General features: G+C 31.1%; 3 protein-coding genes and 1 non-coding gene across 8 annotated transcripts; 3 read left to right on the top strand and 1 right to left on the bottom strand.

The window, feature by feature from the left end:
- Positions 1 to 158,080: 158,080 nt before the first annotated feature.
- Positions 158,081 to 165,449, top strand: LOC142327485 (lysozyme C-3-like). The gene is made up of 2 exons (XM_075370597.1): positions 158,081 to 158,198; positions 164,946 to 165,449. Exons 1-2 carry the CDS (start codon positions 158,133 to 158,135, stop codon positions 165,306 to 165,308), a joined length of 429 nt encoding a protein of 142 aa, XP_075226712.1. The 5' UTR covers positions 158,081 to 158,132; the 3' UTR covers positions 165,309 to 165,449.
- A 9,319-nt stretch (positions 165,450 to 174,768) lies between these two features.
- UGP (UDP-glucose pyrophosphorylase) lies at positions 174,769 to 325,156 on the bottom strand. Of its 5 annotated transcripts, none has more exons than XM_075371774.1 (11): positions 325,006 to 325,156; positions 205,178 to 205,414; positions 201,017 to 201,199; positions 195,300 to 195,505; positions 189,598 to 189,673; positions 188,894 to 189,037; positions 186,934 to 187,072; positions 183,831 to 183,968; positions 182,827 to 182,993; positions 181,265 to 181,369; positions 174,769 to 177,801 (listed from the first exon to the last, which is right to left on the bottom strand). In XM_075371774.1, the coding sequence occupies exons 1-11, from the start codon at positions 325,027 to 325,029 to the stop codon at positions 177,694 to 177,696; spliced, it is 1,527 nt and encodes a 508-aa protein (XP_075227889.1). In that variant the 5' UTR covers positions 325,030 to 325,156; the 3' UTR covers positions 174,769 to 177,693. The 5 variants fall into 5 exon arrangements, with proteins under 5 accessions (XP_075227889.1, XP_075227888.1, XP_075227890.1 ...); XM_075371773.1 differs by lacking the exon at positions 325,006 to 325,156 and adding an exon at positions 324,556 to 324,731; XM_075371775.1 differs by lacking the exon at positions 325,006 to 325,156 and adding an exon at positions 324,552 to 324,694.
- LOC142328496 (small nucleolar RNA U3) lies at positions 200,434 to 200,641 on the top strand. The gene has a single exon (XR_012757291.1). It is a non-coding gene; the product is annotated as a small nucleolar RNA U3 (small nucleolar RNA).
- Positions 325,157 to 329,207: 4,051 nt separating the features above from the next.
- Positions 329,208 to 501,632, top strand: LOC142327676 (ATP-dependent DNA helicase DDX31). The gene is made up of 11 exons (XM_075370914.1): positions 329,208 to 329,402; positions 349,380 to 349,631; positions 354,496 to 354,762; positions 359,611 to 359,831; positions 361,960 to 362,230; positions 366,036 to 366,230; positions 404,524 to 404,714; positions 407,667 to 407,742; positions 411,309 to 411,417; positions 411,589 to 411,757; positions 501,420 to 501,632. The coding sequence occupies exons 1-11, from the start codon at positions 329,343 to 329,345 to the stop codon at positions 501,529 to 501,531; spliced, it is 1,923 nt and encodes a 640-aa protein (XP_075227029.1). The 5' UTR covers positions 329,208 to 329,342; the 3' UTR covers positions 501,532 to 501,632.
- Positions 501,633 to 530,482: the final 28,850 nt, after the last annotated feature.

The following is a 530,482-nucleotide window of genomic DNA, read 5'->3' as shown; positions in this document are numbered from 1 at the left end:
AAAAAATGTTACAACAGGAATTACAAACAATAAAAATACTTTTAATTACGTAATTTAAATTTAAAAATAGAATTATATATTTAAAAATTCACAGATTAATAATTCAATGTAGAAAAAGCTTAGTAAAAAAGTGTTCAACAATTAATATTTTAAAAACAAATTTTATTTATATAATCTATTTTAAAATCTTTACAGGACTTCACAGAATGGAAAATTTTAAATACGGTTGATATAATCGTAAATCAATAGTTTTCTTTTTAAAATTTTAATAAATCGCTCAAAAATGATCAGTCCCATAAAACTACGCAAAATATTTAATTTTTCTAAATATTATTAACATCTAATAAATGCTCAAAAAAACAATGCTGAAAAAAATAATTATGTATTTATTATATAATTTATAAAATAAAAATTCTACATTAAAAATATTTGATATTTTGATAAGATATACAAAATTATGATAAATTTTAATACGTTTATTACATACCACATTTCATCACATTTTCATTTTAAACACTCCACATTATTAGATATTGTATTAAAAATATTAATAAAAAAGATATAAGTAAAATCAAACGTTTATTAAAATAAAAAAAGGAAATTGTTTCTTTAAATTTTCAAAATCAATTAACAAAAAATGAATGTAGGCATATATATATATATATATATATATATATACAACTGCAAGTGTGCATGTGTGCGCGCGCATAAAAATTACATGTATAAGATAACAGATATCGTTAACTACATAAATTTCATCATAAAAAATTAATTAGATCAAAACATGTTTAAAGAGCAAAAATGTTTTTGGATTCTTTATTTTGTTGATCCATTCCCCAAAACAAAAAATACCCGATGCTCTACTTACTACGAAAAAGTGATGTAGATAAAGTAGTTTTATTTTGTACATTAAGAATTTGAATATACTGTCACATTTTAGTATACAATATCCAATGAAATATAAATAGTATTCGTCTCGTAAATAGTGCTTTCATACTGTTCGCTAAAGAGAATGGATATATACTAAACATTATTCTTTCAGAAAAATAAACTACGAATAAAGACGATTTAATATACGTGTCACGACCGGGAAAAAAAAATGGGGTTAATGTGCAGTACACATTCTTCTCTTAGTATTAGAAAAGGTGGACCATCATCATTTGGTGTACTGCCTGGTGGCAAGTTCCTTACGCCATCGTTGTCTCTATTTCTGACCCAAGGCATCTCCTTCGTACCCGTGTAGTTTCCACTCTTCACCGCATCTGTTAACTTCATCATCCTTCTTCCTCGCTTTCTTTATCCTTTTATTGACCCTTCGGATGTAACTGTCAAGATTATAGTTCCTTTACCAACATATCCTTTCTTTTGTATACTTCTCGCATAAGTGTTCTTTTATTTGTAACCCTATTCATTACTTTCTCATTCCTCAGTTATTCGTCCATATTACTTTTTCTATTAAAAGATGGATAGACATATATAAATAATTTGACCATACAAAACCAAGTATTTGTTTAAGGATTACTTGAAACGACGATTTTTTATTTGAAGTTGATTTTACTACGTGAAATCCTACAGCTTTGGTAATTCTACTACCACAATTTAAGCACTTATTTATGTATAACTGTCATGATAACATAGACTGTATATCTACAATGGAAATATTTTCATTATTTAAATATTCATTTATTCATTTTTACTATATAAATATATATATATATATATATATATATTGCCGTATAGTTTCTGTGCCGACCGATTTTTCTTAGGCCTAAACATGTAACATGTAACATGTCACACAAAAAATCTTACTTGTAACATATATTCAGACATCTTTTTTACTTTTTAATATTCTCTTGAGTATAATTAAAGTTTAATTCGTTATTTTTAGTTATTATGAATATTCATAGCAATAATATGCATGATTTTATTTAACATTAACACGATATAAAACAGTAACATATATTTAAGTTTTTCTTATATTAAAATTATAATTGTAAATTTCAACGGCAATTTTCTTTTAGATAATCGTAATATTTAATGTACAAGAATTTATCGTCTTGTTATTTGAATCAATCTCGTATCTATTATTAACAAAATTGTGACGTAAACTTGGAAAATTTAATTTTGAATATAACTATATAATGACAAAGTCGCCAAAATAGGTTTAAAGATCACTAAGCTGTTTACAATCGGCTTAAAGAGTATTACGGGACATTACTGATCTTAATTCTTTTTCATCTAAGCGTGAATCTTCGTCAGAAATTAGAAGTACCAAATATTGTGGCAGAACTGAAATAACTCTATTCAAAGTAAGGCAACGTTCTGAATTTTTCTTTTCATATCCTTTCGGTATCTGGCATTACGATTTTTTTTATATATTTTGAAAAATAATTCGTAAAGTGCATATTTTTGTGAGTTTTCAAATATCATCCGTATTCTCTACCCTAGTGAATCAAGCTTATTGTATTTGGTGTGTAAATATGAAGGAAAACAATAAGACATTCTCAATAGGATTCCTTAAAGTTATCTCCAAGCCCAAAATAACCGTTTTTATAAGTGAATTTTTATGTATGTATGTTGGCCTGTTTAAAGCTTAAACTGCGGACTCCGTAAACCTATTTTCTTGAAAGCTTGGAAGGAAGATTCCGTCCTCAGGGGATTTATTGTATTATTATCTTTTTGCAAAAATTAGAAAAGAGCATGTGGAGTGTTTCGGCCAAAATAAACTCTTTTTTTTTTTTGAAGCATTTTATCAAAACATTTTTCTTAAAAACGTTGAAGTCCTTTTTATCAGCATAAAAAGTTGGTCAAATTTCTTTTTTAATTTACATTCATTTCCAAAATATGACTAGAAATTTTTTTTAAATATTTTTTTGCTTCAGAAAAAGTGTTAATGGGAGATTTTTAGAAAAATATTTAGTTCATCAATAGGTCTCTAATGAGTTTAAACGGGTATGTAAAACGTTTTTTCCATTCTATTCCTACAGTCTGAGGCAAAGATTGTTTTATTTTCATTTCTTTAAAGTTTAAAGGCTCAATATATAACGGGTATTGCCACTGCGCTTAAAATGTAAGACTACTGATATTTCATTATCACTAAATATCTACATCTCCAAATAAACTGGCAAAAAGTATTTTAAAAAATCACATTTGAATTTATTTAAAATTATGGCTGTCTTTTAATTTTTTCTATATTTTTAACAATTTTTTTTAAATTTAGTATTGCCACTTTGGGGTTTCTTTTTTAAACATGAATTTTACGCAGTAATAACGTATTATAAATTATAAAGTAATTTTTCGTACGTTTTCTTTACGTTATAATTTCTTAATATTTAGTTAGCAAATGTTAATAGTTCATTATCATATATTGTCATTAAATATGTCAATTAAAATCACGCGCTTTCGCGCACATCATAATAATAAATATGACGAAGTTTGTTTATTAATTAAACATATACTGTTATTAAAATGAACAGAGAAATTCGTACAATAAATTTCGAATATATTTTATAAAACCGAAATAGGATTTACTCACTAACTTATTCATTTATTCTACAATTCATTGTATAATCTCCCGAATCAGTCGTCAAAGGAAATTGAAATTTTTGATACAGAGGTTTCATATTATGATCTTCACTTTCATTAAAAAGAAATTTTTTTTCAGTTCATCCCCATCCGAACAGTTAAAATAGCGAATTGAATCGACGGACTGTATAATGCTAATATTCCAATTTCCTGAATAGTCAGAATACGGAAATTGCGCTTTTTTAAAATTGTTTTTATTACTTTTACTCATTCTCCTATCTGTAGAAATTTTTAACCGTTAAAGAATAAAAATAAAAAATATTTCTAAACACTAAAAAATAATATCTCTATAATTCCATATTTCTGCTTTTAGTCTCGAAATTCATCGAAATTATTTTTTTTTTTAAATTTGGTTCAAATATTTCTATACATGGAGCATCGATCATATTAATATTTTTTAAAAATTCGTTAAGGGGCAACGCGAAAAAACCAATTTTGATTCATTATTGATTTTAGAAAGCATACAAATCGTTTTACAGTGGATACCGACATACTGTCGATTTTCAGGCAATGAAAAAGCTGATCAATTAGCTAAAGAAGGTGTAGAAAGGAACAGTCCGATAAGCCAATACCTTTTGTGACCGCAAAAGAATTAATCGGTCATCAATCATGGGAGAGTTGAAGCAGAGATAGCGGTGAAAAGCACTGAGCATCATTACTTGATGAAAATGGACGAATCCCAGTAGATCTTCCAAGGGGTGTGGCTGCAAAATTTCGAATGAAGACGGGGCACGACTATCTCCAGAGCCACCTCCACCGTATAAGAGTCGCCGAAACAGCAACATGCCCTGCATCTATCTACCTGTCCTGAATAACGGGCGTTAAAATCATAACAAACTGTGAGGGTGAAGAGTATTGGGCTGTTAGCCATCGCATGACCGAAATGGCCCAAGACAATCAAGGCAGAGTATAAAAAAAATTTTTCATTGGCACTTTAGAGAAATTTGGTACAACTTCGGAAAATTTTTTATCTACATTGCATAAATGAATAATCAAAAAAATTTTCAAAATATCAACCCCTACCTCTTAAAATTGAAACATATATTTCTGTTCTTTTGTTCTATCTCATTCTGTTTAAATATTTTATAAAAACTTTTGAAAGTTCAGAGCTATGAATAAATGTCTACAATTTTTCTCAATCATAAATCCCAGATGTAAAATGCAAACGCTTTTTTTTCCTTATTTTAGCCTTTACTGAAGGGGATTTTAAATCTAGAGAAAACTATACTGAAGAAAATTTGTTAAGATTTACCAGTATATGAATATTTCAAAATGAATATGTTTTATGAATATTTTCTTAAAATTTATTCCGCACTTCTAAAAATATATATATATATATTCTGGGTTTTTTTTGGGGAGGGGGGTTCAACCTCTCAATTTTTAAAGTCATAGAAAACTCTGCCAGTTTTTTTTTCTATTTTACAAGAATTAAACTAAATATATATATATATATATATATATATATAACATATCAAAATACAATTGAATTATAACATACGATGTAATCTAAATTATATCAAACAGGAAACAGACTAAGTCTTAATAAAATGTAAATAAAATACGAATGTATAAAGAGAAATCCAGCCTCTTTATCATAATCGATAATTATCTAGAAATACAGTAGAATTTACAGCATAGGAATTTTATTAAAACAATATGACAGAATTATTAAACATTTAACAGGATTTATCTAGCACTGTACAGTATTTTATGTATATTCAACACAAATAAATCGAAGCATAGTTAACATGTATTCTACTCTATGCGCGTAAATATCTACGAATTTTATCATTAATTTTTTTTTAATAAACTTATAATATAATCTCTATTTCATAAATTTAAAATTATCGGCAGCAAAAAAATTAATATTGTAATTATAATTAAAACCCTACATTTTTAATTTAAATGAGTAAATTTTTTTGTTTTTTATATATATATAAATCTAGAATTTCTACAAAAGATTTATATAATTTTGAACTCCAAATATCCATTAGATTTTATAGTGTATGGCTGTGTTTTATATTTTTACTTCCTTGTATGAAGTAAGGGAAGTATTGTAGTCGCGAAAAATTTCGATTTTCAGATTTCACGGAAATATTCATTTTGAACATCTCTGAATCCGTTTTGACTAGTTTTGGCGTGACGTCTCTACGTACGTATGTATCTCGCATAACCCTAAAACGATTAGCTGTAGAATGTTGAAATTTTGTATTTAGGCTGTAACATCTACTTGTGTACCTTTTCTTTTGATTGCAATCGACTTGACCAAAAATGACCAAAAAAGTCCAAAATCCAAACAATTTCGGTTTTGAACATTTTCTTAACTGCAGTAATAAGCGCTCATTGAGAGCCTTTCAGCGATATATCATAAGTGGTACTTATTTTCATTGGTTCCAGAGTTACAGCTAAATAAAACTTTAATTAATGAAATATTTGTGTCTTACAAGAGGAAGGCATATCTGTTCGAATCTGACTTCATCACCTTTTTTTAATTTTTTTTTTTAATTTAATTAAATTGATTTATTAATAATAATTTGATTAATTGATTTATTAATAATAAATTTATATATTTATTAAAAATTATTAAAAAAAGTTTTACAATAAATAATAATTCAATAATAAAAAAATAAAAATGGAAAAATCAGAAGTTATTAACGAAATAAAGCATTATGAACTTTTCAGTTTAAAACAATGTGTATCTGTAATTTAATAGGCGTAAAGAAAGTCATGTGGTGTGACCACACCAGATTTTTATGTTTTACACAGAACACACGATACATTTATGAATGTATATATATATATATATATATATATATATATATATATGTGTGTGTGTGTGTGTGTGTGTGTGTGTGTGTGTGTGTGTGTGTGTGTGTGTGTGTGTGTGTGTGTGTATGTGTGTGTGTGTGTCTGTGTGTGTGTGTGTGTGTTGTATACATTTAAAAAGAAAATTTGTAAAATAAATAATTGTTAGAAGGAGGAAGCTACCGAAAAGTAATGAAAACCCTATACAAGAATTTTTTTTTTCTGTTTAACCTCCGGGGCCGCAGTTAAGCATTACTGTACAGAGGATGAGATGAATGATTTGTAGCGTGTGAAAAATGCCATGCCTGACCGGGATTCGAACCCGGGATATGCACGAATATTATGAAGGAATTAATTAACTTCTTTTACTTCACATTTATAATCCCAAAGAGGAACGGATTCCCACTGAAGGTGACATATCTCAATTAAATCAGAAAAGGACATATCACAGAGCGGATATTGCACGTTCCTCTTCTGCGCAATAAATGAATCCTATAACTAATTAACCAGAGCTTACTCTTTCCTAAAAAAAATAGCTTGCAAAGTATTGTAAAATCGAAAAAATTTACAAATTTAAAAAAATAAAAAACAGGAATCGTAAAAATATTTACGAAGTTAAAATAGCATAAAAGAAGTTATAAAATAGCGTAAAATATTATATTTCTTGTGCAGTTTTGCTGTATTAACTCTAATATTCACCAACATTTTAGCAACGTTTAGATCAAAAAAATTAAAATAAATTTTTCATAATTTATTTTAAATTTCGGAGTCCGAGTATCAAAGGACTCTTTTTACTGAGTATGATGATTAAATTAAGAGTTAAGTATTAAAATACCCAAATTTTGAATAAAAAAAATTTTTATTTTATAGATTCCTTAATCTTGGGGGGGGGGGGAATTTAGGAAAAATTTATTTTTAATGAAGTGATTCCTAATAAAAAAAATAATAACTTGAAAGAGAAAATATTGAAAAAATAAAGCAAAAATTTTATGAAAGTAATGAAAAAATTGCTTCTCATTTTAGGTCCGGGATATAATATCGATGCCAAACTACTTTAATTTAATCAGATTTAGAGTAACGAAGAAAAAGTAAAAGTTTTAATAAAAATTAAGAGAGTTAGACCCCAAAAAAAACAAAATATATAGTTTTTAAATGTGAAGAATAAATTTTAAGAAAAATGTTTAAAAAATATTCATATATAAGTTAGGCTTAACAAATTCGCTTAGATATATATTTTTTTCTAAATTAATGACCCGCTTCAATATAAGCTAAAATAAGAAAATGCAAATTTTCAAAGAAACATATCTGCAATTCGGGGTTTATAATTTTAAAAATTGTAGACATTTCTTGATAACAATATATATGAACTTTCAAAAAATTTTTGAAAGCACATTTAAACCAATAGAGCATAAGAACAAAAATCTATTATTTCAATCTTAAAAGGAAATGGTTAATTTTTTGAAATTTTTTTTGGATTATGATGCATTGTAAGTAACAAATTTCACATTAATAAAGTTTTTTCTAAAATGCCTCAAAAGAAAATCGAAACTGGTTATTTCGCGATATTCCATCCTTAACGAATTTGGAAAAGTTTAATACGATCAATGCCCCTAATACAAAAATATTTGAGCCAAGAAAATCGGTTTGGTCAATAATGAGTTTAAAGCCAAAAGCAGTACAACACGATACTTGCGCACATATACAAGTTTTTTTTTCATTTTGATTCAGATTTAAAAACTGGACTTGGACCGTAAAACGTAAAGATTTGGAAAAAACCCGATCCGCATTTTCGATATGATTCCTTTTAATACAGCTTTCTTTCTTTTTCCTGTTTAGCCTCCGGTAATTACCGTTTAGATAATTCTTCAGAGGATGAATGAGGATGATATGTATGAGTGTAAATGAAGTGTAGTCTTGTACATTCTCAGTTCGACCGTTCCTGAGATGTGTGGTTAATTGAAACCCAACCATCAAAGAACACCGGTATCCACGATCTAGTATTCAAATCCGTGTAAAAATAACTGGCTTTACTACGACTTGAACGCTGTAACTCTCGACTTCCAAATCAGCTGATTTGGGAAGACGCGTTAACCACTAGAACAACCCGGTGGGTTTTTTAATACAGCTATTTTACTTATATTCGCCTAGAAGGTATGAAATTGGAGACACTGCAGGCAAAAAATAGATAAACTTTACAAGGCATTTAAAAATACGTTTTTTTCTTTTTTTTAACCTTCGGGACCACCGTTAGGTATTGCTACAGAGGATGAGATGAATGATTTGTAGCGAGTGTGAAAATCTTATGCCTGACCGGGATTCGAACCCGGGACCTCCGGATGAAAGACCGAGACGCTACCATTCGTACCACGGAGGCCGGCTTGTGACAGAACCTAGCCTAGCATAATTTACAGTTTTCGTTTTGATCGCTTATAAAAAATATTTATTAAAAAATACAACGTTGCCTTTTGTTTTTGATATTTATTTGTTTCATAATTCTGTTTATCAATATATATATATCTCAGTTTGGGCCAATCTACTTAGAATAAATAAAAATGTAATTACTTTATTTGGATATGCTTTAATTTCCATTAATATGAAATTAATTTTGTAAAGACAATACACACTAACAATATACTCTGCCATCCATATATTTTATTTATAATACCTGACTTCTTATATTGATGCATGGATTTTTTTTAAAAACAGTAATACATTACGGATCATAAAATAATGAAAAATAAATTCAACACGTTATTTATCAATGTAATTTACGTAATAGTAGAAGGGAAATTCCAATAAAGCATTTATTTATTCAATAGTCGATATTTTACATTATTTACTACACGTTGTGGATAGCCTATCCGCAACATATTTTTTATACACAGGTCCGAACCGCGTTGCTGAAATTCCATTTCTACCACCTATGCGCACACGCGTATACATATATATACATACAATGATCGGTACGCATTTCATAAATATTCGAAGAACTTAGCTGCATCACAATCAGCCGTTTCCCACAGAGTAAGTGATATGTAAAAATTCATAAAAGAATATTTAAATTTAGTAAAAATCAGCTGACAATCACTATTACTCACTCTAAAAAAGCAAATTAAAACATATACGAGTAACGAGTTCTTTCAAAAACACAAAACGAGTTATTTCTCTTAAGAAAGAATAAATTTTTTATACCTAAAAGGTGTCCCTTAAGGAATTATTTTAATACAACCCTAAAAGTACAAATGTAATAAATTCTACAATATATGTAAACCATAACGGAAATATTTTAAACATCAAAATTCAAAGATTATAACAAAAGATATCGCTAACTATCTGAAAATATAAAAAATACTTTTTTTTAATCTGTAAGTAAAGACACCAGTAATTTTTTTTCACAATTTTTAGAAATTAAATATTATGTTCTTTTTACAGTGGATAAATACATTAAACTTTTTAGGGTTTGTGAAACGAGCTACACGTTCATAGCAAGGTATGAAATGGACTGCAAATAGATTAGTTATAGCAATAAATGCAGAAATATGAATTAAATAAGAATAGAATAAATAAAATACGTTATGTAACTTATTAGCTAACCGCTGCTCCACTCTTGCTAAAATTTACTTTACACGCCCTGCGCGTGTTCTTTTCACGACTATTGTATTGTAACTTACCTTTTTTTCCCCCTACATCTCAAGCCGGACATCCAATTAAGTATACTCGGCTCGAGGACGTGTCCTTACGACTCTAAGAGTCGTAAGGACCCCCGGTTCCGGATCTTTTATTTGCTTATAATCTCCGACGGAAGAAACCAGGCCCGGCTATGCCGTTCCCAGAACCCCCCCCCCCCCAGGGACCGGGTCTTAGTCTTTCCTTTTGCTAGCCTTAAACCGACGGCGCAGGACCCGAAGCGTATCCGGGAACCCACACCGCCGGCCGGGTCTCGGTCTTTTCATTAATCCACACCTATCGGACCCCAGGAGTCCCCGCTCCATCACGGGATTGTAACTTTACTTGCCCATCATTAGCAGGACCATACTGAAATTCCGGTAGCAGCGAAAGTGAGCCACGAGGGAATTTAACATCCATAACCGTTTAAGATTAGAATTAGAAATAAACTTTTCTCCTCCAATAATAAACAGGTCTATTAAATGTTTGTTCGACTTAAGGCGTTAAATAATAATATCTCATATAATCAGCTCCATATAATTTTTCTTTCAAATCGAATAATGGGTCATATTTCGAAACCAGGCGCATCCTTTCATTTTCATTTTTGGTTAAATTTCATAAAAATGCTACCTATTGTAACAGGTATCATAAATTCGACTTCCAGAAAATTTCGACATATATTCGCGTTTCATATCCCCAGACCGAAAAACCACCGTCAGTTCAAAAGTTTAAATATACATTTCACTTTCTTGTAGACACGATAACTGTCTTAAGTTTGCGCCAATCATTTTCAAATTACGTCTTAAAAATAACTCGTCCAAAAAATCTCGATCGAGTTCGTTAATGGGCAAAATCGGACCATTGGGGGGGGGGGGAATTTTTTTCTCGAAAAAACAAATCGCCATAACTTTCTTATTGAGTAAAATATCGAATTAGTTTAAGTTTCTACTATTCTTTGAGTAAGGGCCAAAAACTTATCTCAGTAAAGTCTTTTGATAACACCAACCATTGGCCCAAGGGGTGGAAAAATAGGGTTTTGAAGAGAAAAAAATCATACCTCCCTTAATAGGCACAATATCGAATCGGTTTAAAGTGATCTTTAGTCCTCTAAAAATTACCTAAAACCTTTGTCTGAAACAATTTTTGGTACAACCAACCCTTACGGCAAGGGATGACCAAAATATTGCTGTACTTGTAAGATGGGGCTTGTCGTATGTTTTTTAATCGGCTTTATATGTATATTTTTTAACCCATATTATATTACTGCCGAACGGATTTTAAGTTTACGTATTTTTCATTTTATTATTATCAAAATTAAGAGCAAAACTTTATAAGTATACCTCTATTAAATAGATTCAGTCGTTAGTGCAAATTGACGTACGATGATGAAATTTATAACATGATTATATATAAAGATCACTTGATAAGTCTTCCACTAGCTTAAGAAAAATTGTTTTCGTCTTCTTGATTTTTACCTATAATGCTACAAAAATCTATTACACGCTCATGAATACTTAACTATTTCCAACGTGTTGACGTTGGAAATCTTCTCAAAAACAAAGTTGAAATAATTTTTTAACAGTTTTGCTCTGAACATATATTTATTAAAACAACACATGGTAAGCTAGAAAAATAACTGGTACTCTTCAATGTATCAAAAAAAATTATTAATTAATTTGGTTGTAATCCAATGGTAATGTTGAAGTTATTAATTTATCTAGTTTTTATTTTCTTTTATATCATCATATCAGTCCATATCATCATTATAGTAAAGGTCCTGAGTTTGTAGTCAAGTGTTGAGATCTCTGAGATCTACTCAGTTTTGGGGGTTGATTTTTTTTGTAATAGTTATGCGGGTATCATTTAGGGCAAAGTTGTTTTCGGTCATGAAGATGGAATTTAATGTAGAGAAAAAAAGTTATTAAGTTTGGCTTTATTTAGATCAGATTTGTATGAAGGTAGCTTAAGCATGTAGCTTTTGTTTTTGTTTGTTGTTATTTTGGATGGTTTTTTATTTGTTTGGAAGTTTTTTATAATCAAACGCTTAAAGGAATTCGGGGAAGGTTAACCCGAGCCCAAGAAGGGTCGATGGCGCACCGAAGGCTAATCTAGCTATTTATTTATAAATCAAACAGTACCGTTCAGTCTAATTTTTGTTTTCCGTCGTCTACCATGAATTTTGTGCATTTACTTGAACTTATTACAAATAAAAATGATGCCATAATGTTTTTCCAGCATAAATATGACATTCTACACAATCCGTGAAAATGTGAACTGGAGCACGACATGATTATAAAAATGGATGAGCGAGTCACTTTTGTTCCCCTTCAAGGGCGGTGTACAAAATTTAAACGGTTATGCCCAAAATACATTTTTCACCGGTTCTGAATTACCATTCGTTAAATAGTATTCTTCATTTACGCTCGGACAAAGCGTTTAGTATTAATCAAGTTTTGTGAATATGAATTAGAAATCAATTAAAATACTTTTGTGAACCGATTAACTCTATTCGGGTGAGATTTGTGCTCATGATAGCATTAATAATCCGATGTTAATCGGCGTTCCCGATATGAAAGTTGAAATTGAGGAAAGTATGTTCACGCGATGAAAACATAATGTTCGCCGTATACCGTCTCAATAGTGGGTCTCTACTACGGTGGTTATTGACGAGAAAGTAAGGAATATATTTTAATCTTGGTGCTTGACAGAAGTCCGGCAGAACCGTAATGTTTTTAATAACAAATTATATAAAAGCAGGATCGACAATTATTTCGGATGAATAATGGGCATATCAGAGAACTGTGTCTAGGCAGGAACCTATGTCTCCTGCCTAAAAGTTAATCGTTCCCAAAAGTTTGTAGACTTACAAAAGGGAAATACATGGAAATAACCAAGAACCATAAAAAAATTCGGTGTGGTACAAGTAGAGGAATCATAGAATCGTATGTTACAGAATTAATGTTCCATCACCGCCTAAGAGATCGCCATTTATTTTATAAAATCTTCGCCGGTTACTAGTTTCCTGTATAAATTCTGAGTCAATATTTCAAATAATTCTGTATCTAGAAAAAGCTAAAAACCATCATTTCAAATATCTTAATACACAATGGTTATTACACGTAACGTAACAGCAGCAATTTTGTTTTTTAACTTGATTAAAAAAACGCGGGGTCATGATTTAATTATGTCAGTTTAAAACTGACATTAGTGTTTGTTGACATAACGGAAAAATATTTGTTTTTTTTTTAATTACAAATTAAGAAAAGTCAAAATTAAAATCTAAAAACGTAACAGAGGAAACTAAAGTAAAACAAATTTATTATATATTAAATAAAACAGTTTTAAACAATTACTAATTTATATGTATACAAAATTCTCTTAAGTATTTTAAAGGAACCGGATGTTGTTTGAAATGAAATAATAATTATCAATATTTGACTGTAGAAAGTTCAGTTATATTTTAGTAACTAATTTAATTGTTTATGTCAAAATTAACCTGACTTCAAAACATAAAATAGAACATCTGAATTGAGCAAAACTTTTAATACATTTTAATTAATTTTACATTAATTGTTGGGCCCATATATATCTTTATAAATATATATATTTCGGGTAAATATATCTTTCGGAAGATATATTTACCCGAAATAAGAATACACACACACACACATCGATGTAAATCGATATCAATACATTCGGGTAAACTTGTACTTAATATAATTTTAACTTGGCTAACTGCTTTAACAATTTCAATATTTATATTAAAATCTGGTAGTAATTTAGAAAGAATAGTTTTCATAAATAATACATTATTATAAAGCATTATAAATTATTATGCTTTATTATTATAAAGCCGATATAAATTGGAAATTAATCGATTGTTAAGAGATTATCAACCATTTTGAATCTCAAATAACTTACACGTGGATAGTAGAAAGACAAACAGATGTTGCCTTTAGAACTATATAACTATTCACTTGTTTGTTAAACCGTTTTAAATAAACAATTAACTTCAACCAACCTCATAGAAAAAATTCTAATGGCGTGAGATCGGGAAATCCTGGTGGCCAATTCACTGGTCTGTTTCGACCAATCCATTGTCTACCGTATGTGTATTATTTAAATGATCCTTTGCATTATTAGAAGAATGAGGTTATGTATCGTCGTACATGAACCACATCTCTAACCTGTTTTCATAAGAAGTATCTTCCAAGAGGGTGGGCATCATCAGCATCCCCATAGGTATACTGGTTAATATTAATCGCAGAATACATTTTCTTATTTTATTACAATTTATATCATATCTTATTTATTTATTTTATTTTTTTTAATAACAGAAGAAATTACCAATTTTTTAAAAATTTATAACCATTCTTAACTGAAATATCTATTACCATTTTTTTGTTTTTTTTTAGAGGTGGAGGAACCCCATTTACGGGTGCCTAGGCAGTGCCGAGCTCGCTAAAAGGTTCCTCAAGATGTTATTAAATGCGTATATGTTCCTGCGCACTACCGACTAAACATCCACCACTGACTATCCATCTTTCCTGAGCTGCTGCGCATTACTTCAGAAAGTGGTAAATACACCCTCACATACGTTCAGACCCCACAGTCAACAGACACCGATCTCACACACCCACAAGGTACCTCACATCAGACTAAAATCACACCACACACTCCAAGACATCCAATCATCACTCCATAATATATACCTAATGCCGCACATTTCACACACCACATCACATCAATCAGTCATCCAATCACATAAACAAGCACATCACAAGCAACTGAACACTACAGCATATTTGAGTCGAGTTGGGACTTATACGGGTGTTGCACGTGTACAATTCGCTCTGCGATTAACAGGTTTTTTGGTTGTTTTTTTTTGGGGGGTTTAATTAACGGTACGGATGGTTGAAAACAGTGGATGGTTGATTAATGGACGTATGTAATAATTTTCGGTTGACGGAAAACGGACAGATTTAATACATTTTATTCGACTTTTTCTTCACTGGAGGTTAAATTGACCTATTACGAGACTTAATTAATACTCATGGGAGGAATAGTGCTCTATCTGTGTTAAAATTAATATTTGGTGATCGCTATTACTGCAGCTTTGTGTACTGGTATTATTACTTGATAATATGGCAATACTGTTAATATTTGTGGAGTTTTCAGTTATAAATTAATATAATGGGGTTAGTAACATGTAAAGACCAGTAACGTGACGTCATTACTGAAGTATATTAAGTATAAGTTTAGGCCAGCTGTTATAAGTTGGCAGTATTTTAGCCGAGTCGGCGGGAATCGGTCGCCATATTGTGTTTGTTAACAATTTAAGGTTAACCTAGGTACCCACCGGGTTGGTCTAGTGGTGAACGCGTCTTCCCAAATCAGCTGATTTGGAAGTCGAGAGTTCCAGCGTTCAAGTCCTTGTAAAGCCAGTTATTTTTACACGGACTTGAATACTAGATCGTGGATACCGGTATTCTTTGGTGGTTGGGTTTCAATTAACCACACATCTCAGGTATGGTGAACTGAGAATGTACAAGACTTCATTCATCCTCTGAAGTATTATTTAAACGGTAGTTACCGGAGGCTAAACAGGAAAAAGAAAGGTTAACCTAGGTGGATTGACGCGCAAGTAATTACTCCCGCGCATAGAGATCAGCTGTTCATTAATTCCAAACACCTTTTAACACAGATTGTTAACACTTTTGACTTCGAATATTTCTTGAGACTTTTGTTAGTGTGGACTCCCAACTTAGCGAGAATATTAAAAAAAAAAAAAATCAATTATTATTCAAAATTAAGTCGAAAAGATCTTAATTATTTAAAACAAAATATTTTTGTTTAGCTTTTATTTATTTATTTTTTAAAGTAAAATTTCAGTACCCAAATGAAGTTGTATAGTTTGACAGAATAAAACATGCAGATTAAAAACCCCTTGATTTTTTACATTTGAAATGAAGTAAGTTTTTGTATTACAAATTATCGAGATAGATTAAACGAGTTAGATGATAACCAATTAACAATTACTTAAAAACGTAAAAAAGTTATATTCAACTTGAATAATAATAAAATAACATTTTTTGAACAAAAAAATTAGCTGAATTGAGAGTATGGATAATTTGGTAACATAGTTAATAGAGTAAGCCTTTATTTACGATAACTTTCTATTTAACCGGGTTATGATATATGCGTATTTAAAAAACTTGTAGCAATATTTTAAAAATTAAAACCTATAGTAATACTGTTTTCATGATTGGTTCAAATAAAGTCATTTTAAGAGTTTAAAAATTTTTAACATTAAAAAACTGATAATAAAAATTATTATTTCTAAAACCCGCAGCTTGTTCATTGTTGACATAAAACCAATTTTTTTTTATCAAACCCATAATGTTTGAATAGCAATTCAAATATTAATGGTCAGTCTTTAACTTTTTTAAATAAAATAATTTCATCTTTTTATAAAAGAAAAACAAAAAATCTACTAAGATGATTAGAAAACGTTGATAACCAAAAGTTGAAAAGACATTTCTTCATTTTAGGCCCGGGTTCTATCTCTATTTGGGGAATATCTCTACCGGTTTGGTAGAAGGATGTTTCAAATTGCATATATTGCGGGCTACAGGACACCGTCTACCTATCTACCTTCTTTGAATGTCCTCGGTGGGATGGGGCCAAATTAAATTGTAATCTCGAATGGGTGACACCTAAAACCGCATTCCCGTACTGTTGAAGGATTTAAGGGAATGGCTAAACATGGAGAAGCTGATTGCAGACATCCTAAAGAGGAAGAAAAAGGATTACAGAGAATGGAGGCAGACTGAAGCCCGGGTGGATGACGTGGTGGTGAAAGGATAGCCTCCTGCTGAGCTACCATTCGTCCATGCTTGCACGGGTGAGCGTGCAAAGAAATAAATATAAAATAAAAATAAAAAAACAAAGGTCCGGGTTCTATACTTTAAAAAGATTTGTACTTATTTCTTGATATCAATATATATGCAGTATAAATTTCAATTTTTTTTTTTTAATATGTAAACCGAAAGAAGATAGAGCAAAAGGCCAAAAAATATATATTTACATTTTAAAAGGAGGGGGTTGATTATTTGCAAAAATGTTTTTTAGGTTATTTATATATGCATTGTAGATAACAAATTTTTCTAATAAAGTTATCTCTGAAGAAAAATGAAATTGGTTTTTTCGCGATAATCCCCTACCCTTTATTGAATTTTCAAAATATGATCAGAGTTTCATAAGTAAATATATTTGAGCCAAATTTAAAGATAATCGGTTCTGTCAATCCTGAGATATAAGATCAAAGCAGTGTGACACATAGGTACATACATGTTTTTTGTTCTAGATGGATTAGATGAACACGTAAAGATTTGCAATAAAATCTGATACCCCATTTTTGACATCAATCAAATCATTTTTGACTCCGATCGTCCAAGTTTCACTTCCACATAAAGCGACACTCCAAACATATACTTTCAAAAATCTTTTCCTGACATATAAATTTATTTTTGATGTAAACAAATTATATTTCTTACTGAAGGCTCGTTTCGCTTGTGCTATTCGGCATTTTATATCGCGCCTGCTTCGTCCATCTTTAGTAATTCTACTTCCCAAATAACAAAATTCTTCTACCTCCCTAATATTTTCTCCTCCTATTTTCACATTCAGTGGTCCATCTTTGTTATTTCTACTACATTTCATTACTTTTGTTTTGTTCTTGTTTATTTTCACGCGATAGTTCTTGCGTAGGACTTCATCTATGCCGTTCATTGTTTCTTCTAAATCCTTTTTACTCTCGCCTAGAATTACTATATCATCAGCAAATCATAACATCTTTATCTTTTCACCTAGTACTGTTACTCCGAATCTAAATTGTTCTTTAACATCATTAACTGCTAGTTCCATGTAAAGATTAAAAAGTAACGGAGATAGGGAACATCCTTGTCGGACTCCCTTTCTTATTACGGCTTCTTTCTTATGTTCTTCAATTGTTACTGTTGCTGTTTGGTTCCTGTACATGTTAGCAATTGTTCTTCTGTCTCTGTATTTGAACCCTAATTTTTTTAAAATGCTGAACATTTTATTCCAGTCTACGTTATCGAATGCCTTTTCTAGGTCTATAAACGCCAAGTATGTTGGTTTGTTTTTGTTTAATCTTCCTTCTACTATTAATCTGAGGCCTAAAATTGCTTCCCTTGTCCCTATACTAGAAGAAATAATACTAGAGAGAAGAAGAAGAAACTAGAAGAAAAAAAAAGTTAGTTTATTTTTATTAAACATTGTTTTTCCTTTTCATTTAATTCGGCTGTCGAAAATTCTCAAAAATAATTTAAATTTCTGTTTTTATCTGCTTCATTTAACTTGGGAATTTGATCTTGTTACAGATATATAATAAAATACTTTTTCGTTTTAATATTAAATTAAAAATATTTTTCACGGTTGGTCATATTAATTTTTTTGTACTAAAAAGATGTTCTTATATTTTCCGTATGTTACAACAATAGCTGATTCTTTTGATAAATTCTAATATATTTTTTTTAAATAAAGATTCTTTTATCTTAATATCTGGTAGATTTCTTTATAAACAAATTATTCATTTTTCAAAACCTGTCTTACAAAACAAGTCAAAAACCTGTTTTCCTATTTTAATTTCTATTCAGATTTTTAAACTTATTTATTATACATCCCACTTTTATTATTATTATGGTTGATATTGTCAATTTTCATTTTCTTTACATTTCACCGAATAAGGATATTCCTGTGGGAAGAATTTGACAAGAAACCTCTCCCCTAATTCTATATAGTTTAAGTATTAATAAATATTTTTAAAAATTTTGAAATGTTTGGTTCACGAGTAGTAAATATGAGTGTACAAAACACGAAAAAATAATTAGCAACACTTTTGTTAGTGATATGATGCTCTTTAGTCACCTCAAATTTTTTTTCATCGGAGAGATATTTTCCCGGTTTTACAATTACCTGTGATTGGCGAGATTTTAATATAAGGAAATATAGTCAGCCAATCAAACCACTACGAGTACGTACTAGAAAGTGTTTCCATAGAAACATTTATTACGTCATACTGTATGTAATGTCTGATTTGCTGACTGCGTATCTCTTTTTAAAAATTTTCCTTTAATACCGTACCGAAATAAAATTATATTTTAATATATACTTATCAGGAATTAATCTGAAATAATTGATGATATCTGAGTAAAAATAATTTAAATAATAATAATTTAAATAACATTTTTTAAAAAATGTTATAAATTACCTTATGATAGAACATTTTTTAAATGTGTTCCAAATCCGAGACCAATGAACTAAATTAAACGATGTAATTTTTAATATAATAATAATTATAGTATGTGCCTTTAGTATTTAGTACCAAAGAAAAGAAAGCACAGTTAGAAAATAAAAGCAGCTTGAATTTATTATAAATAGAAAAATATATACATTGCTATAGCATAATTAATATGTAAAAAAAAAAAAAAAAAAATTGTTTTAATATTTTGTACGTAAATTAACTGCAAATACTGTAATATAATACACATATTGTAGTTTTTATAACATGTAATTAAATACATATCTGTGTACTGAAAAAAGTAATTAGTGAAATATAAAAGAAATATTATTTGAATTGTAAGTACAAATAACAGTTATAATTGCACAGCATATTGCTTCGCGAATTCATTAAAACGAAAAATTATACAGATAAGTTATTTAGATTTTTTTTATACAAAATGTAAAATTAAAAAAAATACATGTATAAAAATGAAATAAGGTGCTTTTTAAAAAATAAAATGTAAATAAAAATATTAATGCAAATTAGAAAAAATTATTATGATATTTTTTGTCTATTTTAATTGTAAAACTTTTATTTTGTTGTAAATTTTGAATGTACTCATTTATGTCTTGCATGAATATGATATAAATATAATAGACGTACATTTTATTTATGTATTGTATGAATAATAATTTATTAATAATTATAATTATTATTAAATGTATAAAATAATTTTGTTTTAATTATAATTAAGTACCTAATTTTATGTAAAATAAAGTAATGAATAAATGTTAAATAAGAAAATTAGATATTAGCTTAAATAAGTAGAACTAATTTACTAAGCATTTGGCACCTTTGGTGTTAATACAATTGCATAAATTCCATCTCCACTTACCAACAATTCAAATAATGTAAATCCTAGTACTTTCGGATCTTTTTTTTTTTTTTTTTTTTTTTTTTTACTCCACTTCAGGGATTTTCAGGGATGTTAATTTAAATTCAAATTAATAATCGTTTTTAAATTTAAACTGTTATTTTTTATAATAGTCGGTCGTCAGGAATAAAATTAATTCGATTGTCAATACGATAGTAACGTCATGTTTGTAAAATATTTGCGACTATTATGTCATATGTATACATCATAATAGAATAGATTTACACTTTTTAATATGTTGGTAAGTGGAAATTTAATTTATACAAGTAGAACTAAGCGTAGAAAAAAGTAAAACAGGAGATTTTATTTTATTAGTATTTTAAATGTATATTTCGATCAGTTAATATCATTCATAGAAAAACTTACTGTTTAACGCTTAAAAAATTATGACTCGTTTAATTTCTAAACAATTGTGTGACTTTAACTAAACTTTTACAAAACATAAATTAGGTTTATATACTTCATAAGCAAAATTTCTACAGCTTTTTGTTTTTTTTTAATAAGAGGCCATTATGTTTTTTTTTTAATTTTAAAGGCCATTAGAAAAATAAAGAAAAATTTTTCGGCCGAAATATTCTTCTGCAGTAACATAAACCAATCCTATATTAGCTTATTTATTGGTAAAAACTCTTTGTAATTCGGACAAGTTGTGTCTAGAAATAGCTTATATAAGTAATAATTCGTATAATAATTTATTTCGATTTTGACTACTAATTTCTGTTTCTACGATGAAGACGAATAATCGGCGTAATTAAATGCATTGTAATTAGTCTATAAATTGATACACACATATATCGAAGTAACATTCTATAGCTTTAATGAAAACGAGTAGCTAGTAAATTTTTACTTATACATGAAAAGATTGTATAACCGGGAAAAATATTCAGATTTCTTATATGCAAATTACATAAAAAAGCTTAAAAATTAATCGATGTTACAAATTAAATATGTAACGTCTAAGTTCAAATATATGAGCATAGATACAGAAGTCATTTCTAGTTTCGTTTATTTCTTACTGTATAAAGGTAGGATACTAGTTATGTATCCTCGTTACAATTCGATAAGAAGGATTAATTATCATTTTCAAAGCTGTGCTATTTATAATAGATAAAATACCAAAGATACTAGACAGAATAGCTTTCTTTGAGCATAATGACGTTCACCATACAGTTAGTTCCAGTTTCAAAAAGAGCGAAAATTTAGTTGAACACCACCTGTACATCGTTGACGTGCAACAGTTAAGTAAAGAATACAACAGAAACTACTTCATTCCTCAGTTTCTCTAGTAAAGTTATCATTGGATACAAGATTTTCTTTACAATAATTACTAATTTTGGGATTAAATTTTATCGTCAACCGCTCGGATTTGAAGTCTTCAGTAATAAATCGTTGTAGAAACAGCTAGTTTATCTGTATTTAGTGTAACACTAAATACATATTTTTTTGACTAATTTATATAAAAGCTTTACTTGAACGCTAACATACAAAAACATTGCAAAAAATGCTAAACATACCCTAGTACATGATTTTAAATTGCGAACAGTTTGACAGGAAATCTCTCCGGTCATCCTACGATATCAAAATCGTTTGGATCAGATATGGCAGTCAATTTATTGGATAACACAATCAGTAATTTCTCAAGACTGCTGAGAAATAGTATTCTTGATTTGATTTATCGTTTCAATTACGTGACTTTATTCTCCGGGCTTACGGAGTCCTCTTCTATTTCATTTACTTTATTTCGTTATTATTATTATCACAAACCACTGGGTCAGTGACTACTTAATGTTGGTTCAAATATATCTTATTTACTTATTGTTCAATTCTCTTACAAACAGATTGTAAAGTTATTATGACGTTACAATAAAAAAAAAAAATTGAAATGCTAAATTTTCATTCTCATTTTTATATACTTTTCTTTAACAATGGTCCAACCATGTCCTAAATTTGAAAACCTTAATTAAACTTATTTCTCGACCCCATACAATGGTGAAATTTTACACAACGATGTAAGTGGGTTAACAAGACAATATACATCTTTAATTTCATATATTTCCATATTTTATATTTATATAAATATATCTATTCATATTTCATGTATTGTATTAGGATTTCATGTATTTGTAATACAAGAGGAACATCTTAATAAAGGGAGCTTAATCGATAGATGTAGCTATCGATCCGAATGATTTTGACTGTCGATTCAGTACGAATAAATCAGGTGACTGTTGAAGCGGATTTTAATATAACTTGTGCAAATTTACCTTTTACTCATTTTATAAGTTTTAAATAACTGGTATCATTTATAAAAATGAAAACTAATTATCCAGGTTATAATATAGAATAAAACTGCACATAAATAGTTTTTGTTTGCTAAAGAAATAAGATAACTAAAAGTAAAAACTTAGTTTCTCATTACTTGTAATTAATATTATGTACACGAATTTGATAACAATTTCATTTAATCATGACTAAAAATTAGAAAATAAAAAATATTTAAATAATGTTTGAAAACTTGCTTTTCTTAAAAAAAAAAAATAAAATAAAATAACGAAAGTGAACAAAACAATTCGTACTAAAAAGTTTAAAATAATTTTGTTTTCAAGAAAATTAATTTTAAAAATATTACTTTCAAGGAAGTTACTTCTAAAAAAGAATTCAATTCATGCGTGACTAAAAAGAAAACCGTGAAAACGTAGGAAACGATCTAATTTTAAAGTGGTTGTACAAGATAATGAGTGGTTATATGTAAATAAAAAGTTTTTTAAAATAATTTTTCTAAAAACAATTTTTTTTTTTGTTTTTTTAGTACAAATTGTTTTGGGCTTTTTTTAAGAAAAGCTTCTTTTTCATTTTTTTTTTTTTTTTATTCCTATCTTGAGTAAATTTCTAGGCTTGTGTAATAACAAAAGGTACTATTGATGATTTCAATGAATGTTTTTTTATCAAAAATAATTCAACAAATTTAAATAAGTTTGGTTAAACACAAGCTTCTTTAGGAGTTCTCATTAAAAAAACCCTTGAAAAATCTATAGTGCTTTTATATAAAAAATTGATAAATTCATTAAAAACAATTTAGAAATTCAGAGGGTGCTTTCATAAGGGAGATTAATAAAAATGTTGGCGAATATTCGGTAACTTTATAGGTTGAAGCACGATAGCCAATATTATACTTGAACGAATTTTTGTATACGTATTATGCTGATAACATATCTGATAAACATTTTTCTAACTTAATTAACTGTTTCCCCTCTAGTAACCATAGACTTACCTCCAATACAACATTTATTGTTTTTTTTTTTTGTCTTCAGTCATTTGACTGGTTTGATGCAGCTCTCCAAGATTCCCTATCTACTGCTAGTCGTTTCATTTCAGTATACCCTCTACATCCTACATCCCCAACAATTTGTTTTACATATTCCAAACGTGGCCTGCCTACACAATTTTTCCCTTCTACCTGTCCTTCCAATATTAAAGCTACTATTCCAGGATGCCTTAGTATGTGGCCTATAAGTCTGTCTCTTCTTTTAACTATATTTTTCCAAATGCTTCTTTCTTCATCTATTTGCCGCAATACCTCTTCATTTGTCACTTTATCCACCCGTCTGATTTTTAACATTCTCCTATAGCACCGCATTTCAAAAGCTTCTAATCTTTTCTTCTCAGATACTCCGATCGTCCGAGTTTCACTTCCATATAAAGCTACTCTCCAAACATACACTTTCAAAAATCTTTTCCTGACATTTAAATTAATTTTTGATGTAAACAAATTATATTTCTTACTGAAGGCTCGTTTAGCTTGTGCTATTCGGCAATTTTATATCGCTCCTGCTTCGTCCATCTTTAGTAATTCTACTTCCCAAATAACAAAATTCTTCTACCTCCTCATTTATTGTTATATTAATTGAACTTTGTAGCTTAAAATAAAATCAAAAGCCTGGTCAGAGCTCGAATGAAAAGCAGCCTACCACTCCGTCACCGATTGGCATTTGAATCACTTCTTTAAAAAAAGCAATTTTATTTAACAATCGTTGAAATTTCGTAAGATATAAGAATTTGAATCTCTCTCTCTCTCTCTCTCTCTCTCTCTCTCTCTCTCTCTCCTCCGGATAAAAGGCCGAGACGCTACCACTCGCGCCACGCTGGCCGGATCTCTCTCTCTGTCTCTCTCACTCTCTCTCTCTCTCTCTCTACCAGTAGGTATATATATCCTACACTATTAAAGGGCATTTGTATGTTGGTATGGCTGTTTGTGCGCTTTCCATAGCTGAGAACATGCTTACACGATCGAACATTCTGCCCGTTAAAAAATCATATGATTTTATTTTTTCGTAAATGTTTATAAACAATAAGTAAGAAGAAGCAACACAAAAAAATAAGAGCAAAAAGAAAGAACATGATTGAACATACTTTTTTTTGTCCTTTATTTTAACCTCCGGGATCACTGTTAGGTATTGATTCAGAGGATGAGATGAATGGCAATTATTGTAGCATGTGAAAATGACATGCCTGACCAGGATTCAAACCCGGGATCTCCGGATGAAAGGCCGGTACGCTAGCACTCGCGCCACGGAGGTCGACCGTAATTGAACATACTGCCCGTCAAAAAATCGTAAGATGTTTTTCTGAAATATTTATAAACAATAAATATAAACAATAATAATTATAAAATAAATTAATAAATTTTACTTCCGTAATTCATTCATTTAATATCGCAGCAAATTTTAAAACGCAATTATTTTCGATAGGAATAAATCAATATTGAAAATAATATCGATTTATCGATACTCTCGATCCATTTAGATTAACTTTTTTTCTTTTTCTGTTTAGCCTCCGAGACAAACGTAAGGTATTACTTCAGAGGATGATATGTAAATTAAGTGTAATCTTGTACAGTCTCAGGTCGATTATTTCTTAGATTTGTAGTTAACTGAAACCCAACCGTCAAAGAACACCGGCATTCACGATCTATCTAGTATAAAAGTAACTGCCTTTACTAGAATTTGAACGTTAGAACCTCTTATTAGAATAACTTATTACCAGTTACCGGAAGGATGTTTAACTGAACGATGACGAAGCCTTTCTTCGTCATCGTTCAGTTAAACATTTCCTTGATAAATTTTCATCATTCAAAAAAAATATTTTTATACAAGAGGTAATCAATTTTGGACAATTGATAATAGCATTCCAAGACGCCGCCCGCAAGGGCAACCCTCGAAGAGCCTAGCTGCGGAGGCATGCCTTAGGCACGCCCTGCAGCTGATATATATATAAAATAAAATGTCGTGAGTCATTCTTAATCAACGTCCAGCAAAACCTACTGAATATAAATTGATGAAAATTTGTATGCACTATCTCCTTACGGTGTACGTCCACACTATGAAAGGATTATTTTTTAAATTACAAGTTTAAAGGCTCAAAATGGAGTAATAATGAAATTTACTTTTTTTCTTTTTTTTTTACTTTCTCAGTAACAAATGTAGAAATATATCAATTTAATTTTTAGTGTGTAATTTCCATGCCAATATCTAAAAACAAATATTTATTTTTTTTTAAATTCCGACTTTAATGATGTAAAATGGATTTTTTATTATTTTTTTTACCCTTGACTACTTTTTTATTTCTCAATAAAAATGAAGATTCCAACTTGTTTTTTTTTTGTTTTTGTAATCTTCATTTGAATATCTAAAAATCAGTTTCTAGATTTTTTGAAATTTGAAAGGGTTAAGAAAGGTAAAAACTTTTAACGGTGATTGCAAATTTTTTCCATTTCCCAACACCTCTCAACGAAACCATCAGTAGATTTGGGTTTGTAAATACTCTTCAGATAAATATCAAAAATCGATTTTTGTACTTTTTTAATTTCGATTTTTAAGGGGTTTGACAGTGTACGGGACACCGGCTCAACCAACACAGCCACTTGGCTTATTAAGAAAAATTTTAAAAAATTAACCGCGACAGGAAATGCAAGTAACTATATAGCAGGAAGTGAAACCGCTAATATATATATATATATTAGCGGTTTCACTTCCGCTATATATATATATATATATATATATATATATATATAGAGGTGGAGGAGAGAGATAGAGGGAGAGAGAGCAGAACGATGGGGAATTCAAACTGACATCACCTTCTTACTAAATTAGTTTCAATAAAAAAACATGTAAAAATACAGAATTACTTAATTTTTATTTTAAACAGATTAAAGCACGTATATTAAACAAACAGGGTGCTTAATAAGATGACAAGCCTATGCACTTACAGCAGGTGTTAAATACATAGTAGTTGTGTATGAGGTAATGTATTCCCGTAGCAAGAGACTTCAGAAGACTAGGCTTTATCCGATAGGTATTAAGCAATTAGGCTTATTGTATTGTCACTAGGCAGGTAACAGAATTCCGCGATCGTTCATCAATAGGATTAGATTTAAAATTACAAACCAAAAAAAGAAGCGATTAAGAGTACCTTTTTCGAAATCTACAGCCACTTTTTTTTAATTTTTTCTTTTGGTATTTGGAGGTATTTGTAGAGAAATTATAAATATTATCTAACCAAACTTAATCTACGCTCACTTCGTTCGCTAGTCATGGTTAGCGAATGAAACGAGCATAGGTTAAGTTTGATTAGATTATATTTATAAGAGATAATGATTATATTGAACAAATCTCAGGTACATTTGGAAGACACATGGTTGAATAAAATCGACGAATAGAAATAAAAAAATAGGTTAGCGTTCTACTGCCTTCCAGGCTATCCAACCCATAATTTTTCGAGAACCTGGCATTTTTATAGAGAATATTATCAAGATAAAGCTCATTTTGTCAGAGAAAACATTTTTCCTGACAAAACTGATCATTATTTTTATCTTTATATTGTTAATATCTACTTATGATGATAAACCCTATTAATGTTTCATTTTTAATTTACTTAAAATAGTACGTATAATGTCCTAATTAATTTACTTTAAAACCTTATTAAAATTTAAAAAAAGGTACGGTTGAAAATGAACAGTCTCTTCATTAATTTTAATACATGGTTATTTATATTTATTTATTTTATAATAATTTAACCACATTTTACGTTCGCTTCGCTCGCTAACCTTCACTAATTAACACCGTAATGTTTTGAGTATTTATTTAATAAATTCAGTAATTATTGCAATTATTTATTATTTAAATAATCAAAACACTCCTGTTAATTAGTCAAGGTTAGCGAGCGTAGGTTAAGTTTGGTTAAATTATATTTATAATTTTTTTTTTTGTCTTCAGTCATTTGACTGGTTTGATGCAGCTCTCCAAGATTCCCTATCTATGCTAGTCGTTTTTTTAAATTTTCTACCCTACCAACCTTTTTTAAGCTTCTAACATTCCACGCTCCGACTCGTAGAATGTTATTTTTTACTTTTCTGGTGACCCCTTCCTTAGTAGTCCCCACCCGGAGATCCGAACGGGGGACTATTTTGCCTCCGGAATATTTTACCAAGGAAGGCGCCTCCATTATTGCTTTTGAAAATGCAGAGAGCGACATTGTCTAGGAAAAAAAAACAGCTGTAGTTTTCCATTGCTTTCAGCTGCGCAGTACTCAGAGGACTGACTGATGTTGATACGGCCGTTTAAGTCATTGTGACTCACGCTCCTAACAACTACTGAAAGAGCTGCTGCCCTCTTTCAGGAATCATTCCTTAATCTGGCTCTCAACAGATACCTCTCCGATATGGTTGCACCTTCGGTCCAGCTACTCTGTATCCCTGAGTACTCAAGCCCCCTCACCAACGGCAAGGTCTCATGATTCATAGAGGAGGATTTATAAAATAAATAAATATAAATAACCATTTATTAAAATTAATAAAGAGATTGTTTTGAATCTATGTTAAACTCTATATCGGCCCATTTTCCACCGAAATCCGATTGACTACTTTGTTTTTAAATAAAGCTGTAGCTGCGGTGGCGTTAATATGTAAATACAAAAAAAAAACTATTTTTTAATACGTTTATAAAAAATATGTCGCTCAAAATTTAAGTGTTGCAGTAAGTAATGTTTTAATTGTTTATGTAACTTTATAATCGAAAAATACATTTAGATAATTTCCTTCTTTTTTTTAAAAAAAAAAAAAACATGTTGCCATAAAGAAAACTAATTTTTATTTTTTGCTTCTTTGTTAGGAAGCATTTACATTATTACAATCTTTTTTCATAAAATAGAAATAAAATTCTCTTTTTATTAATAGCTCGAAAATAGGTTAAAAATAAAAAAAAAATTTATTATGTATACCGTTAGTGAGCTGGTTACTGTTTTGACCGTAATTGTTTTTTGTTTTTTTTAAAGTAAGGAACTAATGTACAGAAATGGATAAAATATATTTATATATATTAGTTAATTACTAAGTAATAGAAATTAAAAAAATTATTCACTAATTAAAAATTATTTTTTTAAACAAAAATTTAAATAAAATACAGAATTAAAATATTAGTTTGTGCTAAAAATAAAACTACATTAAATAATCAAAAACACTGCCATCTCGATATAAAATTATTATCATTTATTGTTACTGCTACACAAAGGTTTGCTACATAATCGACGTTTCATTAAAAAAAAATATTATACCAAATATAAGACTAGATTTTTAAATACATTCAAAAAAAAAATCGTAAAAATATTTAACCGTAAATTTATTTTAATAGAAGATTATAATGGAAAATACTTCTAATTTTTATTTAATTTAAATATTTTTCTTTGTTTATTTTTCTGTTTAGCCTCAGGAACCATCTTAAAGGTTCTCCATCTTAAAGGTCATCCTCTGGATTAATATCCAGAGGATGATATGTATGAATGTAAATGAAGTATACCTTGGTACAGTCTGAGGTCGACCATTCCTGAAATGCGTGATTAATTGCAATCAACCACCAAAGATGTAGGATTTGAACTTAAAAAGGTAAATTTAATATTTTAGATACTACATTCTTACTTAACAACTTCATCGGTATCAAATATGAATTTAGAAATTAGAAAGAAATTTAAAAAAATATTTTTATTGACTGCAGCACACTTGATATGTATTAGAGAAAGATAGAAAATAGAAAATTATAAACGAAAAAATTGAGTTTTTTTAGAAAATGATGATTCACAAGACAGTTTCATAAAAATTCAGACTTTTGTTTGAATTATTAATCCCTATCGGGAAATTATTTTTTCATACGTTGGCAGCTAACATTAAATCACAAAATGATCTCTATCGTTCACTCGTTTGCCTTTCCAACAGTAGTATTTCTCTACGTTCGTGACATCGCCTCGATTCAAAATGTACGAAAGAAAAATTTTCCATTTTTCTTAAATAATTCATATCCAATAGAATCGAATAAAAGAGCATACGACAAAAGAGCTACAGAAAAACCGTAAATTTATTTACCTCATATTCAATCGTTTCCTTAATATTCTAAATGGCAGCACATCTATAGACAAAAAGGCCCTAACTTAACCGTAAATCATATTCGAAGCGATTAAAGAAAATTTGTAAAGTTTCACGCGCCCAAATTTGGAAAATCAGAAAAAAATTGATTCTGCATCCTCTACTATGATAAAAAAATGAATTAACAAAGTATCCAAAGCTGCAATGTTCCAGACTGATCAATATGAAATACGTACATATTCGAGAAGTACTGTGCAACCGGTGGCCAAAGAGAAGACTGCGTAAGATGTAAGTGCGCAAGACGATGAAACTAAAACATAACCGTACAAATGTCAAATGAGTAATATAAACTAAAAGAAGTAATGTATAAATGGGTTTAACTAATTCCGTACGAGAAGGTATTAAAGCAATATTATTCTCCATTATTTTTTTTTAGTTATAAAATTTTTACCTTTAAATCCTAAATGTTATATTATTACATAAATATCTCCCAATCGTTGTTTATTTTTTAGTTTCTACGATTTATACATCCCTCTAGTAACAATGAACTAAATTATCTTAATATACAGGGCACAACTTCCATTTTATCTTAAACCTCTCTTTATTCGGTATTTCATCAGCCAAGTTTCTTTTCTATATCCTCTTTTGGATTGTAAGGCTAATACGTAAGTTAATATTAACATTTCTCGTTTTCCTACTGTTCAACCTTTGCTTCTGTAAAACACTATTTACTGCTAAAGTAAATTAAAAAATTCCCTTTTTAAATTCTAAATCTACTTTTTTTTTAATACTCAGCTTTTATTTTTGTAAATACAAATCTCTTTTTTTGGTTGAGTTTATCTACTTCTGAAATTTTCTTTAGTTTATCCATTCTTTTGATGATTTTATTTTTTAAATAAAAAGTGATTGCTCGACGTTTGGTATCTCTTTCATCTTATTAATTATATTAATAACCCACCGAGATGGTCTAGTGGTAAAACCGGTCACGGTAAATCAACGGATTTCGAAGCTGAGAGTTCTCACGTTCGAATTCTACCGAAGATAGTTTGCCTTTATTCGGATTTGAATACTAGATCGTGAATCCGGTGTTCTTTGGTGGTTCGATTTCAATTACCTACACATCTATAGTATGACCGGTTTGAGTCTGTGCAAGACTTCACGTCACGAACAAGAAACGTCACGTACAAGAAACCGTCACGAACAAGAAACGTAGTTTCTTGTTCGTGACGGTTTCTGGATTCTGGATTCGGGGCCCGTAGGCCCCAGAAATCCAGAAAGATGCATGGGGTATCTGGAGAATTCCGGAATATTTATAAGAAAATAATCTATGTTAATATCTTTTTTCTTTTATATATATATATATTTTAATTCGACTCAAAAAATAATAATTCAATTATAAAATAATGAATACTGGAGAAATTCATATTACATTGCAAAAAAATGAAAGGAAAAGGAAGTGTCTAAAACAGGTTTATATATATTTTTTTCAATCATTACTTACCTTTGAAGTTTTTGTCAAAATTTAATAGAGATTTATAAATAAATAAAATAATAGAAAAAACATTTTTAATCTAATCGTTTTTCTATTAAATTACTCGTAAAATACTATTTTCAGTCTCCTAAAAACAAGCTACAGAAAAAAAGTAATACCTTTGAAAATTCTTTTTTTAATGTTTATAATATGCTTGCTGTACAATCATTTTTCTTTAAATTTTTCACCGATAAACTTAAAAATTCTTGGAACATGTTTTCTAAATTTCAGTTAATCCTTTTTAACACACACACACACACACACACGAAGATTTTTTTTTGTTATATCTATTTTTCAACAGATTTGAACTGAGTATCTCCAATTTTTCTCACTCTTGAAAATTTCATAATAACCTATCTTCCTTCTATATTATTTTATGCATCCCAAAACTTGTTCTTCCTCTTCCTATCACTTTTTTCTCGTGATTTTTCACAATAAACCAACCAAGACAGTTTAATTTTCTTTAACATCTTCACAAAATTCTGGTATTCTTCTCACACTGACTTCGTGTATCACTTTGTCCAGCACACGTTTTCCATTCTTCTCTACAAGACAACATTTCAAAAGTATACAAGCGTTTAGCTTCATACAAAAGAAAGTTTCTTGTATTTTTAAATTTTCATATTTTCTTTGATATAATTTCATGCAATTATTTTTTTAAATTACTGATATAGACAATTAACTGCTTTTTTATTTTATTATTTAACTGTGCATTCTTTTTTTTTAAATAATCATTTGCCATTACAATATATCAGTTAAAGGAACTTAAATTGTTACATTTATCAATTATATAGGAGTAATTAATTCATTCCGAATTAAATTATATAATAAGACGTAGATGTATATAGGGTTTTAAAATTAATTATTAATGTTAAGAATTTTTATTTTTTTTAAATGTTTTAAAGTGTATATAATTTGTTTGTTTTTAATCATTTAAAGCCGGAGGTAAAATAAACGAAAAAATATATTGAAGGCATAAATAATACATCTAACTACTGAGAAAGAAAAGTAAATAAATAAATTGAAATGTTTTATTTCATAAGCCGTAATTTACGTAACCCCTTCCGAAAATAATGAAATAGAGTTTTCGAAAACCAGAACAAAAGTATGATTAACAAATTATACGATATTTGCTTTTTACTGAACTTTCTTCTTTTTTTTTACCGTAATAAACGTAATTAAAATTTTATACTATACTAAATAGTTTTTTATCGTACTCTAATTTGATAGAAATTTATAAAATCACGGACAGTAATTAAATAAAATAAATTTGATTATAACAAATTTGTAAATATAACACAGTGAAACTTAGATAATTCGACACGGATAATACAATTTTCTATTGTATTTTTAATAATAAATATTTTATTAATAATAAAATTAATACGATAAACAATACAAAATTATTACCAGAAAAAACTGAAAAAAATTAAAATAAAAAATTAATACACTCCATATAGTAAAAAATTGAAAGATTTTAGAAAAACAATTAATTAAATATATTAATAATTATTATAATAAAACATTAAATAATAGTTATAGAGATTCTAAATTTAATTAACAAGGGGTATGTAGTCTAAATTGTAATGATTATGATGTGATATAAATCGGTATGACCAATCGGAAATTTTCCATTCGTGCAAAAGAACACATCGATAGTATTAAGAACAATAAACCCGAAAATTATTTTTTTGTGTTCAGTCATTTGACTGGTTTGATGCAGCTCTCTAAGATTCCGTATCTAGTGCTAGTCGTTTCATTTCAGTATACACTCTACATCCTACATCCCTAACAATTTGTTTTACATATTCCAAACGTGGCCTGCCTACACAATTTTCTCCTTCTACCTGTCCTTCCAATATTAAAGCGACTATTCCAGGATGCCTTAGTATGTGGCCTATAAGTCTGTCTCTTCTTTTAACTATATTTTTCCAAACGCTTCTTTCTTCATCTATTTGTCGCAATACCTCTTAATTTGTCACTTTATCCACCCGTCTGATTTTTAACATTCTCCTATAGCACCGCATTTCAAAAGCTTCTAATCTTTTCTTCTCAGATACTCCGATCGTCCAAGTTTCACTTCCATATAAAGGGACACTCCAAACATACACTTTCAAAAATCTTTTCCTGACACTTAAATTAATTTTTGATGTAAACAAATTATATTTCTTACTGAAGGCTCGTTTAGCTTGTGCTATTCGGCATTTTATATCGCTCCTGCTTCGTCCATCTTTAGTAATTCTACTTCCCAAATAACAAAATTCTTCTACCTCCGTAATCTTTTCTCCTCCTATTTACACATTCAGTGGTCCATCTTTGTTATTTCTACTACATTTCATTACTTTTGTTTTGTTCTTGTTTATTTTCACGCGATAGTTCTTGCGTAGGACTTCATCTATGCCGTTCATTGTTTCTTCTAAATCCTTTTTATTCTCGGCTAGAATTACTATATCATCAGCAAATCGTAACATCTTTATCTTTTCACCTTGTACTGTTACTCCGAATCTAAATTGTTCTTTAACATCATTAACTGCTAGATCCATGTAAAGATTAAAAAGTAACGGAGATAGGGAACATCCTTGTCGGACTCCCTTTCTTATTAGGGCTTCTTTCTTATGTTCTTCAATTGTTATTGTTGCTGTTTGGTTCCTGTACATGTTAGCAATTGTTCTTCTATCTCTGTATTTGAACCCTAATTTCTTTAAAATGCTGAACATTTTATTCCAGTCTACGTTATCGAATGCCTTTTCTAGGTCTATAAACGCCAAGTATGTCGGTTTGTTTTTCTTTAATCTTCCTTCTACTATTAATCTGAGGCCTAAAATTGCTTCCCTTGTCCCTATACTTTTCCTGAAACCAAATTGGTCTTCTCCTAACACTTCCTCCACTCTCCTCTCAATTCTTCTGTATAGAATTCTAGTTAAGATTTTTGATGCGTGACTAGTTAAACTAATTGTTCTGTATTCTTCACATTTATCTGCCACTGCTTACTTTGGTATCATTACTATAACACTTTTTTTGAAGTCTGACGGAAATTCCCCTTTTTCATAAAATTCTAATTTTGGTAAACACATTTTATATAATGGTCATACATACAATCAAAATAATTTGATAAAAATCTTAGATATTTCCTATAATCATTCTAACATAGATAATGTAGAAAATTTTCATATATATAATAACCACAATAATTTAATTAAGGAACAAACATTTTTTAAAGAAGATAAATTATTTAAATATGACCTAAATACAAATATAAGGAGATAATAATCATAAACGGAAATATCATTTTTGAAAACACGGTTTCCTTTAATTCTATTTTATACCGCAAGAATTCATTATATTGTCGTCAGTAATCAATATTCAAACAGTCATAACTGTAATTATAATATTTTTTTTACTTATTATATTATTATCTTCTGATGATGGTGTGAAATAAACCGAAAGATCTCGAGAAAACACATCTTTTTTGCTGGTAAGATGGATATAAAATTTTTAATTATTTTTTATTGTATTACAAAAATCAGCTGAAATCTTGTTTAAGAAATTTAATTTTCTATTCATATGAAAATCCCCTATAGTTTATTAAATTTTCTATATAACAATATTAAAAATCCTCGATATTAAGAACCATTTCCAATTAAATTTTAAGCAAAATGTATATTTAAAATTTAAATATATTTTTTACAATATGTTAAGAAACTGTTCTTAAAGGGATTTCATTTCCTCAGTGTATGATATATCTATTTCGTGTAATTAATCGTAACTTCTATAAATATTATAAGTGTGAGAAAAATCCATAAACCTGACTGATATTCTTATATCTAAGTGGTAAACTCGACGTCACAAATCAGTTGTTTAACAGCTGATTTTCGAAGTTTGATTGTTAAACATTAACTACACTTGACATATGTAGCCAATTAAGTTCTAAGGCCAACAAATTTTAAATAAAAAAAAAAACAAGATCCAGTTTTTTAAAATAATTTATACATTAAAACACATACTTATTAGATACTTAAATTATACCATAAAAATAAGGCTAAATAAATGTTTTATAAACTTAAAAATCATAATACTATACTAATAAGCACAAAAAAAAATTCTGAATTTTTGTAATTATTTTAGCCAGAGTTAAACTTTATTAATTTTATACTCTGAAAATCGAAGGCAATTAGAAAAAAAATAATGATTTCGGATTTAAAAATTGATGTTTAAATACTTCCAATATTTACAGAAACTAAGCTAAAAAAATAAAAGAAAAAAAAGAATATAATAAGAAAAAATACATCATGATTATAAATTAGAAAAAATAATTTAAAAAACAATTTTTTCCATTTTAACTGTATTCCTTCTGGATTGACCAACATTGAAAACATAGTATATACTTGTTATTTTTAATACGTTTTTTTTTTATAAAAATAAATTAATATCTTTAAGATTTCTATGTTATTAGCAGTTATAATTATACCGTTTACTAAAAATAAAAAGGATTTTTTTTTTTAATTATAAAATCAACTTTTAAAAAATGACTGTAAGTAAACATAATACTTTTTCTTCATCGACTTTTGGATTTCTAAAATAAAAACTTTTTAAAATCCCGAAAGACAATTAGCTGAATCTACTTTACTGACTTCTGTAGCGGATGGTAGCTCTCAGTTTTCAACCGGATTTGAATCCGGATGGCATTTTTTATACGCACTAAAATTCCTTTTTTTTATGTTCTCTAATATTCTTTTTTATATTCTAAAGAAAAACCCAAATTTTCTTCAAATTGTCAATATTCATATTAAAATTTATTGTATAAATATTTTAACTTATGAGGAAAGAAAAATCTTAAATGAGAACAAGGCGGTTTCTACAAAACAAAAAAGAATTTGTCAAACTTGGTCAGTTTTATTATGAGAAAGCTAGAACATACATTAAAAAAAAAATATATATATATATATATAATATAAAACAACACTTGCCACACCTGGAGGTCACCTTTTCTATCCGCTCGGTGCGGTACTGCTGAGTTTTGCCCGCTCACATTTCGGCGATATTATCAGGATTTTGGCAAGGTTTTTCAGCCACGGGTGTTGCATTTCGCGCTGACCCTGGTGATGCGCCAGCTCAACGATAACGACGGTGCGATTGCCGCCCTCGATACGTCAACTAGAACGTCTTCTTTTTCTGAAACGGGTTAAAAACAAATTTCTCCCTTAATAAATCGATATGAATTTAAAAAAATCAAACAAATAATTAAACCAGCAGTTTAAGTTTCTTCACGTGAATAAAAATTCAAACTTAAATAATCTAACTTTTTGTTTAACTTCGAATAAACGAAATTCATTAAAACTTTTAATTAAAATAAAAAATAAGCTGCGTATTTAATAACCGCTTGTAATATTTATAATAAAATGTTATGATTTACGACTGTTTTTTTTTTTTTTATATAAAAAAGAGTGGGAATCAACAATTATGGTTATTATCCCGGTGCAAATTGATAGCGTATGAAAAGTTGCCATGCCTGACTGGGATTCGAACCCGGGAACTCTACCGAGACGCTACTTAGTCAGCCACGGAGGTCGGCAAAACTTATATTTATTTTTTCATTGTAATACTATTAAATATATTTTTTTTAGAAATATAATTTAAATAAATGTAATAATACTAGCACATTAATATCAATGATTAACGACTTTTTATAATTCATAATTATTATAATTATAACATCATAATAATAATAAATGTAAGAATAATATAAATATATTTATATATACGTTTTTATGTTGTATTTACTTGATGTGTATTATTATTGTATACTTTATATTATTTGTATTATTGTATTAATAAATATTTATAATGTGTTGCTGTTATAATGTTTTACGTGTTATGTATATATGCAAGGTATTAAAATAATATAATTAATTAACAATAATAACTTATAAGCGGTCTATGTAATAACCAATTACTGTTTAAACAATAGTTGTAAAATTAATAATAAAAAATTCTTAAATGTAACTTATTTTATAATAACTGTTATTTTTTAAGATTTTAAAACCGAGAAGATAATTTAAAAATAATGTAACATATCTAAGTAGGAATCGATTTAATTTTTTTAATTTGGAATGTATTACAGAATATGGGAATTAATAAATAAACTGTGTAAATAGTTTACGATAATAATTAGAACACATTTTTTACTAAAAAATATTAATATTGAAATATATAGCACTTTTTTTATCGAGAACGATCAGTTGAAAATAATTGTTATTACGATAATAATTAATATTATATTTTCTCCTAAGATGGCTGTAGTTTGTATGTTGTGTATTGTTTACCTTTCTTAGCTTTATCGTTTTATTATATGTTGACGCGTTTCGGAACCATTCCATTGTCAAAACTTATTACACCGGTACTTTTAAATTTCTGTTATTCTTTATAGTGTATTGCAGTAATAATAAAACGATCATAAACGAACAGATCAACAATGAAGCGGATGTCCTTTTCAAGAACCTGAATTTACTGGAAAACAGGAAATATAAAGATGAAATTAAAAGATAAGTATAACCATTAATAACAAATAAACAAAAAGATTAGATAAGACATGGTGTAAATATAGGTAGGGGCGTTGACTAAACGCTACATAAAGATTAACAGAAATTTAAAAGTACCAGTAGTTTTGACGGTGGAGTTATTCCAAAACGCGTCAACATATAATAAAATAATGAAGCTAAGAAACGCAAACAGTACTGAACAAAGAAATCTGTAGAAAAAAATCTATATGAAATATAATAAATTTCATTTTATCTCATCAACTCTCTATAAAAATCGGTACAGCGTAACTTTATAGTTAAATGGTCACCTTCAAAATAAATCAGCTGCATACACAATTGTTTCTTAATTATATTCAGATGTAATCAAACTATCCTCATGGAGATACATCCCAACCCCCGTAGGGGAAGACTCCCCCACTTTGTGACGATTCCGGTCGCCACAACCCCCTCCCCGGTTTCTAGCTCTGATGGGCTTTGGAGTCGTCTTCAGACTCTCTAACTGATTACACCTCACAGTAATGAGCCAAGCCAGACCTCGGTTGGGATGCCATCGATGTAAACTCCTCGGTAGACATTTACATCAGCGATTTTTAACTCGGCTTTTGCCTCCGCTGCAGGCCTCTTCCGGACATCTTGAGTGTCCTGCATCGTTAACCTCTAAACGCACGAACCCCGCGACTAGTTCTACGTTTTAATTAAGCTGCTTGTATTTGTAAATTTTTCATATCGTACGAGTCTATTTGGTAAATATAATGCATACCGACTTTTTTTTTTTTTTGTCTTCAGTCATTTGACTGGTTTGATGCAGCTCTCCAAGATTCCCTATCTAGTGCTAGTCGTTTCATTTCAGTATACCCTCTACATCCTACATCCCCAACAATTTGTTTTACATACTCCAAACGTGGCCTGCCTACACAATTTTTCCCTTCTACCTGTCCTTTCAATATTAAAGCGACTATTCCAGGATGCCTTAGTATGTGGCCTATAAGCAATACCGACTGCAATATTGAACACAACGGAATTTATTCCTATTTCCCTTAATGTTCCCATCTCTTTCTGATCTAAGCCTTCAATTATATTACAACTACGGACTCCGGTCTGGTCTACCAGGGAGAAGTGGACAGACCTCCTACTCCACTCAGCTCCATCGCAGAGTCCCGCGTGACGTTTACTTCATCACCTAAAACTCCCATCGTCGAGATGGCGCTACACCTCACGGCTGCATGGATACCCACGCCCTGGGCAGTGCAATCACCATCCCGCCGACAGCTATACGCCCTCGTCAAGACGGCAATGCACCTCACGACTGCATGGCTAACCGTGCCCTCGGCAGTGCAGTCGCCGTCCCGCCGACAGGTTATTCTTTACGTAATTACCAACATACTCGTGGAGATACAATCTACTCAAACTGAAAATAACTCGTTTATTAATATACAACAGATAATTTCCCACTGATTTTGTTACAGCCGATGATAAGATATGCCGACTAGATCTAATCTTGGTTTGTACGCACTCCGCATGCTCTTAATCATCCGCTACTTTTTGTAGAGTCAATTAAAAAACGTTTTATGAAATCATTTTGTTTATATTAAGAATATAAGTAAAAATAAAAAATGGTTTAGTATAAGTCGACAAGGTGAAATTCATATTTGTAGAGGACCGTAGCACTGTTTGTTTAGCTATAAACAGAGATAGGGATATAATACATCAGTACAGTCTGGGCTTAGCCCTGTTGAACGAAGTGATATGCTTATTAATCCGTTCCAAGCAAGAAATTTTGTGCGTTTAAAATAGGTTACTATATTTTTTGGAACCTGTAATTTCTTTCTGATACGGTAATAACACAAAAATATTAATTTACGATACTGTATTCATAAATTAAAAAAATTTAACCGGCAATTAATTAACAATAATTTAATTAAGAAAACGTTTTCACTTTTTAAACGTTTTCGGACTCACTTGACATCTAAACACGACTACTTTTAACTTTAGTATATGTAAAATCTAAAGGCCGTTGCTCCCTACAAGCTGCCTCTTCTACGCCACTCCCATAACCCGCCACGAAGAACACGTACTACTGATCGTCACAAAAGTAATGCGTACGAGCTATTTAAAAATAATTTTCGTTAATATCTACGCCACATCTACGAAAATCATAACATTATAGACTTTTTATATAAACAACTAATTTAAACACTTTTTTATTACGTCATTATTATTGTTTATTTATAGAATAACCTTAGTTTAATATACTTGAAAAACATGTACTTTCAAGAAATAAATAAATTAATTACTTCATATACATCTTCATATACAACAATATATTAGGCATACATAAGTTTATTTGTGATAACAAATTACTAGAACTAATTCGATACTATAATAGTGACGTCATAATTAGATAAGGTGCAAGATATTGCGAATTAATTGATATGACTTTTGGAATGCACTACTTTGGTTGCTGTTGTGAGAAGTCGCTGAGCGGAAGGGATTACGAGAAGTGGAAGGGATCCCATAGCATACTGTTGACCCGCCTTCAGGTATTATATATACTATAACAATAGTGGCGAATTCCAATGCATAGAACACAGAATATATGTTTTTATTAGTAATAGCATTTCCACAAATACGTAATGCTTATAGTAATAAGTACACGCCTATTTTAAACTTTTAACCCATAATTTTATAACTGGCGTCTCCGTTCGTTATAATATCTTTACTTAAACAAAAACAATCGATTTAAAAAATATATTCTTTATTTACTTGTGTATTCTTTTTTTAGTTACATACATTTTCATCGTGCTTGTGTTTTAAAGTACATTGACAGAAAATTTTCCCTGTTATTACAAAATAACAGGGAAAAAGATAAAATTCATTACTCATAAAAAAATTGTCCGTAATTAAGCAGAAGAAAAAAATCGATGTTGTATTATTAAAACTTTGAAATTAAAATGACATCGATTAATTTATTAATATGAAATTAATATAAATAAAGCCTAATAAATAATATAATGTTACGAGTATGTTACACTATCTTATGTGTCTGCGTCCATACACACAGATAATATTGTTTTAAACAGCAATCTAATCTCACGAAAGAAGTCGTAATTACTTTACTAGTATTACTGGAACGTGACTATACACAGTAGTAGTTCGTAAACTCTCCGAAAATGTACCTCACCTTGTCGACTAGTAATGGACAGAATAAAAATATTTTAATTATTTTTATACCTAATTGTAATACAAAAAGTTTAAATTATGTTTTCAGTTAAACCGGTATCTTATCTCAACAGAATTGCGTGTAATTGGAAGAAAAAAAAGTTAATATTTAAATCAGCATAAAGCAGTTTAAAAAAAAAAAAAAACGTTAAATGTTTAAATCAGAATTTTTATTAAATTTTTAAGTAAAAAATGACTAAGATGAATTTCTTATGCCATTAATTTTGCGAAATGTTTATCACCTAATTATACTGTAGGATCTGTGCGGTAATAAAAGTGATAACGTAAGATACAATGAAATTGATTTTACATAAATAAGAATAATAATTCAATTTTAATGAGTAAAACTTCTAATCTGGTTTGAAATTACTATTAGCTTCTACAAAAAGTTTTGTGAAAAGGCTTAAAAAAAGTTTTTTTTTATATTTCCGTATTTATTTATACTAATTCTACAATATCATCTACATGAATAAATCACATAATTTTTTTTTAGAAAATTTTGATTAAATATTTCATCTATATGTTAATAATCCTTTTGGTCAAACGTGCGCTAGTAATTTATAGAAAATTTTACGGCTAGCCTGTTAGCATGTTCATTTCTCAATTTATGGTAGATGTGGTCTTGAACACTTGGTGCATGCTACAGATTGTTGAATTTTGCTTTACACGTTCTCTATGCAAAACCTCTTCCTTAATTAAATCCGTTGATCGACATGACGAAACGTAATAATATTTTTTAATATTAAAATATGAAACTGATTTATAGAATTCGTTGAAAATTATTCCACGTACAAATACAAAGTGTAGACATTTTCTTCAAGGGTTTAAATTAGTATGAATAAAGTCGGTTTTTTTTAAAAAGAAGATCAATTTTGTATTTTAGACTGAAAAAAAAATTATATCTTAAATAATTGACATAGAATCAATTTTTGGTAGATAAAAAGAAAAACAATTAACATGGTACAGACATCTGAGATGAATTTAAGAAACTGTAACACCTTAAAAAGATTTCATCCTGGACCCCTATTAGGTGGAGAAAAAAGAAGGCTTAGGAAAAGCAGCTTAAGGGACTTCATAACCGCTATGGAAAAGCAAGGTCTTAAAAACAGACGTTTTTGCAAGACACTGATGGCGCTATGAGTTGAGATAAATAACCTCGAGCTGTACTATAAACCACTGTATAAGTAAAATACAAATCGACTTAAAGGAACTACTTCCGATCTCATTCTTAGAAATGTTTTTTCACAAAATTTTAAATTGATTCGTTGATAATTTTTATTTTACAAACTGTATTATCCAGTGTTCCAACAGATATCGGTTAATATATATTACCGGAAAATTTTGATAAGTATTATAGACCAAAAAATTTTTCAAACTTTATTCGCTTTAATTTTTTTCCACATTAATTATTTAACTGGAATTCATCCCGTCTAGTAAATCACACAAAACTATTTTCAAAAAGAAGGAAACGGAGAACCTATTTAACTTTACATAATAAATATTCCGATAAAATTGTTTAAAATAGCATTTACATAATCTTTTTGTATACTTTTTTCACTAAAATGTGAAAATAGTTCCCTAAATTAGTAAATAATAGCTTCAAAGAGGTTTTTCAATCTAAAATAAAAATATATTGTTAAGAAAATTGTTTCATATATATATTTTTTTTAATGCGTTTTGCCTGATTTTCCAATTTTTTGGGATCTCGATATATGGAATGTGACAAAATTTTCACGGTTGAATTCCCTTCTTAACCTTCTTAGGGGGCGCATTGCTTCCCCCAAACAACTAGGACTCCGTTTCGGCGTATTCCTGCTGGCCCATAAGGTGCTAGTACCGAAAGGACTTCAGCGGACGGTCTGAAGGAGAATAACGCCGGGAGCACCAGGCTCAAAAAGCTTAATCTCCTACGGTCAGACCCAGTAATAAACTGAAAACGTTGGTCCAAACGGATGAGAACGCAAATCACCGTATCCATCCATAAATAAAACTTAAAACCTATAACCGACATTAAAAGAAAACCTTTGAAACACGCCCGAGTACAGAATCATACATCAGCAAGGGACATTATCCAGTCTCTGCGATTCGTAGAGAGAAATGGTGATACTCCCGCCACTGTTGCGTTCCGTTCTTAACCTCTAATCTACAGTAGGGAATACAATATGAAAATGTTTAGCGTGTAAAATATTTGCTTTGCTTGACTGGAATCGGAATCCGGGAAACTGCATATTAAAAAAAAAAATCACAAATATTTTTGTTGTCGAGTTACTATAAATCTTTCATACCGAAAATTACCGAATAGTTACTCAACGTTCAATAAAATTTGTAAGTTTGACGTCAGAGAATCTATAATTGAAAGAATGAAGTCCATATAAAGGATCAATAAGCGTATAAAAACGCATTGCATTATAGCACCGCAGCGGTCCCTAGAGATCAACAAGTACTTTTTTCAAAATTTTCTACTGTTTTATTTACTTCATACGAATATAGGTTATAGATTTTTAAGCCGATAAACAATTAGTAATTTTTTATGTAAAAAAAAACTGTTTTATTTCTTTTTTTTTAAGGTAATATTGCTTAAATAAGAAAAAATAGGATTATTTATTGGAAAGAATTAATATTTATACCCGCCTACGATATACCGTATAACGTGAAAGAAATTGGTTATCATATAACTCCCAATAGCTTCATAGTACTGTAAACCACTTACTTTTAAATGTATATGTGGTACAGTAAATTAGATTAATCCGGTGATTATACATAATTACCACTGAATTTGATTAATCGTCTCCAGTGCTGGAGAACAAGATATACAATTTGTATATTTAATGGACCAGGTTAGCGAGCGTAGGTTATGTTTGGTTAGGTTATGTTGATACAACCCACCGGGTTGGTCTAGTGGTTAACGCGTCTTCCCAAATCAGCTGATTTGGAAGTCGAGAGTTACAGCGTTCAAGTCCTAGTAAAGCCAGTTATTTTTACACGGATTTGAATACTAGATGTGGATACCGGTGTTCTTTGGTGGTTGGGTTTCAATTAACCACACATCTCAGGAGTGGTCGAACTGAGAATGTACAAGACTACACTTCATTTACACTCATATATATATCATCCTCATTCATCCACTGAAGAATTATCTAAACGGTAGTTACCGGAGGCTAAACAGGAAAGAAAGAGTTGATATACTTACGATTCGTCAGTACACGAAATAAACATAATCTAACCAAATAAAACCAACGCTCGCTAACCTCGACTAATTAACAGGTTATAGGTTATTAATGTTTTGATTATTTAAATAATAAATGTAATAATTACTGCTTATAAGTAGAGTTTTTATTTTAATATGTAAAATGTTAATTTGGAGAATATGTAAAATGTTTTGTTTTTTTTCAACAACCAGTAAATATACAATCGGCTCTCTAAGCGGAGCCATAAGTAAATCGCTTGATAAGATGTATATGATATGGGGTTCCTAAGGAACTCCGAAAATAAACAATTCGTAATAATAGTTATAAGCAATCTTAAAGTCTGTTAAATCTTATATCTTAAAAAATATTTCTGCCAGCACTTCATAGTTCACAAAAACCAGACATTAATAAATAAAAAACAATACCGCTAGATTTGCCGTTGTAAAATATCAAACTGTCATGCGGTAGCCCGTAAATCAAGCACATGGAGACGTTACAACCTTCGGACGTCCCTGCTGTTATCGAACAGATTGATTACTAAGTGGTTGACATGATTTTCTAGTCGTTTGTATTTAACACTGCGCTGCCGCGCAACCTCACGAATCATCATTAGCTCTATATTCGTGAATTTCATCATTCCGCGTAAACTATAGTCCTTCTGCAATTACCTTCGTTATTTAATTTTGGAAGCGTTGTATGATTTCTACGTTACTATTACTTGCTGTTCCCCACACCGTACATTCAGATTGGTCGAAGGAAAATCTTGTAAATCAGTATTTTATTGGATAACGTGAGGCCTAAGTTCCTCCGTAGCAGCCAATATGGTTTCTTGTATTTCGCGTTTAGATGTTTTCTCTTCATCCTCACGTGACACTTTCAGGTCAAACGCCGATCTAGGTGAAGTCCTAGGTACCGCACACACTCTACTTGTGAGATTAAGACATCATCCTAGTACATACTGGGATAGTCACCCTTTCGCACGGCTAATTTGAGATACTTTGATTTATTCTGATTAACTTTAAATCTCCATTTTTTCTGCCATGCACAGACAAGATCTAGTGTCATTTGTAGCTCCCGATAGGTTAGGCCAGAGTCTTCGTTAACGGCAAGAATAGCAGTGTCATCGTCAAATGTGATGACGAGTCAATCTCCCAGGGGTGGAAAATATTTTACATATTTTTTCGCAGTGAAAAAATATGTAAAATGACCGGTATATTTAATAAATTGCTATATATTTATTTAATTCTTCAACATTGGAGGCGAGTAATCAAATTCATCCGTAATAATGCATTATCAGCGGATTAATCAAATTTACCTTAACATATGTATAAATATATATATGTATAATAGTTTAACTTTTAATATGATTTGTTTTCAGACACAAATATTAATAAATTACTATCGCTCACGGCTTCGTTCATGTAGATTTTAGATTTCTGCTTAGAATAATTTTCAAAAAAAGATTATATTTTTGTTAAAATTCAACCGTAATTTAAATTTTGATGTTTTAATGAAAATATTGGCCGGAAAATTTGGTTATTTACTTCGGCGAGGATTCTGATCTCCGATTTGCTCCCAGTTCCGTGCGTTTAAAATAACAGTTAATTTTAACATAAAATTAATCGAATATCCTAATCGTGAATAATACTAATTTCTATATCAGATACTACATCTGAGATTAAATTGATATTTATCGTACGATTTTATAACATTTGAATTCGTCAACAGGTGGTACCGCATGTAACGTATTAAATATAATTTGATTTCGTACTCACAACTCTGGATCGCTTCATGGAATTATACAGACATTGAAAATATTACCGAACGGAAAAAACACGGATCAATTAATAAAACTCGCGTGCACCCAAAAAAAAGTTGAGCTACAAAGGAACAATAAAACGATGGAGAAAATGGACCAGAGTGATATTCTAGAATACAATTAGATATTGATAGAGGTTTAGAGTTTTCAAATAAAATTTTTCATCCATTTTTTTTTAATCTATGGGACCACCGTTAGGTTTTGCTTCAGAGGATGACATGAATGACAAGTAGCGTGTGAAAATGTCATGCCTGACCGGGATTCGAACCCGAGACCTCCGGATGAAACGCCGAGACGCTACCACTCGCCCCCAGGAAGCCTTCATCCCCTTGCCCCTCCAAATTAGATTTTTGAAAAATGTGTCTTTTTTAAAAAAGAAGTCTGCCAATTTTCACGACATCAGGGCTAGGAACGGGGGAGTAGTGTAGGTGCAGGGATCGTCATAAGGTGAGCGTCTTCCCCTACGGGGGTTGGGATGCACCTTCAGTTTCTGTGAAACCTAATTTTCATCAAAAAACTTTGCTTCCTTAGATTGAATTTTTGAAAAATTATTTAAAAAAACGTGTCAATTTATTTTTAAAGAAAATCTAAATACTAGTTTTTACGACTGTAACACCTTCGATTATTGAAATTTAGGATTTTCATTAAAAAAATTTGCTCTCTCTTTTTATCACCTAATAGAAGGAATTTTCCTAAATCCTCTTCACTGGGTGCCTACGTTATTAAAATAATGTACAAAGTTGTAACTAAATTAAGCGATTTGATCTGCGGGTTGATGAGTCAATCAGGACACTGTTTTATATATATGTAAATAAATCTGATCAACTTATAGTTTTTAGTTCTTAACAGCAATATGGGAGTAAGTTACGCAATATTTTATATCGCATAAACATTTTCCGTAAAATGTTTATGCGATAAACATTTTACAAATTAAACATTTTTTTGATAAATTATTACTTTTTATAAATACCAATTTAACTATTATAAAAAGTAATATAATTGTGGTCAATATGAAATTAAATTTTGATTACTTTGAAAATAAAATAATTTCGGATCTTGTTATTTCTGCGTGGAAATTTTTTTTATTATAAAATAGGATACTTTAAATAAAGATGGATTAGCACGTAAAAGTATATGTTACGTTATTTTTAAAAGGTTCTTTACATAAAATGTGTATTGATGTTTTATATATATGTATAATCGTAAATTGTACGCCTAACTGTTTTTTAATTTTTATTAAAAATGGCCTGTATGTTTTCCTTAGACCTATGTATTCTTTTTAAGTTAATTGTTTTTAAGTTTATTATATACAATGGTAAAAGAATCACAAATATAAGATAAACATATAATAATAGAAAATTAATGTTCATGAATAACTAACTGTGGTTGTACTTACATCGTAAATAAAGAGTTTTGATTGAAGCGTTTATCGAATGGTTCTTTAACAGCAGTGACACATCTAACGTTTATATATATATTTTTATTTTTTTTGTAACCTCCGGGTTTACCGTTAAGCATTGCTTCAGAGGATGAGATGAATGATTTGAAGCGTGTATGAAAATGCCATGCCTGACCGGGATTCCAAACCCGGGACCCCCGGATGAAAGGCCGAGACTCTACCGCTAGGGCCACGGAGGCCGACGTTTATATTACATTTAACCTATCTACCTGCATACCAGTCTGATCGTGGAATGAAAGAGGATGAGTTGAAATTCGGATAAAAGATTAAAAAATGGGTGACAATGTAAAAGAGAAAATACTTCTATCAATTTTTTTTTTTGAAAAGAAAGACAAAACAACGAAAAATGTAGGTACACCTAAGTATAGAAACAAGACCAGAGAAAGGTCATTTTTATAATTTATTCTCCCAGATATGGAAAGGTGAAGAATAACTTTTTAAAATTACTTAGATTACATTAGCTACTTTTCACGAATTACTCTTTATTACGAAAGAAATATAATTACTACTAGTAAGAAAAATGCTCGTATGAAAACAAGTTAATTAAACTTTATTTATTATTTTTTTAAATTAAATTAACAGATATAAACTAAACACTGTTTTGTTTTTTTTATTTTTTTTTAAATCGGGATGTTTGAGAGAACTATCCGAATCATTTTTGATATTGAGTAAATAATTTAGAAACAATAATACTGAAAGTTTTGTTTTACCTGAAATCAAAAACATTTAATTTGTGCACCATTAGCAATTTGCAAAATATCCAACCGGTAATTAATTTCATGCTGTAACATATCCACATCTATGAATTAAAATGCGTTAACAATTTTCTCTTTAAGGGCGTCAATATTCACTACACGAGTTTTGTATACATTATCCCTGATGAAACCCAGTAGGAAAAAATCACATGTAGTTGCATCCGGTGATCGAGGTGGCCAAGTGATCGGTCCATCATGTCCAATCCAGAGGGATTCTCGGACTAATAAGCCCCAATGTGGCGGCGCTCCAGCTTATTAAAATATGATTTCGGGTTGAAACTCTTCAAGCTGAGAGTAACGAGATTGGTTTGCTTGGCATTTCTCCCGCCACCACCCCATTCGTCGCCCTAAAGCATAAGACCAAATGTCTGTGCCGCAGACGGCTACTGAGCCTCGAAACAGTTTAGCGACCAGTGTCCTAAATAGCTCCTAGAGCTTACCTGACAGCGTGAGCGGACTAAGCGAGGTGCCATACACCATCGGCTTACGTGTCTCAACCGCTCACTTGTCATATTTTTACTAAAATGGGTAGGCGCACCCCGTCAACTAAAAAAAATATACATGACATCCATAAATTAAAATTTCGTCTAGACAGCAATTCGCTACCACGCCTAGGTCGCTGAATGTCAGCAAGTACCTGTACACCATATTAAAGCGCTTGGACCAATTGGTTGGTGGTCAGTCATGTATCTCTAGGTTAGCTTAAGACAGCCGTGCGGTAGGAGTATTTCCCTTAAGTAAACGATTGATGTCGGTTGAACATAGCAACCGCATCACGGAACTCCGTCACAGTCCGACAATGCGGCTGTCGCCACATTGTCTCGCCGCTTGTGAGTGGCCTATTTTTCCCTTGATCTCTAAGTTTCAGGGTGACCCGGTCTCTGACCTCCCAACAACAGGGCAGTCAAACATCAGGTATTTATTTGTCTGGTCTTCCCCGCAGACGCACAGCTCATCAGCTGCCAGGTGAAACTGAAACAAATATTGGTTCACATTAACATGATTGGTGAGCACTTGGGTACCCGATGCCCTTAAAAACGAACTCGAGGCATACCATCCCTCAGATCCCGTATAAACTAGTACAGGGATCTTCCCTTAGTCGTGGTGTTCCATTCCAGCTCCCATGCTTCCATCGCGAGGCTCTGTACCCTCTTTCGCAGGCGCGATACGGGCAACTGAACGAAATTTAGATCCGGGGCATTGAGATCAGCGTTCCGTTTCGCTACTGGCCCGGTCCGAAACCTCATCCCAAATTCCTCGGCCTCCCGACCTCTTCGTAATCTTTACATGGTCGCCCGAACTTTCACCACTAAATCGATTGGAAAAGCTGAGGGTAAAAATCTCATCTACCAAATCAAAATAGATATTCGCGTTAACCGCCGTCCGCGAAGAAAAAAGGTCCAGCCACACGATCGTGAAGGAGTCGGAACCAAACATTAATTTTTTGGCTATTTCTAAAACGGTCAACATACGGGTACTCTAATTCCCATATTCGAACGTTCTGCTTGTTGACTTTTCCAGACACGTAAAATGTAGCCTCATCTGATAACATAAGTTTTTTAAGGTAACAATCATTATATTCAATTTTTTCAATCATTTCCACAGCGAATTCCTTTCTAGCGGTGTTATCTTGTACTGTAATGTTCTGCTATAATTGTAATTTATAAGATCCCAATGTTAATCGTTTCTTCAAATCATCGTAAACAGCAGATCGCTGGAAATTTAACTCGCGGACTGCTCTCCGAGTTGACTTACCAGGGCTGCAAACAAAATACTGACGAGGATAGCCATTTTTTCTAGGCCTGCCTCCACCCTTCTTATGTTCACCACTGTCAGTCTCTTTAAATTTATCACACCAGGAAAAAATACTTGTTCTAGAAAGGGATTCTCTACGTTAAACCGAGTTCTAAAATTGTATCAAACTAGTGTGTCTAATTTTGTTTCAATAAACCACTCCATGCATTGTACTTCCATCTAAGGATTCATAGCGTCTGGCTATTTAACGGAACAAATCTACAACAATCCAACCACAAATGGCTTAAAGTACTGGCAGCCGACTCTGGCAGTCATTTTCTCCACCGAGTCTCTTAGAAAAATACTAGTTATTTGTGCTTCAGTAAACGCGTCAACCGTTTCGTTGTATTGCAGATTAACTGAATGTTGTATCGACTCATTATAAATTCGATAAACGCTTTTTTCAAAACAGCTCTTATGTGTTAACGGCCATTATAAATGATCATATTATAGTTAAATATAAAATATAATCCTTTAAATTTATAAATTTAAAAAGTGATTCATTTTTAAGGCCGCTGGTGAGATCACTATAAATTAAAATTTTCACATTTATGTTAAAAAGATTATTTGATATTAATTAAGTTGCATATTTATTCTGATGTAGAACAGTTGGATTTTGGTTGATCTGTGAAATAATACAATATAAATTATTTAATTCTCAAAACGATGACACTATCATAAACTTGACGTAAGTTTCCAATAGGGTTACAAACTGAGTAAAAGCAATTTTTTCAAGTAATAATATCTTCTAACCTGTAATACGTTAGTCCCTAAAGATTTTAAAAAAATCAATATATTTTATTTAGATATAACAACTTGTTTGTCAAGTTTAATAATTTAATTTGAAAAAAAAACGAATTCAGAAAGGATAAATTATAATAAAAGTTCAAATTAATTATCAAAGGATTCAATAATTTTCTGCATTTTTCAAAACAAAAAAAAAACTTTTTATCTCGATAAAAGTTCAAAACTCTCATTAAAAAAATTCATGAAGTATTGTTTAAACTATTTTATATTATTAAAAAAAAAGCCAGGAATTGAAAGGTTTTTGAGATAAGTAGAATTTATTAAGTTGTGAATCAGTATTTTACGGCTGCGTATTTACTTTTACAGGAAAAATCTCCTGTATTTTTTTTTTAGAAAAAGTGTCCTCTTTTCTAATTTTTACAATAATTTATTTGCAATAATACAAGCATATTCGAAATTATTTATCATTGAAAGATTATATCATATATTTTTATAATAATAATGCACAAACAAAATAAACTGTAAAAAAAAATAGTAATAGCACTGATTTTACAACAACAAAAAAACCTACAAGCGTATAATAAATTGTATAACTTTCCGGCTACGCTGATCAAGATATATGCATTTCAATTTTTGAAAAAAATTTCTATCATGTATAGTAATAAATTTTAACTCTTTTTTTTTTTTTTTTTTTTTTTTTTGTCTTCAGTCATTTGACTGGTTTGGTGCAGCTCTCCAAGATTCCCTATCTAGTGCTAGTCGTTTCATTTCAGTATACCCTCTACATCCTACATCCCTAACAATTTGTTTTACATATTCCAAACGTGGCCTGCCTACACAATTTTCTCCTTCTACCTGTCCTTCCGATATTAAAGCGACTATTCCAGGATGCCTTAGTATGTGGCCTATAAGTCTGTCTCTTCTTTTAACTATATTTTTCCAAACGCTTCTTTCTTCATCTATTTGTCGCAATACCTCTTCATTTGTCACTTTATCCACCCATCTGATTATTAACATTATCCTATAGCAGCGCATTTCAAAAGCTTCTAACCTTTTCTTCTCAGATACTCCGATCGTCCAAGTTTCACTTCCATATAAAGCGACACTCCAAACATATACTTTCAAAAATCTTTTCCTGACATTTAAAATAATTTTTGATGTAAACAAATTATATTTCTTACTGAAGGCTCGTTTCGCTTGTGCTATTCGGCATTTTATATCGCTCCTGCTTCGTCCATCTTTAGTAATTCTACTTCCCAAATAACAAAATTCTTCTACCTCCATAATCTTTTCTCCTCCTATTTTCACATTCAGAAGTCCATCTTTGTTATTTCTACTACATATCATTACTTTTGTTTTGTTCTTGTTATTTTCACGCGATAGTTCTTGCGTAGGACTTCATCTATGCCGTTCATTTTTTCTTCTAAATCCTTTTTATTCTCGGCTAGAATTACTATATCAGCAAATCGTAGCATCTTTATCTTTTTACCTCGTACTGTTACTCCGAATCTAAATTGTTTTTAACATCATTAACTGCTAGATCCATGTAAAGATTAAAAAGTAACGGAGATAGGGAACATCCTTGTCGGACTCCCTTTCTTATTACGACTTCTTTCTTATGTTCTTCAATTATTACTGTTGCTGTTTGGTTCCTGTACATGTTAGCAATTGTTCTTCTATCTCCGTATTTGAACCCTAATTTTTTTAAAATGCTGAACATTTTATTCCAGTCTACGTTATCTAATGCCTTTTCTAGGTCTATAAACGCCAAGTATGTCGGTTTGTTTTTCTTTAATCTTCCTTCTACTATTAATCTGAGGCCTAAAATTGCTTCCCTTGTCCCTATACTTTTCCTGAAACCAAATTGGTCTTCTCCTAACACTTCCTCCACTCTCCTCTCAATTCTTCTGTATAGAATTCTAGTTAAGATTTTTGATGCGTGACTAGTTAAACTAATTGTTCTGTATTCTTCACATTTATCTGCCCCTGCTTTCTTTGGTACATGACTATAACACTTTTTTTTAAGTCTGACGGAAATTCCCCTTTTTCATAAATATTACACACCAGTTTGTATAATCTATCAATCGCTTCCTCACCTGCACTGCGCAGTAATTCTAACGTTATTGATTTAAATAATTTTTTTTATTAAATATAAAATTGTTTTTTTGACTATACTTAAATCGGTGAATTTTAATTTTTGAAGCCAGGAGCTTAACAAAATAAAAGAAAAACCAAAATTTGTAATAATAGCATCACAATTTTGAAAAAGATATTTTTAACTTTTGTGAAAATTTAGGAGCTCATACATCGGAAAGGCATTTTAATAATTAAAATATTTTCCAAAATTAATTTTGGATGGGTATTTGGGGGTAATCAGGGGAGAGGTATTAAATTATTTTAATGACTTTATTGTTTAATAAAGTACATTTTGAGCGTTAAAAATCTGAAATTGAGAATAACTTTGTTTTTCATTTTGGGGACTAATTTACTTAAGGACAAACATTAGAGTAAAATTAATTTTTAACGAAATATTCCCTAAATGGTGATAATAAATTTGGAATTTTTTTTTTTTATGATTTTTGCTGTTTTGTATAATACTACATGATAGTGTTACTTTAATCGCTAATGACTACAATTGTTGATGTGACTGTGTAAATAAGAGCATTAAAAAAAAAAATTGGAAAAGAAATAAAAAATTTATCATAGATTATTTACAATTTAAGTCTATTTTTTATTTTTATTTATTTTTTTTTAAATCTTTTTTTAAATCTCTTAAGGCATAAAAATTAAAAAAATACCAATATTTTTAACTTTTTGTTTTTTACGGATCTGTATACTTCCCGTTAAATTTATAGTATAATATATCTCTATAAACGATAATAAATGTGTCACAGAAGTAAAAAGAATAATGGCGTTGTAAAACGAGCTTTCCAGGATAAAAAGAATTTACCGACTGATAATCACATGAGTATGCAAATAAGGAAACAATTCTCTAAAACTTATGTCTGGAATGTTCTAACTTATGGGTGTGAAACATGAACGCTTGTGGAAGCAGAAAGAAGACTTGAAGCAATAGAAATGTGGATTTGGAGGAGAATAACAAGAACAAGCTGGGTGGATAGGAAAAGAAATGATCATATGTTAGCAGAAGTAAGTGAAAAGAGGTCCTTGCAAAATGGTATACGAAGAAGAAGAGCGAAATTGATAGAACATGTAATACGACATGACCGGTTCTTGACGAATATATTTGAGGACAAGGTTTTGGGTAAAAAGACCTAGAGGTAGACCGAAAGTAACCGTCATCAATAATTTTAAAGAAGAGGTTCATATAATGACTGTTAAGAGAGAAGCGTAGATGAGACTGACGTGTGTAAATCGACAAGGCATAGGCTTTAGTTAATCAAACCCACCGGGTTGGTCTAGTGGTTAACGCGTCTTCCTAAATCAGCTGATTTGGAAGTCGAGAGTTACAGCGTTCAAGTCCTAGTAAAGCCAGTTATTTTTACACGGATTTGAATACTAGATCGTGGATACCGGTGTTCTTTGGCGGTTGGGTTTCAATTAACCACACATCTCAGGTACGGTCGAACTGACAATGTACAAGACTACACTTCATTTACACTCATACATATCATCCTCATTCATCCTCTGAAGAATTATCTAAACAGTAGTTACCGGAGGCTAAACAGGAAAGAAAGAAGAAGGCTTTAGTTAATGAACAAAAAGTAATGAGAAAACAAAAAGTAATACTTACTTTTCCAATTTTTAAAAATTATTTTATTTTTTGAAATTAGGGCTTAATTAAAATAATAATAAACTACCGACCTGCTTTTTTTGTTTTTAATTTGGCATAAGCTTCAACAAGTTGAAAGTCATTTAAACAATATTTATTTTTACTTTTTAATATGTAATTTTTACTTTTTAATAAGTCGGGTCTTTTTTGATAAACATTTCAAAAACATACAATAAATAATGCGGTCCCCCATCTAAAACAAAAGGGATCAGTTATTTTAAGTCTTACCAAAAAATTAATCCATATGAATTTTTTTTTTTGGGAACAAAAATCCGGAAAAAATAAGAAACTCATACCATGATAAAAATTAATAACGTAGTCCAGAAAAAAGCGGTACAGAACTACTGAGCTTTATTTAAACCTCTGCGGAATACGGAATCATGTAAATTCCAGTTTAATTACAGAGAGAATGCATAAAATAATCTAATTTTTTTCTTAATAATCTTATGAAATTACACTGATGATCAACAGTCTCATCGCCTCAGTAATATGAAATAAACAGTTACTTAGACAATTCAATGCATTATGTAATGTGTAGGGTTGATATTCAAAAGATTATTATCGAACGAGTCTATGAAACAATGTTATTAGTTTATGAGACAATGCTCACGCTGAATGAAACCGTATCTAGTTCAAATTACATAGCAAAACCGATGCTATGTAAGCAAAATCTCCACCAAAATACGTTTCAAGAGCCACAACAGTGTAATATTTTGATAAAAATTTGCTAATTTTAAATCGATAATAATTTTAAATTTTGTAATAAATGTATTTGAGTCAATCTATGTCAAGTTACCCGATAGTGATTTGGTTCTCCATTTTTGATTTTTGTTATCTTTTATGAAATAAATTGTACTGGACACATCAAAAAGTATTTTACATTAATTTTTTTATAATATATAATTTCTGTATGTACCATTAAATATGTGCCAAGATTATTCGGCATTCACAATTTCATCGCCATGTATTCCAAAAATTTCTTAACAGTTAACTTGGACCTAAATTGTACTTTTTAACATTACAAAAATTTTATCTAATTAACTTTACTATACGGCTGAAAAATAATATTCTTAGAATCTGAATTGTTTAAGTATAAAATCTGGTTTTAAAAAAATAAATGGTGCTCTATACAATGTCTTGAGCATATTGAAACTAGAGTGTCTTGTCATCAGCTGAATATCAATATTGTAATTTTGACTTCTTATTCCACTCCGATAGGGCTTCACACCAAACAATTACTGAATTTTTATTACCTTCCTCATCCGAGATGTCCCAAAATGGGCCACAGTGAGTTGGCAGAGTGTCCCAAAATGAGCTGAAATTTTATTTTTTTAATAAAACACATTTCTTATTTGCTAATCGATAACATTTTTGTTTTATTAGAAATTGGTTATGTGTGATACAAAATATTTAACAAATGAGCTGCAAATGTACTCTCTTTTGACAAAAAAATTTCCAAAACATTTTGACATAATTGCTGAGAAATGTCGGCAATGTTGGGTCGAGTTTCTTCTTTGAAATCCTCAATTGTTTTTGGTATATTGATGTATACTTTATTCTTAAGATAACCCCAAAGAAAAACGTCCAAAGATGCCATCAAATGATTTTGGTGGTTAATTCACCTCATCTCGCTACCAGATAACGACTATCAAAGAGTTCTTGCAATAACTGCCCCGTTTCATCGGCAGTGTGGCATGTTTCATCGTCTTTTTGAAACCAGATTCTTTTACATTCATAATTAATTTTAGGCCATAAAAAATTTGAAATCATCTCTTCATATCGAATTCCATTGACGGTAACGGAATCTCGATTTTCATTTTCAAAGAAGTAAGATCCAATTAATCCCTAGCCCAAACTCCGCACCAAACCGTGACTGATGGAGGATATTTGGGAAGTTCACCAGTCTTTTTTAGATTTTCTGATTCACAAATTCGACAATTTTGTTCATTGATAAAGTCGGTCAGAAGAATATGTGTCTCATCGTTAAAGATTATTTTTTTTTTAGAAAACTCGTTATATTGTTATTTTTACAATTTTTACGCGTTGTTCAAGTGTAGACTTTTCCATAATTTAATCTCATTTTTCACTGATAAGAGCATATAAAAATATCTACTCTAGTTTTACCGTGAAAAAATGGCGGCAAATTTAATATATCAGTTCATTTTTGAACACCTTTATAAGGCATCAAAAATCTTACATTTTGAAAAATCCTGCACTTTTGATCTTTTATAAAAAAATAAAGGAGGAGGACAACAGACTTCATAAATTTACTTTCTAGAACTATGATAAAAAGAAGTATAAATATTAGAATATCAGAGCATTTAGAGTACAAAAATTTTAATTTCTAAATTAAAATTTAATATGTGTAAAATATAATAGGTTGTGTTTTAAGTCTCTAAGTCAATTAGTTTGAGATACAAAAAACCGTAAATACCAAACAATGCCCCGACGTGCGAGGCATTGTAAAATTTAACCTATTCAATAAAAAAGGTTTAAAAATAAAAAAGAGTGTTTTAAAATGTTTGAAACATAAGACAATGAATATACAAAAAATTACAAAAAATCAAAAATGGTCATCCAACTATTTAATTGTAGATTAGGTGATTTGATACGGAATGACCCAATTACTAAATTACACATGCATAATGAAAAAAAAGTTTAATCTTAAGAATCTCCGTAGTACGTAAAGTTTTTCTCATCAATACGAAAAAGTGTTAAGCTTTTAATTAAGTTAACCAGAAAAAAATTATAAAGGTACCTCGAAATGAATTTCATTTATAAAATTCAAAATAAAGAAAATTATGAAATCAGATCGCTTGGTAAAAGATAATTTTTGAAAATATTGAACATAGACGAAGAAAACCTTCCACGGGTTAAATTAAGAATTTTCTCTTTTTTTAAGTCTGTTACAAATGATTTATTAATTTTTACTTCATAATTTAAAATCGGTAGAAGGAAAAGTGAAAGGTCATCTTACTTTCACCTTTTATTATAATAATGATATTAACTAAATTCGTTTCTGTAAAATTAAAATCTTAAAATTTGTATTAAGATCAATTAAAAAAAAATATATTTACTGCCCCTTTTAATTAATTATATTCAAGTTCATTATCCCTATGGGAAATAGCTTATTATCCTAGCCTCAAAGTGAGACACATCTACCTTCCTTCATTTAAAAATTCTCATTAAGCTACTACATTAACCAGATGATTAATAACAATATCAGAATAATAAGTCTAAACTAATTAATTTTATCAATATGACTGTGTATCAATAAGAACTAAAATTTTAAATTACGCGCCATTTTCTAACTACAAAATTCTAAGCCGCCGTATTTGATATCTATCTTAATAAGATTTACAAGTTGTTAGAAATGCCACGTTACACGTTAGAACAACGATTATCTATTCTAAAAACTCATTACAATATGAGTTTGTTTAGTGAAAACCATGAGAACATTAAATACTCATTTCGGTAGATACAGTACCCCACCTCGGTCAACTGTTGAAGAGCTGATTAAAAAATTTGAATATATCGTACGTATTCCCTCAAATATGATTCACCGCGTTTTTCGCCAATATTCCGGTCGTCTGCTCAAAATATCGCTGCATCAAGTGAAAGTATAAAACTTTAATCTTAAAACATCAATTCGCCATCAAGAACAACAATTAAACATTTCACAGGCTACAGTGCAACGAATTTTAACAAAAGATTTAGGGAATACAATATTCAATCGACGCAAGATCTGCTTCCATGAGTCCATTAATAACCAGCAGAATTCTTCAATCGGATGTTGGAAAATAATGATGATGAATTTCAACGGAATCTTTACTGATGAGGTTCATTTCCACCTTAACGGATTCGTGAATAAACAAAATTTTCAAATTTGAGGCAGTCAAAATCTAAAAGTAGTTCACACAAATTTCATGAGTCTACAAAAAGTGACGGTATGAAGGACAGTTTGAGCTAGCACCTAGGGAGCGATCGATCCCTATTTCTTCGAGAACGACATTGGTGCTATTGTAACAGTAAATTCTGTTTGTTATCTTGCGATGCTGGAGAATTTTTCTTTCCATAATTGTAAAATATGTACTTGGAAAATATAAGGTTTCAACAGGATGGTGCGACCTATCAAACAGCACGTGAAACCATCCAATTATTGCAAACTAAATTTCCAGGTCCTCTAACCTCTCGTTTTGAGAGGGAGATCGTGCGATCTAACACTTTGCTTTGCGATTACTTTTTGTGTGGTTATTTGAAAAATAACGTGTATACCAGTAACACACAGACAATCCTAGATTTGAAGAACGAAAGAAGAGATTGACTTACAGACATATGAATATGAATTTGAAAAATTTACTAAAAGAGTGGACATCTGCCGACCGAGCTATGGCGGTCATTTGGCTGATATATTATTCCATATTTATCCTCCTACATTTTACTTTATATTACAATAAAAGTATTAAATATCGTTGACAAAAATGTGGGTTTTTTCTTAATTAAAATACCAGTATTTATTGAAAAACCTTTTATTATACGGTATTAATATAACTAGCAGATCCGGCAATGCTTCGCTATATATATATTAAATGAACAGGATTGAAATTTTGATAAAACATTAACAAAATGAACACTACGGAACTTCACAAAATTTAACCTTTCCCTTTTCCCTTTTACCCTTTCACCCTTCCCCCATTTCTTTTCCCTTTCCCATCTCCTTTTCCCATTTCAATTTTTACCATATTCCCTGGGTAATAGTGGAGAGTTTTATAGTGTACTTAACAAAGGAAAGGATTGCTGAGGAGATGTAGTCCTCCTTGGATATCTCTTGTATTCTGTTTTTGTTGATTTTTGTTTTATTATATTTTTGTTGTTTTTTCCTTTGTTTTGTTTCAATTTTACTGTGTTGTTGTTCCGTGTAATATTTTTACGTTTCGTTTGTGTGTTGAACTCTCTTTTACCTTCTACGGATAGGTAGTTCAGTTCCTTTGTTTAGTTAGGTCTTTTCAGTCTTGCTTAAGACTCGGTGAGATGTGTTTTGTTTTGGGTTCATTAACCAGTAGTACACCGATGGGAATGTCACTCGTGGCATTCGCATCGATGGCATACTGGCCGAGGCGGATTGGAATATGTCAAAAGTCGAGGTTTCGAAGATGACCTCCGGTAAAGCCCATTTATAAATTATATACTAGGAACGGAAGGGGTGGCGAAGGTTGTCTTCCACTATGGGGGTCAGGATATAAAATTAAAAGTAATATTAAATTTCACATCGCGACTAACTTACTGTATCCTAAAAAAAATCCCTACACGGAAAGAATAAAAAACTTGTTTAACAATTTTTTTTTTGTTTTTCATAATTATTCTAGGTAGATACGTACAATTAGAAGTCGGTTTTTTTAATAATTGTTTTTAGCGATTTTTTGTCGTTTCCAAACTTTACCTATCAATATACTAATCATCTAGATACGACACTAGTATAGGTTTTTTTTGTTTTTTAGAAAAGTTACGCTACTTAAACAGAAATTTGATTGTTAACAGCGATGCAAAACAACGCATGCCGGCAACAGCACGCAGGCGAGTGCTAACCGCGATGCATACCTGCTTCCTTTCCCTGAACAAATTTTTCGTTTATAGCTAGAGAACGATGAATGTTTCGAAAATATCACAACAGGAATTGTATTTTTTTTTTTAAATACCAACATGAAAATTTGAAATAGCGCATTTATGTGCTAGTCGCCACATGCATTCCTGCTTCCTTTCGCTGAGAAAATTTATCGCTTATATCTCGAGAACGATAAGGTTTTCGAAAAATCACAAGAGGGAAAGCATTTATCGTTTCATTGAACAATATATTAAAATTTGAAAGTAGTGTAATTTTTTAATTTTGTCAGCCAGTGAAGCGTCCCCCTTTTTTGGTTGACAAATTTTTAAGAGTGCCTTTGTTACTTCCAGAACAAAGAACAGTTCTTTATTCCAAAACTTGGTTTTAATTGATTGGATCTGTGAAGTTACAGAAGGGAACAAACATACAGAACACTTACAATATATACCACTCCTATGTACGACGTAGTCTGATAAAAATTCCTTTTTTTTAGTTGAAATTTAAAAAATGTAATTATCTCTTTACATACGTAAAAGCCAACTTACTTTTTTTAATTGCAATTAATTAAAAATCGTCCTGTTAAATACGAAACCTATGAATAATATAAAATGTAGAAAATTATTGATATAAATTAAAAAGAAAAACTTCATTAACATATTCAAGATAAAAACGAACTTTATTTTATTTGCTGACTGTTTTGCAGTAAAATAGTTTTTTAGTTTGTCATTACCATTAGATGTAACTCAAGCGTTAAAAATATTAATAAAATTAAAAAAGTGTTCGTAAATGTTATGAATAAAATTTCACTTTTTATGTAAAAAAAAAAGAAAAGTTGAATAAATGTTTTTACTATAATATTAGTGTAATTAATACTAGCTCTATAAAGTACGTATTTAACATAAACTAATTTATACAGATTTTAAAGCGAAATAAAATGCTTTTTAGAAATATGATTCAAGTTGAATTAATTTATTACTTAAACCTAATGTATATGTATGTTTTGTTTGTGTGTGTGTGTGTGTGTGTGTGTGTGTGTGTGTGTGTGTGTGTGTATGTGTGTGTTTTATGTATTAATACAGGGAAAATGTAAAAAAAAAGTTAAGTTGTTTACAGATAGAACTTTTTGAGTGCGTAGTACAAATTCAAGGATAAAACTTATTAAGAGTTGTTGATATGTTTATATTCTATTAAAAAATGGTAGGATTCATTGATAGTACATAAATTTCATTGGAGAATAATTTTTAAAAAAATGACGGTTCAATGATTTTAAAATGATACCCAGAAACACAAAAGATTTCAGGTTAAGGTTTCTCGATTCAAACTGTATAGGCAACTGTATGCCTTGTCAGTTTAATGATTGTACCATTAGCTTGTTATATCCACTCATTCTCAGTTCAAGGTGTTTTTTTTTTTGTCTTCAGTCATTTGACTGGTTTGATGCAGCTCAACAAGATTCCCTATCTAGTGCTAGTCGTTTCATTTCAGTATACCCCCTACATCCTACATCCCTAACAATTTGTTTTACATATTCCAAACGTGGCCTTCCTACACAATTTTTTCCTTCTACCCGTCCTTCCAATATTAAAGCGACTATTCCAGGATGCCTTAGTATGTGGTCTATAAGTCTGTTTCTTCTTTTAACTATATTTTTCCAAATGCTTCTTTCTTCATCTATTTGCCGCAATACCTCTTCGTTTGTCACTTTATCCACCCATCTGATTTTTAACATTCTCCTATAGCACCGCATTTCAAAAGCTTCTAATCTATTCTTCTCAGATACTCCGATCATCCAAGTTTCACTTCCATATAAAGCGACACTCCAAACGTACACTTTCAAAAATCTTTTCCTGACATTTAAATTAATTTTTGATGTAAACAAATTATATTTCTTACTGAAGGCTCGTTTAGCTTGTGCTATTCGGCATTTTATATCGCTTCTGCTTCGTCAATCTTTAGTAACTCTACTTCCCAAATAACAAAATTCTTCTACCTCCATATTCTTTACTCCTCCTTTTTTCACATTCAGTGGTCCATCTTTGTTATTTCTACTACATTTCATTACTTTTGTTTTGTTCTTGTTTATTCTCAATTCAAGGTGTATACTGGGTTATAATTCAACAACAGAGTGATGCCTAAAACTATATGGAGAACCCATTGCTTCGGCCGAATTTCGAACTACCGAGATTCGTCTAACTCCGGCATACTTCAAATTTAATGAAGTGTGACAAAAAGAAAAATAATAGTTTATTAAATATTACCATAGCAGAACTTTATTAACTGAACTTAAAATGTTTTGTTATAAAGATATTAAAAAGCATAGATGAAAAGTATTTACGCAGAAAAGAAGTTTACTATAATATTTATTTTACGTTAAAACTTAAACAACAGATAAATATTAAAAAATCCCTTTCGGCACGCCGGAAAACGGAGGTATATTTCACCGGTGCTAAGTAGAGGATAAAAATGATTTCCACCTTAAACTTAAGAAAAACTTCAAATTTATTCAATACGACAATAGTTGCGTGCGAAAAACGTTTCACTTGTTAAGCATCTTCTTACAAGCTCCATCTTCTTAGAATTCCAGCAATATTTTGGGCATCCCTAAGGGTTGGTCATATCAAAAATTGTTTCAGACAAAAGGTAAGATAATATTTAGAGGACTAACCACCACTTTAAACAAATTCGATACTGTGCTTATTAAGGGAGGTATGATATTTTTGTCTTCGAAATCCTATTTTTTCAACCCCCTGGACCATTGGTTGGTGATATGAAAAAACTTTACTGAGATAAGTTTTAGGCCCTTATCCAAGGAATAGTTGGAACTTTAAACGAATTCGATATTTTACTTACGAATAATAAGTAAATTATAACTATATTTTGCTTTTTCGAAAAAAAATTATTGAACTCAACCGGGATTATGGGCGTTATATTGTATGATATATTTGAAAGTGATTGGCGCAAAATTACGGCAGTTATCGTGTCCACAAGAAAGTGAAATATATATATATGTACACATAAACTTTTGAACTGACGGTGGTTTTGAGGTCTGGGGAATCTGAAACGTGAAGATATGTCGAAATTTTCCGGAAGTCGAATTATGGTACCCATTACAAGAGGTAGCTTTCTTATTAAATCTACCTAAAAACAATAATGGCAAAAAAAATTGCTGACAAATATTACTCTTTATTATAGAATAATTACTAATAATGTAAGTATACTAATAATACGTAAAATAGTTCGACGTATAACTTCAAGGAAATATTCTTTATCACAGGAAATACATTAAGTAATTCCCCTCAAAATAAGTAAAAATAAATAAATAAAATAATCAACAAATAAAAGCAAGAAGAAAGAACATGCTTACGTAATCGAACCTACTGCCTGTCAAAAAAACATATATATATATTTGTATATCCTATGACACTCCCGGTAACGTAAGGATTCCAACGCGGGTAATACATCTAAATTGGTTCAGCTGCTGTGGTGGAATAATCGTACATACATACACCCAAAATACATTACATTCCTTTTTGGGCAGTCACGTAAAAATTTAAGTTATTTAACTACCAGATGAATAATAATAACATGCTACGACAATGTCAAGACAATGGTGGTGATTTTAAATTACCAACGTAGTATTAGCAAAGAAAGTAAAGATGTCAATGGATGAGAAAAATAATAATAATACAAATGTTCTACCTGCTATATCTGTGAAGTAGGAGCAGGTGAAATCCGAGGCGGTGTTAGGCAATACCACTCTCTCTGGAGACAGATTTCAACTCCCCCCAGACAACGCGCCCTCTGATGAAAACAAGATAACCGAATAGCACGATAAGACACTCCACGTAAGATTCATTCATAAACATGAAAAAACATAAACAAGGCTATAGACGCTGATGCTTCATTTGCAGGGCTAAGATATGCCATGTTCTTTGCGGACATCGAGGATCCAGGATAAAGGAAGCATACGGCAGGAGATCAGAAAATTACATCGGACTTGTGTTGACTTTTTATATGACAAGCGAATCCGTCGAACAAATAATAAAATGAAGTCAAGTTTTAGTTCACGAGAAAAATATATCTCCCGCCATAACAACGTGTGCAGGACCCTCCACCATATTCCGGCTCTGCTGAGCCGGAATCTTCTTGATGCCTGATCTGGTCGCGAAATTCTCTACAAAAAAGATCAACCGGAAAATAACGAAATGGAATAATATTACCAAAAATAAAATTCATTTCTAAAAACAGAATTATATTTTTTTACGGAAACAATTTATTTTCTTGCACTTGCTACGCAATCCATTCGTGTGAACAACTAAGAAAGTGTGATAAGAGTAATAATATTAACCTTCAGAACAAAAGTCTTATTCCAAAATTAGTATCCCCCCACTTTTAATCTCGTCAGGGCGCTGTTAATCTCAGTTATTAAAGTGCATTTTGTTTGCACACCGTTTTCGCCAATATTCTAATTTTTTTTGTTATCGTGTATGTATATAACATATTTTTCAAGTATCGAATAGTTGAATAATTTGTTTTAAGGCAATAATAATAAGTAATCTATTAAAACCCCAGTTAATTATTTTTATTGACTATGTAATATGAACAATTATTTTTGGTGATTTTTTGAAAAAAACCTTAAAATTTTCAAGAGTAAATATATGGTTTCACAGTGATTGTGTTCCAGCATATTTTAATCTGGTGATAACAAAACACATTTATGAAACATTGTATGAAACTTTGAAAATTGGATAGGTCAGGGAGGGCCAGTATCTTGGCCTGCCAGATCACCCGACTTAAACGCTCTTGACTCCTACCTATTGGGTTATTTAAAAAAAATTATTTATTCTTCTTCAGTCCTCAATATTAAATCTCTAAATCCAAAATGGATTTAATCAAATAAGGAATACTCCAAGAATTTTTAAGTGGATAAGACTGCGTCTCTGGAGAAGAGTAGAGACCTGTATTATTTCTAATGGAGGTCACTTTGAATATCACTTTTGATTAACTTTTAAAACAATCATTAAAATACTGCTATTTTAAAAATAAACGTTTTTAAAATGGTCTTAATTATTGAGGTTTTGAAAATGAAATAGTCGGATTATCTCAGTTAATTATTTTTTATTAAGTTTATGTTGAAAAAATTATTACGTACTTTAAAATTAATTAAAGAAATAGTATTAACAATATTAAAAATAACAGTAAATCAATTAATAGCTAAATAGGAAAGAAGAATACTTAATAGAAACGAATATGAAAATCTGGAAACTTAATAGGAAAGAAGATGAAAATCTGGAAAAAAATTACATCATACAAATTTTTAGCCCATCAAGTTTTTTAGCCCACCGGGCTGATCAGATGGTTGACTAATCGTCTAAATCAGTTGTTTAACAGCTAGTTTTCGAAGGCGAAGGTTTTGAGGTTCAAATCCTAGCAAAAACTAATTGCTTTTATACGGATTTGTATACTAGACAGATAGTACGTTATATTTTGTTTTTTTTCCTTTACCCCTTCTCACCCCGACCGGATATCCATTTAAGTATACGCAGTCGGGGAGAGTGTCCATATACTCAAAGGAGGCGTCCCCCACGCACCGGCAGTACGTCCGGCACGGCAGGTTAGCCTCCCCGGTCTCGGATCTTTTATTTTCCATTTGCCATGCCTCTAATCCCCCACCTCATGGCCAAGGTCCGGCAACGCCGTCCCTCAGCCCCTCGGCGGGGAACCGGGTCTCGGTCTTTATCTTTTGCCATGCCTCAAACCGGCGGCACCGACCCCACTAAGCACCAAGGAACCCGCAGGGCCGACACCGCAGGCCGGGACTCGGTTTTAACTTTACCCCACAGTTTCCCAGGAGTTCCCTTCCTTCTCAGGAACCCGCACACCTCAGCATGCGGGCCCTCCACGGAGGGACTGTCCTCCCTTCCCTACTTTAACTACGACCCCCGTCTTCTGTCTTCGTCTTCTTTAATACGGAGAATTTCCCCCGCGAACTTCTTGAACCAGTCCCAATTTTCCTGACTATACACCATCCAATTAATTAAATTGTCAGGGGTCAGTCTATTAATTAAAATTTCCCTTCTATTATCAGCCCATCTGGGACATGCGAAGATGGTGTGTTCTACATTGTCGATCTCCTGACAATAAACGCATAGTGGGGTGGCCCTTATCCCAATTCTGAATAAATATTGACCAAAACAACCATGGCCTGTCAATAGTTGCGCGCTGTAGAAGTTCACGTCATCCAGTTTCTTACCAACCCATGTATTTATGTTGGGGATTAGCCTTCTCGTTCAATCCCCAACTCTTGAGTGCGCCCACGCACTCTGCCACTCTTGCTGTATTAGCTCTATGGTCTCGCCTCTGGGAAGTCCCGTGGCTCTTAATGTCCTCTCTCTAATTTGCAAATCTATAGGGGGTACTTCTGTTATTATACACAACGCATCATACGACACTGTTCTGTAGCCTGCAGCCACCCTAAGCAGAGCGAGTCTATCAACACTTTTTAGTTTAGTTTTATTTCTCTGTGTATTTATTGCATTTCCCCATACCGGGGCCGCATACAATAACGCCGATGTGGTGGCCGCCGTTATCAGCCTCCTGATTTCCATCTTAGTTGTGCCATGATTTTGAAAAAGCCCCCTCAAGGCCTTAATGGTAGGGGTAACCCTGTTGCAAATCATATCAACATGTTTACTAAATTTCAAGCTTTTGTCTAGCAGAATACCAAGGTATTTTGACTTCGATGACTTTCTCCTCTGATGTTTATATTTATTTTTCTGATTGGTCTTCTAACAGCAAGAACCATGCAACAAGATTTCCTAAGGGAAATCTGCAACTGATTTCTTTCCAGCCACTCGTCAATTAGACATAGCGCTCGATTGGCTTTGTCCTCTACGATATCTAAATTTCTATCTTCCACTAGAACCGCTATGTCGTCCGCATAGCCGACCACTGATACCCCTTCCGGGTAATTTAATCTAAAAATCCCGTCATAGAAGACGTTCCACAGGGTAGGTCCAAGCACGGATCCCTGAGCAACGCCTCCAAACACCTGATATATAGCTTTACCTTCAAGCGTTTTAACTTCGATAAACCTAAGATGGAGGTAATGATTAATCTGATTAATCAGATAGTCACTTATGTGCATATTTTGTAGGGCCTCTATTATAGCTATCCACGGTACGGTGCCGAAAGCGTTTATGATATCGAGCATAATCATGAGGGGAATTTTCCTGACTCTCCAGGATCCACTGCTAGTTGTTAAAGCCCAGTTTTTAACTCTTTCAATAGCACTTATAGTAGAGCATCCTCTCCTAGACCCGTACTGTTCTGGGTGTAAGCATTGCCTCTCCTCAATTTCTTTCCTAAGCCTGGTTTCAATAAGTCTTTCTACGACCTTCCCCATATTTTTAATTAGCGTAATTGGTCTATAACCTCCTGTTTCATTGGCTGGTCCTGCCTTGGGGAGAAAGACCGTCCTGGCTGCCTTCCAGCAGTCAGGAAAACACCTGTTTTGTAGGCCAAAGCTGGCAATGTATACCATTTCCCAAGGTATTATTTTTGCAAGACCTTTAATGATGGCAGGTGTTATGCCATCAGGCCCTGGGCTTTTTTTATTCTTCAATTTGCCGATAGCCTCCATTACCTCTTGCTGAGTAAACCTGCCGCCTTCGCAACCAATCATTGATCTGTTAGGATTTTCCGCTCTGGGGAATAATGTTCTTACTAGTTGTGCCGACGTTTCATTACTCAACGTCGGCACATGCCTGCCCAGACGTTTAGTGATGATTTTAAATGCCTTGCCCCAGGGGTCAGCATTAAGTTCATGGCACAGTTTCAGCCATTTACTTCTTTTCGCTTGCTTTATAAGAAAGTTCAATTTCTTTCTGGCTTGTCTGTAGTTTTCTACAGCTAGATTGCCTTCCTTTATCAAGCCGTAACGTTGTGCAATTCTTTTACACCGTTGCATTATCTTCCTTTGGTCTTCTATTTCCGGTGACCACCAGTATACCGGAAGGTGTCTATTGTTGTTTTGCGGTATTTTGGCCATTTCTTCCTTGATGATGTCTTGAAATATCACCGGGTCTATTTGTGCGCAGTTCATGATTTTATTTGCCGCGATTCTGATTACGCGGTGGATCTGGAAGTCGGTCAATCGGTGGTTGATGTGTATCTGTCTTGTTCCTGTAGAGTGTTCTTCAATAGTGACTGAAATGGCCTTATGGTCGCTGCCGATTTCCTCATTGAGGACTGCGAAATCAATTGTATTAATATTCAACCTGCCGTCAACTAAAACTAAGTCTAAGATCGATTCATGTCCTCTCGTACAGTACGTGGCAGTCCCTTCATTCATGCAGGACGCCCCGGTGGCCTCCAGTAGTTCCTCAAGAACTCTTCCCCTAGCATTGGAGGTGGTGGATCCAGCCAATGCAGTCCTACAGTTAAAATCTCCCAACACGACTGTTCTTTTACGGGAGCGTGTCATAAGTTGGTGTAAGCTAAGTAATTTCTGCTGAAAAAACTCCATGTCGCAATTCGGGCTGATATATATTCCGATAATTATTATATCATTTAGTTCTATGGCTAAAATGCCATCTTCTCTACGGTATAAACTATGATCCACGTTGCCTACGATTCTCCTAATGGCCACGTCCCCGTTTCTGTCGGGCAACCATTGACCCCTGGCCACCGAGTACATGTTGGGTTCCGTGGCCACCAGAAAATTGAAATTGCCTCTTGTGGCCATCTCTACCGACAGCCGACCGATAGCCTGCTCCTATTATTATTGATTAGAAATATCTTACACATGATTTTTGTTACAACTTGTATTAGCAGTTCTATGTGACGTAGATCCGCAGTCAAGGCATCTCGTTGTTTCTTTGCAATCTTTAATAACGTGTCCCGGTCTGCCGCAATTGAAACATAATTCTGAACGATCCGGACCTCTACATTCTCTCCTGCCATGCCCTGTATTCCAGCAACGATAGCATTTCTCGACTTATGTGCGTATGTATGCTCTACAGCACACTCAGCCAATCCTCAGCCTTGATGCAATGAGCTTAGTAGCGTTTCTTTGGTTAGTGACCACAGTGGCATTTTTTGTATTGCCATACGCTTCTCTTATGGATGTGATTTGAAAACCTTCACCAACTCCAAGTACTTTTTCGATCGCCTCCTTGATTTCTCTTTCTGTAGTATCGTACAGCAGGTCCTTGACATGCACCACTGTTCTACGGTCGCCTTTGGTTCTAATGTCAACTTGAAGTTCTTCAGCCCTATTCTTGAGCAGAGAGGAAAACTCACCTGCTTTCTGTGATCCGCTAATTCTGACCTCTAGTTGTTGGTCTCGGCCTTTCCTGATGGATAAGATATCCCCTGCTTCCTCAGCCTTGACTTTATCTTTCACTGTTTTTAAGAGATCCGCGTATGTTTTTCCCGGTGCCTGTACTACCACAGTCTTACTCTCCGTAACCGGCGGAGTTCCTCTTCTATTCGAGGCAGATCTAGATCTCGCTCTTCCATGCTCACTTAAATTGGGGAGAACCATTCTCGGTAGGGTCTTCCCTTTTCTCATGAGGTATATCACAATTTTCTTAATTATAATACCCGATGGGGCGTTGGGCACCACAAAGATTGTTGACTCTGATTTTCCCACTACTTTCTTAGAGCTTTTATTACGTGGGCTGCCATGGCCGTTTCCCCATTGCTGGAATCAAATATAACTGTGCATTTGGTACCGCACGTTGTTATTTTTCCGTTCTCAAGAATTGTTGAATCCTGTAGAACCATAGCACCTGATGTAGCCCCAGCGTAGTGGCTGCTATATTTTGTTAGTTGGGGATCAATTAACCATACGTCTCAAGAATGGTCGGCCTGAATCTGTACAAGACTACACGTCCTACATATCATCTTCATCTCATTGGGCCGTGAAGGGGTTCCTTATTGTTCACAAGTTAAACAGATTGTAACTTACACATTAGAAAAATAAAATAAGTTGTTCATTTGTGAACCGATTTTCAAAACTAAGGTGTCACTTTTTTTCACATCCTGACCCCCATAGAGGAAGATACCCGCCTCGTGACGATCCCGGTTGCCACATCGTCCCCTCCGTTCCTAGCCCCGATGGGCTTTACCGGAGATCGTCTTTTAGACCCTTAAAACCTGATAAGATAACACTATCATCAGTTAGGCCTCTGTCATTTGCATAGGTGCATAGGTGTCACCTATGCAAATGAGCCGGCAGATATTTCCATCAATGTATTTATACAACCTATTGCCACCTTCGTATGACCTCTTCCAACCACGACCACATAACATAACGTATAACCCTAAACTACCAAATTAACCGCGTCTTCCACTAACTCTCAAAGTTCCACACAAAGTCTCTTACTATATATCTAGCATCAATTAGACTATGCGCTCAGATAAATACATAATTGCGTCTTTAAACAACAAAAATACTATCCTCATACTAACAAAACAAGTGTTGATCGCAACAACAATTTTGTTCACATCCTGGCCCCGAAAGGGAAGATCCCGTCATGTGACGATTCCGGTCGCCACGCCACCCTTTCCGTACCTATCCCTGATGGGCTTTACCTAGCCCTGATGCGGGTTCAGAAGCTGAACTCACAGGCTGAATAACATGTCTCAGTTAACAGCTTATCCTACGTCAGGATGCCACCGATGTAAATGCAACGAATGACATTTCCTCGGTGTAAGAAGGTACTATCAATAAACACAAAACAAAACCAAAAACAAACTATTCAAACGAGCTAAACTGAGCAGAAGTAAAAAAAATTAATTTTGAGCTGTGGTCCTACGAACGAAATAAAACAAAAATCAAAAAATAACAGAACAAAAACAAAACTACGAAGCGTCTATCTTGGCGACAAGGGAACGCCTAAGCGGTCCCTAACCACCCGGGTAACTCAAAGTCCCCATCCTACATGCCCTTCCCAACTAGCTGAAGAACCAAATATTTCATGAAGTTCACAACTGACCATTCCGCCCGGCTTTCCCAGATAACATTTAAATTTAAAATAGACCCAATATCCCGGAGCTGCCTCATTACCTCTAATCGTCTTTCTTCATATAAAACATTAAGGGCATTCATCATCTTATATTCCAACCACGGACACAAATATCAGCCATGCCAAAACGACGCAACCTACCTCTAAAAGCTACATGGCCCAAAGAAGCTGAATTATATACTTTTTAGGAGACACACAAAAGGCTTCTTGAAGACTCCTCACATCAGGAAAAAGACCACGCGTGTAACGCCCATCAACCGTTTCATCCCATCTAGTCTGCCGCAATTGAATCCATCATTCTCAATTTTCTAATTCTAGCAGAAGTTAGTTGACCCAACTTCTTTGCGAAATAGTGTTGCTGACGCTCAAGCGGAAGAACATCTTTACTCCAGCAATCGGAAGACAACATCACGAGAAATTGAACGGTAACCACCTGTCATTGTTTACAATAAAAGGCGCTGGGCCCTCAACAAAATGACCTTATACATTTTAGCCTATTTCCTTATGTTGCGGCATACAACATAATTTCCTCACGTGCATTCTTATAGACTATACAGGATACTCAACACAACAGAATGTTAATATTTTTGTAGTAAAATGTAATATGGTAAAGCTGAAGATTACCGAGATATAAAGGATTTCAAAATCTACATACCCGCAATTTTGAAATTTATGAACATGTTTACACATTAATTTACTTTTATTTGACAGCCTTGATATAAATATATGTACCAAATATTATTATTATTCCTCAATCCGATCTTTAGATACAAACTTTTCATTAATAAATACAAAATGGCCGACAGAAGGAAAACGAAAGGGAAATCGAGATTTTTTCATAGGACATTTATTGTTCATTTTCACACGTAGAATCTGAAAACCTGCAGTAAGTCCCCCATTTTAGGTACGCCTACATGCATCTGTAAATATATTTATTATTAATTAAACAATCTACAAAAATGTTTACAATAAATCAATAAGATAAGAATTTATGGCTGACCAACCAGCCATTTACACAGATATCTATTTCTATTTGTTTCCGTAAAAATTTAGCATATGTATAAAAACATTTTTGGAAAGGAGCCAGAATGTAAAAGTCCGGTAGATGAACAAAATCACTATTTATTTTATTTTTATTATTATATTTAGCGAAGAACGAAATTACGTATTTCAAACAATCGGAGGTCGGTATCATAAATTTATAACTCTTTTTCTTTTATATCTCATAATTTTTCTCACAAATATATATTTTCACCAAAATTTTCTATTTTTGTAGAAGGGTTAGAAGGGTTAGAACACAGTAGAAATGTATTATTAATTTTATTAAAGTAATTAAACCCTAATATCGTATTTATCACTCCATTTGATACTTCATTCCGATTGAACAAATACTTAATGTAGACGTATATTTACTTTTTTTTCTTTTTTTTATAAAATAAACTAACTAAAAAATCTCTTTAAAATTATTGTAATTTATAAAATGAAACTTGTTAATAAAATTTTAACATAATGTTACTTTCTATATGGCCATAGTATGAGAAATATTTTCTGCTATGGAACGTTGATGTAAAAATTCTATCTCTTGATCTGCATTTCTGCTCCTAATTTTTTAACCCGAATAAAACATGTAATTAAATTGTTTCTGTAAGAAACGTTATATACAATGCTACAAAAAAATTATACACGATGCAATAAAATAAACTTAAAACTATACTTTGATAAATTAAATCCAAATTTCTATCTATATAACATGCGAAGTCGATAACGATGGACTACTTGCTTAAACCTTGATACCAGTGAAAATTTGGTAGAAGCATAATGTCAACGCAAGGAAATCTATTTTACCTGACGGATACTGATTTTAAGGCAGTAATATACTGACAGTGATGATCTAGTATTAAATTATACATTTCAACCGATCGGAAATCACAACCAAAAAGAAATAAGCCTGTTTCTTTACTTCTCTCTATGTGTTTTTCCTTTGACTGACAAAACGTGCGTTTAATTAAATTTTCTTTCACTCTCTCGATTTACAATTCTGAAGGTTATTTTTTAGAACAATTTAAAATACCATATGTTTTATTACTCTTGCTCGCTATTAATTGGAAAAAATTTATAGTATTAGAAGTTTATTTCAGAGTTTATGATACCGTCATACGACATTTATCAATCAATTTAAGAATATTACAAATTTAATAATTTCTGTAATAATATTGAAGACCTTTTCATATTGTAAAACTTTTATGTAAAAAGAAATTTTATTGTATACGACAAACTGATACAATGCTATCATTATTTTAGTTAATAGGTCTACGAGATCACTATAAACTGAAAGAAATCAAATATTTGAACCTAATTTTCTTTCTTTTCGTAATTTTTACTTTCCCCTTGTAGTGATGTATGCTACTAGAGCACCTATAGATATAACAAAGAAGTATATAGTTCGGTCAAAAAATCTAAACAAAATTGATCAGTTTTTGTACTTTAAGGAGAGATTTAAAAAAAAATTTTAACAAAACAAATAGATTAAAATAAAATTAAAATAATATGAGAAAAAAATTCTTTATTCCAATTCGCTCAATTCCAAGAAATCTATTTCTGTCAGACGGAGTTTGCGCGTATGAACTCAGGTATATGTGTTAGCCCATATTTGGTTTAATAACTCTAGACCGCGTTGACATATTTCCTTTAACCTTAGTAGATAGGTACTAACTTTGTGGGAAAAGTATTATAATTTTTTCAAAAAATTTGGAAAAGGGGTTAGGGGTGTTTTGGCCGAAATAAAATCTAAATCTTTACTGGACACTTTAACAAAACGTTTTTCTTACAAAAGTTGGAAGTTTTTTTTATGAAGATCACAAATTAACAAAAATGTTTACTTTTACTTAATCCCCTCCCCAAAAAATTATTTATATATATATTTTTCTTTTTTCTTCATTTTACGCGGTATTGTGATCGCGAAAAATTCGGTTTTCAGATTTCAACGGAAATATCCACTGAATCGATTTTGACTAGTTTCGGCGGTGTGACGTCCGTACGTACATACGTACGTATGTAATTCGCATAACTCAAAAATGATTACCCGTAGGATGTTATAATTTTGGATTTAGGACTGTTGTAACATCTACTTGTGCAGTTTTCCTTTTGATTACAATCGACTGGACCAAAATCGTACAAAAAAGCCCAAATTCCAAATCATTTGGATTTTGGACTTTTTCTTAACTGCAGTAATAAGCCCTCATTGAGAGCTTTTCAACGATATACTTATCAAAAGCGGTACTTATTTACATTGGTTCCAGAGTTATAGGCAAATAAAATTTTAATTAATGAAACATTTGGATTTTACAAGTGGACGGCACATCGGTTCGAATCAGACTTCATCTCCTTTTTTTTAACTTTTTATTTTTAATTTAAATATATTGATTTATTAATAATTTATTAACCTCTGATTGTAAAGCATTTTTTACAATAAATAATAATTCAATAATAACAATAAAAAAAATGAATAAAAAATCTGAGGTTACTAATGAAATAAAATTTGTTGTACTTTTAATTTAAAAGAAAAGTGTATATGTTATTTAATAGGTATACAAGGAAGTCATGTGATATCCACGTCAGACTTTTTTTAACTATATCTGGCTTCACAAAACAAAATAACGGAAGTTTTTTTGCATCTATATTTTCTACATCGATAGGCGTCCAAACCACTATAAATATTTCTTGCCCAAACCGGTCCAATGGTATGAGGTAACAAAAAATATGTTTTTAATTAAAAAAAGTGTTTTTTTTTTTTTTTTTAATTTAATTTAACCTCTCAATTATCCATTGCCTTAAAATGTAAAAATCTTAATTTTTTTGAAAGCCCTTACTCTTTAGTATTTCTTGAAAAAAAGATTAGCCAAAAATTCAAAAAAATCATAAAAATACAAATAGAGCATAAAATGATTGAATTGAAAAAACGAATTTCATAATTTGCCAGCGTAACCGAGAAAGTTATACAATTCATTATTTCTTTTTTTATTCCATTATATCATTTCTCTCTCGCACTCACACTCTCTCTCTCTCTCTCTCTCTCTCTCTCTCTCTCTCACCCTCTCTATCTCTCTCTCTGGTGTATGTGTATGTTTTGTGTGTGTGTGTGTGTGTGTGTGTGTGTGTGTGTGTGTGTGTGTGTGTGTGTGTGTGTGTGTGTGTTTGGTTGGTTGGTTGGTTGGTTGGTTGGTTGTGAGAGAGAGAGAGAGAGAGAGAGAGTATGAGAGAGAAATTATATCAAATTTTCCTCTTACATCCAGTCAATATGTAATGTTGAGTAACAACGACTACCATTAACTTTTACCTGTGTACAATAACATTTTTTAATTTTTTAAATAAATTAGTTTCTCTTTATTACCAGATAGGAATTATTTTAAACTTAAATAAGAAATTCTTATTTCCTTAATTACACATATATATATTTTTAATTATGAATATTACAAAAGAATAAATACAATACTTTTTTTTTAATATGAACTCATGTAGCTGATGACATAGATTAATGATATAAACTGAATTCTATACTGGCAAATTGACAGGAAATGACAAAAAAAATGGAGAGAAAGGTAACCGAGCTAAAGTTTGAATACGTACCTAGTCCATAAATCAAAATAACCTACTGGAAAAATAAATTTTAACCGCAAAAAAAGACGAAAAATTCGGAGTTTATTGATTCCACAGTCTTTAAATAACCTACGAATATACCTGAGTTATATTTTATTCCCGTTTTCTTTTTCATGTTTACTTTTAAATAAGCTAATAAATAATTCTCAGATACTTTGATGTATTAAATATTAATTGTTAATAATATTATTAATATTAATCTTTTTTAATTATCGATCAAAATTAAAATACTGGCGATGTCCAGATTAAGTTTGATATTTTTAAGAAATATCTGAGGTGTTTTTGACTTTTATAAATCTTTCACGAAGAAAAAATTAAGAAGTTTGAAATGAGGTATGACGCCACTGGAATACTACTCTAATCTGAGAATATTATTTTCATCTTCCGGTAAATTTAATGTATCGTTATTTAAGTTTTAAAAACCTTCGTTAGCAGAACTCAATGATTATTGCTTCCACCAATTTAAAATACCTGGATCCATCTGGCTCCGGATTTTATTACCCAGTTATAGGGTCACAGGTGACGAACGGTCAACGGTCGCTAAGGCGGAAGAAATATCCCAACGACTGAGTGTGCGGAAGAACCTAGGGGACTAGAAACTGAATGGAAATCAGGCAGGTCTGGAAGTAGGAAGGTGGAAGCCCCATTACCAACCTCTACGCAGCGCCAGAAGATCCATGAAACATGAAAAATTTTTAAGAATTGGAATTCCGGACATATTACGCCTGGGAATATAAGAGGAATAATAGATAAAATGATTTTATTGGAAAAGACTATACTAGAATATGAAATTGATATTGCTTTATTAACGGGAATTAAAAAGAAGCTGGTAGAAAGTCATGAATACAATAATTACGCTTATATATAAGGGAGTTTCACAGTATGAAAGACCTAAAGCAGGTGAGGCGATAATGGTTAATAATGAATGGTATCACCAAACAAATGGATTAACAAAAGAATTTTGGATTTGAGATGTAGAATAAAAAGAGGATATACATTTTATATATGCATACGCGCTAAAAGAGGGAGGAAAAAACTAGAGGCAGGAGACTTTTATCATCAGTTGCATAAAACATTAAATGTTGTAACATGAATGATTATATCCTAATTGGTGGAGATTTGAATGGACATGTCGGCAGGACGCCTTTAGAAAAATTATTGATACTAATGGAGAAGGTGATACGAATTCCACTTATAAACAATTGCAAAATTTTGCAAGTTTTAATAATTTACGAATAATGAATTCATATTTTAAAAATAAAAGAATTCATAAAACTATTTTGTCAGCTAGGGAACAAGAATCTATTCTAGATTATTTACTTGCAAATCACTGGGCGGTAAACTTGTTTAGAGATACTTGAGTCTTCAGAGGTTCTGATGTTGGTACATATCATTTCCATTTGCAAGGTGAAATGAACCTCAAAGCACGTTGGGTTAAAATTCGACAATAGGTTAATGAAGATAAGAAATGTAGGATTCAGCTCCTAAATGATCAATCAATAAGAATGCCATACGATAAAAGAATGGATTCGATTAATAACAACAGCGAACTCTCTAATGACATAAATGAAGAATAGAGTAGAATAAAAAGACTTTACGAAAAGCGGTTTATAAAGACCTTTGATGTCGAAGAAGATCTCAAAAGAAGACGAAATTATACTGGACTAAAGAGATGAAAGACGCTGTACAGAGAAAAAAGAAGAACATATAAAATGGCTCATGACAAAGAGTGTTGAGGATAAAAGGGAATAGAATAGACAAACATTATAAAGAATACTTGTAGAGATCAACAAAATAATTAATGGGCTTAATTCATTATAAGGATACAAAATGACATCCACGGGCGGCAAAATATTGCTTATAAAGTAACGAAATACCTAGACAGTGAGGAGAGAGAGAACCCACCTGGTTGGTCTAGTGGTAAACGCGTCTTCCCATATCAGCTGCTTTGGAAGTTGAGACTGCCAACGTTCCAGTCCTAGTAAAGTCAGTTATTTTTACACTGATTTGAATACTAGATTTTGGATACCCGGTGTTCTTTGGTGGTTGGGTGTCAATTAACCACATATCTCAGGAATGGTTGAACTGAGATTGTACGAGACTATACTTCATTTACACTCATATATATCATCCTCATTCATCCTCTGAAGTATTATCTGAAAGGTAATTACCGGAGGCTAATCAGGAAAAAGAAAAGAAAGAAAAGTGAGGAGAGAGAGAGAGTTGGAGAGATCTAGCACAAACATCAGCTCTAGAATCTAGAGATTTCTAGCATACTTTGGAAAGGTATGGGCAACGGAATTTGAGAATGAAGAGTTAGATTCTTTTGAGGACCACAGGAAAGTAGATCGGTTAAAAATGTCAGAATTAAGACAGACGTTAAATGATAGCAGAAATGGAACGGCTGTTGGATGTGATAAAATTTTAGTTGAATTGCTAAAATAACTAATTCCAGAGGAATGGAGAATAGTCGTCATTAAAAAGCGGGACAGAAGTACGTGCGAGAATTACAGAGGAATAAGTTTGTTGGTTTCGGGGTATACATTTTTTTAAGGATTACAACACTAACGTTAAATAGTAAAACGTATTGGAGATACGTTTTATTATATTAGTATTGGAGATCCAATACTAATGGAAGAACAAGCAGGTTTTAAGAATTGTACTGATAATGCTGTGTGTTTCAAAATAAATATCGGGGTTTTAAAACTATGTAATATTTCTCAAGCTTCACGTAGATTAATTAATCATACATTAAATGAAAAACCAACTCAAATAGTTTTAGCTGTACGCAAGCTCTAAAGTCTATAGATGAAAATTTGCGCGCTAGCTGAAATGATGCACCGTGACGATGAAGAATTTCTTGATCGTGTAGTATTCAGTGACGAATCAACATTTCATGTTAATGGAAAAGTAAACAATGCGTATTTTGGATCAGAAAATTCTCTCGAAATATTGCAATGTGAATGAAGCTTTCTTTGTTAAGGAATTAGATCAAACTCCCCAAAACTGAATGTTTTTTTGTGACGTATCCCGACGGAAAATTTACGGGCTGTTCTTTTTCGCGGAACCAAATGGGACTGTAATGAATTACCTTGATATGCTATAACTATGGCTTTTTGTTCAACTGCAATGCGAACCACAGAACTTTATTTGGCAACAAGATGGTGCGCCTCCTCACTGTAACCAATGACAAGTCAAGTATTATTACTTTATTTTTACCTTTTTTGGCATGAATACGGAAACCACATAAATTGTTTTATATTTTGTATATACACAAGTAAATATATAAACATAAATTAATATTGCACTTCATACCATGACATCTAATTTGTAAGAGGAAAATATCGGTAAATAACACAAATGCTTTATAGTATAAAAAAAATAAATAAATAAATTGTAATGTTGATTATCGTATGCCAAATCCAAAAAAAAACCGTAATTCTTCACCCTAAAATTATTCTTTTACGGGTTGAAAAGTATTTCCACTTTATAAGAACCTTTTTATAAAACTAAAAATCATTATTCTTAAAGTAAAATACTGTATTTAATATGGATTCTACCTCAGAAGTTAAACTGCTTCAAAGCCCTAGAAAAACTCGGGCAGATAATGAAGAACAATAAATAAATTTACTGCATTCTCTATAAAATTATCAATTATTAAGAAAAAAAGTCTAAAAAAAATAACTTTTTAAATATTTTAATTAATTTGTTTAAAAAAAATCTTTATCGACGTAAACATCAAAATCTTTCTTGTCTTTACAATAAAGAAAGAAAGTACGATAATTGCTTTCTGTAAGACACCCTTCAACAAAAACACTAAAACTATCATATTAGCACCTAAAACAATAAATAAGAAAATTAGTGAAATATTTTATGTAGGGAATAATATTATAACAAGAAAACAGATAAGTATTATAGAAAGAGGAAGAATAATGGAAAATAGAAGTTTTTTTAGAATACGGATACAGAGAAGGATTGTCAAAAAGGATGAAGAAAGAAGAGATGATGGTGAAAATAAGATAAAAGAGAAGCTATATAGTGGAAGTAATAAAAAAGTAAAGAAATTGGATCGAGTACCCCTTGAGAAAGGAATGCTTATTGAAGCGAATAATTGAGAGAATGGTGAAAGAAAAGAGATTTAACGGAAGAAGAAGATATCAGATTCAGGATAAAATTAAGGAAAATATAACAAAATAAAGAAAAAATAGAAAATTTAGAAGTACGGAAGAGTATTGTAAGAGTATAGCCGGAAGGTAGAATAATCCGTAATAAGAAGTCGATGGTAATAATTGGTGTTCAATATAAAGAAACAAAAGCGTCATGTTCATCACAAGAAGAACTTCTTAAATATTTTTATCCGTTTTAGTATTGAGGAAAAAATTTAATTACATTTTAATATAGAATGACAAAGAGCTTTATAAATGTTATTCCTCAATTTTTTAAGCTATTAAAATCAAATTCCTGAATGGTAAGAATTTATTTAATAAAAAATGTATTAAGTATAATACGTTTTACTAAAAAGTGTCCGTCACTTTTATTAAAAAAAAAGGACTGATATTACACCCAGTGTTACCCCTACCTATCTATCAATCTATATATATATATATATATATTATATCTTTTATAAAAGATAAAATAACAGGATATATTCGTGAAAAAGAAAAGTGTTTTCATTAATCTATATATATAGATTGCCAAGGGGAACGTTAAGTTCGTTTGTGTACGGCTTGAAAAACTCAAAATGTTCTGCAGCGATTGAGCTCAAATTTTAGCACGATATATAACCCGCATCAAACATTCTTTTTATTTATTTTTCGCATCAGTCACATACCCGCGAACGCGAGAAAACAGTTTTTTTAACGGTCAGCTGTATACCAGTGACCGCGCAATCTGCCGGGAGCGAGGGGAACACTCGCCATATTAGCTAACGACAACCGCAGTCACATGTGAAACAATACCTGTTCCCAATTACATTGTTTATTAACAAAAAAAAAAAAACGTATCCACTTGCATCCGATTCAAATTATTATACAATCTGAATTAAATATTCATTTTAATCGAGGTACTTTTGTGTGATCGTGTCGTGATTGAGCTGCGCCTTTCACCAAGCTCTGAATTTATTAGAAAACGACCAACAGTGTGATATATGTATTAATGAGAGTGCAACACTGCACATCCAAACCAAATTCGGACATTATTCGCAATTATATTGACCGCTTGTTTCCCTTCATCTCCCGCAGAGTTATGGGAACGATATCGATGGCATATGGCTGAGGATATTTTGCATAGAATACGCCTAGAAAATACCAATATGACCGTGGAATTTGCAGAAGGCATTTACAGCGAAGCATTGATAAATATTGAAGACAAGTGCTTAGCTATTGCAAATAAAGTTCTTAGTCAATCGGGAATGCCGGCACCCACCCGAGCTGCGATTGCTTCATTTGATGTGGATTTACGCCGTGAACAGAGTTACAACATCGGTGATCTTCAGTCATATGTCCGATCAAACATTCCCAAATTAACGCGTGAACAGAAAGGCATTTATGATCGCATAATGCAAATGATAAATGACGGAGTTGGGGGGACCTTCTTCTTGGATGCGCCAGGAGGAACTGGGAAAACATTCCTCATTAGATTGATTCTAGCAAAGGTTCGATCAAAAAATGACAATTATCCTGTTGCGGAATATTAATCGGCCAAAACTCTGCAACGGCACGCGACTTGCAGTTAAGAAATTGATGAATAACGTAGTGGAAGCAACGATTTTAACGGGGCCTTTCAGAGGTGAAGATGTCCTCATTTCTCGAATACCCATAATCCCGACCGATACACCATTTTAATTTAAAAGATTGCAAATCCCAATTCGATTGGCATTTGCACTCACAATCGATAAAGCTCAAGGTCAATCTTTAAAATTGTGTGGTTTAGATTTAGATGCGGATTGCTTCTCACATGGGCAACTGTATGTTGCGTGTTCCCGAGTCGGCAAACCAGATAGCCTTTATATCTTGTCAGACAGTGGAAAAACAAAAAATATTGTATATCCACACTATTGCAAAATTAAACTTCTATGAAACGTATGCTTTGTTTTGTTTCTCATTTCTCATCCATGCAACCACAATGTGCCACAGCGAAGCGTGGCGGGTAGAGCTAGTTTTTATAATAAATAGTTTACCATTTGCCTTCCATTTTCATAAAGTATTAAAGTTTAAATTTAAAAAAATTATGTCGACACCACATAACTTCCTTAAATTACATATACACATTTAAAAAAAATGAAAAGTACATAAAATTTTATTTCATTATTAACTTCTGAGGATATATATGATTTTCTTCTAAGGATATATTTTTCAGTCACTCAGTAACAGTTAACATTGAAGTAGATAAATTTAAAAAGAAACTCCAGAATAATTAAACTACAAAATCCAAAAATAATACGATTCGAAATTATTATAATTTTCAATTAGTATTAAATAATCAGATGTTTCACCAACTTTATGACATATACACATATGGAATAATGCCTATTATATTACACATACACATTTATAAAAGTAAATAAAATTTTATTTCACTTATAACTTCTGATTTTTTAATTTTTTTTTTAATTTTATTGTTATTATTGAATATTATTTATCGTAATTTTTTTACAATCAGGGGTTAATAGTTACTAATAAATCAATATACTTAAATATTAAAAAAATGTTAAAAAACTTTTTTTTAAAAGTTAAAAAAGATGAAGTTTGATTCGTACTGTGCGTTCCCGTTGTAAGATTCAAATATTTCATTAATTAAAATTTCATTTGACTATAATTCTGAAACCAATGAAAATAAGTACTGCTTATGATATTTTGTTGAAACGCTGTCAATGAAGGTTTATTACCGGAGTTAAGAAAACGTCAAAAATTCAATTTCTTTTGGATTTTGGGATTTTTTGGACACTTTTGGTCAGTCGATTGGAAAAGAGGAGATTGACAGTCCTAAATCCAAAATGATGTTACAACAGATGTTACAACAGTCCTAAATCCAAAATGTTAACATCCTACGACTAATCGTTTTTGAGTTATGCAAGATACATATGTACGTACGTACAGACGTCAAGCCGAAACTAGTCAAAATGGATTCAGGAATGATCAAAATGGATATCCCCGTTGAAATCTGAAAACCGAAATTTTTCACGATCACAATACATCCTTTAATCGTACAAGGAAGCGAAAAACAACTTTTTTCCGAATTCGTTTATTTACAATCAGCGCATATTGAAGCTATAAATAATTCGTATGATAGATTATCACCTGAAATAGGATCATCCAATGATAATCCTCAACTACTACAAAAACAATTGATATAAATAAATATTCGTAACTATGAAATAACATAATATTTGATAGCATCTTTGAATAGAGTTAAATATCTTCACCGTCCATCAATCACATCAAGCACGTGGAATCTTTTCCTAACGTCCTCATTGTGGTCAAAGCTAGGTGATTACAATGTTTCCCCAACCTGGACACATATCTCAAAACTAGGCATTCAACTTTTTCTCGAACGTATGGAATGCCTATGTCATCGTGGATCTCAGTATTCCTCGCTAACCACGCTGTGGTTAGCGAGGAACAGGTTATGTTACGTAGTATTTTATTCTGGAACCGTTGAATGATCTTCATATTGCTGTTACTGGTTGCGCCCCAGATTTCAATTCCGTAAGTCCATACCGGCTTCAAGAATGCCTTGTAAAGCAGAATCTTAAAAAAAACTTAATTTTTTTTTTTACGGGTGTATTATAAAGTTTGAATTAAGAAACTTTCTGTATTATAATGAAGGTCCTTATTAAACAGATATTCATTATGATACGTATGTTCAACCAATCAAAAGACTCCACATTTCAACTACTGACCAATCAGCAGCGGGTACTATTTAATGTATCAGCTGTTTTTTTTTTTTGTTTTTTTTTATTTTAATCCGATTTAATTGTTAGGAAACACAGACTAATTTGAAAATACACCATTAAGTAGGTACGTTTCTACATTATGCTGTTTATCCTTTTGTTAATTATGCGAGATTCTGAGGAAGAAATATCTTTAACATTGATCGATATTAAAAAAAGGCAGAATTTTTCATGACTAATAACCTACTGCAACAGAAATGCATTGTTTAATATATTTTTTCAAAAATTAAAAAAAAATATTCCGTAAACGATACTACCATTGATTTGAATCAATAATCCCAATATTTTATTATTTGTAGAAAAAAAACATCGTGTGGAACTTTCCAAAATGGTCAATAATATACTATTGCGAAGTTTACGTAACGTACTTCGACTGGTACATCAAAGGCTATCATTACAGGCTCCTTGCAAAATGTACTATTATGTACCACATTCATTTAAAAAAATATCATATTATTATTATTATTCTCGTACAAATATCCGGAAGTCTCCAGACATCCCGTGCAGCTTTCTGGATTCGGGACGTACAGAGCCGCGTCTCGTTTTCGAAACGTGTTAGAGAAGTGTAGTCTTGTACTGACTCAGGCCGACAATACGTGTGGTAAATTGAAACTCAACCACCAAAAAACACCGCTATCCAAGATCTAGTATTAAAATCCGAATAAAGGCAATTACCTTTATTAGGATTCGAACCCGAAAACTTTCGACTTCGAAATAAGCCGTTTTACGTTGACGAGTTTTATCACTAGACCAATTTGGCGGTTTAGAATTCCCATTAATAACAATAGTATTTCTATTGTCCATAAAACGAAGTTTTTGGATGTCTATCTTGAATTTTTAGGTGATTCTAGGGTCATTCCAGATTTTTGGAATGATCAAATCGATTTCGTTTGCAAGAATGTCAAACGGTTACTTTGTAATAGCTTAATAAAATACTAAGTTTTTCGTCATTATTAAATATTTATTAAGCTTGGTATATTTCAATCTAAAGATGTTACATCTTACGGGGCTCCACCAAAAAAATCAAAAGAAATTTGTTTAAGAATTGGCTATCAAATCATTGTTTGGGGCCCATAAATATAAATAAATTAAACTTAAAATTTAAAAAATCATAAATATTAACGTATCAATGTGTTTATTTTTTACGAAAGTGTTCATCTTTACTAAAATAAAGAAATTAAAAAAATATCTATCTCTATGAATAATTATCTATCTACCTCTCTATTAAATAATTAAGAGAGCTGATATTATGTAACGTAACACAATACTTTGTCTTAGAGAAAAAGTTATTATGCTTCCGATGCTATTTTTAATAAATTATATAAATAATCTTCATACAAATTTATTTAAAATACAATTAAAAGATTTTGTTTTACAGAAACAATATTATTATTTTGTCGATGAATTTTTAAATAATAATAATTTAAATTTTAAACAATTATTTAATTTTCTACACCCCCCCCCCCCCCAACCAAGTTCAACATTTACATAAACAAGCGCATCAATAATTTTCAACACCAACTATTCAATTATGATCACTATGGTGTATATTCAGGTATATACCTTAATATTATTTAATACTTTTGTACATTAAATAATTAATATGGAACTTAAATAACACCTATTTTTTATTTTATAATTAATTATGGATTCTTTGATGCTTCTCAGATCAGATCAAGGTTTTTTTTTCTTTTTTTTTTTTTTTTTTTAACGGATCTATCCGTTCCTGACGTCAGCTTTATTATTCTGTAAAAATCATAATAATTTTTAAAAAAATCTTAATATTACACCCTAAGCCTGGCATCAGATGTTTATAATTCTTGAAAATAGGTGTTCTAATTTCATAAATGATTAGTGCCTGACACCAAGTCAAAAAGTTACCTAAGATCATTTGGTTAAGTACAAACGTGAACACATACACAATTTTAATGGAAAAAATTTGAATTTTTCTCTTTCTATTTGTAAAATCTAAAACACATCATTGTTGTAAAGTAGCTTGCCATATGTTTTATAATGGAAATAAAAACAGCATGAAATGTCCAGCTAATTTTATTAGGCAAAAATAAAATGTTCTTATCAAATTCAGTACAACATTCTAGCAACCTAAACATTAAAATTATAAAACAGTTGTCTGCTTATATTATTTAAAAATAAATAAAATCTTTTTTGAAAGAAATCAAAAAACTGTAATGTAATTCAAAAATTTTTCTTCACTTCTTTTAATTTTTACTGTTATAAATCAGCACCAACTAAAAAAAAAAATAAGCCCACAAAATAAGAACCCATAATATTTGGTTTCGGCTTCAATTTTCAAAATGTAGAGAAGAAATGAAAAGAATTGTTTAATTAATATTTTTTGATATTTTCTAAATTCGTTTTACTTTACGCTTATTAAATGTATTTTTATTTACAATTTAAATATATCTACAAAAATTATTTGACCAAAAAATTTTAAAAAAAGACGCTGGCTAAAACCGCAAATCCGAGAAATCCGTTGTTTTTTTATAAATATAGCAAAAAAAAAAAGTAAATATATTTCTACTGAATATAGCAATATACAAAGGAATAAAAAATCAAATTTTGATTTTTTTGTTTTTTATTCTGCTCTCTGAAATGCACAAATTTGTATTTTTATCGTACATTAAATTTTCTTTAATTTTTCACGTAAAAATACTTTAGAATATCATATTATACATTATTATTATTATATATATATATATATATATATATATATATATATATATATATATTGACGATGACGATGATAATACGTAAATGGAAGATATCTTCAAACTTTTTAGGTAAAAATAGCAATTTTTCAAAAAAATAAATCTCAATGAGATATTTGGAAAACTTAAAATGCGATCATTACAAAAACTAAGGTAACCAATAAATTCATACGCGCACGCAGGCAAATTATATATATATATATATATATATATATGGTCAATTTGAGAATCTTCTTTTATTATTGTCGGTTAAAAACTCATAAAATCAATGGCTTTTAATATACATAATCGATATATTTTTTTTTTGTCTTAATGAAATTATTTTACGTTTTAGGTGTTGAGAGAAGTTTATAAATTAGAAAATGTTCACTTACAATTCAATTAATCGATAAATTCAAAGTTAAATGATAATGGTTCGGTTAATGTGATATAGAATGTAAGAGAATAGTGACAAAGACAGGTCAGCACATGAGGATGAAGAAGAAGAAGCGAATGAAATTATAGAAGAGAGTGTTTCAGGGTAAGAGAGTTGAAGTCTGATGCTCTACGGTAAAAGACGAGAAGCCTAAGTAAACGGAGACAACATAACGATGCTATGCATACGAAGTTAGCTGACGTCAAATTCCAACTCGATTTACAAGAGTAACATTACACGTTATAACAATTTACAGTTTCTCAATAATAATAATAATAAAGGTTTCGTAGATGCTATTAAATTACTTTCTTCTCCTAACTAATCGAAATTAATTTGTATTAAAACATATTAATTAAATTAGAAGAAGGAAGTTTTTGTTTTAGCTTGAAAACTTTATTTCGCAGTACAATTTGTAGTGAAAACTACATCAAATATTATTGTATTAATTTTAAGATGAACGGAACTAGATCTTATTTATAAGGAAGAAATTCTTCATTAAAAATTTTAATAAAAAAATAAAACTTTTAACACACAAACTTTAATTTTGTTTTATAAAAAACTCAACGAGGAAAAGTAAAATAATAAATAAATAAAAATAAATACTTAACTCATCGATACTGTATTTAAATTATTAAAATTTAATTTACAAAAAAATAAGAAAAATTAATTTAAAAAAAAATTTGATGTAGACAACATGACTTCCTTGCACGCCTATTAAATTACATTTACAAATTTATAAAAGTACATAAAATTTTATTTCATTAAAAACTTATGATATTTTTTCATATTTTGTTTTTGTTTTAATTGTTATTATTGAATTATTATTTATCGTAAAAATTATTTTACAATAAGAGGTTAATAATTATTAATAAATCAGCATATTTAATTTTTAAAAAAAGTAAAAACAAAAAAGGAAATGAAGTCTGATTTGAACTACATCGGTTCAAGATCTTATAAGGGAAGGCACATCGCCTTCCCTTATAAGATCCAAATATTCATTAATTAAATTTTTATTTGGCTATAACTTTGGAACCGATGAAAATAAGTACCACTTATGACATACAGTTGAAAAGCTTTCAATGAAAGCAGTATTACTGCAGTTAAGAAAAAGTCCAAAACTCAACTTTGATGGATTTTGGACTTTTTAGACACTTTTGGTTCAGTCGATTGCAATCAAAAAGGGAGGTGCACAACTAGATGTTACAACAGTACTAAATCCAAAATTTCAACATTCTACAGCTAATCGCTTTTGAGTTATACGAGATACATACGTATGATCGTACAGATATCACGCCGATACTAGTCAAAGTTGATTCAGGGATGGTCAAAATTTCCGTTGAAACCTGGAAACTCTAATTTTTCTCTATCATAATACTTCCTTTACTTCGTACAAGGAAATAATAATGATGGTTACAAATCGATCGCGTAATTTTTCTTTCCAAAGTAAGAGATTTTGTGTAAGTCTTGAAAATAATACTTAAAAGACAAACTGAAAATTTCCTAAAACTTAATCTCTAGTAGAAACGTTTTGTACGTAACGATCTGCACAGGTCGTAATTCTTTCAAATTGTGTGGTGGTGATGAAGAAGTAATCAAAAAAATTACTCAAAAACTGAACGAACATGAAGATGATGAAGACGAACCCGAATTCAATTGCGTATCTACAGAAGATGCAAAGAAATTGATTGACCGACTTCGACAGTATTTTATGCAAAAGAATAGTGTAGGATGCCCGCTAGGAGAACTCCGAGTTTGAACCTCGGAGTTCTCCTCCGAAAGAGAAACGACACAGCACAACAGATCTTTTTTTAAGAATTTTAATCAAGTGAAAGATATTAAAGTATGCATTACTTTCCCGGCTAGAGGTATAGACCTACTCTGGGAAAGCGCTATAGCCTAGGGAAAGTATTGTAATCGGTCCAATTTGGGCTATGAGATTTTTACCGGATCTTGACTTTTGACATCTAAGGAACCTAAAAATCCGGATGAAGATTTTCCGGATGTTAATATTCGTATAACATCTGTTCGGTGTCGACCTCTAAATCACCTTATATCTCCAAAATAACTGGACCGATTTTGATAAAACATTGTTAGATTACTTCTACATATGGGGCATTGATGCCATTAAATTTCAACTTAAAAGGTAAAGAGGTTGAGCCTGTAGAACAAAGTCATCTTCAGCATCTCGAGATTTCTTAGGCACAATAGTTAACAATTAAAAAATAACGATATCTGCAAAAACGTTTTTTTTTTTCAAATTGCATCCCCACTCCAAAAAATCCTGTTGTATATTTAAAATACAAAAATGTAACTCTGTCTGGCTGGTCTCGAACTCGATCGCTCAATCCACTCGGAACCTGGTGCGTTAAGCCTCGAGGCTTAACCGACTCTACAAATGAAATTTGTTCTATGTAAGTTGTGAAATTACAGTTAGTTAGTGCCGACCGCCGCCTTTAGTACCGCCACACCTGCCCGAATTAAATACGATGTCCGTATTAGTTATAATCACTGAATTAAATAAACGAAAAAATATTGAATTTAAATAAATTGATAAATATTTTAAATTAGTTTCCACGTGTATTTATGTGTAAGCCGTTCTTCGGAAACGACCTACAGTTGTAGGACATCCTGACGACGTGAAAGTCCTACAACTGTGTTTTCATCTTTCTTTGTATTTTCTTGAAAGGAACTTATTGTTTTGATTCGTACCTCTATGTTGTTTATCAAGCTTTCTTTTTTATTGATAATGTAGACTACAAAAACTATTTAGTCATTTTGTAATTTAATAATACAGTTGATGAAATAAAAGAAAAAAAGAATTTACTTGTTTATTTAGAATCCTTTTAAAGGAATAAAATTCCGAATAATAGAATGTTAAATCGTGTTTAATAATAATTAGAATGCACTGTACCGTATTTGTTTAACCTCATTATTTTTCGTTAATATCGTTAAATAGGTCACTATGGTCCTGGTCCGGGAGTGGTCCGATTATATCCGGAATCTACTGTATATTATACAGTTATACATAGCCGAAAACTAAAAATTATCTTTTTTTTCTTTTAAAATTATGAAGTATTGTGATCGTGAAAAATTTCGGTTTTCAGATTTCAACGGAAATATCCATTTTGACCATCCCTGAATCAATTTTCACTAGTTTCGGCGCGGCTTCTGTACGATCATACGTATGTATCTCGCATAACTCAAAAACGATTAGCTGTAGAATGTTGAAATTTTGGATTTAGGACTGTTGTAATATGTAGTTGTGCACCTCGCCTTTTGATTGCAATCGACTTGAACAATAATGTCCAAAAAAGCTGAAAATCCAAAACATTTGAATTTTGGATTTTTTTGTTAACTGCAGTAATAAGCCCTGATTGACAGATTTACTACGATATATCATAAGTGGTATTTATTTTCATTGGTTCCAGAGTTATAGCAAGATAAAATTTTAATTAATGAAATATTTGGATTTTATAAGGGGAAGGCACATCGGTTCAAATCATACTTCATTTAATTTTTTTTTAATTTAAATATTTTAATTTATTAATAATTATTAACCTCCGATTGTAAAAAAATTGTTCGATAAATAACTCAATAATAACAATAAAAAAAAACCAGAAGCTATTAGGGAAATAAAATTATATGTACTTTTCATTTTAAAAAAAAAGTGTATATGTAATTTAATAGGCGTACAAGGAAGTCATGTGGGGTCCACATTATTTTTTTATTTATGCATAACAAACTTATTATCTGTTTAAGAGTTTTTTTTGTTTTTTTTTATAATATTTTTCCCGGTGAATATTTTTAATTAATAAAATTAAAAAAACCACTTTTCAATTCAAGAACAGTTCGGCTGACTTACAATTCGCGTACAATTAATGAATGATAAATCATTTACAAAATTTTCTTTTATAATTCTAATGAAATTCCAAGAGGGAATTATAAATCCACTGCTCCGTACATAATTATATTCACTTGATGAAAATCCATTAATGCTATTCATTGACATTCAACAGGGATAACAAAACCCCGCTGGATTTCCAATAACATAACTGACAATAACAGGTAAAGCATTACTTCACTATCAGTTATACGAAATAACTTCATTCTGGCTGATTGTTTTTCTTTACTTTTTATTTATAAGTTCGATTTTAATTTTAATATTTAATTTTTTTCTATATACTATTCAAATTATTAATTAAAACTTTATTGGAACGTTAATAAAAACGATCGTTTATTAATAAGTCAAATACCAATGCAAACTAAAAAATTTTCAAAAATACGTTTTAAAAAAAAGAAGAAATTAATATTTCAAAGAAAATATCGAAATAATTTTATTAATTAATTAATTAAATTAATTATATTTATTAATTAATTTAATTAATAAATTGTGTAATTAATTAATTTGTTACGTATAATTAAATATGAATTTCTTTATAAAATAAATATGAAAAAAATAATTTTCAAATTTAAAAGTCGAAACCATTTTTAAAAATTTTATATAATATGACTATTTAATTATATAATTTCAGGAAAAGTATAGGGACAAGGGAAGCAATTTTAGGCCTCAGATTAATAGTGGAAGGAAGATTAAAGAAAAACAAAACCAACATACTTGGCATTTATAGATCTAGAAAAGGCATTCGATAACGTAGACTGGAATAAAATGTTCAGCATTTAAAAAAATTAGGGTTCAAATACAGAGATAGAAGAACAATTGCTAACATTTACAGGAACCAAACGGCAACAGTAACAATCGAAGAACATAAGAAAGAAGCCGTAATAAGAAAGGGAGTCCGACAAGGATGTTCCCTATCTCCGTTACTTTTTAATCTTTACATGGAACTAGCAGTTAATGATGTTAAAGAACAATTTAGATTCGGAGTAACAGTACAAGGTGAAAAGATATTGATGCTACGATTTGCTGATGATATAGTAATTCTAGCCGAGAGTAAAAAGGATTTAGAAGAAACAATGAGGAGTGGCATAGATGAAGTCCTACGCAAGAACTATCGCATGAAAATAAACAAGAACAAAACGAAAGTAATGAAATGTAGTAGAAATAACAAAGATGGACCGCTGAATGTGAAAATAGGAGGAGAAAAGATTATGGAGGTAGAAGAATTTTGTTATTTGGGAAGTAGAATTACTAAAGATGGACGAAGCAGGAGCGATATAAAATGCCGAATAGCAGAAGCGAAACGAGCCTTCAGTAAGAAATATAATTTGTTTACATCAAAACTTAATTTAAATGTCAGGAAAAGATTTTTGAAAGTATATGTTTGGAGTGTCGCTTTATTGGAAGTGAAACTTGGACATTCGGAGTATCTGAGAAAAAACGATTAGATTTTGAAATGTGGTGCTACAGGAGAATGTTAAAAATCAGATGGGTGGATAAAGTGACAAATGAATAGGTGTTGCGGCAAATAGATGAAGAAAGAAGCATTTGGAAAAATATAGCTAAAAGAAGAGACAGACTTATAGGCCACATACTAAGGCATCCTCCTGGAATAGTTGCTTTAATATTGGCAGGACAGGTAGAAGGAAAAAATTGTGTAGGCAGGCCACGTTTGGAATATGTAAAACAAATTGTTAGGGATGTAGGATGTAGAGGGTATACTGAAATAAAACGACTAGCACTAGATAGGGAATCTTGGAGAGCTGCATCAAACCAGTCAAATGACTGAAGACAAAAAAAACAATTATATAATAATAAAAAAAATTGATTTCCCATTTTTTCCACGTATTAAGAATGCTAGAGAACCAAATTCTAAAACAACCGGTCACAAGGAATATTAACAAAAAAACCTATACAACCAATCTTGAATGTAAATATGGAAAATTGGAAAATTGTTTTTTGTTTATTGTTATATAAATGTAAAAATGCGATTTTTATCGTTATTTTTGAGAAAAAAGAAAAGTGGAACCCGCTTACCTAGAAAGGTCCAATTATTTGTTTAAAGTAATTTTTTTAACGTTGCATTAATATGTAAAATAAAAGTTTGACTACATCAATTTCACGGAAAGGTATTACGGCTAACTAAAAATCTTCACCAAGCAAATATAGCTCAGTGTATCCAGAAGATTTCAACAGTATCATTCAATTTTCTAATTCATCTCAAAATCTATCGTAATTTATCTAATCGTAATATAACTTGGAGGAAACCGATTTATACAGGAGATATCACACAAAAAAACGGAGAAACTTTCAGGACATGTTCTGCTGCTGAAAATAATGGAAAAATTTCATATAAACAAAGGTCTGGAAATGCTTTGTTTTCGAGTTACGACTAACGAAAGATTTCGCCCGGATTTCAGCTCTTCTAATCAAAAGAAGTTCTGTTGTAACTTTTAGGACACAAATGAAAGTTGCTGGTTTTTTATGTAATTTGAGCTGGAAAATAGGATAAAACAGATCCCAGAACTGTAAGTCCAGTAGTTTTTATGACATCCGACGTAAAATACAAAGTTCGGTGTCCAAGAACAATTTTTTTTTTTAGGTTTGTAGTATAATAGCTTCGTTAAATGACTAATAAATACGGAAGATTTAAATTCTGAGAAAATGATGTAAATACAGCCAATTAAAAGTAAATAGAAACTTTTAAAAATCGGTTTTTTATTGAAACAAACCAAATGAAAAATAGACAGGAAATCGTATTATTCTTTCTACACCTAATAAATATTCTTCGGTGTATCAGCATTTACGAACATAAGGTTCACTTCCAAAGTGTTCATTTCCTGTTGACCACCATGTAAATGAACTTATTTATTAACATTTTGTTATGCAGCATATTCAGCGTAGGCCAGGCACTAGTACAAGATGAATTTCATGTCGCACTGGTTTATCAAAAAACAAAGTGTGGAGCATCCTACGAAAAGAAAATCGTTATTTTTTCCGCCTGCAAAAGGTTCAAAATTTGCAACCAACAGATTACTCCAGCATTTTCGTCTGTTTTTCTTCATTAAAAAACATATTTTTAAACGTTTTTATTTACTTTTTATTGGCTATACTTACATTATTTTTTTCAGAATTAAATTCCCTACAAGTTTATTACAAAATCTTCCGCATTTAACAAAGCTATTGTACTACAAACCTAAAAAAAAACTTATTTTTTGACACCGAATTTCGTGTTTGACGTTGGATATCTTAAAAACTACTGGAGTTACAGTTCTGAGAATTGTTTTATCCAATTTCACAGCTCAAATTACATAAGAAACTACCAAATTTACTCCTTAGTTTGAATCCCAAAAATAACAATACCGTTTTTTTTACAAGAAGAGCTGAAATCTGGGCGAAATCTTTCGCTAACCGTAATTCGAAAAGAAAACGTTTCCAGATCTATGTTTATATGAACTTTTTTCATTATTTTCACCAATAGAACAAGTCCTGAAAGTTTCTTCGTAGGACAAACTGTATATTACTTAAACCGGTATTTTTTTAACAAGTTTTAGTATAGTAGTGTTCTAAAAGTATAACGGTGTCATGTTACAGAAGAGACGAAAAATAGAGCTGACCTGAAATGTAGAGTCATAGTCCTACATAAATAAGCAAGATACTTAAACGCAATATTAAACTAAATATTACATTTAGTTTAATATTACTATGTAATATTAAATTATTTAAAAATAAAATAAAGGAACATAAACAGAAATATAAGTCGAAATTCGGAGGGGGGGATTACGGTAAAGAAATAGGAGATAGCTTGTTATCATACAGATATTTCAAAGAGGAAGGGAGACAAAATATCTGTGTGTAGCAGACTGGAGGAAAATGAATCGTTTAGTAGCTCCAGCTCTACTAAGAGAACCGAGCCGAAAATACTGTCGGCATACAACAGTAGAATACGAGCGCAGTTTACCGCATCGCATCATACAGGGTTGTCTGCTGCATATTTATGTCCAACAGCCACCTAAAACGGATTCCGTCACTGTATTTATGGTGGCAGTAACATCAGTACGGTCCGCAACCGATGATGCATATGGAAACTAACCGTGGTAAAGTATATAGTAAATTACATGCACCGCCGTACCTCTCACTAGCCATACTAAACCGGATCAAAGGCAGATACCGACCGCATATAAATATCTGTGTTCCCCTTCATTACGGTTCGCATGAAAGGAACGCTTAACCGTATTATAGATATTCTCTATGACTGTCATTACTCTTACTTTGTTTCTTTTTTATTAAACGAAAGTGTGGAGATAACTTTCCCGCTATTTGCACTGAACATGGTAAAGGTGAAAATTATCTTTATCTTTGCTTTGTAATTAAATTAGCAAAACATTTAAAAAAAAAAAAAGTAAAAGGAATGATAATATTTTAATGCATAAATATTTTATAAACGTAAATTAATTTACGCCTAATTGAGCAGCAGTTCTTCACAAGTAGCACCTTCAAATATTTAATACAGCTGTCAACACGAAATGCAATTACACTCCATTAATTATTAAATATATTTAATATAAGCATTAATATATACAGATTTTTTTTTCAATTTTAACTAATTTTTTCTCTGAGAAATGGAGAATAGTGTAAAAATTCGTATTAAAATTTTAAATTTCAGATCTTTTCACTAGATATTAAAACTCCAAAAAACAAGGAAGCTGAATAGAATCAGTCCAATTCAGATTTTTAAACTTAATTTTCAAGATTAAAAATCCACCTTAAAATTATTATTAAGATAATAATTATAGTTATATTTTCTGCTAAGAACCCTATGATTTCTGTGTTGAGTACTGTTTATCTTTCTTAGCTTCATTCTCTTATTGTATGTTGCGTTTCAGAATAACTCCACTGCCAAAACTTATTCCATCGGTACTTTTAGGAACGGAATGCAAAGTTGGCGGGAGTTTATTTCTCCCTACGGATCGCAGAATCTGGACAGAATCCCTTGCTGCCGGATGATTCTAATCGGGCGTGTTTTTAAAAGGTTTATTTTAAGTGACGGGTCTAATTTTTCAAGTTTTGTTTTATTTAATATTTAGTATTTTAAGGACGGATTTAATTGCGTTCCAATCCGTTGTTAAACCGGCGTTATCGAACCCATTTTATGGGCCGACCGCGGAAGGCTAGGCTTATGCAACCTGTCCTCCCGACGTAATTCCCCTTCAGACCGTCCACTGAAGTCCTTTCGGTGCTAACGCTTTATAGGCTAGCAGGGATACGCCACAACGGGGCACTAACTATATGGAGGGAGCAATGCGCCCCCTTTTCCGGAGGAGTCGCAATTGCTGATTTGTGTTAATTTTTATGTAAGTTTTAAGGGAAGGGTTGTGTAGAAGCTCTTCATCCACTTCTGTTACGGCTGCCTTTCAGGACGCATCTCTGCTGGGCTCTGTTCCGGACTCCAGTCCGTGATGTTGGGACGAGTAGAGGGTCTTCCTTCTTCTCCCTCTTCTTCTTCCAATGACCTCTTTATTCTTCTTTGGCCTGCACTTTCCGAGAATTGGTAGTAACCGAAGTTACATACCGTTAACCTTAGTATTCCCGAGGCCCCGAAGGGCTGAACGGGGAAAAGTGCAGGTTTCTTCTTTCTTCCATGCTGTCAGTGGCTGCTGGGCAGGTGACTGCTGGGCAGGTGGCTGCTGGGGTCGTTCCCTCATTCTTCTTTCTTGAAAGGAAAGGGAATAGGGAACTTACAATTTGGTGGTACCTATTCGCGATCGCGGTTTCGGGGCGGCGATTGCCTTTTCAGAAGCAAACAGAAGTTCTTTACTGAACATAATATTAATCTCCAGACACACGTGTATCCGGGAAGAGGTTGGGGGACCGCGTGGCCGCAGTGAAGAAACCATTTGTTTATTGTGGTGGTTGTGGGTATCTGCAACAAAAGAAACAGAACACACACACGAGAAAAAAAAAATTTGAATTTTTTTTATTTTAGGATGACAGGATTAAAGGAAGGAAGGCCGTTTCCCAAGACGGCACGACGAGTCGTTCCACACCCACGTCTCTCCCGTTTCTGAAACAAGGGAAACAAAAACACGCAGAAAAAAAAAAGGAGAACCGCGTTTTTGTTGTAACCACGACTTACCGTATTTTGTTGTTCTGAGACCGTATAACTCGCTGACTTGTACAGTTTACACTTGAAAACCATTCACTCGCGACCTCGGAAACGTTTCTCACGCGTTTTTCCGTTTGTGGGGCTCATGCGATATGGAGGCCCCTAAGCCTGGTTTGTTGATTCTCAGCTCCCGCACCGCACCATCACGGTGGTTCGTCCAGTACGGCGTGAGGCCGCTTCCTTACAACTGTCGGGGTTGGGTCCTCTCGGCAGATGTCCCGAAGATGACTGTGTTCGGACACAGCCGCTCTCCCGAACAATCTACGCGCCTGCGCCACCCCCACGGATTGCAATCTCGCATCGGATCGGAGAGTGGCGTTCCTGACGAACCACGGAGCTCCAAATATCGTCCGCAACGCAATGTTTTGGACGGCCTCGATCTTCTTTTGAAGCGAGGAGCTCAACACTGCCCCCCATGCCGGATAAGCATATGACAGAATCGGCAGTACGTACAGCCGAAAAATGAGTAACTTAGTTGCCAGTGGGTACGGGCTGGCACTGTTCAGCACTGGGTATAGTTTGGTACTTTTAAATTTCTGTTAATCTTTATATAGAGTTTAGTCAACGCCCCTCCCTTTATTTGACGTTATGTCTTACCTGGTCTTCTTTTTTGTTCATTTGTTATTAACGGTTATTCTTATCTTTTAATTTTATTTATAAACCTCCTGTTTTCAGTAAACTGAAGTTCTTGAAAAGGCCATCCACTTGACTGTCTGTTCATTTACGATCGTTTTATTGTTACTTTTTAATTTTAAGATTTCTAAATTTTCTAACATGTTCATTCTTCTTCTTTTAATACAACTGCGAATTAATTTCATTGATTCTTCCATTTTCTTTGGGGTATGTTCTTCTTTTATTAAATACATTGCATAATTAGAATATTTTTTTGGGGTTTTAAAAGATCTCATGTATTTTTCTATATCTTAATTTTGATTTTCTTCTCGTCTGTCCAATGTATATTGTATTAAAAAGTAACAATAAAACGATCATAAATGAACAGATCATCAATCAAGCGGATGTCCTTTGCAAGAACCTCAATTTACTGAAAACAGGAAATAGATAAAAAGAAGGCTAGTTATGGCATAACGTCAAAGGTAAAGTTGACTAAACGTTATATAAAGACTACCAGAAATTTAAAATTACCAGCACAATAAGTTTTGACAATAGAGTTATTCCGAAACGCGTCAACACAATTATAATAAAATAATGAAGCTAAGAAAGGTAAACAGTACTCAACATAGAAATTCAAAATGCATCTGCCCAGTTATCCTGTAAAAACATGTAAATTTTTTTTTTAAAAAAGGCAGTTCGTGGGATCTGAAAAATTAATTAATTTTTTTTTTATCTCTGATTAATTATCTATTGTTTAAATTTTCGCTGTTATTAAAAATGTTATATGAAATAACATTCAAACACGAGAATCAAATGGGATCTAAACTTTTTATTAAAATTTTCTTTTTTCTCTATATGACTATAATTTTTATTATAAGAACGTCAATTGGTCAAGAGGGTTAAGTAGAATTCAAATTTTTTACTATTTTGATTTTTTCTCAATTATGCTTTAAATACTGCATAAATTTCAAATTAAAAATATAATTTTATCAAAAGAGGTCAAATCGGATATTTTTTCCTTATTTACAATTGTACTCTAAAACAAATAATAGTTAAGTCATTAACATTTAAAAACCCTACGGTGTATTTGAAATAAAAATTGGAAAGTTTCCAAATCTTTTTTGTACATTCTAAATGTTAGTTTTAAAATTGAACCACTTACTCGTTCATGGACGGAGTATACGTTCTATAACATTATGACGCAAAACTGCATTCCATTGATGTGTACGCTCTTTTAAAAATAAAATTGACCTACACATATAAGGAAGTATTGTAATCGCGAAAAATTTCGATTTTCTGATTTCAACGGAAATATCCATTTTGACCATCCGTGAATTTATTTTGACTAGTTTCGCGTAACGTCTGAATGTTCGTACGTACGTATATCACATAACTCAAAAACGATTAGCAGTAGGATGTTGAAATTTTGGATTTAGGACTGCTGTAACATCTTGTTGTGTACCTCCCCTTTTAATTGCAATCGACTGGACCAAAAAAGCCCAAAATCCATTTTTTTTTGGATTTTGGGCTTTTTTGGTCCAAAATTGGTTTAAAATTTTATGATAAGAGACCAATGGTGACCGTTTTTCCCACTTTTATGACCAATTGTAAGCTAAATTAAACGTCATACGTAACTTTCAATCAGAAGCCACCGTACAAAATTTCATAAAATTCAGTTAATCCAGTAAAATATACCAAGTAAAATTAATGATAAATAGTGAACAAAAATTAGGCTTATTATTTCCCACCTGTGAATAATATTGCCAAAACAACTAAATATCATATTAATGTAATGGAATCATCTAAGTAGTGAAAGAATTTATTTATTTTTGAAACTTCCAGAAAGGACAAAAAAGAGTTTATCCCCTATCCCTTTATCTTTATTTTAATAGAACCGTATATAATCAGAAAGTATCGTATCAGACGCTAACACCACTTGCACTACGGAAACCGGCAAATATCATACCGACCTAAGCGACATTAAATAATTTGAAAAAATCTACCTTCCCTGTGAGTAAAATATTTATATACGAGACCTACAATGTTCGTATTTCTCTATCCTTGAGACCTTTTGTGACCAATATTAAATGACATCAGTAACCCGTAGACAGAAACCGTCATGCCAAATTTTATGTAAATCGGTTCATCAAACTGGGAGATATCAAGCAAAAAATAGGCCAATATACATACATGTATCTTCCATACATTTTTACGGAATATTTTAACGCTAACATTATGTTTTTTCTATTAGAAGGTTTTATGAAATCTCAAGATATGAAAAAGCCTCAACTTACAAAATTTGAATCGATTATCATATTTTTTTTATAGTAGTATCTCGTTTTATTGTTACCACGATTTTTCCGTCATTGCAACTTTGAATGCGCATAACTCGATAACGAAGGCTTTAACAGAATAACAGGTTTCACCGCTGATTTTCTTGTAAAATTTTAAATCAAAATCAGTATCGTACGTCCACCTTCCTGTTTGAAAATATTAAGTTTGATTCAATATAGCGGATCCAAGATGACAGAAAAAAATTAAAAACTTACACTAAAGCAGTTTATTTTGCTTTGTAATTTTAAACAATTTTTCATATTTTTTAAAATTTTTTATTTTAATTTTTTTATCTCTTCTTGGAATTATAATTTAAAATTTTTAATTTAAATAAAAGGTTTTAAAAAGTGTTCAAAAAAAGGCCGAAAACCAAAGAAAATCTGGATTTTGGACTTTTTCTTGTGTCAAGTGCAGTAATACGTTCTCATTGAGAGCTTTTGAACGATATATCATAAGTGGTACTTATTCTCATTGGTTCCAGAGTTATAGCCAAATAAAACTTTAATAAATGAAATATTTGTTTCTTAAAATAGGAAAGCGCATCGGTTCGAATCAGATTTCATCTCATTTTTTTTTTAAATTTAAAAATATTGATTTATTAATAATCAATTATTAACATCTGATTGTAAAAAAAATTATGATAAATAAGAATTAATAAAAAAAAAGTATGAAAAAATATCAGAAGTTATTAATAAAATAAAATTTTATATACTTTTCATTTCATTAACTAATGCACCTCCCTTTTGATCAGTGTTCTTTTTTAAAGTGTTCAAAAAAGTCCAACATCCAAAAAATTGGATTTGGAGCTTTTCTTAACTACAGCTATAAGCACTCATTGAGAGCTTTTCAACGATATACATAAGTGGTACTTACTTCTACTGGTTCCAGAGTTATAGCCAAATAAAATTTTACTTAATGAAATATTTGGATCTTTCAAGGAGGCACGTCGGTTCGAATGAGACTTGAACGCCTCTTTTTTTTAACGTTTTTTTTAAATTGAAATATACTGATTTATTAATAATTATTAACCTTTGATTATAATTTTTTTTGTGATAAAAAATAATACAACCAAAAAAAATATGAACTTATTAGTGAAATAAAATTTTATGTATTTTTTATTTAAAAAAAAAAAAATGTGTATATGTAATTTAATAGGCGTACAGGAAGTCATATGTTGTCCGCATCAGATTTTTTTTGAAGGATAACTTTACAGTTTATTGTATTCAATAGTAGCGTATTTTATTATATATATAGATGCGGACAACATATAACTTCCTGTACGCCTATTAAATTACATATACACTAGAGTGGTCCAAATAGGGCAAAATTTTTTTCGAAAAACGTGCACCCCCTGATTTAAAAGTACTCTCAAAAACAAAATTTTTTACGCGTTGATGAACCCTTTCCGTTCGAAAAAAGTCATCCCCCACTCCACTTGAATTTTAAAGGGGATTTAACATGGGTTTTAGGTTATTTTCAAGTCGTGACGATATAGTGCTAGCATGTTTCATCACAAAACTTCAAAAATAACGTATATAAGGGTTTTTGGGGTCGGCGAACAGGAATTTGAAGTAAAAAAACTCATTTTGGCTAGGTACGCTAGCTCTTTGTGATGAAGACATCTCAACTGAATTAAAATTGAAAATGGTTGAAAAACTAGCAATTTCGGGTGAAACTTACGAAAATTTATTATCTGCGACAGATGATGATTGTGATTATGATAACGAACCTGCTCACACGAAACGCTACGAAACTAAAAACGTTAACGAATTGTTAAACAAAGAAATCGACTTTTTTGTCAACACGGAATCCTTGAATTTTTTTAAACGATTCGAACTTGCGACTAGCTTTCTAGAAATTGATCCATGTAAGTGGAGCGAAAACGAAGATTATTTGGCTGCTTTGAATTGTGTTAAAAATCTAAAGGTCGTCAATGACCGCTCAGAAAGAACGGTTAAGTTGGTGAAAGAATTTAGATGTAAATTCACTAGAGATGAAAGTCAATTGCAACAATATATACTACAAATTGTAAATGATCATCGCAAAAAACATCCAAATGTATATAATTACATTACATATGTAATGTAATACAATAATAGAAATAGAAATCATAAAATTTTAACAACGTTATTTGAATAATTATATACATGAATATAAAATTTTTTAAATAAAATGAGAGTTGATCTTTTTGAATATATCCTTCAGATTTTTTTTAATTGACAACGACTTCAACAGTTTTATTGTGTCAAAACAATTTTTTCACTTCAAATTCATGTTCTCCGACCCCAAAAACCCTAATTAACGTTGTTTGTAATGTCTAACATTGATTTTTCTACATAAAAAAAGCTAGTTGTCAATTAATTGGCAGCGATTTTGACAGTTTTAACTTGTCAAAATAAGTTTTTAACTTAAAATTCGTGTTCTCCGACCTCGAAAACCCTTATTAACGTTATTTGTAATGTCTACCATTGATTTTTATACATAAAAACGCTAGTTGTCAATTGATTGACAGCGATTTTGACAGTTACAATGTGCCAAAATGAGTTTTTTTACTACAAATTCGTGTTCTCCGACCCCAAAACCCTTATATACGTTATTTTTGAAGTTTTGTGATGAAACATGCAAGCGCTATATCGTAACGACTTGAAAATAACCTAAAACCCATGTTAAATCCTCTTTAAAATCTAAGTGGAGTGGGGGATGACTTTTTTCGAACGGAAAGGGTTCATCAACGCGTCAAAAATTTTGTTTTTGACAGTACTTTTGATTCAGGGGGGCACGAAAAACGTGCCCCCCCTGACACAAAGGACAAAAATTTTGCCCTATTTGGAGCACTCTAATATACACATTTTTTTTTTAAATAAAAAATGCATAAAATTTTATTTCACTAATAAGTCCATATTTTTTTTGATTGAATTATATTTTTTATCACAAAAAAAAAATTATAATCAAAGGTTAATAATTATTAATAAATCAGTATATATCTTTGCAAAATTATAATAATCTCTGCGTCCATGGTAAAAATGTATACAGTAATGTAGAGAAGAGAATCAATTCATTATAAATGAAGAAAAGTTAAGATTAAATCTTTCATTCCCTGTTTGTCTTAAACTCCTTTTATTTTATATATAATAAAAGTTCTTATTCTTTCATCCATCTAAGACAGATAGTGTGTCTTCATTTTCATCTAAGTTAGGCTACAATTAAACATATTTCTTCCTTTTTATTAAATTAGAAAATAATCGTTTCTAAATTACTTTATAATAAACAATAAAACTTCTTATCACCTCAAAAATAAGTACTACTAATATCCTTAAAAACTAATAAAATATTTAAATTAATACCCACGATAAACATTAATCATCTTTCATTCGAACACTATCATGTAAATTAGACGACTTTGCTTTATAATCCTGAATCCAATAAAATAGAAATTTAACAGTAAAGCAGAAAAAAATTAAATTGAATTTAATTAAAAATTTAATAGTAAAGCAGTTTCAATTGATCCGGAATCTTTTCCGTAAATTTTTACAGTTATTTTATGAATAAAAATTTAAAACAGCTGAAACTGTGTTCTAAAACTTTTCCGCTTGTTTTTAACCTTCACTACAGATTAAAAGGTAAACTACTCCAACCACTTTTACGATTTTCATAAATATTTAATTGAATCAATATTCTGTATACTTTCTTTTTTTTCATGTTTGGCCTCCGGGATTTTTAGGTAATACTTCAGAGGATGATATGTATGACTGTAAATGAAGTGTAGTCTTGTACAGTCTCAGTTCGACCGTTCCTGAGATGTGTAGTTAATTGAAACCCAAACACCAAAGAACACCGGTAGTAATATGAAAACCTCAGGTTCAAGACCAGGCCGACCAGTCCTGAGCTCAAGATCACGGGCCCTGAACCTTTCTTTTTCCTGTTTAGCCTCCGGTAACTATCGTTTAGATAATACTTGAAAGGATGAATGAGAATGATATGTATGAGTGTAAATGAAGTGTAGTCTTGTAGAGTCTCAGTTCAACCATTCCTGAGATGTTTGGTTAATTGAAACCCAGCCACCAAAGAACACCGGTATCCACGACCTAGTATACAAATCCATGTAAAAATAACTGGCTTTACTAGGATTTGAACGCTGGAACTCTCGACTTCCAAATTAGCTGATTTGGGAAGACGCGTTCACCACTAGACCAACCCGGTGGGTTAAACGGGCCCTGAACCTGAGTAACTTATTCATACACATTAAAGAATCCACAGGTCTCTTTTCACGAGTCGACTGTAACTTTTCAGTTAAATTCTCACCACGCAAGCGTCTCTCTACCGCAAAAAGCAAACCAAAACCCAACTCTGTTTTTTTTCTACAATCGATTCCAATACATTACACCCGTTTTTCTATAATCGATTCCAATATAACAACCTGAGGTTCAGAAAAATATTCGGCCGAATTTTAAAAATAGGCCGTATCTAGAAAACGTTGCGTTCTAGGGCATTTTTAACGCGATTTTGAAAGGCTTAACCGAAAAGGTACTTCCCGATTTACTTTCCGCTTTCGCTGAAAGTAATGATGTTTTCATACTACTACCGGTATTCAGGATCTAGTATTCAAATCCGTATAAAAGTAACTGCCTTTACTAGGACTTGAACGCTGGAACTCTCGACTTCCAAATCAGCTGATTTAGGAAGACGCATTCACCACTGGACCAACCCGGTGAATGTATATATTCTGTATATAATATATATTATATTCTGTGTACTAAACCCGTCACCCGTTCCAAAGATATAAAGCAAAATATACCTAACCCCCCTTTCTCGCAAAAAAGCATACAAGTGCATTTTTCAACTAAAATAAATAAACCGAAATTCTCGTAACCAATAAAAACAAGAAAGAATTTCCAGACGGAAGTACGTCGGAAATAGAGGAGAAACTTGCAGCCCATACATCCTCAATGTGTGTCAGTTTGGATACAAGATTTGTACAGAGACAAATCAGCTTAAAGTCTTGGAAATCCCCGAATTAAATATCGGTAGGTATGAATTTAAAGCTAGTCTTAACCGAATACGTCGATTTTTTTGCCGATAATAATTTTTCTATTCTAAGAAGGACGAAAATAACACAGCGTCTTCCAGAATCATACGAATATAAACCGACAAAGTTTCAAAGATATTTGATAAATTTACGAAACACGAACAATTATTCCGTAGATCAAATCGGGAATGCGGGTTAGACACCGGTGACATTCGAAATGCCATGGACAAGAACAATTGAAAGTGTAGGGGCAAAACGTATTCAGATACGAACTGCCGGTTACGAAAAATAATGTTACCCTCAGATGCAGATATTCTTTCGGACGGGAAAAAGATACGTCAGTATGTAATTTATAAATGAAAACATCAATAGTGAAAAATTTTCATCCAATATTGTCGTTCGAACACAAAAAAACGAACTGATGAATAATAAATTAACATCTGACCGGATTAAACGGTCAAGAAGCTTCGACCCGGGGTTCTTTATTATGAAAATCTTCTGTATTTATAATAAAAGGTTTTAGGGAGTCATACGATCGATGATGATATAAAGTGAAGCTTGATTGTTGGAAAGTGTGATCAGGTTATTATTCACGTTGGAATGACATGTATTCTTTAACTTCCAGATACCTGCATAAACCGGCCGTTTAAATAGAAACTTCATAGACACTACACAAACCTGATGGCCAACACGAGACTATATCATACGGTAAAATTAGGAAACTGTCTTTGATACAGATTTATGAGTAGATTATTGCCGCTTGATCAGAAATAACTGGTGATTTAATTTAACAATCGTTCAAAAAATGTATATCGAATTCCCTTGATGGTGGCGAGGAAGATCACTTGAGATGAAGTGATTATGAAAGAAACTGCAATTCTACGGTGACGGAAATTCGAGACTGATGACAGTGATTAATTTAAATACCTATTATAATTTCTATATTTTTAGTTAAATATTTTCAGTATATACTGACATTATGCAAATTACAAATACTGTATACGTATATCTTCTACGGTGATTTTGTTAATAAAATGCAAAAATGCTGAAAATACAGTTGATCCCGATGCACGGCTTACACACACCATTTAATTTGATATATTTATCATTATATTTAAACACAGTATTTTTTAATTTATTTAATTCAATGATTCTAACTAAATCCCGCTCGCATACCGTATTTAATTCGCGCGGGTGTGGCGGTACTAGCGGCGACGGTCGGCACTAATTAAACTAATGTAATTTCACAAATTACATAGAACAAATTTCGCTTTTACGGTCGGCAGACTGGTGTAGCCGCGAGGTTTAACGAACCAGGTACATATTCGACCAGCGATCGAGTTCACGGTCCGGCCAGGCCGAGTTACTTTTTTACACTTTAAATATTATTCATTTATTTAATTCTACCGCTCACATGTGACGTCACAACATAGCACATAACTTCAACAGCATTTTTTGAATTGTTAACAAATGTGCCGAAGAAAAATGTGACCTTAATTAGGCAAATATGACCTTAATTACGCATATGACCTTAATTAGGATTTCCTTGCTCTACATTCTCACTCCCTTGACCTTTTAAGTTGTAAATTTATTGGGTCAATGTCCCATATATAGAAGTTATCGGACCAAGTTTGGTAAATAATCAGTTCAGTAGTTCTAGAGATACAAGGTGATTTAGAGGCCAACATCGAACACACACATACACGTACATTAACATTCGGATAATTTCCATCCGATTTTTTGGGTTCCTTAGGTGTCAAAACGTCAAAAACTGTATACGCCCAAATTGGACCGATTACAATACTTTCCCTTTTAAAGCTATAGTTCTTCTACAGCGCTATCTAGACGAGAAAGTAAAATCATTTCTCGGGACATATTAAAAAAAAGACAGTAATAATAATGGAAAAATTTTTAACATTAAATTTTTATTTATCTACTTAGTTATCGAAATAAATTTTACGTGAAAGTTATTTTCTACAATAAACGGTTAAAAAGTTATAACGTTCATATATTCATCGATAACAAAGTTTCGCTATTTATATAGCTATATAACTGAAATCAGCGAATAGAAAGTTAAAGAAAAGTAAGTTTCATCTATTTTCCAATACATTTATTTAGTCATGAATATATTTTTTTTATTGTAAAATAAAATTGTAGAACTTTATATTAAATGTTTTTTAAAATGAAATAGGTTTTTATATTCGTTATAAAATAAACTTTCTAGTTACTTTTTTTATAAACCAAGACTAATTAAATGTTATAAATAAATAACAAAGATATATAATTATTATTCAATAAACAATTGTACTGATAGTTAATTTTATTATTTGTAAACTTATAGTTTTTTTTGTATTTTCTACGAAAAGAAAGATTATATGTAAATAATGATCATTCATTAAAATACAGAGTGTAACACAAAGTTCTTGCGGGTCTTTTATAGCCTATTTTGCGCATGAAAATAATGGAAAAAGTTCATATAAACATATCTCCTAAAATACTTCGTTTGAGAGTTACAGCTAGTGAAAAATTTCGCTCGGTGAAATGAGGTCGTACTGAAATTTTTAGGATGTTAATTAAGGAACAGAATTATTGATTGCTTATGGTTTTTACCTCAAGAATTTAATAAAATAGGTCCCAGAACCGTATCTACAGTAGTTTTTGAGAAATCTGGAGTGAAAACCAATAAACTAAGGTAAAAAACCTGTCTTTTTTTGTTTTTTGTTTTTTTTGGCGTACAATAACTTTGTTAAATGGGTAATAAACACATAAACTTATAAACAAAATTTATAAAGAATTTAATTGTGAACAAAATGGTGTAAGATAAGATGAATAAAACAAAGAAAAGTTACGAAAATTCAAATTTTTATTTATAAACGGTGCACTAGACCAAAGTGCATTACAAGTTCCAGTTTATAATAAATGTTCAAAAATGAGCTTAGCTGAGCTTGTGTTTTGTTGAGCTTAGCTCAACAAAAATTAGAATTTTTTTAAGTTTTCTTTGTTTTAATCAATTTATCTTACACCATTTTATTCGGAATTAAATTCTTTACAAGTATTGTTAATAAGTTTTATGTGTTTATTATCCATTTAACAAAGTTATTGTACGTCAAACATAAAAAACCGTTTTTTTTACCACAATTTATTAGTTTTCACTCCAGAATTCTCAAAAACTACAACAGATACTGTTCTGGGACCTATTTTAATCAAATTTTCCAGATAAAAAATTTTAAAAAAATTCCTAATTCTGTCCCTTAATGTGTAACACCTCTATAATATTTTTTGTATAATTTTTTGGGCAAGAAATAGAAAACATAAATTAAATGATTACAGACCTAAGAGGACCTAAGATTACTTAGACCTACTTAACTAAGAGGTTCAATTTTTTTTTTTTTTTTTTTTTTTATTTAATATTAAAGTATAATTCCTGTTTATAAGAAAATTAAATTATTATAACCATAATTTGATGAAATCTTTAAAAATAACGAATAGACCCAATACGCAAGCATCAAATTTAACTCATCAATGTGACCCACGTATAAGCCGTATATGAAAGATATACAAATACAAAGTCAACATAACCTCAATTGAGGTTATGTTGTCATTGTCGACTGAAGAACGATTCGATCAATTTCCATCAAGTTCATATGCTCAACTTCAGATACGTTACTACAGCATATCTTACTTACTTTCTCCTGTTTAGCCTCCGGGAATCACCGTTCAGGTGTTACTTCAGAGGATGAATGAGGGTAATATGTATGAGTGTAAATGAAGTAGTATAGTCTTGTACTGTCTCAGTCGACCACTCCTGAGATGTGTGGTTAATTAAAACCCAACCACCAAAGAACACGGATATCCACAATCTACAATTCAAATCCGTATAAAATAACTCACTTTACTAGGATTTGAACGCTGGAACAATCGACTCCCAAATCAGCTGATTTGGGGTAGCGTTCACCACTAGACCAACCCGGTGGGTTTACTACAGCATATCTAAATTTCAATGAAATTGATCTAGTGGTTTCGGAAATTTTCGAGTCACAAAATGTTATACATGAATGGTATTTTCGTAATCCTTATACTTCATAAGGTAAAGAAAGTTCAATTTCACTCTCCAATCCTACCGTGTCATCAAAAGTAATACCGTACTTTTCTTCAAAAAGTTGATAAATATTTTAATAATAAAAATTAAAGAGTTAGAACAGAAAAAAATAGAACATTATATTTTCTAGAGATGACGAATAAATGTAAAACAATTTTTTTTTAAATATCCATATATAACTTAAGCTTAACAAATATGCTTAAGGAAATAAATCTAACACTCCCTTTAATAACTATACGTTCTCCTTTTAATATAGGCTCTTCTAGTTATATTCGTCGGTACAATAAAAACAAGTATATAATTCACTCTCTAAATATCTCAAACGTTTTGATGTTTGCTTTATAATCACGTCCACCATTTAGTGAACTGATTAAACAGCAGAAAAGCTACTAATAAAATTGCAATAATAATAATAACAAATATACAGAAGTTATGTAAATAGATAATTAACTAAATTTAGCCTACAATACTAAATGTTAGCAAATTCTAGTTTCTATCAACAAAATGGGCGTTCGGCAGTAGATATATCTGGTAAATATTTATAGTTATTAAAATGGGTATAAATGAAAAGAAATTACCAAAATACAAGAAAATCTTTTTTTTGTAAATACAAGAAAATCTTTTTTCTTGTATTTTGGTATTTTTTTTCTTGTATTTTTTTTAATGTCATTAAAAAATGACATATTTTTTTAAATTAATTATATTTTATCCATCTTCACAAAAAAAGAAAAAACTTCAATAGGCCTAATTTAAAAGTAAAATTAAAGCTATGATAACTATATGCACTATAAAACGGAAACGGTTAAAAAAATACGAAATTTAAAAAAGAATTAATTGCACTATTATTAAAATAATTAACGTATTTGAATAAAATAACGGGGTTCTTTTTCGGAATCCGACCTCCACTTTTTGTAAGAAATTTCACAGCCACTAAATTGAACTTCCTTCGATAACCTCTAACCTTCAACTAACCTCTGTCAATTAGACGAGGTTAGAGAGCGAAGCGAGCGTACGTTATGTTAGATCTAATAAAAAATAAACCTACGATCGCTTCGCTCACTAATCTCGTCTTCTGATTAACAGAAATTATGTTGATATCGTACGATTCAATACAGTGGCTGTGAAATTTCGAAAAAGTACCCGTTTTTAAGAAGTAATAAACAGAAATTAAGTCCAAGAAATAATTCAAAATAACCGGTGTTTGTCACGGTGTTTGTATTTATTTCATATGACTACTTGTGATTTGTATGTTATATATCGTTGTATAGAATGGCTACGTACAATTTTGCTTCAACTGTTCGAGATGTTAATAGCCCTGAAAAAGCAGTGAACATTTTGCAAGAAAGAAAAATATTAACAAATTTGTTTCTGTTTAATGACTGGATTCTACTGTATGAATACTAGTGTTTTGTATTGTTATATTTAATGAAACAAAACCGTTGTTCAACGACTGACCAAAAAAATTGTAATTCGTACTGTCTAAATATAAGTTTTGTTTTTTCAATAAAAATATTTGCTGTGAATTTATCATTTTACCTCTAATTTCTACAATATATTTTTAACAAACCATTAAAAAATAAGTTATTTGACAAGTATTATTTTTTTTAAGTGGCAGTCGGATTCCGAAAAATAACAGAATTTTAAAATCGGTATCTACATACAGCCTTTTCATTAACTTGATGAATTAGTCAATTTAAGATGGTGGACGATTACTGTTTCTAGAACGTTCTAACGGAAGGGAAAACATTACATCAATGGAAATAAATATGAACTTAATAGATTAGCTGAATTTTACAGCTTAAATTTTATATACAACTTATTTTATATTCAACTTATTTTATAACATATAATTTTTATTTTTAAGTACACGGAATCAACATAACCAAACACAACCTCTCTCGTTAACATCGTCTAATTAACGTTAAATACTAATCAGCTTACACAAATTGTTGTATTAATAAAACAGTAAGATTAAAACAAAAAAAAAAAAGAAATTGTCTCCTTAAATGAAGATTTAAAATAGTTTTCATTTCAAATTGAAATCAAGTCGTAACACAGTAACATTAACAACTAACAGACAGTAACTGAGTATGTAACAAAAGTTTTTTTATGCGTTAATCTTATAGGTTTGCATGTAATTTAATTTATTTTAACTAAAATTAGAGTAAAATAAATATGTATCATGAATTACCTTAAATAAAATAAAAATCAGAAGTTAAAGTATATTTAAAAAGAGATACTATCACCACAACTCACAACCGAACAAAATGTATAACACCGGACGCGAACTCAACAGAGTTATTCAACAAACATGTCGGTTAGTCAATTACAATACTAAATTATTGTCTTATTGTAGTTTTGCTTTTTTTTTAATAGCATATAAATAATCATAATAATAATTATTATTATTATTATTACAATAATTTTATTTATTTTTTTTTATAATTATTTATTTATATAATACAAATTTAATAATATAATTATGTTTTGACTCATTAGTAATACCAAAAGAATAACAGTCTCAGTGCTTTCATGTACTACATAACAACAGTAAACTGTGTAGTGATCGATACATTTTCTTTTACCAGTTTTAAAAAATAAAAATTGGATGAGATTACAAGAGGTAGTTATTATTATCATCTCTAAAAATTATATTTAAAAAATAGAAATGTTTATTTAAATAAAAAATCGAATAAAATGTTACTTAATGTAAAGTTATGTCACCATTAGCTAACTTCTTATGTGAAAATAAATATGTAAAATTAATTAAATTGAATTTCAAGAAACAAAATATAATAAAATTAGGAATTAATCCGTTATATATATATAATTATTATCAAATTTGTAAAACAAATTATAATATCGTCGACTAAAAATATATAACACGAGGTTATTTAAATTGCATTTAAATATTATATGCTTAGATATAATTTAGTAATTAGTCTTGTCCAATTTCAGATTGATTATTCTTGTAACAGTACTGTTAATTGAACCCTACAAAAATTATAACAAAAATATTATTGTAATCCAATTAAAATTAAACAACACTTTTACCATAATTTCTTTTACTTTCCCGTCGAATGTAGCAAGAATATATTAAACGGGAAAGTCTGATGATCGTGTCAAAAACAGTGTATCGAGTTTTTTTCAAATCTCTACGTTTTAGGGTCCAATTAGTTCATCTAGATCACAAATGTAAATATAATATACACAAACATATGTGTGTTATGTCCATATTATGTGTGTATGTCCGTAGCTATGTGTCACACTGCTTTTGGCCTTATACCTCAGGTTTGACTGAACCGATTTTCTCCAAAAATATTTTGTACATAAAATTTTGGTCATAAAATATCTATTTTTTTTTCAAAATTCATTATAGGGATGCGGAATATCTCGAAAAAAATTATTTCGATTTTCTTCAGAGGTACGTACTTAAATTTTATTTGGAAAATGTTTTACCTACATTGCATACTATAATCCAAAAAAATTTTTTTCAAAAAGCCCCATTTCTTAAAATTGAAATTTTTTTTCACGTTTTTTTTTTTACTCTACGCATCTTCGGTTTTAATATTTAAAAATATATATTTTTGGTATTTTATACATCATATATAGAAATAGAAAAAGATGTTTACAATTTTCCGGAAATATAGACCCTGTATCGTACGTTAAATACAGAAAAGATTTTTTGAAAACTTTATGTTATTATCTTAGCTTTCATTGGAGAGGGTGTTTGATTTAAAGAAAACTTTACTCAAGTAAATTTGTTAAGCTTAACCTATATATGAATATTTTTTGAAAAATATTTTTAAAATTAATTCCCCACCTCTAAAAAATATAATTATTTTTGGTTTTTTCTCTCTTTTAATTTTTATATTAAAGACAAAAAAAGTATTTTTCACTGTTACTTTAAGGCCAATTAAAATTTAGTTAGTTCTGGACCATGTATATCCGGACGCAACATAACAAGCAGGTGTTTTCATCATTATCGTAAAAATTATACTTTTTTTATTTTTAATTGCTTTATTTTAATTTAATTTTTTAATTTTAAGTAATTTATTTTTAAAATAAATTTATTTTTAAGGATTTATTTTAATTTAATTTATTTTTTTAAGGATCAGTTCTTTAAGAGTAAGGGAACCCTAAAATTCAATTTTTTTTTAATTTGAAATTTGAAAATTTATCATGCTTAAATCTAATCTTAATTTGATAATCATGATATTATACAAATATAAAAATGAATTTTTGTTTGTTTGACCCGTATGCGTTCGTACACCATTTATCCGATTTCGATGAAACTTTGGTGAATTGAACGGAAGACCGGGAAGGTTTCTGAATTAGTATGAACCCGCAAGGTGGCGCTGGGTGTCGAGATATTTCGAAAAATTATATTTATGGTCCGATTTGGCTTATATTCAGAATATGTATTAGTTACGTGAAAAGAGTATTTTTGCAAAAACTACTCGCTAGTTGGCGGAGATATTTACGAATTAAACAAACAGACTTTCTTCTTCAATATATAAAAGGCAATGTTCGTATGTGTGTCCGTTATAAATTAAAAAAAATTACTGGACCGATCTTCGCGCGATTTTTTGCAAAATGCTCCGCGTTGTTCGGAGAAGGTTTAAAGCTACTTAAATGTTTGATCTGACCAGTAGAAAGAAAGTTAGGGGTATTTTGAACAGACTACTGTATTTAGAGTAGTTGAATTAAATCCGATAGGTAGTACTGTTTTGAAAATTGGATTTATTTACATTCTGATTTTTATAAAATGTAAGGTTAAATTTTGTTTTATTTTAAAGTTCCATAATGTTCAGAATTTTTATGTTTTATCAAACTTTCAATTCTGTTCACTTAAGCTATATATATATATATATATATATATATGTGTACTTAAATCTAGCAATAGAAGTATTGCCGGGTCTACTAGTAATCAATAAAAAAATCCCCATTGATATGGAGGCCCCAAAAGTTTTAAAAATTCAAAATTTTTTTTTATACTTACATTTAAATTTTTATTATGAAAATGAAAATAGAGAGATAGCCGGAAAGGTTTGACAATGAAAATGTTGTGCGTAATTCGATCGGCGTAGCCGGGAATGTCATACAATGTACTGAATTATTATAATTCTGTTATGAGAATTTTTTTACATAAAAAAATTCTAATAAATGTAAATTATGAGAATAATTTATGTTTTAAACGTAAATTATTGTTGTTAAACGTAAATTAATTTTTTTTAATTTTTATATTTTAAGGGTGATGATAGTTTTTTTTTTTTTGTATCTATTTAAATATTTTATTTTGTATCTATATAAATGTTCATGAAAGTATTAATACCTACACAAAATCCATATATTCTTTAACTTCAAAGACAGAAAAATAATTTTTTTTTTTTTTAATCTTAGCACCATATTTCAAAAATAATTATAAAAAATATGTGTAATAAAAAATAAATAAAATATTTAAATCGAACTGCTTATAAATAAAACTAACGTTCACTGATTAATTGTAACATAAAAACAACACTAAACACTATTTTTAAAACAATTTGATGTTAGAAGAAAAACTTGATGATAGATACTGCATATTGCTTCTACGAGACTGACGCTTGTCTTTCTATAACTTTCAAGGACAGTTAAAAAAAAAAATGTTATAAAAAAAAGTCTTTTCTGTTATGCGTTCCGCACTCTTTTATATGTATTATTTCATTTTGTTTTTTTTTTCACATATTTATTGCGTTTGTAACGTACGACCATCCAAACACAAGACTAGTACTTTTCCATTCGGACACTGCGATACAGTAAAGCGGACAACGTTTAACTCGCATAGTGTAATGTCATCCATAACAATGGCGTGTACAGCGTACACAGCGACCAACGAAACATCACCTCAGTATAAAAATATACATAAAAGTAAAATATTAACAAAATACTTTCACTTTTTGAAAGTACTTTTACTTATTTCACTAATTTTTTTGTACTTTTTTACTTTCACTGATAATTTTGAAATTAGATCATACAAAAGCAAACTTGCCGTACGAAGAAAAGTAACCGACAAAGTACTACTAAAATCTAAGCTACACACTTAACTCACACATTTAATATATTCTACCAATTAAAAAAGTAAAACTATCCTAAACAATATAAACAGACCATTATAATGCAGGCACTTTAATTTTTAAGTCGTACATTTATAAAATTATTTATCTACGAGTTATTTAACAGTTTAAAATGATAATTAAATTATATTATATTATAATCTTATATAAATTCGGGAGAAATAAAAAAAAAAAAACGATTGGAGGGTGCACAAGAGAAAATAACAGAAAAAAGTAAATAAAAAACACCAGTGCTCTTACATTCAAAAGGATTGTGTGGTCATCAGAGATAGGTCTCGCATCAGAGGGAAATATATCTATTGAACTGAAGTGGTATTGTGTTGTAATACATAGAAATATTTTCAGTAGGTTTTTACATCTCTCAACGTATATACTACAAGAATATATACAACAAACACCATACATTACAAACAAATAATATTTATTGTTTATCTTAATACCAGCAGACCCGGCAATGCTTCGCTATTACTACATTTGAGTATATATATATATATATATATATATATATATATTAAATGAACGCAATTGAAAGTTTGATAAAACATTAGAAAACTGAATATTACGGAACTTAACAAAATTTGACCTTTCACTCTTTCCCTTTTTCTCTAACTCCCTTTTCCCTATTTCCATAGTTCCCATTTTCAATATTTCCTGATATGAACCAAATCAGACCATAAATATAATTTTTCCAAACATCTCAACCCCAGCGCCATCTAGCGGGTCCATATTTTGCAGAGGTATTTCTTTCTATGTAACACATTTTCTGAATATGAGCCAAATCGACCATAAATATAATTTTTCGAAAAATCTCGACACCAGCGCCACCTATCGGGTTCAAATTAATTCAGAAATCTTCGCGGGCTTGCGTTCAACAACTCACCAAATTTTCATCGCAATCGGATGAATGGTGTAGGAACGCATAGGGGCAAACTAACAAACATTCATATATAAGATTATCAATATAATTTCTAAAAATGAAATTTGAACATGTATTGTTTTAAATTGTTTTATTTCCAAGTCTACACTTCAATTACAAACAATACAATAAGTAAAAAAAAAAAATGATTAGGGTTTAAGTATAATCTTAATAGTAGTGGCTGCGTTGGTTCAGCTTCCGCTCCATACACCGTCGCACCTTCACAGGTAATTTTCTTGATAATCAAAAGAGGTATCAAAAAAGAGAACATCTTTTTTTGTAGAAAATTTAATTTCAAATGCTAAATGTTGTCTTCGAATTCGATTTGACCAGCGGTTTGGCCGTAGTAAAGTTGGATATCCGCAAGGAACATAATCCAACCCACCGGGTTGGTATAGTGGTGAACGCGTCTTCCCAAATCAGCTGATTTAGAAGTCGAGAGTTCCAGCGTTCAAGTCCTAGTAAAGCCAGCTGTTTTTACACGGATTTGAATACTAGATCGTGGATACCGGTGTTCTTTGGTGGTTGGGTTTCAATTAACTACACATCTCAGGTATGGTCGAACTGAGAATGTACAAGACTACACTTCATTTACACTCATACACATCATCCTCATTCATCCTCTGAAGCATTATCTAAACGGTATTATCTACCGGAGGCTAAACAGGAAAAAAAAGGAACATAATCCGGTGATCCGTTTGTTACTCCAAGCCTTAAGGATCTTTTATATGTCCTAAGGAAACATTAAATTAATATTTTTATTCCATTAATCCAAAAATAAAAAAAAAAATGTAATTTTGTCTAACGGACATTGTGTATATGTACGTTGGTCTGTATTTGTTCTTCTAACTCTAGACCCCACACATTTACACATTTACAAAAATTTACAAAAGGGGTGGGGATGTATTTGGCCGAAAAAAATGTTCAAATATTTTTATCAAAAAATTTGGCACTTATCAAAACATTTTCTTAAACAAGTTGAAATTTTTTTTTATTAAGATTACAAATTACTAAAACCCTTTATTTAATATTTACCACCTCTTTGATAAATACCTATATATTTTTCTTTTATTGCCTATATATTGCTTCAGAAAAAGAGGTAATGGAAGTTTTTTTTGCATAATAAAATTTTGCCCGTTTTTCTACGTTTGTTGAAACAAAAAATCTGATGTGAACACCACATGACTTCTTTGTACGCATATTAAATTACATATACACATTTTCTGCTTCACTTCATTTAAACTTATTTCATTTGAAAGTAAGATACGATCCTTCAATTCTTTAATAAAGTGGACAGCTATACAGTTGTATTGTGGTTGGTAGCACATTGCATCACATTTTTTTGTGGTGTTCGTATCAGTTTATATATATTTTTTTCACATCGCTCAAGTAGTTAAGTGGTGTAAGTGAGAATGTGTAGGATCCGTAACCATGAACACATCGTTTCGAATCCGACTTCAAATACTTTTTATGTGCTTATTAATTATATATACTTTTTAACTTTTTTTTTTTTATTTAAATATATTGATTTATTAATAATTATTAACCTCTGCAAAAACTTTGAATTAAAATGAAAAGTACATAACATTTTATTTCACTAGTAAGTTCTGATTTTTTTCATTTTTTTTTTTTTTTTTTTTTTTTGTTATTGAATTATTATTTATTGTAATTTTTTTTACAATCTGAGGTTAATAAATATTAATAAATCAATATATTTAAAGTAAAAAAAAAAAATAATAATAATAATAAAAAAAGGAGATGTAATCTTTTCGAACCGATGTGCCTTCCCCTAAGATCCAAATATTTCATTAATTAAAATTTTATTTGGCTATAACTCTGAAACCAACGAAAAAAGTGCCACTTATAATATACCGTTAAAATCTCTCAATGAGGGCTTATTGCTGCAGATAATAAAAAGTCCAAAATCCAATTTTTGTGGGTTTTGACCTTTTTAGACACTTTTGGTCCAGTCGATTGCAATCAAATAGGGAGGTGTGATTTAGGAATGTGTTACAACAGTCCTAAATCCAAAATTTTCACATGCTACGGCTAATCGTTTCACGCCGAAACTAGTCAAAATGGATTCAGGGATTGTTAAAATGGATATTTCCGTTGAAATCTGAAAACCGAAATTTTTCCCGATCACCTTGTACGAAGTAAAGGAAGTAAAAACGTCTCTTTAAATAAAAAAACCTTTTTAAAATATAAATCAATATCGCATGTTACCCATTAGATTAAAAAATCTTAATTTTTTACAGCCCTTATATTTAGTATTTCTTGGAAAAAAAACTAACCAGAAATTTTCACCTCCTTCCTAGAAAAAAACTTTAGTTAGAATTATTAGGCTGTATATTTGTAATTTTTTAATAATTTTAAAACTTTATTTTTTTAAATTTATTATCCTCACTTCGAGATTATTTTCTTAAAGAGTAATTTTAATTTTTAATTGGAGAACAATTGAATTTGAACCGTACCATAGTCCATCAAATTTTGACAAACGAATTGGACATGAAAAAGGTTTGTGCAAAATTGGTCCCACAAACCTCACTGTTGAACAGAAAAACAACAGGGTGGAAATGTGCCGCGATCTTTTAGGGTGAATTGAAACTGATCCTGATTTTCTAAAAAAATGTTATTACTGGTGATGAATCTTGGGTATCTGAGTACGACCCAGAAACAAAACTCCAGAGTAAAGAGTGGCACACTTCATACTCACCACATCCCCAAAAAGTAAAACTGAGGAAATCAATACCATACAAATTTATTTCTTCGATAGTAATGGCATTGTCCATAAGGAGTTTTTTCCTACAGAACAGATTGTAAATCAATATGTTTACCGATAAATTCTTGAAAGACCGCGGAAAAGAGTTTCCCGTGTGAGACTAGCCATCAAAGACAACTGAATGCTGCTTCATGATAATGCATCTTGTCACACTTCACTGTCAATTAATGAGTTTTTGGCAAAAAAAAAAACATTCCTGTCGTTCCTCAACCATCTTGTTCACCTTACTCGAGTCCCTGCGACTTTTTCCTGTTCCCGACTTTAAAAAAACACCTCAAAGGGTACCATTTTGGAACAGTAGAAAACAAAAGAAAAATGATTGTAACCGACCATCTGAAGGATATTCCGGCTTCTGAGTTCCAACACTTTTATGAAGAGTGGAAAACCCGTTTGAAACGTTGTGTGGCTTCCCAAGGGAACTATTTCGAAGGTGATAGAGTCCATGTATAATTAGATTGTAAATAAAAAGTTTTTCTGAACCAGTCTCATTACTTTATGTACACACCTTGTATATAGGTCTTAAAAATACCACATTTGAGCCTCTCCCTGAAATTCCACATTACTTTTCATGTCATTTCCAATAGTATGGCAGTGAATCTTTTACGGATAGGAGCTTTTAAATGATCGAGGGTTCTTGGCTTCTGTTTCTAAACATTTCAGCCTTTAGATATCCCCAGAGAGAATAAATACGAGTATCATAAAATGTATCGCAGTAAGAAATGGATATAGCACCTCATCAGTTGATAATATTTATAAAAAAACAAAGGTTAAAATCTAGTAATACAACAACATTGAAACCTATAAATAATAAACTGGCAGTGACAATATTTATAAAAAATACTCTTATACTAATAATGTTATTGAAAGCTTGATTAATGTTTGTAATTTATGAAAAATATAAACCAGCATATAAGCCAAACAACCATATATAAGACATTTAAAATTCCATAATGATGACTATGAATTTTAATAATTTATGACGTGTCTATAGAATAACATGTAATGATTGTAATAAAATTTATATTAGGAAAACTAATAGATCGTTTAAGACAAGATTTGCAGAACATTTTAGACATTATAAAAACAATAAGTTAGGATTTTCTAATGTTGCCGACCATTAAACAGTTAACAAACATTCCACTACAGATTTAGTAACAAATTTAAAAATAACTGAAATTATAAAAGTAAAAAGATAATTTATCATCCCAAAATGATGACTTTTTTTTTTGTCTTCAGCCATTTGACTGGTTTGATGCAGCTCTCCAAGATTCCCTAACTAGTGCTAGTCGTTTCATTTCAGTATACCCTCTACATCCTACATCCCTAACAATTTGTTTTACATATTCCAAACGTGGCCTGCCTACACAATTTTTTCCTTCTACCTGTCCTTCCAATATTAAAGCGACTATTCCAGGATGCCTTAGTATGTGACCTATAAGTCTGTCTCTTCTTTTAGCTATATTTTTCCAAATGATTCTTTCTTCATCTATTTGCCGCAATACCTCTTCATTTGTCACTTTATCCACCCGTCTGATTTTTAACATTTTCCTATAGCACCGCATTTCAAAAGCTTCTAATCTTATCTTCTCAGATACTCCGATCGTCCAAGTTTCACTTCCATATAAAGCGACACTCCAAACATACACTTTCAAAAATCTTTTCCTGCCATTTAAATTAATTTTTGATGTAAACAAATTATATTTCTTACTGAAGGCTCGTTTCGCTTGTGCTATTCGGCATTTTATGTCGCTCCTGCTTCGTCCATCTTTAGTAATTCTACTTTCCAAATAACAAAATTCTTCTACCTCCATAATCTTTTCTCCTCCTATTTTCACATTCAGCGGTCCATCTTTGTTATTTCTACTACGTTTCATTACTTTCGTTTTCTTCTTGTTTATTTTCACGCGATACTTCTTGCGTAGGACTTCATCTATGCCGTTCATTGTTTCTTCTAAATCCTTTTTACTCTCGGCTAGAATTACTATATCATCAGCAAATCGTAGCATCTTTATCTTTTCACCTTGTACTGTTACTCCGAATCTAAATTGTTCTTTAACATCATTAACTGCTAGATCCATGTAAAGATTAAAGAGTAACGGGGATAGGGAACATCCTTGTCGGACTCCCTTTCTTATTACGGCTTCTTTCTTATGTTCTTCAATTGTTACTTTTGCTGTTTGGTTCCTGTACATGTTAGCAATTGTTCTTCTATCTCTGTATTTGAACCCTAATTTTTTTAAAATGCTGAACATTTTATTCCAGTCTACGTTATCGAATGCCTTTTCTAGGTCTATAAACGCCAAGTATGTTGGTATATATATTTTACAAATGTTGGACTATATTTTACAAATTTGAGCAAAGAAAATAACTGCGTAAAGCTTTATTAAAACCTATTTGTCTATTAAAGTGTTCTAATTATAATAATTTAATTTTAAACTTTGTAATGTCAAATTAAATCAAATTTCTCTATACACATTTAAAAATATTTTCTTTTTTTAAATATCTTGGTTTTTTAAAAAGAAATCGAGTAAATATTGAAATTACTCAAAAATGTACATACTGTTTACCATAATATAAAATGTAAAATATTTTCAATGCAGATAATGTTTCATACCAGTACATATACATATTTAATTAATGTCTTCAATTTTCGGCATAGGGGTCCTCCACCCCATGTCGTTAATGCAACTTCTCCGCTATCATTATGGTTCTACCATTCCTGTTTTACTTATCTTTTACTAAAATTATGTCTGTTTTCGTTTAATACTTTTTTTAAATTGCTGCCTTTCTTTTATTTATGAAATATTTTAATCTAAGGTTGTTTTTTAGTTCACTTTTTATAGTCCTTTTGGTTATTTAAATATTTATTAACTACTTGTAAGTCCATTTTCTTGTTTCTGTTGATTATAAAATCTTGCTTTGAACGGTTAAGAAGTGCTTTCTTATTTCTTAAATGTTAATTAACTGATTTCAAATCTTTTTCGATTAGTTTCGTTTCTTATTTCCTAGACTTTGATATTTTAATTATCTATGTAGGTCTTTTTCTTTATTTGTGGCTTCTGTGTTTTTTTATTTAATGAATTAGAAGAAAATTTATTTATTTACAACTTGTAAATAAACACATAAAAATTAAAAATATGATAATTTTTGTGATGGTAGCCCTCCATCCAACCATACTTAATCCTACCCCTCCGCTATAGTTATGGTTCTACCATTTCTTTATTGATTTTTCTTTTACTTATGTTAGGTTTCGTTTAGTTTAAAAATACCTTTTTTTCTTATATTAAAATAGTGTCAACTGGTTTTAATTTACTTTTTGTACCTTTCTTCTTTGCTTTTTAGTTTGTTTTTTAAATTGCTGCATTTCTTTTATTTATGAAATTACTTTAAGGTGTTTCTTAATTATTTTTTTATAAATTTTCTTTTGTTTTTTTAAATGTTAAGTCCGATTTATTGTTTCTCTTAGTTTTAAAATTTTGTTTTGAACGGTTAAGAAGTGTTTGTTTTTTCAAGTGTTGTTAATTAGCCGAGTAAACCTTTTTCGATTAGTTTCGTTTCTTATTTCCTAGACTTTGATATTTTAATTATCTACTTCAAGATAATTCTACTTCAAGATCTACGGCTTTAGTTTTCTTTATTTAATTACAAAAGATCTTTTCTTCTTTTTACTCTTTTTATGAAACCTGCTAATTTGTTGGTTTTATTAGGCTGAACTCTTACAACGTTAAGCGAAGTTTAAATGAAGCATTCCTATCAGATATTCAAATAGAAGTGAATTTTAAAATTATATAACGTTCCTTACTATATTACATTAAACATTGTTAAAGAAAATTTGTAATTTTGCTGCTTGTTAAATTTTTTATTTAGGTCTTATATAATAAAAAAAATGTTAATATTATATAATATATGAACACATGAATATTCCCTACTGAAAAGAGGCACTGCATATAATCCAGTGTTTCAAAATAGAATGGGACACATTTACATACAGCGTTACACTACATATCCCGGTCTCTTTTTACAATGCAATGCATGTGATGATAACAAGGCGGAAGAACACCAGTTAGAGAAGCCTTCTTTGAAAGCAGTGATGTTAACTGTTCAGCCAATCCCTGTGCTGAACGTAGTAGAAAGTCGATTGTCAGCAAGTATTAGTTAATTTTTCAGTAGACTTGGCATACTTATATGTTTGACTCGGTGAAGAAGGCAATAGGAAATATTTCAGTCCTCACGTTTCTTAGTAAATCTGGCATGGGATGCTTGTTATTCTTGATGATGACTCTTCCATTTTTAGAAGTAACTTGTAACTCATGTCAGGTCATCTACAACTTTTATGCCCCTTATGGAACCTAATCTTTCATAAGAATGTACAATCATATTCGTTGTACAATATTACTTCTAATGCTATTGTTTATATTACTTCTAATAATATATATATATATACTATTAGAGAAAATAAAATAATGGTAAGAATATTCATACTGGAAATGTCAGTGATCGGGATATCTTATGAAACAAAATGGCAGTTACAATGTTTGTGGTATTCATTAAATTAAGGAAAAACTGAAAATGTATACGTTTTGAAAATTCACTTGTGTTGAATCTAAAAAATTGTTTTCAAAAATATGATTTTTGATCATTCAATGAAGTTTTAGCCAAATTTTGTACATGTACTCAGCTTCAGGAACGTGGTGAATATGATATTCGATGTGATGTAACATTTTTTACATGAAATTTCAGGCAGTACATGCAAACAACATAAAAACCTGATTAAAATTTGTTATTAAGCACGTAAATAATGTATCTTGTTAGTATGAAATAATTCTGATGTGGATATCTTACACAAGATGAACTAAAATTCTGTTTATTTATGTATACCAGGTTACAGAGTAACAGCACTGACATGCTGCAGACAGTACTCTGCAGAGATGCCAAAGCATCTGTACGCAGTCTGGTATGTAAATGTACTGTTAAATGTGTAGTCTTGGACAGACTCCGGCCGACCAATTCTGGGACGTGTGGTTAATTGAAACCCAACCACCAAAGAACATCAGTATTCACAGTCTAAGCATTCAAAGTGTTATTATGATCTTATGCATTCATGCAGCATTTAACCGATGAAGTACATATTTTATTTAATAATGTTTCATCCTGATTTATAAAGTCAGGCAAAATATTTAACAGCTTGTGATGATTTCACGTCATTTGTATTTAAAGGAAATACCATGTCTTTTTTGTTTCACAAGAATGAAAAATCGCAAGGTGTCAAATTACACTAATGCGGTAGCTATTAAGTTCCTTCGGTGATTTAAATTCATAATAATAATAATTCAACATTAAACGCAATGAGAAGCTGCAGAAATATACAGATCTTGCTTTTGAATTTAAAGAAATGTGGAATCAAAAAGAAGTTTATATAATCCCAATAATTATATCTGCGGAGGGAATAATACCATCTACTTTGCACAACAGTCTTGAAAAACTGAAGATCTAGTAGAAGTCCCACGCGCTAATGCAAAGGAGCGTGATAACTGACACCTGCCATGTTACCCGGAAGGCACTTAGTTAACAATAGCAAGCCTAATCTCGTTGATATAAATTACTCCGAGTTTAGGGAATGTCACCGGCAAAAGGCTGTGAAAGTGTGGGAAAATAATAATACGAATCTTTTTAAAGATTTTTAAAAACGTTCTTTATACTTTTCAGTCATGATTTAATCAAATTATTATCATACACTGGATGTGTTTAACTAGTAAGTAGGTTAATTTAGATTTAAAAACTCGCGTAGCCGTTTTGCAGATTTTGCAATTTTTTACACCTGCACCCTTAAGTTACACCCTTAACTTACCCCCGTACCGAGGGATGTTTGCAAACGTAATGGTGGAATATTGTATTGTCACCCGACCTTAGTAACTGTGCAGAATTTCATCGATCGGCAATGTCTTGAATTATGTTAAATTAAGAATGCAAAATTTGAGACAAACATGAAAAAAATTGTAAAAACATTGTGTGTTAAAATAAAGCAAGTAAAATCACATGCTCCAAGATCGGGTGACCGTGCAGACCGTGGTATTTCTCCTCGTGATATACGACAACCGGGAAACATTTCTGTTTGGAAATTCATTGATTGTCTTGCTGCGTGAGCCCATCTTGTTGACACAATAAATTTTCGACTTAATTTCCGAGTTCATAAGTCTTGGTAGCAAGAAGTAGCGTTACATTTTTACATAACATTCAGAAGTTAATGTTACCTGGTTGCCTTTCTTTCTCAAAAACGTATGGCCCTAATATTCCAAATTCAGCAATCCCGCACCAAATTATAACCAGCTCAGAATGCACAGGTCGCTCATGAAGTTGTAAGGGATAATTTTTTGCCCGGTGTGAAAGTTTTGTTTGTTAAAACAACCCGATAAATTAAAATTGGACTCGTCACTTGACAGCATAATCAAGTCCACTGGAACATTTTCCAGAATAGACTGGCAAGAAGCAATACCGCTAATCTAATCGCTTCATTTAGCTGTTGCATCACCATCACTTTCTAAAGATTAAACTGTAAGTCGACTTGTAAAATTCTCCTTACAGTCCGATCAGAAATCTGTAACGCAGCAGCTAGTTTATGATCTAAGGGACGTGGATAATGTATAACTACTTGTCTGACTGCTTCAATATTTTCGGATGTTTGGACGCTTCGTGGCCTACCTGGTGGTTTCTTCTTCAAAGCTGAACCGGTAGCTGTAAAACTGAACACCAGTTCATGAATTGTCTTCTTTTCAGTTACCGCGACGTGTAGGCCTAGCCAAAAGTATGAACAAAATAATCTCTGCGTATTGACAACAATCCTCATTTTTATAATACGTTTCAATAACCAAAGCGCGATGCTTTGCTGGTTGAAGCTCCACGCCATGGTTATATTTGAGATAGCAAAATATCCGCTACAAAATGGCGTGTCGACATCACGCCATGTACTATTAGCGCTCTACCAGCAACGGTGGGAAATCGGGGAGTTTTTCTGTCGGACCCTGGTTAAGCCGGGAAAGTTATGCAACTCATTGCTGATTTTTTCAAATTGATTTTATTTTTAAAACAGCCCAAGATAATTTTTTTAAATAGATTTTACGTTACCATAAGTTATTTTAGTTAACTCAGGATTGTCGGCCTCTGTGGCACGAGAGGTAGCGTCTCGGCCTTTCATCCGGAGGACCGGGATCGAATCCCGGTATGGCATGGCATTTTCACACGCTACAAAAATTGTTATTCATCTCATTCTCTGAAGCAATAACTAACGAAAGGTTGAGTAACAAGTTACTAGGTTTTTGTTTACACTCATCCCACTGGGTTGGTCTAGTGGTGAACTAGTAATCGCAAATCAGCTGATTTCGAAGTCGAGAGTTCTAAGGTTCAGATATTAGTAAAGACAGTTACTCTTACACGGACTTGCGTGCAAGTCCGTATAAGAGTAACCGTGGATATACCGGTATTCATTGGAGGTTGGATTTTAATTAACCATACATCTCAGGAATGGTCGACCTCTCTCTCTTTTTCTGTTTAGCCTCCGAAACCAGCTTAACATATTACTTCAGAGGATGAATGAAGATGATGTGTATGAATGTAAATGAAATGTAGCCTAGTACAGTCTCAGGTCGACCATTTCTGAGATGTGTAGTTAATTGAAACCCAACCACCAAAGAACACCGGTATCCACTAACTATTATTCAGATCCGTATAAAGTAACTGCCTTTACTAGGATTTGAACCTTAGAACGCTCGACTTCGAAATCAGCTGATTTGCGATTACGAGTTCACCACTAGACCAGCCCGATGGGCTTGGAATGGTCGACCTGAGACTGTACAGGACTACACTTCATTTGTATTCATACATATCATCCTCATTCATCCTCTGAAGTAATACCTTACGGTGGTTCCGGAGACTAAACAGAAAAAAAGAGAGATTTTTTACAAATAAACTTTTTTTAATTGACTTCGATTTACACATTTTCTTGAATCACTATTTTAGGTACATTTATTTTTTTCTTATTTACTGATAAAGCAACAAAGGGCTGACGCCCAAGAAAGGTTATTATGTTGAATGATAACTAATTTCATATCGTGTGAAAAATTTCATGGCCGATTGAGTAGACTCAAACCCGAATCTCAGGATGAAAGAGGCTTCCATCTTCCACCATGGAAGATGGATTTTACTTAATAATATAGAAAATTATAATTTTTCATAATTAACTTAAAAAGGATAAGAACGAGTAACCATTTACGGATTATATATTTAATGATATCCGTAATGAATTCTACTGCTTATTAATAGCGTTTGCCTAGCTGTCAGGAATGTTTGTACATGTCGATAATTAACATTATTATCGACATTTCACATTATTAGCTTAGTGTATGCGATTAATATTAGTCTATATTATTGATTATTTACATTGTTACTCATAATACTGTTATTACATTAATTCATTAGTACAGATTTGTTGAATCTAGTAGATTATTAGTTTGATTTAACTCATACTGTTTAAATTTAACTAACGCTGCATATTTATAATAATATAAAAAATTACTAAATAACAAAATATAGAAAAATACAGATATACATAATTACAAAATATACAAAATTACAATATTATGTAAATTCGTACTACATATTTTATTACAAATGATATATATGGTAATCACATTACATCTTCACTGATGATTTTCAAGCTTATAAACTTAATTTGTAAAAAAAAATATTAAAGAATAGTGTTATTTTATTCCCTGATCAATTTTATATTAAAACATAATGCTTCTATTTATTTTCATAAATTCGTACCTCCTGAAAAAGAAAATTAAATTAACAAATGCTTTATGTGCGATAGTTTAAATACAATGATTTGAATCCCGGTGTGTCAGAAAGAAGAAAAAAAATATTTCTTTTGAAATTTAATCGTGTTGAAAAAATGAATCGGAAAACAGTACAAGAAAACTAGGAGAGAAGTAGAACTTGATGAAGATGATATGAAAGAGGAGGAGATCTTTGTTTCAGCATATCTACGTAGGAATTGTTTTTCAACGAAGAATCATAAAGGAGAAAGTTTAAAGAACGAAAGGAAGATGAAGAGAAAGGATTGAGATACCTACAGAAATTATGAAGAGAAGAAGGTATAGGTAATCAAGGAAAATGTTCAAGGGCAGAAAAATAGATGGCGCTCAGTTGAAACCGGTCAAAAAATGGATTCATCGGTGATGAAAAATGAAACTCCATTTATAAAAGAATTTAAATTATAATTTATTAGATTAAATTAAAATTTCCAGTAATAATGAGCAGTTTTAATGTATATTTAGTTAAAATACAGATGGCGTAGTAAAAATGTATATGTAAAAACCTCATGTGGACACTATATGACTTCCTTGTACGCATATTAAATTACATATACACATTACTTTAAATGAAAAGTATATAAAATTTTATTTCATTAATTACTTCTGATATTTTTTCTACTTTTTTTTTATTTATTAATTCTTACTTATCATATTTTTTTTACAATCAGAGGTTAATAATTGATTATTGATAAATCAATATATTTAAAGTAAAACAAAAGTTAAAAAAAAAGGAGATGAAGTCTGATTCGAACCGATGTGCTTTCCTCTTTTAAGAAACAATTAATTAATTAATTTCATTAATTAAAGTTTTATTTGGCTGTAACTCTGGAACCAATGAAAATAAGTAGCACTTATGATATATCGTTCAAAAGCTCTTACTGAGAGCGTATTACTGCGCTTAAGAAAAAGTCCAAAATCCAGATTTTCTTTGGCTTTTGGGTTTTTTTTTAACACTTTTGGTGCAGTCTATTTCAACCAAAAGGAGAGGTGCACAACTAGATGTTACAACAGTTCTAAAGCCAAAATTTCAACATCCTACAGCTAATCGTTTTTGAGTTATGCGAGATACATACGTACGTACAGATATCACGCCGAAACTAGTCAAAATGGATTCAGGGATGGTCAAAATGGTTATTTCCGTTGAAATCTGAAAACCGAAATTTTTGGCGATCACAATACTTCTTTTATTTCGTACAAGGAAATAAAAGCACATACATATTCTCTCTCTCCCCCCTCTCTCTCGCTCTCTCTCCTCCAACTTTCAATACAAGTAAATCGTTGTACTATAAGAAAAGAACCAAAACACTAGGTTTATATTAAATAATGTCATATTTTCCGGTAGTCCATTAAGGAAAGCTGAAAAACAGCGGATTATTTAAAGTATAAAACTAACATTAATAAATACCCAATTTCTTTTTAACATTAAAAAAATAAGTTTAACTGAAAAACGTAGCGAAACGAAACCACACCATTTCAATCAACTTGTTTTTAACAGCGTGTGATTTAATCTAAAATAATATTTTTTACTTGAAAATAGATGTTATAATAATTACTGTTATCGCTTAACAGATCAAAGCAAAATCCACAATAATTAATAAAACAAAATTAGCTGTTTACACACAATTGATGTTTAAATAAAAAATCCTTAAGTTTTCATTTTTTTTTTTTTTTTTTTATTGATGTATCGAAAAATTTAAATTTAACTCGCTAACGTAGTAACATGTTATAACTAATTTTGTTTTAACAGAAATATTTTTACTGTAACCTTCCACAAAGCAACTCATTTTTCACACCATTACTGCCAGATACGAATATGCTACCGACCGACCATTTGTCAAACGTTTAAACTTGCATAAATTGTAATACGATAATTTAGAATACGTTACTCACAACGATATGAAGTTGTAACACAAGGGAAAACGCATCACATATTGTTCTAATGTCATTTATAATTATTTTTCTTTAATAAGTAAAAAAAAAATGTCCAACTAATTTTTAATTTAATTTACCTGTTCAAAATATTTTATTGATTTAAGGTAGGTAACTAATTATATAAACATAAACCTCCCCCACAACCAATAAAAACTGGTTTATGTAATTTTATTTATAGCGATTTAAAATACTAATACAGATCAAATATATTAACAAATGCAGATTTAAATATATTTTGTCGTAGCTAGAAAGCAGATTTCCCTATCCGATAACGATATACGCTGCTGTAAAATCCAAGGCTTTTTTTATCAATCAAAAGCGTCAAATGTTCTTGTAAAACCTTCCTTATGATCTACAGAAAGACATTAAAATTGTAATATAATCTATTGACTACAAATCTTAACTATAAATTGTTACTTTTACACGTTTTTCAAGCGTAAAGAATTTTCTTCATTTAATAATATCAGCAAATTATCTTTCATTAGAAACTAAGATAATAATTCCGCATTGCCTAAGGATTTTCAAATTGAGATAACTTTTATTTCTTGTAAATTATGTTTCTATAAGTTACTAGCATGTTATTCGCGGCTTCGTTCGTGCTATATGGTTGGTTACTTGTGTTTCCCGTCGCGGTCATGGGATTAGCGGATCAGGACACGCTCTGTTTGCCCTTTCCGTTTATCCTGGACTTCCCTATATTCATTAAACTCCTGCTTGTGAAAAAATTAATGATAAAATTAAAGTCCGTTCAATTTATAATAAATATCAACGTAATGGATTTCCATCAGAGCAACAGTGGCACAGCAATTCGGTTAATGACAGGCCTACTAATTGTTTTTTTAGATTCTTCGCTTGCGAAATACATAATCAGAATTACAAATATAAATCATCATCACAATGATACCAAATCTCTTTTGCTACCTGCACCAAGGATTAAATACCTTGAATAAAATTGTATATGTAATTTTCAATTGACAATAAATAAATAAATTTTAAAAAAATAATAAATACAAAGATACAGCCGTAATTCTAAAGTTATTATTTTATGGGTAGGGGTGAAATTTTTGACTAATTAACTTTTTAAAGAAATACTAAAGAGTAAAGGCTCTCAAAAAATTATAAGTTTTTAATTTTACTTTTTGATTTAGTTTACATTTTTTAGATTTTTTGACCTATCTATATATACTTTCCCGTTAGAGCTGTAGTAGCATTTATCGCTGTAACCGGGAAACTAAAAAACCCTGAATTAATCATCCCGTTTATTGAGTACATAAATATGTGCTCAAATAATTTTAATTTTTGAATTGTGGGTTTTTTTTTGATGAAGTATCTTCATATATTTAATTAGTATTTCATGGGTTTGTATAATCAACACGGCTTTGAATCATACCTCTTCTTTTCCGGTTTATCCTCCGGGAATTTTCGTTCAGGTATTACTTCAGAGGATAAATGAGGATGATATGTATGAGTGTAAATGAAGTGTAGTCTTGTACAGTCTCAGTTCGACCGTTCCTGAGATGTGTAGTTAATTGAAACCAACCACCAAAGAACACCGGTAACCACGATCTAAAAAAAATATCCGTATAAAAGTAACTGCCTTTATTAGGACTTGAACGCTGGAAATCTCGACTTCAAAATCAGCTGTTTGGGAAGACGCGTTCACCACTAGACCAACCCGGTAGGTTTTGAATCACACATAACGGTAGGTTATGAGATTTGGTATCATTGTGATGATACCAAATCTCATAAAGATTGATTAAATATCGGTAGCATAAAAAACAATTTATGATTTTTATTCTTTAAAATATTAAAATTTAAAATACTCGAAAATGGTTTTTAGACATTAGGCTGAAGAGTATTTTCAAGCCCCAATCGATTGAATATATCATTTAATATAGTCAGAATTGGGGAAAATGTGCAATTATTGTTCGAAATTTTTACCTTTGTTCATCCCTTTTAAGGGTAAATTTGAAAAAAATCAATAAGTTGGTTTTTAGTATTCATATGTAGATAGATGTAGAAAAAACGCGGGCCTATGGTCCGCCGCGAAAATTTTATATTATTTATATTTTATTATTACATGATTTTGTTAAACGATTTTGCCAATTGTAACTAAATGCGTTCATGAATTTAGGGTACTAACAACAACAAACACTTTTTCTACGAAAAGCGTCAAAATCCTGAACATTTTTAGATATTTCTTGAGTTTTGATTTTTAACACATCTTTAACCCTAATATTTTCCTTTTTTTCCCCATAACAGAAATATAATTTTAGATAAATCGTTCGTATATTGCGCGCAGCTGTCTGGCGCAACACGTGGTCTGCCTCTGCCAATAACAGCTAAAATAAAAATGTGAGAACATAGGTGTACATTAAATAAACAAAAAAATCCACGCATCATCCTTTTTTATGGGAATTAGCCATCCTTTTTTATGGGTCGGACGAACGAAGCGAGCCCTGACCGTCTACCCAGAGAGTTCCGCCACCTAGATCCTCGACGCATTCGTATCCTCATGTTTGTGAGAATATTAATCATTTTACAAAAATATTTTAAAAAAAGAACTATTATTGTGTAGAAAATATATTTCTTAATACTTTGGAGTTTTTATATTTAAAATAGCCTTAAGGAGTGAGTAGATGTAGAATTTAATAAAATATAATGTTTAACGGTGGTCATACTGATAATAGAGAATTTGCTTGGAAACGGCGTCTTGTTCGTTTAGTGTTGTGCGTGTTCGTGTGAGGTTGTTTAGATGCCAGTCCAGTTGCTGCTACTGGCGCAGAGCGGACCACGTGATGCGCCAATAGCAGCAGCTAAAATTGACCGCGACGTTAAACGCAAGTAACCATATAGAGCGGGCGAAATTGCAACGGGGATTGTAGAATATACAAATATGGAAAATCCTAGCCAGGGCTTATTTGGATGGATAAAAACAAAATACATGATTTATTGTAAGATAAATAAAAAATAGGTGTGATTCAAAACCTACCGGGTTGGTCTAGTGGTGAACGCGTCTTCCCAAACAGCTGATTTTGAAGTCGAGATTTCCAGCGTTCAAGTCCTAATAAAGGCAGTTACTTTTATACGGATATTTTTTTTTAGATCGTGGTTGCCGGTGTTGTTTGGTGGATGGGTTTCAATTAACTACACATCTCAGGAACGGTCGAACTGAGACTGTACAAGACTACACTTCATTTACACTCATACATATCATCCTCATTTATCCTCTGAAGTAATACCTGAACGAAAATTCCCGGAGGATAAACCGGAAAAGAAGAGGTATGATTCAAAGCCGTGTTGATTATACAAACCCATGAAATACTAATTAAATATATGAAGATACTTCATCAAAAAAAAACCCACAATTAAAAAATTAAAATTATTTGAGCACATATTTATGTACTCAATAAACGGGATGATTAATTCAGGGTTTTTTAGTTTCCCGGTTACAGCGATATATGCTACTACAGCTCTAACGGGAAAGTATATATAGATAGGTCAAAAAATCTAAAAAATGTAAACTAAATCAAAAAGTAAAATTAAAAACTTATAATTTTTTGAGAGCCTTTACTCTTTAGTATTTCTTTAAAAAGTTAATTAGTCAATAATTTCACCCTACCCATAAAATAATAACTTTAGAATTACGGCTGTATCTTTGTATTTATTTTTTTTTTTTAATTTATTTATTTATTGTCAATTGAAAATTACATATACAATTTTATTCAAGGTATTTAATCCTTGGTGCAGGTAGCAAAAGAAACCCTGAGCGCTACCCGCGAGTTCATATCATTGTAACAGAATGATTAATAAAACAACTAATTAAAAATAAATAATTTAACTAAATAAAAATACATGATTTTAGTAAAATAATACATAAAAATAAAAAAAATAAAATTTAAAAATTAACTTAAATAAAATAGACTAAAAAAGAAAATACATAGAACCAGAATGTAAAATCATTAAAATTTTCTTTGAAATCAAATATTTTTTAAACAATTTTAATAAGCTTATTTTTTATTTATTATAACGACTTAGAGATTATTTTGTTAGAAAGTAATTTTACCCGAATGCTTTTCCTTGAGTATCAGAGCCCTAAAATGAAAAAAAAATTTCCCAATTTCAAATTTTTATACTCAAAACGTATTTTGTTAACCGATAAAGTCTAAAACAAGTCTCCTGATCAGGCAGTTCCCAATTTATTTATTTGTATTTTTTAAATTTAATAATTAAATTTAATTTTAAATTATTACCAAATAAATTACATAACTTAACCGCCGGTCAAGTTATGTAACTCATTGGCGGGTTTTTAATTCGTTTTTTATTAACATTATTTAAAAATTAAAAAACTGAGTAGTATTTTTTTCAGTAAAAGAAAATCTTTTAATTGTATTTGAAATAAATTGGTGGGGATTTTTTTTTTTAAGTGACAGACATCGACTGCTTTTGTCATTTTGTCCTATAAGAATGGAGATTTGTAGCGTATGAAAAATGTCATGCCTGATCGGGATTTGAACCCAGGATCCCTGGATTAAAAGCTGAGACGCTACCACTCCGCCACGGAGATCGGAAAATCCTTTTTACTAATTTATTAAAAATGGCAACGATAAAACAATGAGGCCGTTTCTTGGAATTCATCGGCACACTTTCTAAAATGTTCACAATAAATATATACGAATCGAAGGTAAGAATCTACTTACTTTTTATGAATTCGATTAAAAGTAAGTGATTTTATTTTACACGAGCAGTAAATAATAGTTTCCTAAATGTTAAAATACGACTATTAGAATGAAAATTAATATGCAATTTACCATTATGACGCAATTACACAGAATTTGTTGAAATATGATTGTATTATGTGCTTATAACCTCTAATATACACATACATTCAAACAGAGAGAGAGAAGAGAATACTATTTTAGTGAATCAAATCTGACCATTTCTGTGTATGACAGGAGCATTCCTGAAATTCCATTAACATTCCTTAAATTCTCCGAACACAAAGCTCTTTAGATGACATAAGCTACTAGATTATTGCAGTTGGTTCCCTCAATAAATACTCTAGAGAGTAAATCACACAGCTATTGTTACCGATCGTGAAATTAACCTGTTTCAAAATTTAAGCTAGTAAATAAAATTATTTTCTATATTTAAATGAACGTAACGTACCCTGACTGAAATAAATCGTGTGGTTTTTTATTTAGTGATAAATAAATAATATATTAATTAATTTTTAAGCAAAACGAATTAATAGGTAAATTTATTAAATGAGGGAAAATCAAGAAACCTACTAACCTAACAGTTAAGCCCACATTACCGTATAGTTTCAAATCATATTAATAATAAATAGTACATTATCCAACGAGCCTACAATGAAGCTATTAATGCTCGATTGCAAAATACCGGTTTTAAACGTTTTTATTTAAATTTTATTAGCTGTATTTATATTAATTTTCTCATAATTAAATTCTCCACAAATTTTGTTAGTAAATCTTCCGCATTTATTTGTCTTTTAACAAAGCTATGGTAATACAAACCTAAAAAAAAACTGGTTTTTCGTCATCGAATTTTTTTTTAGTCGGAAATCTTAGTGGAGTTACAGTCTGGGACCTGTTTTATCCTACTTCCCAACTCAAATTACTTAAGAAATCACCAACTTTATTCTTTAATTTGGGTCCCAAAAAATTACAATAGAACCTCTGTTTATTAGAAGAGCTGAAATCCGGACGAAATTTTTCGCTCTTCGTAAACTCGAAAACAAACCGTTTCCAAACCTATGCTTATTCAGGATCATTCACGGGAACCGGATGTTTTTAAAATAATCATAAAAAATTGAATATTTACTTTAAAAAAGTTTTATCGGTACTGAAACACTTGATAAATCAAACCTTTTGTTATTTACTCATGAACGAAAAATTATGTCCGGCAAGTGATGTCCATTTTGGACAATACATTGTTGTAGCCTTTTACGGTAACCGGCCTCAATTCTTTGCAGCATGTATACATCAATCTGGGTGACGTGATGACGAATTGCGATCTTTAGGTCCTCCAATGTACGCGGTTTATTGCCGTACACACGCGATTTCAGAAACCCCCCGCAGAAAAAAATCACAACTTCTCAAGTCGGGGGACCGAGGGGGGCAAGGGATGTCGCCGAATCTGGTAACGATCCGTCCCGGAAACAAGTTACGGAGAACATCCATCGTTGCCCTCGCTGTGTGCGCTGTAGCTCCGTCCTGCTGGAATAGCACATTTTGAAAATCGATTCCCCGGTTTCGTAACTCAGGGATGAAAAACGTATTCAACATCGCAATGTAACGATCAGCTGTTAACAGTTACGGCAGCGTCATTTTCTTCAAAAAAATACGGTCCAACAACACCGACCTATTGCACACCAGACAGTCACCTTTGGGCTATGAAGTGGTCTCTCGTAAAGCTGATGTGGGTTTCTTTGTACCCGATACCGGCAATTCTGTTTGTTGACGAAGCCATTCAGATGAAAACGGGCTTCGTCACTCATTAACAATAACAAATTTTCATTTTATTCAAAAATGGTAAGCATTTGTCGACAAAATTGTAATAGCTGCGTGAAATCTTGCTCGTTTAACTGCTGCACGACGGCTATCTTGTAAGGATGGAAATGCAGGTCTGTGTGCAGAATTCCTCTTACCGTACTTGTGCTCATTTGAAGCGCTGCTGAATGCCTCTGAATAGAGCGGCGTGGGCTTCTGACAATGGCTTCCTTACTCGTTCAATATTCTCCGGAGTGCTAGCAGTTCGTCGGGGACCCGGTGGTTTTTTTACAATATTGAACCGCTTGTTCAAAGGTTGTTTACCCATCGCAATATTGTGTTACGAGAAGGGACACTCGCATTACGATGAATATTAAACTGACGGCGGAAATCTCGCTGAACAGCAGTTACGGATTCGTCATTTCGCACAAAACTGTCATACGCGTACAGGCGTTGGTCTAGCGTCCACGGCTCCATCTCAACGACTAAAATGTAAATGCTATGAACAAAGGAAACGTCAGACACCAGCCACGTGCCCCTCCCACCACGAACGCCCGAGTACAACCCGCTTCAAAAACATCCGGTTCCCGTGAATGACTCTGTATGAATGTTTTTCATTATTTTCGTCAGTAAAACATGTTCTGAAAGTTTCTCAGTTTCTTTGTGGAGCACTCTATATAATTTATTAACTTTTTAAATGTAATTTCTATGAAACGTTTTTTTTTTTTCAACTATTAAAACATTATGTACAGATATACATAATTTTATATAACAATAACGATATTAAGTTCTTTTTTTTACATGCTTTTCTTTAACTGACAATGGTTCAACCGTGTCCTCAAATTTTGCACCTTACTTAAACTCATTTCCCGACCTCATGCAATGTGGTGAAATTTTATACAGCGGCTTAAGTCAGGTGATAATACTATACTCCATTGTTAATTTATATATATGTCTGTATATAAAACAAATAAGGGAGGTGAATCGATAAGATGTAGCTATCGATCGATCCGATTAATTTTGGTTGTCGATTCAATATGAGTAGATCAGGTGGCTGTTAAAGCAGATTTTAATATAACTAGTGGAAATTTACCTTTTTTTACGGTAATCATCTGATTAGTTGTAAATAACTGGTATAATTTTTTGTAACCTCCGGTATCACCGTTAGGTATTGATTTAGAGAATGAGATGAAATAACAATTTTTTTGCGTGTAAAAATGACATGCCTGACCGGGATTCGAACCCAGGAACTCCGGATGAATGTCCGAGATGCTATTACTCGCGCCACAGGAGCTAGAAATTGGTATCATTTATAATAATAAAAACGAATTGTGCAGGTTATTATATAAAATAAATCTAATATAAATATATTTTTGTATATATATATATATATATATATATATATACTTTTGTAACTAAAAGTAAAAACTTTATACATAGGATATATGTTAAAAAAAATATATAAAAGAACTTTTAAAACATCATTTCCTTCAAAAAAAAAAACAATTAAGTGTAAAAAATAACTTTCTTTTTAGGACGATCACTTTTTTAAAAAAAATTCTACTTATGCATGATTAAAAAGAAAATGTGGGGCGCGCTCTCATATACAACGACTTTAAGCGCGCCCCATGCTTTTTCTTTTAGTCTTACTTAAATAGAAATTTTTTTTAAAAGTAATTTTCCTAAAAACAAAATTATTTTTTACGCATTAGTATGAAAATTTTTTTTTGTTTTTTTTTAATTTTTGAAGAAAAGCATGTTTTTAACATTTTTTTATTAAATATTTTTTTTTCCTTGTACGAAGTAAAGAAAGTATTATGATCGCGAAATATTTTGGTTTCCAGATTTCAACGGAAATATCCATTTTGACCATCCTTGAATCCATTTTGACTAGTTTTGGGGTGACGTCTGTTCGTACGTATGTATTTTGCATAAGCTCAAAAACGATTAGCCGTAGAATGTTGAAATTTTGGATTTAGGACTGTTGTGACAACTATTTGTGCACCTCCTCTTTTGATTGCAATCGACCGAACCAAAAGTGCCCAAAAAAGCCCAAAATCTTTCAAAATTGGATTTCGAACTTTTTCTTAACTGCAGTAATAAGCGCTAATTGAGAGCTTTTCAACGATATATCGTAAGTGTTACTTATTTTCATTGGTTCCAGAGTTATAACCGAATAAAATTTTAATTAATGAAATTCTTCGATCTTATAAGGGAACGGCACATCGGTTCGAATCAGACTTCATCTCCCCTTTTTTTTTACTTTTTTTTTAAATTTAAATATATTGATTTATTAATAATTATTAACCTCTGATTGTAAAACAAGTTTTACAAGAAATAATAATAAAAATATGAAAAAATATCAGAAGTTATTAGTGAAATAAAATTTTATGTATTTTTCATTTAAAAAAAAAATGTGTGTATGTAATTTAATAGGCATGCAAGTAAGTCATGTGTTGTCCACATCAGATTTGGTGAAATATCTGATTATTTTTTTTTGTTTTCATTTTGTTTTTGGTTACATCATATTTTAAAAATATAGTGTTAGAATAAGACTCATTTATTTAAAGAGTAATAATGGGACTTTTACTCTGTCCTAGTATTTCAGGTAAGATTGTTGAATTAATAATTACATAAATATATTATGTTAATAAAAACTAATATTTTAGCAATTGTGTAACTAAACAGTTTAATAAAATATTGGAGGATTGTATCTCACTTTCAAATGAAATAAGTTTAACTCAAGTGCAGCAGTAAATGTAATTTAATAGGCTTACAAGGAAATCATGTGTCCCCGTCGGATTTTTTTTCTAAATTATACTAACGTTCTTGAGGAGCTGGTTTGCATTACTTCTTTTGCAATTGAACAATTTCCACATACTTGCCATTTAATTGAGATGTTTACCATAAACTGTAACTTACATAAAATTTTATTAACTTACGTTTTATCTATTACTATCAGACCCGGCAATGCTTCGCTATTACTAGATTTGAGTATATATATATATATATATTATATATATATATAGAGAGAGAGAGAGAGAGAGAGAGAGAGAGTTTAAATGAACACAATTGAAAATTTGATAAAAAAATTAAAAACTGAACATTACGGAACTTCACATATTTTACCTTTCACTTATTGTCCTTCCTCTTTTCCCTTTCCAACTGCTCTCCTTCACCCTAACCCCTCTCCCAGTTTCCTTTTTACCCTTTCCTGTTTTTCCCTTTTCTCTTTCCACCTTTTCCCTGTTTTCCATTTACCCCTTTTTCCCGCGTGTAAATCGGTCCATTAGTTTTTTGGTCTTTAGCGGACATACATACGAACATGCCTTTTATATATATATATATAGAACAAAAAAGTCTGTTTGTATATTTGTTTGTATGTTTCTTAAATATCTCGACATCGGCCCCACGTAGCGGGTATAGTTTTTGCAAAAATATTTCTTTTCACGTAACTAATATTTATATTCCGAATATGAACCAAATAGGTCCGTAAATATAATTTTTCTAAATATATCAACCCCAGTGCCATCTAGCGGATCCATTTATTGCAGAGATAATTCTTTTCATATAAATAACACGTATTCTGAATATGAGGCAAATCGGACCATAAATACAATTATTCGAAATATCTCGATGACAGCGCCACCTAGCGGTTCCAAACAAATTCCGAAACCTTCCCTGGCATGTGTCCAACCATTCCCCAAAGTTTCATCGCTATCGGATGAACGCTTTAGGAAAGCATAAAAGACATACAGACAGACAAACATTCATTTTTACGTATATAGATTAGATGAAAAGTTAACCAAATACAAGTGGTAAAAAACAATACACAGAAATAATAAATAAAAGTATAAAGAAATGAAAGAAGGGTTTAAACCGTGAAAGGCGACAGTTACTTTATCTTATGTCGTAATACACACGCGCGCGCGCTCACGCACACTCAAATATCTTACAACAATGATAGTTCACGATTTTCTGACGCTTTTATAGCTTCAACCATTTCATTTAAGTGGGTTTAGCTCGTTACTATTGTCATACGAGATTTTTGTAATACAATGTTGGCATCGTTCCGAAGCATTTCATATTTTTTCTATGGCGTATATTTTACTTAGTTTGATTATTACCAGTATATCTTTTATCCGATTGTAAACTCAAATAACAATAATAATTAAATTTAACTTAAAAAAAATAGCAGTAATGTAGTTGAACTTTCTCGGAATAATCTTATAAAAAAAGAATTAACTGTTCACCAGTAATAAAGTTAAAAATTCCTAATATCATAACGAGAATAGCAATCTATTTTTTTACTTTTAAAAATCTAAACTTTTTTATTAAACCAGTAGAAAGTATAAAAACTAGAAAAAGATATAAAATTGCCTAACTTCCCCGGCTAACTGAGCATTTCCCCCTACAGACTATTTCTTAAGAAGTGGAACATTATATGTGAGAACGCAAGTAAAAAATCATCCAAAGACAATTATTCTATTTGAGTATAATTTTGCATCCTCGTTGACACTATCTCCTTACCTCCTTCACGAACTTTAATGAAAATTTAATGGAATCATTTTAATTTCTTCAGTAATTAGATTAGAATAACTTTTCAATTTCATCGAATTTTTAGTAACCGTACAAATAATAAAACATAGTATTCTCTAAAGTTTCTTGATTCCTTTATACTGTCAGGTAACAAGTTGTACACCTTCGGAGCCACAAATGAATAAAAATGTCTATACAGTTCCAATTTTGGCAAAGGTAACACAAATTTATCATCCCTGCTTAAATTACTCTTGACATATGTGTGCGTCACTCTATACACTTACACCTTTCATAAAAAAAAACTTTTAGGCCTCTAAAAACATACAAATATCTTAAGGGCTTTTTAAAAAGGGAAAAAACTCTCTAAATCTATTTTTATTTAAAATCATTCCAATTACAGGATTTTGTACTATAATTTTGTACTACTATAATAAACCTCCCCATTTATATTATACCTCCCCACCAAGTTATACACACATTAATCTTGATTCTATCAAGGAGCGATACGACATTTTCAGTAACTTTGTTGTACAAAACTTCTTTAAGAAACAAAATTTATGTATTCTTAATCCAATTTCTTTTTTTATTTTATTTATATGTTCCTTCCGAGACAGATTCACATCAAAATTCCTTCCAGACACTTAACCGTATTTACTTGAGGCATGTACAACTTTTGTTCGTATTACAATTTAAATTGGGATATTTTCTGCTGTATATCATTTCTTTCTGGCAGACATTTTAATTGAAAAATTATACGAGGGATATCTTTTAAGACCTCTGGGAAATTTCTCTCCTTAAGGTTGGCGAAACTGTGCCGTTCATGGCCACTCTAGTAATGTATACACTGCATTGTTGTCTATAAGTTGTCACCTTTTAGTATCTTTGATTACATGTGAGTTATTACGTTATAAAATGAATAGGAAAATCGATGTTCCCGACGACTGTGAAACACGTGGAGTCATATGTTTTTTAAACCATCAAAACGTTAAGCCGGCTGAAATTCATAGGTACTCGGTTGCTGTGTACGGTGATAATCTAATGAATGAAAGAAACGTCCGAAAATGGTGTGAAAGGTTAAGAAATAACAGAATTAATGTGCACGGTGAAGAACGTTCAGGGAGGCCCTCAATAAACACCAAGGACTTATTGAAACGCGTTGATGATGAAATCAGTAAAGTCGTCGCTCAACAATTTCCGACCTGACCCTTCTTTTTCTGATGTTTCAAGAGCTGTTATAGGTCGCATTGTTCATGACCATTTAAGCTTCAGAAAGGTTTCTGCACGTCGGGTGCCACACGTCTAACCCACCGGGTTGGTCTAGTGGTGAACGCCTCATCCCAAATCAGCTGATTTGGAACTCGAGAGTTCCGGCGTTCAAGTCCTAGTAAAGTCAGTTATTTTTACACGGATTTGAATACTAGATCGTTGATACCGGTGTTCTTTGGCGGTTGGGTTTCAATTAACCACACATCTCAGGAACGGTCGAACTGAGAATTTACAAGACTAGGCTTCATTTACACTCATACATATCATCCTCATTCATCCTCTGAAGTATTATCTAAACGGTAATTACCGGAGGCTAAACAGGAAAAAGAAAAGCACGTCTTAACGGAACGTCACAAAAAAATCCGTACGGAATCTGCTTAGGAATTTTTGATGCGCTACACAGAAAAACGTGATGAGTTCTTTAATTCGATCATTACCGGCGATGAAACGTGGATTTCGTATTACTCGCCGGAGAGAAAACGGCAGTCAAGTGAATGGTGTCATCCTCAATCACCAACTAGACCGACAAAGGTCAAGTCACACCCATTTGGACGCAAACTGATGGCCACAGTCTTTTGGGATAGGTTTGGCATACTGCTGATCGATTTCATGCCACGTGGAACGACAATAAACGCAGAAGCCTACTGCGAAACTCTACGTAAGTTACGACCGCCATTCAAAATCGGTGATTTTGAAAGGCGGCTGACCGACGGCGTCATCCTTTCTGCACGATAATGCACGTCCACATGTTGCGAATCCAACACGTGATTTACTAAGAATATTTGGATGGGAAATTTACGATCATCCACCATATAGTCCGGACTTAGCTCCTTCTTACCATTTTTTTCGGAAATTGAAACAATTTTTAAGTGGTAAGCGATTCGCGGGTGACGATGAACTTAAAAATACTGTTAATCAGTGGCTAAATAGACTGGCGACAGAAGAATACGAGGAGGATACATTAAATCTGGTGTATCGCTACGATAAATTTCTTAATTCATGTGGTGAATTCATATAGAGAAGTAGTATAAGGTACCTAGTTTTTAAGAGAAATAAAAAATATTTACAAAGTTTTCAGAATAATTTTTTTTTTTAAATGAAACTGTCTTTACTTTAAAGATAATCTCTCATATAATCTGTCTTCATTACATTTAAACTTAAGCTGTATTATTAATCACCACCTAATCTCATAAGGTGGTTCTCGTACACTCACGGATAGGCGCATACATTCTTTTGTAACCAAGATTTTTTAATTGACTTTTTAACACTCAGGTGATCATTTTTATAAAGATTGTTTATTACCAAAAAATTAAACGGCAAAACTATAAATTATATTTTGCTACAAAAATAAATTAATTATTTTAAAGAAGAAAAGAAATTAATAAAAAATATTTAAGTTGATAGGAATTGAACTCCAGACGGTTCAATTTAAAAGCTGTCATGACGAACATTACACCGATTACTGGGCTAGTTAATAATAGAATAAATATGTTCTAGCAAACTATTCATCTTAGATTACAGTTATGAATTTTATTCTTACACCGATGTAAAAAACACCCTAAGAATATTAAAGATAAAATAGACATTTCATAGGTCTTTTTCTACGGTTCTGTAAACACGCTTAGATTTATATTTGATTCTTTTTTTTCAGAATTCTTGTAAAGATAGGAAATGCGAGGTAAATAATTTTATATGAACAAGGAAAAACCATGTATTATATATAACCTACCTTAACAACTTCAAATAATGAAATCTTTTTTATTAGTCTACACAACTCATACCGACTTCCACTGTGGCATATTATTTATCATAAAATATAATGTAATTTATCTTACGAAACTATGAAATAACACTACAATTGAAACTACGAAAAATGAACTACAGTAAGCTAAATAAATATCAGTAATAAATACTTGTTTCATTCTTCATCTCTTTCTTGTAGAGGAAGATGTCTATGACTCCTTCCATTTTCGTAATCTTCTTCGGCTTCCACTTTCTCCCTCTTAGCTATTCCTTCCCCATTCATCCTACTTCTCCTAATTCTTTTACTTTTTCTTTAACTTCCTTTTTATTCCTTCAACTATATTTCTCCTTCGCTACTGCTTTGTCTTGTCTCCGAACACGTTTCCTTTCGTATACTTACTATTTGTTCTTAGAACTTCATCAGCACGTCTTTTTTCTTTTACCTTCGGAAGTATAACTTTAATTTTAGTTTGGAAATATTTTTAGTCGGTAAATTGATATGAAGTTATTCTTTTAACATAAAAATCTCCTACATAAAATGAAGAGTAACAAGTAGATATGCAGCCAAGATATTACACTATTAGCAACCAATAATGGTATTCTTTTTTCAATTTTGTCATTCGGTCTCCATTCGTTGAAACTATTAATTTTTTTTTTTTTAATTTTATAAAGATGCAATTAAGCAAAAATTAAATGAAACATTTAATATAAATATAATTTTTAATAATTTTCTATGAAATTTTTTTTAAGGGCTAGTGTAATGTCATCGTTTTGATACGATAATGTAATTTCATTTTTATGCGCTTTCCATAGTTTACGAAATAAATGGCCTGGAATAAAAATATTTTAGTAATATTGTATGACTTTCACAAAAGTGTAACTCGTATAGCGTACTACCACCCGTATAACACTATCTCTGACGGTTAGCCTATGACCTTCAAAAAAAAAAGGTCAAGGTCATATTGTGATCGATATTTCAATGTAAAATTTTCTAATCTTTTCATTGGCGGGGTCAAAAATACGTCATTCCATTTGAAAAAATCGTGTTAATCTTGAAATAAGATATATTTCAAGGTCAAATCTAAGGTCTCTCCAGTCTGAGTAATTGTTGTTTAGGTAATTTTTGTTTGGTATTGTGCGTAGTTTATGAGAAAGCGCTAGGGCGATTAAAATTAAATACCCTATTTAAGAGAAAACATATTTTTTTTCATTATCAGAGAATATACAGAGTGTTTCTAAAATGGTGGCTTGGATATACTTTTTCGGATTCTACTTGTAAAACTAAACAAAAAATATCCTTATAAAAAATGGCAATTTCTCCTTCGTTCTCCCTCTGTCCGCCAATTTGTTATTTCTATATATTAATTTATATCTCAAGTTAGGATGGAAGAATCGCATTAATATTTGATAAGCGTTGATAATAAAATTTTAAAATTAGCAAAAAATCAGGACCTAAATACCTTTGCAAATTACAAAATGGCGGTCATGTTTATTTTTCAGTCCGTTATATCTTTATAAATAATAGTTTTATCAAAATTTATGTTATTTTCTAAACTATTAGTCCTTTTATTGTGAAAAAAATTACATTTTATTTTTGAAAATCGACTAACAAATAGTTGAGTTATGGGAGAACATTTATGTTGTATTTTTTTATCATAATTATTTAGGTCTATTATTGTGAAAAAAATATAATTTAATATGATACCGATTTACAATGCTAAAATTAACAATAAATAAATACAATTTATATTTCATCGAACTGAACGTGTAGTGGATGACATGAAACAGACACATAATTACATCAAGTTTCTCCTATAACTCGGCTATTTGTTAACCGATTTAAAAAAATAAAATATGTTAAAAACGTGAAAGCCGGCTGAAATTCATAGGCAGTCGGTTGCTGTGTACGGTGATAATGTAATGAATGAAAGAAACGTCCAATAATGGTGTAAAAAGTTTAGAAATAACAGAATTAATGTGCACGATGAAGAACGTTCGGAAAGGCCCTCGATAATCACCTAGGACTTGCAGAAACGCGTCGATGATGAAATAAGAAAAGATCGTCGCGCAACGATTTCCGACCTGGCCCTTCTTTTTCTGATGTTTCAAGAGCTGTTATCGATCGCATTTTTTACGACCATTTAGGCTTCAGAAAGGTTTGTGCGCGTCGGCTGCTGCACGTCTTAACGGAACGTCACAAAACAATCCGAACGGGATCTGCTTTGAAATATTTGATGCGCTACACAGAAAAACGTGATGTTCCTTAATTCAATCGTTACCGGCGATGAAACGTAGATTTCGTATTACAAGCCGGACAGAAAACGGCAGTCAAGTAAATGGGGTCATCCTCAATCACCAACCAGACCGACAAAGATCAAGTCACAGTCATTTGGATGCAAACTGATGGCCACAGTCTTTTGGGATCGGTTTTGCATACTCCTGATCGATTTCATGCCACGAGGAACAAGTATAAATGCAGAAGCCTATTGCAAAACTCTGTGTAAGTTACGGCGCGCCATTCAAAATCGGCGACGTGGGCGGCTGACCGACGGCGTCGTCGTGCTGCACAATAACGCACGTCCACATGTTGCGAATTCGATACGTGATTTACTAAGAACATTTGGATGAAAATTTACGATCATCCACCGGGCTATATAGTCCAGACTTAGCTCCTTCTGATTACCATTTTTTGGGGGAAATGAAAGAATTTTTGAGCGGTAAGCAATTCGCGGGTGACGATGAACTTAAAAATGCTGTTAATCAGTGGCTAAATAGACTGGCGGCAGAAGAATACGAAGAGGGTATATTGAAGCTGGTGTATCGCTACGACAAATGTCCTAATTCATGTGGCTATTATATAGAGAAGTAGTAAAGGTATGTAGATAAGAGAAATAAAAAATATTTATAAAGTTTTCAGAATATTCAATTTTTTTTAGAATGAAACGGTCTTTAAAGACAGCCTCTCGTACAAATATTATAGACAAGATTTTCACCCTCACGTTCTTTAATTACTCTATATTAAACAGCAATGTTTGTTAACGATGTGGTTTTTAATTTTTAATACGTATTTATCTCTTGTTACATGAGATTGCTACATTCGATACCAGCTGCAAAAATATCCTCAGAACCTCTAAGAACACTCAGTAGAAACTGATTTCTAAAATCATTTACTAAATTTATTATCTAAAATTGTTTCCTATTTTGATTTCATAATTTATTAGATCGATTTAAAAAAAAAAAGTAATAGTTAATAATATTTAAAAACAATGTAGCGTATTTGAAATAAAGATCGGTCAAGGGCGAACCTGGGAAAGTTATGCAACCCTTTTCTGGATTTTTTTTTATAAAAGAGATCATAACCTTTTATATTTTATTCGTGGCGTGACATATGACGTAATAATACAGCAAAGGTACGCACGGATGCATACGTATGTACATCAGTAAACAATATAAATTCATGCGACAAGTTTTAATATTGTTTCTGTTTGTTGTATTCCAGTCGGTTAAACCAAAATTCAATAACGCCATAAGTCAATTTTGTATATTTCTGGTATTCGCTTATTGTACCCGTACACATAAATATATGAATGTTAAAATGGAGGAATATTTTATTTGAATTTTCCCTATCTGTGGGTCCTAATACACTACAACTAACAAAATTGAGTGTAGGATGTGTTTTGTCGGTCGCGTACGATAGATATTGTTTGAGGTAACAGAATGTTGTCTCGTTTGTGTTATTGTTTCGTTGCGATACTAGAATACAATCACTCATACAGTGTATGTTCCGAAGGCATCTATGTGCATACATTTCCAAATATCCTTTCATAATATACTGAGTCGTCTATTGATAGAATATAGCTACTGCTACAACAATCAGTAGCCGGTAATAATATTTTGTTAAACAATAATTCTATTAATCGAACAGACCAAATATCAGAAAAATTGCTTTAATCTTTAGTAATTCTTCTTAAATCTGTTTTATTTGATAAAATTCATATAATTTATTTTTCGTTTTGATAATTAAACAAGCTTTTATTTATTTTTCACTTGAGAAAAACATATTTTCAATTATTTATAACGTATATTAACAATTTTGATAAAGGTTTATTTTAAATTGGTCTTTGCCGTGGGGCAGGTGATAATATAGGAAGATATCAGACTATAACATCTATATGGCAGAACGGTAATGCTAGGCCATTCATCCGGAAGTCCCAGGTTCGAATCTCGGTCAGGCATATGGCATTTTCATGTGCTACTAATTTCCATTTTCTTATTTCCAAGTACAAACTTTTTTGTAAGCGTCTGAGGTGAATTAAGCCATCAGTCGAAAAATAAGAAATATATATATACACACACACACAAGTATATACGAGGTGCGACAATAAAGTAATGAGACTGATTTTTCTTTGCAAGATGTCGCAACCCTGCAGCTTGCGTAGGCACACCATCTTTGACCTTGATCTATAAGCTACTTCTAGTCCAAGCGGCACATTGATGCAACTGCTCAGTCGTGAGTTGTGCTCTAATAAGTGAACACGTGTTTGTGTCTCTCGTCACAGAAATGAAACCGCAAAATATTGCTCGACGGTATCCCATTTCTTTTTGCGTTAAATCGGGTGAAAACGCGACGACAACTTACGGTAAGCTTCAGAAGGCTTTTGGAGAGGAGGTTATGTCAACAGCTTAAGTTTTTCGGTGGCATAAAATTTTTAGCGAAGGCAGAACGAATGTTGAAGATGAAGACCGCAGTGGATGACCATCAACCTCACGGACAGATGTCAATTTGACAAGGGCGCGTGAAATCGTACGATCTGATCGATATTTGTGAAAATGATTGCAGAAGAACTCAACATCAATCGAGAAAAGTTTCGTGTAATATTAACTGAGGATCTTGCTGTGAGAAAGATTTGTGCAAAAATGATCCCCAAAAATCTCACACAACAGCGAGAAACACGGAAAAAGTGGCAGTCGATCTGAGCAAACGGAAATCAATCCAGATTTGTTGAGCCGTGTTATCACTGGTGATGAAGGTTGGTTTTTTCAATACGATCCAGAGACAAACGCCAAAGTTCGCAATGGTGCTCAAAGGGATCACCCAGACCAAAAAAAGCTCGCATGTCAAAGTCAAAAGTGAAACGCATGCTTGTGTGCTTCTTCAATTCCAAGTGAATTGTTCATAAAGAGTGGGTGCCTCCTGGACAAACAGTTAACCGATATTTCTACAAAGAAATTTTAGAAAGTCTTCGTAAACGAGTTCTACGTGTCCGTGCCGACATTGCTGATAATTGGATTCTGCATCATGATAATGCGCCATCCCATACTGCTCTGTCAGTACAGCAATTTTTAACCTCAAAACAAATTTCAGTACTACCACAGCCACCTTATTCACCAGATATCGCTACGTGCGACTTTTTTCTATTTCCAAGAGTCAAAATGGCGGTCAAGGGACACCATTTTCAAACAACACAAGATGTCCAAAAAGCTGTGACGAGGGTCTTGGAGGATATTACAGAAGATGAGTTCCAGAAATGTTACCATCAATGGCAGAAGCACTGGAATAAGTGTGTGCAATCAGAGGGGAGCTACTTTGAAGGAGACAACACTAAACATGACTAAAACGGTAAGCAACATTTTTTTTCACATCAGGATCATTACTTTATTGTCGCACCTCGTATATATATATATATATATATATATATATATATATATATATATATATATATATATATATATATATAAAATACCCAAGAATACACGAATGCCCCTAACAACACCCACAGAAGAAGAAAGTATAAACTGTATTAAAAAGGAAAGGTTTATTCTTAATCCGTGTTAGTTTAGGAGAAATGGAAGATTTAGTTCAAAAATATCTTACCGACTGGGTGTGGAAGAAACAGGAAAATGAGGATTTAAATACGCAAGAGAAAAATAAAACTTTGTCGGTGACATAGAATGAATCAGTGAAGGTGATAGTCTGCAGATATAAGTAGAGATAGCACTAGAAATTGTTAAAAAATGTACACGCTTTTTAAATCAAAAACTCCAGTTTTGCCTAAAATAAAAGTGGAACTCCTGTACCCATTAAAATTAAAAGGTAAACTTTAAAGAAAGTATCTTTCTACCAAATTTTAGTTGTATGAGAAAACTTGACATATACTTCTTGTATGTATGGATTTCATGAAATTTTAATGCGATTTCGTGAAAAATATCTGAGGACGTGAAGGTCATTTGGGAAATTAGTATTACACTGATAATGGCAGGAAGATTTTATCGAAATGTTAAAACTTTAACGCAGAATAAGGCAGCACTAATGAAATGTAAACAGGTAATATATTCTTGAGCTATACCATATCCTTTTATACTACATGGTTAGAGGTACTACAAGAAGAAAAGGCAGTAAATACAGGAAAATGAAATGAAGTTTTTAAGAATTATAGCACGAAAAATGGGAAAACATCAAGTACAAAACGCTAGATAGAAGAACATCTAGGATGTATTACAGGGAGTCAAAGAGTACAGACTAAATATGATCTGGGAGTTTACAAAGAATGACAGTCAAATAGAAAAGTAAAAAAATATATTTTTAATTTAAATGTAGTAGGAAGCCTACTTAAAGGAAGACCAAGAAACATATAAGTTTCAATAAAGAAAGACATAATAAAAAGAATAGAAATCAGACCGAATTTTCAAAGAAAAATGTTGTAGAGAGAATGCAGGTCCATGACCACATCAAATAATATAACCTAAAAATTGACTAACAATTAACCCTATGACAACTGGGCCTACTGAAAGAATGAAAGTGATGATGATGATTGAGAGGAAATGTTGAATTTCTTAAAATATTTTGATCTACAAATTAGAACACTAATTAATTACTCTTGTAATTAAAAAGAAACAGGCTGCCCAGCAGCAAGATCTATTGTTACAGATTTTAAAACCATATCGTTTTCATGTTAACCTGGATAATGTACTATAATGGTGGTTAAATAATTAAAGATACTAATGGAAACAACAGAGAATTTTTGAATAGAATAAATTGAAGGTACCTGGTATCCTGACCCCCGAAGGGGAAGCTTTGTGATGATCCCAGTCACCACACCATCCACTCCATTCATAGCCATAATAGGCTTTACTGGAGGTCGTCTTTTAGACCCTTTAAATGTGATAACACAACACAGTCATCAGTTTGGATTCTGTCAGGATGCCACCAATGTAAATGCCTCGGCAGACATCTCCATAAGTGTATTTACACAATCTACTCTCGCCTTTGTATGGCCTCTTCCAGTCGTGACCACCATAACTTATAACACTCAACTATCAAATTAACCAATTCGTGGAAGTGCAATCCTCATGCCTTCCTCTAACATCAAAAGTTTCCGATTTTCCTATATCTAACTTCAATTACACTGTGCACTCGGATCATTACTTAATTTAGTCTTTAAGCATAAAAAATACTATTCTCATACCAACAAAACAAGTGTTTATCGCAACAAAATTTTCCTACAATTCAATTTACTCAAAGTCTTCTTGATTACTTAAAAATAAGCTATCTGATATTCAAGTTGGAACCAAGACATAGAAAATATCAGCTGTTCTAAAAACATTTCCATTATTATAACCTCTTGTTTATTTTAAAATGCTGGCTATGCTTGAAACGTATACTGTGGAAGAACAGCTCACTGTAATAAGATTTTTATTTTCTTAAGATATAATACCTATTGGAATTCATGGACAGGATGTTAAAACAATTTAGTAAAAAGTGTATTAATCGTAAAAATTTGTATAAATGGATGGAACACTTAGATTGGACGAAACAAGTGTCACCGATTTTCACTTTAGCAAACGACCATTAGAACTTCCAGCCGACGCTTTTCAAAATGGCATTAATAATCTTATTCTAGAGGAAATAAGCATAAAAATTTGGGAAAACATTAAAATTTTTAGTGCGAGTCTTGTCATGGTCCAATTCATTATCCATGGAAAACTGAACTGCCCCAAAACAAGTCCAAGGTGAATTCCTAGACAATTGAATCAAAATCACAAAGACATCCGAATTCACATTCGTACACAATTGAAGTAACGGTTTTTAGCCAAAGATAATACTTTAGACTGCATAATAACTCTTGATGAAATTCTGATTCATAATTATGAGCCAGATCCAGATGTCAGGGGATGGAATGGAACATTTGAAAAAAATTCAAAAGCTATGTGTCAGCCAATAGAGTAATGGTAATGGTATTTTGAGATTATAAAAGCCTAATTTATTGTGATTATTTAGAAGAAAAGCATACAGTCATCAGTGAATACTAATATAACTTTCTAGAAAATAAACTGAAAACCCAGTAGGGAAGAAAAATCCTGGTTTTCTTTCAAATGGCATAATTCTTCTACATGGTAACACCTGCTTCCACACTGCTGAAAAGACATGGAAAGAAATTCAAAGGTTAAATTAGTAGGTTTTGCTATATCCATCTTACAATCCCAATCTTGCACCATTAGATTTTTTTTTTGTTTGGTCTTCTTAAAGAGTTTTTACATGGCTCTGAGTTCAGCAATATTCAGGGGTGCAAGAATGACTTAGTCACCAAGCTGAAAAATTCTTCATTACTGGAATAAAAACACTCACAGAAAGATAGGACAATTGTAAATGGTGATTATGTCAAAAAGTAGTGTTAGTGTCACTGTCATTAAGTAATCACTGTCAGTAACTGTTCTACTGTCATTCATCTCTTTAATTATTAAATGACCCTTACTAAATAAATAACTAATTATTAACTCATTAAATAACTTATTATATTATTAAATAACTTTTCGTTTATGCAATAACGAAATTTGTTCCTTACATGAAAATGTTAAAAAAAGGTTTTCCACTCAATTTAGTTCGATTAATTTAACATGAGCTAAAAATATTTAAGCATCCTAAGAGGCATTGAAGGCCCAAATACATAGCTAAAGTGTCTTTCTAATGTAATGAAATCATCTAATTAGAACAAGAGTGTATCATTGAATTCAGAAACCAACCCATATCCCTGTTTGGGATTTTGAATAAGATCAAACACCATCAGCAAGTATATTTGCTACCTAAAGGACATTCAATTACATGAAAAAATTGACCAATTCTTTGAATAAAATTTTTAAATGCACAAGTGTGAAATTTAAGATCACTTGGCAGATTGTGACAAAGATTAAACAGCATCAATGACCCATGCGCAGAAATAATTGTGCCATTTTTTTTTCTTTGGTTAGAGGTGCTGTCTGAATGGGAAGAGGAATAAGGATTGGTGAAAGAAGAATAAAATGTATACGTTTTGACGATGACATGGTGGGTCTGGTGGAGAGCTCAAACAAACTAAATTAAATGCTTAATGACTTAAATGAAGCTTGTGAAAGTCAGGAAATCAATGAAAAGGACACAAAATGTATGATATTAGAAAAAGAGGAGAGGATTGAGATTAAGATAGGAAATTAAGTTTTAAAGCAGATGAAGAAATTTCAGTACTTGGGAGCTTTATAACTGATGACCTTACTTTCACATTAAAACAAGAATAAGCATCCTTGTTGATTTCCAAGCCATTATCTTCCTCTTATCTCCCAACACTTAAAATTTACCATTCAAATTCCCTTGAATTATTAAATAAAGTAAAAAATACTTTTTCCCCCCTTTAAAAACACCCAATTTTCTCTTCTTTTAAGGATCAATAAATTCTAATTTCACTCGTACTCTCTAAAGCATCATTATTGCACATTTTTTGTGTCTAAGATATTTTAAGTATTCATTGCAATGTCCAAAAAACAAATGTTGGTAACTATTCCTATCTAACCATATATATATATATATATATATATATATATGTTGATATATGATAAATATATGTTGATATCTATCTATCTGTCTAACCATATTTCACATAAAACGATGATTGTTTTATTTTAATTTTTATTTCTTTAACATAGAAATCAATATATTTTTATAATATTATTTTTTGAAATCCATTAAATCATGAATTTAAAATACTTGGTAAGCATGTTTTAATTATCTTTTGCTTTGAAGATGATGAATCCAGAGGGAATAAGCAAATGGAATAGAACTAAGTTTTAAGTCTATACCATAAAACAGATTTTAATAGAAGTTAGGGATAGGAAAACAAATGAACAAGGAAAGGAATAGATGAAGAAAGGATATGGAGTCAGTAAAAGAGAAGGATGGAAGAAACTGTGCAGATCTTTGTTTAGAGATGTGAAAAGGAAACCCACTTAGAGGGCTTGATATAGTGAGTAAGAAAGGGGAAAACAGGAAAGAGAGAGAAAACTATTCTCGAAAGGATCCAAAGTCAGAAGTACAAGTTATGTAACAAATAAATGGTTTCCATATGTTGCTATCACTGATACCCTTAACAAACCTTATCAAAATTAAACTATTTATTCCACAAAGTATTCAATTTAGCAAATCTGTATGTTAAGAAAAACAAAAAAAATATCTTTAAATTTTATAAAATGTTTACATAGAGCATTATATACTTTTTTACTTACTAGTGCTCAGTTTCCCTTTTCTGTTTGATTGCCTTCTACCGGAGCTGTTTGATTGCCTTCTACCGGAGCTGTTTGATTGCAGCTACCGGAGCTGTTTGATTGCAGCTACCGGAGTAGCTGCCCTACTCCGGTTTAGTCTTTAGTACATTCTTCTCCTTTAAATTTGAATAGTTTTAAATAAATAAATAAACACTTCATTCTATCAGTTTGGAATATAATTATACGTTAGATCATATGAGTACCAGGTAAATGTGTTACCTTACAATTAACACCAAAATTTCATCAACATTTGCTGGGAAGAATCCAAGAAAAAACTGTAGAAAATCTTGAACAGTCCATTATTACAAAATATAGATTATTTAATCTATATCTCTATATTAATTCATAAAGTAGTAACAATATAAGATTACAATGATCTGGATATTTAAATTAGTAAAATTAAATAAAATCGGTACAAAATAATATCATTTTGATTTATCTGATCTACAAAAAAACTATAGTTGAAGGGTTCTATGTTAAGACAGTTCCATCTCTTACAACCTGATGGTTTCGCAGCATTTGCAAGGTGTTAAGAATATCCTAAAGATACAGAGTGTGAGATTAGAATAAATACAGTGATTGACTGTAGCTAGGTATAATAAACTGGTTTTATTCGTTTCACAATATACTTTTTGACATTTTTAAAGGGTTAATAATCTCAATATTTTTGAACATTTTTGTTAATTAAAAACTAAAATACAAACTGTTAGGAAAGCGTTTACCAAAAAGAAAATGTTATTCCTTCGTATGATGAAATTAGGTTTGAAGAATTACCTTATGAAGTATTACATTTGGTGTGTTCTGTATGAATGTGAAAAACAGACATTAATAAAAGGGAAACAGAAGGCTGAGAGATTGAAATGTAGACGCGGAAGATCTTTCTGTACATCATGGACAGATGGTCAGAGAGAAAAATTAAGAGAGCACAAGAAAATAGAAGCTTAATGAGAACAATTCACAATAGTAAAGCTAGGCTGGGACATATCATAAGAGTCAATTAAAACTGTGCTGGAAAGATCTGTAGAAGGCGCAAAGAAAAAGATCTAAAAACATTAAAAATTATAGACAATCAAAAGGAAATGGAAGGAAATCTATCAAAATTTAGCAGGAAATAGAGAGACAATAGAGAAAATTACTTAATTTTTAAATAAATTTTTTGTAGTAGTTATTTGTAAGATTAGACTTAAAACAAAAAGAAGAGATTAGAGTTAAAACGTTTAAGCCTTAAAACAAAAAACACCAGAATACAGGCTCAATCTTACTAAATATGCACCCTTACACATTTTTGGAACTATCAGTTCTACAGCAGTAGTCCTGAACTCCATATCCAAATGTGACTACAGGCAATTAAATGTATATAAAATTAAAAAAAAAGAAAAAACTGTCTTATTCAAATCTAAAAGAGAATTTTATCAGAATATTTGCTAAAACATTATACTGTCAATCTGCATTAATAATAGATATTAATTTTGTTTAATATTTTCTTGTAGATTACATATGTATTTAAAATTATCTTTAACATTTCATAGAGTTTAATTTATTTTTCATTATATTGCAATCACCCAATCATCTAAACTAGCACATTTTATATAAAAATACTGCCCCTAAACCTGAAGTATTTTGGAATAAATTCGAGTTTGTTTATTACTTAATTTTTTTTCAAATATTATCACCCAGTGTTTTAATGGTATTAGAATAGATTTAGTCATTTATTCAACTTTCAGCAAAATTAGATCTGACCTGATAAATGATGATACAATGTGATAACATTTAAAACAAAACATTATCTTCAATATTCTTACTCTCTTGTGTTATCCTTAATTGAGGTCTGATTTTTTGTTGAATCATTTCATTAAGAGAAAAATTCTCTTCTTTACAAAAAAATATGCAAACACTAAGAAATATATAAAACAAGGAAAATTAACAAATATTATTTTAACCAAATTATACGGTTGAATTTTACCAAGGAAAATGTAATTGTTTATTTTAGTCTAGTCTTCACTTTTATGTAAGGAAAAAAAATTAAATTTTGTTTTAAAGTATGTTCCTTCTAATACAATAATGAACGCTAATTGATCTGGACTTTATTTCATATCAAGGGTTAACTACGTTGCACTAGCTGATAGTATCAATGTATTGTAGAAAGCAATGTATTGTAATTTTTATGAACCTATTTACTTTTACTTGATGTTCACAAGCAAGGAACATTAAGTTAGTTTAAATTCGATACCAAAATAAATACCTAGTAACAACTTACCAATGTGTAATTAGGTGCTGATTTCAAATATTGAATTTAAACGAAGATTTACATTTTAGTACGTTCTTTTTTTATCTTACAAACTATGTAAGAGTAACTCTGAATCTAACAATCGGTTCTGATAAGGGAATCATAAGTAAATTGTATTACAAAAAGCCTGCGAAGAGGGCTTTCCTGCAAACACCCTCAATAAAGTGTACATATATAAATAAACTACATATCCATAAAAAGTCTATATAAATAGACATATTTTAATTAATTGGAATCATGAAGTTTCAAGAGATCACATTCAAGCTGTAGAATCAGTTACCAAATTATATTTCTTTACTCTTGAATCATTCTGTATATTAAATATATACTAATAATTCACCATAACACAAACAGAAAAGAAAACAATTGCTGTTTAACATTACATACAGAACTGATATAAATGTGAATAATTTCAAAAATCTAAACTGGGACAAATTCAGTGATGAAAATTTTGTTTTTCTACAACTGTTTATAGGGGTAATTTTAGTACTGAAATGAAACTTCATATTTTAGTAGAAAAATGATTATGAAAAAAAATAAATACAACTTTGACTATTGGTAATAATGAAGCAAGTTATAAAGCTTAAAATTCAGCAACAAAGACATACAGTAATATTGTGTATAAATCTTCAAATAGTGTGATATTATGGTAACAGAAGGTAATGGCAGGTGGTTAACAGATATGACGGTTAAATGAGTGAAACAAGGTTATACTGTATATATATATATATATATATATATATACTGGTAAAAATAGAACAAATGCTTTACTGAAATTATTAAAAAAAAAACTGAAAATGTTATTTTTATTTTTCTATTCCTGCAACCTGTTCAACTTAGAAACAAACAATAAGCAACCCCATGAACCAAATAAATGAGGATGATTGTGTGACATGTAAATGAGGTATAGTCTCACAGACTTAGGTCAACAATTCCTGAAATGTGTGGTTAATTTAACCCCAACCACTAAACTACATCATCAGCATCCACTGTCTAGTACTCAAATCCAAGTGACTAGTACTCATAAGTAACATTACTTTTCTAGGATTTGAGCCTCAGAACTTCAACTTCAAAAACAGCTGTTAAACAGCAGTTAAACAGCAATGTTTTTTTGACCAATTAAACAGGTTAAAGTGTTACAGATTAAAAAAAAAAATTAATGCACTTTTTTATTATTTTGGCATAGAATAGATGAATGCCGATTAATTCATGAAAATAAATGGTTGTACCTAAATGCATATAAACATAGTCATGTACGATTAAAAGTGAAAACAGAAAATTAACGGGGTTAGTTCAAACTAGAACAATTATCTTTATATAGATCTTGTTTCCTCCAATAAAAGAAAAAATAAATAAGGAAAAAATGTATTTATTTTTTAATTCATGTAAGGAAATGTTTATAATATTCTGATAAGGATAATTCAATATCCAATATAAAAGGCGAATGTCTGGGCCAGAATTTATTATTACATCAGTCATTGAATTTTAATAGTAGTTAGAAGACACCTCAAGGTCAAAATATAATTGTGATGGCAATTTTTGTTAGAATATATTTGTTGCTATTTGCAATTATGTTTTCAACTGTTACTTGTAAGGTAAGTTAAATATAATCTAAGTTAAGTATAACATTTTGTATATATAAATACAAACATTTAATTAATATTAATGAATTAAATTGACAAAATTGAATTTGAGAATTATAGACAAAATTCAAATAATAATTAATCTGGTTACAAGAACTGTATTAACTGACTTATCATTTCAATTAAAAGTAAAGAATCACACTGAGAAAAAACACACTAATCTCAAGAGAAATATTTTGTAAATGTAAGAGTGTTATACTAAGCGCTTATTTTTACATATGACAATATTGAGAAACTAACAGTTTCTCAATAATTGTTTCTTAATATTGATTCCCAGTATTATTTACATATAATTAATCCAATAAGAAAAATATAATTGAAGACAAGCACTAACCCTCTGTGCCGCCCAATGTACTGGAAGGGTTATATTCTATTTTATCCAAAAAGGTTGTGACCAAATGCTAATTCGACCCTGTGATCACCAGTTCAAAACAATTACCCAGATGGAAGAACATATTTCAAAATAATACACCCTCTGGCCTTTGTAGCTTCCCTACTCATATCTCATTTTCCTGTTATAAAAAACTACCCTACACAATATGTTTCTTTACTAATTTCTATAACTTTGATGATATACAGATAGGGTGAAAAGTCCCTTTACATGTTAATAGCATAATACAGTTAGATATGTAGATAAACATTATTATAAATACAAAACAATAAAAAAAAAAACAGTATTTTTGTACTATTGTGAGCAAATTGACTCTTAATTACTTCCTGCCTTAAGCTGAGTTCTGCGCATATCACTTTGTTTAGTAAGGGAAGGACGTGACAGTCTCGAGTTAAATCATGATGGATACAAGTGCTTTCAATGTTGAGGAACATTTGTTGGCTTCTGTGGGTTCACGAACGTCACAACAAAAAAAAAAAGACAATGACAGATAATTTGAGGAACTTCGATGTGCAATTTGGAAAACCGCTGCCATCATGACCAATGTTATTCACATAGGAGAAGAAAACCTTTGCGATAGGAAGTGTTCTCGATGCACGACGGAAGGCCTATGACTCACACTGAAACTTGAGTTGCTGTGGTAGAATCAATTGAATGATCGTCAATGAAGTCAACCCATAAGCAGTCACACTTCCCACGTGCAAATGATCAAAAAAATGTTATGTTCTTCGATGAATGTACCATTTATCATAGCTCACAAAATCGTAACAACTCTTTTTGAACAAAAAACAATCCGCACTTTTATGAGGAAATAGAGTGCAATCTGCCGCACTATGATTTGGGCAGAGATAACAGCAGACCATCTGCTTGGACCACCCAACTCGGTCAAAAAAATGGTGTACAGATTATTTTGCATTTTGAAATTTCATGAACCTGGGACCCCAAAAAAACAAAAAAGTAGAGGTAATGTCCATACGTATGTTGGCGTGTTTGAAGATTAATAACTTGATTGGGTTAACTGATTTTGATGAGATTTGGCACAGAGACTTGTATTTATGTATATAGGGCAGTTGGACAGTAAACATTTGGGGGCAATATCTTCAAGGAGTGGGGTAGAGAGTTCCTTTGGGGGTCAATTTTTTCAAAATTTTGCAAATATAACCCTGCTTTATATTAAGCTCAGTACATGTGTAGATGCTTATCTTACCATTTTTTAAAAAAAATTGCTATACACAGTTCTCCCCTTCCACCAAAAATGACAAAAGCTATCTTCTTATTTATTGCATATTTTTTAACCGATTCTTTTGATGTCTTCCTATGCATAGCAGTAGTGCAAACGACCCAAAAAACAATACTTCAGGACAATATTGGAGGTGGGGAGCCAATCAAAGTTTAAAAATATCAATTTTTATAATTTTTTAGACTTTTTTATAATATTTAAACTTTTAATAATAATATTACAACAAAATTTCATCACAATTCACTCCCACCCCTAAAAAATAAATCTTATGTAACTCCTTATTGGTTGTATATTTTTTTGTAGAATTTTTTTTAGTTTCTTCCATTTAACATTGTAAACATACAAAAAATAGTACAAATAAAAAAATTTTCTTGGAGGTGATTTCAGGGGTAGGTGAGCAGAGAAAAATAAAAAAAGTAGATTTTTTGAATTTTTTAAACTGTTTTCACGCATCAATATTTCTCCACATATAATAAATAAGTAATGCCAGAAAAATATTACAACTTTGTTGTCAGCTTTTTTTTTTAACAAGATATAATAATTAGAAATAGGTCAAGATAATTAATATAGATCAAGCCACCACTCTCAACCGCAACTGCTGGTTTAGCATTATCAACCAAAAACAGCCTTCTTTTCCTGTTGACACTCTACATCAAAACATTTTATCATACATCCTTAAAATCGTATTTTATCCTTGTATCTGTAAGATACAAGGATATCTTACAGATTTAACCTACATGATTAAAAAATAATGTTATTAATAATGATGAAGTAAAATTATTTTCCTCAGACTATCTAATCAGAGGTCGGGATAAAACGAGTCGACTACTTATCTATATTTTTCTTTATTGTAAAAATAAATTTTAAAATAATTCTTGTAATTATACTATTTTCCAGAACAAGAGAATATGGAACTTAAATGATTTTTGTTTTTTATAAATTATTTAATTTTTGTTTTTTTATAAATTATTTCCACAATGATTTTCGTACCTAGTTACAAAATAGTGATGCCAGGCTACTGAAGCAGTTCTTCACATCTCTACTTAGTTGCAAATCTCTAACTAAAGGCTAGAGATAAAAAATCGATTTAACTCGATAAAGACTGATGAACATACATAACCAACCAACTGATATCATTTAAAAGCAATATTACTGACAGTGATATCTTAATATTAGATTAAAAATTCCAGGCGACTGGAAATGTGGAATCAAATGAGTATCAGTAACTATTTCTATTCCTTACTTTTTATTAATATAAAATTGTTTACGAGTACGTAAGTTTTGTACAGAAATTGGTAAAATGTAACTCATTAATTAATCTTCATAATTTATCTAGTTAAGTAAAATCCAATGCTTATGAATCCAAGAGACCGATTGAAAATCTGACTCGTGAATAACCTACTATACAGGTTTGCCTTTTTAAATAAATTTGATAAATAAAAATAGTATATTAGGAACGGGTAAATACCTATGCAAAGAAAAAAAAGCAGGAGCTAGCCCAGCATTTGTTGTGTGAATGGATTGAGGAAAATCGTAGTAAATCTTGATCAGAGCAGCATCAAAAATCTCTGTCCGTTATCATTAAAAATGATAACATTGATTGATAAAATGCAGTTGGCCACAAAAATTATAAGGTACAATTGACATAATGAAAACATTTATGTATTCCTCCCATACACATTTCAGTGCAAGAAAATTGCAGGCAGAGGGAGTTGTAATGGGGTTCCACAAACTAAATAATTAATGAATCCGAAACTTGAGTAACAATCCATTACTGAGATTAATAAATAGTAATAAAATCTAACAGAAAAATACTTAAAATTATAAACTATATTTGTTTAGTTCATTCATATATAGTCGAGTAAAAAGTGGTTAGATAAAGTGCCCACTAGTAAATGGAAAAAAGAAATGAAAATAAACTAAGTACAAATAAAATTCTAACTGCCTACAAAAATTTTAAATGTTTGTCATCTTAGCCATATCATTACACAAAAAACTACTAAAATAATTTTGTGTTCTAGACTGAATTTTAGATGCAATAATTCTATCTGTATATGTTGTATTTATACACTGTATGTGAAGCCTAACTGATTTATACCATTACAAAGAATTTGCAGATGCTCAGCAAGAATATAACATTTTTTAAAACGCCTAACTTTTCTCATTGTCACATATTAAGTTAATTATGAAACAAGTAAATATAAAAGTAAATAAAAAACAAAATTTATGGCAATTAATTATCTTTATGGAAATTATCAACATAACATGAAAATCCAAATAACACCTTGTTGTACCCCAAGTGCTAACAAGTCATCACAAATCAACTGATTTCAATGTCAAGAGTTTTAAAATTCAAATCCTAGTAAAGACAGTTACTTTTATATGGATTTGAATACTAGATCATGGATGCCGGTGTTCTTTGGTGGTTGGGTTTCAATTAACCACACATCTCAGGAATGGTCAACTAGAGACTGTACAATACTACTATACATTTACATTCATGGATATTATCCTCTGAAGTAATAACTTATGGTGGTTCCAGAGCCTAAACACAAAAAGAGAGAAAGAAGTGTTAACAAGAAAGGATAGATGTAAGGTGTCTTTTTTTATGGTGCTTCCAAGGCAATATGTTATTTTAAAATAACAGCTAATTAATGACCTCTCATTCTACACATTGCCAACCAAATTTAAAAAAGCACATGTAATCAGACAGCTAACATACTCCTCAATCGGTCAAAAGACTGACTGAATGGAATTCTTACGACAACTAGGAATCCATCAGCAAACACTGACAATCTAATAAAGTTTCCGAAATCAGAGACAAATAAATGATTAAATTTTATTATTTAATAAGTAGTAAAGTAGTGCTTGATTGCAATTACTGAATTACAATAAAAATGGTTAAATCAATCCACAACATGATGAAGGGCTAGTATGAAATATATTTCAGCAATAAATTCATTACCATTATTGTGAGACAGATAGCATGAAAATTCAATGGCCAATAACAAAAGAACATCTGACACCAAATCGCAGCTGATAAACAACCCATCAGTATACATCAATCAACCTGCATTCAAATTGAAAAGAAGTTGATAAAACTACTTCAATTGATTTTGCAACATCAAAGGAATTAATATCATATTTGGTAAATATCAATTAGGTTAATATCAATTTGGTTATTTTACATGCTTAAAGGTAGCAATCAACTTAAAAAGTGTCAACAGTGAAAAATTACACTGATGAAGAGCAAATATTTTAAATATGCACTATGCCCGAACCTTCATAGCAGCTGTTAAATGGGAATGCTAGGTAAAATGATTTAAGCCTAATTTTGTAACAATACAAGATAGAGGATATTGAGGTTGTGCATTTAATCAGTTAGACTGTTTCTATCATTACCAGAGAGGAACCTCACCCCTCTCTGCTGTGATGTTTTTTCAGTCACAGGCTATCTCAAAATATTTTCTCATATTGGCTATATCAAAATGCACAAGTAGGTGCCAAGTCAAGAAAAGTTATTACAAACAGGATCCACATTTCTCAGAGAAGTAAATTGTTTGATTGAGAAAAACTACTGAACCGTAATCTATTGATCTTAAAAAAGCTAAAAGAGCAGAGTCCATAACTCACTAGATAGAATCGCCAATTCATTAATTTACGCATGCATATGTTGCATAAAATGGGTGAATAGGCAAGTGTGGTTGCAGCTTGTGTATAATGAAAAGAAACAATGTAACTAGCTTACAGCCCAGTGGGGTCACTATTCCGCACAATCTTAAAAGCAAACGCACTTAAGGGGTTGTAAGAAGCAAATCATGCAGCATTACTTTGAAGCAGAACTATAATCTTTTTTTACTTTCTTGTACAAGTATCGAGATCGTGAAAAATTCCAGTTTTCAGATTTCAGTGGAAATATCCATTTTGACAAGTTTCATTGTGACGTATGTGCATATGTATGTTTCTTGCACATCTCAAAAACGATTAACTGTAGGATGTTAAAATTTTATATTTAGGACTGTTGTAACATCTATTTTGTGCACCCTCCTTTTGATGGGAATCAACTGAACCAAAAGTGTATAAAAAAACCCAAAAGCCAAAGAAAATCTAGATTTTCGACTTTTTCTTAACTGTAGTAATAAGCTCTTTAATTTTTTAATTGAGAGCTTTTCAACAATATATCATAAGTGGTACTTATTTTCATTGGTTCCACAGTGATAGTCAAAATTTTAATTAATGAAATATTTAGATCTTAGAAGGGAAAGGCACATTGGTTTGACTTTTTTTTTTAATTTAAATATATTGATTTATTAATAACCTCCGATTATAAAAAAAATTATGATAAATAATATTTCAATAATAACAATAAAAAAAGTATATCTTTAGTTATAATGAAATAAAATTTTATGTACTTTTCATATTTTTTTAAATATGCATATGTAATTTAATAGGCATAAAAGGAAGTGATGTGGTGTCCACATCAGATTTTTTAAATTTATTTTCATAACTTGTTGAGCAAGTTGTGAATTTCATAAAAAGCTGGCATCATTGTTCTACACTCCTGTACACCTCCCAAAATTCTTGTAATACCAAATATGTAGAATTTATAAATATGTATTTATATATTTTTATATTATGTATACTTACGTAAAGATAATACTGGTATTAGAATGTTTTTTTGATTGTCGGGGGGCATATTCTTGTATATGGCATATAAAGCATAAAGATTAAATAAATATAATTAAGAGGTACCAGAAAGCACAAACAAAAAACTGAGAATTACTGATTTTTTTACTTAGTGATAAAATTTCTTAATCAATTTAAAAAATGGTATTTTTAACAATTTTGAATTCACTACATATGTGAAATTGTATTTCCAGAAGTTATTTTTGAACTATTAAAAACAATATAGCATCTTCATTAATGTAGATGATATCTACAATCCAATCACCATATATTTTGAAAAAAGTCTGTTTGTTTTTAAAATATTATTGTATATAAATGCTTAAGATTTTTAAGAATACACTTAAAATAAACAAAAAATGTAATAAAATTCTTTTTTTAATAGATCTTCACTCGCTGTACATTTGCTGCAGAGTTAAAATATAGATATGGAATTCGTGGACGTCAATTAGAAAAATGGGTTTGCATAGTAGAACATGAATCTGGTTTTAATACAAGAGCAATTAATAGTCAGACCGATGACTTTGGGATATTTCAAATAAGTAGGAGATATTGGTGTGATAAAAGAAGCGGATGTAATATTGCATGTCGTAATTTATTAAATAATGATATATCTGATGATGTTCAATGTGCTAAAAAAATATACAACACTCGTCAACACGAATCTGGAGATGGATTTACAGCATGGCTGGCTTATAATGACAATTGTAGAGGTAGCCTATCAAAAGGTTATCTAAGTAGATGCTAGTAGTTAAAATATCATATATATACAGTATAACCTTGTTTCACACATTTAACCGTCAGTATTACTTAACTGAATAAGTATTTATGTTTTATGTTTTTTTTTTCTTTTTAAACTAATATATTATTAAAGTATACAATTATTTAATATTTATTACATGTCTATTATTCACTCAATGAAAACCACAACATTTAAAAATTAAGAGGAGTGGCAGAAATATAATGCATAGTTGCTCAAAGCTCACAAATGTAAAGAGGTAGTCCATTGAAACAAATATGGCATAAAATTACATTACATTACAAAAACTTAAACTTATTTTTCCATGTAATGACAATTTATAGCTACAAATTTCCTTCAAAATTAAACCAGTTTTCTCATTTTGACAATGAAGAATGCTGGCAGTCTTTTCTTGAACCACAACTTTATTGCATTCTTCAGTTTATTATCTGTAGTGAAATAACAGAAAAACGTGAAAAGTGGAAGGTGCCAAATCTGGTAAGCATGGAAGATGTAGAATAGGTTCAAATTTCAACTATAAAAGAGCCTTGATCATTGCATGCAATGTCAATGGCCAAGCAAAATTATGTTGAAATAGCTCTACAGATTGTCAAACTTGATATCAGTGCCTGCTCTAGGGGCGGCCAATTTATCCAGGACACTTTATCCAGGGCACCAAAATTTGGGGGCGGTATTTAGGCTGTTAAGTGTGAGAAAATTATTGATTTGTTAAATACCCAATTAACAGAAAATTTCACATATCAATTTTTTCGTTCGCTAAAAATTTACAGTGCATAATGTATTTATATTGTTTATGTCTGAAAGCTAAAAATATTTACACTATTAACAAAAAATTAATGCAGAATTTGTAAAGGATGCTGCTTGAACTTGTTTTTATTTGTTAACTTTTGTTTTCTTAAGGGGCAGTAATTTTGTCTTTTTTCTGGGGAGACGTAACCGGTAGAGTAGACGCTGTTGATATACATCTCCAAAGTGTTGAGATGCTCATTTTGAATTAATCCACTTCTTTTTGTTGTTTGACTTCAGTACAGAAAATGGTCAACTACTGTGAGATTCATCCTCAATATTTGCTTTACAAGTTTTGATGCACGTTTTATTGCCCACCTTTTCATAGTGCTTCAATCAACAGTTTTATCACCATTAATGATGACATTTAGATGACAGTCAATGTCACTAGATTTAATTTTTCCAGTCTGAAATTCAAGCACTGCACATTGTTTTAGACATGTTGACATAACAGCCGTGCTTGACTCAATAACATTGGTGAATGACAGAAACTGAGAGGCCAAGGATCAACCGGTTTGTAATGTTAGCAGAAGGGAAATGAAACTACAAGATGGTAGCACTTGTTGCTTGAACAATATTTTTTCCAGGTAGATTACATTTTAGCAGGTTCAGCTATTTTACAGTAAGTAGAAAAAGCTTACTTAATTGCATAATAATTGTACACACTTTCCTTGTGTAATTAAAACTACCTACAACAATTTCATAGTAGATTTGAAGTTAATGCTCACAGAATTTAGCAACAGTAATTTTTTTACCAACAATATCTTTTTGTAACACATTTTGCAGAAGCCAGTTTTTACAAGTATTAACTGTAATCTGTAATGTATCCTGTATTACTGTTATGCTACTATAACATGCTTATATTATAAGGTGTTTAAAACATCCAGGGTGGCAATAGGTAAGTAACGATTGAGGTCTTATATCTAGTCCTAAGACATACATTCTATTCAAATTTATCCATTACAAGGGAAAAATTCAAGTTTTTTTCTCAAAATACGTTGTTTCCCTGAAAATCAACAAAAAATAAAACATTCTTATGAATTAGTAAGAGTGGGGTAACTGTAATGGAAAAGATTTTATATTTCTGTTGTTTTAATATCATCCCTTTATTTCTAATATATTTAATCTGAACTGGAATCTGGTAAAACGAGGTAAGTCTAACTACTACCAGAATTGAAATTTGAAATTCTACAAACTCTATTAAACCTTCAAAGATTCAACTGTATGAACTTCACTATTAGACTGTATTAACTTTACTATTAGTTGAACCAAACCTAGAAAACATGAAGCATTATGCCAAAATTTATAGGGCTAACCAGCCAGTTTCTTTTCATATCAAAAAAAATTACATTTGCACATAATGATTACTGCTTCACCTGGAAAAAACTAAATTAATACATATACATTCAGAACTGACTGATGTTTTAATCAACCGTATGTATATTTAAAAGTATTAATTAATTAGTATAATTTAAGAATATTATTATTATTCTGTTATTTAATTTCATAAATAATGGAATAATAATTTAAGCTAAACTAACAAAAAAATGGAATAATTTACCTTGTAGTTTAATAAGTATGGAAATGTAATTTACCAACTTACAATTTGTTGTTATATACTAACATTCTACGTTAAAAAAATGGATATTTTAAAAGATATTTTGTCTTATCTTGTACACAAAATTTCTAAATGTATTATTATTCATAATGAATTGAAAAGCAATTTTTAAAATAAATGGGAATGCAACTGGAAAAGTTTGTAAGGAAATTACTTCATGTTTTAAGAAAATAACTAAACAACTAATGGTGCAGAAAGTATGTGAACTGAAGTTGAGACTTTAAAAAACCAACCACCAGATTTTCAAACAAACTGCATCAACTTTTACATTTTTTTATATTACATTTTATGTTAAAATCTGTTTTTTAAGATATGTAATCTGCGAGAATGAAAATGGCATAATTTTTTAATTTTTTTTCGCTTCTATTACGTGTTTCTAAAAAAAAATTACTGGAATGATCACATTAAAATGTTTATACACGCTTGCACATTGTTCAAAAGCACATAGAACTTTGTCACGACCATGGTGTGACTCACTATAAAAATGTATACTCCATTCCTACTAATCTAAAACCATAACCGGATAAATACTGTACTTATCTCATTATTTACAGCATTGTACACTGTCAGTATACAGTTTTGCATGTTCATAATTGCAACAGAAACCAGCAATAAAGAGTTCTGGTTCAAAATACTTGGTATACAAGATCTGTTCAGAGAATAACCAAACTTATTTTTTTAATTTTACAATTATTGGTTCTTGTCCTCTTCAAAGTACTTCTTTCCCCTATTTACACACTTTTCCCACCACTGTTTCCACTTCGCAAAGCAGTTCTGGATATCTTCATTTGAAATGGCCTTTAAGGTTTGTGATGAATTCACTTTAATGTTAACAGTCTCAAAAAGGCATCCTTTCATCAGTGATTTTAATTTTGTAAATAAAAAAAAAATTACAAGAAGCCAGGTCTGGTGGGAAGAGAGGCTAAGGGAGGATAGTCATCTGATTTTTGGTACAAAATTGACGAACTGACAAAGTTGAGTGTGTGGGCGCATTGTCGTAGTGAAGTAACCATGAGTTGTCTCGCCACAACTCATTTTTGCAGATTTTTTCACTCAAAATCTAACAGTTTAACACACATACTACCAAAAAACATATTTTCTATACTGAAAAATAAACATTTAATAAACTTAATTTAATACAATAGTAATAAGTGACCAACAATGTTATAAGGAGGTATTTTATAAATAGATTTTTTTTTTTTATTTTATTTTATTTTCTAAATAGATTTGAGTTATCCCAATTCTTATTATAACAAAATAGGTACAGATTCGTACACTCATATATGTAATACACATAGTTTGACAACATAGGTCTGTAGGTTATCAGAAATAGGAAAGTACTGTCTTGAACAGCAATTTGTCTCCCTCTAGCCACCTTACTAATGCAACAAATTCTTAAACACAAACCCCTAAAATGTATGTTTAGCAATATTTTTTTTATCAAGTATCATATTCATCAGTTTAAAATCTCTTTTTGTATGTCACTTAGATCCAGATTTAATATGGTTTTAAAACTGAATAACAAATACAATTAAAGATACTGATCTGACATTTTATAGATAATAATGTAATACCAGATGTCAGAATTATCTGAACTTTGATAATGAATAAATAACTTATTTATTAAGATATAAAAACCAGTAGTACGAATTTACCAAAATGTTTTTTTTACCTGTAATCAGACATTCAATATGTACACCATTAGTAATTGGCAAAATATCTAATCAATTTCATGCCATATTCGTTGTAACATATCCACATTTATGAGTTTGAATGTGTTAACAATCCTCTCCTTAAGGTCATCAATATTCACAATATTGTATACATTATCCATGATGAAACCCCATATGAAAAAATCGCATGGATTTTGATTGAAACAAATCTGTCTATGTAAACCCTATAGAAAAAAATCATAAACTGTGATCAAGGTGACCAAGCAATTGGTCCATTACATCCATTCGGCAATTTGGGAACGTGTTGTTGCGGGATTCACGCACTAATAAACCCCAATCTGGCAGCGCTCATTGGAATATGATTTTAGGTTGTAACTATTCAAGCTGAGGGTAACCAAATCCTTCTAACAAATCTAGATAGATATTCACATCAATTGCTGTTTCTGCAAAGAAAAAAGGTCCTATCACATTATCATAAAGAAGTCCGCACCAAACATTAAATGTGGGTTCTCTGATCCCCAAATTTGAACATTTTAAGAGTTCACTTTTCCAGACACATGTAATGTAGCCTCGTCTGGGAACATAACTTTTTTAAGATAACAATCATCACTTTCAATTATTTCTTCAGGAACTTTCTTTCTAGCAGTGTGATCTAATGATATAATGTGCTGTAATATTTATAATTTTAAGGAAGCAATTTTAATCGTTTCTTCAAAACATTGTGAATGGTTTAACATTGCACGGAAGATTTAACTTGCGCACTATACTCCAAGTTGACTTCCAGGGCTGCAAAAAAAGACTGAAAAATTATCTCCATTTTTTATCTGATCTTCTAGGCCTGCCTGCACCCTTTCTATGTTCAACACATTAATCTCTTTAAATTTATCATACCACGAATGAATACTTGTTCTAGAGGGTGGCTCTAAGTTACATCAAGTTCTAAATTACGTCAAACTTGTGTGTCTGATTTTGTTTCAAAAAAGCACTCTACACACTGTGCTTTCATCTGAGGATTCACAGCGACTGACATATGCAGTTACGTATACAATCACAGTGCTATCTAGTATTTATAAAGAGAAACTTTATGTTAGCTGTTGAAGAGAGCCCAAACATTCATTAACAGGACTATTACTTTTTTTCTAATAAGGCATCTAAGTTGTTCAGATAATTCTCGAATATTAATCCATAATACTGGTATTATGGATTAACTTCTGTAAAAATTTGAATGCAATTGTTCCGGTCTTTTAGTAACAGGTGACCAAAAGTGAAGATTTGGAAAGAAAGCTTAAAAAGCAGTACCTTTTGTCATTCTCAGTATTAACATATTAAAAAATTATTAAAAAAAATAAAAATTTCATATCGTCAGTAGCAAAATAGAATAATGTAAAATGTTATGCAATTTTTTATGAAATCCGATGGATAGTTTTATTTTTATAAAGCCTTTTTACAAGTTGAATATATTAGGAGAAAATTTAAATGAACAAAAACTAAATGAAAATGGGAATAGATTCACAACCAATTTTAATTTAAGGCACTAAAACATTTATTTAAAATTGTATTAATTTTATATTTAAATAATAGTTGTATATATACTTGTGTTTTGAGTTTATCTAACATAAAGAATAATAGTAGTATATACATAATAAAAATTTAATAATAAGCAATTTTATTAAAGTTATTAAACAATAGTAGGAGCCAAAATATTTTGATAACACTAATTTTTTTATACAATATAAAATTTACTACAATATTTAAAAATACAGTCAAATTTCAAATATGAAAAAGTAAATAATTACAAAATAGTAAACAAAAATAATCAGCTAAATAAAACACTGTATTTTCTAGTAAATAAACGAATAACATAAGTAAATTGTAAAAAAAAATTCAACAAGTTCCATTTCATGCAAATTATATTTAATTACAAGTTATCAGAAATTGTTATTATTACATTTAAATCTTATGAGAACTGAAAAATGGCAGGTAGCGTTCAAAGATGTTTAAGATGGTTATTATAAATTGTTCACAGCCTCCAGTATTTGCTCCCATAATTTCTAATTTTTTTATTGACAGATTTTATCTTTACAATAAATCTTAATAAAATATTTTAAGAGTTTATTTTTTTCTGCCCACTAGATGACACAATGCATTTGTGGAGTTAAAAACTAATTTTTTTTTTATAATGAATAAAATTATTTTTTTCCTACCTAAATAATTTACTTATGGGAATAAGACAATAAAAAAAGGTAACATATTTTGATTATACTGATTTTGCAGAGAGAAACTGAAACTGAAAAATACTATATATTGTTAAATACTTCCAAAAGCAATCACATTTTTAGATATGAAACTATCCAACAATCACATGGAAGTTGCACCTCTAACTACACTCCATTCTTCACTAAAAATATCTCGCTATTTACTCAGAAGAGGAAATTAAACAAATTAAATAATTAAACCCAGTTTTCTAACATCATTAATACAGAAGCTCTATGTGTTGTGTTTTATTAAATTTGAAGAAATGGATCAAGAAAATCACCAACAATAAACAGGATGTACATTTTCAATAAATTCAAGATAAGCCATTTACTATACAAAAGTAATATATATATATATATATATATATATACATACACACATCGACACCTGCAAGTAGCCAATTTACCCAAATAAAAATCTTTAAAGATATTGAAAATATTTTCGCAAAAGCAAAATTGTAATGCAATTTATGCTAGCAGAAATTCTATAAATTTATAGATGACTTATGATCAAATCATCTTATAACCGTTAAAAATTACAAGGAAGCAAAGAATTTTGCTTTATGTTTAAAGAAGGTTGAATCTGAAGTACATGCTTCCCTGTGTAATATATAATAGCAAATAATTTTACTGCCAAATACAATTCATTAAATTATATATAAAAAAAGTAATAATTTCTTCTATCATACCATCAAACCATAAAAATAGGTTCAAAATAAAACGAATCCTTCAATAAATTTTCAGTTTTTGTTGTCACTAATTTGTTCTTAATATTTTTTGTAATTTTTTTATCGTAACACTATTTTCAAATATAATTTCTAAAGGCAAAAGCATATGTATATTAAAAAGCAGCATCAAAATGGTATTATGATGTGGTTAGCATTGCTTTTAAACAACAAAAAAAATCCATTTATGCAAAATTATAAAAATTAAAAAACACATTTTCATAAATTTATATATATATATTTAAGTACAAATTGTAATACACTCTGGTGTGTATTATTATTATTATTGTGGTGTGTATGTATTCTGATACATAACAGGAAAATGATGGAAGGAAAATGATATATGACATGATTTATTTAAAATTAACTTTAAAAATATGTTAAAACCTGCAAGAAAATCACAAATAAGTACATTAAACTGAAAATACTATTATTTAAATACTGGATAACTTTTTCACAACATTTAAATAAAAAAAACAAAGATGTTAACATCTTAAAAACAAGTTTTTTAAATTCTTTTTAATCAAATTTACTATCTATTCAACAGAATGATTATAAAACTTCAAAAATATTAATCATTTTTCTCTGTCAAAGTTTAAAAATAGTAAAAACCTAAGAGGTTCAACAGTTCTATCTGGGTGTCTGCAGTAGTGTCAGTGCTACTAACAGTAGACTGAAGGAGATAGTGTATCACAAGATGACATTCTACATAGAGAAAAGTCAGTCACTGGTCCAGCAATCCACCTTCACTTTGCATGTCAACTAAGCTTTATAAAGTCTGACAAATTATAATACAAATCTATGTTACGTATCATAACTAAAGAAGTTGTAGTAGATTACCTGATGTTAGATAAAATCACCACTTCTGAAACTAGCACAACCATTCTTAAGGCATCACATAACAAGCCTACAAACGAAATGCCCTACCATATCCAGAACAAGGGTAGTATCATGTGAAACAGTAACATTATAACACTATGTAAAAAACATTATGTATTTCTTAGTAATTGCAATATAAAACTGTATTGTAATATTGGTACATTGTATTTTTTTTTTTATCCTGTTATACAGCACTGTCGCGATTATTATTATGTATCATGTATTATACTACTGTAGTATTGTTATTTTATTGTGAATTTTGTAAATTATGTTAACATGTTGTACTGTATAATTTTGTAGTATGGAATTAGGGTAATGATATTGTTGTAGGGTATGGTAATTTGTAATGGCATTGTTGTATATGTATTTTGTATGGATACAATATGTATGTATAAATACATACATATTTTGTATGTATTTTGTAGCACTTGGATATTACCAAGTGCTACAGTAAGGTTATGTATTTCTTAGCATGTACAGTGTAGTATTGTTTTGCAGTATTGGTACATGGTATCTTGGTATTATCCAGTTGTATGGCATCATCGTGTAATATTTCAGTAAAATAATACTGAATATTAAATTGTATTACGAATGGGTTTTGTGGAGGCACGGCCTCAAAATGATGGGGGAAAAAAGTATACAAAATGTGGTGACATTCAGAGGTAGAGAGGTATCTAGGGTGCTTTAGCTTGCTCACTTGCAAGAGTGGGTGAGTCGGAGTTCCCTAACGATGACATGGGGGACCCTCAAGGTGTGTGCAGGGAGCAGGGGGCATGGATCGCGAAGGATATGCGTAAGGCATGTCTGGAGAGTGTAGGTTAAGGCTGGGAAGGGCAGCACTCCAGTGGAGGGCACATTGGCTGTCCGGAAGAGGAGGTCAACGTGTCCCTATGAAGCTTGGGGGACCTCTGTTGGAAGAACCCTCTGGTGAAGGTACAATAGGGAAGGCAGAGACTGCTGCCACAGCACCCTGAGACAATTGAGTAATGTCTAAATGGCAGGAGCCGGTTTTGTAATTGGGGTTGTAATAAAATGAAAAAAGCCTACTAATGAAAATTAGAAGAGATATGGTTCCTTGTTGTCTTTTTCACAGAGCCAAGTTTGCTGATTTACTAAGGCTCAACTATTTCATATTGGCATGTAAAGCCCAAAATGCAGATGTTTAGCTTCAAGGCCTTCACTCTGTTTACCTAAGGGACTGTTATGTCACTATACTGGTCAGTATAGTGAACATCACTCTTCTCTGAAAATCCAACTAACTAGTGCCTCTTGAATCTTAATATAAATTACAGTTTATTGTATTTAATATCACTGAATGCTTTTCTAACAATGATTTATAAATAATAAATAAATTATCTTAGCATAAAAATTTTTATATGTTTGATTAAGGAATTGTAGAATTAATTAACATTTGAATGTTAATTATATATATATATATATATATATATATATATATATATATCTAATATTTCATTTAATTAATTTATATTTGAAAACAGGTGCAAAAACAACTTAAAAAAATTAAACAATTTATTTTTACATTCATTCATATGGAATATTTTACCATTCACAATTTTAATTAACAGATAATTATAATAATGATACTTAAATTCAGTATTTTAATTTTTTGCCACTATGAATTTCCTTAATTCCGTATTGCATTGCCATTTAATAATTATGAATTAAATAAAAATCATTAGTGCTGCTACCAACTGGAAATGTTTAAAACCACTATTATTTAATTCTCATAAAAAGCTCAAAACCTACTATTACAGAAATAAATATACCACTCAACATTAACTGATGAAAATTAATACATTTAAAAATTAAAAACATTTTTATAAAACAAGTATGTAAAATAAGTCATAATAAATTTCTAAACTGAGGTCCAAGAAACAAAGGCTGCATTCTCCACTGTTTTTACATATCTAGATATTAGTACCACCGAATTCTGTAATTCATGCTCTATCACATAAATGTAATTGAATAACGAAGAATAATTAAGAAGACCTTAATTTTCTAATTGAAAAATTACCCTTAGAAGCAAACTCAGCAATATATATGTTGATTAATCAGAGGAGCATATTCAGTCATTTGATTAACCTCAATTTGCTGCCTTTGTTTATCTTTGTAGTGTTCTAAAGTGGTTGTTTTATTCTTTATAATTAAAATATTAATTGTGTACATTATGAATAGTTTATTGAAATGAATAATTATAAATTTATTAAAAGGAAGATGGAAATCAGGAAGAATAACATAAGCCAGTAAAGTGGAAGCGTTCTAATGCTAAGAAGCTTTGGTAAGCTGTTTGGTTAATATTTAAATATTAGAATAGCCCTACACTGAATTATTTATGTTCATATTTAGAAAATCTTTAATTTCTATTAACTTCCATAGAATATAAGTTTCGTGATTAGTTGATAAATTTATGCTATAGTCAGTTCACTTTTTCTTCATGGTCAGAGGCCATTCACACACACCTCCTGACCGAATTTTTGGTAAATGTTCTAAAGACATTGAAAAAAGTAAATAATTGAAAATTCAGATGTTTATTTGAATACAATATCCAAACATGCAATAGTGAAAAGCTGGAGAAGAATGTGAAATCTTTAACTGGAAAAAGGAGAGTGAAATAATTTTCTAACCAAACTGGCATTTCAAATTTGTACCTTGCAAAGGATTTATAATTAGGCAGAACTCAATTAGAAGAAATATTCTTCTTAGAGATGAAAACTTTTTTTTTACAGATAATTAGGAGCTACTAATTAATTACAAAAAAAAGTGAAATGAATCCTGATTTTAAACAACCAAACCTGGTGAAAAGACAAAAAACTCTTAGATGTCAAAGATTATTGGAACTACATTGCAGTTTAAGTTGGCATAATAATCCTTTGCTTGATAACATTTAAGGTACTCCCTCTATGAATGTTGTTGAGGGGGAAGGTGAAGAAGTTTTATATGAACTAATAGAAGAATCCTCAGAGTTTGAAGCAACTTGGACATCAAAGTAGTTATAATAATAATAATAATAATAATAATAATAATAATAATAATTCACCTTCTTTTTTCCATTTTGTTCAATTTTTACTTTTCTTTTTTTATAAAAAATGTATAACATTCACATCTTTCTTGTGTAATTATTAAGTCTTATATGAAGTTAGAATAACTAAAGAGAATCTTCCATTCTTTCAGTTATTCTTTCAAAACGACATGATAAGTCTGTTATAAAAATTCATTTTATTTTAATTTTAATTGTTTAATTTTCATTTATTTCATAATTTTGTGATTTTATTTATTGAATTGTTGGAAATATTTGTCAATGGTAAAATAAAATGTATGTTTTGGTATATTGCAGGTATGGTTTTTAAAATAAAATATACCAGAATTATTTCTGGTTATTTTAAAATAATTCTGGGTACTTATTAGAATTTTTGTTCAATTGAAACTGCTTAGTACAAGATCACGCTATGTTATAGAGTACTATAAACCAAGAGCACAAGAATACATTTGACTTAGCATCAAAATGCTAAAAGTTTTCTGATAATTCTAAAGAATTTAATAGTACAGAAAATGAAAAGCCGGGTGCAAAGTTAGCAATCTCCACTAACCCTTAAAAGCAAAGTCAGCAATCTACAAATTAAAAATGAAATACCTAATTATCTAGGAATGATATAAAAAGCTTTTGCAGAGCACTTCTTTTTAATATAAAAATTATTTTAAACATATTCTCCATAGTCCTTTGCACTTACTTTACCATCTTAAATCTCTTTTGACCTTTACTATAATACTGGCCATAATGGAGATTGTAGTTTTACCTCTTGACTCAATTATTTTAATGAAGATGTAGAGGGAGTAAAAATTTGCAGCTGTAAAAAGTTTAATCTAGAGAATAGCTATTAGATTATGTTACTCAAAACTATTCTGTTTTAAAAATCACATGTTTCCAATTAATGTTTTCAACTATTATAATTATATGAATTACACAAAAAATATTTCATATATATATAATATATATATATAAAATTACATTTAATGCGTATTAAATAAAATATTTAAAACACAAAAGTATGTTATTTTTTTTATATATATATTATGTTGTTTATTAATGTGTGTGAATGAAAATGTAAAACAATTAAAATCTCTGTAACCTACACAACGTCATCACCATAATATTATATAAACACAACATGAAAAAAATAGAAACAAATTATCAAAGCAACATTTTTAATAGATAATAAAAATATAATTTGAAAAACGTTATAAATATAATCAATAACAATCGACTAAAAATTAAAAAAATGTATAGTTATTCACACACATTAAATAAAAGACACTAAATGTATATAAAAATAAAATATATAGTAGAAAGACAAAAATAAGTAACAATTACTTTTAAGGCTAATTTGTGCTTTTCTTTCAGATTCTTAAAAAAAAAAATTAATGATCCAAAATCCTAAGATTACCAGAAACAATTTTATTTTCTAAAAGAGCACCTGATGGTATATCAATTCTATCTCCATGATTTGCAATTATAATAACAGTTCCCTGCAAACAAAAAAAATTATTTAGAAAAAAGTTGTGTAATAAAATTTACAATTAACATAAAGGGAAAAGCAGATCGAATGAAAATTGTGAATAAGCATTAAGAAAAAGAACAATAAAATGGAAAAAAAAACAGAAATCATCTAAAAAATTTAAAAAATAATAAAAGAGCTTCCAAAATATTCAGAAATATTTTGGAAAACACCTTCAAAAAATTACGAGAGGATTTTTCTAAAGATAATTTCCCAGACCTTGATCAAATGTCCACTTCAGAATTAAAAGTATGCAGATTCTTAAGTCTCTGCATTAGAAAAAAAAATTGAAAATTAGAATCTAATGATAAATAAAATTGAATTCATATAAATATGAATTCAGCATGTACAAGTAATATATCAGTAGTTAGGGACCGAATTATTCTGCCAATCTCACATGCAAATGCAATTATTGCTTTATGCATAAAATAATGTACTGTATGCTATCACTTGTCTGGTGCTGTGACATGCCGATGATAAGCAATTAAAGATTTCTGTGAGTCTTTCATGTTTAAATAATGATATCATTTGTAATGCTTCACAAAATTATTCAGTCAATGAAAGAAAGTATTTTAATTTATGTTATTGTATTACTCTATATGGTACTGTACAGCTTTATACTTAATTTTTGTAACAGTTTTTATTAATAATAAAACTGTTATTTTTATAACGGTGATATTTTCATTAATTTTAATTTACCCTGTGTTTTTATGCCGATCAGGTTTTAACAATGAGTGCTTCTGTCGTGAAACATACATCAGGCAAACCCTTAAATAGCTCCAAAAAAAAAAACATCAGCAGCAATGTGTACAAAAGATAACCTTGAAACTGCTGTCAGAGACATTGCTCAGAAAGGAAGTAGTCCAACAGTCGTTAGTGAAAGAACAACTTTTAATATAATAGACAAAATTGTTAGAAAGTATGTTAGCCTTAACAAACTCAGAAAAAAAGTTCATTAGTTTTATTTCAATAATGAGCTTCCTAACTTGAACAAAATATTAAACGTTGTAAATATTGATTCTGAACTGCCAAATTTTTCTAGAAGTACATTAAGTCATGTTTTGAAATCAATAAATTTTCCTTTTATGTCCAGAAATTTCTTTACCGATTGAACACAAACATATTATTTCACGACAGGGGGAATATTTATGAGAAATTAAGCGATTTTATGAAGATAGTACGACAATTTATTATTTAGATGAAACTTGGATTAATGCAGGACATATACAGTAAAAGGTACAGATGGATAAAGAAGTAAAGAGCTCAAAAGATGCTTTTATGAAAAGTTTGTCAACTAGAGTGAAAATCCTGGCTGGAAAAGGTAAACAATTAATTGTAACACATTTTGGAAGTGAAAATGGGTGTTTGAGCGGTGGATTATGGGTATCTTCCCAAGAGTATTACGATGAAGTAAATGGTGACAAACCTTTATGTAGCGATTTAAAAAAAATTGTCAAAATTTTTGCTGAAGGTTCCACCACAGTAATGGATACTGTAACTCACCATTGCCTGAAAACTGAAAAAATTCCAAATGCTTTGACCTGAAAATCAGCAATTGCCAAATGATTAAAATTATGTACACCAAAGACATGTTAAACGTCAAACTTTTGAAAATAATAAAATCGGTTAAACAAAAATATATTCAAGTAGTTGAAATCGCAAAATCAAAAACCTGTGCCATGTTTCGTCTTCTGTCATACCACGGAAATTTTAACCCGATAGAACAGATATGGGCACAAGTCAAAGGCAACATTGGCAGTAATAACACATTAAGTTAAGTTATGTAAAAAATTAATCGATAGGTGTTAATAAAGTAGATGAAAATGCTTGGAAAAATTGCACTCAACACGTAATTAAAGAACAAAAATGCATCGGAAACAAGTAGACCAGCTAGCGTGAAAATATTATATAAGATATAGTGATAAATTTGGGAAACGATGACAATAGTTCAATAGGCGGCTTATGGGATGTTGAAGAAATACATTGAGATAACAAATATTTTTTCTGTTTTACTTAATGAAATTTTAATATAGCATAAAATACTTATTTAAAGTTTTTATTTTTTAAGGTAAATATAATATTTTTTTCAAAATTTTCTAATCTCTTATAACAAGTTATTTTTATTTCATTTTTATGTTAAAAATAAAGATAAGTGTTTTTTTTTCAGATGGATTGCACTACTTAAATTAGAATCACATACAGTTATGTTTTAATTTGTTGCATGTTTTTGTAAAACAAATTATATATTCTCCTTAATAGAGTCCAAAATATTCTACATAAAAACTTAGATCATCAAGGAGAATTTAAAAAAGTAGATCCTGTATGGAACAAATTTTCAAACTGGAAAGAATAATCAGACATAAAACAATATTGGAAAGAACTTATTGTGATGTAATGTTTATTGATTTTAAAAAAGCATGGGATTCGATAGACAGAAAAACATTATTTAATTCCCATAGAAGAATTCATAATCAATTCTAAAATGAGAAAATTAATTAAAGAAACTTTGACTGATACCTATTCACGGGTGAAATACCTGAACCATTTCTGGTCAAAATTGGAGTTAGGCAAGAAAATGGAATATTAATATTACGTTTCAATACTATTTTTGAAAAAAATAATTGGACTTTTTGAAATTTTCATTCGAGCATCACATGAAGGAAGACCAATTAATGAAAATTTTGTTTATTATAACAAAGCCTAATATGAAAATACACCAATAGCATGTTTAACAATTTCTTGTTTTCAGAAATTTAAGTAAAAGCATCTGGTAAAATTAGCTTGATTTTCATAGTCTTGTCCCTGCAGTGTATTAGTAACGTTAATTTTGTAGAAGTATGTAAACCTTTATGTGAAATCTGACAAACACTGGTTTCAGACCACTCAACTGACAAGAGTGATGTCAAAATGGATTAAGCTCTCTGTTGAACAGTTCTCACAATGCTGCTATATTTACGCATAAAGCTCTTCTTTTACACTACTAGGTTTCTTTTTTTAATCTATAGCTAGTAGCTCCAACATTTTTGATAAGTCCTGATAGCACAGACTGATAGATCAAAACAAAATGTGATGAATACTAAATTGTTTTCAAATTACCATTGAACGATTACAAAATTGTCATACTTCTTGTAAAAATGGTTCACAGTAAAAGTACAAAGCGATTCATAATTACTGCAACTAAATGTCTTATAGTGAATGTAGGGAGACTCTTACCCTTTTAATTAATTTGCTTGACTCAGGCCAAACTAGCTAGAACAGTGTTGCCAAAATACTCAATTAAAATAACACAATTCATAATATCATTATATAACTTTTTAAAAACTGGTGCTTCATCATCATCACCACCACCAACCATCCATCACTAATTCTAACCAAATAAACATAATTGTAGCAAATACTTTCAAAAATAATTCTAAAAGTTAACAGCAACGTACCTTAAGAGAAACATTTTTACCAAAAGTAACATCTCCTGATACTGTCAAATGATCCAATTCCAATAAATCTGGGATGTTTGCAAATCTAGCAAGGAACTCTTTTACCTGGTGAAATAAATTAATGTGTAAATCATATTGTTATTCAAAATGTAACACTACACATAAAAATAATGGATACACAGGAATTTTTTTAAAATAAATCATACAACTGGGGAAATGTTACAAATGAACATTTGACACACAAACTTATTCTCCCCATCCAGCAGCAGTCAGCAATATCAGTGATGAGAATTAGTAGTAGAAGAGCCCAATTACGCTGGATTTATTATTGTAAGGGGGCTTCTCACTCACCCCATATAATGAATTCAATACAATGATGAATCCCTCTATACAATTATACAACTTTAAATCCCTGTCAAATCTACCAGAAAATCAATGTAGAAGTCTTAGGCATGGATCAATATTCTGGATAAGATAAATCCCTCTAATGTAATAATTTAATATCTCTACATAACAAGAACAGTAAGTATCAAAGCCTGTGTTTATAGATTGGTAAATACACTTATACATGCACATGAATCTTTTCACTAAAATCAGTTTATTTTACAACAAAATGTGACCAGAACAATATAGAAAACAACTAGAACTTATGGTAGCACTGAGGTTATGTTCATTTACAACTCATCATCACATCAGTATTATTCAATGTAGAAAAAGCTTTCCTTATGTCTATTTCATTAATCCAAATAGGTGCTTACCATAAAATAATTTTCTACAGATTTAATTTCTCATTTTAAATACATCTTAACATATTATACTTAATTATATTACATAAATTAAGAAATATATAATGAATACAAAAATGTTTTATTGTAATTTAAATTTTTAGTGTACTGCATTGTAATATTTAGTGAAATCACCGTATAATGGAATTCAGTTTAATGTATTTCCAAATCCCTGCTAAAATTCCCTATATTATAACACAAAGATATTTCACTTTTATAATCTTGTTACTCAAAAGAGTCTATTTCATTATTACGTAGAAAAAGTTAATAGATTAAAATATTTTTTTTAATATTTTCATTCATCTTTCATCTTTTAATTGGCTTTAGATTTTTCTGTTATTTATATTTTGTTAACATTTCCAATTTTATTCTGAGAGTTTTGTTGTAAAACATTGTAAAATATAAAGTTTGAAGTGTAGCGTCTTCCATTAACATGTTCTCCGGTCTACATACATCGATTGTACATAACGTACAGCTTGATAACATCTATCAAAACTAATCAATAATATCCAGTTGAAGCAAGAACAGGTCCAACCTGTATAACAAAAACCTGTATAAAAAAATAAACATTTTTCTAATTAATTTATTTTGATGATCTGCATGTACCATACTTCAAATAAAACTTCACAAACTTCAGAAAATTATTGAAGTTTGGTTTACAAATCTCAATAAATTAATAATCAGTAATTCAAATTTTTTATTGAACACTTCAGTGTACCTTCCTTTGTGTAACTATAATTTATTGCTACAGAAAATAATAAAATTTAAAATACATACCTTAGAAAAATGATTATCACCAAGTTTAACTAGTGGAGTGGTCGGGAACATTCTTTGAGGACTCATTATTAATGAACCATTCTTTAAACTATATAAATTACTCATGACCAGCATCAAATCGGATGTTTTCTTTACAGGCAAGAACCTACTTCGAGGTACATTAATACCTAAAACATATGAATAGTTTTTCTTATTTTAACAAAATTAAAATCTGTAAGTAAAAGATAAAGCTTCTAAATATAATTTGAGAAATTATTTATTGATAAGCCATTTTTTATTAAATTTTTAAAATTAAAAAAAAATAAGCAAGATAAGCCAATTAAGTACGATAATAGCTGTTGAATAACTTACTATTTCAGCTATGAGGAACTTGCATCCCTATAAAATTAACTCTTTTTACTATTCAAAATCAGATAACCCAAAAATTCAGTAAAATGGATTTAAACAGATTCGAATACTACACAGTGGATATCAGTGTACTTTGGTGGTTGGGGTTCACTATATGTGTCAGGAATGGTCAGCCTGAATCTGTACAAGACTGTACTTAATTTATATGTCATCCTCATCTCATTGGATCGTGGAAGGGAGTTATTTAATGTTCACTAGCAGAACAGGTTGCAAGTACACATTAGGAAAGTAAAATAAATAGTCATTATTTTTATACTGAAGATGTTACATTTTTTCTTTGAATTAAATTATTTTTGGCAATTTACTCTAAAAAGAGAATTATAGTTAACCGACAGTAATTATCATATTTTTTTTTTAATTCCTAATTTATAACTACAGATAGTGAATGTATAAAAACTTGAAAACTTTTCTTATTGCAAGTTAGGATGAATAATCATTCAGAAGATGATCAGAAACCATTCATTTATATTACTCGGCAACACTCAACTGAACAAAATATCCATAAAATAGTTTACGTAGTCGCTTAACTTTAGAAACAATGATTGATAATAATATCATTTAAAAATCACACAGCATAGAAAAATCTAATTACTGACCTAATCCTCCATCAAAACACTTCATTGCTGCTCCAACAGCTGTTTCAAGTTGAATAACATTCAGTCCATTATCCAATGTTTTGTTGTTTACAATTACTTCCATGTTCAATGAACCCTGATTTAAAACTCTTTGGATAGCTGAAAATAGTTCATAAATAATAATTACTTAAATTAAAATCAATTGTATACATAATTCAATCAATTTATTTATAAGTTAAATATTATGGTATTAATGCAGTAGGCAATCTACTGCTGTAGTTAGTTAGTTCTTAGATGGAACCATGAAACGCTATATTAAAATAAGAAAATAAAATAAAATTATAAATGTAAACTAACCAAGCTTAAGCTAAGCTCGCTAACCTTGACTAGCAAGAGTAGGTTAAGTTTGGTTAGATTATATTTATAATTTTATTTTATTTTCTTATTTCATATAGCATTTTAGTGGTGCTATGTAAGTGGCCCCACTAACCATCTAAGAACTTGTAGTGGAGCGGTTACTACATTAATACCAATATTATAACTATGAAATAATTATGGCACTAACTGAAACATTAAAATTTGCATTTCTACCTATTACAATATGATGTATATTCACGTATGCTTTTAAAATTAGATCTGTATAAGTGAAAATGTGGTTCTTTTTTTCATAAAAAATCTATTACACAATGTTGATAATTTTAGATGAATGGATTTTTTATACTTTTTCATAGAGATCTTTTCTGATTTTTATATTTGGAAAATTTTGTTATTTTATTTATTTATGGTATTGGTAATTGTATTATTTCAATACATGTAAAATAGTAGATAAAACAAAGAACAAAAACAATCAATTTTAAATCGTTCCACACCATTGGAAATTTGTTTGCACTGCAGTCACAAGTTCTTTGCTACATGATTATCCATTCAAACTACATGCAAATTTATTTTTATTTTAATTTTTCTACAACAATTCAACCATTATTTAAATTTATGTTGAGTATATATTTAATATTACCCTGATCTGTAACTCAGAACATAACTATATATACGAGGGTTATTTTTTTTTCAAGGTCCGATCGATCACAAAATTAAAACCACAGTGAAGATAAAAAATTTGTTATTTGTAACAAGTACTTACATAATTACGCTATTTCTCTACATAGTCGCCACTCCGATTTAGACATCTGTCATAGCGTGTTAACTTTCCAATACCCGCATCATAGAACGGAGCCGCCTGTGTTTTCAGCCATATTTCTACGCTGGTTTGCAGCTCGATGTCTGTGCTAAATTGTTGTTCTCCTAACCAGCATTTCATGTGAGCAAAGAAGTGAAAATCGGATGGAGCCAAGTCCGAGCTGTACAGTGGGTGATCAAACACTTCCCAACGAAAACGCTGCAGGAGCTTTTTTGTTACAGCTGCAGTGTGCGGCCGAGCATTGTCATGGAGAAAGACAATGCCTGATGACAACATTCCTCTCCGTGTATTCTGAATTGCCCTTCGTAGACGTTGAAGAGTCACGCTGTATGAGGCTACAGTGGTGGTCGTGCCACGTTCCATGAATTACACCAAGAGAACTCCATTCCGGTCTCAGAACACAGTAGCCGTACACTTTCTGTTGGAGAAGGTTCGCTTGAACTTATTCAGTTTACTGGGAGAATGAGAATGCATCCGCTGTTTGGATTGTTCTTTTGTTTCTTCAGTTTCAAAATGGACCCATGTCTCATCCCCTATGGCAATTTTGTTCAAAAAATCTTTTTCATGTGGTAGCGCTGGAGAAACGTTAGGGAGGCGTCCATTCCCATTGTTTTGTGATGGTTGGACAGCATCTTGGGAACCCATCTTGCACTCAGTTTGCGGTACTGAAGTCTCTCACTCACAATGGTGTAGAAAGCTGACCTTGAAATTTCAGGAAACGAATCACTCAAATACAGGAATTGTGAACCGACGATTTTCTCAAATTGCCTCATCCACTCGCTCAACGAGATCATCGGTTGACACTCCCTTCCTTCCCTGACCGCCTGCATCATGAACATCTGTACATCCTGCTTTATAGTTCCTGCACCATTGTTGCACTTTGCTGTCACTCACTGAAGTTTCACCATACACATTACTTATTCGTCGATGAATTTCAGCCGCATTACACCAATCAGCCTGAATAAATCTAATTACCGCACGCACTTCACACTTGGCGGGAAATGCTATTGTTGTAGACATGTTTAAGTGCTAGCTGCATGTTCAGAACTAAACGAAGTGATGTGGTGTGATTGAAGGCCATACTAGAGATGCTGTGCAACACATATGCACAAGTTCATCTGATTTTTGCGCTAGTTTTTATTTTGCGACCGATCAGACCTTGCAAAAAAACCCTCGTAGATAACTATTGATCCCCCATTATGGTGTTTATTAAGGAATCTTTATCAAACATAGCTATGAGGTCTGTAAATAAAGTAATAAGACTAGATTTTTTTTTGGCAGCCAAAGTCGCAACACTGTAAAGTTACTCTAGTAAACATATGGTTATATGAACAGCTGATTTATAATAGGTAATAATATTTTTAGTCTATTGTTGCCACATAAGTCATAAACAAACTTTTCGTGAAACGAGTTTTCGTTGTGCGTTTCAAAAATGAGTGATACTAATTATGAGCAAAGTTATGCAATCAAGTTTTATGTTAAACTTGATGAGAATGCTACTGAAAATTTTTCAAAATTGAAAACGGCGTACAAAGATAATACTCTTTCATTATGTAATTATTAATCATGGGCTGACAAAAATTATCATCTACCAGAAGATAACCGCTGTTTTAAATTTCCTTTACAAATTAATAAAAAAAACATACACATGTGGCAAAGTAACCTAAATAGTAATTTGTAAAGCAATTACAGTAAATAGTTAAAAGACATACAGTACACTATTTGTAATAAATTTAATAAAGGTAAACTAATAACTTTTTATATGATTAATGCACATTTATTTTTTAAACACTAAAAACCATATTAGTTTAAAAATCAAGATGATGAAACCAATACATTACATGTTTTAATTATCACAACCTTACTGTGCTAACTTAAATAGATAATTATGCAGTTTATTTATATAAACGCTCACAAATGAATACTTACCATCCAATTTTATCCATAAATTATTCGTATTAAAAAACTTGAATGTTTTAATTGATTTAAAATCATCAACATGATCTTTAGGAACTTGTGCTATTTCTAACAATCTCAATTTATTCTCATACTGAATCAAAGTACCACCCTGAAAAATTACATTTAAAATATAAATTACATGATGACAGATCTAACTTCAGTAATGGTACTAAATATAAAAGAAAACTTTAACAATAAAAATTTATTACGGCAAAAAATTAATTTACGATAAAACTTATTTTTTTTTTTTTAATCTTTATTATTAATTTTAGAGATTATTGGTTCTTGTTCCCTTCAAATTACTCCCACACACTTATTCACACACTTTTGCTGGTAGTTTTTCCACTTTGTGCAGCAGTCCTAGATGCTTCATTCGAAATGGCCTTTAAGAACCATGACAAATTTGCTTTAATGTCATCAACAGTCTCAAAATGGCATCCTGTTATCAGTGATTTTAATTTTGGAAAAGTAAAAAATAACAAGGAGCGAGTAGGGAGGCCAAGGGAGTTTTGTTCCATCTGATTTTTGGTACAAAACTGACAAATTGAAATGCTGAGTGTGCGGTTTTTTCACCTAACCGTTGTAAAATGTCTTTATGCACGGTTCTCTGTTTCACCTTGATGCAAGAATTCAAAATGCACAATTCTATTAAAATTGAAAAAAACAGAGATCAAAAACAGAGATCGACACTGAATCGAGACTGATGTGCTTTCTTGGGGCATGGAGATCATTTGTCAATCCATTGTAATGATTGAACTTTTGTCTCAATGTCGTAACCATAATCCAGCTTTCATCTCCCATTATAATCCTTTGCATGAATGTTTCATCGTCATCGGCTTGTTCAAGAAGTTGCTGACAAACTCGATGTTCTTTCTGCTGTTCGTTCGTTCATCAAACGAGGAACAAACTTTGCTGCAACTTGGTGCATGTACAATTTTTCAGTCAAAGTGTCATGGCATGATCCAATCGAGATGCTAACCTCTTCTGCAAGTTCTCTGACAGTCAATCGGCGATTTGTATGCACCAGATCACTGATTTTCTGAACGTGGGTGTTATCAGTTGAAGTCAAAGGCCTTCCTGGTAAAAGGGTCATCTTCAATTGACTGACGACCATTTGTAACATTGTGTACGATCCAAAGCATCATCTCCATAGGCTTGTTTTAAAAGCTAAAATGTTTCTGTGAAAGTTTTCCCCAGTTTCACACAAAATTTTACATTGTATCGTTACTCCTGAAAATCGCACATTTCAAAAACCACTACTAACACTTAAATCACAATGCACTCAAATAACAATAATACAAAAGCTAAACAAGATATCAACAATCCAAGAACATGTGGTTACAGAGGAGATTATGCAGATCACAATACTGCCAATTACACATCACACTAAATGCCTTGTTTGGCGAGTAATTAAAAATGTTCAGTTATTTTTTGAACAGACCTCTTATTATTCTAGATTCATATGAATGGTATTATTTAATTAAATAATATAAAAACAGATACAAAAAATTAAAATTTATCCTACAGTTTACATTTTAACCACGGATTATAAAAGTAGCTTACATGTTCTTTGAGTTTATTTTATATTTACACCCTGTGAAAAATGCTGTGTACTTATTTTGCAATAAAAAAAATCCATGATTTGTAGAATATTATCCCATAATGGTGGTAACAAAGCTTATATCATGGCAGCAATTTTGCAATTTTAAGACACAAAATGCATCTGTAGTCACTTGAATATCTGTATTTCAAAATTAATATGGAAACAAGGTATTAGGTTATTGATAATTTTTAATTACATTAAAAAGAACATACTACATCATACATTCCGTTTCTTAAGAATTCAAAAATTTAATTAATTATTATTATAAAATATATATATATATATATATATACATTTTTAAAAACATAAGATTAGTTAATATATTACCTTAACATCAGCCTTTGTCTTATCTGTAACTTCCATAACAAATTCTGGACCTTTACTTCTGGAATCCAGTAATAAATGCAATATATTTAAGTCAACAGTGGCTCCTAAGTTATCAATATTTGAAATAAAGCAATATTCACGACCCTGGAAAAAATAAAATCAGATTGAAAACAATAATACATACTTATAAATGTAGAGTATATAATTTTATATTCAGACTTAATACATTTATTATTATTTCATGGCTTTTCAGGCAGATTAGAACCCAAGGTAGTCCTTTACATTCCAGACATACCTAGACTCAAGTTTTTTTATCATATCTTCTCAAAGTATTTCTTAAAATAAATATTTTATCGTATAAATTTATATCATTAATATAATGAATGAACAACACAAAGTTTGAGTAATGCAAATATTAAGTAAACTGTATTTTTAATTATTAAATTAATTTAAATATAATTCATGTTGTAGTGAGTGAAATGTAGTTTACAATTTAAAAAATTAATCAATTTTATATTTTGCACTATTATTAGATGTAAATATCATTTGTAATATTATCAAACTTATGTTAATTTACTATTTGCTGAATTAGAGATCTTATCTTTTGTAATAATATTACTGGAGAATCTGTCTTGATAAATAAATCTGGCCAAAATCAGGTGTATAACTAAATTTATATTTGAAAATGTATTAATTATTTTTACCTGTGCAAGTAATTTAGATAATAAACCAGAATTCTGAAAGCTGTCATAGAAGTCACCATGTCCAGGTGGATACCATCTAAAAAAAAACCAATATTAAAAAAATAACCAATATAAATTAATTTCAAGAACACAATAATACCTATTTTATAGAATCTTCAAAAGAAAATAACTCAAATTAAGAATAATATTATTTCTTAACCCACTTCAGGTTATTTAGCAGACAATAGTAAAAATTACAGATAAATACGAGTATGCTTTAAAAACTTGTTCGTGAAACAAAGTAATCTCCTTAGGCTTAAATTTTAGTATAAGGGGTTTGGTCCTACAATCAAGCCAATATAGAACCATATTCCAATCTTTTAATTAATTTTTTATGAAGACAACTTTTCAGAAATTTTAGTAAATAACCACTAAAGTATGTTTTATAGAACATAAAAAATCACTTTTTTATTTACTATTTATAACATCTCAGTTTCAATCCAAAAACTAATTTTTCTTACCAAATATTCTGCATTTTAACTTCCACAATAACAATTCTCATAGCTAATAACAAATAATAATTAGAAATTAAGTTTCAAAATGATATTTAAACTATGCTGAAATCAGAAATGATTATAACTACCAAACAACCTCTAGAAAATTCAATAAATAAGCCTACCAAAACAGAGCTTTACTACTGCTCAACCTCTAAAAGCCCACAGAAATTCTTTAAGTTTTCATTAATGAAGAAATGGACATTAAGATCTTTACCAGAACGACAATCTCTTTCTCTCATTAAAAGTCTTACAACTTCATCTTTATGACCGATTTATCATCTCTTCATCTTAAATGCTAAAATTTGATGAATGGTATCACTCTTCTGTACCTGAGTTTTGTCTGGTTTAAAACTAAACAACAACAGCAACAAACAATCAACAGAAAATCCCACTTCACAACTCAGATATAGGACCAACAATTTTAGGATCTACTTTTGGATTCTGAGTAAAACAAAAAATATCTATTACATCTTGATGGTTCAACAATACCTACTACCTTTCATTAAGTAAAGAAAATGCTCCTTTTTTTCATTTTAATAGGAAATTACTATAGTATTCGATATCTTTATTAAAAAAAAAATTTGACTTAAAAAAACTGAGAACACTAATTTCTTTGATCCTAAAATTTCCTTTTTAAGATTTACTAACGGTTTGTCTTTTCAACAGCAATATACAAAATGAGCCAAAGGATATGCAACCCCAAATTTGAAAACATATTGTGGAAGGAAAGTTAGATTTTGTCGGTGGGAATGTGCGAATTGGCATTGGGTGACATTGTGGTAGAAGAATAGCACACAATAGCCAAGCAATCCCCCTCCTTTTTGATGGCAACGGTGAGTAAGCTATGAGTAAACAAACATATGTTTCTGCAAGCTTCAACATGCGTCAATTTTTTAAAGTTACTTTAAATCACAGTCATTCTTAAAATCCCAGGAAGAATTTAGAATAGCTTTTCCTGAATCGTAGGTGCCTAATAATTGAAAAATTTTACACATACTCACTCGTTTTAGAAAATCTGGTAGTGTGGAAGAATTTAACAGTCCAGCTGACCTACAGTTTTAAGTGATGCGTCCTTGGAAAGCATTTGCGTATCCTTGCTACATTCACAAGAAAGCATATACGAGAACTGTGTCAACAAATCAGAACATCTTATGGGAGTATTCGCAGAGCCACAAAGAAGCTGAAACTCCGCTGTATCGCATTCATGTTGTGCGTGAGCTTCGAGAATCTGATAGGGGAAAAAGACTACAGTACTATCAATGATTTTTGCATTTTCTTCGCAGCAGTGTGATTATGTTTTCTACTCTGATAAAGTATGTTTTCACCTAAAGAGCTAAGCTACATAAATAGCCAAAATGACAGACTCTGGAGTTCAGAAAACCCTCACACTTTCCATGAGACCCTGTTACATTCACAGAAGGTTGGAGTTTAATGTGCAATTTCATAGAAAAGAATTGTAGGCCCAATCTTTTTCACAGAAACAATAACAGCTGAACGTTACCAAGACATCATCATGCAATTCATGGCACTAATAAAAGGCTGATGAACGAGACTGCTGACTGGAGCAAGACGTTGCAATGGTGCACACAGAAAATAGCACAATGACAATGTTGTGCGAGTTCTTTGGGGAACACATTATTTCTCATGGACATGGCTGCCTAGATTGCCAGATTTAATTCCCCTTGACATCGAAAACAAAATATTCCACATCAAGTGCAGCAACTGTCCAAAAAGTAGCAACTAACACGAAGAAATGTGTTGAGGCATGTGTAGCAGCAGATGGAGGACATTTTCAGCATCCATTGTGAGAAAAGTAAATAAATATTTTTTATTCACCTACAAAATACAGTACAGTATATTATGTTAATAAAGATTTTTTAGGAATTATTAATTACTGGGTTGCATATCTCTTGGGTCACTCTGTACTACTCAATCAAAGGAACTACAATGGAACAAGCTACATTATGTTGGCAGTGAGAGAACCACTACAATCACATTTTCCCTGTCTTTTTAATGACCGTCCAGGATCAGACCTACATAGGACATTTGTGGAGCCTACAATTTTTGTTGACCCAAGTAAAATTTGTTTCCTAGAACTCAGGCTCAGGAGTAAATGTTGTTTCACAATTGTACAAATAAAGTCATCTTTAGAAGACCAAAATGTAATCATGTTTTAGTTAGGCATTTAAACAGTTGTAAAACACTGCCAAAAGCTGTGTAGTAGTAGAAGCTAACTATTCAACTTTTTTTTTGTAAGTAAAGGTCTGTGACAAAGGTGTCCATTACATACAGCTCTCTTCAATACCTAGATTACTTACATTTCTTAGAAATTGGTCAAGAATGTGTGTTACAATGTCAATGAGATTAAATTTCTTAAGGTGTTGAGTTTCCAACACCAATGACAAAGCAGCCTACACAATATAAAACATTAAGGATATTTTTAAAATATTTAACTGCATTTCTATATTTTAATAAATTATTTTTAATGATCTGTTATTTGTGGTCTATGATTGATGAAATTACCTTTCTAAATGTTTTTAAAGCAATAATATAATCTTAAGAATATATAAATCAGAATGTTTGTTAGTTTGTAATAACACTCACTAAAAACTGAAACTAACTAGTGTTGTGATAATCTTTTGTGAAAAACTCTAATTTTTATGACAATCTTTACAGTAAAGTAATATTTCATGGCTTTTAAGTTACATTCTGTGAGAAGAAATAGTGAACAATATGTGATTCCCATAAATGAAATTTCAAAATAGACTGATTTTTATTAATCAAAAAAGAGTAAAATATTCTCAAGACAACAGCAATTCAATTGTAAGAAGCTCTTATTCATTTCACAATTTTCACAGACACGTTTTTTGTGTAAGGTACTATCTATATTTAATACTTACTATTTAATTATTTTGTTACATAACAGTAAACAGCAAACTATAATTCAATGTCAGATAACATGCTAAGTAGAAATAAATACAATGAATTAAAGGTACATTATTATAATTTAAAGATATGTCTGTATATTAATAGAATGAAATTTATATACTTGTTATTGCATATTCCACAAAAAAAACCTGAAGCAAACATCAATTAAATACTAGCCCTAAACACATATAAACTGCAAACATGGTTTAATGAAACTTGCAAAACAAAATTTAACTTTCAAAAACTTATTTTAACCAGAAAGCAATTTACACTACTGAATACTTAGAATTATGTTTGTTATACACCTTCCTGAAATATTTACTTGTTGACCACTCTCAAATGACAAGAAATAGATTTCTGGCATATATTTCCTTAGACTGCACGTAATAATAAAAAAATAATAATACTTGAGAAAAACTACACTCGCATTCCCTTACTGGTGAATTTTAATTTTAATTTATATATATATTTTACATATTATACAAGGTGCTACCCAAAAGTTCGGGGAATTTTATCATTAAAAAAATATAGCTTTGAAATTTTATGTTCGGAAAGAGAAAAAAGTCGCACGTAGCAAGGTCAGGCGAACATGAATTTTTCAATTAGCTATAGACATGCAATTTTTTTCTGGTCGCTGTTCAACAGTCTCTGTATGAATTTGACAGCAATGCGTCTATGTTCAAATTTTCCAAGAAGATGCATTGCATGAACCCATATGACATTTGTAAGATTGCATAAACATCATGGATTGTTTGTCTACGATCTGCAACAATAGCCTCTCACACTTTCGCGATGTTTTCCGGTGTTGCGCTTATTGATGGTCTTCCTGAACGCTCATCATCATCGACTGTCGTTTGTCCATCTTTGAATCGTTTGTATCACAAAAGAGTTTTACTTTTACTCATAGCATTGACACCAAATGCTTCCACAAGCATGCGATGGGTTTCTGCACCAGTTTTTTTAAGCATGAAGCAAAATTTGATGCAGGTTCTTTGCTCTTTAAAATTTGGCATTTAGAACTTCCGAAGGAGTAAAACAACATTACACAACCACACAAAAGTCAACAATGCAGCCTCTCACCGTCACAGCTGTTGGAACACTGATTTACAAAGAGTACTGTTAGCCACATGTAGTGGCAGCAGGTCGTACCAGCAATGGTTTGCGTGCGAAATTCAAATTCCCCGAAGTTTTGGGTAGTACCTCGTATACAAATTATCCATAAAAGTTTCCTTTTTTCATTTCTCATGCGAAATACGGGTTTCATCCTCCTTTGCAAAAATGTTTTTAATTACTTACTATGTATGTAAATTTTGAGTGATGAAAATTAAAACAACTGGAATTTTAAACTACAATTTCAAAACAGGGTATTTCTTTATCCCATCTTATAGAAAGTTTTATTTTCATTTATTTTCTAGGAATGTGTTTTAATCAAGCATTTCATGAGGACAAGAATTGAAAATAAGCACAAGCAAATGATACATATGTATGTTTATAAAATTCTAATAACTACAAGAATAAAATGTTTCTATCTGGATGAAAACTTACTTAAAGTCTGCAATAGTGTTAAAAGCAAGAATAGCAATAATAACAGCAGCATGTTACTTTACTCAGCAATAATCAAACCGTTATTATTAGTAAAACCCTATTTATAGTAACATAATTGGGAATATTAACATTAATATTTGTTCAACATCTTTGGCTTAAAAAGGATAAATTAATGAGAGCCATGTAAACCACACAATTCTCATATAGAATAACACCTAAGATTGTTTTTACAGATTATCATTTAAATTACATTAAATTTAGAGAGTATTCATGCCAAAGAAGAAACACATAAATGATAGTAAAAAGAAATTAAACTTGTAAGAAATATTTTTACTACCTAAAATTAACAATAGCTAATTCATAGTTATTTATAAAGTAACAATTAGCTTTTACACAAAGGAAATAGATCAATTAGGTTCTTGGAAAGTTCACAAAACACTATTTTAATGAAAATCAATCATACAAACAAATTATGAAATTTAAAATAATTTCTATTATTTTTTTTAAATGTTTAAGGTCCATTATTTCTCTGGTAATAATGAATTAGTAAGATGGCGGATACTATTAATGTTGATATATTAAATATTAATAATTTAATTAAGTTAATTAATGTTAATTAACTAACAAAAATATGAATAAATGTTATTATTAAGACGTAAAAGATAAGATGTTAAGATGTAAATTTAGACTTACGCTTCCAAATTTCCTTCAACATTACAATCTTTAGTAACTGGAAGTAATGTATCCTTATTAACACGAGGATAACAACTCTGATTAAACGTATAAATTTCAACTTGAAGTCCTTGATATTTCTTGATTATTTTTGTTGTATCTTCATCTGTGTTGAAAGAATTCATCAACACCAATGGAACATTTGTCTTGTATGTTTTATTGAGGTGCTGTAACAATCACAAGTTATTGTGATTAACTATGGACTAAAAAGAAAATCATCAGGATCATAAAAAAAATTGACTTAAATATTATGAATATTCAGACTGATGGAAACTTTTTATTTAATTAATGAAATTATTTTCATATTTTTATATAACTATTTAATACACAATCATTAAAAATACACAATTACGCTACATTAATAACATTTTAAGCCTCTAAATAATAGCATTAGTTTTTTATAAAAAGTTTACTAGTTTGATTTAAAATGAACATACAATATCAAAATGTTATTCTTAATAAATCTGATGTAATACAAGATAACTTTTTCATAACAAAAAATTTAATTTTTTTTTTTTTTTTCAATAACACCTGATTATTGACTTTGTCTGATTTTGGCTGTATAATGAAACAAAGAAAAATAACAGGTGATCTTAAAGTCGTGCAACACAAATAATAACAAATTGTTTTTTTTAGAAAGCCTTTTTATTCATTTACAAAATAATACTAACATTTACAGAAGTATTACTTACAAGTTTATAATAGGTGCTGGAAATGTCCACCATGATTTTCAATGCATGCATCAACACGTTTTCTTATATTGTACGCAACCTTTATCAGTATAGCAGCATTAATAGTTAATATAGTCCTCAATATTTTGTTTAAGTTCATCAATTATATGCAGGTTGTTTGAGTACACATTATCTTTCAAAAAGCCCCACAAATAAAAATTGTGAGGATTCAGGTCCTATGAACAAGGAGGCCATAAACCACAGAAATTATCTGGTCATCAAAGAAATTGCATATTATTGTGTGCAGTTGCTCCATCTTGTTGTAGCCTGCAATCATGTTTATCAGCATGTAGCGCTATAAACTGCATGATTATTTCTTGAACCGTTCAGCTGTGATGGTCTCTGAAAAAAAGATGAGCCTAACAATTCTTTGGCAAGATACACCTCACCACACCCCAATTTTTTGTGAATGTAATGGCTGATCATGGAACTCATGCGGGTTCTCTGAAGACTATATTCTGCAATTTTATGTTGTTTATAGCAGATATGTTGTAAACTAAGATGATCGCTGAAAAAAACCTTGTCTAGAACAGATATATCATTTCAAATGAAACTTATAAACCATCGACAATACTGCATTCTCCTTATCTGTTTCTTGGAACTGATGACTTATTAATCCAGTACGGATTTAATTTTAGAACTTTAGTAGCCTTATGAACACATCCATAAGATAGCCCAATCTGGTTAGAAAGTTTTAGAAGAAATGTTTTTAGATAACAAATTAGTTTTTCATTTATCGTCTGGAGACTGTAATCAGTTAAAACACTTGGATGGCCAGTACGCTTACAGTTATGCACACTACCTGTAACCCGAACAATTAAATATGTGACAAACAGTGGATTTGTTTGGCACATTAACAAAGATTTTTTTTCATTTAAAAAATCTTCTTGATACTTTGTGTACGATTTCAATTCGTAGTAACACACAACAATAAAGACATGTTGTTCTTGCGTAAAAGATAACGCTGCTCGGACTAAAACTGCTTGGTACTACACCCATTGTTGCCTGGAGGTGTGATCTAGCAATGCTACCATACACTTATTCACTCGCACAAAAAATTACCCTAATTAAAATATCTTTTACAAATTTAACTGCCACTCCTACAAAGCAGAAAAATTTGAGTTGCGCGACTTTAAAATCACCTTGTATTAGACTATTAATAACATAACTGCCATGATTATGCATAACTAACAAAACATAAATTATACCTGATAACAACCACAATAAAGAACAAGCATTCTACATCAACGGATATTATACAAAACCACACAAATGTAATTAAATTTCATATCTACTTTACAAATTGAAAACCGTTTCGCATCAGTATATTAAACCTCAACAAAAAAATTGGTAAGATTCATTCAACTATAAAAGTTACACTTTCAATCAATTTCCAACAGAGGCTGGGATTTATAGTAAAATTATTTTTTTAAGAAGTTACTTTTTAAATTGGTATCACTTGTTTCTAAGATGCTTTAAAAGCATCACTTAAGATAAACAGCTAATATTAAAATTAAAAATCTAATATGGAACACCTACTTTATTTCAAATATAATAAAATCTGTACTTTTCATACATTCAAAATGACAGATTTTCTAATATAGCAGCATGAACAAGTTTGTTGTAGTTATCGGTTTTGCTTGTGGCCATTCATCACTCTCAACACTTTTACAGCCATATTTAAACAAATTAATTACAAACTTAAGTACAATTTACGCCAATCTTACCAAAATAATTGTAAATTTGTAAGAGTCATTATACAATTAAAGACAAAGGGACAAAATTATTTAATAGAACAAAATAGATCTAATAATTTAAAATTAATAAAACCAATTTTAATCCAATCCAATTGATTATCTCCAATCTTAATCAAAGCAGATGGTTGATGGATAATTTTGACTGACATTTTGTAAAAACCCATTAATGATCGATCATATTCGCAAGGAAAAATACATAAAAGACAAAGGACGTTCAATAACTGATGAGATAAACTGATGCAGAGAAAAACCTATTTATTCAATGACAATGAAACTTACACTACTTTTCCAGCAATGTTGAGAAACTTGTCCCATCGTTCTATAAGCTTTCTGATTCCCGCAACGTAGAAGTCTTTACCTTGCTGTTTGAACCATTCGTGTACTGCTTTTTTTACCACTTTGTTATTGTCAAACTTCTTGCTGCGTAAAACGTCTTTGAGCGGGCTGATTAAATGAAAATTGGTCAGGGTGAGGTCTGAGCTGTAAGGAGGATACGGTAACATCTCCCAACCCAACTTCTCGAGCAGTTCTCCATTCTCTGAGCTATGTGAGGGCATGCATTGTCATGCAAGAGAATCACACTTTTGAGAAAGTGCCATGACATTTTCATCTTATCACGGGTCTCACTTTCTGTTGGGAGCATGTTAGAATAGTACTCACTGTTCATGGTACATTATTCTAAATAGTCACTCAAAATTGGATCTTGCAAGTCCCAAAAGACCATCAACATTTCACACTTTACTGGCTGATACATGAGTTTTGAATTTTTTTTGGTGGGCGAATCCAGATGATTCCACTCAAGAATTACCATTTCGATTTGGACTCAAAATGGTGTATCCACATGTGCAGAACAAATGCGTATCCAGGTGTTTTATGGGCTTGAGTCAACTTTCTTCTTACCCATCTCAAAACACATTTTGTGATGATTGAACACATCATGAATGATTAAATGCGCAGTTCCAACAAACTAGCAATGTGAGAAATTTTGACATGCCTGTCTTCACAAATAAGATGATTTATGCGATTTTGCAGCACGGTAGTTGAAACTTAACCGGTCTTTCAGAGCAATGGAGACTGTCACACTTGTTCTGCCCGAATTAAAACTGTTCCACCTGCTTATACAAGTTACTGCACTTTAAACACCTTTCTCTGTACTGTTTCAACATTCCTGAGTAAATATCCACCAGTTTGACAGTTGGAATTAATTATATTAATCTAACTTTGTTTTCCGTGTTTTTAATTTTACTGTACCAAATAAAATTTATTTATCACTTTTTATTAAAATATCAGACACCCACTGTAATAATTTATGTACATGGTTTATGATAATGTATAAAAAAATTGAAAATTTATCAAGTAAAAAGAAATTTTTGGCAGCTAACGAGGTGATTTTAGAGGACATCTATCATAACACATTTCTTCGAATATGTTTTTTAATCCATTCTTTCAAGATGTTCACATTTTTAGAGTCGTACGCCTAAATTATTTGTGATCATTTTGTTTTAAATATGTTTGTTTGGATAGTTGCATTAATAGAAGTTATTTTAACGATAGTCCTGAAGTTTTATAAACGATTACTCGAACAAGTTTTTTTTTTATAAAATTGAAAATTTATCAAGTAAAAAGAAATTTTTGGCAGCTAACAAGGTGATTTTAGAGGACATCTATCATAAAATTTCTTTGAATGTGTTTTTTAATCTATTCTTTCAAGATGTTCACATTTTTATACTTGTACGCCTAAATTATTTGTTGTATTTTTTGTTTTAATTATGTTTGTTTGGATAGTTGCATTAATAGAAGTTATTTTATCGATAATCTTGAAGTTTTATAAACGATTATTCGAACAAGTTTTTTTATATCTAAACTTCTAAAATGTTTTGTTTCATTTATATTATAACTTAGTCGTGTAAAAAGACCATGCGCAGGCACTGTGAGAGAGAGTGTAAAAGTAGAGTTACAAAATGTACTTTGCTAAATCTTTATGAGAATAATTATTGCAAAAAGACTTTTGTTATTTTCTGCTGTTTCGTACTTTTAAATTAGTTTAAAACCATAATTTTCAGTTATCCCATGAGGTTGTTTATTAACAAATAAAAAGTGTTTTACTTCTATTAAATCAGGTTTAAAAATTATATATATATATATATATATATATATATTTAATGGGTTGATCCCAGTATTGATTGATTTTAATATATTTACGTCTTATGAGAAGAGTATTTTATTGAATAAGTTGTTTTTTTACTATCACCACATTTGATTATATAAGTTGACCTTAATTGTGATTCTGACATTACTTTTAAAAAAATATTATAATAAAAATATAACATAATGATTGATAATAATATAATATAAAAATATATAATATACAAAATTAGTTAAATAATTTTATTAATTTTTATTTTGCTGTTTTAACAAACATTTAATATAATACTTAAATCGGTTAAAATAGTTCTGTAATTTTATTTAATTAAAAACTTTCAGTTTTCAGAATTTATCCCGGTATTAGTTTGTGTTGCACTCCGGTAGATAGCGTTAGCGTCAAACTTCTCAAAAGTAAAGTTTCTAAATAAATACATGACACTTTATTAGTTGCAGTTACACATTGAAATTATACTTGTCAGGATCTTTTCTGCAGTACGTTTTCCTTTCTTATTCACCTATTGTTGGGTGTAGAGATATCACGAAGATGAGATGTGGTACCATTTTCTGAGCGTGAGGCAGATATACGAGGTTAAATTCATATATCATCGAAGATCGTTCGCTTAGTCCTTGGTCTAGGGCGAAGGGAGGGGAATGGTGCTCTCTGAGTGATATTATTTCTTATTATTAAACATAGCTCCAATTTACTTATTTCAACGTAAATTCGGGAGGGAGGCGACCCCCGATTGTAATGATTTTCACTGATGCTTTTTTTTTCTGTGCTGAAGAGCATCATCAGTGAGTTAGTTTAATTAAATTCGGTTTTGTGAAACTAACTTGATCCTAAAGAAATTTCATTCAAAAGAAAGACAGAGTCTACCTTCTGTTTATACTTTACAATTTGTCTGTTAATTATTGAATTTGTTCCTTTTAAATCGGTGTCCCTTGCTTGACTAGAAATAGTTGCAAAAGTAATTGTAAACTCTACTTATAAAAAAGAATGTTTTTAATGTAACAATAAAAAGAAAAAGTAGTTTAAATTGCTTACCTCTATCTGCTGAACTGTAAGATCAAGAAATGTAAGATCACTTCTGACAGGAATAACTGATTTTGGTCCATGACAACCCATGGATGTTCCCAACCCACCATTCAATTTTATTACAACCAACTTCCCTAACATTTGATGAATACTTTCTGTGGTAGGTTCAGGTAACGTGCTGTAATCTCTAACCTACAAAAATAAAATTCATAATTGTTATTACTATAACAATTAAAAACTACTATTATACAAAAGAATTACTAACGAAAGTTCAGTTGAAATTAAAAATTCAAGAACTGAATTAAATTTTTTTTTAAATATATATATATAATGTAATTATATATATTACATATAAATTTTATGCAATAAATACGCACATGCACTTAAAATCTCAACTGGTAATATATTACTAAAGATACCTTAAACCTGAGCACATAAAAATATTGAAGATTTAAAATCAGCCCACTGGTTAAATTGTTATCCTGAAAAATTTTGTTTCAATTGCAAAAACTGTTTCAGTTTTTGGGTTTTGCTGTATTTATTTAGTCCAATTCACAGTTTTTCTGAGTACTGAATTTTGGTTCATTTATAATGTTTATGAGGTGCAAAAATAAAGTAATGAGACTGATGTGAAAAAAAATGTTGCTTACCGTTTTAGTTATGTTTAGTGTTGTCTCCTTCAAAGTAGTTCCCCTCTGATTGCACACACTTATTCCAGTGCTTCTGCCATTGATGGTAACATTTCTGGAACTCATCTTCTGTAATATCCTCCAAGACCTTCGTCACCGCTTTTTGGACATCTTGTGTTGTTTGAAAATGGTGTCCTTTGACCGCCATTTTGACTCTCGAAAATAGAAAAAAGTCGCACGGGGCGATATCTGGTGAATAAGGTGGCTGTGGTAGTACTGAAATTTGTTTTGAGGTTAAAAATTGCTGTACTGACAGAGCAGCAGTATGGGATGGCGCATTATCGTGATGCAGAATCCAATTATCAGCAATGTTGGCACGGACACGAGGAACTCGTTTACGAAGACTTTCTAAAATTTCTTTGTAGAAATATCGGTTAACTGTTTGTCCAGGAGGCACCCACTTCTTATGAACAATTCCATTGGAATCGAAGAAGCACACAAGCATGCATTTCACTTTTGACTTTGACATGCGAGCTTTTTTTGGTCTGGGTGATCCCTTTGAGCACCATTGCGAACTTTGGCGTTTGTCTCTGGATCGTACTAAAAAAAACAACCTTCATCACCAGTGATAACACGGCTCAACAAATCTGGATTGATTTCCGTTTGCTCTAACACAGATCGGCTGCCGCAGCCGATCTGTGTTTCTCGCTGTTGTTGTGTGAGATTTTTGAGGACCATTTTTGCACAAATCTTTCTCGTACCAAGATCTTCAGTTAATATTAGACGAACCGTTTCTAGATTGATGTTGAGTTCTTCTGCAATCATTTTCACGGATAATCTTCGATCAGATGGTACGATTTCACGCACCCTGGTCAAGTTGACATCTGTCCGGAGGTTGATGGTCGTCCACTGCGGTCTTCATCTTCAACATTCGTTCTGCCTTCGCTAAAAATTTTATGCCACCGAAAAACTTGAGCTCTTGACATAACCTCCTCTCCAAAAGCCTTCTGAAGCTTACCGTAAGTTGTCGTCGCGTTTTCACCCGATTTAACGCAAAAAGAAATGGCATACCGTTGCGAAATATTTTGTGGTTTCATTTCCGTGACGAGAGACACAAACACGTGTTCACTTATTACAGCACAACTCACGACTGAGCAGTTGCATCAATGTGCCGCTTGGAGTAGAAGTAGCTTATAGACCAAGGTCAAAGATGGCGTCCCTACGCAAGCTGCAGGGTTGCCACATCTTGCAAAGAAAAATCAGTCTCATTACTTTATTGTCGCACCTCGTATACTGATGTACATTTACAAATAAGTTACAAATATTTATATACATGTGTGTGTGTACGCACACGCGAGTTAAGGCATAGTTAGGGCAGTTTCCCTGTGTTCAAAGGATTGATCGCATATGCCTTTCTAATGCTTCACCGGCTAGAATTTATCTTTTACTCCAGTTAAAACATGAAACATAGTAGAAACCATGAAAAGGTGTTTAAAAATTTGGTTTTAATTAGTTTTTGTTTAAAAATATAAGTTCACAGTCGATTTTATCATTCTTAACCTCAATTTTTATTTACTACTCAGTCGTCTTTTCTTTTTGTTTCGGTTTTTGGATTTTGCTGTATTTATTGTTTATTTTAAATTGTTAACAATGGATTAATAAAGAATATTTATTTAAAATAAAAAAATAACATGAAAAGATGAATATTTTAGAAATTGATTAATAATTGTGAATTTATTTTGTAATCTGCCCAAAGGTTTCTTTGAATGTCATCAATGCAGCCACCAACTCTCATTCAATGCCTAAACATTAAAAACAATGTCTATCAGGCTAAAAATACTGATACATACAATTCTGTTACACTTTAATTAACTGATATCAATAGACAACTGTTTTATTAATACATGTCTCAAGGGTGAAGGTTTGAAGTGTGCGTAATAGCCTGTTTTGTCAGTAAATTATAACTCGCTTATATCTTTTCAAGTCTAATTGTTGTAACCAATTAATTTAAACAATGAATATTTATACTCTGCAGTATATGTGATTTTATGTGTACAGTAATTAAAAGACTGAGTTATGAAATTCATATTTAATAGTAACATTTGCTTTTAAAAATATAAACAAAATAAACAACAACAAAGTTTTTTAAATAAGCAACAACAATAAATCAATAGCATTTACAGTTTTTCTGTGTAAAATAACTGCAAGAGATTAACAAAGTGCAGTATTAACATTTGTGCAGCTGCCTAACAAATTTTAAAAGAACTATATACTGTATTACATTCAATATACTTACATTTTAGAATAAAATAATACAGTTAAGTTATTGATCAATTACTCATTAATGCAGCTGAATAGTCCAATTAAAAACTAATAATAAACAATTATTAGAAATAAATTGCTCTCCAGAAAAGTAAATTTTTATCTACCAACAAATATTACATTTTTTAAATATAAAAGTATAATTTTTGTGTTTTTTTAAAATATGAAATAATTACTGAAAAACAAAATTTTTCAGGATAGCAATTTAACCAGCAGAATGATTTTAATCTTCTTTTAATAAAAATCTACAATTTTTTTATGAGCTCAGGTTTAAGGTATCTCGGGTAATATATTACTAGTTGAAATTTTAAGTCAACGTTTGTGGACTGGCGGATGTACTGCTTCTTTTATAAATTTTAAAACAGTTCAAGCTGACGATGATGAACGTGTTTGCAAATGAAATTAATATAATCTCTTTTAATATTTAAAAGTAATTGTGAAAAGTTTTTAAATACTCTGTATAACATAAATATTATAATATTTTTTCAAAAAGAGAATTGGCTACTGAAAAAGAAATAGTCATTTACAATGTTTTTTTTTTCTTTTTTTAAAAAGATAATCTATGTATTCATACGTATGTAAATTATAATAATCATGACCTAAAATGATCTAACGGTCAAAAGGTTACTGATTATGATTTTTGTTTTCTTACTTACTCAATTTGGTGGTTTATTTATGATATTTATATTGATGTACATTTACAAATAAGTTACAAATATTTATAAACACGTGTGTGTGTCCGCGCGCGCGCGCGCACATATAGATAGGTTCCATTGTTAAGGCAGTTTCCCTGTGCTTCAAGGATTGATCACATATACCTTTCTAATGCTTCATCAGTTAAAATTTATCTTTTACTCCAATTAAAACATGGAACATAGTTTTGTTTGACTAATTCATTTGATTAGGATAAGTGAAAATTTTTATAAATATAAATAAAAACTGAACTTGCCAGTTAAAAGGAGTCTTTTCATATACAATTTTTATTAAAAAATAATATGTTAAATATATACTGAGTATTCTACGGAGACTTAAAGTGATAAATTGAAGTCAAAAGTCTCAGTGTAGAATAATGCGCACTATGAAGAAGTATGAAACACAATATTAATAAGGACATTAAGGATAATTCAATGTACAATTGAAGATTAATACAACCAAATAAAACTCTAAAAAAATATTGTAATATGTATGTTTTTAAAAATTATCACTGTATCATACTTACAGCCCCTTCTGGAAGTTTCTGAATGTTATCCCATAGAACAGATGGTCCAGTTTCCCTTAAAAATCGGTCAAATAATTTTACAAATCCATCTAACTCAGTTTTTATAAGCTCTCTTCTTGTTTCTGGAACAGTGGTTAAAAGTTGATCAATTTCTGCTTGCAATCGGATCTGAGCATCTCTTTTCATAACCTCTTTGAACTCCCGAGAACCAGAAGGTGCTCTTTGGTGCCCTCGAACCTGTAAATATAATTATACATTATTATTTCCAGAAAAAATAAAATAAAATAATTTTTTTTTTAAATTAAATTTTTTTTTTTTAATTTTAAAATAAACCTTATAGTGAAATGATCAAATTAGTTTCATTTCAACAAAATCAAATCATACTGTTTTGCTTTGAAGCACCTTAATGAAACACTAAATTTGTCATCATTATTAAATATTTATTATGCCTTCATATATTCTCGTATAAAGTACAATGTCATCTTTTTGGGCTTCCTCAAAAATGTAGAATGAGTTTTTAAGATACAATATTTAAACTGTCAAGAATGGGTTTTATTATGCTTCTGTTTCCATTTTTAATAAATTAACAAAAAAATTTCCTTCCAATTTATTTAAAATACTATTAAAAAAATTTATTTTATGGAAGCAGTATTATACTTTGTTGATAAATTTTTAAATAATACTAATTTATATGAAAAAAAATTACTCCGCATCCGATTCAATGTGTTCATAAATATGTACTCAAAATAATTTTCAATAGCGGCTTCTGAATCTAATGAATTTAGCTTAACATTATTTTACGTATAGGTATTTAGATTAAATTTATCACATCTATCTTTTTATTACATAATTTGTTTTTATATTTTTAATTTATTTTATATTGATGTGATCTATATAATATAAAGTATATTTATGTACTGATCAGAATAAAGATTTATTAATTATTTTATTTACCTTAAAAAATGAAAACATGCACTATTTTCAAAATAAGTGAAACACGTATTTAGGTCATGTGTCCCAGTTTTAACTTTCTGTAACCCAAGAATAACATCCTGTTTCCAGGTAAAGTAAATAACATTTGATAAAACAGGTCTTAATGTTAAAAACGGTTATTTAGAAAGGATTTAAAATAATTATGATAATTTCTAGACAGCAAGTAGACAATGACATTTCACAGCTGATGTTGCAATAAATTGTACTCCACATCAAAGAGTGTCTTCTTACATGTACATTTTTTAATACAAAAATTCAGTATATACCATTAAATATGCGACAAAGACTGTTTGGAGTTTACATTTTTATCACCATGTATCACTATTTCAAACGTTTTCTTAACAGTTGGGCTTAAATTATTTTTTAACATTACAAGTACTTTTATAAAATTAACCTTACTCTATGGCAAAATAAAAATATAATTTTGGAATTTTAATTCGTTTATAAGGACAACAACTGGTTCTAAAAAGAAAAATGGTAATTTCCAGCTTATCAGTTGAATATTAATGTAGTAAATTTTTACTTCTTATTCCATTACAACGAGGCTTCAAATCAAACAATTTCTGAATTTTTATTACCTTCCTCTCTGAGATATAAGGCGTTAAAGATCGTGCATTTTGAAAAATCATGCACTTTTGATTTTTAGTAAATAATAAAAAAAAGAAGACATGAGACTTCAAAGTTCAAAAATAGACCCTCTAAATTATTTTAAGAAGGAGAACAAATATTGGAACTGATGTCCCGTCCCTTCACAGTGAAATTTATTCACTTTTCCCATGAAAGACCGTATCTTTGACATGTTGGAGTTTATTATCCGCTGTAGCAGTCCAGTAACATTGCCACCTTATTGGAATGTTTAATAAAATTAATAAAATCTGTAGTAATAACATGAGTGGTGAAAGACGATTGGCTGCATGCACATCCATCTTTAGCAACAGAATCTGCACGTTCATTATCCAGGATTCTCACATGGCTAGGGATCCAGACAGAATTTTCTTGTGTATTGTGACGATTCAACTCGGCGACTGTATTATGAATTTTAGGGACGATATGATGTCTAGAATAGATATCTTCTAAAGCTTGGAGTTCACCAGACAAACCGTTACAGATAAGAATGCGACAAGGAGTATTTCACAGGGAAATGTATCTTACAAGTAATTTTGCAATTTTTGCATGTTTTACAAGTAATTTTGCAATTTTTGCACAAGTATTTTTACATTCTAAATGCTCTAATTCAGATATGATTTTAGCTCATAAATAAACAAGATAGGAAAATAATTTGCATAACATGGAAGTAATTTCTGTATAGAAGATAATTTTTGTTTCAAGTCTATAAATCAATTAGCTTCTGAGATATTGGAAAAACCACAAATGCCAAGAAATGCAAAAATCAGCATGATGCGTGCATCGCAAAATTATACAAACAATTTTCAAAAAAAAAATTCTCTTTGAACTCTGAAATATGAGAGAATAAATATAAAAAAAATTAAAAATAGCATGCAAACACCATCGGCTTACTTGACAAGGTCTAATCTAGTATACAATCACTGAAAACATTTTTTCTAAATATTCATTGTCTTCCTTCCCTTAAAAGATTAATTCATACCTCACTTAATCTTTACATAATAAAAAAATATTATTTTCTGTTATAATTCAGTATTAAAAAAATAACATTGAATAACTACAAAATCCATCACTTTTTATCTACGCAAAGAAATTATTCATTCAGTAGATCCATCAAGTTACATAGAATAAAAATTGATTTCCTGATAACAAATCAGTAAAATTTCTATTATTTATAAAATCAATATCCATACAACAATGATATATGCAATTTGTCTTCTACTTAAATAGAACCCCTAGAATTATTTACAGTCCTTAATAAAGAGCTTTTATACAGAGTATAATAAATCCAAGTTACACCACCTGATATATATCATAATGAGAAGATCAATAAAATTAACAGTATAAAATAAAAACACTCCTCCTATGTACCTACGTAATACACATTTAATATGGCAAAGCAGCTCATAAAAAACAAACTTACAATAATTTTTTTTTTATTTTATTTTAAATATGGACATCTTTAAAAGTAAATAAAACAATAATAATGAATTAGAACTCAATCAGAAAATTATTTCATTCATACAAGTACATTTAAAAATTAAAAACACATTCATAAATTCACACACACACAAAATAAGAATTTTGTATCTTGTTTTATAAAAAGGTAGGTATCTGCCTTATCATATCTGCCTTAAAAGATCTTATCATGCTGACCATACTGTTGATAAATACTTTTAATATAGCTCAATTACACCATAAGTATTTGACAAATTAATATGGCTTTATTAAATCTACACTTTATATATATATATATATATATATATATATATATATATATATATATATATATGTGTGTGTGTGTGTGTGTGTGTGTGTGTGTGTGTGTGTGTGTGTGTGTGTATTGCATGGCTTTCTCAGCTATGCCAGTTAAGGCACACCTTTTTCATTGCAAAACCTTTCCAGCTTGAACACAAAAAGTTTTACAATTCAGTCACATTTTTATTTTTATTTTCATTGTTTAAATATAATTTTTTAATTTATTTTAAAATTTTGGGGCCTTCTTATCAATGAGGCTTTTTTTATTGAAAATAATAACAATTACCAAATTAAGATTTAAGCATTAAAATTTCAAATAAAAACATTTTTGAATTTGGAGGAAACCTTACTTTGTGAAAACAATTTAGTAAAAATTGTTTATAAAAACTGAAACTTAAAAAAAAATTTTTTAAATAAAGAATAACTTCTATGATAGTAAGAAAAAAATTGCTTCTTACTTTGGGTCTACTTTTTTTTTTCTGGGCGAAAAACGCTTTTGCGTTATCATCATCCAGACATGATATATTTGTTGTAAATAAATAAATGTTAAAAATGACCATAAAATAATTAATTAAAAACCAAAACATAGCAACATAAAGATACATCTTAAAAGGAAAACGGCTATAAAATATTCTAAAGGCAAAATAAGACATACCACATTATTTATCCTTGGATCTGGGGTATATTATGAGGGCCAAAACTTCTTTCTTTTTCCTGTTTAGCCTCTGGGAATTACCGTTCAGATATTATTTCAGAGGATGATGAGGATAATATGTATGAATGAAGTGTAGTCTTGTACACTCTCAGTTCGACCATTCCAGAGATGTGTGGTTAATTGAAACCCAACCACCAAAGAACACCGGTATCCACAATCTAGTATTCAAATCCGTATAGAAATAAATAACTGACTTTACTAGGACTTGAATGCTGGAACTCTCGACTTCCAAATCAGCTGATCTGAGAAGACGCATTTTCACCATTAGACTAACCCGGTGGGTTAATGAGGGCCAAAACTTAATAAAGTTTTCTCTGACATGTTTCAATACTTCTTGGTAGCTCTATATATTAAGTATAAACTTTCAACATTTTTTTGAAAAATATTTTAATTGAAGGGCAATAAGGGCAAAAGAAGTAAAACATTTCAGTTGAGCTAGTTCAATTTTTTTTAAAAATGGTACTTTTTAAAGTACCAAAGTAGTCAATCGGATTTCAATGGAAAATGAACAGTCTTTATTAATTTTAATAAACGGTTATTTATATTTATTTAATTTATAAATATAATGTAAAGTTGATTTACTAATCTTATTTGATCTACTTATTATTATTGATTTAATAATTATGTCTTTATAATATATAACCCCCTTATTATATAATGCCTTAAAAATGTCAGTACGACCTCAATTCACCAGGAACTGAAATCCAGGTTAAAGTTTTTTCTCTCCATAACTCGATGACAAAGTGTTTTTGGATGAATGTTTGTATGATGTTTATCCTTATTTCAAGCTTTAGAATATGTTCCCAAATTAAAAATAAAAATATTCTTTATTAAAAATATTCCTTTCCTCCTGAAACATCCTGCATGTTCATTCATTATACAAACAAAAGATAATAGCTGTCTATTGGACACCAATTAAAAAAAATGATGTATTTTATATCTAAAGACTTCTAGAATATCATTCAAAACATCAAAATTTCTTCATAACAAAAAAAATACATTAATTGTTTGTTATTTTTTCCAGTCTTCCTCTCATTGTGACATACAAAACACACCTGATGTATAATAAGTGAACAGAGTTGCTTTCTTTAAAAGTAATGATACTCACTGTACATTTAACCTCTGTAGCATGAAGAATGAAATTATTACTTGTAGTTCAGACATAAACTACATTATTTTGGGGTTAGTATGGTGATTATGCAACTTTGTACAACTATATATACATTCAGGTCTCTGTTAAAGCATAGGGAAATCACTACAACCCTTACTTCCCCTATTTAGCGATTATTGGATGGCTGCTGTTCTTGAGAATGACCATTTTCTGTAATGTTATGTGTCTGATCAATATACATCATATAGTTATCACAGGCCAACAAAAAAATATATCTATATACCACAGATGTATAAATATAAATGGATATACGTACAACATTGTGTAAATACACATTGTGAGTATATTTTTTTCCCACCCCAATAAATAAATTTGCCAAAAATAATATGCATATTATCATATGGGAATAATATGGATAAGGATATTACAAGATATGAATAAAATTATTTCATAAACCAATTTTAATACATACACCTGGTCAACATTGGTATGATTTTTATAACTATTACCAAGTTGTATTTTACATAGCACATTAAGTTGTAATTGCAACTGGAGCTAATCTGAATGAAGTTTTAGTTTTCACAAAAAAATAAAAGTATATATTTTAATGTGAAAAAATCTAAAATTCATGTGTTTCATTTAATAGTGTACAATTCTCCGACAACCAATTTCTTATGTTTTATATATTTTTATATACAAATAGTTTGTAATTTAATAAAAATAATAAATATTCAAATAGCTGATTGATTTACGTATGGATTTGGATGTTAGGTTATTTTACATCACACTCCATAATTTCAGTGCTATTCCCAAAGATAAGACATTGTACACAGTGTGAACTATTAGATTATAAGGAATGCAGTTATATAATTTGTCTCATCAAGGGCATTCAAAAATTGTTATTTATTATTAAATACAGTTAGTTTGTCTTTAATGCTGTCTGTGATTTGTTCATTTGTTGAATGATATTTGTATAAGAAGCAATCATCATATTTTAATAAAGTACATGAGATTACTAGCTACTTTTTTCCAAGTAATCAACTTAATTCTTAGTTAGGTTATCTTTTATTACAGCATAGTATTAAATTATATTTACTTAATGATAACATCCTAAAATTTGCAGCATCATGTTTATTTATAAATTTTCACTTTAGTTCTCATTTTTATTATGTTTGTGATACATTCAAAAGGGTTATTGTATACATGTTTTATGACAATGTTTATTATTTTAGTGATCTTTTAACTTGAGGAAATACTCAAATTAACAGATTAATTGAAAAACAGATTGCAGCAGATAAATAAAATGTATTCATTTTTTTTTTCTTTATCAATATAGTTTTCTAAATCTTTTTATTAAAAATTTAAATTTTTCTTTTCAAAACTGGACTTATTTAACTGAAAACCACCATCATAGAAGATTTGTAATACGTAGCAAAATTTAGTAGTCATATTATTTTAGAAAGTGCCCAAAACCAGTTTTAAGAGACTACCCATTTATATTTTTTCCACGCTTCTGTTTTATTCTTTAACATATTTATTATATTGTATGCCTTAAATTATCTAATCTGACTATTAAAAAAACTAATAGTAATAGTCTAATATGAACTAACACCATAAAAATACAAATACATAATCTACACACAATCAGAACCATTGTACGGTAGGTTACACTATCATATTTTGGAGTATAACCAAATCGTTATATCTCAAATGCAAATGACAAAAAATGGTTGTTTCATGGTTACTTTATGTATTAATGTTCCACACCTAAAGCTAGCAAGTAAGGGGTGACAACTACATCACTTACTTTCATTTGGGTGGTAATGAAATTAAATGCTGCTTACAAGAAACTGAAAACTTTAACTTAACCTAATTTTATATTATTAAATAAAGAATAGCGTTTTTCATTATCAATATATACACATAAACTACCTTCATTAAAATTTATAGACAGAGAACTAAACACGTATTTAATAACTCCCTTCATAATCGATTTAAAAATTACATAAATTAACATTGTACAGTATAAACTGTGACGAAAAGACAGATAATGGGAAAATACAATAACATAATCAACAAAGAAAAAATTGTCTGATAAAACTGCATATGACTAATTAAACAAATAACAGGTATTTCAAAAAGGAAGCAACCCCTTTGTCTGATGATGCGAATTTATTATAAAAATATTAATGTTAATAAAATACTTATACAACAATGTTCAAGTTATCGTTAATAACTTTACAATAGATGTTGAAAATGATTTCCTGTGATCCCGATGCAAGTTTTTACAAGTTTCATAACATTTGCGACCACTTTTTGTAATGTTTTCATTTTGCTCAGTAATGTTTTAAATTTCACTTTTAATGTTAGCCTTCAATTCATCAAGTGTATGAGGATTTACAAACTACACTTTGTAAATATATATCCCCAAAGGAAAATGTCTGCTGATATAAGATCTGGGGATCTTGGAGACAACAACCCTTTTGATATAAAATGATGGCCCAAAAAATTCCTGTAACATATCCAGTATTTCATTAGCAGTACGACATGTGTTATCCTGCTGGAATCAACATTCTTGATCGTGTAAATCTAACATGGCAATAAATGATTTAGTCAAAAAATAAAGGCTCTGTTACACGACACCAGGAGATCGCACAACAAATACCAATTTTACGTGTGTGTGTAATGGTCGTTCATGAAACTCACCCAAAGTCAGGATTTCACAAAGCATCTAAAATCAGAACTGATTATATTTTATTTCAGAACTGATCATTTTTATAATTCAGAAAGATGATTCATTAAAATGAATGATTTTTATCATCTTTATTGCTTGGAAAGATAAAAGAATTATATTTCTAAACAAACATCATCTTGAGGACAACCAAAATTGGACATAACCATTATCAGGCAATGGAGGCTTGATTAACATCTTGAAAGAGGTATCACCTCTCTTAACTGTGCACCGCAAAGCATAATGTTACATAATAAGTTGGGTAATAACGAACAAAATAAAAATACTGACTGAAACATTTTCAACCTAACTGACAAAGCTAATGGTCTACAAGATACAGTTTCAATTTTAACATTCTCCTTTGGATGAACAGGTAAAAACCTACAACTGTTAGGAAGAAGTTAATTGATTGATGCAAGTATAAAATACAGAGGGCAAGTCTGTCAAGTTGTTTAACTGTGAAATGACTGTTCTTTAACACAAAGATAAGACTGCTAATGGTTTTGAAAGAAATTTTTCTTTCATTACATAATCGTTTTTATAACTTAATTGAAATAATAAAGCTGAATGTATTATACTAGTACATTGTTATCGTGAAGGTCACCAAAACAAGGTATCTATAATCAATATTGCTATATACATATAATGTAGAAATACATAATAATGTGTAAAAAAAATTTCCTTTCTTTACTATAACCAAAAATTATAATCCATATTTAAATAGTCACCATGCTGTAACTTTAAAAAATTTAAAAAACATATAACACTATCCTTCATACGTTTAAATAGTATTAACATTTTACATAACCTATTAACAAAGTTATAGAATGTTGAAAATGCACGATACTACAAAAACAATCCACTTTTTATCCATAATTAACTATAAATTCTAAGAGGGTTTTTTCAAAAAATTTTAAACGCTTAAGAAAAGAACAATAGATTAAGATTGTACAAATTAAAGTTCCACTTACCAATAGTTCTAAAAATATATATCCGAGTACTTTTGGAGCCATTACTTCAGAGTCAGGGATTTCCCATAAGATGTTAATTAAAACTCAAAGGTATAATCATTATTTAAATTAAAAATTGTTAACTTCATAATAATAAGTCGTCAAGAAATAAAATTAATTTCTAAGTCAATAAGATTAACGTCAAGTCCGTAAGATGTTTACAACTACTATCTGTTGTAATTGTTGATAAGCTGAACTTTAATTTATACAACTGTATTAATATCAACAGTGCCAAATTAAATACATTAAGAATTGCATAAAATTAATGTTCTCTATAGATTTCTCCTGGCCATTTTCTTTTATCACTAGATCAAAACTGGACTATCTCTTGCCTTCTTTGCTATTTCTACATAGCAGCTAACACCAACACAATTAAATTCATGAAAAAAGGTTTCTCATTGCTATAGTAGTCGGACTGTACAGACCACTAAATACAATATGTCTGCATTTGGCATTATATTTTGAATTAGGCTTCAGTCATAATAATCCAATTTATGTCAATAAACCAATTGCCTAAACTGATAGATCGATATAAAATCATGTAATATAAAAAAAAAACCACAAGTCTATAAAACCCAAATAAATTTTGTAAATCTGGTTAATAATTTTCCAGCTTGCCATTTTTAGAGTATTTGTTCTACTACAGTAGGTATTCAGAATTTAATTTAATTGCATACAATTTCATTTTTAATTACTTTACAGAATCATTAAACAGACTTTATTTTTCATTATACCTCTAGTGCCACGCATTTAACTACTTAAAGCTTTTGATTACAGCTATTAGTAAAAGCAATCACCTTATCTAGTGTAGGGCTGGTTAATAAACAGTTTACAGGAAAATTAATTTCTAAAGCACATATTTTGAGCTGGTTAACATAAAACTGGTTATCAGTAATACATATTGCTACCATTCTTGGTAAAGTTATCCTAACCTTCAAGGGATAGAAAGTAAAATTACATCAGCTATATAGAAAAGCCGTGCTGTACTATTTTAGGAGCAGCTTTTACCATATTTTTTGATCTCTCTTAAGTCATCCTTAGCATGTTACCACATCCTTAGCATTACATAAATGCTAAGGATGTGGTAACATGAAGAAAATTTGCCTACTGACCTCTCTGAGGATCCTGCTTCTCCTTCAATGGTTGAATTAAAAGCCCAACCTGAGATTGAGGTGCTTATCAAATAAAACTGGGCATTCTAATGCGTGCATAAATACATGAGAGTAATCAATATAACTGAAATTATTATGTTGATTACTTTTTTTTTTTGTCTTCAGTCATTTGACTGGTTTGATGCAGCTCTCCAAGATTCCCTATCTAGCGCTAGTCGTTTCATTTCAGTATACCCTCTACAACCTACATCCCCAACAATTTGTTTTACATACTCCAAACGTGGCCTGCCTACACAATTTTTCCCTTCTACCTGTCCTTCCAATATTAAAGCGACTATTCCAGGATGCCTTAGTATGTGGCCTATAAGTCTGTCTCTTCTTTTAACTATATTTTTCCAAATGCTTCTTTCTTCATCTATTTGCCGCAATACCTCCTCATTTGTCACTTTATCCACCCATCTGATTTTTAACATTCTCCTATAGCACCGCATTTCAAAAGCTTCTAATCTTTTCTTCTCAGATACTCCGATTGTCCAAGTTTCACTTCCATATAAAGCGACACTCCAAACATACACTTTCAAAAATCTTTTCCTGACATTTAAATTCATTTTTGATGTAAACAAATTATATTTCTTACTGAAGGCTCGTTTAGCTTGTGCTATTCGGCATTTTGTATCGCTCCTGCTTCGTCCATCTTTAGTAATTTTACTTCCCAAATAACAAAATTCTTCTACCTCCATAATCTTTTCTCCTCCTATTTTCACATTCAGTGGTCCATCTTTGTTATTTCTACTACATTTCATTACTTTTGTTTTGTTCTTGTTTATTTTCATGCGATAGTTTTTGCGTAGGACTTCATCTATGCCGTTCATTGTTTCTTCTAAATCCTTTTTACTCTCGGCTAGAATAACTATATCATCAGCAAATCGTAGCATCTTTATCTTTTCACCTTGTACTGTTACTCCGAATCTAAATTGTTCTTTAACATCATTAACTGCTAGTTCCATGTAAAGATTAAAAAGTAACGGAGATAGGGAACATCCTTGTCGGGCTCCCTTTCTTATTAGGGCTTCTTTCTTATGTTCTTCAATTGTTATTGTTGCTGTTTGGTTCCTGTACATGTTAGCAATTGTTCTTCTATCTCTGTATTTGAACCCTAATTTTTTTAAAATGCTGAACATTTTATTCCAGTCTACGTTATCGAAAGCCTTTTCTAGGTCTATAAACGCCAAGTATGTTGGTTTGTTTTTCTTTAATCTTCCTTCTACTATTAATCTGAGGCCTAAAATTGCTTCCCTTGTCCCTATACTTTTCCTGAAACCAAATTGGTCTTCTCCTAACACTTCTTCCACTCTCCTCTCAATTCTTCTGTATAAAATTCTAGTTAAGATTTTTGATGCATGACTAGTTAAACTAATTGTTCTGTATGCTTCACATTTATCTGCCCCTGCTTTCTTTGGTATCATAACTATAACACTTTTTTTGAAGTCTGATGGAAATTCCCCATTTTCATAAATATTACACACCAGTTTGTATAATCTATCAATCGCTTCCTCACCTGCACTGCGCAGTAATTCTACAGGTATTCCGTCTATTCCAGGAGCCTTTCTGCCATTTAAATCTTTTAATGCTCTCTTAAATTCAGATCTCAGTATTGTTTCTCCCATTTCATCCTCCTCAACTTCCTCTTCTTCCTCTATAACACCATTTTCTAATTCATTTCCTCCGTATAACTCTTCAATATATTCCACCCATCTATCGACTTTACCTTTCGTATTATATATTGGTGTACCATCTTTGTTTAACACATTATTACATTTTAATTTATGTACCCCAAAATTTTCCTTAACTTTCCTGTATGCTCCGTCTATTTTACCAATGTTCATTTCTCTTTCCACTTCTGAACACTTTTCTTTAATCCACTATTCTTTCACCCGTTGGCACTTCCTGTTTATAGCATTTCTTAATTGCCGATAGTTCCTTTTACTTTCTTCATCACTAGCATTCTTATATTTTCTACGTTCATCCATCAGCTGCAATATATCGTCTGAAACCCAAGGTTTTCTACCAGTTCTCTTTATTCCGCCTATGTTTGCTTCTGCTGATTTAAGAATTTCCTGTTTAACATTCTCCCATTCTTCTTCTACATTTTCTACCTTATCTTTTTTACTCAGATCTCTTGCGATGTCCTCCTCAAAAATCTTCTTTACCTCCTCTTCCTCAAGCTTCTCTAAATTCCACCGATTCATCTGACACCTTTTCTTCAGATTTTTAAACCCCAATCTACATTTCATTATCACCAAATTATGGTCGCTATCAATGTCTGCTCCAGGGTAAGTTTTGCAGTCAACGAGTTGATTTCTAAATCTTTGCTTAACCATGATATAATCTATCTGATACCTTGCAGTATCGCCTGGCTTTTTCCAAGTGTATATTCTTCTATTATGATTTTTAAATTGGGTGTTGGCAATTACTAAATTATACTTCGTGCAAAACTCTATAAGTCGGTCCCCTCTTTCATTCCTTTTGCCCAGCCCGTATTCACCCACTATATTTCCTTCCTTGCCTTCTCCAATGCTTGCATTCCAATCTCCAACTATTATTAAATTTTCATCTCCTTTTACGTGTTTAATTGCTTCATCAATCTCTTCGTATACACACTCTACCTCATCATCATCATCATGGGCGCTTGCAGGCATATAGACGTTAACAATCGTTGTCGGTTTAGGTTTTCATTTTATCCTTATTACAATGATTCTATCGCTATGCGTTTTGAAATACTCCACTCTCCTCCCTATCTTCTTGTTCATCACGAAACCTACTCCTGCCTGCCCATTATTTGACGCTGAGTTAATTACTCTAAAATCACCTGGCCAAAAGTCGCCTTCCTCTTCCCACCGAACCTCACTAATTCCTACTATATCCACATTTGTCCTACCCATTTCCTTTTTAAATTTTCTAGCCTACCAACCTTTTTTAAGCTTCTAACATTCCACGCTCCGACTCGTAGAATGTTATTTTTTAATTTTCTGGTGACCCCTTCCTTAGTAGTCCCCACCCGGAGATCCGAACGGGGACTATTTTACCTCCAGAATATTTTACCAAGGAAGGCGCCTCCATTATTGCTATGTGAAAATGCAGAGAGCCACATTTTCTTGGAAAAAAAGCAGCTGTAGTTTTCCATTGCTTTCAGCTGTGCAGTACTCAGAGGACTGAGTGATGTTGATACGGCCGTTTAAGTCGTCCTGACTCACGCCCCTAACAACTACTGAATGAGCTGCTGCCCTCTTTCAGGAATCATTCCTTAGTCTGGCTCTCAACAGATACCTCTCCGATATGGTTGCACCTTTGGTCCAGCTACTCTGTATCTCTGAGCACTCAAGCCCCCTCACCAACGGCAAGGTCTCATGATTCATAGAGGAGGGTTGATTACTTATAAATTGGAATTAACATAATTATAAATTCATAATTAATTATAAATTGGAATTACAATTAATTGCAAATTGCGATGACATTCTTACAATTTATTCATTAATAATTTTGCTTTTCAGTAGTATAGTTAATATGGTTATATTTAATTACAATATAATTCATTCATAGTAAATTTAATAAAAAGACAATTTTCTAGTTTAAGTGCGTCCACGCGCACGTGTGAGAGAGAGAGAGAGAGAGAGAGAGAGAGAGAATTCAACCATGTGCTTGAATGCACAAGTGTGCAGACAGTAAGTGTTTTTTCTTTCTATTCAGAAATTCTGTATTATCTTCTGTTTGATCATTTTGACATTGATGGAATCTAAACAAATTTAAAAACTCTCGTTTGAATATAAAAACTATTGACTGAGACAAACGAAGAGACAGAATGTCAATATTATTATATTACGATAGTAAGACAAAGTTTATTACACTGCAAATATTTATACATCCATATTTTATAGTGTGTCATATTTGACCTCACCAATACTGCTGCAATGTCAGGACAAATTTTTCTACTGGTAAAATATATTTTTTTTTATTCCCTATTAATTGCTGTCAACAAAAGCCTATATTAGTAAAATATACAATTAAAAATAATAGAATTTTACCAGTCCTATATCTTTTTTAACTTTTATAAAAATGTTTTTTTAATTTATCTTTTTTACTCTCTGTATCACATATTTCCTTCTCATTAAGTTCAATTTAACAGCTGTTAAATCTTAGTCTTTATTGTCATAACACAATTTAAAAATACATTCTATTAAGCCAATAATAATCTAATAAAAGATAATGTTTCATCATTTATCTCTGATATCACCAACAAAAAAAAAGAATTAAATTCAGATGAATTTATAAAAGTTAAAAAAATTTAAGAAAAATTATAGAGGAAAGAAATATGCAGCAGAATCATATTAAACAGAGAATTAGATTGAAATGCTATTATCTTAAAGCATTGAGAATTAGTTAATTCAAACAAAAAGGAAGTATTATTGAATAAAAACTATGAGAGAAGGGAGAAAATACAAATAATTACACAACAACACTTTTCTTTATGAAATTATGGATCAATTGCTATTGGTCATCAGCCTAAATAGAAATTTTTACTGTATGAAAAATTCCAAGCCTAATCAGGATTCAAACCCAGGAGACCTCCAAATGAAAGGCTGAGACAATACCACTCCACCATCGAGATCAGCATGTAATCAGTTAAAAGATATATTGAAAAAACAAAACAATTAAGCTAACTCATTAGATTATGAAGAAGCAATCTATATAAACTTCAATAATAATAACATTTAGTTAATAACAAAACCAGTTATTAATGTAAAAAAATTAACTAAAAAAGTTTTATCTATAAACTTAAAAATTTAATTGAGTAATGATTTTATTTTTGTTTTGTAAAAACTGAATTTTTTTTTTTATTCTCCCATAGTAATATAAAATCATAGATTAATATATAAGCTAAATTTCAAAATACCACAAAAAAAATTAAAATAGATTAAGATCACGCTTTAGTTTAATGAACAAGAGATAACATTACATAAAATACAAGTATTATTTTCAAAATATCAAAGCTGAATTTATTTATAAAAAAAATTGATTATAAAACTTGATGTTATATTTTTTATATACAACTTCTTATTTCTGCACATTTTTTTACAATTATTTTCATAAATGCAATGAAAAAGTTGTGTTCTTTAATAGTCAGTTATCAGTTTGATGTTTTTTCCCATTACTTTATTTCTATTAAGCCTTTATCTTTATGTTGCTCAATATTTCTTCTAACTTATTTTTGATTGCTGTCAAAAAAAACCACAATTCCATCAGTGAATCTGAACATCTTTATTTCGTCTCCTTAGAAAGCAACTCATTTTCTCTTTTTGTATTTATATGCCTATTCATTGTATAAATTACGGACAGAGTCATCCAGCAGCATATTTTTTTACATCCTGAATGTAATTAATTAAAAGAAAATTATTTTTTTCATTTTGAAGCACTTCATATAAATAACTATCATTTTAGAAGTACTAATTGAGGAATTAAATAATATGTAATTTAATGAACATAACAAAATTTTAATACCTTGACTAATGCAAAAATAAATATGTGGTTAATCTTATTATTTTCCATTTATAAAAAAAAAAAGATTAATATTGCAATACTGATTTGAATTATATTTCTATAGTAGATATCAATTTATCAACAGATAAAACAACCAGATATGTGCAGAAATTGAGCCAAATGGTTTAGATGAACAGGTTATGTTGTCTACATTACATACTTATCACAAAGTCAAGCTCATTGATGACTTGACTGCTTGACTAGGTGTGACATAATACTAGAAAAAGGAGACTGAAAATATGAATAGATAAAAGTGTATTATTATTCTGAGGTATATCATTTTTAGGGTCTGTGATCACCAAAATGTAAACCGATATTTGTTACAATAACTGCTGGCCAAAATTGAATAGATTATTTTTCATTACATTTTCCTCTAACAACGAACGGTATTCTTCCTATTTTTTTTTTTTTTAATTAAAACTTTTTTGTCTATAAGTTAGTTAATTACAAACTTATTTTTTTAATTTACAGTAGAACATAGTCTATTGTCATAAATAAATAAAAAAGAACAATAAAGAAAATTTTTATTACAAATATTATTTGAATTAACTGAAACTGAACATAAAAATTCTATTGTCATAAAAAAATGAATATAATTAAAAAATATTGTTGCTTTATTATCAGCAGATCAATCTGAGGGTTACTCTCTGTTCATATTTAAATGGATTTTATGTTTTTGTTTTTATGAATTATAAGGGTGATGTCACTTTCCTGTTTTTCTACTAGTCAAATATGCTTTCTAGTTATTCCAACTCAAGGTCTACTTTTTAGTCGAACTCTATATTAATGCATACTTACTTGCATGCTAAATATCTTGTTTCATATTTTAGGCGCAATCCAAAGATAATTGCTTAGTAATTTGAAGATTCCCATAAATGAAATGTTTATAAAACAAACATAACACTTATTGCAAACCATTTGCACTAAAAATATGTACTATTTTTATTTAAACTAAACATTTTTCATAAATTTAATCCTAAGTATTAACTTAGCCATTTTTACAATACTACTGAATTACACTGTCTAATTTATCTTTACATATTACTACAAAATCTTTTACAGACTTTAATAAAAAGTGTAGGTAGATATAACCTTTTTCAACAGAATCAGGTTTAGATAACAAAACGGCAAACTTAAAGCAACATTTACTTACACATACTCTAAAATAAAATTTCTGGGAGAATTATCAGATCCTTTTCCTATTGAAATCTGTTTAAGACAAGGAGATGGACTTTCTCCACTACTTTTTAACTGTGCTCTTGAAAAGGTAGTTATGGAATTGAACAAAAATTTAGACAAAAATTGCGAAATAAGAGTGGGAACTAAAGGTCTAAAGATTAACTGTTTAGCTTTCGCTGATGATAAGCATTGTTAGCTAAAAACTGGAATGATGCTGAACAATAAATTAGAGAATCAGAAAAACAGGCTGCTAAAATGGGACTAAAAATCGCATTTTAGAAAACAAAAATGTTTACTAATGATAAAAACTGCCTGAATTTCCTTAGTACAAATAATAAAAAAATAAAGAAAGTAGATAATTTCAAATATCTCCAGGATGCCTTAGTATGCGGCCTATAAGTCTGTCTCTTCTTTTAACTATATTTTTCCAAATGCTTCTTTCTTCATCTATTTGCCGCAATACCTCTTCATTTGTCACTTTATCCACCCATCTGATTTTTAACATTCTCCTATAGCACCACATTTCAAAAGCTTCTAATCTTTTCTTCTCAGATACTCCGATTGTCCAAGTTTCACTTCCATATAAAGCGACACTCCAAACATACACTTTCAAAATTCTTTTCCTGACATTTAAATTCATTTTTGATGTAAACAAATTATATTTCTTACTGAAGGCTCGTTTAGCTTGTGCTATTCGGCATTTTATATCGCTCCTGCTTCGTCCATCTTTAGTAATTTTACTTCCCAAATAACAAAATTCTTCTACCTTCATAATCTTTTCTCCTCCTATTTTCACATTCAGCGGTCCATCTTTGTTATTTCTACTACATTTCATTACTTTTGTTTTGTTCTTGTTTATTTTCATGCGATAGTTTTTGTGTAGGACTTCATCTATGCCGTTCATTGTTTCTTCTAAATCCTTTTTACTCTCGGCTAGAATTACTATATCATCAGCAAATCGTAGCATATTTATCTTTTCACCTTGTACTGTTACTCCGAATCTAAATTGTTCTTTAACATCATTAACTGCTAGTTCCATGTAAAGATTAAAAAGTAACGGAGATAGGGAACATCCTTGTCGGACTCCCTTTCTTATTACGGCTTCTTTCTTATGTTCTTCAATTGTTACTGTTGCTGTTTGGTTCCTGTACATGTTAGCAATTGTTCTTCTATCTCTGTAAAGTCCATAAAAATTTGAAAGGAATTCTAATTTTTAAAAGAAATTCTCTGAGAGAATTATCAGATCCTTTTCCCATTGAAATCGGTTTAAGACAAGGAGATGGACTTTCTCCACAACTTTTTATCTGCGCTCTTGAAAAGGTAGTTATGGAATGGAACAAAAATTTAGATGTTTTGAAATACATCTTTTATTACTTTCAAAACATCTTTTATTACTTCAGTCAATCCTCTCCTCGTTTTGATGATTAAGCTAAATATATTCAAATCCCCCACCCTACACAGTTATGCTCATTTATAAGAAGGCTTATTTGTGGTGTCCTAATAAATTTATGGTGTCCTGTGATGAGGTTATAAAAAGGAGATTGTAAAAGATTAGCGGGATGTGTAAGATGAGAAATTTTTTTTATTTAAAAACAATGTAACATGAATCCAAACATATAGAGCCGGCAAAGAAAAAAGCATATTAAAGTTTATTAAAAGAATGAAAAGGATTAAAAAAGAACAATAAATAGATTAGCCATAGAAGATTGGAAAAATCTTGGTGTGAGGAAAGAATGGTCAAAGGCATAAGAGAAAAGAGGTATGGAGATGTAAATTGGTGGATAAAATATAAAATAAGGAAAAATTGAGAAAATAGCAAAAAATACAACAGAACTACACAATGAACAAAAATGCTCTAAATATAAATGCTACCTAAGTCTTCAGCCCTACCAATATATATCTGTAATACAACAAATATGTTAATTTCCATGGAAATATAACACTTGCTGTGTGCTGCATTAAGAAAAATTGTTACGAGAAAAAAATACAAATAAATCAAAAATAAATATAAAATAATCATAAAAAAAGAGTTCTGCGATAATAGTGGTACAGGCTATTCATGTTTTTATACATATGAAACATATTTTATAGATATTACATGCATATAAAAGTATTTGCTTTAAAAAATAACAAATATATTAGTGAACATGATACAAAAAATATGAGAAATATTCCAACAATAAAAAAACTGAATTTTGAAATTATTTAAAAAGACCCCCCTCCACCGTCAAATCATATATGTTAAGTAAGTTAATACAAAACTTTTTAAACAGCATAAAATATTGTAAAAATGAATGTGAATTTAAAAAAAAGAAGATTTTGAACTTTATAATTCCTAATACTTCTTGATAATATTTCCTTATAATGTTACATTGGTATTTACAAAATAATATTTTATTAATGGTATGACATATTTGATTAATTAGATGTAATTATTTTATCAGATTAATTTGACGTTTATTAAAATCCAATTTTTTTCTTATAAGTGCTAGAAAATAATTTATGCACACTTAAATTTCTGCATGTATGATAGTAATTTAATTATAGTCCATAATTTAATAACAATAATAATAATAATAACCTTAGTTTTATCACTGTAACATACTAAAACAGACTCAATTCAGAATATTTCACTAGTTGATCAAAACAACAACAACATTATTTAATTTTTTTGACATTATTTTAATAATTTTAAATTTTTTAATAATTATTTTCATTAAAACATTTTTAAATGAATTTGGTGATCAATTTATTTTGTAGAATAACATAATTCTACTCTATGTAAACCTTTACTCACTCTGCCAAAAACACAAACTAATCTCTTATCTATATGAAATTCTATCTAACTAGATGCAATATCACTCATCCAAGTAAATTTGATTTCATATTTCAACAATTTATTACGGTAAACACTGGTACTTATATTTTTACGTTTAGAATCTTCTAAATAAATATTTTTATGATTGTTTATTTATAATTTCCATTAACTTGGGGAAAAAGTTAATATATCATAAAATTTACTTTGTTAAGGAAATTATGATATATTTCTACTTCTTTTGTTTATAATTTTTTCATCCCCCATTTATTATAATTATTTTTATAATATATTGTAGCCTAATTTATTTATTTTTTTTTTTTTTTGTAGTTAACAGGATTTAATAATGAATTATGTTTAAAAATATAAAAAAAAAATTGGATCATCGTTAAAACAAAAGATTTCATTTTAGGAATAAAAAGAATTAGTTTATATTCATTTTGTTTTTAATAAGTTGTTGACAAGACCATAACCCCGACATAAGTACAGTAGTACTTATGTTGTTAGTAGTACTTATAACTGTAGAAACAATGCAATTCTTTATGCTCTCAATTCACACTAATTTTAGATTTCATCTCAAATATATGCGATCAGCACATGGATAATCAGAACTGAATACGATGAAAAGACTGACTTCCTGGGCAGGAAAGAAGCAAATTAATTGGGTCCTGAAATTGCCTGCGGGAGATAAAAGAACCACAGTCAGAACAGTAGTCAAACTAATGTATTTTCAATGAAATGGAAAAAAAAACACTGAAAAACTCTATCTCAACAATGACTTTTTATTCAGAACAGGAAATTTTTTTAAAGTACAACCAGTTTTCTAACCGATCATGCTATTTTAAGGATAGAGAACAATGGGAACTATAAATAAAATCCTGTATTTAGATTATGCCAAACGTCTAACGAAACTGAAAAACTCATCTTTTTGTATAATATGAAAGGGCTTCATTACAAAAGAAATTAGATTTTGAAGTTTTCCTTCTTCATGCTGTTGTATATGAGTTGACTGCAAATAAATTTTAAGGCATAGGTGCTGAACTTGTTAGTCTAAAAGTACTATAAGAGAAACAAAATAGCCTTTTAGATTAAAATTTGGGCTGAAACTTTTTTTTTTCTATCCAAATCTAATCTAATCAGAAAATGGATAAAATCCAATTCTGCCTATTATAACAGATCTAAAAATATTGCAAGTACATGATTACTGTGTAATTGCAGCTCACTCTTATCTAACACATTAATAACAAATAATATGGAGTATATGTGATAACAGAGCGTAACAACCCACAGCAGTGGTAAATATGAAATGTAAAGCTGTTGATTACTTTTATATAAAAATGTAACAATGGGGGCTGTAAAATGAATATGCACAAAAAAGACTTATTAACAACACTCATAATTAAATAAAGGATTGCATAAGAGATATGAAAAACAGTTTGAAGAGGAAGATAGAAGTCTACTAAATCTAATATTTTTGAAATTAAGAGCAGTCCACAAAACTTAATTTTCTTTTTTTAAATTAACATTGTAACATTTTGTCTAGTATGCAAATAATAAAAATAATCTAAAACAAGCACTGGGTTTCAAAAATGTTTAACTATAAAATGAGTTTTTGTTTCAAACAGTTAATTCTTTAAACTGGTAAATTTAATTAGCAACTTTGATTTAAAAAAAAAAAAAACGTAGATTAAAACTAAAAAGTAGATTTTCTACTTTCAGTATCAGTAATTTTACATGTTAAGTTTTTAAAGCATTGAACGAATAACCACCTGTTAAAAATTGTGTATAAATAACCGAGCTGTGATAACGTTAGGCAGTATTAAAAACGAGAGTAGAAACACAGAGTAAAGACAAAAAAAAGTAATTAAAGAAAAAAAAAGTTAAATACCTTTGCAAAATTCGGATTAGAATTACTTAATCCAACCTGATCCACATTTACACCAGACCAATTTTTAATCTCGGGCATACCGGTATTTCGTTCACAACACAACCACACTCAAAACCGTCACTATGTAACTCTAATGATCAACTTAACGAACTGATGCACTACAGCTGACACTGACCCTTCTTTACTACATAAGCAACAACGACCTTAACAACGTCGGCGCATTATCAGCGCTAGTTCTCTCCCACTCATCGTAACAAACCAATTCTAACTTCCCTCTCTCTTAATCTATCTCTCTAGCACGCATACAATTATTATACTGTTTCATTCATTCTTCTCCGGCCGATCGTACTCGGTATTACAATACAAAAATTGATAACCGATAGCAAACTGATAACACACTAAATGTGATCGACTATCACCAAAATATCGACCGACAATTATAAATATTAAAAATTTAGAAATTACATAAATTTAAACGAAAAGTAACATTTTCCCTTAATTTTTTCACAAATCTGATTGGTATAGACTCCTATTCATACAACACCACATTACTAGTAAAACTGAAACCGATTAACGTTTTTAACTTTTATCCGTTGAAAAAAATCTTATAATTTTCCAGACAGCCATAATTTTATTTTTCAAACATAAATACAAACTCATTGATAATATGTATTATTAAAATTAACTTTTAAAAAATAAAATGAAATATTTTAAAAAAGATATCTTTTTAAAGATAGTAATTAAAAAGCTATTATCTCGTTTATATATATATTTCCCCCCCCCTTTTTTAAATTTTAATTTAAAATAAGGAAAAGCGGTATTGGCCCGTCGATCAAATAAATTGAAAACTTTTGGTTTATTGTTAATATCACCCGATATAACTATTATATTACTACTTTTATAACAATTTATATATTTATCTATTTTATAAATATACTTTAACCAAACTTAATCTACACTCGCTAACCTTGACTAATTAAACAGTAACGTTTTGAGTATTTAAATAATAAATTCTGTAATTATTGCAATTATTTGTTAGTTAAATAATCAAAACATTACTGTTAATCAGTCGAGGTTAACGAGCGTAGGTTAAGTTTGGTTAATTATATCTATAATTATAAACGATAATGCTTATGTTATTAATATGTAAAATACGTTAATGATTCCGTAACTTTGAAGTATTTTCAAAGTTACGGGATCATTACGGCTATGGTCGACAGGCTAATACGTAAGTACAGGAAAAGATTACAAGAAAAAACTGCATACACGGAAAACATTATATAGAATTTTCTCTAAACGCTAGCAAGAAAACAATAAGAAACCAATATGTTTTAAAAAACCTAGAAACATAGACGATATAAAAGAACTAACGTGAAGCAAAACTGTAATATGTAAATCTTATTCAGTTAGCTTAGAGTTCAAGTAAACAAACTACAACCCACCTGGTTGGTCTATTGGTGAACGCGTCTTCGCAAATCAGCCGATTTCGAAGACGAGAGTTCTAAGGTTCAAATCCTAGTAAAGGCAATTACTTTTATAAGGATTTGAATACTATATGGTGGATACCGGTGTTCTTTGTTGGATGGGTTTCAAATAACCCCGCATCAAAGAAACGGTGGAAATGAGACTGTACAAGACTACACTTCATTTACACTCATACATATCATTCTCATTCATCCTCTGACGTAATACCTGACGGTGGTTCAGGAGGCTAGACAAAAAAGAAAAAACAAACTTCGCGTACGAGTGTTTAAGGCGGCCGATTCACAAGCATCTCTTGTAAATCCTGATGTATATAAAAGAAATTACGCGATGTATTATTCAGCAACCACCGTACTATTATATTTTTAATTATTATATATATTTTTTAAATTTAAGTAAATTAAGTCAATTTATTACTTGAGTTTTTGAAGAGTTGAGAAATTGTCAATTGTCCATAAACAGTAAAATTTCACTAATATCTCAGATTAAATTTCTAAGATAATAAATTCAATTCAGCTTTCATCATCTGACTGCGAGAAATCCGTAGTAATTATCCGTTACGTTTTATAAAATTTCTCCATTCCTGATGGCCTGTTTTATCGATGGCTTTTAAGCATAAATTTTTTCTACTGTAACGTAACTTTTGATTTGTCCCCAAATTAACTCTATCGGGTTGATTACACAATGAGAGGAAGGTAATCGAAGCACGGTTTTGCCAATGAATCTTACTTATTAATTACTTTTAATATGCGAGACCCTTTTTGCGATAATTAAACCTCAAGTTCATCCTCTTCAAAAATCACTCCTTTTGAACTAAGCCACATTTAGATATTCTTTTCCAGAACGGCTGAAATTCTTTCCTTTTTAGATGAATGGTAAAGGGCATTGTCTAAGTCAATAACCGAATTATCTTCCAGAGGAGGTAACACATTGCTAAACCATTTCTCAATAAATAAAATACGTGTACTTTTTTGCGAATCGCCGTTTTTATCGAAATCGTCGACTTTATCTTCAATTGATCTGCGAGGTTTTGTTTTTGTAACAAACGGTATGTAATTTATTTAAATTTAAAGTAAAATTTAACGTACGCGAACGAAATACTCTACGCACTGTATGTCCGTCTGTTATTCGACGGATTTCTGGGGAATGATATTTCCAGACGGGGTCACGGCGCAGGCTTTCACCGACTGTCTACTTTTAGTTCGTGGTAATTCACGACCGCAGCTGGAAGATCGAACATAATCGGCCTTGTTAACCGCGAAGGGCTGGATGGACATTCAAAATTTAGGGATTTCTGTGCCCAAGATGAAGTTTGTGCAGGCAAATTATCGTACAGTCGCAACCCCCATATTAAATATAAAGGCTGTGTAATCAGCCGAGTTAGAGTTCATAAGTATCTAGGTATTTTGTTTGAAAAAGTTACTGTTTAGCGACCACATTAGGCAAGTAGCGGCAGACGTCGTCTCAGTGATTCAAGACTATGAATTATCGGGCCGTCAAATGTACACGGTGTACCGAGGTGTCTTCGAAAACACAACCTCTTACGCGGCGCCCGTTTGAGTGCATAGGTTGTATATGAATAGAGCACTTCTTCAAAATTTAACGAGTGCCCAGCGCAGAGTCTTAATTGTATGCTCTGGTGTTTTTAAAACGACCTCCTACGAGGCTACCACCGTATTGGGAAAGGCTCTCCCAATCGAGTTAGTGCTGAAAGTTCGGGTATCCATGTGAAGATTGCGAAGAGGCGGGGAGGCCGAGGTATTTGGAATGCGGTTTCAAGCCGGGCTAATACCGAAGCGGAACGGTGATCACAATGCACCGGATCTAAATTTCGTTCAGTTGCCCATCTCCCGCCTGCGGAAGAGGCTGCAGAGCCTCGCGATGGAAGCACGGCAGCTGGAATGGAACACCACGACTACGGGAAGATCCTTGTATACGTTTTTATAGAATCTGGGAGGATGGTACGCCTCGAACTCGTTTTTAAGGACAACGGATGCCCAGGTGCTCACCAACCACGCTAATTTGAACCAATATCTGTTTCGGTTCCGCCTAGCAGCTGATGAGTTGTGCGTCTAAGGGGAGGTCCAGTCAAATGAACATCTGATCTTTGACTGTCCTGCTCTTGGTGAGGCCAGAGACCGGGCCATCCTGGAATTTAGGGGTCAACGGGAAAATTCATCACTCACAAGCGGCGAATCAATGTGGCGAGCGCCGCATTGTCGGACTGTGTGGGAGTTCTTAGATGCGGTTGCTTTTTTCAGCCGGCATCCGTAGTTTACTAAAGGGAAAGACTCTTACCGCATTGCCGTGGGAAGCTAAACTTGAGTATTGCTGATCACTAGCCAATTATTATGGCTCCAAGCACTATAAAATGGTGGACAGGTACTTGCTGGCATCAGCGACTTAAGTGGCAGCGAATTGCTGCCTAGAAGAAATAAATTTTATTTATGGATGTCATATATATTTTTAGTAGTTGACGGGGTGCGCCTACCCATTTTAGAAAATATATAACAAGTGGGCGGTTGGGACACGTAAGGCGGTGGTGTACGGCACCGCGCTTAGTCCGCCCACGCTTCTAGGTTAGCTCTAGGAGCTAGTTAAGACACTAGTCGCTAAACTGTTTCGAGGCTCAGTAGCCGTGTGTTGCATAGACATTCGGTCTTATGCCTTAGGGAGACCGAATGGGGCGGTGGCAGGAGAAATACCAAGCAAACCAATGTCTGTCTGTTACTTATAGACGCTACTTTATATCACGCCGTTTAAAACGCAACTGATATGATGATTTTTTGAGTTCGTAAATTGTTTGTTTTTGTTTTGGTTAGCCGAAGAAATGTACAAGTCGTGGTTTCATAGAGTAGCGTATAAAATTTACTTGTGTACCGTATTTTACATGTCAAAACACCTTTTCTTTCGCGCGAGCCTACATTAAATTATATAAACTAAATTTATAGAAAATAAGTTGAAAAATTAATTATTTTAAAAAAAAATAGAAGGTCGTTTAACCCGAAGAGTCGGTTAAACGGCGGACGGATAACAGGGGGACTACTGTATAATAAAAGTTGTTTTTTGAAAACAATATTCGTTAAAAGAAAAACTTAAATCATCCCGTCAATTTTTTTTCATGATTTATTTAATATTTATATTGAAAACTGTGCACGCATGCAACCACGCTTTTACAAAAAGAAATTTGTCTCCGAATTTATTTTCAAAATTAGTGATCATTCTTTTTTTTTACAAAAAAGATTGTTTTGTAGCAAGTATGGCTTTATCTACATAGATAATTCCATCTTCAGTTCGATGAAAAAAATTAAATCAAAACACATTCTATCAAGCTTAAACTTTCATTCGATCAATTTCCTACTACATGAAGTCCTTTTATTTTTCAATATATGACAATACAATTCTATGCCTAAACATATTTATGTTGAGCTAATGTTTTTGGAAAACCATTTATATACTAGATCTCAAAGAAAAATGAATTGATGAACAAAATGTATCACAAATTATTTATCACGTTGTAGGATAAAAACAATATGTCACATATTAAAATGGGATCCCTATAGAAAAAAAAATGGAATCGACCAAGTAACCCAAATCGTTACTAGATTTATTTTCAATCGAAAACAGACGGGATTTGAATATACTTGACCGGTCCGCCGAAAGAGATTTCATAATAAGATACTCTTATTTGGAAATAATTGGGAAGCTTGGACATGTAAAGTGTACATTTTTTTACCTGGGTAAAAAAGCACTTATTCTGTGAATGCATTTCTAATATAGAACCTTTAAAAATGATACTGAAGCGGTTTTAGTGGGAAAACTGATCTAATCCGATTGTCTATGAAATAATTGTGTTATGTATTCATGTTTGACACATTCTGTCAAGATTAAACTTTCATTCGATCATTTTTTTCCTTCTACACAGTTAAAAAAAAGTTAAAAAAGGAGATGATCTTTCGAACCGATGTGCCTTCCCCTTGTAAGATCCAAGTATTTCATTAATTAAAATTTTATTTGGCTATAACTCTGGAACCGAAGAAAATAAGTACCGCTTATAATATATCATTGAAAAGTTCTCAATGAAGGCTTATTAATGCAGTTAAGAAAAAGCCCAAAATCTTTAAATCTTGAGTTTTTTTGGACACTTTTGGTCCAGTCGATTGCAATCAAAAGGTAAAGTGTAAAACTAGATGTTACAACAATCCTAAATTCAAAATTTCAACAACCTACGGCTAATCGTTTATGAGTTATGCGAGATACATAGTACGTACAGATATCACGCCGAAACTAGTCAAAATGAATTCAGGAATGGTCAAAATGGGTATTTCCGTTTAAATGTGAAAATCGAAATTTTTCGCGATCACAATACCTCCTTTACCTCGTATAAGGAAGTAAAAATATCACATTGAAATATAAAACTTCAAGTAGTAGGAAAATGATCGAATGAAAGTTTATGTTTGACAGAATGTTTTCTGATTTCATTTTTTACGTATAGTTGAAGATGGAATTGTCCATAGTTCCATGTAGATAAAGTCATACTTCCTCCTAAATAATCTTTTTTGCAAAAAAAAGAACGATCACTAATATCGGAAATAAATTCGGAGACAAATTACTGAAAACTGGAAGTTTGATCGTTTGAATTATGTCCTTGATTCTTTCCCATAGCAACCAGCCACAAAATATTATTTTAGTTATGGTTAACAACCGACAGGGAAACTTTAGCTGCAGTAAAAAAAATTCAACTACACTAGTCACATTACATGTTTTTCTATAATTTAAAGGCCGGGTTACACGACAGATCTTTAATCGATCTATATTTAATCAATTTGTAAAGAGATATAAGGATGAACGTATCTGCAATATACAAAGCAGCTGCAGTTCAATTCGATTCTTCAGTCAAAACACTTACGATTAAATAATCTAACAGTTTTTTGCTCAGTCAACTAATGTAGTTATACATCAACAGATACAGTTACATCATATGAAAGGAAAATGGCAAATAAAAAACAACCTTATACGTCTCTGAAACTACTGAATCTCAAAAAAAATAATAAAAATCATTTGATACTTTTGTGAATTTTAAGATTAAGATAAAAATTCAAAGAAGGAAACACAAATAAAAATGAGGGAATCCGGACGTTGGTGCCGGAGTAAAAAAAATTCAACTGACTGAGATAGGGAGAACAGTGGCGGCTCGTAGCTAAAATTAAAAAACCGTATTCGGTTTAACCGAATAAATAATAAGATGTCAATACAGACAATATTTTTTAGTACTATTAGATGATAATTTAATAAAATGTCCGCTTAAAAACACAGTACTCCAATGGTGCTTAATTAAAATTTCTGTGTACACAGAAACAAATACATAATTAGTTTTTAGTAATGACCTTTTCTTTCGCCCTTCCAGCGTGTTTTTGGACAGATTTGACAATTAAAGAGCCCTTTTTCTTTTCTTTTTCCTGTTTAGCCTCCGGTAACTACCGTTTAGATAATTCTTCAGAGGATGAATGAGGATGATATGTATGAGTGTAAATAAAGTGTAGTCTTGTACATTCTCAGTTCGACCATACCTGAGATGTGTGGTTAATTGAAACCCAACCACCACCAAAGAACACCGGTATCCACGATCTAGTATTCAAATCCGTGTAAAAATAACTGGCTTTACTAGGACTTGAACGCTAGAACTCTCGACTTCCAAATCAGCTGATTTGGGAAGACGCGTTCACCACTAAACCAACCCGGTGGACTAATTAAAGAGCCCTTGCTTTCCGTCATATTCTGATCACTATGGAAAAAATAACTAAACCGCTTTTATATTCCTCTCACCTACTAAACTAGAAAAGGGAACGAACAAGGAACGTTCCATATACAGGCGGAGTAAAAAAAAACTACCTTCCACCAGCACACCAGGGTCGGCACGGCGGGAGCGACAGTGCTCTCTCTCTCTCTCTCGCAGCCTCGCGTGCAGCTTCCTATGTGCGCATGCGCACAACAGCCTAACACCACGCCGCTGGAACTGTGAAGCGCACAGTTCCATTTGTGCTTTTTTCATAAACTGGGGAGGGATGACTACTGATATTAAGATTAAGGATTATATATTGTACAAGTATAAAGAAAGGAGGACTAAATATTAAATGTTATCGATAATACCAAGTGGAAATAGGGGGTGCTACAGGTCCACAGTGCTTATACGCGAGCCGCCACTGAGGCAGTACGTGTTTTATGCAGATATGAAGTTAAATAAGAAAATGATATAAATGAACATCCAACAGTAATAAACCCTAGGAAGGAGGACAAAAAAACGGATTTGATAACTAATGAAGTATAATTACGCAATAAATTCTTTTTAACTTTTTTTAACAAATCATTCTTAACAATAATTCTGATTTAAAAAATTGAGAATAACGATTCATAGAAATCATTATCCTAACTGATAACGGCTACATAAAACATCAACGAATACTTTACTGTAAGTACTTTATCAACTAAGTTAGGCAATATCTACTGAGATAAAAAATAAACACACACGCGGGTAAAACAGAAATGTTTAACGGAACATAACACTACATTAAGAGTTTCAAGAATCATTGAAGATAATTAATTAGAAATAAAATCCAATAAAAAAAAAAATTAATAAAAAAGTTTTAACCTACAACGAAGTTCAAATGATAAAAGCCCCTAATCCAACAAAACAAAAACCTAAAATAAATTGTATAAAAACAGAGCATATCGACCTCAATTTAAAATTTCAAAATGAAAAATAAATTCACAAAAAGAAATTCTTGATTAAATTAACTTACATAACCAGACATACAGCGTCCCCTCCCCCCTCCGACCACTAAGAGGTATACTATCTCTTTTTTTACTTTCTTGTACTGGAAGTATTGTAATCGCAAAAATTTCGGTTTCCAGATTTCAATGGAAATATCCATTTTGACTAGTTTTGGCGTGACGTCTGTACGTACGTATGTATTCTCGCATAACTCAAAAATGATTATCCGTAGGTTGTTGAAATTTTGAATTTAGACTGTTGTAACATCTAATTGTGCACCTCCCGTTTTGATTGCAATCGATTGGACCAAAAGTGTCCAACATTAAGAAATTTTCTACGATATAAGTGGTACTTATTTTCATTGGTTCCAGAGTTATAGCCCCAAAAAATGTTAATGAAATATTCAGATCTTACAAGGGGAAGGCACATCGGCTCGAATCCGACAATGCTTTTTTATTTTAAATATATTGATTTATTAAAAAATATTAACCTCCTATAATACGAAAGGCAAAGTCGATAGGTGGGTGGAATATATTGAAGTTGCAAGAGTTATACGGAGGAAATGAATTAGAAAATGGTGTTACAGAGAAAGAAGAGGAAGTTGAGGAGGATGAAATGGGAGAAACAATACTGAGATCTGAATTTAAGAGAGCATTAAAAGATTTAAATGGCAGAAAGGCTTCTGGAATAGACGGAATACCTGTAGAATTACTGCGCAATGCAGGTGAGGAAGCGATTGATAGATTATACAAACTAATATGTAATATTAATGAAAAAGGGGAAGTTCCGTCAGACTTCAAAAAGAGTGTTACAGTCATGATTCCAAAGAAAGCAGGAGCAAGTAAATGTGAAGAATACAGAACAATTAGTTTAACTAGCCATGCATCAAAAATCTTAACTAGAATTCTATACAGAAAAATTGAGAGGAGAGTGGAAGAAGTGTTAGAAGAAGACCGATTTGGTTTCAGGAAATGTATAGGGCAACTATAGGGTCGGGTATAGGACAAAGTATAGTAAACACAGTCCACATATGGACTATGTTTCACAATTTTCTTAATGTGCTTCTCCTATTTTTACTGTCTTTAATTTCAGTTTTGTTTAAGTTTTTTTTTGCTTTACCACAAGATATGATTTTATTTTTTTCTAGATAAAAAGAAGAGGATTTTAGGATTTCAAGATGTAGGCTATCCTTGAAACGTGTACCGTAAAATATCAGCGTGTTGTGATAAGATTTTTATTTTCTGAAGATTTAAAACCGGCCGAAGTTCATTCGCTAATCTTAAAATCGTAAGGTAAATCAACTGTTAGCCGCATATACTTGCAAATCGCATCAGTGTCGTTCAAGAATTGACAGAAGTAGACCGTAAAAACGTTTATAGTATATTGTCATCGATTTCACTCTCTTGTTGATGAAAACGGTATTGAAATTTTGTATCGTGTTTATTTCAGTGACGAGGCACGGTTTCACTCGGATGGCTAAAATAACAACCAAAACTGCCGAATATGGAGCGTTGAGAAACCCTACGCGTTTCGTGAACGACCATTACACGCACGTAAAATCGGTATTTGGTATGCGATCTCCCGGCGTCTTGTAACAGAGCCTTTATTTTTTGACAAACTCTAGACGGTGTGATTTACTGCAATTTAATCGAACAGTTTATTGCCGTGTTGGATTTACACGAAAGAGAATGTCGGTTCCAGCAGGATAACGCAACGTGTCATACTGCTAATGAAACGCTGGATATGTTCCGGGAATTTTTTGGCCATCGTTTGATATCAAAAGGGTTGTGGCATTCAAGACCCCCAGATCTTTTTCCAGCAGACCTTTTCCTTTGAGGGTAATTCAAAAGTGTAGATGTAAAAACAATCCTCATACACTTTTTTCCTGTTTAGCCTCCGGTAACTACCGTTTAAATAATTCTTCAGAGGATGAGTGAGGATGATATGTATGAGTGTAAATGAAGTGTAGTCTTGTACAGTTTCAGTTAGACCATTCCTGAGATGTGTGGTTAATTGAAACCCAACCACCACCAAAGAACACCGGTATCCACGATCTAGCATTCAAATCCATGTAAAAATAACTGGCTTTACTAGGACTTGAACGCTGGAACTCTCAGCTTCCAAATCAGCTGATTTGGGAAGAGCGTTCACCACTAGACCAACCCGGTGGGTTGCGTTGTATCATCTAAGGAGGAAAAACATTACGTTAATATCCTTCAACAACCGTAACTCGAAAACAAAGTATTTCCAAAATTATGAGATTTTTCTCCCAAAATATAATATAAATTCATAGTTTATACGATTATATTAATATATACGTTTTACCTTAACACAAGATTGAATCTTAACAATTCCCTACACAATCGTGAATCAACTAAAAGGGGTCTTATATTTATTAGTTAATCGCATTTTAAGGCATCCTGGAATAGTCGCTTTGATATTGGAGGGGTAAGTAGCTAGGAAAAATTGTGCAGGCAGGCAACGTTTGGAATATGTAAAACAAATTGTTAGGGATGTACGATGTAGAAAGTATACCGAAATCACACGACTGGCACTAGATAGAGAATCTTGGAGAGCTGCACCAAACCGGTCAAACGACTGAAGAAAAAAAATTCATCACATTATGTTGATTTATATTAATTTACCTAATTACTGAAATATATCTTAAAAAGTTGAGATTTCGCCTTAATTTGGTGAAATCTCGAAACTCTGAGTGACATTGCTCAACAGTCTCATTCCCTGGACCTTTTAAGTTGAAATTTTAATGGCATCATCATTCCATACATAGAAGTAATTTAACCAAGTTCGGTCCAATAGTTCTGGAAATACAGGGTGTCCCATATAAAACGCAACCCATCAATCACTCATCCATGAAATTTCAAAAGTCAAGCTTACTCCCCTACTCGTTACTGAAATGGACTCGCCCAACATCTAACATCGCGGCGATGCAGTAGAACACTACCGATAGTAACAACAATGCAATCATAACGTTCAGTGAATTGCTAGAGACAAGATGGTGTTTTCGGTAGACGAACGTGTTTTCATTGTCGAGTCGTACTTCAGTACGAAATCAGCGGTTGCAGTGCAAGATTTATTTCACCATAAGTACCCAGATAAACCAGCTCCTAACAAAACATCAGTATTAAGGTCAGTCGCAAAATTTAGAGAGACCGGTTCTGTTAAAAACAAGTAACACAAAAGATCTGCGTCGGTGTTGAATACAGATACAGTCGCTGAAATCAAAGACCGATTATTCCCCTCGCCAAATAAATCTATCAGATGTTTGTCTGCTGAAATTAATTTGTCTAAATCGACTGTTCATCGGGCGACCAAACGATTACAATTACGACCTTATCGCATTCAAACGGTTCATCGACTTCTTTAGACCGATAAAGAAAAACGGCTACAATATTGTCAACGGTTCCGTCGATTTCTGCGCGAGGGAATTAATGTTCTGGATTCGTTATTTTTTACAGGTGAAGCGCGGTTTCATTTGGACGGCTACGTAAACAGCCAAAACAGTAGAATTTGGAGCGCTGAAAATCCCCACGTTTATCACGAAAAACAATTACACCCGCAGAAGTCGGGCGTGTGGTGCGCGATATCGCGGAAGAAAATAATCGGTCCTATTTTTTTCGAGTGCACCATTAATGCAGAGCGATATCAGGATATTTTATTTCAGTTCATTGCACTCTTGGAAGAGGAAGACAGACACTGCCGGCTACAACATGACGGTGCGACATCGCACTACGCCGGTTCAACTTCTGATTTCGTCGAGGAATTCTTTGGTAATCGTGTTATCGGTCGAGGCTTGTGGCCACTAAGATCTCCAGATTCGACTGCGGCGGATTTTTTTCTACGGGGTTACCTCAAAGAAAAAGCCTACAGCAACAAACCACGAACACTTGAACGATTGAAAGTCAATATTGAACAAGCTGTATTAAATATACAGCCACAGACTTTGAAAAAAGTTACAAGAAACGCTGTAAAAATAATTGAAGCTTGTATTCAAGAAGATTGCGGCCACTTCCAACATTTACTCTAAATGTAAGGTAATGGATGGTAATAATAAAAATTGCATTTACATTTACACATGCCTTTTTATTATTTCAATACCTACTAATATAAGGTTGGGTTGCGTTTTATATGGGACACTCTGTATAAGGTGATTAAGAGGCCGACACCGAACACACACACACACACACACACACACACACACACACACACACACACACACACACACACACATTCGGTTTTTTGGGTTCCTAAGGTATTATAAAACATCCAGCGAAAATCGTATATGCCCAAATTGGACCGATTACAACACTTTCCCTTCTACAGCTATAGTGCTATCTACACGGGAAAGTAAAAATCCTAAAGAAAAACTAAAGATTTGACCTCTCTACTATTTTTTTAACTAACTCGACTTTACGTCGGCATTAAATATGTAAAAGAAAACAAAAACCAAAAAAAAAACACTTTTAAAAACATCTCTTAACAATTTTTCATTGTCCTCACTCAAATTGGGTGTTCATGGACTATCAGATGAGGGTAGTCAACTTTTTTTCAAATATTAGCAAAACTAATTTGAAAATAAAAATATGATGAAATATTTTGCGATATTGTAAATGATTTACAATGAGTTTCCCAATAAAAACGATTGCACTCCGATCACGATTTACCTTCTGAAGAGAATTTTAAAACGCTATCTTTGCTATTTTAATTATTTCCTAAACGTTACAGTACTTACTTTCCGCAAAAATTCATTTGGGAGTTATTTAAAATTTATTTATTTTTGCAAATATTATACACCCTCATCGTAACAACCGTTATCTTTTTGTAGTAAATCCTTTTTTACTCGGTTTAATTTAAAGTAAATAACAAATACCGACTGAAACAGCGACTACTTCAAAAAAACAAAAAAAAAAAAAAAAAATACCGAAAAACTCTCAGTTAAAAAAACGTTATAATTCGAATAATAATTTGCAATATTTACGCGGGCATAAAATCGAAGTTAAAAAGAAGCCAAAAAGAAATGTTTTTCTTTAATTTTTTGAAAAAAAAATCTCATTAATGAAATTGCGTAAGTTAATAAAAAAAAATAAAATCAATATAAGACCACCATCGTTTTTTAACAAAATTACGAAGCGGATATTAAATAAACTCTTCGGGAAATATTTAACAGAGTTAATATAAACACGCAACACTAAATACAAAAATATTTAGTTAATTTTTTTATATTGTATTACGTAACGTTAAGTTTATTACACTGATGTAAATCCCATAAATAAGTCTAATATTATCGCAACACAAAATAATTATCAACATATGTACGCAAGACTAATTTATTTATTACTAATTTTTTAATCTATATAACAAATTTTCGTTTCCTTCTTGTAATAAATATAAGTATAAAATGAATAAATAAATAAAAAATTAACAAAAAATTTATCAAATCATGAAGTTATTTAATACTGCAAACGTCATACAGAGTAAAATTTCACGTGGTGCACGCAAAGATCGATCAATATTAAAACTTCACATGCATCCCGTAATAAATAAAATGTAAACATTATTTTCACTTACCCTCGCTTAATGAATAAACGTTATATTAAATTACAAATATTTATTCGTCTTAAATTAATATTACATTCACTGTACGACGTAAATACATAGTTACGATAAGTTATTCTCCTCAGTTTTGATCATAAGAAGTCGGTCAAATGTTATCAAATTTAATGTAGGGCTTGTTGCACAAACCGCAATAAGTTTGAGGGGGAGGGGACTGACGTAGAGAAGGAAGAAAGGCTGACAAAGGGGAGGTGATTTACAAAGGAGAAGTGGCGCGGTAAGTACTATACCATTTACGAACATTTAATTTGAATTCAAATCAATGTTTCAATTCCATCATCGCTACCATAGTTCCCTCTAAGCTGCGCGGGTGTGCGGCCGCGCAATGATGTTAAAGGTACGGCAATAAATTTCACACAGAAATTTATTTTCCGCACATCTACAATTAGCTACTGTAAATATGTAAGGTATATTCAACGACGCGTTCAGTTGAGTCAGTGCCGGCTCGCGTATAGGCACTGTGGAAATGCAACAACCCTATTTCCATTTGATATTATCGATAACATTTAATATAATAAGTGCTTTTTTCTTTAATTCTTTCTTTATACATGTGCAAAATATAATCCTTAAACTGAATGTCAGTAACCATCCCGCAGTTTATGAAAAAGGTACAGGTGGAACTGTGCGCTTCACAGTTCCAGCTGTGTAGTGTTTGGCTGTTGTGCGCATGCGCACATAGGAAGCTGAACGCGAGGCTGCGTGGGAGAGAGAGCACTGTCGATTCCGCAGTGCCGAACCTGGCGTGCTGGTGGAAGGCTAAAATTGAATCTTTCTCGGCTAAAATTGAATCGATATTAAATAACGTAATACGCGGCGTATGCAGTTTTATTAAATTCAATTTATTAAATTGTACAGTTCTGGTCTCAACATTGAACACGTAAATACATTTTGTATAAATCAATCGCCATGTTTGCATTTCGCGAGCGCGGTTCAGATGCACGTTATGGTACATAGTATTATCTATGAAGATGACCCGAGTTCTAGGAAAGATTAGGAATTAATTACTGTTTTACCACCGCTCGTAATTAACAGAGTTCATATCGTCATGGTTATCTCCTGTTTTGGTACCAGATCTAAATATAAGAAGGGCATTCTTGACCAAGCTACTTTCAGAACCGGCAGGAACAATGCAAGCACGCTTGCCTTTAGCGATCGGAGCAGGAAGGTTGCGGTCACAGCCGTCACTTCAGGATATTGGTTTGGTATGACGAACATGTGCGGGGGATTCGTTCGTGTAAATTACAGGTCTCTTTCGGTCACGGTTATCTTTGATAGCTCAACTAACATAGCCTCTATAGTTTTTTTTCTCATTTGAGCTTCATATTTTTGACAATGTGTCAAAAGACCAAACAAAAGCTTCCTTGGAAATTGATTTTCTCTTTTACGACCTGTAATACCGACCGAAGAGTAACGCGTTCATCTTTATCAATTATAAATCGTTTCATGAATGACAAGTTTATCAAAGTTATCAACGGACATTTTAGTTACGATTATTTTAGGAGTGCTAAAGCCTTTGAAATTTTTTGAACCGTATTGAGTGAAATTCCCGTAGCTAGGGCGAAACGTTTCTATACTTGTTTACGAATAATCGGCCCACCTGGTTTTTTTTTGTCATACAGTTAAAAATATTAAATACGACTTCTCTCTCTTTTTCTGTTTAGTCTCCGGAACCACCGTAAGGTATTATTTCAGAGGATGATATGTATGAATATAAATGAAATGTAGTCCTTGTACAGCCTCAGGTCGACCCATTCCTGAGATGTGTGGTTAACTGAAACCCAACCACCAAAGAACACCGGTATCCACGATCTAGCATTCAAGTCCGTATAAAAGTAACTGCCTTTACTAGGATTTGAACCTTAGAACTCTTGACTTCGAAATCAGCTGATATGCGATGACGAGTTTAACCACTACATCAACCCGGTGGATTGACTTCTCTCGTCTTCCGGGACCACCGTTAGGTATTGCTTCAGAGAATGAGATGAATGACAAGCAGCGTGTGAAAATGCTGTGCCTGTCCGGGATTCGAATCCAGGACCTCCGAATGAAAAGCCGAGACGCTAATCTCCATGACAATAAATAACTTCCATGACAAATCGAGACTAACTTCCATGACAATAAAGTGGGATTATAATACAATCTTACGTTAAACTTACTGTTATCTAAAAAAAAAAAAAAAAACAGAATCCGTTAAGAACAAAAAAATGTAAAAAATAAAAACTGTAACGACGACAATTTTCGTAAACAAAGCATAACAGATGTTTTCACAAAACTAATACAATGCATATACACACTTGTACAAAAACACAACGACAAATAAGAAGCAACTGAACGAATGCATATCCCCACCGCCAAAATTGTGTCGGGCGGATTTCATTGGTTATTTAGTGGCGGTTATAAATTTTAAGTTTTATTTATGGACGGATTTGGTAATCTGCGTTTCTATCCGTATGGACCATGGTGTAATTTATTTACTGGTTCTGTCCGTGATAAACTAAGCTTTTGAGCCTAGTAATCCCGGCGTGATTCCCCTTCAGTCCATCCGCTGAAGTACTTTCGGTACCAGCACCTATGGGCTAGCAGGAGTGCGCCTACCGGAGCTCTAGTTATTTAGAGGGATAAATGCGCCCCGTTCTCCGGAGAGAGTCGCGTATGCTGACTAAATGAAATTGTGGTCTCTTCGTGGGACGGTGTGGGGTGTTATGTAGCTTTTTATAGTTTTAATAAAGTTTAATTGCGAAAACGGTCACTTACGCGGCCGGAATTTTCGTTCGGTTTCCATTATTGGTTACGCGATAAAGAGGCTCCTAAGCCCGGTTTGTCATTTTTTGACTCTCGTACCGCCTCTTCACGGTGGTTCGTTTAATACGGCATGAGGCCGTTTTCTTATACCCTGTGGAGTACGATCCTCTCGGCAGATGTCCCGGAGATGGCCATATTCGGACACGGCCGCTCTCCCGAACAGTCTGCGTGCCTGCGCCACTCCCACCTCGGATACGGTGTGTACCCCCGCATCGTAGCGAAGAGTGACGTTTCTGACGAACCGCGGTGCTCCAAATATCGTCCGCAACGCTATGTTTTGGACGGCATCTAATTTCTTTTGAAGCGTGGAGTTCAAACAAAGTTCCCCGTGCTTAGTTCAAACAAAATCGGCAGGACGTATAGCCAAAAAATGAGCAATTTGGTCGCCAGTGGATATGGCCTGGCACTGTTCAGTACTGGGTATAGTGAGGCCCTGACGGCCTTTGCCCTTTGGATCACCTAAATGTTATCGATTATATCAAGTGGAAATAGGGGGTGCTGCAGTTCCACTGTACCTATACACAAGCCGCCAATAATCTTCATCGTTTTCAGTACATTTTCGGGAATTATCAGGTGAACTTTATATTCATACCACTACCACTCTATAAAGAATGCGTCACCAACCCGTGTACATATATAAATTCACGTAGTAATGGTGCATCTTCTCTTCTCGTTACACTGAACAAGTACCGTCGAGTTAATATCTACGAGAAGAACTAGACTAGATCTAATTGAAATATCAACATTTCTTTTTACAGTAGAAATTATACTATACTCTACCGACCCCGACTTTTAATTTATAAATACAGCCAGAGATATAAAAATATTTTAAAATAATAAAACAAGTGAACAATGAAATTTCTTTTTCAGAATTCATTACACGAAAGTAATAAAAACTCTTTATGTTCACTTAATGTACAGAACGTTAATATTTTTACAGAAATATATTCCTTGTAAACAATATAACTTATTAAAAAAAAATATTACCTCGAATACATTTGAACAATTAGCTTTTTCCTTATATTATTAGTTATTACTTAAAATTAAAAAAAATAATAATAATAAAATAACGTAACTTCAACAGTTGCATAAACAAAAAGATAAAAGCGCAGCATACCTAATACGAGTTTTATTATAACTATTAGGAAATAAATTAATCTTTATGTGTAGAATTTACTAACATAAAACTTTAGTAATTATTAAATTCTTTATCGGTATACGATAATCTAAAATCGGTAATCTTTTTTCATAATTTAAGTACAGTCTTTCTAAAAACTATTAGCTTGTTTTATATTATTTTTGTATAATACCCGTCACAATTTTTATTATTAACGTAACGTTTGTAAAATACATGCCAAAGCAATTTTCTTTGAAATTAATGATATTTATAACGAGTCACTAATGGACAGAGTGAAAGTATCCCTTGTAAAGCTGAATATCGCTTGTATTTCGGAGGGCTTGACGTGCTGCTGAGAAAAAGTATATTCGAATCGGTTAACGTTAAGCAGTTTCAATCTTCCTCACCTTCCTTAGTAAGCGTACTTAGTCTAAGCCGGCTGAGAATGGGTTTGTCGTTTTACGATGAGACTAAATTCGTATCAAGTCGCCTACAACCGTTACCGGTTATGATTCCTGACAAACAAACGATATCGTATGATATATAATTACCACATGGCACATGGTATAGAATCAGTACATCAATTATTTTAAATACCAGGCCACTAATTTTTTTTTATCTATACCAAAGGTTGCAGAATAAATTTTTAATTACTTTATTATTTTTACTTTCCTGGCAAGATAAGTATAGTAATCGGTCAAAAAAATGGATACGGTTTTTTACATTTCTCGACATTTCATGACCCAGGGAACTCAAAAAAAAAGTGGGGAGTAATGTTTGTACGCACATATGTACGTGTGTTTGAAGCATAATAATTTTTGACTGAATAAACCCGATTTTGATGCAATTTTTTAAATGAAATTACGTAATTCCAAAATGGTAACAATTTAAATTTTAATCAACAGCTCCTCCATAAATACTAGTTTCATTGAATTATATTTTATTAGGTAAATGTTTTAAGGCTTTCAGTGTTACATCTGATTCGTTCAAATAGATTGATAAACAATTGAGATATGGTTAAATCTGTTAAAGCAAATGCGAAAAATTATGCAATTGACAAACGTGTGGCTGTTTTTGTTTCCTTCATTAAAAAATAATAATTTACGTAAATGGGTGTATGTGTGTGTGTGTGTTTGTCGTCATTTTATACACTCCGAATTATTCATACTCTGAACAGAAAAAAAAACGTAATTTAAGAAATATTAAATCTTTAATTATTGTTTTACAACCTAGAATTCATATAATTGTATTTTATAGCTATATGAAATAACGACATAAAATATAATTTAAGATAAGATTAATTTCCTGATATATGAATATAAATAATTACAAATAGATAAATATGTAACACCGCGCATACACGCGCCTGCACGCACAAACATCCTACGAAAAGTAAGATATTTTTTTTAAGCGTGATAACGACACAAACTTGTGCGTGCGATATGAAAATGGAATTTTGTAGCGTATGAAAAAATCTTATGCCTGACCGGGATTCGAACCCGGCACCTCCACATATAAAAGGCCGTAACGCTACAACTCTGCCACGGAAGTAGACAATTTTTTTTTTAAATATTCTAACTTTTTTAACATGTAAACTAACTCAAAGATAATGATCACCTTTATACGGGTGTTTTCAACAAAAAAATCATCGATCATCATTAAGAGCCTTTTTTTAAAATCAAAAAAGTTACACCTAAGAATCACAAACAATAAAATGCGCACCACTATGGAAACTAATAGAACTTCGATGAAAAATAATAAAGGATATACAAAAAACTAAATAAAATGAAATTACCTAGACAAGTTTTATATTAAAATGTGAGTTAGTTTATCACTTCATCCTTGTACATTTAACTGAAACTATAGCACAAACGATTAATCTCGATCATGAAACATAACAAATTTTCAAAACTATAAAGCCGGAATAAAAGTTTTTATTTCGTTTATAATATAAATTATTTTTATTATACTTTGAACTTGTAATTCATATTAATTAAATTAATTATACATTTGTAATAAACACACACATGTTGAGTCTTTGAAAGAAGGAATAAGACTGACTAACAAAACAGCATTATACAAATTCATTTAATAAGAGTAACAAAAAAATCCCTTCGGCAAGCCGGAAGACGGAGGTAGATTTCACCCGTGCTAAGTAGGGGATAAAAACCCACCGGGTTGGTCTAGTGGTTAACGCGTCTTCCCAAATCAGCTGGTTTGGAAGTCGAGAGTTCCAGCGTTCAAATCCTAGTAAAGCCAGTTATTTTTACACGGATTTGAATACTAGATCGTGGATACCGGTGTTCTTTGGCGGTTGGTTTTCAATTAACCACACATCTCAGGAATGGTCGAACTGAGAATGTACAAGACTACACTTCATTTACACTCATACATATCATCCTCATTCATCCTCTGAAGAATTATCTACACGGTAGTTGCCGGAGGCTAAACAGGAAAAAGAAAACAAAGTAGGGAATAAAAAAGATTTTCACCTTAAAGTTAAGAAAAACTTCAAATTTACTCAATACGACAATGTATTGGATGTGAAAAAGGTTTCACATGTTTAGCCTACGACAAGCCCCATCTTCTTAAAATTTCACCAACATTTTGGTCATCCCTTGCCGTAAGGGTTGGTCATATCAGAAATTGTTTCACACGAAACTTTTAGGTAATGTTTAGAGAATTAACGAGAACTTTAAATCGATTCGATACTGAGCCTATAAAGGGAGGTATGATTCCTTTTATGACTTCGAAACCCCATTTTTTTAACCCCCTGGGCCAATGACTGGTGATATAAAAAAATTTAATTAGATAAGTTTTAGGCTCTTATCCAAAGAATAATAGGAACTTTAAACCAATTCGAATTTGAAAATGATTAGCGCAAGATTACGGCAGTTGTCGTAATCTTATATATATAAATATAAACGTTTGAGTTGACGGTGGTATTGGGATCTGGGGGATGTGAAACGCGAAGATATGTCGAAATTTTCCCGAAGTCAAATGCAATAGGTAGCTTTCTTATGAAATCTACCTAAAAAGTGAGAATTTATAAAGAGTAAGAAAAAAAGTGAAAATTTTTATTTTAATATTTAAAGTTCCTCTTAATAAAAAAGGAGCAAATGAAACCTGAGTCTTAACATAAAATTTATACGTGACTTTGGAACAAATTATTAACGTTTTAACATGCTACATGAAAAAAAAAAATTTCTTTTCTTACATGCATATCATGTGCAATTATTTGGCGCTTCGTAAAAAAAATAAATATTTCCTAATTTTAGATTTCGAGGTAGCACATTAGCTAAAACCTGCCTTTCTATTGAAAATTCGAAGCCAACCTCAAAAGATTTTATCAGTATCGCTGTCTCATTTCTGAATTAACATATTTGTACGGATAAACATCTTGGCCTGATGAAAGTAGTACATAACAAAAGATAAAGTTTAAAAAGCTTAGTTGACGCGCAAGATGGGGATGGATTGCTGAACCGGCGACTGGCTTCTTAGTGCCACACATCGGTGGCATCCCGATCGAGACCTGGCTGATGACTGTGAGATGAAATCAGTTAGAGGGTCTAAAGACGACCTCCAGTAAAGCCCCTCAGGGATCGAAACGGAGGGAGTGGTGTGGCAACCGGTAACGTCACAAGGTGGGTATCTTCCCCCTACGTGGTTGGGATGGCTTCTTAGTGCCTACGATATTTTGTTGCAGTACATTCCAACTTCTAAAATATTAATAGTGTCAATACAGCAGGTAGAATCACTTAACATCTGTACGCTTTCTAAACTTTGACAAGTAATTATAATATTTTTGTAGTTGTTAATGTACTTTGCTAGGTTAGGAATTATGATTGTAATATGTGTCTTTGCTCGTTGTTATACCGATGGACATGGAGTGGGGGGATATTGTGTGCGGTGCTCTACCGCTGATGGCGAGGGAGACATGGCGCAACAAGTAATAAGGGATCATGGGAGTGCGTGGGGGATCGAGGACAGGTACAAGTACATCTTGATGCGTGTAGGGGCCAGGGAGGCAGCCTCTATGTCTAGAGTGTACGCTCCTACTCACGCGCAAGAGTGGGTGGGTCGGAGCTCCCCGATGATGGCATGGGGGACCCTTGAGGTGTGCATGGGGGGACGCGTAACTGTGAAGGGCAAACGAAATGTGTGACTTGATCAAGTATAATAGGAACGGGAAGGATAGCTCTCCTGCGGAGAAACATCTGATCACTGAAAGAGGTGATTAGTATGTTTTCGAGGAGGCACGGGAAACCCCGATGGGATGTCCGAGTTCGGACGAGCTAGGGAGGGCAGACTGCGCTGCCATGAAACCCTGAGGCGAATGTGTTAAGCTTTTTAGCGTGGGCTGGTCGTCTTGGGGGAGTTTAATAAAAATAAAAAAAAAGAAGAGAGACAAGTAACATATAAGTGCTGTAATATATACTTCATAATACAATAACCACTCAGGCAAACGCCTACTGATTCCATATGCGACTGCTTCGCGAAGGGAATTCACTGCAATCCCCACAAAATTAGGACCCCATCAGAAGCATTCCTGCTAAACCGAAAGGCCTGCAAATCTAATCTCACAAGGAATGAACTGAGTAAAAATACTTTTCAAAAACACGATCAAAAAGAATCAGAACGCAATCCCAAACCCCGTCCATATTAAAATAAAATTAAAAGTAAATATATAATCCTCATGAAAACGCATTTACCCGCTACATAAATAGAGATGTTATGAAAGAGCGGGCATTAACAGCAATGGTCATTAGCCCGGTGGAAATTGATAGCGTATTTAAAGATGCCATGCCTGACCGGGATTCGAACCCGGAACCTCCGCGAGAAATGCCGAGACGCTACCTACTCAGCCATGGAGTTCGGCAAAATACACCCAGCAGAAATGGACTGAGTTTTAGATTCTGCAATGAATAGGGGAACAAAACAGCCCCTACATCCTTGCGTTCCGTTCCTTAATTGGTAAGGATTGCAGCTAAGAGTCCGAAATAAATAAAGCAACAATTTTTCGGAAACTATGCAGTACAAATGATAAATAACATCAAATGACTTCATCGCAGTTTTAACTTTATTACGTTTTCGAAAAATTAGTTCCGTATAATATTAAGAAGTACTGTTGCACAATAACAAAAGTAATATCAATTCGTGAAATTAAAACTTAAAATTTTATGAAACTAAATGTTTCATAAAAAGTTCAAATTATGAAATGTATCTTTTAACTCTTGTCATTTCTGATAATAAAAAATAAAATTACGAATTTTATGCTTTTTAACGGTGACAACTAAGTATCAATATTTTTATGTCCTTATACGAAGTAAAAGAAAGTATTGTGGTCACGAAGAATTTCGGTTTTCAGATTTCAACTGAAATATCCATTTTGACCATCTCTTTATCCATTTTGACTAGTTTCGGCGTGACGTCTGTATCTCGCATAACTCAAAAACGAGCCGTAAAAGGTTGAAATTTTGGATTTAGGACTATTGTAACATCTAGTTGTGCACCTCCCTCTTTGATTGCAATCGACTGGACTAAAAGTGTCCAATAAAAGGACAAAATCAAAAATATTTGGATTCTGGACCTTTGCTAAACTGCAGTAATAAGCCCTCATTGAGTGATTTTCAACGATAAGTGATACTTATTTTCATTGATTCCAAAGCTGTAGCCAAATAATATTTTAATTAATGAAATGTTTGGATCTTACAAGGACAAGGCATATCGGTTCGAATCAGACTTCTCCTTTTTTTAACTTTTTTTAAATTTAAACATATTGATTTATTATTAATTTGTGATTGTAAAAACGTTTTTACGATAAATAATAATTCAATAACAATAAAAAAAATATGAAAAAATATCCTTAGTTATTAACGAAATAACATTTTATGAACGTTTCATTAAAAAAAAAAGTGTATGTATAATGTAATATGCGTAAAAGAAAGTCTTGTGGTGTCCATATCAGATTTTTTTTTGTCTTCAATCATTCGACTGGTTTGATGCAGCTCTCTGCAAGATTCCCTATCTAGTGCCAGTCGTTTCATTTCGGTATACACCCTATATTCTAGATCACTATAATTTGTTTTACATATTCCAAACGTTGCCGTTACCTGCCTGCACAGTTTTTCCCCATCTACCTTTTCCTTCAATATCAAAGCGATTATTCCAGGGTGCCTTAAGATGTTTCCAAAAGTCTGTCTCTTCTTTTAACTATATTTTTCCAAATGTTTTTTTTTCATCAATTTGCCGCAACACCTCTTCATTTGATACTTTATCCATCCATCTGATTTTTAACATTCTCCTACAGCACGCATTTCAAAAGTTTCTAATCTTTTCTTCTTGAAAAAAAAAATTGCTTCTAATCGTGCAATTTTCACTTCCACAAAAAGCTACGCTCCAAAAATATACTTTCAAAACTGTTTCCCTGACGTTTAAATTAATTTTTGATATAAGCAAATTGTAATTCTGACTGAAAGCTCGTTTCGCCTGTGGTATTCGGTATTTTATATCGCTCCTACTTCGTCCAACTTTAGTAATTCTACTTCCCAAATAGCAAAAAGTATCAATATTAAAAGTTATTAAAATTATTATACAAGTTACCCGATACTATAATAGAGAGTGGTTTTTATTTTACTCAATAATTACAACACTTCTGTTGATCTCTGCAATTCTATCTCACGACTTAATTTTTTCCCAAAAAGTTGAAAAAACTAAGAAAAAATCCCTTTTCGTCCATCTTAACGTAAATCGACTGTGAAACAGTAACCATATGAAACATGCACAAAAACATCAGAAAAATATAAACTCTATAAACCGCATTAATAACTCATCTTTTCTCATTTCCCAGCCCAATTTGAGTGATTTTTCGATCAACGACTTTTCAGTTACTATTTTCCAAGTAATAATTTAAAAGAAACAAGTACGAGTATATTTTTTTAATTAAATTTTCATAACATACTGCAGTAATAATTGCTGTTTTCATTAAAATACTGCACGACAAATTTATTAACATTTCATATGGAAAAACGTGCTACTGATTATTAGAATTCACTTAGCGCGATATTTGTAGTATAATTAGCAACTTGTTTAAATCCCACGTTTATCTTTTAAAAGTTTATTTCTTTTTTCAAATTTTATTTAATAACTTCCTACATATTATAAACACTAGTGTATAATGTACAATTAATGAGTTCAGTAAAAGAATAGAAATTTAAAAAAAACCCTGAAATCTGAGATTAATTGTTGGTGGATTTTAGAGCTAATGTGGACTGTATTTTGTTGAGATGATGAAATAAAGCAACGCTATGTTCTTCTTGAATCGTTATATTTAATTTCTTGTCACCCATGAAATTAAGAAGGTATGACACTTTAGTCATAATTGAACTTGAAAATTATCAAGAAACTATGAGATCCCCTTTGACTAAAATGAAAACACGACCGCACTGTACGGGATCCTGACGTAGAATATAACTAACTTGCGGACGAAATGAAAAATACACCCGCACTGCGCAGGATTCTAACGGAGAATGTTTTAAGACGCTACGTTCGAGGGAGCAGCTAGTGGCGTGACCATTGTGGGCATCCTAGCCACCGCTAGGTTTCAGCACCCGACAGCACAAGTGGAACGGTACAACTGTTTAATAGAAGTGTTTCAGCGGGGTGGGTACTCACCTTGGAGAACCTCCGAAAGAATCCGATAAAAACTGTGAAAATAACAAATTGTGATGATTGTCTGAAAATCAAGCACTGTGATGGTTGTTAAGACTGGAAATCAAGTAGCGAAGAAACAACTTAAGGTTTTAATTATTTATCATTTTACGACGCTTTTATATAATTTATTTATTAATAAAAAAAAAAATCAAACAGATTTTTTATTACGATTAACACAAGAGGTTGTTTTTAAATCACGGTCTTATTACGTTTGAAATTTATTATACTTGTAAATCTATTTATTTTATTTAATTAATTAATTAATTTTCTATTCTTTATTTTGTTTGTATTAGTGTATTATCGTATTAAGTTGTAAATAGATAAACAAAAAGGAAATCATAATAAAGGTATTACAATTTCCGTATACGTAATAGCTGACCAACACCTTTGAAAAGTATGCCAGTCATGCGCTTTGTTCATACAATAAATATAGAGTATCCTTTAAGGTGAGGCCAAACTCTAGTTAAGTGAATAGGTCCGAAAACGCATATTTTTCTGTCCGTCATTTTTTGCTTTTTAAGAAAAAAAACTATTTTACAAGAACGGTTGGAGATTTTTTAAGAGGAAAAAAATAACGATATTCTTCGATGACAAATTTCAAAATGGCGGTCGTTTCAATTTTTCATAATTTTTATAATAGGAATTATTAGATTTATCAAATTGTATTGTATTATAAAAATTATAAAGGATTTTTTTTTGTGAACAAAACGACACCTTAGTCGTAAAGATCCGACGTCAAACAACAGAGTTATTGGAAAAAGTAGGCCTAAACCGACATGGAGGCCATCTTATTTTTTTATTATCGTGACTTACTTTATAACTAAATCAAATTTTCTGATTAAAATTATTGCTAAACACGATAATAAAAAAAGCAAGATCGTTTGGAATATGCAAAACAAATTATAGAGATGTTGAATATAGAGTGTATACCGAAATGAAACGACTGGCACTAGATAGGGAATCATGCGGAGAGCTGCATCAAACCAGTCGAATGATTGAAGACAAAAAAAATCTGATGTGGACATCACAAGACTTTCTTTTACGCTTATTACATTATATATACACTTTTTTTTAAAAATAAAACGTTCATAAAATGTATTTCATTAATAACTAAGGATATTTTTTTTTATTGTTATTGAATTGATAAAAACGTTTTTACAATCACAAATTAATAATAAATCAATATATTTAAATTAAAAAAAAGTTAAAAAAAGGAGAAGTCTGATTCGAACCGATATGCCATGTCCTTGTAAGATCCAAACATTTCATTGATTAAAATATTATTTGGCTACAGCTTTGGAATCAATGAAAATAAGTATCACTTATCGTTGAAAATCACTCAATGAGGGCTTATTACTGCAGTTTAGCAAAGGTCCAGAATCCAAATATTTTTGATTTTGTCCTTTTATTGGACACTTTTAGTCCAGTCGATTGCAATCAAAGAGGGAGGTGCACAACTAGATGTTACAATAGTCCTAAATCCAAAATTTCAACCTTTTACGGGTCGTTTTTGAGTTATGCGAGATACAGACGTCACGCCGAAACTAGTCAAAATGGATTCAGAGATGGTCAAAATGGATATTTCCGTTGAAATCTGAAAACCGAAATTCTTCGTGACCACAATACTTTCTTTTACTTCGTATAAGGAGATAAAAATATTGATACTTAGTTGTCACCGTTAAAAAGCATAAAATTCGTAATTTTATTTTTTTATTATCAGAAATGGCAAGAGTTAAAAGATACATTTCATAATTTGATGTTTTTAAATGTTTCATAAAATTTTAAGTTTTAATTTTACGAATTGATATTACTTTTGTTATTGTGCAACAGTACTTCTTAATATTATACGGAACTAATTTTTCGAAAACGTAATAAAGTTAAAACTGCGATGAAGTGATTTGATGTTATTTATCATTTGTACTGCATAGTTTCCGAAAAATTGTTGCTTTATTTATTTCGGACTCTTAGCTGCAATCCTTACCAATTAAGGAACGGAACGCAAGGATGTAGGGGGTGTTTTGTCCCCCTATTTATTGCAGAATCTAAAAATCAGTCCATTTCTGCTGGGTCTATCTATTTTGCCGAACTCCATGGCTGAGTAGGTAGCGTCTCGGCATTTCTCGCGGAGGTTCCGGGTTCGAATCCCGGTCAGGCATGGGATCTTTTGATACGCTTAAATTTCCACCGGGCTAATTACCATTGCTGTTAATGCCCGCTCTTTCATAACATCTCTATTTATGTAGCGGGTAAATGCGTTTTCATGAGGATTATATATTTACTTTTAATTTTATTTTAATATGGACGGGGTTTGGGATTGCGTTCTGATTCTTTTTGATCGTGTTTTTGAAAAGTATTTTTACTCAGTTCATTCGTTGTGAGATTAGATTTGCAGGCCTTTCGGTTTAGCAGGAATGCTTCTGATGGGATCCTAATTTTGTGGGGATTGCAGTGAATTCCCTTCGCGAAGCAGTCGCATATGGAATAAGTAGGCGTTTGCCTGAGTGGTTATTGCATTATGAAGTATATATTACAGCACTTATATATTACTTGTCTCTCTTTTTTTTTCTTTTTTTTTTTTTTATTAAACTCCCCCAAGACGACCAGCCCACGCTAAAAAGCTTAACACATTCGCCTCAGGGTTTCATGGCAGCGCAGTCTGCCCTCCCTAGCTCGTCCGAACTCGGACATCCGATCGGGGTTTCCCGTGCCTCCTCGAAAACATACTAATCACCTCTTCCGGTGACCAGAATTTTTCTCCGCAGGAGAGCACCCTTCCAGTCCCTATTGTACCTGATCAAGACACACATTTCGTTTGCCCTTTACAGTTACGCGTCCCCCCATGCACACCTCGAGGGTCCCCCATGCCATCATCGGGGAGCTCCGACCCACCCACTCTTGCGCGTGAGTAGGTCCGTACACCCTAGGCATAGAGGCTGCCTCCCTGGCCCCTACAAGCATCAAGATGGACTTGTACCTGTCCTTGATCTCCCACGCACTCCCATGACCCCTCATTACTTGTTGCGCCATGCCTCCCTCACCGTCAGCGGTAGAGCACCGCACACAATATCCCCCCACTCCATGTCCATCGGTATATCCGGCAGCATAATCCATCAAGAAATAAGAGATTTAAGATTGAAAGAACAAAACGGCCGCCATTTTAAAATTTGTCAACGAAGAGTATCGTTATTTTTTTTCCTATTAAAAAATTTCAGTTTAAAATAAAGTACAAATTGTATTGCGTTATCTCCAACCGTTCTTGAAAATAATTTTTTTCTTAAAATGAACAATTTTTTCTTCAGTATGTTAAGTAGAATCACTTCCTGGAGTTTGGCCTCACCTTTTAATGACACTTTTACAACCAAACGTTAGTTGTTTTTTCGGTAGTGATCAGAAGATGGCGGAAAGCAAGGGCTCTTTGATTGCCAAATCTGCCCAAAAACACGCTGGGAGGGCGAAAGAGAAGGTAATTAGTAAAAACTAATTTTTACTAATGTATGTATTTATCTCTGTACATAGAAATTTAAATTAAGCACCGTTGGATTATAGTGTTTTTAAGCGGTTATTTTATTAAGTTATTAATAATACTACAAAGTATTATCTATATTGACATTTTATTATTTATTCGGTTAAACCGTGTACCACATTCTTGAATACGATAAAGTGTAGTAGAATTACATTATTATCCTGCTTCCAGTTATTCTATATGCTCTAGAAAATATTTTCTGGAGCAGCATCCCACTTATTTTAGCTACGAGCCGCCAATAAATCCCTTAACATATAATCGTATTTATATAGGCCTTTAGTTACTTTCCAAATGCACTGTAGTAAGTCAATGTAAATTACCGTGCTCTACTATTGTACTTAAAAGAATATGCATACTGAAGTCAATGAGCACCGATCTGTAAATATATTGTAAACTTATTCAACCAGTACACTTTTTTCTTTTTTTTTTTACTCGGGTTATCTAGATGAAAGAACCAGTTTTTTCTCAAAATTTAGATGAATGCAATGGGAAAAGGTTAGTTATTTAGGAAATTTAAATGAAATAATTTTTTTATTTATTTTTGTGGGCTTTACAAAATATAAAATTAAGTAAAAAAAAAAGTCTATTTTTTTATTTCTTTACTTTTTAGAAAAATCCAATAACACAGTTAAATTACGTAAATTAACAGAAAAAATTAATTAAAAGCAAATAGACAAGAAAGTAAGGTCGATAAGAAAAAGGTCAATAGTCAGAACTTTGAATGTTGAAAAGTTAAAAAATTAATTTATCATTATTATTGATTACATGATATTGTATATATTTATTCAGCTAAAAAAATTTTTTTACAATAAATAAATCACTAAAGAAAAAACTAATCGTAATTTCAAGGTCTTTAATCAATCAGTCACGTATGTCTTACTCGTAATCTACTTCGATATTGATATTAACACAATTTAGTGCTCATTTCAAAACAGACAAATAGACAAACACACACACACACACACACACGCGCGCGCGCGCGCGTAATAATAAGTTGAACCTATTAAGATATCAACATAATAAAATTCTTTTTTAAATAATTAAACAATATTAAAAATAAATCTGAAACGCTCAAAAAGCCGTTTAAAAAAATTTATTTAAAATGGACAGCGCCATTTCGGTTGCCAAATAATCATTAACAGTAGACACTGGGGAAATAGTATTATATAATAAAATTAAAAAAAATAATAATACACTTTCTTTTTTTTTTACGAAAATATACACACGAATGTTGTTCCAGGCAATTCTAATCGAAAGCGTAAATCCTGCATAGAAAAATGACCAGTGGACTGAAACCTTCAACTCGTAAATGAATTATATTTATTATAAAAACACCGAAAAAAACATGCTCGTTTTGAGGCGTTTCTAAGATCTATTTATTTGTCACTAGTTTTTTTAAAATAAACATTTCTTTCATCTATTAACATACTTTTCTATTTCTTTTCCTCAATATTACTTAAAAATGGCTGTTTTGAAACCGAGATGGTCAATTATAGTTTTGGATTTTAAAACGTTAAAATTAAAAAAAAAAGAAAGTAAAACTTTGGTAAACACATAACCTTGTTTTCCAAATTATTTCAATAACCGTTTAGAGTTGTTCTAACTGGTAATTATTTAATTTAAAAGAAAAATGTTTTGAATACAAATTATTGCACAGCTGCCCAAAAAGTAGTGTAATGTATTTAAGGTGTGCGTACAGAGGGGTGCAAAAGTAGATATACAGTTATAATAGGTATTATTTGATTCATTATTACTTACTAAAATAGTAAGTTACTTAATTACTTACATTATTAGTATTTTTCAGATAATCACGAATGATAATTTAACCACCGTCCAATGGAAATGGAATCAAACAATACTGGAAGACTGGGAATGCTGAAATGGTTCGACGAAAACGGGATACAGAATTTGATACACCCCCACCAAGTAGACTAACAATTTACAGATTACGCAATAAATTTGATGCGACTGGCTCCATCCGTAATGTGCCAAAGAGCGGTCGACCGGTCAGTATTACTACTCAAGACGATGAAATCTTAGTTTCGCAGGCATTTATCTAAAACCCAAAAAACCAAAAGAAGAGAGCTTCTTTTGAGTTTGTCATTCCACGAAGATCTTTATCTTTAAGCATCTAATGCAACGTTTAGGTTTGAAAATGTATCGGCCAAGATTACTTTTAGTAGAAGATGATCCAGGTCGACGATTACAATTCTGCGAGGTAATGTTGAATGCAGAAAGACAAGGGAGGTGGCATCATTCGCAAGCGTCTTAGTTCGACGAAGATATTTTTAAACTTTCAGGTGCTGTTATTAGGCATAACTGTGATTATTACACGAGGGAAAACTTCATAACAGACGCATGTCAAGAAATGAATAATGCTAAAAACCTCTGTGCAAAAGTGTACTTGAGTGTAAAAATTAGACTGCAAGATTATTATATTAATTTTAAGATTAATATATTAAGATTACATATTAATTATAATTGTAATTCTGATCGTATCCTCCTAAAGGTACTGTTTTGTTTTTCATAATAAGTAACGCATTATACGTAAAACATTACAACTACTAATAAAGAAAATTCTAGAAGTCTATAACTGTATACCTACTTTTGCACCGCCCCCGCTCCCTGGTAAGTACGTTTGTTCCACTGCACCAGCTCAACGACTGAACTGAATTAGATGTATGACTCCCGCGTTGGAATCTTTACGTTACCGGAAGTGTCATAGACTCTATGTGTATGTTCAAAAAATTGAAAAAATTACACTATATAAAAATACTATATACAAAATTTCCTCCCGCGCGCTCTTCAATTATCCTGTGTTAAAGTGCAATTTCTTTTTTTTGCAGCGATAGTTTTTAATATTTATCTCTTGTTTAAAAAATATTTTTAAATGTACCTCTAAAAGATTTTTCTGGATCTACGTTTTGATTATTCCTTGATTTCAGATCGGTAGTGAGTGACGTATCCACGTTTCATCAAATGTTCTGAAACGACACCAAAGTTACTTTCGATTACTTTGAAATAACCCTGAATCGTGAAACGAAATGTTTACTTGTTCACGCTTTTGATCGATTGCGAACAAATCCACCTTCGGATATGTATAAATAAATATGTGTGAATACAGGGCGGCGTATATCTGTGCACATTGCGTACGAGAGAGATCTTTGGAACAGTTACATAGTCATTCCTTTACGAAAACATCTCGTATAACTCCATATACTTACATAGTCTACAGTACGTTGTTAGAGTTGTTTAGGATAGGTAAGCCAGCTGCCGCACGCTATGTAATATGATGCACCCACGATACTTTACATCCATAACAGTTAATTAACGATTTAACGAACTTTCAATATGTTATCCTCAATCGCAAAACAATATCTTTTTTTTCTTGTCTTCAGTCATTTGACTGGTTTGATGCAGCTCTCCAAGATTCCCTATCTAGTGCTAGTCGTTTCATTTCAGTATACCCTCTACATCTTACATCCCTAACAATTTGTTTTACATATTCCAAACGTGGCCTGCCTACACAATTTTTTCCTTCGACCTGTCCTTCCAATATTAAAGCGACTATTCCAAGATGCCTTAGTATGTGGCCTATAAGTCTGTCTCTTAACTATATTTTTCCAAATGCTTCTTTCTTCATCTATTTGTCGCAATACCTCTTCATTTGTCACTTTTTCCACCCATCTGATTTTTAACATTCTCCTATAGCACCACATTTCAAAAACTTCTAATCTTTTTTTCTCAGATACTCCGATCGTCCAAGTTTCACTTCCATATAAAGCGACACTCCAAACATATACTTTCAAAAATCTTTTCCTGACATTTAAATTAATTTTTGATGTAAACAAATTATATTTCTGACTGAAGGCTCGTTTCGCCTGTGCTATTCGGCATTTTATATCGCTTCTGCTTCGTCCATCTTTAGTAATTCTACTTCCCAAATAACAAAATTCTTCTACCTCCGTAATCTTTTCTCCTCCTATTTTTACATTTTGCTCCATCTTCGTTATTTCTACTACATTTCATTACTTTCGTTTTGTTCTTGTTTATTTTCTGCGTTAGTTCTTGCGTAGGACTTCATCCATGCCGTTCACTGTTTCTTCTAAATCCTTTTTACTCTCGGCTAGAATTACTATATCATCAGCAAATCGTAGCATCTTTATCTTTTCACCTTGTACTGTTACTCCGAATCTAAATTGTTCTTTAACATCATTAACTGCTTGTTCCATGTAAAGATTAAAAAGTAACGGGGATAGGGAACATCCTTGTCGGACTCCCTTTCTTATTACGGCTTCTTTCTTATGTTCTTCAATTGTTACTGTTGCTGTTTGGTTCCTGTAAATCTTAGCAATTGTTCTATCTCTGTATTTGAATCTTATTGTTTTTTTAAATGCTGAACATTTAATTCCAGTCTACGTTATCGAATGCCTTTTCTAGGTCTATAAATACCAAGTATGTTGATTTGTTTTTCTTTAATCTTCCTTCTACTATTAATCTGGGGTCTAAAATTGCTTCCCTTGTCCCTAAACAAAACAATATATTTTTTTTAAATTCTCTGCACCTCAACAGGCCGTCAGTGTAGACTGTCGTTTGTGGCTCATAATATGATAACTTCGTAAATAAACAAAACACTTGTGAACTGTTTTAATCGATGGATTCACCGTAACAATTACGGTGAACAAGGAAAGGAACTGAAATCCACTACCTACCCGAAGATAAAAGAAGTGAGTTCAACGCAATTAAAATAAAACAAGCCAACAACAGATAATTACAAAACAATCCAAAGAATAACGCGGGAAAGCCCAGGGAGGCACTCTAAATGCCCTCGGCAGTCTTTTCTTTTGCCAAATAGCGTATAAATTTGTCAATTATTATCCATTCGGGCTGGTTTCGCCAATTAACACGGAGATCCAGCGCCGACCCGATAATATCGAGCCGACAGTTAGTCTCTGTGCGTATCAATTCATACTAGTTTCCTGTACTGTTTTCCCCCTTGAAACAGTAATGTTTCGTGACCACAAGAAATTTTCTTTCACCCATTTTTAACAAATCATAACACTTGATTGACTCAAACGACAGCCAAATACAGAATTATGAATGTATAGCAGGGGGCATGAATCTGAAGCTTATAATCAAGCACCTAATATGCTGTATATCAATGATTGTACAAACATTTCTTGCATCGGTGTTAACAAAACGGAAAATTAAATTTGTTCACGATTCAATCTCAATGTCAATCGTTCTACAATTTACATTAAAAATAAATCTTATTTAACAAAGAAATTTTTATTCCAAATCGATGTTTAATATAATTTTCTAATTTATTTTGTAACATTAATTGCAATTAAAATAAAATTATTTCATTTGTAATTATTGTTTGAAAATGTTATAGGAATTTCTAAATGTAAATTACGATAATGAATTGCCCAGCGATTAAAAATCACAAATGATGCATACGTTACGAAATTGATAAATGTTAAGTCAACATTTCTTCTAATATAAATGAAACAATTTTGTAAGTATAAGTTATTAATAAATTAATCAATCAATTAACTGACGTAACAGTAAACATACATCGATAGCATGCATTATTTACAAAATAAAATTTGACTGGACATCACATCACTTCCTTGTACGCCTATTAAATTACAGACACATTTTTTTAAATGAAACGTAAATAAAATTTTATTTCATTAATATCTTATGATATTTTTTCATTTTTTATTGATTGTTATAATTTTTTTTTACAGAGGTTAATAATTATTAATAAATCAATATACTTAAAGTAAAAAAGTTAATAAAAAAAGATGATGTCTGATTCGAACCGATGTGCCTTGTAAGATCCAAATATTTCATTAATTCTCAATGAGAGCTTACTACTGCAGTTAAGAAAAAGTCCAAAATCCAATTTTTGTTTTTGTATTTTGGGCATTTTTGGACACTTTGATTCAGTCGATTGCAATAAAAAGGGGAGGTGCACAACTAGATGTTACAACAGTCCTAATTCAACATTCTACGGCTAATCATTTTAGAGTTATACGAGATACATACGCGTACGTACGTACCGTAACAGACGTCACGCCGAACTATTCGAAATGGATTCAGGGATGGTCAAAATGGATATTTTCGTTGAAATGTAAAAACCGAAATTTTTCGCTATCACAATACTTCCTTTATTTCGTGTAAGGAAATAAAAAGGTATTATTCTATTTATAGAATACATTAAAAGTTGAAAGCTTTGCTTTATAATAATAGTCAGTAATTTTTGTTCATCTGTGAGTGCGATTCGTCAGTGCCGCTTTTGCTTTTCTTGATGTATAGTAACGTGTATGTATAGAATAGGTTACATTTTTATTTGATCTGTAGTTGCAAGTCAGGAAACGACAAGATAATTATTCCAATTCAATACTGTAAAGAAAGAACAGCAGCTACGTGTAAAATATCAGATAGTAAGGACAGAAAAAGGAATTATTAAAAAAATTACAAGAAAACCCATCAGAGGCTTCTACTTCTTTCAGTACACCAAGAAAATATAAAAATCTGTGACAAACTGGTAACAGGCCTAGATGATTTCGACATATGCGTAGTGATTAATATTTATGCTATTTTTCATCAAAGTTATAGTTTATTTCTTCATCATTTTAACAATTCTTTTTTCTTTAATTTTTATTAGAGATCACTTTAAAAAAAAAATACCAAATTGAACCACCAAAATAAAAACCTTTTATTTGAAATTTCCAAATTTAGATGTTTAAACCTTATTTTGGTAATCATTTAATAATCCTAAAATTTTAAAATATTCGGAAAAATTCTTTTATTACTTATATATTCAAACATTTATTATTAAAATAAAAAAAATATGACTTCTAATGACTGAATGATGTGCAGGTACTGACGTTTGAGCCCACTGACCCTTTTTTATTTTTATTTTTTGTTATAGATAATGAATGTAAAAGATTATTGGATATATAAGTAACATCATCATATATTCCCCATTGTGTTAAAGGAGTGTTTTTTTTTATAACGTATTGTTTCTTGTAGAAAGGAATGCATTAATTCGTTGCTCTTGTACCGAGACATAAGACGAAATACCAAAGATAGGAGATTCAGACAATTGCTGGGGCAATAATTAAACAAAAGAATTCGAGACTGATATTCATCTTGTGAAATTATTTTTATTTTATTTTAATATTATACGGTAGGAAGGACAATGTTTTATAAATAACTGAATTATTAATATTGTTTTTCTAAATAAGTTAATAAAAGAACACTAAAAAAAATAACACCTTGATAAATTTTTTTCAAAATCGAATTCGCGGGCTAGAATATGAGTAAAAAATTTTAATTAACGAAAAGTCGGCTTTTCTTTATATTTTTTTTTAGTTTTAATATTACTAATAATAGATACTATACATAAATAAACATCAACGTTCAAACTTGCAGCACCATAACTAATAACACTTCTAACTTGGCCCGCTTACATTTTTACGGCTTAACTCAAGAACGACTCAACCAATCTTCATAAAATTTTCACATGCATAGCTTAATATGCACTACTAAGTCATATGTAAATTTCAATGAAATTCATCAAATAGTTTTGGTGATTTTCGAGCCACAAAATTTTATACGTAGGTTTATATATGTATAAATGTATATATATATATATATATATATATATATATATATATATATATATATATATATATGTATATATATAAATATAAATATATATAATGCGTTTATAGACCTAGAAAAGGCATTCGATAACGTAGACTGAAATAAAATGTTCAGCATTTTAAAAAAGTTAGGGTTCAAATACAGAGATAGAAGAACAATTGCTAACATGTACAGGAACCAAACAGCAACAGTAACAATTGAAGAACATAAGAAAGAAGCCGTAATAAGAAAGGGAGTCCGACAAGGATGTTCCCTATCTCCGTTACTTTTTAATCTTTACATGGAACTAGCAGTTAATGATGTTAAAGAACAATTTAGATTCAGAGTAACAGTACGAGGTGAAAAGATAAAGATGCTACGATTTGCTGATGATATAGTAATTCTAGCCGAGAATAAAAAGGATTTAGAAGAAACAATGAACGGCATAGATGAAGACCTACGCAAGAACTATCGCATGAAAATAAACAAGAAGAAAACAAAAGTAATGAAATGTAGTAGAAATAACAAAGATGGACCACTGAATGTGAAAATAGGAGGAGAAAAGATTACGGAAGTAGAAGAATTTTGTTATTTGGGAAGTAGAATTACTAAAGATGGACGAAGCAGGAGCTATATAAAATGCCGAATAGCACAAGCGAAACGAGTCTTCAGTAAGAAATATAATTTGTTTACATCAAAAATTAATTTAAATGTCAGGAAAAGATTTTTGAAAGTATATGTTTGGAGTGTCGCTTTATATGGAAGTGAAACTTGGACGATCGGAGTATCTGAGAAAAAAAGATTAGAAGTTTTTGAAATGTGGTGCTATAGGAGAATGTTAAAAATCATATGGGTGGATAAAGTGACAAATGAAGAGGTATTGCGACAAATAGATGAAGAAAGAAGCATTTGGAAAAATATAGTTAAGAGACAGACTTATAGGCCACATACTAAGGCATCTTGGAATAGTCGCTTTAATATTGGAAGGACAGGTCGAAGGAAAAAATTGTGTAGGCAGGCCACGTTTGGAATATGTAAAACAAATTGTTAGGGATGTAAGATGTAGAGGGTATACTGAAATGAAACGACTAGCACTAGATAGGGAATCTTGGAGAGCTGCATCAAACCAGTCAAATGACTGAAGACAAAAAAAAAATATATATATATATATAAGGAAACCCTATTTCAAGTGAATGGTATTTTCGTACTCCTCATACCAAAAAAAGTAAAGAAAATTCATTTTCACCGCTCAGTACTACCATGCGACCTAAAAAAATATACTATCGTACTAAAGTAATAGCGTACTTTTAATTTAAAATGGCATTTAAATTACAAAGTATAATATTAATTGAAAACTACGGACAAATTTTGTACAGCTTAACAATTTCAGGAAATACTTACTACAGCATCAGCCAAATTAAATTAAAATTTTTTAATCATAACTTCTTAGTATTCCTCAGTCAAAGACTATGCCCCGGTTTAAACAAATTTCTTAGTTAATATGACGCAGATATATATAAATTTTGATAAAAGGCCAGTTTAATCGAATTAATACGTTTTTTATAATATGATTCGTTATTTTTACTTCCTTGTACGAAGTAAAGTAAGTATTGTGATCGCGAAAAATTTCGGTTTTTAAATTTCAACGAAAATATTCATTTTGACAATCCCTGAATCTATTTTGACTAGTTTCGGTGTGACGTCTGTCATACGTACGTGTGTATCTCGTATAACTCAAAAACGATTAGCCGTAGGATGTTGAAATGTTAGATTTAGGACTATTGTAACATCTACTTGGGTATCTCTCCTTTTGATTGCATCGACTGGACTAAAGTAAAGTATCCAAAAAAAGCCCAAAATCCAAAGATTTTTGGATTTTGGGCTTTTTCTTAACTGCAGTAATCCCTCATTGAGAGCTTTTCAACGATCATAAGTGGTACTTATTTTCATTGGTTCCGGAGTTATAGCCAAATAAAACTTTAAAAAATATATGAAAGTTACAAGAGGAAAGCACATCGGTTCGAATCCGACCATCTCCTTATTTAAATATATTAATTTATTAATAGTTATTAACCTCTGACTGTAAAAAAAATTACAATACATAATTCAATAATAATAAAAAAAAGAAAAAATATCTGAAATACAATTTTATGTATTTTAAAAAATGTGTATATGTAATGTAATAGGCGTACGAGGAAGACATGTAGGGTCCACATCAGATTTTTTATTATTATTAATATTATTCCCTGAATAAATTATGAGAGTATATACAGTAATTGAATATGAAATAATTTTTAAATATTATGACTAAAAAATATGTGCTTCCATTTTGTTATCAAATCATGAAGTAAAGAAAATTTAAAAATATTTTCCTACACATTGAACGACCCACTCTATACAGATAAAAGTGCTACACTCAGATAACATTATTATCTTATACTTCTTATTGCTGTGCTGCTTGTAAAACAATTGAGGAACAAAAAGTATTAATCAGATTTGCTTTCTTTGGAATTTTTTATACAGAGTGATTTTTTTAGTCCTGTTACCCAATTGTTAATGTTTGGTAATTTTTTTCTAAGAAAGGAAAATTTTGTTTTGTGACACGGAAGTTGATAGCGCTACTCAACCGGTATAGATACGGCAGTGTGAGTTGATTCTCCTTGAGCTGTGTAAACTTTTGTGCCGTTTCCTGTCGTGTTACGAACAGAATGACTTTTACCATAGAAAAACGAGTTTTCATTCTTGAACAATATTTTGCTACGAAATCGTACGCCAGTGTAAAAGAATCATTTCAAACTAAATTTTTTAGTGTACTCCGCCAGAAAAAATTTTAATTTCTAGGCTAGCAAACCGATTTCGAGAGACAAGTAGTGTTTGCGACAGAAAGCGTAGTGGTCGACCGACTCGCTTGACAGATGACGTTTTAGAGAATGTGAAAACAAGATTGCTCAATTCTCCAAGAAAAGATTACGAAAACTTTCCACGCAAGTCGGTTTGTCGTATTCGAGTGTTCAGAAAGCCGCTAAAAAATTGAAATTGTATCCGTACGCGTACGATTAGTCCAAGAGCTTCAGCCTCCAGATTTAAACAAACTATTGCAATATTGCCGTCGGTTTAGGTCTCTCGTAAACGATAACGGAATTGAATTTTTAAACACAGTATTCTTTAGTGATGAAGCTTGGATCCATCTCGACGATTATGTGAACAGTCAAAACTGTCGATTTTGGGCGGTTGAAAATCCTAACGTTTTACAAGACAAATCTTTGCATCATGAAAAAATTGGTGTGTGGTGTGCGATATCTCGTCATCGTATAATCAGACCCATATTCTTCGAACAGCCAGTAAACGGTGAAGTATACAGGAATATTGTGCATCAATCTGTGTCCCTCCTGGAAACTCAAGAACGGTATTGCTGGTTTCAGCAAGACGGCGCTACATGCCATACGTCTGGCGAAACCGTGGATTTTCTGCAAGAGTTCTTTGATGATCGAATAATAAGCAAGGGCTTATCACCTCCAAGGTCCCCATACCTCCTGATTACTTTTTGTGGGGCTACATTAAGTCCGAGGCCTTCAAAAACAATCCTCACACTATTGATGAACCTTAAGTCAATATTACAGACTTAATCACGAATATTTCCGATGCAACTCTTAAAAAAAAGGTTTCTGCTAATATCCTGAAAAGAGTCCGTGCGTGTATAACCGCAAGGGGTGAGCATTTTGAGCATATTCTTTAACAATTATGTAAGTAATAGCTTTTTATGAAATCTCTTTTGTAAGTAACAAATACATTTTTTTATTCCACTTAAATTTCTCTTTCTTAAATTACATTTAAAATTGGGTAACAGGACTAAAAAATCACTCTGTATATTATACATCCAGTCTTTGTTTAAAAGAGGTGAAATAATTTGTAGGGTTGGGATATTAAAAGTATTTTTGTGTTTTTGGCACGCAACAATATATTTGGTTCAATTAAGAATCGTGTGAGAAACCACTTCAGTCATTTTATTTGGCAATTTCGGCATGGGACGCTTGTTTATCGACTGCGTCTTGTTTTAATTGTTTGATATTTCACGTTATATTACTTAACAATTATGCACCATAATGTTAAGCAGTTGTTGCAGAAACAATATAATAAAAGATATGTATGGTACCTAATATAAATACAAATACCACTTAATACGCAAAAAAAAAAAACATTAAATAATTTTTTAAATTCATTAGTTGTAAATAAAACATCAAAAATGCAAAAATATACGTGTTACGTTGTTGATAGATATGTAGTGCCAACAAACGTGCGATAAAAGTTATTTTGTTTCATGGTTGAACTGCTTTTGGAGGGTACTGAAATTAGATCCATATGTGGTCGTTACATATATAAATAAATGTTGTCTTTGACATATATTGTAGTCAAGTTCAGTTACCTTTGAAGGTCAACAATGATCGCCTATTCTGTTTAACTGAAAGACCGATAATTCATTATTCTCGAACTAACCGTATTTGTTTTGTCTTTACGTTTATTTAGCAATATTTTCTTTTTATTATTCGGCATTACAAAGAAAACCGGTATGACGTAGGTTTATTTAGTTAGATCATATTGTATATTTTTGATAAATACAAGAATCTTTTGACCTTTACAAATTGAATCGCAATAACTGTCAGCTATTTCATCAGACAAACATTCCCTTACCGAAATAAAGAACGTTACAAGAAGAAACGTTTTTTATAGAGAAGCATTATTTTCCATTTACGAAAAATAGAAGAAAAGCTCTTCATAAAAATAAGACGTAATTACAAATATATTTTTTTATATATGGAAGTAAATTAGCTTTTCAGGGTTTTCTGATCTTTTTTTATGAATTTTCCCCCAACAAATCAGACAAAATATCAACTGTTTCTTATGCGGTTAAAAATGTTCGATTGGTTATTTAGTCAAAATGTGTTTGAGCTATTTGATAAAAAAACTGTCAAGGATAAAGGAAAAGAACGATCTCCTACAAAGAGATTGCTAAACAGGGAGTAAAATCTACTCGTATGAATATTTCATGGTTCTTCAGGGTAGTAGGTGGCAATCTCGTCCAGAATACCTCAAGAGGAGAAATTTTTATTCTAGATCGGAGCGAAGAATTATAGATAAAAAATTTTTTGTACATATTTTATTACTCCTCCGACTCCCGATATATATAAATCTACAATTTGAAGAAACATCATTCAAGAATCTTCATTCTTAATAATCTATTGCATAAAGGGACTCACAGCGTCTAATTCTACGACATTGTTTACGTAACATCTTTCTTAATTTATTTTAAATTTAATCATCATTATTGTAATATCATTTATTTCATATATATATATATAAATGAATGTTTGTTTGACCCATATGCATTCCTATACCATTTATCCGATTGTGGTGAAACTTTCGTGAGTTTTCCACACATCTATGAAGGTTTCCGAATTATTTTCGACCCGCTAGGTGGCACTGGGATCGAGATATTTCGGAAAATTGTTTTTATGGTCCGATTTAACTCATATTCAGAATATATATTGTTACGACAAAAGGAATATTTTTGAAAAAAAAGGGAAGAAGGGAAAGAGGAGAAGGGGTGAAGATTGGAAGATGGAAAGAGGAAAAAAAAAAGGTTATATTTTGCGATGTTCCGTAACGATCAGTTTTTTTTTAATGTTTATCAAACTTTCATTGTGTTCATTTAATCTATAATATATATGTACACTCAAATCTAGCAATAGCGAAGCACTGCCAGGTCAGTTAGTTATCAATAATTTAAATTACTACCATGGAAAAGAAACAATTAATTAAACAAAGACGGTCGGTCATCCGCAGGTCCCGAATTCGAATCCCGGATCAGACTTAATTTATTAAACGAATCAGCACCAATTTTAAATGTATGTCGAAAATCGTTGCAGATTCATTTAGTCTTATGTAGTAGCGAGTATAATTATTTTTATTGCTAATTGTAAATATTATTCATATACATGTGAATCATATAAACTACTGTATCCATAAATGTAATGATAAATTCTTAAAGATTTTAGTAGACTAGTCTGAGACTGGGACAGGACTGCCAGAATGAAGTGATGAGCTTGTTTATATACTGTATATGGAGCCGCTGAACCGTCAGGAGCCGTATGAATTGTACGGAGCTGCTGAATCGTCAGGAGCCGAGTCTCAACGTAGAATAATTGATCAAAGATTTTTCGTTGACCGGTTTAAATAAAATCGTTGATTCAATCGAAAACAAACTAAAGCTTCGATAAAGAAAAATACTTACATCAAGTATTACGGGACATGTGGAAGTACGTAACTGAACTAAAATGTTTTGACTTTGTATAGACTAATAACTAATCCTGACTGACTAGAATTAATATATATGGCTGAAACTTTGTGTTTGACCGCAGCAGAGATGCGAGAAACTAAGTGCGAGTTCCTGTACTACTAGCGCCATCTCTTGACTTTGCATAGACTTAAGAGAGAGATGGCGCTCGTAGTACAGTTGAAAGTCATTCTTAGTTCCCGAATCTCTGCTTGAAGCATACACCAAATGCAGACAGTTATGTTACACCAAATGCAGACAGTTACAGGCGTAAAAGTTTAACACTATCATTTTCAGCCCGCTCTAAGCTGAAAGGGAGCGCGTCACGGAAGATAGGCATATTAGCATGTCGTTCCGCCGGGTCCCGCTAAAACCCTCCCCCCATTGGATCGGAACGCAATCCAAACGTATCAACGCCATCTCCTATTAATAACTCCCCAGTATAGTACAATCACCCAGCAAGAAAGGACATAAGTCGTCCGTATACTACAAAAAGTAGGAGGGTATTGCACCCTCCGGCATCCTTGCGTTCCGTTCCTAACACTCTTATCAACTGAACCTGCTCCATCTGACATTCTATTACCCATTTTGCGTAACATCCGGTTCGCAACGGAACCGTCTGTAAAATTACACATTTCACGAAATTAACAGTACTTTATTAATTATGTAGAAAGTAATGAAAAAAAAAATTAAAAAAGTAATGAAATGCTTCTTATTTTGGGAATATTATTTTTTCAGGGGAATATTATGAAGACGAAAACTTTTTAAGCGATAAAGAGAATACCTTTTTTTTTTAATAATAAAAATTAAGAATTAGAACTAAAAAACAAAATATTTTTTTTTAAAATGTGATGAATAAATTCTAAAGACATTCATACACAGGTTAAGGTCAAAAAATTTGCTTAAGTAAAGTTTCCTCTAAATCTAACACCCTTTCAAAAAACAAAAACGATAAAAAAATACTAAAAAATCATTTTCAGTTTACGGTCCGAGGTTTAAAATTTTGGAAAATTGTAGACATTTTTTGATAGCGTATATAAGATGTAGAAGTGTTACGAGAAGACCAATTTGGTTTCAGGAAAAGTATAGAAACAAGGATTTCAGCATTTTAAAAATATTAGGGTTCAAATACAGAGGTAACATTTACAGGAACCATAATCCGAAAAAAGCATTTTTAAAGATCACCTCCACCTCTTAAAAATGAATGTTTTGTTTTGTGTTTTGTTCTACCTCTCTTCGGTTTTAATTGAAGAACATAAGAAAGAAGCCGTAATAAGAAAGGGAGTCCGACAAGGATGTTCCCTATCCCCGTTACTTTTTAATCTTTACATGGAACTTACAGTTAATGATGTTAAAGAACAATTTAGATTCAGACTAACAGTTCAAGGTGAAAAGATAAAGATGCTACGATTTGCTGATGATACAGTAATTCTAGCCGAGAGTAAAAAGGATTTAGAAGAAACAGTGAACGGTATGGATGAAGTCCTACGCAAGAACTACCGCAGAAAATAAACAAGAACAAAACGAAAGTAAAGAAATGCAGTAGAAATAACGAAGATGGAGCAAAATGTGAAAATAGGAGGAGAAAAGATTACGGAGGTAGAAGAATTTTCTTATTTGGGAAGTAGAATTACTAAAGATGGACGAAACAGGAACGACATAAAATTCCGAATAGCACAAGCGAAACGAGCCTTCAGTCACAAATATAATTTGTTTACATCAAAAATTAGTTTAAATGTCAGGAAAAATTTTTTGAAAGTATACGTTTGGAGCGTCGCTTTATATGGAAGTTAAACATGGACGATCGGAGTATCTGAGAAGAAAAGATTAGAAGCTTTTGAAATGCGGTGCTATAGGAGAATGTTAAAAATCAAATGGGTGGATAAAGTGACAAATGAAGAGGTGTTGCGGCAAATAGATGAAGAAAGAAGCATTTGGAAAAATATAGCTAAAAGAAGAGACAGATTTATAGGCCACATATTAAAGCATCCTGGAATAGTCGCGCTTTAATATTAGAGGGACAGGTAGAAGGAAAAAATTGTGTAGGCAGGCAACGTTTGGAATATGTAAAACAAATTGTTAGGGATGTAGGATGTAGGGGGTATACCGAAATTAAACGATTAGCACTAGTTAGGGAATCTTGGAGAGCTGCATCAAACCAATCAAATGACTTAAGACAAAAAAAAAAAAATATAAGATGAAATTACAAAATACAAAAAAAAGAAGAAAAGCATTAAAACCGAAGAGAGGTAGAACAAAACACAAAACAAAACATTCATTTTTAAGAGGTGGAGGTGATTTTTAAAAATGCTTTTTTTGGATTATTTATATATGATATTACAGATTTGCTTTAAAAAAATTTTCTCTTTACAGGCCCAAACAATATGAAGAAAATCGAAATTGGTTTTTCCAAATATCCACCCTCCAAACGAATTTTTTGATCTAGATGAACCAATTGGACCCTAAAATGTAAAAGATTTGCAAAAAAAATCAGAAACCCCATTTTAAATACTATCACCGTACTTTCCCCTTTAATATAACTATTCTAGCTATATTCGCCGGGAAATTTAAAAATATAAGAAAGACAATAATTTTGAATTAAAACCAAATAAAAATAATTAAATAACAACCTTTCAGAAAAATAAAAGCGCTCATTCTTAAGTTATCACAAGAAAGGAATGGTTGTCATACGTTTGAAATAAAACTTTATAAAATGAAATAAATCTATTTTAAGGCAAAACACAAAACTGTGCCAATTTTAAAATTAAGTTTTGCAACAGACGAAAAATGTGTTTTGTAACTATTATACGTAAAACAAATTTTTAAAATTAAATTCAGAAATATAAATTTAATGGGGTTCAAGTAAATACCTTGGAAAAACGGGAGAGAAAGTACATCATACAACGAGTAACTGTGAAATTTATATTACGTTGGCTAAGAATATACGAGTTTGCTGTTAAAAGTAAAAACGAATGATTGATTAGTTGCCAGACTTTAAACCAAACAAAACAAGGTCGCGCGAATAAAAATTTAAAATCATAATATATTAGCGTATACATCAGTAAGTATATACAGTGTCACGGGAGGTGTTGACCAAATTTTTCAAATCAAATTAAACAAAATATCGTACGTCGACAAATCTCTTTTCTTTTGCCCTTATGTCCCCATAATTTTTACAATAAAAATCTATTACTTAAGAACGCATTGAAATATTTCAATGAAATTCGTAACCGACATCTTTTACAACATAAAAAAATTTGAAAATTTAATTTCTATTATTAAAATAAAATTAATCACTTTTAGAAAGAAGTGAAAACAGGCACACAACTGTCATCAGACTGTATCATTTTTGCAATCAACATTAACAATTTCATTCATAACTCAGCTACGTCAACCGAATTGAACAAATAAGGTGCCATTTTGTTCACAATAAAATTTTGAAATTCACCTAATAAAACATTCAATACAACTAATATTTACGTTGTTATTAATGATTAAATATGTTTAAGGCAAACATTTTGCAAATTTAATAGTAAAATTTTCAAAATTATTTTCGTAGATGTTAGGTATGCGTACACCAAAAATATTTATATATACCTCAATCCGTTCTTAAGATATAATTTTTATTGAAAATGAAACGTTATGGCGGCAAAGGTAAAATGAAGCTATACAGGGAAATTTGTGCTGAATCAGTCCCTCGAGTAATACATCCCTTATCACTCTATAAAAATTAATATAACGAACGGCTTCTAAAATAAATTTTAAGAGATCAAAGTTATTTTTTTCTATTTTGTAAAAAAAAGGAGAATTTCCCTCAAAGTCTTCTACAAATGGAAATACAATAAAAAAAAATGTGAAAAATAGTTTAACAAATTGTATCCTAGCAGCCCAGTATGATCATTTTGTTCATATTAATAATCGTAATGGTTTTTTTCTTTTTTTTTGCAATACAATTCAAAAAATCTTTCCTTTGAAAATACTTTTCATAAAAATAACATAAAAACATAGAGAAAGAAACGAAATGAAATTCTATTCCAATAATAAACTTCTATCATAATTTTAAAAATTTAATTACATTTGCAATTACTTTTTTTTTAAATGAAAATATATTCTGAAAAACAGAAATCTGGGCAAAATTACTTAAAATAGATTATAAAACGGGATAAAGTTTTAAATAAATAAAAAAATCAAAATTAATTTTTAACAAAACATATTATAAAAAGTCTGCACACATTCACTTAGTGTACGTCAAGACAACTTTACGATATAAAATGTCAAAGAATATTTATTTATATTTCTTATCATAAGAAGATAAGCGAACTATTGAAAAATAAAAAATTATTAGTTATAATATTACTCTTATTATAGTGATAACCACGAAAGATGCGACCACTTTAGTTCAGTATATCTGGCGATCTCCAAAAATAGAATATTTTTATCTCGATCGGTTTTAATTTTATAGTAATTAGAAGTTGACGTTCTCAAAAAAAAAGTGTAAAAAGTCATGACTTTTCCGCTTTTCAGACCCCCAATTTTCAAACGAATGAAGGTATTAAAATGGGCCGAATCCAGATAGCGCAAAAATAATTACAGTTTCCGATAATACTTTAATTTTTATTGCCCGATTTTTTTTTTAATCGAAATACAATAGCTTAAACACATGCGCCGCTTTCGTGGCAACCAATATAACATTTTACCGTTTGATTTTAAATTTTTCTGTAATATTTTTAATAATTTTTTTTAAATATCAGAATTCAAAAGTGGTTTTTTCTACTTTCAATCCTTATTTCTCATCAAATACACATTATTTCGAAGATACTGTATTTTTTCTAAATTTTGCATCTGAAGTTCCTCTGGTTGTCCCGTAATCCGAAACGTAAATAATACTCTTCGTTGGTTTTTTATTTTCATAACAGTACCGTTTTTAGTAGATCAACGCATCACAATTATCCTTTACATTCATCAAATTGTTACTTACTGGGTTAGATTAATATAAAACGATAATTTGTTTTAATTTTAAGAAGATATTAATACTACACCGACTCATAATTATTATTTCCAACATTAGATATTTTAAGTGTAACTTTCGTGCAGATTAGACTAGATTTAGGCTAGACTAGATTAGATTAGGGATTGGAAATGTAAATGCTTGATTTTTTCCCTGGACGCATAACCAGGTGACGTTATTAGCGCCCCTGACACAAAATTATCAAAGTAAATGATTAAAAATTAAAATTTATTTTAAAACGGGTATGATGCGGAATGCTAGGTTCGAAATAAAAAAAAATAATAAAAATATAGCACGAAACAATAAAATTGCCGAACGTCAAATAACAGAAACACTTTTAACCGTTAATCTCCAGCTTCATTTCGCGCGCGAATCGAGATTTCGGTAAACGTTTGTTTACCTCGCTATTACTGAATTGTTTTGCTCATAAAAATCTGAAAAAAATTAGGGTATGTTAACAATGCGTTATTAATTTATATTGTTCCACAAAAATTAATTTTTGTTAATATTTGATTACGTTGCGCGCGCACAAATATGGTATAAAAAAATTACAGTTTTTTTTTCTAGTTAATTTGACGTAAAATTATTTATATACGATAAAAACTGATTATATAAATAAAAAAAATATATACATTTCAGAAAATTGTAACTAAAAAAAAATTGAGATTTCGGTAAAGGTTTGTTTATCTCACTATTACTGAAATGTTTTTTATCCAAAAAAATCTGAAAAAATTAGGGTATGTTAAAAATGCGTTATTCATTTATATTGTTCAACAAAAACTAATTTTTGTTAATATTTGATTATGTTGCGCGCGCACAAATGTGGTATAACAAAAAAATAATTTAAATCATTGCTTCCTTTCATTAAAGTCACGTTCACTCGTTATTCTGTTGAATTTATGTTTGCATAGCGCAATTATATAAAAGATAACAAACCGCTAATGTATATAAGAATCAAATAAACAAAAAAATACCAAAATACTACTACTTAAACAATGACGTCAGTGAAAAAAAAGTACTGTGTGTTTGATCCCTTGTCAAACATCTACACTATACACGGCTGTTATGCTTATTGCATTTCTCATAAAAATCCTTTTTCTATGTTAAATGGTTCATGAGAAATTTGAATTTGAAAAACCGATTACCAGTGGTTAATATAGTGACCGGCGGGAGACAAGGGGTTAATCAAATATTCAAATATAGATGCACGGCATTAACAAATCGTAACACATTAGACAACATTAATATATTGTTGCCTAAGATATTTCCTATGTTAAGCCCTAATTTGTACTTCCGATGAAATGCCGCAGATAAACAGTCCAAAAGGATGTGGTGCACCGTCAGCTGGCAAACACAAACCGGTGCATCAGTCCTGAGTCATCATATATCCATGAACGAGTCGTATGACACCTATTTGCAAACGGCAAATAATAACCTCCTCGTGATGGTAATTCCTACATGAGGAATTCCACGGTGACATAGAATTCTTAACAAAACGAAGATTATTTTTGACGGTAGCATTCCATTCACTTTGCCGCTCATGAATAGCCAAACAATCATGTGCTCGACTGAGTGTGCGCATACGTGTGTCTTTCGACAGGCACCACACGTTTGTCGAATGATGCTCAAGACGGGACGGCGAAACGGTTCGTTCCCATCCTCATCTTATATAGCAAAACTACAGCCGCTCACCAATAGAAAGAAAAATCCAAAGGCAAGCGGAATGAACTACTGCATATCAACAAATTACAATTAAATATTTTAGTCTGTAAACTTCACATAATCAAACGGATTCTTAAAATAAGCTATATAACCAAAATAAATATCAAGTCGGAAAAATAAAAACATTAATATTAACAAAAAACAATACAAATTCCTAAACTTCATCTAAATAAAATATATCCAGAACTTTAACATATATTTTAAGTATATGAGAAAATCAAACAAACATTAATAAATGTAAATAAACATTAAAACAATAACTGCTCGTCAACGTTTAGGAAGATACATATAGGCGCAAGAGTTCTATAAAGTAGTGTTAGAAGCAATTTTTTTCACTGATAATAATACACTGAAGGAGATAGTGTACCGCGATAAATCATCGCAGGTGGCAAGAAGTAATTCATTCACCAACACCATACAACTCTACTCTGCGCATTAACCTTTCTAAACATTAGCGAATAATAAACGTAAAAAAAACTAAGCAATGGAAATTCTAACAAAACAGATATCAATACTTTTTTTAATAATATAAAATACCATGAGAAAGTAAAAAATAAAAAATAAATACAGAAAATGTAAAAGCAATGAAATAAAAAATACTATTAAAAAAAACACGGGAATTCAAAACAATAATCGGATATTCTAGTACGTAAACAAATTACAATAACATTTCAAAAAAAAAACAAAACTACTTTGCATCGCCTACAATCATTCGCAAATTATAAGGCATTTGACTGATTCCAAGGAATGAAATTTAGGAATAAAAGAAAAACAAAATAAAATAAAGAATAAAATTAATTTCAGTTAAAAACCATTTGTATTAATAAAAAAGAAATAACATAAAAATGTTTACAAAAACAATTTGGTTATCCTGTCTTAACCAAATTATATAAAATCATTTAATAACTAAAATACAACACCTTACCTCATCCCATTCATTATAAACCTGAAAACCTTTGTTAACAGCCATTTAAGAAATTTTCACACAAAAATTTTGAAAATAATCATTATTCGAAAATAATGTACTTTATAAAAATTAAAACAAAATAAACTAACAGCTGTTTCAATATAATTTAAGTCTCATATCTGTTTATTTTATTTATTTATAACCAGCACATTACCTTTTTTTAAAAAAGGTATGATAATTTTAAATTTAAAAAAGGACCTTTTCCAACTACAGAACCGCATGACTTAAACTGTTTCCAATAATGAAAATAAACAAGTTAGAATAGTCAAATAATTTCAATAAAAATAATAAGTTGTATATAATTTGTATATTTAATATTAATTATACGAGGTTAACGACCGAAGCGAGCGTAGGTTATGTTCGGTTAGGTTATGCCCGTGACCACCGTTAGGTATTGTTTCATAGGACGAATAAAATTTCTGTAGCGTGTGAAAATGCCATGTCTGACCGGGATTCGAACCCGGGACCTCCGGATCGGATGAAAGGCCGAGACGCTACCGTTCCCTGATATACTTAGGATTCGCCAGTACACGGAACGAGCATACTAACCGAACATAACCTCGCTTCGCTCGCTAACCTCGACTAATTAACAGTAATGTCTTGATTACTTAAATAATAAATTTAATAATTTCTGCTTATAGTCGAGCTATTATTTTAATACCCGACTTCTATAGGAAAATGTTTAAGCTGTGCAATCCTACAGTGAAAAAGATCCCAAAACGATAATAACTTGATTAATTCATAAAAAAATGGAGGAAAAATTTTAACAAAATGAAGTTTCCTATCATATAATGGGACAAAATAAACAAGATTAAATTAATATTAAAAAACACGACCGCCAAAAAAAAAATATTGCTCTTTAATATAAAATAATTAAAGAGGCGTGCGAGTGACAATTTAGTATACTTATATTAGTATAATTTTTTTTTCAAATTTTTTTTTAATTTATTTAAACATACATATTTATTTATCCTGTGACACTCCTGGTAAGGATTCAATACGGAGTCGTACATCTAAATCGGTTTAGCCGTTGAGCTGCTAGGGTGTAACAAACATACATACACCTTAAATATATTAGACTCCATTTTGGTCAGTCGTGTAAGAATTACCCGAACGGTATTAGACCCTTTTTCAGATACTGTTTTAATTTTTATTTGACTTAATTCTTGAACTCCTAAAATGTTTGATAAAATATATACACAATAAATAAATTTATCAGGAAAGTAATACAAGCACTACTGAACGCATATATAGAACAACCAAACATTTACAGTCTTCTAGACTAATAACAAAGATATAAATAAAATAGTATTGTATAACTTTACCGGCTAATAATTTTACAAATTAAAAGAATTAGAGCCAAAAAAAAGAATATAACCTTTTAGAGATGGGAGAATAAATTTTAAGAAATAATTTTTTCAAAAAATATTCATATATAGGTTAAGATTAACAAATTAACTTAAAGTGTTATCTAAATTTAACACCTCCTTTCAGTAAAGGCTAAAATAAGAAAATTTTAAAGGTCAAAATAAAAGGGAATTTTCAAAAAACTTTTCTGCACTTTAGATCCGAGGTCTATAATTTAAAAAAATCTGATGTGGACACCATATGACTTCCTTGTACGCCTATTAAATTACATATACACATTTTTTGCTGCACTTCATTTAAACTGATTTCATTGGAAAGTAAGATGATATTATACGATTATTAATTCAACAATCTCACGAGAAATATTAGGATACAGTAAAAGTCACTTTACTACTCGCATAACTAGATCAGTATTATTCGTATCTTCGTGAGTTTCTGATTAACAAACGTATTAGATTACTGGTGAGTCGTATAAACAAAAGTTAATAATAATTAAACTATTCCGTTTAGCGAACTCCTGTATATCGCGGTTACAAATGTTAATTTTGATCTACGCTGTAAAAAATCCAGTTTTTATTATTGGATTACTTGGTGAATAAATCAAAAATGAAAAAGAAACAATCACACAGGAAAAAGAAAGATAACATGAAGAAGTATATCTCAACAAAAAAACAAGAAGATGAATATGAAGAGAAAGAAAATGCTAAGAACAAGATAAGAATAAAAAGATGAAGAGAAGATGATAAATATAAAGAAGAAAAAAACGTTAAGGCCAAGGAAAGGATAAAAAGATTAAGAGAGGATGATGAATATAAAGAGAGAAAATTTTTAAATTACGTGTACATAAATTAAGATCAGAAGAATTATATCAAACCAAAGGGAGATTAAATGAAAATGAAATGATGTGATCAACTGCGACTTAGGGAGAATATTATCCGACAATATCGGGAAAGTACTGAAGCAAAAGATACAATTTTTTGCAAATTATCAAAGATCGGGCATGTATGCTTCAATGTATATGTTGTATGTTCTTGTGAAGGTCTATTTTTCAGTCGCTCTGTAATTAACTTTAATGTAGATAAAATTAAACAGAAATTAAACTGAAAACCCAAAAATAATACGATTCTAAATTATAATTTTCAATCAACATTAATAATCAGATGTTTCACCAAATCTATTACATATCCATATATGTAATGTCTATTAAATTACCTTACACATTTTTTAAAAGTACATACAATTTTATTTCACTAACAAATTTTTCATTTTTCTTTTATTATCTTTGAATTATTATTTATTGTAAAACTTTTTTTACAATCACGGGTTAATAATAAAATTAATATATTTAAAATAAAAATTAAAAAAAAAAAAACAAAAGGAGATGAAGTCTGATTCAAACCGATGTACCTACCCTTTAAGATCCAAATATTTCATTAATTAAAATTTTAATTTCGATTGCAATCAAAAAGGGAGGTGCACAATTAGACGTAACAACAGTGCCAAATTCAAAATTTCAACATCCTACGGCTAATAGTTTTTTAGTTACGCGAAATATATACGCACACGTACGTACAGTCGTCACGCCAAAACTAGTCAAAATTGATATTTTCGTTGAAATCTGAAAACCGAAATGTTTAGTGATCCACAATACTTCCTTTACTTCGTACAAAGAAGTAAAAAGCTGACAGGCAACACACTTGTAGGATTTCCCCGCCACACGGCGTTTTTTTTTATGCAGAACATATACGTACACAACTGAATTTAAAATATCTATAATTTTATTTAAATACAATAATTTTTATTTATTTAATTCAATGATTCTAACGAAAATGCGTGCGAATATCGTATTTCATTCGCGCGGGTGTGGCGGTACTAGCGGTCATTTTAAATATTTTTTTACACAAGTATTTATTCATTTATTTAATTCTACCGCTCATCTGTGACATTACAACATAGAAGGCGACTACAGCAGCTGTACGTCAGTGCTACACTAACGCTCCTTGTGGTGAGAGGAGGTACTAATGACACACTATACCCACTAGTTTATTTAGATAATTTTTTTGGGGTGGGGGGTACTATTTCCAAAAATATATTTGTAAATTATTTTTTAATTGTTAACAAACGTGTCTTTAAGTCAAATAAGACCTTAATTAGGCGAAATCTCGAGATACTGAGAGTGATCTTGTTCTACAGCCACACCCCCTTGACTTTATGAAGTTGAAACTTAATAAAGTTTGGTCAAAATCGAATAGTTTTGGAGGTATAAAGTGATTTAAGGTACTATACCGAACTAACGAAAAATTTCCATCCGCTTTTTTGAGTTCCTTAAGTGTCAAAACGTAAAAATCCGATGAAAACCGTATATGCCCAAATTGGACCGATTAAAATATTTCCTTTTTATAGCTACAGTGATAGGGGAAAACAAAAAATTGTTGGCATTTCTTGATAACTCTATATAAAAAAGTAAAAACGTTTTGGAAAATATTTAAACCGAAGGAAGGTAGAGCAAAAGAACAAAAAACATATTTTAATTTTAAGTAATGGCGGTTGATTTTTTGAAAAAAATTATAAATGCACAACTGGTTTAAAAGAGTTCTCTAAAATGTCTCTGAAGAAACAGACTGTTCCTTTACGTTTGGTATTTTCTTTTATGTTTTTGTTTCTGTTCTTGTTGTGTATACGTTTATAGTTTTTGTTTTTCCTTTGTTTTGTTTGGGTTAGTCTTTGTGGTTCTGTATCGGTTAATGTTTTTGATTCTCGTTCGATGTTCGTATTGAGCTCACCTTTTTACAGTTTTCGGGTAGATGTAGAATTAGGTAGCACAATCGGTATAGTCTTGCTTAAGATCACTGAAAGAGTTTAATTAGGTTAGCGGTAGTACACCGATCAAGTAAATCGTGGAATTTGTATCGGTGGCATCCTGACTGAGGCATGTGAAACTGAAAGATATCTGTTGGTGTACTGAAGATGACCTACAGTAAAGCCCCTAAGGGCTAGGTACAAAGGGGTTGGAGTAGCGATCACAACTGTCATGGAGGGTGTCTTCCCTTCGGGATGTCTCTGAAGAGAATCAAAATTGTTTTGATATTCCCGCATCCCCTTAAACGATTAAAAATTATATTAACAACGCTCCATATAGAGAAATTTGAGCCAAATTTGAAGAAAATAAGCTTGGTCAATTCTGAGATATAATGTCAAAAGCACTAAGACAAATATTCGTACGCACACACATTCAGACATCAACTAGTTGTATCATAAAACGTTAAGATTTGCAAGAAAAGGAGCTCGATACCCCATTTTTGACATGATTACCATACTTTCCCCTTCAATATACTGGTAACTATTTTAGCTGTATTCGCCGGGGGAAAAAAAGGAGGATAAATGACACCCCATGGCATCAAGTGGGCAACAGAAAATGTCCAGTATGACGTAAAAAATGTACATCTTGCCATACGGAATGCATTTATTGTGTTTATTTGACAATATACCGACTAATTTTTTACTAAAAAATATAACTATCCAAAATAAATTAAAACTTTTTTTTTTTGGCATTAACTGAATGTTTTTGTCCAGTGAAATTTTAACGTAGTTGAACCTTAAACAAAATTTATTTTGTTAAAAAGGCAAGCATCCTAACTCTTACTAAAACTGGCCATCCAAAAATGGTAGAATTTCCTATTTATATGTTGGATATTATATACTTAAAAAAAAGAATGAATAATCATTCATTTTTATTAAAACATTGAATTTATTTTCTGTGTAAAAATAATTTTCAATTCTTGTAACCAATTCTCAATTGGCATTGTAAAATTTGTACTACATGAGCTAAGCAATACAAATGACGAAATCTGTTCTCAACCTCCAACACTGCTTTTCCTATAAATCAGATTTTTCTTTTGTTTTGAATCTTTTTATAAATATGTTTTTGTTTTTCACAAATTAATTTTATTTATTTTAATTAATAATAATATTTTATATTAAATAAATTATAAATAATATATATATATTATTATTATCTTCTATAAACAATGAACAGTCTACACGCCTCACGTCTTGTGTTATCCCAGAATTATTAAGTCACGAGGCAAGGTCAAATTCATATCGTTATGTAACAAATTAAGACGTAATTTTAATTCGTAGTATGTAGATCATCTGAGAGTCGGTGTATCGATATCTTGCAATGTAAGAGTTGTTTAACGTAGCTTTCTAGAATTATAAGAAATTTCTAGAGTTGTCCTTTCTATTGAATTAATAAGAATTCTAATTTGCATAATAAAAACATGAAATTCATTGCAGAAATAACGGTGATAAATCAAGTTAACATATTTTATAAAACCGTTGTATTTTTTACTGGATACGAAAACAAAATTATGATTACACACTTTTTTTATTTGGTTTGCATTTATAAATTGTAATGAAATGTTAGTATGTCGGAAAACGCTATTATCGTCTAAAATTTAATAGAAATAGGACCTTCTAAAGTATAGATGAATATTAGCCTGTATAATTCATATAGGCAGTCGATTTCCAATTACAACCAGTTGCGTTATATTTAGACCGATGAATTTAAAACTTTAAAAAATGTACGACGTATTTAAATAAATATGTGTCAAGGGCAAAACCAGTTACGTAACTCTTTGCCGGCTTTTTTAAAATGAAATTAATTTATTTTAAAATATGTTAAATTGAAAATAACAAACTTGTTTTGTCCTCCTCTTATTTCTCCAGTTTACCGGTACAAATTCACTCATTACTGACATTGTTTAAAATAAAAAAAATATTTAAATTTTAACTCAAATTTAAGTTCGTGAGAAAACGCAAAAGAAATCTAAAACCATTCAAACCTGAATATTTACAACAAAAAAATTTTTCCCGGAACGCAGCTAAAAGCCGCATTCCGGTAAAGTACTATAACAGTGGGTTATTTCTGATGCACGGTTTTCACACACAACATAATTTAAAATATTTATCATTTTATTTAAATATATTTTTTCGTTTATTTAATTCAACGATATAAAATGGCGTCAACCCAGTAGAAACTCAATGTGTATTGTGGGGTGTGGTTATCACGAGTCCAAATCACCGATTACTGTGCAGCGAAGGGAATACGGACGACCAACACCTGACAGCAAGAGTATCGTTCTGAGGTATTTGGTTAACTGGCATTTCTCCCGCCACCACCACCCCACATTAGGTCGCCCTAGAGCATAGATCAAATATCAGTGCCAAGATACGGCTACTGTGCCTCTAGAGGCGCACCCCTTGTTAGTAATTACTAAAAGTCATTAAAGTTAATAAAAATATAAGACAGCAATTTAGGCTGTCACGCCTCGGTCGCTGTATGCCAGCTAGTGCCTGTCCACTATTTAAAGCGCTTGGAGCTTGTATCTGGCTGGTGGCCAGCCATTATCTCAGGAAAAACTTCCCACAGCGGCGCTACAGGAATCAGTATAACCCAGATTAATTAAAAAACTCTAGCGATGACGGTTGAACTTCGCAACCTCATCGAGGAACTCCCACACGGTCCGACAATCCGGCCCTCGCCGTTTATGAGCGGCCAGTTTTCCCCTGACCTCTAAGTTCCAGGGTGGCCCGGTCTCTGCCCCCCCCCCCCCAAGAGCAGGGCAGTCGAACATCATATGCTCATTCGACTGGACCTCCTCGCAGACACACAATTCATCAGCCACTAGGCGAAACCGAAACAGATATTGCTTTAAATCCACATGGTTGGTGAGCACTTGGGCACCCGCTGCCCTTAAAAATGAATTCGAGGCATACCATCCCCCAGATCCTGTATAAACCTATACAAGGATCTTCCCTTAGTCGTGGTGTGCTTTATAGCTGCCATGCCTCTTCCATTGCGAGGCTCCATAGCCTCTTCCGCAGGCGGGAAATGGGCAACTGAACGAAATTTAGATCCGGTGCATTATGATCGCCGTTCCGCTCCGGTTCTAGCCCGGATCGAAACCGCATCCCAAATGCCTCGGTCTCCTGACCTCTTCACAACTTCCACATGGCTGCCCGAACTTTCACCACTAAATCGATTGGAAGAGTCTTTCCCAATACGGTGGTAGCCTTGTAGGAGGTTGTTTTAAAAAAACAAGTGCATACTATCAAAGCTCTGCGCTGGGCACTCCTTAAATTTTGAAGCAGTGCTCTATTTCTATCCAACCTATGCGCCCAAATTGGCGCCGCGTATGCGATCATGCTCTCAAAGACACCTCGGTAAACCAAGTGCATTTGACGGCCGGACAGCCCGTAATCCTTCCGAGCAATCCTTCTAAGTTTGTGCATCACAGAGACGGTGTCCACCACAACTTTCTTAATTGGTTACTAAAGAGCAACTTGTCATCAAACAAAACACCTAGGTACTTATGAACCCTTACTCGGCTGATTACACAGCCTTTATACTTAATGTGGGAGTTACGACTGCTTGATAATTTGTCTGTACCCATCAGAAGCATAAACTTCGTCTTGGGCACAGAAATTTTGCATGTCCATCCAGCCCTCGGCGGTTGACAAAGCCGCCTGCGCCCTATTCTCTAGCTGCGGTCGTGAATTACCACGAACTAAAAGGAGACAGTCATCGGCGAAAGCCTGGGCCGTGACCCCTTCTGGGAATGTCAACCCCAGAAATCCATCAAACATCAGGTTCCACAGCTGGGATCGAGAACGTTGTGTGATATGCAAAGTTTAAGGAGAGTGGAAGTGTAAACGACCTTCCGCGAACAGGGTGGCCATCCGTTAGTTAAGAGGAGGTTGTGCAGCAAGCATTTCTACATAGTCCTTTCAAATCTACCCGTCGTGAATTTTGTGAACTAGGGATTTCTCGGTCAACAGTGTACAAAATTTTACACGAGAAACTAAGGTTGCACGCGTATAAAGTTCAGATATTGCAAAAACTACAGCCAGATGACGACCCTCGTCGTGCCGCCTTTGCGACCGAGAGTTTGCACCGCAATGATAGACAACGAGTACCTGCAGGGTGTGTGTGTTTTTTAGACGAGTCTGAAAGTAAACAGGCACTATAATGTGAGAATATGGGGCTCAGAAAATCCGTACTTTACCAGAGAAAAAATTAAAAATTCGCTAAAGTGAATGTGTGGTGCGGTTTGATGCACAACAGAATCATCGATTCCTTCTTTTTCACTGAGCAATCAATAACAGCCAACATTTACCTGGATATGCTGCAACACTTTGCTATACATCCAACTAAATGACTCGCAACCTAGGGTGGTTTTCAAGCAGGATGGCGCACCACCATATCGGGGACTAGTATGAGATTTTCTGAATGAATCATTTCATTGCAGATGGTTTGCGCGCGACGGTCCCACTTCCTGGCCACCACGATCACCAGACATAACTCCCTTAGACGTTTTCCTCTGGGGTTATTTTAAGGACAGAATCTAAGCAACACCCGTACCTGATCTGGACACATTGGGACGGAGAATAACTGAAGATGTTGCTATTGTTACCAAAGAAATAATGACCAATACATGGCGTGAAATTGATTATCGGTTGGACTTTCTACAAACGACAAAAGGCGCACATTTGAAATTTATTGACATGGTAAAAACACTTGATAATTTTTTCTTTCTTTTGCCATAAACCGCAAAGCTTTAAATGTAATAGTTTTTTTTTGTAATCATGAAAAGACTTTATGGACATCTATTAAATCAAACTTCTACTTAATAAAAACACTTTATGCATAAGTTTTTTTTTTTTATAAACTTTTAAGGAAAAGTACTGGTATTACATTCAGTCTCACGGTGGGGTTGGGGAATGAAATGGAATTTTCTTTACATTTTGAGGTATGAGGTGTTCGAAAATACCATTCAATTAAGACGAGGAAGTCAACTGGTAATAATGTCGTGTTGCGTAGATGACGCATGCGTGGTAATTGTTATGTCTGTGCAGGTTTGGTGGTGCTAGGTTAGTTCCATTATCGCTGCCCTGCCGTTAACCATGGCTGCTCTGCTTTCTGTTTGCACCAAAGAAGAGCAACGTTCAGCGATCCGTTTTTTGTGGTCGGAAGGTATATCAGGGGCCGAAATTCATCGAAGACTTTCGGTGCAGTACGGGAACAGTGTGTTGCCGCAACGGAAGTGTCTACGAATGGAATGAAAAATTCAAAAACGGTCGCGCAAGTGTTAACTCACGACGAAGGACCAAGACGACCGTTTACCGCCACAAATGAGGAAAACATTGAGCGTGAACGTGACACAGTTTTCTTAGACAGACGAGTAACTATCTATGAAACAGCACATCGTCTGCAAATTAGTCACCGTTCTGCCTACGAAATCATCCGCAACAGACTTGGGTTTCATAAAGTCTGTGCGAGATGGGTGCCAAAACAACTCACACGATAGCATAAACAGACGCGGTTGGACATCTGCCAAAAAAATTTGGATCGCTATGGTAACGAACGGAGGACATCTTAGAATCATCACCGATGACGAAACACGGACCCATCATTACGAGCCGGAGAGTAAACGGCAGACTATGGAATGGAAACATCCAAATTAGCCCTGCAAAAAAAAAGAATTCAAAAGCCAACCGTCCGTAGGAAAACTGATGCTTACGGGTTTTTGGGACTCACAAGGCACGGTACTGGAACATTATGAGGAAAGGGGCACGACAATAAACAGTGAGCGTTACAATGGGATGCTTACTGCCAAGCTGATGCCTGCAATTCAAAGCAAACACCGAGGACTGCTTTCGAAAGGTGTTTTGTTGTTGGACGATAATGCCCGTCCACATACTGCTGCCCGCACTGCTGAAACGCTCCAGAAACACAACTTTGAAGTACCGGCTCATCCTCCGTATAGTCCTAATCTTGCCCTTTCTGACTACCTCTTGTAAGGTCCATTCAAAGAGTGGCCGTCGATTTACCTCGGACGAAATAGTGAAAGAAGCGGTGCATTCCTGGCTCGCAGCTCAACCGAAAACCTTATTTTATGAGGGCATCAGAAAGCTTGTGCAACGATGGACCAAGTGCGTTGAAATGCAAGAGGACTATGTTGAAAAATGATGTACATGCAAGTTTCCTATTTGTATTACAATAAAATTTATAACTACATTGCAGATAATAATTGACTTACCCTCGTATATAAGTCCTCAAAACAACTAAATCAGTTTCAGTGAAATTTAGATATGCTGTAGTAGTGTATTCTCAGAAGTTGTGCATGTGAAAATTTGATAAAGATTGGTCGAGTTGTTCTTGAGTTAGCCTCAATTATTCCAAAAAAGTTAAAAATTTTGTAGCTTGAACATCTCGAAAAATATAATCAATTTCATTGAAATCTAGAAATGCTTTCTTATCATCAAAGCGAAACGAGCCTTCAGTCAGAAATATAATTTGTTTACATCAAAAATTAATTTAAATGTCAGGAAAAGATTTTTGAAAGTATATGTTTGGAGTGTCGCTTTATATGGAAGTGAAACTTGGACGATCGGAGTATCTGAGAAGAAATGATTAGAAGCTTTTGAAATGGGTGCTACAGGAGAATGTTAAAAATCAGATGGGTGGATAAAGTGATAAATGAAGAGGTATTGCGGCAAATAGATGAAGAAAGAAGCATTTGGTAAAATATAGTTAAAAGATGAGACAGACTTATAGGCCACATACTAAGGCATCCTGGAATAGTCGCTTTAATATTGGAAGGACACGTAGAAGGAAAAAATTGTGTAGGCAGGCCACGTTTGGAATATGTAAAACAAATTGTTAGGGATGTAGGATGTAGAGGGTATACTGAAATGAAACGACTAGGACTAGATAGGGAATCTTGGAGAGCTGCATCAAAACATGGAATTTAATATTTAAAAAAAATTGTACTTCTTTAGTTTTCTCATAATTTAACTTATTTTTTGAATATTTCTTGCGCGAAAAATGACAAAATAATTTTACAAAAAAGATTAATTTCATCAAAAAAATGAATTGAGCATGTTAAAGAAAAAAGAAAAACCCCTTGATTTAGGACAATTAATAACAATGTTAATAATTAAGAATTAAACACACCAATAAAGATTTAGCGATATAATATATTTTGTTCCCTAAATGTACTATCGTGTCCTTTTACAATATGTGTTAGCCTTCAACATAATGTATAATAATTTATTTATTCGTACGTGATTACATAACTTTAAGGTTGTACGCCCATCCGTCAACTCACTATTGTTATGGATACTTTTTTTTTGTTTTATTCAGTGTGACACTGTTTATTACCTTTTGTTCCCTTTTATGTTAAACCTCATTTAGAAATTACATTTTTTTTTAAATTACAACCACTACTCTAACCTTACCCCTTTCGATTTTTTGATGGATAGTAAACACTTTTTATGATCGCATAGATATAACTTAAGTAGATAAATTTAACATATATTTATATTTAAAGATATAAACCTAGAAAAATTTTACGAAAATAAGAAAAGTAGCTGTTCAGAATAAAATTATTTTCAAGTGTTTTTACTGTAGTTTAGAACTTAAAATTTCAAAATAGGACTACAAATCCTAAATATAAGAAATCAGATGGTATTGCAGACTGTGCAATAAAAACAGTTAATTGTCGAAATATTTCTACGGAATCAGAAATATATTCAGAAACGAGTGCGCTGACCGATATATCAATTAGCCACACGCTTAGAAGAAACAACACATGTATCATAATATGAGATATAGAACATATTTGTCTAATTAATAAAATTTAAATATATATTATATGAATAATTTTTTTATCATTTGCAATATAGAAGCGCCAGCCGGTTGACCAAGCAAAAACAAACAAGTCAAGGACGTGAAACAACCTTGATTATATAAATAATGCGTCGTTACATAACGCATGAGTAACATACTAACGAATTCATTCAAATCTAAGTTTTACGTTTTAATTGTTAAATAACTAAAAAAACATGACTTTTCAAATAAAATATTATTCTCAATAGTTTTTTTACACGAAAATTTCACATTACTTCCTTTTAGCTACATTAAATAATAATTTAGCAAAAAAAAATTAAATCAATTTTTTTAATATAAAAAGTCGAACTAATAATAAAAAAAACAACGGAAATACGTATTAAGATACAATACGAAACTAGTAATCTTTAAAGAGCATCACTAATTCTAAAGTCACCTTGAAAAAAATTGTGTATTCGCATTCCATTTAAACGGTTTAAAAATATCAATGAAAATATAATAAAACAAACATGTTACTTTTTTTTAACTAGCTTTCATAAGAAAAACGTTTTTTAGGTAGATTTTTCTTTTACGCACCCTACTGTAATGTATGCGATGATTCGATTTCCGGAGTATTTCGACATCTTCGCGTTTCACATCCCCAGACCCCAAAACCATCGTCGGTTCAAAAGTTTATATATATCACTTTCTTGCAGCCATGTGGAAGTTGCGAAGAGGTCGGGAAACCGAGGTATTTGGGATGCGGTTTCGGCCCGGGCTAGAACCGGAACGGAACGGCTATCACAATGCACCGGGTCTAAATTTCGAACAGTTGCCCATTTCCCGCCTGCGGAAGAGGCTTTGGAGCCTCGCGATGGAGGCATGGCAGCATGAATGGCACACCACGACTAAGGGAAGATCTCTGTATAGATTTATACAGGATCTGGGGGGATGGTATGCCTTAAGTTCATTTTTATGGGCGGCGGGTGCCCAAGTGCTCACCAACCACGTGAATTTGATGCAATATCTGTTCAGGTTTCGCCTAGCGGCTGATGAGTTGTGTGTCTGCGGGGAGGTCCAGTCGAACGAACACCTAATGTTCGACTGCCCTGCTCTTGGGGGGGGGGGGCAGAGACCGGGCCAGCCTGGAACTTAGAGGTCAGGGGGAAAACTGGCCGCTCATAAACGGCGAGTCAATGTGGCGTGAGCCGCATTGTCGGACCGTGTGGGAATCCTCGATGAGGTTGCGATGTTCAACCGTCATCGTTAGATTGTTAAATTAAATGGGATTTATTGATTCCTGTGGCGTGTTGGTGGGAAGTCTTCTTTGAAATAATGGCTGCCATCAGCCAGTAATAAGCTCCAAGCGCTTTAAATGGTGGACAGGCACTAGCTGGCAAACAGCGACCGAGGCGTGGCGGCTTAAATTGCCGTCTTTCAATTTTATGACTCGAATAGTTTTAATTTGTAACAAGGGGTGCGCCTCCCCGATCTAGTTTTAATGTGACAAGTGAGCGGTAGGGACATATAGGCGGGTGCTGTACGGCACCCAGCTTAACCGCTCACGCAAGATAGGAGCTCATTAGGAGCATTAGGTAACGAGGTCGCAAATCTGTTTCGAGGCACAGTAGCCGTTTTTTTGGCACGGAAAATTTGGTCTATGCTCTAGGGCGACCGAATGGGGTGGTGGCGGGAGAAATGCCAGCTAACCAAACAATATCACTTTCTTGTGGACACGATAACTGCCGTTAATTTTGCGCCAATCACTTTCAAATTTATACATAAAACATAACGACCCAAAATCTCGGTCGAATTCGTTAATGGACAAAATTGGACCATTGAGAAGGAAATGGGGGAGGGGCCGTTTTGAAAAAACAAATTATCGCTATAACTTTCTTATTAAGTAAAATATCGAATTCGTCCAAAAATCCTACTATTCTTTGGATAAGGGCTTAAAACTTATCTAAGTAAGTTTTTTAATATCACCAACCATTGGCCCAGGGGGTGGAAAAAATGGGGTTTCGAAGACAAAAAAATCATACTTCCTTTAATAGGCACAGTATCGAATCTGTTTAAAGTGGTCGTTAGTCCTCTAAACATTACCTAAAACCTTTTTCTGAAACAACGTTTGATATGAACGTGATATATCCCTTATGGTAAGGGATGACCAAAATGCTGCTGGAATTCTAAGATGGGACTTGTCGTATGCTAAACAGTGAAACTTTTTTTCACATGTAACCATTGTCGTATTGAGTAAATTTTAAGTTTTTCTCAACTTTAAGGTGGAATATTTTTCATCCCCTATTGGCATCGGTGAAATCTAACTCCGCCTTCAGGCGTGCCGAAAGGGATTTTTTTTTTTTTTATTTCTATTGCTTACTCTATATGTTATGCTTAGTAACAAGCATAACATAATGTAAGAGAAAAAATATAAATTTTTATAATTTATTCTTTCCGGGTAATTTTTTTTCACCGTGAGTGCGGTCGCGTGTTCAAGCTCTGTCGGCAAAAAAATTCCTTTTTTGATTTTTCTTTTTTTTCAATTTTAAGGTGATTTTGATCTTTGTAATCTACGCGGGGAAAATGCGCACTTCTCACCTCTTATTATCGAAGAGGAGTAATAACTTTTATTTACTAGCTGATAAATATCATGAATCATCAGACAAATATTGAATTTAACGGTTATATGAAATATGAATTTTTGCCTCAACCGTACAAAAAAAATTTTTTTTTTTTCAATTTAATCAATTGAAACGACAATATCACAAACATGGATAATTCTTTCACTAAAAGAAAATATGCATATAAACGAGATTATTCAAGGGCGTTTTATTTCACTTAGCAACTTAAAAATGTTGCTAAAATGTGTTGTCATCAGGAGCAAACCGGAAATGCAAAATTTCAGAGCGGAAGTGCTTCAAAATTCGACTAAAAGGTTCCGTACCATGAATCTCACATACATAGTCCAACAGCGAGATAATATAAGAGTGGTAGAAAAAGATGTAGGCGTGGTTTGTAGTGGCAGTTTCAAAAAAACATCCCCAAAATATTTCAGTCTATTTACAGTTTTTAAAAAATACTATTGAAATTTAATAATTATTATAAAATATCTTTTTATGGATGCTAAAATTAAAAATACTAAAAAAAAGGCGAGATGATTTTCTTAAAAGCTTTTGCTAACTGTAACTACATAACGTTCATGAATTAAGCGTACTAACAACAAAAAAAAAAAACTTTTACAACGAAAATCTTCAATAATTTAAAAAAAATTGCAGCAGCAATAAAACATAATAAAAAGAATTGCAAAAAATGTTCAAAAAGAATTTCTCTACCAGTAATAAAACCAACCAACCTAATGTTATATATATATATATATATATATATATATATAAAAATGAATGTTTGTCTGTCTGTATGTCTCTTATGCCTTCCTAAACCGTTCATCCGATTGCGATGAAACTTTGGGGAATGGTTGGACACATGCCAGGGAAGGTTTCTGAATTAGTTTGGACCCGCTAGGTGGCGCTGTGGTCGAGATATTTTGAAAAATTGTATTTATGGACCGATCTGGCTCATATTCAGAATATGTTACTTTCATGGAAAGAAATACCTCTACAAAAAATGGACCTGCTAGATGGCACTGGAGTTGAAATATTTGGAGAAAATTGCATTTATGGTCAGATTTGGGTTATATTTAGAATATATATTAGTTACGAGAAAAGAAATATTTTTACAAAAAATGGACCCGCTAGGTGGCGCTGGAGTTGAGATATTTGGAAAAATTTTATTTACGGAAACGACTAGCACTAGATAGGGAATCTTGGAGAGCTGCATCAAACCAGTCAAATGACTGAAGACAAAAAAAAAGTATTTATGGACCGATCTCGCTCATATTCAGAACACATATTAGTTATGCGGGAAGATAAATTTTTGCAAAAACTATACCCGCTAGATGGCGCCGGTGTCGAGATATTTACGAAACAAAGAAAGTAATATACAGACTTTCTTCTTCTATAGATATAAAAGGCAATGTTCGTATGTGTGTCCGCTAGACTAAAAAACTACTAGACCGATTTACGCTATTGGTCCGACTTAAAGGAAAGAGGGGAAATGGGGAAAAGAAAAACAGGGAAAAAGAGAAGAAGGAAAATAACGGAAAAGATAAACAGAGAAAAAAGTTGAAAGGGAAGAAGGGAAATAAGGAAAAAGAAATAAAGTGAAAGGTTAAATTTTATGAAATTCCGTAATGTTAATCTTTTTAATGTTTTACCAAACTTTCAATTGTATTCATTTAATATATATATATATATATATATATATATATATATATATACTCAAATCTAGCAATAGCGAAGCATTGACGGGTCAGCTAATATCTAATAAAACTTTAAAAAATGAGCATATTTTAGAATGTAAAAACTATATGTGATAAATCTATTTTTGTAACTTTAAAAAAATCTGATGCGGATACCACATGACTTCCTTGTACGCCTATTAAATTATATACACACATTTTTTTAAAATGAAAACTACTCATAAAGTTCATAAGTATTTCTTTAAAGTTTTATTTCACTAATAACTTCTGATTTTTTTTTTAGTTATTACTAAATTATTATTGATTGTGATTTTTTTTACAATCACAGGTTAATTATTAATAAATCAATATATTTCAATTAAAAAAAAAAATTAAAAAAAGGAGATGAAATCGGATTTAAACCGATGTGCCTTCCTCTTGTAAGATACAAAAATTTCATTAATTAAAATTTTATTTGGCTTTTACTCTGGAACCAATGAAAATAAGTACCATTTATGATATACCGTTGAAAAGCTCTCAATGAGGGATTATTACTGCAATAAAGAAAAAATACAAAATCCAAATGTTTTGAATTTTTGACAATTTTTTGGACACTTTTGGTCCAGTCAATTGCTATCAAAAGGGGAGGTGCACAACTAGATGTTACAACAGTCCTAAATCTAAAATTTTAACATCCTACGACTAATCGTTTTTGAGTTATGCGAAATACGTAGTTAACGTACGTACAGATGTTACGCCAAAACTAGTCAAAATGTATTTAGGGGTGTTCAATATGAATATTTCCGTTGAAATCAGAGAACTGAATTTTTCACGATTACAATATTTCCTTGTATTTCATAGAAGGAAGTGATTGCATTTGAATTTTATAACACATAAACCCTTAAATACGTATAAACGTTTGGGTAAAACAAACTATAATTTTATTATTATTATTATTTTTTTTTTAAATCTAGTAATATTATATCTTTTGCAATGAAATTTATGCAAAATAACTCCATTAATAATGACGGTAAAAAATGAAAGCATCTAATCACTTTTACCAATTTAATTTCATTTATATCATTTGTTATTAAAAAGCTGAAGAAAAAACTATACATTACGGCAATTTTAATTAATCATTACGGAAAAAAATAAACTTAAATTCAACGTCAAAAAAGAATTATAAAATAAACCCAAGTAATAAACTAATAAAACCAGTTGGGAGTGAGACAAAGTGATATTATTCACTTCTCATTTCCGGCTCTGTATGAGGATAAGCAGCAAAAAATTCTTTCCTGGAAAAACTAAACCCAAGTCGAGACAAGTAATGCAATATTAAAAACATAAAAGGAAAGTAAGAATAAAAGTGTGTATTTCTAGTAAAAGAGGTTTTAATAATTAAATAGTTACAGTTATTTAACTAATAACTTTAGTTTTTTCTTAAATAATCTGCAGATAGTATTTGTAGGAAAGAATACAAATTGTATAGAGGTAATTTTTGTTTAAAGGCAGAAATAATGGGGAGGAGAACGAGTAAATATAAAATTAAAAAATAAACCCGTTGTGTATATTACATGCTGGGTGCCTCAACCGTAATGGTTATAGGAATATGTAAAAAAAGTCGCTCACAAAAAAGCAATTCCCAAGAATAACATTCCATAGACCTATTAAGCAGAGCGAGGAGTAAAGTGGTTTCCCGTGGATTTCTTCACCGAAACGAATATGCTGTTGTTTATCAGCACACCAAACCCATTTAAATGCATTTTATATTTAATTATAGTGATATCTTTATTCTATAACTATAAGAAATGGTTGTATAATGAACATCATTATTGTCAAAGAAAGATTCTAATTACTATAACTTATAGATGCTTTTGGTGTAAATAACAAATTAACGTATTCCTTTTTGTGATAAATATCAGTAGACATTCTGTGTAAATGAAAATAAAGATTCGCTAGTTCTAATAAATAATTAAGCCGATAAAAACTGCAAAATCCAAAAAAATTGGATTTTGGGCTTTTTTGGACGCTTTTGGTCCAGTCGATTGCAATCGAAAGGGGAGGTGCACAACTTGATGTTACAACAGTCCAAAATTTCAACATCCTACGGCTAATCGTTTTTGAATTATGCGAGATACATACGTACGTACGTACGTACAGACATCACGTTGAAACTCGTCAAAATGGATTCAGGAGTGGTCAAAATGGATATTTCCGTTGAAATCTGAAAACCGACATTTTTTCGCAATCACAATACTTCCTTTACTTCGTACAAGGAAGTAAAAATTATTTTTTTTAATTTATAGTCGCATCAACAGTTAAAGTTATCAGCGACTGGAGTGTAATTGTAAATATACCGGTAAACGTGTAGTTTTGAACAGACTGAGGTCGACCATTCATGAGTCTTGTGGTTAATTGAAACCCAACCACCAAAGAATCCCGGTCTCCGTGGCGCGAGTGGTAGCGTCTAGGCTTTCATCCGGAAGACCCGGTTTCGCATCCCGGTCACGCATGGCATTTTCAGACGTCATTCATCTCATCTTCTGAAATAATACCTAACGGTGTCTCGGAGTTTAAAAAAAACCAAAACCACTAAATAACATGTAGTATCCAAATACGAATAAAAGCAACTACACATTTACTAGGATTTAATCATATAAACTCTCGACTTCGAAATCAGATAATTTACGATAACGAATTTTACCATTACGCAAACCCGGTAGGTTTAAAATGATTTTTATTTGTCTTCAGTCGTTTGACTGGTTTGATGCAGCTCTCCAAGATTCCCTATCTAGTGCTAGTCGTTTCATTTCAGTATACCCTCTACATCCTACAACCCTAAGAATTTGTTTTACATATTCCAAACGTGGCCTGCCTACACAATTTTTTCCTTCTACCTGTCCTTCCAATATTAAAGCGACTATTCCAGGATTCCTTAGTTGTGGCCTATAAGTCTGTCTCTTCTTTTAACTATATTTTTCCAAATGTTTCTTTCTTCATCTATTTGCCGCAATACCTCTTCATTTGTCACTTTATCCACCCATTTGATTTTTAACATTCTCCTATAGCACCGCATTTCAAAAGCGTCTAATCTTTTCTTCTCAGATACTCCGATCGTCCAGTTTCACTTCCATATAAAGCGACGCTCCAAACGTATACTTTCAAAAATCTTTTCCTGACATTTAAATTAATTTTTTATGTAAACAAATTATATTTCTTACTGAAGGCTCATTTAGCTTGTGCTATTCGGCATTTTATATCGCTCCTGCTTCGTCCATCTTCAGTAATTCTACTTCGCAAATAACAAAAATTCCTCTACCTCCGTAATCTTTTCTCCTCCTATTTTCACATTCAGTGGTCCATCTTTGTTATTTCTACTAGATTTCATTACTTTTGTTTTGTTCTTGTTTATTTTCACGCGATTGTTCTTGCGTAGGACTTCATCTATGCCGTTCATTGTTTCTTCTAAATCCTTTTTACTCTCGGCTAGAATTACTATATCATCAGCAAATCGTAGCATCTTTATCTTTTCACCTTGTACTGTTACTCCCAATCTAAATTGTTCTTTAACATCATTAACTGCTAGTTCTATAAAATAATTTATACAAAAATATAAATTGAAATGGTAAAAATAATAATGTAATTAAAGTTCATATTATTTATTTAAGATATAAACACATGAATAACTAAATAAACGAAATTATTAAAAATATAAAAAAATAATTTAAAATTCATATTTACGTACAAACTGAAACCCTGAAATGGCCAAAGACCCTCCTGATAAGCCGAAGTATTCTGTTGAGTTATACGAAAACATTTAGTTCTGTTGTGTGGTTAGGTGTAGATAGCGACTTAATTTTTTACTAATAAATTCTATACTTTTTAAGGACGATTGCACATTCATAAATAAAATAACACGATTGAGTTAGCATCTTATATTTTCTAAATATAGATCAACATGTTTCATACATATTAGCGCCAAACAATGAAATACAAACCCGCTTTTTTAATTTTAAAACTGGTTCTGCTTTTTGAGTTACATTTAGTCAATAAAACGCTATATGCAAACATAAAAAATGTTTAATAATTATGAAAAGCTTAGAGTTATATTAAGGCGCTTCAAAGAAAAACAATGTTTAATCACTCTTGTCAAACAATTCCTATATAAGATTACTTGTACAAAGCGTAGGCTATTAAGTGATTTTTTCTGCGAGAAAAATATCAATAACAGAAGAGCGTTTGATACTGTAAAACTAAACTTAACAAAAATTACTGCAAATTTTAACACCTTTAATTCTCTAGCATTAAATTATTTTAAAAAATTTACTAGTAGAACAAAAGAAAAGTATTTTTAAAAAGTTTAAAACGAGGCTCATGATTTTTTTCACCATTTAATAGAGTTTAAAATTTATCCTACCTAGTGATAAGTTGAGAACATCTTTCAGCTTTACGACCTCATTGTTTGTTTTTTTAATAATTATTTGTTTAATTATTTTTATGTAAAGTGAATACTTATTAAATATTCTAGATTTATTTGTTAAATAGATAACATGTAACCTAATACTAGAACAAAGATATTTCACAATAATAAGTAATTTCAGAAATAGATAATAAGTTTTATGAAATTACTTTTTTTCTAATAATACTTGTTTTACTTACATACGTAATTTAAAAAAAAAAATCTTTTAACAAACAGAACTATTATACACCGAATGAAATAATTTAAACTCTCACGTGTAATTAAGTCTTACAAAGAATAAAATAGAACTTCTAAAGATTATTATTTAAAAAAATAATTTCAAAAAATTCTACTTATATGAAATTTTGGATATTAACTAAATAAAAAGAGACTAATTTAAAAAACATCCTTCAAAGAATTAAATTTAAAAAAAAGAAAAATACAAAATAAAATAATATTAATTTAAATATAAGAGGTTTCACATCGATTATTTAACATTTATAAGGTTTTATTACGTGGGCGTTCTTTTTAACAGCTGAAAACAATTTAAGATTAATTTACTCGATTACAAAACGATATAAAATAAACTAACGTCCGTAGGGCACGTCTCGTTTGCTCTCGTATCTTCAAAGCTAGGGCCAACTTTGAACGAATTCATTTAAGAATTTGTTCATAAAACACTTCCAATCCATCCCAAAATGACACCAAACAGTTATATGCTCGCGCTTCCTTCATACAACTTTCATCTAAATAAAGCTAAACTTAATTTTTTTCTCGATATTAAACTATACCTTCATCGCCGAAAACAACTTTATCCTGAATGATACCCTCATACCTATTACAAAAAAAAAAAAAAAAACAACAAAAAACTGAGTATCTCTGACATCTCAACTCTGAGTACAAGTTATTCTGCTATAAATATAACTTGCGATGTATTTTATAAACTGAGGACATATTAAGTTTTAGTAAAAAAAAAAGAAAAATAATAAATCATCATACTAACAAATAAATCAACATTAAAATCGGAACATGAAAAACAGTTTGGCGTATAAAAAAGCCTTCCCTAACCCATTGTAAAACAGACTCTGGCTAAGAAGGAAAAAATCATTAAGTGAAATAGTAACCAAAATAGCACAAGATACTACATTACTTCATGATAAGAACAATTACCATTTAATAAAAATTTGAAAAATGAATTTATTTTACTTTCTTATTTATGTATTTTATTCATTACTAGCCAGAACCTGAATCCATAACCCCATGTCGGCCCAGGCGAACCCCGAATTCAACTCAGGGGCTCATCGAGACCACAGGGTCAACCCCAGGACCGCAGAGCTCGCTTCTTTCACTATTCCCGACTACCCAAAGGGCTCCGTCCTCTGAACCCCCGCACTGTTTATTATCCTCATGAGTGAGAATAATACTGATAAATAATAATAAAAGTATTCAGGCTTTATAGAACCATGAAACAAACGATAGAATAACAGTATTTTTTTTTCCAGTTTAGCCTCCGGGAATCATCAACAGGTATTACTTCAGAGGATGAATGAGGATGATATATATGAATTTAAATGAAGTGTAGTCTTGCACAGTCTCAGGTCGACCATTTCTGAGATGTGTAGTTAATTGAAACCCAACCACTAAAGAACACCGAAATCCATGATCTAGTATTCAAATCCGTATAAAAGTAACTGCCTTTACTAGGATTTGAACCTTACAACTCTCGACTTCGAAATCAACTGATCTGCGATGATGAGTTCATCACTAGACCAACCCGGTCGTTGGTCAACAGAGGCTGGTGTAGATTAAAAAAAAAAATATATATATATATATTTATATACACCTTGATTTTTTTTTTATACAATTAAAACACACAAATCACCTTTTTTCTCTATTTTAACATTATTTTTCTTATAATTTTACAAAAGATTTTTTAACTCAACATAATAAAATTCTTTTTTCATGATTTAACCTTTCTTTATTTTTCTTGTTTAGGCTCCGGTAATTACCTTTCGGATAATACTTTTCGTGATTTAACCTGAAATTATAAACTAAAAAATAAGAAAAAAAAATAAAAAAGCGTTAAAATAAATTTACTAACCTCTAAATGAACAGTCGGAAATAAAATAAAAGAATGATCTCCTAATTCAAATTTCTTTTTAGGTACGGTATACATATTTAAATAATAGAACAAATAAAAAATTGATTTCGTAAAGAAAAAAAAACGGTTTACATAAGACACAAATAATAAAATATAAAAGTTAAAAAATATTCAAAATAAATAAAATTAAAAAAATAAAATTTATATATATAAAAAAAAGTTGCCATGCAACCAAGAAATTTTAATAATAATAATACGAATATTATTATTTTAATAATAATATAATAAAAGAAAACGGTAAAGAACTTCCGTTACGACATAAATTAAAAACAACTCGATAAGTAATAAAGATTATATATATATATATATATCATATTTATGATCGAGGAAAAGTATTTTTAAACGACAGACTGAGATTTAAGTCGATGAATGCAGGCCGTCGGATAACGGGAGCAAAAATAATAATAACTAATCCGAGAATAATAACGCTAGTTACTCGTAATTATCACAATTTCCTTTCACTAAACCAACCACAACCCTCTCATAAGAATAAAAGATTTTCTGGGTTACTTTGATAATATCTCATTTAAAAGAAATATAAATTAATCAATTAGTTATAGATAAAATTATCAAAACTTTTTTGAAAAAAAAACAATTTTTTTTTTTAATTTTCGCTATTATTATTTTCTTATTCACACTCACTTTTGATATCTTTTACACTTTAACTTAACATCATAATTATTAATCACATTTCAGTCTAAAACTAACTGCAGGGTGTGCCAATGGCACGCCTCCGCAGCAAGGCCTCCGGGCGGGTTGCCATGACGAACGGTATCTAGGAATGAGATTATTAGGTATCCAAAATCGATTACCTCGAGTTAAAATTTTTTTTTCGAATGATGAAAATTTATATAACGAAAGTTAAATTAGAGATTTAACTCTAGAAATTGAAATTAACAAATCGGGATTTTCCGCTGGTGATCGGTACATTACGGTGCCTACTTTTTGATTATAGTTCATTATTTTATGAAGAAAAACAATCAAATAAATAAATAAAAAATATGTAAAAAAATTTTAAACAACACTTTTAAATTAAACGCATTAAAAGGTAAAAAATAATTTTAGGACGGTATCTCAGAATAGATTTGACAACAAGCATTGCTGATAATATGTATTTTTTATTATTTTTTACATATTTTTTATTTTCTACTATTTAGTGCATTTAATATACGCGTGGTTTTTAAAAAGTTTTTTAATATATTTTCTACTTTTTAATCAACGCCAAGTATGTACTTGGCGTTTATAGACCTAGAACAGGCATTCGATAACGTATACTGGAATAAAATGTTCAGCATTTTAAAAAAATAAGGTTTCAAATACAGAGATAGAAGAACAATTGCTAACATGTACAGGAACCAAACAGCAACAGTAACAATTGAAGAACATAAGAAAGAAGCCGTAATAAGAAAGGGAGTCCGACAAGGATGTTCCCTATCTCCGTTACTTTTTAATCTTTACATGGAACTGGCAGTTAATGATGTTAAAGAACAATTTAGATTCAGAGTAACAGTACGAGGTGAAAAGATAAAGATGCTACGATTTGCTGATGATATAGTAATTCTAGCCGAGAATAAAAAGGATTTAGAAGAAACAATGAACGGCATAGATGAAGTCCTACGCAAGAACTATCGCATGAAAATAAACAAGAAGAAAACAAAAGTAATGAAATGTAGTAGAAATAACAAAGATGGACCGCTGAATGTGAAAATAGGAGGAGAAAAGATTATGGAGGTAGAAGAATTTTGTTATTTGGGAAGTAGAATTACTAAAGATGGACGAAGCAGGAGCGATATAAAATGCTGAATAGCACAAGCGAAACGAGTCTTCAGTAAGAAATATAATTTGTTTACATCAAAAATTAATTTAAATGTCAGGAAAAGATTTTTGAAAGTATATGTTTGGAGTGTCGCTTTATATGGAAGTGAAACTTGGACGATCGGAGTATCTGAGAAAAAAAGATTAGAAGCTTTTGAAATGTGGTGTTATAGGAGAATGTTAAAAATCAAATGGGTGGATAAAGTGACAAATGAAGAGGTATTGCGACAAATGAAGAAAGAAGCATTTGGAAAAATATAGTTAAGAGACAGACTTATAGGCCACATACTAAGGCATCTTGGAATAGTCGCTTTAATATTGGAAGGACAGGTAGAAGGAAAAAATTGTGTAGGCAGGCCACGTTTGGAATATGTAAAACAAATTGTTAGGGATGTAGGATGTAGAGGGTATACTGAAATGAAACGACTAGCACTAGATAGGGAATCTTGGAGAGCTGCATCAAACCAGTCAAATGAGTGAAGACAAAAAAAAACTTTTTAATCTTAATAAGTTTATACTTTACAGCTGCGATAGCGCACAGGTTTGAACGTATTTAGCGAAAGATCGGATCGGCACGTTGATCGTTACGGTGGATGAGAGCAATCAAAACACAGGTCTAAACGATTTAATTTCCGGATAACCAAGATCCGGTCGATCAAGAGTGTACCCGATGTGTAAAACAGTTAGCGCTAGACCTGCTAATACATACGCCGTTAGAATCGTGAAAATCGGACGAACGGCTGCCGAGATATTACGGTGGCAACCCGTCCCCAATTTCCGAACGGCGCCCCGGGGGCACTTGAAAATATTGTCATCCGACGGGTACCACTTGGAGGGGGTAGAGAATCATTCTTGGGGATCGAAAAAAATTTTCAGAGCGCTACCCGACCGACCGTTTTCGAGATATTTGCGATTTTCGTCTAAAAATTCGGATCCGGTTAGAAAGTACCAAATTTTCCCAAAACTTCGATATATGTACGGTACATCGATATATAATAATATAACATGTATACACCTGACCGCCACGAGACATGTACTAACGAATCGGGATTTTCCGCTTGTCATCGGTACATTTCGGTGCTAAGCTAAGGGGAACGCACACACAGACACACGTACAAATGCCGTCTAGTAGGGTAGGATGTTATAACCATTACTCTTTTTATTATACAGAAATATTTCCACTAAACCTTTTAACTCTCAATCATTGAAATGTACGAGTATATTCCTAAAACTACAATTAGATTGACCAACCGTCCCGCTTAGGGGAAATTTGTCTCGCACGGGGAGATGAGTCGTTCCGACAATTCAAATCTATTAATCCTTTGCTTTACAACTAAAAATAATGCTTAAGCTATAAAGCTAAATTACGATATTACAAAACAGTAATTTTCCCAGAAGCCTTAAATTAAAAATAAAGGACTTTTTCTTAGAGCTGTTTTTATTTAAAATATTTTTTAAAAAGAAAATCATTTACTATATTTTATTTTAAAACAAAATTATGAGTCATATTATAAAATGAAACATTTGCGAATTACAAGTCAAGTCGTGAATTTTATAAAACTGATGACAGAATATTGTGCTAAGACTACCCAATATGATTATTTTAAACGTATTGCTACTTCCGTTAAAAAAAAAAAAATTGTATACTTTTGGGTACGGGGTAAAAATTTGCAAGTATTTTGCTGAAAGTTTATCTATTTAAGCGCTACATTTTTGCCGAGTAAAATTTTTCTAAACCGACTAAGTAAAAAGTTGATAAAGAAAAAACTCGTAAATTTCTCTCATCTCCTCGGGGAAATTTACAAAAATTTTTACACATAAATATAAATATCCTGTACACTGATAATCTTTTATCTATAAAAGACTGTAGGTCTTTAACCTAATCTGTACTGTAGAACATCATTCTTTCTGTACTAGTTATGTTAAACCTTTGGCTACGAGTTTCAATCGTAAATATTTCACTTCGTAATTAAGGTAAAATATTAAAGACATTTTATTTATAATGAAATTACATTTCAATACGGAAATTTTTAATAAAAGAATGAAATAATAATATTAATAACAGATAACTACTGAACAAAAATGATTCATCCAATTTGAAGATGTTTATCGAAGAACAGCGCACTTATATACGTATATACGTACATACATACATACATTCAAGGCTCGGCTGATAAATTTTGCACACTAACGTGCTACACGGAGACAAAAGGTACTATCGAGTTGGGCGTGGCTAAAATCCTTCCTCTACAAACCTGGGATAATGCGTTGAAATCAGTTTACCGGTTTGTTTTCAGTAGGAATTAAAATGGAGTCTAGTACCGGCCAATATGTCAACACGGTTAAAAGAGCAGGCTGTGATCGAATTTTTAACAATAGAAAATGTGAATCCTACGAATATTTTGCATCGTTTAAAACCGGTTTAAAGTAGTGAACTGATTACAGGAGTACTGTGAATAGGCGGGCGTTGAAATTTTGCGAATGTGAAGCTGGTAAAGTGACAATTGAGGACGACAATCGAAAGGAGGTGGACGAAGTGACCGGCGAATCACCTAGCGACGTATCGCTCTTCAGTTAGCCATATCTAAAGAACGAGTGGACCATATTATCGAGCAATTAGGTTACCGTAAAATTTGTTCACGATGGGTACCGCGCAAACTCTGATGCCTCTCCGCAAGCTTAAGTTTGAATCTATTCCGCATCCGCCATACTCGCCGGATTTGGCTTCGTGCGACTTCCACTTCTTCTCTAATCTCAAGAGGGATCTCAAAGGTAATCATTACATCAATGACGATGAGGTGAAGGAAGCTGTGGCTTCCTTCACCTCATCTTCACTTCTCATCACTTCGATCCGAGAAAGACCGCCAGAATTTTTCAGTGACGGTATGGAAACTTGTCTCACTGGGAAAAGTGTATCAGTGTAAACGGGGATTATATTGAAAAATAAATACTGCATTTTGTAGCTAAAGTATTGTACTTTTATTCATTTTTTTATTTCATTTCAATACCTCTTTTCATTTCCATGCTACGCATATATGTGCAACATTTATTATCAGCCGAGCCTCATACAAATATACTTCCATCGGGAAAAATGTTTTTTGTTTTTTATTTATCTTAAGAAATTAGTAGAGTGTGAGGAGATGTCGATATTAATCCAAAACCCAATAGATGATTTTTCACACACACACACACACACGCACATATATATATATATATATAGTGTGTGTGTGTGTGTGTAATACTCTGTAATACAGAGTATCTCACGAAGAGGTATACGCTTTTGATTTAATAACACCCACCCATTCCTGCACCGATTCAATTGAAACTTTACAGATCTTTTAAGGAAGGTTCTAAAAACGTCCTCTGAAAATTTTATCCTTCTAGGATTTACAAAAACAAAATGGCGGCTTTCAAATAAAAACATTAATTTCAGATAAACCACATTTTTTATTCATTACAAAATAGCTAGTAAAAATGATTAAAAACAGATGATGTATTGTTAAACAGCTGTTCAAATTAAATAAAACAAATTAATAATTAATCATAACCACGATTAATTTTCTAACTGTTTTTAATTATTTTAGTTCTAATTATCATCTGTTCTTAATTATTTTTAGCAGCTATTTTGTAATGAATAAAAAATGTGGTTTATCTGAAATTGATTTTTTTATTTGAAAGCCGTTATTTTGTTTCTGTAAATCCTAGAAGCATAAAATTTTCAGAGGACGTTTTTAGAACCTTCCTTAAAAGATCTGTAAAGTTTCAATAGAATCGGTGGGGGAATTTGGGAGTGATACTAAATCAAAGAGTATACCTTTTCGTGGAACACTCTGTATATATTATGTCCTTGCGCGCCCAAATTCTTTAACTAGATTTTAATTATTTTTGAACTTAGGGGAGATTAACACATCAAGCATATATATCTGAAGTTAACTGTTTTAATAGTATTACAATGTTATTAAATTTGGTCATTAAAAAAATAAAATTAACGGTTTTGCTGAATTTTCCCTATACTTGCATAGAAGTCAAAATTTAATCTTTCACTCATCCGGTTGTTCACCTTAAAAAATTCTTTGAACTTAATTTTATCTTTTATTAATTTAGTAATTTCCTTAAAGAAAAACAATTTTCACAAATTCTAAAATCAATTTCGTCTCGCGAAGAAGATTTAAAAACCTTAAAGTAAAATATACAGCAAATTTTTTTTTTGTAATTTAAATATCCCCAGTCAATTTTTCACGAAGATACATTATTTCGAGACAGTAGTCATGAGTTTAACCCACCGGGTTGGTCTAGTGGTGAGCGAGTCTTCCCAAATCAGCTGATTTGGAAGCCGAGAGTTCCAGCGTTCAAGTCCTAGTAAAGCCAGTTATTTTACATGGATTTGAATGCTAGATCGTGGATACCGGTGTTCTTTGGCGGTTGGGTTTCAATTAACTACACATCCCAGGAATGGTCGAACTGAGAATGTACAAGACTACACTCATACATATCATCTTCATTCAACCTTTGAAGTATTATCTAAACGGTAGTTACCGGAGGCTAAACAGGAAAAAGAAAGAAAGAAAAAGTAGTCATGAGAACGAAAATTACCCCATTACTTCAAGTTCGAATTCCATCAAAATTTAAAACCATTAATGATTTGCATCAACGACAAAAGAGAAGAGTTAACCTATTCTAACACAATAATTAAGACACAGTGTATATCCTAAAATTTAAATACAAGTGGCGATGTAAGTAGGAATAAATTTCCTCCTTACATCGCCACTTGTAAATAGAAATTAAAATATGCAAAATTTTTTCGTCAACTTAAATACATATTGTAAAATAGAATAACACAAATATTTATCAAGAGGATTTGACAGAATCAAATACAGATAAATATAAATAGCTATTTTACTTTTGCACTTACTACATATTACTTACCATATACACTTACTTACTATATTTTTGTTTAATAAAAATATGGTCATTTTTTTTTATAAATTATAAAAATTTAACGCATATTAAAACACTGAAAAATTGGCATAATATTGATTAAAACCAATTAATTTTTATGAATTACTTTAAGATCTAAATGTAATGAAGAAAACAGGAGATAAATATTAAAAATTAAAAAAAACATGACTGGTATAAAAAAACATTGCTCTTTAATGTGGGATAATTAAAGAGCATACGGGTAACAATTTTGTATAGAGTATAATTTTTTTAAATTTATTTCAACATATATATATAGCCTACGACACTCCCGGTAACGTAAGGATTCCAACGCATGGTCATACATTTAAATCGGTTCAGCCGTTGAGCTGCTACGGTGGAACAAACATACATACATTCACCCCCTATATACAATACACTTTTTTTTTTGGGCAGTCGTGTAAAATTCCAAGAAAAAACATATCAACCTACAAAAGAAAAATAAATAAATAAAAATAGACTACAAAAATGAAGGTTGAACAGCAATACATTGTCATATTAACAGTCACAAATTATGAATTTAACCTTAAACTGCTAAACCGATTATTGACAGCTAAACATTAAAAGTAACAAATAAATCATTTTTCCTTCTAGGTCATGGAAAACACACACACGCGCCAGAGCTGAGTAAGACTGGTAATCTGCATCCTTTGTAACATGATAGTTTTACATCTGAAATAGTATTTTGGAGATTGAAAGGTATGAAGTATGGTAAAATGTCAATCAAAACCAGATTTTAGTTACAATTACATTGCATAATCAACAATTAATATTAGAATAAAAAAGATAGTCCTGAGTAAGACAGTAAACCGTATCAGATGGCTCTACAACACTAGAAGAATTCAGAGAATAGCATCCCAGTAATGAAAAATGTAAAAAAAAATATAAAAAAAATTGAAGTAAAAATAAACTCTATGATTCAATGAACCGGTTCTCATAGATGTCTGAAATTAAAACTTCAGAATAGGTCAATCCACTGAATGCTGCTATAAAACTCTTTTTTATAGTATTAAAACATAAAGGAAAAAGAATGTCAGAGATCTTTACACACAGTGTTACAGTACAGTGATGAAAATTAAATGGTCAGCTAAAATTCAAAATGAATTCATAAGATGAATCAGTGAGAAAAGAAATTTACAGCAGAATCTAATAAAAGGATGAACTAAGTTAATGAAATATTTAATAAGAGATCCAGATTTAGTTGCTTTAGCGATAGGAGGAGAAGGTAAAAACTGTTAAAAGGAAAACAAATATTGAAATACATGACAATTAAGGATATAAGATGTATTAAATATGTTGAAAGTTAAAAGATTAGCACAGAACAGAAAGGAATAGAAAATAGCATGAAACCAGTCAACTTATTAAAAATAAAAAAATCTCTGTGTGCACATGCACTAGTGTGTACACAAATATATATACAGAGATAGAAAGAGAGAGACTGAGATTATGTGTTTGCATGCACAATGTTTCTTCTTTTTAAAAAAAAAAATAATAAAAAGTTAAGTAAATTTTTTATAAAACAATCATTCTCTGCAAATTAAATTATAAACAGCAAAAGAAAAATATATAAACAATTAATATATAAATAATACATAACTGTAATTATAGAAAATAAAATATTTTACTTTACCTCCAATAAACATGATAAAGGAGATGACAAATGAGAATTCAAAAAGCCAGCCGGCATTTTGCAACACTGATCTATGATTACAATATAGTAAAACAAATACTTGTAACTACTATGATTTATCTTTAAACTAATAATAAATAACACCTTACTCTCACGAGCAACAACATTAAACTGGTCTGGTCTGGACTGGAGTACAGAAGAATGAACGGTGTATATGTGTGAGTAATATAACATTACAATCCCTACACTGCAGACTGCAGTATAAGAATAGAGAGGGGGCAATGTAATGTTCCTTATGGCTGATCCAGTACAACTACAAGAAATAGGCTTCAATCCAGAAAGACATTAGCAAATTGTATTCCCTGGAACTAATTACATAACTATTCAATAAAAGATGTAAATTACATTCGTAAATATTTATAAAGTTTTCAAAAACATTATTTTTAAATAAATAATAAAATAATAACATAACTGACCACAAAAATTTCAATAATTCTATAACAAAATTATTAAAGCACTTAATCAAAGACTTAAAAACAAACTTTTTAATTAAAAGAATTGCAACAATGTTAAAGGATTTGCAAACAATCATCATACCATAATAATAATAAATTACACTGATAAACATAATATTTGTTTCCTAACATGCGATACGTGATTTTAATCTGTTTTTTGATGCTGAAAACGAATATGAACTCAGAATCTATCTATCACCCACCATTTTTGAAAATTTTTTTAATTTTAATTAAAGGATTTTTTTCCTTCTTCAACATATAGTTAACATTTTAAGCTCCTACATTGTATTTTGTTAGCTCATTTTCTACTGTTTAACTTTGTTAACGTAATTTGTAAACTGTAAATAAACGATATTAGACAAAAAATTAAATCACATATGACATCATGGACAAGATTAATCTTGTCTGTGCAGGTCAAAATGTGTAGCTGAAAACACAGCTGTGTTGTTCGTATTAAGCACAGGATTTAGAAATGAATTAATTTTGTTCAGTCTTATTGCTCTCTTAAGTTTGTTAACAGTGTCATAATGCCTTGAAATTGTGTAAATGATGTTTGTCTTTTGTTATGTATGTGGTGAGTTTACCGTAAAATTAAATATAAAAAACATTACACCTTTAATTAAAAAAGCATATCATACTTTCAGTGTAAAATCCGTGATCAAGATAAAATGTAGTTTGCTCATATAGTATGCAATAATAATTCTGTATATTTAAGGGGACAGCTGAGAGGTAGACGGAAGACTTTGCCATTTGTGTATCTTATGGTTTGGTGTGAACCAAAGGATATGTACCCGATTGTTACTTTCGTTTAACCAAGTGTGTCTGGAATTTCTAAAAAATCTAAACATAGTGTAAAATATCCTTCACTGCAATCTGCAATCAGCCCTGTACCTCACAGTGAAATTATTCCGGTTCCTGAGCCACCTGTGAATGTACGTTTTGAAAGCAGCGATGAAGAATCAAGCAGTACTGATGAAGACAATGATTTTTATTTTGAATTATCTTCCAATAAGCCTCATCTTATATCACAAGGTGAATTAAATGACTTGGTTAAGGAATTAAATTTATCAAAAAATCAAGCTGAACTGTTAGGATCAAGACTGCAAGGTTGGAATTTACTTCAAAATAATACACAACTTTCGGGCTTTCGAAGCCGACAAAAAGAAATTTCTCAGTACTTTATTGATGACAATAATTTGGTTTATTGCACAAATATTGATGAGCTTATGTTGCACTTAGGACAAGTTCATAAACCTGAGAACTGGTACCTTTTAATAGATTCGTCCAAGTATAGTTTAAAAGTGGTTCTACTGCACAACGGTAACAAATATCCTTCGATACCAATCGCTTATGGTATTAATTTGAAAGAGACATATGATGTGATGAAAGACGTTCTTGAAAAAATAAATTATAAAAAACATAGCTGGAACATATGTGGTGATTTGAAAATTATAGCAATTTTGGTAGGCATGCAGTTACGCTATACTAAGTACATGTGTTTTATTTTTGAATGGGAGAGCTAGGGATAAACATTATTTTACCGAAGAGAGGAAGAAACGAGACAACTTACTCCAAATGGGAAAAATATTATTCATGGCCCTTAGTTGAACCCAAAAAAATATTTTTACCCCCTTTCCATATCAAGCTAGGGCTAATGAAAATGTTTGTAAAATCAATGAAGAAGGATAGTTCCAGATGTTTGTACATCAAGAAGAAATTTCCAAATGTAAGTGAAGGAAAAATTAAAGAAGGAATATTTGTTAGTCCTCAAATAAGAGAGTTGGTCAAAGATGATGTATTTAACTCGATGTTAAATAATGTAGAAGTGCAGCTTGGGCTTCATTTAAAGATGTTTGCAAAAGTTTTCTCGGCAAACAAAAATCTGAAAATTACTACGATATTGTTAATCAACTTCTTACTTCATACAGAGCTATGGGATGTAATATGTCTTTGAAAATACATTTCCACCATTCACAACTGAATGGTTTTTCCCGGACAACCTCGGAGACGTAAGTGATACACGATGAACGTTTCCACCAAGACATTTTGGTGATGGAAAGCCACTATAAAGGGAAATGGAATACTAACCTGCTAGCTGATTACTGTTGAAGATTAATTCAGGATGTACCTGAGGCTATTTATAAAAGAAAAGCATCAGCGAAATCATTCTAACACAGGTATGGCAATACGAAATTATAAATTTTACAGATTTTAACTATATTTTCTAAACTTTTTTTGAAGCGTAATTTATTTAAAACTAAGGGTGATAGAAAAATTGTATTTACAGATCTGTAATGTATGCAAAAAAGCAATTCAAGAAATTTTATCACAACATTAAAAAATCTTTTTTTTCATCAATGTTATTATCAATTGATAACAAAAAAAGTCATTTAATTAATTGACTTAGAAGACAAAACAAACTTCATCTCTATTTAAATTTTTGAACAAAAGGTTTTATTTTTTTTTTAAATATCTGATGAAATAGTGATCTCTATGAAAGCTATTTTACAGGAAACAAAAAAGTAGAAAGTGTAATTTTTATTATTAATAATTGTAACGATTTCTAAACAATTGAACTTAATGAAAATAAAATGATACCACTTAGTAAAAAGAAATACAACTAATAAAAATAAATACTCTTCTATTTGAAAGAATAACATATAAACTACAAACAGTTAAAATTTAACACAGTATTTTATAATTCCAATAGGAGTATTATAATTTAGTAGAACGTTATTTTCTGCTTTTCCTAGAATTGTCACTTTAACATTCATAGTTGATGTGTTTCAGAGTACCTCTGATCTCAAAACTAATTTTAGCATTCACGGAGTGCTAAAAAAAGTTTTATGTGGCAATGCTAGCAAAGGTAGAAAATGAGATTCAAATCAATTATAAGTAGTTACTTAACTACACTTAATAAGACTTGTAAAATGATTCTAGTTATGAAAATAAAATTAAAAAAGTAATATAATAGAAAATATTAAATGATCAGGTTTAATTCTTAGAGGAAGAACTTATCAGTTGTGTGCTGTGTGCTGCTCTATAATCAATAAAAGTTTGAATCATTCGATTTATAACAGAGGTAATAACAATCATTTACATGTTATTTTATGCTAGTAGCGTACCATTACTCCTAAAAATGTAATCAGCTATACTTGGAGAATCATCAATGCTAGGCTTATTAAAAAAGGAGACACTAAGTGATAACAGCACTTCTTTCTTCATTGAGCCTACTACATACCAACATTCAAACAAACCAATGCAGGAGATATTATACACTACAAGTGACAATGTACTGATCACAGGGCTATGTAATGAACATCATTATTTCAGACAGTGCTTTATATGGTTCACAGATGTAATTACAATCTGGAACAGGTAATGTAAAACAATAAACTAATATACACTTTTTTACAAGAAATTGTGTTTTGTAATAAATTAAAATTTTTAAAAGGTTACTTCAAAAATGAACTTTACAGTTTAAAATGATGAAACATTTTAATTAATATGTGTTAAAATGGTGATTCAAAAGGTCTTCACAACTTTAAAAGCAAACAAAAATCTATTTAGATAACTTACAGATATTTGGTTGAGGTCTCATTTCATTGTAAAACACAAGTTTTGACTAATGTATTTCATTAGTACCAAATTCAGCCACCAGCACTATCACCATGTTGTGTTGTTAAAGAACGATATATTTACTGGTGTGGAACATGCTCGCTGTGTGGAACATGCTCGCTTGGTTTCAGGATGTGCAGTCAGCAACTGCAGCACGATATAAATTTTGTAAAGGTATGGAAACTAGCAGGCATAAACTTTAATCTTGGCAACAAACCTTTGTTGAGACAGGTTGTTCTGTTAAAAGTACAAAATCACCAGGATGCCCACACATCCCTGAACTTACTATGGAACAAGTCAGAAAAAGTTTTCCATGTAGTCCAAAGAAATCAACTCAACTTGCGTCATGTGTGATTGGCATTCCACAAAAGACTATTAGGCATGCATTACGTAGACAATAGCACTTAAATCCATTCATATTAACCATGGTTCAACTCATTACAGATGACAACAAAGTTGCTCGGCTGCAGTTTTGTGTGGAAATGATGGATAGAATTGCAGACAATGATACATTTTTAGTGATGAGTCAAGTGCCAAGTGAACACCCATAACTGCCAAACATAGGGTAGTGAAAAACCCTCATGAAATTCTGCAGCACATTCATGGTAGCCAAATGTCAATATTTTTGGTGCCCAAAGCAAACAAAGACTGTACCACCAATTCATCTTCCAGGAGGCAACCGTAAATGGTATAATTTAACTGGACATGGTTCAAAATTTTCTAATTCCTTAGTTAGACAATGATGACCAAGATGGAGCCATTACTGTCAGCAACAGGGCACCACCTCATTACTGCCTAGAGGTCAGAAATTTTCTTGATTATCGATTCCGAGGTCAGTGGATTGGTTATGAAGGTCGAACTACATGGTCACCTCACTCCCAGATTTGATCCCACTAAATGTTTTTTTTGTAGGGTTTTATTAAAGATCTTGTTGAGCTAAGACTTCAAATTAACACTGCAGCTGCAGCTGTACTTGACTTATGCTATTAACTGAATACTGTTAATTATGTTTATTTATTATTAATACCAACCTATCCATTTTTCAGGAAAAGTTTCTTGCAGGTGACCAGTTATAAACCGATTGAAATGTGCTGAAGTACTATCAAGGTGACGTTCATAAACAGCAAAAGTTCAAGTAATTTTAAACTGATTAATATACTCATGAAAACTGAAAAGTTCATCTTATTTTTGAAATAATAGTTATTAAAATAGATTCCCTTATTAGATTTTATACATATATATGTATAAATAGCTATATTATATTGGGAAACCATTAGTAAAAGTGGTTGCTGAAATTTTTAATTGTCATTTCATATTGGAATATTAAACATTTTTAAATAATCATTCCCTAGAGAGTCAATATATATAAATCATTGTTTCTCAACAGAAATTATTGTTTATATTATCTGCCTCCTCTGGGGTACAAAAGATACCAATCAAGAATAGTTTTTTCTCAGATAAATGCAGTTCACTAAACAGTCAGAACATAAGATGAAAAGAATGAAGGGGTCACTTATAAACAAAAGCTAAACATTTCTTGTATTTCAATGAGCTTGACATGTTGATATGTAACTGTATAAGTTCAGTAATGAAGACACTTCACTTCTCACTTTCGTTAGTAAGCTTATCACAGGTTCTTGTTCTCACAAGAAAGGCTATGCCAGTTTCAGGAGTGACATGTAAGTCATATCAGGTACCTGTAATCTCACACATCTCAGGAATGGTCAACCTGAGACTACAAGACTACACTTCATTTACATTAATACATATCATCCTCTGAAGTAATACCTTACGGCGGTTCTGGAAACTAAACAGAAAAAGAAAAGAAGGTACCCTAATCTTTTTAGTTACAGCACTTAACACTTATTTTAAATTATCAGCATTTATTGCTGCAGAGGTTCCCAAAGTGTATGCCTCAGCACAAACTTGTAGTATTTTGTAATATTACACAATTTTAATAAGTTTATTTCAATTATAATAAGTTGAATTTCTCTAATTACATTTTTTGTGATCTACAATATGTTTCATTTATTTTTACATAACATTTGCGAATAATTACTGGTTATTTTGCAGTGTACTAGTTGGAATTTGACAATTTCTTGGGGCAATCTGGATTCAGAAAGGGTGCCAAGAATCAAAGAAGTTTGATTACTACTGTATTAAAGCATTTTTAACTACCAACAAAAATAATCTATTATACAGCAGGTTTTATTTTTAAACTTAAGTATCTAAATAAAAAGCCACCTTCAAATCTATAGATTCATTATCAGTTATTAAGTACTACGTCAGATCAACTCTCAGTTGATCCAGAGGTAATCATAGGCAACTATCTAGTTGCTCTAGTTTTAAAATATAATAAGCATAACATATTGCCTGGATATTATTTTAGTAACTGATGATAAATCCAAGAGCATTTAGAAGTGTTTTTTTTTTAATATAAATTAACAAGTTTACAATGAGCTTGCTATTAATTTGGTGTATTTAGGGGTGGGTTTTTTGAAGGTAATTATTAATTGTAATACACTAGACAACAGTTTTAATAAAATTAAAACATTTTTGTAATCTTGAGAAATAAAAACATTATTGAAATGCTTTAAGAGCTTTGTTTCAACCATATATACATTTAATATAAACGTTTTTGACAGTATCTAGGAATGTCTATCAGTAACTTATATTACAATTCTCTAACACTTTTTAAATGGTTATTGTTTACAGATAAAATAGAAACAATCTTAAATTATGTTTTAATAAAATAAATACATAAAAATGTCATACTACATTTTGTTTTTTAACCAGTTTAAATAAATATATCAAACTCTGAAGACTTAAAAAAATAATAGTATTGTTATTTGTAACATAAAGGAACTACATAGCATGTTAACTCATTAACAAAACATCTATACTCCTACATTTCCAATAATCAATTTTTTTAATTTATTTCCCCTTACTCTCACTAACAGATAACAAAGAAAGGAACAAAATGATAACAAACAACCTAATTAAAATATATACACTATCCCAACATATCACCCTATTTATACAGAGGGGTCCAAAAAAATGTACTCACTGTTTGCTAGCCCATATCTCATGACAAATTTGACTTCACATGACAATTTTTGGCACTGAGAGAGGGTTATGGTATGTGTTTGATTGACCACCAGCAGCTTCTATACAATGCCCATGGTGCCAAACTGCACACCCAAATACTGCTGTTAGTGTATCTGGTGTAATGGCAGCACACGACTATGATTTTTTCACGTAGCTCATCAATTGTTGGTTTTTGTCTAAACACGTCATTCCTGATGGTCCCCCCAGAGGTGTAAAATCAGGAGACCGAGGTAGGTATTCAACAGCAACTCCTGTATGGTGATGTTTGTCACCACACAGGTTTTGGATGGCAGGCAAAAGTCTTGTCTGAAGCATATCAAGATACGCCTCACCAGTTACGACGGTACCCTCAAAGAAGGGACCAATCAAACCACACACTAATACAGCAACCCCTGGTACATTCATTGCCCTGTCCACATGAGGGAGAGGATTTTCAGGAGCCTGGTAGACACAATTACGGCGGTTCACAGTACCATTAAATCTGAATTGCGCCTTGTCAGTCCACACAAACTTCCCTGCAAATTCCTCATCCTCGCCAACCATATACTGAAATCATTCACAATACTCCACCCTTCAATCTGGGTATCCTCATTCATTGCGTGTAGTAGTCTTAGAATGTACACTTTCCAACCTTCAGAATGTGTCTTACACTTGACCGGCTCACTCCACTTTTGCATGCTTCCTGGTTCACTGATTTTTGCGGTGATCGGGTGAAATGTGCAACACCGCAGCACATTTGTAGGTGTTCATGGACAGCCGGATCTTTCCTTCTTTCAAACTCTCTCTGCCACTGTCATTGCACCTCATAAATGTTCTTGTACTTCCAGTAACACTTCAGTACACCCTGAGTTCAACAAATGATAAGCGAACCTCAGCCATTGTTGCTACTCGACTGTCTTCTGCTGCACTGGCTAATATGACTGGCTTATTCCACCACCAACCACCTGTGCATGCAGAGCATAAATTGCCAGCTCCACCTACCATGACAAATTTAATACCTTACACTACACTACACATTAGATTAGTGAATTTAAGTCTTTTTGTTTAGATATTACTTAATTACAAACAGTGAGTATATTTTTTTGGACCCCTCTATATATGGCCACTGCACATAATCCTAAAAGTTCTTAGACATGAAAAAGGAAGGAAAAGAAATATTATCTTTTAGTATACATCAACTCAAAGGTAAAAACTAAATAAACTGTTACACAATATTTGTAAAAGGCTTTTCATAAACAGAAACCAAAAAGTAGTTTTATATAAAATTTGAATAGAATTACAAAAATGATAAAACAAACAAAAATTTTTATATGTATAATTAAATTATTACATGACCTAAAATCATTATTAAAATTATAAATAACTCATTTTTAAATTATATAATTTTTTTTTTTAAAGAATTATTATAAAGTTCTTTCTCTTATGGAACTAGTGGAAGCACTGTTTTATCTTGTAAAAGTAGGGAAGTCCTTTTAAAATGTAAGTGATTAATATATTTCACCTACTTAGCGTTTAATTTTTTCTCCAATATTGATAAATTGCAAAATTCAATGTTTTTTTTTTTTTTTTTAGTCAAAACCAAAAATGAATTAGAAAACTTTTCAATCGCATAGATTAATTGCTAGGGCAGAACTTCAATTCAAAAATAATAAATAACAGTAAAATAATAAAGGCTATGAAGTAAGACAGAAAAAAGGGATGAGAAATTAAATATTAGGGTAATGGATTAGATATTACAGGTTACATAATTTTATTTAGGTAGTAAAATTGGAATGAATATTTGAAGTAAAAACAGAGGCTTAAAGCAGATTGTCACAAGCAAAAAAAAAAAAGAATGTTTTCTAGTATTAAATATAGATCTAAAAATGATCTTAAAACTATCTGTGCAAAGTGTACTGCTTTACGGAAGTGAAATATGGATAATGAAAAAGCAGAAAGAAAAAGAACAGCGAGTTTTGAAATATCATATTGTAGGAGGATTTTGAAAATTAGTTAGTCAATAAACTCTTTAATGAAGATGTCATAAGATCAATAGGCAAGGACAGGAGAATGTTGTAAAGAAACAAAGCAAGGTTGAAAAGCCACATATTAAGGTAACAAACTTTTTTATTAAGTTTACAAACTTTGGGTATAAAGATATGTATGTGTGGAAGTTAAAAACTGTACAGAAAGACTAACACTGAGATTTATAAAGCTGATCTCTGATAAATCTACCTCCATGAGGTTTAGTAATATCTCAGTCTTTCATCTAGAGGTTCCATGTTCAGTTTTCATATACTGCAAAATGTTCATTTCATATTCTCATGACACAAGCTCAAAGTTTGTGTGGTTAATAAAAAAAAAAAAAAAAGAAAAAAGTATCCTTTGGATACAAAAGGATGTAGTAATTATGAGAACAGATAGAACAAGCTAGCAAGAACAATACTGTATGATATCATCAAACAAGTCAAATGGCTGACTTAAATTTAACGTAGTTCAAATTCATCTTGGGATTTGTGTATTATGTAAAATTTGCATGTTGGAGTTAATTTATTCGTATGAGTTTGAACTGTTTATGTCCTATCTCCGTCGCGCGCACACACGCACACAGACACAAAGAGAGAGTGAGAGAGTGTGAGGCGGTGAGGGAGGGAGTAGTGGAGGAAGCAAGAGAAATAGAGTGAAAGGGACTCATAAACCATAACATCCCAATTTAAACCTATACCAAATTAAAAAAATTCACTAAATAAATAAATATATTACTGTATTTGATTGCATACTAAAATCATTTTAGTAGACGTACTAAAATCATTTTAGTACCTTTTACGAGAAGTACTATTAAAATTTCATAAATAGCTCCACAAAAAAAGGACTGCATAATTACCTTAAAAAAAGTCCTTTGGAAAAACAACAACAATCTACTCAGAAAAAATGCCATTTATCATTTTTAATAACTTTTAAGTTTAAGTTTGAAACATTTTATTAAGTTGTTCAACAAGATTAAATCTCAGTATTAAAAAAATGCAATAAGAGAAGGACTGCAATTTTATCACCTTTTAATTTTTTACATTTTATATTTTTCACTATGATACATGTCATGAAGACCATAGGTTTAAGAAAAAGGACATTTTTTTAATGGCATTGGGATGGACCCTTACTCTTACATATTTCCCTTAATACAGTTCCTATTATGAATATTACAGCATGTTATTACATATTAAACAAAACAGCTGCAACAGGTTTTATAAAAATGTTAATTTTATGTTTAAATATCTACTTCATCAAGTATATATAGTTATACAGGTAAGGCTCCCTTACGGAGTCTTATTTCGAAGATATTAGAAGCTGGTACCAAAGGACTCATGGCTTGCTGGGTTACTCTTTAACGCAGTTCCTGGCAGGCCATGGAGGCTATAGAGCTTATTTATTCAGATTCTGTCTGGGCCTCTCAGACCTTTGTCCCACGTGCACTGAGGAGGTGACCCCTTTACATGTTTATTTTAGTTGTACATGATTTGAGAATGAATGCCAACAGAGATTTGAGAATGAATGCCAACAGATGCTGGAACCTCGGGCACAAAGGTCATGTTTAATCCAGAAGATACTCAGAGATTTATGATGAGAGGACCCCTAGAATGGAAGGCTATAGAGGACTACGTTAAGCAAGTGAATGACAGATTACATGCCTCGGAGGAAGCTCGACAGGAAATCCAAAGCCAGAGGGTGCCGGACTGGACAGGTCCGCAGCTGAGCGCTTAGAGGGGCCCCCAAGCATGTGGGGGTCATCTTTGCGCAATGAGGTTGCGAGCAGTCTACATACTGGCATCTGATGGGCTGTATACTTCCCTTATCAGAGGTAATGCTCCAAGAGTGGTTCCAGAAAGAGGAAGGGGGGAAAAAAGCTCTCTTGACAGTATATAAAAAATCAAAATGAAATCTCCAATCGCCAATTTCAATGGGAGAATGATATCATCTCTGTATTTCATCTTTCACAAGTTTCATACTTTATAATTCCTCTTGTGGTAAATTATTGTGTAAAAAATACTTAATCCAGCTGTTTAGCTTTCAAGTATGGCCAAAACAAATTGACAATAACAAGAGAAAATTAACCAATTTTTCTCTCAGAGCCTCTCAAATAATGAAGTTTCAATAAATATATATATGATTTTTTTACATTTATAAATATATATTTTTTATTTTAGAAATATATATATATATATATATATATATATATATATAATTTCTAAAAATGGATGGGAAATATAACAGTAGGTATAAAAACTCTAAGAAAAAAAAATTACAATCAATCATGAGATTTTTACAAAAATTAATCTTTGAATTGTAATAAAAGAGTAAGTATTTTTTTTTGTAAATATCATGTAACCATAATACTAATAATAAAGTGACTGAAATAGATCTGCAAAATTTCTTACATAATACACTTATTGGCTTGGTGCCAGAGTACTGATTATCAAATTCAGATTTAAAAAATATACAATTAAAACTTTTACAGAATATTCTATCTCGTAAGAAAATAATTTTTAATGTGATAAAAACATTAAAAATAATTTTTTTTTATACAATAAATTTATTTATAGATTTATTTTTAACTACAAAAAAAAAAATTTTTTTACCAAACAGTATTATTTATAAATTTGGAACGATGCAATTAATTTTAATTTTTTCAATAAATTTTCCAACAATGCAATTAACTTTTTAAAGATAAAAGTTGTTATCTAATCTAATAATATGTATGACTGGCTAAAAACATAAGGTGTCACTAAAGTTCACAAGTCAAATAAGTTCACGGTTCTACTTTTTCTTCATTGTTTATATGAAATACCAAAAAAAATGTTATATCTTGTTACAGTAAATACGACATTAAAATAGTACTAAAAATCATTACTGTATTAAGTACTGAAATTCAAAAGGGTGCAATTCTACTTGGCACTTAATATTTAGAACTTAAATTGGGAGGTAATAGAAAAAAGGTTTTGCTCACATTTTTATATAGCTCTTCAAAATAAAATCTTTCTTACTTTTAAATGGGAAAACTTGCAAAACCCGCTATTTATGAATTAATTGTAAGACATGATTTTGTTTTCAAAAATCATGTCTTATAAAAAAGGGTGTAGCAATATAAAAAATAAACTAAACTTTTGTTGAACCTTTTGGATAAGATTGAAATAAAATTTTGATATATTACAATAAACAATAAAAATAAGTTTTCAAGTATTTATTATACCTAAATTTGAAGCTATATTCCACTTGAGCAATGTGGAACACATTGTGCAGTGGGAAGAGCTCACTTACTACATGTTACCTACATCTGACAAAGGATGAACTTGTAAATTTTTCAGTACTGGAATATTTAATTTTGTATTCTATTTTGCAGACTGCAAGAATATGGATCAAACCACAAGTGGCTGGTTAAATGTCAGTATTAAGAAAGACAAAAATTCATTTCAGTGCTTGCATTGACAAGAGACAAAACTTATCTTTTACATGTCAAATGTTTAACTTTTTTTCATACATTAGATTTTTGGTAACTTATTTTATTACAGTTTGTCTTGATCACTTATATGGCCCTCTATGAAGTGGATACACATCTAAATCAAGCATGAGATACTAAGAAGGAGGTCTGCAAAAACAAACAAATGATGAATGTTCTATGCTTTTGATACAGATGCTGTTAAAGCCACAGTCGGTAAGAATCCAACACCAATGGAAGGCACATAATCAACCACTGGTTTAAATAAACACAGTCACAGCAACAGTTTGTCTCTCTTTTTCTCTTTAGTTTCTGTAACCACCATAAGATATTACTACAGAGGATGAATGAGGATGATATGTATGAATGTAAATGAAGTGTAGTCTTGTACAGTCTAAGGTTGACCATTCCTGAGATGTGTATGTGTTAATTGAAACCCAACCACCAAAGAACACCGGTATCCACAATCTAGTAATCAAATAATATAAAACAAATTGCCTTTACTAGGATTTGCCTTAAAACTCTTGACTTCTAAATCAGCTGATTTGCAATGATGAGATTAACCACTAGACCAACCCATGGGTTAGTCACAGTTTGTCTCTTTTTTCTGTTTAGCCAAAAAAAAGAGAGTAAGGTATTATTTCAGAGGATGAATGAGGATGATATGTATGAATGTAAATGAAATGTATCTTGTACAGTCTCAGGTTGATCTTTCCTGAGATGTGTAGTTAATTGAAACTCAACCACCAAAGAACAATGGTATCCACAATCTAGTACTCAAATCCGTATAAAAGTAACTGCCTGAACTAGGATTTGAATTTTAGAACTCTTGACTTTGAAATCAGTTGATTTGCGATGATGAGTTAACCACTAGACCAGCAAAGTGGGCTAGTTACAGTTTATCTATAGATATCCAAAAGCAAGAACATTTTTGTGCAATCTGATGTTTATAATTTAGGTTATATTTTTTATATTAACATAAAACCTAGGGTATACTTAAGTTAAAACAAATATTATGTGAAAGGACAATTTTTTTATTTTTCTCAAAAGCAGTTGTGGAATGGCATTACAGAGCATTCTAGCACCAGTACACTCTGATGCCAAACAGTTAGTTTATATATTCTTGCTACATCCAATTTCACAATGTTTGACATCAGTCAAACAGGTTGAGTACATCTTCAAACAAAGAAATGATGAATATTTAGGTGTTCCATAACATTATGAATAAATATTTCCCAACACCACACTGAAGCAAAACAAACTAAATTATCCTTGTCATTTTATACAAAAAGAAAGAAGCACCATAATTTTAATATTAATGAACTTACAAATACACAATGTTACACTAAATACACAAATTATTCAACCACATTTAGAAGCACATCTTCCAAGCTAGAAATAAAAACCTGTCATATAAAACATAAGTTTCTGAAGCTTAAATAACAACACTGACTGAATGGCATTAAGATGTGAATTTTAAAAACTGAATACTTAATAAATTTGGTTGATTGTTTAAAAACTAATGTAGTTTTAAACAGTTCTCACTGCCAAACGCCAAAGATGAAAAAAACATTTTTTTAATTATGATCTCAATGTTAAATATGCACTGTGGGATTGGGTTTTGAATATTTTAAACAGAAAAATAATCTTTCTTCATAAGAAAACAATTTATATCTGGTTGACAAAGTGAGGTATGATTGACATTATTACTTCATTCAATTTGACAAGGGATTTCAACTCTAACAATTTTAAATCTCTCATCTATGTTTACATCTCTTATCATGAGTATCTTCTTATATCTCTCATTTACATTTACACATCGACTAACGACTTTTGAAAATAAGAATAAATTTCTGAAAAAGCTTGGAAAAAATAAGAACAAATCACACAACATTCTTTAGAGCTTAAGTTTAGGTACAGAAAACATGAAGGTTAGGTTTAAAATGATCAATGCCTATATCAATAAACAGTAACTAAAATCAAAACAATCCATGGATAACTATTTTAAATATATTATTAATCCAACATGCATTTTCTTAACACTCAGTTTAATAAAGAAACCTTTCATAAAATTAAGTAAAAAATTTGTTTCAGCTTAATAAAATATAATTTACTTTTTATGATGTACCATTTTGTACAGTTAAATAAGTAATAAAATGAATGACATAATCCTGTTAATATTATAGGCAATATTGTATAACATTTCAATTTAAATTGGCATGATCATATGCAATATTAAAAGTTCTAAAGGTTAAATCAAACATATAACATAATTAATAATCAGAAGAATAATAATTTATATCATACTGTATTGTATTTACAACTTCATATCAAATAAATGATATGGCAAATAAAAAAATTAAAATTAAATGACAGCAGTAAAGGAAATTAGGCCAGTTTTAAATCAAAATCCACTTTCACTGAAAATACTCCAGTTTTAAACGAGAACCACAAGCATTTAATAGTACACTTTACTTATCCAGGCTCCACAAATCACTAACTCCATTTATAACGACTTCAAATTTTACATCTTTTAAGTTTTAATTTAAACATTATTAGGTTTAATTACAATACAATAAAATATTAAAGAAAAAATACAGAAATAATTATCAAAATTAATTTTTAAAGTCAATATTGAGATTCAATCCATCATAGGCCTACGAAATAATGAAATATTTTCTGAAGGGCCAGTTATAATAAAAACTTTTCAAAAGATGTGACTGTAGTATCATAAAAATATAATTTTTTGGTTCTATATACACACAAATACTCCTGTTCAATTAATTCCCTAAATTATACTAATACAATATTACTGCAGTAAAAAGGTATGTGTATTGTAAAATAATACAGTTCATGAAATCAAGGATAATTGTAATTAATCTTATCAGATGAAGTTAGGTTACTGAGGCAATAAAAATAATTTCATAATTCCTAATAATGAAAAAAAAGCAAAAAATAACTTTATTAAAACAAAAAAAAATCTACATTTAAATAATGGCATAAATTACAAGTAATACAAATAAAAATACCTGCCTTATCATCACTTCCTAAAAGTAAAGAGTCTGGTATTTCGTTTACCATTATAAATATGTTTTAATATTTTAACGTAGTAAAGAGTATTAGAACTGTTTAAACATATACACGATCTTCTTAATAACCTTCAAATGCTCACACAGTACAAAAAGTACACCCAAACACACACGTATTCTTTGGCTCAAAACAGGTAAGGTCAGGGTTCAGTTGTATTTATAACCTATTTGTTCAAGCACTATCACGATGATCTACTTGCTTATCCACTGATAATCTCATCTCGAGGGCATACATATAGAGTATTAAAATGGCATACTACAATAGCTACGGGTAAGATTTATTTAGTTCAAGCAATATAACCGATTAAATTTTCTTCTGCTGGAATGAGTACAGTAGAAAATGATTAAATTCCAAAATATTATTTTTATAGTTAAATTACAGAACCAAACTTACATGAGCTATGTGAGTTGAACCCATAGTTTCAGATGTATTCACCCTTAAAAAAATGTTCACTTAAATGGTTTACTTTATTTTGGAAAGGATTTCTGACGACGCAAGGGCGAAATATACCCACAACAAATCGAAAGCCGACAGTAAGGTCGTCGGCATACGCATACACAGTACGGCTGACCCTACTACCCGCGTACTTCAAAAATTCAAAATTTTCACTCACATGAAAGCAAGAGTTTAAGTTTTGCAATGACTATCGCTTGAAAGTTGAATTTTTTAAATTTTATTAAGTAAATTTTCAAGAGACAAGTGCTGAGTGTGACGTTGGACGGGACTTTTTAAAGGATTATTCAAAATAGTTTTTTTTTAGAGAACCTGTGTGTCCTAAAGATCTCCTTTCATTTGAATTTTGTCAAAAAAATCACTTAAGAGTAAATTATAGAACACATTTCTGGGAAAAGAACATCCAATATAATTTTTAATACAATTTTCAATTCTAAGTGATTCTAGGCTCAGATCTAGGTATGGGCAAACTGGGCATTTTCCCAGATTTGGGGGAGGGAGCAAAAATAGTTTTAAAGAAAAAATAATCCTTATAAAAACAAATAAAAAATTATGAAACATGAAAGAGTTGTACTTTTTTAATACACTGCAGGTACTTAAGAAGTTAGGCTACCCTTCAATGTATTAAATGGAAGCTTGTGGGGGCGGCACACATTCTGAGAGCTTTAATAGAATACCTGAAATGAGTAATAATGGAGGGCTTAAACATGTCTTTGTCGGCAAACATTGATGCTTTCAACTGCAATTCCACAAATATATTTTTTGGCATGCACTTAGTTCGTTTTGGGAAAAACAGTTTATTTTTTACGACTGACTGAAAATGCAATTTGAAATAAGTACATTCAGATAATTACAGCAAACGCCATTGTTTATTTTGATGATTTACAAATATGAATTATGATTCAAAGAACTTAGAGATTTTGTAGAGTGAGGAGAAAAGTTTTTAATCTTCAATTCAGTTAAAAAGTTCTTTTTTATTATTATTAATTGTACATTTTTTAAGAACAATTTACTTTCTTTCATGTTTTAATTATGTGTATTGTCTATTGTACTTTTTTGAAATTAAAATTTTAAATATGTGTTTTTATATTTTTTGGTTTTTTACTTTTTAAAAATACCTACAAAAATTATATTTCAAAATAATATGTAAAGGGCAGCAGAAATAATTTTTCCCCAGGGCAGCGAAAAAGTTGGATCAGGATCTGCTAACTATATATAATCTCATTATTTTAAAAACAGAATCTTAGATATTTCAAGTAATTTTATGAGCAGAGCAGAGACAGATCCCTTGCATGTATCCAAGTCTTCTCAATAAGGAAATTGAGAAAAAGGCACTACAATTAATTTTAAGAATAGCAGACCTTACTCATCTGAATAATGCTTAAATAAACTAATTCAAAATTATTTAAGAAAAATTTATAAAATCATGTATTTCTGAGACTCTGATTCAAAATGATATTTCTCCACACTCATTCAACAAGATATATACACTTAATATGATGTAAATATTACAATATAAATTATTTGCACAATATTACTGTTCACAATGAGTTTGCAAAAACAATAAAATGTTCTCATTATGACTGTCAATTACATTATTTTTTTTACCTTACTATTACAAATCTCTGAATTAGAATAAAAATATATCCCTCTTTAAATCTTTTTTGAAAATAAAAAACTGTTAAAGGAATTAGACCATAATTTATAAGAAGCAGCCACAGAATAACTTTCAGATAAATTGATAATCAATAAAACTACAAATATATTTCACTCAATGGCTAAAAATATTTGTTTAAAAAAATCTTTTGGGTCTATTTTAACAGCTGTGGTAAAACAATATTTAACCAGAAATGCAGACATTAAAACATTGTTCAGTTAACTAGAATAATATTTAAAATGATACATAATTTCCAAATGTATTGACCTTTTTGATTACAAACCATTTCAGAAATATTGGAATTACCTTTATGGAAACAAAACATACCTAGAGAAATTGATTCTAGATACAAAGTAATACACACATGTGTTTAATTGTTTGTTATATAACTTTTTTTTCAGATAGTAATTTGTTTCTGTTTTTCATTGTCCCATACAATTATCTCAGGTTTGTAGTTTAAATTTTTCTAAACTTTTGAGAAAAAATCCAAAGGTAAGTAGACAAAGTTTTTAGTTTAGGTGTGTGTGTGTGTGTGTGTGCATGCACACACACACACACACACACACACACACACACACACTACTTTTAAAGTTTAAAAAATATTAAATACATTACATTTTTAATATTAAATTTATGTAGATCCTTTATTTGTAGATAATAAAAATTTATTAATTGATATTAAAATAAAATTTATCTATTTTCCAATAGTGTCAAATATATATCATTTTACTGTTGATTCAATAAAACTATTGGAGGTTTGACATGTGGTAATCAAACACTTATTTTAAAGTAACATCCTGAAGCTGCACAATTTCATCTATAAACATCTGTTTTCACTGAAAGGTGTTTAAAGTCCCTTTTTAGGAATTTTTATATGTATATTAATTTTTTGTAGACACAGGTCACTACAACAAAAGAAACAAATTTTGTAAAAGTAGAAATATATTTTTAATGCTGTATCTATCATAATTGATAAATAATGTTTACTCTTACTTTCAAACACTCAGACATTAATATAAATAGTTCAAAATTGTTAACATCATCATGGTACATGAAAGCATTCAATACACAATCTTAACTGCTAGAATGATGCTTTGTTTCAGAAAAATTTTGATCATCTGTAAATGTGATTTATATTTGATCAATTGTAAAAAAAAACCAGTGATAATTTAAATTAAATTTTATAGTCAAATATGAATGCAAGTAAGCTTTCTTGGCCTCATCAAAAAAACAAAACACTATCAAAATGTGTAGAAGCTATCAGTCATGGATCCTGTCATCACACATCAAACCACCCAAAATAAAATGTCTGATTTAGAAGTATGATCCAACACAGACTTAACACACTCATGTCACTTGATGACCATGGTCGTAGAAAATATCTAGCAAAAAAGACAATATCACAAAAATAAATATTATAATCCATTCATTGTAACATTTCTCCACAAAAAAAATTAAAATAAAAAGAATACCAGAAGCATACTATCAACATATATAAACAGATTTAGAGACATAGCTCACAAATTAAATCTGGGCACAGTAACATTCAGATAATAAACAAAAATCACTCATTATACACAGAACACAATCATCAAACAAAATATACTTAAGAGTATATAATCTGAACTTTTATGTCTACCTCATTCTACACTGCTCAAAACAGAGTGCAGCGTCAGGTAAAGATTTAATTAAAAAGACTTAAAAGCAATAGCAAACAAAGAGTAACATTTGCCAACCATCTCATAAACACAAATTCACAAACATTCATATCAATCATGATATCTACACATAGAAAAGGACCGCATCTAAACACACTTGAGTGTTATGAAATAAATAAACATTCAAATAATGCCTAACAGAAATGTACTACAAGAACATGCTTCATTTATTGCATGAACAGATGTTATCCAATTTAACACAAATTCCAAACGCATTTCAAATCAAACCATGTTTGGCTAATTCAAATTAAAAAAAAAACCGCCAGCAGTAACATCAGTCTACGCTAAGGTGGAATAAGAAGGTGTCGGCCTTTCATCTGGAGGTCCTGGGTTCGAATCCCGGTCAGGCATGGCATTTTCACACACGCTACAAATCATTCATCTCAACCTCTGAAGCAATACCTACCGGCGGTCCTGGAGGTTAAAAGAAAAAAAAGTGTAACAGCAGCACCATTCACTGCAAGTATTTGCACATTTTCAGTTAGAAAGATTTTATTATAAGATTTAGGTTTATTTATTTTCGTAAATGTTTACATTTTAAAACTATTATATTCGCATCACGGACTAGAACATAACATATTATTTGAATAATTAATTACAGTTGGAACGAAAAAATTAAATAATAAAGTTGCCACCTGAAAGCGAACTGGTTTGTTCTATATTTCCCACATTTATTTTGAACACCAGAAATAGAAAACTAGTTGAGAATTAAATTAAGACGTTAAGTACGGCAACGCTGTCTGTTATAGCTTAACGAAAGATAAATTCACGTGGTGGTCGCACTGGTGGTCGTTTGCTTTCTAGGTTATGTTTTACTTAAAAAGATGGTTGTGTTTGTTTAATAGAAGTGAATTTTATACCACAAGATTTGCATGTATGCGATGTAATATTTTTTTACAACTATGACTCAAACATCCGATGATGTGTTACTTCTTAATGTTACAACTTCTTCAAAGAAAAAAGTAAGTTCCATATACATTTTACGTAGATACATTTTTTCATAACTATTTGCACACATATTTCGCATTTTTAAAGCAGGTTTGTAAACGTTAAAGTAGATAGAGTAGGTACGGTTTTAGTTAGAGTAGTAAGTTGTGTACAAAAATTCTCAAATCTCTTTCTAGTTCTTCGTTTAATATTGGATTTTGATTGTTATTTTTATTTGTGCTATGTTAAAAAAACAAGCACCCACATCCATAAAACACGTCTTGTACCACAGTTAAATTACTAAAGTCTACCTGTGTTGTAACAAATATTATATGAGCATAACTACTTGATAATGTTATGCTTTAAAGTAGTTAATAATTTTTTTAATTTAAAGAAAACTTTTTAAGCATGTTGAAATGTGTCTTTATGTGTGTGCTATGTGTAAAATTTGCAGATTATGATTAATATGTTTATATGTGCCCTGTTTCTATAAGATGATCTGCAAAAAATCTCTTATTGCACTTATTGTATATTTATTCTTTGTGCCCATTGGTTGGTTATTGTATGGTATACTTGTCAATATAGTGTTTTGTGTAATCACTGAAGCATATACATTCTAGGGCCATCTTTAGCATTAATTATTCTATTAATATGTCATTTGTATTTTTTATGGTTTAAATATATACACAAGTACTATCTTTGTGAAAATGTTGGTAGGTTTACTGTGTTGCTTCAAAATGACAAAATACACCAAAAACTGTAGGTGAAATTTTTTTTTGTGCATTCATGTACCTGCCATGTATGCCAGGTGATTCTAAATTACTTTACAAAGCAGTGAATAATGTTGTTATCTTTGTTTACCTCAACAACATTAAGTCATATATGTAAATATTAAACTTTAGTCTTATATGACATTACAAATTATTGTAGGCCTGTTTAATCACATAAGAGTATTTATTGTGTCCTTAAATAATATGTAATCATATTTTTTAAATAGTCCATAATATTTCTAAAGGTTTATTGGTTTGATAAATAACTAAGCAACATAGTAAATGAAATTAATTTGTTCGTCACTAACCAATAATAATGCTATTTAAAATGAATGATAAAACATCATTTATTTGTGATAATGACAAATTGGCACAAATTAAGACTATAGAATTGATAAAAAATAAAATACATGTGCTGATTTACTGGAGATAGCAGACAGCAGGTGCATACTTATATAGCTAACACTGTTGGATTTCTATGGGAGTTTAAAAAATAATTATTAGTATTAAATTGATTGTAGTTGACATTTTCTAATTATTAAATCAATTGTTATAAAGTATCAGTAGGACATAATGTTTAGAATCAGTCTTTTTAACTTTTCTACAAAATAATTTTAGGGTCAATGCATTTCAAGTGCCCCAAAAAAAACAAGCTGGTTGCTTGACCAATACAAAATAAATTGAAACTTACCCACTTATTTCCTACATGTTTCAGAACCTTAAAACTATTTTTTTTAATTTTTAATTTAAGTAGTTTAACTACGGTGGCCATTTTTGTTACAGTGCACACACTTATTTTTGTGATTGTAAGGGTTTTAAAAAAAAAATCATAACTAAAAAAACTTGGTCCTGGAAGGATGAAACAAAAAGCAATTTAATCATATTTTCTCAAGGTTGGTCCAGTGGTTTATTTACGTATCTCTCTTCTTTCTATGAGAAAATTACCAATAAATTTCACTTTTGGTAATTTTTTTCAAGAGGCAGGGACGGCATACACAGTTTGAATTATTTTTTTATATGTAGGTATATGTTAGTAGTTTTACCATAAGTAAAGTTTCTTGTGTATTGTTCTATTAAAAAAGTTATAAATCATGAAAAACCTGTTAAAAGTGATACCATTTTAACTCGCTAAATAAGTGCTCCAAGGGGATTTCTTGTCTTCTTTGCACTTTAATTTTTTTATATTTAGCCCCTATATTTTTGAAGTTGATGTTTTCTATATTTTTAAACTATTTTTTTTTTTTTAATTATTAAAGTTGTTTGTAATTTAATGATAACTTAACCAATATCAGTAACCTAATACAATTTTGATTAAAAAATGCTTGGTAAAATTTACCCAAACAGATTTCAATGAATAGCTGCATCTTTTTTCAAGAATTCATTTTTATTTTTATATTGGTTTATTTTTGTACACTATCGAAGAAAAACAAATTTTAGCAAAATTTTAATTTTGCAATGAAATAGCCTGTTTTTGTAGCAATGAAAGTTTATTATTGAGTGTGGTTAGCTGTGGTATCTCTTCTGATAATTCTCTTGAAATTGTGTGAGAATGACCTGTCACTGTAGTTCGTTTATGGAGATGATACACCCAAAATGCTACAAGCAGCATCTAATTGTTCAATATTGTGATGTGGGGCAATGTATTACTCTCGGTCTTCACATTCATATAGTTCTTTATTATTCTGAGAAAAAATACTTTTGAAACTGTTAACACATAGTGACTTTCTAGGAACTAAATTTAAATTTGGAAAAATTTATTCTTCAAGAGCTTGCTCTAATGTTATTTGTCTTAAGTTTTTTTTAACTGTTTCTTTATGAGGTCTGAAAGGGTCACAACAGAACTATCCGTACAGGTGACTGAATTTTGACAAAAACTTTTTTTCATGACATTTACAAATACTAGTGATGTGATATCTGAATTAACACTTAATACAAAAGTGATTGGTTTTCATCACTAAATTCATAAATTTTAATGAGTTCTTTTGACATTTTACCATACATTTTTTTATGACATTCTTCATTCACATAAATTCCAAAAAAATATAAAATATTAGTTTAAAAAAAAAATAATGATCATATTATTGTTTCATTTCCACACCACCCAAGAGGTAGCAACCGCGGCGCATTGAGATTTTTTTTAGAGTGATATCTCTCCCCAGTAGGTCTACAAAACACTCATCTACAAAAAAAAAAAAACATCTTCATGATATGTCTTTACAAGACCGCGATACGATAAACATCAAACGCAGATGATGGATTCCGATAAACCAGCACAACAGATCTATCTGAAAAAAAAACCGTTAACTTTCATGTATGTATGCGAAATAATTGCAAGTTTACCAGTATCCATCATCTACGTTTGATGTTTATCGCATCATGGTCTTGTAAAGAAATACCATGAAGTAACATGAAAAAAAATGTTTCACATACATAAGTTGTGTAAAATATTTAAACACTCTCCTCACCATTTGAAACATAATCCGATAGTAGATAAATCTATTACCAGATCATGTCGCGGGCCTTGGAACCACTGCATTCAATAAACGTAACTAAATATCGTTTTCTTTCTTGTTTTCTTTAAAAGAAAAAATTAAAAAAAAAAACAATAGTTAGTTTTTTTATTTTTATTGAATGGGGTTTAAAGTGTTTTTTGTTTTGTGTTTGAGTGTAATTTTTTGTTGTTCGTGTAATGTGTTGTAGTCTTTTTTTTTTTTTAAAAATCGGTTAAATCAAAAAATTCGTTTTGATGAATGACGGTTTTCTTCGTCGTCTTTTTCTTTGAGTTTCGTAGTCTTGTATAAAATAAAATAAAGAGAAGCGATATGACGTCCTCTCATATATCGATTGGTTTTAACGTAATCGAATTCTGAATTTTCATCCGTGTCGTACGAAACCATCAGCGGATGGGTATCATCATCACCACCACACCTGTCACACTGACCGGCAGAACAATCTACTTCATCGTGCGTCTTGAAGAAAAGTCCTCCGTCCGTCGCAACATTAGCGGCTACTCTTCGTTTTTCGTACGCGACAAAAATGTTTACAGCGAGTACGTTGTTTTTGCGATGCGACGTATTGAGATCTTTTAACACCGACGCGGACAACTTCATATTTGACGATTGATTTAATTTGAACGCCTTTACGTTCCCGTCGTCACCGTAGAATCCGGAAAATAGTACCTCTTTACTGTCAATAAGCCCGATAGCTTTATCACCGCATTCAAATTCGCAATAATACTTTTGTTCGTATGCGAAATCATCATTGAAAATTATCTTCACGGTTAAGTTATCACAGTTTTTGTCGAAATCGTGTTCAGATAAATCGACAATGTATGCAAAACTGTGTTTTAATTTAAAAGACAGGCGTCAGACGTTGGTTACCGACACGTACGCTTATATCTTCTTCACTAACCGGAATCATGATGATGTTTACACCTGGAGCGCTCCTCCTCAGAAGAAGAATAAACTAATTCGGAATGCAAAGTTGGCGGGAGTTTATAGATTCTCCCTACGGATCGCAGAACCTGGACAGTGTCCCTTGCAGCTGGATGATTCTATCGGGCGTGTTTTTAAAGGTTTTTATTTTAGGTGACGGGTCTAATTTTTCAATTTTTGTCTTATTTAATATTTTGTGTTTTTAAGAACGGATTTAATTGCATTCCAATCCGTTGTTAAACCAGCATTATCGAACCCATTTTATGGCCCGACCGCGGAAGGCTAGGCTTATGAAACCTGTCCTCCCGACGTAATTCCCCTTCAGACCGTCCACTGAAGTCCTTTCGGTGCTAACGCTTCATAGGCTAGCAGAAATACGCCAGAACGGGGCACTAACTGTATGGAGGGAGCAATGCGCCCCCTTCTCCGGAGGAGTCACAATTGCTGATTTAAGTTAATTTAAATGTAAGTTTTAAAAGGAGAGGTTGAGTAGAAGCTCTTCATCCACTTCTGTGATGGCTGCTTTTCGGGACGCATCTCTGCTCGGCTCTTTTCCGGACTCCTGTCGGTGATGTTGGGTCGAGTAGAGGGTCTTCCTTCTTCTTCATCTTCTTCCTCTTCTTCCGATGACCTCTTCATTCTTCTTTGGCCTACACCTTCCGAGAATTGGCAGTAACCGAAGTTACATACCATTAACCTTAGTGTTGCCGTGGCCCCGAAGGGCTGAACGGGGGAAAGTGCAGGTTTCTTCTTTCTTCCATGCTGTCAGTGGCTGCTGGGCAGGTGGCTGCTGGGCTGATGGCTGCTGGGCTGATGGCTGCTGGGCTCGTTCCCTCATTCTTCTTTCTTGAAAGGAAAGGGAATAGGGAACTTACAAATTTAGTGATACCTATTCGCGATCGCAGTTTTAGGCGGGGATCGCCTTTTTAGAAGAAGTAAATAGAAGTTCTTTACGCTACATAATATTAATCTCCAGACACACGTGGGTCCGGGAAGGGTTTGGGGGGGGACCGCGTGGCCGCAGTAAAGAAACCATGTTTGTTTGTTGTGGTGGCTGCTGTGAGTATCTGTAACAAAAGAAACAGAACACACACACACGAAAAAAAAGAAAAAAAGGAATTTATATTTTCTTTCTATTTTGGGATGACGGGATTAAAGGAAGGGCGTTTCCCTCTCTATTTCGGCGAGTGCTTAGCCAAAGACCAAGACGGCACGACGAGTCGCTCCACACCCACGCCTCTCACGCTTTTGAAACAAGAGACACAAAACACACACACGAAAAAAAATTGCGTTTTTGCTCTTACCCTCAATATTGTTGTGGCAGAGTTCCACGTTTGCAGAGCGGAAGTTGTCTGAGAAAAAATACAAAAAAAAACTAACTTACCGCATTTTGTTGTCCTGAGACCGTATAACTCGGTGACTTGTACAGTTTACACTTTGAAAACCATCACTCGCGACCCGGAAACGTTTCTGACGCGTTTTTCCGTTTGTGGGGCTCATGCGATATGGAGGCCCCTAAGCCTGGTTTGTCGATTCTCGGCTCTCGCATCGCACCATCACGGTGGTTCGTCCAGTACGGCGTGAGTCCGCTTCCTTACAACTGTCGGGGTTGGATCCTCTCGGCAGATGTCCCGAAGATGGCTGTGTTCGGACACAGCCGCTCTCCTGAACAGTCTGCGCGCCTGCGCCACCCTCAACCTCGGACACGGATTGCAATCTCGCATCGGATCGGAGAGTGGCGTTCCTGACGAACCACGGAGCTCCAAATATCGTCCGCAACGCAATGTTTTGGACGGCCTCGATCTTCTTTTGAAGCGAGGAGCTCAACACTGCCCCCATGCCGGGTAAGCATATGTCAGAATCGGCAGTACGTACAGCCGAAAAATAAGTAACTTAGTTGCCAGTGGGTACGGGCTGACACTGTTCAGCACTGGGTATAATGAGGCTCTGGCGGCTTTAGCCCTCCGGGTCACATAACATGTTCGCCGAAGGTAAGCCGCCTGTCTAAGACCACCCGCAGGTACTTAACCGTTTTCTCAAAAGGGATTTTCTTCCCTGAGATTTCCAGCTGCCTGGCCGGTTTGCGTGTCTTGAATGTGAACAATGTGGCTGTGTAATTGAATGCACTCTAACCGTATTGAAACGATCAACGTCCACACGTATACTTGTAGCGTGCGGAAACGCCGCAGATGTAAATTTCGTTAAATGTCGCAACGATCTTACACGACGACGTGGAAAAATCTAACCATCCAAACCGATGCGGATATATCTACATCCATCGTTAAACTGTTAATGGAATTAAGTGTTAGTTCCCTTTTAAACTCCCTATACATACATTTACCATTGTCTTCGTCGGTTACATTTCCACACCACCCAGGAGGTAGTAACCGCGGCGCGTTGAGATTTTTTTTACATGAGTGAAATCTCTCCCCGATAGGCCTACTATAAAACACTCGAATATTTTTTTCTTTATGTAGTTTCTCTCACAAATGTTTGTACTTGATGTATTACAAACATTAAGCTAAGAGGGCAATGTCATTACGACATATTGTTCTTTCTTCTTGGAACAATAGACTCGAACGAAAGAGGAACGTTTTCCTTTATGCAGTTTCGACATCGCACCAAGTGTTGAGTCGAGTCAATCGTTTCGTTGCACCAACAATATTTGATGCGCATTTCGTCGAAACAGTAGTAGTAACTGTTTTTAGCCAGTTCGTCTTTGTTTTTAGCGTCTGTATGTTCAAAAGTACGCAGACTGGCTTCTCTCGCCAGATCCAACGACTTATTAGAGTACTTCAGCCACTGCATGTAGAAACAACCGGTATGCAACGCACATTTTCCACCCGCATGGAGGTTGTGGTACGGACAATTTACGATGTAATTATTTTTCGGTTTTGGTGCGTTTTCCGATATCTCACGTACGTCAGAATGAAATCGACGCAAGAATTCTGCTTTTTCCAGTGCTTTGGTGTTTATCGTACCGAATTGTGAACAAAACGCCTTCATGGTATCATCGCTGTATACTGCCTCACTGTAATCCCAACTGATTTTGTGAAAATTTCTCTCCAACCGTCCGACCATCCGTTTGTACTTAGACGGTAACTCAGACTTTGGTTACGGCGATCGAAAGTGAAGAAGCATATAGTATTCTTCTACGACAACAGCGAGTTCTTTGATTATAAACTCTACGTTTGCCGAGAAAGCCGTGATACTCGATAACTCCTTCCATGACGACTACTCACTTGCATATGAGGACCGACGTAAGTTCTTTAGACGTTTATTAAGGTGTAATTACAATTCTGGTGGGGATACACTACCCCCCACCTAACATAATCGCACCAAATATTTACTGCGTGCGATCGTATAAAGATTCGTATACGTCATCAAAGGAACAGTAAATACCGTGTTTGGCTAATTCGTCCTTATTTAACACCAACGGTGTTACGCACAACCTTTTGTCTTCTTGTTTTTCGTCGCTCCTCTTTGACGGTAACGTCTTCTTATTGTTATGTTTTTTCGTCCTTTTAATTTTAGTTTCTTCTTCCGTCAACGATCGTTCTTACGGCTTATTACGCGGTTTCTTTTTTTCTGTTCACCGCTGTCTTTTTGTCGACTTCGAAGATTTTTTCTCTTTTTTCTTATTAACAGTCATCATTAGATGACTGATCTACGATATCGTTATGTAACGCCTCTTCAGCGATCGGTAACAACTGCCGATCGTCTGATGAACTCGACACTCCTCCTCCCTCCATGAATAACTCTGAACTGTCGATCTGCGTCGTCTGTCGTAACCTTTTTTTCTATACCATTGTGGTATTGGAGGGGGTAACCCCCTCCACCTCTTCTTCATCCTCTTTTAGAAATCCATCATAGTCAGCATCATCATGTGTATGTAACGTTATGTTAGGTTATGAGATTTTGGTAGCGTTTACCTGTGGTAACACTGTTTTCTTCGCTGAAGGTAGTGATGCCGTTACTTTCACTATGGTTTTCTTCTTCTTCAGTGTGGTTTTGTCGATGTTTACCTTTGGTAATTCTGTTATCTTCGCTGAAGGTAACACTATTGCTTTTTCTGAAGGTGACGATGTAGTGATGTTGCTAACTACGTCAGGAAACACGTTTTTTGAAGATGATGGTGATACGTTAGCGTTGTAAAAAATAAACAACACCTCCACGGATGATGAATTACACCATACTAGCTGTGTTTACGCATTCCGTAAAGTTGCGTTATTTCCTATGAATTCAAAGCTAGGGTTGTGTCTTCTTTGTTACAGGCTTGGTAAATTTATTACTCTGTTATGTATTGGGCTTGTCATATTTGTATCTGTTTGTTTATCTTTGTTTTGTTTATCGTATCCGTTATCAAGTTTTGGCGTCAGTCAGACGGGCGAGTCTGTCATCTTAATAGTGACCGCGTGTTCTTTTCGTATTATTTATTGCTGCCCTCTTACACACCCTTTTTCTTTCGCTCCCATACTAATAATTGTACACATCTCTTGTTTTTTACATACACTCTCCTGTCCACTGCTTAGGCTTGGTTTCCCCCTCTTTTCATTCACGCCATTTTTTCGGCAGAGTAGATCAGACATTCACCATGTGCAGTCGACTGTGACTTTCCCTCTCAACCTTTGTGATAATTACTTTCATCGTATTCATACGCATAAACGTCGTGGGCCTTCTCTCTTGCTCTTCTCGTCAGCTTTTTGTGAATTTTGCAGATTTCTATGTTTCATCTAGCCTCGTTTCTTCGACAAGTTCATTTTCAAATCCAGTATTTATTTCATAATTTCTTTTAATTTTTTAAGGTTATGATTTAACATAAGTTCAGTTGTTTTTTTTCTAATTAAAATCCAATTTCTTTTGGCAAATACGAGCTATGTGTTCTTTTTTTTTGTTAACTTTACCCAACAAACGGTATGTTAACCGGCGATTGTGTAGAAAAAGTCACTCTACACCGTATCGGTTTCGTCGTTGTACAAGATTCATGCGAAAAGTCGTCCAGTAATAGTGTTACAATTATACCAACTGCAATACCTGTTTTAAATACACTCAATGTTATTAACCATTTCGTAAACCGTCGCCACGTTGCTAATATTTGATTTTTACCTTCTTTTCCCCGTCCATCTCCACCACCACCGCCTAATTGATTTTAAATACCTCCCGCATTACATAAGTTTTTCACTATTCCAGTGAGCGGAGTGTATGTAACGATGCTATCATGTATAATGAGACAGTAGGCGGTCGTGTTTGCCGGTATATTGTGTTTGGTATCGAAATCGATACGTACATCTACGGTTCCTGTTTTAAGCGATTCCTTCTGACGGGAACATTCGTTAACTATTAACGGTACACTGGTCTTGAAATCCGCCAAACTGTAAGCGAGACACTCGTCCTCCGGTTTGTTGTAATAACCGGACCGAAAACTGGCGAACATTTCTTACATCATATTCACATCTCCATGTAGATTGTCGTACGGATAGTACTTCAAATTCAAATACAGACGAACGTTTATCAAATCGCACATATCGAAGAGCGTCAATGATTTTGTAGCTTTATCCTTTCTGTCCGTCTGTAAACCGAATATCACATATCGTTTTCTCCGATTGCGCACATGTCTTTACCGTCCATGAATGTATGTTTGTTTGTGGTAAAGCTGGATATTCGTGGATCTGCCATGTACTAAAGGCTATCGCTAATGGTCTATCTCGTTCTACTACCTTCAACAAACGCAGTCGCATCGTATCGGCAACGTGAACATACGGAATCTTCCACGCTAACTTAGTCACTTTCAACTTCGAATCGAGCGCCTCTTTGGTCGACACTAGTGCGTTCACGTCGCTAGAGGATCTAAGCAAAACCAATTCTTGTTTGACGTTCAATATTATGTGTTTGTAGTCTTCGACGAAACCCATCAGCATATGCAGCGGAACGTAGAAACAAAATCTTCCAGTAGTTTCATCCAAATCGAACTTATCCGACGCTTTAAACTTCCACCCGATATTTTCCAATGTATTTTCTTCGCTTTTACGCAACGAAAGAATATTCTTTATCGTTGTCGTTATTCCTAACTTTTGTACGCGACACATCTCCGTGCCGTTTATCTCGTATCGTATCTTCTCGAAGAGAAACGGTATCGCGTTGTTTGTTAACCACGATTCCGTTGCCTTTTTATCGCCCGCTTTAGTAGTTAACGTCCCTTCGACCATCAAATAGCTTTTATGCGGTAACGTGTACAAATCTTGTTGGTGTATCGGTATCCGGATTTCATCATTGTTATAAGTCAACGAAGCGTACGGTAGATGGGTATGATATTTGTACTGTGTGATCGTGTTGTCCAACGAAACACTTTCACCGACGTCCAACATATTCGCTCCTATCGCTGCCATTACGGTTCACCAAAACTGTAAAACCAAGTTTTCGAAGAAACAACACTTTACGCGATGTTAACGCTTTTTTTTTTCACATCGACTGATCGGTTTGCGCGTCGTTTCGCTACTAGTACCACCGCTATTGTATATTAACCCCATTTATTGACTTTCCTTTTACTTCGTTTTCTTTTGTAAATGCAATCTCACCGTAATTGTTTCACCGCGGAAATTTATCAGTTTTCCGTCTTGATCGGTAAACTTTATAGCGATCTCGTCTAAGCTCTTCGTGTTCACCGGTAGATAGAATATATTCTTCGGCGATTCGATTATTTTGAAACCAGGTGGTACGCTTAGCGTGAATTCGTGCAATACGTGACCCTCTGATCCGTTCGTATAGGAGCCTCGTATAAGGTTGCATTCGACCCGTACGGTGTTCACGTTATTAATGGGGACGGCTTCGATGACTCGTGCCATATATTCGTCGTCAGATTAGTTTTCTCGAACCCCAACAGCGGTGCCAAACTATCTGTTGAAGTCAGATCGATCGCAGCACTGCATTTAAGTTCGCATTTTAACGTGTTGTTATTCGGACGCATAAGTAAATCTATTTTGCTTTTGTCTTAGTTCATCGCTCAAGCGTTTGACGATATCATCAACTTCGTACGATCCGGTCGCTAGTGCCAACTTAATCGGTTTTTGAGGTTTCTTTGGAAAAGCGTTAAGTGTGTTGTTGATTCCCTCTCGACATTCGGAATCGAGTTATGTGGTTAGGTTTATCAACGCCAATTCCCAGTCGCCATCGGACAAATCCAATGGTGGAAAGAATGTAGCGTGTAATAACGACGTATTTCCACTTATGCAGAACATGTTTACCTGTAGGCCGACGGACCACGAATGAAAAATTCAAGACATAAATGTCCACAGATTTAAGTCCACTGCAGCCGATTGGTTTAAGGCGTCAGTCAGTCGCGTCCCGCCGTGACTCGGTTCGATCCCTAGCCGACCTGGTTTTTTTTTCACTTTAAATATTATTTATTTATTTAATTCAAACCGACCGGTACACAAGAGCTGATCAATAGCGGTACCAACCTTTGAATTAATTATTATAAATAATATTCAAAGCGAACACATATTACCAAAGTTGGCACCCCGCAGAATTTCAAACATCCCGCTCAGGGAAAAAGGAAATTTTCACAGGGAAAAAGGGAAAAACCAACATGGCGGACGCGACACTAGCGCTCCCCGCGGTAGCGGAGGGCAAAACTGACGCCGTACCCCTATTTATACACTACTGATGAAATTTATATTCTGTAATGATGTGAATAGGTCGCTGACTAATGTCAGACTGACCAATCTGCAACTGCAAACCAAAGTAATGCAACAAGCATAAATGAGCATGTTGCAAAATGAATTTTTCTGACGACTTGAAATGACCAAGAAGCGCCTGTTATTACATGAACACTACAGCTGAATGGTTCAAACAAGTCTATTTCAACTATAGTAATAAGTATAAAAATATTATTACTGTGCTAAGAAGACAAGAAATCCCCTGGAGCGCTTATTTAGTGAGTCAAAATGGTATCACTTTTAACCGGTTTTTCATGGTTTTTTTATTAGTACAATACACAAGAAACTTTTTTATTTGCCATTAACATCTAAAAAAAAACTGCACGTTGAGCAAATTTGAGATTTTTAATTGCTATTTGCTTCATCCTTCCAGGACCAACAGATGATTTTTTTTGTAAACTTTCACAATCACAAAAATAGGTGGGTGCACCATAACAAAAATGGCTGCCATTTTTTTATAAGTAGAAAACAGTTAAAAAAAAGTAGTTTTAAGGTTCTGAGACATGTAGGAAACAAGTGGGTAAGTTTCATTTGTTTTTGAATTGGTCAAGCAACCAACCACCCTTGGGTGACTTCAAATGGATTGACCCTTTAACAAAAATCAGGTCGAGCCTCCACGAGTCACAAACCTGCATATATCCAGAACAAATAGAGAAATTTTTCCTGTGAACTGAATCCAAACAAAGTTCACAACTTCATTTATTGTCAAGTCGTACCCCACTATCACCTCTCTAGAGGGGTATAACATTTTAATTCAACAAATGATCAGTGCATCACTATTTTTGATTTTTATGATGTTTGGTATATAACTACCCACCTTGTAGAGGCCAAAAAATATTTTTTTTATATTTTTTAAAACTTTTCTTGAGTAGTAGAGACTATTTTCTAACTCACCAACAGGTAAATTCAGCCATTTTTGTTACTTTTTCCATGAGCTGTAGCATTCTTATTTTTCATTGTACAGAGGGTCAAAAAGGGCATTTTGAAAAGAGTATAGATAGAACTTAATCTTATTGTTCTCAAATTCATTTTGTTACATAACCAAATCTTGTAAAGTTTGCTGAAGTTATGTTTACAAATTGTTGTATTTTAGAATCTTTAAATTATGTTTTTTTTTAAGGTTGTGTACAATTCTTTTAAGTTACATAAGATACACCTTTTTTGAATATTTATTTTCTTCCCGTCAACTTGTCTTGCAGAGACACAATCCTTCTTGCGCGGCATTATTCGACTTTGCTCATCATTCTGGTTAAAATCTTGGACACATTTAATAACATTTTCATCAGTTACGTGACTGGGTTTCTTTTTGACAATTTATGGCAAAATTCTCGTTGTTTTAACTAATTGTTTGGATTGACTGGCTAAATACTGACTAAACACTAAACTCATTTTGAATGCTCCAGCTGCTTGGTAATAAACTTAAAATATTTTTTCCTCGGCTGATGTAACTGTTTTCATTTTATCCTTTATTTTAATGATTAATTCTTCATATTCCCTACATAAATTAGCATAATTTTGTGGTGTTAAACTGGTTTCTTCTGTAGAAATATTTAAATCAAAGAAATCACTTAATTTACTGGTAACTGGCTCGGCTACTTTTGTAACTTTATTTTTTGAAATGGTTCCTTTGCAGTGCTCGATAATTTTTGAACTTTAATGGAGGAAATACCAAAGTGCTGAACAAACTTTATTCACTGACTCTAGTATAACACATTAAGGCTAAAATATATCTTTACATTCTGGTTCGCTTTTTTATTTTGTTTAAGCATTTTGTTCACAGTGTTCTGTCTGGAATAAATTTTAAATTAAGATTGCTAGTTCAAAGTGTCAAAGATATTTCTCAAAGAGGTTTCGTAACCGGTTTAGTGAAACAGCTAAATGGGTCAGAGCAACTTTTCCCATTAATATGGAAATATTTATCTAAATATTCAGTTTTATGAAAAGTGTAGATGTTTTTTGTTTCAGTACATGCATTAAAGCTATCAATGTTATTGCTGTTCAGTAAACTCTAAAATATTGTGCAATACTGAAGATCTTTTGAAGTCAATTTGTGACATACTGTTTCAGTGTGAATGCCAATTGAACACTCCATAATCTGTTTTTATAAAATACAAGTGTTCATACAATAACAATACAGTTAGTATAAATTATAAAACTACCAATTGCAACTCACTTTGTCTTATCCCAGTTTCTCTACAGCTAAAATAAAAAATTTCTCTATTTAATAAAATTAAAAATAAAAGATATCACATAAAAGAGAAATTCACTGCTAATAAAATTATTTTATAAACAAGTGTACATTACCTAACCACAGTATTAACACTAGCAACAATACAACATATCACATTGAAATCAGAACAGTAACTGAGCCTTCTACAGTGTTTACATTCAGAGTTACGCAAATATTCATGTCCGTGCATGTCTATTCACTTTCGTGTTTAAATATGAGTTTGTGTGTACGAGTCATACTTTAAGTTACAAACTATTTAGATTATAAGCTATCTATAAACATATCAAAATATTTTGTATAGTAGGCTTACATTATTATCTGAAAAAATACATGCCGTGAATTTTTTGGATTGTTCACAGTTAGAAGGAACAGTGCTTTTAGCTGTTTTGATGAGATCAAAACTTCATTACTCATCAACCCCTTTGAGTAACAAAAGAACTTTTATATGGTTTTAAAGTACATAAAAAATACTGCTGTAAACATTTTAGATTTTTGCCACTTATCCCACATGTGGTTTTTTGGCCCCAAGAATAAGACATTTTCAAACTCTTGCGATTTGGTGGCCATTTTTTTTAATGAAGAACACTTGGTAACAGTCCAATTTTTTATTAGTACTACTAGTACCTAAGAGTTAAAAGGTAAAAAACAGACCTGTTACCTTAAGCCCTTGTTTATTTATTTTGGGGCCAAAATTTGAAAAAAACAACAATTTGTAAACGTAATTTCAGTAAACATTACAAGATTAAGTTGTGTAACAATATGAAATGTATCAAAATTTTTTTTGAGTACACTAAGATGAAGTTTCATCTTTACTCTTTCCAAAAAGCCCTTTTTGACCTGTGTATGATGTAAAATATCAATGCTACAGCATTCAGGGAAAAAATGAAAAAATGGCTGTTTTTTCCTGTTGGCAAGTTAAAAAATTATCTAATACTCAAGAAACATTTTTTTTTTAATATAAAAAAATATTTTTTAGCCACTACAAGGTGGGTAGTTATGTACCAAATATCATCAGAATCAAAAATAGTGATGCAATAAAAAATGAAATACCCTAGATCACATCTGGAGTTGTAACTTGGGACCTAGTCTCACTGCAGATGATCCCTTGACAATAAACCATGAAAGGTCTTTTAAGGAATACTCCACCAGCTGAACCAAGCAATACCAGAGTTCAGAGAAAGCAGCACTCAGATATGACGGGCTGTCACTTTGAAGATAACTACAATCAGAAGCATTGGAATGCTCTAATATTAAACACATGAACAAGAACAAAACAAAAAAATCCAAAACCGAAGTAGATCATCGACATTTCCACACACAATGTAAACTTGCTCATGCAACTGGTAAACTAAAGATAATAACCGACCTAATGGACCAACACAAAATTCTCATCATGGGACTGCAGGAATAAGAAACACTGACCAGGATGCAATGGAATTTGAAGGATGTAGGCTCTACAAAGATATACCTGGGAATAAAGTGATCAAAAGTATCCCACAATTTGGATCAGGCTTTTTGGTCAGCCTCAAAATAATAAACTCTGTTCAAAATTCAAGAGACAATCCCTAAGAATTTCAACAGTCACCCTAAAAGCATCTTATAAAATCTACGTCATAATAAATGCCCATGCCCCCAGTAATAAAAACAGTCTTCAAAAGATTGTAAAGAAACAGAAAAGTTCTGGAACGTATGCGATTAGACCATAAATAACATCCCCAAAAGTCACGTTAAACAACTAATTGGAGACTTCAACACTCAATTAGGCAGAAAAAGAAGAATAAGAAGATCATCGGAAAATGACCTGTCCCAAAAGAGAAGAAATGAAAATGGACAGAGACTCATCGATGTCTTCAGAAACCACAACCTAATCTCGAAATCCACATATTTCAACAGGAAACCTCAAAACCTGGAAACACCCTGATTACACTAAAGCAGAATGGCAACTAGATCATGTCTTCATGGACAAACACCACCACAAAGAAATCTACAACATAAAACTCTTGCGAGGAGTAGACAGGCCCAGGTCTTATCTTATTTAAATTGAAATTTAATTCACTCCCTAAAAGAAGCAACGAAACCAAGCCCCTAAAACTAAAAGAAAAACAGACCCTACCATAGTTATTAAGAATGAAAATTACCAAAAAGCAACTGAAAAAATAGCAATGATAGTTAAACTTGGAAGATGTACTCAACAACCTTAAACAAATCACAGTAGAATTGGCCCCAGTAAAACCCTGTAAAAAGTATCAATGGTGGTACAGCAAACGTGTGGAAACAGTGAAGATGAGACATCTAGCATGGTTATTATACCAATCCCAAAATCTAGTAAAACAAAGAAAAGAAATTACCTGAACCCTAAGGTAAATATAAAGACAACACCATAAAGACATGAAAATCATGAGAAAAAGAATGTAACAAAACACAGTCAAGAGACTATCACAAAACCTTCAAAAAACAATTCTAAAAATATGAGCCCCCAACCTTACTAATGAAGGTTGAAAATCATAATCTGGTCCAAAACAATAAACATAATGCAAAAACCTTAGCTAAATATTTCAACAAACTACTAAATTGCAAAAAACCGACAGAACTCCAAAACTTTGACATCAGCACCTCAATAATAATAACTGGAAAACATCAACCCCCCCCTCCCCACCACAATAAAAGAAGTCTCCCAAGCACTGGGTGAGAAGAATACAAAGTAGCAGGAGAGCGTCTTTGTATAGATCTGGAAACATGCAGGAAAACCAGCAAAAATTGCCCTTCTCCAACAGCTTGTCAACATCTGGATCAAAGAACTACCAAAACACTGGACGTCAGTTACACAAAAATTCATCCACCTGCTACATAAAAAAGTGACAAAACAATTACAGGAGAATCTCACTTGTAGATACAATATATAAAATTCTTTCAAGAATCATCCTCATCAGGATCTCTCAACAGGTTCTTGAGAAAGAACTAGGAGAATACCAGGGAGGTTTCAGACCCTGGAGAGACTGTGCAGACCAGATCTCAAGTCTCAAGCTAGTAATGGATTACAACATAAGAAGAAGAATTAGAAGAGACATAGTGATAACATTTGTAGACTTCAAAAAAGCATATGATTGTATTCATAGAGATTCCCTACTAAAAATTCTAAGATACCTCGAACTACATCCCAGATTAGTAAACATGATAAAACAACCCTCACGAACACAAGTCACAAGTCAAAAGTGTAATTCAGAGGTGAACTGTCAGAACCATTTGTGATCAAAACAGGACTGTGCCAAGGCGATGGACTCTCACAGCTATTATTCAATTGTGATCTGGAAATGGTAATGAAGGAATGGATCAAAAAATTCCTCCAAAAATAAAAATAGATCAAAAAACAAACTGCCTTGGTTTTGCCGACAACGTGGCACTGCTAGCAAATGACATCGAAGAAGCTATAAATATTAGAACTTCAAAACATTGCAAATAAAATTTGTGTAAAAAAATATAATTCGAAAATACAGAACTTATGCCCCCAATACCAACACCATTAAAAGAAGAGAACATGAACGGTAATAAAGTCAAAACACAATTCAAAAAAAATTGAAACTTGCCCACTTGTTTCCTACATGTCTCAGGACCTAAAACTATTTTTTTAAATTTTTTATTTAAGCAGTTTACCTGTGGTGGCCATTTTTGTTACAGTGTGCACACCTATTTTTGTGATTTTTTGTACTTTTATTGTAGGTACATGCATATGTCACGCCGAAACTAGTCAAAATGGATTCAGGGTTGCTCAAAATAGATATTTCTGTTGAAATCTGAAAACCTACATTTTTCATTATCACAATATTTATTTTACTTCATACTAGGAAGTATACATTTAATTATGGTTATTTTTTTATTGGTGTTTGTTTATTTAGTTGTTTTTATGTTAGTACTAGCTGGTGGGGGTCCACCGGCTGGACCGTGGGGCCCAGGTCGACCCAGGCAAGTCGTAGGTCCTCAGGAGGCCCAAGGATCCCAGGGGTCATGGGGCCAAACCCAGGATCACTTTGCTTGTCATTCCTGTCTAGCTATTTGAGCTCCTGTCAGAGCTTACTTTGCTTGCCATTCCTGTCTAGCCAGAGGGCTTCGTCTCTTGGACTCCCACATTATTCATTACCCTCATGGTTGTGAGAATAATACTGATAAATAACAGTTAAAGTGTTCATGCTTTATTTAACCCAAAAGAGAAACTGAATTACAAAAGATAGATTAGTAATAAATATAGTAATTAAAGTACACTTCACAACCTATCAGTTGCCTTACCATACAGTAATATCATAATGAACTAAATCAATTAATTTTTTTTCTTTAATGAATATCTTTAATTTACAACTTCATCCCTAAGAGGGCAAGGGCCTTGATCTTATGACTTAAAACCTTCCCTGGGAGAACACAAATGTATCCTGCAAATTTGAAATATTCAATCTGTAGGTTCTTACTGATAAAAACAAACATGCGAAAGTTTGTTTACGTATAAGATATTTTGTTTAATTCAAAAAGATTTAAAAATTTTTGTACTTTATTTTTATTGTACTTTTGCATAGAACTTACAGAAATTCAAACTGTCTCTTGAACCTATGAAGTCATTTTTGATACTTGTAGAAATTCACTTTTTGAACCTTACAGATTTTGAAATTGTATTGTCATATGTTATTGGTTTGACAAAGAATATTGAGAGATTAGATGATCATGTTAAAACTGTTACAAATGTATAATTTATTTACTTCTGATATTTATAAAATAAATAAATAATGTTTTAAACAATAATTTTGATACTAGTATTAATTTACAGTAAGTAAGCAATACAAAATTTAAGAAAACTGCCTAATCAGTAATAAACTTTATACAACGGTTATTTACTTTTATTATTTATGAAAGAAAATTAGCTTAAACTTTTATCAGTGATCTTGTCCCATGTACGCAATAAATACAAAAAAAAGCTTCCCCCAATTAACTGTTCTATTTTTATTCAAAACGGATTACACACATAACACATTCTTCGCTCACACATTCACTCGCTGGTCTTTGATAGTATTTATTCTCCTGGGTTTAAGGATTGTCCTCACATAACACAAGCCAACCTATTCCCGTATTCATTGTAATGTAATGTAATGATTTCAGATCAGCAATTTTTCCAAAAATTATTTATTTTCCAGAGTTATCTTCATTTAACTTTCTACTCTATTCTAAAAATTCTTTCTATTGTTCCTCTTTATTGTTATTTCTTGAATTTGCTCTTTTCACATTTATTTGCCTATTTACATTCATCTTTCATTTTCTCTTTATATTTTTCTTGTTCACAGATTTTCCATCGCTAATACATTCTCTTCTTGTCAACATATGTAATTTACGATTTGTTGAATTTTTTTGAATGGGTCAGTCAGTCATGATGTCATTCATTCTTGCTCCCTTCACCATTCATTCCTGTGCACTCCTCTGCTAATCTCTAGCACCAGTCTTGCAATGTTGCCAATTATAATGTTATTACCATAAATACAATGCAATTATCAGTGGATCTTGGTGATGATATATCATATAAAGATATACATGTTTGTAAGAAAGCAATGATGCCATAAACCTCACAGTTGGTGGGAACAACAGTGGCAAGTTCAATTTTTAATCAACTGTTGCTTTGTTGCACTGGACAGAATGAATGATAAATTGGTATGCTATGAGATTGCAATTGCTTGTGGCTATTTCAAATGCGGTACGGTGCTATGTCAACCAGTATGATTTGGAAGGAAGTTTTGAAATATTTGTTTATTGATTATGAATATTTTGCATAAAGCTTAAACAATATCTTATGTAAACTGTCATAAAGAAGTTTATTTTTTTTTTTTTTTAGAGTGTAAATGAAATAAAGACTTATGAACCTGGAATAAAGAAATTCAAGAAGAAAACAATTGTAACAAAAAATAATGATGAATTTGAAGTTGGGTATTCCAAAGCTAAGAAATCTCATAACAAAGGAAGAGCAACTTCACTGTTTGCACATAATCCAGAGATTCCAGAAGTTACACTTAAAGATGTGAAAGGAATCGCAGAACCAGTTTTCTCAAAAAAACTATTTAAAAACATTGGAATACATTCTTTTATTGTAAGTGTTAAACCTATATTTTTTTGTTATTTTATGTTATTAATTTAATAAATATGTTTAAGTATTGAATCTATCAGTTAATGTTGACTTCATCTTTATACTATAGTTTAATAATATCTCTGATTTAAAATGTAAAAAAAAAGCTGACAACACAGATGTAGGACTTTTCCCATCTCATGGCTTTTTTATGATGCACGGCTTACATACACAACTTACTTTAAAATACTTATAATTTTATTTAAATACAATATTTTTTGTTTATTTAATTCAATGATTCTAACTAAGAAGCGTGTGCGCATACGGGGTATTTCATTCGCACGGGTGTGATGATACTAGCGGCCGCTTTAAATACTTTTTTACACTGAAAATATTCATTTATTTAATTCTACCGCTTACCTGTGATGTTACAACGTAGCAGATGACTACAGCAGCTGTATGTCAGTGCTACACTAGTGCTCCTTGTGGTGAGAGAGGATCCTAATGATGCACTAAACCCACTTAGCCACTAGTTTATTTAGAGCATTTTTTGGAGTGGGGATACGATTTTGACAAAAATGATTTTGGAAATATTATTTTTAATTGTTAACAAATGTGTCTAAGAAAAATAAGACCTTAACTAGGTGAAATCTCGAGATACTGAGAGTGACCTTGGTCTACAGCCTCACCCTTTTGACCTTTTAAATTGAAAATGGCATCAATGCCCCATATTGTAGATATAATCTGACCAAGTTTAGTCAAAATCAGCCAAGTAGTTCTGGAAATATAAGGTGTGAAACACTGAACTCATGTACATGTGAACATTTCCATCCGGTTTTTGTGTTTTTTGGGTTCCTTAGGTGTCAAAACATCAACCCACCGGGTTGGTCTAGTGGTTAACGCATCTTCCCAAATCAGCTAATTTGGAAGCCGAGAGTTCCAGCGTTCAAGTCCTAGTAAAGCCAGTTATTTTTACACGGATTTGAATACTAGATCGTGGATACCGGTGTTCTTTGGTGGTTGGGTTTCAATTAACCACACATCTCAGGAATGGTCGAACTGAGAATGTACAAGACTACACTTCATTTACACTCATACATATCATCCTCATTCATCCTCTGAAGAATTATCTAAACGGTAGTTACCGGAGGCTAAACAAAAGAAAGAAGGTGTCAAAACATCAAAATCCGGTGAAAACCCCATATGCCCAAATTGGATCGATTATAATACTTTCCCCTCTAAAGCTGTAGTTCTGCTATAGTGTTAGGTGGGAAAGTAAAAATTATTAATGTAAAGCAAAAAATTATTCACTTTCATATAATGGTTGGAATTGTGCTTCTGAATATCTTTCTGGTGCTATTTTGCAGCTTCTTTGTCAGTACTTTGGTGTTGTAGATCGTGCTGTTGTTTATGATAACTTTGTTGATGTTATGAGGACTATTTATAAATTGAAAAAAAACTGCATAAGTTATACATACCTATATTACTTCTTGACATCGTCTCTGCCCAAATTTAAGCTCTTGTTTTATTGTGACACCAGCTTGTCTATTCCTTCTTCAAAGAATGGCGCTGCCAAAGTAAGTACCCATCCATTTGTTCATGTGTTGACGTCATCCAAGAGCTCATCATTACTTTTGAAGTGTTGAAAAGTCAGCCAATTCTTCAATTTTGTAAATAAATGAAAATCATATGGTGGCAAATTGGAATTGTAAGGGAGGTGTTCAAAAAACTGTGCCACTTAAAATTTGTATACCCTTAGTTTGAGCAGCAGTATGAGTCTATACATTGCCATGCAAAAAAACTATTACCTTTGTTAACATCCCTTTATGTTTATTCTGTATTGCTCTCGTAAGATTTATCGACATTTCACTTTACATTTCTGCAGTTATTGTTATACCCGGGTTCATAAATTATGTAAAAATTCTGTTACAGTCCCAAAACACAGTAGCTATAATTTTTTTGTTTGAATTGGTTTGCTTAAATTTTTTGGGGTTGTTTGGCAGCTATCTTTGTACATCTACCACTTAGGCTGTTCTCTTGCCTCAATATTGATGAATCAAATCCATGTCTCATCCCCAGTAACAATACTATCGAGAAATTTATTTCCTTTATTCAGGTATTGCCAACTAAAAGTGATTGTTGCTTCCATTAATTTTATTTTATGGGTATCTGTAAATTATTTCAGTACCAATCATGCACAGTACTTATGCAAAACCAATCTGTAACAATATTGTAATAAGTAAAATCTTAGGAAAATTTTCATAAAATTCGGTAATAGTGAGTGGCATTTATCAAGAATGTCGTATTCAATTTTTTCAACAAGTTCATCATTAACAGTGGAATGTTTCCCTTTTCCTTGTTCTTCATGCAGATTAAGTTCACCCACCCTTCACTGAATTTTCTTCACCCTTTCATGTAACCATCACTTGTTAACATTATTACTGTAAACTATTCACAGCTGATGGTGGATTGTCCTTCTGCTTGCAAAAAAAGAATGACGCTGTGTACTTCCTAACTGGCAGGAGCCACACAGTTGTTTCCTTATTGCACCGTGTACTACTTGAGGGATACATAATGAAATGGCAACCTACTGTATGTGCACTAGGTTAATGTCAACTACGCGTGTGCTATGTTACTATGGAAATTGATTTGTTTGTAATATATGAACCGAGATTAATTTATAATTAATTTATGAATAGCCTACATATTAGAAAACCCCCTCAAACATTTTTGAACAGTAAACTTTATTTGTTCTGTTTGTTTAAAACATTATTTTGTAAAATGATGAGTTTATTTTAAAATGTACTATAAAAGTGTATGTTTTATTGTATAATTATGTATGGATGAAATAGGTTTCATGTTTGTGTTGTGGTTACCATCTTTGTTTTTGTCTATTTTCTGCGCAATACTTAAGATTGATTGTTGTATATTTATAATTGTTTATAAGTATTCTTCTTATACAGAGAATGTATCACAAAGTTCTCCCAGGTCTTTCATAACTTGTGAAAATAAAGAAAAATGTCCATACAAACATTAGTCCTAAAATGCTTTGTTGCAACAACTGATCAACAGTATGCAATAGTGTATTAATGTTTTAAATCTTTATATGAGGTACATTAAGTATATTAGTTCCTGTGAACTGTGCTGTCATTAGCGAAGGTTTTCTGTTAACTTTATTTTGAACATGTTCAGTTTGCCATTGAAGTAATGCTGTACTTATTTATAACAGAGGAATATGCTGATATGGTATTTTTGGGTGTGTGTAATGGTAATACTACAGCTGCTGCAGTAGAATATGAAATATGTTTTCCGAATCGCAGGATTCCAGATTCCAGAAAAATTAGCGTGACTTTTCACATTCTTTAAATAGGTTCACTACATAGTATTTATTTCAGCTATGAATGATCTGTCCAACATGATGCTGTTATTGATGAAATTAACATTGATGCAGATCAGCGCAGTCCTGATGTTTGTACATGATGGTCTTTCTAAATGGATCAGAGTTTCTCATTTTATGATCACTTAAACAAAACAAGTTTTTTCTTTATTATAAACAGCCAGTTCAACATCTACGCCCAGGGGACAGTCTGCTTTGCTTGGAGTTCTGCGACCAGTGGTATACAAGTCGACAACTCTACAAGTATGACGGGGCAAAGCTCACTCGAGATGAGGTCAACAGCTTAGGCAATGAGCATCCATGGGCAGAAATAAATCCTCATAAACAGTGAAAGGCAATTTTCAACACTGATTTAGCATCAGTGTTTGGTGCAGACTTCTTCACAATCAGCTGTTTGCACTGTTCATATTACCGGTCACTTAAATGCTGAGGTCTGCTTGGACTTTCTTCAAGAAGCATTGCTGTTGCTTCTGTAGATTCATATGGCACGTCTCCCCCACTTCTCATGTACTATTTCCACTTGCTTAAATCATCATTTCCCTCAGAAATGGATCAGTCGTGGTGGTTCACATTCCTGGCCACCAAGATCGCTTGATTTAATAACTTTAGATTTTTGTGTCTAGCAATGGATGAAGAATATTGTACACAAAACAAAAATACATTCTTGTGAGGAATTAATTGTCCGCATTATGGATGTGTCTGAGCAACGTAAGGACAGTTCTGAAGAACTAAAAAGAACAACAAGGGCAGTGTAGAGCTCTGCCAAGAAATGTGTTGAAAATTGCACGGTTTGTTCAGAATTAAATTCTCTACATGTTTTATTTAAAGGTTTTATGTGTTTATTACCCATTTAACAAAGTTATTATATGTCAAACATAAAAAACAGGGATTTTTACCTCAATTTCTTAGTTTTCACCTCAGATTTCTGAAAAACTATTGCAAATGTCGTTCTGTGATCTATTAATTTGAGTTTTCAGTTCAAAATCACAAGAAATCACTAATTTTGTCCCTTAATTAATTTTCTAAAATTTTCAGTACAAGCTTATTTCATCTGGGTAGCTGAAATCTGAGCAAAATCTTTCACTAGCCGTAACTTGCAAACAAAGCACTTTAGCACTTAAGGTTCGGTTTATGTGAATTTTTCCATTATTTTCACGATTATAAAAGGTTATGAAAGTCGCGAGAGAACTTTGTGATATACCTGTATATTTATACATTCATTTATAAAATACATTACACATTCATATACATTACATGTATATGAATACATTCGTCTCTAATAAAATAGCAGAGAATATTTCAAAGTGATTAAAACAGTTACAATGTAGAACTAGAAATATTTAAATCTGTATCAGTTGAAATGTATAGTTCTTGATATTTAATTTATGTAAATGGTTTTTTTAGTATTATCTTTTTAATTTTATTCCAATAACTATTTAATAAAGGTCTCAATCTTATACTGTTTTTTGAAATGATGATCTATGTTTTCAGGTGTCGAATCTGGAGCAAAATTTAAACATCACTAAAACTACAACAGTTCAAGAATTATCAATACCTGTTTTACTATCTGGTAAAGATGCTTTAATAAGATCACAAACTGGTAGTGGTAAAACATTAGCATATGCTCTACCTATAATTGAGTCGTTACAAAAGATCAGACCAAAAATTTCAAGGAGTGATGGTGTAAAAGCACTTATTGTTGTACCTACCAGAGAGTTAGCTTTACAAACTTATGAATGTTTTTTGAAATTAGTAAAGGTTTGTATTTAGGATTTGTTATAGACATTTTTTTTTATTTTTAGTTTTACATATACTACCACTTCACTTGTGTTTTTCATATACTACCCAAGTATTTTTTATAATCTTATAATTTATTTTCATGATTTAAAACAGTTACAACCTGCATATAAAATATATCATTTTAAATGTGCCAACATTGGGATCTCATAACAAGAAAACCTACAAAGAATTTTAAATGGGGATGTTGGTTCTATTTTTGATTACATTAAAGATATCCTGTTGGCATTTGGAATCTCCACAGTTTTTCCAATATGGTAGCCAATTTCATTTTGTTTAAATGGAAATCCTCCAATTTTTAAAAAATCTGTTACAACAAAATTCTAAGACTTCTGATTTTGGACATTTTGCTGTAAATACAAATGATCGCATTTTGATTTGTTTCATATGACAAATATTTACCAAAAATTAAAAATTTGCTAATTTCTTTGAAAAATATTTCCTTTCTTAGAACTGAAAATAATTAAACAAATCATACATCAAATTACTTTTAAAAATTAAAAATAACTTTAAAAATAACTATAATTTTTTGTAATTTTCTAAGTGCTGTTTTCTCCTTTTATGTTAAAATAAGAGTATTTAAATAAGATTTTTATTAAAATAAGATGAATTATAAAACTAATTTAAAAAAAAAATTGGTATTATATTTTGTGGTTTTCTATTTTAACTGGAAGAAACTATTACTTTTATTCAATTTACTTTTGTACATTAAAAGTTCTTGTTAGTGATGTTTGCATTACAAATTGTTATAAACCAGGAGTTTTAACATTTTTTTTTATGTACCATTCGTGCAAATTGCAGATCAATAATGCACCACTGAATGTGTACTATATCGTTAGGATTGCAATAGAGTTATATCTCAAAATGCTAAAACAACAAAAAATTACAATCTTTTTGAAAGTTTCTATTTATTTTATAAAAAATCATGTTTTACAATTTTTTATTTATTGCATATCTTTTACAAAACAACTATTTACTTTACAAAGAAATGTTACATAATACATTTACTTACATTACTGATTACAATATTCTTGAAGACAGAAAATTCAGTGACAAGGATCGATTTCAAGCATGCAGCTTGGAACAAGTGAAGAGATATCTGATTTGTTGAACTTAATTTTAAGTGAAAATTTGGGTCAAGGTTCGGTTTATTATAAAATTTATCTTTTACTGTCACCATAGCAGAAAATTCAGTCCCAAAACGATTTGTGATAGAAAATGAAATTAAAAATAACAATGATTTTCTGGACTCATTTTCTACAGCAATGGATATTCATTTTTAATCTTTAACCAAAATTTACATAACTCTAATTTTTTAAATTCCATTTTCAAATCTCCATAGCAAGATAATTCTGTTTCATTGTTAGGCTTCCAGTATCTATAGGGATTCTAAATAGTCTTCTTTAAAAGTTTAACAAGAATTACATAATGGTGTTTTGCATTACTGATAAGATTATCTTTTATTTCAATTTTTTGTACTGTCGCAAAATTATCAAAAATTGAAAAAGACTGGTTTTCATTTGAAACACTATTATTCATCATTTGACATTCTTTCATAAATACCTTCTATTTTATCATCTACTGAAAATTGATTTTCACCTGGCAAACTTAAATTTAAGTAATTTATTGAAGGCGATGGAAAATATTTAATAAGTAGGTTGGTATTGTGATCTATAGATCATCAATCAATCAATCATGCAGTTAAAAATCAGTATCCATTAGGAACATGTGCACCCTGAATGTAGCTCAGATTACCTAGTTAACATTTCTGCTTTAGAAAACCATCTCACCTCTGTATGTAACTGTAACTGAATTCGGTTACACTTCAGAATATAAACGAAAGAGTTTAAAGCCCAAGATTTAATAAAATTGATTACTTTGATGGCCTCCTGTAGAACATGTTTAAATTGTTCAGGCATTAGTTTTACTACTAAAGCTTCTGTGTGGATGCTGTGAGGGTACAATTTCCTGTAACTAATTTTATCTTGGTGGCATCATGTCCATATTTTCATGACAGCTTGAGCAACATCGGAACAGAAGCCAATGGACTGCTTCTAGTTCAGTCCATTTCTGCAAAGAATTAATCCAGCTTTTGAACATTTCATCAGTTTTAGTTCATGTTGATAATTTATCACAAAATAAATCTTCATTTATTGTTCTTTAAAATACGTACTACATGTAAACCATAAGTTGAGCATAGTTACATTTGTCCTCTCATTGAATTGTGTGGTGAAAAAATCACTATTTTTGACTTGGGTTGTTAACTTCTCTTTCATGTTTAATGTCATGCTTTCAGTTCTGTAGTGCATATTCATTTAACAATGGTATTATATTTAGCTGTTTAGCTGACGATTCACCCAACGTATTTTCCTCACCAGGTAACAACAGCTCTTCACTGATTGTTTGAGCTTTTCCACACTTTGTTATTCTTAAGCTTACTATGTATCTTAACTACTTTTTTGTATTGTCTGTAAAAAATGACATAATTTTCTTTGTATATTTTGTCTCTGAGAATTTCGAACAAAATAATCCTTAGATTTGTTTTCTAACGTTGAATGTTTGTAGGTGCCATTTCAATAACAAGGGTTTCATGCCCAATAACAAGGGTTTGAAAAAATTTCAAAACAGATTACAGATTGAAGTTGTGGTTCATTGTTTAAATCTTTGATAAATCCAATATTAATGTATTCAGGAACTTATTTTCTTATAACTATTTATATTTTAGTAGGAAAAAATCTTAACTTACCTCGCCTTAAAAACACACCAAACTTATCAACAAAAAACTTACTATGATATTCAAGTCTTTTACATGGTGTAACAATAACAATAGTGTAGCAGAAGGTTAATGATAGATGTTCTTGTATGGGAGGTTGATAGTTTGATGCCCAGCTGAACAAATTGTATTTTAATGTTAATGACTATTCAGCACTAGCTTTTGCCACCATTCTGTTTGTCAATCATGTATGTAACCAACTTCAGGAACACTCATTTAGACAAAGATAGCGAATCTACATGCTCTTGTCATTTATAAGAAATTTATACAAATTTTTTTAGTGGTCTTATGTTTACTGGTTCATATGATATTGTGGAAATTTATGCATGTCGTGTAATGTCTGACAAGTAAATGAAAGTCTGGTGATTTAATGCCTGTCATATCCGAAGATTTCAAAATATATGGATCTGTCAAAATAAAATTGCTAAAGAAATATTTTTAAGTCACTATAAAAATGAAAATAAATTTTAATTTATAATTGTCTTAATTAAAATTACATGTGTATATATTTATCATGTTTTAAGTATGCTTTAATCGTTTTATTAAGTGAAACTTTCTCTGCAGAGTAGAGGGAGTGTATGCTGCATGTTCTCTCAATAGAAAGGGATGCCTTAATTTGTTCTTGTACACTACCTGTTCCAATTTTTGTTAAGGCTCTAACATGTATAAATAAAGAATCTTAGGTGCAAAATATACCATTCAAGAGTGGCTTGGCTTTCTAAGAGTAATATTGCGTTACGTGGTCAGTTCCTGTGGTGAACAAAGTAAAAGTGTCACTGGCTCCCTGTCAACTCCATTTAATTACAATTCAGTTTAATATGATATTCAAAAGTATCTTGGTTCATTTAAGTAATGACAGAAACTTTTTGATGAATAAAAAAATTTTTTTTTACAAAAACCGTGAATATTTTCTAATAATAATAATAAGAATAATTATTATTATTTCGGAATTAGCTCCAACTATTGTGAATAATATTATGATAAGACACCTGATGGTTTAGATTGGGCTGCTCTTTTTCTTTTAGTGCAGATTTGTTAGTTTTTCTATTTACATGGTTTGATAAGAAAATACGCAGAATTTTTTTAATTTCCCAGGCTTTATAAGTCTAGTAGTCACAATATTTTTTTTTATGTTGGTACACTTGTCCCTAATGCATGTTTACATTGGTAGCCATATTGGATGCTTAGTTTATTGTTAGCTGTCAAAAAGGTTACATGTGTTTTGATATGGTTGGCAATTTTTAACTTTTGGAAAATGGAACAAAGAATTTGCATTAAACTTTGGTTTAAGAATGGAATAAAGTGCAGCACCGCATTGAAAATGTTAATAGTTGCGTTTGGTGATTCTTCTATGAATAAAACAAGCATTTACAAGTGTACCAATGTTTCCAAGAGGGCCATGAAGACGATGAAGATGAGTGCCCAGGATGTCCCAGCACATCAACATCTGATGACATCATCAAAAATGTTAAGAAAATGATTATCGACAATCGCTGAATCGCCAGCAGAGTCAGTAAGGATTACTACCTGGAATTTCTGTGCCATTTGTGTGAAGTAATCCGAACAGAATGCTTGGATTTGTGGCAAACCAATTCATGGCAGTTGCACCATGATAATGCACCTGTTCACACTTTACTGTTTCTTCATGAATTTTTCTCGAGAAACAACATCGTATGATGCCTCAGCCTCTGTATTTGCCAAATATCCCTGTGACCTCTTCCTATTCCCCAAGCTGAAAAGAACCACGAAAGATTGTTTTTACCAGTATTGAAGAGATAAAGACAGAATCACTGAAAGGGCCAAAATCTACCAAAAATTGCGTTCCAAAGGTGCTTTGAAAATTGGAAAAAGCACTGGCACAAATTTGGTATATCTGAAAAGGAGTACTTTGAAGGCAGCAAAATCAATATTGATGAATAAACAAAGATTTGTTGAGAACCTAAAATTCCGCATATTTTTTTATCAAACCTTGTATTTTGCTTTAGTTTTATTTAGTTTTTGCTTTTTGTAATAATTTAATTGAAAATATTTTTCAGTCATTTACTTGGTTGGTACCTGGATTGCTTGTTGGTGGTGAAAAAAGAAAATCAGAGAAAGCTCGTCTAAGGAAAGGAGTTACGATTTTGATTGGTACACCAGGTAGATTACTTGATCATGCCAATCATACAAAATCATTAAATCTAAATTTTATACAATGGTTTGTTTTGGATGAAGCTGACAGACTTCTTGATATGGGATATGAAAAAGATGTCGCTAGGTAACATTAAAAATTAATTGTTAGATATTTGAAAAGAAATGTGTGTTTTATTTTGTTAATTTCTTGTGATTTGTTTGCGTTTGTTTTGATGTAGTTCTGTAACTTTCTTTAAATATGTGGTAGCTTTTTTAAACCTGTGAATTATGTTTTTATTCTGTTTATTATTTTTTTAGAGATATCTAGAGCAGTTGTTTATGTTATTATCAGTTGTGTTTAGGATGTTGAATCTTGTTGGAAATAACTATCTTGATTTTCTTCTGGTGAAGAATCCTGATTCAGTCTAGGAATAAGCACTTTAGTAGGTGATGAGTCTTATTTGTGGATTGGCAGGATCATGTTTTGCAAATGTGTTGTAAAGGCACAATTTCAACATTCTCTATAGAATGTTGTTTATAATAGGAGGCTTAGTTGCTATTACATCAGGCATCTCCACATACACCCTCTTACACTGTGATTTCCATCACTTCATTATTACCTTAAACTATCTGGCTGTAAGAAACTAGTTCTTGTTGTGGTCAAAATCTGTTATATGCCCACAATGATGTTTGCCATGTAGTTAGTTCTTAGATGGCGCCACTGAAATGCTATATTGAAATAAGTACCTAAATAAATAAAATTGTAAATACAATCTAACCAAACTTAACATATGCTGGCTTGTCAAGGTTGCAAAGTGAGTGTAGGTTAAGTTTGGTTAGATTATATTTATAACTGATTTGTGTCTTTGCAAATCAGCTGATTTCAAAGTTGAGAGTTCCAACGTTCAAATCCTAGTAAAAGCAGTTAATTTTATATGGATTTGAATACTAGATCGTGGATATCGGTGTTCTTTGGTGGTTGGGTTTCAATTAATCACACATCTCAGAAATGGTCGACCTGAGGCTGTACAAGACTACGTCACTTACACTCATATATATCATCTCATTCATCCTTTGAAGTAATAACCTGACTATGATTCCTGGAGGCTGAACTAACTACATGGTGGACATCATTGTGGGCATATAACGGATTTTTACCTCTATTGTCTGATATTACAACAGGAGTTTTGAAACTTATTTGTCAAGTGAATCCAGGTATAGTAACTTACATTGGTGGTTCTAAGCCTGGAATTTCCATTGGGTATTCCTTTGTGGTTGAGTTGGAGTTTGATTGGATTCACTAGTGTAATAATTTACTAATTTGTGACTATACCCATGGTCTTTTACAATCACAGATTAGTTTCTGCCATATACTGTTGAACTATGTTTCAGTATGTATGTGTATTGTTGAAACATTATCTAACATTCACTGCACACCTGCATCTGCAGACATTCACATATTTTACGAATATTCTTGTCAGTTGTGATACATATGTTAGTTTATACTGGATTCTTAGCTACTTAGGAATCTCAGGCAGTGAATGACCTGATATAGCTGCTAAGGAAACTTGCATTCAGCGGACTTATATGGATCATGTTATCTAATCAAATTTTATGTGCTTTTTGAAATATAGACCAAAATAAATATAGTTAAAATAACTAATAACTATGCCATGCTTTGATATTAATTTTTAATAGCTAACTTAATATAGTTTATTTAATTATTTAAATAACTGAATATTAGTTTTTCTAGCATTACTGAGATATTTGTCTGGCATTTATTTTTATTTTTTAGTTTAAATGTTTACTTAGAGGATTTTACTTTAGTCAGCCTCTGTAGCATGAGTGGTAGCATCTCAGCCTTTCATTTGGAGGTCCTGAGTTCGAATCCTGGTTAGGCAAGGCATTTTCACATGTTACTTGTCATTCAGCTCCTCCTTTGAAGCAATAACAGCGGTCCCGGAGGTTAAAAAAAAAATTAGTTGTGACAAGTATACAGAACGACTAGTATAATAGAATTTGCAGACGGTGACTAGCCTATAGTTAAATTATTAAGGATGGTAGAAGAAATTATACTTATGAACAACAAGCAAAGTTAAAAAAAATGTTTTTTGTTTAAAATGTTTTAAGATAAAAATAATAAAGGTTCAACTTACCAACAATAGTTTTAATATTGTTTTAAGATGGCAAAATATACAGTTTTGTTTGCTTTTCTTTAGTATGGAATTATATTTTGATGTTAAATTAATAAAATTTTTTGTCTTTTATTTTAGTTTGATCAGTTGTATTGAATCAGGACAAGATGAAAATACTTTGGGAGAGTTTCATCGTCAGACTGTTTTGCTATCGGCTACTTTAACACCTAAAGTAGAGGAGCTTGCTGGTTTAACACTAAATAATCCAACCAGGATTGATGCCTCATCAAAAAATGATGAAGATGTTTCACATCTTATTATACCTAATTCATTGAAACAGTATTATGTTATAACACCACCAAAACTACGATTAGTTACACTTGCTGCTGTTATTCATTGGAAGTGTCAAGTAAGTATTATTAAGCATTCCTTTTATTTATTTTTACTATTTTGTTGAAAAAACTTTACGGTTTTTAATTATTTATTGGTGGTACAATGGATAACTAAAATGTAATGATGTATAGTCGTTTATAACTTGCAAAAAAGAGATAGTTAAATTAAATAAATATTGATTAAAAGTTAGTCTAAAAAAATCTAAAAGTCTGAGAAATCTAAAAAAATTATCGCATTCGTGGTAAAATGAATATCGTTAATTCTCTTCTTAATTGTGAAAAGCAGTGAAATTTGCAATTTGACAAGAGCCTTTGCGGTTGTGTGTGACTGAGTATTATAGTGTTGCAATATTATCAGTCCTATTGATTGTTGAACACAACACACATCTTCTAAGTTGTTTTAATGTCTCTATGTATTGCATATAGTCTACACAGCTTCCAGGTAAACCCACCGGGTTGGTCTAGTTGGTCTAGTGAACTCATCATTGCAAACTAATCTTGAAGTCGAGATTTCTAAGGTTCAAATTCTAATAAAGGTATTTAGTTACATTTATACGGATTTGAATGCTAGATCACAGATACTGTTGTTCTTTGGTGGTTGGATTTCAATTAACTACACATCCCAGAAATGGTCGACCTGAGACTACAAGACCTTTCATTTCCCTATCTACATATCTTCAGAAGTAATAATACCTTATGGTGGTTGTGGAAGTTAAACAGAAAAAGTAGAACTTAGCTTCTAGGTTGTCTTTCACTTATACATGTTTAGAATCTCTGAACATAATCAGAGAATTTTTTTTAGAGGGTTGTGATTTGAATTTTTTTGATCGTGGCGAATGATAATTCCATGCTCTACAATTTTAGTCATTTCCTTGGTCACAATAATGTTCAGAAACTGTTTATGTTGTTAATGTTTGTTTTTTCTGTGTTTGCCTGGCCCTGACTATGAACAGATTTTATAGTAGCCTAGCTATAATGTGCCTACTAATTCAATAATGTGTTCAATAATAATCTGGTAGGCAATGCATTTTGTAGTGATGGTCATTTTGAATCAATTTATTCATTGATTTGATTCAATGAATCAATTCATTCTTTCATTCAATTAAATCATTCATTCATTCAAAACCGCTGCATGGTTTGTCTTCAGTATTAATTTTTCAGCTTCTGCTGGACAAAATTTATTATTTTACATTGTTTTAGATGTATTGACATAGCAGGTATGCTTGACGTGTAACAATGGTGATGTAAGATGGCAGCACCTATGTTTTGTGTAACATTTTGTTCAGCTATTAAAATATAATGTCATTGGAACAATGACATTACATTTTAGCTGCCTCTTGAATTGTAAGCATTTTTTTCTAACACTAATTACTTTTAAAAATCTGTCATTCTTTCATATGGATTATAAAAAAAGTGTTGTTGATATGTTCAGTCATTTGTTTCATTTTTTTTTTTGTTTATTTATATTGTTGTTAATAGTATATGTATTTTGTAGAATTTTATTTGGACAATCTAATTTCCTGTGAAAAAAGTAAGCGAGAATGAATTTGAAAGTATAAGAGTTTATTGACAAAATGTTAGATAATACCAATTTTACTCATTGAAAGTCTTAATGAATCATGAATGATACGTACGTGTTAAACATACACGTACGCATGTTTAACATGTATGTGTGTGTGTGTGTAAAACACATACACACGCACACATGCATACATTCAATATATTCAGAGGTAATAAATCATCTCAAGTAAAAGATTACTTTAGTAAAACTATTAGAATAAAAATAAAATTTGCACTGTTAAAAAAAAAGCTATAGGCTAAAGAAATTTATTATTTGCAGTCATGCAAGCTCCAAAGAAAACATTTAATATGAAATAAAATATCAGTGAATAAATTTTATGACTAATAGTGTTCAAATACATCATTCAGTTTCTTAGCAACATCTCTGTACATAATCATTGAATTTCTTTTATTTCTCTTATCTGACTTGCTTATAATGAATAAGCAACAAATTCTAATATAAACCATTAGATATCACTGTGTAGTTTAATATAATGTAGCTAGTTCAATTCAGTATTCTTATATTAAATAATTTCTTGTTATTTTAGTTGTCTATTATTAAATTTAAAAAAAAACTTGTGTTTATGTATATAAAAATAAATTTACAAAGGCCATTTTGCTAAGTAAGAAGAACAAAAAATATAACAATTCAGTTTTTCAGTATAACCTCCTTTTCATTTGATACACTTAGCCCAAGAATTTGGGACTAACTGATATTTAAGATTTGATCATTTCTTCCAATGGAAGAAAATAAATCACAAACAGCGTTGTTAATAATGTTGCCATTTATGTCTCATTTAATTTTACTCAAACTGCCGTCATAAATACATACAGAGTGAGCAACATAAAACTGAATAAATAATTTAACCGCTGCACACTTGGTAGGTTATGTTGGAATGAAATTTTATAAATGATATAGATAAATTAAATAAGAAAAACATTATTTTTAAGATCGTGAAATGGACTATCTCATGAGGATTCCTTGCCATCCAATACCTGGTGTTCTGCGAATTAATATGCGTGGATAAGTAAAAGCGTGGCTTGTCTGACATGAAATATGACATTGGGTCTATCTGTTCACCAACAATGTTTTCGAGAAGGCAGTTGCAATAATCAGTTTATCTGACACCTTCAGTTGTAATGCAGTGCAGTTTCAATTTAAATTCATGAAAAATTTTACGGCAAGGTGTGTATTTAACACTACATTGGGATAACTTGTGTAGTAATTTTTTGGACTGGCAGTAATTCTCCTTTCAGTATTGGCAATGGTCTGTGGAGTTCTAATGGAAGGTTGCATATTCATTTTGCATTTAAAAACCAAATCACGCATGTTACTCTTTGCTGGGGTACAGGCATTTGGAAATTTTTCCATGAATACTTGGTGTTTCTTTAGTTGATCCAGATCAAATATAGACCTCAACTATAGCTATTCTCTCCTGCACTGAATAAGGCATTTTATACAAACACAGCTTTCTTTCTTTTTCCTGTTTAGCCTCTGGTAATTACCATTCAGATAATACTTAAGAGGATGAATGAGGATGATGTGTGTGAGTGTAAATGAAGTGTAGTCTTGTACAGTCTCAGTTCAATCATTCCTGAGATGTGTGGTTAATAGAAACGCAACCACCAAAGGACACCGGTATCCACGATCTAGTATTCAAATCCGTATAAAAATGTATAAAACTGACTACTAGGAATTGAAAGCTGAAACTTTCGACTTACAAATCAGCTGATTTGGGAAGACGTGTTTACCACTAAAACAACCTGGTGGGTTATACAAACACAACTGCACTCACAATACTGCACTGCAACAAAATGTATACTGCACTGATATGTAACCACCTGACAAACTGAAAAAACAATCAGTAGTAACATATACATCCACTAGTTGCTCTAGTTGTATGAGAGTGTCATAAATAGTTTTGGATAGTGGTTTCATTATGTGTTCAGTTTTATGTTGCTTACCTGTACGTAAGCATTATGTTTATTTAGATCAATTGTGGGTTTAATTTATGGCAAGGACTGACATATTTCCACCTTGATTAGTTACATGAAACTGGCAAAAATTAGTGCCAGTAAAATTTGAAACAAATTAATTTTTTTTTTAATTTTGACTGGTTTCTTTCTTGGTTTTTATTTAGTTCTTTACAAATTTTCATTTCTAATTATTCTCTAACATTTCAAAATTTATAATTATAAGTAATATTTATTTTCTTTTAATATATTATGTCTTCTATTAATATTTTTCTTTCTCTTATTTAGATTGAACAAGGCTGTGGTAAAATGTTAATTTTTATGGCAACACAAGATATGGTTGATTTTCATACCGACTTATTCTCAACAGTTTTAACAGATTCAGCAGAGTATTTTAAACTTCATGGAAGTATGACTCAAGATGAGAGAACACAGATATTTAAAACTTTTCGTGATGCGAGCTCTGGAGTACTTTTATGCACAGTAAGTGTTCTTTATATCTAGCAATTTCTGTGTATGTTTTATTTAAAATAAATTTTAATTGGATATTTACATTAATCAATAACATACTAACAGCATGCATTATCCAACATTTTTTGTTATCCAACATTATTTAATGTTGGTGAAATATAGGGAACTGGTTTCAACCACTGGCATTTTATCTTTGTTGTATTTTCTTCTATTTCCATGATATACATGTGTTGTGGAACTATCATCTTATGTTGCTAACAAGGTTTATACCATCTTCTTCAAAAAGTATCTTTTTATATTACTAATTAATTAATTTATTAATTAATTAATTACTAATTACTAATTAATTTTCCATATTTTGTAATTTTTTTTTCAGTTCCTGATTTCTGTTTTAAAAGTAATGCTAATCATTCCATTATTCATTTTTAATCATTCCATTATTCATTTATTTAAAATAAATTCCATTATTTTTTGTAAATGTAATAAGCTATTAATTAGGTTACACTCCTATGGGAGTCTCACTGAATGGGTTTATAGTTATTTTAAATGGAACCATATATTTGCTACAGGGTTCTGGGCAAGGCTTAAGTGGGTTTTTTGCAGCACATATTTCTCTTGGTTGATACAAAATTGGTCCAATTGTAGGTAAAGAGAACCTGGAGGAATTTTGGGTCAAATGGATATTTAATTGCTTGGAAGGAGCCTTGAAACATTTTTTGTATGTTACATTATATTGTGCCTCTGTATGGATAGATCAACCCCTTTTTCTACCATTCTCCTATATCCTGGTTACTTGTATCATGTGTATTTTGGTTGTTTGGTAAGGATATAAAGATCTTGCTGTTTCGTCATCCTTGGCAATGGTATCCTTATCACCTTATACCAAAGATTGCATGATGAGTTTTTGAGGTATAAGTTGCAGTTCACTTCTGCTAACTTCAGATTGCATGAAAGTTCATGTATACTCTCATGGACCAATATTTTGTCTCTTCTTTAACTTCAGGTTGCTCCTGCTCAATTTAAAATTCACAGGATACCGAGTAAACTAAATTACCTGAGTAAAAGGCACTTTTTTTGTGAGTGCATTTCTCATATAGAGCCTCAATCTTCTTGAAGTTAAAAAAGGTACTGAAGTAGTATTAGAGGAGAACTCACCTAATCCGATTATGTGTAAGAAGTTAAAAAAGAAGTTCTAATCTGAAGCAGTGTTAGAGGAGAACTCATCTAATTCGAATATATGTAAAATTCAAACTGTTGAAATGAAAAGATAAAAGTGAAAAATAATAATTCATTAAAAAAACTCTGAAACTTGAGTAAAGTTACTTGGTCAATTCCATTTTTTTTTTATAGAGATCCATTTTAATACGATACATTATTTTTATCCTACAATGAATTCTACAGGATAAATTCAGTAAGATATAAAATAAATATTTTATAATATATTTTATAATATAATATATTATGTATATTAAATTTTATATTTATCACATCTCTTTTGTTGCGATCTAGTTTATAATAAATGGTTTGCAAAAAACATTAGCTGAACATAAATATGCTTATGCATAGGAAAATGATCGAATGGAAGTTTAAAAGAAGCTTCATGTAGTAGGAAAATGATCGAATGAAAGTTTAAGCTTAACAGAATGTGTTCTGATTTCATTTTTTTGCATAGAGCTGAAGGTAGAATTGTGTCCATGTAGTTTCTTATTGAAATGAAAAAGAAACTTTATGTAGTAGGCAAATTATTATTGAATGAAAATAATAAAAGAGACAAATGTGTTTTGAAAAAGCGTGATTGTATACATAAACAATGTTCAATATAAATATTAAAAATCGTGAAAAATACTTAACAGGATGAAATACTGTGAAAGATGAAAAATACTTAACAGGTTTGAAATAAAAAATAAACTTTATGTATTATGTCAAATGAAAGTTTTTTGTAGAGAAAATATTATAGTACTAATAAATTATGAAATTAACAGGATGTGTTTTGAAATAAAAAATAAACTTTATGTATTATGTTAAATGAAAGTTTTTTGTAGAGAAAATATTATAATTATGAAAAATAATTGACAGGATGTATTTTGATTTTTATTATATTGTTGTTTTTGAAAGTGAATTGCAAAGAAGTCACTTTTTGTGGAGGATTTGTCAGTAAAAAACTTTTGCATACATTGGGGTTGCATATTGTCTGTTACATGCTCAAATTTGTGACAGATGTTTTAAATTCAAAAATATAATTTGTCTGCTGCACTGAATAACTGAGTATGTTTTAAATAATAAACTTTTTCTTATGTATGCTGTTGTTGAATGGCCTTAAGTGGCACCTTAAGACCTTATGGCAGCCTGAAAAGGGTTGTTTGTGTATTCTGTGAGGTAGCCCTGAGAAGGTCTGTTGGGTCTGGAAGCTGGGCTCCGATGATGTCAGCTCGGCTGTAGTTAGGGAGTTGCAGCTCATCCGTTGGAATTGGACCGAGCTTTCCTGCAGTGGTAGTTGGGTCCCCACTACTGGTGGCCATCAAAGCCCTGCAGTGTCGGGTTGGCGTTGATCGTCTTCTGCCAGTGTGGCCAAGGTGGTTCTACCCAAGCAATCCCACACTTGTCGGCTCCTGCTGATGGGCCTGCTAATCGGCCCACCCGCCTAGGTCCTTGAAGTTCGGCAAACTGGGGCGGGAAGATAACATCTGCACCCAGCAGCCAGATGAATTTCTACCACACTACTGTTTTGTGCAGTAAGATTACATTTTTACTTCAAGTTTGAAGGTATGGAAGGTGTCAAAAAATCCTATTTTATAGATTAAAGAGGTAGCATCATACTTGCCAGAGGGGTGCTAGCGACACCCCTCGATTAAATAAATCATGGAAAATACTGAGCTAATGCTGGTTATTTGAAAGAGAATTGCAAATAATTCACTGAATTTTGTGGGCATCATTAGTTTGAGGTAAAACATACCGACCTCGACCTCAGTAACATAGCTGATTACCATATGTTGTATGTATTTTTTTCTATTTACATAAATGCTATGGAAATACAGCTGTTAAATTATAGCTATAAATGCTATGGAAATACAGCTATTAAATTATAGCTATAAATACATGTGAGTAAACTTTACTTTTCTCATGCGTAATACATATATCACTCAATAAATTAATCACCAGATATAGTTTCGTCAGAAACTATTTGAATTGCTTAGTATATATGTAAACTCATCATCTGCTTAGTATATATGTAAGAAAAAATAAAAGTTAAAAAAATGACTCCGATACTCAAACCTGAAACCTGTTGATTATGAAATGTAACACTCACAACTTTGTTATTGCCACTGTTGTGGTTGATACAAATAAGCTACTTGAATCGAAAATCTTTAAATGGAGTTTACTCCAAAATGGAAATTGCTATTTTGGATATAAAGTAGAGAGGAGTACCCTTTCTATCACCCTGAAAAAGGGCATCAATAAACTAAGCCGAATTGTCTGCCCTTGTAAGGGTGTTAATTTGTAAGTTAACATGTTGGGGAGTAATTCTTTTTAAATTTTATTTTGAAAATGGTGCGGATTTCCATTTTTGTCTAGCTATCTTTGAGTCAAATCGGTTCTGTTTCAGAGAAAATTTCAATTTAGGATACAGGTAAAAATGGGAGGGCTAATAGTTATAGAGGAATTAGGGAGGTTGCGGGGCACAGAAGTTTGGAATTGGCCAAAAATTCTATGATCAAAAATGCATGGTGAGCTGGTGCAGAGGACTTAATTCTTTTCTTGCCAGAATGAAGGCCTTTTCTTCCTTACATTTTTCACAAAAATGTGCTTTTACTCTATTACTGGTTGACTGTATGCCCCCGATCATCTTCCACTGACTTGTGGCCATCTTTAAATCTGTTGAACCAGATAAAAACATTTTACCAGCTCAGACATTTTTCTTTAAAAGCTGTTGTTTAAGAGTTTATCAGTCTCCAAAGCTGATTTTCGCTGTTTTCAAGTGACAATGATGTCATGGTGATCTTTTCATGACAAGGACGAAACAACTGCTCAATCACCTATTGAGCAGTTGCGGCCTCTGTCTTAAAACTTTCCAATCACACCTCATATTAGCATACAGCCCATTTTCATTTACATACAGCAGGTTCATTTACCTAATGAACCTGCTGTATGGTTCAAAGGATTTTTTAAAAAAAATTTCTAGTTAAATTCAGTTTAAATTTATCTTGTAAATTCAGTTTAAATTTATCTTGTCTTAGTCTGTTTTTTTAATCTTATTTCATATTTACCTCCTGATTAATTAATTTAGTAAATATAATGCTCAAATTTATTATATTGTTCCATATTTGGTTTGAAAAGAGGTGTTTATATGAAGTTTGTTTTCCCAACTCACCATTTACCAATTTTGAAAATGAAATGAGTTGATACCTGTTTTACGGAAATCAGGATGATTTCCATAAAATAGGTATTTTACAAAATTTAGTTTTCAGAGTTGAGTAAAAATATTAAAAATATTTTTTACTTGTTAAACACAATGACTATGAAAGGTAGTCAGTTTTCGATGTTGATACTGAAATAAATATCTATTACTATAATATAAGAATGAATCCTTAACTGTCTATTTTCAGTTATATGTTGGTTAGTTTGCCCTATTTTACATTTCATTTATGAACAGCGTATTTAATTTTTCCTGTGACACATACCCAAGATAGTGTACTCTGGCAAAGTCAGATATTTGGTAATTACTAAATATATCTTTCCAACAATTGAATATAAAATAAATATTCTATAAGGATGTTTTACAGTCAAATTCATTTACAAGTTATGTATTTTGAAATATTGATTTTTATTTATAGCTTACCAATTTTTTCATTGGAGTAAAACTTTTTCATCAATTTATATATTTTTTTTTTGTGCTAGTGTTAAAAGATTAAATAAAGAATCTAGTTAAACATAAAAAATGAAAGTATTTTTGTTAGTTTTTAAGTAAATCTTGTTACATTGAAGAAATTTCTTATACCATTAATTTCATATGTTATACATATAGATTGAAAAAAGCCTATTTTAAAAATAAAAACATTGTATTATTTTGGCACAATAATCTTACATTTTGTTTCCATAGGTACATTCAGTTAATAATTCTTTTATGTAAAAAATTTGTTTTAATTTATTTATGTATTTAGTGGAAAGTATTACTTACAATATGAATGATATACTATAGTATCTGTAATATAATTTAAAGGAGGCTATAGTAAATTGGTACAGGTTGATATTGGATAGGAAAGCATTGGAGGAGAGGTTTATCCTCAGTATGGGTATATGGTTTCAATAGTGAAAATTGAAACCGGTAATGCTTAATTAAATAAAGAGATAATCATTCTATTGTCTGTTATTGTTTTAAGGTTTTTAGATTTGTTCTCCATGTGATCTTCCTTTTCTAAATCAAACTTGAAATTCTCCTACTTGTTTGTCTGTGATTAGTTTGATTCTATTTTGAATTGCTTTTAAGAGGATTTGGTATGTCACAGCTAAGAAAGAAATCTTCCAAACTTATTTGAATTTTATTCCTTTTTTGTGTAGTGGATGCATTAGTGCATTTTTAAATTTCATATTAAAATTATCATGTCCCTTTTAAAATATTCTTCATTTCTCTTCATTGTTATTTTGTGACTCTTTCTATAATTTTGCCGTGATTATCACCTGCTGCCTTGTTCTTCAGTTTCTGGATGATCTTTGTCTAATATTTCATTAGGTGGTTGGGAGTTTTCTGGTTATGATGTTGGATTTGGATTGGAATCTTTTCTTGTGTTTTTGGCAGTTTAATCATTTTTTGAAGTATCTTCCTAGAATTTTGCAATTGTCTTTGTTATTAAGGCCTGATTTTCCACCTCAATCCTTGAAGCAAACATTGAGTAGTTGGTATTTGATAAGTTTTCCTTGAATATTATGTATAAATTCCTCATGTTGGCTTTCGTGAAATTCTTTTAGACTTTTTTCAAGTTGATTCTTTTCATATTTCCTTTAGTTTATTGATAATTTTGAATGTTTGTGGATCGATCTAAATTTTAGATATTTTCATTTGTTTATAATTTTTATTGTATGATAATTAATTTTATCATTTGATAGAAACATCAAAATATACAGTGAAAATTTATCCGATATTGTTTTTATTTGTCTCTTTATGAAAAGTGAATTCTTACTTTATTTTTCTAAGGCATATAAATTGTATGTAAATTATGTCATTATGTCATCTATGAGGGATGTTCAATAATTAATGAGACAAATTGATATAGAGAAAAACCGATTTATTCAGTGACAATGAAGCTTTCTGATTCCCACAGTGTAGAAGTCCTTAACTTGCTGTTTGAACCATTTGTATACTGCTTTGTTGTAAAACTTCTTGTTATGTAAAAAGTCTTTGAGCCAGCCAAACAAATGAAAATTGGACAGGGCAAGGTCTGGGCTGTAATAAGGATGTCAACATCTTCCAACCCAACTTCTCAAGTGTTTCTTCCATTCACAGAGCGATGTGGGGGCACGTGTTGTTGTTATACAAGAGAATCTCACCTTTTGAGAGAGTGCCCTGATGTCTTCCTCTTACTATGGGTCTCCCTTTTTGTTGGAGCACGTTAGAATGATACTCACTGTTCACAGTATATTGTTCTTTTAATAAACTAAAAATTGGGTCTTATGAGTGCGTCCTAGAAGACCATCAACATTAATCACTTTACCGGCTGATGCTTGAGTTTTGGTTTTATTTTTTGTGTGTGAATCCAGCTGTTTCCACTCAAGACTCTGCTGTTCGGATTCGGGCTCGAAATGGTATATCCATGTTTCTTACATAGAAAGACACCTGTCGCTTCAAACTGTTCTTTGAGTTCAGAACAAATACGAATCCGAGTGTCTTTATGGGCTTGAGTCAACCGTCTTGGAATCCATATCAAACACGTTTTGCAATAATTCAGCACATCATGCATGATTGAATGCACGGTTCTGATGCTAATGTTACAAACTAGCAATTTGTGAAATTTTGATTCACCTGTCTTTGTGAATGAGATCATTTGTGCAATTTTGCAGCCTGATAGTCGAAACTTCAACTAGTCTTCCAGATCAGTGAAGATCAGTCACCATGAAGTTCTGCCCAGATTAAACTGTTCTGCCCACTGATACACTTTACTGCAGTTTAAACACTTTTCACCATACTGTTTCTACATTCTTGAGTAAATTTCTGCTTGTTTCACACTTTCTGATATCAAAACTCTTATCACTGAATGTTGCTGTTGCAGCTTCAAGTGAACCTGACATTCTGAAATCAATAAAAGATGTTATATTTAGATTAATTATGATTGAACAGCTAATTAAATGTGTTCTCAAGGTTGCCAACTGGACCTTCAAAAAATTCATTGTCATTGAAAGAACCTTTTTTCTCTGTCAATTTGTTTCATTAATTATTGAACGCATTTTAAGAGTTTTAGTAGCGTGTTCTTACAGTGATATTTTTGTTTATCCAGCTAGTTATCTATATACTACCCAATCCTTTCCTATTAAAATACAAACATTGCATCTAAATTGGAAGTATGATGAAATTTGTCATGTTTAGTTTTCATTTAAAAATAACTTTTGACTGAGTTTTGCAAGTTTAGAATACTGATTATTTGAATATTGTTCATTTGTTATTTTTAAAAAAAAAGATTAGGCTTGATAAATGTAAAACATTAACACTAGAAGAAGATGTAGAAATGATAGAGTAACAAAAAAAAAAAAAGTGAAAAATTAAATGTAAGACTATTAATAAGAATATTTCAAATTAGGAAAACAAATGAATAAAAATGTAAATATCAGAAAACCCATTTTTAATTTATAGTTAGTTAATAACTAGAAAAATAGTTAACAAAACATCACATACAAGGTGTTGCTATTAAATAATGAGACTAATGCTGTAAAATATTGTATTTTAAATTTATACATATTTAATTATCTCCTTCAATATACGCAGAATGTCGCAGAAAAAGAAAAAAGAGTGGATGTGTTGTGAGTGTCGCAAATCAGTCAAATCTACTGACAACAAATCAGTGGATTCGACTAAAGAAATATTCGATTTCACCGGTATTAATGAATTAAAAGTTATCATTTTAGAACTCAAAGCAGAAGTCAGAGCTTCTTCCAGTAGGACCGAAAATGAATTTGGTAGGCTATCCCTGTTCTATGATGATATTAAAAATGAAATTAGTGAATTACAGAAATCTAACAAGGATCTTCTCCAAGAAGTGAAACAACTCCGAGTAAGCGTAACAGAGAAGGATAAGAAAATCGCTTCGCTAGAAGAAAAAATCATACAACTCGAACAATATGGAAGAAACAAAAATATTGAAATTCACGGGCTAAAATTACACCCCGATGGAAACCGTAAGGAAAACTTACATGACTCTCTTCAGAAAATCGCTGATAAACTAGATATTCCTTTCAGCTTGGACCGTGTGGAAGCAGTTCATAGACTACCTACTAGGAGGAAGACTGATTCACCCCTGATCATAGTGCAATTTAGCAGCAGAAAAACACGAGATTTCTGGATCAGCAAAAAGCGCGAGAAGCTAACAAATGATATGGTTCTTGCAGATGGAAGTGACAAAAAAGTGTATATTAATGAAAATCTAGTAACATCAATAAAAGACTTACTTTATAAAACGAAACAAAAAGCGGGTGAACTTCAGTACAAATTTGTTTGGGTACGAAATGGTAAAATATTTAAGAAAAGTGAAGATGTGTTTGCTATTAAAATTAACACTGAGGCGGATCTGCAAAAAATCAAGTGAGTTATATAAATTTGTAACTATGATAGCGTTATCCCTAAGAGTATAATAGAATTGTTTCGTAATAATATTATTACGTACATTACATTCAATTTCTGTAAATGTAAGTTCACGTGTTAGTTATTTCTATCTTTTTATTGCATTTTATATTTATCATATTCTGTTATTGATGACTCAAGATTCTTGGTATTACTGTTCCAATGGTATAAAAAAAGGAAGACTTTCACTTAATTTAATTTTATGCTAATTCAGCAGCTGCTTTTCTATGTTTATAAGCATCAGTTTATTTCTTAAAGTGAATAATAGTTTAATGAAAAATATTTTATTTTTAGAAACTGGCTTTAAATTGATAAGGATAATTGACTTGCATAATGATGTATTTCTCTTGCGAGCCTATCTCAAAAATGTTATCTCTGTTATGGTGACGACATTGATATCAAATAATATGATACTGATATCATTAAGTTACACCTACGATCTTATTCGAGCATTTGTTCTATCGAATATATGTTCTCCCACCCCTTTAACAAAATTGGTTATACTGTGTTTTTGTGTAGATAAGACATTAGTCATAACAACGATTAGTATTAAATTAGTCTTTACAAATAAAATTCATATGTTTCTAAATAAAATGTTTATATTATGTTTGGATACAAATTATATAATCTTATAATCTGTATAGCTTATGTAATCTGTGCATTTTAGACATATTTTTGAATCTCTATTGAAATGGAAAACATTAATGAAAATAATATTTTTAATGACCGGTTTTTGGCTATTGATAATTACTACTCGATGAATTTTCGCAAGATTACTCCAGTTTATCGAAACTGAGTATACTTCATTTAAATATTAGGACTATTCGCGGTCATTGGGATGAATTCTTGTTTCACCTAGGTAATAGTAACGTAGATTTGATAGTTCTCACGGAAATAAACATTACGGATAATGAAATAAGTTTAATTGATTTTTATCAGATTAATGGCTATGACTCCTATCACTGTGTCTTGATAGTTCTCACGGAAATAAACATTACGGATAATGAAATAAGTTTAATTGATTTTTATCAGATTAATGGCTATGACTCCTATCACTGTGTCCGGAAAATTAGGTCTGGTGGTGGTATTTTAATTCTTTGTCGTGGCACACTCAGTGCTGAAAGAATAATGTTGGATTTGACTGTCTCAAGTTGTGAACTATTATGCATTCAGGTTTCAGTAAAATTGGGCGTTAAGACCGATGATTTTACGATAATATGCTTTTACAGACCGCCAGATTAAAATGTTCATGAATTTTTACATGATCTTGAAAATATTCTATATAATTGTAATAATAATGTGGTCTTAATCGGAGATATGAACATTGATCTTACTAAGGAAAATACTGTAGTTAGTTACTATCAAACCTTATTACATACAACGGGATTCATGTGTTGCATATCTGATATAACGAGGGAGGACATAAGAGATGGGGTAATTGTTAGATCTTGTATAGATCACATTTTTATTAGAGGCTTTCCTGATTACGTTTTTTCTGGAGTAATTGAAACTAAAATTTCTGATCACTATGCGGTATTAGCAGATCTGTTGTACAAGAATTCATCCCAACGATCGATGGATGACAGTCTTGGTTCATTTTACTTAGATAATGCCTTAATTAGATATAAGTTAGATAGCATAAATTATGACACCTTAGGTAATAAGATGGATAATAATCCATCTGCATATGAGAAATTCGTTGATATAATTAATTCTGTGTATAACAGTTGCTTAGTTCGCAGAAATACTGATAGGATTAAAATTCAAAATAGAAAAACACCATGGATGACAGATGACATTCTAAATAAAATAAATTATAGAGACAAACTGTTCAAAAAATGGAAAAAAGCACCAGCTAACCTGGAAAATCGAAAAGATTACGTATTATATAGAAATAAAATTAATATTGAAATACGAAAAGCGAAGAAGTATTTTAATGATAAATTTAAAAATTTTCAAAAGAATGATATTAAGGGTAACTGGAAACTACTTAACTCTTTGATGGGGTTACCCTCTAAGCGTAACTTAAACGATACTATAATTAAACATGTAAGCGGTACATCTAATGACGCGGGTAAGGTCGCTGCAGACATTATCGGTAAACACTTTGTAATCTCAGTAGATGATATTAAACATAATTGTATACATAAGTTCTTGAAATTCATGGGTGGCAATTGCATGCAGCTTGTGTCTTTTCATTTACCTTTAAGTTCTCCTAAACAAATAGAAAATATAATTTCATCTATGAATGATAAAAAATCGCCAGGTGTAGATGGCATACGGATCAAAGATTTGAAATATGTTGTTAATAAAGTCAGCCCTTTAATTTCAATTATAGTAAACAATATAATTAAATCAAGGAGGGTTCCTGATCTGCTGAAGATGTCTATTGTTAGACCTATCTATAAAGCTGGTTATTTTAAAGATTTAAATAATTATCGTCCAATTTCTATACTGTCCTGTATCGAAAAAGTTTTTGTACGGTATGTCTCTATGCATGTTACTAAGTACCTTGATGATAACAAATTAATCAGTGAAACTCAATATGGTTTCAGAAAGGGGATTGGGACTAATGATGCTATAAATGATTTATCTGATTTTGTCAATATTAACTTAAATAAATGTAACCATGTAATCTTACTTTTTTTAGATTTTCGTAAAGCCTTTGATACGTTAGACCATCATAAACTTCTAGATGCCCTAAATAAGCTAGGGTTTAATGGCCCTTTTAATAATATGCTACAAAACTATTTAAGTAACAGAAAACTTATTGTTAAAATTAAAGATAAATTTAGTGACAGATACGAAACGGATAGTGGCATGCCTTAAGGGTCTATCTTGGGCCCAACACTTTTTAATCTGTACGTTAATGATATGTCTAGCGCGATCTCTAATTCATGTCTTTTGCAATACGCTGATGATAGTGTTTTAGCATTTGGACATAAGCAATTGGAAGAAGCAGAGTTTTTAATGCAAGGAGATTTTAATAATCTATTAAAGTGGCTTCATGACAAAGGCCTAATTATTAACGCTAAAAAAAACTGATGTTTTACATGTAAGATCTCCTTATCTTCGATCCCAAAGACCAATAAAAATTATTTGTCATACATGTGACTGTATAAAAAATTACCACATAAACTGTAATTGTGAACATCTCCAGAATGCTGACAAATACAAATATTTGGGTGTACATTTTGACTCTTTTTTTTAGATGGGATCACCATATAAAACATATATGTAAAAATTTAAGAGTGGTTGCTATGAAATTCCACCACATCTCACCCCTATTACCAATTCACTGTAAACGCTTACTCTATTCATCCTTGTTTGAATCTGTTATTCGATACGGCTTATTATGCTGTTATTCGACAGCATGGGGATCAGCCGCAGATTATCTCATAAATTTAATACAATAAATTTAATACAAAGTAGGGTCCTCAAAGATATTGCTCTTTATGATTCTGATAACAATTATGACACTAATTTAAATAATCTTACAAGGTTTCTGTCAGCTAGAGGTCTATTTAAATTCTTAATTATTTTTAAGAACTTTTACAACAGTGAATACAGGGTAAATGTAGAAAGTGGATACAATTTGAGAGCAATGAGCTTTATTACAGATAGATATAATAATACTTATGGTAAACGATTAAAGAAGTATGTTGTTCCTGCATTACTTAATTCTTTACCGAATCACCTCAATAATGTAAAAATGAAAAAAAATGATTTAAAAAAACTTCTCATTGAGTGGGCATTAACTATAACATAATAGGTACTAACAGGATTCATGTTGGATTTATTCTGGCAGTCCAGACAATTATAACATGATTATAGTTATTATTTTAATGTTGATACTTATTGTAAATCAATAAATAATGTATTGTTGAATGGTTAAAGCTTAGTTATTTTCTTTATGTAATTGTTGCAACAAGATATTAATTGTGTAATTCGTTGTTGTAATTAAGTATAGTTTTGTTTCTTGAATATAGTTTTAGTTACTAAATCTAATACATTACAAATATTAAAGAAATAATTTGTTCATTAGTTTTTAAATATATAGTTTAATTTTGTTAAATTAATTTTTATAATTGTACTACTATTATAACTATTATAAAAACTAATAATATCTTTAGTTGTTACATAAAATTGGTTATTGCATTAACCACTTAATAATGTAATAATAATTCTTTAGTATATCTGTCGACAGACTTAGGTCTGACGGATGATCATGTAAGTTTTAAATTGTAAATAAATAAATAAAATAATATACCTCTCCTGTATCCCTGCAACACTCCAAGTGAATTTTTCATTGTTCGAAAGTCTTCTTCTGTGAGCTCTTTCATGACCTGAGCTGCTTTTTCTTTCACAGTTTCAACAGTTTGAAATCTTGATCCTTTTAATGCAGTTTTGACCTTGGGAAACAGATAAAAGTCTCATGGTGCCAGGTCAGGCATAAGGTGGATGGTCTAACACTGCGATGTTATACTTGGCTAGAAATGACATGACAGACAATGCAGTGTGAGCCGGTGTGTTGTTTTGATGAAGAATCGATGGCTTTTTCTTCTACAATTCAGGTCATTTTTTTCTTACTTTTTCACGGAGTTTAGCAAGGACCTTTAATAAAGACAAGAATAGTTAACCGATAGTCAGATCGGATCAGGTTACCAATTTTTTCAATATTTTTATCGGTTTTTGGCGTGGTAGTGCGACCTGGGTGAACATCATTTTCAACATCTTCTCGGCCATCTTGGAAATGCTTAAACCTCTCAGAAACCTGCGCAAGTGATAAACATTCATTGCCATATATTTTTTTTAATAAAAGGTAGGCTTCAGTAGTGGTTTTACCAAGTTTCTTATGAAATTTCACGACAATTCTTTGCTTTAATAAAATACATCATTTTTTCGGCAAAACAAAAATCAGATGTTATCCAAATGAAGACCACGGCCAGACAAATATGTCTACAGAAACTGGAGTGGCAACAATCGAAAGAAATTGCTTCACACTACACAGCTGTTGGTTATATGAATTTGGCGCACGTGCAGTTCTTCTGTAGCAGCATTAGTGTCGTTATTTAATAGCCACATGTCGTATCTTTTAAAGCTATCTGTCAAGAAGGTAAATTAGCTGATGTTAAATTACAATAAAGGCAAAATTTATAGTTTAGATGAGACACTTTTTGTAGAGCACTATGAGTTTGATGGGAAAAAGTTATAGTTCTGGAAGAATATCAAAGAAACAGTTAACAGTTATGTTGTAAGTAAGTTAATTAATTAAAAAAAAAAAAAAAAACCTATGATCATTAAAGCACTTAAACATAAATGTTTTAAAGATATGAATGTGAATAAAAATTTATGAATATTACAGAACACATAAAAATCACGGATAACTAAGAATAATATTACCAGTATTATCAGTGGTATAGAAATGGTATTATCAAGAAACAGGATAATTTTTTTGCCTGCATCTATTTTTGAATTCAATTAACTATTTGATGATTTGTTTTTAAAACATTATTTGTTTAGTTATTTTACTAAACTTTAGTACAAACTAGCTGGAGAGTGTGCATACGCCTCTGCAGCTAGGCCCTCCAGGCGGGTTGCCCTAGCACGTGGAATCTGGGAATGGAATTATTAGGTGTCTAAAATTGGTTACCTCTTGTGTAAAAATATTTTTTTTTAATGATGTAAATTGATATAATGAAAGTTAAATTAGAAATTTAAATTTAGAAATTGTTATTCATGAATCAAGATTTTCTGCTAGTGAATGATACATTATGGTGCCTACATTTTGGTTATAGTTCATTATTTTATAAAGAAAAAGAATCACATAAATAAATAAAAAATATGAAATATTGAAAATATTATCATCCAACAGGTACAGGTATGGGGTTGTCATCGAGGGGGATCGAAAAATTTTTCAGAGCACTAGGACCGACTGTTTTCGAGATATTTGCGATTTTCGTCTAAAAATTCGGATCGGTTAAAAAGTATTAAATTTTACCAAAACTTGTGTGTATATATACATATATATTGATATATATTTTGCCTATATATCGATACATAATAATATAACAAGTTACCCCTGACCACCAGGAGATGTGTACTAACAAATCGGGATTTTCCACTAGAGATCGGTACATTTCGATGCTAAGCTAAGGGGGGGGGGGGCGCACACAGACATTCATACAAATGCTGTTTAGTAGAGTAGGATGTATAAGGCAATCGGATTGTAATAGCAGTTACAGGCATTTTATCAGTTGCTAGTACAGTAGTAATTAAATTACTACTTTGCTTTATTGAATTACAAATTTATACTTAATTATGGTTATTTTAATATTTGTAATTCTTATTATTAATTCAGTTTTACAAGTTTTATTTTTTATTATTTTCAAATATGAGATTAATATTGTCATTACCTAGTAACATATTTACAATGTTATCTTATCCCTCAAATTATGAATTTTTGTACACTGTTCATTGGAACGAATGATAGAATTAATTTACTGTTTTTAAATTATAAGACATTATAAAAATGATGTAGTGAAAAATATAATGTTCATGGTGTTTTTTTTTGAAATGATGCATGTTGACTAATAATAATTCTCTGTTGGGACTGCTTACTCCCTGTGGTGAACATTTTGTATTGTAAATGGGGTCTACAACTACAAGATGCTTCTTTGCTTACTTCAGGTCAACTTCTATCTTGTCTACAAGTTAGACTGAAACTATTTATTAATATGTATTATATTATGTTGTACCTTCCAATTTTACGAGTAGAACATTTAACTTGTCTCTATTAAATTATCAACTTATGTATTTTTCATTTTGCTATATCAATTTTTATACATTAAAGTATTTTGTTTTTTCTTTGTTTTTTATTTTATTTTCTATATATTTTTTTATTCTTAACTGAATTTCTCATTTATTTCTTGGTAAGATAGAACTGGTTTATTTTCATCCATTTTTATTTTTATTCATTCATAATTCTATATCATGTACAGGAGCTGGTTAATATTTATTAATTTAACTTTAAGGAATTAATGGATTATTCCATGTGTATGTTTTTTTTTAGGCATGGACAAGGCAATATACTATTTTGATCTCCTGCAGGTGACTGTTGTCTCCCTCCACTCTTTATTTTTCATTTTACTTATATAAACAATGGGAATTTGTTAGGCATCATACTGGTTTTGTCTGCATGGCTGGAAACAGCAGTAGCTGGTAATTCAGTTAATGATCTTGATTGTAGCTTTGTCAGTCTGAAAGTTTTATTTCTTGTCTTGGAGATTGCATATTTATGTTTATGGATACATGTGTTTGTATTTATTATTAATTTTTCTCCCATCAAATAGGAAAAAGCTCATAATTAGTTTAGAGAAGAAGAAATGTAAAGTATCACCAAATTATACAAAAACTAATGATGCCAGTAATTCAAAGTTCCAGTCAATGTTATTTAACTAAAATCTGGTGAAAGTCAGCGGGGAAGAAGGGATAAATGATAAGTGAAAGAGGTGAATTTAAGAAAATAACTAACCACCACAAAAAGTAAATTGGTAAATAGCTAAGTAAGGGTAGGGAATCTTTTGAGTTCATATTTTCTAGCTACTTCAGTTTCCACACTTTTATCTTACTTTCTATGAACTTCTTAATCCTTTTTATCTTTTTATTTCTCTTGACTTTGATTTTACTTTTGATTGTGATATCCAATGTGATTGGTATTCAAAACTTTTTTGCTGCTCATCTTCTTCACTAGCAAGTAAAATATGAGTCTACATTCTACTTTCTTTTCCAGTCATATCTTACCACTGTCTTTGTTGCTTTTATTTTCACAGTACCATCAATTCTTTTCCACAGTAAGTTCATTGTTTTCATAGAAATTGCTTGAATTATTTTAACTTGTACAACTTGTTACTTTACACCCTTGAATAAAATGATTAGTATTATATTAACAAGGTTGTTGTACAGCATTTTATCAGGTTTTTTTTTAACCTAAGATCATAGAGTTTTGAATAAAAAATTTAAATTATCTGTCTGAAATAAAAAAAAATTAAAAATCTTCGCCTTAATGTTAATTGTCTTAATATCTCAGATCATTAAAAAAATTTTCTGTTAGCAATTTAAGAAATCAATTATTTGATGGTTTATAACTGTTCGACTTAATTGATAGAATATTACAAAGAACTTCTCAGGGGATCCATTTATTTTTTATTAAGTGTGTATTATTTAGTTAAAATAACAGTATTTGTATTGCTTATAATACAATCTTTGGGTGTATTGGTGGATGATAGATGTTCATTGGATTAGAAAAATTGATTTCATTTGACAAAATCAAATTTTACTGTTTCATTTTGAAGCAGTCTAACTAAAAGCTAAACTTATGTTATTACTAAATATTTATTATATACATATCATATTTTTTGCTATGTGAAATATTACATCTCATGGCTTTTTGTAAATTCTGAATGATTTGTCAGGATAAATAAATTTGCTGTGCATTTTTTGGCACCTATGAATTATGCGGGCTGTTGGGAAACTCTAAAATTAACATCAGTTTATACTTATGACATGCTGATATAAAAAAAGTTAGTTATTCCTTGAAAATAACAGATCTATTTCATTCAAACTACAGAGTAGAAAACAATTTTCATGTACACAACTACTAGCCTATTAGAAAGGAGGTTGACCAAAAAAAAGTTGAAATTTGGCAGAAATATTTGCTGTATATGAATATAAAGGATGTATCATGAAGTTCTGAGACTTTCATAACCTATTCTACTCATCAAAATAATGGAAAGCGTTCATATAAACAAATGTCCTAAAATGGTTCATTTGCGAATGGCTAGTGAAAGATTTCGCTTGTAATTCAGCTACCCTGGTGAGGTTATACTGAAATTTTTAGGACTGTAATTAAGGGTCAGAATTAGTGATTTCTTATGTTTTTTACCTAAAAAATTGAATAAAGTAGGTCCCAGAACCGTATCTGCAGTAGTTTTTGAGAAATGAGGAGTGAAAACAAAGAAATTAGGGTAAAAAACCTTGTTTTTAATGTTTAATATACAATAACCTTGTTAAAAACCTTAAATTACACAATTGTAAAATAAAAATAATTAAACTACTACTACTACTTGTAGAATACTTTAGCCGAGCTGAATACCCCATCTATAAGCTATTGTAGTTTATAGAGTGAAGAATAAACAAACATTGCCTTTGTGTGCGTTCGTTATGATTCTTTCTTTGCTGTTTAGCCTCCGAAACCACTATAAGGATCAGAGGATGAATAAGGATGATATGTTTGAATGTAAATGAAGTGTAGTCTTGTACAGTCTCAGGTCGACCATCCCTGTGATTAATTGAAACCAAATCACCAAAGAACACTGGTAACCACAATCTAGTATTCAAATCCATATAAAAGTAACTGCCTTTACTAGGATTTGAACTTTAGAACTCTTGACTTCAAAATCAGATGATTTGCAATGATGAGTTCACACTAGACCAATCCAATGGGTTTTCATCATAATTCTTCTCAGTCATGTCCCTTGCATCAGTGTCGACTCACAATGCGGCCATATCTAGATACAACACTATAATCATTACCCATATATAGTCACGGTATACTTAATTTGTCATATAGTAGTCGATGTAATCAAAGTTTATATAAGTTATGTGTTCTCAGTTTTATTAAAATCCTTGATCTTGTCATATATTCACCTTTTGTTCTTGTGTTCAATTTTTGTGTTTCTGTTATTTGTTTAGTCTAATGTTATTTAAAGTTAATATAATGCAATTTTTTTAAATTTAATTAAATTGGAATGTGAATGTGTGTATTCCTAGATTTGTGTCTTTCTGCCTTGAGTTATACCATTATTTTGATATGATGTGTGATATCAGTTTAACTGATAATAGTACATGATTACTGATATCCCCTCCAAAAGAAAGGGCTGCGAAAAAAGCCCTGGAGTGGTGTGGAAAAACACATCATTTTAAATATGTACAAAAGTGAATTACAGAGTAATCCAACGGCGTTGATTTCAGATGTCGTTTATAAACTGTTAACATAAGTGGAAGTTGTGCTATGGCAGTGTTCAATGTGATTCACAATTATGGATCTACTATGCAATTATAGTTTGCTAAAAAAACAAAATCCAACAGATTAATTGAAGAAAAAGTCAACGATGTTGATAAAAATGTGATTCGTAAAAAAAGTACGCGAATTTTATTTATTGAGAAGTGGTTTAGTGATGTGTTACTTCCTCTGGAAGATAATTAGATTATTGCCTTTGACAACAACCCTTATTATTTGTGTAAAAAGTAAAGAATTCCATAAATTTCCATATCTTCAATAAAAAATTATATCGAGATGTGGCTTAGTTCAAATGGAATGATTTTTGAAGAGGATGAATGTAAGGTTCAATTATTGTAAAGGGTTTCAAGTGCAGTGTGGTGCACGAAATGATCCAACATTTGGTTTTATAAAAAATAAATTATTTGAATCGCAATACAGAAAAGTAAAATACAATGTATTTAATATAGATTATGTTCTGCTTATCACATGACTGATTATATCTAGCAACTTCTTCAACACGAACTCCTATGTTGTTAATAACTTGATGACACATATCCTTGGTTATCTCGTTGCACGCCTCAATGATCAGTTCCATTACTGTACGAGGATGTTTAGGGAAAATCTTTACCTTTAGAAATCCCCTAAGAAAATAATCACATGGATTCAAATCAGGATTGTTCTGGGGCCAGTTCTGTCCACATGCAAAACGATTAGGAAATCGGTTTGAAATAATATTTGCGTTAAAAGTTTCATGTAGAAATTCTAAAACATTAGCTGTGTATGGTCTGGCTCCATCCTACATTAACCCTTCGTTTTCCAATTGAAACCCTTTTGCAAGAAGTTGAGGAACAAAATTATTATGCAGCATGTTTAGATAATGTTCACTGTCTGTTCAAAAAAATAATGACCGGATTATCCCATGACTTCAGATAGCAGTCCGTACCATAATTCTTGAAGCATGATGGATTTTCAAAAGCACAAAAACACATATTTTTATTAACAACCCATCTAGATAAAAATGCGACTCATCTGAAATCTAAACATTATTCAACAATATGTCTTGGTTCAGAGCCTGTTCAGTAAATGCCATTCTTTGATGTTTGTTGTCAAACTTTAATTTAGACAACACTGTTATTTTGTATGGATAAAAATGCAAATCGGTTTTTAAATTTGCTGCATTTGCTGCTGTTGTTTTTTTTGTTGATTTATCCAGCCTCCTTAGTTACGCTACTCTGACAGCTTCGACATTCTGTGGGAATGAACATTGGCAGGCTATTCGTAGTTGCTCTCAAATACTGAACCATGACTATTAAATTTTTTGTAAAGTCTAGATGTATTGTTTTAAATGAGGGCGACCACTGAATTTGAAAATGTGCATGAAATCGTCTTTGTGTAAACACCACACTTTTCATTTCATTAAAAAACAACACAGTCTTCCTTTTGTCAGCCATCTTGGAACAATAAAAAAACAGTGTACTTGGAAACAGAAGAAACTAATATTCATGAACTGCTGTCACTTTTGCCAACATGAAACTCATTAATAATTTTTAGCCTAAACAATTATTGCCAAAACAAATGTTGGATCATTTCATTTACCCCTGTACTAAAAGTAATTTTAATGTGTATAAAATTGATGAGTTAACAACATCCATTGATAAAACCGTGCTTCGATTACCTTCCTATCATTGTGTACTCAACCCAATTGAGTTAATTTGGGTTAAATCAAAATAAAATAAATACAAATAAAAGTTAAATACAAATCAAAAGTTACATAATGTCAGAAAATACTGATTTTAAAATATTTGATGTTAAGAATTTGTGCTTAAAAGCCATCAATAAATCAGGCCAGCAGGATTGGAAAAACTGTATAAAACATGTAACGGATACTATTGAACCAAATTATTGGGAATTGGGTAATATAATAGAAAACAAAATTGAGTCTCCTGTTGTATCTCTTAATACTGATAGCACTATGGATTTCTCGCAATACGATGAAGAAAACTGTATTGAAATGTAATCTAAGATATAAGATAGTAAAATTTCACTAAATTTTACTGTTTGAGGGCAATGAAAATTTCATAACTCTTAAAAACCTCAAATAAAATGTCTTAATTTATTTAAATTTAATATGTATATTTTAATTTAGAATTCCTCCTCTATGAATCATGAGACCTTGTCATTGGTGAGGGGGCTTGAGTGCTCAGTGATACAGAGTAGCTGGACCGAAGGTGCAACCATATCGGAGAGGTATCTGTTGAGAGCCAGACTAAGGAATGATTCCTGAATGAGGGCAGCAACTCTTTCAGTAGTTGTTAAGGGTGTAAGTCAGGACGACTTAAACGGCCATATCAACATCACTCAGTCCTCTGAGTACTGCGCAGCTGAAAGCAATGGAAAACTACAGCTGCTTTTTTTTCCAAGAAAATGTAGCTCTCTGCATTTTCATATAGCAATGATGAAGGTGCCTTCCTTGGTAAAATATTGTGGAGGTAAACTAGTCCCCCGTTCGGATCTCCGGGTGGGGACTACTAAGGAAGAGGTCACCAGAAAATTAAAAAATAACATTCTACGAGTCGGAGCGTGGAATGTTAGAAGTTTAAAAAAGGTTGGTAGGTTAGAAAATTTAAAGAGGGAAATGGATAGGATAAATGTAGAGTAGTAGGAATTAGTGAGGTTCGGTGGGAAGAGGAAGGCGATTGGTCAGGTGATTTTAGAATAATTAACTCAGCTTCAAGTAATGGGCAGGCAGGAGTAGGATTCGTAATGAACAAGAAGATAGGGAAGAGTTTAGAGTATTTCAAAATGCATAGCGATAGAATCATTGTAATAAGGATAAAATCAAAACCTAAACCAACAACGATTGTTAACGTCTATATGCCTACAAGCACCCATGATGATGATGAGGTAGAGTGTGTATACGAAAAGATTGATGAAGCAATTAAACATGTAAAAGGAGATGAAAATTTAATAATAGTTGGAGATTGGAATGCAAGCATTGGAAAAGGCAAAGAAGGAAATTTAGTGGGTGAATACGGGTTGGGCAAAAGGAATGAAAGAGGGGACCGACTTATAGAGTTTTGCACGAAGTATAATTTAGTAATTACCAACACCCAGTTTAAAAATCATAATAGAAGAATATACACTTGGAAAAAGCCAGGGGATACTGCAAGGTATCAGAGAGATTATATCATGGTTAAGCAAAGATTTAGAAATCAACTCGTTGACTGCAAAACTTACCCTGGAGCAGACATTGATAGCGACCATAATTTGGTGATAATGAAATGTAGATTGGGGTTTAAAAACCTGAAGAAAAGGTGTCAGATGAATTGGTGGAATTTAGAGAAGCTTGAGGAAGAGGAGGTAAAGAAGATTTTTGAGGAGGACATCGTCACAGGTCTGAGTAAAAAACATAAGGTAGAAAATGTAGAAGAAGAATGGGAGAATGTTAAACAGGAAATTCTTAAATCAGCAGAAGCAAACTTAGGTGGAATAAAGAGAACTGGTAGAAAACCTTGGGTTTCAGACGATATATTGCAGCTGATGGAGGGAACGTAGAAAATATAAGAATGCTAGTGATGAAGAAAGTAAAAGGAACTATAGACAATTAAGAAATGCTATAAACAGGAAGTGCAAACTAGCAAAAGAAGAGTGGATTAAAGAAAAGTGTTCAGAAGTGGAAAGAGAAATGAACATTGGTAAAATAGACGGAGCATACAGGAAAGTTAAGGAAAATTTTGGGATACATAAATTAAAATCTAATAATGTGTTAAACAAAGATGGTACACTGATTTATAATACGAAAGGTAAAGTTGATAGTTAGGTGGAATATATTGAAGAGTTATACGGAGGAAATGAATTAGAAAATGGTGTTAAAGAGGAAGAAGTAGTTGAAGAGGATGAAATGGGAGAAACAACACTGAGATCTGAATTTAAGAGAGGATTAAAAGATTTGAATGCAAAAGGCTCCTGGAATAAACGGAATACCTGTAGAATTACTGCGCAGTGCAGGTGAGGAAGCGATTGATAGATTATACAAATTGGTGTGTAATATTTATGAAAAAGAGGAAGTTCCATCAGACTTCAAAAAAAGTGTTATAGTCATTATACCAAAGAAAACTGGGGCAGATAAATGTGAAAAATACAGAACAATTAGTTTAACTAGTCATGCATCAAAAATCTTAACTAAAATTCTATACAGAAGAATTGAGAGGAGAGTGGAAGAACTGTTAGGAGAAGACCAATTTGGTTTCAGGAAAAGTATAGGGACAAGGGAAGCAATTTTAGGTCTCAGATTAATAGTGGAAGGAAGATTAATGGAAAACAAACCAACATACTTGGCATTTATAGACCTAGAAAAGACATTCGATAACGTAGACTGGAATAAAATGTTCAGCATTTAAAAAAAATTTGGGGTTCAAATACAGAGATAGAACAATTGCTAACACTTACAGGAACCAAACAGCAACAATAATAATTGAAGAACATAAGAAAGAAGCCGTAATAAGAAAGGGAGTCCGACAAAGATGTTCCCTATCCCCGTTACTTTTTAATCTTTACATGGAACTAGCAGTTAATGATGTTAAAGAACAATTTAGATTTGGAGTAACAGTACAAGGTGAAAAGATTAAGATGCTACGATTTGCTGATGATATAGTAATTCTAGCCGAGAGTAAAAAGGATTTAGAAGAAACAATGAATGGCATAGATGAAGTCCTATGCAAAAAACTATCGCATGAAAATAATCAAGTACAAAACAAAAGTAATGAAATGTAGTAGAAATAACAAAAATGGACCACTGAATGTGAAAATAGGGGAACAAAAGATTATGGAGGTAGAAGAATTACTAAAGATGAACGAAGCAGCAGCGGTATAAAATGCCGAATAGCACAAGCGAAACGAGCCTTCAGTCAGAAATATAATTTGTTTACATCAAAAATTAATTTAAATATCAGGAAAAGATTTTTGAAAGTGTATGTTTGGAGTGTCGCTTTATATGGAAGTGAAACTTGGACGATCGGAGTATCTGAGAAGAAAAGATTAGAAGCTTTTGAAATGTGCTGCTACAGGAGAATGTTAAAAATCAGATGGGTGGATAAAGTGACAAATGAAGAGGTGTTGTGGCAAATAGATGAAGAAAGAAGCATTTGGAAAAATATAGCTAAAAGAAGAGACAGACTTATTGGCCACATACTAAGGCATCCTGAAATAGTCGCTGTAGTATTGGAAGGACAGGTAGTAGGAAAAAATTGTGTAGGCAGGCCACGTTTGGAATATGTAAAACAAATTGATAGGGATGTAGGATGTAGGGGTATACCGAAATGAAACTAGTAGCACTAGATAGGAAATCTTGGAGAGCTGCATCAAACCAGTCAAATGACTGAAGACAAAAAAAAGTTAGTTTTATATGCAGGTTTAATTTTATTATTATCACAAACTTTAGTTATATTTTAAATAATGCTATTGGTGTATGAATAAGTAAACATTTTCAACCTTCTGTGTGTTATTTATCGGTTTTAAAGTTATTGTACTACTAAGTTTGACATTTGTTTTTAATCACCATATCACTATATCCATCATGAAGTAATATGTTTTGTAGTATTTTTCATTCTGTGTTTAATTTATTTTTATTATTTTGTGTAAAATGGATGATTTGTTTTTCTATGAATTGTAGTTTTATTTTGATTATAGTAGTAATTTTGATTGAAGTAGTTTTAATTTGATTATTTTTATTAATTTCAATAAACATCTAGAAAATTTATTGTTCTATTTATATCTATTTCAAAAATAAATTTTAAATTGTTATAATATGAATTAGGCTTATTTAAAATTATAAGTTCATTATATATAACTGATTATAAACAACAAAAACATAATTAACATAATGAGTCCATAATAAAACATAAAGTGTATGACTAATGCCATAAACTATTTTGTTCTCAAAATCTTGTACGTAAATTTCATACATTATAGCTGACAAAGGAAATCCCACAGGCAGGGTATTTTCCTGTGTTTAACACTTATTATTAAAGTAATTTTGTTGGCATATATTCCATATAATAGTAATTATTTTTTTATCAATAAATTTTGGATCTTCATGATAATTTAGTAGTTTATTTTTTATTATATGAATTGTGAAAGGAAGAGGGAACATCAAGAGAATTATTCGATCCCTATTTATGTGAATTTTTATGGTGATACGGTACAGAAATGAAGATATTTCTGAAGTAACGCTTAAACATATTAGTGAATTTGTTTCTGTTTAAGGATTAAAAAAAAATTTGTTCAATGACTGACCAAAAAGTTGTATTTTGTACTGTCTAAATAAAAGTTTTGTTTTTTCAACAAAAATATTTCTGTGAATTTATCGTTTTACCTCTATTTCTCCAACATGTTTGTTAATTAAGCATTAAAAAAAATATATTTTAGAAGTATTAAAATAAAAAAAAATATTTTAAAAGATTGGATATCAGACTCCCAAAAAGTACCTGTTTGTATTTATTATCTTGTTCAACAAATTTTAGATATGGAAGAAGTTTTATTATTTTAAAATAGATAATCATTTTTAAATTGTTTCTGTACCACTAAGGAAGAGTCTTTTTTTGTAAATACAGTCAGAGTTTCTGAAGTGGTGCTGTTAGTGAGGAGGTTAGGTATAGACAAAAATAGAGTATTGTAGATGCCAGGAAATCGACAAGTCCATCCGCACTATGTTTATCAAATAAGCTTTCTAAACATTGATAATGTAATTTTTTAAAACAGATTCATTCATAATGGTTTTATTATGCTGAATGATGCAATCAAGGCAGAATTTTTATTTTAACTGAAAAACAACTGGCATACATTTTTACCTCTACATAAACTATACATACATACATGTGTGTGTGTGTGTGTGTGTGTGTGTGTGTGTGTGTGTATGTAAGAATTTTGTTTAAACTTGATTTGTACTTTTAACCTCATACCTTGTGTTTTGATAATGTTATTTTTTCCAACTTTAAGACTCATTATCTCAGGACACAATAAGAATTCAGCAAAGAAGTTTTGCACAGTTGTTTCAAGGTTTTAGCTAATAAATTTTTACAAACTTTTTCTAAAAAACGTTTTTCACTAAAATTTTTATTCAATTTTCCTATTTTTGAATTTGATTTTTTTTGCACTAAAAGTTATTTGTTGTAGAAAATATAGATCATTATATCTGTGTTTTGCATACCCAAACAGACTACAAAAATTTAATTTTCTTACTTTAAGCGGTTGATGATATAATGGGTCTTAAAGAGTTTTAAACTTGCAATTTTCGAAAAACACCACCATCTTCTGGATTGTCTGAGTCTTCTTCCTCATTATCCTTATATCCTAGTTGAATACTTTTCTGTTTTTCTTAGTTCCATGAAAATAAACTACTTTTATCTTTGTTATCAGCATGTTTTTTTCTATGGTAGTCTATTGTTTTTAACATGCGCAACATGTGTTTTCACCTGGTTCCATTCCAAACTTTAACACTATCCCGCATTTCCAGCATTGTATGCTAAGGCAGCATCATAAATACCACAATATAAAGCTTTCAACCTGGCAAAAACAAATTTTGGTACTCTGGACCATAAAAAATTGTTATATGATTCATTGGGGTTCTGTGTCACTCCATGCAAACATTTTCTTAGAAAATTAATATCAGCAAGACTTAGAAGAACTGGTTTTGTTACTGTGGCAGTCATAATACAACGCAGCTAATGAAAACGCTTCTCTTGGATAAAGTTCATGTTAAGGGTTTCCATCTGTTCAGATTTTATGAAAATAATTAGCCTGTATTGCACTGCTCATGTGCATTTTGTATAATAAAATGCAGCTAGGTTGTGTGTATATAAGAAATACACTAAAAAAGGGAAGGGTATTAAAATTTATAAGCATCATTCATTGTTTAGTAAAATGCAGCTAGGTTGTGTGTATATAAGAAATACACTAAAAATAGGGAAGGGTAATAAAAATAATAAGCATCATTCGTTGTATAATAAAATGCAGGTAGGTGGTGTGTATATAAAAAATACACTAAAAAAAGGAAAGGGTAATAAAATTATAAGCATCATTCATTGTATAATAAAATGCAACTAGGGTTGTGTGTATATAAGAAATACACTAAAAAAGGGAAGGGCAATAAAATTATAAGCATCATTAATTGTATAATAAAATGCAGCTAGGTTGTGTGTATATAAGAAATACACTAAAAAAGGGAAGGGTATTAAAATTAACAAGCATCAGTATATAAAATGCAGCTAGGTTCGATTGTCCAAGTTTCACTTCCATATAAAGCGACACTCCAAACATATACTTTCAAAAATCTTTTCCTGACATTTAAATTAATTTTTGATGTAAACAAATTATATTTCTTACTGAAGGCTCATTTTGCCTGTGCTATTCAGCATTTTATATCGCTCCTGCTTCGTCCATCTTTAGTAATTCTACTTCCCAAATAACAAAACTCTTCTACCTCCATAATCTTTTCTCCTCCTATTTTCACATTCAGTGGTCCATGATGCTTATGTATTTTATTACCCTTTCCTTTTTTAGTGTATTTCTTATATACACAACCTAGCTGCATTTTACTAAACAATGAATGATGCTTATATATTTTATTACCCTTTCCTTTTTTAGTGTATTTCTTATATACACAACCTACCTGCATTTTATATACAATGAATGATGCTTATTAATTTTAATACCCTTCCCTTTTTTAGTGTATTTCTTATATACACACAACCCTAGCTGCATTTTATTTTACCATTAATGATGCTTATAATTTTATTACACTTTCCTTTTTTTAGTGTATTTTTTATATACACACCACCTAGCTGCATTTTATTATACAATGAATGATGCTTATAATTTTATTGCTTTTTCCTTTTTTTAGTGTATTTCTTATATACAAAACGTAGCTGCATTTTACTAAACAATGAATGATGCTTATGTATTTTATTACCCTTTCCTTTTTTAGTGTATTTCTTATTAACATTCATTGTATATAAAATGCAGCTAGGTTTTGTATATAAGAAATACACTAAAAAAGGAAAGGGTAATAAAATACATAAGCATCATTCATTGTTTAGTAAAATGCAGCTAGGTTGTGTATATAAGAAATACACTAAAAAATGGAAAGGGCAATAAAAGTATAAGCATCATTCATTGTATAATAAAATACATAAGCATCATGGACCACTGAATGTGAAAATAGGAGGAGAAAAGATTATGGAGGTAGAGGAGTTTTGTTATTTGGGAAGTAGAATTACTAAAGATGGACGAAGCAGGAGCGATATAAAATGCCGAATAGCACAAGCGAAATGAGCCTTCAGTAAGAAATATAATTTGAAATGAAACCGACTAGCACTAGATAGGGAATCTTGGAGAGCTGCATCAAACCAGTCAAATGACTGAAGACAAAAAAAAAAAGCCTCATTCATTATTTAGTAAAATGCAGCTAGGTTGTGTGTATATATGAAATACACTAACAATACAGAAGGGTAATAAAATTAATAAACATCATTCATTGTTTAATAATATGCAGCTAGGTTGTGTGTAGATAAGAAAAACACTAAATATAGGGAACGCTATTTTTTTTAAATATAAGAATTATGTTTACAATTTTTGTCATAAGTTTACAACAGTTATGCGTAATGTGCAGCATTATTTTCAACCCCAATAGTTATTTACAACCCTGCACATAGTAGTTAATGTGGCAAAAACAGTGATTTGCTAGAGAGATCATAATTTAATTTGTTTGAACCTATAACAGCAAAACTAGTGTCATTCAAATGGTCTACCTTGGTTTTATGAACTATACGAACAGATAAAAATATACTGTTTCTAGGCAACTATTTAATTTTTTTTTGTTTTTGATGAAAAGCCATGTTAATTTATGTAACTATTCTCTTTTTTAATACCTTGTACCAGAAACATTATATATGGTTGTATAAGAACATAGATCAAGGAATTCTGAACACATGAAAAAAAATTATGTTTCTACCTAATATAGAACCAAAGATATGATTGATCAATCAGATGAAAATATGAAAAAAATTAAATTTGTGGAAGATGAAAAAATAAAATTAACTAAATAAACAGTAATTAAACACTGAAACTCACTCTGAATCAGAACTGCCTTACTCCTTAGGTTGTATGTACTTCCTGCACTTGTTTTTCTTCATTTTTTAAATTCTTTAAACGTAACCTTCTCTTTCTTTCTGGGTGTGTGTTTTACTGTATTTTAATGATTCTCTGTTTTCTTCTCCTGTCCATTTTTCATCCAAGAATACTGGATGAATGCCTTGGGGAAACCCCAGTTCTGTCCATTACTGATAAAATTGATGTATTTCCAAAATTGTAGTCACCAGTTAATACCTTCTGCTGCAGCTGTCTCAACAGTTTTTCGAGAAACACTCCCTCCAGCTTTTGATACATCTTCGCCATATGCAATTATTCAAACTTACATTAGCGTTTTGGGTTAGCCCTCTAGTGCTTCTTGAAAACAGCTGGCTGTCTGTTAGTCTTTCATATATAGTGGCAATATGCTGAAAAACAAATAAACTGATTGGTGTTATGTTCATCTTTATGTTTCCCAGGAGTTTTATCATGTGCTTGCACTCTTATAAAAGCACCAAGATTCTTCTCCTGTTGGGCACTGATGATGTGTAGGTTTATCATCAATTGATGTACAATGTCTAAGTGTAGTCAAAATTGACTGCTTCATTTTGGTTGCACCTTTATTTGCGTTAGTCAAAATAGCACTTCCATAGTACTTAATTGTGGTGTCTGTAAGGGCACCATACTGTTTTCTGTTATGCGTTGTGCCTTACAGGTTTTGACCACTTTTTGGTAAACAAACTTGTAAGTGCACACAACTAATAGTGCTATTGCCGCAGAGAAAAATATATAAATCAGCAAAAAAAAAATAATATCCTACAAAATAAAAACAAATAGCTCTCTTGCTTGTATATATCAAAAGTTATTGACATTTTGTAAACGTGTGTTTTTTTAATAAAATCAGATGAAATTTTCACAATGATACCGCACAATTTAAAAATTTTCCAAACTTAGATATAACTTACAAAAAGAATAAATATATTAACATTTTCAGGAAATTTCAGAGAAAAAAGTACAACAAAAAAAGGTTTTGATGAAAATCTCTTTTTTTCTATATTTTTAACATACAAGGTGTGTAAATAAAGTAATGAGGCTAGTTTTTTTTTGGCAGCCAAAATGGCAGCACTGTAAAGTTACTAGTAAACATATGGTTATATAACAGCTGATTTATATTAAGTATTAATATTTTTAGTCTATTGTTACCAGATGAGACGTAAACAAACTTTTCGAGTTTTTGTTGTGTTACAAAAATGAGTGATACTAATTATGAGCAATGTTGTGCAATTAAGTTTTATGTTAAACTTAGCATTCTCACAAAGTTTAACATAAAACTTAATTGCACAACATTGCTCATAATTAGTATCACTCATTTTTGTAACACAACAAAAACTCGGAATGCTACTGAAATTTTTTCAGAATTGAAAACGGCGTATGGAGATGACGATTTGTCACAAGTCCAAGTTTTTAAGTGGATTAAAACATTTTCAGATGGTCAGAATCCATGCTCTGGAAGACTGTTAATGTCAAAAAGTGACAACAGTGTTGAGCAAATCACAGACTTGATATGGTACGACTAGTGATTAACTGTCAGTATGATTGCAGAACAATTGAATTTGAACTGCGGAAAAGAAATTCTTGAAAGACTGTGAAAAAGAGTTGCCCACGTTAGACCAGCCGTCAAAGACAACTGGATGCTGCATCATGTCAATGCACCTTGTCACACTGCACTCTCAATTAATGAGTTTTTGGCAAAGAAAAACATTCCTGTAGTTGCTCAACCACCTTATTCACCTGCCTTGAGTCCCTGCAACTTTTTCCTGTTACCGACTTTAAATGAACACCTCAAAAGACACCATTTTGGAACAGTAGAAAACATTAAAAAAAATGTAACCAACCATCTTAGGGATATTCTGGTTTCTGAGTTCCAACAATGCCATGAAGAGTGGGAAAACCATTTGAAGTGTTGCATGGCTTTCCAAGGTAATAGAGTCCATGTATTGTAAATGAAAAGTTTTTCTGAATCAGTCTCAATACTTTATTTACAGACCTCATATACTTTCCCTTAACCCTTTTATTATGAACAAAATGACACCTCATATGTTCAAATTGATTGATAAACTGTTGAGATAATGCTGAAATTATTACTGTGGATCGCAAAAATTTTGTGTGAAAACTGGCATAAAACTTGACCACAAATAGTCAATCACAAAAATAATTTTTCACCGAGAGAGTAAAATTATTTTTGTGATCAACTTTAACAGTTTCAGCCTTGTATTAGCTTTTTGTATAAACTTGATATTCAGTGAGGCGGTAATACTATTTGAATTGTTTACACTAATTAAATTTTAGGTGAATCAAACTTAAGGATGAGGATAGTTACTTATGAAACTTTGAAAAAAAAAATTCATCAAGGAAGTTGTAACTGTTAAATCTTTGCCGCAATCCAATTAGCGGATATGCTTACTAAAAATAATTTTCATTTAAATTTTGCTTAATATTTCTAAACAGGCTTAACCATAAGCGCCAAATTAGGCCAAAGTATTTTTGCGCATGAAATCTTAATTATATTAAGTTTTAGGCCCCTACAGATAAGCAGGTAGGCTGATTTTACTTTTTATTGGTGATTTTACGTTTTCTTCTATATCAATAAATAGATTTTACATTAAAGATAAACTTTAATTAATATGTTACCTTTTAAGAGAATCTTGAAAGGATCATCTTAAAGGGAAACACAATAGTTTACATTTACCTCATTTACAAGAGGTAAACAGTGCTACATTAAGTGCCCTCTACCACTTAGTAAAATATGTTGAAAACCTATAGAAACACTGTAGAGACTGATTTCTAGTATTGTTTACTAAATTTTTTACCTAAAATCGATTTTCAAAATTGTTTTCTAATTTTATTTCATAATTGATTTGAAGTAAAAATAATACTCGTCAATATTTATAAATCCAGTGGTATATTTGAAATAGAGATCTGTCAAGGATGAAGCCAGGAAAGTTATGCAACTGCTTGCCATTTTTTTCTTTTTTTTTTGCTTAATTCTTGTATTTTGTGATGGTCCTTTGAGCAAAGTTTTCATATCTGTCTAGGAAAACTGTGAGGGCTATTATTTTTATTTATAGAATTATCCTGATGCGATTACTTAATTTTGTTCTTATGAACGGATCCAAATTTTTATTTATTGTTGTTTACATACAGATTTTTATAAGCATTCTTTATAGTTTTGGCCATTGGTAAGTTATAAAAAGATGTATATACATTTGTACTTTCATATACTGCCTGTCATACGAGATTTAAAATTAAGTTATAATTCTACATTTATTCTTATACAGCTGTCATTGAGGTTCTACAGATCTCATTTGAGATGTTTAATAATTCTGATGAAAAATAAAGGAAAAAAATTGTTAAATACCAAAGTATTAGTAAAACTATTATCATTATTTTCTTTAATTGTTCCGGAGTGCAGTAAGACAATTTAGTGTTAATAAATTATTTTAATAGTTGCATCATAACAGAAAATATTTAGTTATTAAAATTAATTAAACATTTTATTTTGTCCATCATGCCCATCAAATATTTTTCAGGGATGTGTCTGTACCTTCAGAACAGTTTTTTTATGTTTATAAATTAATAGAAACAATCAAATTTAAGAATTGTGGAGTTTGAATTGGATATTGAAATAAATAAACCGGATATTGAAATAAAATTAATATATATCTGTTGCTATTAATAAAATAGTAGCAACAGAATAATCTATTTTATTTCAATGACTGAGGTTATAAAACATTGTCTCTACTATTTGTCTGTTTTTTTTTTTTTATTCTATAAAAAACTTTTCTGATAAAGTAGAGATTCTATAAAGTAATTAGTGTGAACCAAAAAAAGAAAGGTAATAAGTGGTATATTTTTAATTAATTTCAATAAATTACGACTATTCACATTTAATTTTCTCATTACTCAGTATTTGAGTTTGTCTTATGAATATTGTAATTTTAATAATTTTTTAATGCATTCATTTAAAAACAAAATATTTGTTAACTATTTTTTTTTTTATCTATTGATGAAACCATATATTGATGTATAATTTTCAGTTAATCAGATTACAATTTAGAATTAGAAAGAGAGACTGAAAAGGAAAGAATAAGAGAAAAAGGAAGATTAGATAATGTGAACTAGAGAAAGAGCTGGCAGGCATGCAAGCAAGCAAAGAAACCCAGTAAGCAAAGGAAAAGGTTGTAGATTTGAGATGGAGTGAAGAGTGGCAGTAGATCATGTTGTTGTTGTGGTTGGAGTGTTGATAGGTTAGGTTGCCTCTTGCTGTGCAGATAACAGTTGGGGGGCGGAATAACACTTGTAGACAAGACAGTAGGGGGTCGTTCTCAATGATACTCCCACTCGTTTATAGTCCACATACTTTAATGCAGTACTACATCGGTTAGAGTTCCAGTTTACCAACATATTCATGAATAAATCATTTTTGATCTAAATGTTTGACCTAATACTATGTTGTATTGTAATGAAATATTCATTATTAATTTATTTTTTATAATATGTTTTTCTTTCAATTTTTTTTTTTTTTTTTAAATAGCAATTCAATAATTTTATATTGAATTGATAATGAATTTCAATGGGATACTTTATAAATTAAAAATAATTTTATTATTACTACTTTTTTATGTTAAAAATTCTCCTTCATTATTATTATTATGAATATTTATTATTATAAATGTTTTAAAACTTGGCTTAATAAAAATAAGTTTATCTTAAAATTTTGATTATCTAGATTAATTAAAATGAACCTGTTGAAAATTTCTTCATTGTCTAATGAGTCAGTAATTTATTTTGTTGAGTGAAGGACTATTATTTTTTATACTATGTAAATATGTGAAGATAACAAGAATAAACAAAATCAGTATTATAACAATAAAAATAATTTTGAAGCCCCTAATTAAAAAAATATTTTATTACATTTCTAAGTATGAGTATATGTTAAATTGAGATGTAGAAATTTCTGGATTATGTAATTAGTATTGCGAGATCAAAAAGTATTTTGAACACAATATTCACTGTAAAAAAATTACTGTACGTTTTTTATTTATATAATCATTATTTACGCAGAATTTTTATTTATGAGTAGAATGATATTGACAATTATGATAGAAAATGTAATCGCTTATTCTCCTGTCAGAAGCCATCATTGAATAAATGCGTGTCAAAGAGTTTTGATTCAGTCCCATAGCGCTTTTTTGTTGTTAAAGCTATTTAAAAATTTCAATTTTCAAAAATACCTTTCTTGTGTTTATCTAGATGCTAAACTACCAAAAAATCTTTAATTTACTGTTAATATTTCATTTACAGAAGACAGAAAATATTTTTGACCAGATTTATTCTGGACATCCAGGTTTATTTAGTGATGAAAGTTTGTCAGAGAATTCATAAGTGTATGTTCACTATGATAGTCAGGTTTGAGATGTTATATATAGTATGTATTTTGTTACAAAAGAATACAAATGATGTCTATTAGTGTAAATTGCTGTTAGGAATTAAGATTTTATTATATATATATTAAATTTATCCAGTTATCCATTTTAATGATATTTACAACAAAATGAATAGATCATACCACTCCATTCATTCATTCATATATTTTTTAAATGTTTGCTTTTTTCCCAGTGTTATTAATTAGGTGATTTAGAAGGAAATTTGATATTTAGAAGGTGGATTTGATAGTATTGTGCTTGAACTTATGTGGAAGAAATGCCGCTCTTATTCTAGACAATACAGTAATTTCAGCTCTGTTATCAATCTGGTCATAACCAAAAAACTCGATTAATTTAATATCTTTCCAATTAGTATCCAATATATATAAACCAATTAAGTTGGTTTAAGAGGCTATTAAACTATAAATATATTTTTATTTTGAAGAGATAATTTTGAAGCTTACAAGACAGTTATGTTTTATATTTTTTGTCATAAAATCAATATTTGTGGAACAGATATTGCTATGGTTTTTGTGTGAGCTCAGTCAGTTGTTATACAGCGGTTACAGTATAAAAGTTTACTATTTATGTCTGATAAAAATGATTTTTTAACTATTGTACTTAACTATTCCCAGTCAATCCATTAGCTGCACAGCTAGGGAATTGGCTGGGATACCAAGAAATGAAAGAAACTTAAACTTTTAAATCTTAGAAATAAAGGAAAAGGTCCGATTTCAGACATCTTTACAGGCAATTCTCACTCAAAATTATTCTCTCTCTTTTTGTTGTAAAAGTGAAGAAACCCCTTAAGGGTGAAATCCCTTAATTAATTTATACTAATAATTTAATATAAATGTAACCCTATCTGCTAATTATGTTGTAACCCTAATTATTATGTGCTAAGTGATGGTGTGCAAATCTGTCGTTTCACAATTTAAATAATTGAAAATAAAATATGTATTTAGTTTACTCATGATTTTCCGATACTTTTTTCAGTATTTTTCTGTTAATAATTTTTAATCTTAAATTTGTTTATTCGTTACTATGGATAGTACCCATTTTTTTTTATTCTAATATTTATATCACAATTTAAAATTGTAACTGATGCTATCTGATGTAAAATCAAATACTTTGAAAGTTTTATGTTGTGTCAGTATAATGGATAATATATTTGAAAATGCTAATAAATATTATAAACAAAATTAATTAAAGCTTGAATTAATTCTATTTTGTTATGTTAATTATTATTAATATTTTTTTAAAAATTATTAGTATAGTTGTATTTGCTTCTGACAAAGTTATATATGTATTAATATATTTTTATTTGTTGCATGCATGTGCTTAAGAATTAATTTGAATTAAAACAAAGCAGTATTAACATTAAGTCTGTTGGTGGCATCAATGTATTCTATTATAAAAAACACATATCTTGGCAGATTCATTTCCATTGTTGACATTTTGACAAAGTTTATGTATAAAGGTAGCCTCATAATTTAGTCTTACTTTTCTAGCCATTTTGTAATGGGAACAATAGTCTTGTCTTGAAACATGATTTAGTATATTGTATCAGTGTATTGTACTAGTGGTACCCCTGGTGAGTGATGCTGTAATTAGTGTCGCGGAGGAGTGGCCTGTCCCTTCTTGTTTCCGATCCAAATGTATCAAACAGCAGGGAGTTAAAAGCACCAGTAACAACTAATCTCTCTGTATTCAGCACGCAGCTTTAACCTTTTTAAAAGATTGAGTTTTTTTTTTCAATTTTAATCATGAAAGGACCACTGGCATTCCACATAAAGATATGTTATTTTATTACAGCATTTCATACAAGTATTTTTTAATTTTTAATTTAGTTAGTATTGTTACTTTTTTTTTATATAAGTATCTTTTTCTGTTGCTGGTCTTTATTGTTTATTTTTATATTTTAGTGAAGAGTGTGTATGGTATGTGTGTATAAGTATTTTCTTCATGTTGAGTTATGCAAGGTAAAATAAGAGGTTAAAAATAATAATAATGATAAATAAAACAGTATCGTTATGAATCTGAGCATATGTGTGTAGTGATGCCAGATACTGTGATTTTTAATTATTTTAATTTGTCTTTTTCTAAAAAATAGTGATTAGAAATTTCCCAAATTAATTTTTTCAAAATGTTATTTGCTGTATTCATTCTACTGTTAAATTTTTAATTTTGATAAATTAAAATTTATTGCCTGTCTTATATTTTATGGAGCGGGGGAAATTTTATTGATTGAACTGTTATCTGTATATTACTTTCCCACCTAGTATTGTAATAAGTCCAATTGGGGCATTTGCGGTTTTTACCGAATCTGTACGTTTTGACACCTAAGGAACCAAAAAAACATAAAGACCGGATGGAAATATTCCCATGTACATGTGTGATCGGTGTTTCACTCCAGAACTACTTGACTGATTTGATTAAACGTGGTCAGATTACTTCTGTAGGTGGGGCATTGATGCCATTAAATTTTCAGCTTAAAAAGTCAAGGGAGTGAGGTTGTAGAGCAAGATCACTCTCGGTGATTTTGATTTTTCTCGAGATTTTGCCTAATTAAGGTCTTATTTTTCTTAGGCACATTTGTTAACAATTAAAAAATAATATTTCTAAAAAAAACCTTTGCTAAATCGCACCCCCACCCCAATAAATACTCTAAATAAACTAGTACGTAAGTGGGTATAGTGCATCATTAGTACACTTTTACCACAAGGAGTGCTAGTATAGCACTGATGAACAGCTGCTGTAGTCTTCTGCTATGTTGTAATGTCACAGGTGAGCGGTAGAATTAAATAAATGAATAAAGTGTAAAAAAGTATTTAGAAGTGACTGCTAGTACTATCACATCTTTGTGAATGAAATACGGTATGCATGCACACTTTAGTTAGAATAATTGAATTAAATAAACAAAATATTATATTTAAATAAAATTATTAATTAAGTTGTGTGTGTAAGCCGTGCATCAGAACAAAGCTCCTTGAAGGAAAAATCTTATAACTGTGTTGTCAGCTTTTTTTTTTTTTGTTTGATGTAGAATGTAAAAATATATAAATTTTACTAATTTGCAGTTCATATATGCATTTGCAGGGATGTTCTTTTTGTGATTTGTTTGTATGAATTTCAGGGAATAAGATTTAAAGAAAGTAAAATTTAAAATAAATTTTCTATGAAGTATTTATTTATTTATTTTTTTGAATTTTAACTGACAGTTCCTTTCATGTAATATTTATTAATGTATTTAATTTATATGTTACCTGAAGGATCATTGCACTGGGTAGTTCCACTTTTATATTTATATAAGATCATGTTTTAGGTATGAAATATGATGGGATAGAGTTAGGTGTCTGATATCTATCACTCCTGCAGTAAAAAAAAATTAAAGTAGACTTGATATTTTGATTATAAGAGAAGTAGGAAGCTAGTTTGCCTGCTTGATCTCTAGTTGGTGTTCCCAGATAGGTATAAAGTTTCCTGATAAACATGTTGCCCCATCATACTGTATGAATGATGGAATTGCACCACTGGCTTTTCTTCTTAACCTTGCATAAGTAAGTTAGTTTGGAAGCTGACCTAATTCACTTGTTCCATTCAGGGAAGAAGGACCTAAACTGTGAAAACGGGAGGGATAAAATAACCTACATAAAGAGGTAATCTTAACCCCTTTGGGAGCAGGAAAGTTCTGTTATCTTAATTACTGAAAATTATAAAATTATGATTTTAATTTTCTGTTATTGAAATATTTAAAGAATTTAGTGCAAATTTTCATTACTAACTATTTTATGTATTTGTTTATAGGATGTTGCTGCACGTGGACTTGATCTACCTCGAGTTGATTGGATTGTTCAATATACAGCACCTACAACACCTTCAGATTATGTACATCGTGTTGGTAGAACTGCTAGAGTTGGACATAAAGGATCTGCTCTGTTATTTCTGGCACCATCTGAATTAGTGTTTTTGAATTTACTTGAAGAAAAATTAATCAAGTTAGATACATTATTTTATAACATACTATTACATTTTAAACTATTACAACATTTTAAAATCTAGTGTTTGCTAGTAAATATTATTACAGTGAATTATTACTCAATGATTTTATTATTTTTTTAATTCATCCCTCAGATATTATGTTAAAATATCGTGAAATATGTAAATATTTTAAGTAATATTAATGGAATAAAACCAATTTGACTTCAAATGTTTGGTGAAGTATAGTTTTAATGATTTCAATGATAAGGTTTGGTGCCAATTTAGGGTTGATGTTTGATATTTACTTATATTTTATGGTGTTTTAATATTTATAAATTATGAAGAAGTTAAAAAAAATACATTTCCTTTCACTTGGAATGAACTTTGGCTCGTAGAAGAATCTAAGCTACCACAGCTTCAGCCTTTTTGATATTTCTCAGATGGTAAATGGAATCCCTAAACAAATCGGTTAACCTTAATACTGTACCAAGGATTTAGAAGCCAAAAATAAGCTTTATCAGAAATTTTGAACGAGATAGAATTTTAAGTGGGATGATAGAAATGTGGTGAATTGCATTCCGATTTCAATCCTCAAGTGTAACATGGATGCATTATATTTAGGATGTTATGTTTTAAATGATGCTGAGGATATTTAAACAATATGGACCAGATTGCATTAACAGTCAGTTAGATGACAATGACAAAATTTCTATTTATGAAAGTTTCTTAATGATGAATATGTAAGCGGGAGTGAAAAATAAATAAATCAGAAATTAGTGTATTTAGTGGTGGTATTAAAAAAAAACAAGAAGCCAGCTTTCCTAAATTTTTTAAATGCATAATCTAACTACTGTGAAAGATCAAGACAGATTATATATAAAAAAATTCATAGATTTGTAAAAACTAAAATTACACAGTTAAAAGGTTAATATGTTACTGAAAATAGTAAGGTTATTTACATTCTATCATTGGTAAAGGTTTTGTAATTTACAATGTTTGGAAAGTAAATTTTTATGTTAAAACATGGAAATTTATTATTATAATGATGGTGATGTTGTTTCTTTTTATAATTGTAATTTAAAATAGTTTCTGTTTCATCAGAAGCAACTTTTATTAAATTATAAAATGTATTATTAATGATCCTCAAATTGTGCTTTCAGTCGATTATGAATTTTCGGTAAATACTAAGTGTGTTAATTTTCTTGCATATGAGGTTTGTTCAAAAAAGACCAATCTTTTTTAATTATCTGCCAACGGAGATATTTAGTGACGTGCGATTGGCAGCATTGTGTTCTGCAATAACCTCTAACAACATGTACTTGGGTTGCTGATATCTTGTTTAGTTTTTGTGTTATTGTTATTTAAGTGTTAGTAACAAGTTTTTTAATGTTTGTTTTTCAGGAGCAGTGATACAACGTAAAATTTTGTGTGAACAGGGAAAACTTTCACAGAAAATTTTCAAGTTTTAAAACAAGCTTACGGAGATGATGCTGTGTGTCGTACACAATGCTGCAAATTTTTTTCATGATTTAAAAGTGATCGTTAGTCAATTGAAGATGGCTCTCGATCAGGAAGGTCTTCAACTTCTACTGATGACACACACGTTCAGAAAATCAATGATCTGGTGCATGCAGATTGCCGACTGACTGTCAGAGAACTTGCAGAAAGAGTTTCTCGATTGGATCATGCCATGACATTTTGACGGAAAAATTGAAGATGCATCAAGTTGCAGCAAAGTTTGTTCCTTGTTTGATGACCGAACATCAGAAAACATATCAAGTGGATAATTGCCGGCAATTCCTTGAACAAGCTGATGATGATGAAACATTCATACAAAGGATTGTAATGGGAGACGTAAGCTGGGTTTACGGCTAGGACATTGAGACAAAAATTCAATCATCAAAAATCGCTACTGACACTTAACATGTTGCACTCAAATAACAATAACATGAAAAGTAAACGAGACATCAACAATCCAACCACATGTGGTTTCAGAGGAGGTTATGCGGAACACAATGCTGCCAACCACACTTCACTAAATATCTTCATTGGCACGTAATTAAAAAAGTTTGATCTTTTTTTGAACAAACCTTGTATATATTTATGTAGGTAAAGTGTATGTGGCAAGTGTATACTTTTGAGAGGAAAATTGAATTAGCCTACATATTCCATAATCCTTTTTGCTACATTACACCTTATATTTAGTAGAGGGATTCTTTATTTGATATGCACCTCAGTCTGTAGTTTAATGCACCTATGTACATGATTCCAAGTCACAGTTAGTTTTACAGGCACAGATGGTTACTTCTCTACTGAGCTTCAGTAAAAAAGTGTTTAATGAAACCAAAGCGTTCAGTTACCATGGTTCTAGATATAAAGGGAAATAAAGATAAGAGAGGAAATTATAGATGATGAGACTGCCTCTGATATTTCTTTTCTTCAGGACCATCCCATAACTACAAACTAATGGCTTCTAGATTTTGTTTTGTAGGTGATCATAGTGTTGTTGACATTAAAATTCCATGTGGGCCATTGATTTGATAGATTTCATATCTGAACAGCATATATATAGGTAGTTCAAGCCTAGCCAGAAATAGTAACTTTTTAATTTCTAACTTCTTGATAACATTTCAGGCCCAGTTCTGTTGTGGGCCCTAATTATCAACACATCTTGGTCTGCTGATTCATTGGAGCAACAAACTACAGGTACATTCAATTACAACAATATGAGATATAGCTTCCAATAGGTCCCATTTCAACTAAGACGTACTATATTTATGAAAATTTCTGGTATGTGATTTGGGTCGATCAGTGAAGATGGAGATAATTAATTTATTTAATAAATAATCAATTAAAAATAATTTTGTCTAATATGTCGTACTTGGCTCTGTTTACATTTGCCTTTTTTTAATTTTAAGTTTTGTTATTTTGTATGTTTTGTGTGATTGGTTATATTTCTCTAATTGCAGATTAGATGCTGAATCAGTGGATAGTTGTTTACAAAATCTTCGTGTATTAGAAATTGAAGGGGCTGAAGATATTCAGGTAGGTTTTTAGAGTAGTATACATCATAATACAGTATTTTAAATTCATGAAATAATATTGAATTAATATAATTAATATTTGTTTTGAACATATCAGCATATGATTTTCTTTTTCATTTATATTTATAGTTAATTTATTGTTATTAAAAAGAAAGTTCAGATAGGCAGTTTTAAAGTTGCTATTTAAATATATAAAGGTTTTTGGAAAAAAAGGTGTGGAATGATGAACACAGTAAACTGTAAAGGAAGCAGTGTTTTTTTATTGTAATTATGAAAAAACCTGGCCTTCAGAAATTTTTTCTAATTATTTTTAGGGCTGTTTCATAAATCTACACGTCTTAATTCTTTGCAGCTTTCAATACTTTTTCTGTTCTAAAATTGGAAGATTTTCTAGTGATGTGCCTTCCCAGAAAGCATGGTTATATGTACTGTATCTTTCAATTATTGTAAAATAAATTTTTCTAAAAATTACATCATAGTAAAGGAATTTGTCATTAAATCATTAAAATAGGATAGAATGTAGCAAATTCTATTTTGAATTCTGTAAAAGTAAGATTTCTTTAATTATTTGTAGTGTGAACATTTTTTTGGTTGATATTTTTCAGTCTGATAATAATAGGCTGATTAACCTAATGTGTTTAACTTCTTAACTATTGTAAAAAAGTGACAGTTGGTCTGTCAGTATTCAAGTCATCAGCTTGGTGAATCTTACTATTAATTGAAGATGAGTGAATCAAAGAACTATATAATATCCCTTTTTAATTTAAAAAAAAAGATTCAATTTTTAATGATCTATAATACATCTCCTTGTATTTCGAAGCGTATGCTGTAACAGATAAAGTTGACGCAATCACTAACCAATTGCCAAATTAATCTACTGGCTTATTCAGTATTCCTTATGTGTAGTAAAGTGTTAAAATATCATATTTACATCAAACTTAATGCCATATATCTTTCATATACAATGTTTTGAATTTGATGATCAAACTTAGTGTTTATAACATGCTAAAACATTCACTTTCATCATAAAAAAAGTCATTTAATTGTGTGCTAGATTTTTCTTAAATTAATAATTAATTCTGTTTTTTTAAGAAAGTAATTTTATTTTACTCATCAGGATTTGTATTACATTTAACCTAGAATCCAAACTATCCTTTTGTACTATTTTCATAACTTAACTTTTCCTGTGATAGTTATACTGATATATATATTATTTACTTTTTATCAAATTGCATAAATCAATATGTTTTTGTTAATGTTTCTTCATCTTCAGATCTGGTTTGGTTTTACCTTGTCAAATTTTTAATTTCAAGAATTGTATCCTTTGCTCAGGATTTAATACAAGATTTTTTTTTTTTTTAAGGGGAGTATCCTTAAGATGTATCAAGTGGCAAATAAACAGGATGTCTTTTTAAGATATTCTATTTAAAATTTATAGTAGATAGTGGTTTCTAGCGCCTGAGAAGTCACAGATTTTATGACATCATAAGTCTCTAGGTGTCACAGTTTAATTTAAAGCTGAGGACAAGTAATGACTGTTAATTGGGATTAAAAGTTTTCTATTGTACTCAGCAAAAATTTTTCCATTTTGTGAGATTTCTGTAGAATGTAAATCTTCTGGAATATAATGAAGTCTAAATATAAAAAAAAAATCATACTAAATTAAAGAAATGCAATTTGCATTTCTCATTTAGCACATGTAAAATTAAAAATGAAAGCTCGAATTAAGAAATTTGTAGTAATGTTTTTTTTTTTTTTTAATTTTAAGGAATAATTATTGCAAAGTGCAAACTAGGCAGTGTAATTATAGTTTCTTATATAAATACATCAGTTTTTTTTATTTCTTCCTTTTTCCTTTCCCTTTTTGCCGATTCTTTTTATAAAGAACTCAATGGGAATCCTTTATAAATTTTTTCTATTTCTTATCTGCTACTTTATTTTTCATCTTCTCAATTACCACTTTTCTTCTCTTACCCAGCCCCCACTCAGTCTAATCATTTGTACTAATTTTGCTTCCACTATATGTATATGTTTGTTCTTTGCATTCTTTCTTCTCCCATCTGATACACATGATTCGACCATTGTAACTGTTTATTTATTTTTTACAATACACTTCTACTTTAAATACTTTCTGATATTTTAATTTCCTTTCCTGTTCTAACATGTTTGATACTCTTAAATATTTCATTTCTGTTGTCATTAATGAGGATGGTATTTTTATTGTTAATGACTCTCTTTCTGATCCATACAGAATTTTAGGTAAATATTTGGATATATAGACCTATAGTTTTGTTTCATTTGAATACAAATTTAATATAAATAAAAATTATAAAAAGAATTTTGAAGTTTTTATGCTGATCAAAAAAAAAGTTTAAATTTGAGACTAATTAAGCTCAGTTGTTCGAGTGTATTGTTTAATAGAATCAGTGTCAAAAAATAATTTTTATATTAATATGCAATACAAAGCTATTCTTCTAGCCTTAGATTGTCTAAGCTTTGGTTTCAGTTAATACTGTTGGCGATCTGTTAACCAGAATTATAAATTATGAAATTAATTTTGATAAAAAAATAATGACCAGGAATGAAAAAATAAATACTATATACTCAGTTGTACAAAATATCCATTTTATTTATTAATAAATAATATTTTGGTGTGCTGTAATATATGTTAGAGTGGGTTTCTAATGACTTTAAGTTTTTCATTCTTGTAGTTAGGTCTGTAAATCTAGAGTCCGAAAAAATAAATTATAATAAATAATCTGGTTGTTAAAAAAACTTATGAGTCTAAAAGTGAAGATTAACAAAATAAAGACTGAACAATATAGGCAATTTCTGCTTATCTAAAGTGGGCTTTTATCTCCAGTGGATGTTTGGTTAAATATTCTATAGTTCAATCAAATACTTTTTCATGGCATAAAATTCTTGAGAGGAGCAAGTTTGTTTCATTAAGAACCCTATAAGTGGGTCATTAATTTCTAGAGGAAAACCAATTTTTTGTATCGTATATATGCTGGTCAATGGTCCAAAACCATTGATTAGTGAAGGTCATTTGGGTAAAAATGCCGCCTAATATCCTGAGGAATTGTAGTCAAGATGTACATATCCTGCTTAGAGGAGTCCTTACCTTTGGGTGGTATTGTTGTTCTGCAATTCTTCTGGGTAGATTGTCCTTTCTCAACATTCACCTCTTTACTGAGGATCCTCTTTTCTGAGGATTTAGATCAGACCCATTTTGGTAGATCCATGCTGAAGAACCCAGACCTGTAGTGCAGTCTTTGTGATTTTGAGGGGATGCGTCTAAACTAACATAAATATTCTACCTGTTTGGAGGCTACACAAATAAGCCCAACAGCTGAAATGCTTACTAGACAATGCTTGTTCTCTTAATCCTTTCTGAAACACAAAAATACAAATATTCCAGACTCACTAAACTAGACTAAATTGTTGTCCAATGAAGTCTTTATCAGATTTCTGTTGTATAAGCGAAAACTGCATGATTTTTAAAGGCTAACTTTTTAAAAATAATACGGTGCATTTAATACATTCATTTAACTTTTAATGTTTCAGCGAGCAAGAACTGGTGGTCCTACTATTGAAGCTGCAGCGACAGCTTTACAACTGAAGTTTGAAACTGCTGTTCTTGATCAAAAGAAATTACATGACCAAGCAGCTAAAGGTATTTTGAATGATTTATTTTGTTCTTATATTAATGTTTGCATTATAAATGTTTGTTATTTGAAAGGAATTTTAATTATTTTTTTTTAAAATCATTGTATAGCTAATTTAGCGTTTAGTGTAATAATATTGTTTCTTACTATTTGCATTTTTTAATGTTTTTTTATTGTAGGTTATATATCATGGGTAAGATTTTATGCGAGTTACCCAAAAGAATCAAGAGAAGCTTTCAATTTCCAGAATTTACACCTTGGTCATTATGCAAAAAGTTTTGCTTTAAGAGATCCTCCTTCATCTATCGGTGGAATTGGAAAACCAAAATTTAATAAGCATGACAGAAGGTATATTTTTATTGTTATTGATATATTCTCTATTGCTGCTAGTTGTGCTTGAGTAATTGGATTCTTATATTGTATTGTTTTGTGTTTGTTGCTTTTATGTACTCTTGTGCTAGTGTACTTATTTTCTTCAGTTTAGCATTGTTACTTAAGATGTAATGAGAAGTACTGAAAGAATTCAGGTTGCAGATATTTTATCTTTCTCTGATAAACTATACATGTTTTTAAAAACATTGCCTTATTACAGTGTTCTTGAGCAGATGTTTATTGATATGTTTTCTAGACAGATTAAGTTATTGCATGAATGCACTCCATACTATTATGTACCAGCTTCCGTATACCTTGCCTGTAACAGTGTAACTTCTCGCATGAATAAATGAAAGATTTACTTCTTGTTTGAAAAAAATTAATACAGTTCATCCCCTCAGTGTGTATTTCATAATACTGTACCAACTAGAAATTATAAAATCTGATGTAAGTTATAAAATAAAAGATATTCTGAAGTTTTTTAAACAATAAAAAATATGTATATTTAAAATATCTCTTCACTGTATTGTCAGGATACCTTGATATCTCTATGAATGGAATTCAAATTAAAAGGGTGTATATTTTATGTACTATTGAAATTTTTCCTATAACCTTAATGCTTTATGATTTTTTTTTATGTATATAGATTGAAATTTTGTAGAAAAAGTTTTGCAAATGCATTATTTTACGTGATTAATCAACAGAAAATACTATAAATAAATTATCATTGAGATTGCTCAAAATGCAAACAAGTAAAAATCTACAACTAATTCTATATTTTGAATGTTAACTGAAAGACTTACAGATAAAATTATACAAATCTATACTATTACATAAAGAGGAAGTGGATTTTGGTTTGGGGAAAAAAACTTCCTCATCTATTGCTACTAAATTTTTACCAATGTTTCTTGGTATAACTGAGAAGGTTTTTGGATATATTTCATCCGAAAAAAATTATATGTAGTGATGGAAGTTGGCCGGTTGAAGAAAAAATTTAAAATAATTGAAATAAATATTTCTTAAAAAATTTCTAAATGTATATTATATAACTGTATATAAAGTTTTTTTTTTATATATATATAGTCCGGTTGAAACACAGACTTTAATGAATCTCGAACTGTTAGTGTCTATCACTATGTGAGCTGGGTTTGAATTGAATGATTGTAATATCTAAACTCCAATTTCTAGATTTTTTGAAATTTCAAGTTTCACGGGTTAAAATGGATTTTTGAATTGTTTTTTGAAACTTTATTGTTTTTTCAGTTTTTCGGTAACAAATGAAGAAATCAACCTGATTTTTTTAGTGTAATCTTCATGTCAATAAACCAATTCTAGATTTTTTAAATTTGACCTTGAAAGGGATGAAGAAAAGTAAAAAAAAATCTTGAACAATGTAAATTTTTCCAATCCTGACTGTAGTTAACGAGATAGAAGATTTGGTCTTGCAAATACTCTTCAGATAAATATTTAAAAACCATTTTCGGGTTTTTTTAAGGGGTGTGAAGTATACGGTGCTGTGGCTCAACTAACACAGCCACTGCCACCATTACTGTATGTGTGACTGGGTGCAACTGACCTCGGTTACTTGACTAAAAAACATAAAATAAAAAAAATGACCGTTATGGGAAACCCAAGTAACCATATAGTGCAGGTGAAGCTGCGATGGGTAGCTACTGTATTATAAAAGAATGACTTACAATACATTGGATGACTAACCATCAAAAAGAGTTATTAAAGAATATTAAACCAAAGCAGTACTGGTTATTTAATTATTGTTATTATTATTTTTTTATTACATTTTTGAGTGTCAGTTTTATTTTTATTTAAGGTTATTTTTTATATTTGTCTCCTATTTCCTGGATTTACGTATATACTGTAATGTATACATATTAGTATATATTCTATAAATAAATAAATATATATAAAAAAAAGTTTGTGCCAAGAGTGGTTTGTGGGTGGCCATTCTCTGGAAGTTGCAGTCCTTAACATGGGGATCATGAATTGCTGTGAAGCTCCTTTATCATACCTGGCTCGATGGGCCCTAGCAATGATTTTAAGTTCAGTTCAAAGCTGTACCTGCAGAGGAGGGATTTGGCTTCCACTGGAAACAGGAGCAGGGTTATGCAAGTATGTACTGCTGGTTCAGTCAGCAGTGATGGTGATTTTTCTAGACCATTTGCAGGGAAAATCTATCTTTACATGGCTCATTGTGGGCATAGGGCCACGTATGGTTTACATGGCATTTTGATGTTGGCTAATGTTTCTTTGTGATTTGCATAGATTGGTGACTGCAGCAAGCAACTTGTTGAACCTGCAAACCACACTGGCTATACATTATTTTCTTTGCTGTGAACTTCCTAACTTCAGCTCTAGTCCATTGTTTGGACAGATTTTACTTCTTTACTCTGGACTGAATTTACTTTCTTGTATAGGAGTAAATTCATTTATTCTACAAAAGGAATAAAGAACTTTACTTCTGTATCTAAATCTAGTTGTATCTCTCTCTACATAAATATATATATTTTAGATGAAATATAAACCGGCAAAACACAGTAAATAGATAGCTTAAACTTACCAAGTAATTAAAAGAGTCTATTTTCACAGAATCTGCATCATTAATTGTTATTAAATTATATAATTACATTAAATTATTTTTCTGAAGTCGATTCCTTTAAGAATCATATTCTTCTGTAATAATATACATATTATTTTTATTTGATCAACCTAAGTACAGAATAATAAATAAAACAGGATGACACTTACCTACAAAAGCACTTATATCATGCTTTATTACACATGCAAAAGCGCTTTCGCAAATTTCTCGCATCATCAGTTGCATTACATTTCTTTTAAAGATTATTCACATTAAATTACATATTAAAATTAAAATTAAAAATTATTTTTTATGTATTATATTATGTTTACAAATTTAAAATTTTAAAATTAAAAATTAAACTTAAAAATTAAAAATTACTTATATAGAAATATGACATCAATTACTGAAATTAAATTAGAAATAAAAATAAAATAAACTAAAAAATAAATATTTTAAATAAAATAAATATGCATGTGGTCTAGCTAGCCGATGTTACAACTGTAGTTTAATTTTTTATATATAAAAAAAGAAGATATTTAGGCTTTAAAGATATTTAGGCTGTTTGATTATTACTACTTGTAATTATGATCTGAATTAGATATTGTAGAAATGAAATGAAACACATTCTGTATGGAGTAAATTAAAATGAATGCGTAAGAATTAATATGAATATATAATTACATATATTGTATCAGTGTGTGTGTGTGTGCGTAATCAATATACATGCATACACAATTGTACATATGAGCACACAAATGTATGAATTTTTATTATTTTATTATAGGTCTAATACAGAATTGAAATTCTACTTTTGATCTATATAATTTAATTTTGTTATCAGTTAATATTCTGCAGCGGGTTGTTGCATTTACAGTTAACACTTTCCCATCGCATAAATATGAAATGCATTTGCATAAAATAATGATTACAATTCATATAAATCATTATTTACATAAGCGATGATGGTCGCTCACTCTTAATGCATATGTTTCCTGTTTGCACATGTTGTACTAATTAGCACATTGTCATTACGCTCACTCATCCTTCTCCCCAATGCTCCATTGGCTGATTATATTTCCCCAACTACTCTCTCACTCTCTTTCTCTCTTGTTACTATTATTATTATTGTTATTAATGTAGTTTATACAGATGGAATATTTCATTGCAGTACCAGAAACTGTGTTCATTATGGCCAATATGTTGTTCATCTAATACAAGATTTATTAATATAATCCTTTCACTGTGTTATTTAAATATTATTTATTCTTATTCCAATATGCTTTCCTGGATAATTTGGTTTTAATTTGTATTTTTCGATTCTTGAATTTTCCAATTATTGACAAGTAGATATGTAGAAAGGAAAATGCTTTTTATTTTACTGCATTAGTTGATGAATATCATAATTTTCTACATACGAGATAATTTTAAAAATTTCCCAGAGTACATTTACAAGGATTGGCTGAAATGCAATGCATAGTTGTTCATAATTTGCAAATGAAACAAATATGACATAAAAGTATATTTTATTTACAATAAAAACTTTAAAAATAGTAATCAGTAAATCTGTTTACTCATTCTGTCAATGAAGAATGCTGTTGGCCTTGATATCTTGATTCTCGACCTCACTGCGTCCTTCTGTTCATCATTCATGTTGAAAAAAATACACTTAATATTCCTCTTTAATTGAAAGAAATAAAAATCACAGGCTCCAAATTTGGAGGGATGTAGAATAGGCTCGCATATCAATTTCAACTTTACAAGAAATTTGGCAGCTGCGTGCGATGTGTCTGGCTGAGCATTATTGTGTTGCACAGTTATCAGCTACGTGTCAAACATGAAATACACATCTCCTAGGTTGTTTTAACACCTTAATGTATTGCATAGAATTTATAGTTGCCCTGGCTTCCAGGTAGTCAGTTAAAGTTGTTTGGAAACCCAGAAAAACACTATCTAGCGAATGAAATTATGATGAATCATAGTCCTAATATTCCATGATCTCCTGTTTTTCTTTTGAGTTGTAACGATGCTGAGTTTCATCTCCCTTCACAAAAATGAAAAGGAAGACACAATATTTTAGAAACTATTCAACATCCCTTTCATAATTTGTTCTTTTCTGTGAGTTTTCATTCAAATCATTGCAAACAGATTTTACAGAAACCAGTTGTGGAATTATCTTCTGTAATTTTTGTCTATTCATTCTTTCAGTTCGCTTATCTGGCTGGAGATATGTTCATATGCTAAAGTCATTTTGAATTAATTCATTTAATTCCTTTCAGTGCTTCTCATCAGTCATAGAAACTGGTCAACAACTGAAATAATCATCTTCAATATTTGCTTTACCAGCTTCTGATACACAAAATTTTATTGTCCACCAATTCACAGTACTTTGATCTTCAGTTTCATCACTACAAGCAACTTTTAGATGACGACGAATATCACTAGAATTCACTTTTTTCACTGTTAAAAATTCAATCATTGCACTGTGCTTTATTTGTACAATATTTTTACAACAGGTATAATCGACTCCATAACATTAGCAACTGTCGTAAAATGACAAGGCATGGGCTACACCTTTGCTTTTTTTTCCCATTACATTCCAGTATATATTACATTCCAGATGCCCTTTGTAATTGTAGAAATTGTGTTTATTAATGTGCTTCATATTTTATATTTTAAAATTTATTGTGAGGTCAACAAATGTATTCTCTAATATCCATAAAATAGTTGTAAATATTACTGGAACTGATTTTTAGAACCTTCCTTCAGCTGCTGCTTTGTTATATTGATGATATCATCATTTTCTGAATCTTTTAATGGATTTTGTACAAAGAAATAAGTAAAATTCAGCTTAGCAGATTATGGTAGATTCTCCATATTGATTAACTAAATTGTTAGATGCTTGCATTGATATTTACAAATGTAATGAATGTTCACATAGTTTTGGAGAATACCCTAGCGATTTCCCACTGATATTCCAACTTTTGACGCTATTTTTTTAGCAGATTCCCTTCCATTAATTAAAAATACTTAATGTTTTTATCATATATTGCAGTTGACAGCATCTAAAATGTATGAGGTGTGATAAAAAAATATGGTGAATAATTTTTTATTTAAAAAAGTAATAAGGTTACATAGAATTCGATTTAATCTCCTTCAAAGTACTGTCCTTGGCTAGCAATGCACTTATCCCAACATTGACTCCATGACTGGAGGCATTTCTGGAAGGCATCTTTTGGAAGGGCTTTCAGCTGCTCGGTCGTGACCCTCTCAATGTCAGCATGGTGTCAAAACGTTTTCCTTTAAGCACAGTTTTAATTTTTGGGAAGAGCCAAAAGTCGCATGGTGCTAAATCTGTTGAGTATGGCGGATGTGGACAGACAGGAACACTTTTTTCGGCCAAAAATTCGCGAATGAGGAGCGAGGTGTGACACATTGCGTTGTTGTGGTGAAGAAGGAAGCCATTGGTCCATTTTTCTGGTCGCTTTCTTCGTACGTCGTTTCGCAAAATGCTTTGAACGGATCCGTATGAGATGTTAAGGTCTTCCGATAGCTCTCGAATAGTCATTCGCCTGTTTGAACGAACCATTGTTTCCACTTTTTGCACATTTTCAACTGTTTTTGAGGTTACTGGACGTCCCGCACGCTGCTCGTCTTCAACAGACTCATTTCCGTTTTTAAATCGGTCATACCACTTGTACACAGTCTTCAAAGTTACCACATTATCGCCGTACACCGATTCTAACATTTCGTGAGCTTCTTTGGCACTCTTTTGCAACTTAAAACAACAAAACTTAATGTTAATGCGTTGTTCAAAATCCATGTTGCGTGACAGACACGATAAACACAACCTCACTCTAGCGGCTCTGGCAGCTGACTGGCAAGCTCGAACCTATTACAACTTGTCCCTGCCTGTCTCAGTTGATCACGCTATTGGACAAATTACAGCATTTGGATGTAGCGTCGGCAGTTGCCGCTAAAAAAATTCATTCACCGTATATTTTGATCACACCTCGTATATCATCATCAGTATTAACCTGACCCTTACCGAAATGCTTACGCATTTAATGTACAAATGCTTATAACAGATATACTTGTTACATTAAATGCTTGTACACTCATAAATGTCATGATTAATTGTTAGTTCACCATATACTTTAAGTAACATTAAGGTCTGTGATTGAGTTTTGAAGCAAAAAGTAAAATTTAAAATTGTTCAGTTGCAGATGTTTTAAATTGCAACAATGGTACTTTGAAGTTATAAAACATACACAGCTGATGCTATTTTTGGGTTCAAAATAAGAATGTTATGCCTCTTGTATTTTGGTATCATGAATGTTGTTAACCTTTAAATCTGATTTCTTTGTCACAATAATTATTTAAAACAGAAGGAGCTGATTCCACAAACTTTTGACATTATTTCATATTGTTTCATCATTAATGCATTAGTGTGTGCAAAGTCCTCCTAATTTAAAATTATTTAGAATAAATGTAAATTATTTGCAGTTATGTGGCTAAAGGAAATAAACAGGTGTATCAAGAAGTTCTTTCAGGACTTAATAACCTATTCTACTCATGAAAATAATGGGAAAAGTTCATATATGTCCTAAAATGCTTCATTTGCAAGTTATAGCTAGTGAAAGAAGTTGCTGGGATTTCAGCTACCCCGGTGAAATGAGGTTGTACTGAAATATTTAGTATGTTGATTAAGGGGCAGAATTAGTGATTTCTTATGGTTTTCTAGCTCAAAAATCTAATAAAATTGGTCCCGAAACAGTTATCTGCTGTAGTCTTTGAAAAATCTGTGGAGAATACCAATAAATTGGAATAAAAAACCCTATTATAAAAAATTTATATTTCATTTATTTTTATTGAGTAGATGTTATAGGATAGTGCTACGTGAATTCCCAAAATTTGTTAATTATTTTTCACACATACGAAGAACGTTTGTATGTATAATAACATTTTTATATAGAATTCATATGTAGGTGTAAAAAGTGAGAAATAGAAGATACTGGTGAAATATTATGAATTAACTATATTTTATGAATTATATTTATTATTATGTTATTGTAGAAGTATTTTCTTTGGTTATGGTCAGATTTATTGGTTTGATATATCACATTTGTTTTAAAATTATATTTTATATCTCTACACTGATTTGAACACAGATTTTTGTTGTAAAACATTGTATAATAATTTTGCTAAATATGGCAATTGTTTTGGATATTTTTATATTTGTAGAATACATAATACTAAAATGATATGCCCAATAACAAACTGCAGAACCAGTTTTGTTACACAGTTTTGTTACAGTTTTTTTACACTGCTTGCAAGTATAACAAATTTTTGCATTAGAGCATCAGATGATTCATTAACATAAACCTGTAATTATGGCACTAATAGGTATAATTCTTTATCATTTTTTAATTTATTAATTTTTTTTTAAGTTCTCTTTATTCTTTATACATCTTCATTATTTTTTTTTGTACATTCCTAGTACAATTAGTTAATTCACATCAAAAAAAAAAAAAAAAATCAATTTTGAAACAAGAGGTTTAAAATGAATCACATTATAATGTGTGATGAGATCACAAAACACTTTCAAAACATAGAAGTATTTTAAAAGCATTTATATTTTTTTGTTAGTAAGAGGTATTAGGAGTAGCTGAAACTTAATGCTCATTGGAATGTAATAGAATAAAATGTTGCACAAAGTGACAGGTGCTGCCATCTTGTGTTTCCTTACCCTCCCACTAACATTCTAAAACTCATCATTTTCTGTCAGTTGCTGTTGTTATGAACTTCTACTTCATAACAAAGTATACTAATTGAAAAAAAGTCTACTAATTTAATTTTTAATGGCAGAAAAGTGAACACTAGTGATATTCATCATTGATCATTTATGGTGATGAAACTACTAATCGAAGTATTGTTAGTAGCTGGGCAATAAAATTTTGTGTATCAGAAGCTAATAAAATGAATGTTGAGGATGAACCTTGCAGTGACCCACCAGTTTCTGTGACTGATGAGAAGCAGTTATTAAGGGTATTCATTTCACCACAAATGATGTACTGAAGGACTCTGTGAGAATTAGTGGCCTTCAGACAGCATAAGCAACTCTCTCTGTAAAGGTAGTGCATGAATTCTGTAAAAACTAGGGCTCCATCAGATGCATTTCTACTAGATCAAAAGACACTAGCACCAAAAGGCCTTCAGTGGATGGACTAAAGGAGAATCGCATCAGGAGAAAGGCACAAATATCTTGTTACCGAAGGAATGACCCAAGTAAAAATAACAATGCAAAACCCGATCTACAAAGGATTGGAACACAATCCCAACTCCATCCATCATAAAAATGTATAAAACCTCCATTAAAAATTAAATACCCACCCGATAATTAGAAAAACTCAGCTGCAAGGGACGGATATATAGGCTCTGTGATTAATAAGGAGGATAACATATCCCCTGATACCTTGATGTTCCATTCCAGTGAGGTTATGGATCAAGGAAAGACCAACAGCATTCTTCATTGACAGAATGAGAAAACTGGTTCACCATTTTGAGAAATGTGTAGCTTTAAACATTGTCTATATGGAAAAATAAATGTAAGTTTCTGTAGCAAATAAGATGTACTTTTATGCCATATTTGTTTGATTGGACTATATCTTTTCATTTGCAAGGTATGAGGAATGTATATTTCATTTTTGCCACCCTCATTATTAATTGTTGAATTTACTTTCATGATATGTAATTGATTGATAGGTTTATACCCACAAAATTGATATCACTTCTTAATTATTGTTCCATTATATGCTATAAGAAAATTATGAGTTAGGGTAAATTTTGTGACTAAGTAGATTTGTTTTAACCTTAAGAATATGTCATTGTCTTCTTTGGTAAAATTTGGTGTTAGAGTAGGTTAAGATGTATGACATCATCAAAACCTTTAAAATGTATTTTATAGAATGCTGAGAAAAAATACAACAATGTGAATAATATAATATTTATTACTGAATATTAGATTGAGCCAGAAATTTGTTTGAAACAAAGTGGCTATGTGGCATGAGAATTAGTGGCTTGTAGGTAATGATTTGAAAAAAAAGTATGGTAAGCTTGAAAGCTGCTTTCAGATGTGAATAATAGTAAAATTTGATAAATTACTTGTTAATACATGAAAGGTTTAGGAAAAAAGAGGGGGTGTTAGTCACATTTTCATAATCTTATTCTTAGAAAAGTTTTTCTTAATCTTAGGAAATGTGCAGGTCTTATTTCCTGTATTAATAAGTTTATGTATGATATCGATTATAGAAGACCATACGTTAAAATGATTTCCTCTTTCTGTTCATATTCACTGGATTTGTTTCTGACATGTTTGTACCAACAACTTCTTCTAACCTTTCACACTAGTGATCTAACTCTTGAATTCGTACAGTGTAAAAATTATTATTTTTATGGGCAGTGCAAGTGGTAGCGTCTTGGCCTGTTATCCGGAGGTCCGAGGTTCGAATCCCAGTCAGGCATGGCATTTTCACATGCTATAAATCATTTCATGTCATCCTCTGATGTAATACCTAACAGTGGTCCTGGAGGTTAAACGGAAAAAAGTAGTGTGAGATCTGGAATCGGACCAGAAAATAGGTCTTCTATAAGTTTGTTAATTGGAAAAATTTTGGTGAGCAGATTTCTCCTTTCAAGTAAAATTTTTGGTGGTTCTTTATCCTGTTGGTACACAACCTTACCATATTCTTCATCAGTTTGATCAATTTACAGGAAAGAAAATGCCTGAAACATGTATAAGTAGTTATTAATGATGTTTTCTTTCTAAAGAAAGTGGTCCTCCTGTAACAGAGTCCATTAAATTTGTACTTCATTAGGTAAATCTCATTTGTTGCTTTTACTTATAAATTCAATAATTACATCAAATCATGCAAACATCATAAAAAATTGGCTCATCTTTGAACATAAAAAAAATTGTCATTTTCTACCTTACAAATCACATGGTATTTGAAAACTAGATATGTTTGGTATAAGATCTAGTTGATTTTGTGTCAGTTTTGAAGTTGAGAGTTTTAAGGTTCAAATCCTAGTAAAGGCAGTTACTTTTATACGGATTTTAATACTAAATTGTGTTTACCGGTATTTTTTTGTTAACCACACATTTCAGGCATGATTGACCTGAGACTATGCAAGACTACATTTCATTTACATTCATCATATCATACTTATTCATCCTCTGAAGTAATACCTTACAGTGTTTCCAGAAGCTAAACAGAAAAAGAAAAAAATAAAAGTTTGATTTTGTGTTAACTGAAGTTTGCGTGTAGTCGTAATCTGCTCTGTACAATATTAGTCATTTATTCCAAGCATCAAATTATGGTTGGTGATTGATCTTATAATATAAAATTGTCAAATATGCTCTGATGTCATCTGCTATTTATTCCTACCAAGAGATTTTTTTTTTTTACAGCAACTGTTTTTTTAAACTTCTAGAAGCATACAATTAATAACAATAATGTGTTGGTGCTACTAGTCTAAATACATGCAAAACAGTATCTAGAGAATTAAATTGCATTAACCATAAGACATTTTTGATTTTTCTTAGATAGATGAAATTTTGTCATCAAATTAACCAGCTATTAGCCAGAATGATCAAAATTGTCAGCATAAACTCAGTATTCTTCCATTTTTATAACAAAAAAAAAATTTCTCTAGGTACACTTGATTGTTGAATGTTGTCATTCCTTTCTGAAAACCTTGTATATCTGGAAAAAATATGATCTTATGCAATCATATGTAAAAAACTTCAACCCAAGTGTAGATAGTGCAATCAACCAAGTGCGTGAATTATTAATTCCATTGTGGTGTATATATATTAATTTTTTATCTGGTGGGTTATAAATAGCAATTATATATTTTGTTGCTGAATAGCTTCGACGACATGTGGCACTTACTAACCTTATGGTAGCCCTGAAAAGGGTTGTTGTTGTCGAATGGCTTCGATGACTTGCAATTCATAACTTTGTGGTGGCCCTGAAAAGGGCTGTTTTTTGTGTTAGTTCTGAGAGGAACTGTTGCTGTTGGGTCTGGAAGCTGGTCTCCGACAAAGTCGGGGAGTTGTGGCTCGTCCATTGAAGTCAGACCAGGCTTTCCCTCAGTAGCAGTTGGTCCCCAATACAGCATGGCAGTGGTGGCCCCCAGAGCTCCGCAGTGTCAGGTCGATGTCGGTCATCCTTCACCGGCATGGCCAAGGCAATTCTTCCTGAGCAATCCCACGCTGGGCCAGGTACTGCTGCTGAGGCACTGGTCAGGGCGATTGAAGCCTGGCAAGCTGGAGCGGAAAGATAGTGTCCATGTCCAGCGACTCCCTCGGCGGGCCGGCCAGGCATGTTGCTCCGGTGGGAATGTTGGCATTCGCTGGGAGGTCCCACGTTGAGGCCACCAGAGAACTTCTTCTGTCTTCTTCTTCTTGGTCTTGTCCAGGTGGTGGTCAATGATGAATTAAAAATTCACTCTTGTGCATGCTCTTTTATTGGAGCCTGAGAGTGATAGGGCCACAGCGCCGCTATGGTGGGAGAACTGCACGGCAGTAGTGATTTTTGTATCGGTGCTTACGTATACTGTACGGCGTCAGCTCAAATCTGAGTTGCTACCGTGTTTGTCCACCGATATTAAATTAGGCATATATTATGTGGTAACAATGTATTTATATATAGTGTGTGTCTCCGGAAGAGGTGTATGCTTTTGATTTGGTCACTTGCCCATTCCCCCACTGATTCTATTGAAACTTTACAGACCTTTTAATAAAAGTTCTAAACATGTTCTGTGAAAATTTTAACCTTCAGGGATTCTTCAAAACAAAATGTTTGCTTTCAAATAAAAACATCAATTTCAGATAAACAACATTTTTTATTCATTACAAAATAGTTGGTAAAAATGATTAAAAACAGATAATAATTAGAACTAGAATAATTAAAAACAGTCAGATAAATTAGTTATGATTATGACTAATTATTAACTTGTTTTATTCAGTTTGAACAGCTGTTTCACAATACATCATCTGTTTTTAATCATTTTACAGCTATTTTAAAATTAATAAAACATGGCTTATCTGAAATTGATGTTTTTATTTGAAAACTGTCATTTTGTTTCTATAGATCCTGGAAAGTTGAAATTTTCAACTTCTAGGACGCGCGCACACGAATGCACACACACATGCACATACTTATGATGTAGATACAAATGATAGTAGTATATGCTGTGAGACTTGTGTAAGTGTAACAGATTGAGTTTGAATTTATGTGATAAAAATGTTGATTTAATATATATTGATTTAAAGGTAATACACTTAACAGTTAAACCAGTCTGGGGTTTTTTTTTATATTACGCTTTGTTAGATTATAATGGTAAATGAAGGAAAAAAGGAAATACTTATTTCCTGTATTAATAAGTTTGTGTATGATACCGATTATAGAAGACCATATGTTAAAATGATTTCCTCTTTTTGTTCATATTCACTGGATTTACAAGTGTAGTATTACATCAACAGCTGCTTTTGAGTTCATTTCTAAGAATGTAATTAACATCGACGCTTGTTTAATAATAGCACTCGCAGGAATAATCATCCGTAGAATGAAAAAGACCAAATTGTGTCAACCCTATTGTGCTTACAGACTTATTTTTAGGCAACGTAATTTCAAAATAAATGTATAATATCTTTGGATAAATTTAAAGATGTTAAAAATATTGTAACCGATAAGTGTGAAAGTTTTAGTTTCTCTCTTTTTAGTATTAAAATTTAATAGCTCGGTTAAAATCTAAATCTGATTGATAAAAGAAATTACATTGTTATTTTAAAATACCATTACATTTTAGTTAGGAAATAGAATAAAATAGTAATAAGTCTGCAATGATTTATTTAACCGGTTTATTTGTTACTGAGTTAGATATAAAAGGTTATAAATGTAGTTGAAGCATTGAAGTGTAACAACAGCAAAGAATTTGTTGAAAGAGTGAAATTTTGTGCAAGTTGATGGACAAAACAAACAATGATTTCCTCAACATTGCTACTCTGTTAAGCTCCATCAGCCACTCTAATGATCCTCCCACATTTAAACTCTTGAGTTGAAAGTGAAAACACTGACTGACCTGATCAGATCGAATCTGTCTCGGAAAATTGAATAAACCGTGTAATATTAGTATAGTCTTGATAATTTACTGTTATTACTATTTTTAATATTATGTGTTGTAAACTTTTACTTTTCTGTTCCTTCTTTTAAATTATAATGGCTTAAAATTCAGTATTGTACTTTTAGTATTTTATTAATTATGAAAATAATGCGTATTCTTGGTATTAATAGTAAACACTTCATGCTTGTTGGTTAAGGCTATCAAACACTATTTTCTTCTTTTATATTATTAAACCGGTTTTGTAAAACCTTTACAAGGTATTTTTTGCATGTTTTAACATTGTTTATTCAATTGAGCTACTTGTTTCTTTTTTCGTTTTTGTAATTTTTATTTTATGCTTTAAGTGTTTTCCTTTTACCCTTATGCATTTGTGGCATTTAATTATTGAATATATTTTTACCAATTATTTATTTTTTTCAATTCACAACTTGAAATGATTCAGATCATTTGTATTTCAAGAAAATACCATACCTTTGAAAATTCCCCAGTATAAAGAATCTCAAATCATTAAATCACATAATGGCCAGTTAGTTGTTCTTCAATATCCTATCCATTCAGGAAAACTTTAAAATAGGTAGCCTCTAACTTGATGAACATAGTGAGGAAGTGCCCTGTTATGCCAAACATAGGGACGACTAAATCAAACGCAGGATTGTTTAATAGCTTGATAATAACAAATTCTTTTACTGTAATTACTTATAAATTTTTATCAGATGAGTAAACACAGTTATAACTATTTATTAGGTCATTCAGTATATAGCATGCTTCTTCATCAGACCAAATCACTGAGTTGAGAAATTCCACCCTTCTATCAAATTGTCTTCATGATGTACATGAAATAATCTTGATCAATAACATCTAAACTTCAGTTTCTTTAGAATATTTCATAAACTTGTTCCAGGTATTTCTAGTCTAGTCCCCATTAATTTTAATTACAACCTCACCATATATAATAAAAAATTAACAACTCCTCTCACATTTCAGCAAACATTTTACTATTTTGGAGTAAATATACAGTAGTATATACAGATGAGTTAAAGCAGAATGATATCGTAGGATGCGCTTTTGTTGTAAATGACAGAATTTATGTGTTTGATCTACCTGGTATTACAAGTGTCTACAATGCTGTACGCCATCAAAATGGCCTTGAATATCATTAGATCAAAATATCGTCACATCCTTATTTGTAGCGATTCATATAGTGCTGTCCAAACTTTAGAGGATTTGTATCCCTTCTGTCACCAAAATACGTGACAGAAGACACGGTGTTACCATGGGACTCTTTATGCAGGAAATTTCCCTGAGAAGAAGTGATCCTGTGTCGATTGCGAAAGGACATACCAAAGCTATTCACAGACACCTGATGTCAGTGGAGATTACACCAATGCAGTGGGTGTACAATGCGAATGCTGCTTGACTATGCACCACATCCTTGTGGACTGCATATGCTATGCTGCCTTACGTTGCAAATTTAAATTGCTGAGAGACATATAGTGTGTCCTAGGAAATGGCAAGAACGTACTAGATGGGATATTATTACTAATTAATTAGACGGGTTTATTCACATTTCATGTATTATCCTAATTGTTGCGTTTCTTTTACTGTTTCAACCTTATTCCTTTATTATCTTAGTTTTCATCAGTTTTAACCATATTTTGCTAATATTTTAATATCCTAGAGAAGAAGCATCTTGTTATTATTTTAACTTTGGCAATGATAATGCAAAAGTATTTTTTGCCCCCCCCCAAAAAAAAAATTTTCCAGCCTAGTACAAGTTTTCTGGTTGAGGTTTGATGGCGTTTTACTAATGTATCCACTACAATTTTGTTTTATAAAGTGCAGCTTGTTCTATATTTGTTGATCATGGAGCATCTTCAACGCCTCCAGTATTTTCAAATCTCATTTTCCTTTTACACAGATAAGTAGTCATAATTTAAGAAATGGCTGAGATCTTCATGGACAGTACCGGTATCATTATTATTTTTCCATTAACTTTGAAACATAAAAACTCATTTTCAGTACGAATACAAAAATTAATAACATTTAATAGCCAAAATATCAACTGATTGCCTCTTACTTTAAGACAAAAATTTCTCATTTGCTGCAGAATTTATATTTTGATGCAGGAGAAACTTAATTTTTGGCATGCCATGTATATCACTTCATTGCTTTTGAAATTGAGCTGGTAGTTCTGAATGTGTTATTATTTTGTTTTTTTTCATTACAGTTTTTTTTTTTGGCAAGTATGAGTCGCCAAAATTTATGAATTAATTTTTTGATAGCATTAATTCAAGAAGTGGCTGTTAAATTCCTGAAGCAGCTTGTTATATTTTCAATCCCTAGAGGTTATTTTTTTTTAAAATTGAGATAACTTTCTAACTTTTCATTTGTCAATGGACTTAATATAACTATTAATTTGGATGGTGTTTCACTAGATTAAATTTTCTAATTCTTTACCTTTGATTGTGTTTTGTATCAATTGTTCCTTGATTTATTGGCTCTGATCCATACTTATAATATATCTAAAGTAAAACAGATACAAGTTAGAAGACTTTTATGACGTTTCAGGGTGATAATGTTTACTATATATCCAATGTTGGTATTATTTGTTGTATTGAGTGTCTTCTATCTGCCTGTAAAAATTTACATAATGTTTTGTACCCAAGTTAGTAAGAAGACAATATTGGACTACTTTACTTCTCCTTTACCCTAGTTTGTCTGGCATGGGTATTGTTTAAAATTTTACCATGACCCATGGTTTATTCAGTTCCCCTTCTTTATAGTTATGGAATTATAAAATAAAATGCTGTATTAGACAATTTTTCATCAATATTATCATAGTAAAGAAAAAGTCAACATAGGGTTATGCAACTTTCCCGACTTTGTCCTTGACAAATTTTTATTTCAAATATGCCGTAGGGTTTTTACGACTTATTGACTTGATAAAATATTAATGACTTAATTATGCAATAATTAGTTCATTTGCAATTTCCAATAATTATTAGAGTTCATTTGCTAAAAAATTCAAAATTTTCAATAAAAAAAATTGGGATACGATGTGATACTCTTTGGTTAAATGCCGTTTTTACTTTTAAAATTAGCCAGTATTGAAAGTATAATTGAAAAAAAATCAAAATTGTTATGTCCAAGTTGACCTTTACCAAATGATGTTTATCATCAAAATATATTGTATTTGAAGTACATGGCAAAAAAAAAATTATAAAATTTATAGTAGAAAAATTTGGAGCATTTGATCAACTAGCTAGACAACTATCTCATATAACATTTTTAATAACGACCACTACTTGAAACAGAAAAGTATAAGAAATTACAAAAAATTAAAAGAAATATTTAAAATTCTTATGTCAGGTCCCATGAGACTTTTTGTAAAAGTTCCCTTGTCATCTACATTTAAAATTAGATACAATTGGATTATCAGTCTTGAAAATTAAATTAAAATTTAAAAAAAACCCTTAATTTTAAGTTTGGTTTCCATTAGACTTTTGTTTTTTTGGAGCTTAAAAGTTTATTTATTGAAGTAATTATTTAATTTAATTTAATAACCATGTTATTAAAAATGCTAAAAAAATTATGGTTTATGTACAGTACATATATATATATAGTTTAAATTTGGCACAAACATTTGGCGGAGAAAAATTTATGATGCTTATTTTTCTTTTATTAATCTTTATGACAGATTGAATTAGTAGAATGAACATATTTTGTTTTATTTACTTTTTTTTTTCCTTTTGGTTATTAGAATAGAGAGGTTGGTTGTAATTATTATGCTGATTTAAATCTAAAACTTTTAAGTTACAAATGACAAACAGTTATTTTTTGGTCTTTTTATTTAAACTGTTGTATGTGGTGGTTAATATAAATTTTTTTTTCCTTGTGGGTTATATTTTTCCACTCTATAAATTTGACAGAACCTGAACATTATTTTACTTATCAAGAATAAAGAATGAATGAATTATATATGCTCCCACAACATCATGAAATTCAAAAATAGAAACTTTTTTTGCTTGATGATATTACCATGTAAGTTTCAAGCTTGTGTGTTGGTTAAGGAAATGGAATTTTGTAGTGCATGAAAAATGCTATACCTGACTGAGATTTGAACGCAGGACCTCCGGATGAAAGACCGAGACACTACCACTCCACCATGAAGATCGGCACTTGAAATGAACTTGATCTTGAAATGCTGTCAGATGCTGATGGCTTCTTAGAAAATGATATATTTATTTTTATCTTTGCATATATTGTCTTGGAATAATTTACATAATACATTTATGTAAATGTAAATTATATTTGTTTTGTATAACAGGTGGTCTTTTGAATGAGGGGTCTAAATGCCTGAATAGACCAATTGACCACTTAATAACATACAGTTCATACTCATTTGTGTTAAATCTATGTAATTTAAAAGGAGATCCAAAATATGATTTTAACAAATTTTCAAGATTATCTCAGTAGATATGAAAATTGCTTTGATTCTTAAGGTATTGCTTTGCATCCCCTTTTAAATGTGAGAAAATGCTTTCTTGGTGGGTAGGTAAGGGAAATATCCTTGCTGGTTAGTTTCAAGTCTTCTGATAAATTCCAATTTGAACACAGGTAAAGAGATAATTATCTTTATATTCAACTTTTAGATGGAGCAGTAGTGCTTTAGGCTTTCATCCGAAAGGTTCTAGGTTCGGGTGCCATTCAGGTTTGCATTTTTCACATACTACAAAATTTTTCTATCATAAAGTTATCGTAATCGGGTATTAGCTTCTTGTTACTCAGAGAATAAATAATTTATCATTTTCGTACTTAATAAGTTTCCAATAGAATAATTCTCTTTTATCGCACATCATCGACTACAACAATTTAAGCCAAACTGTGAATTTTCATTTATGATAAATAAAAAACATAAGATGGTATGTGTATATTTCAACCGCTGTAATGAATAAGAATGATGTGTGTGAAATATTTAAATTATAAAATAATTTTCATTTCTCTGTTTGTGGAGTTTTATCAATTTCTCTATTAAAACCTCATTCTTTTGTTTTCTTTTCTTTTAAGTGTTCTCTTTTTATTCACAATGAATATCATAATAAAAACTTATTTACGGTAAATTACATCAATATAGTGATAAGATTTTAATGCACAAAATTATTTTTAAAGCGGTATATAAATTTATTCATCATCGAAAGGGGAAGCATGAAATTAAGTACCAGTAATAATAACAATAACAATAACAATAATAATAATAATACGGACAATAAAAGGTTGTTCCACTTGTTATAACAAGTGTGAATTGTATTTTTTCAACATTTTATTATTACATTATAAGAAGAAAAATGCTTTTCCGTCTATTTCACCCTACCAATGTGACATTTTCAAGGTCTCTTATTGCACTATTCAAAGCTTGAGGTGTCGACCCGGCCACTGTAACGTATCCACAGGAGGCCATTCACTGGCAAATTGGAAGTTAACACGATTGAGAAATGGAACAAATTGTTATGTTATATGTACAAGTACCTAACTATAAATATTATAATGTAGCTACTACAATAAGATGTAACAATGTAATCAAATTGAACGTGATTCTCACATAACCTATAAATTACACCATTAAATTATTAAATAAATTATCTCATTTATATATATATATAAAAGAATTAATAAAAATAATTTTGTTTTATATCAGATTTTTAAATATTATATTTTTTGATAAAAAAAAAAACAATAGAGAGAGACTCAGACTGACTGGTATAAAATTCCAGTAAATAAATTTTAAATTTTGGTGGTAGTACATATATTGTACAATTATCCAAAAAAATCAGAAAAAAAGATTGAAGGCTCTTTTTAGACAAATTAATCATTTGCCTAATGATGGTATGAATGACATTTTAACGGGAAACATTTTTTTTATTGTATTGTTTTTTATTGGTAATTTTTATTTATTTTTTTAAATTTTACAAATTTTTGAAAGATTTTCTCAAAAGGATATTTTCCAATTTGGTACAATTTTATTTTCTTAGGTAAAGTTACTTTGTGAAATTATTTTTTCTTCGTAAATAATTTTAATATAAATAACAGTATCAAAATTTCTTTCTGTGCACACTTGTTAAGATTACCGCAGGATAGGATTACTAAGAGAATTATCGATCGATTTTGGTCTTTAAAAAATCCGCCATTATGTATCAAAGAAACTAAAGAAGACATGCAAGAATTAAATTTGACTTATGAAGATTTACTTAATAAATCCGAAAAATTAAAATTTGTTATTAAAGATCCGAATACCAACTTTAAAGTAAGAACTTTTAATTATACAAATAGGGTTTATTCAGAAGAGGATCGTAAAGCAAGATCATTAAGAATGACTAAATATTGGGAGAAAGTAAAAGCTAAGAACTTAAGGGCCAAAAGATCGGCAAAAAAGACTTGAATTATTCTGACTAAAGTGGTCCTTTGCAGCCTCAAAAGTAAAAAAAAAAAAAAATATAAAATAACAGTATCATAAAATTATATGTTGTATCTTTGAGGTCAAACAGGGAAACCTCTTTGAATTCTGTAACTTGAAAAGAATTTTTTTTGACCCTTGTTTATATGATTTTTTTTTATTGTTGATTATTTTTATTAGAGGGCTATGTCTATAAAGTGTATAGGAATTCTCCTGTTTATAAAGCTTTTCGACTCTTGCAAAAGTTAATGGATGATGTATTTATGACTTGCTTATACTTTAACTGTTAGACTTCACCAAAAGACAATTCAAATATTAGGGAATTATATAGAATTAATCATCTGAACTATAAAGTGATACTCATACATTACTTACACTACGTGTAACAATTAAAAGTCTATTTTAATCTGTTTATACCCCAAAAATTAATATATATTAAAAAAAAACTATGAAACTTTTTTCAGAAGTGGAATTATTTTGAAGACTAATCAATTTTTTGAGAGATTTTTTTTATTTTCAGCATTTTATTATTACAAAAACTGCCCATTTAAATTTATTTAATCATTATGAATTATTTATTTTATAATTATTGTTTTGTCTCTTAATGTTTGTTAAATGAGGAAGTTTTATATTAAAACTGGTTGGTTTCTGTCTATAGAAATAAAAATAAATTTGATCATTTGTATTTTTTCTTAACGTGACTTGGAATCATTATTATTACCCACCATATAATAACCTCAAAACTAAAACTTTTGTTGATATATTTAATGAATTTTTCATACTGAATTAAAAAAATTTTTGGCCTGATGCCAGGTGAGATGCTACCATTGTACCTTCATATTTAGCTAATTTACTTGAATAATTTATATATTTCTACCTTTACTAATGTAATTTGGTCATTTATTTAAAAAAAAGAGAAAAAATTAAATAAATAATAAAAAACAAATACTCATATCCACCTCTGCCTAGCCAACAACAGGTTGGTCTAGTGGTGAACTCGTCATCACAGATCAACTGATTTTGAAATCGATAGTTCTAACGTTCAAATACTAGTAAAGGTTAAATACTAGTAGTACTAGGTAGTTAAATACTACCTATTTATATGGATTTGAATACTAGATCGTGGATACTGGTGTTCTTTGGTGGTTGGATTTCAATTAACCACATGTTTCAGGTATGGTCGATCTGAGACTGTACAAGCTACACTTCATTTACATTCATACATGTCATCCTCATTCATCTGACGTAATACTTTACAGTGGTTACAGAGGCTAAACAGAAAAAGAAATCCGAACAACAGAAAATGCAACACAATATTGTGGCATACAATAAAGATGTATTATTCTATTAACATTTTTATGAATTACTGATCTTTTAAAAGATCCTTCTATCAGATTTTCTTTTTAGAAAAAGTATAATACTATATATTACTGTTGTATAATATTATATATCTATACTGCATTGGGTGTCTTTATTGTGTACTACATATTATTTTTTTCTTGAATTTTTTTCAATTCTTTCCATGATGAATTAGTAGCACATTGCTTTTCATCCGGAGATTTTGGGTTTGAGTCCTGGTCAGTTATGCAATTTTTCACATGTAACAGAGTTCATTAAATTAATTTTTTTATTCTGATCGGTAACTAATAATTATTTAAACTGTCTGAAATATTTATTTATTAGTAGTTAGTTAGTTTAATGGCTTTATGTGTTTTTAATGGTATTTTTTTTTTTTTACTTTTGTTTAAAATATTATTCAATTTTTATTTCCTTGTATGAAATAAAGGAAGTTTTGTGATCACAATAAATTTCGGTTTTCAGATTTCAACGGAAATATCCATTTAGACTATCCCTGAATCCATTTTGTCTTGGCATGACGTTTGTAGATACATATTTATATATGTTTGTATCTCTCATAACTCAAAAACTATTAGCTGTAGGATGTTGAAATTTTGGATTTGGGAATGTTATAATGTGTAGCTATGCACCTTCCCTTTTGATTGCAAATGACCGGACCAAAAGTGTCCAAAAAAGGTCAAAATCCAAAAAATTGTTGAAAAGAAGCTTTTCAACAATATATCATAATGGTACTTATTTTAATTGGTTTAATACACATAAGTTTATTTAATGATATTTGGTTCTTACAATGGGCCGGCACATCGGTTCAAATCCAACCTCATCTCCTTTTTTTAACTTTTTTTTTTTTAATATAAATATATTGATTTATTAATAATTATTAACCTCTGATTGCGGGAAAAATTAGAATTTATAATAATTCAATAATAATAATAATAATAATAAAAAGAAAAATTATCAGAAGTTATTAATGAAATAAAATTTTATGTACTTTTCATTTTTAAAAAAAAATGTGTATATGTAATTTAATAGGTGTACAAGGAAGTCATATGGTGTCTACATCAGATTTTTTATTCTACTGTCACAAAAATCTTCAGAATGATTATTGATACAGGTCAAACTTTTTTATTAAAAAGGAAGTTAGTGTTAACAGTTAATAAGTTGTGTAATTTATATATGTATATATATATATTTCTTTTCTTATTTTTAAAATATGTTATCATGTATGTGAGTTATATTATTTCTAAATATATAAAGTGTTATAACAGTACATATTTTTGATGTTAAAGGTAGAAAATTGGGTAAATTGTAATAATAATATATGAACATTTTGTGCTTAAAAAAATCTGATACAGTTATAAAATATCTATATCAGATTTTACACATTTAAATTTTATGTACTACGTGTGGTGGGAGTTCTTTTGAAAACTTGACATAATATATCTAATATGTGTAATTTGATATGTTGTATGTAGGATAATGTAATAATAATGTATATAGAAACGTGAGAGATTGATAGATGATGTCGCTTCTAAATGACAATGATCCATCCGATCTGAGCGGCAGACGGATGGATGGAACAGTTTTATTGTTTGGGTGGTTTTATTATTAAGAAAAGGAATCACTTACATGTTAAAGAAAGAAATACATAAAAAAAGAAAAAGAAAGAGGTATAGTTAATAAAAAAAGATAAAATGATACTTTAAAATATGTGATAGATTATACAATGGTGTGTGAGTTGGTCTCGTTATTATTAAATCAGTCATGCCGGTCTATAGTTTAGTTATAGATATATATATCTGTTGGTCTATCTATATCGTTCTTATATGTATCATTTTTATTCGTTTAGTCAAAGCTTATCCGTCGTTCACTTATACCGTAGTTATAGCGGTAACCATCTTAACTGCTAATGTTACACATCTTTTTTTTTTGTTACTCTGTTTTTATTTTTCTTTTATAATTTTATTTTTAGAAAAGTCCGGTCTGCTTTTTAATCAGATTTTCACTCCTGTCTATCATGTGTAAATGACTCCTTACCTTGGTTTATTGTTATTATGCTTAATTTTAGTTCACATATATAGTTTTTTAACTGACGAGAAAATTGCTTGATCGGTTTTTTAATATTTTTATTTTTTTATTTTTAATAATTGAAATGAAAGTTCTTCAATTTTTTGCTATATCTTAGCTATTCTGTTGAAATGTTGAAAGAAATTAAATTTAGTATTACTTTTATTGCTTTATAATTATTTAATGATATACAAAAATATATATGGTTAGGAGTAAGATGATAAATGGTAAACTGTAAACCACATCCTTTTTATTCCGATGATTTCACCATATTAAGAAAATTTCAGGAATTAGCTTCTTGGAAATTGAAGGGTGTAAAAGTAATATACTGTGCTATTATTATACCTTTGTTTAATGAACTGGTTACCATACAGCAAATGTCAAGATTATTTTCTACAGTATTTTAATTACTATCAACCATAGATAGCATCCTGGGGTTGACCTACCGTAGGGGAACACCCACTTTGTGACAATCCTGGTCGCCCTATTACCCCTTGCGTTTCTAGCTCTGATGAACTTTACTGGAGGTCGTCTTTTAGACCCTTTAAAGTTGATAAAACATAGTCATCAGTTTAGCCTCTGTAAAGATGCCACTGATGCAAACGCCTTGACAGACATTTCCATTAGAGTATTTACACAATTTAATATTGCCTTTGTGAGTCCTCTTGCAACTACGACCACCTACCAAAACTTACAACCCTCAACTATCAAATTGATGTTTCTATAGGCTGGGTGTACAAAAAATTTTATTTTGTTGTGTATATGTCTTGTATTGGAAGAGTTTTTAATAAGTTTGGTTTTTTGTTTTAATCTTTGTGGTTCTGTATTTTTGATTTTGTTATCCGAGTAGAGAGCCTTTTACACCCCCTATCGGACTTCGTTAAATTTTATATAATTTTTGTTATTATTTATACTTTTATCTTTCTTTTAAATAAATTTATTGTATTTTTAAGATTCTGATTGTGATATTAGTTGTAAGGTTTTAGTGATATTAGTTGTAAGTCTTTAATGATAGTAGTTTTAAGTTTTATTTCATTTTTTAATTTTTATTTTTAACTTAGTTTTAATTTTTGTTATATAGTTTTTGTTAGTTTTAAGTGTAATTTCATTTATGTTATTTTAGTTTTTAACCTAGTTTTAAATTTTATGTTAGAGTTTTTATGTTTTTTAGTTTTTTTTTGGTCTTTCTGTTATCCGAGAATGGGCCGTTTACACCCATCTCGGACTTTGTTAAATTCTATTTAATTTTAGTTTTATTTTAGATTTTATCTGCGATATTAGTTGTACGTTTTATTCATCTTTTAGGCTAGTTTTTAGTTTCTTTTATTTGTTTATAAAAAACAAATTCCAAGCAATGTTAATGCGTAGGTGTTTTTCGCTCTCCAAAAAAAAAAAAAACTATCAAATTAACCGATTTGCAGAAGCGTGATCCTGTACCTTTCTCTAAGTATGAAGATTTCACATAAAACCTCTTCTTATATCTAACTTCAATTAGCACTTAGATCATTACTTGATTGAGTCTTTAAACACCAAGATACTATCCTCATATCAACAAGTTGTAACAATGACAGTTTTCTTCTACAGTTTACTTTACTCAGGTCCACTTGATTTATTTAAAAATCAAGAAACAGATTCACAAATGTATAATTTTAAATGATTTTTATGAGTTGCTTATCTTTTATTGTAACTGCCAATTATTGTTTTTAAGGTTTTGGATCTTAGGTTTCCATACTTTTCATACCTGGGTGAATATTAAACAATTGGTATTATAGTTGTATATTTTTTCTAAAGTAGTTTTTGCAGTAATCAGTAATTTTTTTAATTACTTGTATTTTATATTCAGTAAAATACAGCTGAAATTGAGTTCAAATAATTAATTGAATTTAGTGATATCATGTACAGTAATGTGAGAAAATTATGTAAAAAAAATATGACAATGATTCCATAGGTAACAGAAATAAAAATGGTTTGAATAGTTAATGTGTTGGACATGACTGGAACAGCGAACTGGTTAGTATTCAAGGTCAATTGTATGCATACACCTTAAGATAACTGGTAAATCAAAGTGATGCCCCTTTAATAGAGCATAGCTTATTCTTATTCATATTTTAGATTTACTTTCCTTTGGAAATTTTTTTCTAAAAAGAACTGGTTGTTTTGTTTTGTTAATATATAATTATTTACATAATTTTCTGTTAATTTCAGTATTCTTTATTTTAACATATAAAAAATTTAGATGAAATTCAGTTTCTATAAGTGAGGTGAGGCATTGTATATAGTGCATTGTTGCACAGTAGAGAGGCTTACATTAATTAGATTTATTTGCTTAAAGCTGACATTAATTTGTTGCTTTACTTATGGCTGTAACACCCTTTTTAAAGCACTTACAGTTAAAGAAGTATATAAGTTACTTTCTCTAAAAGTCATGAATTTATATTTAAGCCAATTCTTATGAGGTGAGATAGAGTAAAAGTATTTCTTGTTGAATATTAACTGCATTTCAGTGCGCTTGATTTAAGTGGAAAATATTTGAGTTTGGAGAATTACGGTAATTGGATGTAATTTATTCCTCACTTCATTTAAGCCTGGTATGGAATGCTTTTTGTTATTGATAATGTTTGAATCATTTCTATGAATTAGTGACTTGAGACTAGTCACATCATTTGGTTTTTTATATCATGTCAGTTTATATCTATGGCACCAATTTATTAAAAAAAATTGCAAATTTTAAAGTTGTGTTCTGAAATGGCCTTTTTTTCTAGTGTAATTAGAAATTTGTAAAACAAATTTTATGTAATGTTTGAGAATTTTTTTGTTAAAATTTAACTTTTTATTGATAAATTAGTTCTTATCAAGTTATTTTGCCTACATCATTTATCAAACATTATAAAATTTTTTGTTCTGTACTTTTCAAAAAATTGCAGAACAGTAATAGTAAGTGTGCTTATTGTTTTAATGTGATTTTTATTATTTCCTTCAATTATGCAGCACTCTGTGAGTAATTAATCTAAACAATTAAAAGGAGTTATTGCTATATCATCAGATTCGGTTGTCAAATGGAAATATTTGGAATAAATTAAAAAATCAAACCGTAAATAAAATCAGATTAAAATATACAAGCGGTTGAAATATCTTAATTGTATTGGATTTCTGTACCGATTGTAATGAGTTTTGAAGTACAAGATGTTATGAAGAACGGACCGGGTCGCTTCTACTAGCAGTTTTATGCTGGAAGAGGTCCTACTTTTTCTCGTCAAATCAATCTGTCAACTTAAGATGAGAAACATAATTTATGTTACACATCTAATGTTGATAAACTTTTTTTTAAAGGTCATTGACTACTAAAGTCATTATTCAGTAACTGCCAACACTTCACATTAACTCTACTAAATGATAACACCGCTCAGTGTTATTTAACTAATGTGATGTGTAGGAACTGGTTTATTAAAACATTGTTTTTGCCTTATATGATGATTATATAAAGTAAGAATTAAAATGTCATCGGTCAAAACTATTACTTCTCGAGACATGCAATATCATCAATTGTAAGGGATATGATTTATTCTCTCAATCATGATTTCAAATTGGTCTTATGTTTGTTTTTGTAAAAAAATCTTTCATTTCTGTACGTAAGAGAAAAGTTGACAATACTATTGCATACAATAGTGTTCTTTGTTTCCACCAATAACAAAACCATCTTGTTTAGATGTTTCCAGTGAAAATGAGTATTTGTTAATTTTGAAAAAAAAAACATTCGATTCATTACTTTTTTGTAGAAATTTCAATTTGCATTGACTAAAATAATGCCATGCCTCTAACAATTTATAAAGTTGGTGGTCTATGAGAATTACATTATTGAATGTGATTTCATTTTTGGAATTTTATTCTTACTTCCGACTTTCCAATTTCTGGGTTGGTACATCTTGAGTAATGGTTGTGCATCACTTCATTGAATGGCTTAAGAGTTATTTTTTACATCACACTCTCTGCAATTATTGTTCAGAAACTTTGTTTATTATGATGTAATTGATCTGGTTTCCCAATTAGGGAATTTATTTTGTTTCAATTTCAAAAGAGTTGTGAATTTTATTAATAAAAATATATAATATAGTATATATTGATTTTCAAGATTTGTTCATCACTTACTTATTTATTTAATATGGCTGGATCCCCAGCAATATTGGAATTTCAGGCAATGAGCTCGCTGATGGTGCGGTAAAGAAGGCTTATTTGTTTTCAAATTTAATTAATTTCGTTGAAGTATGTAATCGATTAATTTATTATTGTGAGTTATTAATGCTATTTAATGTTACTTGTATCATTATGATTGAATGTATAATTTTTTATTTTAGTATCGTGAATTGAATTTAAGGTTTGAAGTTAATACTTTTTTAAAAAAATTAATTATTATTTTTATTCTTTTTACTTTATACTTTGAAACGTATGTATGTTAGGTACTATTAGTAAATGATTGTATGTATCCATACATGAAATCTGTTCAGAAATGAATCTGTTCAGCAATTCCTTATAATAATAATAATAATAAACATTCCATGACATGTTTACAGAGGAGAGTAAGAAGTGAAATGGTTTTCTATTTCCTTCTTCATTGAGCTAAATACATTGTTGCAAATTAGCATTCTAAGCATAACAGAAGCATTCGCATATTAAACAGAAACAAATTATCACCTGCATACCTTTAATTTTCTCTTTATATTAATGGCAATAACTGTTAAGTTTTGGGTAATCTGACATATTATTTTCAAAAATTGTATGACCGCTTTTAATAATATTTACCATTCCGTGTCACGTTGCTAGGAAAAGTGATGAGTTAAGTGGTTTTCTGCCGCTTTTTTCTTAAGGAGCTAAATTACTGTTGTATATGTAATTATGTCGACTGAAAAACATAGGAATGTATAAATAGGTATATTTACTTAACCCTACATGCAACCACTTCATTCTGTACACCACAGGAACGGCTGTGTAATGAACATAATTACTCTTAGAGAAAGCGACTCTGATTAGTGCTGCCTTTAATTGTATCCCAGTCGTATTGTGAAATAAATTACATTTTTTATACATCTTTTTTTGTGATGACGGTTTATAACTTAGCAGTAAAATAATAAATCATATTTTTCTCTTGTTTCTATTACAGTTATGTACGTGTTTTATTGTCTTTGGAGTAACTATGCAGGTAAACCGATATCAATTGGAAAATAAATTCATTCAATTTATATAAACAGTTACGTACAATTTCTATATGCTTAGTTAAATATTGTGAAGTAAAAAAGCCTATTTGTTGAAATATTCATTTTTCATTAGATTTCATTTAACATAGTAACAGTACCAATTTTAATATTACAATTTAAAAAAAATCTATTTATAGAATATAATATTATAGATATTTATATAAAATACTTTGTTAAATCAACTCCGTGTAGGTTTACCTTTGTAAAAAAATTTATTTTTTTACAAAGACGTCTTTTTTAACAAATTTGTTAAAAAAAAAAATTAACTATTAATTAAACAATGAAAGATTGTTTAATTTGTTATTATTGTTATTTTTTGTCGGTTTGTTGGGAAACACTGTGATATTATCACATTAAACCGTGTCACTGACTCCCTCATCTTGAGTCTTTACTTTCTCCATGGTATGTCGGCTCTTTTCTCTTTTACTTGTATTCAGAGTTTCTTTAAAAAAATAAATTTACGTAGCTTTATCTATTATTCTTTGTTAAATTGTTTTGTAAAATCTTGTGGTGATAATTTAATGGGAATAAATCTTAAGAAACTTGTTTGTATGTATGTGTGTATTCAATTTGATTGTATGCATTTGTTGTGCTTGATAATTTTTATGTAAGAGGTCTCCGTCTTAACTTATGAATGTATTATTTTAATACGCTTTTTTAACCATTGTAAATGGAAGGAGAAAATTTTCAATTCTATTTACTGGTATTTTTTAATTTTTTTTACTTTTATGACGATCGTTTGGAAAGTTTTCGCCCTGATAGAAAACACAAAATTTTTCAGACTTATATTTTTCAATGTAGCCATTTTTCAGTTCGATATTTTTAAACTGACGACTTTTCAACCGTTTAATAACCTTCAATATAATGCAATTACGTCCAATTCTGCAAAATAAACGGGTGTCTGAGTTTTGACCGCATCATCTGAAGTGAATCTTCTTTCAGCGAACCATTTCTTCAGGTTTGGGTAGAGGAAGTAATCGCTGAGAACCAAATCCGGCGAATACGGTGTAAGTAGAAGCACGGAAGCGTAGATTTTTGGAGCGACAACTCAAGACGTGGGTGCTGGCGCATTATAAAGGAGAAAGAGTACTCTATTCTTGGACAAATGTCGACCAGTAGCCTGAATAGCACCTTTTAATTAGTTCAGAAGTGAAGCGTAATATTTCGCGGGTGATGGTGCTACCTTTTCCTAGTAGTTTATGTGCACCACACCATGAAAATCCCTAAAAACTGTAGATATGACTTTTCCTGCCAGCGGAACTTTTCACTTTCTTTGAGTCGCTTTCATTTGCTCTCACCCAATGACTTTTAATGGTGAATCCATATTTCATCTACTCTAAAACACGTCCGAGAAGTGTTCAATCGAATGCGATTTTGGTACTGTTAAAAAACGCGGCATCAATCGAGCCGAAATAATTTTTCTTACAAAACATCGTGAAAATATAATGGAGACGGTCTATCGAAATGTTTACAATGTCAGCAAGCTCGCGCATCATTTAATACGAAATTGTGGATTTTTTGTGATTTTGTCGGTCGTAACGGTTTTTGGCGTTCTGAGCGTTCATCATCTTGAATATTTGTACAACCACGTTTAAATTAATCAGTTCACTTTTACCGCTTTGTTTTTTACTTACTGTAAAAAAAAAAACAAAGTAGAAGCAAACTTTAAAGTCATAACTCATTTTGTGTGTTTGTCGGGGTTAACCTTTAAAAACAAATATTTTATAAGAGCTCGAATTTCAATTTTATCCATTTTTACTTCCTTGTACGAAGTAAAGGAAGTATTGTGATCGCGAAAAATTTCGGTTTTCAGGTTTCAACGGAAATATCCATTTTGACTAGTTTCGGCGTGAGGTCTGTACGTAACGTATGTATCTCTCATAACTCAAAAACGATTAGCCGTAGAATGTTGAAATTTTGGATTTAGGACTATTGTAACATCTAGTTGTGCACCTTTCCCTTTGATTGCAATCGACTGGACCAAAAGTGTCCAAAAAAGCCCAAAATCCCAAAACATTCGGATTTTTGACTTTTTCTTAACTGCCGTAATAAGCTCTCATTGAGAGCTTTTCAACGATATTTCATAAGTGGTACTTATCCTCTTTGTTCCAGAGTTATAGCCAAATCAAATTTTAATTAATGAAATATTTGGATCTTACAAAGGGAAGGCACATCGGTTCGAATTCGACTTCATTTTGTTTTTTTTTTAACTTTTTTTTAAATTTAAATATATTGATTTATTAATAATTATTATCCTCTGATTGTAAAAAGATTTTTACGAAAAATAATTCAATAACAATAAAAAAAATATCAGAAGTTATTAATGAAATAAAATTTTATGTACTTTTCATATTAAAAAAATGTGTATATGTAATTTAATAGGCGTACAAGGAAGTCATGTGGTGTCGACATCAGACTTTTTGTTTTTAATTTTTAAAAAGATTATTCTATTATCAGACGTTTGTGCGGTTTGGTAAATTCTTCTATTCCTTATCCTAAGATTTTTTAATGATGACATACTTTATTTAGTCATCTGTTTTTTTATAATTCTTCTCTTCGCCTCTTCCTTTTCAGTCTTTACGGCTCTATACTTCCTTCTGCTAACAAATTGATCGATCTTGGGTGGTTACCTTATATTTATGCACCCGTTAAGTTTGTTTTTCCTTTTTATTAGATGTTTCTACAAAATTTTCTCCTAATCCATTTTGTGTTAAAACCTTTATATTTTGTAATCTGTTACTAATTTTAATTTCTAAAGTTCTCCTTTAAATATATTTCAAAAGTTTTCTATTATTTGTTTTTGTAGATTTACTACTGTAAATTATTTGCTTCCGTATGAGGCTTTGCGGAAAAAAATTGATTAAAATAAGTAAATAACAGAAGTATTGTTATTCTAAGTGATAAACTAAAACAGATAAGCCGTTTAAAGTTTTCATAGTTTTGAGATTTAATTGTTTTTGATTTCTTTACGCTACTGCTTTTTTTCCAACTGGCATGTTATAATTATACCCGATTTAATTACTTTCAGTACATTATTTATTATCTGTTTTAAATATCTATTTGTTTTTTTTTTTAAACGTGATTGACATTTTTTAGAAATTTTTTTTGCCGGTTCCTTTAGGACCAATTTATGTTGTTTTTGCTTAGCAAGTTTTTTCTTTTGGTTACTGCATAACTTTTTTTAGACGTTTCTGTAAAATTATTTACCAATTGAACGAGATTACCATTACAGAATAAGGCGGATAGTATGAACTTTTTAATAACCTTTTACTTTGTTAAGTGTTTATTTACGTAGTCAACCTGCTTTTCAAATGTTTTTAGTTTTTAAGTATTTCAGAAATATTTTTAGGTGCTAAATAAAAGCAGATGGTTTTTTTTTTTTAATTTGGAACTTTTTATAAAATAGAATGTTATAGTTCTCCAAAAAAAAAAAATATATATATATTTGTTCCAAAAACCCATTTTAACTAGCTTTAATTTTACAATACTTTAAACATGAGAAGATTTATTTCAAAATTGTACATTTGAATATTTTTTTTGGAAAATTTTTGACATTTTATGCCTATAATTATAAAACGGTGTCATTTTATCACATTTTATTTTACAGTAAACGCCAAAATTGTTATAAGATAAGCTAAAGACAAACACCAAGAGCTTACTATATATTTTTTTTTAATCTCGAGGGGACCGTAAATTGGTTATTTTTCATAATATATGGGTCAGTGATTAAATTAAACAAGGTTTGACTTTTTTACTTTCTTGTACTCCTTATTGAAGTACAAGAAAGTATTGCAATCGGAAAAAATTTCGGCTTTCAGATTTCAACGGAAATATCCATTTTGACCATCCTTGAATCCATTTTGACTAGTTACGTCTGTACTTATGTACCTCGCATAATTAAAAAACGATTAGCCGTAGGATGTTGAATTTTGGATTTAGGACTCTTGTAACATCTAGTTGTGCACTTCCCCTTTTTATTGCAATAGACTGAAATCTTTCGGAAATGTGTGCAATTTTTTTTTGGAGAGTTTGGAATATGGAGTTATCTTGAAACTTTAACGTTTGCAAAAAAACCATTACCCAATATTTTGTCCGATCGGCTATACTTTCCCTTTAGAGTTATGCTGCTGCAGCAGCAGCAATAGAGTTATAGCTCGGAAAGTAAAAATTAACATATAAAATTAGATGAATATTTCGATATCAAACAATCATCTTCAGTATTAAGGAATTAATGTTTATTTTAATAAACAGTTTATTATATATATATATATATAAGGGTGTCCCATATAAAACGCAACCCATCAATAACTCATCCCTGAAATTTCAAAAGTCAAGCTTACTCCTCTACTCGTTACTGAAATGGACTCGTCCAACATCTGAACATCGCGGCAACGCAGTAGAACATTACCGATAGTAACAAAAATGCAATCATATGATTGCATTACGCTGTTGCTATTTCTAGCAATACACTATTGCTAGAGACAAGATGGTGTTTTCGCTAGATGAATGTGTTTTCATTGTCGAGTCGTACTTCAGTACTAAATCAGCGGTTGCAGTGCAAGATTTGTTTCGCCATAAGTACCCAGATAAACCGGCTCCTAACAAAACATCAGTATTAAGGTTAGTCGCAAAATTTAGAGAGACCGGTTCTGTTAATAACAAGGAACACAAAAGATCTGCGTCGGTGTTGAATATAGATACAGTCGCTGAAATCAAAGACCGATTACTCGCCTCGCCATATAAATCGATCAGACGTTTGTCTGCTGAAATTAATTTGTCTAAATCGACTGTTCATCGGGCGACCGAACGATTACAATTACGACCTTATCGCATTCAAACGGTTCATCGACTTCTTGAGCTCGACAAAGAAAAACGGCTACAATGTTGTCAACGGTTCCGTCGTTTTCTGCGCGAGGGAATTAACGTTATGGATTCGTTATTTTTCACAGATGAAGCACGGTTTCATTTGGACGGCTACGTAAACAGCCAAAACAGTAGAATTTGGAGCGCTGAAAATCCCCACGTTTATCACGAAAAACAATTACACCCGCAGAAGTCGGGCGTGTGGTGCGCGATATCGCGGAAGAAAATTATCGGTCCTATTTTTTCGAGTACACCATTAATGCAGAACGATATCAGGATATTTTATTTCGGTTCATCGCACTCTTGGAAGAGGAAGACAGACACTGCCGGCTACAACATGACGGTGCGACATCGCACTACGCAGGTTCAACTTCTGATTTCGTCGAGGAATTCTTTGGTAATCGTGTTATCGGTCGAGGCTTGTGGCCACCAAGATCTCCAGATTTGACTGCGGCGGATTTTTTTCTACGGAGTTACCTCAAAGAAAAAGCCTATAGCAACAAACCACGAACACCTGAACAATTGAAAGTCAATATTGAACAAGCTGTATTAAATATCCAGCCACAAACTTTGAAAAAAGTTGCAAGAAACGCTGTAAAAAGAATTGAAGCTTGTATTTAAGAAGATGGCGGCCACTTCCAACATTTACTCTAAATGTAAGGTAATGGATGGTAATAATAAAAATTACATTTACATTTACACATGTCTTTTTATTATTTCAATACCTACCAATATAAGGTTGGGTTGCGTTTTATATGGGACACCCTATATATATATATATATATATATATATATATATATATATATATATATATATATATATATTCCAGCTATTATTTTTCTTTCAGAGAATCATAAAATCTGCCTAAAAATATTAATGTGTCTGTGAAAAAAATAAGTCGCGTGTGCGCGCGTGTGTATGTATGTTTTGTTTAGTATGAAACAAGGACTTGATTTTTTAACGTTAATGGGTTATAATTTTCAGAAGAATTTAATGAGCGAAACGTAATAATGTAAAGCCTTACGTATGAATTATGCATTTTTTTTCTAATCTAATGATTATTATTATTTTGACATTAGTCATGATATTACGGTGATGATAATGATAATGATAATAACACGAAGCCGATGAAAAGGTTAATTGGTTTGTTGATATTTAAGTAGGCTGATGTTCTTCTTTTGCGGTTCCCGAATCGAAGATGAAATGAAAGCTTCTTGAACCGATTATCGGCTCGGTAAGCAATTAATGATAAAAACCCGGCTAAAGTAGGATAGAAACCAGACCCGGCATCAGTAATCGATAGAAAAACCGGCCTAATGATCTCCGTTTTAACTTTCGAGCTGTTATACTAGTGACGAAGCTTCTTCTAGTAATAGTACGGTGTGATGAACGAGGTGGCGGTGGGAAGGGGTATATAACGACTCGCTTTACTGTTTTGTTATCGGATCGGCGGATGATTAAGGGAAGGAGGCAATTTTGAATAAAATAGCGCAAAAAGTGTTCTCTTTAGACCGGAGAAACAAACGCACGCTCGAGTCGATTCGAAAGCGAACGAAGCAATCTGTAGCCCAGGCAGACATTTTTCCGCGCGCCGGCACGATAAAATTACTCCTTTCGGTGAGAGGGGGAGCTGTTACGACAACCAATCGACAACCAATTACAAATTGGTCGCGGGCTAAAGACGACCGTGCAACGCATTGGTTACAGATCTAAAGGGAATTTCCCGTCCCGTCTATCGATAGGGAAATTTTGTTTCCCTTTTGTTCTGAAGGACGTCTTAAAACATCGTTAATCCGTTATAAATAAATCACTTATAAGCTATTATTTGTATTTAAAAAATATATAATTTTATCGGCTACTTTATTGTGTATTATTTTTGTTAAGAATATTATTCATATTTCGCTAACAAATTTGTCTGTTTTATATTAGGTTCTAAAAACATTTTGAAATATTCCTTGACCGTCTTTTGAATTAATTATACAGTAATATTGTAGTATTATCTTACGTATTGAAGTTAATTAACTTATTAAAGTAATTACAGTTGTATATAAATTAGGAAATAAAAAGTAATCTTGCCAAAATTGTTGTAGTTTTATAAATTAAAAAAAAATAATTCTCCTCTAACCTCCTTTAATTAATTAATTCTTTACTTTATGAATTGGAACTCTCTCATCCCATTTGTTATTTCAAAAAAAATTTCTTCGTTTTAATTAATGAAAATATTTTCCTGTTACCTGCAATGTTTATGAATTAATAAATCCTATTCGTAACGTAGTTACGTAATATGTAATCGAATTATTTTTTTCCATCGTTTTTGGTTAGGACGTTATAATCAATTTATTATTATGAAAATTAAATGCTTAAGATTTAATTTTTATAGTGATAAAATAAGTTTCACGAGTAGATTTTTTCTGTCGTACGTATACTCGGTACGTTTAGAGGTTATTTAGAGGTACGTATACTCTAATCTAAATATATTACTAAGGAAGACGTTACATAATTTTCGTAAATTAAATTTATCACCTTTAGTTTATCGAAAAAGGAAAATAAGCGTTTTGTTGGTAACATTTAATTGAAACAACTAGTGAAATCTTGGTTTTTAATGTTTTTTTTATCCGACTTCGTAAACGAGTAAATTCTCAGTCCGACCCGTAAGGTTTATTCAAATTTTACTCTTACCCAGTTCGATTATTTATTTTTTTCCAAAATAAGTTCCTTTACTGGTCGATCCAATTGTACGGTTTTTTAAAATATTAAATCAGCATATAAAACTCGAAGCTTGTGCATGGTAGTATGAAATGAATTGTAGCGTATGAAAAGTGGTTTGCTTGACCGGGATTCAAACCCGGCATCTCAGGATGAAAGACCGAGACGCTACCACTCCGCTACGATCATTTTGCTAGTTTAGGTGAATATATGAATATATGAAACGAAGGTGTATGAATTATATAAAAATATATAATATATAATATTATATAAAATATATAATATTAATTATAAAAAAATATATATATATTTTTATAATTAAAAACGATTTACAACTCTTCTTTTTTGCCTTAATTGGATTTTTTAATAGCTTATTTTTAAGCGCACTTATAGCCTACATTTAATATCATACTTAATGACATATTAATAATCAAAGCATTTTCGCCGAAAAATGAAATTTTTTATGTAAAAAATGATTTTTTTATGTATAATATTTTTACTTTCAGTAATGAGCTATGGCTTTATTTCTTTACTTTCCCGGTGAATATGGTGGTTATGTAAAAAAATGGGCTATCAGGTTTCTTTTTTCAAATTTTTACGTTTTAGGGTTCAACTTGTTCATCTAGATCAAAAACCATATGCATATATGTATTTACGTACATATGTGTGTCGCACCGCTTTTGGCCTTTTATCTCATTATTGACCGAACCAATTTTCTTTAAGTTTGGCTCAAGTATTTCTATAAATGGGGCATTTTTTCAAAATTCGTTAAGGGGTTGGGAGAATATCGCAAAAAAAAATTTCGATGTTCTTCAGATGCATTTTAGGGAAAATTTATTAAAGCAAATTTGTTACCTTCAATGCATTTACAAATAATTCAGAAAAATGTTTTTTTTTTAAAAATCAGACCCCACCTCTTAAAATTGAAATATGTTATTTTTTTGTTTTTTTTTTGCTCTACCTCCCTTCTATTTAGAATTTAGAAAATTAATATTTAGAATTTTTTTGTGGCATTTTATACACAATATATAGGACTATTAAAATAGCGTCTACAATTTTGAAAAATTATAAACCCTTTTGAAGTTTTTTTTCTACACCCAATATTAAGACCGTAAACCGCGAAAATTTACTGCGCTAGAGTTATTGTGTACAGATTTGTATAAAAAATTGATGAATGTCAAATTTGAAAATGTCTATGGAGATGCACTTTTGGCTCCATAAATTGCGGATCAATAAATGGAAGTGTAGCTAAAAAATCACTACAATAAGTTCATCGCCGCGAAATGCTAATAAAGAATATTATGAAAGAATATTTTGTGATCATTTGTAATCAAAAATATTTTATCAGATAACAATGTCGGTAAAATGTGTTAATAACACAGTTTTTTTTTTTTTTTTTAATGCGTTGAAATCGAAAACAACTAAATAAATAACATAAAAACAATGAAAACCACGTTATATATCTTGAAAATAATTTATGTTTAGTGTTTCTTTAAGGTGTTAAACTTTAGTTGTATTTGATAATTTTATTGCTGTCGAGGGTCCAGGAGGCACAGCCCCCTGGCCGGCTAGTTAAATATAGAAATAATTATAAAGATTTTCTGATCAGTGACCGTTGAATTTTATAATTCCCTTTTTTAACATAAAAAAAATAAGGTTGTACATATTTCTTGAAAAATTATTCGACTGATATTTCTTATTTTTGTTGGTCCCTCTGTAGACCTTTATTGGTACTTTAAGTTGTTTTGTTTTTAATAATCAAATGAAATTAAAGATGTTTATTTTGTTTCTTATTTGTTCTACATTAATCTTTTACTTCTTTTGTGTTGATATTTTTACGCTTGTCTTAATGTTTTTTATTTTTCTGGCATCATAGCTCTAGAGCATTGATTCCCAAAGTAGTCCAGGTGGACCCCAGGGGTCCACGGGAGACTCGACGGGGGTCTACGTTGGCGTGACAAAAAAATGGGGGTTCACAATTCGTAAGGGGGGGGTCCACGAAAATTCATCTGGTTTCGTGTTTTAGTTCATCTGGTTTCGTTCATTTGGTTTAGTTCTTCAAAAAGAAGAACTAAAATGTCGGCTTGACTTTGCGTATCAATTTAGGCAGATGTTTTGAGAAGCTCAGCGACTGTTACTTGTAAAAACTTGCATTTTCCATATTCAGTACAACGAACGTGTCGAGACTTGCAAAGCGCCGCCGCCGTCCGCAACGCTTGTTCAGACGTGCAAAGGGACGAAATACTACTTGTGGTGTGTGTGTGTGTGCTAGCAATCTTGCACGAACTTGTTTGATTCTTCACTAATATAAATATTTTTTTGATCGGCCAACTTTACTTTTTTGCATTCCACTCACAGCACAGTCGATCAAAAATTAACCGATCAATTCAAACTTTTTTTTCGGAAGCTGTTAGTTCGTGGAACTCAGCCGTAACGTAAATTTTCATAGTTAGATCTAATCTTCAAATTTTCCGTCGACTGGAAATATGGTAGAAATGTAGCTGCAGGGGGTCCACCGGAACTGGCAAAATTTTGAAAGTGGTCTGTGAGAAAAATAAGTTTGGGAACCTCTGCTCTAGAGCTATGCTGCAAGAAGGAAAGTAATACTAATCAATGAAAAAATGGGGTGTGGTTTTTTTTTTTCATTTCGACGTTTTGTGACCCAGGGACCCCCCTAAAAAAAAAAAACAAAAAAACGTAGGGAGTATGTTAGCGTGTTTGAAGTTTAATAACCTTTGACTTGATAAACAGATTTTGATGAAATTTGACACAGGGACTCGTTTATACAGTGCAATTTGTGGGTAAAATTTTGGAATCAATATCTCATTTTTTTCATTTAAAAAAAATTTTTTCTTTTCCGAATAGAAATCGGATGAAATTGGATACGTAATTTTATAAGCGTATAAGGAAGTGAAGTGGTATCTATATCAGATTTTTCAACTAATTTCTTAACCTAGTTTTTATTGTTTCAGTTGCTCTATTATTTTAAATTATCTTTTTAGATATTTTCCTATGAAAATAAAAACGTTTTCCGTTTGCTTTTGACAAACTATTTTATTTAAAAGCAGTATCAGCAATTCTCTTCTTTACATCTGAAGGGTGCCGTCCCCTATAGCGGTTAGTAAAACCCTTAAAAATTATTTTAAGTAACTTAAAAATGTATACCTGGAGTTTTGTTTCCAATTTATAAACTTATTGGAATTAAACGGTTACGGAAACGTTTTCTTTTTTTATTCTATCTTCAATATGATTTTTCTTTATATTTTAACGAAAAGAAAGAAGAAAACAATTATAAATAATATCTAACAGTTCTACTGCATATGTATGATCAGTCAATTACTTTTGAAATGCCAAAATAAATTGAACTTTTCAATTAAAAATTTGTAAAAACAAAATTGTGGTATTTATAGGCTAGAATTCAACTTAGTTTCTTTATAAAGATAGTTAAAATAATGTCTACAATTATTTAAGAGGTTATATTGTAGTTTTGTATTTAATTCCTTTTTTTTTATTGAATTTTATACGTATTTTTAATTTATTTGGCCATTTGTGTTTTTTTTTCTGGTTATTACAGGTATAATTATAAGTAACTAGAAATAATTAACAGTGTATTTTTATTTGGTATTGCGTTGTTATTGTTAGTTGAAAGGATGTTGTCGCTGTTGATTAAAGTGATTTTCTTTCTTTTCTTTTCTATTTTTTTTTCTCGTAGAAAAACATAATTTCCTCTTTTAAAGCTTAGCAGGTAATAGCCGAGTAGTATAAACGGTCCGTAAAAGGAGTCGGTTTGGATTTCTCCTTTTTCCGAAAGGATGTGGAAAAACCGAAGGAAGTATTTTTGGTAGTAGGCGCGTGGAAAAAGCAATTCAGGTCCATTAACTTCGGTCGTTGAACTAAACCTTCTTATTATTTACTGTTGTTTCTTAGGAGATCATTCCTGTTAAATTTTTTTTTTTGCGTCAATCAATTTTTTTTTTAAACCCAGACCTACATAAATTATTTGTACTTAAACTTACATTTTTATTACAGTAGTTTTACTCGTTATTGTAAGGTAAACTGAATTTATAAATAAAAAAAGATTCAATCGTTTATGATGCAGAGATGTAATATTGTACATATTCACATTTCCTATTATGAAATTTAATATAATGCTTAATAATTTATTGTAGTATGTATTGTTATTATAATAAAAATTGTTTTAATTTTTATTATTTTTTATGAATTATTGTTTCTAAATGAAATATTCGGGAAATGAGATCTTATTCCTTGTATAGGTTAATATTATCTTACGCGTTCTATATTAATTGATTTTATTTTTAATTTTATAGGTAATTTGTTAGTATTGAATTGAAAAAAAAATCTTTTTTTATTGTAGAATGTTTTTACACGATTGCCCAAAAAGGAGCGTAATGTATTTAGGGTGTATGTATGTATGTATGTATGTATGTTTGTTTGTTCCATCGTAGCAACTCAAAGGCCGAACCGTTTTAAATGAATGACCCCGCGTTGGAATCCTTACGTTACCGGGAACCGGGAATGTCATAGGCTTTAAAAAATGGATATAAGTACTCTAGCTGCTGAGGCGTGCCGTAGGCACGCTCTTCGCAGCTAGGCCTTCCGGGCGGGTTGTCCTGGCAGGCGGCGTCTCAGAATGAGATTATTAGGTGTCCAAAATTGATTACTTCTTGTGTAAAAATATATTTTTTTTTTTAATGAAAAAATTGATATAACGAAAGTGTTCAGGTAGTCAGCTGTGTTTTCTTCTTCTTGATGTGCTTCTCTCTGTGTTGTGAATATTGTTTTTTGTTTTTTTTGTTATTGACAATTTTGTGTAATTCTGTTTGTTTTGTGTTTTTAAACAGTAAAAAAATGTGTTTAATTATATTTTAAAGACTTACAGTAGAAAACATTTCATTTTTGGTTAATTCTATATATTCTATACAAGAAATAATATATGTGTACAATTGTACTGGTGTACCATTGCTGTAGTAAATGGTACTACAAAAAATGGTAAACTACATTGATGTATTAAATGGATAACCTCAAAAAACATAAGTTCTAGTATCAATGTATTTTATTGTTTATTTATTGAGTATTTATTTGTAATTCAATTTTATTACTCATTATAAATTTAATTAACTTTAATGTTGATGTGCTGTAGAATTTTTATTCTTTTTCAATAATTCTTAATCACTACCCAATCCAGACCATCAGATCCTATCAGAACAGAAATTTAACTCTAGAAATTGATAGTAACGAATTTCCGCTAGTGATCAGTACATTTCGGTGCCTGCGTTTTGGTTATAGTTCATTATTTTATGAAGAAAAATAATCACATAAATAAAAAAAAATATATATATATATATATATATATATATATATATATCGATGTATATGTAATATATCGATATATAATAATGTAACAAGTATACACCTGACCACCACGAGACATGTACTAACGTATCGGGATTTTCCGCTACTGATCGGTACATCCGATGATAAGCTAAGGGGGACGGACACACACGCAGACAAACACACATACAAATACCCTTTAGTAGGGTAGGATATACATATATGTATATATGTTTACATAAATTTAAAAAAATTGAAAAAAAATTGTCCTAAACAAAATTGTCACCCGTACAATAATCTTTGATTATTCTACGTTAAAGAGCAATGTTTGTCAGCACTGTGTTTTTTGGCAGTCGTAATTTTTAAATTTTAATATATATCTTTTGTTTTAAATATTAAAGAAGTGGTTACATCGCGATTTATATCGCCGATTGTACATTAATATGTTTTGTAGAGGATTATGATTCTCAGAACTACAAACGGCGAAATTTTATGAGCATTAAATACATTACGTTTTTAAAGGAAAAAGATTAAAGCCGAAATTTAAATGTTCGATAAGAAATAAAATTGTATAATGAAGGATTCGTTCATTACTAAGCAGAGGCTAATTACCCAACGTATTGTTTCTCGACAGAAGGTGTACATTAATTTTTTTATTTTTCATTTTACGTCCTAATTTTTCGTACGGCTGTGAGACATGTAAAGCACCTGAAGTACAAGATTCTTTTGTCGTATTGCCTTCTCTTAGAACAATGATAACTGTGTGCTAATACTTGCGGTGAAAGAGTAAATGTTAAGTATGTAGAAAGTGGCACGCCATTATCACATTTTATTTGTTGCAATCAAAAGGGGAGGTGCACAACTAGATGTTATAACAGTCCTAAATCCAAAATTTCAACATCCTACGGCCAATCGTTTTTGATTTATGCGAGATACATACGTACCTACAGACGTCACGCCGAAACTAGTAAAAATGGATTCAGAGATGCTCAAAATGGATATTTCCGTTGAAGTTTCAAAACCGACATTTTTCGCGATCACAATACTTCCTTTACTTGGTGGGGAGGGATTTCACTCGTTATTAAAAAAATCTCAACGCGCCGAAGTTGCTACCTCAAGGGTGGTCTGGAAACGCAATTGTTGTTTTAGGATGTAGAAGTAATTATAACAATAACGGTTTCATTCTGTAATTAACCTGTTAAAACAGGCGAGTTTGCAATGTAAACGGGGGCGTTAGAAAATACGAAGAGGATTTATTCTGCTGTCGTAAAAGGTGACTAAACGGAGCGAGAATTTTATTGTAGGCCTGGTGGGGAGAGATTTCACAAAAAACTAAACAATACTTTATTTTTGTGGCGGTCATTTTTAATAAATAAGTAGTCTTATTCAGCTTATCGACTTAAAAATCTGTTTTATTTTAGTAATTTTTATTACTAAATATAAAAAAATACTGATAACGTTTTTTTGTATAGTCTTAAGTTAGGTCATATATTCGTCATCATATAAAATACTAAATGATCTTCGGAATTGTTAATTTAAATCACGAGTATAAATGGAGGATTTATTTATTCTATTTATTTACAATTTAAATCTTACATGATCATCCGTCAGACCTAAGTCTGTCGACAGATATACTAAAGAATTATTATTACATTATTAAGTGGTTAATGCAATAACCAATTTTATGTAACAACTAAGATATTATTAGTTATTCTAATAGTTATAATAGTAGTACAGTTATAAAAATTAATTTAACAAAATTAAACTATATATTTAAAAACTAATGAACAAATTATTCCTTTAATATTTGTTATGTATTAGATTCACTGAAACCTGAATGCATAATAGTTCACAACTTGAAACAGTCAAATCCAACATTATTCTTTCAGCACTGAGTGTGCTACGAAAAAGAATTAAAATACCACCACCAGACCTAATTTTCCGGACACAGTGATAGGAGTCATAGCCATTAATCTGATAAAAATCAATTAAACTTATTTCATTATCCGTAATGTTTATTTCCGTGAGAACTATCAAATCTACGTTACTATTACCTAGGTGAAACAAGAATTCATCCCAATGACCGCAAATTTAATATTTAATGCATAATTCTCTTGTAGTTTGGGGCTTCGAAAAGGTAAAAATCCCGATTAAGTCCTATTAAACGTAAGGAAAATCTGTTTTAAAAAATACAAAAAAAAAAATTGGTGTTGATAAATGCTATTAATGATTTTTTTTTAATTTGAGTCAAATTCGTGTAATCTTTATTTATATCTTAATTTGATTTAATTTTTTTTTTTTTAAATAGATTTTAGAATAGATAAAAGCATGAATGTGAGAGGTTAATGTGTTCAAGAAATATCATTTGTCGAGTAATACTTGAGAAGAAATTTTGTGGGTTTGGAATCGGTTTATTGAACGAATGACAAAGAACATCCGAATATAGTGTTACAAATTGCAATGTTCTGCCTAGTTACGTATCATAATAATAATACGTCTTCAACAAATGTAGCCATAATTTATACGAGTGCTAGGATACACTTTTTCCCAGCGTTGCCAAATTACCGACAATAAAAATGTTTTAAAAAATTACCTAGCTTATTTAAGATTGTACATAATTATTGTTTAGTTAATCTTTTAATTTGCGTGTTTTTCATATGTGTATGTGTTTTTTATATTTGTGTATATGTATATAAATACATAAGTGTTACTTATATAGGATCCAAATAACTACCAGGTAGTAGGCGCATTTGTTGATAAATAACGAACTTTTGTTCTTATGACTATAATAATTCAGTGTATTTAATTTAACTATAAAAAGTTTATTGTTTTCTACTTTTAATTTTATTAAATAAAACAAATAACGATCCAGGAAAATCGTACCTAGCTTGTCCTGATGCAGCTGTGAGCGAGTTAAATGTTTGATAATAGATTACACTTCCGGTTCTGAATATTTGTATTGCGGTCTTTCTTGGATCCAAGTGGCCACAGCTTCCTTCAACTCATCGTCATTGATGTAATTATTACCTTTGAGATCCTTCTTGAGATGTGGGAAAAAGTGGATGTCGCACGGAGCCAAATCCGGCGAATATGGCGAATGCGGAATATGTTCAAACTTCAGCTTGCGGAGAGCCTATGTAGTGGCGTGCGATGTGTGAGAACGCGCATTGTCTTGTTGCAAGATTATGAATATGATGGTCTTTCGAACGCGACGTACTCGTCGTCTTAGGTGTCTTCAACGGCTCAATGTACCGTTCGGAGTTCACAATCGTCCCATGTTCCTGATACTTAGTCACACGTTTGGCATCTCTAAACACCCCAAGAGGAGTTTCTTCGCATAGACTTGAGTTTTGAATTTGTTGGGTTTTGGCGATTCGTAATGTCTATATTCCACGCTTTGTCTTTTTTCTTCCTGGTCGTAATGATGTACCCGACTCTCATCTTCGTTAACAATATTGAAAAAGACGTCATTTCCTTCAGCACGATAGCGCTGTAAATGTTCTTCGCAACATTCGACACGACGCTGCTTGTGTTTTTCCGTCAGTTTGTGCGGTGTCCATCGTGCATAGATTTTACGGTTACCCGGCTGCTCGATAATATGGCCTATTCGTTCTTTAGATATGCCTAACTGAATAGCGATGCGTTGCTGTGTGATTCACCGGTCACTTTGAAACAAATCGTTCATCTCCTTTCGACGTTTCTCGTCAGTCACAGAAACTGGTCGTCCGCTGTGAGGTGCGTCCTCTCAATTGTCGTTTTACCGGCTTTACATTTGAAAAATCTCAACGCCCCCTATTCACAGTAATCTTGTCAACAGTTTCACAACCGTAAACCGTTTTTTAAACGATGAGAAATATTCGTAGCATTCACATTTTCTGGTGTTAAAAATTCGATCGCTGCGCGCTGTTTTAACCGTGTACTCGACTCCATCTTAACTGCTACTGAAAACAAACTGGTAAACGATATTCAACGCATTATCGAAAGTTTTTAGAGGGGGATTTTAGCTATCATATGTTGCCACGCCCAACTGGATATACTTTTTGTCTCCGTGTAGCACGCTAGTGTGAAAAACTTATCAGCCGTCTCGTATAACGAAATATGTATAGTTAGGTAAAAAAAAAAATCTAAAAAAATGGTCTTTTTTAAGTTTGTCTAGGAGATTTTTTTAATTTTTAACAAAAAAAAAAAATAGATTTAAATAAATTAAATAATCTGCAAAAAGGCTTTTATTCTATGCTCCCAAGTCCAAAAAATCTATTTTTGTCACTTGACGTTTGTGGTTGTGTTCGTTGAGACTTGTATTGGTCTTTAAACTTTGGACGCCGTTGACCGATTTTCTTGTAACTTGGTAGACAGGTACAGACTTGACATACGGGGAAAGAATGTATTAATTTTTTGGCAAAAATTGGAAAGAGGATTGGGAGTATTTTGGCTGAAATTAATTTCAGTTCTTTAGTAGGGCACTTTAGGAAAACGTTTTTCGTACGAATGTTGAAGTTTTTTTTACCAAGATCACAAACAACCAAGAATTTTTATTTATTTAATATTCACCCCTCCCCAAAAAATGACTATATATAGTTTTATTTTTTTTAGCTATATTTATCAAGAAAATAAATTAATAGGAAGCTTTTGCTCTACATCAGTAGAGCAAAAGCTCCTATTAGTGGGATGTGCAAATAATTTTTTGCACATCCCACTCCAGTGGTTTTAACAAAAAATATTTTTCTAATTTAAAAAAAATATATATTCTAGATTTAAATTAATTTCCCGAATTACCCGTTGGATTTAAAATACTAATTTTTTTGTACCGATTACGCTTTAGTATTTCTCGAAAAAAACCAGAAATGTTCTTAATCTCATGTGCTATGCAATACATTGCTTTGATTAATTATGTACAAGTAATATTATTATTTATTTCAGTGTTTTTTTTTTTTGTTAATACTTGTAGTTCAAACAGACTATACTACCGAAACAAGCATTGTTCACGTGTCTCTTGATGTATAAACCAACCAATAATTAAACTTAATTTAACCTTTTATTTAAACATTTAATATAGTAAAACGATTAGGTGTTATATTCAGCGTTATGTAAGAAACCTTGTGGTGGATATAATTTGGTTAATAAGTTATGTAAAATTTAATTTTTTACTTCTTTGTACGAAGTAAAGGAAGTATTGTGATCGCGAAAAATTTCGCTTTTCAGATTTCAACGGAAATATCCATTTTGACTATCCCTGAAACCATTTTGACTAGATTGGGCGTGACGTCTGTACGTACGTATGTATCTCGCATAACTTAAAAACGATTAGCCGCAGAATATTGAAAGTTTGGATTTAAACTGTTGTAACATGTAATTGCGCATCGCCTCCCCTTTGATTGCAATCGACTGGACCAAAACTGTCCAAAAAAGTCCAAAATCCAAATATTTTGGATTTTGGACTTTTTCTTAACTGCAGTAATAAGCGTTCATTGAGAGCTTTACAACGATTTTTTATAAGTGGTACATATTTTCATTAGTTCCAGAGTTACAGGCAAATGAAATTGTAATTAATGAAATATCTGGATCTTACAAGGGGAAGGCACATCGATTCGAATTCGTCTTCATATACATATTTCTTTTTAACTTTTTTTTAAAATTTAATCATATTGATTTATTTATAATTATTAACCTCTGATTATAAAAAAAATCTACAAAAATAATAATTCAATAACAGTAAAAAAAAATATTAGAAGTTATTAGTGAAATAAAATTTTAGTACTTTTCATTTTAATTCAAACATTTTTACAGAGGTTAATAATTATTAATAAATCAATATATTTAAATTAAAAAAAGTTAAAAAAAATATATATGTATATGAAGTCGGATTCGAACGATGTGCCCATGGTTACGATTCCGACACGTTCTGACTTATACCAGATAACAGCGATTTGAAACAAAATTGATACGGACACCACAAGAAAATGTGATGCAATGTAGTTTCCCAGTCCAATTTATTAAAGAATTAGAGGATCGTATTTCACAATCAAATGAAATAAGTTTAAATGAAGTGCAGCAAAAAATGTGTGTATGTAATTTAATAGGCGTACAGGGAAGTCATGTGGTGTCCACATTAGATTTTTTATAATATTTGTATAAAATATCAACTAGAGTTTTACATATTTTTTATTGTGTAATAGCAATAATTTATACTTATTACTATTTCGATATATTAAATAAAATATGATTCTCAATTGAATAATTTAACACAGCGGTTCGAATTATTTTGTTGGTGTATTTTATTATAAAATGATTTTCGGTTATTTTTCAAAATATTTATACGTTATTTTTAGTTAATGTAATTAAATTTTGTTTTAGTTGCGTATTAATCCGTCGACTATAACCGTAATGATCCCGTAACTTTGAAAATCAAAGTAACAGGATCATTAATATATTTTACATATTAAAAATATAAGCATTATTGTATTATATTATTATAAAAGTTTTCCCAACTCCCGAATGGATTATGTTCAGGATGAGCACTTCCTGCCCGGATGTGGCTTTTGAGTTGCCCTCTTTGTTATATTTTTTATCTGGTACTGCTGTTCTTCTCTGGATACCCCGTTCTTTCCCACTGTTTTAAGTTTTTGTTCTTTAAAATGTTTCATTTTCTTATTTTTTTGAACTGAACAGTCTCTGCTAGGGCCATGTTAAGAATGTTGTTGTATCGGTTTTACATCTTCGGTTTGATCCGGTTAGGTAAGGATGGCTGCTTGAGGATTCACCGGAAAAATTTGTTTTTAGTTTTATGAACTCCGGCTTAGCAATTTGAATACTAGACAGTGGATACCGGTGTACTTTGGTGGTTGGGGTTCAATTAATCACACGTCTCTGGAATGGTTGGCCTGTGTCTGTCTGTACAAGAGTACACTTCATTTACATGTAATAAATATCATCTTAATCTCATCGGTCCACGACGTCTGGGGGGGGGGGGGTTGATTATTGCTCGCTGGTTGTACAAAATAGGAAAATAAAATAATTTTTGTGATTTTGGGAAAATCTATCGGCTGAAGTGCGGAGTCTATAAATTTGGTCATTCTAATCCATCATAAATTACAAATGAACTATAATTATCTGTTTTGATTAGGTTTTAATGCTGGAAAAGTTAATTATTAATTAAAAAGAAGAAAAGTAATGTTAATTAATTTAATTAGCGATTGAGTGTTTATTTTATTTTTTGGTTAAAATGATCAATAACTGTTTTGTTATGAATATTTTAATATATCTACTGGTTATTAAAACGAATAATTTATCACTTAATAAATTCTCGATAGTAAGGGTGTTATTTTTAAAAGCGAGGAAATGGAGTTATATTATTTCGTAACATACTCGGTTTGTTTTGAAATAAAGAAACGATAGATAATTTTACATTCGTCCCGCGTTTACCGCTAGTACGAATCTACTGTACGTTAGCGGTTGCAGGTATCTCTCTATCTTTGTTTAGTAATTACAACGATATCTGTCCATTTCTACCGCCACTGCTACAAACTATAAAAACTAGTAATAGCCGTCATTGCCCCACTGACTGGCAGATAATTTCATTTGCTCAGCCTCCAACCATCCATCCTTTGCGTTGTTAATAACATTTTATCGCAGAGTTTTCACCGTCTTTACTCAATTGTAAACATAACATTAGCTAACTGCTCGGTTATTTTTATTTATTGTTGTTTAGATTGTGTCACTAACCGGACTTCAGGAAGTTATAGCGTATTACGATTTAAAAACTCATTGTCAACGATTTTTCTCGCGTTTTATTATTACGCCTAATTTTATTTAAAATTATTATAGGTTACCGTAAAATTTTAACTGAATTCAAATCGTTTGTTAACCGTTCAAAATTAGAATTAAAACATTACTTAATTCACTTTTCTATTATTTTGCTAAAAATTTTCTCACTCGATAAATCAACATTATAAATCCACATCTTATAACCGTGCTGAAAGATCGTTAGAGTATAACAACGAGGAGTTATTTTAAAATTGTTTATCTTTATGAGGAATTAACCTCATGAATTAACAGATTTACAGTGAGTATAATATACCGTAAAAGTTTTCTACTTAAAGAGTTTGGGTGGACAAAACTATTGATCTACTGTCAATGGGCGGATAAAAAAAAATTGAGGGCTACTATCGAACGTAGATCTAAACGTAGAAAGATGTCTTCAAAAATATCTGTTGAAATGTAGCGCTTTTATGGTAAAGAAAACCTTAAACTAGTGGTTCCCAAACTTTTGCGAGTCGCAGCGCCCTTTTTCAATTAAAATTTTTCCATTGCGCCCTATCCTAAACAAAAGTATGACTTCTCGTAAGTAAAGAGATAAAAATAAATAAAACTCGTGTATATTCATTATTTTTTTACTTTATTAACGTTAAATTAATAATTATAAATGTCTTGGTTCAATTAATTATGAAGCTTTTACAATATTTCGCGGCGATCCTGTGAAGAGTCCGCGGCTCACTGGGGCGCCGCGGCGCACAGTTTTTGGGAATCACACCTTGAACGATAACAAAGTAGAAAGGAGTAAATAGAGGTTTTTGGAAATGCGGTATTACTAGAAAATATTGAAATTTAGTTGGGTTGATAAAATTCAAAATTAAATAACCTGAGGACAAAACGAGAGGAGAGAAATTTTTAGCAGCATCTTAAAGAGACGAATTAATTTAGTGCTAAAAAGATAATATAGAGAGTAAATACTGTACAAAAATACAAAGATTAGAATATATGTAACAGATTTTCGACGATGTTCGCCGTAACAATTATTTCATGTTAAAATATTACCTCAGAATTGAGATGAATGCAAATTGAAAAGTTTCTAGATAAAGAGAAAAAATTAAGAATCTTAATTTTTTAGAGATAAATAAAGAATAATTAATCGTTTTTATGTTGAGAACGATTAATTAATTCAATGGGAAATCGTTATTTTTCTATTATAAAAAAATAAATAAATATCTAAGCGCTTATGCGTTAACGCGGTCACGCGGTTTCATTACAAAACTGCAATCTTGCCGTAAAAAAGTAAACACAAAAGTAGATAGTCGGTGTGAAAGTGTATGACTAATTATTAAAAAAAAAATTTTTTTCGATTATTAAGAGAGGTGATTTCAAATAAACGGTATCTCTTTTCCGTTTTGTGTATAGCCTCCGGATTCTCCGTAAGGTTTTACTTCAGAGAATATGTTTGATCTGAATGGTAGTCTTGTGCAGTCTCAGGTCGACCGTTCCTGAGACCTGTGGTTAATTGAAACCCATCCATCAAAGAACACGGGTATTCATACGATCTAGTATTCAAATCCGTATAAACGTAACTGCCTTTACTAGGATTTGAACCTTAGAATTCGTGACTTCGAAATCAGCTGATTTGCGATGATGAGTTCACCGCTAAACCAACCGGTTTTCAGAAAATGGAAATATCCATTTTGATCATCCCTGAATCAATTTTTACAAGTTTCGGTGTGACGTCTATAAGTACGTACGGATCTGGTATAACTCAAAAACGATTAGCCGTAGAATGTTGAAATTTTGAATTTAGGACTGTCGTAAAATCTAGTTGTGCACCTGTTTTGATTGCAATCGATTGAACCAAAACTCAAAAAAAAGCCCAAATTCCAAACAGATTAGGATTTTGAACTTTTTCTTAACTGCAGTAATAAGCCTTCGTTGGGAGATTTTCAACTTTGTATTATAAGTGGTACTTATTTTCATTGGTTCCAGAGTTATAGCCAAATAAAATTTTAATTAATGAAATATTTGGATCTTACAAGGGAAGGCACATCGGTTCGAATCACACTTATCTCCTTTTTTTAATTTAAATATATTAATTTATTAATAATTACTAATTTATTAATTATTTATTGTAAAAAAATTACAATAAATAATTATTCAATAAAAAGAAAAAAAAAGAAAAAATCAGAAGTTAGTAGTGAAATAGAATTTTATGGAGTTTTTAAATTGTGTATTTGTAATTTAATAGGTATTATTACATATTATGTGTATATGTAATTGATTTGGTGAAACTTCTCGTTATTTAATATTAAATGAAAATTATAAGTTGTTATCGTATTAATTTTTTTGATTTTCTAGTTTAATTTCTGTTTAATTTTATTTAATTATTCTGGAATTTCTGTTTAATTTTTTATCTACATTAAAGTTTAATACAAGTGACTGGAAAATAGACCCTCAAAAGAACAACCTCCCCCCCCCCCCGACCGGATATCCATTTAAGTATACGCAGTCGGGGAGAGTGTCCATATCCTCAAAGGAGGCGTCCCCCACCCACCGGCACGGCAGGTTAGCCTCCCCGGTCTCGGATCTTTTATTTTCCATTTGCCATGCCTCTAATCCCCGACCTCATGGCCAAGGTCCGGCAACGCCGTCCTTCAGCCCCTCGGCAGGGAACCGGGTCTCGGTCTTTATCTTTTGCCGTGCCTCAAACCGGCGGCATCGACCCCATTAAGCACCAAGGCACTCGCAGGGCCCACTCATAAGAACAACCTACACACGCTGAGGCATATACGTGTGCCTTGTATTTAATAAAATGCAAAAAATTCTTATCTTTTAGGGCTCGTCCACATGATAGCGTTTGCTAACGCGCGGTTGCAAACGCGCGACAGTGAGGTACACTATCTCGCGTACTCTTCCATTGCATGGAAGAGTACGCGTTAGCATGGGTACTCTTCAATGCTATTCTGTGTACCTCACTAACGCGCGTTAGCAAACGCTATCATGTGGACGAGCCCTTAGTTCATTACTCCTGTGATATTGTCAGATAATATTCTCCCTAAGTCGCAGTTAATCATAGTTTCGTTTATTTGTTTTTTGGTGCCAATCATTTAATCGCTCTTTGTTTGATATAATTCTACTGATCTTAATTTTTGGTCACGTTTTCTAGTTTTCAAATTTTCTCTCTCTTTATATTCATCATCCTTTTCTTCTTTTTATTCTTTCCTTGGTCTTAACGTTCTCTTCTTCTTTATATTTATCATCTTCTCTTAATCTTTTCTTTCTTTCTTTGCAACATTTTCTTCCTTTTGTCCTTTTTTTATTTAAATATATTGATTTATTAATAATTATTAACCTTTGATTGTATAAAAAGTTTTACAATAAATAATAATTCAGTAATAACAATAAAAAAAAAATGTTAAAAAAATCAGAAGTTATTAGTGAAATTACATTTTATGTACTTTTAAAAATGTGTATATGTAATTTAATAAACGTACAAGGAAAGGAAAGGAAGTCATGTGGTGTCCACATCAAATTTTTTACTTCTGAGATACGTAGTAATATTATAACAGCTTTTCTTCTTTTTTTAAAAAAAAAATTGAAATATTTTATTTGTTGACTATTATCATAAATATACTTGTTAATAATAAGTAGCCTGTAAAAAAATAATATTTTCTTTCTTATCGGTTTTGAAAACGTTTTAGATTTTTTTTTGCTATAATTCAGAATTATTTTTTTGTATTACAGGTTTTATTTCTTCTGTTGATCGTAACATTTATCTTAAAATTCTTCGTTCTTTTTTTTACATTTTTTTAATCGTTCCTTTTTTTTAATTTTATGACCACATTGGATCACTTAAGTCAATTTATGTCAGTTTTCCTTCTGACTTTGTTGGTTTGGTCTTCCTTCTTTGTTGATTTGCCAATATTTATGTAGGTTAAGATCTGATATTTCTTAGTTCGCTTGGAGCCCTTATATTTTGGGTTTTGTCTGTAGAAAGATTTGTTTTTTTTTTTTAGAATTTCGGTGATTTTTGGTTTATCAATCGCGTCTTCAGTTTTTAGTTCAATCTCTTCTAGATCTTTCTTTATTTCTGTTATGTATTTCCCACCGTTTATCAACTTCAGGCTTCTGATTACCAGTTGTTTTAGTAATTTATTTTACGGCATTTTTATGATGTCGAAAAAGCGGGATTAACCTTCGATTTTTCATTAGACAAATAATTTTTCGCCTCGGTTTAATTCCTCAGTTGGGTTTAAATTATTCTAAATATTTCTTGTTCCCTGGTTCGTACAAATAAATAAAAGTCTTGATTTCGTTTACAACGTAAATTCTTTTTGTTGTTATAAACATTAAATTGTAAATTATATATTTAACATTATTTTATTAATTACTTGTACATTCATAACAAAAACAAGTTGAGTCTGTGGATGAAGGAAGTAGACCAAACTATTCTAGTGCGGAGCCAGCTTTTATATTGCGGATAGAGCCGAGTGAGCCGCCAGGAGCTGTGTGAGCCGCCAGGAGCTGTGTGAGCTGTACACGGAGCCGAGTGCAGCTGTTCGAAGGACTTTTAAAAATTAAAAGGTCTTCTTTAAATAAAATTTAGTTTCTCATTTAATAAGTGTAACAAAAATTGAGAATTTGGCAGAGTCGCCAACCTGAGCTAACGAATAGCAAAAAAGTGAGAATTTAGCGGGGATGCCAAGTTTCATTGAAAAATTAAATAACCTCATTTAAATTCTTCAATTTAATAACCCTGCGTCTTAACACGAATTGGTTCTGTAATATTTCTGTAAACGGTTTCGTCGGCTGCGATTCGCCACACTCCATCTTTTTTATAATTTTTATTTATGTACTGATTTTCTTCGTTTTGTTTTGATCAGACTTACGGGTCTCTAGATTTTGTTATTAATGTGTTTATTTTTGGCTAAAATGTTGTGACTGTACGAGATGAAAGCAGTTATTCTTCTAAGTACCTACTTTGCAAGAATAATGTAAATCTTAAGAATACTTATTTAGTATTATAAATTTTGTTGCGGTCTTGTGTTTTTACAATTTAATTCTGTAGGATGCAACAATTCATTTATGTGTAACAACATTAGGGAAACTACTTTGGTAGATTCTTATAATTTTATTTAAATTATTTACGAAGATAATCTTGTTTAGATCAAAATTTAATTTGCCAATTTTTTTTTTGTCTTCAGTCATTTGACTGGTTTTATGCAGCTCTCCAAGATTCCCTATCTAGTGCTAGTCGTTTCATTTCAGTATACCCTCTACATCCTACATCCCTAACAATTTGTTTTACATATTCCAAACGTGGCCTGCCTACACAATTTTTCCCTTCTACCTGTCCTTCCAATATTAAAGCGACAATTCCAGGATGCCTTAGTATGTGACGTATAAATCTGTCTCTTCTTTAAACTATATTTTTCCAAACGCTTCTTTCTTCATCTATTTGTCGCAATACCTCTTCATTTGTCACTTTATCCACCCATCTGATTTTTAACATTCTCCTATAGCATTTCAAAAGCTTCTAATCTTTTCTTCTCAGATACTCCGATCGTCCAAGTTTCACTTCCATATATAGCGACACTCCAAACATACACTTTCAAAAATCTTTTCCTGACATTTAAATTAATTTTTGATGTAAACAAATTATATTTCTTACTGAAGGCTCGTTTAGCTTGTGCTATTCGGCATTTTATATCGCTCCTGCTTCGTCCATCTTTAGTAATTCTACTTCCCAAATAACAAAATTCTTCTACCTCCATAATTTTTTCTCCTCCTATTTTCACATTCAGCGATCCATCTTTGTTATTTCTACTACATTTCTTTACTTTTGTTTTGTTCTTGTTTATTTTCATGCGATAGTTCTTGCGTAGGACTTTATCTATGGCGTTCATTGTTTCTTCTAAATCCTTTTTACTCTCGGCTAGAATTACTATATCATCAACAAAACGTAGCATCTTTATCTTTTCACCTTGTACTGTTACTCCGAATCTAAATTGTTCTTTAACATCATTAACTGCTAGTTCCATGTAAAGATTATGAAACGTAAAGATTTCTAAAATCATGTAAAGATTTGCCAAAACGAAATTAAATTGTTATTCGAAATATGCTTAATCGTTAGATTATTTTTCAAAATTCTATTGAAATTTATACGTAACTTTCACATACCTGATATTACATATTAATTATGATTTCGAACATTAAATTGTAACCGGTTTTGAAATTTGTGTATAATATCGCATTAGTGATTTGATTTTAATTATGTGTTGATGTCTTAGAGTATACAAGGTGGTTGCGTATTTAAAATACTAATCAAGCGGTTTTAAAAGTAGTTGGATAATCTGGGTCGAATGATACTGAAAATTATTGAATCATAGTTATTATTGTAATAATTTTCTTGTTATTATAGTAATTCGTAAAATAAGAGATAAACGTATTCCTTCTCCCAGATTTTTGTATTTATTAATTTTTGAGGTCCTTGATTCTAAAATCACTTAAAAATATTAAAATTATCCATTAAAACCTTCTTGGTTAAAAAAAAATTACTTTAAACCAGATAACATACGATAATTTCGCGTTTAACATCGCTTGTGCTTATTTAGAGAGTACTTTATAATTATTATTATTATTGATAAATTACCCAGAAATTAAAACGTATTTATATCTTATAAAAATACCCTTAAATTAAAAGATTCCTTTTACATAAACAACCTTTCATTTCTGATTAGTTATAATACTTGTATTAGTAATAGTTTTGTTAACTGTTGCGATAAACCGTGCTTGTTCTTTTACACGCTAACATCCTGAAATACTTTATAAAATAACATTTTAATATATTTTCCCCGTACGGGGTCTTTTTCCGACTGAGGACCACGCGAACAAACGTTTTGTATTTATCTATTTTTCTTTTGGGCGTTTTCTTTCCTGATCTTCTTATAATTCTTTTGCCTTTGTTTTTACCTTTATTCTTCTGACCGGATGTTGTTGGTTTCTTCTTTTTCTCTTTCTCTTGTAAATCCTTGAAATCTTGTACCGCTTTCTGATCGTTATTGTCACTTGTGTTATTTTTTCAGATTTTTTCATTTCTTTTAGATCTAAATCCATCGATTGCTGTACTTATTGTTTTAGATGTGCTTGAAAATTTGTTTTGCGAGTCCATTATCATTCTCTTAAGATGGCCGCCTTGGTGGCATTCTCTTGTCGATTACTGCTTTGATTTCTGTCAATATAATAATATGAACAAAAATCCGGTCTTTTTGCGAAACAAATTTTATGATATTATAAATACCTTGATTTCGGATTCTACGGTTTTTACGGATGGCTCTAAAAAACGTTAATTCGGTCGGGTATGCTTTTGTGGTTGACAATAGACAATTCATGTTTGGCCTTCCCAGCATCACCAGGATTTTCGTTGCGGAGCTGTTTGCTATTAATAAGGCCCTAAGTATAATTAGCCGGTCACTTGGACATGTATTTGTTTGATTCCATGACTGTTTTACAGGCTATTAGTGACGTATACTCCAGACACCCTGGTGTATGTGATATTCAGTCTCCTATTTCGCAAATGATCAGACGTGATACAACCGTGAGTTTCTCCTGAATCCCCAGCCGCATAGAAATTTCAGGTAACGAGCGCGCAGATAGTGCTGCAAAAAAAGCTTGTTTTCAGCCTACTTTTACCAGTTGCGATGCTTTTAACGATCTTATTTGTTTTCTGAAGAAGGTAGTTCACGATGACCGGCAAAGTTAATGGGATGCTATCGCGAACAGTAAACTTCGCCCGATTAAGAATACTATCTAACCGTGGAGTTTCTGCAGAAATAACCGTCGAGAAGTGGTTATTATCTGCTGTTTGCGAATAGAGCACACTAGGCTCACTCCCGGATGTCTGATTACGCAAGCGGATGTACTCCTTTGTGCTCGCTGCGGATGCCAACTAACGGTAAACCACATCCTTGTGGTTGTGTCTGTTGTGCGGCATTGCGTCGCGAGTTTAACCTAGACGCTAACATACGAACCACTTTAGGGGATAATGAAACAAAGTTATTTATGTTTTTACGATTCCTTAGGGCCGTCCGTTTATATTCAAATATTTGAATTACTGTGTTTCAGTTATTTATACCGTTTACCGTAAAGCATGGTAATTCTATTATCTTAATCAGATATATAGAGTGATTTATCTTGTGTGTGTTTTTATTTCGATTTTAGCATACGCTACAGGTTTTTTCATTTTAAGATATATTTAATTGTCTTTAAAGATGTTTTTGTTTTTAATTGTGAATTTTTTAAATTTAATTTAAAAAAAATACATCGTGTCCGGGTGATGATAACGCAAAAGCGTTTTTCGCTCTCCCCCCCAAAAAAATCTTAAGACAACCTAAAAATTTGGTTCATCTTTTTCTAATGTAATTGACATTTCATTAGTTTTATTGCATTTGTGAAGATCTCTCTATTGATAAAGAGGCAAATACGATTAGAATAAATAAAACTCCAGAATGCCTAAGCCTTAAAATAAAAAGAGTATATCAAGTAATGGAAAAAATTTGATATTACGCCACGGCAGTTAGGTCTGTAGTGCTGTACGTTATAGAGTGTGCTACAGATAAATTAGCTGAAAGGGAAATACTAAGAAAGATACTCGGACTACGGAAAACTGATGGGGGTTGGAGGTTACGGAAGAACGAAGAACTCAACCTCCGTTTGGACAGATTCGTAGATGTCATTCGAAAAAGAAGATTGGCCTTCTACGCGCACTTAGAATGAATAAAAACAGATTCACGAAGAAAATTTTCGAGGAGACCGATAAGAGGCAAAACGAACATTTAGTGGTTCACACAGGTGAAGGTTGTGAAGGTTTTCAGAAAGGAATCGGAGAATGTATCAGTAAAATATGCTTGCAAGTAAGGAAGGAACAACACATTTTTAAAAAGTAGGGGAATCGGAAGAAAAGGAAAATCAGTCAGATTAACTATTAAATGTGATCCTGTAGTGGTCGGTGACGAGAGAAGCAAAGGATCTCTATTATTTTTGAGTTTGTTTCGTTTTTGGTCCCAGGATCTTTCCCAAGATTTTCCATTCTTTATTTCTATTGCGTTTATTTCACCTGATTTTAAACTGAAGATGCATTCTGATTCATTTAAGCCTTCTGGTTTGATGACCGTATTACAATCCCTGATTTTGCCTTTTATTTGAAATCCCCTTTTTTGTTCTAAAATATCTTATTATCTATTTATTGTTTTGTTTGTATTATTATCAACTATTAACAAGATATCCGTGCGTTTGGTGACGTCATATTATTATTTAATTTCGGCTTAATAAGGCCTTAAGGCCAACATTTATACAGGTATTTATCTGTACAAATTCAATGAATGCCTTACAGGCGATTAGTGACTTAGTGAGATGTACTCCAGACACCCTGTTCTTTGTGAGATTCAGTATATTATTTCTCGATTGACTCAACGTAATACAACTGTGAGCTTCTGCCGTCAGCCATATTGGAATATCAGGCGATGAGCTCGCTGACAGCGCGACAAAAAAAGCTTGTTTCCAGCCTCCTTTCACTAATCGCGTCCTTTCGGATGATCTTGTGTGTTTTGTGGAGAAAGTGGTCCTTGATGAGCGGTAAAGCGAATGGAATGCTACCGTCAACAATAATCTTCGTTTTGTTAAGAATTCTATGTCTCCGTGGAATTCCTCATGCAGGAATAATCGTCAGCAGGAGTTTATTATTTGCCGTTTGCGAATATGACACAGTAGACTCGTTTATCGATATCTCATAGATCGAGGCATTCGTTTGTGTTCGCTACGGCTGTCAACTGACAGTTAACTGTACACCGCATCTTTCTGGATTGTGTCTGTTGTGCAGCATTACATCGGAACTTGTGCAGGACCATCCGAAATATCTTGAGAAACAATGAGACGATGTTATCCAATGTTTTGCGATTTCTTAAAGCCGTCCGTTTATATTCAAATATTTGATATATTTTGATATATTTTGTTCCACCTATTCATGCCATATGACGTTAGGCAGATGTTAATTTAAACTATTAATGTAGTATTTCATTGTGGTTTTATTTCACTTTTAGCATATATCATAGGTGTTTTCCGTTATGCTGTGTTTTTATATTACTGGGTTTTAGTTTTTAATTAAATTTCAATATTTATTTACTTAGTATTTAAATATTGTGTCTGAGCGCTGATGACGACACTTCATTGTGCGCCCAGAAAAAAAATCTTTTCTTGCAAAATATTAAAAAAAAAAAAAAATCAAATTTTTATGAAAATTTGGTTTTAGGCCGATCTCTGGTGAGTAAATATTTTTTTATTCGTCAGTATATCTTTAACCCTATGTTTTACTTTTCTTATATACTATTTCGCCTTTTTTTGATCTGTGTATTTTTAACAATTAACCTCAAAAAGCAGATTGATTTTTAACTTTGGGTATTTAAGCACCTTTATACCCTATTAAAAGTTGGAAATTTACAATAATCTCTTAGCGATCATTCAGGATTTAAAAGGAAGCGAATTGTTAAATTAAGTATTTTTTGTACGTATATTTTAAAGTTATCTTTTTAGCGGTAGTTAATAGTGTTTGGCATTTATTTGTAATTATGTATGATTAGTACCTTAACTGTAACGGTTGTAGGCGACTTGATTATTAATCATAATTAATTCTCGAAAATGACAACTGTTTTCGAGAATAACAAGTAACCTGTATCACGATTTAGGAAAGTGAGAAGCGAACTGGTTATTTAGCTGTCTTCTTCACCCAGCCAAATAAATATACGTTTAAGCAGCAGCAATCTAAACCCGCTGATGTAGTTATATTTTTTCCTAAGTTAGAAGTTATCGCATTAGTCATAATTTTCTAGTGAATATAGTAGATATAATTAAAATATAGTAGATGCAATTCTCAATTTAAGTGTGTATTCTAATTTTAAAATTAACCAATTATCAATGAAAAATGTAGTTAGACTTTCTCGAGCGAACATTATTATTATTATTACTGTGTTCGCAATTATTAATCTCTGACAAAGTTATTATCTCTAACTTTTACTTACCCTATGAAAATATAATTTATTATTCTTGTTTTTGTTTTGTCGGTTTTATGGCATTTTTTCAATTGTTAAAAAGTTAGTTTTTCCGCCATTTTGGGGTGTTACAGTTGATTTATAAAATTTGTATTTAATATATTTTAGTAAACCTTATATTAATGCGTTTGAACCAACTTGATATCTTAAACCTTTATTATGTAATGATTACTACAAAATTTTAATTTTGGCAGCCATTTTGAACTAAACCCGACGGCCGAACGTAGGCATTCGTGTATTTTTCTAATCCCCTAAGCATGCTTAATCGAAGAAAAAAATGTTCACGTGCGTCCACATACATTCATATTGAATTCAGTAATGAATTGTTCGTTCGTTGAAAATAATTTTTAACTCTTAAAGTTATATACAAATATTTCGAAAGTACATCAAAATGTTTTTCTATTATTATAGATATTTCAAGAGTGATTTTTCTATTGCAAAACTCAAATTTAATAAAAATCTGTCTAACAAACTTTTTTTTGTAAAAAAAAAAATCATTTCAAATTCAAGTATTTTCAGAAGTGAGTAAAATACCAACAAATTAAAAAATCAAAAAAATCATTTACTTGTTTCTATTAAGAAGCTATATAGTCCAACCAAATTACACTTAGAGAAAACAAATTGTTACCTGGACTTTTATAAGTGGAAATGGTTAAGCGGCTTATAATAAACGTAAAAAAGAAAAATGCATGTTGGTGGAGGGGTGATGTAGGGGTTGAAAAAATTTTTTCAATACAACAGTTGTAGATCATGCAAAAATCTACAACTTTTTTAGAGGTCACTTCTTAACATAACCTCAAAATTTTCAAGAAAAATGTGATAAATCTTCTTTTTTTTAATTTTCATTTCCGCAAAAATAATTTAATTTTGATGAAACTTGGTGAAAGTATACCTTTCTTTGTCTTAAATAACCACAAATTTTTTTGACGTTAACTTTCGCCGAAATCGCAATAATACCATTTTCACCCCTTTTCACCTCAAATCAACCCTCCAACACCACCATTCACGTATTTATTTTTTTACGTTTACTATAAGCCCCTTTACCATTTCTACTTATAAAAATCCTGGTAACAATTTTTTACCCTCTAAATGAGTTATTTCGACCGATCTGATACTTCTAATGTAAAAACTTAAATAAATTTTAATAATTTATTTAAATAAAGGTTAGGCGGTTAAAAGATAGGTGGATATTTACATAATATTAACTTAAATAATTCTTTTTTTATTTGTAGTAGATACTTGTTTTTATATCCCGTGGTAAGTTTCATTTAGAAATTTAAGTAGAAGCTGTAAAAACGTTTCTTTTTTTTGGAATGAAAAATTACGTTGGCTATATTTAAAATACTGTTTTATTGCTTTCCCGTCTAGATAGTGCTCTCTGGAAGGGAAAGCATTGTAATCGGACCAATTTGGGCATATGCCGTTTTCATCGGATCTTGACGTTTTGACATCTAAGGAATCGAAAATACCGGATGGTAATTTTCCGGATGTTAATGTTCGTATGTACGTGTGTGTGTTCGGTGTTGGTCTCTAAATCACCTTATATTTCCAGAACTATTGGACCGATTTTTACCAATCTTGGTCAGATTACTTATATATATGGCGCATTGATGCAATTAAGTCATCAACTTAGAAGGTCAAGAGGCTGTTGAGTAAGGTCACTCTCAGTATCTCAACAGGAAGGCTCCTCCATCTTTGTTAGATGAAAATGCAGACAGCTACATTTTCTTGGAAGTTTTCCATTGCTTTCAGCTGCGCAGTACTCAGAGGATTAAGTGATGTCGATATAGCCGTTTAAGTCGTCCGGGCCTACGGCCTTAACAACTACTGAAAGAGCTGCTCCCCTCTTTCAGAAATCATTCCTTAGTCTGGCTATCAACTTTCCGATATGGTTGCACCTTCGGTCCAGCTACTCTGTATCATTGAGCACTCAAACCCCCTCACCATCGGCAAGGTCTCATGATTCATAAAAGGAGTTAATATATTTAAGTTAAAAAAAGGAGGTGAAATCGAATTCGAACAGATGTACCTTCCCTTTGTAAGATAAAAATATTTCATTAATTAAAATTTTATTTGGTTATAACTCTGGAACCGATTAAAATAAGTTCAACTTATGATATATCATTGAAAAGCTCTGAATAAGGGCTTATTACTGCGGTTAAGAAAAAGTCCAAAATCCCAATCGTTTGAATTTTGTGCTTTTTTAGACATTTTTGGTCAAGTCGATTGCAATCAAAAAGGGAGGTACAACTAACAGTCCTAAATCCAAAATTTTAACAGCGTACGGGTAATCGTTTTTGAATTATACGAGATACATACGTACGTACAGACCTCATGCAGAAACTAGTTAGAGTGGTTTCAGGGATGGTGAAAGTGGATATTTTCGTTGAAATCTGATAACTGAAATTTTTCGCGATTACAGTACTTCGTTTTGTTCGTACAAGGAAGGAAAAATAATTCTCAACATTTAATAAGAAATTACAAAAATTATTATATAAAAGATCAAAATTATTTTTGCTTTAAAATATTTAATATTATTCGATTAGTAAATACAAAGCATTCATCCATCCCACTTGGGCGTCGGTGATCGTAATAAGAATAGAATTTCCGAAGATCAGATTCAATTATTTTAAAATATCGGATTAAAACGCAGGAAATCGATGGAAAAATATCGTATGCAATCGATGTTAAAGAGAGAAAAAAATAAATAAGGAATAAAATTTTACAGGAAATAAAAGGTTAAAGAATAGGTGGTCGGGATATAGAAAAGGAAATCGATCAAGATGATCAAATACTGTCATCCGATAACGAGAGACACTTCGTTGTCAAGATCGATCCTATCGACCGAGGCGCATTGCGGCTCGTCTAGTGGCAGCTAGTAAGAGAAAAAATGATTCGAGTGAAACGGATGGAGACGGCGGCGGTGTTAGTAGATTATATTAAAAGCGGCTCCATCAGATTCATCATCGGGTTACTGTAATTACCAAGAAAATGATAATAAAAACTTCTTTTTCTTTTATTATGTGCAGCCGTGCCTGCGTCGCTAGTTCGGTCGATTCCCCTTAATGAAGGTACATTTAATAAGATTTTCGTGCAATCAGAACATTCGAGACAATTAAAAGCCCGATGAAGACATCTCAGCGACATTCATCAACTGTGCCGGCCAGACAACTCGCTACACTTATATGCTATAACACTCTCTTTATAGTTCCTTCTCGCTTTTACACACTCGTTCTTATCCTTATATGTTCACACTATCTCCTTCTAACAATCGCACCCCGAACAGATTATAATGTCGACGGTATGGCCTCGCACCGCTTGCTGCTAGTTTTCTTCTTTTTTTTTTTAATCATAATGGTCTATAAATTGACTTACATTTATCAAGTTTTTTGTCTTTTTAATTCTATTTTTCTTATTAACTAAATGTAATTTTTTTCGTAAATAGACATACATATCTTAATTAAATATAAGTTAGAACTATTATCTGTTACCACTTATTTCCTATTTTAAATAATTTATCAGAGAGTTTTTTATCTAATCGTTATTAATGATTTCTTTTTTTTTTATGAAATAAAATAAAATTTTATTGTAATTTTATACAAGCTTATTTATTTCAATGAAATATTTTATATTTATAATACGGTGAATTAATTATCTGATGTAAGACAGGTTTAAGATTAAGAAACATCTAGGGTTTTATACGAGGTATGGCTACTAAAAAAAGAGACTGATGCTGTACAATATTTTATTTTAAATTTATACATATTTAGTTATTATCCCCTTCAATATATACCTCTCCTCTATCCCAACAACGCTCCATGCGTATTTTCCGTTGTTCGAAACAATGCTGGAAGTCTTCTTTATGAGCTCTTTCATGACGCGTGCCGCTTTTTCTTTCACAGCTTCAACGATCTGAAATCTTGTTCCTTTTAATGCATATTTTATTTTGGGGAATAGATAAAAGTGACATAGTGCCAGGTCAGGCGAAAAAGGCGGACGGTCTAACACTGGGATGTTATACTTGGCTAGAAAGTCTTCACAGACAATGGAGTGTGAGCCGGTGCATCCTGATGAAGAACCGATGACTTGTTTTTCCAAAATTCGGGTCGTTTTTTTCTTATTTTTTCACTGAGTTGAGCAAGGACCTCAAGTAGTAATGTTGATTAATAGTTTGGCCTTCAGGAACTCAGTGAAGGCACAAAATCACATGAATATCTAAAAAAAAACATGACTCGGGCGAACATCATCTTCAACGTCTTCTCGGTCATCTTGGAAACGAGTAAACCACTCAAGAACCCGTACAAGTGATAAAAATTCATTACCATGTCTTTTTTTATTATTATTAAAAGATAAGTATCATTAGCGGTTTTTCCAAGTTTCATATGAAATTTTGCGAAAATTCTTTGCTCTAGTAAAACACTTATTTTTTTTGGCAAAATAAAAAACAGATGTTATCCAAACGAGGGCCACGACCAGACTAATATGTCTACAGAAACTGGAGTAGCAACAATCGAAAGAGAAGGCTTTACGCTACACAGCTGTCGGTCTTACGAATTTGGCGCACGCGCAGTTCTTCTGTAGCAGCATTAGTCTCGTTATTTAATAGCCATTCCTCGTATTTTTTATACGGTCGCTATTCAGGTCCTTTTTTATATTTGAAAGTAGTGAGCATATACGAGTTATTTCGTACTGCAGCCTTGATTTGTCAAAGAATACGCCTATGCAATCTTGGCTGTTTTACAATAATTTTTTCTTGAATGTAGCACACTCGATTATGTGGAAGAAATGGGGGTTTTTTTTAATATAAGTCTTTTTGTTGTAATCTTTTTTTTGAATGAGATTTTATAATTTATATTTCTATTATTATATTAGTAATTTCTATTTAAAGATGAAGATTTAGGTCTATCTTTTTTTATTTATGTTTATCTGCTTATTATAGAATTAGTAGTTGTAGTAAAAAAACCAAACTATTATCATGGAATAAATAATAAATTATTAAATTGAAAATTTACTTCTTGTAAATCTATACATATATATTAATACAAATTTTGCCATTAATTTTACAAAAGTATAGCATGAAAATACAGTCGATTTAATATGGAAATCGATGATGAAAAAATGATTTTTCGAATAGTAGGACAATTAGAAGCGAAAAAATAACATTGGGAAATAATTATGCTGTTGTAAAAAGGGCGTTGGAAAAATTAATAACCTTGAAAATTTTGCATTGTAAAAAGAAAAAAAAATTAATTTTGTAAATTTCGCACTTAACGTTCGATCGGGAACTTTTGATTTTGTATCCTTCAAACTTTTCGAAATCCCATTAAAGAAATAAAAGTATTTTGATCAGACAACTTCTGACTAAATATATGAAAAATGTTTGTATATCCTTTTATACAGATCTACAGCTTTCGTAGATGAAATTCGTGATGAAATTTTACGGTCTAACAGCGTGTGAAGAATGTTTGTTTGTCCGTTTTAAATATATAAAATATATATATTTTATTTTATAAGCTACATTGTTACAAGTACGCGTGCGAAGCCGCGGTTAGTAGCGTTAATATTTGATGCATACTGTCACTGTAAATTATACTTCAACTTCAGATTATAGTCTCGACCTGTACGGAACTACAGAGGTGTGCCGCAACGAATACCTTTTCGAAGGGTTTTGAAAATTAATCGGTAATTCAAGATAAAATTTAACTTCTTGGTCAGTTAGGAGTTGAGATTTTATTAAAAAATCATTATTAAAAAATCTGATGTAGACACCATATGACTTCCTTGTACCTCTATTAAATTACATATACACGTTTTTTCTGCATTTCATTTAAAATTTTTTAATTTGAAATACATATACGATCCTCCAATTCTTTAATAAACAGTTATACAGTTGCTAAAATATTAGTTTTTATTAACATCAAATATTTGTACAATTATTAATTCAACAATCTTACATGAAACATTAGGGAGTAAAATTCTCTTTATTACTATTTAGATAAATATAAGTCTTATATCTATTTAATATTTTTTTGAGTTATTATCATGTAACAATCATCAAAATGAAAACAAAAACGAAACAGGTTACTAAATTTTATAGTGATATTTACGACTGTTATCAAGTAGACTGAAACAAATGCATAAATAAAAATAATACGATTCTAAATTATAGTTTTCAATTAATATTAAATAATCAGATGTTTCACCAAATCTGATGTGGACACCACATGACTTCCTTGTACGCCTGTTAAATTACATATACACATTTTTAAAAGTACATAAAATTTTATTTCACTAATAACTTTTGACTTTTTTCAAAATATTTTTATTGCTATTATTGAATTATTATTTACTGTAAAACATTTTTTTACAATCAGAAATTTTTTATAACAAATCAATATATTAAAATTTAAAAAAAAATCGGAAATGAAGTCGGATTCGAACCGATGTACCTTCCCCTTGTAAGATCCAAATAATTCATTAATTAAAATTTTATTTGGCTACACCTCTGGAATCGATGAAAATTTGTACCACTTATGATATAAAGTTGAAAAGCTCTCAATGAGGGCTATTACTGTAGTTAAGAAAAAGTGCAGAATCCATTTTTTTTTTTTAATTTCGGGCTTTTTTTGATACATTTGGTCCAGTTGATTGTAATCAAAAGGGGAGGTGCACAACTAGTTGTTACAACAATCCTAAATCCAAAATTTCAACATCCTATGGCTAATTGTTTTGGAGGTATGCGAGATACGTCTGTACGTACCTGTTTGTACGTACAGACGTCACGCCGAAACTAGTCAAAATGGATTCAGGGATGATCAAAATGGATATTTCCATTGAAATCTGAAAACAGAAATTTTTTGCGATCACAATACTTCCTTTACTTCATACAAAGAAGTAAAAAAGGAAACAAAAACACCTAATTGTGTTCTTTTAATTTTTACAATGAATTATTCTTTGACGTGTTTTTTATGCAGTTTTTTTATAGCTATAATTGCCCTTAAATTCCTTTCCCCTGTTTTTCCACATATGTTTAAGATGGGCAGAAAGAAGTTGATTGTAACGCAAAATATGTTTTAGCGGTGAAATGTTCCACAATCGTTTGATAGTAAGTTTTGACAATATGTAGAATATCAGATGATTTTTTCTTCTCCTTCGAATCAGGACAGTAGTTTCTTCTACGCTAAATCCGGATTTATTTTTTGTTGATAGAATAAAATATTGAATAAAATTTCAGAAGCCTGTAATAAATTTGATATACTTTGTAATAAATAAATTTGTAAATTTGATAATTTGAATAAACCCTTATATAAAGTGGAATTTCAGATGTGATTTACGCAACCCATTTTTCAACGCAAGAAAATCAATTTAAAGATCGTACAGACGTCCTAGGACGTGTTCCGATATGACGGAACTAATATTAGGCCGAATTAAGGACTTAACGGTGATTGTTCGGTCTACTGAGTTTGCACGTTCTTATGAATTGAATCCCATGTAATGCTAAAGCGAGCGATGGTTTATGAAAGGCTCTTCCTCATAGAGAATTATCAGTAGATATTTATAAATTAGTGTAAAAAATAAATAATAAATCAAAAAAAATTATAAAAAATAATTATATGAGAAATAGTAGAAAATATAATTTTAGGCAATCCCAGACGAAACCGCACATCTATTTTGTTGAGGAGATAAAATAAAAGATTATTGTAAGGGAGATTAGAGATAAGTGAATGAACAAAGTTTAAAGGAGAAGATGACAGTTTAATTTTCTTACGATAGAAAACTTCCAGAAAAGATTGTTAATAGATATAAAAAATTCTAAAAGGCGATTGTACATTTCCATATCGTTTTCAGAAATAAAGTTTCTTTATTATTATTAATTAGGTAAATTCCCAATTATTTAATTCCTGTATATTACGAGTTAATGAGATACATGCTTACATATACGTACAGACGTCACGCCGAAACTAGTGAAAATGGATTCAGGGATGTTCAAACTGTATATTTCCGTTGAAATCTGAAAACCGAAATTTTTCGCGATCACAATACTCGCTTTATTTCGTACAAGGAAGTAAAAAAGAAATTACTTTTATGAAATAAGCGGAATAAATAAATTATGTATTGCCCGCTGTACTTTGTTGAACAATCTCAACTATTTAAGAAATTGAAAGTGAATTTTCGTTTTTGTTTTTAATTAGGTGTAAATTACATTCCTGTTAGATTTAAATATGAAATATGCATCTATCTAATCGGTTGTATAGACGTTAAAATGTAATACATATTCTTTGCATATATGTATATATGATTATCTCATAGTCTACGATAAGCACGTGTCTCCATGCCAATGTCCGGGGCGCCTCTTTAACTACCTGGGGCGCCTTAATCGAAGGTGAAGAATAAAATAACTTGTCTTCTTCCTTTACTCTTCTTTGTTTCCACTTACTATTGTTCCAGTATAAGAGTTAATTCCATCAGACATTCCTATATTGCCTTTAGTCTTTCGTTTTATTTATTTTTTTTTTTTATTCCTATTTTTGTTTTGTTTACACAAATTGTTGTTATACTTTATTTATGATAATTAAAGTTGAAGGTTATGAGAAAACAATTTTTCTTTAATGAAAAACTTGCAAGTCGTTAACGGATGTTAAGGGTATTTTATTTGTTGTTGGTGTTACCTATTATCTTTTAACCTACCTGATTTCTCTCTCTCGTTTTTTCCCTCTTTTGTCGTAGTTAAAAAAAATACCCTCCCCTGCTGGTGTGAAAAATTATTAGTAGCTCTTTGCCTCTGTGTTGATGTTTTTTTTTTTGGTACATTTTTTTATATGATAAAATCTCTGCTGATCGCCTTAGTTGTATCGCTTCTGTTCTCTATTTTAGTTGAGGTTTTTTTTATTTGAGTTATTACCTCTCACGCTATATTGGTATTAGTAGTTGGTCTGTTTCAAAATCATTATTGTAATGGTTGAAACACTAACTAACTGTTCCAAATCTCATATATATATATATATATATATATATATATATATATATATATAAAACACCTGTAAAATAACATTTATTTATACCGGATTTTTGTTTTAAAACGCAACCTAAAAAAAAATCAACCCCGTTTAAACAAAAATAATGTGCTATATTTAATACGACTAGTTATAAATATTACAATTATTTGTTAAAAAACAGAATTCGGTTTTTTTATAACAATTATTGAAAGTGTCCGTTAATTTCATTAATGCAAGCCTTTACCCTCTTTTTCATATTCCTTGCAACCTTTCGAAGTGTACCTCTTTCAGGTTCTCGTAATTTTTAAATTATGTTGGCTTTCAGTTCTTTAACGGTATATGGATTATTTTTGACTATACAACCTTTTAGATATCCCCAAAGAAAAAAACTGTGCAGGAGAAAGATGAGGTGATCTAGCTGCCCATAAGCCAGTCGATATTTCTCTTTCACCAAAGTAATTTCTGAAAAGGTCTATGGTTGCTTCTGCCGTGTGACATGTGACTCCATCTTGTCCAAACCACGAATATCATTCTTTTCTGTTTAGTCCACGCATGACCAACATACGGTCCCCGGCCAGATTCGGCCCGTGAAAAGTTTATTAATATTAGTTTTTTTTTTATAAGTATTTGAATAATGGAAAATGCGGAAATTTAAAAAACTTGCCAATAAATATTTAGTAATCTTCAGTTCAACTTATATTTGTGAACGAACTTTCTCTTTAATGAATCTAAATAAAAGTACAACAAATTCCAGAATAGAATTTTGTTTATTTAAATGAATCGGTTTTGTATTTAACATTTTTTTAATTTTAATATTTCGTTCGGCCCGTGAAAAAAGTTTTGTTTCCAATTCGGCCCGGAGCCAAAAACTATTGGCCGCATCTTGTTTAGCCTCCGGAACGACCGTAAGGTATTATTTCACAGGATGAATGAGGATGATATGTATGAATGAAGTGTAGTCTTTTACAGTCTCAAATCGACCGTTCCTGAGATGTGTGGTTAATTGAAACCCAATCACCAAAGAACAACACCAGTATCCACGGTCTAGTATTCAAATCGGTATAAAAGTAAAACTGCCTTTACTAGGATTTGAACCTTAGAACTATCATTAGAACCTTAGAACCACGAATATCTCTCATTTAATTCTAAATTTGCAATAAATTTCGTTTATTCTTTCTTGGTAAAGTTTGCATTAAGAGTGTATCCAAAGAATATGGGGCCAATTATTATTCTTAGCCTGGAAATTGTACATCACACACCAATTTTCCGTGGCTGTAGAGATTGTGAATGAATGATGAGGATTGTTGCAGCACCAGTAGCGATCATTTCGACTAGTAATGTAACCAGTCAAATGAAACCAAGCCTGATCTGTAAAAAATAGATTATCTAAAATGCTTTCTCGAACAAACTGATTAAACCTTGACAGTAGTGGAGCTAAGCAGCTAATCAACTGAATGTAATTCATATGATGAATGATTTCGGAATTGATTTAAGTTAAGTAGCCGGTTAGCTTTAAAGGTACTATACAGAGAGAGATGTTCCTTTTTGTTTTGCTAGTTTTCGTAATCATTTGTTAGATGAATTCATAAAGTTTACCCTAACATCTTGCAATATTTCGTTATTAAGTACTGAACGTTTTCGGCTATGTCTCTGATTGCAGACAGAACCAGTCCCTCTACAGTTCTTTATCAAACGATGAATTGAAAATTTATTTGCTACATTCTTACCCGGGAATTTCAGTTGAAAAGTTTCTTATCACAAAATAAAAAATTTACTTGTAAATAACTTTCCACAATAAAAATTCTTTCTTCCCTGTTCAAACCCATTTAATAAAGAGCAAAGATAACTATAAATAACTAACTGTTCACAAAAAAAAATAAGTAGAAAAAAATTATATCATTTGATTATAAAACTACAATAATAGGTAGTGTTGCCTACCTCTTCATCCGAAATTATTGTATTAATTTTTATAAAAAGTATTTTTCTTGGGTTCTGTTTTAAAACACACCCAGTACTTCAGTTTTTTGTAGATGAATTTAAAAAAAAAAAAAAATTGATATTGCCAGTTTTTTTTTCTCTTCAGTCATTTAACTGTTTTGATGCAGCTCCCCAAGATTCCCTATCTAGTGCTAATCGTTTCATTTCGGTATACCCCTTACATCCTACATCCCTAACAATCTGTTTTTCATATTTCAAACGTTGTCTTCCTGCCCAATTTTTCCAATCTACCTGTCCCTCCAATATCAAAGCTACTATTCCAGGATGCCTTAATATGTGACATACAAGTCTGTCTCTCTTTAGCTTTATTTTTCCAAACGCTTCTTTCTTCATCAATTTACCGCAACACCACTTCATTTGTCACTTTATCCACCGACCTGATTTTTAATATTCTCCTATAGCACCGCATTTTGCATTTCAAAAGCTTCTAATCTTTTCTTCTCAGGTACTTCGATCTTCCAAGTTTCACTTCATATAAAGCTACGCTCCAAATGTATACTTTCAAAAATGCTTTCCTTATGTCGAAATTAATTTTTGATCTAAGCAAATTATATTTCTGATTTAAAGCGAGTTTCGCCTGTGCTATTAGGCATTTTATATCGCTCCTGCTTCGTCATCTTTAGTTATTTTTCTTCCCAAATAAGAAAATTATTTTACCTCCATAGTCTTTTCTCGTCCTGTTTTTATATTCAGTGGTCTATCTACTTTATTTCTACTACATTTCAATACTCCCGTTTTATCCATGCTATTCATTATTTATTCTAAATCTTTTTTACTCTCGGCTAGAATTGCTATATCATCAGCAAATCGTAGCATCTTTATCTTTTCACCTTGCACTGTTACTTCGGATCTAAATTATTCTTTAACATCATTCACTAGTTGTATGTAGAGATTAAAAAGTAACGGAGATAGGGAAGATCCTTGTCGGGGCTCTCTATTTTATTACTGTTTCTTTCTTATGCTCTTCGATTATAAAATATTGTTGAAGTTTGGTTCCTGTCAATGTTAGCAACTGTTCTTATCTCTATATCTCCTTAAACTTTTATGCAGATTTCATAAGAAAGCTACCTATTGTAATAGGTATTATGATTCGACTTCCGCAAAATTTCAACATATCTTCACGTTTCACATCCCCCAGACTCCAAAACCACCGACAGTCCAAAAGTTTATAAATATATATTTCACTTTCTTGTCGACACGATAACGGCCGTAATTTTGCGCCAATCACTTTCAAATTGTTTCTTAAAAATAACTCGTTCCAAAATATCGGTCGAGTTTGTTAACGGCCAATATAGGACCACGGGTGGGGGGAACAGGGGGGGCTTTTTCAAAAAAATAAAACATCGCTTTAATTTTCGTATTATGTAAAATATCGAATTCGTTTAAAGTTCTTTGGATAAGGGCCTAAAACATATTTAAGTAAAGTTTTTGGATATCACCAACCATTGGCACGGGGGTTGGAAAAAATCAGATTTTGAAGACAAAAAAATCATTCCTATCTTATTAGGCACAGTATCGAATCGGTTTAAAGTGGTCGTTAGTCCTCTTAACATTACCTAAAACCTTTGTCTGAAACAATTTTTGATATGACCAACCCTTACGAAAAGGATGACCAAAATAATGCTAGACCAATTCTGGGACCAAAATGTCCCTGAATCCATTTTGCTAGTTTCGGTGTGATGTCCGTACGTACGTATCTCGTATAACTCAAAAAGGTTAGCCGTAGGATATTGACATTTTGAATTTAGGGTCTGTAACATTTGCTTGTGCACCTCCTTTTTTGATTGCAATCGACTTGACCAAAAGTGTCCAAAAAAACCAAAAATCCTAAAAAGATTGGATTTTGGACTTTTCTTAAATAATATATCATCGAGAGCTTTTCAACGATATATCATAAGTGGTACTTATTTTCATTGGTTCCACAGTTATAACGAAATAAAATTTTAATTAATGAATTATTTTGATCTTATAAGAGGAAGGCACATCGGTTCAAATCCAACTTCATCTCCTTTTTCTTTTTTTTTAACTTTTTTTTGTAATTTAAATATATTGATTTATTAATAATTATTAACCTCTGATTATGAAAAAAATATTACGACAAATAACAATTCAATAATATTTAAACAAAGATATATGAAAAAATATCAGAAGTTATTAATGAAATAAAATTGTATATGTTTTTTAATTAAAAAAAAAAAATGTATATGTAATTTAATAGGTGTACAAGGAAGTCATGTAGTGTCCACATCAGATCTTTTTTTAATTCTGAAGCTTTTTACTTCATATATAGAGCTATTAAGAAGTATTTTTCAAGTTTTTTCAATTATAAACCCCGGACTTAAAATGAAAATGCAGAAATGTTTTTTGAAGATTATCTTTTTCTTTCTTTAGCTTTTATCGAAGGAATTGTTTGATGTAGAGAAAACTTTATTTATCACATTTGTGAAGCTTAACCTATATGTGAATATTTTTAGAAAAAAAATTTATTCTTCACCTTTAAAAAATAAATATTCTGTTTTTGGTTTTTGCCTCTAACTCTTTAATTTTTATTATTAAATTCTTTTTTATCAAGGGCTATTAAAATTAAAGTAGCTTTGGCATTTATATTACATTCCGGGCCTAAAATTAGAAACAATATTTTTCATTATTTTCATAAAACTTATTCTTTATTTTTTCAATATTTTTAAACAGTTCTCTTTTAAAATTTTTAAAATATAAGTCTGACCTTTAATGTTTGAATTACAAAAAATTTGCAACGAGTTGGGAAACGAAAAAGCTTTGGTTGACCGGCGTAGCCGGGAAAGTCATGCAGTATTTTGCCAGCTGTTTTTTTATTATAATTAATTTCTATTCTGTAATGCTGCTTTCATTAGGATTTTGCCACTGTTTCCCTTGATATACAAAATCCTCTGACCACAAAAGTTGAAATTTAGCATAAATATTTAGCTAGCTAATCCCATCCAGCATTGGCCTGCTTTTCGTCTCAGTTGGACAGTAGGACATCAGGATACCCATATTTTTTTTCTATCCCCGGTAATAGCTGTACAGGTTGTCCTGGGAAATATTGGTTGACTTTAACGGGCCGATTAAGAACATCAAACGTTCATGTTTCTCGTTTCAATTTCCTTTTATCCAACTTTTTTTTTTTTTCAGTAAAAGTAATTATCTAAGAACGGTTTGAGATATTTTATTGAAATTTGGTTTATATGTATCTTGAACAATATGTTCCATAAAATAAAATAAGTCTGAAAATTTCACCTTAGGAAATTAAAAAAAAAATGGCGGCTCTTCTAAGTTTTTAATCCCGTAAATATTAGTTTTATCGAATTATCTTTTTATTAGATGAAATATTAAATTTTTTATTTTGAACAAAATGACAATTCAGTTGTACAACTCGGTTGAAAAACAGTTTAGATATGGCTGAAATACTTTTAGGCAAATCGCAAAAATTGTGCGTGAAAACAGGCGTAGATTTGTAAGGTTGTATAATTTTTTTTCCAGTCTGCACCTCTACGTACAAGCGGGTAAGGTGGTACTCTTTTAGTAGTTATACCGGGTAATTCAAGAAGGACTTCAGGACACAACTTTAAAAGCATATACAAATTTATTGAGATAACTTACAGATTCGGTTCAGGTCTCATTTCATAGAAGAACACAAGTTTGTCACCCGGTATGCACTTTGGTTCGTTATAACTTCCAATTGTAACGCCTCATAAATCCCATCTGAATCGATTTCATTCCACACTGTAGCCAGCAAGTCGGGCGTTATCCCTGCAGCTGCGGCGTTAATTCGAAGTCTTAGCCCAACAAGATCGGCGGGTCAAGTTGGTACATAAACCCGATCTTTAATGGAACCCCACAAGAAAAACTCTAGCGTGGTCAAATCTTGGGAGCGAGTTGGTGATGCTATTGGACTTTCACGACCGATCTTTGGAATCGAGTATCAAGTAAATCTCGAACTTCTATCAGGTGGTGGGGTGGTCCCCCGTCTTGTTGATAATAATGATGTGTCCATCTTGACCATCAACGTCTAACTGAGAAATTAGAAAATTTTGAAGCGTGTCCAGATAAAAGATACCATTTACATTAGCCTCCTGGAAGAAGAACGGGCCGTACAGTATTTGTTTGCTTAAAACAAAAACCTATCTCTACGAAAGTTTGGTGCTAACATTAAATTTATGTCTAGTAGGAGGCTCCGTACTGTATTCTGCGAAAATTACGTTGAACTGCAGTTGCTGACTGTAAATCGTGTAATAAAAACACACAGCGAGCATGTTTTGGCACCCGTAAATGTATCCAATTTTAACATTGGTGGCCGAATTCGGTACTTATACATTAGCCGAGTCAAAACTTGATGTGTTTTCTATGAAATTTGACCTCACAGATTCGGGTGAGGTTAGGTAAGATTTTATATGTTTTTAAAGTTGTGAAGTCCTTTATGAATCACCCGTTACTCTAAATAATTTTCATAAAAGAAATGTCAGTTGGTCAAAAAAGTTAAATGGGACCCAAATATTTTATTAAGAGTTTTGATTTTTTTTCTATTATACTTTTTATAGAGAAATTTTATTCTAAATATTGCATAATTACGTAAGTATTTAAAAACCGTACGGTATATTTGTAATAAAATGTTGTAAGCAGCAAACGTGGAAAGTTATGTAACCCTTTGATAGTTTCTTTGTTTTTAGATAGATACTAATGTCATTTAGATTATAGCTGATTTATTGTTTGCTTTTTTACCGTGAAAATAGCAAGAAAAATGTTGTATGTTCTTTTCCGTTGTATGACAACAAATTGAAATAAAATTCATTCGACTAATATTCCAGCGGGAGGGGGTTTATGGAGTAGGGATAATAAATAAAGATATATTTATTGTTACTTATCGTTTTAATTTTTTATTGTATTTGATTTTTTAAAGCTATTTAAACGTAGAAAATAGGTAATTTGAAAAATTATTTCTGAATTATCGATCCTTCCAGTTTTCGTTCTTAACAGATATAAAATTCATAGCATAATATAATTTACATTAGTAAGGCTTCATTTTTTCGTTAAAATAAAAATTTATAAATAGGTTAAATATAAGGACTACTTTTTCTATATTTAAATACTTCAAATTTCCAGTACTGTACAGGTTTTTAAAATCTACAACAAATAAGGATTTATTTATTAACCTGTACAGTACTGGAAATTTGAAGTATTTAAATATAGAAAAAGTAGTCCTTATATTTAACCTATTTATAAATTTTTATTTTAACGAAAAAATGAAGCCTTACTAATGTAAATTATATTATGCTATGAATTTTATATCTGTTAAGAAGGAAAAAAAAATCTCCTTAGGCATACTAAATGAGACTGTTACAACTTTTGAAAAACTAGGTTAGAACATAATAGTCATAAACTGATTGGTCTTTTGAACGGTTCTAGAAGTATGCTGAGAGTAAAATTAAATCGAAGGGTAGGTGGATGTACCCGGACGGGTTCATCCAGTACTCAAACACACAAAAAAAAAAAAAAAAAAAAAAAAAAAAAAAAAAAAAAAAACAATAAATAATCTAAATATATTTTCTACAATTACGAAAATTTTACGTACCGCAAAAATTAAAAAAAAACCTCATTATTTTCAGCTATTACTATTATTTTCCCTTTTGAAATTTTAATAAATTGTATTAATATCCCGGGTACGGATTTTCTTTTCATTATATTTAAATATTTTGATTTTTATAGCCAAAATGCTCAACAAAGTAAAGCATTAACCAACATTTTTAATATTATTAGCATCGCATTTTCAAAAAATATGTTTTCGGCTTTTTGAAAATTTCTGGTAATACCTCAGGGGGATTTTTTAATGATTAAGATATTTACAAAAATTGATTTTAAATAAATTAAAATCGAAATTAAATTTTTTTTAAATTTGGGAGCCCTCATCAAGGAGAAGGGAGTTATTTAGCGACTATTGGGTAAAAATTTGAAATTGCGAAACAAATTTTTTTTTCTTTTTCGGGAATTCCATACTCAAGGGGAAGCATTCGGGTGAAAAAAAAACTTTTTGAAATTGTTTAAAAATATAAAGGTACAGCCATAATTCTAAATAAACATAAAGTTGTAATTTTCTGGGAAAGAGTGAAAATTCTTGGCTAATTTTTTTTCAAGCAGTAATAAAGAGTAAGTAAAAAAAAATTAATATTTTTTTCATTATAAATATATTGGGTATTTGCGAGATGGATTTAAATTTTAAATAAATATTTTTTTTTTAAATTAAAAAAATATTTTTTGTTATTATAGACCATTGGAGTTGTTGGATGGGCAACAAATATTTATAATGGTTAGAAAACCTATTGATGTAGAAAATAAAACCAAAAAACTTCTTTTCTAAAGCAATATAAAACTAAAAAAATATAAAAAAATGTAAAGTCATTTTTTTGGAGGGGATGAATATTATATAATACCTTTTTTTTTACAATCTGTGATCTTAAAAACGAAAAATTAAATTTTTATAAGAAAAATCTTTTGCTTAAGATCCCGGTAAAGATTTGAAATTTTATTTCGGCCAAAACAAACCTACCCCGTTTTCCAAGTTTTGCAAAAATGTAATTCATTCTTTACCCCTGAAGATAGTACCTGTTCACCAAGTTTGAAGAAGATCGGTCAACGTGGTCCAGAGTTATAAAACCAAATACAGACCGGCATACATACGCACAAATGTTCGTGTGACAGAAAATCGTTTTTTTTATTCATAAGCTGTCAAAAGATCAAGATCCGGTAAAAACCGCATATGCCCAAACTGGACCGATTACAATACTTTCCCTTCTAGAGCTATAGCGCTATCTAGACGGGCAAGTTAAACTCTGAAAAATCGGTTTTGTTTTAAGTTTTACGCCTTAAGGAGACATTAAAAAAGATTTTTTTTTTAACAAAGAAAAATAGTTTTAAATAAATTGTAAATAATTTGTGAAAAATTGTTTTATTCCAATGCTTTCAAGTCCAAAAAACGATGGAATAAAAAAAAACCGGATGGAAATTTTCAGGATGTTAATATTCGTATGTACGTGTGTGTGTTCGCTGTTGACCTCTAAATCATATGTAATAAGGTACTTTTATACGGATTTGAATACTAGTTCGTGGATACCGGTGTTCTTTGGTGGTTGGGTTTCAATTGACCATACATCTCAGGACGGTCGAAATGAGACTGTACAAGACTACACTTCATTTACACTCATACATATCCTCATTCATCCTCTGAGGAATTATCTAAACGGTAGTTACCGGAGGCTAAACAGGAAAAGAAAAAGACCTCTAAATCACTTTATATTTCCAGATCTAGTGCATCAATTTTGACCAAATTTGGTCAAATTACTTTTATATGTAAGGAGGCATTGATGCCATTAAATTTTCAACTTAAAAGGTCAAGGGGGTGAGGCTGTAGAGTAAGGTCATCGTCAGTATCTTGAAATTTCGCCTAATAAGGCCATATTTTTCTTAGGCACGTTTGTTAACGATTGAAAAATAACAATATTTGCAAAAAAATTTTCAAAATCGTACTCCCACTTCAAAAAACGCTATAAACTACTGCTATGTTGAGACCTCACAAGTGAGCGATGGAATAAATTCATTTATTTACTTCTATCGCTCACCTGTGACTTCTCAACATAGCGGTAGTTTATAGCATTTTTTTAAAGTGTAGCATATTTAAAGTGTAAAAATAAAATTAAAAAAAGTGTAAAAGTAAAAGTGAGTAGCATATTTAAAGTGTAAAAGTAAAATTAAAAAAAGTGTAAAAGTAAAAGTGAGTAGCGTATTTAAAGTGTAAAAATGTAACTCGGTCTGGCTAGTTCTCGAACTCGATGCGTTAAGCCTCGCGGCTACACCTGTCTACCGACCCCACAAGCGATATTTGTTTGCGAAAGTGGTGAAATTACGTCAGTTTAGTTAGTACCGACCTTCGCCGTTAGTCCCGCCAAACTTAGGAGAATTAAATACTGTACGCGCTTTAGTTAGAATCATTGAATCAAATAAACCAAAAAAAATATTATATTTAAATGATAAATATTTTGAATTAAGTTGCGTGTGTAAGCCGTGCATCAGAAATAAGCCACAGTAGTAGGACTTTCCCGCAACTGGAAACTCCTATAACTGTGTTGTCAAATTTTTTCTGACCGATCTACGTACTTTCCCGTTATAGGTCTTGCCGGGGAAGTAAAAATATCGTTTAAAATTATATTTTTCCTTGCTAATTAATTCGATTTTTCGGCGATTTAAAAAAAAAATATTGATTTTTACAGGAAGATGAAAATTGAAGTGTAAAAAACATTAATTAAAGATTTATAATGATATCGAAAACAAGTTATTAGGAAAAGGTTAACGTTTATGTTAAAAAGGGAATTGATTTAATCAAATCTAATGAAAGACTGGAAAAAACCAAAATTTGATATTTTTTATTTCTATTATTGTTGTTGTATGTTCTTATTTGTATAGAATTGATGAAATTATACTAAATTTTCATTTATTTTACTTATTAAAATATGTTATTATTTGTGTGATCACAGGATATGCACGTTATATATATATATTTATATAGTTAGGGCAAAAGCTAATATTTTTTAATTTTTATTTTTAAATTGCGTGATTATTTTTGTTATTATGAATAATGTTTTTATTCTGTCTTAGTAGATTAAATGATATAACTAGATGGGTGGTAGCGTACATTTAAATTGTCAACAAGAGCTTCTGAAATACACTAATTCGAATTATGGTACATGTTTTCAAAAGTAGAATATTTTTATTAACGTATTATTAATTTTAAAAAAAATACAAAATGACCGACACCTGCCTAAGCTTACTACTTGTTTCCTCCTTTTTTTTAAATTTATATGATCTTTTATTTATTCTGTTTGTGTCATATCACTTTAAATAGGATTACATTTCTTGATCTGATTTCATCTGATAAAATCTTACATCGTATTATGTATATTGAAAACAATTTCTTTGTCGCTTTATAAAATGATTATCTTATCGACCGTATTTTATATTTTTAAGTATTTTTATTCGGTTATTATTAAAGTATTAATTATAATATAAATTATTTAATTGTGTTTCCTGTTTTTTGTTTTGTTTGATTTTTATTCACTTAAAAAACACATTTTAATAATACTTTTCATTTATTATCCTGTTCTCTTGAATATACGTTACTTATAATAGTTATCATTATTTCAGTTTCAGTGAATAGGTTATTCACCTTTATCAGTTAACCGTACTGTTCTTCGGTCTTCCTTGCTATCATTCTCTCAGTAGCCCTGACAGTTGAGGATTGTTTATCGTTCTTTTATTCTTCGCAAATCATAAAAAAATAATTTATTTTAAATTTAAAGGATGCATTTGTTTAAACCGTTACGCCATCATAGTTTACTCTTAAACTTCTCACTTCGTATTTTAATTCCCTTAATTTTTTAAATCGGTTAGTATTTCATTCCGTATTTTTTTATTTCCTTCTGTCTTTTTATTTATTTTAAAGGTAAAGGGTTTTTTTTACCTCCGGGACCACCGTTATTGCTTTAGAGGATGAGATGAATCAGTAGCGTGTAAAAATGCCACGCCTGACCGGGATCCGAACCCGGGATCTCCTGATAAAAGGTAAAGGGTTGGGGAAAGTTTTTCTCCATATTTTAATGCAAAAGTAAAACAAGTTGTTTTAATATTTAAAATGAAGTTTATTAAACAAAATATGTGCCGTTTTGATCGATCACCGTTTAATATTTTTTGAAGTAAAATCATATCGTTGAAGAAGTTCTGTGTTTTCTGGGCGAAAAACTATGATAAGTGATTATCATAAGCCTCTTTTGAATCCAATTTTATGCCGTTAAGAGAATTCTATAGAGATCGAAACGATTGGGTTGTTTGACGGTGTAAGGTGTTCAGGACTATACGATTAATCAGGGGTTGGCAACGCCTCGCCCGCGGGTGTCATGGCGCCCTGGATGAGATTTTTATACGCCCGCACTATATTACACACCTAATAAGCCCAATAACCGTATCGGCGTCGCGCGTTTATAAAACAATATAATTGCGCAAGCTCAGTGTCAGCAAATAGAAATCAATTTCATATACTGTCACACTTGCTACTTAGCACGTAGGGATATTCTTGCTTCTGATAAATTTCGTAGTATTCTGAGTGCTACGTATTAAAGTCGCGGGTTCAGGCGATCTAGGAAGGCGATGGCTGTAAAAAAAAGGCAAAAATGATGTTTTCCTGATATGTCAAACTGAAATTAAATACCTACTACACTAGTACATTAAAGGGACAACTGTATTTTACGATAAAAAATTATTGTATTCAAACTAGTTCAACTTTGTAACCAAGATGCTTAGAGAGACGAATAAACTTGAATACTGTACTTTTTGACACTTTATTTCAGATTTCAAAAATCATCAAATTAAACAAAAAAAATCAGCGAGTAGAAAAATTTGAAAGTTTTTCTTTGTGTTTGATCGATCGCATGAAGGAAACGAAATTTTTTCAGTAAACCGTTAAAATCGGTTAAAAGCTTAAAAATTTAGCGTTAATTTCTTTTTTTTATGTCTCTCTACGAGTTTAATGAACCGAATTTAAAGAGAAAAGGCCACTTTTGTCTTTAATGCTGCATATCTAAGCAACGTATTGATAAATATGGAAATTAAACGGTTCTTAAATAATTACAATTTTATCTGTATAGTTATAATTTTAATTTTTTTGAAAGTAATTTTAATAAAAATACTTCCAAATATGATTAAATATGCATTTTAATTCTCATTTAAAATGTAAGTTTCAACACAAAAATAGGATATGTGAAGTTACAAACAGTAATTGCAGTTGCTATTTTTAAAAGCGCATCTTAAAAACAACAATTGCAGTTATTATTTTTAACAGATGGTAAGTTTAAAAATTTTGGGCGCGCTAGAAAGTTCTTGATGCTCAATAGGGCGTTGGGCAGAAACGTTTCAGAATCGATTCTTTATCTCGATTGTTTTCCGGTTTTTGACGGTAGAAGTTAGAATCAATCGTTTGACCAGGCTACAGTAACTAATAATGAACAATTCATATCCGATCCCATTTTCAATGATACCGGATTGGAAAGAAATTATTCACTATAAGGCATCAATTCTATAAGTCTATAAGCCGGCCTCTTTGGCGCGACTGGTAGCGTCTCGGCCTTTCATCCGCAGGTCTCGGGTTCGAATTCCGGTCAAGCTTGGAATTTTCACACGCAACAAAATTGTAATTTCATCTCGTCCTCGGAAGCAAAACCTAACGGTGGTCCCGGAGGCTAAAAACAAAAAAAAGAACGTTTTAAATAGGCAAGATACAAGTGAAAAAATATAAGTAAAAAATCGATCTAAAAAAATTTAGTTCATTACAGAGTTTGCTTTATTTTAAAGTACGAATATAATGCGCAGTAAATTTTCCGATCGGCTTTTATTATTTCGCTTACTTTTAATTCGCTAGAATTACATAAAGACACCTACTGCTCCAATTATTTTTATTCATTTACGCATGGGAATATTATTATTTGAACGTGTTCTCTTTTCATTATTAATAACATTCATCTTTGAAGTGGATTATTTTATTATCTCCCTTTTGAGTCTTTTTTTTTTAATCAGATCTTTATTTTTCACGTTACCAACAATTTTCCAAGTAGAATTATTTCAGTTAGGATTGTGACGTTCGTTTTGATTAACCAAATATGAAAATAAGTCTAATAATTTAAACCAACCATCTTTATTAGAACGAGAAAGAAGTGATACGTGTTAAAAAACTGTTAAACAATTCCTAAATTAGCTGCTGCAATAAATAAGAACTACTGTAAAAATCAGTAAAAATGACGTCATTGAGAATAGCCGATCACTTTATAATTCGCCGGCTTATCATTTTGTTACGAGACCTATACTGTACATCGTCCGTAATGGTATAATACTTACACTTATTTTTATTTACGATTAAAATTTTAATAGCAAGTTAATAATTGTTGTTTTGCGTTGTTCCACCTATAAAAATGAATAAGCAACTTTCTTTTTTTATTTCATTGTACGAAGTAAAGGAAGTATTGTGATCGCTAAAAATTTCAATTTTCAGATTTCAACGGAAATATCAGTTTTGACTAGTTTCAGAGTGACGTTTGTACGTACGTATGAATCTCGCACAACTCAAAAACAACTAACCGTAGGATGTTGAAATTGAAGTCTGATTCGAACCGATGTGCTTCCCCTTCTAAGATCCAAATATTTCATTAATTAAATTTTCAGTCGGCTATAACTCTGGAACCAACGAAAATAAGTACCACTTATTATATACCGTTGAAAAGCTCTCAATGAGGGCGTATTACTGCAGTTAAGAAAAAGTCCAAACTCAAAATTTGTTTGGACTTTGGGCTTTATTGGACACCTTTGGTTCAGTCGATTGCAATCAAATGGGGAAGTGCACAAATAGATGTTACAACAGTCCTAAATCCAAAATTTCAACATCCAAAGTCCAAACAAATTTTGAGTTTGGACTTTTTCTTAACTGCAGTAATACGCCCTCATTGAGAGCTTTTCAACGGTATATCATAAGTGGTACTTATTTTCGTTGGTTCCAGAGTTATAGCCGACTGAAAATTTAATTAATGAAATATTTGGATCTTAGAAGGGGAAGCACATCGGTTCGAATCAGACTTCATCTCCTTTTTTTTACTTTTTTATTTATTTATTTAAATATATTGATTTAATAATAATTATTAACGTCTTATTGTAAAAACATTTTTACATATGATAAAATGTGATAATTCAATAACAACAATAAAGAAAAAAAAATTATGAAACGATATCAGAAGTTATTAATGAAATACAATTTTATGTACTTTTAAAAATGTGTATATGCAATTTAATAGGCGTACAAGGAATTCATGTGGTGTGTACATCAGTTTTTTTTATAATAATTATAAAAATCTATTTCTTTACTTTTCATTTTTATTATAACTGTTTAAATAGCTCTATTATTTCGAAATCGTCAAATAACATGAAAACCGTTGGTTCAAAATCTCCACGAATTTCGCGATAACAAAGATAAATATAACTTATTAAACAGTTAATATGGGAATTTTTAAAGCGGTTAGTAATGTAAATGTGAAAACAGAACATAAACAATCGAAACAAATCAAGTATTTTAAATATTTAGGTACAACGGAAATTAAAGATCTGATTGAAAGAAATTACACAATAGGGAGATATTAAAATAAATCACTTCAAAGATGAATGTTATTAATAATAAAAATAAAAAAAAACGTGTTCAAATAATAATATATTCTCATGCGTAAATGAATAAAAATATTTTGAGCCATCTTTATATAATTCTAGGACTTAAAAGTAAACGAAATAATAAAATCTGCTTAGAAAATTTACTGGGCATTATGTTCGTACTTTAAAAGTAAAATCGGTAACGAATTTTTTAGATCGATTTTTCTACTTGTATTTTTTCACTCGTATTTTGCCTATTTAGACTTTTTTTAATAATTTTTATCCTCCGGGACTAACGTTAGGTATTGTTTCCGAGGATGAGATGAAATGACAATTTTGTAGCGTGTGAAACTGCCAAGCCTGACCGGGATTCGAACCCGGAACCTCGGGATGAAAGCCCGAGACGCTACCAGTCAGACTACAGAGGCCGGCTTATAGAGTTATAGGTAGATAGATCATCGTAGACGTAGTTTTTACTAAAATCAAAGATAGAAAAATTAATAGTACGGATGAGATAAAATGCAGAATTTGTAAAAATAAAAGATATACGTAAAACCAAATACAGCTGAAATAATACATACGTACGTCGATATTTATATTGACGATATATAAATTATATTTATATTGTCCTCAATAAATCTGAATGTTTTTAAACCAGCTGGTTCACCAAAATACAAATAACAAATACAATAACAATGTAATAATAGAAATAACAATACAAATAACAAATAATAAAAAAACCAAATACCAACTGGTATTTTTACTAAAGTTATGCTAAGTAAAAAATTCTATAAATTCATGAAAAAATTATAAAAAAATGTTATCCTTGAGTTTTTCATTATTATGAAAATTTTATTAAGCTTTACAAACACATCGGCAAATATATAATAACGAGACTAGAGTATAATTTGTTTCACTTTTGCATGATGTGTAAGTATTAGGTAAAACTTCAATTTTTTTTATATTTAGATCAATATTGTTGTATATTACACACAGAACTACTGATTATAATTTATTTGAATGTTGTAATCGCTAGCAAAAGGTTGATAAATTTATTTCAAATATAAAATATGATTTTTGTTGATTTGATTACAGTTTCGTGCATGTCCACCTGTTATTCGTAATAGTCTATTGAATGAAGCTGCATTGTTAAGTTGTCTAATCTAGGTTGCAAGTAGTTTTCTGCGTTTTCAAATAGCATTGAACTGATGCATTTTTTACGTTGCTTAACTAAATTTTATTATAATGTTCGCTTTGATCTTTCGGTTTGATTTAAATAAAATAATGGAATGCGTTATCGGTTGTAGTATAATCGAAGCGTTCGCTACCGCTTCTATCCTTGCTTACACTGAAATTTTTGTATTGTGTTTCTGTTGCTTTTTGAATGGTTTTTGATTTGTTATGCATGTTTAAATTATTATCTTAATCAGTTATATATAAAATTGTTATGTAAGAAATTAGAAATTTAAGGAATTAATTTTCATCTATATATATATATATATATGAATGTTTGTTTGTCCCGTATGCGTTCCTACACCATTCATCCGATTCCGATGAAACTTTAGTGAGTTGTGCGCACCCCCGCGAAGGTTTTTGAATTAGTTTGGACTCGCTAGGTAGTGCTGGGGTCAAGTTATTTCGAAAAATGGTATTTATGGTCCGATTTGACTCATTTTCAGAATATATATTAGTTACGTGAAAAGAAACATTTGCCAAAAAAATTTTTCACCCGCTAGGTGGCGCCGGTGTCCAGATATTTACCAAACAAACAAAAAAATATACAGACTTTGTTCTTCTATATATATTTTCCTTGGCTCCATAGTTATAGCCAAATAAAATTTTAATAAATGGAACATTTTGATCTTACAAGGGGAAGGCACATCGGTTCGAGACTTCATCTCCTTTTTTTTACCTTTTATTTAATTTAAATATATTGATTTATCAATAATTATTTACCTCTGATTGTAAAAAAAAATACGTTAAATAACAATTCAATAATAACAATAAAAAAAACATATGAAAAAATACTAGAAGTTATTAATGAAATAAATTTTATGTACTTTTCATTTTAAAAGAATGTGTGTATGTAATTGAATAGGCGTACAAGGAAGTCATGTGATGTCCACATCGTATTTTTGTTATTACTTCAAATATGGAGTTATTAAATTCTATGTATTAAAATAATTATAAAAAATATCTAAAATTTTTATAAATGTATTTGGATTGTATTAATAACCATTACCTGAGATAAGTTTAGCATAATTAGAATCTTGAGATTTATTATTTTTAATGCTATCAATATGTTCTTTTGCGCGTATAGAAAATTTATCATATCGCAATCTTTACAACTTAAACTATATACTTCCTGCTTATTGAAGTTAAAATCATTATTATTTAATGTTTTATTGTAATTATTATTAATATATTTAATTAATTTTTATTTGTTGTATAAGCTGGTGTTAATTTTTTTTTGGTAAAATTTTGCAATGTTTTTACTGCATGGTGTATATTCATTTTTAAAAGCTTTTATTTAACTCGCTTTAGGAATAATAAAATCTTGCAACTGCTATATCTTTTGATCTATCGTATGAAAATCAATGAAATTTGGTACACGTATGTAACTTCGATGACAGTACAATGCTATGATATTAGAATTTGGATATGACCCACCCCCACGCCACCACGCTCTACCCCTACGCTAAATTCATGCATTTAGCTGAAAATGTTCATTTCTCATAAACTATCGTATGAAAATGATTGAAATTTGGTAAAAAATAAGAATTAAATCAAATTGAGAATTTTAAACAAAAAAATATAATATATTAACAAATATAAAAATGCACTGAAAAGTAAAAAATAAATTATATAAATATCTAATAAATAACCAACAAATAAAAAATCAATAAATATAATAATTATTAAATTTTAAAATTAAAAGTAATGAAAATATTTAAACAAAAAAATATAATATATTAACAAATATAAAAATGCACTGAAAAGTAAAAAATAAATTATATAAATATCTAATAAATAACCAACAAATAAAAAATCAATAAATATAATAATTATTAAATTTTAAAATTAAAAGTAATGAAAATATTTAAACAAAAAAATATAATATATTAACAAATATAAAAATGCACTGAAAAGTAAAAAATAAATTATATAAATATCTAATAAATAACCAACAAATAAAAAATCAATAAATATAATAATTATTAAATTTTAAAATTAAAAGTAATGAAAATATTTAAACAAAAAAATATAATATATTAACAAATATAAAAATGCACTGAAAAGTAAAAAATAAATTATATAAATATCTAATAAATAACCAACAAATAAAAAATCAATAAATATAATAATTATTAAATTTTAAAATTAAAAGTAATGAAAATATTTAAACAAAAAAATATAATATATTAACAAATATAAAAATGCACTGAAAAGTAAAAAATAAATTATATAAATATCTAATAAATAACCAACAAATAAAAAATCAATAAATATAATAATTATTAAATTTTAAAATTAAAAGTAATGAAAATATTTAAACAAAAAAATATAATATATTAACAAATATAAAAATGCACTGAAAAGTAAAAAATAAATTATATAAATATCTAATAAATAACCAACAAATAAAAAATCAATAAATATAATAATTATTAAATTTTAAAATTAAAAGTAATGAAAATATTTAAACAAAAAAATATAATATATTAACAAATATAAAAATGCACTGAAAAGTAAAAAATAAATTATATAAATATCTAATAAATAACCAACAAATAAAAAATCAATAAATATAATAATTATTAAATTTTAAAATTAAAAGTAATGAAAATATTTAGTTAAATAAAAGCGTGGCCCAGTTTTTATAACAATATTTTCGAATAAGTATTTATAGACATTTGCTTTATTTTAAAATATATTTTTTGTTTAATGAGGTTGTTCAGTATATGTATATACTTTATTTATCTGTAATAAAATAACTCAAGTTTTAATTCTTTGATGGTTCAAATTTGCACCGAGATGACCTTTAAGGGTTAATAAGATAAAAAATAAAAATTAAATTTAGAAATCTTGCACAAAGTTATTGACGGTAACCTGAAAAATGATTAATTATCATTATTATAACTGTAATCGTATTAAGAAATTCATTAAATAAAAATTCATAATTAATTAAAATGAAACTTTTAGCGGAAAGAGTGCGTTCAATTTGTCTTAGATTACAAGCAGAATTCGAAGATGAACTTCAAACATGTAAGAACACGTACAAAGAAAGCGAGTGGGTGCATTTTCCCAGATTGTTACTTGTAGCTAGTCAGTCTCAACTGGAGAGGTTCCAGCAGACCTCTTCGCCTCCTCGTGTCGTTATTGAAAATGAAAATGAAGATTAATTGTTGTAAAAATAAATGTTGTGTTGTTTTAAATAAATTATAAAAACTGCGCCACGCTTTTATTTAACTAAATATTTTCATTACTTTTAATTTTAAAATTTAATAATTATTACATTTAATTTACATTAATTTGATAATTATCAAATTAATTCTTGGTTAAATTTTTGCTTGGTATGATTTTTTAGCATACAACAAAAATATTTTATTATTGCATTGTATAATTTTTTTAAACCTAGCGTATACATGTTTATTGTATTATCCAGTTAGTTTTTTCTTATTTTGAAATAAAGGTTTTTTAATTTTTTTTACAGGTTCAAAGATAAAACACCTAAGGAATTCAAACCGAAACGGAAAGCTTCTCATTTAAATATCTCCGAATTTGATAGCGGTCTGTCACCGAGAAAGAAAAAGAAAAAGGATTAGTATATTTCCTATACGTGAAATAAATAGGTTACATTAAATGTAAATAATGTTTTAATATTTTACATTTATTAAAAAAAAATTTATATATTTTTTAAAAAAGACGTTCTTTTCTAGCTTATTTAGATCATCGAATTCTTTGATCGCATTTTTTTCAATTCTTCCCTCGGTTTTCTATGATTCTTATCCCTTTCATTTCAGACATAATAAATTTTCATATGTTCATCTTTCCACACCCTTTCTCATTTATGATGTAGTTTCCGTTCAATTGATATTCCATTACATCCTATCCATCTTGTTCTTCTCTTTACATTTTTCTTCCAATGTCGGTACAATAGTTTGTCAGTGGATAAGTAACACGCGAAAAATTCGGTCATTTTTGAAAACTTCTTAATTTCGCATTGAAAACATCGGCTAATTGATAAAGAAATATAACACCGACCGAACACGAGTGATATTTATAACATTGTGTTATATCACTCATATTGATGTTTATTGTTATGTTTTACATTTGGTGACAGAGTTATGGTAAGAGTGTCAGCAGTTTGTAACGGTCATTGTCAGTCATCCTCTCTTATTTCAGCTTTAGTCAGTGGCGGCTCGTAGCTAAAATTAGTGGACGTACTGCTCCAAAAAAAAATTTTCTGGGCCTTTTCAAGGCCATGTTTAAAATTTCTGTAAAATAAAAGAACCGAAAAAATGAATCAAATGAATCAAAAATGAATAGCTGGAAGCAGGATGATAATCTAATTCTACACTTTATCACATTCAAGAATATGGTACGCGGTTTTTAAGCACATTGTGCTTAAAAACCTTATTCGGTTTAACCGAATAAATAATAAAATGTCAATACAGATAATATTTTTTAGTATTATTAGATATTAGTTTAATAAAATGTCCGCTTAAAAACATTATAGTCCAACGATGCTTAATTTAAATTGCTATGTACGTAATTTATTTAGAAACAAATACGTAATTAGTTTTTACTAATTACCTTCTCTTTCGCCCTTCCAGCGTGTTTTTGGGCAGATTTGGCAATCAAAGAACCCTTGCTTTCCGCTATATTTTGATTGCTACTGAAAAAACAACTAAACCGCTTTCATATTCCTTCCATCAACTAAACTAGAAAAGGGATTGAACAAGGAACGTTCCGTACACATGCGGAGTAAAATACCTACCTTCTATTAGCACGTCAGGGTCGACACTGCGGGAGTGACAGTGCGCTCATTCTCCCTCGCAGCCTCGCGTGCAGCTTCCTATGTTCCACAACAGCCAAAAAACCACTTTCGCTGTGAACCGCACAGTTCCACACAAAAATTTTTGTATCTTTTTCATAAACTGGGGGATGGCTACTGATTAAGGATTATATATTGTAAAAGTATAAAGAAAGAAGCATTCATTATGTTAAATGTTGTAGATAATATCAGTTGGAAATAGGGGTGGTGCTGCAGTTCCACAGTGCCTATACGCGAGCCGCCACTGGCTTTAGTTATCTTGATATTTTTTATTTCTAATATATCCTATTAATTCATAATCCTTATTTTTCTGTACGTAATTTTGGTAACAATATTTCACAGTCGTCGCGACTAAGGTATGATTATTATTCATTTTTAAAGTAAATCTTTTTTTCCTTACAAATATTCAAAGAATATTTGCTTCTTTTTAATATAGTCGCTAAACTTGCAGTTACCAACTATTACATTTAAAAAAAAAATATTTTGTTTTATTGATAATTTGACTTTTCCATGATTATTTTTTCTCCCTAATAGTTGAAAGAGAAATGAAATACCCAACCACGACAAAGCTCCTTCCTTATACAGGGTGATTCAAAGAAACGGGAAATTTTAAAAATTAAATAACGTTAATGAAAATTTTTTTAGATAATAAATTTTATTTAATGTAATTGTACAAATCTTGCCATTTTAGGATACATACATTTTAGTTTATTTTTTAAAGATCACCTCCTCTTCTACGTAAACACTCACGAAGTCTCTTCGTTAAATTGTTCACGGTTTGACTTAACATCTCAACTGGAATTTCCGCAATTGCTTTTCGGATCTTTGTCTTCAGTTCTTCCGTTGTAGCAGATCTACTGTGGAATACTTTGCTTTTAAGGTGATCCCACAAAAAGTAATCGCAAGCTGAGAGATCAGGCGATCTGGGAGACAATCTAATGTCACCTTTTCGTGAAACGACACGTTGTCCAAACAATCGGCGTACAGCTGCCATCGATATTCGTGCAGTATGTGATGTTGCTCCGTCTTGTTGAAACCAGGCTGTGTTAAGAATCGGTGGAAATTTCTTTTGTTGTTCCACAACAAAGGTTTCAAGCACGGCTACGTAACTAGCCGACGTCACTGTAATCGCAAGACCGTTGTCATCCTCAAAAAAATAAGGGCCTATAACACCGTAAGATGACATAGCACACGACACGGTCACATTCTGGCTATGCAACGGACGCTGGTGTAGCTGTGTAGGAATTTCTTGTGCCCAGTATCTGAAATTTTGCTTGTTAACAATTCCACTGAGGCGGAAATGCGCTTCGTCTGACATCCACAGTTCGTGAACAAACTCTTCGTTATCATTTATCTTCTGAAGCATTACATTACAGAATTTTGCTCGCACAACTGCACGGTTCGGTTTCAGTTCCTGGACGATCTGCAACTTGTGTGGATGGTATTGCAAGTCCTTCACTAACATTCTTCGAACACTTGAACTATGCGATTGTAAAGATGCTGAGAAACGACGGATTAACCGATGTGGACTTCGTGTGACAGAATCTTGTAAAGCTTGAACATTCTGTGGTATTCGGACGGGGCGCTCACGGCCTGGAGGTTTCTTTTTCATTGCCGAACCGGTTTCCTCAAAATTAAAATGACGGCGAAATTCTCTACGCGCTCCCTCCACACTGTCATTGTTTTTGTAAAACGCTTTGATAGCAAATGCACGTTGCGCACCACTCCAAGGATCCATGACAACTAAATGGCAGGTTAGGTTAGAGAGGCTGGTGCCACTTATCAAGTGGTACCAATCGCCCCACGGCTACCAACACAACATTCAAAATTTCCCGTTTCTTTGAATCACTCTGCATCAATGTTCTGCTGAAGAGTAATTTATTATTTTTCGTAGACTAATTCAATGATTTATGTTGAGATATTTTCTTCCCAAGAACAACGAGTACTTCTCAAATTTTTGAATTATATTTTTGAAGTCCCTTTAAAGTTTATCAACTTATTCATAAATTCAGGAATTTGTAACTGTTATGAAATTAGTAATCAGACCGTACTAAATACTATATCTTTAATTTATATCAATCTTTTTTCTTTATTTATTTATTTATTCTAATTTAGACTGTTTTCCTGATGAATTTAACGTAATTCTTTTTTGTAATTAGTGATATTTAAGTTTTATCTACTGTTCGCAATTTTGTTTTCATAAAAATCGTTCCTTTAAAATATATAACTGTGGAATACTAACGTTATTTCTTATTGCGGTTAATATTAATTATACATAAATTTGGTGTGTATTTGTTTAAAATGAATTTAAAAAAATTAAGAATAATTGATTGAGAATAATTGAAAAAGATATATGATTATCTACAAACAAAAAAAAGATTATTTAAAAGTAGATTAATTACAGACAAAATAATTATATTTACTTACTTATTTTAACAACTACGACATATTTTTGTTTGACGTTCTCCGCATATGGGTCGTTGACATTTCGCGCAGTAAGTTGTCGTCATCCTTGCAGTTTGGGAATCGCAAAGGTGACAGTATTTTCGTGTTCTGTTAATAATGTTGCTTATGAACTTTTTGGGTTAATTACTTTCTGAATCATTTATTTTAATTTCTCGACTAAACTTTCTTTTACTTGCCACGGCCGAGTATGTAAATGTAGCATGAATTGATATCTATTCATTGGTGGTACAACACCGTTTAGCTATCGGAAGAATTGATGACTGTAAATTACTATTAATCTTCGAATATATTTTGTGTTGGTGGAAGTGAAACTACTAAAGAATCAGTTTCTTGTCGCTCCTTCCTTTGAATGGTTTCAACGGGCTTTCTAATAGATTGAATTTTTAAGACGCTTCTGATACTGGAATCGGAGTAAACTTCATCCTCAGATGGAATAAACTATTTCGCTATCGTGAGAACCTCACAGACGGTCATCTTCTTCTAAAGTCTTCTTCGCTACTCCCATCGTTAGCACGCAGACTGTTCGGGAGAGCGGCCGTGTCCGAACACGGCCATCTCCGGGACATCTGCCGAGAGGATCGTACTCCACAGGGTATAAGAAAACGGCCTCATGCCGTATTAAACGAACCACCGTGAAGAGGCAGTACGAGAGTCAAAAAATGACAAACCAGGCTTAGGAGCCTCTATATTGCGTAACCTATAAATGGAAACCGCACAAAAATTCCGACCGCGAAAGTGACCGTTTTCGCAATTAAATTTTGTTAAAACTATAAATAGCTAGAAATCATCCCACACCGTCTCACGAAGAGACCACAGTTTCATTTAGTCAGCATATGCGACTCCCTCCGGAGAACGGTGGTGCATTTCTCCCTCCAAATAACTAGAGCTCCGGTAGGCGCACTCCTGCTAGCCCATAGGTGCTGGCACCGAGGATACTTCAGCGGATGGACTGAAGGGGAATCACCCCGGGATTACTAGGCTCAAAAGCTTAGTCTGTCACGGTCAGAACCAGTAAATAAATTACAGTATGGTCCACACGGGTAGGAACGCAAATTACCAAATCCGTCCATAAATAAAACTTAAAATTTATAACCTCCATTAAATAACCGATGAAATCCGCCCGATAATAGAAAGATACATTGTCCAGGCTCTGCGATTTGTAGGGAGAAATATTGAAATATTGAACTCCCGCCATTCTTGCGTTCCGTTCCGTTCCGTTCCCATCGTTAGCCAAATTCTGATAGAATTTGTACGGGATTTGCATACAAGTTTTCCATATTTTGTAAAACGAAGACGCCTGTTTTTAAGCAATAATCAATAATATACCTAAAGGGTAATATTTTATTATAAATATTAAGCAGAAATTATTATAACTCTCTTATAATTATTATTTATTACTAACTACACGTACAATTGACGTATGAATTACTTTCTATAAATACTAATGGTACGTAAATAAGCGTAGACACCGCAGTTGACGAGAATCTGTCCTTCTAAAAGAAAAACGCACACGTTTATACATCAACTCTCTAATGTATTTTAACTCACAGTGATTGATTAAAGCATAGGAGAACTGAAGAAGACGGGGAAAAGGGCGAGTCCGCAACTGGCGGGGAAGTTACTTCCACACGTAAATCTTATGTACATTAGTATTTCAGGGATAACTTGAGTGATTGAAGGGAGTATTCTGTACATATTGCATGAAAATTGATGTAGTTGTTCTGGCACAAAAAAAAATTTACTTTACTAACGTGATACACACCATGAATGAGGGTGGTGTATATATATGTAAATGAAGTATAGTCTTGTACAGTCTCAAATCGACCGTTCCAGAGATGAGCGGTTAATTGAACCCCAACCACCAAAGAACACCGGTATCCACGATCTAGTATTCAAATCCAAATAAAAATAACTGCCTTTTACTAGGACTTAAACCTTAGAACTCTCGACTTCGAAATCAACTGATTTGAGATAACGAGCTCGCCACTAGTTCAATCCGGTGGGTTTTATATAACGCCTTAAAAAAACTTCAGTATGATCTCATTTTAACGAGGGAATTGAAACCGATTGAAATTTTTCGCTCGGTATCCGTAACTCGATTACAAAGCGTTTTCGAACGGTCGTACGATAGAATGAAATTTTTTCCTTATTTCAAGTTCTACAATCGGTTCCTAAATTATATCTCCTCCTGAATAATTTATATATGAAATAAAGTTATATGTTTTTTCATCAGTTATTTGACTAGTTTTATCCTATTATCCAATTCTCTCTGTTCTGAACTAATCCTTTTTAATTTTAATATTATTACTACATCGTACGTCCTCAGTTATCTGATTTATAATGTTGCTATCTTTTTCTTCCTCTACAACCTTTTACATTCTACACACCGTCTTGTTAACCAAATTAGTATCCCTAATTCAAGGTTCTATATTACCATATTAAAATTCTATTAATTTACATTAAACGTGTAACGTTTTTATACATTCTCTTTTATTGAGATTAATTTTAAATTTGAAGTGTATTTTTTATAATATTTGAAAGCGTTCGCAGAGATTGTTATTTTTTCAGAAAAATTTTTGAAACAATGAAAAATTGACTAAAAAAAGTTGATTAAAACTTAAAATTATAGATAGAATTTAATTTCTATCTATCTAAATAGGCCTACACTTACTCGTATACATACGTATTTATATTCTATATATATATATATATATATATATATATATATATATATATAGAAATGAATGTTTGTTTCTCCCGTATGCGTTTCTGTACCATTCATCCGATTGCTATGAAACTTTGGTGAGTTGTGTGCTCGCCAGCGAAGGATTCTGAATTAATTTACACTCCCTAGGTGGCGCTGGGGTCGAGATATTTCGAAAAATCGTATTTATGGTCCGATTTGGCTCAAGTTCAGAATAAATATTAGATACGTGAAAAGAAAATTTTTGCAAAAACTATTCCCGCTAGATGGCGTCGGTATTGAGATATTTACGAAAAAAAATACATTCAAACTGACTTTCTTCTTTTTATGTACAGAAGATTACCCGTGCGGAGAAGATGCATATTACTAAATTTTACATTTTTTTAATTCGTCTGGAAGATCTCACAAGCAAAAAGTACCTAAGCAAAAAGAGAAAATCCTGAAGATCTCTTAGGCAAAAGTATCTAAGGTCTAACACTTTTCTTAAATGGTCAGAAAAAGGACTTTGAAAAAGTGCAATAGTGAATAAAGTGTAAAAAATAAAAAATTGCTTAACAAACTTGCATACGGTTGCATAATTAAGATAATCAGATTTTATTAAAAGTCTGTGAGTTGTGCGCACGCCCGCAAAGGTTTCAGACCCGGTAGGTGGCGCTGGGATCGACATATTTCGAAAAATTGAATTTATGGTCCGATTTGGTTCATATTTGTCCAAAACGACAAATATTGGTCGAAAAACAATTAATCATATGTAACCATATAGTGAAAGCGAAGCCGTGACTAACACATACATATATATGTTTTATTATATATTGTCGTCGAATGGCTTCGACAGCTCGTTGTAATTTCTAACCTTATGGTAGCCCTGAAAGGGGCTGTTGTCGTCGAATTTTCTTATTTCATAACCTTGTGGCCCTGTAAAGGGCCGTTTTTTGCGTTAGCTCTGAGAAGAGCTGTTGCGTCCGAAAGCTGGTCTCCGGCGAAGTCGGGGAGTTGCGCCTCGTCCATTGAAGTCCGACCGGGCATTCCCTCAGCGGCAGTTGGGTCCCCACTATAACGTGGCAGTGATGGCCCCCAGAGCTCCGCAGTGTCGGGTCGGCGTCGGTCGTCCTTCGCCGGCGCGGCCGAGGCGGTTCTCCCCGAGCGATCCCACGCTGGGCCGGTTCCTGCTGCTGTCCACCGGCCAAGGCGATTGAAGCCCGACGAGCTGGAGCCGGAGCGGAAAGGTAGCGTCCGCGTACAGCGACTCTCTTGGCTTGCTGCTCCGGCGGGGATGTTGGCATCCGCCGAGAGGTCCCACGTTGAGCCGGCCGGGGAACTTCTTCTGCCTTCTTCCATCTTCTTGGTCTTCTCCAGGTGGTGGTCGACGATGAATTGCAAATTCACCCTGGTACACGGTCTTTTATTGGAGTCTGAGAGTGGTGGGGCTGCAGCGTCGCTTTTATGGGAGAACCGCGAGGTGGGAGTAATGCTGTATCAGCGCGTCCGTATACTGTGTGCCAGTTCGCATCTGAGTTGCTATACCATGTTCGGCCGCCGATATTAAATTAGCCATATATGAGCTAACAATATAGTAGCTCATTCATATATATATTTGTGTGTGTGTGTGTGATAAACTTTTTTTTTCTTTGTAATAGAAATGATTGGAATTATGTCATATAAATAGATTTTTTTCACTGCCTTACTAAATATTACACATTTCTATCCATTACATTTACGTTTAGTGACAATTTATAAAATTGTAATTTCGACGTATTTATTTATTTTTTCACAAAACTAATTAACCACAGAATCTTACAAAGAAACTTGTACAGGAAATGCGAAAATGGAAATAAATATATAGCGTATGAAAAATTGTACGCCTGACTGGAATTCGAACCCGGGACCTCCAGATGAAAGGCTGAGACACGGAGATCGCAAATTTTTATTACAAATCATTTAAAATAATGTAAATGTATTTTTATGTATCAGTTAGTAAACTTACCTGGATTCACTTGAAGAAGTTTATTGCTACTTTTATTTATTTATTTCAAAACTACCTACTAGGGAACACGCCACTAATAAATTCTTCTTTTAGTAAATTTCCTTCATTTTCTCAAAGTTCACCCGGTTTTGTTTTTCTGTCAATTTTCTTCTGCCACAAGAACGTTTTCCTTCATCCACAAGAACTTTTGCATTATAAATAATTTCTCCAAACTTCATTCTATCCAAACAGTCCTCCTTCTCTGTTATCCTTATGTTTAGAATTTCTTTCAACTTCGTTATACATCTTGTTGGCTTTTTAATATCATACATTCGAAAATTTGTTTATTTAGTTTTTTTTTAGATTTGTAGGGATTATGTGTCCGAATGAATTTCTTATATGTATTTTTTTCAAGCGTGAGGAATTTTTATTTGTTATTTTCGATTGTTAAAATTGACGGGATTTCCACATTTGAAAATGTATGTTTATTTATTCTACTACAAATCAATTTTTTTTAAATTTAAAAAAAAGGTGGTAAAGTAAGTATTGCATGACTTTTTCGGCGGCTACGCTGGTCAAAGCTACGCTGGTTTGATTACCAAAATAAGCTTAAAATTCCAAAGGATTAAAAAGTTTTTGATTATTGGGACTTCTTTAATATGCGGGAAAAATTTAGGAAAACTTTATTTATGAAGAAGTGTTCCCTAACAAAAACGTTCATTTAAAAGAGAATTGTTCAAAGATAGTGAACAATTTTTTTATGAAAGTAAGAAAATTGCTTCTTATTTTGGGTCCGGAATATAATATAGGTGCCAAATTACTTTAATTTTAATAGCCCTTTAAGTGATGTATAAAATTAAAAAAAAAAAAGTTATTTATTTAATAAAAATTAAGAGTTAGAGTTAAAAAACACAGAATATAATATATTTTTACAGGTTTAGAATAAATTTTAAGAAAAGTTTTTTAAAATTTCATATATAGGTTAAACTGAACAAATTTGTTTTAGTAAAGTTTTCTTTAAATTTGACAACCCCTAAAATAAAGGCTAAAATAAGGAAAAGAAAGATTTCGAAAAATATTTTCTGTATTTTAGGTCCAGGGTCTGTAATTTAAAAATTGTAACATTTCTTGATAGCTATATAGATGAAACATTTTTGAAAAATATTTAAGCAAAAGGAAGGTAGAGCAAAAAAATCAAAAAGCATAATTCATTTTTAAAAGGTAGGGGTTAATTTTTTTGAAAACATTTATTTTGATCATTATATTTGTACTGCAATGTTATGCATTGTAGGTAACAAACAAATTTGCTTTAATAAAGTTTTAATTTCACTACATTAAAAGAACTCAAAAAAAAAAAAAAAATTATTTGTTACATTATATCAATACAAATAATTTAAAAAAAATTAATAAATAAACTACAAAATTAGTTTTAAAATTAACAAAATAAAAATAAAATAACAAAAAACAAAATAGTTTTCCATAAAATAGTATTAGGAGAAACTCATAAATAAAAATCTAATTAAAAGTATACCTTTGAAAAAATCGAAATTGGAATTTTTCGCGGAATCCCTTACCGCTTAACGATTTTTGAAAGAAAAAAAAACAAATAGATTTGATCAATATCGCAAGTATAGAAATATTCGAACCAGATTTGAAGAAAATCGGTTTATGTGTTACACAGTATACATTTCTGTGTTTTTACTTCCTTGTATGAAGTTAAGGAATTATTGTGATGGCGAATCATCTCGGTTTTCAAATTTCAACGGAAATATCTATTTTGACCATCTCTGAATCTATTTTGACTAGTTTCGGCGTTTATTTGTACGTAACTCAAAAACGATTAGCTGTAGAACGTTGAAATTTTAGATTTTAGTCTATTGTAACATCTAGTTTTCCACCTCCTCTTTTCATTGCAATCGACTGAACCAAAATTGTTTAAAAAAAAGCCCAAAATCTTAACTACAGTAATAAGCCCTCATTGAGAGATTTTCAACTATATATCATGTGGTACTTATTTTCATCGGTTTCAGAGTTATAGCCAAATTAAATTTTCATTAACGAAATATTTTGATCTTACAAGGGGAAGGGATATCGGTTAGAACCCGATTTCATATACTTATTTTTTTAACTTTTTTTTTAAATTTAAATTTATTGATTTATTAATAATTATTTCTGATTGTAAAAAAAATGTACAATAAATAATTCAATAATAAAAATAAAAAAAATATTTAAAAAAATCAGAAGTTATTAGTGAAATAAAATTATGTACTTTTCATTTTAATTTAAAAATTTTTACAGAGGTTAATGGTTATTAAATAAACCACATACACATAACACATATATACTACTTTACTTGAGGGACGTGAAACAAAATTAATACATAAACTAATATAAAATACCAATACGGATACCACAAAAAAATGTGGTCCCCACCACAATACAATTATGTAACTGTTGACTTTATTGAAGAATTATAGAATCGTATCTCACTTTCAAATGAAATAAGTTTAAATGAAGTGCAGCAAAAAATGTGTATATCTAATGTAATATGCGTACAAGGAAGTCATGTGTTGTCGAAAAAAAATTTTCTTTTTGGTGTAGACGAACTAGTTGGATCCTAAAAACGTATAGATTCACCAAAACCCGATAAATTCATTTTTAACATGATCATTATACTTTCCTCTTTGATATACATATTCTAGCTTTATTCGCCGATTAAGTAAACATTTACAGACGTGTAAAAGTTTTTGAAAGCATATACTTCATTATCTGTTTGTGATTTCTATTCAGTGTTTTTTTTTTTGTTGAGTTGTTGCTAATTCTATTTTATACAGAACTATTTTTTGATAAATAAACAGAATTAAGTTTTTTTTTTAATTTTATTAATTTTATTTTTTAATTTATTTGTGTCGATATAATTTACATATATAAAAATTATTTTTTTGTTTTCTTTTAATTTTGTAAAATGAAAAATTAATTTAAAAAAATTTCTACTACTAGATTACAGTATGCTAAACTATTTATCATTTATATGTGTAGAATCTGTAGCGATGATTTTAAAATTAATTTGGACCCAGAGACCTGAAAACTTAGATAGCAATACTACTCTTGTGTTGAGTAATCGCCAGGAAAGTAAAAGTAAAAAGTATATGGAACGTTTATAAGCGAGAAAAATATTAACTTTCAAACGATATCTTTCATTGTGTGATTTTAACGTAACGATTTTTATTTTTATAAAAAGCTATACGACCCGGTTAATCGAACGTATCGCATCACATAATATGTTATGAGACCTATAAATAAGTGTGTAGATGAAAATTGTATTAGATAAAGCGGACGAGCCGTGGATCCAATTAATCGGGTTGAAAGAATCGCTCCGGGATACGTACGCGTACATATTATATACAAATAAAAAGGTAGGCCTATATTGTAAGAAGTCGACAGGTTCAACCTTGGCGCCTATAGGTCAGACAATACGAAGCTCAACCAATCAGGACGTTTCTTAATTAAACACTATTAAGAGAGATAATTACAATATTTTGCCCTATCGAGCTACCTTCCAGCTTCCATTGTACTCTTGTGCTTTGTCCTTTATAATCGGTAATAAACCATAACAAATTGAGTTTCAGATATAGTAAACTCTTCACTCCTATGTACGCGTTTTTAACTCTACTCACACATCAATTCTCTCATCTAATATCTTTCTACTCGTCCTCATCGTTCTCTCCTTTCTTCCGTTTCTTATATATTTAGTATTATTATTATTATATTTAATATTTTTTTAATATCGGATTATGTGTTATATTAAAAGGTATAATTCAACTAACTTTGTAATGCTTTACGTGTCCTCTTCTCTGCTAGTTGTAACAAAGTAAGCTTGTATTCTATATTCTTTATAGTCTTTCAATTTTACCCTTCGTTTCGTTTATTCTTAATAATGCATATGTACGGGTGAAATCGTCTCACCCTCTCTCTTCTCTTCTCTTCTGTTTTACTGTTTCTTTCTTCTCTTATAGAACTTTCTGTGTCGTATTCATATACAAATTATTATCAATTTTTTTCATTTTCCTTTACATCCATGTTATTTAAAATGTAGTCGTTGCTTTTTTTTTGGTTGTTTATTATAAAGTTGTTCTAATTATTTTATTCTGTTTTTTAGTTTAATCAAAGATGATAAAAAACAAACATCAAGTCATTATTCAATTTTTATTATTTGTTAATTAAAATAATTGATATTTTATTTATATTTGTATCAGGTTGAATGTAAAAAATAAAAACAAAAATTGAAAGTTTTAAGTCGGTTTAATGTAATGGTGATTTTTTTTTATTTATAACTATTTTAGTATGTATTCAGAGACAATTATCCAAGAATATCTAAATGATATTGTGTTCGTGTAAATATCTCTTAAATGATAACCGAATTCATAACATCTGATATGTAGTTAATATGGTATCGTTTTACTGTTTTAATATAAATGATTTATGGTGATTTTACCTGAATCTTAAACGTAATGGAAAATTAAAGTGATAGTATTTATCAAACAGAAGATGTTGAATACTCACCTCAAAAGTAATAATGAAAATATAATTATTTTTTTTGTCTTCAATCATTTGACTGGTTTGATGCAGCTCTCCAAGATTCCCTATCTTCCCTAGCTTCAGTCGTTTCATGTCTGTATACCCGCTACATCCTACATCCGTAACAATTTGTTTTAAATAATCCAAACGTTGACTGCCTGCACAATTTTTCCCTTCTACCTGTCCCTCCAATATCAAAGCGACTATTTAAGGATGCCTTAAGATATGGCCTATAAGTCTGTCTCTTGTTTTAGCTATGTTTTTCCAAATGTTTCTTTCTTCAACAGTTTGCCACCATCACTTTATCCACTCATCTGATTTTTAACATTCTTCTATAGCACCTAAAGCTTCTAATTTTTTCATCTAGGGTACTCCGATCGTCGAAGTTTTACTTCCTTATAAAGCTACGCTCCAAACATATATTTAAAAAATGTTTTCCTGATGTTTAGATTAATTTTTAATGTAAGCAAATTATATTTTTGATTGAAAGTTCGCCTGTGCTATTCGGCATTGTATATCTTTTCTACTTCGTCCATCTTTAGTAATTCTACCTCCCAGATTCCAGATTACAAAATTCTTCTTCCTACATAATCTTTTCTCTCCCTATTTTTATACTCAGTGGTTAATTTCTTCTATGTAAATTATGAAATTTTATTAGTTTAGTTACGGCCGTTTAGTGTTTATTTACGTTGCCACTAATACCGCTACTACACCCGCGTGAATTAATAAACGAAAAAATATTATATTTAAAATTAAATGATAATATTTTAAATTAAGTTATTTGTGTAAGCTGTGCATAGAAAAATGGCATGTGACGGGAAAGTCTTACAACTGTTTTGTCAACTTTTCTTTTTTTTTGAGAAAATCGTACTCTATCCATACCCCCTTTTTAAGCTGTATTTTAACCTCCAATAAAGTTTAATTTAAGTTGAATGAAGGTTCATTGGTCAGTGGCGGCTCGTAGTCAAAATTAGTGGTGGTGCTGCTCACGAAAATCTTTTTCTTGGCCTTTTCAAGTTCACGGTTAAAGTTTTCTGTAAAATAAAAGAACCGAAAAAAATATGAATCAAATAGAATTGGTGGAAGCAGGAAAATAATCTAATTCTACACTTTATCACGTTCAAGAATATGGTAAACGATAGTGCTTAAAAACCGTATTCGGTTCAACCGAATAAATAATAAAACGCAATACAAATAATATTTTTAGTATTATTTGACAATAACTTAATAAAATGTCCGCTTAAATAACATTATAGTCCAACGGTGGTTAATTTAAATTTCTATGTACATTGAAACAATTATATAATTAATTTTTACTAATTACCTTCTCTTTCGTCTTTCTAGCGTGTTTTTGGACAGGTTTGCCAATCAAAGAGCCATCTTCTGATCACTTCTAAAAAACAACTAAACCGCTTCAATATTCCTTCCACCGACTAAACTAGAAAAGGGAACGAACAAGGAACGTTTCGCGGAGTAAAAAAACTAACTTCCACCAGCACGTTAGGGTCGGCACTCTTCCTCGCAGCCTCGTGTGCAGCTTCCTATGTGCACATGCGCACAACAGCCAAACACCACGCCGCTGGAACTGTGAAGCGCACAGTTCCATACAAAGATTTTTGTGTATTTTTGATAAACTAGGGGATGGCTACTGATATTAAGCTTTTGAGGGAATCATGTTAGGTTGGATGTGAAGATGTCCGTTTAACATCCAACCTTTATCCAACGTTTAACATCCATTCGCCTTCACGTAGACCCGCGAAGGCGAAATTTGATTTTTGTTTTACTGATGCAAATGTCTGCCGTGGCATTTACATCGATGGCATCCCGACCGCGGCCTGGTTGATGACTGTGAGGTGTAATCAGTTAAGAGGGTCTAAAGACGACCTCCGGTAAAGCCTCTCAGGGTTGTGGTGGGAGGGGGTGGTGTGCTGACTGGTAACGTCACAAGGTGGTTGTCTTCCCCCTACGGGGTTGGGATGATATTACGGATTATATACTGTACAATTATAAATAAAGAATTAAAGAAAAAAGGATTCATTATATTAAAAGTTATCGATAATATCAACTGGAAAAACGGGATGCTGCAGTTCCACAGTGCCTATACGCGATTCGCCACTGACAAAAAAATTATTAAAAACCCTTTTAAAAAAAATCCTAGTTGAAGGATTCAACTAGGATGTTTTTTTTTCAACAACATTCAGAGTTGTCATTTTATTAATAGAATTTGATAGAAATTGTATTGATATTAGAAACGACAGGTAAACGACATGTATGAAAATATAATACAGTATTTGTGTATAACGTCGGCCGACAGTTTCATCTTAAAAGAAATTTCTTTGAGCATATTTATTGTGTCATGGTTAACAATAATATTAAATCAATCTTATCATATTGACTTATTATAAACTTTCACCGTCATCTTATATATATGTTTATACTTTTACCTATAAAACTATGTATGTGTTTATGTGCGCGTATATATTTTTATATTAACATCGTATGGGAATCAATTTGCTCTCACGATAAATAAAAGATATATTAGTGTTCATATAGAACATATATGTGCAAACACAGTATTTTATAACACTTAAATTTTTTAATATTATTATTTCCTTGTATTTTAATATAATTTGGAGCATAAAATTAGATTTTCACTTTATTACACCGGTAATATTTTCATATGTATCTGTAAATTACATTATGCTTAATATTTTCTTTTAAATTCGAATATATTTTTTTATATTATTTTTATTTCAAAAAGTGAAAATTCAAAAATAATTTATTGATAAAAGATAAAAAATATTAATTTATTAGATGTTTAAATAAAGTTATATCAATTAGGTTTCTAAGAATTATTAATAACCGGTATTTTGTAAAAAAAAAAGATAAAAGGTTTAAAATTGTCTTTTAACTGAATTTCCTATTCAGTTTTCTTTTGTTAACTGTGTAATTTATTTTCGTTACTAAAATTTGAATTTTTTCGTATAAATCAGGATTCTATATTGTGATACGAAGCTACTATACGTCAGTTTTTCTATTACGTAACATTTTGTTTATATTTTACTTTTTTGTTTTCTTTTTCACATATACGTTGTTGTTTCTTTTATGTTTTAATTTTTTTTCTTCAGTTATTAAGTATATAAGTAATTAAACAGTTGTTATACTATGGGATAAAGAATACATATTGCTGAGTTAAAAAAATTTGATGTGGACACTACATGACTTCCCTGTACACCTATTAAATTACACCTATACATTTATTTAAAATGAAAAGTACATAAAATTTCATTAATACCTTCTGATATTTTTCATATTTTGTTTTTTTATTGTTATTATTGACTTATTTTTTTTTTTTTTGTCTTCAGTCATTTGACTGGTTTGATGCAGCTCTCCAAGATTCATTCATTCATTTCAGTATACCCTCTACATCCTGCATCCCCAACAATTTGTTTTACATACTCCAAACGTGGCCTGCCTACACAATTTTTTCCTTTTACCTGTCCTTCCAATATTAAAGCGACTATTCCAGGATGCCTTAGTATGTGGCCTATAAGTCTGTCTCTTCTTTTAACTATATTTTTCCAAATGCTATTTTCTTCATCTATTTGCCGCAATACCTCTTCATTTGTCACTTTATCCACCCATCTGATTTTTAACATTCTCCTATAGCACCACATTTCAAAAGCTTCTAACCTTTTCTTCTCAGATACTCCGATCGTCCAAGTTTCACTTCCATATAAAGCGACACTCCAAACATACACTTTCAAAAATCTTTTCCTGACATTTAAATTCATTTTTGATGTAAACAAATTATATTTCTTACTGAAGGCTCGTTTAGCTTGTGCTATTCGGCATTTTATATCGCTCCTGCTTCGTCCATCTTTAGTAATTTTACTTCCCAAATAACAAAATTCTTCTACCTCCATAATCTTTTCTCCTCCTATTTTCACATTCAGTGGTCCATCTTTGTTATTTCTACTACATTTCATTACTTTTGTTTTGTTCTTGTTTATTTTCATGCGATAGTTTTTGCGTAGGACTTCATCTATGCCGTTCATTGTTTCTTCTAAATCCTTTTTACTCTCGGCTAGAATTGACTTATTATTTATCGTAAAATGTTTTTTACAATCCGAGGTTAACAATTATTAATAAATCAATATATTTAAATTAAAAAAAAGAAAATGAAGTCTGATTCGAACCGATGTGCCTTCCCCTTGTAAGATCCAAATATTTCATTAATTAAAATTTTATTTGGCTATAACTCTGGAACCGATGAAAATAAGCACCTTTTATGACATATCGTTGAAAATCCCTCATTGGGGCTTATTACTGCAGTTAAAAAAATCCAATTTTTTGGATTTTAGGCTTTTTTTGGACACTTTTGACTGAATCGATTGCACTCAAAAGGGGAGGTGCACAAGTAGATGTTACAATAGTTGTACATCCAAAATTTCAACATTCTACGGCTAATCGTTTTTGAGTTATGCGATATACATATGCACATACGTACAGACGTCACGCCGAAACTAGTCAAAATGGATTCAGGGATGGCAAAAATGAATATTTCCGTTGAAATCTGGAAACCGACATTTTTCGCGATCACTAAAATTCGTTTACTTTGTACAAGGAAGTAAAAAGTTTCCTCTCCTTACTAATTTTTGTATTTTTAAAAGTTTTCGGTTTTAAAATAGAAAAATGTTTATGTACACATGCCAGCATACCCCCGACGCTACTTCGCCCGCGCTAGATGGTTACTTGTATTTCCCGTTGCGGTCAATTTTTTTGTATCTTATGTTTTTTAGTCAAGTAATCTAAGGCAGATGCAGCCAGTCTCGTCGAATATACAGTAACAGTGACAGTTGCAGTCTTGGTTGAGCCGCTGCGCCGGGTGGGTCGGGACGTCGTCCCGACCCACCCTTTAAATGATCGAAATTCAAAAAACCTCGAAAATGGTTTATAAATATATATCTGAAGAATATTTATAAGTTCAAAAAAAAAAAAAAATAGAGCATCCCCGTCGTGGTCGGGGATATTTAGCCGGTCATGGCTCACTTGGCTCACCCTTCCAGAGAGTTTTGTTTCTTGGATCCCTCTGTGAGAATCATTAGATTCGTGCTTGTGAGAATGATAATGAGAAATAAAAATTAAAGCCTGCTCAATTTATAAAATATATTACTGTATTGTAAATTCTTTAAAACAACACTTTGGTCAGTACAGGACACCGAACTTTGAGCGATCTGAAGAATATGGGTTTCAAAATAGTCGGCCTTTAACTTAAAATTGTTAGTTATAACTGGTTATCCGCACTAAGTACGAGTAAAAATGTATTGTGCCCGGTTGTGAGCGTTACTCGATGAACACCACTAGGAAGTAACAGGACTTCGTTTTTAAATTTTTTAATAATTTTTGATTAGATTTGTTTTATTACTTTTAATCAAGTAACCGAAGACAGGTGCACCCAGTTGCGTCGCACATTCAGTGGCAATTGCTGTGTTGGTTGAGCCACCGCGCATCTTTAAAAAAAAAATCGAAATTAAAAAAAACCCGTAAATGATTTTTAGATATTTATCTGAAGAGTATTTGCTCATTAAGTCCCAATCTTGTGAATATTTCGTTTAGTGTAGTCGGAAATGGGGAAAATTTGCATTCATTGTTCAGTTTTTTTTTTACATTTCTTTCAAGGCCGACTAATCTTTCTTTAAGGATTCGAATTTTTAAGGTTGAATTTCGAAAAATCTAAAAATTTGTTTTTAGATATTCACTTGAAGAATACTCACACCAAAATCCAAATTGATATCTTCATTTGCTACCGAAATTAAAAAGTATAGAAATTAAAAATATACTAAATTTCATTGTTACTACAGTTTAACCTATTGAACTGGAAATTTCAAAAAAAATCTTTTCTTAGTGTGTACTTACGCTGTAAGAACATGTATACAAATTTTCATTCGTTTAGCTTCATTAGTTTTTTCTGGACGTTGATGAATCAGTCAGTTAGGAGAGGTTGCTTTATTTTAGTTGTTTTATTTTTATTAGTTACGTATTATATTGTTGTTTTTGCAGGTACATCTGTACCTACAGATGTAGGGTGATAGTAAAATGGCTTCATTTTTCAAAACTGAGGATAGTAGGAGGTAAAACAAAAAAACAAACAGCACTGTTGTACGTACAGTAACAAATGATTTTCTACAATATATATATTTGTAATAAATTTTTTAAATTTCAGATTTTTATAAATAGTTAAAATCTCTTTCAAAATTTCGTGTCTGTCCACCAACCGGGTTGGTCTACTGGTAAACTTGTCGTAAATCAGTTGATTACGGAGTCGAAGTTCTCAGATTTCAAATCATAATAAAGGTAGTTTCTTTTATTTGTATTTGAGTACTAGGTCGTGTATACCGGTGTTCTTTGATGGTTGTGTTTCAATTAACCACAGGTCTCAGGAATGGTCGGCTTGAGTTTGTTCAAGAGTACACACTTACCGGTGTAGTTAAATTACACTGATAAGTCGCTAATCACTTATAATTGTTGAAGCGACTATAAATAAAAGTATTTTTAAAAAAATATATAGAAAAAGTTTCATGTAATATTTAGGACCCAAAAAATTTAACTAAATTTTAAAATTAAATATTTTCATAAAGTAATTATTATGAGTTGGCCTAGCCATTTAATTTGTAGTAGTATTGCAAATTATTAATTATTGCGTATTATTATAGTGTTATTTGTTATTGCGAAGGCTGTTATTATTAGTGTTTGGGCCATTAATTCCAATATCAACTGTTTAAAATTTGTTGTTGTATGTAATTCTGAAGGTAATTCGAAATAAAAAAGTTATTACGGAGCATTTTATCTCGTTCTATTACAACCTTTTTTGCAAGTTTGATTGCTTATAACACAAAAACGAAGGAATTTTATCGAGAATTTGTTTTCACCGTAGTTTTTCTCGTAAATTTTTTATTAAAATATTGTATGTGCCAAACAAATGACATCCTTTTACGCCTATTAAATTACATATACACATTTTTTTTTTAATTGAAAAGTACATAAAATATTATATCATTAATGAGTTTTCTGATATTTCTTTTTTTTTGTTATTATTGAACTACTATTCATCGTAAAACAATTTACAATGTTAATAATTACTAATAAATGAATATATTTAAATTAAAAAAAAAGTAAGTTAAAAAAAAGAGATGAAGTCTGATTCAGATCGTTGTACCTTTCCCTTGTAAGATCCAAATATTTCTTAATTAAAATTTTATCTGGCTATAATTCTGGAACTAATGAAAATAAGTACCACTTATGATATATCGTTGAAAAGATCTCAATGAGAACTTATTACTGCAGTTACGAAAATGCCCCCAAAAAAACAAAATCCAAATTTTTTGTTAATTTTGGGCTTTTTTTTGGACATTTTTGGTTCAGTCGGTTGCAATCAAGAGGGGAGGTGCACAACTAGATGTTACAATAGTCCTAAACCCAAAATTTCCTAAACCAAAATATTATAAACTATATTAGTGACGACACATTTTTATATAAATAATTTTCTTTCTTCAAACTAAACTTTAATAAGAATTAATTTTTTCTGTTTACTTTGCCACGTACTACATATAAAACAAATTTCACGATTACGGCGCTAAGTTTTATAAATTTTATCTGTATTTAAAATTGAAATCGATTGATCCTTAAAAAAATATATCTGCCATTAAATTCATATTATCGGTAATATGGTAACGATATGAGAATATCTGGATAGATCCTCCAGAGAGCCTCCCTCCTCCGGTTATATTACATCATGATGACACTGGTTACGGAGTCCCTGACATACTTAACACCGATCTAACAGGATCCTACGTACAATCGATGGGTTAATGAAAAAAAAAAAAAAAAATACCAGCGGACAAACATGATAGAAAATATTATATAAGTAGACTTAAGCTTTTTCCACATAATACGGCCTATCCGGACCATAATTTTTTTCTAGAGATCAGGGCCATTATTTATTTTATACAGAATGAAGTATATTACTGATTAAAGCGTTCAAATAGTGTAAATATGTCTTGCAACAATAATTTACTCCATTCGAGTTCAAATATAATTTAAGATTTATTTAGAAGAACATCTTAACAGTTTTCGATCAATGAATTGTTCTATAATAAGTAAAATGAAGTAAGAACCTTTCAGCTTAGTCTGTCAACAATTTTTTCATTGGTCTTTTCCCGCGAGATTTTTCATGATTTCTCTAATTTTATACTGGTCATTGTGATGAAAAAAACTTACTTTCCCTTCCAATTTTTTTGAAATTTTTAAGTTCTAAAATAGAAATATTTTTAATATTTACATATATATATATATATATATATATATATATATATATATATATACTCTTCCTCGCAAACCATTGTTTAACAGCTGATTTTTGAAGTCGAAGATTATTCTCTGTTCAAATCATAGACAAAAAAATATTGATGTAGACGCCACATGACTTCCTTGTACGCCTATTTAATTAAAATTTAATTTATTTAAAATTAAAATAACCCATTTTTTTAAAATGAAAAGTACATAAAATTTTTTTTCATAATAATTTCTGATTATCATATTTTTTTATATTGTGTTTATTAAATTATTTTTACAATCGGAGCTTAATGATTATTAATAAATCAATTTATTTCAATTTAAAAAAAAAAAGCTAAAAAAAAAAAAATGAAGTCGGATTCGAACCGACGTGCCTTTCCTTCTTGTAAGATCCAAATATTTCATTAATAAACTTTTATTTGGCTATAACTGTGGAACCAATGAAAATATGTACCGGTGTGATATATCGTTGAAAAGCTCTCAATGATGACTTATTATTATTATTGCAGTTAAGAAAAAGTCTAAAATCAAAATATTTTGGTTTTTGGGCTTTTTTGGATAATTTTGGTCTAGTCAATTGCAATCAAAATTGGAGGTGCCCAACTAAATGTTACAGCAGTCCTTAATTCAAAATCTCACCATCCTACTGCTGTTTGTTTTTGAGTTAAGCGAAATACATACGTCATTCGGCGTGACGTGCGTACATACGTCACGCCGAAACTTATAAAAATGGATTCAGGGATGGTCAAAATGGTTATTTCCGTTGAAAATGGAAACTTTTTGCGATCACAATATTACTTTAAGTAAAGGAAGTAATTAGTAACTATTATATGAATTTGAATAATTCAAGTATTAAACGAATGAAAATGTAGTACTAAAATTAAAATGCTTGACACAAATTACAACAAAAAGAAATTAAAATCTAATTAAAATTCAACAAAGTAAAATATATATATATATATGTACTTTATGAAAATAAAATGGTTTTGTTTTGAAGACAGTAGATACAGGTGTATTTTGATGGTTGGGGTTCAATTAACTACACGTTCAGGAGTGGTCGACCTGAGTCTGTACAAGACTAGAGCTAATAATTTATTTTGCTTCAGTCGAATTCGAATAAAATTAAGAAATGTTTAAAAGAACAACCTTGAAAGTTCTCGATCAAGAAATTAATTATTCTATAATATGCAATATGAATTAAAAATCTTTCAGTCAGGTTTTATTAATAAACCTACTTTGGATAAGTCCATCAATATTGGTCTTTTCTTGGTGAGAATTTTTGTGATTCTTTTAATTTTATTCACGCCATTTTCATGAAAATAATTTTCATTTTATCGTTAAGTATGCGATTAAATTTTAATCTTTATAGGAAGTTTAACTAGTTTAAATTTAACTAAATAAGAAATCAGTTTCAAGACTATACATATTATTATATTAACATAGCTATTACTTAAAGTTTTCAAAATATTATAAAATAGTAATACAAGAACGATGTATCTATTATAAAACTATGCTCTTGAATTTTATGTAGCATTGAGAATACGGAATGAAGCAGGTCCTTCTGCGGCCTTACCATACGTTCTCCGGTAACCAGCGAAGCGTAAACTTCGTTCGGGCTGTTTAATTGCGTTAACACCAAAACATCAACCACACATTTCCGTTGAGCTGTTTTGTCCACCTTGATTCTGGACCGTTATATTAGTATATTACATACTATTAACAGTTTGACTATAATAATATAATAACGTATTATATCTATAAAACCGCTCAATTCTTCAACGTTAATAACATTTAACACCATTGATGTAGGTAATTCCACCTTACGTGCATTGTAATATTTTTCCATTCTTTGTTACATTCGTGAAATATAACAGATGTTCGATTTAACAACTTAACGTTTTGTAGTAACAGTAATAAAAAGAATAGATTTTTTATTTTTTTAAAAAGCACGAGCTATGTTTATACATACTGGGTTTACTTTTAAATAATAATTTACATTTTATTGAAACGGTACTTTACAACGGATGTTAGAAACTTTAATCACAGTATTCTTTCTTCTTTTTTTTAAAATTGATTTTATAATGTTTATTATATAGCATTTATCTTTTTATTTAAAGTAACATGTAATAAAGTTTAGCGCATAAATCAGTATTCTGTATTATAATACGAAGCTACCGTTAGTTTTTCTATTAACGTTTTACTTTTTGTTATCGATTTCTTTTTCTTATATATGTCGGTTCTTTTTTGTTTTGTTTGTTATTTCAGTTTAATAACAACATAATTAAACAGCTGTTATACTACGGGGCAGAGGATACGTATTGCTATGAATTTCAAAAACTTATCTCCCTACCTAATTTGTAAAATTTTTAATTTCTAAAATAGAAATATCTTTATATATGTAGTAGCCGATCCGTTTAGCCGAAACCTGGACCCTCAGGGCCCAGATCGGATCAGCAAAACCCCGGAGCTAACTAAGACGCTGCTTGACGCTTCCCGGAGCCACGGGGCCTACCCCAGGGCCGCAGAGTTCGTGGACAACCCCAGACCTAGCTTCAGTCGCCATTCCCGTCTACCCAGATGGCTTCTCATTCAGGATTTATAGAAACCTGAAAATACTAACTATGGTAACTGAAGTATACACACTTTTGACGTCGAAAAATTCTTAACTTTTTTCGTTGCCATGTTGACAGAATTATTATAATGAAGTAAAAGGATTAATCTGTTTCTTTCCTTAATATATATCTTTAATTTACAACTTCACCCTCCTTGGTGGTGGAGAAATAATAAATATTTTAACCTTCAATGGAGCTAGGGGTTTGGTCTGTGGCTTAAAAGGTTCCACGGTATAATACGAATGTACTCTTAAAATTAAAAAAAAATCTATCGGTTAGTTCTTCGAGAGTTTTCAAGATGAAATATATCTAAAAACCTTCTCAGTTACGCCGACAAACATGAGTAAAAGTTTGGTTGCGATTTTGGAATAGTTTTTTTTTGTTTATCCCGGAAAATCAAAAACCCTCTTCGGCTTTTTATAAGAATATAGATATTAACTCTTCGTCGCAAATTAGTTAACCAACGGCTGATTTTTGTAGTCGAAGGTACTGAGGTTCAAATCCCCGAAAAAGTATGTTGTTTTTTTTTGTCTTCAGTCATTTGACTGGTTTTATGCAGCTCTCCAAGATTCCCTATCTAGTGTTAGTCGTTTCATTTCAGTATACCCCCTACATCCTACATCCCTAACAATTTGTTTTACATATTCCAAACGTGGCCTGCCTACACAATTTTTTCCTTCTACCTGTCCTTCCAATATTAGAGCGACTATTCCAGGATGCCCTAGTATGTGGCCTATAAGTCTGTCTCTTCTTTTAACTATATTTTTCCAAATGCTCCTTTCTTCATCTATTTGCCGCAATACCTCTTCATTTGTCACTTTATCCACCCGTCTTATTTTTAACATTCTCCTATAGCACCGCATTTCAAAAACTTCTAATCTTTTCTTCTCAGATACTCCGATCGTCCAAGTTTCACTTCCATATAAAGCGACACTCCAAACATATACGTTCAAAAATTTTTTCCTGACATTTAAATTAATTTTTGATGTAAACAAATTATATTTCTGACTGAAGGCTCGTTTCGCTTGTGCTATTCGGCATTTTATATCGCTCCTGCTTCGTCCATCTTTAGTAAGTCTACTTCCCAAATAACAAAATTCTTCTACCTCCATAATCTTTTCTCCTCCTAGTTTCACATTCATTGGTCCATCTTTGTTATTTCTAATACATTTCATTACTTTTGTTTTGTATTTGTTTATTTTCATGCGATAGTTCTTGCGTAGGACTTCATCTAGAACGTTCATTGTTTCTTCTAAATCCTTTTTACTCTCGGCTAGAATTGCTATATCATCAGCAAATCGTAGCATCTTTATGTTTTCACCTTGTGCTGTTACTCCGAATCTAAATTGTTCTTTAACATCATTAACTGCTAGTTCCATGTAAAGATTAAAAAGTAACGGGGATGGGGAATATCCTTGTCGGATTCCCTTTCTTATTACGGCTTCTTTCTTATGTTCTTCGATTATTACTGTTGCTCTTTGGTTCCTGTACATGTTAGCAATTGTTCTACTATCTCTGTATTTGAACCCTAATTTTTTTAAAATGCTGAACATTTTATTCCAGTCTACGTATCGAATGCCTTTTCTAGGTCTATAAACGCCAAGTATGTCGGTTTGTTTTTCTTTAATCTTCCTTCTACTATTAATCTGAGGCCTAAAATTGCTTCCCTTGTCCCTATACTTTTCCTGAAACAAAATTGATCTTCTCCTAACACTTCTTCCACTCTCCTCTCAATTCTTCTGTATAGAATTCTAGTTAAGATTTTTGATGCACGACTAGTTAAACTAATTGTTCTGTATTCTTCACATTTATCTGCCCCTGCTTTCTTTGGTTGTTTTTTAAGTATCTGAATATTAGGCAGTGGATACCGGTATACTTCGGCGGTTTAATTAATTACTCGTCTCAGGAATGGTCAGGCTGAGTCTGTACAAGACTATACCTCATTTACATGTCATACCTCATCATACTGGGCTGTAGTTGTTGGGGGGGTTTGCTTATATTGTTTACTAGTTGACCAGACTGCAACACACACATTAGAAATAAAATTAAACTAAAATTTATATTAAGTGTTTTATACAAAATATTTCAGAGAGGAATATAAAGTTGTCAATATAAGAAAGTGTTATTTAAAAAAATTATATAATTTTAGTAAAATCTTAAAATTTATTGTATTTACAGTATTTTTTTATAACTATAATAAATAATTTTATAGCCTTCATAAACGTTTAACGTCTTATAGTACTACTACTTTCTTTATCTGTCTTAATTTCGTTAACGGTCTGCTCTATTCAAAATTCTTTCACATCAGATCTAACATGAAGACTTCTGTTATGGTCTTAATATTTAAGGAAGGTAAAATCAGAATCTTAACTTCCAATATTTAAGCGGTTAAAGCCATATAGCTCAGTCCCATACCTTTACGCACAATATTGTGTGAATGAATCCAGGACGGGGTTCTTTAAGGAATTTTCGGTAAACTCTCTACTGATTCTGCTTTTTTTAGTGGTTAATTGTTGTCGACCATAAACTGAGTTATATGAAACCAGTGTTTCATCGTACAAAATCAGTGCCACAGAGTCGCCTAGATGTAGTTGTCATTTGTCGTCTGTGTTTGAGGAACAGTTAGTAATGTATAGTTTTGTCATCTGATGATGTTTAAATCCTACCCTATTAAACGGCATTTGTATGTGTATCTGTGTGTGCGTTCCCCTTAGCTTAGCACCGGAATGAACCGATCACTAACGGAAAATCCCGATTCGTTATTACATGTCTCGTGGTGGTCAGGTATATACTTGTTATATTATTATATATCGATTTATAGTATATATATATATCAAAGTTTTGGGAAAATTTGGTACTTTCTAACCGGATCCGAATTTTTGGACGAAAATCGCAAATATCTCGAAACCGGTTGGTCGTAGTGCTCTGAAAAATTGTGGAGGGATGCGGTGGGGTGCCACAGTAATATCTCGGCAACCGTTCGTCCAATTTTCACGATTTTAAACGGCGTATGTATCAGCAGGTCGAGCGCTAATTGTTTAACGCATCGCATACATTCTTGATTGATCGTATCTTGGTTATCCGGAAATTAAATGAATTAACCTTATGTTTTTATTGCACTTATCCACTGTAAAACGTACTGATCCGTTCGCTAAATACGCTCAAACCTGTGCGCTAGCGCAGCTCTAAAGTATAAACTTATGAAGACTAAAAAGTAGAAAAAAAAAATATATATATATATATAAAAAAAAATTTAAAAATCATTTTATATTAAATGCACTGAAAAGAAGAATATAAAAAAATATGTAAAAACGATTTTTTAAACACTACTCTTAAATTAAACCCACTAAAATGTAAAAAACAATTTTAGGAAGGTATCTCAGAATAAATCTGACAACAAGCTTTGATAGTGGTATGTAACATTATGTGAAAGTCATAGCTTCAAATTAAAACATTGAAGTTTTTGCCCATTTTTTCTTAGGCTTGATGAATGGCTTAAAGAGTGGGGTGCACACACGCATAAGAAAAAATTGGCAAAAAAATCAAATTTTTAATTTGAAGCTATGACGTTCACATAATCTTACATATCATTATCAATGATTGTGTTCAAATCCATTCTGAGATACCGTTCTAAAATTATTTTTTACCTTTTAGTACATTTAACTGAAGAGTGGTGTTTTAAAAACTTTTTTACATATTTTTTATTTACGTAATTGTTTTTCTTCATAATATAATGAACTATAACCAAAAGTAGTCACCGAACTGTACCGATCACTAGCGGAAAATCCCGATTCGTTAGTATTAATTTCTAGAGTTAAATTTCTAATTTAACTTTCAATTTTCATCATTCAAAAAAAAAAAAAAAAATTACATAAGAGGTAATCAATTTTGGACACCTAATAATCTCATTCCGTGACGCCGCCCGCCAGGGCAAATCACCCTGAGGGCGTAGCTGCGGAGGCGTGCCTTAGGCACGCCCTGCAGCTAGTATGTCCGTATGATAACTGTCATAACCTATTTGATTTTATACGTTAAGTGGCGCTGCTTCATAGTTTTTACTAGCTTAAGAGACTTGTCGTTTTTGTTTTGAGTGATGAGTATCTCCAAAATTGTAAAAGTTTTAAAATTCTTAAAATCAGTAATTTTTTCCAAATTTAGTTTTAGTTCATGTTTTTTTCGGAGAACACTGTAAAATACCTCTCACTCTCAATCCCTCCCTCTCTCTCTCTCTCTCTCTCTCTCTCTCTCTCTCTATATATATATATATATATATATATATATGTATATATATATAGTTTATTATTTCTTTCATTTTTTTTTGTACGATTATTTCCAATATAATTTATTTTTCTAATGGATAGACATGCATGATTGTCCACTTTTCAAAATTATATTGCTAATTGACGTCAACTTCTACATTAAAGTATTTCAATGTAAATATAATTTACTTCATTACTGCTTGCAAAGATCATCTTACTTTTTTGCACTAAATATTTTTTAAATTTATGTTTTATTAAACTTATTAAAATTTCGTAATTTAAAGCTGTGTGACATTCTTTGACTTCTATTTCTTTAGTGAAAATAATCTGTCTGGTTGTTCACTTTTAAAAAATAAAAATGTAACTGGTTTGAACAGAATTCAAGGAGCCTGGTAAGAGCCTTAAATGCAGCATTCTTTTGAAGGATGGTTCTTATATCATCCTGACCCTCGTAGGGGAGACACCAGCCTTGTGACGATTCCGGTTACCACACCACCATTTTTTTCCTAGTGCTGATGAGCTTTACCGGAGGTCGTCTTTTAGATCCTGAAAAACCCTCTAAATTTGATAATACAAACAGTAATCAATTTGGACTCTGTCAGGTTGCCACGGATACAGATGCCTCGGCAGACATTCTTTCAGTGTATTTTCACAACCTGCCTTTATTTGGCCTATTCCAATCACCAACACCTTTTTTTTTTCTTTTCCTGTTTAGCCTCCGGTAATTACCTTTCATATAATACTTCAGAGGATGATATGTATGAGTGTAAATGAAGTGTAGT

The sequence above is a fragment of the Lycorma delicatula genome, chromosome 7, assembly GCF_047948215.1.
Source record: "Lycorma delicatula isolate Av1 chromosome 7, ASM4794821v1, whole genome shotgun sequence".
Taxonomy (NCBI): Eukaryota; Metazoa; Arthropoda; class Insecta; order Hemiptera; family Fulgoridae; genus Lycorma; species Lycorma delicatula.
The sequence above is the reverse complement of the archived record's forward strand: the minus strand, read 5'-3'. Positions and strand labels throughout refer to the sequence as shown.

Excerpts from the sequence above, each read along its gene's own strand:
- LOC142327485 (XM_075370597.1), top strand. The coding sequence starts at position 158,133 with ATGGCAATTTTTGTTAGAATATATTTGTTGCTATTTGCAATTATGTTT. Across the intron at positions 158,199-164,945 it reads TTTCAACTGTTACTTGTAAG|ATCTTCACTCGCTGTACATT; the intron begins GTAAGTTAAATA and ends TTTTTTTAATAG.
- UGP (XM_075371772.1), bottom strand. The coding sequence starts at position 226,786 with ATGCCCGAGATTAAAAATTGGTCTGGTGTAAATGTGGATCAGGTTGGA. Across the intron at positions 187,073-188,893 it reads AGACAAAGGCTGATGTTAAG|GGTGGTACTTTGATTCAGTA; the intron begins GTAATATATTAA and ends GTAATTTTTCAG. Across the intron at positions 181,370-182,826 it reads GTGATAATCATTTTTCTAAG|GTAAAAGAGTTCCTTGCTAG; the intron begins GTATGTATTTTA and ends TTATTTCACCAG.
- LOC142327676 (XM_075370914.1), top strand. The coding sequence starts at position 329,343 with ATGACTCAAACATCCGATGATGTGTTACTTCTTAATGTTACAACTTCT. Across the intron at positions 366,231-404,523 it reads CTGGAGTACTTTTATGCACA|GATGTTGCTGCACGTGGACT; the intron begins GTAAGTGTTCTT and ends ATTTGTTTATAG. Across the intron at positions 407,743-411,308 it reads AAGGGGCTGAAGATATTCAG|CGAGCAAGAACTGGTGGTCC; the intron begins GTAGGTTTTTAG and ends TTAATGTTTCAG.